This window comes from Pimephales promelas, chromosome 16 (genome assembly GCF_988280905.1).
Source record: "Pimephales promelas chromosome 16, fPimPro1.hap1.1, whole genome shotgun sequence".
Taxonomy (NCBI): domain Eukaryota; kingdom Metazoa; phylum Chordata; class Actinopteri; order Cypriniformes; family Leuciscidae; genus Pimephales; species Pimephales promelas.
This window is the reverse complement of record NC_142784.1, coordinates 26,772,850-27,286,912: the sequence shown is the minus strand read 5'-3', so window position 1 is coordinate 27,286,912 and position 514,063 is coordinate 26,772,850. Positions and strand designations below refer to the sequence as shown.

At 36.9% G+C, this 514,063-nt stretch overlaps 34 protein-coding genes, 1 long non-coding RNA gene and 2 other non-coding genes across 59 annotated transcripts; 24 read left to right on the top strand and 13 right to left on the bottom strand.

Moving 5' to 3' along the window:
• Window positions 1-8,356: 8,356 nt before the first annotated feature.
• On the bottom strand, window positions 8,357-53,995 carry dpf1 (double PHD fingers 1). Of its 2 annotated transcripts, none has more exons than XM_039670730.2 (12): window positions 53,868-53,995; window positions 40,811-40,840; window positions 34,818-34,978; window positions 34,616-34,723; window positions 33,635-33,762; window positions 31,385-31,474; window positions 28,689-28,767; window positions 27,722-27,853; window positions 11,284-11,403; window positions 11,087-11,199; window positions 10,871-10,952; window positions 8,357-9,734 (listed from the first exon to the last, which is right to left on the bottom strand). In XM_039670730.2, exons 1-12 carry the CDS (start codon window positions 53,975-53,977, stop codon window positions 9,664-9,666), a joined length of 1,224 nt encoding a protein of 407 aa, XP_039526664.1. In that variant the 5' UTR covers window positions 53,978-53,995; the 3' UTR covers window positions 8,357-9,663. The 2 variants fall into 2 exon arrangements, with proteins under 2 accessions (XP_039526664.1, XP_039526665.1); XM_039670731.2 differs by having other exon boundaries at window positions 10,871-10,946.
• Window positions 53,996-55,623: 1,628 nt separating this feature from the next.
• LOC120478698 (zinc finger FYVE domain-containing protein 1) lies at window positions 55,624-64,979 on the top strand. Its single transcript, XM_039670732.2, has 11 exons — window positions 55,624-55,837; window positions 57,427-57,931; window positions 59,671-59,888; window positions 60,956-61,062; window positions 61,791-61,899; window positions 62,205-62,302; window positions 62,388-62,505; window positions 62,595-62,765; window positions 63,059-63,248; window positions 64,210-64,308; window positions 64,404-64,979. Exons 1-11 carry the CDS (start codon window positions 55,715-55,717, stop codon window positions 64,634-64,636), a joined length of 1,971 nt encoding a protein of 656 aa, XP_039526666.2. The 5' UTR covers window positions 55,624-55,714; the 3' UTR covers window positions 64,637-64,979.
• A 5,609-nt stretch (window positions 64,980-70,588) lies between these two features.
• On the bottom strand, window positions 70,589-123,100 carry numbl (NUMB like endocytic adaptor protein). Of its 3 annotated transcripts, none has more exons than XM_039670899.2 (9): window positions 122,845-123,100; window positions 86,670-86,820; window positions 82,988-83,062; window positions 81,124-81,198; window positions 78,385-78,525; window positions 76,849-77,053; window positions 76,499-76,765; window positions 75,202-75,378; window positions 70,589-73,761 (listed from the first exon to the last, which is right to left on the bottom strand). In XM_039670899.2, the coding sequence occupies exons 2-9, from the start codon at window positions 86,793-86,795 to the stop codon at window positions 72,962-72,964; spliced, it is 1,866 nt and encodes a 621-aa protein (XP_039526833.2). In that variant the 5' UTR covers window positions 86,796-86,820; window positions 122,845-123,100; the 3' UTR covers window positions 70,589-72,961. The 3 variants fall into 3 exon arrangements, with proteins under 3 accessions (XP_039526833.2, XP_039526831.2, XP_039526832.2); XM_039670897.2 differs by lacking the exon at window positions 122,845-123,100 and adding an exon at window positions 100,995-101,331; XM_039670898.2 differs by lacking the exon at window positions 122,845-123,100 and adding an exon at window positions 88,433-88,517.
• Window positions 123,101-124,420: 1,320 nt separating this feature from the next.
• On the bottom strand, window positions 124,421-131,027 carry coq8b (coenzyme Q8B). Its single transcript, XM_039671197.2, has 15 exons — window positions 130,920-131,027; window positions 130,252-130,430; window positions 129,813-130,142; window positions 129,315-129,381; window positions 128,917-128,988; window positions 128,709-128,828; window positions 128,387-128,472; window positions 127,155-127,295; window positions 126,986-127,067; window positions 126,792-126,885; window positions 126,499-126,640; window positions 126,138-126,245; window positions 125,373-125,438; window positions 125,007-125,093; window positions 124,421-124,849 (listed from the first exon to the last, which is right to left on the bottom strand). Coding segments are annotated over exons 1-15 (1,872 nt in total). The 5' UTR covers window positions 130,921-131,027; the 3' UTR covers window positions 124,421-124,552.
• A 2,253-nt stretch (window positions 131,028-133,280) lies between these two features.
• On the top strand, window positions 133,281-140,138 carry fbxo46 (F-box protein 46). The gene is made up of 2 exons (XM_039670910.2): window positions 133,281-133,649; window positions 137,865-140,138. Exon 2 carries the CDS (start codon window positions 137,982-137,984, stop codon window positions 139,983-139,985), a length of 2,004 nt encoding a protein of 667 aa, XP_039526844.2. The 5' UTR covers window positions 133,281-133,649; window positions 137,865-137,981; the 3' UTR covers window positions 139,986-140,138.
• Window positions 140,139-141,919: 1,781 nt separating this feature from the next.
• slc5a2 (solute carrier family 5 member 2) lies at window positions 141,920-148,437 on the bottom strand. Its single transcript, XM_039670818.2, has 15 exons — window positions 148,290-148,437; window positions 148,129-148,200; window positions 147,824-147,928; window positions 147,670-147,729; window positions 147,467-147,571; window positions 147,251-147,356; window positions 146,936-147,016; window positions 145,655-145,884; window positions 145,435-145,570; window positions 145,244-145,351; window positions 144,986-145,136; window positions 143,721-143,889; window positions 143,406-143,621; window positions 143,104-143,239; window positions 141,920-142,457 (listed from the first exon to the last, which is right to left on the bottom strand). Exons 1-15 carry the CDS (start codon window positions 148,386-148,388, stop codon window positions 142,243-142,245), a joined length of 1,989 nt encoding a protein of 662 aa, XP_039526752.2. The 5' UTR covers window positions 148,389-148,437; the 3' UTR covers window positions 141,920-142,242.
• Window positions 148,438-151,053: 2,616 nt separating this feature from the next.
• LOC120478725 (kelch repeat and BTB domain-containing protein 8) lies at window positions 151,054-156,033 on the bottom strand. Its single transcript, XM_039670817.2, has 5 exons — window positions 155,575-156,033; window positions 154,910-155,075; window positions 153,526-153,604; window positions 152,999-153,226; window positions 151,054-152,911 (listed from the first exon to the last, which is right to left on the bottom strand). Exons 1-5 carry the CDS (start codon window positions 155,575-155,577, stop codon window positions 151,387-151,389), a joined length of 2,001 nt encoding a protein of 666 aa, XP_039526751.1. The 5' UTR covers window positions 155,578-156,033; the 3' UTR covers window positions 151,054-151,386.
• A 1,929-nt stretch (window positions 156,034-157,962) lies between these two features.
• Window positions 157,963-165,552, top strand: sars2 (seryl-tRNA synthetase 2, mitochondrial). Its single transcript, XM_039671003.2, has 16 exons — window positions 157,963-158,267; window positions 158,379-158,474; window positions 158,926-158,955; window positions 159,164-159,304; window positions 159,737-159,791; window positions 160,329-160,392; window positions 160,473-160,578; window positions 160,797-160,844; window positions 161,726-161,834; window positions 163,054-163,099; window positions 163,216-163,303; window positions 163,460-163,572; window positions 163,852-163,945; window positions 164,186-164,278; window positions 165,120-165,185; window positions 165,266-165,552. The coding sequence occupies exons 1-16, from the start codon at window positions 158,001-158,003 to the stop codon at window positions 165,389-165,391; spliced, it is 1,542 nt and encodes a 513-aa protein (XP_039526937.2). The 5' UTR covers window positions 157,963-158,000; the 3' UTR covers window positions 165,392-165,552.
• Window positions 165,553-166,857: 1,305 nt separating this feature from the next.
• On the top strand, window positions 166,858-195,911 carry or94a1 (odorant receptor, family 94, subfamily A, member 1). Of its 3 annotated transcripts, none has more exons than XM_089121380.1 (3): window positions 166,858-167,185; window positions 186,847-186,927; window positions 194,483-195,911. In XM_089121380.1, the coding sequence occupies exon 3, from the start codon at window positions 194,494-194,496 to the stop codon at window positions 195,442-195,444; it is 951 nt and encodes a 316-aa protein (XP_088977506.1). In that variant the 5' UTR covers window positions 166,858-167,185; window positions 186,847-186,927; window positions 194,483-194,493; the 3' UTR covers window positions 195,445-195,911. The 3 variants fall into 3 exon arrangements, with proteins under 3 accessions (XP_088977506.1, XP_039526943.2, XP_039526944.2); XM_039671009.2 differs by lacking the exon at window positions 166,858-167,185 and adding an exon at window positions 182,112-182,250; XM_039671010.2 differs by lacking the exon at window positions 166,858-167,185 and adding an exon at window positions 186,599-186,774.
• Window positions 169,855-183,271, bottom strand: p4ha3 (prolyl 4-hydroxylase, alpha polypeptide III). Of its 2 annotated transcripts, XM_039671004.2 has the most exons (13): window positions 182,975-183,271; window positions 182,432-182,586; window positions 182,066-182,289; window positions 181,336-181,479; window positions 180,551-180,602; window positions 180,233-180,396; window positions 178,674-178,850; window positions 177,801-177,865; window positions 176,338-176,497; window positions 176,039-176,101; window positions 174,414-174,482; window positions 171,889-171,985; window positions 169,855-170,523 (listed from the first exon to the last, which is right to left on the bottom strand). In XM_039671004.2, exons 1-13 carry the CDS (start codon window positions 183,145-183,147, stop codon window positions 170,453-170,455), a joined length of 1,614 nt encoding a protein of 537 aa, XP_039526938.2. In that variant the 5' UTR covers window positions 183,148-183,271; the 3' UTR covers window positions 169,855-170,452. The 2 variants fall into 2 exon arrangements, with proteins under 2 accessions (XP_039526938.2, XP_088977505.1); XM_089121379.1 differs by lacking the exon at window positions 178,674-178,850.
• or95a1 (odorant receptor, family 95, subfamily A, member 1) lies at window positions 186,718-189,411 on the bottom strand. 2 transcript variants are annotated; one of them, XM_039671005.2, is made up of 2 exons: window positions 189,249-189,411; window positions 186,718-189,103 (listed from the first exon to the last, which is right to left on the bottom strand). In XM_039671005.2, the coding sequence occupies exon 2, from the start codon at window positions 189,079-189,081 to the stop codon at window positions 188,131-188,133; it is 951 nt and encodes a 316-aa protein (XP_039526939.2). In that variant the 5' UTR covers window positions 189,082-189,103; window positions 189,249-189,411; the 3' UTR covers window positions 186,718-188,130. The 2 variants fall into 2 exon arrangements, with proteins under 2 accessions (XP_039526939.2, XP_039526942.2); XM_039671008.2 differs by lacking the exon at window positions 189,249-189,411 and having other exon boundaries at window positions 186,718-188,938; window positions 189,016-189,145.
• A 2,516-nt stretch (window positions 195,912-198,427) lies between the features above and the next one.
• LOC148973369 (odorant receptor 131-2-like) lies at window positions 198,428-201,953 on the top strand. The gene is made up of 2 exons (XM_089121377.1): window positions 198,428-198,731; window positions 199,036-201,953. The coding sequence occupies exons 1-2, from the start codon at window positions 198,428-198,430 to the stop codon at window positions 199,683-199,685; spliced, it is 954 nt and encodes a 317-aa protein (XP_088977503.1). The 3' UTR covers window positions 199,686-201,953.
• Window positions 201,954-202,051: 98 nt separating this feature from the next.
• diabloa (diablo, IAP-binding mitochondrial protein a) lies at window positions 202,052-204,703 on the top strand. 2 transcript variants are annotated; one of them, XM_039671119.2, is made up of 6 exons: window positions 202,052-202,280; window positions 202,393-202,522; window positions 203,277-203,399; window positions 203,503-203,613; window positions 203,815-203,911; window positions 204,012-204,703. In XM_039671119.2, the coding sequence occupies exons 1-6, from the start codon at window positions 202,153-202,155 to the stop codon at window positions 204,215-204,217; spliced, it is 795 nt and encodes a 264-aa protein (XP_039527053.2). In that variant the 5' UTR covers window positions 202,052-202,152; the 3' UTR covers window positions 204,218-204,703. The 2 variants fall into 2 exon arrangements, with proteins under 2 accessions (XP_039527053.2, XP_039527052.2); XM_039671118.2 differs by having other exon boundaries at window positions 203,274-203,399.
• A 1,492-nt stretch (window positions 204,704-206,195) lies between these two features.
• Window positions 206,196-237,431, top strand: nectin3a (nectin cell adhesion molecule 3a). Its single transcript, XM_039670404.2, has 6 exons — window positions 206,196-206,611; window positions 227,063-227,410; window positions 231,124-231,423; window positions 233,330-233,447; window positions 234,638-234,789; window positions 235,879-237,431. Exons 1-6 carry the CDS (start codon window positions 206,521-206,523, stop codon window positions 236,520-236,522), a joined length of 1,653 nt encoding a protein of 550 aa, XP_039526338.2. The 5' UTR covers window positions 206,196-206,520; the 3' UTR covers window positions 236,523-237,431.
• A 9,984-nt stretch (window positions 237,432-247,415) lies between these two features.
• Window positions 247,416-266,686, top strand: LOC120478743 (uncharacterized). 3 transcript variants are annotated; one of them, XM_039670848.2, is made up of 15 exons: window positions 247,416-247,438; window positions 248,822-248,877; window positions 257,723-258,046; window positions 258,541-258,849; window positions 259,964-260,251; window positions 260,344-260,485; window positions 260,646-260,815; window positions 260,905-261,192; window positions 261,959-262,270; window positions 263,329-263,616; window positions 263,726-263,882; window positions 264,826-264,986; window positions 265,082-265,157; window positions 265,744-265,774; window positions 265,869-266,686. In XM_039670848.2, exons 3-15 carry the CDS (start codon window positions 258,028-258,030, stop codon window positions 266,013-266,015), a joined length of 2,388 nt encoding a protein of 795 aa, XP_039526782.2. In that variant the 5' UTR covers window positions 247,416-247,438; window positions 248,822-248,877; window positions 257,723-258,027; the 3' UTR covers window positions 266,016-266,686. The 3 variants fall into 3 exon arrangements, with proteins under 3 accessions (XP_039526782.2, XP_039526781.2, XP_088977499.1); XM_039670847.2 differs by lacking the exons at window positions 247,416-247,438; window positions 248,822-248,877 and adding an exon at window positions 255,819-256,008; XM_089121373.1 differs by lacking the exons at window positions 247,416-247,438; window positions 248,822-248,877; window positions 265,744-265,774; window positions 265,869-266,686 and adding exons at window positions 255,819-256,008; window positions 265,231-265,713.
• On the bottom strand, window positions 266,054-271,559 carry rrp8 (ribosomal RNA processing 8). 4 transcript variants are annotated; one of them, XM_039670849.2, is made up of 8 exons: window positions 271,473-271,559; window positions 271,171-271,268; window positions 270,829-271,093; window positions 269,852-270,749; window positions 268,635-268,764; window positions 268,443-268,549; window positions 268,235-268,331; window positions 266,054-267,070 (listed from the first exon to the last, which is right to left on the bottom strand). In XM_039670849.2, the coding sequence occupies exons 2-8, from the start codon at window positions 271,252-271,254 to the stop codon at window positions 266,957-266,959; spliced, it is 1,695 nt and encodes a 564-aa protein (XP_039526783.2). In that variant the 5' UTR covers window positions 271,255-271,268; window positions 271,473-271,559; the 3' UTR covers window positions 266,054-266,956. The 4 variants fall into 4 exon arrangements, with proteins under 4 accessions (XP_039526783.2, XP_039526784.2, XP_088977500.1 ...); XM_039670850.2 differs by having other exon boundaries at window positions 271,171-271,265; window positions 271,473-271,494; XM_089121374.1 differs by lacking the exon at window positions 271,473-271,559 and having other exon boundaries at window positions 271,171-271,460.
• Window positions 271,509-273,765, top strand: med29 (mediator complex subunit 29). Its single transcript, XM_039670851.2, has 5 exons — window positions 271,509-271,608; window positions 271,696-272,569; window positions 272,660-272,730; window positions 273,206-273,290; window positions 273,389-273,765. Exons 2-5 carry the CDS (start codon window positions 272,411-272,413, stop codon window positions 273,611-273,613), a joined length of 540 nt encoding a protein of 179 aa, XP_039526785.1. The 5' UTR covers window positions 271,509-271,608; window positions 271,696-272,410; the 3' UTR covers window positions 273,614-273,765.
• An 811-nt stretch (window positions 273,766-274,576) lies between these two features.
• On the top strand, window positions 274,577-291,170 carry c2cd3 (C2 domain containing 3 centriole elongation regulator). 2 transcript variants are annotated; one of them, XM_039671068.2, is made up of 33 exons: window positions 274,577-274,740; window positions 275,045-275,311; window positions 275,838-275,995; window positions 276,143-276,333; window positions 276,893-277,020; window positions 277,482-277,605; window positions 277,713-277,850; window positions 277,995-278,142; window positions 278,689-278,774; window positions 278,924-279,115; window positions 279,217-279,326; window positions 279,921-280,039; window positions 280,135-280,266; window positions 280,360-280,809; window positions 280,950-281,101; window positions 281,753-281,996; window positions 282,080-282,257; window positions 282,341-282,524; window positions 283,101-283,273; window positions 283,384-283,519; window positions 283,905-284,173; window positions 284,621-284,701; window positions 285,029-285,649; window positions 285,780-286,094; window positions 286,192-286,330; window positions 286,463-286,527; window positions 286,645-286,850; window positions 287,559-287,692; window positions 287,775-287,918; window positions 288,734-288,924; window positions 289,003-289,807; window positions 290,091-290,199; window positions 290,862-291,170. In XM_039671068.2, exons 1-33 carry the CDS (start codon window positions 274,689-274,691, stop codon window positions 290,991-290,993), a joined length of 6,573 nt encoding a protein of 2,190 aa, XP_039527002.2. In that variant the 5' UTR covers window positions 274,577-274,688; the 3' UTR covers window positions 290,994-291,170. The 2 variants fall into 2 exon arrangements, with proteins under 2 accessions (XP_039527002.2, XP_039527001.2); XM_039671067.2 differs by having other exon boundaries at window positions 275,042-275,311.
• A 40-nt stretch (window positions 291,171-291,210) lies between these two features.
• On the bottom strand, window positions 291,211-293,270 carry LOC120478717 (uncharacterized). The gene is made up of 4 exons (XM_039670803.2): window positions 292,944-293,270; window positions 292,560-292,731; window positions 292,387-292,469; window positions 291,211-292,283 (listed from the first exon to the last, which is right to left on the bottom strand). The coding sequence occupies exons 1-4, from the start codon at window positions 293,268-293,270 to the stop codon at window positions 291,825-291,827; spliced, it is 1,041 nt and encodes a 346-aa protein (XP_039526737.2). The 3' UTR covers window positions 291,211-291,824.
• Window positions 293,271-294,515: 1,245 nt separating this feature from the next.
• On the top strand, window positions 294,516-303,687 carry camkk1b (calcium/calmodulin dependent protein kinase kinase 1b). 2 transcript variants are annotated; one of them, XM_039670801.2, is made up of 17 exons: window positions 294,516-294,624; window positions 296,444-296,788; window positions 297,319-297,366; window positions 297,467-297,520; window positions 297,674-297,725; window positions 297,812-297,945; window positions 298,038-298,074; window positions 298,421-298,442; window positions 298,541-298,629; window positions 298,725-298,924; window positions 299,017-299,070; window positions 299,164-299,237; window positions 300,741-300,828; window positions 300,900-301,028; window positions 302,655-302,752; window positions 302,849-302,875; window positions 302,987-303,687. In XM_039670801.2, the coding sequence occupies exons 2-17, from the start codon at window positions 296,543-296,545 to the stop codon at window positions 303,057-303,059; spliced, it is 1,425 nt and encodes a 474-aa protein (XP_039526735.2). In that variant the 5' UTR covers window positions 294,516-294,624; window positions 296,444-296,542; the 3' UTR covers window positions 303,060-303,687. The 2 variants fall into 2 exon arrangements, with proteins under 2 accessions (XP_039526735.2, XP_088977497.1); XM_089121371.1 differs by lacking the exon at window positions 294,516-294,624 and adding an exon at window positions 295,828-296,083.
• Window positions 303,688-304,402: 715 nt separating this feature from the next.
• On the top strand, window positions 304,403-321,770 carry LOC120478719 (RIMS-binding protein 2). 2 transcript variants are annotated; one of them, XM_039670808.2, is made up of 7 exons: window positions 304,403-304,783; window positions 306,318-306,535; window positions 311,591-311,684; window positions 318,951-319,113; window positions 319,224-319,327; window positions 320,209-320,280; window positions 320,373-321,770. In XM_039670808.2, exons 3-7 carry the CDS (start codon window positions 311,595-311,597, stop codon window positions 320,436-320,438), a joined length of 495 nt encoding a protein of 164 aa, XP_039526742.1. In that variant the 5' UTR covers window positions 304,403-304,783; window positions 306,318-306,535; window positions 311,591-311,594; the 3' UTR covers window positions 320,439-321,770. The 2 variants fall into 2 exon arrangements, with proteins under 2 accessions (XP_039526742.1, XP_039526741.1); XM_039670807.2 differs by lacking the exons at window positions 304,403-304,783; window positions 306,318-306,535; window positions 311,591-311,684 and adding an exon at window positions 317,846-318,804.
• On the bottom strand, window positions 307,583-313,860 carry ywhag2 (3-monooxygenase/tryptophan 5-monooxygenase activation protein, gamma polypeptide 2). The gene is made up of 2 exons (XM_039670805.2): window positions 313,620-313,860; window positions 307,583-309,190 (listed from the first exon to the last, which is right to left on the bottom strand). Exons 1-2 carry the CDS (start codon window positions 313,704-313,706, stop codon window positions 308,534-308,536), a joined length of 744 nt encoding a protein of 247 aa, XP_039526739.1. The 5' UTR covers window positions 313,707-313,860; the 3' UTR covers window positions 307,583-308,533.
• LOC120478720 (uncharacterized) lies at window positions 320,895-322,016 on the bottom strand. Its single transcript, XR_005622759.2, has 2 exons — window positions 321,767-322,016; window positions 320,895-321,265 (listed from the first exon to the last, which is right to left on the bottom strand). It is a non-coding gene; the product is annotated as an uncharacterized LOC120478720 (long non-coding RNA).
• A 3,310-nt stretch (window positions 322,017-325,326) lies between these two features.
• ca4b (carbonic anhydrase 4b) lies at window positions 325,327-329,916 on the top strand. The gene is made up of 8 exons (XM_039670455.2): window positions 325,327-325,498; window positions 326,126-326,170; window positions 326,291-326,455; window positions 327,567-327,712; window positions 327,800-327,892; window positions 328,282-328,348; window positions 328,812-328,975; window positions 329,277-329,916. The coding sequence occupies exons 1-8, from the start codon at window positions 325,441-325,443 to the stop codon at window positions 329,451-329,453; spliced, it is 915 nt and encodes a 304-aa protein (XP_039526389.2). The 5' UTR covers window positions 325,327-325,440; the 3' UTR covers window positions 329,454-329,916.
• A 367-nt stretch (window positions 329,917-330,283) lies between these two features.
• LOC120478530 (dehydrogenase/reductase SDR family member 11-like) lies at window positions 330,284-335,595 on the top strand. The gene is made up of 7 exons (XM_039670457.2): window positions 330,284-330,543; window positions 330,661-330,870; window positions 332,867-332,961; window positions 333,066-333,195; window positions 333,289-333,381; window positions 333,463-333,528; window positions 333,685-335,595. The coding sequence occupies exons 1-7, from the start codon at window positions 330,412-330,414 to the stop codon at window positions 333,724-333,726; spliced, it is 768 nt and encodes a 255-aa protein (XP_039526391.2). The 5' UTR covers window positions 330,284-330,411; the 3' UTR covers window positions 333,727-335,595.
• Window positions 335,596-337,866: 2,271 nt separating this feature from the next.
• LOC120478528 (dehydrogenase/reductase SDR family member 11) lies at window positions 337,867-341,104 on the top strand. Of its 2 annotated transcripts, none has more exons than XM_089121370.1 (7): window positions 337,867-337,888; window positions 339,756-339,965; window positions 340,066-340,160; window positions 340,260-340,389; window positions 340,473-340,565; window positions 340,642-340,707; window positions 340,800-341,104. In XM_089121370.1, exons 1-7 carry the CDS (start codon window positions 337,880-337,882, stop codon window positions 340,839-340,841), a joined length of 645 nt encoding a protein of 214 aa, XP_088977496.1. In that variant the 5' UTR covers window positions 337,867-337,879; the 3' UTR covers window positions 340,842-341,104. The 2 variants fall into 2 exon arrangements, with proteins under 2 accessions (XP_088977496.1, XP_039526390.2); XM_039670456.2 differs by lacking the exon at window positions 337,867-337,888 and adding an exon at window positions 339,211-339,392.
• proca1 (protein interacting with cyclin A1) lies at window positions 341,021-346,226 on the bottom strand. Its single transcript, XM_039670859.2, has 4 exons — window positions 345,484-346,226; window positions 345,255-345,387; window positions 344,580-344,714; window positions 341,021-344,481 (listed from the first exon to the last, which is right to left on the bottom strand). Exons 1-4 carry the CDS (start codon window positions 346,118-346,120, stop codon window positions 343,035-343,037), a joined length of 2,352 nt encoding a protein of 783 aa, XP_039526793.2. The 5' UTR covers window positions 346,121-346,226; the 3' UTR covers window positions 341,021-343,034.
• Window positions 346,227-346,842: 616 nt separating this feature from the next.
• Window positions 346,843-351,647, top strand: LOC148973368 (uncharacterized). The gene is given in 5 exon segments (XM_089120806.1): window positions 346,843-346,867; window positions 349,455-349,669; window positions 349,672-349,698; window positions 349,863-349,989; window positions 350,223-351,647. Coding segments are annotated over 5 exon segments (675 nt in total). The 3' UTR covers window positions 350,504-351,647.
• On the bottom strand, window positions 351,284-357,375 carry rab34a (RAB34, member RAS oncogene family a). Of its 4 annotated transcripts, none has more exons than XM_039671160.2 (11): window positions 357,129-357,375; window positions 356,466-356,529; window positions 356,258-356,349; window positions 356,116-356,184; window positions 355,670-355,771; window positions 355,520-355,584; window positions 354,806-354,857; window positions 354,338-354,419; window positions 354,087-354,180; window positions 352,202-352,309; window positions 351,284-351,939 (listed from the first exon to the last, which is right to left on the bottom strand). In XM_039671160.2, the coding sequence occupies exons 2-11, from the start codon at window positions 356,517-356,519 to the stop codon at window positions 351,872-351,874; spliced, it is 786 nt and encodes a 261-aa protein (XP_039527094.1). In that variant the 5' UTR covers window positions 356,520-356,529; window positions 357,129-357,375; the 3' UTR covers window positions 351,284-351,871. The 4 variants fall into 4 exon arrangements, with proteins under 4 accessions (XP_039527094.1, XP_039527095.1, XP_039527096.1 ...); XM_039671161.2 differs by having other exon boundaries at window positions 354,087-354,177; window positions 357,129-357,372; XM_039671162.2 differs by having other exon boundaries at window positions 356,116-356,181; window positions 357,129-357,372.
• A 2,116-nt stretch (window positions 357,376-359,491) lies between these two features.
• On the top strand, window positions 359,492-375,581 carry nek8 (NIMA-related kinase 8). 3 transcript variants are annotated; one of them, XM_089121368.1, is made up of 16 exons: window positions 359,492-361,022; window positions 361,125-361,307; window positions 366,051-366,256; window positions 366,548-366,780; window positions 366,874-367,005; window positions 367,094-367,302; window positions 367,399-367,478; window positions 367,648-367,835; window positions 367,920-368,067; window positions 368,638-368,714; window positions 369,792-369,909; window positions 370,081-370,231; window positions 373,015-373,178; window positions 373,273-373,425; window positions 374,745-374,903; window positions 375,081-375,581. In XM_089121368.1, exons 3-16 carry the CDS (start codon window positions 366,121-366,123, stop codon window positions 375,107-375,109), a joined length of 1,977 nt encoding a protein of 658 aa, XP_088977494.1. In that variant the 5' UTR covers window positions 359,492-361,022; window positions 361,125-361,307; window positions 366,051-366,120; the 3' UTR covers window positions 375,110-375,581. The 3 variants fall into 3 exon arrangements, with proteins under 3 accessions (XP_088977494.1, XP_039527204.2, XP_088977495.1); XM_039671270.2 differs by lacking the exons at window positions 359,492-361,022; window positions 361,125-361,307 and adding an exon at window positions 364,439-364,583; XM_089121369.1 differs by lacking the exons at window positions 359,492-361,022; window positions 361,125-361,307 and having other exon boundaries at window positions 366,119-366,256; window positions 366,628-366,780.
• trnat-agu (transfer RNA threonine (anticodon AGU)) lies at window positions 360,889-360,962 on the top strand. The gene has a single exon. It is a non-coding gene; the product is annotated as a tRNA-Thr (tRNA).
• On the top strand, window positions 361,260-361,346 carry trnar-ucu (transfer RNA arginine (anticodon UCU)). The gene is given in 2 exon segments: window positions 361,260-361,296; window positions 361,311-361,346. It is a non-coding gene; the product is annotated as a tRNA-Arg (tRNA).
• A 1,465-nt stretch (window positions 375,582-377,046) lies between the features above and the next one.
• traf4a (tnf receptor-associated factor 4a) lies at window positions 377,047-417,286 on the top strand. Its single transcript, XM_039670957.2, has 7 exons — window positions 377,047-377,504; window positions 406,014-406,065; window positions 410,070-410,174; window positions 410,419-410,580; window positions 413,248-413,409; window positions 415,130-415,285; window positions 416,504-417,286. Exons 1-7 carry the CDS (start codon window positions 377,362-377,364, stop codon window positions 417,134-417,136), a joined length of 1,413 nt encoding a protein of 470 aa, XP_039526891.1. The 5' UTR covers window positions 377,047-377,361; the 3' UTR covers window positions 417,137-417,286.
• A 49,844-nt stretch (window positions 417,287-467,130) lies between these two features.
• LOC148973367 (uncharacterized) lies at window positions 467,131-468,796 on the top strand. Its single transcript, XM_089120792.1, has 6 exons — window positions 467,131-467,256; window positions 467,679-467,708; window positions 467,788-467,900; window positions 468,029-468,057; window positions 468,396-468,506; window positions 468,633-468,796. Exons 1-6 carry the CDS (start codon window positions 467,215-467,217, stop codon window positions 468,776-468,778), a joined length of 471 nt encoding a protein of 156 aa, XP_088976918.1. The 5' UTR covers window positions 467,131-467,214; the 3' UTR covers window positions 468,779-468,796.
• A 3,176-nt stretch (window positions 468,797-471,972) lies between these two features.
• On the top strand, window positions 471,973-474,033 carry LOC148973366 (uncharacterized). The gene is made up of 4 exons (XM_089120791.1): window positions 471,973-472,325; window positions 473,052-473,173; window positions 473,611-473,657; window positions 473,799-474,033. Exons 1-4 carry the CDS (start codon window positions 472,128-472,130, stop codon window positions 473,894-473,896), a joined length of 465 nt encoding a protein of 154 aa, XP_088976917.1. The 5' UTR covers window positions 471,973-472,127; the 3' UTR covers window positions 473,897-474,033.
• Window positions 474,034-474,952: 919 nt separating this feature from the next.
• Window positions 474,953-488,389, top strand: tada2a (transcriptional adaptor 2A). The gene is made up of 15 exons (XM_089121367.1): window positions 474,953-475,196; window positions 475,630-475,736; window positions 475,844-475,903; window positions 476,155-476,246; window positions 477,346-477,509; window positions 478,225-478,313; window positions 478,413-478,485; window positions 478,864-478,927; window positions 480,448-480,491; window positions 483,986-484,096; window positions 484,403-484,474; window positions 484,640-484,772; window positions 486,510-486,553; window positions 487,692-487,765; window positions 487,870-488,389. The coding sequence occupies exons 1-15, from the start codon at window positions 475,172-475,174 to the stop codon at window positions 488,053-488,055; spliced, it is 1,338 nt and encodes a 445-aa protein (XP_088977493.1). The 5' UTR covers window positions 474,953-475,171; the 3' UTR covers window positions 488,056-488,389.
• A 9,120-nt stretch (window positions 488,390-497,509) lies between these two features.
• On the top strand, window positions 497,510-506,680 carry dusp14 (dual specificity phosphatase 14). Its single transcript, XM_039671013.2, has 2 exons — window positions 497,510-497,675; window positions 505,408-506,680. Exon 2 carries the CDS (start codon window positions 505,526-505,528, stop codon window positions 506,150-506,152), a length of 627 nt encoding a protein of 208 aa, XP_039526947.1. The 5' UTR covers window positions 497,510-497,675; window positions 505,408-505,525; the 3' UTR covers window positions 506,153-506,680.
• The last annotated feature ends 7,383 nt before the right edge of the window (window positions 506,681-514,063 follow it).

The window sequence follows — 514,063 nt, the reverse complement described above, 5'->3', positions numbered from 1 at the left end:
GAGGGGTTATCAAGAATGTAAGAGTTAAGAAATAAAGGTGGCAGATCATGTTAAACAGTATTATTTTAGTATAAAAGCATGGATTAATATTTTGAATTAACCTTTGTTTTATTTATTTATTTATTTTCATTTAACTTTTAGTTAAAGTTTTTGTAATTTAATGTGCTTTTGAGATTTATTTCTTTATTTATTTATTTTTTAGGTTTTTATTTACTTCATTTGGTAACACTTCATGCAGTGTCCTTGTTGTTACATGTACTTACCATGATATATAAACATGCAACTAACCCTCAACCAAATCCTAATCCTACCTAACCCTAAAGTAAGTATATGTCATTTCTTAATATTACTCTTAAATATATAATTACGCCAGTGTTGTAGTACTCGAGACTCGGACTCGTTTCGGACTCGGTCTCGAGACCATATTTTAATGGTCTTGGTCTTGTCATGGACTCGTGTGCATTTAAACTCGGAATTGACTCGTACTCGAACATTTTTTTTTAGGACTCTGACTTATTCCCGAGTCCACTCGAGTTCAATTCAAAATATTTTTCATTATTATTAATGTATGTTAATAAAATATTTCTTTAAATTGATTGACATGCCCAGTGATTGGTGATTTTCTAGTGCGCAACTGCGTATGACATTGTAATAAAATTACTTTTAACACCACCTACTATGTGGCCTTTTTACCCTAAACTGATCATATTTTTTAAACTCTAAGTAAATTCAGTAAAAAAAGGATTTCTCTAAAAGTAAATTAGGTAATCATCCCTCACTGGTCTCGGTCTCGACTCGGACTCGACCGTCTCTGGTCTCGGACTCGACTCGGACTCGACTCTCTATGGACTTGGTCTCGACTCGGACTCGACTCTCTATGGACTTGGTCTCGACTCGGACTCGACTCTCTATGGTCTCGGTCTCGACTCGGACTCGAGTGAGGTGGTCTCGACTACAACACTGAATTACGCTGTACCAATGACACCTTTAAAATAAATTGTAACCCTCTATTTTAAAGTATGTGTAGGCCTACAGTGTAGACTACTTACCTAAGAAAGTATTGGGTAAGATAAGGTAACTACAGGGGTTAGGGTTAGGTTTAGTGGTAGGATCAGGCTTAGTATCTATAGTTTTTGTAATTATAGTATGTGCATGCGGAACAGAACTGTAAAATTAAGTGCTACAGTTTTTTTTATTGCTATTTAGCTTTTAATTAAATGTATTTCCGTTTAATTTCAGTTAGTTGCAAAAGTAAGTTTAAGTTTTTCAATTACTTATTTTATTTTATTTGAGCTTTCATATATAATGTAAATGATTTTTGGTAGTTTTTGGATAACAATAACAACACTGTAGTTAAATCAAGGCCTTGATAAAAAAAAAAGACCATTATTCATTTCTGGTTAATGCTAGTTAGTGCTTGTCAGTAATGCTAGTCAGTGCTTGTCACAGTGGTATACATGTTGTACATGTTGTGACTAACACTAGATGGCAGACTAGTAACAGATTTCATGCATTAGAACGCAGCAGGACCCTGGGTCTCAGATTCCTTCAGAAAATATAAAAAGCTTGAAAAAAAAAAGAGTTATGTAGAGTTAAAATTAGGCTGTTTAAAGCCTGTATATATACATTAATATTTCAGCATTCAGTAAAGGCATGTAGAAATGTGCGAGTTACATATAAAGCATATTATTATTATTTAAATAGACTTTTTAAACCGTAAAATCTCAAATATTACTGTCTCAAAAGTTGGTTTAAGTTCAACATCCCAAACATCTTTATAAAGGAACTCGTTGAGACAATATACCTTCATAAAGCCACATATCTATGAATTTCAGACCCATGTTAAACAGGCCAAATTCAAACATCCTCCATCCACTCTCCTCCTCTGTGTCCTTTAAGTCTATGCATTTCAGATTTATTCATACATTTCCAATATATTTATGCATGAGTTCTCTCCACTCACCCCTCCCTTCCCGCACACCCCATCCCATTACTGTAATCCATCACCCCAGCATCATCCGCCATGCAAGCAGGCCCTGAGTTGCCATGGCAACCACCTCAGGCCCCAGCTCTTTGCAGCCGTACTCTTATTGGAAGGAAGGCTCAGGCAGTCTGAGGATGTCTGGTGGATGTGGTAATTGGCTTGGAGTCTCCGATCACCCCCACTCCCCCCCACAAACACACTCACACACAAACTCAAACCCATATGCACGAATAATGCAGTGGAACGCAGACATTTTTTTTTTATTTAGAACCGAATGTTATTGCCAGAATTCTGATCTTGGTGCAAACGGGTTTAAATTTTGTGGTTTGGACAGAGGTATTGGAATTCAGATTGGGTTAACCAAAGTAAAATGCTTTTTCTTTTCTTTTTTAAATGCGAGTGCTAAAGATACAGTGCTAAAATAAATCATTAAAATGGAATAAAAATAGTGTGTCGCAAATAGGCTGTTTACTGGTTAGTTAATTGTGTTTCTCCAAAACAGGCTGGCAGAAGGTGCAAATATCTGTTTTATAATTCATTCTTCCAATTAAAAGCACTGCCTTACAGTACAGCATGTACGCTAGTAGACTGCATGTCATTTATTAAGATGTAATGTTCTAGCTGTAGGAGAGGGGAAAAAAAGCCTTATTTTATCTCACAAACAGCTACAGACAGTCGGTTTCCTTGCACCAGGGCTGGAAGCATCTACAGAAAAATACGTTAATATTAAAAAAGTGTCATATACTTTTCCAGCCTGTCTTCTTTTAATTTTAGTCAAGGTATTTTGCACCAAGACATTCATAATGTAGTGAATGACCATTTTTTGAATGACCATTTTCACAGTTTCTATTAATTTAAAGTCACTATGAATTCAAAATGGACAATTTCAGTATTTACTCTATTATAAATGTGACTCTGGATCACAAAATCAGTCACACCATATTTGTGGCAATAGCCAACAATACATTGTATAGGTCAAAAATCCATTTTTCTTTTTTGCCAGAAATCATCAGGATATTAAGTAAAGACCATGAAGATATTTTGTATATTTGCTATCGTAAATATATATATATATATATATATATATATATATATATATATATATATATATATATATATATATATATATATAAATTGTGAGTGGATGCAGCTATATCGCGAACATAAATGGACAACGTTTAAGGCAATTTTCTCAATGTTTCTCAGCCAAATATTATCCGATCCTAACAACCATGCATCAATGGAAAGCTTATTCAGATTTCAGATGATGTATACATCTCAAATAAATAAAAAAAATGACTCGTGTAACGGTTTTGTGGTCCAGGGTCACAAGATTTTTCCACAAAAGATTCACAAAAGATCACAAAAGGGTCACAAAAGATTTTTCCACGTACATTATTTCTCTTCTCTTCTCTTCTCTTCTCTTCTCTTCTCTTCTCTTCTCTTCTCTTCTCTTCTCTTCTCTTCTCTTCTCTTCTCTTCTCTTCTGATGTGTGTACTGGCATGAGGGCGGGACAACCTGTCACTCACATGAGATCGACCAATAGTAAACCACAACCATTTCAAACCAAAATCAATTCCCACCCTACATTTGCTTTTCTTGTTCAAAAGCCATTTCACTCACATTTATATCACAATTGGGAAAAAAGACTATCATAACATCTGTTTCATTCCTACTTTAAAGGGATAGTTCACCCAAAAATTAAAATTTTCTCATAATTTACTCACCCTCAAGCCATCCTAGTGTAAATGATTTTCCGAACACAGTCTGAGTTATATTAAATAATATCCTGGCTCTTCCCAGCTTTGTAATGACATTGAATGGAGTCTGAATTTTTGAAGCTCCAAAAAGCACATCCATCCATCATAAAAGTAATCCATATGACTCAAGTGGGTTAATAAATGCCTTCTAAAGCACTTCTAAATGTATACGAAAAATATTCATATTTAACAACCGTATGTGCGTTCACAAGAGTTGAGTTCCAGCGTTTGACTTGACACACGGGCAAATCGTAAGCTTATGTGAAAATAGACGCCTCTCACGAAAACCATGTTACATTATAGTGTATAAAGTTTTAAATATGGATATTTTTCTTACAAAAACCCATCGCTTCGCTTCAGAAGGCATTTAGTAACCCACTGAGTCATATCGGTTACTTTTATGATGGATGGATTTTTGAAGCTTCAAAAATTTGGGAACTCAATGCCATTTTTTCAAAGCTGGGAAAAGCCAGGATATTATTTATTATATCTCTGATTGTGTTTGGTTGAAAGAAGAAAGTCAGATACACCTAAGACGGCTTGAAGGTGAGTAAATTATTGGGTGAATTATTCCTTTGAATTCTATATTTCAGCGCTGCTCCGCTGAAAACATCACAGAAGACAAAATCGGATAATGGTACAATTTTTTTTTTATTTCCTGCTTGTCAAAATGGACAGAAATAAAAGAAAGGACATTCTTTAAAGTTGATCACTGAGCAGCAGTCATCGGAGATGCTCAGTTCCATGAGGAGCACCCATTTCAAGTTCAATGAAAACAAATGTACAACTCAGTCCTGAGTCAGAACACGCTTCTTTTCTCCATACGGCTGTTTTATTTTTCTATGGACAGTTACAAGAAAGTAAAACACTCACGCATCCTCTCGCACAAGAGTATTTGTGTGTGGGTGTTTGTGGGGGGAATAAAAAAAAAACTGCAAGCGAAGATCACAGCACAACAATATACAGGTAGAGAAGACCCTGTGAAATCAGCGAGACAGATTAAAGACAAATAGAGCACAGATCTCAACCCAAGCAGGACAGAGGACACGGTGGTCCACGTTGAAATGTAGCTGCTTTCCATTTTAACAATCTGGTTAAGCCTTGTGTAGGCTACCCCTTAACCATCCTCCCACATAATGCCACTCATACTCTCACATTACTAAGAATACAATCACATCATTATGACTCCGCCCCTCGTCAATAAAGGCCCGTGAACTAACAAAATATCTTCATACAAACCAATCACGGCCCCTCTTTCAAACTTTGGGGGACATGAAAACAGCTTGACAATCGTTTGTAGTTCTAGAAAATACTACAGAAGGTTAGTTTCTAACCAAAAATCTCACCAAGGCAGACAAAATCAGAATATATTCCCCCCTCTCAATACTGTTAAAAGTGATTTGTGTCATTTCACTACTGAAAACATTATAAAAAGGTTTTCAAAACACTCCTACCAGCCCTTCCATCAGCTATTGGTCACACAGACAGATAACTCCACCTCCAAACGCTTGCTATTGGTTGAGCCAGTGTTGCTATGCCAGGCCGCTCAAACAAACAATGTTTTGAAAACACCACAAAGCCACAGTGTTTTGGCTTCAGGAACCGAGAGGGAAAGAATCAACACATTCCATGTGTAATTTTTGTCTGTTATCAATGTCAGAACATGCGTCTATAATTTTGTCTCTGGTGTAATTGCTTTAATTAAAACGCTCTAACAGTGCCCTCGTCCCAAAAAAATAAATAAATAAAAATCACACAGACTGCTCTGTAAAAATGAACATGCTTTATCTAATCAATAAAATTGTGGCAACAGATTACAAACAACACTCTTAGAAGAAAAGGTTCTATATAGAACCTTAAAAGGTTCTATCAGCGCTACGTATAGAACCATTTGTTTGGTAAAAGGTTCTATACACTCTTAAAAAAGGGTTCCTCTGGGTTCTATATAGAACCCTGGGCTTCCATACTTGGCCAATAGAACCATTTACCAAAAAAATGGTTCTATATAGAACCATTTTGGAGTTCCATATATGAAGTGGGGGATGGAACCATTTCTGGTTCTAAATAGAACCATTTCTTCTAAGAGTGAATATTATTAATTAAATTCAACAAATTAGAATTGAGTAATAATTAATCAAATTATACCTTAAAAGTTAACCATTTAAAATGAGAAAAGTTTACACCAAAAAATTTAACTAAAATATCTAAATAACAGACAGATCAAGTCAAAGATTAATTAAGAACTCTTAATTTTAAATTGCCAACATTGAAGACACCTGATGTTAACAAGCAGAATCACTGAAGGAGAAAACCCATCATTTTAAAACAAACCTAAAACAAACACCAATCACCATAATGGTGACTTAAATCTACTTAGTTTTTGGTACATTTTACTCATTTTAAATGGTTAACTTTTAAGGAATTCATTTGATTCATTATTACTCAATTCTATTGTTAAATTGAATTCATAATATCGCTAATCTGTTGCCACAATATTTTTGATTAGATAAAGCGCATTCATTTTTACAGTGTGTGCAAAATAGTCATAAAGTAAAAAAAAAAAGAACAACAAGGGGTTGGCTGAACAAAGAGGTCGATATATCAAAATGTGAAATCAAGACTATTTCTACTGAAGACTAAACATTTCTACAACTCTTTTAAAAAGAATTGAAAAGATTTACACATATGGAGTTAGAGTTACCAGTGGTGTAGTGCTCATTAAAACCATAAATTGGAAAATTATACAAAAATAGAAATAACCCAATAACATGGATTAATATTTCACTGACAGCGTAGAAAAGGCTGCTTTCACATTTCGATGAATTACAGCACATAAGACATTTTCACTTGAGTCTAGAACATGGACTGATTCTGGAAAGACAGAGCACTTATCTATTTACAGCAAACGTCTCGCAACTTAAAGCTCAAGGACTAGGTGCTGTGGAGAAGATGGCAGGCAGTCTTTTCAGTTAGGCCACGGATAAGAGGGGACTTTGGGTTTAAAACAGTCACCTCAGCACAATCGCACACACGCACACATGCTGCCGTCCCCATAACACTCCTCTGGATTTAGCTTGACATTTTTTCTTCTTTTAAGCAGGCTGCAGTAGCAAGTCTCAGAACACAAAGCAGACTTACAGATAGTAAAGAGCTCATTCTACAAAAGAGGCGCACAATGTTTTCTTGTCACAAAAAGGAAAAATGCCCCTCCAAAGAGACTGGGGGAGGGGGGATGGAAAGGAGTCTCCAAAGCTGGTCTTCAGTTTGTCCAGGAAATCAAAATGGAGAGTTTGCGGTGGCACCCGAACAACGTCAGAATTTCACAAGCCCCTCCCCCTTTTTAAATGTAGTCTCCGCCCATTTCCGCATTCTGACGTTTACGGTTTCGAAGTTCCACGAGAGTTTTAAAAGCGCACATACATACCGACGCAACTTCCCCAGAGTGGGTCACAAACACAAAAACATTATTGCAGAATAAGTGTGCTTTCTTCGATTTTTTGTCCTTAAATTATTTAAAAACGATACTATTACAACATGCAAGCAAGTCATCATAAAAAAGACAACAATCAACCGTTTAACGCCCTGTTTTTGAAACAAGGACAGACGTTCCTCGATAAATATACACTCTTATAAACGTACCCTGGCTGAGAGGGAGTTTTATGTTGGCTTGTTGAGAATAGGAAGAGGAGGTGGGGATCATGTTGGAAGTACGGAATTGATCAGCTGATTTTTGAAATCTACTTTTCTTTCTTTTCTTTTTTCACACAGAGCAAGTTTGGCTCTGGTTGAAAGACATGCACCTCGGACTTTCTTGATAAAGGGATCTTGGTTTCTATGCATGAAAACTGTTTGCAGCACTTCCCTTGGGCAAAAGACTTGATATTCCAGAATTTTACAGATTCAATACAAGTTCAGCAGCATTTGTGGTATAATGTTGATTGCCACAAAAAAGAAAGAAAAAAATCTACTTGAGGGTTAGTTCACGCAAAAATGAACACGCCACCATGCGTGACTCGTGAACGCAGAACCGGAAGAGAATACAATGTTTAATAAAGTCGTAGTTTTAGTTATTTTTGGACCAAAATGTATTTTCGATGCTTCAAAACATTCTAACTAACCCACTGGTGTCACATGGACTACTTTGATGATGTCTTTATATCTTTAAGGACAGTATACCATACACAAATTTTCAATGGAGGGACAGAAAGCTCTCGGACTAAATCGAAAATATCTTAAAATGTGTTCCGAAGATGAACGGAGGTCTTACGGGCTTGGAACGACATGAGGGCGAGTCATTAATGACATCATTTTCATTTTTGCGTGATTTAACACTTTAAAAAAAGAGAAAAAAAAATTGCGGTAACGGCGAAGCGCTTAAAATAGAAGTCAATGGGGCCTATTTTAGAGGATTTAAAAGAAGAAATGTGAAGTTTATCATTTTATAAAAGCACTCGCATTAACTTTCTGTAGAAACTTGTGTTGTTTACATATTTCTTATGGTTGTTTTATTGTTTGCTTAACATTGTCATGGCAACAAAGTTACTAAATTGGATAACTTTACACAGAAAGGGTCAGCAAGTGTCTTTTTTTCACACTAAAATCACGTTAACACACATTATTTTTGCATCTTGTGGTTATATATCTGAAATAATGAGTAATTTTAGTGTTTACGGGTTGGCCCCATTCATTTCCATTGTAAGTGTGAGGAATAGATTTTTCAATCGCGTTCCTCACACAGGCAACTTTCACGTTTTGTCCCGCACCGATCTTTGTTTTTAAAGATTTTGTTTTTAAAGCCTGCAGGATGAGGTCTAGACAGATTTGTCAGTCTCAGTCCAGTGTCATAGACATTTTTTTTTTCAATTCCCACCAATTCTCTGCTTCAGATCTCAGGTGCCAGACTCAAGTTGCATATTGGCATTTGTCGCAGCAGGCAAAAGGATTTTGCTCTACGGTGTTTCATTAGTTCATTGTCGCATACAATCGAAAAATAGATGAGAATATCAAACTCTGCATCTATAAATTGTTGATTTTTTTTGTGTGTGCAAAAGACAAATAAAACAAACAGTCTGTAAATTAAAAAAAAAAAAAATTGAGTAACTAATTATCCCTTTTAAGTCTCTTTGCGTTAGGTCCTGTGGATCCCGCAATTGACTACTTCACTGTAACCCTTAAAAAAATAAAAAAAAAAAAATAAGTGGTTATCAACTTTATTCTACAAGTGCGTGCATTGAACCTGCATTATTCCTTTTAACACAGACTATGTTCATGATATATCACCTTTTTTGTAATGTGTTGCAAGAACCAAAAGTTGTATCCTCAAGGGATATTAATTATTGAAGAATTCATTCATCTCTACAACAGAAGTCTAATTACAGCTAGAATAAGGCCAAATTTAATGACTAAACATGATCTCATTATGTGCTGGTGTCTGCTCCTGAAGAATATACAGCAAAAAATAAAATAAAATCAATGGCACGTTGATACCATCTCTCACCAAAAGCTGCGGTGAGATCAAGTGGCACTCGTCCCATCTGCAGTTGGTGCGTCATCTAATGATGTCACAGAAACTCCTCCCACTGACATGCCCTACCTCAGATTCGTGCAAAATGTCTCCTCAGCGACAAACCGTTTGGCACTACTTGTCTAGCCACCATAAGATGGAGTCAGACAAGAAGAAGACCTCTCTGATCATTGAAGGAAAGAACTCTTTGGAGGGACTGACGAGGAAAGGTCTGCTTGAGTCCCAATTGACGTACAAAATGTTAGTCGCACCCTATGTTTTCCTTGCTGTCACCACACAGGCAATGGGCAGATGAAAGTTGTTCTCTTCTGGTGGATGTTGGGGGAGTCTCTTTGGATCTGTGATGATGGGATAGAGTAGGATGAGACTGCTAGGGTGAAGTAGGGCACGGAGATTAGGTTAGTGTGATGTAGGCGGACGCTTTTTCCTTTAGCTGGCGCAGACACAGATGGCAACTCCAGCTCCCTGAAAAGGAAGAGACACAAATGTTGGTTTAAATTGCAGCGTGTAATATTTGGCCAAAGTTAGACATAGCACTTTTAAGTACTGGTTCTTGTACACTGCAAAAAATGATTGTTTATCAGTATTTATTCATGTTTTTTTGAGAGTAGATGAGATTTTTTCATAAATCATTACTATTGGTCACACTTTACGGATGTCTGTGGGTTTTGCAAATATTGGATCATTGAATCCTCAAACTGTTGATGAAGCCTCATAAGTACACACACATTGTGAATGAAGTGCCAATGAGAGTTTGGACTGTCTCTGCTTGTTTGCAATGCAGTGGAGAAGAGTGTCTTAGTCTAGCATTTGATCAATTCATAGCTAATACTGTCTTAAATAGCTTGTGCGACTGCGAAGTACTCATCAATGAGATTGATGAGTAAAACATGAGATTTTGGCCGAATGACAGAAGAAACTGAGCGCTCACACAGCAGTTAACTTTATAACTGGTAAATTGATGAAAATGTAATGTAATGCAGCACTTTGTCCACTAATGGTGGACAAAACACATACATGTCTAAAATTCTCAAAAAATTGCTGGTCAAAAACCTTGTAACTCCATTTGACCTTGATTTTGGTCAAATGTTAATAATATAATAACACAAGTGTCTTGACCATATATAAAGTCACAATATCAACTTTGGCAAAACAGTGTTTAATTATTTAGAAAGTAGTGTTTTTTTTGTTTTGTTTTTCATTTCCTGAAAAGTAGCTTTTGTGCAAAAAAAAGAGGTTTCCAGCCAACAAACTTGTGTAACAAAATATGCAAGAGTAAAGTGCTTAAAACTAGAAAAAACATCTGAACAAAAATATATACTAAATATTAATATTTGGAAAATGTTTGAAATAACACTTTTAAGTGGCAAGTTAAATTATTTATTATTAATAATTAAAATAAAAATATGTAGATTTTTATAATATTTGTGTATGCTTAATATATACTTATATATACTTATATTATAAATTATATATTCTTATATATTTATAAAATAAAATACAAAATATAATTTTTTAAAATTAAATTATTTTTATTTATTTATTTATTTATTTTTTGCAGTGCACTTAAAACACCTAAATGTAAAACACATAGCACATACCCTCCGGAGGCTCCGACATAGGGGGGCTTAGACAATACATATGATACCCTCTGTCACAATCATCACAGAATAAAAGCTGATCCTGTAAAAATAATGCAAGTTGATCCTTGTATGCACATGTCCCCAAACACTAGCGCCGGGGGCTTGGATAAAACAGTTCTCAAACACAACAAAGATTGCACTGGAAAAGAAAGTTGCTTCGTTCAGTTGACTTACATCGTTCTCTGATGTCCCACACAGGCTGCATGATTTGCACTCGATGCACTGCCAGCGGTAGGTCCTCACCGCCGCCGTCATGTTGACGGTGAACTGCAGACACGACGGATGACCTGCAACAACCCAAAAGAAGGTAATATGTAAAGAAATTAATAAGTCCCCATTTCCGAGTTGAGCTTACATGGGTTAGGTCGCACCTGACCGGCCGCAGTCCGCACAGGAAATTAGATCTTCAGGACAGCCTGTTTTCTTGGAGCCTCCTAGACAGAAGTCACAGTAGCCGTTTGGGATGACAGAACCATCAGCTGCTTTTTTGGCTGCAAAGAAAGACGAAAGAAATTAAGAAATACATTATTGTTAATTAATCCATTAGGTATTTTGGACTAACAATGAATTTTGTTAGGCATGGAAATGGATATGTTTGGTCTCAGAGGGATAGATCTGCTACGCTGCTGCTGCTGCAGAGCAACTACGAGACTTGTAACCACCAATATACACAATAGAAAACATGAATTACCCGTAGCAGATCTATACAGGTGGAGTTGGGGAAGGTGGAGGGTTTCTGAAAGCGTGCTGCAAACTGCTACGCAGACACTGACCAAGTATCTCAAAGTCGAGCAGCAAGCTCATTGGCTGCTGATACAGCAGGAACCAATCAGAAGTGCATTCTATAGAGAATGATGTGATTGCAAGCAGATTGAGTTAATGACCTATTAGTCTGTTGCGATATCTAGAGTTTCATGACAGAACTTTAACATCAACCTACACTACCATTCAAACATTTGGGATCGGTAAGATTTAAAAAAAAAAAATTATTTTATTCAGAAAACATTTGTTAAATTGATCAAGAGTGACTGTAAAAACAAAATTACAAAAAGACAAAAAAAATGCTGTTCGTTTTAACTTTGTATTATCAAAGATTTCTATGGTTCCACAAAATATTAGGCAGCACAAAGGTTTCTTGAGCAGCAAAAGGATCATGTGACACTGAAGACTGGAGTAATGATGTCATCACAGGAATAAATTAAATTTTAAAATATATTCAGATGGATTTTTTTTTTATTTGAGAATAATACTGTTTTACTGTATTTCAAACAAACAGCCTTAGATGAGCAGAAGAGACTTCCTTCAAAACCATAAAAAACATTTTTTTTTTACTTTACACAATTATTTAAAACTTTTGCTGTTAATAGGTTAATAAATACTGTAAAATATTGTTATTGTTATTGTTCAACACTGTAAAGTGTTACAAGAAAGAAAAAATGCTACATGATTAAATGTTTTTGAAGAAAAATCAAGTTGGATGTAGGATGTGGATGGTCGCTATGCAGTTCATTGTTACATGGTTGCTAGGGTGTTCTTTGTGGTTTCTAAAAAGCCTTTTTACAGTACACTCCTTGGCAGTGGGTGTGCAGAGATGTGTTTTTTGTGTAAGCGTGGACACAAAAATCGGGCAGCACGTGGGCGGTGTGCGTACATGTCCGCGGACCCTTCTGATGACGAAAATGACCTCACGCGGACAGTGCGTGGCTGTTGCCACCCCAAGTCACTAAGATATTCAGTTTCTGTCTCTAGTGTGTTTTCTGTCCATATGTTTCCTTTCACAGTGGTATACGGGCCTGCTGAAGCCTGCAGTCTGAGTGGAGGGAGGGGGACACGCTCTCCGCTGGGAGAACTGGAGGTCTGTTAAATATTGTCACAGGAAGAGTGGAAACTGCTGCGGAGAGAAACAAATACACAGCAGGAGACTGGTGTATATAATTAACAAGGAAGACAACGATGTCTCTGTGTAGATCAGTTTCAATTCATGGCTGAACAGGTCTGTCTTTCAGCGGGTTGAATTAAATGCAACACAGTGCGACTAGTGATGAGTTGAGCACATATACAGTGGAAATAAGCATATGTGCTACTGTAAATCACACACACACACACACACACACACACTCATGATAAGGGGTGTGTGCAGCTCTGTGGGGTGATTTGGAGAGATCTGGCCCTCTCCAGCGAGGTCATTAATCCACTCCATCCTCCAGAGATCCTATCAGTGGGGGAGGGAGCATGAGTGAGCAGGGGGAATATGTTCTGTGTTATTCCCTAATCTCCAGAGAGAAGAGAGAGAGAGAGAGAGAGAGAGAGAGTGGACCAGGATAAGATAAGAGACAGAGGACGTATTTAAAAAAAACATTGCAGATGAAAGAGTGGTCACAACAAACTCAAGAGAGCACACATTACACATGCAAAGTTGAGCGGGGAAGTAAAAACAAGCGGGCAGGAACTGCATTGAAGCGGTTTGTAAATGAAGATTTAGGCACACACTAGAGCATGTAGTCTGTGAGAGGCTGCATTGTGTTGTGTGCAGCTGCAGCAGTGGATACCAGCAGCATTAGAGGCAGGACTGAACTTTCACACAGTGTGCTCTGGAGCTGTCCGTGGTGCTTACAGGGAAACTCGGTTTAGTGCAGGTCGGTTCACGGCACAGTGAGGAAAAGAAATCTGGAGGTACTGAGACCATCCACAGGCCTCTATTTCACTATTACGAAGTTAAAATAGTATCAAAACATCTCACTAATGGACAGGGCAATGCACAGTTATACAAACAAATACATACAATAAAAATAAAAAAAAATCTGTATTTTCAAATTTTACAAATGTACTAACTATGTGAATGCAAATAATTTTTTTATAGACATCCAAGGCAAAATCTTGCTTCTAATGTACTTTTAAGCATTAGAATCTTGGAAGCATTCCACTTAAATAACAATAAAATTAATTTGTCCAAATAATAATAATAATTATTATTATTATTATAGTTATAAATATTATTTCTAAAATATATGGACAAGTGTTTTTTCAAATAGTTTCTTTATGACCAATATATTAATAATAATAATAGTAACAATCATATTGTTATATCTCAATGAACAAATTATTTAATAAAATATATCTTAAATTAATAATACATATCCCATTAAAAATACAAAATAAATCAATTATAATAATAATCCATCCATACATGTTTTCTATTTAAACTCCCAGTAATAATAATAATAATTATTTTTATTATTACAATGATTTCTATCACTAATGGACAGGGCAATGCACAGTTATACAAACAAATACATACAATAAAAATAAAAAAAATCTGTATTTTCAAATTTTACAAATGTACAAACTATGTGAATGCAAATAATTTTTTTAGAGACATCCAAGGCAAAATCTTGCTTCTAATGTACTTTTCAGAATTAGAATCTTGGAAGCATTACACTTAAATAACAATTAAATTAATTTGTCCAAATACTAATAATAATAATTATAGTTATAAATACTATTTCTAAAATATATGGACAAGTGTTTTTTCAAATAGTTTCTTTATGACCAATATAATAATAATAATAATAATAATAATAATAATAGTAACAATCATATTGTTATATCTCATTCTCAATGAACAAATTATTTAATAAAATATATCTTAAATTAATAATACATATCCCATTAAAAATACAAAATAAATCAATTATAATAATAATCCATCCATACATTTTTTTCTATTTAAACTCCCAGTAATAATAATAATTATTATTATTACAATGATTTCTAAAGCATATGGATACGTGATAATCTTTGTTTTAATTATTTATTTAAGACAAATATAATAATAAAACATATGGACAAATTGAGACATTGAGACAAATTCAACAATAATAATAACAAAATAATTACTATAATTATCATTATTATTCTTATTTCTAAAACATATGAACAGCTGGATCCTGTTTATTTATAATAATAATAATAATTTGTTATATCTCTATAAACTAATTGTTTCATTAAAATATATAATAAATTAATAATACACATTCAATTAAAAACATGTAACATTCCTTGTACTTTTTGGATCATTGGCTGTAAAAGCACCTGACTCATGAATGATATTATGCTGCTAATATACGTGTGTTCAGATTTTAATTCTAACACATATGACGCATGGACATACAGTATATTTTTCAACTACTGCTCCAATTCTGTGAACTGATCTGATATCTGTGTACCCTGACTCCCAGAAATTGAGTCTACACAGCCAATCAGAATGAAGCATTGTGTTTTTGTATTCGACCAGATGGTCAGTCAATGGTTCATTGGCCTGAAGCTGAGACTAGCATACAACAAGCAACCAGTTCACACTTGCATGCAACTCAGTTAAATAATCAGTGTGTAAAAATAGTAAAAGACAGTTAAATAGAGAACAAAAGGGTCGGAATGTACGTAAGTAATAAGGATAATTATACAGACAGCTGGACGGTTCACCGAAAATAAGTAGTGTACTCAAAGCTTCTCATTCACACTGCATAATTAGAGCATGTCAACTGGTGAAGGAGTGAACTGCACTCCAGAAAGCAGCTCTACAATCTGCCTTACACAAATATTGGCTGTAGGATATGACATGAGGGCGAATGAATGACTGCATTTTCATTTTTTGGGTTTGAGAAATGCAGAATGCACTCATTTTACAAAATGTAAAATTGATAAATAAGAAGGATGAACTTGACAGTACAGAATCAGAGACTATTTTATCAAAAGTTTCAATCAAAAGAAAACATTCAAGTATACAGACTGATACATTCCATTTTTCAGCAGTTCTTATATAGAAATAAAAATGAAAGGTTTTGAAGGAAATCAATTCTTTTGTCCGTCTGTCTTTTATGATTCTCTCATAGATGCTCCCTGTGGAGCACATGCATTTGTACGGGCAGAAGCACTAACATTCTCCATCCCAACACATTCTCCTGCGGTCTCACATCATGTACAAAACACACACATATTGCATATATGTAAAATAAAGGCTTAAATACAAGGTTTGAAATAGCATAGTGTGAATCAGCAGTTTCACAAGCAAAAGCCTATCAATGATTAAAAGCCTGCAGTCGCGTTTAAGGTGTAGTGTTCGGATGTCAGCCAGAGGCAATCAATCCTGCTTTCTCGTACCTGTGTCCGCACACACACATATTTACACACACACACACAAAAAAAAAAAGATGCGTGGAGAGAGAGATGCTCAATTCCAAAATCTAGTGAGCTGCCTCCATAGGCAGCATGTTAAGGCATCATAAGGCGCCCCCCACGCAAAGCCTGTTCCAAAAGGTACAAGGCAACTTAATTATGATGCCTTCTAAGATAGGCCAAACTCATTTCACATGTATGCATTGTGGAAAAGGAAATCCCAGAATGAGAGAAGGGGATATTATTTGTAGTTCACTTAACTAGACAAAATTCATTCATTTATAATGACAAACACAAAGAATACTTGAGTTATTTTAACAAAATATAATATAATATAATATAATATAATATAATATAATATAATATAATATAATATAATATAATATAATATAATATAATATATGAGTATACAGTGTATTTATATACAATTATAGAATATTACTATATAATTACAGAATTTAAATCAATGTAAAAATATTTAATAATTTAAGTGATAAAATTCGTTCCATATCAAATTTATATTTAATGTAGTACTGATGTAATACTATTGATATTAACAGTTCAGTTACAGTTTATTAGTTACAAGTTAGTTTACAGAGTTATGTTACAGTTCATTGAAAATTAATTTTACCCAACATGTTATTTTTTTGCTTATTCTATTTTCATTTATATAATATATATAAATATAATATAATATATAATAATATAATATATAATATTTATATAATATAATATTTATATAAATATAATATATATGTAAAAAATTATATAATATTTTTATATAAAATTTATATAATAATAAAATATAAAAATTTATAAATATAAAAATATACAATTTTTATACTGCATTTATGTATAGGTATTTATTGGGTTAGGTTATAAATGTAATTATATATGACACTAATAGTTAATTCATAGTTTAGCTTAGTATCATGCTAACACCAAAACTCTACAGAAGTTGAGTCAAGTATGAGAACGGCTATGAAGAGTTTTCCAAATCATTCTCTTCTGAGTCTCCACGACAGTAGGATGCTGCTAAGACATCTGTCTAAGGCAGCAGACAGCGAGGCAGCACACTAGGTATTGGAACAAAGCCCAATATTAACACAAAAAAAGGAAGATGGGAAGAACAGAGAGATGAGTCAAGCCAAAAGAAAAACATAGAGAGTTTCAGAGACAGACGCGGGAGTTTCTTTGCCATGCCTTCCTGCCTCCCTAAATCTTTCCCAATGCAGCATTTGGCCAATTACGAGGAGAATACAGGCAGAACAGCACACTTCACAGCTTTCAAGTGTGTCTGCCGCCCCATGGGAATCGAAAGAGAGAGATAGGAATAGGAATCCTCAAAAACCTCCCTCCCTTATCATTTCTCGCTCTCTCTCTCTCCACACCCCAATTCTTCTCCAAATGATCCTATAGTGACACGATTCTATTTTAGCAAGATCACACATCTCTAATTAGGACACAATTGGCTGGGAGAGAAAGCAGCTCAAGTAACAGGACACACAAGCACCTGTTGGCACAAACCTTTCTATGATCTCACATGCCAAACACTCCAAAAAACAAACAGGCTTCATGAGGCCATCAAACTAATCATGCAAAAGCATAATAGCAGCACCTCGCACATAAAGAAAATCCCACATTCCTGGTCTGACTTGTGTCTGTAAAATAAATAAAAAAAGCTCAAGAAAGATGGATGCAGTTATTAGGTCACCAATGGAGAGCTGCATTTCCTGCACCTTTTTTGACTTGCCCCTCAGTTTAAAAAAAATGCATATAGCCTACATATACAATTAAATGTTAATATTTTAAATATATAACATTTTAAATATTAAATAGATTATTTACACAGAATATACCTTGAATATGTGCCTTACACTACAGAAAACCACACATAATAGCGTCTCCTAAACCATAGCTTTAAAATAGAACATAAGAAGCACCTCATTAAGTTTTGCTGCAGTGTGGATGGATTTTGCACAAACAAATGACACATTCCACATGCAACCCCCTCCTGAGCTAGGCTTTATTACTGGTACATCTTTGCCTAATCTTTTTTTTAGGTTGCCCGCATATGCTGCACCCCACTTCCTGACCAAGACAAATGGGGTGGAATCCTGTTTTTAATAACCCCCTTCATCAAACCACAGACACACACACAAATGTCCATGTATGGTCACACATAATAAACAGACGCCATTTGTATTTTGGGGTTAGGAATAAAACCAGACAAGTACCAATGCTAGCTAGCTAGCTAGCTAGATAGCTAGCTAGCTAGATAGATAGATAGATAGATAGATAGATAGATAGATAGATAGATAGATAGATAGATAGATAGATAGATAGATAGATAGATAGATAGATAGATAGATAGATAGATAGATAGATAGATAGATAGATAGATAGACAGACAGGATGGTTGGAGATAGATAGATAGACAGACAGACGGACGGACGGACGGACAGATAGATAGATACATAGATAGATAGACAGACAGGATGGATGGATGGATGGATGGATGGATGGATGGATGGATGGATGGATGGATGGATGGATGGATGGATGGATGGATGGATGGATGGATGGATGGATGGATGGATAGATAGATAGATAGATAGATAGATAGATAGATAGATAGATAGATAGATAGATAGATAGATAGATAGATAGATAGATAGATAGATAGATAGATAGATAGATAGATAGATAGATAGATAGATAGATAGATAGATAGATAGATAGAGATAGATAGATAGGATGTAGATGGATGGATGGATGGATGGATGGATGGATGGATGGATGGATAGATAGATAGATAGATAGATAGATAGATAGATAGATAGATAGATAGATAGATAGATAGATAGATAGATAGATAGATAGGATGTAGATGGATGGATGGATAGATAGATAGATAGATAGATAGATAGATAGATAGATAGATAGATAGATAGATAGATAGATAGATAGATAGATAGATAGATAGATAGATAGATAGATAGATAGATAGATAGATAGATAGATAGGATGTAGATGGATGGATGGATAGATGAATAGATAGATAGATAGATAGATAGATAGATAGATAGATAGATAGATAGATAGATAGATAGATAGATAGATAGATAGATAGATAGATAGATAGATAGATAGATAGATAGATAGATAGATAGATAGATAGATAGATAGATAGATAGATAGATAGATAGATAGATAGATAGATAGATAGATGAAAGAAAAAGCATTGCCGTATCGCACAGGCCACAGTACTTCGACCAGACCAATGAGTTGCATAACAGACCTTAAACAGAACGACGCTGTGAAAGAGGAGGATCAGCTTTTGGTGCATAATAAAACCTGATCTATGGTTGCGGTACAGTCAGTCTGACATGCACACACCCTTGCACACAAACCAAGACTGAGAGATACATGGAGACATAGAGCTCTAGTGATGAAAGCAAACAGTGTGATGCAGCAGTTACACAAAGAGTATCCTGCATCCCAAAATTAATGCCATTATCAAAGCATTCGTTGAATGTTACAAAAGCAAATCCACCACAAAAGGAGTCAAATCAACACAAAACACACACAAGCACCAGCATGAAGATTCTTTACACAAGACAGTCACAGTGTGAAATGGAAATGGAAAGAAATGGAAACTGTAAACATTTGAAAATCAATAATTCTACAGCAGAACCCTGGGATTGTGAATCCAGAACTTCATGCAAAATATATGATACCTCTAACACAGAATGCTTGTGTCCTTATAAATACAATATATCTCCTTAGCTATGTGTATATTTGTAAAGAAAATAAATGATAGGTCAGGGGTGCAAGTAAGCTCTTTTCAGAGGGCATATGCATAATTTGTCTCTGGGCCTACCATCTGGTTGAATTGAGGACATTGCAATGCTCTAATAACAACTAATATGTATATGCACATAATTTGCAAGGTTAGGTCAGCTACAAGATGTAAAAGCATGCAAAAAAAAATCTGAATTTAACGTATTATATATAGTATATATATATATATATTTATATATATATATATATATATATATATATATATATATATATATATATGCCAGTATATATGCCAAAATCAAATGAAATGTCCTAAGAAACATGATGTGTTTTTTTTTTGAATGAGCAATCAGCTTGGTGAAATTAAAGGCACATCGTGTCTGTGACCAGTGTTTACCGAGCTTGATGACTGATGACAATAAGTTGACTGTTAGAAAGAAAGCTGAACATTAGTTCACAAATAAAATAAATTGTTTATATTTTACTACTGTTAGTTGTTATTTTGGAATAAACGTAAAAATGCTCAAAAACACTAAAATGATGAGATTTATATTTGGTTTTAATAAAAATAACATGAATTACATTGTATATGAATTTTGATGTAATGTTTATTTAACCAGGGAAATGTGGCAACATTAAGTGTAACTGGGACATGAATTTCTGATTTAAACTCAAAAGTAAATAAAAATTGAATGTACATTTTTTGTTTTTAAAAAAGGACTTTGCCTATATATATATATATTACCACACTTTTTTTTAATTGTTAAAACAAAATGTTAAAATAATATTTTAAATAGTTTTTGGTACATTTTTTATACAAGGACGTTTACATGTGCATGTCAGAAAGAAAGTGAAGAAAAGAAAAAGAAAAGAACATTTTTTTTTTTTTCATTTTCTCATGCATTTTCCTAAGGCCCCAGTCTAGCCAAACAGCCCTCGGCCCTCTTCTTAATACAGAATAGCAAATGAGGCAGAACGCAGTAAAATACAACACTGCTGTCTGGTCTAATATGCATGCCAAATCATAGAGAATTCAGCAAGTCTCTCTCTTTCTCTGATTTAATGAACCTCCCTACCCCTCCATCCTCAAACCTGAAACTCCAAACTCCACTGCCTCCCCTCCCCGCTCTAGATGTACATATAACAACCTATTCTTTATAGAGAGAGTCTGGCTGGCCAGTCTCCATGGCAACACCATCACTAGGCAACGGCCACTGCTCTTCCTGCTTTGTTTCGGAGCAGACAGGAGTGCAACTGTGGCAGGTAGCGACCGGGGCCTAGCGGAGCGCAGAGTGGAGACAGGTAAACTCATATGAAGTAGTATACTTGAGCTTTTTCCAAAATTGCCTGAGTCTAGCATAAAATTAGACTTTACTTGAGTCATTTTTATATAACGCATTTCCAAGGTAGCAAGGCAGTTATAATACGCAGAGAAATAGTTACCTGTTCATTTTTAAAGAGAATAGGGCATAGCAAAAACATTGTGTTTTTATTTTTAAGGACAAAATCAAATCAAATTTTGCTCTACTTTCTTAATGCATGTTCTTTGTTTTATTGTAAACATTTTTTTTTTTTATTATTATTGTGAAATATATTACCGGGAATGATTTGTTGACTTTATTCAAAATGTAGTAACATGTTCTACTGCTGATACCACTTAATCTGTGTGGATTATTTGATAGTGTTAACCAATAGCCAAATAAATGTACTAAATTCTAGAATTATAAGGAGGGTATTATACAAGAAAATATTTAGCAGATGTTTTATAATGCATTCAAAGCACCTTTATAATCCATTATTTATTATAGAGAGTTCAGGAGAAATGTTACCACTAAGACATTATCATCATCACAGTATATATATTTAAATATGAAACACAAATAATTATAAAATAACCATTATTTGTAAATAAAAATAATATATGTCAAAACTGCCTGCATGAGATTTATGTTACGCGATCTAGTATTGTTTAAAGTCTCTTTAAGACATTAGGTTATTCGCTGTTTCTTTATTTTAACCAAGATGATTTTTGGCATCAGTTTATTGCAATTGGTTGTTGTGCTGTTGTTGATGATAAGTTCAGCCTCCTCTCATTCCCAGGTGTGCTGATATGCCATTATTATTTGTGCCGTGATTCAGCCTCACAATCACGATTCCTCTCGTACAAACAGCATGAGGGAATTCATCTGAAGAAGGGAGTCATTCCGAGCTTTCAGAGCAGTTTGCTTACCAGCCATAATCACTGCAATTGTTCATAAAAAAAGAGTATGTGATTACTCAGGTGTGTGTGCATGTGGAGGAGAAAAATAAAAAGCAAGGAGAAGGGCGAGAGGGAAAAGAAATGCAGTTTAGGAATGAATGTAGAACGCAAACAAACAGACAGAAAGAAAGATCAAATCTGACCTTCAATGCAATGAAAAACAACCCCCACTACCATCTCTACAAATAAATAAATAAACTGCTACCCCTTCAACTGTCCTCCCGCTGACCGCTTGTCTTCATAAACCTCAGTCTGAATCTCAATGCACACTCTAACTAGTTTATTTGTCCACTAACAATGGCCAATGTCCAGGAGAATTGTCATTTTTTATATAAATTAGTTCTGAATATTTCTAGCACATCTCAAATGATGTATTGTGCAGCTGCCTAAAAACATTCAATGGTGGCAAGTTTATTTAAAGTTGGGAATAAAAAAGCGCACTTTTTTGTCTCACAAAAGTAAAGTAGCAAAAATATAAAAAGATATAAAGATGTAAAACAGATGTATTATGGTTAACTAAAACTAAAATGAAACATTTTGTTGCTGAAATACAATAAAAGAAGGCTACATGAATATATATATATATATATATATATATATATATACTGTATAAGTAATACAAATTACAAAAACAAACAAAAAATATATAGAAACAATACTAAAATAACACTGATACAAAATAAATGTTAAAAAACGAATGTTAAAAAACAGAAAAATGATTAAAGTTACACTATTGAACTTTTGGCCCTCTGTTGGTAAAAAACAAAATTGCTTGCATTTTGCAGAAGAACATTGTTTTGGTTGTGCTTCAGCTCTGCATGACAGTGCGGATGAATATAGTTATCCTAATAATGAAAACAAAAAAGTAATAAAAAACACGATCTCTGCGTCACCTTTACATTTCAATTCCCTTAGTTCTCGCCATCTCCGAAATGTCAAGCCAATGTTGATTCTGGTTTTATTACGAGCTCTGTCACGATCTCTTTTTTGTCAGGGTTTATTTAAAACGGGTGATTTGCCGGAGTCGAATTCGAGATTTAGCTGCTCCATGTCCACCCCTGACTTCTGTTGTGACAACTAACCTTTGACACACACACACACACACACACACAGCCAGAGCAACTAATCTCTGTTTACAGATATGACGAGACACAAGGGCGATTGACGTACATATTTTTTCATTAAGACCATCATTTATGGCCATAGTTAATAATGTGTACCATAGTGGTAGAAGAATTGATGTTGTATTGACTCATTATTTGAATTTTGTTACTTTTGAACAAAAAAAAGTTACATAGTATACCTGTACATATATGAAAATGACATGAAATCAAGAAAACAATTGAAATCAGCTAATTAAAAAAAAATATGCTCCTGGGACATACATGTGTCTATAAACATTTAAAGTGTTAATTTACAGTATAATCCTGGCTACTATTTGCTGTACTTTCATTTGTACTTGTATATATTAACAAATAAATGACAAATTGAACTCAGCTAATTAAAAAAAAAATATGCTCCTGGGACATTAATGTGTCTATAAACATTTAAAGTTTTAATTTACAGTATAATCCTGGCTACTATTTGCTGTACTTTCATTTGTACTTGTATATATTAACAAATAAATGACAAATTGAACTCAGCTAATTAAAAAAAAAATATGCTCCTGGGACATAAATGTGTCTATAAACATTTAAAGTGTTAATTTACAGTATAATCCTGGCTACTATTTGCTGTACTTTCATTTGTACTTGTATATATTAACAAATAAATGACAAATTGAAATCAGCTAATTAAAAAAAAATATGCTCCTGGGACATTAATGTGTCTATAAACATTTAAAGTGTTAATTTACAGTATAATCCTGGCTACTATTTGCTGTACTTTCATTTGTACTTGTATATATTAACAAATAAATGACAATGGTATACTGTGACATAACAGTGAAAAGTTTATATTAATATAGAAAACAGTTAAAATTGTAATATTTCACAATACTAAAATTATTTTTCTTATAATTGACTTAGTTGCAGCACCTGTTTTCCCCGGCTGTCTGAACGCTTTTAGTTTCTGGTTCTCCTGAAAGTCAGCTCTGATTTGTCAATGCGTTAAAAAAATACATGTAATTAAGACATGTTCTCTCACGAAACGGTTTAATGTAAAAAAATTCGCTACTCACACAAATCTATCTTGTTTTCTGGATGTTTCAATAAATGGAAAACGACAGATGGTGTAGTCTACACTGATTTCACTTTAAATTTCAGCAAAAGTATTTTATTGTATGAAATTAGGGTGAAATCTTCTAAAATGTAGGCTGTTTTTAACATCCAAACATTATGTGAGAGCAGAGTGCTTGTATATGTGTGTGCTTGTGGGGGTGGATTTTAACTAGAACTCTCAAATCACAAAATCCAATTTTCAGGTGCACATCTAGAGGGTCGACCTCAAATGCAAACAGCGAGTCCCCCCCACCCCCCACCTATCTACCCCTCTACCCTTTTCCCTACACATTGACACCAGACAGCACCCCTCCCCCATGCCCTGCTGGACAGCCCCCAAAACCCCCTCCGTCCGACCAGCAGCACCACAACACTATATGAAAAAGAATATGAGCAGGCATGAATTTTAATGCAGTCACTCATCTCAGCCAAGCAGCCTCACTTCTGCAGTGGAAATAAATAAAGAGGGGGGAAAATACAGAGAACTGATAGATGAATCTTAAATCAAAAGGAGACAGAGGAGAAGCACAGGCAGAAAGACAAAAAAAGGAGAGAAAGCGAGAAAGGGAAAGCAAAAACTAGAAAGGAGAGAGGTGAAATCTCATCTCTTGGCTGAATAATCTGTCATTCATCAAACTGATAGAACAGAGAGAGGTAGCACAGCCGTAAAACGAAATAACGGCAGAGGATGAGAATTTGGGATTTGGTCTGGCTCCAATTCACCACCTTGAGTTGGGTGGCCCTATAGTCATCGTGCCTACATCTACATCTTTCTCTTTTGGTCGAAATATTGCATGAATAATGCATGGATCTAGGTTTCATTAAAACCTCTCTTATTAATAATATCGCTCGTGGTGGAGTATTGGTGTGTGTGTGTGAAATGAGAAAACGTACCTTCCTGCAGCTGCTCACGTTTGTGCTCTGTCTGAAAAATCCTGCAAAATTGAACACGGCCCTAATTTTCTGCACTTTTCTTTATAACCAGCTTTCGAAACCAAAAAGCCAGTGGCGGTGAGGGGTAAACAGAGCGATGGGCAGGCCAATTCAGCCAAGCACTCAGCCAGATAACTCTGGGAGGCAAATGGGCATGATTTCACAAGGACGCTGCAATGAGGTCACTGTTACCTTGTCTTTGTCAGGTGAAAGGCTAGACTGAACACAACAAAGCCATAAACAAGTGGTGGAAGATCTCGATACTTATACTGTCACATGACTTTAGTGTTATACACTGTGAAACGCAAACCAAAGTATTTTCCAAATCTGTATTTTTGTCTCGTTTTCCAGTAAAAATCTCAAAACTAAAAACGTGATAAATTTTACATGTGTACACTGTAAAAAAATCTTTTTATGATTAGTAATCACATTTTTTCTTTTGTCAAATCAACTTAAATGATTTAATTAGTTCAGATAACATATAATTTTGAGTTTCTGATGATTAACTTAATTTTTTAAGTTAAACCAACATTTGTTTTTTTCTTACAGTGCAGTAAAACTGTGGAAGACTTATTTTTAACAAATATATATTGGCAAACTATTTTTTTTTTTGTTTGCTCTAATTGTTTATTTCTTTTTTGAAAGAAAGAATTTCAAACTTCTATTCAGCGAATAAAAGCATTAAAAAAAAAAATCAAATATCCTTTCTATTCATCAAAGAATCCTGAAAAAGTATCACATTTTTTTTTTACAAAAATATGAACTGCTTTCAGTGTTGATAATCAGAAATGTTTCTTGAGCAGCAAATCAGTATATTATTAGAATGATTTCTGAAGGATCATGTGACCCTGAAGACTGAGTAATGATGCTGAAAATTCAGCTTTGCATCACAGGAGTAAATTATATTGAAAAATATAGAAATGCAAGTAATTTGAGATATATTCTCTGATGACACATTTTGCTAAAAAAATAGCTTCTCATGTAAATGTATCTTGTTTCCAGTATGTTTAGAGATTTTTGCTGAAAAACGACCAAATACTGATCACGAAAACTGCTGTGTGACTCATTGTAATGCATGTGTGAGATGGTTAATACCCTTTTCCACCAAAATGGTGCTGGTGCTCAGGGACGTCAGATTTTACCACGTTTCACTGACTTTAGAGACGAATGATGAAGTGACTATGTTAATACATAATCTTTCCGAAGGCAAAAAATACTTTTTTCCCAGATTTGTTGCATATCAGAATCAAATCCATTTAGTTTGAACAGAAAAAAAAACACGTTAATCTTATTTTTACAAACTCAATCCAAATATATATTTTTTAAATGTCTCATTGGATTTCAAATCATTGTTCTCTTTTTGTCATTGGACATTGCAGGTTTTTGACACTGTAAATGCATGAATATGTAAAAAAATGCCTCGGGACATCCGCACCGTGGTGAGATGTAACAAAAAAACATGAGCAGATGCAAAATTTCCATCTTGTTTTTCCACATTGACAGTTACCATTTCTTGTTCTATGAGAAAGTATCTTGGCATTGCTCTGACTGATTATTTAATTAGGGGATGAAGTAGATCCGGATATTGACAACATCTCAACAAATGGATCAAATTTTATCATTCGCGAAATGACAAAGCGGACACTGAATCCAAATCGGATTTGTGTGCAGTGTGAATGAACACGAGCTTTGTTTAGAAGTCATTTGCTTTGTTCAAATGGTGTCGTAATTACCATAATTAAAAGATTTTAGTGTGTTACCGTCTTCAGAACCAGATATTTGTTTCTAAGGAAACCAATAGAAACCAAAAATTGGATCCAGGCTTTGATGTTGATGACAAAATACTTAATAACGATGTTAATTCACCACAATGCTTTAAAAACAAAGAAGGAAGAAAACGATTAATATTATTATAGTGTTCAATATATAATGAATAAAAAATCATAGCAATCAATTCACACATATTTGTAAATAAAATCTTTTTATTTCAGACAGATGGGGAAAATAAAGTGGCTGGAGTAGCTTTGCAGCACAACAAAAGTAGGAACAAAAAAGGACAAAACAGGATGCCAACTGCTGCATTGAGCACTTCCAGTTAGCCTTGTTGGTTATAATGAACGATCTAGTTCTGTCATGAGTTGTTGTTTTGGAAACTTTAAGTGGTATATCCCGCCCCTGGTCCCTGGCGATAAGGGTGCCTGGTTTAAGACCAGCAGAGTCAGAATTACGTCCGGGCCAGAACCACCTTTAATTCATTGGAAATGTGTGGAACAGGGCCAGATTGAACAGCGGCTCCAGCACCAGCACCGGGTCAGTGGAAAAGGGGTATGAGAGTGGGTTAACTGTGTTAGAATAGTTTTACTCTATGGGTTGTGGTATGAGTGTGTAATCCATGGCTGAGGCTGATGCTGGGCTCACGTTTGTGGTTGTTCTTGCGCTGGAAGGGCAGTGTGTGCCGCTCGGAGTCTTCCTCACCCTCCTCGTCTGCCAGGTGTGTGTGAGTGTAATGGTAACTCAAACCTGGGCGGTTCTTGTAGCGCTTCCCACAAACTAAACACAGAGGAACACACAAGGAAACAAAAAGACTATAAACATGTGTACAAGAGTTTGTTTAATCTTGTTATGAACAAAAAGTATAAATTATGAGTATCATTATATTTATATACAATTTATATTATCGTTGTTTTATGTTGTCATCATTATATCTGTCAATCATTTTAATTCATGTAGTATTATAATTTAGTAATAATTTTTTTAATTCAAACTATATTATAATAATAGCTTTTATATACATAATTATATTTTATTATCATCACTAATTTGTTGTATTGTTTGACTGTATAATTTTATTTTATTTAGAATAATTTCATTATAATTTATTATATATATATTTTTTTATTTTATTATAATCTTTCATTTGATTAAATACGTATTATTTTTGTACACTACAAGCTATTACATGAATATTTTATTATAATATTTATTAATTTATATTATCATTAATTTGTTATAATTTAATAATTACAATTAAATTAACTTCAACTTAAAAATTTATTAGATTTAGTTTATTGTAAATAGAATAATTTTTTTTATTAAATAAATATTTTATCCATTCTCAATCATGTATATAAATATTTCCGCCGTTATTGCCCATGAGAAAGGATACAGTTTAAGATAACAGTAGAGAATATTGTCACATCATGCAAGATAAGTCGCCACAATGAAACTTGACATTAAAATCCCGTTATCAGGGGAATTGCATTGTACACATGGCTATATGGTGCTATATTTGTAGTTCTACCACTCCTTCCCCAATGCTGGGTTTGGCAATGAATATACAGTAGAGTTATATTCTGTGTTTGGTTGTTTTGAGCATGATACTCACTGTCACACACATATGGCTTGTCTCTATCCTCTAGGGATGCTGGGTCCTGTCTCTTTCTCATCCCCCCAACACCACATGCCTGGACAAAAATTACATGTAAACACAGATTAGTTTACAGTTGGCGACCAGTCTATTTTACACAGGTGCAGCTAGAAAACCATCGTTAGAACCATCAGTGCGGCGCACCTCCCACTTCCTTCATCAAGCTTTAAGCAAATCCTCTTACACAGCATTAATTACACCTAGCACACAATTATCACAGCATCTCTTCTGCATACTGCCAGCTAACTATGTGGGGTGTGAGAGATCTTAGAGGAAGAAGTGTGTCCCAATTAACAGCGCAGAAGGTGAAAGAATCTAGGGAGTGAATCGGAGACAACCTCGTATGTATTTCTGCTAGACTACAATACTAAAAGTCGCATGTATTGCCAGGGTCGCACCATACATCGATATTTACATTTGCTGAATTTGAATTAACATAGCAAAACGAATTAACAATTGCCATTCAAACTTGAATTTAGAAGTAGAATTCAAATAGAATGAAATTCGTAACTGTAGTTTTAAGTAAAACATTAATTTTCTTTCAGTATGAATAAAAGTTTTCATACACATCTTATGCAGAAACATTACATGTTAATAATAATCAACCTCTAGAAATATGTATTTAATTTATTTATACATGCAATCGATTAATTTTCCTTTTCTTGACTAACGTGGAATACGTTCTCTGATGCATTCATTACTATATCACATTATGTAATATCAAATATTATGTATTAAATAGATTTACATTTTAATGTCAATATTTATTCTCCAAATTTATCTCAAAAAATAAAATGGTTACCATATTATATGGTGCCATGTGGCAATTGTTGTTTTGATGGCAGAGAAGTCAATTTAAAATTAAAAATATTAAAATAATAATAAATTTATTATTATTATTATTATTATTATTATAATTTGTCTAATTAGTTTGTCAAACACCAATTTCTGCATAAAAAAGTATACATTTTTCATGTAAGTTCATGCAAAATTCATCATATGCCATAATTAAAACCAAATACTCCGTTTTTTAAGTCTTATTTCGCTCAAGAACCTTGTTCCTCAACAAAAATAGCTATCTGTACAGTTTTCCTTCTGTAGGCTGTTGTTTCATGGTTTGGCTACTGCAGCTTGCATGCATTTCTGTTCAGAACCACTTACAATTCAAACCTTTCATGTATGTGGGGTTATAATTACAGATGAACTTAACCGTGTTTTCAGTGTGCTATCAGACATCAGGTGTTGTCTTTAAAGTCGTATAAAAAGGATGTTTTTTCATGGCTGTTGGGAAGGAGCTGCTTTGAATCAACGCAAACCCAGTGGAACGCAATGATGAAAGGTACTGAGGGATCAAACCTGGAGATGTACTAAACAGCCATAATGGATCAATGGCTGATGAGATACAATGGCCTGCTTTGTTCAGAACACAGCATTGACAGGAATCCCAGATTAAACAAAGACCCTGCAGGGCTCACTGCAAACCTACAGGTCTGCGATATATAAAAAACACTCAATTTGGGTTGTGGCTTGTGGGTTTAACTGCTACCTAGAGGACTGGTTCTCAACTGGTCAGTTGCAAGCCAACAGTTTAGCCTATAACAGTTCTGTTCTGACAGGATCACAAACAGAAGGAAACAAAACAATATTAAATGCAAGAATTATAATGTACATACAAATAAATGAATAATAATACATAGTTAGGATAGCAAAGTGGCTTATCAACTTCTAAAAGAGGGTAAAAATGCTTCCAGTATTTTTTATTGTTTACATCTGAGCCACTGAGGACACCGTGGTTGAATTTCATTTATGAAGGAAATGTGCCGAAGTGAGTTGTTAAAGTGTTATTTGCGCAAATCATTTTATGCCGGACTGCTCCACAAACAATTCAACGCTGGATTTGCACAAAAGTTATTAGATTAACATGATGGTGCATGCTGGTCGATACGTTGAATCAACTTAAATCCACAACAACTACTTAAATGTAACCACTACCCATTCAGAATTATCCAGTTGCATTATAAATGTTTTAACTTCTTTCTGAGTCTCTTAGTGTCCAACTTTGTTTCGAATATGTAAGGAAGGCTGTACTTCGCCTGACAATTTCTGACATTTTGGCTGCTTGGCTTGGCTGTTGCTGGAGTATCCGAAGCAAAAGCTGTAAAGGCTCCACCCGTTTCTGGAAAGGTGGCGGGGAGCAACAGCTCATTTACATTTACAGAGACACAAAAACAGCGTGTTTTTGCTCCCGGCCAAATAGGGGCAAATTTGACAAGCTAAAATAAATCTGTGGGGTATTTTGAGCTTGAACTTCACAGGCACATTCTGGGGACACCAGAGACTTACTGTATATTACATCTTGTGAAAAGGGGCATAATAGGTCCCCTTTAAGGCTGTATGCCTAATCAAACTATAGAAAATACATCTAATAGCATCTAAAGTACTAATATAAAAATACAACCCAGGACCATATACATTTGGCTTGGAATAAATGAGTTCTTATAATGAGTTCTGAAGCAAAAGCAGTTGAATCTTAGGGCATTGTGAGTAATCACCCAGCAAAACCTGATGATTCACTCTAGTATTAGTATGATTCATACTAATTAATTAGTCACAGCAGGTCCAAGCAGAACATGTCATAGATGCATGTGTTTTACCCGTCCTTTGGTGCGATTCTTGCGTTTGGGAACGTCCTCTTCCATCTCTTCCATGTCCAGCTCGTGAGGAAAATCTCCCACCAGCAGTTTCTGTGACCACAAGGAAAGACCAGCACATATGAGTCAGCTGTACTGTATGAAAAACAATCTGGTGCAGGAATGAACAAGAGACTAAAAGAAAAATATATATATCGAACATGTTTTATATTGGCTCACAATAAACATGAGTTTGTTATGGCATTAAGCAATGTGTCCAGGTCCCAGTGGACACAGGGTTAACTTACAATTGCTTGAATAAACACACAAAAAACTGAATTATCTAGTTGACAGTATTTTTAACATTTAGGTTAGCTTTGTTGTCTTTCTATGAAATCTCGCAAGCAAAAAAAAGCCATTGTCTGTTGACAATAGTGAAGTAACACCTCAAACAGAAGTCACTTTCAAACCAAGCAGCTTTGTGTTGTTGGTCGATTCGGCGAATGCATAACGCCTTTGAACTAGTTGAGAAATCTTTCAACCTCAAACCAAATTCCCTATCACTAACTGGATTTTACACAAGGAAATTTGGTGAACACCCTAAAAACACTAATTGTTAGATGTAATTTTTAACAAATCGTAAACTGAATATCCATATCCATTTTCACACAGTACATCATAATTGAAAATGACTGATTTTTGTTTTTTTATTTTTTTATTTATTTCGACTAAATATAGATTTAATGTCACATTTAAATGGGTGGGTGGAAATGTGATTATGGAACCAAATCCTGTTTTTCTTAGAGGCCAAGTACAGAAGTTGAAAAAAAGAGGAACTTTACAGTGCAAGGAAAAGACGTCTACTTAATTTTCTTCACCTGTCTGTCAGGTGGAATTTGTAGGTCTGATCATTTAAAAAGTAATAGCACACACCTCACACACCTCTGGAAATTTTGACAAAATGTTGCTAAAGTGGCGCACCTTAAAAGCTCTGATACACTCACAACCGCCCGAAATGCTAGAGCGGTGTTTAGATGAACATGGTGTACTTTTCGTTTTCCTCGCCGTTATGAAATAAACACAACAAAACAGTTAAGTTAAGAAAGCATCATAGCAAGATGGTTATCTGTGTACAAGCTCTGCAATTAGGCACATAAGTCAAGTCATGTCACATTTATTTTAAAAGCAGTTTATACACTAGCACTTTTACAGTATTAAACATGAAAAACAGCTCTCCAGTGCGTTCATGTTTTTACTCGCAACTGACCTCGATAGACTGAAGAGAATAAATGAACCAGAGAAGATTTCCACGTCGAAGAAGGCAGAGTCTCAGAGCCACATCCATTTACATAATTACCATGGACCATTTTGAAAACAGCCATTTTGAAATTCTTAAACAAACTCCAAACAAACTTTAATTTGGCCTGATTTAGTTTGAAATTATGTCACACCAGTTCAGTCTTCAGTTTCACTTGAAGTATATCAGAGCCTTAACTGTGTTGAATACCTTGAAAGTGCACAACTGTAAATGTACTCATCGTATGTGGCAGTGGGAAGTGAACAGAGGTAGCAGGGAGGCGCATAGCTTTTTAACTCCTGCAGGGACCTGAGGCGATACAAGCAGCAGGATCACAGGTCCGCTCCCAGGGGAAGGAGCGCTCTAAAGAGTGACTCTTAATTGAAGTGCTAATTGGTTAACTGTCCACCCCTGGGATAGATGTCATGTTATGTGCAAAACAGTGAGGGTGATGACACTAGTGAAAGCTTAATGAACTGGCAGACTGGTTCATTAGGATCTATAAGCATTCGCACGTCAACAAAAATAAGTACCAGTAAACTCGTTGAGACGTTGAAAAAGTGCATCCGCTCTCCACAAAATCAATACAATAACTTTGTCAAACTTACTCACATACACGGACACACACACAATAACAAAAATACACTCGCAAGTATACACACTTTGTAGTTACAGTAACAAAGATGTGGAGGTGTGTCAGCCCTGCAAGGATTTGTGTTACTGCCAAGACACACAAGTACTACAGAGAAATCCGAAGGGGAGAGAAAGAGTAAAAGAAAGGAAGTGTTATATGATTTCCCTCTGATTTTAGTGATAAGTTATGGGTTGGGTTAGGTTTAGGACTAAATTTTTTTGGTGAGGGACAGTGTCTTGGTGTGTACTTCAAGGCTATAGTGTGTAAAAGAACTCTTATCAAGTTGACTGTTGAGTGTCTGGTTTGGCTACAAAATCTTTTTAGGAGGAACAATTTTTCTTACCTGGCATTCACTCATGGGTTCCTCCTCCTTTGTTTCAATTTTCTTATCCAGCAGTTCCCCACTGAGGAGTGACTCCAGCACAGGCCCCTCAGGAACACCCCCTTCCTTCTTTAGTGCTGTTTCATAGTCTGAACACACACAATAAACAATTATTACGCCAAGGCATTTATACTCAGCTCATAAAACATAGAAACATATTAAGCAGCCAAGCTGTTTTGAAAATTGAAACAATAAGTGTTTCTTGAGCATCAAATCAGCATATTAGAATGATTTCTGAAGGATCATGTGACACTGAAGCCTGGAATAATTAAGCTGAAAGTTCAGCTTTGCATCACATTACTTTTAAAATACATAAATATAAAATATATAACTTGTAATAATAATAATTCACAATATTACTGCTTTTACTGTATTTTGATTAAATTAAAGCAGCCTTGGTGAGCATAAGAGACTCATTTAAATAAGAGAAATCTTTTGAATCCCAAACTTGTGAAGAATGGTCATTTCATTTGTGTGGTTTTTTGTTGTTGTTGTTGTCTCTTTTTTTCAGTAAAATCAGACTAAGTATTCCTGTGATGCAAAGTTCAGCTTTGCATCACAGGAATAAATTACTTTTAAAATACATAAATATAAAATATATAACTTGTAATAATAATTCACAATATTACTGCTTTTACGGTATTTTGATTAAATTAAAGCAGCCTTGGTGAGCATAAGAGACTCATTTAAATAAGAGAAATCTTTTGAATCCCAAACTTGTGAAGAATGGTCATTTTTATGTGTTTTTTTGTTGCTGTTGTCTTTTTTTTTCAGTAAAATCAGACTAAGTAGATACCTTAAGTTTCTGTTTTTCTTTCACTGACTGAAAAAAAAAAGTTTTAGGGTGTTGAATCAGAAAATACAATAGTACAACATACATAAATCCCCCTAAAAAATGTGATAAAAGATTTATGTGTCCTTCTTGTTAACACCAGCTCTCACCGATTTTAAACTCGATGGGTCCAAGACGTGGATCCTCTAAGATGTTTAACCGTCTCTTCTTTCTCCAGCAACGTGCTGGATAGGTATAGAGCTGTCCTGGAGCCACACCTGGGTCAAACAGAACCAGAGGCGGATGGTAACATGGTCTAAACATCCTAAAATCACCTATGTAGTGCGATATACTGTACACATAGACACACACCTGGCCCACGATGGGTCTTCTCCATCCATATGTAGCAGTTACTCTGTGCAACGCCTGTTTGGGAGTCGAGGAAGGGCAGGCGCATGGAGCGCTCGGCACAAAGTCGAGCATTATAACTGCGGCAGTGCTCTATGGCCTCGCGGTAAAACTCCTCACCAAGGCTGGAAACAATTAAAAAGTGGAAATTTGTTACACCAAACACATGAATCTAAGAATGATTGATTTCACTGCTCAAACAACTAATTAAAAACAATATTTATTATTTAAAGGCCCATGAAATCGAAATTTGAGCTTTGTGGATTTAATCTGTGTGTGTTAGTTTTGAAGCCATCTATGGAGAACACTTAAACATTAAGAAAATTCATATTTAAGCACATACACATTCAAAATTTACAGTCTCTGTAAAAAATATTGATGAGTCATGTTGCGCTAAACAGATTTTTGTCCAAGTCACTTCAAGTGGTCTTAAAATTTTCATCCTTCTATGCGGAGCACTCTTTATACTGACATGCAAGAGGTAAATACATTTCCAGCTCTGATAGCAACATATCATAGCAATGACATGTATTGCAGTATATACTGTACAGAATCTCACTCATGGATAAAAGGGTCAGGTAGGAACAGTTGTTTAAAAACACTGCAGCATGAGAACTGTGGTGAGCATTAATGGTTCATCTAGGGGGAGGAAAATCACGCAGTCAACAGTTCTGTCCTCAAGAGTATGTTTGCATGCTTGAAACTGGTCAGGACAAAAGTACCAGCAGGGATTTTATTGCTGAGGCTGCAGTGAGAAACCTGCTTAGCAAACTGCTGTATTTGTAAAACAATTTTAAGATCAGGGAAACACTTTATAATAACTCATGAATAAGTCAGTAGCAACAGTTGTATATTGCTTTACAGATAAGTAGTTAATTTACAGTACATTCAAATTTGAATATATGAAATCATATGACTCAAAGTTGAATGAGATTTCTTAAATTTTGCAGTGGGTGGATGGGAGGCTATATATATTGTTGTTTTATAAACTGCAATTGCTAATAATACAATATTAATAAAATAAAAGGCCACTCAAGTGTACTTAAAAGAGACTACACTTACATGTTTCTTAACACACTTAAAGCTACACTGTGTAACTCTTTTAGTCTAAAAACACTTAGTTCTTTTAAAAATATATGTGCTCATTAATGTATATTTACTTCATTCAAGTAATACAGTATTCTCTTGAGTGTATAATATGTAGAGCCAGACCGATATATCGGGAGGCCGATATTAGGCATTTTCTAAAATATCGGTATCGGCAGTTATAATGGTCGATAAATGAATATTTCAAAAATAAAATAAAAACGGAAGAAATACGCTTCAACCATGTCATGAGTGTTGTCAAAAAGTGCAGGTAAAGGGATAAGCAAGCTGACATTGTAATTATAAGGTAGCTTATATAACTATAAGGCAATGTAGGGCCTAATTATTATTTTATTTATCAGAACTTTAATATATTTTGATGTTCCTCTGTTCTGTTGAGACAATAGAAACAAGTTTCTTTTTAAACTGCATTATCATATTTTAGATAAAACTCATAAATAACTACAAATAACTAATGTTAGGGAAATCTGTTAATATTTTGTTGTGCATTTCTGAAATAAGAATAATAATAATATCGGCCGATATATCGGATTTTAAAACCAACAAATATTTGTATCGGTATCGGCCTTCAGAATCCTTTATCGGTCTGGCTCTAATAATATGCCATTGAAAATACATACGGGTAAGGGGTTCTAATGTCGGTCGCCATGTTGCCCCTCCATCTTGAAAGCACATTAGCCAAAGAGGGACATACCCGTTAATTCAAGCTTCGCCTTTCGCGTTTTCGTTTGAGTTAACACTCATGGACGAGGTTGAACTGGAAGCCATTTTAATCTGGGACTAGGAGTTAAAACGAAATCGGAATTGAGAGGAACAGAAACTAATATTCACTGGATGGTCATATACCTTTTCACTGCTAGATGGGGGTAAAAATCACACAGTGTAGCTTTAAGTACATTTAAAAAACGTGACATTGACATTGCAGTATATTTTGCCATAAATGCTTGTCAGTACATTCAGCGGAACGCTTTAACCATCATTCAAGGACAATTAGAAGTAATTATAAAAATAGCACAGAATGTCAAATGACCAATCAAAATCCGATATTTCAAAGTGAGACATGTAATAATGTTATAAATCAAAGTGTCATCGAATTTTGATTTTGCTAGTTTATTCAGCATTGAAGGTTATTCTCTAATGTTTTCTCTCTCATTGTTAATATAAGGAAAGCTCAAAAGTGCAGAAATAATTGGGGGTGCTTAAAAAGTCCTGACAATAGTCGCAGTTGCCTTTTCTTCTCTCTTTCTTTTTGCAATCCAGCTGAATAAAAGACGGTTAACTCTCTACTACGTCATTGTAAAAATTAACCCTATGGAAGTATTGGAGAGGACAGGAGTTTTGGGACACAGTCTGATCGGTTTCTTTCTGCTGACGTGTCCATCGTTTGTTTCATTGAAATCAAGAGCGCTGGTCTGCAAACAGGAGTGAGAAATGGAGGAAAATTGCATCATGCAACAATGACTGCATCCCTAAAACAAGCCAGATAACAAATTGACAGAGGCTTGAGGTGATTTTGATGCTGTAAGTGTAAATCCATTGTGATTGGTGAACTCATCCATTTCTCCTTGCGGGGGAATGATGAAGAGCCCTGTGGCACAAGACTAACAACTCAGTCAGACTGAAATAAATAACCATCATTTCTCCAAACAAAATGGCGGCCAGAGCACAACGCATTTTCTATCTAATTTAGACCATGTTTTATTTGGTGGCCACATCTTGGTCATTCAGTGTGGGCTGAAATCAGTCCTCAACATGTGGGTTGAAAAGTCACTAAGTGTGCAGGGGCAGTAAATTACAGTGCATCGAATGTCATGTACTCAGGTCCACCTGAGAGGAAATATTAAGTCCTGCGGCGAAGTGCTGAGGTTCTCCATTTAAACACCTCTACACACAGCAGATACTCATTCTGTGGTCAATCTCACACAATGGACCAGCAATATCTAAAGGTCAGAGAGCGAGTAAAAAACTAAGTTTGGAGCCTCTGTGATATGTGGCAAATTGTTTTTCAGGGTAAGATCTTTTTAAATGAGCATTTAATTTTGTTTTCGAACAATTTCTGAAAGGCTTTCTGATTGGAGTTTGAATATTTTAAACAGAATAGTCCATTATGGGCCTCTCCAAAAGTTGAAAGGAGCAAAACAGCAGTTCCCTCAAGAACTTCCTGAATCGTTGAGATAATGTGGCTTCTTTGTATGGCATAGCTTGTTTTCAAATCCCACAAGCACAATGAAAAAGCAATCAATTCTATCTGAAATATATGGAGCCCCGCACATGACATGCAGAAGAGAAGAAAAAAACAATTCTATTGTGGCCACAAATGTGTTTTTGCGTACAACTTATGAACATTGTACTAATTTGTTCCTTCATTTTGTCCCAAGAATTCCATCCCAAGATTTATTAGGCCTGTTTTGTTCCCTCATTTTAGATAAATAGTGGTCTTCTAATTTGTTTCATCATTTTAGTTAAATCACGGCCAACTAAGAGTGTCACGATTTCGATTTTAAATCGAAATAGACCGAAATTAAGTCACAATCTCGAACTTTGAATTAAAAAATGGAGTCGTCGATGCTGCCACGCCCCCATGTCACGTTCGATCGGCAAAGAAACGTGTGTGTTGCTGCGATAGTGCTACGTTAGTGCTGCGAGTCAACTAGGGTTGGGTATCGTTTGAATTTGAATGATTCTGATTCCGATTCCTTGTTTCGATTCCGGTTCCTAACGATTCTCAATTCCGATTCTTTTAAGAGGCAGGGTCAAAAAAGTTTAGCTAACCTTGCTAACCAACGGTCTTTCGGAAGGAAATAATCCTTTCTGAAGGAAATACTCCTTCTGTCACAAATACTCCTTTTGTCACAAATTTTGCATTTTGCCGAGATTTCGTTATTTTTAGAAAAGTGAAGCCACACTTTGGACCGCCGACGTAAGCTACTCATGTTCGACTCGCGCGGTTATGCAAACACTTCCGGTAGACACTTCTTCGTTGGTGTTGTTCAGCAGTTTCTTCTTCCGCTCGGCGGACTGTGAATATCGAAACTAGGAATCGAAATTTTAACTTTTGAACGATTCCAGGAAAAACGAAAAGTTAGTCCCGGTTCCAATCGATACTCGATTCTCGATACCCAACCCTAGAGTCAACCTCCTTTAACTTATGGCGCTTTTCCATTACCAGTACCAGCTCGACTTGACTCGCCTCGGCTCACCTCGACTCGGCTCGGTTCGCTTTTCGCTCCATTTTTAATTGCAGACAGTACCGCCACAAATAGTACCCGGTCATCATAGCAGCGCCTTTCGTTCCTCGTTGCTCTCGCTGGATCCTCTCTTTGGCAACCAAACAAAGGAAAGTCTGCACCTCCTCGTTTGACCACGGCGTATTCTTCCGAGTTGCCATAATAATAGTTTAGTAACTATCTCTGGCCAAACTACGGGGTTATTCTGGATACTCCATCTGGTGCGTGCAATGACGACGCAGAGAATAGTGACGATTCTCACATGTGACGACGTCACATTTTAGTATCGCCTCAGCTCGCTCAAAACCTTGCCAGAGGTGATACAAAAAAAGTACCTGAAGGCAGGTACAGGTACAACTTATACTGTGTAGTGGAAAAGCGTCTTTAGCTAAACCAACTAAAAGATAATGGATTAGCATAAAATGTATTCTTCTATAGTAATTTTCTCTTTCAGATAAACAGCTTTTGTGGAGCAACCGTTTGAAGAGGATCTTAGTCTTGTTGAGCAAGTAAGTCACAGTTACTTAAACTGTCAACGTGTTTATAGGTTCCTCAAATCAATCGACGCTGTCTCAATGAGCCCACTTCTGCTGGCGGTTTAAAGTGTGGCCACACTAGCGGAGTTTCTGCTAAATTTAATGGGGAAAAAAAAAAATGTCAATAGTGTAGCAATGTATGAAGCACAGCTCCCACTGAGGTCACTTTTAAACCAAACAGCTTTATGTTGGTCAATAAAGCAAATTCACCACCAACTTGAACCCAATGCGAAATCTTAGTGGGAACCTTTTCCGCCCTCAATTGAAATTCCAGAATCTGTGGATAGCTTGTTTTCATATGACATCACGTCACTGCGTTGCCATGGCGTGAAATGCTAATGGAGGCCAGGAAGTGATTTGCTGTATTTAAAAAGCACTATTACAAACTCAAAATACCTGTTTTGAATTGCTTTTATTACCAACCCTCTATACCTGGTTACTTAAATCGTTCAAACCACAAGGAGTTTTTATCATGTACCAAAAGTTGTTGTACATAAGGGGGGAAAATGCAAGAAATTGACCGAAAAACTCGGCTTGCAACAATAAACGGCTTGCAAACCTACGTCTGTGGTCGGGAGGAGCCGAATGGGAAAATGCCCATGTGTGCAGTGATCACTTTTTTAAAGGTGAGTTAGTACAACTGAAGCGGCTATGTTTGTGTAACGTGTAATGTTTCCGAACTTTGTAAAGTCAAAGTATGTCTGTAAAACGAGTTAGTTGCTGATATCTACCGCATTGATGGCAGGAAAATCGTTCAATTCAGTTGAAAAATCGCTCCTCTTCATAACGTAAGGATCACGTCCAACAAATGTTTGTTTATATCTTTCTCTTGTAAAAGCGTGTAAAGTAGTACAATATGGACTTTCCTCCATCTTGTCCATTGCGCTCTTCACTCCCTGCCCTCCATCTGAATTTCACGCGTCATCATAATCGTGTGACTGAAACCCAGCTATTTTATTATGCCAACAAAATTTCATCAAGGCGATAGTAAATGTGACTGCACTTTAACACTACGTGTTCTGCGTATGACTATGTACCAGTGAGGAGAAGGAAGATTAGATCAGTGTGTCAGATTTAACAAGCATACCTGTTTTTTATGACGGTTCCACTTGATTGCCTACGAAGAGGGAGAGAAAAAAAGACAGAAACAGACATGAGCAGATGCAGAAAATATCTCATTTTTATGCATTAAATAAGATGGAATTCCATTCAAACTATGTTAAACTAACAGAAAAAAATGACCAAGCATTAATTAACGAACTACAGACAAAGACTCTTAACCATGGTCACCCTACAGTATATAATTTTTTTCTAATTTCTAATTTCTAATTTTTTTCTAATTTTCTAATTTCTTTAAAGAACAGGATGACCTATATAACCAATATAATGATGTAATACAATTTAAAGGGATAGTTCACCCCCCAAAAAAGAGACTTTCGTTCAATGTCCTTTCTTCTGTGGAACTCAAAATTAGATATTCTGTTAGATAACTCAAACATTTACTTTCCATTTACTTTTCCTTTTACTACCCTGAATACCATTTACTTTCATTATATGGACAAAAAAAAACACTGATTTAGAAAGAAAGAAAGAAAGAAAGAAAGAAAGAAAGAAAGAAAGAAAGAAAGAAAGAAAGAAAGAAAGAAAGAAAGAAAGAAAGAAAGAAAGAAAGAAAGAAAGAAAGAAAGAAAGAAAAGGAAAGGAAAGGAAAGGAAAGGAAAGGAAAGGAAAGGAAAGGAAAGGAAAGGAAAGAAAAAGGAAAGGAAAGGAAGCCATACCAGCTGATTAACAGGCCTGGCATATATCCGACTCTGAAACTAGGATCGGATATCTTGACAGTGTTTTCTGATTTGCCACATGAGCAGCATGAGGCAGCGGCATGCAGTTTTTCAGCAGACAGGAATAGCAGCAAACAGAAAACATTTCTTATTGCCTTTTTAACAACATTACTGAGAGATGCGTTATTTGCAGTCATTGTATTCGTGCTGTATGGGAGCTCCAAAAACATTGGGTATCTTGGAGGAAAGCTGACAGAATGGAGAAATGGATGAGGTTAGCTAATATAAGAAAAATCAATAAGAGGAAGCAAAAGCCTGAAGCAAACCAACCAGAGTTTGGCTTGTGTGCGGGCAGAGCTGGCCAGGAATGGCATCCGGGGAAAAGTGTGTATGCCAGTGTGCCATGAGGAAGTGCTTTCACTTCTTTGTGAGTAAAACTATGCAGAGAGGGAGTGAAAGGTCAGTGTGTGTGTGTGTGTGTGAATTCGATTTTAGCCTTGAGATAGTTGATGCTGAGTGTTGTGATTTCACTTTGATCTAACTGACCAATGAGAAACCACAGCAGGAGGAAAAAACACATTAACTTTAGTTTGGTGACCATTTCTGATTCAAACAATATATTTTGTGCACAATATAATAAAAAAATAATATAATATAATAAAAAAATAATATATTAAATAATATACCATGACACCATGATTTTTGAATGCGTACTATGGAAGTACATGACATTTTTTTAATAACACTAGAGTTCAAAATGTGCATACTTTATTTATGCACAAAAAAGACACACTACTGGCATTTTTTCACTGAATTTTATCGTTTTTGTACTGATAATGAAGGATAATACTGATCTTTCACTTCATTAAAATAAACAACACAAAACAAAAAAATGCACGTGCCATATAAAAAAGCATTCATATATATATATTTTAAAGAAATTTAATTGGTTTATGTACAATCATGATGTACTAATGAATAAAATTGTAAATAAATCAAATTGATAAACGGACATATTTAAACAGTTTATTTAATTAATGTTTTAAAATATAGGAAATGTAGTAACAGTAATAAATACTACAATTTTTTAGGGTAAAATGTTAAATACTTTTTAAATGAAACACTGAATTAAATTGCATTTTTACAAAGCACTTATTGTTTTTCGTTTCTTTGCTAGTCACATTGTCATCGGACAGTTCACGCAGAGCAGCCAATGAGCTTTTGACATTGAAATAAACAGTTAAACATTTATTTATTTATCAATTTCAAAAGTGATTTAAAAATGTATTATTTTCTTAAATTAAATAGTTTTATTGACAAAATAAAAATTATAAATGTATTATTGAAATCTAAATATATAAACTAAATAATATAATATAACATAATATAATATAATATAATATAATATAATATAATATAATATAATATAATATAAACAATGAGTTCATATTGATAATTGTTTCCTTATATTTATTTTTAAATGGCAGTTCTTGTCCTACTTGGAGACCGTGTCCTACTTGTCTCAATTATGTTGGCAAGTCCTTCCTGACCCATGCAGATAGAATGCCTATTTTTTCTCAATAATTTAAAGTAAAAGTGAGTTACTGTGATGTAGACTTGGGCAGAGACCTGAAAGCCTTAGAAGGAAATGGGTAGTGCAAAAAGACACAAATGCAAAGCAACTCACCCCTGAGGTTCAAGCCAATGCTCCCTCCCCCCTCTGCCTCTTTCTAGTCTGAGCACAGAGCCGTCAAGCCCCCCTTCTCAATTCCATCACCTCACTCCTCCTGTGTGTGTGCTAGTGGAACAAGTCTGGCTTTCAGTAATAAGTTGACAGCTGTAGAAAATGGCCGCTCTCAGTTTGTTTGCTTTTTTACACAATCTCATTATATTATACTGTGGCAGTGGCCTTGAAAGCTGTGAAATGTGTCTTGCTGGAAGACGAACGAAAGCCTGCCATATGGAATACAGTCTGAAAGTAGGCCGAACTCTGTGAATTCCAATTTGCTCGATCAAAACTGTTCCCTGCATTTCTTTCTGTAGTTTAATCACAATTCTTCATATCATTGGTGACCAATATTCGACTGTGAATAAGCCCTATATAAATGTAATGAATTATTAATTATTATTATTATTATATGGATTTCATGAACTCTTTCCTTCCTTGCCATTGATGGAATTTTCTGGCAATCCACGTTTTCACTGATTAAAGATTCACTGATTTCACTGATTATATAAAGCATATAAATCAAAACTGCCTAATGTTACTGAATGAAATGTTGTCCCAGGGAGAGCTATAGGACTGTGAAGCTTTAGGGGTGTTCAATCTACTCTATTGGTGCTTTTCCACTGCATGGTACGATACGGCGCGGTTTTGTATGGCACGCTTTAGCGTTTTTTTCACAGCATGGTACGGTATGGCTCGGCACGGCTCACTTGTGGAGCTTTTCCACTGCATGGTACGGTACGGCTCAGCTCGGTACGGTTCACTTGTGGCGCTTTCACTGCATGGTACGGTATGGCTCGGCTCGGTACGGCTCACTTGTGGCGCTTTCACTGCATGGTACGGTACGGTTCAGCTCAGTACCAAGCGTACCGTACCGACACTAAAATGTGACGTGAACACACTGTGCAGATCACTGATTGGTCAGACAGAATCATCACTACCAGCGTCATTGTATTTGAAAAGCGCCATGTTTTGACCATCATTCAGAACCCAATCCGGACGTAGTCTTTGACAAAAATGGGATATATTCTGGGGGCCATGAAAGTTTTGTGAAAATGATCAAAAATCCTGGCGCAGTGGCGCTGGTTGGAAACTTAAGCACATACACAAAAAAAACTGGCGAGGAAAGAGTTAATAGAAGTGAGTGACTATGTTATTGTGAAAGAGAATATGGACAAAACCTTTCAGGCCGGACTTCAATTTGTCAGCATCAGTGACAAATGCACAGATCTAATCAGATACATCTGAGGCAATTACTCTTGAATTTTCATTACATTTGAGTTTGCTGCACAGTGTTGCTATATTGGAAGCATATATCAAAGCAAAGGCTAATGAAAGAAAGCCTCCAAATTATAATCTACTTTCTTAAAGCTATTTTTGGTAGCTGCTGCCCACTTTCTTTGCAGCTAAAGCCATTACAGGGAATTGTCAACATGTCAGATCCTGCAATAAAATGTGTTCAGCATTGATAACGCATGCTTGATACAATATGAATGCCTGCATGTAATAACCACTTACAATTTACACACAGAAAGCCAGGCTGACACACACACACTTGCTAAGAACCTCAAGAGCATGGTGCCTTTTCCCCAAACCAAAAGAGAAGGGGAAAAAAATAAATGATTGGAGAGGAGCGCTTCGAGCATCCACACTGTCACTCCTGTGCAAAGCTCAACTATGACCCTCAAAAATAGAACATCCTCCAAAATTAGCTCTTCTTCTGTAGCCTATTTAATTTAAACCAGCGAGGAGGCAGAGGGAGATGTTGTCCAAATTTGTCTTGAAACTTACTGGTGTATTCCTCATTATACTCACCACACAACCAGAAAACTCCCTACAGTGCCAATTAGTCTCAATTAACAGTTGTCCTTTTGAAAAGTAACAGAGAGCTCCCTCTAGAGGCTGCACTGAGTCAGTAAATATCAAACTCCTGTTGAACTACTGTACATAGACTCCCAAGTGATTGAACACAAACACACACATGCTTAGAAAAAAAGAGAAAACAAAAAACAACACAATATAGGCTACTAATTTTAATTTAGTAATTTAGTAACCAGTAACTATCAGTATAATAAAGATAGCATTTATGCAATATTCATATAGATTGAAAAATATTGGGTAATACTATTTTATATGCTCTAGGGTCACAAGGTTTTCATTACTAACAATATCTTAATATTATGTTTCTTAATATTTTGAAGAATGTAGCTGCACCCACATGAATTGGATGCATCATAGTGCCTTAAACTTCTAAACTAAAGCATTTATAAAGTATTTATTTTTTATTTATTTTTAACAATTACTCTGTGAAAGGAGTCGCTGGACCTAAACCTATTTATTGTGATATCTTTCTCACAATAAACATTCTACAATTTGTGTAAATGTAATAAGATTACTGTAGAAAGGGTCTACATTTTAGAGTGTAACATTTCTCATAACAAGAAAAATAATACATATATCAATTGAAAAATAACGTCACATTCAATTTTTATTGTCAGATTTAGTTACACTCTAAAAATGCTGGGTTGTTTTAACCTAACTTTGGGTCAAATATGGACAAACCCAAACGTTGGGTTAAAAATGTAATGAAAAAAATGTATCCCAGTGGCTGGGGTTGTCCATATTTGACCCAAAGTTGGGTTAAAACAACCCAGCATTTTTTAGAGTGTAAGATGATCAAGACAGTTGATGTAAAAAGAAAGAGAATCAAAAGAAGAGCACTTTGATATGATTGAAAGAAACTTTATTTCATGATATATATGTTAGATAATAATTTATATAAGATCTCTAATAGCTCTCAGCAAAAAGCAAAAAAAAAAAAAAGGGATTTGGGCTTTTAATGCTTTTTAAAATGTCATACAGCATGCCTTATTCATGAACTGTGCCAGATAATCTTTACATAAGCCTAAACTCTACTTGCCAAAAAGTACAGCGGCAGTACCACAACATCAGATGCCAGGTAATACCAGTCCAAGGTACTTCAAAGAATACTATATGGTACTTCATTGTAAGTGGATCTTAGCATCACATGTGGGTGTAAAGGACTGGATTTCTGTGGCTGGTGCCACTGATGGTGGAGGCTGACTAATATGTTGATGTGGCCCACTGTATTTCCATGAGCTTAGGACTGTTAAAAGAGGATATTGGCACGCCCATCCCCCATCAGCACTGTAGATTACACTTTGCAATAGCAACCTCCTCGAGCACCTCTCCCTTTTCGTCATCCGCCCCACTACCCCTCCCTCCTCTTTTTCACTACTCTACCCAGTCAAATGATTTATCTCATTTCTTTCTTCATCTGCCTCTCTCCCTCTATAGAAGTGCAGCAACATTTCCTCCAGCCTGCTGAAGACTAACGTATTGAGTACTGGAAGAACTGCAGCACATTAACAGATGCATAGTCAAAACTCAGCCCTGCATTAGAGGAGGCCAAATGTTACATAAACATTTATGAATCTTATCGACTTAAAATGCTTGTCGGACAGTGAACAGCCAGTATGCTAAAAAAAAATGAACATTGAAGTAAAGAACGGTATCGTAATGATACAAATGAGTAGTAATATCATTGTAAATTGAAGTTGGTGTGTCTGATTTGGTGAGATTTGGACCCTGTTCTGTCACCATCCATTTCCATCCGAGGATTGATTTTGCACAAAAAGGTTTAGTCACTATGCATCATAATGTTTAACAAGATATGCTAATTGGCAATAAAAATGAATTGTTTAACACTAGCTACTAGCGCATAATTATATATCAAAACACTTTTTTTGTTGAGAAAAGGGGCTGAATAACTGTGGTGTCACATCATGACATACATGCTTTCTGTATTTTGATCCCATTAAAGTTGACATAAAATGAAAATTTACCAAAAATTAATTTGCAAGATCTAATTTTGAACGATTCATGTATTCATTTAAAAAAATATATATATATTTTTTTTTTTACTTTGCAATTTTTTTGACTTGATTTTCTGGTAAAAATATAAAAATAAAAATAAATAAAAAAAAATTAACACAAAAATTCTGAAGACATATGTCAGACAATTTCCTCCTATACAATGATTTTGTCCACTTAATCCCCGCCACGCCACAATCACCCCTAAGCTGGCATTCATTTTTAGGTGCAATGCCCTCATCTCAAAATCCAATCAACAACCAAGTCTCCACATTTCTTTCTTTTTTTGTTATAAAAAAAAATCTGTTATACTCGGTACACGTTACAATACAAAAGAAAAAATCTGTCGCTGCTTCTGTTTCATCGTGACTTTAAGCGTCATTTCTCTCAAGTGTTCAAGGATGCGTTGAATCTTTTCTGACTTCATACACAGAGTAGGCAAAGATGATTCTTTAAATCAGAGCAAGTACATTATTTCTCTATGTGATGAAGAAATGATTAGGAGGAGAAAATCACATTTATTTCAAAACAGGTTGCATATGACATATAGCTTGCATGCAGAACAGAACAGTTGCTTGCTTCACATTAATGCAGCAAAATGTTAGTATTTTTAAGTTCATATGAATTTGTCAATGAAAAACGCGTTAAACAAAGTCAAAGAATTTACCCACAACCACTATCAGTAGAGAATTCATTATAGTTTACCAAGCACAAATCCAAGGATGCACAAAGCAGCATGAAATGACTTCCATATTCATCGGTATTACCTCGGAGAGGAGTTTCAGTTTTAAAAAGTGTCAAAACATCTCATTTGCATGCAGAACCAAATGAGCTATTTGAGACGTACTCGCCGAAAGGGTTAATCCTGAAGATGCTCATTGAATTTTCAGAGATTGTCTGCTAAAGACACCTGCGTTCAACTTCACAGTGGACCGTGATGCTATAGCGAACACCCGTTCTCAAACGGAACACCCAGGATCCTTCACTGCTGTAGACAAGAGAACCATATATCCTCACAGGCATTTGTCTACTATATTGAATTGCCCTGCTGGCACAGGCTGTGTGTTCACATAAATCGCTGCCTGTGGTGTAACATGGACCTGATGTCCTGCCACATGTTTCACTGCTTGAAAAGACTGCAGGATGGACAGGGATGCTTACAGGTGCACTTGTACTGCAGGGTAAATCCCATTGCTTATTATAAGACTATATCACATTTTCACTGCATAAAATACATATTTGGGGACCCATCAACTGATTTGTGAGCTCAGTCCGTACACTTAGAACATTTTCCTTCCAGTATCCACTTCTTGCATCACGCTCTTCGCAGATTGTATTTAAGCCTTTATGTTTCCCTATTGGACCATCCTTAAGACGAGTATTCATATAGATCTCCAGTGAAAATGGCTAGTGGGACAGTTTTTTTTCCGGTAGAGAGATGAATATTTCGACCCTCTGCACTTTAATAATATCTGAAATCTTGGGAGAGGATGTATCCACCTAATAAAGGCGAAAGAAGAACAGCTATAAATCTCCTCTGAAGGACCCACGTTTAGCAATGGACTACACTGCTATTCTGCTTCAAATGCATGTTCTGATACACACTGACACACACTAAGGCGCTCAACAGTACAAAGTACACACAGTCTCATGAGGCTGAAGATGCCCATGTAGAATATTCAAGTTCTATATTCAAAGTGTGTCCAAAAAAAGTCTATGTATTAATACCCTGATGGGTGCAGATGTCCACCTCCTAAAGAAGCTATATATTTGAGGGACTGAGGGACATTTTACGTTTACTATAATCCGCTAGAGGCTGTAGACACATTATTTGTTTAAAGCTTTGCCCTATAGGCAATCTCAGCTCAGGCCAGCCTCTGATTATGTTATGCAGTAAACCCTGCAGACCACCAGCTCAAAATATCAGTGAGATTCATCCCATCGAAAACAGCCAGAAGTTGAAGACATTCTCAATCAATGTAAGAAAAAGCTAGCTCAAACCATGTGGCTTGTTGAGGAGAGGTGTGATATTACTTTTCAAAGTCATAGGTCTTACAATTTTCGCCTGGGAGATGATAAAATGGGTGGAAAAAAATCCCATACACTTACACTGATGGAAGGACCCGAACCACATCTAATGTCCAGAACATTATAGAGACTCCAGGGTGTACATTTCTGACTTGAGCCTGTAAGCACCCAATACCAATAACCTAGCAAGCAACTAGGGTGGAAATCAGTGATATTATAGCCTATTGATATCTGGGTCTAGTCTGATGGCAAATGCAATGTACACTAACATACTTTAATGAAAATAAATGGTAAAATCATTTATTTTCATTAAAGCATATTTACCGACACGAGGAGAAAACTTAAGACCCCCTGAAATATATGTTAAAAATGTTAGCCTTAAGGTTATGAATAAGCTGGTGTGTTCCAAAACAATGACAAAATTTGCATTTAGGAGATACAAGCATTCAAAACTTACAGTCTCTCACTTTCGCTAAAATGGATCACAGATTTTTATGACTTCACCACTGACTTTATCTTCTCATCACATCTTCTGTTCTGTCCAATCAAATTCTCTCTCGACTTTAACGTATCATCAGCGCTCGGATTCGCTTCCATGGTGCTGGCAAGTTCTGGCAGTCTCTGAGGTAAATGAAACGCTATTGGGTATTTGAAAAGTGGGAGGAGCTATTAAATATGTCCCGACTTAGTTTCCTGTTTCAGTGGAAATTAAATCAAAGCTGCGCATTCCAATGCACTTCAGTGAGCCGTTAACTATTTTAGATGACGATATCGTATGAATTTGTATAATGCGATTGGTAAGGAAACATAATTTAAAAAAAAAAAATTAAAAAAGAATCCAAACCTAACCATAAGTGGGTTGTAAGCTAATCGTATGAAAACATATAAATGAGATCATATAAAATTAACATTAAAAACCAATTCACCAAAATGTAAACCAATGTTTTATCATACTGAAAAATACAAAAAAACTTCTACTATACTAATATCCATACATTTTTCCACAGCCAAAACTCCTATTCTCAAAACTATTGACTCAGACGTTCACACTAACATGACTGAATCATCAGCAAGCGACACCCTCCCTCTGTCCACATCTGATGAGCTTCCCACAAGGTGTTTCACCTCCCAAAAAAAAAGAGTGAGTGAGCACACCCGTGCCTCTCTAACCTTCTAAACAACTGCAACTCCACTAGTGCACTTATATAGACTATACATGCTAGCTGCACATTATAAGATCCCTGAGCAACAGTGTGATGACTGACAGTGAGTTAGGTAGCTTTGGAGAAATAGGTCATAGAGCTAAAAATACCTATCTGTGTCTCTCTCTCTCCTCTTGAAGACAAAGAGAGTCTCTCTGGAAAAAAAAAGTGAGTGAGTGAAATGAGGAACAGCCCACCAGTCTCAAAAGAAAAAAAAAAGAAGCCCTTATAGAATTGCGGCTGCTTATGCAAACAAACATTAAAAGGTTGCTTGGGTATAAGGATGGGGAGGAAGGATCTACAGCAGGGTGACAGTCTTCGGCTTAAGAGCGACAGTGTGAAGAATTATCTAGAATTCATTTTTCTCAGATCAGTGAGGCAAAGCGGAATAACTATCCAAGAAGTCCGCATTCCGCATCCCATGAAATGACTGGGAGAGACAGGGCACCATCACTTTAGGAGACAGAGAGAGATAGTGGAAGATAGAGGAGAAAATATAGACAGTAAGTGAACCTGAGTAATTACTAGAGAGATTTGAGGACCAGTAGAGGAAAAAAGCACAACGAGAACAGAGGGAAACTAATTCAATGATTCAAAGATTCCCAATAAAATGTCATCATTTTGGTGAAGGCATGCCAGTTAGCAGATAATCAGCAATCAAGGCAGGCATAATTTAATCACCATCTCTTAAAAAATAGTGATTTAGAAAAGCTAGTAATGCAAATTAGATTGGCTCCTCAACTCATATCTCCTCATGGCTCCAGAAGTACTGCACTTTAACTGGGTTCTTTGAAGAGGGATATTGAAGAGCGTAACATCACAGTAATTCAGAAGCTGATTGCTGCCCCTCTTTCTGTTCATTCATGTTTCTCATGCAAATTTTTCAAATACACCACCAAGATGCACACCTGACTTTTTACATGCTGAAAAACATTTGTCCACATTCAACAACAAAGTTCACCACACACTCAGAAGTTCGAACCAAAGAGAACCTATACTACAGGATTTGTCATGTATGAGTTACTTGGACAAGTCACTGGATCAAAACTACAGATTTACAGATATTTTATTCCTTTACAGAAAACTGAAGTTAATCTAGTACTGAATGATTACAATCTTACAACAAAGGTCCCATTTGTTACCTAAAATTGACTAACAATGAGCAATATTTACAGCATTTATTATTTTTTGTTAACCTTAGTTACAACTGTTAGGGTTAGGCTTAGTTCACGTTAGCTGGGGTCTATTAAATGTTAAAAGATATAACTTTTGATTTTAATAATGCATTGGTAAATCTTGAAATTAACATCAAGTAGCCTACCAGTAAATGCTTCAGAAGTAGGCCTGGGCTATGTTTCATTGTTAGGAATGATAGAACCTTATTGTAAAGTGTTAAAAAAAACATGGCCTAATTCAAAGAAAATGATGGATGATAATACATGTCCAAAAAATACTTGATTTGTTTTTAAGAGAGTAGCCTGCCTATTGCTACACTTCATAAGAACTATAAAGGTAAGTTATGGTGCAGGGTAAGTTACTCTAAAAAGGAAATTAATTAACCTACTGGATTAACTTACTAATTACATATTCCACAGTGCTATTACTGTAGCTACTAATAACTCCATCTAAAAAGTATTCGATTAACGTTACTCATCATTTTACAATAAGGTTCTACTAAAACAAGGCTACTCTAGGCCTAAAGTGTAACTTAATTACAGAAAAATTAAGAGTAGCCTAATCCCTTACTTTACTTTTTCAAGGGAAAAGTAATTAAATTACAGTAAATAGTAAATAGATTGCTTAGTAGGCTAATTAATTACACTCAACACTGGTTAATGTATAGTATGGACAAGAAATTAGCGTTTAATGCCTGGTTAGCATTTACGTGAATGGCATTCGTGTGCAATTAGAAAGGTAGGCCTATGTGAGGTGTAGGCCTATCTCTTCATATTTTTTAAAATAACTATATCATGTATATTTGCTACACTTCCGTCTCACTTAATTGGTATTTTTGAATAAGTATGTATATCTACAACATATTTGTCTAAATTCAAATTATGTCAAAACTGTTCGTGTTGTTAGGCTAAATGTGAATAACCGGCATTGTACCGCTATCTAACACCTGTTATTTCACTTATATTACACTCATTTGTTATTTTTGACACATTTTGAGTTATAATTTGTCTGAGCTATAGCCTAAAAGTGTCTTACCTCATAAACCTTGCTTCCTGTCTGACTCTGAATCCTGCGCGCGCCGCTCTAGGCAGTTAACGGTTTTTGCGCGAGTGGGAAACGTAGGCTGTCTCGTGCGATCATTCAAAGTTGAAATGATATCCACATAATAATATGAATATTTTACTTTAGTCAGATGTTTGGCAACTGTGCCCGTTGTGCCATTTTTTAAGTTACAAAAGTAGACATAATATTCCACAAGCTTTGTATTGTGGCCTGGTTGTGGTAGACTATTTTTTTCCAAACGTAGCCTAATACAAACATGTTACTAACGCGACGTTGCAAACTGCAACCAAAAAAACAACGTTATGAAGACGTTGTGTGCTTGCAATGGGTCAAGGTAGGCAATCGTGGTGCAACCTCCGGGGTTAAAACCCCGGCACAGGTGCAATTTCCCCTTTGTATGATATGAAAGCTACAGTCACATTTGCATGCCGAATTCAAACACGTCTCCCCATTCCGAAGGTCCCAGTCTCTAGCAGACGAATGTAAAGCAATTTTTGGCACTGAGCCCGTGTGGCGTCTGCGTGCCGCACGCCGAAAAAATGTGACAGTGTGCACAAAGGAATCTAATGGAAACTTCACAGAATGTGCATTGATGGATGCAACGGCGCATACGAGATACCAAATGTTCCACGCACACTAAAATATCATGCATTAACATGCATTCGACTTAAAAACAATAACACTAATAATTCATATTCAAGATGCATGTGATTTTGTAGCAATATACAGTCCAATGTGATCAGCGTGTGCAATATAACCACTGAAACATGGTTAGTGTGATAAATTGCAACATTTTCCAGTTCAGGCAGTTTGCACATAGACAGCGCTGTTATAGTCAACAGACAGCATACCAGTTCGTTTTGTTTGACATCGTTCTATACAAAAGGAAAGCAAAAATGTTCGAGTGGCATCGTTTATCTTGAGACTCGATGACCAGTGAACTCTCCGATCCCAATACCAACAACTGTAAGTTCCTAGCGATCAATAGGCTACTGACCAGGGACGCCGGGTCAACATTCTCAACATTCCTCCATATCACTGTGCATATGCAGAAATGTCACCCGAGACTATGCACTTTAGAACATGCCATATTTGCCCAGATGACAAAATGTCGTCGTATGCATTATGATTTATTGCATTACAGCATGCATTCGTAGTTTAAACCTCGCCGGCATTTTATACTTTTTAAAGATGTTTCCATATTTGTGAATTTGAACGAACGCTGTTTGTTGCATGACATGCATTCAAAAACATTAAAATAGAATTATTTTTACTTACGATTTCAGAGGATTTTGGACCACTGTGGCCATTTTGATATAGAATGATACAATGTAAGACTGCAGATCCCCGGTATTGTACATGTAATATAGCAGCAATTTCAATTTCATTCATTCTCTGGGGCTGCGGCTGGATCCGCTGGCCAATGGGAGCGCGACTGACTGATGGCCAGTGACGGGAAATGTAGTTTTAGTTCCGCGATGTCTTCAAGGTGGAAGCGGTGCGTGTACTACAAATAGCACAATGCACTACGGTTAACTGTATAATAGTCCCGCCTTGATTTTGCATGGGTAACCCAAAACATCTACTGTAAATTCAAGGTTGGATTGCTGAACTGTCTGTCAGTATTTTGCTCTCATGTTGGTAGCTTTTTTTGATTCGTAGAGAAATGGGAATATTTTTAGATAGCGATGGCAGAAAGAACAACATAAAGACAGCGTCCGTTCATCTTACTGCATAACGTTAGGCTACTAGAGATAATCACAGAAAATGTATGTAGGCACTGACCAATAACACATAGCTTTATTAAATAGCTTTAATTAATAAATAGGCTATAGGCTATATCCATCTCACTAATAAAGGCCACATAGTGTAGCCTATACTTGTACGTTACACATTTATTTTCCTATCACTCCATTGACTCTGTGTAGCTATACAGACCTAATAATACTTTCAAATTATCTAACCCTTTAAACTAATTTTTTTTTGCATTTTACATTTTCAAGAAGACATTCTTTTCTATTTTCTTATATAGCATTTTTGCATGCTGGTTGCATGACTGTTGCAAATACACATGTGTGTATATATGTTTATATATACAATGTGTGTGTGTGTGTGTGTGTGTGTGTGTGTGTGTGTGTGTGTGTGTGTGTGTGTGTGTGTGTGTTATTGGCTATATAACAGTCAAAAATGCAACAGTCATGCAACCAGCAGTGTGTGTATTATTGTCTATATACAAACATATATATATATATATATATATATATATATATATATATATGAAGAGTTCAGATGCAAAAGCCTCTAAATGCCATTTGAAATTTTCTTCTTTAATGATGATTTTTTTATCAAACTTGTATATATAAGTTCAGTAATTTCACTTAAATAACAATTAATAGGTAATTATCATTGCCATTTAAGTGAAATCAAACAATAACAAATTGATACAAATATTGTGACAAGAGGCCTGACTGACCTCTAAAGGAAATGGAAGTGACTTATAAAGAGCTCTTCAGTCCAGTTAACTGCATTGGCGCCACTTTGAAGGCATTCTGTGACATGTGATATTTATAGATCCCTGCTAACAAATATTTAATGAACCTTAGCAAGCTCTATGGAAAGACTGTCTGAACAAAAAAAATGTCCTGTTGAATCATCAGGGATTTCTGCAGAGCACACTTTTTTTGCATTTTTAAAGGGGATTTTAAAGTTGAGCTAATCTTCAATGCATTATATTGCGATGCAAGAAATCCTATAACTAAAATTAAATATTTTTGACTGATTATGTTATGTTTGCAGTTGCACCACAACACTTTTACCCAAAAATGAATTATCTAATTCTAGAATAATGAGCTAATTATAGAGCTTATATTATGGAGATTTGTTTGTATTGACCAGGTTTGTATCAGTATGAACTTTTGTTTTCTGCACACAAAGACCGCCACACGACAGTTCCTCATAATATCCACTAGAGGGTGTCAGAAAGGGCTCACTAATCCAGAATGAAGGCGCTCATTGAACAGCAACAGCGCCCTCTTGAGGTCAGCTAGATATCCAAGTAAATAGTCTTGGGACAGTTGTAGTCTAACTAGCTTTCCGGGATTTGGGATGGTTTTAAATATTTCACTATGTCTGAAATGCTACTGAAAGGTATGGATGAGATTAGTCTTGGGCCTGGGCCTGGTAAGATGGAAGAGGAGAAAGAAAATGGACGGAGTTTTCTCCTGGTTGACGAAAACGAAAGCTTGCAGGTTTGTTTTTGTTAGCTGCTGCGTTAGCCATCAAGCTATTAGGTAAAAAGCACATGCAAGAGTTAGTGTCTTTGTTGTTTTTATACACTTTGACAGGTGTCTGTCGATTCACGAGCAGGATAGTTATTAATTATCATACGTGTAATATAAATAACACACAGATAAACTAACCCTAAACTGTCAATGTTGCTGAATCACAAGGAAGAGGTGTCTTTTCTCAACATGTAAGGATCTCACTGACATGTAAAGGAAGATACCATGGTTTATAATGTTTTCGGACATGAATCATAATGACTAACCGTTATATTCTTGATGTACATTGTTAATACCATGGTGTAACAATATAGTAATCATTCACTGTTATCTGGTGGCTATCTCTTGAGAGGTGACAGTGCCATTTCAGATAGTTTACGGTCTTTCCAGGGACCAGCATGCATTGCTTTCACTGTGAGATTGTGACTGAATAGAGATTCCTAATGAAATGTCATTATGTTCTTATTCCTTTGTTGTTTCAAATCCATCTGACTTTCTTTCTTCAATGGAACACAAAAGGCAGGATGACTCATTCATCATTAATGATGACAATTGTAATTTTTGGGTGAACTGTCCCTTTAAGATAAATAGATAGATATATAGAAACAGAGACCGATAGATATATAGATTGGCCGATAAATAGACAGACACAATACACACTCACCGGCTTCTTTATTAGGAGTACCTTGCTAGGACCAGACTGGACCCCTTTTGCCCTCTAATTTTGAAAATGACCTTTGTGCTATAGATTCAACAAGGTGCTGGAAACATTCTTCAGAGATTTTGGTTCATATTGACATGATTGCATCACCCAGTGTCTGAAGATTTGTCAGCTGCAAATCCATGATGCATGCCTCCCATTCCACCAAAAGTGCTTTATTGGATTGAGATCTGGTGAATGTGGAGGCCATTTGAGTGTGCTAAGAAAATATCTCTCACGCCATTACACCACCACCACCAAACTAAACCTTTGCCAAAAGGCAGGATGGATCCATGCTTTCATGTTTTTTATGCCAAATTATTAGCCTACCATCTAAATGTCGTGACAGGAGTGGCACCCAGTGTGGTCTTCTGTTGCCATAGCCCATCTGCTTCAGGGTTCAACGTGTCCAGAGATGCTCTTTGGCAGAACTTGGTTGTAACGAGTAGTTATTTGAGTTACTGCATCCCAAACCAGTCTGGCCATTCTCCTTTGACCTCTAGCGTCAACACGGAACTGCCATTCACTGGATATTTGCTCTTTTTCGGACCATTCTCAGTAAACCGTAGATGGTTGTGGGTGAAAATCCCAGTAGATCAGCACTTTCAGAAATACTCTTACCAGCCCGTCTGGCACCAACCATGCCACGTTCAAAGTCACTTAAATCACCTTTCCTCCCAATTCTGATACTCAGTTTGAACTTCAGCATTCACCTAAATGCATTGAGTTGCTGCCATGTCATTGGCATATTAGATATTTGTGTTAACGAACAGTTGAAAAAGTATACCTAATAAAGTGGCTATAGATAGTTAGTTGCTCTGATCTTGATGTCTCTCATACTCTTTCTCTCTCTCAGGTGAAGAACGAAGGTGATTTTCTGCAGAAGTTGGGCTGCAGTGCTGCTCAAGGAGTTAAAGTGCTTTCCATCTTTGGCAACACGGGCGACGGCAAGTCCCACACTCTCAATCACGTGCTTTTCGATGGCGAGGAGGTATTTGCCACGTCTCCTTCTCCATCCTCATGCACGGTGGGCGTTTGGGCGGCTTACGATCCGCTTCGGAGCTTGATCGTGCTGGATACAGAGGGCCTGCTTGGTGCCGCCAGTCAGCTGAACCGGCGGATGCGTTTGCTGCTGAAGGTTCTGGCCGTATCAGACGTGGCTGTTTACCGCACACGGGCCGAGAGGCTGCACAACGACATGTTTCAGTTCCTCGGCAGTGCGTCGGCCGCTTACCTGAAGCACTTTACACCTGAGCTCCGCACTCTGTCTAACCGCTGCGGGCTGGACGTGCCTCTCTCCAGCCTGGGTCCTGCCGTTATAGTTTTCCAGGAGACTTCTCGCACTCAGCTGCTAGGCCAGGGTAAGTCAGAGCTAGCAGACTTTCACATTTACAAGACCTGTGTTTATTAGTATGAATACAACATTTTTCTGATACATGTTGTTCAAAGGCTGTTGTACGACTAGCCTGGGGCAAAGGGATTGGGTCTGCACACCCTCATGGGGCCTAAACAAAAAGTCTTTGAAAAAATCCTGAATTTTAGGCTGGTGGAGAGTCCCACTGGAAAAACACAAGTTGTCAGTCAAGCCGAATTGTTTCATCGCTCCAACTTTTATTTCTCTCTGCTTACTTAGTGATGAGAATTTCGATTTGTTTCATTGCCTCTGTTGTCAAATTATAAATCTAGTCTGTAATATGCTGGGCCAATAACAAAGTGCTATTTTAATCAAAAATTCAAAACAAAAAATGCAATCCATCCAAAATGATGAAATTTTTTTTAATTTATGAATTTGGCTTAATTTTATTTTTATGGTCCATTTAACACATTCTGTTAGTAGAATATTAGTATATGGAAGGCATTTTCTGCCAAAATTAAATAAATAAAACAAGTTTAAATAAAACAAGTTTAACCATTTCATTACAGAAAATTGAATGCAAAATATGTGACAAAATTGATTATGAAATTAAATGATTTTCATTCCCTGTGAAATGGTTAAACTTGTTTTATTTTTCATTTTTATCATTTAATTTATTTATTTAATTTTGGCAGAAAATGCCTTCCATAGTTCAGAAGGGACCATCAAAAACAGTGTTACCATTAATTAAAATTCATTTTTTGAGCTGTCCTGATATCATAATGAAACAAAGAATTAAATTATTTTATTATTATTTCTTAGAAAAAAATATTTCACTGCTTATTAATATTTGAAAAAAGTAAAAAGTTTGAATATAATGAAGTCATGTGGTGCATAAGGGAAAAATAACCTGCAGACTTTCATTGCTGTCAAGTTAAAAATAATAATAATAAAATAACAATAATTAATTACTTAAGTATATTTTAAAACTTGCAACAAATAACGTGTGCACATTTATTCAAAGTAAATACTTTTTTTTACTTTTTTACATATTGGTAGACAGACCATATGTAAAAAGGTCTGTCTTTACAGACCTTTTGCTTTTTTACATATTGTTAGACAGACCACATGAAATATTTTAATTTAGTCATTAAATCTTAACTTCTTGAATAATTGAATATGGTATAAATATTTTTAAAGTCATGAAATCAACACGAATACAAAAAGATAAAGATATTAACTAAAATATTATTCAGTATTGCATTTTAAAGTGTCTTATTGCTTCTATAAAAGATTACTGCATATTAGTGCATAATAAAAATATTTAATTAGGACGCATTTTCAAAGGAGACAGATGTTCATACAAATCCTTTTATTTTTTTGTCATTTGTCCAAAAGAAAAGAAAAACGTTGGGGCATTAGAATTGGGAAGGAAGGTGATTTGAATGTCTTAATGGTTAAGCTTCTAGTTATCTAACACACTGCAGGGAAATCCCAAGGCATGGTGACTCAGGTGTGGACTGTAACAAAGATCACAATACTGCTCAATTACAATTGTGCCCTTGGGTAAACCCCATGCTTTCAGCATGCTGTAAATCATGGTTCATGGGATTTATTGTATAAACCACTTTAAAAAAACACTGTAAATGCCTGGAAAAACATCTATTGAAACTATTGAATTAACTGTTTGTGTCATCCAATGAACTGTGTCAGGCTAAAGAAATATGGGTTTGTTTTCTTATCCAGATGTGTCTGTCCTGGGGCAAGCAGACACGCTGCTGCAAAAGCGCTTCCATGAGTTGAAGGAGAGCACAGACGCCTTCAGCTCCGTTCAGTACGTGGGCACCCAAACCATCACTCCCCCCACAGACTACTCACAGTTACTGCAGATAGTCAATCAGCAAGTGAAGAACACATCCCAGCGAGCCCCGCGCCAGCCTGCCATTGTGTTCAGTGCATTACAGGTATCTCCTCACGCATTTCTTTGTGTATGTGTGTGTAAAGTAGCTCCAAAAAAGAATTTATACGCTAAAAGGGATAATCCACCCAAAAAAAAAAAAAAAATTCAGTCATAATTTACTCACCCAACATTCTTCAAAATATCTTCTTTTGTGTTCAGCAGAAGAAGGAAATTCATACAGGTTTGGAACAATTTGAGGTTGAGTAAATAATGACAGAATTTTCTTCGTTGGGTCAGTATCCCTTTAAGCTTTGATATATTTTCTATATAATGCAAATAAATTCATGCATTTAAAGGAATAGTTCACCCAAAAATGAAAATGTCATCATTGTTTATTCACACTCTTGTGTTCCAAAAATGCACCATTAAAAAGATGTGTTTGACTCTGACGCTTTAAGTAAACATATACTCATGTTCAAAAGTTAGGGGTTATGAACATTGAACTCATGTTCAAAAGTTTGGAATTTTTTGAACGCAAAATGTGTAAAATTGATCAAAAGTGACAGTAAAGTCATTTAGAATGTTACAAATATATATATATATAAATAAATACTGTTCTTTTGAACTTTCCATTTATCAAGGAATCCTGAGAAGACATATAATAAGGTTTCGACCAAAATATTAAGCAGAACAATTGTTTTTTTTAGCATTGATTATCAGAATTTTTTCTTGAGCATCAAATCTGCAAATTAGAATGATTGTGGAGGATCATGTGACACTGAAGACTGGAGTAATGATGCTGAAATTTCAGCTTTGCGTCACAGGAATAAATTTTAATTTTAAAATGTATTAAAATGGAAAATAGTTGTTCTAAACTGTAATAATATTTTACAATATTACTGTATTTTTAATCAAATAAATGCAGCTTTGGGGAGAATAAGAGACTTCTTTCGAAAACATCTTGCTGACCCCATACTTTTGTACGGTAGTGTACTTCAGTAAGTGTGGTGTAAGTGTCCTAAAGCACTTTTTGGGTTCAGGGTACGCATGTACTTTATGTGTTCACCTTTGACCACTGAGCATATTTCTGAAACTGCTCTTCACTAACCTCACTTCTCTGCTCTCTCTTAGGCCTTGAGTGACAGGTTCTGTGGTGAGATCTCCGATGACAAAATCAGCATATACTCCTTCTTTCCTGATGAATATTTCACTTGCCCATCAGTGTGTCTCAGCTGCAAGTAAGACTACACAAATCCACACACTTTATGCTCCAAACGATAGATTGAATGTATGTTTTTTTATTTTTTATTTGGAGGTTGTGTTTAAAGAGATAGTTCACCCAAAAATCATTTTACTCACCCTCTAGTTGTTCCAAACCTGTGTGAATTTCTTTCTTCTGCTGAATACAAAAGAAGATATTTTGAAGAATATGGATAACCAAACAGTTGATGGGCACCATTGATTGGAAGAAAAAAAAATACTATGGAAATCAATGGGGCTCATCATCTGTTTGGTTACCCATATCCTTAAAAACTATGGGAGTAAATGATGAAAGAAGTTCCATTATAGGGTGAACTATCCCTTTAATGTGTGGCCCTTTGATGCATAGTAAATCAAGGAAATGTCTGCATTCTCACACAAAAGACTCTAATTTCATTGCATCAACACTGAGCCACTTTGTAATTTGATGATTCACAATTAGAAACAACTAGGATCTGTATTCAGCATGCAAAACTAATGCATAAAAATTGATTCACACTGAAAGAACAAAAAGTTGTCAATGCACTGTAATTAGAATGTAATTAGATCTTGCATCAATTGTTATTGTTTTAGTGTGTGTGTGTGTGTGTGTGTGTGTGTGTGTGTGTGTGTGTGTGTGTGTGTGTGTGTGTGTGTGTGTGTGTGTTCAAGAGCACTTAATAGCTAGCAAATCTTATCTAACCTTTCCAAAATCACACGGCTTTAGCGTTCGGTGTAAAAATGGCATGAACCACCAGAAAGACGCGGTCCCACACATGGCTGATGGATTATGTCAGTATGCCCACCAATACAACAATAAAGTTCTCATCTGCAAGGTAACGTCAAGGTCAAGATAACAGTTGTTGTTGTTTTTTCGTATTTTATTTGTTTTGTTACACGTTTGATTTAATTTAAATTCCTTTTTATTATTTTTTTATTTTATCATTTAATTAATTGTTTTGGTTGTTTTGCATTTTGTTGTACCATTGAAATTTTGTTTATTAAAATTACTTATTTTCTCTATTTGCACAAATTTATTTCTCATTGTATGACCCACACTGCTGTGCTGAAAACACTTTGGCAATGCAAAAGTGCAGGGGGATTTTCTCATGTAAATAAATCACACTAAACTGATTTACAGAGGTGCTATGAAAGCGGAAAGGAAGTGATTGTCATACCCAAAACAACTGCCTCTACAGATAACCAATGGCTTGGTCTGGCCAAGTATGCATGGTCAGGGTGAGTGAGATGTTTTTTTTTCTACTAAAACTAAACTCCACAGCTGCTCCTCATCCATGCTCTGAACCCTGGTCTTGTTCTACAGCTATGTTTTAGAGTGTGCCAGCTGTGGCATCATCTACCGTAGTCGGCAGTACTGGATGGGCAACCAGGATCCAGAGAGCGGTGTTGTGCGGCCAGAGGTCAAGCATGTCTGGCAGGGGGTGAGCCGATTCTCTGTGTTATCATCATCCATGTGCTGACTCCATTGATGCTCACAGTGGTTAATGTTTTTTTTTATATATGCTTGTAGACCGATGCCTTCCAGACAGACCATCAGAATGCAGCTCAGCGGGTTTTGGATGGAATGAATTACATAATCCAGTCAGTGTCAGAATATAGCTCAGGCCCAACCAAAGCTGTCACTGCCTGGCTCACAGACCAAGTGGCTCCGCCCTACTGGAAACCCAATGCTGAAATCAGTGTAAGTTGATACGCCAACCCCAACCCTGCTCCTGCCGATCGACTGTCCTGCACAGTTCATCTCCAACCCTAATCAAACACACCTGCCTTTAATGTTCAAGTGATCCTGAAGACCTTAATTGGTTGCTTCAGGTGTGTTTAATTAGGGTTTGAGATAAACTGTGCAGGACAGTATATCGGCAGGAGCAGGATTGGGAATATGTGAAAAAGAATTACAGCATGTGAAAGAAAATATCAAATGCATTAATTGCTTTTTCATGTGAATACAATTAAACATCATGTTGGTCTGTTCAGGAATGTCATGGTTGTAAGAGAGCGTTTGAGGAGGCGGAGAGGAAACACCACTGTCGGGCATGTGGGGAGGGTTTCTGTCAGGCCTGCTCTACTCACAGCATGCCTGTTCCTGAGAGAGGCTGGGGCGGCACCCCTGTACGAGTGTGTGACGCCTGTTACCGGCAAGGAGGACCGCAGAACACTGGACAGGGTGAGGGCATCGTTCTCTTTTAAAAGCACACTTCCTGTCCGCCCTCATTGCACCTCTGTAACAGAAATGGTTTATCGTGGTTATCCCATCATCTTTTTGTTTCAAATTGAAAAATCTAATCCAGTTTAGACAGTTTTTGCGAACAGATTAATCTGAAACCTCAATAAAATAAGTGGAGCATCTTGGCGACTAGTCTTAAAAGTACAGCATTTAATTCAAAATGAACAAAATACATCATTAATCTTTCTCACAAAACGTGTTTTTGTCTTACCTTGATTCTCTATGGAAACCCTATTATAATATATGTGTATTATATGTGCAGCAAGTATTTCTTTCACTTAGAAAGTTTACAATCAAATTTGGGGTCAGTAAAATTGTTTTTGAATTTTTATGAAACATAATTAGAAATGTACAACATTTTTTTCCATTTGTATCCATTTTAAAATGGTAATCTATTCCTGTGATGCAAAGCTGGATTTCCATTACTCCATTAGTGTTCATTTGTGTCACATGATCCTTCAGAAATTATTCTGGATATGCTGATTTGATGCACAAGAAACATTTATTAGATGTCTTAGATGTTCAAAAGAACAGCATTTATTCAAAACAGAAATCTTTTGTAACATTACAAATGTCACTATTGGTCAATTTAAAGTGTCCTTTCTGAATAAAGGTATTGATTGCTTACCCTAAATTAGTGTATTCATCCAAGTCTGGCATAAAATAGCTGTATTATTCTACACACAGAATAAACCATTTAAAATGATGCATGTTTGAGTTTGTATTTTCTCATCTCGACTGATCCTGTGCTTATTTGTCTAATGTCTGCAGAGAATATTTAGCCTTGTCACAAGAGTATTCTCCCAGGGTTATTGAGTTCAGTTGACTGAGTGTTGCATTTCCCAAAACAGTTTTTAATTGCTCAGTGTGGGATGTTGACGATACATTCTCTCCCTTCCAGTGGCCAGTACAGAACCCCGGATACTTGTTGCCCGCAGAGTGACAGAAGTAGCTCAGTCCACTCTCGACATGGTCTCCACCGCTGTGGACTACCCTCTCTGTGAGTGTTACCAGTACACATTCATTTGCTTATGCATTGTTGTGTGTTTGAGGTGACAAATGACATGTGTTTGCACATCTTGTCCTTTAATACAGGTTTTGTAAAGGGAGTTGCGAGACCAGACTATTGGATCCCGGATCATGAGATCACCCAGTGCCACTGCTGTGCTAAGCCCTTCATCCCCAGCATGTCCAAGCACCACTGCAGGGCATGCGGGCAGGGAGTGTGCGGGAACTGCTCCAGTAAGACCAGGCCAGTGCCCTCTCGTGGCTGGGACCACCCAGTGCGAGTGTGTGACGGCTGCGCTGACCGCAGGGATTCCCTGTGACCTTGCTGTGCCTCTGTAGTGCTACTCTAATACTCCCAGCATCTCTTGGTGCCCAGAAACCAGGTTGTAGGCAGTTTTTCAAGCCTTCATGGATGGGGGAAATAAGAAACTCACTGCAGTTCTTCATAGACAAACACTCAGGCTCTATAAAGCATTAGCTGCTGAAATAGAGAGTGATGAAGAGTTAACTAAGAAATTGCATAATGAAAATAATTTGTAGAAATATCAAGGTTCATTATAGGACAGTTAAGCATATTTTATCCACAAATGCTCATTACTGTAATACAGTTGTGAAAATCACACACACTCAAACACATATTATATAAAGAAATGCCTTTTATTATTTTGCCTAGGGTGAATAAGCATCTCAGAAATGTCTTAATTTTTTTTTTGTAAGATTTGCTGCAGAAATTAAAAAGATGAAAAATACATTTTAATGGATTTTGATAGATTCTATAGTGCTGGCACTGACAACAAATCGCCTTCTAAAAGTGCATTTCTATGTTTAACGTCTCATCATTTCTGTCCCAAAGATAAGACGGCGAGAGCAGTAAATATTAACATATATTATGTTTAGTAAATTATCGTTTGAGATACGTAGGAGGTGTTACACTAATACAGAAGCGTTTGAATATCATATAGCAGCCTTTTATTGGTAGAGTTTTATACTTTATTCCTGGAACAGAGCAAGAGTAGCCTAGAATTCACATTCCAGTCAAGACAATGCAATGAATCCTGTGAACTCATATCTCATTGAATTTTTTTTTATCAATATAGTTCTTTACTAATTTTTCTGAAATAACGACTGCACTTTATCTCATTTTTACTATCAAATTTCTTTAGTTGAGAGCCATATAATATAATACATAAGATACAAACTGTACATATATGATGAAAGTGGAATTATTCAGCAGCCAGTAGCATTTGCAGTGCCTAATGGATCTTGACAACTATACTTGCAATGCATATAAACAGTACTATAACAGGATGGTTGTGTATGACATTTAATGCAGGCTTACACTAAACTAAATGTTGAGTGGTTCCCTAACATGTACAGCTCATAAAATGGCTTATTTAAGGCACTTTTTGATTTGAGAGAATCCATGTGGAATTTTTTAACTATGTTTTTTTGTTTTACAATTCTGCTTCTACTCTGTATTTTTATCTGGAATAGAACATTGTAGTCTTCTATGAAGGGATTTAACCAAAGCAATGGTTTTAATTGCACATTAAAACTACCTGCATTTGACAATCCTGCAAACTATGTTTTGATTGGCCGATACTGTTTTTCAGGCTTCTACTCAGAACATTAAAGCTATTTGAAAGCAGCCTGCCTTCTTGATTAACAAGATAACAGACATCTATGGGAAATAATAGGCTGTGCACAAATGCGAGGTCATCTGGAGGTAGATGTCTAGATTTCCTGCTCTAGGCCCTTAAATAGATGAAACGGACTCAAAATCTGATTTAAATCATGGAGGTTGTACTCACATTTCCTCCATTTATAACATTACCGTCTGGCAAACAGCCTGCCTCATCACATCTACAGGAAACTGTCTTGATGGGTTTACTGATTATGTCAGCACTTGGGTGAGTATCATTATGAACATCACATACAGGCCTGGTTTCACAGACAGGGTTTATATTAAGCCAGGATTAGGCCTCGGTTCAATTAGGGCGTTTAAGTAGCTTTTATAAACTTGCCTTTTGAAGAAAAAAAAAAGATTGGTGTGGATATTGAGACAAAACAGTGCCACTGACGTTAAGATATGCAAGTTGCTTTTATATAAAACGGCTCTGATATGCATTTTAGTTCGGGACTAGCTTAAGCCTTGTCTGTAAATCCGAGAGAAAGCGTATCGTGAACAAGTGCTATTGTAGAGAGATATTAAATGTGTGAAAAGGTAACTATTGGGACCATGGTATTACCAAATAACTAGCCCAATTCTCTCTCATGTCATTCCTTTTAGCGATTACAATGGCTTTTCAATTGCTGGTACTGGTAGAGTGCAGGACTGATAATATGCCACAATATAGTGTATATTTTTTTTTTTCTTATACCGTTTTAATTTTAGGCTACTTACCCCAAACTTTTGCATTGTAGTGTATCAAAATATTTAGCAGCAAACTGTGTTCAACATATAAAAGAAAATGCACTGGCACTTATTTAAATGTATATCAAATCACTGCAATTAGCTTAAGATGTATATCACACATGTATGCACGCATTTATATACGTATAAAAACGTTTATGTGTGTGTGTGTGTGTGTGTGTGTGTGTGTGTGTGTGTGTGTGTATAGCTAATTCTTTATAAATGTACATATACATTTATTTATCTATATATTGCAAAGTATTTAAATTGTTCATAGAACGAGTGAGCGAAATAATAGAAATCATTTTCGGTAAACGAAATACAACAAAATTTCTAAACAAATTAAACTAAAAAGAAACTAAACTTATTTTACTTTGTTGCCAAGGTAACATTTCTAACATGTTTAACGTTTTAGTTTAATACACTGAAATAAAAATAAAGCTAAATATAAATATTCATAACATAATAATTAAAATTATAAAAGCACATAACACAATTACTAAAACGCAAATAAATGATTTTTTAAAATTATATTAATAATACTAAATGAACACCATGGTTTGATTTTTTTTTTCTTTTTTTTTTCTTTTTTTAAAGGGTTAGTTCACCCAAAAATGAAAATTAAGTCATTAATTACTCACCCCCATGCTGTTCCAACCCCGTAAGACCTTCGTACATCTTCGGAACACAAATAAAGATATTTTTGATTGAATCTGAGAGCTAGATCAGTCCTACATAGACTGCCTAAGGGACTGCCTCTTGACGGCCCATAAAGTCATTAAAGAAAAGGTTTAAATATTCCATGTGTTAAATATTCCACCGGCTGCTCACCGCTTAGGAGTTTTAGCGCCACCTACCGTATAAAATGATGATCCATATATAAGGCGCTCCGGATTATAAGGAACACTGTCGTTTTTTGAGAAGATTAAAGGCTTTTAAGTGCACCTTATAGTGCGGAAAATACGCAAATTGAAAAGCGTATGTACAGCGCGCATCTTCCTCTGCTTGTAAACAGAAAGTTTTGCGCTTCCAGCTATATCAGCACATCATCTTATACGGTAGGGGGCGGTAAAACTCCTAAGCGGTGAGCAGCCGGTAACAAGAAGTAGACGAATGAGAACGTCCTCGTCTCAGTTCTCGCGCATGCGCCCATAAGGAAGTAATGGAATAGTGGAATAAAGTCGTTATTTATGTTATTTTTCGCACAAAAAGTAGTCTCGTCGCTTGATAAACTTATAATTGAGCCGCTGTAGGCACATGGAATATTTAAACCTTTTCTTTAATGACTTTATGGGCCGTCAAGAGGCAGTCCCTTAGGCAGTCTATGTAGGACTGATCTAGCTCTCAGATTCAATCAAAAATATCTTTATTTGTGTTCCGAAGATGTACGAAGGTCTTACGGGGTTGGAACAGCATGGGGGTGAGTAATTAATGACTTAATTTTCATTTTTGGGTGAACTAACCCTTTAACTAAGTTGCGCAACCACACTGTAACCAGCAGAGGGAGGCAACACTACTCCCAACAAGAGACCCCGTTCAAGATTTTAGTATTTCACTCATTTTAGGGTCTTGTTGCATATTGTACTTATATTTATACTATTGTACTTGTATTTATTGTATTTGTAACGTAGTTCATATAGAAACAAACAAAATACAAAAATCAAAAGTCTGCTAAATAAAAAAAGAGACTGAACTTGACGACAGGCCTCACTCGCCAAAAAAAGAAGGGAAAAAAAAAACATTTCTAGCTCTGGTTCATTTTAGGACAAAAGGATCAAAAGAGCCCGGATACCTGACTCCACTGTTTAATCCATGGGTCTTTTATAATTTGTATTGTTCTTGTACAGGAAGATAAAGATTACGCACAAAGACAAAGATCTAACATAAATACTTCATCAAATTACTTTATGAAACTATTAAGTCTTGTTGCACAAGAAATGATGTAATGAACTGCTTATAACACATTTTACAACCCATATCTTCATCATGCCAGTTTATATATATATATATATATATATATATATATATATATATATATATAGTAAATTCCACCATTTAATATAGACTAATATCAACAAAACTGACACACATTTGTGTAATTGTAACTTTTAAATGACAGAGAAAAGTCCTGTCTATAGCTAAAGCCCCAGTCAATTCTGCAGGTCTACTATTTTTGCCTCTTTATGCTGTTTAATTCTATTGAGATCCACTGCTCTATGAGACTGAATCATTAGATATTTCACAATGAGCTTTATCAGTCTCTTAAAATGCATAACATCATTTGCATGGACAGCTTATAGTCCACTGCGGGACCCTGTCATGCACTTTGTGTTTATCTCGTCCTGCAGATGCACATGCTTGGACCATGAGCTCCAGCCAGTCAGAAAAAGTAGCAGCACATGCCAGTTCAGCAGAAAGAATTATTGTAATTCCTTAATCCCCATTTCACACATTACTATTTTAACTGGAACCGCCCTGATTTAGGCTGTTTTATTTATTTTTAGTTGAAACTTAATCCGGGACATTGTTTTATTGGAATTCACAAATAATAGCCAGCTTATATATTGAATTTGCAACACAAAAACTGCTGTAGATCCATCAGTGCAGAATATAGTATAGCCTACTCACCATACTGGAAGCCTTTGCCAGTGTAATTTATATCCGGGGGCCCAGTGTTTTCCTGCTTACTGGCTCTATTTGGATGATTATTAATGGCTGTTTTGCTTTCGTATCCATGGCAACTGATCCTGCACTGTCCCGTTTTCCCCCTCATCCATACAGTCACTCTGTGGGTGCAGGACAATAAGAGGAGAGTCGTCACCACGGAAAGCATTCTCTCATTTTCTCACGCTTCCCCGGGGAAGACATGGCGCCTTGCTCGGGTCCATTTAACAATTCGGATTCTCAGCTTTTCTACTGAGACACAAAGAAGGCACTAATAACCAGTTCTGCCAGTTTGTGTGGCTGATGGTCTGCGACTTTTTAATTTCAAAAAGTCCATTCATAAATCTTTTCAAGGGGCTCTATTAGATTGTTAGAACAAGAGGAACCATACAGTATAGAGAAACAATGGAGCAGCACATCAACAATATTCCATTTTGAATCATAGCCCCGGACCATAACGAAGACATTAATGCGGTGATGGGGATTAATTTGACATATTTCTATAGATTTTTTTTTTAAATGATATAAAATCGTATTTTTAAGTCATTATACTGAAAATAAAGTCATTAAAAATAGACCATAATGCAAATAAAAATTATACTGATAAATTATAAATTAAAAACATCATAAATGCAAGTAGCCTATTTATACATCATGGTATGCATAAATACTAAAATTAACATCAATGCATCATATATAAATACTTACATTTATGATGTTTTTAATTTATAATTTATCAGTATAATTTTAATCGCGATTAATCGCATCCAAAATAAAAGTTTGTGTTTACATAATATATGTGCGTGTAGTGTATAATTATTTTGTATATATATATATATATATATATATAAATACACACACATCCATGTATATATTTAAGAAATATTTGCGTGCATATACTGTATATTTAAACATAATTTATATTAAATATAAATAGTAATATTTTATATATTAATAACACATTTTTCTTAAATATATACATGCATGTGTGTGAATTTATATATACAAATATATACCAAATAATTATATACAGCACACACACACATATATTATAAACACAAACTTTTATTTTGGATGCAATTACTCACGATTAATCGTTGCCCATGCCCTAATATATATATATAAAGTACATACACAATTTATTCATAATTTTCATCTGATGTATGATGTACATGAATTAAGCCACCAACAAAAGAACCATTGTTTATATTATATTATTTATTTATCTTTTATACAATGTAATTACAATAGAAATATGTAGGTTTAAAAAACAAAATTCTGTAAATAAAGAATAAAAATAAACTCCACTGGTTTGTTATCACTACACTTAAGTTTACAATCAACTTTATGAGGTAATTTAGTTCCCCGGTTTTGAAAAACCTAGATTTTGTCAAGGGGGAGAGAGCGGACAAAAAGACCAGGGCATTTGAGTAGAATTAATTCATCCATTTAACGCCACACAACGCATCGCTTGGCCGAATTACAAATGCATTGTCTTTGGAAAAAGAACTATTTTTAGATTCATTGTGCCACACAATAGACCCGCTTGACCCTGTAATAAACAATTGATAAGAAAACCGGGATGTCAATTTAAAACACATTACGGTCAAAATGGCCTTTTCGAAACAGGAGTTAAAAACATTGTGCCTGCCTTGAACGTCCACTGCTATTACCCTCCACAGGAAGTGTGTGTGGAGTTCACCTCACCGAGCACAGTGTGCAGTCTGACTTTGATCATCTAGCTTTGAAAATTGCAGGCTCAACACACTCCAGAAAGATCATTCAACATCTTATTCGTACACTCTGATGAAAATAAATATACAAACATTGAGCATTTTTTCTAAAGAGGTCATATGATGCTTTTAAATGTCTTCCCTTTCCTTTAGTGTGTAACATGTATAAGATCTACAAAGTCTCCTATAAAGGGATTTATCGAATCGACGTCACGATGAGGCATATTGCCTGTCCAAAAAGGCTTCAGTAAATTCCAGTGCTGTTATGTCGTGGAGACGCTGTGTGTTCGGATGTGAAAACAAATTCCCTTTGTTTGGCCAGCAGAAAACAGATGAAATTAAGAATTAGTGGTTAAGATTTATTTATAACACTGTTCCTGCACAATAAAAGCCAAAAGTTAGCTTGTGTACAGCGCATTTTACGGATGACAGCTGGGATTTCAGACAGACTAGGAATAGTGGTACTGCAATAGTTTACAATATGTGAAAAATAATGTTTTTTGAACATTTCATTACAAAATAAACTTTTAAAATAGCATCATATGACCTCTTTAAATGATAAATGTGCCTAAATGCACAACGTTGGAGAAAATATGAACCTCATGAATGAGAAGGATTTGATTTTAGAATAATTGCATGAGATCCTATTGTGTAGAGTGCTTGACATTATTCACCTGCAATTAAAAGACAATTATTCCCTTTCTTAGACCAGCGAGAGTGAAACAGTGGTGATAAGAAACGAAAGCCAAGACTAATATGCATATTCAATGTTTTAACAGACTGTAATATGGGATATTTTAAACATGCATGACCGGTACCATTTGACTCTGTCCCTTTAAGAGTCTGTGTAGTCGTTCCATTGCTTGCATAAACGGACACTATAACCTTCCCTCTTCAACCCTTTTCTAATATTTTCTAATACAGTTGATCTGCACAAATACCCATTCTAACCCATTTTGTCATTTTAATGCCCTAGAATGGTCACAAAGTACATTCTTAATAACTGAGAAGCCCCATGAATCCTATTGAAGGTAATGTTATTGTCAACTTGAACATATAATAAAATATAAAACTATAATCCTCTGAAAAGTTGTTCCAGAAAAGGTTCCACGTCAATAAACAAAGGTCAAGGTTACTACACTGGCATTTTGGTCTAGTTTTTCATTGCATTATGGGTGTCAATAATATAGTCAGGGTTGGAATGTGCCTGTCGGTGAACTTGGTGATGCTTCGATGGTCATGACTGATTCACTTGAAATTAATGAAACTAAATGGCCACAGAAGGGGCAATAAATAAAAGTAAACTGAAAGCATGCTATTTACATCACAAAGTAAACTCAATCTTCAACAAGATACTGTAGCTCAAATTATTTTTAAATCTATCATTTGGTGACTCAGTTTTCAAGTAGCCAATTTATTCCACTTGTAATTTTTCACCCAGTTCAATAAAAATAAATACGAGGGGAAACCCAAGAATAATTAAAATCTGATTTAAAATAACCATTATAATCAAATAAAAACAATAAATAGCTTCTGACCATCCCCTAATTTCAGCATTTCCTTTACTGTAGGTAAAAAGGGTCATTACTGGTGAAAGTAATGTGCAGGTTTCTCTTTAAAAGCTGTCCCGTAAGTGCCAAACCATTGTGACTGTCTTTCCGTTCTCCAAATCTTGAGTCTGACTCTCAAAATGACACAAAATGCAACCGGATGATCTTTAACAACAACCAATACCCTCAAACAGACCAGGAGCGTAAGAAATCCCTTTCAAGACCAAAAAAAGGAAAGGGGAGTGGGTTATGAAACAGTTCCAAACTTTCAGAGTCTCCTTACAATTATAGTTCAATCTCAAAAGTCTTTTGTAAGTCATTCGAAAAAGGGTTTTGCGCCTTCGGTTGCGATTTGGACTCCAGAGCAGCCCACTTTGCCTCAAAATGCTCTGCTTCCTGGGAACTTCCTGTGGGATTCGGATTCTGATTCTCCATCGGCCAACTAGTACCGCTTTTTACGGTGCTACCGTTTTGAGTAACACTGGTGGTCGCGGCCGTTGATGGAAAGGAGTTGTGCGGGTGGCCGTTGATGGTTGGAGGAGAGGCGAATGTGGTGGTTGGGAAACCTCCGGGGAGGGTGGGGAAAGCCGAATGTTGGCCACCACCGAGCGTACCAGTCTTAGGCCCCATCCCGATTCCCAACGCTGCTCCGCCCCCTGTACTGGCTGCAGAGCAGAATACATTAGCTACCATTTGCGACGGTGTGATGCCCACCACGGGCACACTGGCATTGGGGTAGGTCATGCTGTTGGCCAGAGTGGGCATATATGGCTGCATAGGTACAAAAGCTGGTTGAAGAGGCTGTTGGGTGAACATGCCAACAGGTGCAGGAGTGACGTCAAAGGCCATTGGGAATGGCTGCATTGAGGTGGGCAGGGAACCAGGTGCGATGGGAATAGTGGGCATGGGTGGAGGTTGCTGAGTGGGTGGTGGCGGTAGAGTAGGTGGAGTCTGCTGGGCTTTAACCGCTTTAGCAACCTCTTCCAGCCAGCGCTCTGCTTCAGATGGGGTCCGTTTGTGGCCGCCCTGAGGCATGGGAGCGGGAGACTGGACAGCTGGCTCTGTTTGAACCCATGAGCTTGTAGCTGGGGAACAACAGGAGGGGTAAGAATGTGAAGTCATCTTTATTTATAGAGCATTTTGAACAATCCAGATTGTTTTAACCTGTTAACAGTAAGCCCCCTTTTTAACATAGACGTGAAAATGTACTATGCAAACTTAAGGACAATTCACACCGCACCGACAGACAGCAATAAACAATTCGTCGGGTTTTGTCGAATCGTGCGTTACCCCTTGCTTGATTGAACATGTTGGATTGCCATTAGAATGTCTGAGAAGTGACGTGCAGAAAACCGTTTACTGTAAAGCAGATGTACTGCACTTAAAGGGATACTCCACTTTTTTTTTTGGAAATAGGCTCATTTTACCACTCCCCCAGAGTTAAACAGTTGAGTTTTACCGTTTTTGAATCCATTCAGCCGATTTTCTGATATTTAGAAGAATATCAGCAACCAGACAGTTTCTGGTCTCATTGACTTCCATAGTAGGAAAAAAAAATACTATGGAAGTCAATAAGACCAGAAACTGTCTGGTTACTGATACTCTTCTAAATATCAAAAAATCGTTTGAATACATTTGAAAACGGTAAAACCCAACTGTTTAACTCTGGGGGAGTGGTAAAATGAGCCTATTTCCAAAAAAAGTGGAGTATCCCTTTAACATTTGATATTTTATACAAAATGGATATTTTACAGAATAACTTGGACTCTAAAACGGTTAGAAAATCAAAGCCGTATGTCTAACCAAGTTGTGTTCCAAATTTGAAGTTGATATCACAAAAATGTAGGTTTCTGTGAGTTTTTGTTTAGGTGCTATACCAAAAAGCAAATGGGTGAGACACACTCTCCATTGATTTTTTTAATGAATTCTCCAGTCACAAAACTGACAAAACTTCTATCGCAAGACAGTGGCCAAATATATAACATTGAGACCTTTTCAACGATATGTGATTTGTCAAGATTAGAAAAAGTTTTGATTGCAAAATAGTGGAGTAAATTTAGTAAAATTCGAAACATAAGACCACCCATTAGGGGGAGGAATCTAGTACCAAGAGCAAATTAGTGTCTGGTTTATGACCAACAGTCCCACTACCAGGACACTGACAGTTAAGCAGCTTCACAGTAATTAACAGGAAAATATGAGACAAACTCAGTGTTGATTCGGTTCAATAACAGTGTAAAGTTAATTCTAAAATTAGTTTAATTCAGCTAGAAGACAATAGAGTTGTTTCAGCTTAATTCAGTTCAGTGTTGATTCAATTTAGTGTCGATGTTGCAAAAATCATCAATTATGAAATCTATAAGGCTCTACAGAAGACAACAGTGTCGTCATCCAGCCCGAGTTTTGTTCTCATCCGATAGAGTCGGTGTAGTCAGATCTGTAATCTTACTGTATATCAAGTGTCTTTTAGACCCCTGTTCAGAATATATCTATATGTTTGTGTTGGGTTATGCAGTCCGTGTTACCTTGCAGTGGAGCAGGTGGAGGGGGAATAGCAGGTGGAGCGCTGCAAACTGGCAAGCAGTTGCTGTTAACTTTGGCACACAGGTCCTCAGATGGTTTGGTGAAAGAGTTGTTGATTTGGCTGCACAGAGCGTTTATGCTGTCTGCCTCTCCTGCCAAAGACAGATCCATCTCTGGAACTAACACAAACCAATAGGGAAGCTCAATCACACTTGTGTGGCTCATATTGGTGGGCCATGCATGCAGTTTATGGGATTTTGCTAGCTACAATAACCTGGGTCTATGATATAAGATTCAGATTTGAATTAAATTCATACTTTTACCCAGCAAGGGTGCATTATACTAATCAAAAGTGACAGTAAAGACATTTATGATGTTACAAATGATTTCTATTTCATATAAAGGCTTATATATTATATAAAATGATATAAACTATTTGTACTGTATTTTATTCAAATAAATAAAGCCTTGGTAAAACGTATTATTTCAAAATCATTTAAAAAAAACCTCACCAACTTTTATTTATACGTTTAGGTTCGTAATATCTGATATGATCAATTTTGAATTCTCAAATTCTAGAATAAATTAATTTGTGTCTTTTAAAACTATATTATACTTTAATACAATAATTGTCAGATTATTAGGATCACACAGAATTTTAAAATAGGATCTCTAATAAAAAAATAAAATACAATTTTTTATATATTATTTTTATATAATAAATAACTAAATAAATAAATAATGGTCTGCTTTGTCTTGTTTTCACAACTACAAAGCAACATTTTTATGAAGAAAAACAATTGTACTACATACAATACGATGTCCTCAAACTTCCTACATATTTATTATTTGTATATTTATTATTCATGGATAAACCCTGTCTTATATGGCATTGTTAAAAACATGACCCATAATTCCCCTTTTCGAATTTAGTCCGGGGATTAAGCCAGAGAACAGAATCAGCGGCATAATTCGGTGCAAAACATGTTATCTATAGAGCACTACATGAAAAGGGATCAATGGAAGGGACCCTCATATAGATAACAGATCTATGTAAATGCAGCAGTTTATGGTCTAGAGAATACACACTCAAATGTATGGGTACCATCAATGGAAATAGAGTTTCTGAGATGGTACTTTATGTATATTTGTATGCAGACTCAGCATTAGATACATTTCAAATGCCAAAGTCCACTAGTTGATGATACAGAGTGCACAAAGCTAAGGCGGTAAACATTACTGGGTCAACATTACGGTTCCATTACACTTACACAGTTTGAGTACACAAAAATAACTCACCTGGGTTCTTGGTCTGGAAGTCCGTCTTGCGCTGAAGGGTTGATGGGAGATCATTCAAGCGTAGAGAGAGCTGCCGTTTGAAGGGTGAGTTCTTCTGGCTAAGTTGAGGGAAGCCTCGGAAGGAGCCCTGCCGCACCAGCTGCTCGATAGGAGCGTGTCGGCGCGGGATGGCGTGAGGCCCGCCTGGCTCCGCCCTCTCCCCAGGTGAAGCCGCTCCCTCCGGAGGAGAAGCATTTCCAGGTGGAATTGCAGAGATATAACATGCGTCTGCAGAGAGGGAGATTCACTAATCAGCAGCAGCATCACAAAGAAAGCCTTTGGTGTTTGAGAGCAATGGAAACGAGACTGACCTTTCTTTTTGTCCTGCAGCTGTTTCATGATGTCCTCCCGGTCACTTTGCTGTCCAGCAGAGGAGATGCGGAAGGAGCCTTCCCTCACGAACGAGGTGCGGCTTGCATCGAAGGAAGCCGTGACCCCGCACTCCTTCTCTCTGCGTTGCTTCCGCTCAAGGCAAGCAGCAAACGCGCATCCAACTGCATGACTCAAACGTTCACCCTATAGTTGCATTAGCATTGTGGAAACACCCAAAAATATTTTGTTGTTCAAGAAAAAAACTTGAGATGCTAAGATAAATTTAAGGTAAAAACATAGTCTATAGACCATTTTGCAAGATGTAAACAACAGTGGTCCAGAAACACTTCCTGTTTCGGTTTGTAACTGTTTTCTTTATTTCATATGTAAAGAAAACATCTTAAAAATGTTTGTTTAACTTTTTGATTCAGTTTTATATTTCCTGTTGGTTGTATTTTATCCCAGCTTTTATGTAGTGCTTCTGGACCAGTGTTGTTTACATCTTGCAAAATGGTCTATATAATATTAAAAATAAAGTTTAATAAAACATAATACAACTACAAAATTTAAAGATATTTAAAACTTCTGAAAGTATATCTTAAATTAAGCAAGTTTTCACATAAATCTTAGAATAATAATGAAAATGCTGTGGATAATGCTACATCACGGGGTAACACTTTAGTTTAGGGTCCAATTCTCACTATTATCCAGTTGCTTATTAACATAGTAAAGCGAGCCGAGTTGAGTCATTCTACATCCCTTAATTCCACTTGATACCTAAAATTAACATCTACCTATAAATAAGCAGTAATAATTATAGTTAATAGTTGGTTAAGAATTGGACTCTAATTTAATGTGTGACCCATTATCACAACACTGTACACTTTAAAAAAAACACCTTCTTTTTTTTACAATTAAAATATTTTGAAAAGCTAAGACAAATTTAAGATAAAAATATATTTAAATATATATATATATTTATTATTAAAAAACAATACAATACATTTAAAGATATTTAATACTTCTGACAGTATATAAGATGTCTGACACTGTCTTAAATTAAGCTTATTGTTTCCAATATTTGTACATTTATGCTTAAAACAAGATGAAAAAAAAAACGTTAGTCAATGAGGTAAATAAACTTAATTCAAGAAATGAAGATATGTTTTCAGTATGTAACTACGTATCATGTTTATGTATCATGTTAACTTTGGAATGATTGGGAAAATTATACTTTATACAGAGTATCAAAACGAGGTTAGTCTGTGTTTACGTATCCAGTTCTGTTACTGTTTTTATGGGGTGTACAGAAACGTGATATGGTAACAAAAGTTGTTTTTGTCTAGAATAGTATTGGGATCCTAATCAAAGCTCCATTCCATTCTAGTCCTTAATGTGTTTTTCTCTGTGCCAAGTGCAGATAACAGCCTCTAAGCGGTTATGCCACTTGAGATAACACTGCAATAATCCCTATCTTAATCCCACTTTGCAGGGAACAGAGGCTGAAGAATTAATCTCCGCTGGGTTCTGCTCACCGAGTCCTTCAAGGCCATGAAGCAGTGGCACATCCAGCGGCGAGTCGTTCCATCACGGCAGATATAGGAGAACGCCTTATCGTAATTACGGTCAGGTGCGCAGAAAGACACTTTCTCAATGGTCTGGTCAACAATGAGGTCCTACAGAGAAAATAAGAAAGGGATAGATTGGTTGTTGTTTGTGGCATTTTTAAAAAAAAATCTAAACATTTTTAAAATATACAGATTAAGTAACCACATAGGTAATATTTAACTATTGAGGTTAAATGTGTTTGGCTTTCTGTCCGCAGAGGAAGGGCTCCAGCTCAACTCAAGCTCTGATAAAGCAGGTGCTTGGAAGATATTTTTGGAAGGGTGCTTGTTGTATTTTTCTGGTCACCGAAAAGATGGCATTTTTATTACTGAACAGGTGAGTACGGCATTTTATTGAACAGATATGCAGCTCTCTAACAGAGTTCATTGTAAAGCATTAACTACTGTGAAAGCTCATGTCTTAATGGGTTGAGCTGTGCTGAAATTTGTTTTCAAAGTACCATTTCAGAGCCAAAGCACAACCAAAACAATGTTCTTCCACAAAATGCATGCAGTTTTGTTTTTAAACTGCTAGATGTCCAAAAATTACATTTTAACTAAAAAATCTGAGGTTCACGGAGGGTTTGTAAATCCAGAGGAGAGTTTTCAGGAAGTCAATAATTTATTTTTATTTTTTTTGTGGGGCTGGGGCATAATGAAAAAGTGGTATAACTGTACTGAGATTGTGATTAAGTGATTTCAGTTTTAAAATATTATTTGAATTAATGTATCCAAAAGATTGCTCTTCCTTTATTCTTATTTGTCCATGACCCAACCACATTGTACCGTTTTTGTCCTTTTGATTGTTCTAGCATGACTAAAGCTTTTTGTGTAGCCTGGACCTCCCACTGTAACAGTGGCTAGTGTTTCCTTGTAAGGGGGCCACACTAAATTCATAATGCATGAGTTGAACAGTTTAGAAGTGGTAGGTGAGGGGTCAGTGAAGCAGAGGAGGACTGGGTTGAGGTGAGGGGCCTATTCATTGTTGGCCAATTACTGACTGAAGGGGCCCAGGTCAGAGCTCTAAAAGCTTCATCATGGATGAATGTGTCCTGGGGAGGATAACAGGGGTTTACAGTGGACAGGAACTTTATTGATTCATGAATGCTGACTCATCTCAGTTGTCAGGAATAAGACTGTCTGGTCTTTACTAACAAAAATAAGTCTGGTCTTGTAATCAATAACCCTTTAACTATGATGAAAATTGACAAGGCTGCTAGTCACACTTGATTTGGTCAATAGTTTTCACGGCTATTTAAATGATCAGGAGTGGGAGATATGTCCAAAATCTTATAGTGATTTAAGTATAGTTCTGGAAATAATACAAATTTTAGATACCGGATGTACTGTAAGTAAAAAAACTCCTCAAACATACACTGAAGACAAGTCAGAAATCCAATAAAAAAAAAAACTAATTACAAACAATATGACAAATACAATAAAAAATATGATTCTTAAAAATTCTTATTCAAGCTATAAAACAGTGGGTGACTTTCTTTTTACCTTTTGTAGTTATATATCTACGGCAGTATATAGATAACACTGCAATTAGGCTGCTGTCACTTTAAGACCTAACACATGGATCCAATATACTGACACACATCTGACCTTTTAGTAACACACCCGAAGTCCAAGGTAAACTTCGCTTGTTCGTGTTTCGCTCCGTCTCGAAGCGCACACACTGAAACTCACCTGGGGAAGAGTTTGAGTTTTCTTTCGCAGCTTAAGGCCTGTTCACACCAAGAACGACAACTATGAAGATAACCATATTCATAACTATATTAGCATCCACATCTATGCACGATAAAGTATTGTTCAAAATTGAAAGTGATTCCAACGATATCGTTCCTCTGTGCCGTTAACGTTATTGCTCTTGGTGTGAACGGGCCTTTAATATGCTCTTAATAACTCTATAATATCAAGCATGTCATGCAGTAGACTGCAGTTTACGGCAGACTGATTTGGACATTAAGTTTGGGCTTTTAAGGAGGGGCAAAAAGAGATGTAAAGGAATTGGTATCTCAATTATAATGTTTCAGTATTGTTGGAAGGCAAATTTGAAAGAAGAAATTCGATTAATCGCACAGCCCTAAAGTGAAGTTTAGCGCGATAAAGGAGAAGAGGGACAGGACAACACAGGTGGCGTGAGACAGCGGCAGGAAGGATTAGGTGGCAGCGCTGACTCATATGCATATGGGGGGATTACTAGAAGGGCATAATGAATGGACGTTTAAGTCTGGAGCCCTTACGGGAAACAAAAAAGAAAGCTTTGTGGCCTTCCGCCTTCTACTATGTGAGCTGAAACCTCATTATGTGAGGCCTTTGACCTTTTCTGGTTAACTTTCCGGGTTTTGTGTGAGGGAAGGATGTTACATTAATCCTGCAACTTTCAAAAGAACAACCCAACCGTGAGAGACACGGGAACCCTTGGCCTCAAAAGTCATCTCGTGTCTTTGAGACAGTCTAAGTGATGTCTCATGAAGCCGGATGGTCATGTGACGGGTCTTTTGGAGGTCTGCCAGCTTCCTGTTACTACATATTTTGTGTTTCCTACAGACCTACTCTCTCGCCGATTGACTCTGATGGCTTGGGAGCTTTTTCGGGGACCAAAAACCCTTGATTAATCGTTTTTAATGGATGCACAACAGAATGTCTATGCAAACATACCTTGGTTTTATCATCCACTACTCTCAGGCCATCGGCAGACACCCAAAGAACAGCCTTGACAGTTTTTTTCCCACTCTGAAAAGAAATATTGAAACAACATCAGCCTTTTGACACAACTGGACATTAGCACTACTGCAGAGGTTTTGATTTGCTGTGCATCGTGCATTCTAGCACAATTATATTTGACCATGATATATTTCCATGACACTTTTAGCTTTTGTCAGCTCAATATTTCCTACAGTGCATTAGAGAGTTACCTGACAACATGCTGACCTGCGATACATGTGAGTTCCAGGAACAAGCCCCATTAAGGCCAGATACAACTTGGCAAATAAGAACATTTATGTAAGGGCAATATTATTAAAAAACATAATTAAACAAAAAATAAAACTCTTTACTATTTCAAATAAATGCTCTCATTTTGAAAATATTAAGAAAAAACATTGAGCAGCTTTTTAACAGGATTGCATACTGTTTGTATACCTTTGTATATTCCTTTGTATGTTAGTTACTCGCAATGCGATCTTCCTATTTGAGGTCTTTGGCCCTGAGGTACAAAGGCCGAACTCATCACAAGTAGACTGAGAGTACACATCTAGTACTCAATGAGGACAGGTTAGACTGCAAGAGCATCTCTCTAGGTTTTGGAACAGGCTTTAAATCTTTCACTGAATCTGTTGTGAGCACATGTCTGTTTGAGAGAGTGAAGGATTGGACAAAGTGAAACGCATTTAATCTGGAAAAACTGTAGGAATAAGTAAAAGTGAAGAATGCAGCTAAATCAAGAAGAACTAAGGGAATCCAAATGTCGTTCCAAGCAGCTCAAAAGTTACTGTCCAGCAGAACACTGAGGAAATTACACTGGAGAGTGGAAAAATAAGGAACAAGCACAGGCACAGAGCAGAATGAGATAAAGGCTTTGGGGGTTTTGGAAAGAAGAGAAAATAAATGAAGTGACTGTGTAGACAGACACAGCGGGAACTATCAACATGGGGATGAAGGGGCAGAGCGTATATGAACAGATGGAGTGGCCCCAAAGACAAGGACCACACACAGTCTGTGTCATACAAACTGCACTTCTGGGTGAAAAGGTCTTTGCATAAAAATGAAACAGTTGTTTTACAAACAAACATACATTATAAATACATATACAGTATTGGAGCTCTGTTCTGACAATTCAGTAAAGAGCTGACAGGGCAGCAATACTAAAGATAATAGCCATTGACAGAGCATCTCCGATCTATAAAGATTGATTTTTAAAATAAATGAGACTCTGATACTGTGAGGACTGAGGATTTAATGCACTGGGAGTATATAAAAAGCCTTTTGAACACAATGTGGAAATTTCAATTACTTTTCTAAATGAATTCGCAACTGGCCTAGACATGATCTAGAAAAGACTGTCCCAAAAAGATGGGAATAATTATAAACAAATCTATTGTTACGCATTAATACATTTGGCCAACAGAAACACTGGCCACTTTATATCGAAATTGTACACTTTTCGATGAGTTAATTTTAGACTTCTTCATTGATTTGTATTAATAGATACATTCACAATAGAAATGTATATTATTCTACAAAATAAATATTACAGTTTCAATAAACTTAATAAATTAGTAATTTCCTGATATTTTCAACTTCCCTCAATAGCATTATAATAATATAATATAATATAATATAATATAATATAATATAATATAATATAATATAATATAATATAATATAATATATCACCTATCACATTATAAAATATCAAATTTTTCCTATTCTGGGTGACTGTACAAATGAGCTGCCAGTTTGCTTTTTATAGCAAGTGTATGTTGTTTTATTCAGTGAGAATGGAAAGCATTACTGTCCTCACCAGTTTCAGTTTTTTCACTGCATCTTCGCACACATGCATCCCTCTGGACTCCTCTACCTCCACCAGACCGAGGTACTGCGGAAACAGAGAAAATTAAAGCTGCAAGCAGCATTTATCGGTGTTCAGGTCTTTAAGGCATTTAAGCACAAAAGCATCAAAAGACATTAAGTTGTATGTAGCAGGCATGATTTATCATGATATACTACATTTCAGCTTGATTTTACATAATTAACCATGTTCCAATATGATTTATCATAATTTAACATGTTAAAATATGATTTACTACAGTTTAGTTCACACACTCATTTTCAACTGCAGGATAATAGTCATTTTTTACTATATGTGGTTGTAAATGTTAAAAGATTGAATTGATAAAGTTATACTATGAATTATAGTTGAGTATTGTGAAAAAAAAATTTTAAACAGCAGTGGGCAGTACAACACCACTCATTGGCCACCTATAATCCGATCCTCACGGAACTTTGCGGAGGAACTTTGGTTGCTGTAGCGCCACCTATCCACCTATGCACCTATGCACCTCGTACTCTGATAGCTTTGAGATATACAAATCCGAGATATACACTTTTTTGGGGGGATTTGGGGGCTTTTATATAGGCCTAGACCTAGACTGGTTTGGTCCCGATCGGGCAAAAAACCAGGGACTAGTTCGCAAAAGTGGGTTTTGGACAAAAACCAAAATAACAAATTTATTTTTGCTCCAAATGGAAATCCGAGATATACATCTTGTCCGTCTTGAGCCAGGGATTACAGTGGTGTAAAAACATTGAAGCTAAGTCAAACGGTCTAGGAGTTATGAGCAATTTAGTACTTTTGGTTGCTGTAGCGCCACCTACGGGCCAATCGGGGTCATACTCTGATAGCTTCTCCACAATTCGAGGCCCTACCATCTGACAAAGTTTCACAGCTCCAGCCCTTACGGTTTGGGCTGCACGATGGGTTTTAGGGGATTTTTTTTTTCTTTCTAGCAAATACAGTTTTCAGCACTTCGTGCCTGAACACCTAATAATGAGAGACCTTTTTGATGATTGTAGCGCCACCTATGATCCGATCCTCACGAAACTTTGCATGCTTCCTAACCATGTTAGGACACATATGCTCACCGATTTTTGTGAAGTTGTGCCTTTTTGGGGGGGATTTAGGGGCTTTTGACTGAATTTTGCCACAGACCACTATCTAAATGAGCCTGTTACAGCCAACCAAATGCAAAATTTCAACTTTTTTTCGATAATTATTGATCTAGAGAGTCCAGAGAATAGGCCTAGACTGGTTTGGTCCCGATCGGGCAAAAAACCAGGGACTAGTTCGCAAAAGTGGGTTTTGGACAAAAACCAAAATAACAAATTTATTTTTGCTCCAAATGGAAATCCGAGATATACATCTTGTCCGTCTTGAGTCAGGGATTACAGTGGTGTAAAAACATTGAAGCTAAGTCAAACGGTCTAGGAGTTATGAGCAATTTAGTACTTTTGGTTGCTGTAGCGCCACCTACGGGCCAATCGGGGTCATACTCTGATAGCTTCTCCACAATTCGAGGCCCTACCATCTGACAAAGTTTCACAGCTCCAGCCCTTACGGTTTGGGCTGCACGATGCGTTTTAGGGGATTTTTTTTTTCTTTCTAGCAAATACAATAGGTTTTCAGCACTTCGTGCCTGAACACCTAAATATAGAGAAAAGTCAGAGAGAGAGAGAGAGAGAGATGAAATTTTTCTTCCACAACCCCATTAATTCTCTAAATGAAACAGCATGCGTTGTGAAAATAAAACCACTGCTTTGTCATTTTTGGTGAGGTTATGCAAGAAAAACAGACAGGAACACAAATTTACTCAACCTCTTCAGGGAAAACTACTTCTGTCCAAACAGGGCTAGTGTAGATTTCAATGAGGAAACCGTTAAAAAACACAGCAGAGGATGTATTTGTAGAACTCTAAAGTGATACACTTTGTCCAGCCTAAACCAATCAAAATGTCCTCACACAGGCACAATTAATAGTCATCTAGCCAGGGTTATGTGATTACGGTGGCCATGAGGACAGAGGCCATTACAAGATTACATCTCAGTCTCACAGAGATTCCTGATGCCTCAGGATGGAGAGTAAAATTAGGCTGAATTTAATTATACAAGATCCACTGCAATATATTCTCCACTTTACTTAATGATACAGACCCTCTTTGGTCTTGAAAAAGCAACTTTGGATTTCAAAATAGGATTGTCAAATGACTTTAATCAAAATAATAACATAATATGCTGATTAATCAATTACATTAATCACATATATCAGTACTTAGTGAGAAAAGCCATATGAATTATAAAAAATGGATTTACTTTAATATAAATACTAGCCACATTCAGGAATTCTGTTACATCTCACAATAGATTTTCACACTGAAATAGGGTTGTGAATTATTATATTCACATAATTACACTTGTAATGGAATTTACATTAATGAATGGTAGTGTACTCTATTCCAGCCATGAGCTTGGTGTTTTTTGTGTGGGGGTTTGATTGGTCAAGTCTGTTTTTGTTCAAAGCTCTATAGCCTTTGGCCCTCAGCCAGACACTGTTAGGGTGTTGCTGACTTTCAAACATTTAAAATGTCAATCTATAACTGGACATTCCTATTATACCTGTTTTCGTTTCCCCTCTTGCCCTAGTATTGCTTTTGAATAACAGCGCCTTAGCGTGAGATTTATTCAATTTATAGTCTAAGCCATAATATGAGTGATAATGCTTAAATAAGCATGTCTGGAACATCATAAACAGATATGTGTTGGCAGAGCCTGGGTTAGTTTGAATTCAAATGAAACTGACACTATTTACTCTCTTTATAAACATTCCTAGTCTTTTTGTGCACTCTAAGAGCTCATTTGCATTTATAGGACCAGACACCAAACCGTGCATTTTTGCAAACCCTCAAAAAGTTACAACTTTAATATGCTATATAAAAGTATCTGTGGGGTATTTTGAACTAAAACTTCACCTACACACTCTGGGGACATCAGAGATTTATTTTACATCTTGTGAAAAGGGAATTATACCAACGCTTTAAAGGGGTGATGTACTGAGAAATCAAATCATAACGTCATTAGTTGACCTCAGACAACAATAAAAATAAACAGTTCATGACCCCTTTAATGTTTAAAGAACATTTAATGCCAAAATGTTGGTTTTTTTTTTAAAGGATAGAAGTGATTGCATAATATTTTCAGAGATAAAGTATGTTTAAGAGGTGCACACTTCATCAAATTTAATTAAAAAAAAAATAAAATAAAAACAAAATGAAATAATTAAACTAAATTCAAGAAATGATGGGAACCCCAATAAAATGTTTATGAAGTGCTTGACAGAACTAACAGTTAATGCATTAACTAACATGAACTTACCATGAGCAACATATTGTAACTGTATTTGTTAATCTTTGTTAAAGTTAGTTAATAAAAATACAGCTGTATATTGTTTGCTCATGTTACTTCATAGTGCATTAACTAATGTTAACGAATGCAATTTTTGATTTTAATAATGTATAAGTAAATGTTGAAATTAACATTAACAAAGATTAATAAATGCTGTAGGATTGCAGTTCATTATTGGCACATGTTAACTAGTTAACTAACAAATGAAACCTTATTGTAAATTAACAAAGACAAACCAGTTCACTTACCCGGACAGGAAAGTTGCATTTGCCCTTCCGTACAGCCTCTTCATCTGCTTGCCATTGGTGTGGCCGGCTGGCTTCCGGCACGTAGGTGGGCTTCTTCCTGCGCAGGCTCTGACGCAGCTTATTCATCTCCACGCTCTCAAACTCTCTGTTGCTGAGCACAAGAAAGAAGAGCACAAAATAGCCTTTACTTCACCTGAGCTTCCAAGTCCAACTGTTGAGTCAGAACACACACTAGCTGGGTGTCAACTGAATGTTGACATATCATAGAGATGCCAATGTTTCCAGTCATGCAGGATATTCAGGATGTAATCACTCTGATTTGGATCTCAAAAAAAAAAAATGCCACCAACATTATTTTCAGATTTCTTGATATTTTTCACTGAATTAAAATGGATTAAACGGAAATTGCAGAGAATGTTTTCACCTCGGACTTAAAAAACAATTACTTTGCCCTCAAGAGGGCTATTATTTATGTAACATAATTAGGTCATTCATTCTACCCTTATTTGCATTGGTAATTTCAAATTCTGATGCACAACACACAACAAAGCCAGGCCGCTCTGAAGAATGAATATATTTGAAGCTGTTTAGTCCAAGTTACGCATGTGCGTCAATACAAATTCCATTAAAGGGGTGATGAACTGAGAAATCAAATTTTCCTTGAGCTTTTGATATCTAAGAGGTTATCATATTATAAGAATATCCTGTAAGTTTCAGAACTGAAAACGCCCTTGTTAGTCCAATAAAATCTTTTATTTACACCAGCCTCTGAAAACGTCTCCTTTTGAAAAGTGGGAAACTATGACGTCGAAGGGGTTAAAACACCACCCCCGCAGAAGAAGATCAACGCCCACTTCAACACGGCCGGTTTAGCCCCGCCCACCGATTCGCGCATTACACGCATAGCTAAGTAGCCTAACATACATGCCTACCTCGTGATGACAAACCGGATCGATCTAACGAGCAATACAGAATATTGTGTGCAGTGCCTGGTTGTGGAAGTAGACAGTTGCTGCATAAGCTTTCTCTGGATTCCAGTAGGACTTCATGGATCAACTTTATTTTTAATGACGTTCCAGCTGATGAGGTAAAACATCGTCGTCTGTTCGCTTCATTTCACTGAGGATTGTTTTGTAAACAAGACTGTATTTGCAGACCGATTAAGAGTAAAGAACGTGCTGTGCCGTCTATATCGGATCTGACAGGAATTGTGCAACACACGGACTCTTGGTTGAACATGTATGGGCGAATCCGGTTGCCATTTGACAACATTGGACGTTTTCCCCCACATAGGAACGGGTGAGTGAAACTCATGATTATAATATGCAAAACTGTTATCCACTCACAGCATTGGGCGTTTATTTCCAAGTCTTCAGTGCGACACGCCCATAAAAACCGACCGTTTTTCAGGAAGGCTCACAACTTGGGTACAAAATAGCCTATTACTTATTCATTTTGACAGTTTTTGAATGCAAAAACCAAGCGAACGTCTTAAGTTGACCTCAGACAACAATATAATAACATTTTAAAAGCCAGTTCATGACCCCTTTAAGGAGAATTCACCTCAATTAATAAAATAGTTATCATTCTAATAGTTGAATACTGTAGGTATGCATTTTGCCAAATATCTTTTCCACAAAAGAAAATAAATCATGGTTTGTATTGACATTAGGCTGAATCAATGGGAAAAAATGTATTCTTTCAAATCCCTCTTACAATTCAACTTTACTAAAATCTCATACTATAAAATGAATTATTATTACCATCTTTTCACACGGTTCGGCATATCTTCTCCTTTAAAAGCTGTACACTTCCCACAGACTGTTGTACTGCGTTCTTCACACACGCCACACAACCACTTTTGCTTTTATAGCATCACGTCAGAGGCCAAAGGCTCACATTTCCCAAAGCCATGAAGTGTTACGGGTAACAGATGGCAGACATGGATTGGCGGAAGTACCACTATGTACGCCTGGCCCGAATCCTAAATGCCACGTAACACACCCACATATTCAAAGGAACACATGATTATATATGAGTGTGTTTTTTTTTAATAGCCCTGGCGTCTAAGTCTCCGGAGGCTTTACTCAGCTCTCGCTCTGGCACGCGCCTGTTGCTGAGCTTGACAGATCAGATCGGGGTCAGACACAGGATTCGCAGGACTGGCACCTGCCGTTCGTCCGGGTAGTGAGGCGGGAACGGGCAGCTGAATAAAGCGTATGGCATTTTTAATGAGGCAGCCGGACATTACAGTAACACCAGTACATTCCCAACAGGATGGTCTAGATGTTCTTGATCAAGATCAGTGAATGCTTTTGCAGGAGCTTCCGAGATTCTGCTATACTTTCGGGATTGATCTAATGGCTGAAAGGCAGCCAAAGCTGCAGAACAGCAGAGAGGGAGGAGAAGACATTCGCAGATAGAGAACAGGCCAAAAGCCAATGAGAGAAAGAGAAGAGACTTTATAAGGAGAAGAAAGAAGGAGCTTGAGATGTAGAAGGGGAGGGAGACAAGTGCTAAACACCCTCATTGAAACTTATTGAGGTCACAGTTTTAATGTGTGTCGCTCACACTGTGGAGCCAGTCATAAACGTCCTAACTGATGCAGGACCAGCGTCAAAACGAGACATTTTTTAAATCAGTTGCATGACATTGAGTTGTCTATTTGGTATTAGGCTGGTTTGAGGCTCACCTGACACCTGAGAGGTGCTTACAATAGATGTATTAATGTCCAAAAATAGCTGGATGGACTGTAACGGGGTCTCGAGACATGCATTTAAAAAAAGTTGGACCATTTTAAAACAGCATAAAATGTGATACAACAACCAAATATGTTTGTAGTAAGAAACAGGGAGACCCCGATATTAAAATTCTGGCAAATAGAGAATAATTTTTGTATTATGGCCAATAACCAGTCAGTGTAAGTTTATTATTATTTACAGTATAAATACTACTATTTACCATAATAGTAAATTATTATTATTTTGAATTAGCTTTTTTATATTTCTTTTTATTTAATAATTTTGTAATGTGCTTTTGCCATTTGTATAATTTTATCAAATGTTTATTTATAGCTTTGATTTGTTTTTATTTCAGTTTTTAGTCATTTTAGTACTTCAGCCTTAACTTATTTCAGTTAGTGGCCAACGTAGCATTTTTATTTTTTGTTCAGATGTCAAAGTTTTACTAATACTAATATCATTATTATTTCACTGTTTCAATTAGTTAACGATAACAACACGAAAATTCTTTACTCTTTTGTAAATACAAAAATCAAATCAATCCTTTGAAATAAGTGAATTTAGGTATCAGTCAGATTATAACATGTTACAATCTGTACATTATGTATGGTATAGAAATTCCCTCATGAAATGTAAAGATTTAACAGCATTTTTAAAGATTAACTTTAAGTGAGCATTTTGTTGATTACAAATTTGATCTAAATGTAATAATACAGAAAATGACAATGCACAAGTAAAAAGTTCAATATCGACCAATGCGGTACTAATCTTTAGTGTGTGTATGATTGACTGTTTACTTGAATAATAACTACTTAAAAAAACCTTGAGCAATGAATTTGTTTAAATGAAAATTCATTTCAATTTCTTAATGTTTAAACTTTATGTGAATATGTACATATCGGAAAATTACACCAGATTTGGTATATCGCCAACTTAATGGTGTCCTGACACTCATTAACACATACAGCAAAGAAAACAATTTGTTCTCGAGAGTTTCTTATGAGACCCGCCAGGGAAATTTCCAAAACATGCATGTGAAAGTCACACAACAGCCATAAGAGCAATCCAAGCCATTCCATGGAAATGATTTCATCACCAAATGAAAACCAGCTGGAGCAACATGGGTAGAGTGAACCAAGAAGACTAAACCAAACAACACTCAAGACTTACACAAAACATTTAGGAGAACACTTCTGTGTCTGTCTGATGGACCAATCATCTACCACATCAGATCCAAGGCTACATATAATAAAAATGATACATTTATATAACGGATAATCTTGGCTTCTCTGTAAAGCATATTAACTTATTTATTTAAAAAAAATCATAACATACTCATAGCAAAATCACACTGAAATACTTTTAAAGTAACAATAAGAACATTTTTAAAGATTATATTTCAGAAGACACTGCATGAGTTGAATCGACCACTTTAATGCTGTATTTTTTATGCTTTCGTGCCCTTTTTGGAACTTGAAGGAGAATGAAAATAGGCAAGTCAAGTCACATTTATTTATATAGCGCTTTTCACAATCCAGATTGTATCAAAGCAGCTTCACAGTGATAACATGAAAGTAGTACAACACAGATCAATAATATTGTTAAATATTAAATATTAAATATCCCCAACTAAGCAAGCCAAAAGCAAGGCAACAGTGGCAAGGAACCAAAACTCCATCAGATTGGATGGAGAAAAAAAACCTTGGGAGAACCCAGGCTCAGTCAGGGGCCAGTTCTCCTCTGGCTAACATTCAGAATAATGGATTCTCATATCACAATCATATGTGCCCAATCCTGCTCCTGCCGATCGACTGACCTGCACAGTTCATCTCAAACCCTAATCAAACACACCTGAAGCAACCAATTAAGGTCTTTAGGATCACATTCAGGTGTGTTTGATTAGGGTTGGAGATGAACTGTGCATGACAGTCAATGGACTATGTGCACGTTAGCATATGCTAGTTCCGGCTGCGAAACCGATATGGGGTGTCTAGTTTCCGGTATAGCCTGATGGACGACGTAGAGGATGTATGTTTCTCCAGATGTCTTGAACATTTGGCGAATATTACAGTCGATTATGTTCATCGACTGGCTAATGATTTTCCTCCAGCTCCCCAGAGCAAGAGTGAAGGGGTTTAAATATTACATTTCTCAGTATTTGCATCATTTTGAAGGGAACGTTAAGTCACAACAACATCCATGCTCAGACTGATCTCATGAAATTGCGTATGTATGACACGTATCACGTATTTTTGGCATGCTATCAACACGCATAATCTCTTTTCAGCGTGTTTATGAATACCGTTGACTTAACGTTATTATTGTATATATATATATATTAGGGGTGGCACGGTACATGAAAAAACACCCGAACCGTTCGGTTCGCTTGTCTCGGTTCGGAGCGCGTGTGCGTCTCACGGTTCGACGCATGCGCAATGTAACCTCGTGCACGTATGTGACGTGTGTTATCTTTTCGCGCGACATAAACTTGTTCGACTTGGACCGGCGCTCATCAATAACATCAATCTAGCGCGATTCGGCTCCGTATGCATTCATCACTTTCGCGGTATTTGATGTCATTACCGATCGCTCTGTGCAGCGCCGGTTCAAGTTAATAAACAAGCCAGTAAAGTGGAGTATGGAGCGCTGCAGGTCACGGCACGCGGAGAAATGGCAAGTGGGAGAGATGAGGGAGTTGGAGGATGCGCCAGCGTCGTATAAGTCTATGGTATAAGTCCGGTGTGTGGGAACATTTTGGATTTCATGTTATGATATTTTAATTTAACTACAGTGGCACTTTATGTATAGATAAGAGCTTCAGTCATACGTTTCCAAACCCTGCACTTTAATTTTAAGTGGAAAAAAGTACCCTCACATTTTGGGAATAGAAGCATTGTTGATACTGTTTTTGTGTTGAGGTTGAATTTCAATTTCACTTTATGTTTATGGCCTTTGCTATTGCTATAGCTTAATTATCTATAGGCAATGAGGTTTCATGTATATTGACATTTAAAAGACAGTGTTTTAAGAGTTCCTCTCTTTTTCTTTTAAAAGATAGAATTTTGGTAAGAGCTACAAAAGTTAGCAGTTGATACATGAAAGTTAATTTCTTTGTGTAAATAAGATTTATGTGATAAAAATGCACAAGTTCTTGTAGAGATAGTGATACACATTCTCCTTTTTTGCCAAATAAACAAAAAGCATGTCAATTTCTTCTCTCTCGCTGTATCTAAATCTGAGATGAAATCTAAAATTCAGTTTGTGCATGATTGCATGAATATAATATATATTTTTTAATACTGTATCCTAAAGTGTGGATAATTAAGCTATATATCACATGCTGAAGTACATTTCTGGAGTGTTAAAGATTAAAAGAAAAAATAACAAGAACCGTACAGAACCGAAAACCGTGACCCTAAAACCGTGATACAAACCGAACCGTGGGTTTTGTGAACCGTGCCACCCCTTATTATATATATATATATATATATATATATATATATATACACTGTGTGCAGAATTATTAGGCAAGTGAGTATTTTGACCATATCATCATGTTTATGCATTTTTTCCAACTCCAAGCTGTATAAACTTGAATGCTTATTGGATTTAAGCATTTCAGGTGATGTGTTTTTGTGTAATGAGGGAGGGTGTGGCCTAATGAGAAAAAACACCCTATATCAGGTGTGCATAATTATTAGGCAGCTTCTTTTCCTCAGGCAAAATGGGCCAAAAAGGGATTTAACTGACTTAGAAAAGTCAAAAATTGTAAAAAGTCTTTCAGAAGGATGCAGTACTCTAGAAATTGCTAAGATATTGGGGCGTGATCACAGAACCATCAAACGTTTTGTAGCAAAACCTCAACAGAGTCGCAAGAAACGTGTTGAGAAAAAAAAAACGCAAATTAACTTCCAAAGATTTGAGAAGAATCAAACGTGAAGTGACCAGGAACCCATTATCCTCCAGTGCGGTCATATTTCAGAACTGCAACCTACCTGGAGTGCCCAGAAGTACAAGGTGTTCAGTGCTCAGAGACATGGCCATGGTAAGGAAGGCTGAAATCCGACCTCCACTGAACAAGAAACATAAGTTGAAACATCAAGACTGGGCCAGGAAATATCTGAAGACAGATTTTTCAAAGGTTTTATGGACTGATGACTGATGAGATGAGAGTGACTCGAGACGGACCAGATGGATGGGCCCGTGGCTGGATCAGTAATGGGCACAGAGCTCCACTTCGACTCAGACGACAGCAAGGTGGAGGTGGGGTAATGGTATGGGCTGGTATTATTAAAGATGAGCTAGTTGGCCCTTTTCGGGTTGAAAATGGACTCAAAATAAACTCCCAAACCTACTGCCAGTTTTTAGAAGATACTTTCTTCAAGCCCATGATGAAGTCCATGATTTTTATGCAGGACAATGCTCCATCGCATGCATCAAAGTACTCCACTGCGTGGCTAGCCAGTAAAGGCCTTAAAGATGAAAGAATTATGACATGGCCCCCTTCGTCACCTGATTTAAACCCTATTGAGAACTTGTGGGCCCTTCTTAAACGGGAGATTTACCGTGAAGGAAAACAGTACACCTCTCTGAACAGTGTATGGGAGGCTGTGGTGGCTGCTGCACAAAAAGTTGATCATCAACAGATCAAGAAACTGGCAGACTCCATGAATGGAAGGCTTGTAACTGTTATTGAAAAGAAGGGTGGCTATATTGGTCACTGATCTTTTTTTAAATGTTAGAAATGTTTATTTGTAAACTGAGTTGTTTGTTTCTGTAATTCTCACTTTAACAGATTAAAATAAACTGTTGTTTATTAAAAAAAAAGTGAGAAGGGAACATTTTCATTTTGCTGCGTAATAATTCTGCACACTAAGAGTTGCCTAATAATTGTGCACACAGATATTCTCCTAAGAAAGCCAAAACCTCACTTTCGCTTTCTTAAATATTCAGGATTGAGGGTTTATTAATGTTTTGGATTGACTGAGAGCACATTATTTGTTCAATAATAAAATTAATCCTCAAAAATACAACTTGCCTAATAATTTTGCACACAGTGTATATATATATATATATATATATATATATATATAGTATATATATATACACAGTGTATATATAGCATATGACCTACCTCAACCCCAACCTACCCGTCACTCCTACCATCCTAGGAAAAAATAAATATCGCTCCCCAGATATAGATCTACATTTTGTTTTGTTTCGCTCGGACATTTGACGGCGTGTACATACGCGGTACACGTGGAATCACTCGGACATTAATGTTGCCATGCTACGTGCTCAAGCTATGCGATTTGGTAACTGTTATATCTCTATATACATTATAAAATGCGAAATCATGCGTTAGAAAGTGCATTTTCCAGAACAGTTTGTGTTGGCCATTGTTTTGTTTATGATGTTCAGAGGCTATGTTGTTGACAACCACTATCTATATAGAATGTCATATAGATCAGTGTTAACAACCACTATACATGTCATACAGGGAGTAAAGGTATCCGACGTTGGTTTGTTCGTTATCAAGTTAGGCTGTTTAACACATATTAGGCTGTTCACACATATTTCTAAACAGGTCTCCCTTGCAAAATAGGTTCTAAACCCAGGGGCATCTCCTGGTTAAAGGGTATAATATAATAAATAATTAGTAGCCTAAAAACTTCCTTCTAGTTGTCATGGATACGCAACGCTCCACTCTGTAAAGCGACTGCTTGGGTGCGGTGACAAAATGTGAAATATCGTTTACTTTTCACAATGCAGCAGCGCCTGGCTCCACCCAAATATGAGTGAAAACTGTGTTGGTTGACTTGACAATGAACAAACGAACATAGTTTTAGACAAATATATTTAGATAGCTAAGCTTTAGATAGCCGGTCCACTGATGTAGGATGTAAACAACAGCAACCGGAACCGAAGTACCCAACATCCGCCCTCAAGGCGGAAGTTAGCATTTTTCTCGTGCACAGTGTCAATCGCCAGGAGCAGGATTGGGCACCCCTGACAGAAGCAGTGAAGGGGCTAAAACCTCACTTATGCTTCAGTGAGCATCAGGTGCAACTAACAAATCAAAAGGGCTAGCAAGAGGCTCAGAATCTACAAAACACCATCCTAAACTCCCCTACGGCATCTCAGGACTGTAGAGATACCGAGGAGGCAAAGGCTGCAGTATGACTCTCACTACAGTATATGGAGGCGGCTTTTGTCTCATTACTGCTAAAATCAATGCTCTCAGCGCAACCGCAGCTGCCTGCACTCATTTTAGAGACACCGTGGGTGGACAGTGTAATGGAGGCTTTTTGGGTGCTTTTGAAAAAGCGAGTAATTGTAGCATGACACTCCAGTCTCTTACGGTAGGCTGCGCTCAGGCCTCTTAACTGGTAGGCTCTTAATTGAGAGGATCGGGTGGAAAATAGTCACACAATTTATTTGTAAATTTTGAAAGAAAAAAAAATTATTCTGTCCTCATTATTTACTTGGCCTTTTATTGTTTCAAACATCTATGGAATATAAAAATACATTTTGTAGAATGTTACTGCTGCTCAGTGAAAATGAATGGTGATCAGGGGCTGTCAAGCTCCATAAAGGTCATATTTATGATACTTTTTTTTTCTTTTTGCAGAAATGCTTATTAATTAAATATCTATTTTTGACCGATACAATAAAAAAAAACTCAAATATCGGCTGATAACCGATATGTTTCCGATATCATGCATCTCTAAATTCAATATACACTAGTGTTTGGGGTCTTTTTGATTTTATTTATTCAGCTAAAACAGATTTATTTGATTAAACGTGGCATTTATAATGTCCATTTTAAATTTTTATTCAAAAAAATGCTATTCTTTTGAACTTTCTGTTCAGTGTTCATCAAAGAATCCTACATTTTCAACATTGATAATAATAAGAAAAGTTTCTTGAGTATCAAATCAGCATTTTCAAATGATTACTGAAGGATCATGTGACACTGAAGACTGGAATAATGATGCTGAAAATTCAGCTTTGATCACACATTATAAAATATATCAACATTGAAAATATATTTGTAATATTTCACAATATACTGTATTTTTGGACAAGTAACTGCAGCCTTGAAAGTTATGTCATATTTCATCAAATTAGAGACCACAGTCAAATAAGAGTGGTACTCATATTTCTGGAGTACAGATCTGCACACAAGTGACCCAGTTTTAGACCTTATAAACCCTGTTTGCAAATATTATCTGACCCAGGGAGCAATGTCGACTTGTTTCTCTGGCCATCTGTCACAGCTAGTCTAAAGAAGCCACACCATATCACACCTGCTCAGATTGAGGTTGCACTCACACACTACACCCACCCACACACGTCAGATCCAGCAGACGCAAGTAATCGTGTTTGCAGATGACGGGGAAAAGGGGTTGTTTATCCCAAGAGGAACAGGCCTGTGCTAATATCATCAGTACTGAAAGACAGTGACACAGTGACCATTTCACACTCACAGCCAGTGTGAATATGTGGGTCATTCAGGTTTGCAGTACACACTGTCGATTCAATCACGTAGGAGTTTTCGATCAGAATTCACTGGCATAAGCTGATGAATGTTGGTAGCACACAACCTAAACCAATGTCCTAGTAAAACAATCCTCCTACAAAATGTATGTCAGTGTGCAAGTTGCTTTAAAGAGTTAGACAGACAGCCGTGGGCTGTAATGCAGTGAGACAGCTAATTCAGAGACTGCCTAACCAACAAGGGCTTCTGAGGCTTTTCCCAAACCAAATTTTCCCTCAATCCACCACAGGCCGAAATCAAGCTCAATTTAAGAGGCATAATTATTATTTGGCATATTTCCGTTACTGTGCTGTTTATTTTTTATGGATATGTATGTTCTATGTAGAACATATATATATGAAAAGACAATCAATAAAGCAATCTTACTTAGATTTGCAATGAAAAAGAAGTAGCGGCAGAGCATCGGTTGTTGATTAGATTTAGAGATGTGGGAATCGCAGTCAAAAATTGAGCAAGCTTGCAGGGGTGGGGTTTATGCGGAATAAAGTACAAAGTACTTATGCGTATGAGTCAAAAAATAAACTGAAGAGAGAACAACACTAAACTATTGGACAAAGATTAATCTTTCTAGTACGAATATGTTCATGCACGCTATCATATCACGCTAGGATATGTTTTCAGCTCTAAGCAAATGCCTGTGTTCACTTCCAACAGGAAATTGGACTTAAATGATTGGAGAAATGGAGTTATGCAACAACGACAAAATTACAAGGTCAAAATTCAATCAAATGTAACACATACTGAATTAAAACTTATTTAATAATTTTTTCATTGAACAAAGACATTCAAAATGTATAAGATATTATCACAAGGCCTCCTATTTCCTTTTGAAGTAGTAGGACACTTTCGGGTTCATCGTCATCCTTGGTCTTCCTCAACACATGGCCACCTGAGGTAAATATTTTCTGATTGGAAACATTTATCGCACTCCCTAGACTCTCCCCGGGCCTACTGACCTTGAGCACAGAAAGAGGCATTATTCACAAGTTTCTTCTCACAGCATTTGTAGACTAAACTTGAAACATGAGAGACAAAAAAAGAGATAAAAGAGGCAATATATCTCAGTTACTTACATCTCCATATTTAACCGTCAAAATCTAACCCTTACATGTATGTGACCTGCTTGAAACAGTTCATCCCTAATATTCTCTAGAAGTGATTGTTTTGTCTTCCTCCTCTAATCCCTCTGTCAAGAAAGTGTCTGTTTTCAATATAAAGTGGTGTCAACAATAATCAATTCTGCAATGCGGGAAATGCACGATTCAGCATCGATGCGGCAAAGTGCCATAGTCGATTATGTCACTGTTTATTTTCTGGCCTTGGACAATAAAGTTTTGAAGTTTCAATTACTTCCGGGAGCAAAACAACAAAAATAAAGATTTGAAAGACACATGGGAAATTAGATAAGACTTACGCGGTGTGTAAAACCTGCCACACTAAAATCAAACACGTTGGCAATACAACTAACGTCACGATTCACGAACCATGTTGATCGTTCGCATCCTGAGTTGGCTTCAACAACAACACAAGAAGTCGACACATCCCAGCTGATGAAAATTTGTCTTTGTGTGCAGTAGAATTTTGATGCATCGCAATGCATTGGAGAATCGAATTGAATCGAATCGTTACCTGGTGAATCGTAATCGAATCGAATTGTGAGGGCAGTGCCAATGCACACCCCTAGTTGTAACTCGTGTAAGTTTAAATAAATGAATTGACCCTTTGCTAAGCCCGAAAACCACAACTGGCCGATCGTGTCTTAGCAACCGTAACTAGGCGCGGGAGGTCTGGCAAGCTTTCGAGCGAGGGAAACGTGCTGAAGCATTGCGCGTATGGATTGTGCAAATCTAATACCTGGTCTCCTAAAAGTTTGGAAGGGGGAGTGGAATTGTTTTCCTTCCCGAAAATCTAAAAGCCGAGGGGAGAAATGATGGGCGTGATCAAGCAGTGTGGGAGACTTACAACTAAATTTCTACAGGATAACCAAAAACACCTATTGATTGGAAATATTGACGGTTCTTTGGTCATAATCCATATATTTTAACTTAAAATAAGAAGATTAAAGACAAGACGGAGGCTCACTGACATACTTTAAAATATATTTCAGTGTTTTGTAAATCGACGGCCAACTAGTACCCCTAAGTTCGATCGCGGCTCTCCCAGTGTTAGTGTTATTTCAAAGATTTATGGCTATTTAAAAAACTAAATAAATGAAACACACAAGCTTTTATTGAATGTGCAGACTGGACAGACTGCAAGGAAAGAATGGCTAAAGGTCTTCTTGAGTCTTCACTTGAATTATTGATTTCGTTTATTTTGGGTGAAGGGCAGGACATTGAAAATAGCTCTGAGGTTCCTTTTTCAACAAAATGGCAACCAAGTACACAGTCTCTCATAGATTATCCAACATACAGTGGGTAGATTGACATCCAGGAGGTTTCAAGAGCTGAAGCTTGACCTTGTCTAGACAAGCATGTGTGATGCTCTTGAAGAATAACTCAACCTTGAGATAAAATTGAATACCTCGGTTTTCCAAAGCATTGCTGACCATTTTGAATGTTCGTAAAATATATTTTTGTCAAACAAAGATCTGCATGTATTGTCAGTTATCAGCTCAATCTAGCTTTAGTCCGGCTGATCCATCGTCTAAATAACCTTGGACTAGGGATTAGTCACGATGGTTGACTTGTCAATTAATGAAATTCAGTGGGCAACTGGAATGTGTTCCTGGGTCAATATAGTTGTTTGTTTTGAAGCAACATTCCCATCAACCAATCAGATAGGGTAAGGCTTAGGGAAGGGTTTGGGACTTCCTTACAATTCATAAATCCATAGGGAAAAATAAATAAAGGAAAACTGTAATATAATAAGATTATTTTTCTTACTCCATTAGAAATATTCATAGAATTATCTTAAAAATTAATATTAAATTAAAAAACCCACACAAAATGTTCTCTGTAAACAAATCCTAATAATGTACGTAAACCATTTTGCTTCTGAGGTAAATATGTTTTGTTTTACTCATTTTTATATATTTTTACTTTTTTCTTTAAGTGTCGAATGTTGTTCCAGGACAAACAAAAGATCATATCAAAATTCAAAGAAAATCGCTAATGGGTATGAAAAATAGGTAACACTTTATTTTAGGGTCCAATTCTCATTATTAAGTTGCTTATGAGCATGCATATTACTATATTGGCAGTTTATTGGTATTTACAAAGCACATATTAGTGCCTTATTCTGCATGATATTCTACTTCCCTTAATCCTACCCAATACCTAAACTTAACAACTACATACTAACTATTAATAAGCAGTAATTGGGAGTTTATTGAGGGGGAAAGTCCTAGTTAATAGTTAGTTAATAATTGGACCCTAATCTAAAGTCTTCTAATTCTCTGAAAACAAGTCTTCGTAGTTTTGTTATATATGTTTTAACCCGTTTACTGGGCTAATTTTCTTAGTGAAAATCATGATTCCTCATTCACAAATGTAGTGACCTAATTTACCTTCTGCATTTCATGTATGTAACCGTGTCCCTTTAAGGCCACCAGTAAGAGAAACTGATAGGTAGAGACATGAGAATCCTCTCAGTCCACTGCGTTCTCTGTAATGATGCCCTTCCAGGAGAGGAACATCAGACATGATCAGTCGTTAGTTTGTTTTCTGATCAACCAGCCTACAATGCATTTGATAACGGCAGAGAGCCACAACAACAAAGAAATCGAATAATAACCAGACAGATAAGTATCAGCTGATCTATTCAGTTGGTATATCAATTTATCTATTAATCTGAGCCATATGGAGGCTCATGCAGTTACTTCCTGTATAAGAGTATTAGCCAAACACAAGCCTTCAGAATAAGCTTGGTTACTAATCTGTAAGATGCACTGCCTGGTACAAATTAAAAGGGCCTATGTGTTTAGATAAACACAAATTTCACGGCATAAAGCAAAACATCCATTACCCTATTCCCGTGAGGCTAATTCTTCATCTGTAAATAGAAAAAAAAAAAAAAACTCACCTCCCCTCTTCCGTCTCATCCATGTCACTGCTGAAACTCATTTTAGACAGATAGCAGAAGACCAAAGCCAGGTAAAGTATCGAAATCGAACCACCGATGGTTTCGCAGTCAAAACTGACGCTTGAGGCAAAAAGCTGTTGAATATTCAGTACTGGGCTCCAAGAAAAGGAGGAAACCACACCTCCCCTTCAGAGATTAACTTGGAGGAGGCGACAATAACACATGTGCTCAGTCTCATCACCATATGTGTCCTCGCCTACAGAAACACGCGCAGACGCAGGGAGACATGCGAATTTGCCTCTGCAGCCTCTGAGGAACAAATCAACTTTTTGTCTTTCCACAACATAGACTGCGAGGGGAGGATGGAGAGCGAAAGATAGAGAGACAGGGAGGGGAGGGGAGAGAGAAACAGAGGAGGAGCGCGGGCGGAGGTGATTAGACCGGAGATGGTGATGACACACTTTCAGTCACCCATCTGCAGTGCCAGTTGTCTGTGTCGTTGCGTTTGTACTCTTGCTGTGTTCCTAAGCTGTACTCAGCTCTTTCCTTGGCATCGTTTCTACTCATAGAATAGCTAATGAAAAAAAGACAGTTTTGTTATTCTGATAGACTATTGAGGACAGAGCACACAGTACGTGCACATAGCATGCTTCCTATAAGCCTATTAATGCTTTAGTTATGAAGAATGACCTCAGTGCACTGGATACTGCTCAAGTATACTTGCGTAACAAAATGCCTTTCAAAATTGAAAAAGACATACTGCCTTTTTAGTTGTATTATTTATATTGCTTTTTATTGTTTTGTTACATTTTTCTTAACATTTATAGTAAAATACTTTTCTTTTTTACTTTTTGTTATTTTTGAGGAACCACTTTGAACAAAAATATTTACTTGAAGATTTTGGGTTAATAATAATAATGATTTAAAAACACATTCATCTTTTGGCTAAAACAATATTTAACCCCTTTTTAGTAAGTTTTATTTTTTAAATAAATTTAATTTTTTGTAAAGCTTTTTAAACTCACAAACTCCCTGCAGTTCCCTCATAAACCCCCAATTTTTATACGGATAAATAGCCTATGTTCCATATTTATCTATTTATTATTTGCAAAGGCACCACAATATCGCAACTACTACTGGATTTTCTGTGCCTCCAGCGGAAGAATTGTGAAGTAAAATGTAGACCATGCTTAAAGGTGCAATACGTAATTTCTCCAATGTTATTGGTAAAAACCAAAATTATTTTCAAACAGGTTTTCCAAAAACTGACACATCGTTTGGGTTTATAGTTAGTCCAAAAAATGCAAGGTCTGCACTCAAAAAATCTTTTACTATAGACAGGAGATAAAGTTCACAAACGTTTCGGCTGTTCGACTTCGTTTATGCGACAGTTTCACTTATTCTTAATAAAGAAAGCACGCTGCAGGTCTTCAGGTGACCATGATCATGATTAAACAATCAAATAATTAGTCCTCCTCAGACTCCAGTTTGAAATAGTGGCATAATGATTAAAAACTATCTTGAAACTATAAAATAAGTCCCGCCTCAAACTCACACCATTGGTTGAGCCAATCTTGCCATGATGCTCAAGCAACATTTTAAAAGCACAATAGTGTTTACTTTCCAACCTTACTTATTATTGTCTCTGCTCATTAAACTGGGATAGGAGAAAGTATTTTGAATTTGTTTACCCTACATTTTGTTGTACATGTGATAATAATTATGAAATGGCTCAATATATCCAAAGTCACTTGAACGCACATAATTAGGACTTACAAATTCACAGGACTTGAAGGCAGCATAACTGTTCCTTCAACTTCAGCCGTCTTGTGATGACTGTATAAAATCATCACGTCGCTGCACCGGGAGTCTCTTCGCCGGTCCGACTGGTGGAGCTTCCCTCTAGTGCTGAATTGATCACGCTCTGTTGATTGAACTTGTCCTAAATTCTCATGACCCAAATGAGGCTCCACCAGCAGGACTGGATCAATGTATTCACATGGACATTTAACCAGACTAATCATGTCTAGCATTTTGTAGCTGTTTTACCCAGAGGCAATAAAAAGAGGGGTCTTGAGCTCGAAAGAAAAAATCACATACAAAGTCTTGGAAAAGTATTTTGGTTGCTTCTAAAACAATTCGTAATTAATTTAAAATTTCACAGCACTTCATTCTACAACCACTTTGGGTTAGGAAACTCTCCAATTTAGATGGACTGACGCATAAATACACATTCCTATGCTATTAGATGTCTGTTGAAATTATAATTATGCTATATAGGAGGACATCATATGAATATAAACAGGCCTCTCGGCAAACATGCTTTCCGTTGCCAGTCTGTTAAAAAAGAGTCAATCAATGTGTCCTCCTCTCTCTAGAGGGTCAGTGAAAGCAGGGTCAGATTTATGTAGTTTGACTGTATGAGCCGCATACTAGATAGTGACAGAGTCACAATGATTCAGTGGCACATTGCCCTCTGCCTGCACTGAACAGCAACATGACAAATGCCTGTGTATCTTTACTGAGCCGTCAGAGGAGGATACATGATGTAAACTAATCTGTACAGCTGCATATACCACGACACAAGAGATCCACATTAAACAATCGCTCAGTTAAGAGTAAATTAATTCATTGTAATTTGTAATTTTATTTGAGAATGTCGTCATCAATGAATTGCAATTTTATTTCTTACAATACTGCAATATTACAATCTATTTTTACAATCAAAACTGATCCTATTTAATTTAACACATTCCTGGTCATATATTGTACAGAAATTATCACCTCACACTATTCCAAAGAGGAAAAAAATCTGTATGTGTAAACTTTTTTCAAATGTAATACTTTGGATGAATAAAAAATACTATACACATTTCTAATAATAAAATGTGACAAACTATAAACTTAGCCAAGATTACATTGAACATTAAAGGGTTAGTTCACGCAATCATCTTCAAAATAAGATTTTTTAAGACTTCTTCTTCAGACTTCTGTCCCTCCACTGACCGTCTATTCACCCAAACATTTAATGCTTTAAAAAGATTTTTTTTTTTAATTCTTAAAGTAATCCACATGAATCGAGCAGTTTAAACCATATCTTCTGATGGCTTCTGGGCTTTATAGATTCTCTCATGTCAAGCAAATATGTTTGACCTTCCATTCGCATAATTACGTATATGTGCTGAACAACGTTTATATGTAAACACCCAACAACCTGCCATTTCTCCGTATATATCGATCCTGAAATATCTGAAATGTTTCCAATACTCAAGTCATTTTCCACAGAGTAGATGCACGATACCTGCTCCGCTTGCTCACTTTCTCATCTCACGGACAGCGAGTTGACACACAAACCCGCCTCCTCTCACTCACTCATTTAATTTACTCCAGATGAATATTGTTGGTGTTACAAGGCTTGAATTTTGCGCGTATTGCGCATAATTTTACTCATTCCCGCACATTTTGTGCTTACACCCAATGTACTAAATTGAGCTCTTTTTAGCTGCTTATTGCGTTTAAACAGTCAAATACAAACACAAAATAATGTCAAAATACCGGTCTTGGCAAGGAACATAAACACAGTAAGTTATGTTTAAGTAAACATAAACAGTTGAGACAGAAAATGCATGTGTAACAGTATAATGGATCCGTGCGTCAGGTCTTAAAGTGACAGAAGCATAATTTTCCTGTTGCCAAATAATGAGGTAATATAAAAAATATCTATATGGTATGTTTTCCCCTTGGTATCTATCGATGTCAAAATTGCGGCCAGTGAAAATGCTGAGTGGCCGGTAACTTTGGAAAACCGCTAGCCACAGAGGCTGGTAAGCAAAAAAAAAGTTAACATCAAGCCCTGTATTTGAATAAAAGCCTAAATTAAATTGGTTAACTGATCTTGTCTCTTTAGAAACATTGGATATAGAAAGAAAGAAGGGTAAGTAAATGATAGAATAAAAAATTTAAGTAAATTAGTGCATCTAAAAGAGCATTTTACTTCCAAAAGTCCCAACAGAGGGCGGGGCTATGACTTCCCTCAGCTGCCCTGCATTCAGTCCCATCACCATGGAGGGGAGCCCCAGGCTCATGTGAACACACAGGCCCAGTCTGCTTGTTCTCAAAGCCTCAAGGGATGAAAAAGCAACCCATCTGACGCAGAAGCACTGATATCAAGCAGACGAGAGCCTCCAGCGAGGCCCAAAGAGGCACAGAGACCAGTAGCGATGCCACTTCCTTGTTTGTTCTCTCTAACTCCACTGCATTCGATTATTAAATCTTAGTAACAACTCACTCCCCCTAATGTGCATGGTTTCTCCCTGCCCTCTCCTCTTTCTCTCTCTGCCTATTTAACTTCCTCGTTCTAATTTTCACTACAGGCATGATTGCGGCCGCTGTTTGATCTGACAAGAGACCCAGAGAGCAATCACACCCAGAGGTCCGTCACGCTAAGAATCCTCACTGTTCGTCATACCTCACTCCAATCTACATCAACACCCCCCAATCACCACCTCCTTCGACTGCATGGCAACCAGCTCCCATGGCAACCACTCCTACAAGGGTTGTATGGGGTGAGTACCAAAGCTTGATGGAAGGAAGAGGCTATGGGAGAAATGAAGCATGGAAATGATGTGCTACTGCAAACACATTTTGACTAATTGTTGTCTTGACACTACTTCCTGGCACATGGTGGGGAAAATTCACAGTTTAACTACGCATAAGTGTCAGGAGAAAGTTTAACATACCTAATGCTAATATTTATACAAAGAATCTCTTTGCCAAATGACTGGGAGTGTTTTTGAAAAATAGCATACACTGGTTTTCATTGGCTGATACAGCATAAAACCAATATGAATTTAATAGCAAATGAGACACCCCTCCCACAATTGTTGATTGACAGCAGCGTTTCAACACAGACCTGCACTGAGCGAGTCCGAAAAATTAGTGTTTCCTTACGAAACTAATGAGAATTTTTAATTAAAGTATATTGCAAACTTTTCATTTAGACCCTAAATAATCAAATTAACTTGTATGAAAATGGCATTATATGATAATTTCAAAATCAATATTAATTATAATTTTTTAACCCAATTTACTTACATAATGTGACATATTTCAAAGTGAAACAGGATATTTAACAAGAGAAAAAAAAAAAGTATGGCACAACTTCCATTGGTAATTGATTGGATCATAAAAAGTCGAAATTATAAAAAGAATGGAGCCAATGTAAATGCAAATTTACTAAAATAGTTATTTAATTTGTTAACATTATTCAATAGTCCATTGTGGCCAAAGTGATGTCAGTGAAACAGAAACTTAATTTCAGAGGAGTAGCGGATCATTACGTTTAATAAGTAATAGTTACACACCAGTTACACTTTAATTTACACTTTACACTTTAATTAACTACATGTACTTAGAGTTACGGTAAGGGCTTGTTACTGTAATTATGCATAATTTACTGTTATTACTACTAGTGAGTACTTGTAACACTACGTACCCTTAAAATGTAGTGTTACCAGATTTTCTTACTTTTTGTATTGGAGCAAAACAGCATAGAGAGCTAGCACTTTTGTTAAATATCCAAGCAGGCATGTTTAAATAAACCGACAATTTCAAAATGGCTAAATACCACACGATTAACCTGACTTATGTATAAATCTATCGATAGGTCAGAGTTAATGTCAACAGTGCTCACTGACATGCTAACTCAATTCTCCCCCACAAAGTCTACGTTTCCCTGAAAAACGTAATTAAATGCCACTGGGTGCACAGTTCACATTACACCCAAGACAGAAAATAAATAGACCACGGTGGGAAAGCACGAAAAAGGCCAGTGACTGACAATGACAAATGTCAACATGGCAGGACCTCCAACCACGTCCAAGTTCATATATTGGATAAACACAAAAACTGTTTTTAAATGTATTACCCACAATTATTAGACTGCAGCAGAATGGCGTGATGACTCAAGCATGTTTAATGGAGGTTTCCACCACACTGTTAAGAGTGAGTCAGGAAAAATAAGTGGAAAGGACTCGGAGAACAGGCCCACAGATGGCCCACAGCAGGGCTGGGACATGCCACATGGTTCCTTCTTGACACCTAGTGGCATCCAACACAGGGAGCAGAAGTGGACAACTTTGTTATGCTAATGGTGTGGGACAGCTGCTTGTGGTCATGGGGCGAACGTCACTGCATGAGTGGAACTAATAAAAAAATGCTAATGATGAACCTATCATCACAGATGACACTGGTCCCTATCCATGCCATTAAATGACAACAGTTGACATATAGAATTTTAGGGATGCATAATATATCGGAACCATAACAGTTATTAGCCAATATGTGAGTAAAAGTCTAAATTATATGTCAATAAAAACCTAAATTCAATCTGTTTATCATATAAAGCAATCATGCCTCTTCAGACAATTTTGGACTAAACCACTCAATTCATATGGATTTTACAATCTTTATGAAGCATCAAAGTGGTAGTTGCGTAGCTGTCAATGACGGGACAGAAAGCTCTCAGATTTCATCAAAAAGATCTTCATTTGTGTTCTGAAGATGAACAAAAGTCTTACGGGTTTGGAACAACGTGAGGCTACTGCCGTTCTATTTTAGAAATAAAAACACTTGTCTGACCCTGTTGTGTTACGCAACCAAGAGTTTTATTAAAGGAAGAGAAGTAGAAACCATTATGCTATAAGGCCATGCTACAAAACATTATCTCAAAATAATCCACTTTAAATTGAAAATATTCCCGAAATACCTGTTTGAAAACCTTCGATGTCCTTCAATACTCCAGAATTACAGACGGCTGTTATTTGTGGACTACATTGATTGTGCTTTAGTAGAGCCTTGGCTATAGTCTGGACACTTCACCCAGTGCATTGGATGACCTTCGCTAGGCAGATACAGTGTATTGATTCAAACTAAAAGGCAAGAAGCGCAAAGCAGACAGAATGAAGTTAGCACTCCATGCTAGAATGAAACGACTGTTATCTCCACCTCTAAACCAGTCAGTGAAAGTCATTTAAGCCACGGAAGCGCACCTTTCCATTAATGTTTTGTCTGGTTGTTAGGAAACAAAGCCTTGCGAAAGAAAGGGGGCCTCTGACTTAACAAAAACTCATTCAACCAAGGCTGAGATGCTTCCTGAAAACTTTCCCCACTTGATAACAATCATGAATATGGTCATGATTTATTTTAGAGCAGAGGAATATATATATATAGAATTGCATTTACATTTATTAATTTAGCTGACGCTTTTATCCAAAGCGTACAATTACTATGTCAGAGGTTGCACACCTCTGGAGCAACTAGGGGTTAAGTGTCTTGCTCAGGGACACATTGGTGTCTCACAGTGGATTCGAACCCAGGTCGCTCACACCAAAGGCATGTGTCTTATCCACTGCACCATCACATTATCTTTATTTTAACTATTACAATTTGATGAGAATTTAGTTATATAGTTACATATTAGCTACGTTTACATGCACCCAAATAATCCGTTGATGGCTCAATCAATCAATCCAAATGAAAAGCCTTTATGTAAACACCTCATTCGATCCGATATTCAAATCAAATAATCCAATCAATAGGAATAACTAAGCACGTAAACACTTGAATTGCACACGCTCATTTCCTCAATTTTACATTTAGATTACCTTAGATTTCCATAACCAAACACTCACTTTGGATGTGTTCACACTTAGTTCGGTTCGGTTGATTCGGACCAAAGAAAAGAAGAAGAAAAATGTAGTCCTGGTTTGCTTAGGATTCACATGGGCATTTTAACACCAAACATAAAGATACCGAACTTAAAAGCATTGGGATATGTTCACAAACTGATTGGTTGGAATTTATCACGTATATTTTGTGCCGAAACTTACCAAACATCCAAAACAATGCTGTGTGCTGGGATAAATGCGCTTGATGTATGTGCGTAGCCTACATATAATAGTATTTTGACCAGCTCAGAACTCATGAAGAGCTTATAAAATGTGTAGCATTTTGTTATTCTTAGGGTTGCATCTTGTGAGATCATATCCCGTTTATGGTTCTTTTACATGTCTTTGGTCTGTGTTGCGTTAATGTTTCATTCGAGTCTGTTTGGGAGCAGACCAAGACCCATCTTTTCAGCAATCTTGGTCCACTTGTTTGGTGCATACCAGTGTTTGGATGGCAGCATTCACACTTATTCAAATGAACCGCACGCCACTAACAGAGAAATCACACCAGGGTTCGTTTTAATCTAACCAAGTGTGAACACACCCTTAAAATTAATCTTCAAAAATCACTAATTACCAATTTAACAGCATAGCATGACATTATGAGATTATTGGCCAGGATTTCAATATCAGAAGTTCAATATTTCAAGAGGAGACAAATGTCATCTTCAAAATATCCAACAAATTCAGTCTGGATTCTTCTAGATCTAGGTTTTTGAAAATTTTACCTAAAAGACCAAAAAAAAAAAAAAAAAAAAAAAAACTGAAGAACACATAAAGGGTGAGGCTCAACAATGGCAAGGATTTGAAGAGGCCGGACGGGTGTGCATACAGAGCTTAAAAGCACGGATCACAGATGGTCACCGCGTCTCATCTTTCCGCGGGCCCCAGCAAATAATTAGCAGAGGTATGCTGTGCGGCCTTTGTCAGCACGTGCGTCTGTCAAACACTAGCGTGTGCCAGGAACAATGGCTGGACTACAAAGGGACACAGCCCGGCCTCCCCGGCACCAACACAATTGCTGTGAATTGCTAGGCACGCGCAACTTGGAACAAAAGGGAATGGGACGGGTACTGGGTGGCATCAAGCCGACACAAGGCCCACCCTCAAGGTACTTCTGGCCAAAAAGCTTCATCTTCAGCATTCGTTCTGTCAGCCTTAAAAAAGTGATTTTTTGAATCCTATATAAATATTGCATTAAACAGTGGCAGTAAAGACATTCAATATTTCTATTTCAGATAAATGCTGTTAATAAATTGTGCTGCTTGGTTCATATTGAGGAGCCCAACTGTTTTTAACACTGACAGTGATAAGAATTTTTTTCTTAAACAGCAAATCCATGTATTAGAACGATTGATGAAGCATGATGTGACACTGAAGACTGGAGTAACACTGCAGAAAATTCAGCTTTGTCATCACAGGGCATAAGTGACATTTTAAAGTATTCAAATCTTTTAAATTGTGAAAATATTTCACAATATTACAGTTTTTACCGTATTTTTGATCAAATCCAGCCTTGGTGAGAATAAGAGACTTCTTTCAAAAAAGGTTTCGGGTCAACATTCTGTCGAACCCTTAAAAGTTGTGCTCACAGTTTTGCAAAAGCGTGTATGCGTACGAGTAGTGAATGTATATGGAAGCGGGGTTAATTCAGTGTAAGGGAGGTCACACCAAAAGAAAGGAACATAAAAAGATCCTAACAGCTGGGACAGATCTACAGGGATACAATGGAGTCGGAGTGGGGGAGGGAGAGTGGCAGAAGAGAAATGGGACAGGGAAAAAAAAAGATGGGTAGACGGACCACCTTTCTAGAAGCCTGACAGGGGTCCTTTGTTACGGCAGCTGGTTGCAGGGAGGTCAGACCAGCTGTGCTTCCACTGACCCCCTCCCCCCGTCCCGCTCCGCTCCCTGACCAAACACAGCCAGCTGTATGAGGGAGGAGTTAGGGGGTTTCAGTGAGTTTGGGGGAGGGTGTCCACACAGTGTCCAAATCTTAGGACCCTTACGTCATGGCTCATTTCTAAGTGATCTGCTGATTCTCACTGCGGGATGATTAAGTGCTTCCAACATGGTTTACAAATGGATCCAGTGCTTTACATTAAATGGCTCTGGACCCCAAAGCATTCAGACTCTAAAGTAGAGGTAGATAGTGACAAATCAATAAATCATTTTGAGATTATCTGCATTTGCAACAGTGTCCAAATGCCTGAATAACAACCCAGATAGCAAACTGACATTGAATCAACGTGGAAATATGACATCGAAACAACGTTGATCTGACATTGTTTTGCTCATCGAATTAACGTTGAACCAACGTCAGACGCGTCATTCTTTCAAAACTAACGGAAAATCAACTTGAAATCAACGCGTTGTTTCAACGTTATGAAAGCAAACCAATTTTCGATTTCATTTAGCTTTGAAGAATGCCGCGTCTGACGTTGGTTCAACGTTAATTCGATGAGCAAATCAACGTTGTTTCAATGTCATGAGAGACGTCGTTTCCACGTCAGTTTGCTGTCTGGGAAGGGTGGTCAGTCTGGCTAGATTTTTTCAAAACAGCCTCGTCAAATGGACAGTACACTTTTTTGAGCATTATGTAAATGTACAGTTCTTTAAAGGATCATGTGACACTGGAGACTGGAGTAATGGCAGCTCAAAATTCAGCTTCATCATCACAGGAATAAATTACATTTCAAAATGTATTAAAAAATAATTGTAATTATACTTTGATATTACTGCTTTTACTATAGTTTTGATCAAAGTGATCAAATAAATGCAGCCTTGGTGCACAAAGAGACTTACATTACAAAAAAATACATTTAACACAAATTATTTTTAGTGTTTTTATAGATCATTTTTACATCAGTGTTAAATGACGGCAAACGTATGTTATCTAAACAAAACAATAGGTTAATGGACAATTAAATATCAGTCAATATGATTGGCATCAATAAACACAGATGAGCCAAAACATTTTGACCACCTGCCAAATATACTGTTATGCAGTGTCGACCCGCCGAGACATGGACTCTACAAGACCCACGAAAGTGTCCTGTGGTATCTGTATTTGGCACCAAGACATTAGCAGCATATGTAGGTTACGAGATGAAGCCGGAGTGGATTGAACTTGTTGGTCAAGCACATCCCACAGATTGGATTGAGATCTGGGGGATTTGGAGGCCAGAGCAACCCTTAAAGCAGGGGTTCTCAAACTTGGTCCTGGGGGGCCACTGTCCTGTAGAGTTTAGCTCCAACCCTGATCAAACACACCTGAGCAAGCTAATCAAGGTCTTCAGGATCACTAGAAACTCAAAGGTAGGTGTGTTTGATCAGGGTTGGAGCTAAACGAGTTTGAGAACCCCTGCCTTAAAGTCTTCTTCATGTTCCTCAAACCATTCCTGCACAACAGTGGTTCTCAACTCCAGTCTAAGGATATATCCTAACGAGCTGAGGATCTGAATCAGGTGTGTTAAATAAGGGAGACATACACAATATCCAGAGCAGTGGGTTGCAAGGACTGGAGTTGAAAACCACTGCTGTACAATGTGTGCACTGTGTTTTATCCTGCTGAAAGGTCCACTTCCACCAGGAAACACCATTGTCATGAAATTTGTCACGTAAATTTGACACATGCCACCCACATAAACATTGTTGCAGACCAGTCTGCAACAATGTTTATGTGGGTGGCATGTGTCAAAATTACGCCCACAAGATTGGCAGGACCCAGAGTTGCTGCTGAACATTGCCCAATGCATTACACTCCTTTCACAGGCTTGTCGTCGCCCTTCAGTGCATTCTGGTGCCATCACTTCCCCAGGTAAACGGCACACTTGTACATAGTCGTCCAAGTGATGTAAAAGAAAACGGGACTTATCGGACCAGACAACCTTCTTCCACTTCCAGTTCAGTACCAAAGCGCACATTCCCATTATTGGAGCTTTCGATGGTGGACTGGGATCGTCATGCACTCTGATTAGTCTGCAGCTATGTAGCCCCATACAAAGAGTGCAATACACTGTGTTGCGATACATTTCTCCCATAACCATCATTAAAATTTTGTGAGACTTGTACCACAGTAGATCTTCTTTTGGCTCGGATGAGTTGGGATAGCCTTCGTTCCCTTCGTGCATCGATGAGCCTTGAGCCATCCAACACCCTGTTGCCGGTTTGTGGTTTGTTTTCCCTGGGATCACTGTTGGTAGATTCTCACCACTACTGACCAGAAGCAACCCACAAGCCTCGCTGTTTCAGAGATACTCTGACCCAGTCGCCTTGCCATATCAATTTGGCCCTTGTCAAAGTCACTCAGATCTTTATTCTTGCCCATTTCTCTTGCATCCAACATGTTGATTACAAGAACTGATCTTTTCTTACCATCTTAACGACCCTAATCTTAATATGTGGCCTAGTTAGGTGATGATCAACAATATGAACTTAATCGCTTTGCCTGTGACTGGTCATAATGTTTTGGCTCATCATTGTTGGTGGTATACTATCTTCATTGGACATTGAGAAACCTCTGTTGGTTGACCACTAGTCAGACAGACTCTGACACAATCTGAATTCTAAAATAAAACAAAAAATTCACAAAACACTACCATGAGAGAGAACACATATGCTATGCATTGCCCCCCTTCTAAGACCATCTGCCTTAAATCCATAATGCATGTCACTGTATTACCTAAATGATTATTTTATTTTAGCATTAAAAGCTGTTAAAACATTTACAAAGAGAAACTATTGATCCCAGCATCTATCCAGCCTGCTCGTAAACCTCTATGTTAGGCCGTGTATTTTCAGGAAAGTCTTTGCTCTATTGATAAGACACGTCTCACTTAACCATGTAAAGTCCGCAGAGGTCCTCTTATGGTTTATAAGAATCCTATAATGGAAGCTAAAGTGGCAATACACAGAGCGGGAAGACGAAACGGCAGAGAACCATGGACATGAATATTCACTATATTTTTCAAAGAGTTCCAGTAGAGCTCTTATTACACTACATCATGTTTCCAGCTTTCTGCAATGACAGCCTGCAGGCACCGTTTCACAGTGGATATATTTGCAAGTGAAGTCTGACTTTGCACTGTGGATTGCTAATCAGGACTTGAGCTTGAGGTACACCAATGATATGAACAAACTGGAAAAAAAGACCCTATTAAGAATATTTATATTTTAGACTCTGAAGTTGAGGTCTGTCTGTTTTTCTTTGAGACTCTCAACTGAACGGTACTCAAGAACCTTCACTTGGTACTAAAAAAGAAGCTCAAAACGCACACAACGCAACAAGTAAAAATGTCTTGTATTCCATCAAAAAGAAAATTTGAATCATTGAAATATTCATATATGGTCCAATGGTTCATGCTTTTCTGCTGTTATCTCGGGACGCCTGTCCCGAGGTAAATAGTGTTCGTCAGCTCCAGTTTGTATCCAGCCTCTCACGGAGACTTAAAGGATTAGTTCACTTTTGAAAAAACTTTTGCTGATAATTTACTCACCCCCATGTCATCCAAGATGTCCATGTCTTTCTTTCCTCAGTCGAAAAGAAATTAAGGTTTTTGATGAAAACATTCCAGGATTTTTCTCCTTATAATGGACTTCCATGGGAACCAGGTCCAACCGAGGTCCAAACGACAGTTTATAACAGTTTCAGATGCAGCTTCAAATGTCTTTAAACGACACCAGATGATGAATAAGGGTCTTATCATGCGAAACGATCGGTTATTTCAAAGCTTATTCCAAAAATGTAACTTTTCTAAGGACAAATGCTAGCCTTTCTCCATTCTGTGAGGCGCGTTTGCAACGTCACGTAATACGTAATTACGTTCAAAAGGTCACGGGCGACGTAGCCAGAAGTACAGAGTCAGAGTGTTTACAAGTTGAACGCATAGGTTGAACGTGAAAACTAACTCAAACGCCGTTTACAAAAAAGGAATTAAAAGGTAAAACAACGATGTCGGACGATTTTGATTCTGTACTTCCGGCTACGTCGCCCGTGACCTTTTGAACGTAATTACGTATTACGTGACGTTGCAAACGCGCCTCACAATATATTACAAGGCTAGCATTTGTCCTTAGAAAAGTTACATTTTTGGAATAAGCATTGAAATAACCGATCGTTTCGCATGATAAGACCCTTATTCATCGTCTGGTGTCGTTTAAAGACATTTGAAGCTGCATCTGAAACTGTTATTAACTGTCGTTTGGACCTCGGTTGGACCTGGTTCCCATTGAAGTCCATTATAAGGAGAAAAATCCTGGAATGTTTTCATCAAAAACCTTAATTTCTTTTCGACTGAGGAAAGAAAGACATGGACATCTTGGATGACATGGGGGTGAGTAAATTATCAGCAAAAGTTTTTTCAAAAGTGAACTAATCCTTTAAGATGGCCCAACACCTGCGATGAGATGACTAAACGCCTGTGAAGAGACGACTCAACGCCGGCGATATGTTATGCCCTAAATTAATACATAAATAACTAACTGAAATACACTTTCTGTAAAGCTGAAAAGTCAGAAAGTTCAAGGTAGGTGTGAAACAAGGTAGGTGTGAAAGGGCCCTTAATTGTTTAGTTTGTCTCACGTCCCATTAAATTACATAGAGAGGGCGGGGTTTATTTTACTTTGACAAACCACCTGGGGGCAATCGAGACACTTTGGCTTCACTTTTCAGGACTTGTGTACCACGCTTGGCACAAACACACTAAAAAATAAAAAGTTAAGACTACATAATAATAAAATTGTTCATTTGCCCTCACCATGGCACCTACACAAAAAAAAGTAAACTGCTAGCATACAGGCTAACGAATGCTTAAAGAAATCCTATTCAGAGGCCATGTAAAGACTAATTATTTTTTCTAAACATATGAAAGATCTGGTAAAGGTCAACATCATCAACTCTTAGAGACATACAGACAAAGTTGTTCAACGTGCGACACATATACTTTCCAACTTAAATTATTCCCAGTCATCTTGGCTAGACTTGCCATTATCATCAGTGAAGAACTGGCTCAGTTTTCTGTCATCTGTCTTTTCCAATGCATGGGTGTGGTGTGTTTCGTTGTGCAGCATGCAAAGCAAATGAGTTTGTAAATTCTGAATACCCTGCTGAAAAGAAAACAGCTCAAACCAGTGTAAGCTAGAACACTTGACTTCATAATGCATATTGAAAAAGAGCTTGTGAAATGTGCTTCTTGCTTTTTTAGCCAGCAGGCTAACATTGGCTGTGGTTTATGGCCAGGTATGGCCTGGAAACAAAGAAAGCACAGGTTTCCTGGTTCATGTTATCAGATCTATTGTCAAACTCAAGATGGAGTGATGGATAATGGGGGTAAATGATTAAATTGTTATAAAACAGCAAAAGCTATTTTTCTTTGTGGAATTGAATACGTTTATTTTCTAGCCTCACTCAAACTGAAGAAAAACTGAAAGTGAGTGAAACCACTACACCATAGTGAGCAAATGCTGCAATAATAGATGTGATGGGCTCCGCAAAAGACATATTGATCGAGGGCAGGAGGGTAAACAGAAAACGGGATAGACAGATCCAACCTTCTCTGATTGTGCCATGTTTCAGTTGCATGTCAAATGGCATTTTTCTCTTTTTTAATTTTGTAATGTAGATGTTCTATAGAATTTTTGGACATTCTAGACTTCATACAGTTTACATTGTTCACATTGTTCTGTGTTTACATATAAAACTTTCCATAAACTCCTTCCTTCCACTTTAGGTCAACTGTTTGAGCATGGAAATGGTATAGGTGACACATGAAAGGATAATATTATCAGTCAAAAAGAAAAAAAAATGTGGTCAGACGACATCATGGCCACTTGAGTCAGATTTCATCAAAGGGAGGGTCTCTGATGCAATTCGTCAAGCCCAGCATTACTTTAAGCATCCCTGATCCATGAAGCACCATTCTCATCTTTATTTCCATATTTGGCCTATAATACACAGTCAAATTGAGACTGGGTATTTGTTTGTTTCCTCCGACTCTTCATCCTCCACCTAATTCCAGCGGGATCCTCGGTTACAGATGAGAGGATATGCAACATCTGTTCACCAGCTGAAGACTTCTGGCAGATGTTTGCAAAGGAGAGGATTGGAAACAGGGGAATGTCAGGATAGGGAAAGATGTAAAAGCTTCCACACCCTCCATCATTTCTCTGTTAGCATTAGGCATGAGTCACAGAGCAATTACACAGGGCTGGAGCGGCACAAACCCCGCCTACTTTACCCCAGTCACAGTCATGTGATGCTTTTAACCTTTCAGACGAGTATTTGTGGAAAGTCTAACTATCTTGGCAATCGAGCTGCATGATGTATTTTGCTGTGATCTTGTGTGTATTTTTTTTTTCGATACTAAAATACTATTCCAGCTCAATAAGCTTAGACATCTATGAGAATCTATTAATGACTATGGCATTCAAACAAAATATATTTATTTACTCACCAAAATTAGAGATTTAATTCAAATTAAACATTTAAGCAAGATAACTTATTTGTTTAGCAGTGCTAACTGGTTATCTAAGCGGTAAAAAAAAAAATACACATATTCTAGGGATGCGCGGTATACTATAAAAATACCGGTATATAATAAATTTCAAACGGTACAATATCATCATTTTGTTAAATTCGGTATTTGATGAGCTGCTGTTCCGAAGTTCTCCACTAGGCGGCAGTGCGCTACCGAAACTGACGCGAGTCACGCGAAACCGGCAAACGAAGGAACACGGTGGAAATGAAGCTCATTCGGATTTCTACACGCCCGAAATTAATAAATAGAGAGAGCAGTATGAGTGAAATAAGGCACTACTTTGCCTACTAAATTAATGAGAATAGTGTAGAACCAGACCTCAATGCACCGCTCTGCAAACTTTGCTTTCAATAATGTGTTGCCATGGAATGCAAGCGCTCGTCAGTTGCTCATCGTGACTTGTTCAAGAGATCAACTGGTGAGTTCATCATTCAACTGATTTAATTTAGACTTTTATTGAACACTGAACAGCGCACATACATAAGAGCTTATCAATTAAATATGATACGGTAAACACGAAAGCTCAAATCTTCTTGCATGACACGCTAGAACCAATTCAGTTAAGTTACCGTCTTATGATCTCATCATTTTTGCAGTTTCAAACAAATATATTCATTTAATTTGAATTAATAAAGCATAAAAGTGATAGTAAAATGAATGGCATTACTGTCGCTGTGGCGACCCATAGAGAGAGAGAGAGAGAGAGAGATGGTAGTAATATAAATATTAATAATATTAGCCCACAATTAATTTTGTCAACATTCACTAAGGAACCTGGGCTAACAATATAGCATTGATTAATCTAGATCAATCAGTAATAAAATGACCTAAAAATGTAATATCCTAATAAATGTTTAGCATCATAACATTACTTTTTGCAATGCATTATATGCATAATATGAACCCAAACACAAACAGTAACCAAACCAAGATGAATAAATGCAATAAATGTTGATAATTCTCTGTTGATGCGTGACAGCAAATGGTTTACGTCATTTCATTATTCTATTATGTTAATCTATTATTATAGATATTAACCTATTTTAATTGTATAATATCAGTGTTTTTTTTCCCCAAATCAAAATTTTACCTACACATAATTTGTTTATTTTTTTAAAATTTTGATATTTTTTATTATTTTTTTTGGATACTTTTCTTTGCACATATGGTAGTTGAGAGTTTCAAGCAGTGTTTAATAAAATTGTTTCAATTCACTTAAATTTAGACTTTTTTCCGACTGTGGTATCGATTTAGTATCGATACCGAGGTATTAGGTTCTGGTATCGTATCGAAGCCAAAATTGTGGTATCAAGCCATCCCTAACATAATCATAACAATAGATATAAACCATCCCTTGTTGTATAGCAAAGGCTATAAAATAGCCTACTATGAAGTGCTGCAGTGATGATGTAGGCCTAGAAAAGTTAGTATCACCTTGTTCCCTCTACAAAAGGCCAATGGATTTTAAGCTCTTTGACCAACAAATGTTTATGATTTTGATCAGCCATTACAAGCGTTACAAACACCTACAAATACTTTTTGGTGTTATTTTTGTTTGATTTTTTGCACAATACTTATACTTGAGCCACTGTTGTCACATGGAATATTTAAACATTTACTTCATTGACTTTCTAGGCCGTCAAGTTTCGATCCCAGCCTATGTAGCAGTGATCCACCTCTCAAATTTAATCAAAAATATCTTCATTTGTGTTCCGAAGAAGACGAACGAAGGTCTTACGGGGTTGGTACAGCATTGGGGTGAGTAATTAATGACTTAATTTTCATTTTTGGGTGAACTAACCCTTTAATCTAGTGCATTGTAATTTGTAATTTCTTATTTGTATTTTGTCATTATTTATGCTGCTTTGCAAAACAAAAACTCCAATGTTCAATCAAATCAATTTCCTCAGTCCCTCGTTCACATCTTAAAACTAAAGGTGACCGTGCGTTTTCTTTTGACACATTTCTAAAAAAAAAAAGTTGTATTGGATACTATGTCTCTGTTTTTTTTAAGTATGTTATGGAAACATTCTTTTTGTTCCATGTGGTGCCATAAATGGTGCAAAAAAAATATATATAACACACACTGCTGCTTTAATGGAATGAAATGACAACATTTAAATCCGTTTTCACAAATTTGATTGTCTAAGACTTATGACATAATGGAAAACACAGCACAGTTAACAGCATTAATCTGTCTGTAGGTGTGGGAATTTGCTTTGCTTTTATCTTCTAGGTGTTTTCAATAGAATTAAAAGCTAACAGCAATGCATCTGCAAAAAAAAATCAAGCAACTCCCTGCTGTTTCAGGCATTCAGAAAAAGAACAAAGGCATCAGACAGGAGATGCTACTTCATATTTGAAGAGTGCCTCATCACTGCAATCAGTGGGGAATTTCATTTCATTTTTTAAATGCGCTGGTCTCCCTGACTTTGAAGTTGTGCCACACAGGGGAGCTCTCTCAGTCACAAATAGAGAAACGCTACGTATATCCATTTCGTTTCTCTATCCCTGTTGCTCTCGCTCTCTCACTCACTTTCTCTTACATAAGCACACGGACTGCTGCGGATGCTTTACAAGAGTAAAAAGTCTATGAGAACACAGAGCATGAGCTCTTGTAAAGCATCCGCAGTGGTTCTGTTTATTATGGCTGAAACACACTGCTCTATTCTTACGGTTTTCAGTTTCATCTCCTTCCTTAACGCAAGTCCCTGAGATTCCCATTTACTCATCATTTAGGAAACAGTATAAACAAGAACAATAACTCAATTCTCTACAAATGAATAGTGAGGTGCCATGGTGGTTAAGGTCAACATGAAATCTGTCTGTAATGATGTTTTGTTCCTATAGTGTGTATTCCTATAGTGTATGGCAATACACACACTATAGGAACAAAACTGTTAAATCTGCATTTTTATCATCATGTTTGTGGTTTCTCACATTTTGAAAATCTGATAAGATTTCAAAAATCTTTTAGTGTGGGCCAGCCTTTAGTGAACTTAAGAACTGATCTAAATCAAACAGAGTTTGCGAGTCTAGATCTACAGTACATGTTACACTCTTTAAACCAAGCAAGCATCACTATATTACCCATTATGAGCACTCGGAAGGTAAAGAGCTGTATCACTGTCAGTTGAGATCTCACTGTAAAGTCCATTTAAGTGCGTTCATACATAATGTAAAGTCATGTACTAGTGGATGTGTTATGATATTCTTAATGCAGAACGTGTCCAACGTGCAGAATCCAACGTGTGCATGACGTGTAAAAGTCGACTTTAGAAATTGAGCTAAACGACTTTGATTTTCACAGCTGAATGCCATGCACACTTTGATGTGATTACTTTGAATGACTCCAGGACTTTCCACACAAATGCAGAGGCAACAGGGAGAGTCATTTTTTCCAAAAGTTGCCTGCTAAGTTTCCTGGCAAACGATTTCTACATTCATATAGCTACATAAGTCCTCTTGCAAATCAAATCCTAATAAATGAATGGTCTTTTGTATGTATGCAGTATAAAAATATACCAACTAAATATATTTCTAATAAAACACACACATATAGTAGCGGAGCCAGTACAAATACTGAACTAGAGATCTAAACTGGAGCAAAGCACAAGCTTGTTATGTACCATGTGGACCAGAAGATGATCTTTTCATTTGATACATTATGAAGGCCTGGTGGTGAGATAAGCCACAATCTTTTGTCAAATTATGAGACATGACAATAAATAAACCAAATCACAAAGACACAAATCCCTCGACACAATTCACCCATTGCAATTGAAGAATGGCTCAGCAAAAAAACGGAAATGGCTTTTTCAAGCAACTGCTCTGTGTATGGCGCAGAATTGTAGTCCATTGTTTAGAAGTCACACCCTTATTATTACAAAGGAAATGACATCCTTCTCAGTGCCACGGCTTAGATGGCAGCCGTCTGATTGCCCTTTGCCCTTATGCTATGTGGTTTCAGCTGCTGTGTCCTCTTGTTCATCCATCTGGATAACAATGGGGCGCAGACTTACACCACAGACACGCGGAACAGACGGTACCCACTCAGGACAATTAAAAAAAAAACATTCAGCTTTTATGGACATGCAGTCCAATAGTCAGTGTGACGAGTGATTAAATAGTGCAGCAAAGAAAAGTTGCTTACAGGGTACTTTTACAGTTTGTGTGAATTACTTTCACACCAGCCCAAGAAGACTGTACACTAGGGGAATGAATAGAAAATAGCCTACAATCATTCATATTCTTGAACAAGATTTCTTAAACTATCCCATATAGGCTTGCATTTTGGGTTTAGAAGTGCAAGTACAAGACTGAATTAGTATTTTAATTGAATAAATCAATTTATTAAGATATAAGTTGACTATTTAAGAATATATAAAGTATTTGTAATGTACAAAGCTTAATGTAATGTAAAAAATTAAATACTACCTTAATTTAAGTAAAATCAAACTGGGGTCAAAGTTACAACCAGCAGTACTGATGAAAAGAATCGAGCTGGACTTCTGAACACATGAGAAGAAATGCCAGAAATTACTGTAGCAAGTTAAATGGATGATAAAAATGATGTAAAAATTAACACTGACATCTTATGATATAATGTAATGTGGGAAAACCACACAAGACTTGAAAGGGATATTTCACCAAATTGAAAATTCAGTAATCATTTTATGTCATTCCTCTGTGTGTGTGAACATATTCTAAAATATGTTTGTTTGATATAAATATATTTTCTTTCTTTTTTTTTTTTTCCTTCACCCATTAAAGTCAGAAGACTCCAATGTGGTTTTGGACCTTATTGACTTAATGGCATCGCATAGGCATAAAGAGTTTTATATATATATATATATATATATATATATATATATATATATATATATATATTCTATTGTGTTCCACAGAAGAACTATTTTCAAATACTTCAGTATACAGCCTAATTTTTATTTGCCAGCAGACGCTTGCCAATGCATTCAAGTATGACAACATCAACTAAGAACATAAAGATAATTAATATACTTTTTTGTATTTTAATCATTCTGTGCTAATTATTATGTTGCTGATATTGATAGTATACATAAAGTATCTGTACACTGCAGTCCTGTACTCATATTTCATTGAGGGCTCTGACAAACTCCTCACAGTGTAAGGCCTAACCATTATTGATCAAAAACAGTCATCTAATTATTGATGAGGATGGCTATGCGTTTCTAATAAAGGCATACTATCACTCTCAGCAGAGACACTTCATAAGTGTTACATAATTTTACACTGGGTCATGCTATTATCATTTATCATATAGGTGGTGTTTTATGATGCTGTGTGTTCAAAAACATCTGCATTCTAACATTCTTGTGTCTCCAGAAAAGGAAGTCTTGATGTTATATTTTTTTTAACCCCATCACACCTTAAAACTCAAAGGCAATAACTCCATCATTTATATCTTCATGTTTTATCATAGATGGATCTGATGAAACAGATATGAGCAGACATGCAATCCCAAATCACTTCAGCTGTATTATATGATATCCTTAAACAATAAATAATGCATGTTAAATGAGAGCACAGATTGCCATTGGGACTTACCGAATAGAAGGATACTACAATGAGTGTCCGTGCCGCCTTTTGTGTAATCCAGAGGAAATATGGGGGAAAAAATATTTGAGATTATTCTACATCAGAATTCCTCGCGAAACCGAGGCTCTATTAGATGCACGTGGCCGGAGGTGCTTCAAATGGTCGTAAATTTTAAACACGGTCGTGAGAAATGGACGGATTTTTGATAATCTCTGCGTTTGTTATTCAGTGAGCAGCAGTCACTGGCGCATAGACTGCGCTCCTCCCGCGGCTCCACCCGCTAGCCCCGCCCATTTGACGAGCCCATTGGCGCACACGGACGTTTATGCAAATTTTCTCTTCCCGCTGATGTTCAAGAGTCTGAATGGGACCATACAAGTATCCAGACGGCAGGCATAAAATACCGTCATCTAGAGGCCAAACCACACTTTTCTGAACGTTTCTGTATTTCTAATAAATAAAAATATTTAAGCAATACGTACTATAATAATACTAATAATACTTACTACTTACTATATATATAATAAAAAGATCAAAATATAAAGCTCTGAGAAATTCAATAATAACTCATTTGCATATTAATGTACCATTGTATTTACATTTATTCCAAGGATTGTAAAGAATACTACTGGTACTACCATGGAACATGTGGAAAACATGGATCATTTTTAGTGAATTAATAAATAAATAATCAGAAAATATGCAGAATATATGGGTGTGACCTCCCCATACAAATAAATATGGGTGTGATTTATTTGAACAGGTCCTGTTACCATATCACCTTTGAAGTAGTAGATAATTATATTTATGTATCAAAGTATTTACTTCAGTTTTCACTATGTACTGCATGTTAGTGGTCTCTTAATTCAGTGGTCCAAAAACTATCAAAAAGACTGTGTAATATTTACACTTTAGATTAAACCTGTATTTAAGTCAAGTCAAGTCACCTTAATTTTTATAGCCCTTTTAACAATATAGATTGTTTCAAGGCAGCTTTACAGTGATAATAGGAAATGAAAGCACCAGAGATTGTTTTGGCTTTACAGCAGCTCTAGAATAAAATTATTGTCCAGTTAAAGTTAGTTTTAATTGATTCTCTTCTGTCACAACGATCATTAGTTATTAACTTAGGGGCCGCTAACACGACACCATTCTAACAGAAAATCCTTAATGCGATCCGGCCGCTCATTTACACAAATCAGTGCCTGGTGGCTCGAGAACGCAAACCTTGAAAAGGTTCAGAGGTACAAGCCTCGAAAAATGTATAATACAGAATTTTTTATCACTAATATTTACTGTCTGCTACACCAGTTGTTGTCACATACTTTTAATGATGAGAAGAGAAATACACACATTTCTTACTTGGTATAAACATGATGTTGCAAATCAAACTGTGCAGTCAAATTCAATTGTTAGATTTATATCATTCACAAGAATTCTGATTTGTAATTCACTCCACTGGAGTAAAACCGTTATATTCATTGCTTACAGTGGCATAACTTTAAACGCTTGGCAATGATCATAACAAGGGCCTTGTTAACTAATTCTAAGAAAATCTACCTTTGCATTCAGTTTTTTTTTTCAATCAAAGAAAATAAAAGGGAAAAACATACTGACACAATTGCACTTTTTATGTATACATATAAATAAACATCTGTGTGTCATGATGATTTTGAAGTTCTTGAGTGAGTAAATGGTCACATATAATCCTCAAAACCTAAACCTGCGTGCATTTTTCCTGTCGTTGACGTTTGTAGGCATTGTAAATATCAAGGAACATTTTTCGGCAGGAAATGCGGGCCTTTAGCTTAGAACAGATGAGGAATGAGCCAGCCATTTTGCGGTGCAGAGAGTAAGTCTCCTCTGGAGGAGGAGTGAGACGGTGTTGAAGCATGACAGGGATCAGGCTCTGGATACGCTGTGTGGTACTCTGAGTGCCAAAGTCAAACACTTCCGAAGAAGCAAATGCTTCACCGAGGATCATCACTGCCTCCACGTGTGCATCCTTGAATGCCTGAAGAGAATAAGATTTTGTTAAGGAGGACAGTCTAGAAACAATAGAGAAAGTAATGGCTTTAAATATAGAGAAGTAAAGGGAAAAGTGGATAGAAAATATGCGAGACAGTAAAACTATTGGGCATGAGGATTATAAACTATATAAAGCCACAAACCTTGGCTTCGAAACCGGTAAGGAACTTCAGGTCTTTAGATTTCTGCAGAACAGTTGCCCTGTCTCCGACTGACGCTGCATGAACCACCTTGAATATATACATTATATACACACTTTAAGAAAGATACTGTACATAAAAGGGAACAAAGGCAGTAATGATGTTCTTTTTAACATTTACCAATATCTTTTGCATCATCTTACATTGTAAGTTCTATTGTGATTTTTTTTTTATAATTCACATATTTATTATGTCACTGTATGTGTATATGATGACAAAAATAGAAATTCCTTTTAAAAACAAAAATCTCAACCTCACTTTTTATGCAAAACCCCTTAAGTTGTGTAAAAATATTCCCAAATTCTGTACCTCTATGTAATCATCTGTGAATGCCTCTGGGTAATCTCGGCAGGCTCCAAAGTCCAACAGAAATATCTGTTATGATGAAGAACAAATTATCAAAGTTATACATTCTGTTTTAATGGGGAGAAGTGGAAAGGTGTAATAGCACCCTGAACACAAACAGACATGCAATTAAGAAATTATAAAGTTCAAAATATACAATATTACAATATATACAATTTTATATAACCATTTTCTATAAATATAATTTTAATTTAATATTATTATAATGTAATAGAAGTATTTTAAAATGTAAATAATATTTCTGTGATGGCAAATCTGCATTTTCAGAAATCATTCTAATATGATGATTTGCTGTTAAAGAAACATTTATTATTATTCTCAATGTTGAAAACAGTCATGCTGAGCAAACCTTTTTTAGGATTCTTTCTATTCAAATAATCCTGAATTTTGGATGTGACTGTTTTCAAATTGTCTTTGTCACTTTTGATAAATTTAATGCAAACTTGAGCATAAAAGTACTCATTTCTTTAAAAAAAAAGGGGGTCTAAGATTAAATGTGACCTTGACGTGATTTCTAAAAAGTGATCAAGACCTTCAGAGCTGATTGAAACTGATTGGACTGAAGAACACATGCATACAAATTAAAAGTTTTGAGTAATACAGAATGTGTGTGAGATGATTAAATGTGTTAATGTGAAACTATAGATGAGCAAATACATCCGAATTTACAAACACACCTCAGTCAACAGTGTCTTAGTGGTTGCTCACCTTGTTCTGTTCACTATTGTAGAAGAAGTTGGACCAATTGGGGTCTGTCTGCATGAAGCGGAACTCAAACAGCTCTCTCAAACACAACTGCAGGATGTTAAAACTTATCTACCGAATAATGGTGAGAAAGAAAGTTCATTTTCAGAGTGAAATAAAATAGGATATCATTAGATATACAGTAACAATATTGCCAAATCAGTAGAAATACTATTGTAGGTTATTCACACAACTCTTAGGTAACAACGCATCAAACAGTATATCTTTGATTACAACACAAAAATGTACAAAAAAATGTAAGCAAATGTATCAATAAATCAAACAAAAGCTTATTGCAAATGACTGTTCTTGATTTAAAACTCACCTCATTTCTAGTCTCCTGACTCAAATCAACACAGCAGTCCAGTGGAACTCCATTAACCAGTTCCATGGTGATCACACGACGACTCGACAACTCATCAAAGACCTCAGGGACCATGAATACTGGATCTCCTTCAAGCAAATTTCTGTGAGAGCCAAGAAAAATAGACAATAATGTGTAAAGGACTGCTTTCAAAAACATTACCGACCCCAAACTTATGAATGGTAGTGTTATTATGCTTCATTCAAACGGTACACAATCCAGATATCTATTATAACTGAATATTTATGATATACCTGAATCGCTTTGCACACTCTGTCTCTCTCTTGTAGTCACACTCCCATGCCAGCTCCCTCTGAAGCACCTCGAGACTACTGTCAGCAAACAGACCTGTTCAAATAAATCAACAGCTACTGACATCCCACACAATGTGTATGACTCAAAGCTTTTTGAACTTAATGTAAAAATGAAAACAATTGCCAGTGCTCACCATCAGGCAGCACAACACTCATCTTCAGAACAGACATAAGATTGTTGATGTCACTATGAATGCTCTCAGCGACACCTGGGTACTATATCAAAAAAAAAAAAAACACATCAATATAAGTTGCAAAACCTTTGACTGCTGAAACCAGAACATGAAAAATTCAGTCTAATACCTGTATCTTCATAGCAATTTCCCTCCCATCAAGCAAAACTCCACGATGCACTTGACCAATGGAGGCAGCAGCAAAGGGTTTTTCCTCGAATAATGAGAGTTTCTCCTTCCATCCAGACCCTAAGTCTTCCTCAAGCACTTTCTACACATAGGGTTTCAACATAGTTGGAGAGATATCACAAAGTGAACATAACGATATCTGAAAAACATCAGTTAGAAGAAACTATTAAGGGTTAGAAGCAACACTAACAACTGCCATCAATGTCAAATAATGCATTTTTGTCCTCCTGGGAAGTTCGTATTTACAAAGTCAGGAGTGTACAAGTCACTTTTGTTAAAGAAAGATGGCGTTTCACCTTCTCTTAATTACCTACACAAAAATGCAGCAAGGCTCTACTTCTAGAAAATGAAGAACAAAAAATGTGCATCAGATGTGTTTTGCACATTTTTTGCAAATGGTTTTTATTTTTTTATTGGTTTTAATTTATGAAGCCACTGTATACTTTATCATTGCTATATTACAATGCTATCATATTTATCTATTTATTTTGTGTGCAGGGAATTAGCTTATTTTGTAGTATATAAAAAAGCCTGACAATATGACTGCTAAATACCTATTAATATTGTGGTGAACTACCACGTTTTTCACTGACAAGCCCCAAACTCGTACAGATCAAGGCTTAATAAAAATCCCGACCTTCGCACTCATATTTACCACAATGTGATGGCATTTATGTGCGTTCAACTCATAAATGTGATATTTTCAACATGACTTGAACACACTAATACCTACTCAGCATAGTCTATAGATAAAAGTAATAAAAGACTATTAGATGAGAAACTTTTACATAATTAGAAATTTTACATTGGCAACTGACTGAAACAAATAAGTTTAAATTGATGTACAGAAATTAAAAGTGAAATAAAAAATGAATTAAAGCTAAATATAAATATAAAATTAATTATTAAAAAATACAAAAGCAACATTGATAAAACAAACTAAAATTAAACTAAAGTAATAACACTGCTATGAAAATGTCTATCTTTATTTCAAGCTAGTGTCTTAACAGTATTTTTGATTAATATTAAAACAGCTTGGTAGTAAAAAGAGTGTTTCCAGCATTAACCCAATTATTTCAAGACATCAATGCATTTTAATGTTCTGTGGTTAATATTTTATAAGAGCTTCACAAATAATAACTGTATCAATGAAGTGTAACCACTGTAACTTACATGCATTTGCCAGGCTGGCATGAAGTCTGCACTTTGTCGAACCCTCTCAAATATTTTCTGCAGTTGCGGGTTAATGAAGCTATTATCTATTGAGGACATAAAAAATTAGAAACATCACAGATGAAAATTTCTTAACATCACAAAATAAAGTACCTAATTCTTTTTGTGCCTTTGGAATGCTTAAATAATATTTTGTGAAAAGCAACAAAGAACAGAAAACATCTGGAAGTTTCAAGCTCTAAAATGGGGCTCTTGAAACGGGAATATGAACAATTGAAGGCACTTGGTCCCAAAGTATTCAAAATAAAATAAAATGATATACCCTGAATGCTTAGCATCTGTCCAATCTTGAGGGCCGCTCCTCTAACCTTACACAGTGTGTTCACTATTCTCTCTGCATTGGCCTCTGACAGGAAAGGAGAGTCTAAAAGAGCCCCCATCTCTGAAAGTGAAAGAGACCAGAAGAAATTGGACTCTCATATACACCCAATGACAGTTTTAGAAACAAGGCAATGGGTACCACATACTACCTGAGCGTTTTCCTCCAAAAGACTGTTTTGCCACCTCAGCAATGGCTCCAATGCCTAGACCAACCACTAATCCTACAAAAGAAAGCAGCACAATTATTATGAATAGGACAATTAATGCATTATTAAGGTGCGACCATATTTATCAATAGTGTAGCGATGTAAGAGAAGCCAAGTAGCTTTCTTTTGGTCAACACGGCAAATCTACACAACCATTTTAACCTCGTTGCGAAATCCACTTGGGGAAACCTTTCGCTCTCACATAAATATAAATATATATATAAAATTACAACAATATTATAACAATGGCAATTAAAAGTAATACAGCAATATAGAGTTTTTTTGTGTGTGTGTATTACAAACTGTCTCCAATGCAAATATTAAAACTGAAAATCACTGACCCCCAAAATTGGCAAGGCGACTGATCCGCGTAGCAGGAACCTTCCGCTCTCTGGCTCGTTCGCTAAGCTGCAAAGCATCAACATCGTACTGCTCAATAAAGTCTACAAATGTATTTAGTCAAAAAAAGAAAAAAGATCATAAACGAGCAGCACATGCTGGAAAAGAAACTGTAAATAGACACTTTTCATTCTAAACAATATAATTAAATGAAAAATACATCCCAAAATGCCATCAGAGGAGCTTTAATTTTATTTTGTTATTTTTGTTATTTTTTTTATATTCCTATTTAAGTTTAATTATTTTTCATTTCATTTTTAATTTTTATTAATAAACATTCATTTATTTATTTTTTATTTAAGTGCTTCAACTTCGATGCAAATACATTTCTATTTCTAATTTTTCGAATAGTTTTAGTTTACATTTTCAACATTCATTAATTGTAAATCACAAGACAAGTTTTCAGAATTTATTTCCAATGTTAAGATTTAAAACCTCACCTTTTGCCGTACAGGCCTGGCAATATTCTCCTTTGCCTCCCGCGCCTTTTTAATGTCTTCAGGGCTTAACCTGGCCACCACAGAATCGTGGACAAACCTAGTATGGTGATGAGACATCGACACATGTAGAAATCGAGTGTTTTGACCAGGCCAACCAGTTCCTTTGACCGTGCCAGTAGGTGCAGCAAAAGGCGGCTCTGACGTTTCATCCCTTCCATCTTTGCTGGAAATATCTGGGGGCATTTCAGAGCCGACTGCCCACTTTGCTGCTTCATCCGGGTCCATCTCCTCCCACTTCTCAATGTCAGGAAACTCGTCAGTCTTGGGAGTCTGAAAATGTCCATTTAAAAATAACATATGTTTGCAATGTAATTTCTCTTATTATGTTCATTCATATCTATAAATAGGCAGAGAGATACATCTTTATGAATTCACTAACCACGCTTTCTCCCATTACAGTGCCCATCACACCCTCGACCGCCTCCGTTGCAGCTTTGACCCCTGCACCAAAGGTCGAGTTACAGGCCATCAGTCGGAGTTGTTCGCCCTGAATGTTGGCAAAGGCAGCACCCACCTTGCTGGCCCCCCTCATCACCTGCAGCACTTCCGCCAACATCACTGAAAATCACAGGTGAAGAGGAACCTTCAAACGTCATATCATTACTGAAAAGTACAGACCAGGCAGTTTTCCGTTTTAGATTTGATCTATTTCCAGTTAGTGATTTAGTGCTTCCACTTAGTCTTATTTCAGTTAGTTGCTTTGGCAACATTTCTCATTTCCATTTAATGTTTTTTAGGTAATACTAATAATAATAATTTGTAATATTATGTAATATTTTATTCTAATCATATAACATTGTTACATCATATAATGTCCCTTTGCTTGTCATTGTGAAACGCATGCATTTACAATTCAGCATTTGCAAATGTGCAATTAGGCTTGATGTAAAGTTAAGGCACATTACAGTGCATTTATCCCATGTCCAAATTTAATGACATGGGCATTAATAATACTATTGAATACTACTGTATTAAAAATATATCCGATCAAGTAGCATTTAATAAATAAGTACAGCGGTGTAGTTTTCTAACAACAATAATACTTACTAGTGTTGAGAGATCAGTATCCTTTTTAGCGTCTATGAGAAGTGTCCTTTCTATTACGCACACCTCTGTCTGTTTTGCAACCACTACCGGACACGGAAAGACTCTGGAGATTGACAACTGACATAGCCAACCAAATTTGCAGATGTCAAAAAGGGGTTGGTTTTGGTGCTGACAACCAATCACGAGTGGAAACCAAACACGTTTAACATGGTAACCATAGTATCAGTTTTGACATACACGTCTTGGGCCAATAGAATTTGGTACGGGGCGTATACAAATGGCTCAGTGACCAATGATCTGATCCTGTGGAGGATAACGCCTCATACTGGCCAGTGTGAGAAGTGCAGTTACTAACGACGGTGTAGCTGATTTTGATTGTGTGAAGCGCAACTAGCGGAGCTAAGTGACTTCCATTTGACTTTCAGGAGGAATTAATAGCATATTATTATAAAACTGCAAAGTATGTAGGTGATTCTCCAGTAGAATATTATTAAATAGCCCATTTAAAAAAAATAGCCACATCCACACTAAATAAATCAAAGATTATATTGTTAAAATGTTTTTAATTTTTTATTTTTTACGTTACATAAATGCACCGTTCATGTTAGCCTAGGGCCTAACTATTTTAATAAAATTATGGCATTATCGCTTTCCACCCCTGAAACCATGTGTCGTTTCACATTACGAAATAAATGTTTTTCTCCAAAACCTGTTGGCTATAATTATTGGCACCCTTTTTGCATACTATGGGTAACCAGAATCGGATGTGTGGCATATTTGGTCTCTATAACCTGGTACTTTGAAGATCGAAATGACTGTGTAGCCTACATGATATGTCGATATAACAACAACATGTAAAAGCATCTTTAAAAGTTTCTTCTTTGGCTACCATAATTTGTAGGTGATTCACCAATCATGCTTCATGATTAGTTATCAAAATTATATTCCTTGTCACTGAGCTAATTATAGGAATATCCCCAAGTTCCCTACAAGCGAGTTTGCTGCCAAAAAGCTTTTTTTTTTCTTTTTTTTTTTTTTATCTGATCACAGAACCCTGTGCCAATTAAAGTTTCAGTCGTGTCTGACAACTGAATTTGCTGGAGTTTGTTCTTGGATGAGCGAGGGGGAATTTTCTCGAAATCCTCCCAAACAACATGTGGTGATGTAGGGGTTGTTTGATTTTTTAATTTATTTTTTTATAGGCTTTCTGACCCCAAGAATCAACTAATCTCTGCAATTCTCCATCTGTGATCTTTAAAGTCTTTGACTCTTTGGCCTCCTGTGACTGTCCTCCTCCCTGTGCATTAAGGCAATAGACATCGTCCTCTTCCTGGCAGATTCATAACATCTTTAGTTGATTGGAACTTCTTAATTAGTGCCCTGATGGTCAAACTGGGGATTATCAATTCTTTAGCTATTTTCTTCATCCACTTTCTATTTTGTGAAGCTCAACAATATTTTGCTGCACGTCAGAACTATATTCTTTGGTTTTACTAATTGTGATAGATGAATGATGGAAGAGAATTTGGCCTTTGTGTTTCCTCATATTAAGTCATGGCTGGACAATTTCATGTTCCTAGTTTTCCTGGTGTGCTAAAAAATGTAAACATTATGGGAATATCCTTCAGAGATATTTTACTCATAAAAAAATCTATAGGGATACCATTTTGGCCAACGAGTTTAGTTTTTGTCAGCACCCTCAAGATCACCCCTCTCAAACTGTTCATAGCCTATCCAGTCATGCTTATTTTGACTGTGGTGACAGCATATTTATACAATTAGGAAACAACAAGGAAAAGTTTCTCATGGTCTACAACTGTGCCCCACTAAACATAAATGTAAACATAAAATACCTTTGCACTGTTCAGTATCCCCATATTCCTCATATTGTAATAAAGATATATTCTCATACACAGATAATTCACCCTACTGTACAATGAACAGTGTGCGTGGGGCCCATACTCCGATTGCTTCTTATCTTTCTCTCACTATCTGTGTTAATTTGATATTTTATTTACTGGTATTTAAATATTTGAGAATTGTTGTCTTATTTATGTCTGTCCAGTGACAATGGCTGCCAAAGACTAATTGTAAAAGTACAGTAACAGAACAAAAACAATCAGTTTCAGCAATTACAGAGTCAGCAATTACGGTATGTTTTTGCTCAGACTTGACTTTTATGTGAAATGTGGTGAAAGTGAAAGATGCTGATTGTTATGATGATTATGAAGAATTTTCCCTTTTTGTGAGTGTAGTGATAGAGGGGGAGTCTGAACATCCATATATGGGCATGCCATCAACTTTCTCTCCCCATTGGCTACAAGCGTTTTGCAGCTGCTTGTCAACAAAATGGCCTTCCTCAATTGCTTTTCGAGGACCTACTAACTATTTCTGTTTTGGTGAAATAGTATTGAAACTCTGGTTAAACAAAATAGACCATTTTTTTTAGACACAGTATTTACCAAAACATTACTGTGTTCAAAACTGACATATATAGGTGAACAAGCCAGATGAATATTGGGATTTTGGCTTCATTTTCGAGGTTAGCTTGCAAATGCTAACAGTCTGCTACCTGCAAACCCTCATCGACCTCAGCTTACATTTCTGTGTCTTTCTAAAAGCACAGAGAGAAATTTGAATGACTTGGTTTAAATCGACAATATAGCCATTTTTGGTTATAAAAGTAAAGCTGTCGGAGCGAAACCAGCGGAGATTTGGTCTCAGAAGAAGGTAAGCAGAGACATAATTCTAGCAGAGCTGCTACTGTTTTAGCTTGGCTTATTATTTATTGTTGATGGTGACATCAAGTGGAAATGTTTCAAAACGTTCAAGGCTGTCAAAAATGTTCTGAGTCGCTGAACTTCCACTACGTAATACTGAAATAAGCCAAGTTAGGAAAGTATAATAGAACAGTTAGCAGGCTGAGGGTTACACTTCAGCAAGACAGCTTAGCTAAACATATGCTAATTACACACTGGCGCAGATAAATAACATCGTCAGTAATATACATTCCCTTTAGTGGAGAATATAACGTTACTAGTGTTCGTTATACTGCTACCGATTATTTCGATTGACATATTGTTAAGTGAAACTAAATTGGAGAGGTTCGGTAATTTTCAGATGTTTTAAAGCTGGCTAATAGTTTGCAATTACCATTAGCCTCTAGTCAGTTTGATCAGCTTTAACTGCCTGAAGTCAAATGAACCCAAACGCGTCGTTGTCTTTATTTCGACTATTTACTGTTTTTAGTTCAGAGTGTTTATTGAAATTAAAGTAAAGCACTGAAGATGCCAAGCGATTATGTTCAGGCAACCAATGGATTAACTTGATGAGTAACGTTAGGCCTAGTGAACAGGAGGAGAGCTGGGAATGCAATACATGACAACATAATTCACAAATAATTTATGAGTGCCATAGGATTGAATATGAAATCACTTATATTATCTTCCTGTTTGGACTGAGATCTTTGCGAGGTTATTCATCAGCAATGTGAATATTTGCTGTCTTTTTGTTAATTGTTTTTGGTGAACGTTTTATATTGTTCAGTTAATTTTTAGTGGTTTAAATTAATCCGTTTTCTAAGATTTTACAAGAGTAGACCGAAAAATGTATATATCATATCACCATTAAACGGATAAAGAACGATTTCACTATAGGGTACAATTGGCATTTAGAAAATAAGATACAAATAGAATATACTATTGTTCACTCCTGAGTTAATCATCTTGTTGACTGACTTGTTTAACAAGTCTTTTAACATTTTGTTTGTCCTGATAACCTGGAAGCATACTGGAGTCATCAGATCTTTCTATCTCCCTTTTTTCTTTTATTTTTTTCCTTTCTTTTTTCCAACAATGAGATCCAGCATGGATTCTATAGGCTATTTACATCTGATAATTAACTAATTTAATTTTCACAAGTTTAGCTAAATTCCCACTTTCTTGATTTTATGTATTCAGGAAGGTTTTTTTAATATAGAGTTTGTCCGAGCAATGAAGATTAGATGAGACAGTGTATTGATCTGAAACATGGCTTTATTTATTTATTTAGTTGGCGCCATTTCCTCAGTCTGAAAAGACTAGCAACCAACAAGACTATTAGGTGGTACTAGTTAGATTTCAAAACAAGTTTGTATAAATATAATGACATTTTTATTATTATTGTCATGCCAGATATAAAGAAAAATAATGAACAGTACACATTAATATTTTCTGTATCATTCTTAAAAACTACACTGATCAATCTTTATCTTTGTTTAGCAAATCTATTTTCTCATATGGGTAAATGACATTATGTGCATGCATATTTTTTTGTGTCCAATTGCATTATTTCCTTTTAAAATAATTTAATAAATTAATGACACTTTATTCTATAAAACCTATTTAGTTTGGATTCATTATAAGGACATTCAAATAATAAATCTTAGTAGTTTTGGGATCTTAATCCCCCAAAAGATCAGATGCCGCTTCAACCATCAGCACAAATAAACAGACTAAGAAAACTGTAAACTGGTGTTTTAATTATAAGAAATTCAAAATAATGAATGTTAAAAGTTTTTTACACTTTAAATTATTTTCATGATCATTTTAGATGCCACTATAAAGAAAAATCGGTCATACATGTGCCGGTATAAGGTAATAAGAAATATACGATAATGAACATGCACAATATTGTTATCGTGGGGACTTCAAAATATCGTAAATAATTATTTATTACAAATTAAAATTTTTAGAATGCAATTTAAGAATACTTTTCCCGTCAATTGCTGTATCAAAGAGGATTGCGCGCAATCTGATGTAAACAAACCCAACATGCATGAGCAGTGCATTGCGGAACAAGTGAAGGAGATGCATTGAATGAAAATGCACATTCACTCTCTGACTGCAGATGGCGCTGATGGAACAGCAGACATGCAGTTGTTACCCTGGTAACACCGTAAACAAAGCAGCTGCTACTTTGTTTCTGAACAGTGAATTATGACGACACAAAAATCCTATTTTTTCCAGACAAGCGACTTGCTGATTTACTTGTAAGATATGACATCTATGTCACATTTTCAATCGCGATGGTATTCAGAAAAACTGCACTCCTGGTTTTGTGATGTTGCTTAAATGTATAATATAAAAACATTTTGAATTGAGTTTCTTTGTTTGTACTGCGCTCATTTGTTTCGATTTCTAGCCTCAACAGCACAAGCTTGCAGGGCTCTGACTGCGACCATTTGTTGACAATGTGCATTGTGCAAGTTAAAATTTGACATGGTTGCATTTGTGCGCTTGCATTGGGGACTGATCTAGTTTGTCACGTATTATCGACCACTGCAAATCGACTACTCTCCTGTAGTTTGTCCCATTGGAGCTTTTGCACTCACTTGAATTCGCACTGCCGCATGTGCATTCATAAGTTGAGCTTCTATAGGAATCAACTGAAAACGCCCACATTTATTTTGTTATTTAAATTTTAGTCTGGCTTCTTGTCCAGTCGGGCAAGTAAAATTCTCTTTCACTCGCCCCTTCAAAAAATCCTTCTCTCCCCAGCTCTTTGCATTTTATTTTAAAATTCTCAATTGACTTGATTATATTTGTATCAATATAAAAAATTACTTTGTTATTCAATCACAATTTATTACAGTGTATAACCTGATCTATTGCACAGTAGCCTGTTCCAGTTCCTACATTCTCAATGTGATGTCCTGATGTATTCTGTTTTTGATGAATTTACTACTTTTACTTCAATTGAGACTTTTGACTAAAACACTTTTATATGTACTTGAAATGAAAATAAATAAAAAAGTCCAATATTCAGCATTTTCCTGTCATTATTAATGTTGTCAGATCAGGTGGCACAACTGATATTCATTTGGTGGCACAACCATATAAATTCTTAAATTCTTGGTCCAACAAATAATTGGCCAAAATGAACAAATGGCTTCGAATCAAATACTTTTTGATTATTTTCTATCTTTTAAATCAGATGCTAAAGATACTAAATACCTGTCCACTATAATGCAACAGTTCTAAATTAATAATACGAATAAAATACACACAACCATAAAATGTGTTAGGCTCTGTCTGCAAACACCTAAGGGTTAGGCTACTTTTCTAAAATTTCACAACACAATTGGTTTTATGTACAGCTGCAGTACTTCCTGAACTTCAGCCAGCTCCTTTGTTTCCTGTCTGCCATTATTGGACAAACTGATTAATCCAGGCTCTTATTATTGATAAGTTCTTCTGCTAATTGATGGCCACAGAAGATAATGGGTTTTCTACAATCTACATAGCCACCCAAAATGAAAAGACTGACCTACACTGATTGTGTAATTGTGTACCGCATGTGTTGGAATACAATGGGATCGTAAAGTCTAAGAAACCAGTTTAAGAAAAGGTTTTAGCCTGTATTAAACAACCACAAACTCAATATTTTGCTTTCAAAATTTCAGGATTTACACTCTTTATTGATTGGAATTATAGCTTCCTTCTAGTAGAGATTACAGATACACCAACACCAGTCCTGTTCATGTAAGCTGGAATGATTAATCAATTTAGTTAACTAATAAAATCCACTGACATTTGTATCAGTGATTAAGTTAATAGAATTGATTGTAGTCTGTCAGCCCAGTCTTATTAACAGGCTGGTTATAAAAGCTGTGACACTGAAACTTTACATAATGTAAACCACACAAAAGACAACATGTACTTGTACAGGACAACGTGTACATGTACAGAATCCTCAATTCTCAACATACTATCTTAAATAAGATGTCTGATATCAGATTTAGCTCTTCAATACAATATTCATTGTATAATGTAGCCTTTTTTGGAGGCAAGTGGGTGTTCACATTCATTTCAGATGATTCACTACTCTTTTTTCACTTTATTGTTGTAATTCTGATTAAGACATTTTAACTAAACATTGAAACTAAGTCTTGCCTCTTTCTCTTAGTCCTCAGATGGAGTAATCTGTCCAGCTGGAACATGCAGACCTGAAAAGTGAAGATGAGTGGTGAAATGCAAAGTAGCTGCCCAGTATAGAGGCAGGTATGCTCCCCATGGGCTCATAATGAACCGTGACACCTTTTCCCACATCCGGCTGTGGTGCCCACGCCCCTTTGGCACCTACTCCCAGAATAAGCTGTACAGCAATGGTACAATTCGTAATGGAACAACCACCACCCACTGCAAGGCTGATGATTCGGGGCTTACAACATTAGAGACCCATGTAGTTGGTGAGGAGCAAGATGAGGATGTTGGCACTGAAAACACCCCACCAGCTGCTTCATCTACCCTTCTTGCTCCACCACTACCTGCACCACCCTCTCCAAATTCACAGATGGAGGATGGCAGGGTACTGCTTGATACCTGGTATGTCATCAAACCTGGCAACACCAAGGAGAAAATTGCCTTCTTTGTAGCTCACCAGTGTAATGGTGCTGGAATTCCTAGGCCTAGTGCCATGAAAGTCAAGGGAAACTGGGCTACCGATTGTACCAAGGCCAAGCGCCGTCGTCGCTGTTCCTCTTATGACCCTCCCACTAGAGCTCAAAATGTTGCCGTTGATGTACCCACAGAATCCAACTTGGTGGAGGATGGTGTTGGAGTTAGTGAGACAGATCTGCTCTCTGTGGCCGAAATGGTGGCCCTCGTAGAACAGCGTACAGCCTTGGCCCTTCAAGGTATGGTTGCGCAAGGACAAACTAGTCCTTATACAGTCCATCAGAAACCTGTTGTAATCCTCTCAGAACCCCCTTCATCTGCACCAACCACTCAAAGTGACTTTGATTTGCTGCAGCAACAGCAGGAATCCCGACGGGTTGCTCAGGCTGTTGCACAGTTTGAATCTCGGCAGCAGAATCTTGACAGTACAACTTTGCGGCCTGAACTGAATGGTTCAGGGATAGACGGCATTCACACTGGTGAGTCTGTGGGTGGTGCTCCAAGCCATGGACGAGGGGAAGTACGGATTGCTTTTCGAGTGTCAAGTCTGGACCCTCGTACCCAGTCTGAGCCTGTTGGCCGCCCTAAATGCATGTTTATGAGTTGTGGAGTCGGAGGGGGGCAAGCAGGAGCCAGAGGCAAAGAAAAGATCACTTGTGACCTCTACCAACTGGTTAGTCCCTCATCTCGAGATCCAGGTGCCCTCCTTTCTGGCTCACCAAAGGCCGATCCCCTTGGGGAAGGTATCAACGATAGGCCTCCCTCCACAACGTCAGATCCTAACCAAGACTCTGCCTCAGGAGAGAAGGCAGCTGTGGGTCGAGAGCGGATGACCGGCTTCCACGTTGAGGTTGTGGTCACGGGTGCAGTAGACCAATGTGTCTTCTATGGGAAGGACAGCACAGAGAATGTTCAAGAAGAGACTGTATGTTTTGCTTTGCCTAATGGGGCTAATTCAACTGATTCCTCAGAGGATCCACCTCCTGGCCAGCTGTTCTTTCTGCAATCACCATCTACTGAAGATGAAAGTTGCTCAACAGTAAACAGTGGGATGCTGTCTTTAGACTGTGCAAACAACAATGGGCAAGTGGGGCCTACTGTCGAGAGGCCAGACTCCCCACTGACAACTGTGGATGACTGTTCTGATCCTCCGTTGTGCCGCCTCTACCGACATGTCTCCCATGATTTCCTTGAGATTCGCTTTCAGATCCAACGGCTTCTGGAACCACGGCAATACATGCTTTTGCTTCCGGACCACATCATGGTCAATATCTTCAGCTACCTGCCCACCCATTCGCTTGCAGCACTCAAATGCACCTGCCATGATTTCAAGACCTTGATCGAGACCTACGGCGTGCGTGCTACAGACTCTCGCTGGAACCAGGACCCGTTGTACCGTGATGACCCTTGCAAGCAGTGCAAGCGGCAGTATGAGCGGGGAGATGTATCGCTCTGCCGCTGGCACCCTAAACCTTACCACCATGACTTGCCTTATGGACGTTCCTACTGGATGTGTTGTCGGCGCACAGATAAGGACACACCTGGTTGTCGAGTTGGGCTACATGATAACAATTGGGTACAGCCATGCGAGCTGGTTCAGGCCCGCACCAAAAGAGACGATGGGAGGTAAAGGACTGAGTCAGGATTGTCCTTTCTCACCCTGCTTTTGCTCTACTGAAACCTCATGCCACTGTACTATTTATGGTTGCGCTCGCCTCTTCTATCTTATCTTGTTAATCTTGCTATCATTGTCAGTATCAGTTCTTATCAGTGCACCATACGTTATTCTCGGTCCCTACATAACCAGATCAATGTTTTGAAATTTGAAAACCAATGCTGGTTAAATTAGTTAGTCTGCTGCATGGGACTAGTCTTCACATGTACTTTAATTGGTTAGAAATTCTTACGGCTTGGCAATCTTCCAAGATAAGCTCTGATTCTGACCCCAACCCCCCAAAAAAACTGCAGGCTAGACAAAGGACTGTGAGTTTAATGTCAGAGGTTGTGGTCAAGTTTAATTTGCTGTCCCTTTGGTCAAAACCGTGCAAAATTATGTCACTTTACAAATCCAAAATCCATGATGTCACTTAGTAATCTACAGTTTGACTGCTTGTTAGATTTTTCTGTTTTGTGTGAATGTGAGTGAAATAATTTTTTTGTTGTTGTTGTTGGACTTAATTTTTCCCCTCCTTCAAATTGATTTATGAAATCAGTCTTTATTTCTTGACCAAACCTCTCCTCTTACCTATCTCTTTGCCTGCCAGGCTGTCTGTGTGCTTGTTGGCAAAGGAAGCTTTTGCCAAAGCAGTAATTAGCTTCATGTGGCTGAAAGAACAACAAAGAACAGGACCACTCAAAACCTGATTCTAGCCTTAACCCTGTTCGTTCTGCTCATTCCATCAGTCTGTGAAATCTTGCAAACAGAAACATTGATGCTGATCCCACTGGTTTGGGAGACCGTTCTAGGTTTCACCGTCAATCTGCTATTGGGAATTTTTGCCTCTAAAATGAATAAAAGATATTTAAAACTGGTGTCTGTGATTTATCATATTTTCTTGGTATTTCAACAGTGAAATATTTTTGTTTGTAAATAATTCATAAATTGATTATCTTGTTACATTTTTGTTTTCTGCAATGTACATGGTTTTTATTTGTTTTGGATATGGTCTGAAAGGGATCACCCAAAAATGTCAATTCTGTCATTTACTCACCCTCAATGTGTTCCAAACCTGTATGAGTTTCTTTGTTGAACACAAAATATATTTTGAAGAATGGTGGTAACCATTGACTTCCATAATATTTTTTTTTTTCTATAGAAGGACCATATGGATTACCAACATTCTTGAGGGTGAGTAAATGATAACATTTTTGGTGTTCTATCCCTTTAATAAAAAGTGCACTTTGAAACTTTTGGTTCTCTGTTACCATTTGTGGTTAAAATGTAAAATTGCATGTTACTTGGGAAGGCGCTCAGTTGGTTGTGATTTGGTATTAATTGGTATTGTTACATATTTTATGTGTATATAGGAACTTTTATTCCTTTTTTTTTTTTTTTTTTTTTGGCTACTATAATGGTCCAGTGCAGAACTTTTGCCAAGCTTGTCAGAGGTTCTGGGTTCTAATCCGAAAGTATAGTTTTTTAAAACCGATTATGTTTATCAGTGGTTATATATCAAGCAGGGACATGTTTGTGTGCAGTTTGTATTTTGATTTCACCGAATAGAGAGTCTCTCCGCAACCGCAAAGGATTGAAGTGCGTGTCCGTGTGAAGACTGCGCTAGCCACAGGAGAACACTGTAGCCTATGTACCACTGATCGCAGCTGCTACAAGCACTTTAATCACTTGATTTAAAAAACTCATTTTAGCAATTGATCGCCTCTTAGTTAACAAACAAAGTAAATGAATGCTCTGCTAGAGTTAACTGGAGATTTTTTTTGTATTGATAAGTGGTGGGGACATGTCCCACCCGCAAATTACGCCTATGTGTCAATCAATCCGCAACATGAGGTATCTTGTCTGACAGTGTCAGCATCTCGAAAGTTAAATCCAACATACCAATCCAATTATCCTCTCTCTTTTTTAATTGAACGATGATTTTATTGCATTTTCAGTGATCCATTTAAAGTACTGTTTTCACACATTGTATCAGGTAGATGTTAGTCAATACCAGATTCTGTAGACTTGTGAAAATTCAAAGATTTAAATCAGTGTTTCCCAACCCTGGTCCTAGAGGACAGACTTTAGATGTTTTCCTTATCTGGCACTCATTTCAGCTATCTCTAGTAACAAACTGATGAGTTGAATCATTTGTTTTTGATTAGGGAGACTCTAAGAACCTGTAAGGTAGGAAAACACCAATTTATGCCTCATAGTCAGTATTTTCCTCTCATGCATAGTAACCCCAACAATAAACAGCCACAGTCATCATTATTAGCCCATTAGCATTGACTATGTTCTTCCAAAGTGGGTCTTCACTTATGTCAGGTAATTGTTTTGATGCTTCTGCCACTTCCTCCTCTGTAGGCTCTGGAGCCTGAGCATCACTTATGCCACAAATCCAGCCGATAATCTTCATCATTATGGATCGGTCACCATGTTCAACTATGGCAGAGAGTAAAGATTATACATACATATAATACACACAACACATAATCCATACCAGTGGTGTCCAATCCTGCTTTTGGCCAAAGTTTTGCGCCCCCCAATACATTCGACTGGAATGCATTGTCCAAATTCACATAGTTGATGCTTATATTGAATAAGTAATTACTTAATTACTTGCTTTAAAAAAGTATTTTTAATATAGTAAGAGTGTGTGTATGTAATTAGTTTTACTACATTTGCCATGCTGTCATTATCATGTGACCTACCAGTCAGTTGTGTCTCTTCAGTGCCATTCACAAATCGTCTTCAGTTGCCTCATGGGATAGTAAAGTGTTCCTTGAATGCGCACTTCAGAATCTCTCCGGAAATAGTAGGTTATATGAGTACTCTGAATTTGGACATACGTCTTTTGTCAGTCACATTCTGTTTTTTGCCTATACTATATAGTGGGGAAGTATGCGATTTCAAATGCGACCGAAGATCTTGTTTCAATTTTTCAGCTGTTTAATTAGGATTGAAGCTGAACTCTCTAATAACGGCCCTCCAGGAGCAGGATTGGACACCCCTGACCGCATTCAAAATATAAATTTTATCTACAAAATGTTAATTTCTCTCAAATAAATGATGCAACATGTCATCTTACTTTGATTCTCATCAGTTTCGACCTTTTCCTTTTCATCTGCCCCTCTTCGTGCTTTCCTTCCCCGTTCCTCCTCTTCCCAGTCCAGATCGACCCTTTCTTGTTTAGAATAGCGCATGGAAAAAACAAGGCGATGGAGCTTGACAAAGAGAGCAAGGTAAATGTTATTAATAAATAGAAGTCATTTCTATTTAAAAACAACTTAGGTTAGAATCTTTATTAATCGCCTTTAAGGATTAGTTCACTTCAAAGTGCATTACAGCACAATCAATCCATACAATAATTACACAGCTTCATTAACTTACATGTTTGTCCTCAATGGGTGGGGTGTTGTAGCTTACAAACAGGACTAGAATAGTGGTGCAGAAGAAGAGCAGCACTGCAAAGTAAAGGTAATGGACTCCACATATACTTTTTGGGCATTTGGATGGATAGATGCAGTTTCCAGAGCCATATGCAAACTCGGGTATCATGCGACACAGACCGATAACCAGTCCTCCCATCAGGCCCCAGAAAGCCCCCTTATTAACAAAAGGTGAGGATGCAAGCTTTTACTCAATTTGTGTTGCAGGCATTTGATAAGTTAAATGAAGACTAATATGTACAAAGGAGACACTTACTGACTCATTGACTCTCTTCACAAAAACAGCAAGGCAGAAGACCGCTGCAATTGGTGGAGCTAAGTAACTAGTCACAGATTGAATATAATCAAATAGCTGACCACTCTGGGCTGCCTGGACAACTGGGATCCAGCAAATGCTAATGGCGACAATGCAGAGTATCCACACCCTGTTACAGAATTTAAAACGTGTTCAGTTCATGAAAATCGTAGAAAAAAATGTTATATGTTATATGCTGGACATTAAGGTTAAACTTAAAGTACAATTAATATTTATAGTAATTAAGCCAAGGTAACACAATAAGGTTTCATTCATTAGTTCCGTGTAAATAACGCGTGACATAGACGCGCGAAAGATCACTTCCGGCGTGAAGTCTGGACTGGAGACGGTTCAGTTCGGTTCAGTTGGACATCTGATTCAGATCAGTTCGACGGCAAGAGGTAAAAACTATATATTAAATACTGTTCGTTTTCTCACACAAACCGCTTGTTTTGTGTCTTAGGCCATCAGTGTTACATTCACGAGTCATTAAATCATGTTTAATTTTGACTTCTCTGTGCATGCTCTTTGAGGTGGACCCCCTAAAACTGCTGACAGACAACACCGGTTTGACCGAAAATTGTCAAAATTGAAAATACTGTGCAAACAAAGACACGGATGCCCTTGAGGTAAGCTAATATATATCAACAATTTATTTCAAAGTGAACTATCCCTTTAATAAAATTGTCCTGTACTTCTTAGAAGTTCCCACATTTATTGAAATTTAGGAGTTGGTTTGGAAATGATCAAAAACTGATCTTATTTCAGTAGGCTCCATTTAAAAAGAAAAACGAGATAACGTTAGCTAACCCAATCTCACGAGAGAACGTGTATTTTTTATGCTTTGGCGAATTGGTGGAAAATTCTTTGGAAATTTTAGAGGAAAAAAAGCAAGCATAAAAGTCCACCCTTAAACGCCAACTGTCATTGAGGTCTAAGAAGAATTTGCCACAAATGAAACGAAACGAAAGTTATGAATTGCCATGAGAATGTTGATGAGATAACAGAGATAAAGCAAAGTTTCTCAAAATGACTATAATTGTATTGTTAAAGACAAAGAATTGGAACAAGTCCTGTTAAATTGAGGAACTATTGGTAAAGATGTAATGCGCTCTATAAGTATAGCCTCATTTTAAAACAGTATATTTTGACCATACACAGGCAAATCGTGACTGTGAATCAGTCATTAATTAGTGTGATTTAACATATATTGAATGGTTCCAAACCTTCCAACAACCATAAGCTCTTTATCTCTAGCTTGAGGCCGGATACGAGTCCAAATGTCCATGGTGAACAAGGTGCTGCTGCTGTTGAAGATAGATGCTAGTGAGCTCATGAGAGCTGCTAACATCACTGCCAGCATTAAACCTCGGAGACCTGTTTAGGGATCGATTACATAGAAAAAGGATTGAGAGCAAAAATTAAGTGTAACCCAAACAAATATTTTTTTTTTTGTAAAGGTATAAAGGATAATAATTAAAAACCTGTTGGCATTACAGAAACCACTAGTTTGGGGTAGGCAATGTTGGAGCAGCCAACTCCTGTGCCACACACTTCGTTACAGATGCTTGGCTCCACACAAGCTACTTCATCTGAAAATTTATTTTATTATTGATATTCTCTGACCAAAATTGTAATGTGGTATTAAATATGTTCATACTATTAAAATACATACTAGGGTAAAGCACTCTGCTGATCATGCCTGGAAACACCATGAGAAACATAGGGAGCAGTTTCAGATAACCACACAATATGCATCCTGCCTTCACATGTGTCAGACTGCGGGCAGCCAAACAGCGCTGGACAATTACCTGCATAATACAATATGTAATGTAAAGAAATTTAGCAAAGAAGGCAGAGTTATATATTTATAATTATTTAAACACTGTCCTCACCTGATCAGTACACCAGTACCAGCTACCAACAATTGCGATGCCAAATAACACACCCGGCCATGGCAGGTCCCCAGTAATGGGATCCCTAAGCAAGTGAAAGGCATCCTCTCGTGGAGTGTAACAATGTTCAGAAATATTATATTCCAGAGGGTGTAGGGAAATCCTCTGAGTTGGTAAAGATAAATTATACTTTTCCAGTAAAGCATTGTAACCTCCAACTTCATGGAAGGCTGTTGACAAGAAGGGGACAACACAAAGGCCAGTTTATAATATAGCTTGTTTAATGAGTAAAGTATTTTTTTTTTACTTTGTAATATTTTGTTAAGTCGACTTTTGCAAATGCTCGAGGGAGGACTATGATTTTGAAACAAGATCTGACCACATTTTCTTTTTAAACTGTAACACAATTGTGTTTAAGCATGAACTGAATATTTATAAAAACAACATATTTCACTTTTAAAAAGTTGTGCTACTACACTACAATTTCTTTTAACCCTAAAAGACAACTTGTGATTCAAAATATGGATAAAACACCTGTGAAAAATCAACACAGATAATTTCTTCATATTAACATTATACATTGGGCTGTGATTTTATGGACTTTTCTTGGATTGTTTTTACATTTAAGTTAACTAACCTTTATTAATATAGTGCTTTTTGCAATACAGATTATTTCAAAGCAGCTTTACAGTGAAAACAAGTAAATAACCCAATAAAGTTTGTTTCGGCTGTACAGAAAATATAGAAGAAAATAGTGTCCAGCTTCAGTAATGGTTCATTTTTGTTGTAAAAAAGTGATTAATTTAGTTCATTTATCTATACAGCCGCTCTGGAGAAACCAGTGAGGTCTTCAACCAGCTCAGTTCAGTTCTCATATAATGGTGGCAATGAAGGCAGATCTATATATATATATTATTATATTGTTGAATATTAAATGTCCCCAACTAAGCAAGCCAAAGGCGACATTTACATTTAATCATTTAGAAGATGTTTTTTATCCAAAGCAACTTACAATTATATGTAGCAAGGTTTAAAAAAAGGAAAAAAAACAATGTTAAGGGGGGGTTAAGTATTAGTATTAATGGGTCAAGTGTTCATGGTGGTTTTCAGTGGTTAGATGGCTAGTGCTTAAACTTAGTTGATGTTTAACTCAGAAAAAAACAACCATCAAGAAATGAATGTGCTGTCCTACAGGAATATGACATTGACTAGTATTGTATGTAAAGTGTCATCAAATTATAAGCATGAATGGATTTTGAACTCCAAAAAGTTGGTACTTACAGAATCCCATGAGGACAAAGGCTCCAGCAATGATAACAAAGGTCTGGACAGTATCTGTATACATCAGCGCAGCCAGTCCTCCTACAGAGACATTGCATGTCGTTTGCAAGACATTTTGTTGGCCTCAACAAATGAGATAATTTGTCCCTAAAACGCTATACAACAACATTAGTATAATGTCACTGTACCAATACCAAGCTCATGGGTTTGATTCCCAGGCAATGCATGAAATGATAAAATGTAGTCTTTGATTAATTGGATGTATACTGTCTGTTAAATGTAAATGAAATGAGATGGATCAGTAGCTGATTTTACCTGTGATAGTATAGAGTGCTGTTATGCAGAGCAGAGCAATCACTGCAACATAGATATTCCAGCCGAGAGCCTGCTGTATGAAAACCGCTCCTGAGAACATGTCAACCTATGTTCAGCGAGGAGGACAAATTAATGAGTTGGTGCGCTTTTGTGGAAAACATTTCATTTGATTCTATGTCGTTTTTTTCTATTGTCTGGATATGATTTTATACTTACAGAAATCTTTGTGAAGATGTAAAGGAAAAGTGAAATGACGGAGAGATACAAGCTAATTCTAGACCCTCCAAATCTTTTCTTGAGGTATTGTGGCATTGTAATCACCTTTAAAAAAAAGGAAAAAAAAGTATGTTAAGGCTCTTTCACTTAGATTATTCAAATAAACATTTGTCATCTAAAATATCCTTGTTAAACGAACATACCCCTGCGGTCAAATAAATAGGGACGAACACCCAGCCCAACAGCAAAACAATAAATAATGCCTGTGAAATAGGAGAATTTTTGATGGTATAAACAAATTATTGGAATCACAATCTAATCCAAATTACACCAATGATGTTAAAATGTCCAGCTTACGTTCCATTCAAAACCCCCAACAGCTATTCCACTTGCAGCCGCTGTTCCTGCAAGGCCAACAAAATGACCACTGCCAATGTTGCTCGCAAAAAGAGACGTTCCCACCTTTGTGTGTGATGTGAGGGGAAATAAATACATGGAAATGGTAAACAAGCTTTAAATAAAGCACTGAAACCTTTATATTATTTGGTCAACTATTTGAGGAAAGGGTCGATATTGCCACAAAACTGTGACACTTAACATCTAAACGACAAATTAAATTTTTTAATTAAACATTTAATTTGAATAATAAAGTTAGTACTCACAGGCCACCACACCATGGTCCGACCTGCAAGAAAGTAGCCGCCTACTGTGCCACGATTAGTCCTAAATGAAGACTATGATGAAAAAAAAAATTTTTTTTACATAAATTTAAAATGTAATTTAATGGTACTTTAAAACACCCCAAAACAAACCTTTCACCTACCCAAATTCCTACTGCAATAACCACCAAAAAGTAGCCAATGATCACGCTGATGTCACCTGCATTGTTGATGGCTGCATGTTTCGCTGTAGTGTTTTCCATTTTTGAAGGCAGACAGACACGATGCTAATTTCATTTGAGATGACAGGATATGAAACAAACACCACTGATGAAGCACTTGGAGAGAATTTTATTCTTATAGGATTTGAGGGTAAAATCCATGATCTTTGCCCACCTTTGCAAAAGGGCTGATGAAGGAATATTATTAACGACAATAATTAACTTATTACTAGCCACTCAGGAAGGACTTTAACAGTTTTAAGCATTAAATGTTGCTTAGCTCACTGTATGCTGTGGTACTTTCTCTTGAAAAACAAAACAAAACAATGTTCTTATATTATTCTTAAATTACATAATTTAAAAAGGCATATGAGAAAACATTTGAAGAGAACCAATTCCTTGTTAGTGTAAAACATTTAAGAGTGTATGTACATTAACTATAGGGTTTGGTTTAGTGTTAGTTACATGAAAGGATGTATATTTTACTGTTATTAGTATAGTAACTACATTCAACAAAGACAAAATAGTTACCATTTTTATTTTACATAAGTAAAAAAACATATTTCTTCCATTAATTTTCTTAATTTCTCTTAAATAGCTTGTTTGAACCATGTTTGTGTTTGACACCAATGTATAAAACCTACAGTAATGTTTAGTATTTATGGTTTTAAAAATACATCACTGATTAGAATAGTCACTGGTCTGTTAGTTCCCCAGCAATACAGTTCTCACCTTATTTGGAAATCACTAAAAAAGGGGGGGAAAACTATTTTATGGCGTGGTTAATAATCCTGCACTTTGGTGTGTGTGACAGTATCACTACTTTACTCATTTAAAATGCTACAACAATTCACCTATATTCAGAAGACAAGCCACAAAAAACAGATGTATGTTCAATTTATTTTAATGAAAACCAGAGCACAGACTTTCCATTCAAACAACGTTCAATATTTGACAATTCTAGGTCTTTAAAACAAACAGACCTGTTTGACATCAGATGTAAATACAGAGTCCTTTTTGTCTCTGAAAAAAAAAAATGTTACTGTAAGACAAAATTACAATAACTTAAAGATTAAAAGAACAATGAAATCATACAAAAAGCGTTCATTTGGTTTCTATTGCGATTCTATGTTAAAAACATTTCAGATGAGATGACCAGTTAAACCCAAAAAGATGCCATTAAAGCACTACTGACACGTTTACTGATCCACTTCATTGAGGGCAAGCTGAACAGTGCGTTACAACAACGTGCAGAAAATCATCAATCACTGTCATAATTAACTCAAACCTCCAGAGATGTTGTAGTGGACACTACAAAAATCACACATGATACTGAAGGACTGTAACATAGACTGTGTTAAATGTTAAGACTCATGTTGTGTTGCATTATTAGTCAATGTTAGTTCAGTCATATGAGATTTAAAAAGAGAAATTTCACTCCAAGAGCCAGTGCTGCATTTCTTGATTTCACTTATCTTAAAAAAAAAAAAAAATTCAGGCCTGGTATTGTAATGCATTTCCAAATATCATATTACCTAATTTTAACATCAGTAAAGATACAGTAGAATTTGCAACACAAAGTTACACAAAAAAAAAAAAAAGTTTTTAACAGCGATTATCATCTGGGTTCGGGGTTTCAATCTCAGTTATGTATGTATTGTATGTAAAATGAAAAAATGCAAAAACAACTTGCAAATAAAATGTCAAAAGAAAAAAAAGCTTTCATTGCTAACCCTGACTGGCCAAAAAACAAACAAAAAAAAAAACAAAAAACGGGGGAAGTCATTCCTTAATGAAATGTAATAAATTACTTTTGGTTTAGGATGCACAGATAAAATGCTCTTAAAAACATTGTATGCTAGCGATCATTTGCCAGGTAACATTTCAGACTAAGCAGAGCAACATGATTTACCTAAGAAATGTATCCAGTCACATGATTTTAACCCTTTCTCCGCCATTGACTGAATTTTCTGGCTTTCCGTGTTTTCACTGTCATATGGTAGGGGGAAGCTATTACACATCTTCTGAAAGAGTACACAATCTCTGGCTCAAAACACAGGCAAAGAAGCTGAAACAAGCCATAGCATATGTGAGCAGATGCATATGTAAAATAACGTGATCATCAAAATTAAACAAACCAAATATTTTGTTATAAAAAGCAGAGGGTCTGTTCGTTCATTTAATATATTGCATGTTTAAATATTCATACAACAAAATATTCTGGGGGCCAAGAAATTTTTCTAAAAATTACCAAAAAAAAAAAAAAAAAAGCTGGCGGGCAACTTTTTCAAAATACGATGGCGGGGAAAGAGTTAAGGGGAAAGCCGTGTCTTTCAAATACACAAACAATTTAATCTGTAAATGTTTTTCAATCATTGTTTATACGTACATTATGGATATTTTATTCGCATAGTGGTTTTTGCATCCAGTACTTTTAATGCAAATTGTGGGATACCACATTAACATGCTAGTTGATGGAAAAATCTCATGACGTTGCTTAATAACGGTTTAATATAAGTGTAATTTGTCACCATCGTCATTAAAAAGTAAATTAAAATGACAGATTTTAGAAGTTTCTTAGACTGTTTAAAAGAGACCTCTGACTTTACAGTAGTATCCACTGCTGTAAGGGTAGCAATATTGATGTTCTAATCCATGTAAAACTATACTCATCCTCACAAGAATGGCTTTAAGCAAAAAATTCAAATAAACTTCAATGACTTTTTATTCATTGAGTCAAGCATCTTTACAACCTGTTTTTTTTTTTGCTGCTATTCAAACATTTAATTATTCTCCAAGATTGCTGTTTCCAAGAAAAGACAAAAAAAAACGAATTTTATTGAGAGCAAAAAATCTGGAAATCATATCCAATTATGATGCATATTTTCTGTCAACAATTAGTAAATGAAAACTTGCGTTCAGCTTGCAAAAATGAAAAGAAAAAAAAATTAATTTCAAAACATCTAGACATCAACTAAGAGTAAAGATGTAAAAGTAGGTGCATAAACTTGTCCGAAATGCAGATTTGTCTCTTTGAAAATCACACTTCCTGATTCGCCCTGTTGATCCGCATGACTCTGCATGACCGGGTCGGCCGTTTCTCTTTCCCCCGTTTCTGTTGAGCAGTCCGAAGACGTGCTAAAATGTGTTTTTTGGGGAACTTTAGGGTAGTACACCCAAACTGGCTAACTCCTCCTGTATCCCCTGGCAATTTCTCCCGTCTTTGGACCCAGCTTCTCCAGCCAGGTTTCCAGCAGTAGACGCTATCATAAAATCTTGATCCGTTCTCACCACCCAAAACGTATATCCTGCGTTTCCATCTAGCCACACCACCGGCAGCAATGCGCCTCGGCAGACCCGGGAAAACCACCGGACTAGGGGCACGGTCGCTACCACCACCCCCTCGCTCTACTCCAACCGGGACCTCCCGCTCCACTGCAGATCCTCGTCCCTCTCGGAAGAACAACACGCGTCCTGTTGCATCAAGTGGTTCGGCCTGGGTATAGTTGCCATCGATGAACTTAGCGGCATCGCGCAAGTAACCGCCAACGGCACAAACACCGCCACGTACTGCTACTCCTCCAGCCAGGCAGGTGGCGCCAGAGTCTAGGGCGACGCGGCTCCAGGTCCTTGTAACTGTGTGGTAGATAAGCACGCCAGCATGCACCACAGCCCTGCTCTGCTCCAGTGTGGTACCACCAAGCAAGTAGAGCCGACAGCGAAGGGCGGCGCAAGCAAATGAACGTAACGGTAATGGCAAACGAGGTCCTGATGCCCAGGTCAGCGCATTAAGGTCAAATCTTTCACATGTATCTAGGAATGCGGTTCGATTACAGCCACCGAGAGCGTATAAGAAACCTCCACAGCCAAGAAGACCCAACATCGCACGTGGTTCAGCCATCAATGGCCGTGTAATCCAGCGGTTTACCACAACATCGTACTCATGCAGTGATGAGGAGACCTGGCCACTTCGCAGGATGCCGCCTGCCACAAACAGTCGACCTCCAACAGCGATGCAGCCCGGGCAAAGCAGCGAGCTCAAGGCTGCCAGCTTCTCCCACTTCCCCGTACGAGGGTCAAAGCAATCCACCGTGAAGTCCCTGTCCTGTAAAGAATCATCCTCCCTCGGTTTAAGATCTACACAGACTATTTTCTTCTCAAACATGCCTTCTCGAGGCCTCAGCGGTCCACCCATGCCCTCGGTAATGGCTCGAGGCCCAAGTTCTTTGTTCATTCGGAGGTTCTCTTCAGGGCCCAAAAGGCCAGGACGTAAATGCCGTAACAAACTGGGCATGTGACTGTAACGGTCAGCGGGCTGGTATTCTGCCCAGCGCCTTGCAGCATCGTAAACTTCGGTCTCAGTCTCCACACCCAATCGATCAGACTCCAGCAAGCTGCCAAGAGTTCCTGGGTCCAACAGGAGGAAATCTCGCTGCCGAGACACTCGAGGGAAATGCTGACCCACCAACCTCAAAGAAGCCCGAAGAAGCAGCTGGTCATGATGTGAGCGAGCCAGAGAGTACATGCCCAGGCAATTCTCCACAGACAGGTGTTCAAAAAGGAACCTTTCAAACGGGAAGATAGAAACGTGAGCGTCAGCAAGACAAGCTACAAGGTAGAACGATCACAAAAAGATGGCATGTAAATAATACCTTGAGCAAAGGTCTTGCAAGGGCATCACTTGAAGACGGTTGGCCGCTACAAACAAATCCTCTGCTGTGTCGAGACTAAGACCTGCTTCTCCTGTATAAACAAAGTGGATAACCGTCTCCATAACAAAGGGTGTCACCTCCTCCAGTCGGATCTCGGTAAGACGTGACTCCACGAGAGGACTGGTAAACATGGCACGGAAATACGGACTGACCGCTGCTAATAGAACTCTGGGGGAAGGAAAAGAAAGTGTTACATGTACACTAGCATTTTAAAGTTTGTGTTTTTTTAATGTTATACTCACCAAGAATGCTTTTATTTCATTAAAAATCCAGTATAATTTTTTTGAATACATTTAAAAATATTATTTATTCCTGTGATGTGCTAGTGTATAATTTCAGGATACAAAATGTGCCATACGATACAATAGAATGTATGCCTTTTTTAAATGATTCTTGTTATGAAAATAAAACCTTTTTTAACGCAACAAGATAAAATAACCTTTAAAGCCGAAAAACATAAAACCAACCTGTGACACATGAACTTTTTTCCTTCCACCAAAAGAGTGACATCACACAACTGCTGAGCATCAAGTAACTGCTTTAACCCTGAATGAGTTGACAGAGGGAAACAAGGCAGATAAAAAGGTGCTAAATTAATCAAATTCTTAATGTCCCCATAATGGTCTCACATTTGATGAATGTGGTACCATTTTAGCTTTGCTGTTTTTGAAGAATGGATGAGCTTACTCATGGCATAGCTGGATATTTAGGGTCCAAAGGTCTGTGACCACTAATCAAAATGCTTCTATTTTACATTATTTAATTTAATAATAATATCTGATTATCATTTACAATTGTCTTGCATTACAAATTTACATTACCAGTATTTGGATAGTGACCCAGAAGTAGTGCACACTCATAACTATTTCTTCATTATACATTATAGCTTTCCCTTGATGTACATTTTTCACAAGCCTTAAAACTTTTGGCCTGGTTTACACCTGGTATTAAGATGCGTTTTGGTCGTTCAGATCACAAGTAGAATAGGAAGACGTTCCTCTTTACACTGTGCTTTAATCAGTCTATTATGTCAACTTTCAACCACTTCTGTCTTAATTTCTTCGAGGGGAGGGTCTATACATGGGTAAATGTATGGACTTCTTCATATCTTTTGATCTAATGGATGAAATCAACTCACGCAATTTACATATGAACACGGCTGGAGAAAACCGAAAAACTTGTGGAGAGCATCAGCTTTAGTATCTGCTCTGACAGCCACAAGATGAGACCAAACGCAATGATTGCATGTTAGAAATCAGGAATGGTGAAAGAACATTGTGCTTGGTATTCTTTTAGTCTCCAAACCAAACTTGGGTCTCCAGCCGACAAAGTTTAAATCCCATCTGGCTACTGCTCTTCCCATAATGTTTACGCATTAGGCCAGTATGTGGAGAGTAGGTGGTCTTTTGTGGCTGTTCGAACACATTCGACTACATGACCGTTAACACAATGAAAGCAATTCGGTCTTTTACATTTTTGACTACCTCTGGAAGTGGTCGAAAGTGGACAACCTCAGAATGTTTTTAGACCCCGTTTACACCTGTTTTTAGCGTCGCCCACTTGTGATCAGAAGATCGACCAAAACACGTTAATACCAGGTGTAAACAGGTCTTTGTTCGGTTCAAATGAATCTTAGATCTTCTGGACCCCAATGCATACACAGTGGCTGTTGTGCTATAGGACATACATGCAAAGAGCAATAAAACAGAAGGAAGATAGATTGAAGCATGTGCTATGCAGACTCTTATGAGATATTTAAAATTAAGTCAGAAATTACACTATAGAATCCATAAATATATAATTATAGATTCCATAATCTAAATCCATGTTTAAAAACAACCAATATCTCACCCTGAGTTACATATTCCCCCAAAGGAGTCGAGTAGTCATCAGGAAAATCCTCTTCCTCCGAGTCACTATCTGAGAGAGGTTCTCCACCACCTCTATCTGCATCCTTCCAAGGCTGTGGTCGCCAGGTAATAGTACCACCTCTGAGTGTACTACCTCTGACACTCATCTGTGGCAGGGATTTAATGTAAAAAATACATTGTTTAGTCATTAGATGCTCTTTTTCTGACAATATAACATTTAATGCACATTGGTGACAGCATGCCAGTTTCTACGCCTGAACTGGGAAGATATTTACAGTGAGTGTTCCCTAATTTCTAGAATCGACAAAAAAATGATAAAGTGTAGCACAACTACCAGTATAAACACTTTTTTCTTAAAAGGTTAGAATAGAAACTTAAAAAATGTGTAATTTTGTTAATTTCCATGACTTTAATAATACAATTCTGCTATTTTCAGCATTTTCTTCGTCAAAACATTTCCCAAAACTATCTATAGATAATCTGTTTGGTGAATATTAGCAATGCGATTGACTGACCCGATTCTTAACGCACCAGAAGTGAATAAATCAGAATATTGCAATCCAAACTGACACGAACAAATACAACAGCAAGCATAAAACACTCGTCAATGAAAAACAAACAAACATGCATTTTCTCAAATATTACCATGAGAGGCGAAGGTTTCTATCAGAGAGCGAGATGACCTAGCAGTGTAGCTCTAGGTAACGGACAGTCTCTTAATTCTTGGTGCGTCTTGAGTTCGATTTTGTGTATCAAGGCTATCAGGGTGCCACAATGATACAGACGGCCTGACACCCTTCGGCCCGTTCACAACGCCTTGACCTTCCTGGGTAGTTTCAGCGCAAATTGTTCGGCTCATTACGGTGTGTTGCACATCCTTAGCATTTCAGCTCAGAAATATACACGCGCGCCTGATATATCCACCTTGACGACCGCGGCTCCATGTAGTAGATTATTAATAACTGTAATCCGGATTGGCCGTAGGCACCGTAGTCATAAGAAAATGGATGATTGTTTGACCAGTAACGTCTATTGCAACTATTTCTTACAGCTGCCAGCATTGCGCCATGATTGGAGGCGAAGCAAGCGGATTCTGTCACTTGCCGGAACAACATACTAAGCTTCCGTTTTAGAAATAAATGGGCCAATTTACCGGATGTGACGTATATTTATTTCCGTTTCAGTGCGAATCGAGTTTCTTCAAGGGAAAGAAAAAGGGGGGATAATCACATAAAGATCAGAATAAAGGTGCATAAAGATATCAAATAAATATTTTGTAAATTCAACATATTTTTAAAGTCTTGACAGTGTTCTTAGTCATAGAGTCTCTAATACTCTAATCCAGTCTTTATTCAGTCAACAAAATTGTAAAATGTGGGTTCTGATTAGTAAACCCGCATTTATGAAAATTTTGAAAAAATATCAATAAATTAATTAAATATATATTATGGATAATCAGTGAAACCAAAGAGTACATTTTGCTTTACTTGTTCCTTTTCGAGCCTTTTCTCACAAATACGTTGTTTATGGAGTTGTAAACCAACTATTATTTTCACACACTGCCCCAACAGACGAGTAGTATGAAGCTGCAGACTCGGAGACCTGCATCTACAGTCCCCCTGCACCCAGAGTCCCGCATTCTCAGACCCCTCGTTTTTCGAGACAGCGCCTCCTATCAAATTATATCGGATAAAAATGTGAAGAACATGTGAAGAACTTAAGCCAAAACGTGAGTAGGCTATCTTCAATTTTATTTAGCGAATCGTAGCCTACTCGTTTGATTTATTTTTTAATAAAACTAATTTAGCTCATCGATACAACATAGCCTATGAATAGTCCATTGAATATTTGTAAAGTTAATTTTTAACAAGATTTGAGCCGTTAATTGATGTTTTTTCGCCCTCTTCCCCCAAAAAATATTTAGATAGCTTACGTTTATTATTTAGCAACATAAACATAAGCATCATAAGACATTTGCTATCGGTCCTATGTTGTAGGCTATTCCAGGGTACACCATACATCGATGGAGTTGCCCCTGCCGAACCCAGCAACGTCATTTTATGATTATGCAAAGTGACTTATAAGTTATTTTTTTTAATGCAATTGAAGACGAAAAGTAAAGTCACGAACACAGTTTTTTCTTCTTCTTTTTTCTTTACAGCAAGATGATGTTTAGGTGATCATTAAATAAAGTAGGAATTGTTTATTATTGGTGTTTTGTCTATTCTGATTTGTTTTGCTTCGCATTCAAAATATTAAAAAACAGATTTTGTAATGTTAGCATGGTAATGTTAATTAGACCATTATAGGTTGAACTGAAAGAAAATTTGGAATTTGAATAAAAAAAAATATAAAAAAACATTGTAGCAATATAATATCACATACTTTCTAAAGATTCTTAGAAAAGTTTAGATTTTCTAAAGTTCAATCTGTAATTGTATCCCTTCCATCAGTAACAATTAGTTTTTTTGCACATGCATTAAGCAGGGAACGCAAATATTTATTGGATAATTTATTTGGAGACCGTAATATTGCATCCTATTGTTTTTAATTGCATTTGTATATTGTGCTCTGTACTGTGTGTGCGGGTGTTATTCGATCTTTTGAACAGCAGGAGGCGCTGTGTTCGAAAAACGAGGGGTCTGAGAATGCGGGACCCTCGGTGGGGGACTGTAGATGCAGGCTCCGAGTCTGCAGCTTAATAATATTGCAACAGACACCGACAAACGTTGATTGAACATGTCCATGTTTGTCCGGTGAAAACAAACCCCGACCAACTCTAACTGACACAGTAAAAGCTTGCAAGAATATTTACTGTGGTTTTCATAGTAAAAGTCCCTGCAAAGAACTATAATTTTCACTAAAATTATATAAGCACTTTTACGGTAAATATAAAAAACTACAGCAAAAGTTTCAAAGTGTAATAAGCTTTCCTATTTATTTAATTATAACAATAGACTAAAATAATAATAATTAATTGTAAAAGTATCATTGTCATCGCATTTCCAATTGAGTTTAGACGAAATGACTCCTCTCGGCTTCCGTACAGTTAAACTGTCAACCTGTAAACCATGGCGTCCTCTGTAAGGGCAGCTACACGGTGTTGCTCTTTTTATCTGCTTACGTCTTCGAGACTAAATGTCAGCAGTGGATTTAGATGGTCCTACCGACCTTGCTCATCTCGACCGGTCAGGAGCAGCCTCTATGAGCATGTACGGGAAGGGTACAGTCACAAACCCGAGCTGGACATGCAGCGTGTGTGCGAAGAGACAGATGCGGTGACAGCGGAGGTGGAAAATCGGAAAGGAGATCTGCAGGCAGCTGATGTCAAAGTTATAGTAAGACACATCATGCATTAAAATACTGCTGCACTGACATTTGTTAAAGATTTTCAGATAATGCACGTGAAAACGTTAATGAAACACTTGTGTGGTACAATGTATGTCTAGGTCTCAGTCTGGAAGAAACTACAGAAGGTGCAAAAAGAAATATCAGATTTGGAAAAGAGAAAGCTTGTGATCAGTGGCAAAGTCCGCGCTCTTGTAGTAAGTGTTCATATACATTTACATAATTAGGTTCAATATGAAGTGGGTAGTACTTCACATTGGACAGTGATTGACGTTTCCTGCTGTGTGCTATGTTATTCATCTAAAATTGCATAACAATTTTGGGGGGAAATAACAACAAATATGTATTATTCACAGTGCTTAAAATATGCACACTGCTTTATACTAAGAATTGCTTTATACTTATTTTAAATGATCAGTTTACCCAAAAATGGTTGGTGAAGGTAAATTTGAAAGAAGAATAATTATGGCTATTTTCTCTTTGAACAGTCAATAGAATTGTTAATAGTCAGCAGAAATTCACGGTATTTCTTAACATAATGACATAACATCCCTTTTGATGTTAAAAAAGTTAATAATAATATCATTTGTGATTTATTTCTGGATGAAAGTTTGATTCAGTCCATTTTCCCACCCTTTTCTCTTCCAGGATGAACATGACAAATCCACTTTGTCTAGTGTAAGTTCCAGCTTTTTTTTTTATTTGCGTAGCGCTCTAAACTTTAGTTTGAATAATTAAATATGGGCTTTTTAATTAATAAAAGCATGAAAGCTTTTTAAAATTGAAAGCTGCTTTAGTGATTTTTTTTTCCGGTTTGCTTTGCAAAATGCATTATGCATTGTAATATTTGTATGATATTCTTTCCCTTTTTCTTTGTACTTGACAGCTTGAGGAGTACAACAGTGCGAGAGAAGAAGGCAGAGCACTCAGGGAGAAACTTAGTCAGTTGTATCTGCAAGAGAGTGAGCTGGAGAAAGAACATTACTGCCGTGCTCTACGACTGCCCAACAGAACACATCCAAGTGTGGTAAGGGACCACTCAACTTTCATAATAATAATTATTTAAAAAAAGTTAAATGTAAAAGGAAATATTGTGTATTATTTAAAGGGACTCTGTGTAAGATTTACTCCCATCTAGCAGTGAAATTTTATTTTGCATTCAAACAAATGGTGCTCTCCAGCGCCTCGCTTTTTCAAATGCGTGTTGCATCTATTCTACGGTAGCCGTTATGTACCAAAAAATGCAATAATTGGACAATCATTTTTTGGGTCCTGAGACTTCCACAGAAGATATACATTTATAAAATATTTTAATATTTAGATGACTTCTGTTATTGATTGCTATCAGGATGTGAAGAGAGTTTCACCCAGTATGACAAGAAGTGTTTATGAATAACATTTCCTACCCTAGCTTTGACAGGAATGTATTTAATTTAATTTTTTTTGTCTTTTCTCCTAGCCCATCGGAGATGAGAGCCAGGCAAGAGTGGTTGAATTGGTTGGTCAGAGACGAGGTAAATTTATTTGAATAAGGCCATAAACCATAATATCCATTTCTTGAAATCTGTTTAGTCAAAAATACAATTTGGAGTATGATTTGAAGCAACAGCTATGGGTTTCCCTGACCTTGAGGTTTGACTTTGTGTTACATTTCTTGCAGCAATTTCTAGCAATTAGATCAGTTTTTGAAATGTGTATTTATTTTATGCATATACAGTACTTGCTAAGTCAACTAGCTTTATCAGGGGGGCAGTACTAAATATTAACAACATGCATTTTTATTATCTTTAAAAAGAAATCTCAACATCTTGCATATTCTGCCAGGGATAATATGAGGAGATTTTTATTGTATTATGTTGCTGATATTTTTAAATAACTGTTTGCTCCTTGGATTTTTTGCTTTACCAATGCTTGCCGGTTTGATCAGTACATGGTGTGAGTCGTGTGACTGACTTGAAATATTTCCTAACCTGGTCAAATGTTTTGTAAATGCTAGGAAATGTTGCCTAAAAAATCTGGAATTTTACTGTTGTGTCATGTGTCCAACATAGAATTTGATTTCAAACCAAAAGGCCACCTGGAAATTGGAGAGGGTCTTGACATCATAAGACAGAGGTTAGATGTTTTCTCTGTCATGTTTCAATTTTAGTCAATTATTTATTTTTAGTTGTTTTCAACTAACTCTTTCCTCTTAGACGTCTTGCCCATGTGTCAGGGCACAGATCATACTACTTGAGAGGGGCAGGGGCCAGACTTCAGTTTGCCTTGCAAAATTTTACTATGGATCTTCTTCAGAAATTGGTTAGTATGTTTTTATCTATTTCTGTTATTTGGAATAATGTCTCCACCCATGAATGGTACATTATAAAACCAGTAACCTATTATTTAAAAAAGAAAAAGAAAAAAGTAAACCAAATCAATTTTGATTTCATATAGACTGATCCATGTCAACATTAATGTTTCGGTTTCTCTTTTGGAGGTTAAGTACACTTAAAAACTGAATTTTTAACATTTTACAGGGCTTTATTCCCATGGTTGTTCCTGACATGTTGAAATCAGTGGTTTTTGTGAGTATCGCTTTGTTCTAATCTTACGGTATAATGATGTTTATGTAACAACATTTTTATTACACTGTGTCATCCAAAATTCTGCATTCCTTTACTGAGATATCTCTGATTGTTTTTATTTTGTTCCTGAATTTTAAAGAGCTTTCACGACTATAAATGTATGAACATAGGCGTTTTAAAATGAAAACAATATTTGTCCATTCTGGCATTTCCACTGCAATTCAGAAAAGATCTCCGTCCACACTATACAACTGAAAACGTAACATCAGCCCTTATCCAATTGTTGCCGATTGCTCTAATAATAGCTTGCCTCTTGCGCATGTAGGCATCTGCAGTACAAAATGCTGAGTTTAACTACACAATGGCTGCTAAAAAGGACAACCAAAGTAAGCAAAACTTGCTGTTCCGTCTCTTTGTTTTTGTTCACACGGTCTTCAAGGCTGAGCTCATACAGGGCCATTCAGAGACAATTGAATGTGGGCAACCGTGGGAAGCTTCGTTTTCAGAAAGTCTCCATTTTGGTCCGTCTATACTGACACGCAACCCAGAGTTTTCAAACTAAAACGGGGGCTGCTGTGTTTCCAAAAGTCTGTTTTCTAGGGTTGAAAACTCCGGAGGAGTGGATGCCAGGTGTAACCATAACAAAAGTTTTGCATTTTAAATTGAAAACACTAGTGTAAACAGGGCCTTAATTAAATATTCATAATCATATACTACTATGACTAATAGCTTTAGCAATATAATATAAAATCATTTACACTGAATACTTTATTATTCTTAATGGATTCTTAATGGAAATATAATGTAGTGACTCTAGTACTCTATAAAGAATCCCCATGAATCTCCATGATATTTGTGCTGTTTTTGCATTTGTTGTTCAGGAAGGTTGTGGGATGCAGCCTCATGCTCATAAATCACAGGTGTACTCTCTGGACCCATCACGCTTTTCTGACCTTAATCTTGCTGGAACAGGGGAAGTAGGAGTGGCAGGTGATGAAAGCATGAACTTCTATGATATGATGATTAATCTTATGATATACTCTGAACAATAATTATAAACACAACACTTTTTTTGCCCCCATTTTTCATGAGCTGAACTCAAAGATCTAAGGCTTTTTCTATGTACACAAAAGGCCTATTTCTCTCAAATATTGTTCACAAATCTGTCTAAATCTGTGTTAGTGAGCACTTATCCTTTGCTGAGATTATCCATCCACCTCACAGGTGTGGCATATCAAGATGCTAATTAGACAGCATGATTATCACATCAAAATATTTTACAATCCTACTAACCCTTTATTTAGATTAAAAATCATTTTTATTAATTTGGTGAGGAACATAGCTTTTTGAGCAGCATTTGCAGACCCTGTAATGCTGTTTGTCATTAATGCTAACGATTGTTAATTTAAACGACAATCGATCATGGTTATTTGTGAAAATTGATATCCCTAGTTCAGCTCATGAAAAAGGGGGGCAAAAGCAAAAAGTGTTGCATTTATAATTTTGTTCAGTGTATGGTAATTCAAAGATAAGATTCAAAGATTAAAAATATGAATTATAAGTTTTATTATAAATTAAAACAAAAGTACATTTTTGTGTCATTCATACACTTCTATTCAACATTTCAGAATATTTACGATTTTTTAAAATATTTTTGAATGGTCATCTAGACTGAATTTATTTGAACAAAAATACAGTAAAATAATGTTAGTAATTATAATAGTAAATAATGTTATGTAAAATAATAGTAATGTTATGAAATATTATTACAAAATAAAAAACTGTTTTCTATTAGAATATATTTTTAAAAGGTTTTTTTTGTGTGATGACAGCTGAATATTCAGAAAACCTTACTGCAGTCTTCGGTGTGTCATGATGCTTCATAAATCATTCTGTGCTGTTGATTGAACTTTCTGTTCATCAAGGAATTATGAAAACATGCATAATCTTTCCACAAAAATATTCACAAAAAAATTGTATTAAATGCTGATAATAAGAAGCATTATTAATAATTGAGCAACAATTAAAAACTCTTTTAATTATTCCTAACTTTTGACCGGTATTTCATTTTAAGTTATTACTCTTAATAAAATTATACTTTAATATAGGCCAGTAGTCAGAAAATGTTAGGTTAGCAAAAAATAAAATAAAAATTATAAATATTCTTGAATACTTCACAATGAATTGATGATGACCTATATTTTACTAGGATATTTCATGGATCATGCTGTAAATTTGAAGGATTTACCTGTCAGGTATAAAAAGTCCCTGATTTACTTATTGATTGTTTATCTGAATGCTACATTAAGTTATTCTTTGATTGATGCAAGCATAAAGATAAAGTGTCATTTGTATTGCTTTTATGGTGTAGGACCGTCTGTAGTAGCACATGTTATCGAGCAGAAACGGATACTGGAAGAGAGACCTGGGGGCTCTACAGAGTTCACCATTTTAACAAGGTAATCAGAAAACAAGTGGTAGTAGCATGGAAATGAAAGAAACTCGGAAAAGCAGAAAAGTTAAGATCAGTGATGTCAAGATTAATGTAATTGTAGTGCTATGAACATTTATCTGTTGTTACGTTTAGGGTGTTTACTTTATTTATTTTTATGCAGATTGAAATGTTCGGTGTGACTTCGAATGAGACAGGAGAGGAGAGTTCCCAATTGCTGGATGAATTTGTCATGTTACAGAAGGAGATTTTCTCTTCCCTAAAGCTTCATTACAGGTTTTGTCTAAAATCTAACCAATGTTTACACACAATAGGTTTAACCATGGTTAGTTCATTCATGTTTTGATTTAGAAAATGTTCATATTATTTTGAAAATGGTTTGGCAATAAAACCTTAAAAGCGAAGTAAAAAGAAGTAAAGTAATATATGTTGTATATGTATATTATATGTTCAGTTTTCACTTGCTGTCAGTGAATTCTATGAAGATATGTAGATATGAAACCAGTAGATGGAAAATTGCTAATAAAATAGTAATAGCAATTCTTTCCCTCACAGAGTCTTGGATATGCCCACTCAAGAATTGGGGCCTCCTGCCTTCCGAAAGTATGATATTGAGGCATGGATGCCAGGACGTGGCAGCTTTGGAGAGGTTGGCTGTATTTTAAAATAAAAGTTCAGAGTCAGTGTAATTAATCGTTAGATTAATGCATTAAAAAAAAGAGAACCATCAACAAGAATAATAAAACGGAATCTTTTGAATTTTTTGTACTTGTACATGTTTAAGAATTTGCTATTTGAATTTGTTTCTGCTTTTGCTAGTCAAAACGAGGAATACATTACTACTTTTGCATCCTTTTGTTGAATATCAACTAACTTAGTCCTTTATCAGATCTCCAGTGCCTCAAACTGCACAGACTACCAGAGCCGACGTCTTAACATTCTCTATGAGGGAAATGATGGAAACCCTAAGTATGCGCACACAGTAAGAGGCTATTTATAATACCATCTTAATAACAGTATGTTGAGCCATGGCTGCAATATGTCCATTCTATTTGTTGTGCTGAAAAAAAATATAATAAAAAAAATAAATAAATAAAAATAGGAGATAAGATAACTAAGAGACCTGAACCATTCCTTTAGGACAAAAATTACGGAAGCCCTGAACCGCAACGTAAAATGGCATTACCATTTGTCTTACGATGCCTATATAGATGAGCATGAAGACGACTCCTCCGGAGGTAAAGGCACCACAATCTAACTTGTCCAAAATTTATGTGGCATGTTGACTCGAAGCCTACGTGTCTTTGTGCTCGTCTGTAGGCAACGCCATCTGGCCGAGAACAATCAACAGTAACTGTATTGTCTCCCTCTTCACCGTAAATCCTTTCTGGATACATTTTAAGTGCTCAATTCTGTATCCAATCATTTGGCTGGATCCCATGTTTTCCTCAGATATAAAGCTGGATAGTTCCATGTAGTCCGAAAAGTGTTTTCGCCTGTAAAGTATTCCACCGCAGTATGTATTTTGTAACGTCCTATGGTTTATACAAATGGTAATGCCATGTTGGTAGATTAGCAAGGCAATTCCACTTCACAAGCACATTTCTTCACACACACACACTCACACACACAAGTACACACAAAAAAACTTCTACGGATGACTTATTGTAATTTTGACTTTATTCTCAAAATATTACGACTTTATTCTCAAAATGTTTCGACTTTAATCTCGTAACGATTTTTTTTTTTTTTTTAATTTTACACTGTGGTTTGGAGCAAAAATAGCTGCAGCAGTCAATAACACTTTATTTTTCATATTTTAGGTAAATGCTACAGCTTGTGCTATTCCACGTACCATCATTGCCATTTTGGAGACACACCAAACCAAGGTATGAACTAAATTAACGATAATTTTTCAACAGATATTCATTGTATTATTAATTTTGTCTCTCTGTTTGTCTTCTGTTAGGAAGGGACGGTTCAGATTCCTGAAGTCTTGCAGCATTATCTTGGCTTGGATGTGATAGAAAAACCTAAATACACTCCTATTAAATATATGGGACCAAACCAACCCAAGCGACATACCTCAAAATAACTTCTTAATAATATATCATACTTCAGTGAAGTACTATTTTTACTGTATTCTCCACAGTGAAGGCAATGTATATAGGTGTTTGTCTTATTGTCTCAAACCTCTTCTTTCCATTTATGTGGCCTATCCAAATTTCAATAAAATGCCATCATCGACATCTCAAATTTTGCTATGGCTTTGTTCTCTAGTTGTACACTCTGGGATGTGCAATTTTTTTCCACAAGATAAAGTTTGCAGATAATGGTTTTCTTGGTGATTTTAACATAATGAAAATTGGGATTGGCATTTGTATACATTTTTTACTCTATTCAAGTTTTAAAGATAGATAACATGTGTCAGGACCCTCTCACAGTTGTAATCATTCTTCAGATTTAATGTTGTCATATGGAATTGCGGTTTATGACATTGAAGGAGCGTTTGCAGCAGAGTGATGACATCTCCAATTATTATCTAGTCTCTTCCATTTAGCCAAGGCTGCAAAATCAAAACAACTTGTTACAAATAATAATTGCCCTCAATTCCTCAGCATACCAGATATCTTAGACCTCGATGTTGCAACAGAAACTTCAATTAAAAAAACTTAAAATGAGATAAAGCAACACAAGACCTATACATTTTGTCCGAACTTAAATTCATTTTGTTTCGGTTTCCTTTAAAGGAACCACATGTAAGAAATGTATTTCAATTAGGGCTGTGCAAAGATTAATTGCGATTAATCGCATCCAAAATAAAAGTTTGTGTTTACATAGTGTGTGTGTGTGTGTGCTGTGTATAACTATTTTGTATATATAAATATACACACATGCATGTATATGCACTGTGACTCACCTAAAGGATTATTAGGAACACCATACTAATACTGTATTTGACCCCCTTTCACCTTCAGAACTGCAACAAGGCTTCAACAAGGTGCTGAAAGCATTCTTTAGAAATGTTGGCCCATATTGATAGGATAGGATTTTGCAGTTGATGGATATTTGTGGGATGCACATCCAGGGCATGAAGCTCCCGTTCCACCACATCCCAAAGATGCTCTATTGGGTTGAGAGATCTGGTGACTGTGGGGACCATTTTAGTACAGTGAACTCATTGTCATGTTCAAGAAACCAATTTGAAATGATTTGAGATTTGTGACATGGTGCATACATTATAGTTCAATGGGAGTCGGTGTGTTATGATGAATCTCTGTTACTCTTAAAAGTGAGTTAAAAAAAGTAACGATTATTTACTTTGCAATTAATAATGGGACATCTGATTTCTAAATAAGTATATATCAGTTCATTTTACGTAATTAAAAGGAGATCGATATTTGGTCATTTTTATTTCAGGACGGTAAAACTAAAGTTTATATTATTTAGTTAAATAATATTGGCAGATGTTTTAGGCAGTTTAACTTTTTATTACTCTATTTTTACTGTTTTTATGTTACTAATTTTAGTCATTTGTGTTCGGCTGAAGAGGTACACGTGACCTGGTGTGCGAAAGTGCTGGAAGTTTACTTTTTTTTTTCCCGCGCTTCCAGCTTCCAGACGCAGGCACGGGAGAAGAAAAAATAAGACGCTAAAAAGTGCTGGTAACTCGTGAATCGGTTGCGAGAGGATCGGTTCAAAGAAGTGGACCGCGGACTCGAGATGTCACCGTGGTGTTTTGCTGGGCGGAACTGACGGTTAATCGCACATGATCAGCTGGAAGTTTTCGACGCTCTCAATGTTTTTCAAGTGTTTGTTCACCGCACTCAATGTTTTGCAAGACCAAAACAGGCCTGCAACATGTTTTTCTTTTTCGTAAAATGTGACCGTGAGTAAACTGAAACGTGTGTGAATGTGTGTGTGAGTGGACCCACCACTAACGTTACATTTGCTAATGGGTCAAAGACGTGACGCTTGCTTTTTCTGTCCGACAGAACTTTTTACCAATTGATAAACATTAAAATGAATAAAATTATAACATGTATATCTACCACCTCCCTTATGTATATGCCCACTCTTATTTCTTTAAAAATAATTGGTTTATTGGCATTTTCTGCCACCTGAAGTATGAAAACATGTGTGGGGCGACCCTCCGGCCTTGACTTCTGTTTGGAAAACTGGTTTTAATCAAACTGAAATAATTTAAATATTATCCTTACCCTATTTGGCATCATTTTAAACTTGTTTTCCATTGATTGACCAAGTTATGAAACATTTTGTACACACAAGGGACAATTTTGATCATCTCAAAGAGGATGTTGCATGAGCCAGCCTCATGGTGAGGGTCCTACAGAGACAACTAGCAGGTGAGTAGTCACTCTCATTTTTACAAACAAATCCTATTTAAAAGCAGTGTATACGTCACATTTTGATATCATGTGGGGCGACCAACCTAAAACTGTAAATCATTTTATATGCAAATCTTTATTTTTGATGTAAATTTGTCAGTGATATGTGGTGAGAATAAGCTAGCTTGGGTTCTATGGCTAAGCATTAGCCTGTTATACTTGATCAAACTTGAAAACATCATCTGGGGTGACCGCCACTGACTCAGCTTACTTCTTTTTGATTATTATGTTTTTATCAGAGAAATGTGTGAATAGTAAGCATTCATTCTACTTTTTCCAATTCCTTTTCTAACTCTGTATGTTTAAATATATATTTTTTTCTAGATGGCCCCACTAACAAGCAAAGAAAACAAAGACTGCTCGCTACAGGCATCGGAAAATGCTGTTCAATGTGTCTGCAGAATGGTAGAGCCCGACCGATAAAGGATTTTGAAGGCCAATACTGATACAAATATTTGTTGGTTTTAAAATCCGATATTCCGATATATCGGCCGATATTATTTATTTATTTTTTTTTATTTTTTTTCAGGAACATGCAACAAAACATTAACAGATTTCCCTAACATTAGTTATTTGTAGTTATTTATGAGTTTTAACTCAAATAATATAATAATGCATTTTAAAAAGAAACTTGTTTCTTTTATTGTCACAACAGAACAGACTGATGATAGTGGCATTAGCTAGCTTTGTGGTTGGCAAGCTAGTCTATGATGAGACATAATTTAGCAATGGATTACATCATTCTGCAAATTGTAAAACATACATTTTCAATATAACAGGCCGAGGAGAGATGATGCGTATCATTGCTATAACTGTCACGTGCTTTTAAAGAAATACTTCAGTCACATTGTCAAAAGTTAAAAGGACAGTCAGTCAACTACACTGTAACAACGTAACGTAACTATAGACCATTTCTCAAGATGTAAACAACACTGGTCCAGAAACACTTCCTGTTTCAGTTTGTAACTGTTTTCTTTATTTCACATGTAAAGAAAACATCTTAAAGATGTTTGTTTAATTTTTTGATTCAGTTTTAAATGTTCTGTTGGTTGTATTTTATCCCAGCTTTTATGTAGTGTTAAAAAACTGAAACAGGAAGTGCTTCTGGACCAGTGTTGTTTACATCTTGTGAAATGGTCTATTACTAGCTGATTCCGCTTCACTCTCGGCTTATTTAACAGCAGCAAAACTGGACATGATAGTCACAAATTTTGTCATGCTTATTTGAGTTAGGAGAACTGATGGAGATGTTCTTTTAATTGTTATTCTGGCAATGTATGTCTCGTGACCAACTCAACGAGTGTTGCTAACAGGAACGGTGTAGAGTGCCCTCTGGTGGACAAACTATACAACTCCAACACTCATGATATGGTTCAAGCGTGTTTTGTCCATTTTTATTTTATTTTTGAAATATTCATTTATCAGCAATTATAACTGGCGATACCGATAGTTTGGAAAATGCCTAATATCGGCCGATAATATCGGTCTGGCTCTACTGCTATGTTCAACTGTTAAATGAAAATAGTAATGAAAAGGCAAACATTGTATGTTTAAGTGATTAATGAAATGAAAATGAAAAAAGAAAATGCTGTTCAATGTTATGTCCAAGCGTTTAATGCATTAGTATTGAAAATATTAATATGATGATATGTGTCAAATGAAATAGTGAGGAAACTGTTAATGTTATGATATGTGTCAAATGAAATGGATTTGCTGATTCTTCATGAAATTTCATTAAATGTGTTTTAACTGTCAAAATCATTGAATAGTCTTAATTGCCTGCTGTTTTTCATCATGTGGTGCGACCACTTGTCATGTGGGGTAACCAGCCGTATTCAATTCTGCAGTAAATTTTAAATCAGTTTTATGGATTATATGAGTAAAAAAAATAAAGTTTGGTCATACAGGTCTGTATGACCTGTTACTGTCATCTTGTCTCTCAATAAAATAGTTTACTTGCTTTTGCATCCAGCGTCTTCACGGTCACACCACTATTATTACATTTCAAGCAGTGTACTATTACTATCTTTATATTCTATATCATGGCAATGTAATATATTTAACAATACATTTATTTTGATGAAAATTCAATCCAAAAAGGCTAATTAATTAAATACTTAAAAAAAAGTTCACAAAGAAAAGGTTCATCTCATTTCGTAATTTATTTATGTTTACAACATTTATGGAACTTTTACGGAAGTTGCTTTGCAACCATAAACAACATACAGTTGCACCAGATTTACACAGGTCTTTCATCAACATCCAATCAGGTAAATTATTATACTTTTTCGAAGTATATTGTAATTTATTAAAATTATATATTTTATATATTGTTTGCTGTTGGAACAAAATAGGTGTTACCACAAACTACTCATCAAAACAAACTATCATCAGGTACCCATGTAAACATCTGTACTTTCCATTTTCAGTAAACATTCTGGTGTTCATCTTGGGATTCAGGAACAGGAGGTCAGCTTGCCCTTTGGGCTGCATGCCAAACCATTCCCTAACCTACAAACAAGCATTCACAAACTGTTGAAATCTCTCTATGTGCTGTGCACTTCAGACATCCATGAAAATTATCCATGTGCCTCTCTTCCCAAAGCTCAAATCAGCTATAAAGGCAGGTGGTGGTTTTAGCTCTTAAATGCTTTACCTCTTTATTCTCAGCCTTTCACTTCCTCACTTGCTATTGTTGCTCCTTTAAGGGGGTTGACTCTTGTATTTTAAATGGTCTCATGCTTCCTTCACTCCTCAGGATTAAGGCTACAACGACGTCGGAACTCTTGGCCATACTCATGAACCCACTTATTGGCAACTGGAAAAGAAAAGACAGTGAATGCCTTTATATTGGTGGGTTCCTCACAGAAAGCTTATGGCTTTAAAGGGGTCATGAACTGGATTATTTTATTTTTTCATAATGTTTCATGAGGTGCCCTTGTAATGTTAGTATGATGTTTACATTAAAATTGTATTATTATTGTATTGTACTATTACAGATATCGAGATTAATGAATCTTGAAAAGTTTTTAAAGTATTTCCATCACATGAAAGGCTTCAGTGATGAGCATTGAGCAGATGACAGACAGTTGTTGATCGCGTGAATGAAAATATCTTATCATTGCAACACAATTTCTGCACTCTCACGAACGCTTTCACAAAATAACAATGCAAGCATGATGTAAATACAGTAAGAGCTTTGTTGTGCAGTGTAACACAGCGTCAGTGATTTCATAACGAGTTTTGGCAAGTGTCCAGATAAACTTGCATTGTGTGATTGACAGCTTGAACGATTGGAAAGGGATCGTTCTTTGATCACTTTCTGTATAATCACAGTTTGAGTAAGATTATTTTCATCCTACTAACATAAACGATGTGAAGTTGATCTTTTAGTCACTGGCTTGATTTACTGATGCATAAACAGTTTTTTGGGAGAAAGATTATCTGTCTGAACTTGATTAGCCTACACGTCAGTAATCACAGATCCGGCATTGGAATAAACATGTTATGGTGCATTGAAGTCATCGCATAAAGATTGTATTATGAGTTGAAAAATGTAAAAGAATGTAAATCGCCATCTTACTCTGATAAAAGTGACTTGAACGTGCCTGGCGTCGTAAACAACTTCCCTATGGCTACGACATCACAAGTCGCCACTTTTGAGATCCTGTTGTTTTCTGTCCATGGCTTCAATAAATGCCGTTTTAGGAATAAAAAGGAGGTTTGAAACTTACTGGGTATTTTTATAGTATAACAAACTCTTAACTGTCAAAAGATCAAGGAAAATTTCATTCTCACTTCATGACCCTTTTTAAAAGCCTTGAAATATATCACACGTAAGGACATCTTTGATATTTTTTTTTAAGCTTAACAGGTGAGTTAATAAGTAAATTACCCTAATATGCTCAATGAACCATTCCCAATTCATTGAAGGTTCACATTTTTCCTTTTACTTTTTTAAATATTATTTTACACAGTTATTATCTACTGTTGCATTCCTGAGCATTCCTATAGTTCAAACAGTAGTGTGTGGTACAGCAAGTCATTGGTTCAATTACCAGGGAATGAATTAATCAAATGTACCTTAAATGTAATCTAAATTGCTTTAGTTATGATTGTCTGTTAAATGAATGTCCTTTCATTTTGTTGGTAAACAAGACACCATGTGATACAACAATCATACCCCATTTATCACCAACAATGACAGGGCAGCCAGCATGAAGAGTGTCACCATTTCCTTGACCATTTCTATGAAGATTCCACCAGAAGAGAGCCCCATTCTAGAAACCATAAAAAAGTGAAAATGTTTTGAAAAATCGTACTCGGTTACTAACGTTACCTTCGGTTACTAACGGTTCCCTGCAGACTGATCTCATGAAGTAGCGTGTGTATGACACGCCAATTCGTATTTCCATTTTTGGCGTGCTATCAAGACGCATAATCGCCTTTCAGAGTGTTTATGAACGCCGTTGACTTAACGTTATCAAAATATATGACTTACCTCAACCCCGTCCCTAAACCTAACCATCACAGGGGTTAATGGCATTTATGACTGTTCCCTTACCATCCTAGGAAAGAAAAAGATATGACTTACCTCAACCCCATCCCTAAACTTAACCGTCACTGGGGTTAATGGCATTTATGACTGGGGATTTGACTGCGTGTTCGGACACGCGGAATGACGCGGACGTTAATGGCGTAGACATATACGCATACACGCGGATACACGCGGATAGCTCAAAATGCGTAGAGATAACACGACACCTGGCGCGAAAGTGGCGTATATGTTTACGCAAAAGTCATGATGTCATGTTGTTCCCTGAAAGATATGGGAACAAGTATTGCATAGTTAAACACTATGGGAAAACTCTTTTTCTTGAGAATATTGAAGCCTTTATTTTTCGATAACCTCGAAGCAGGGAGGACGCGCGAACCTATCAGGGCGCTTCCCGCCAAAGCGTGCCAGAATAGGCGTGGCTGCGGACTATATAAGTAAAATATCTCGCCATAGGAATCAGGTTAAATCGACTGAAGCACGCTTTGACTAATCGACTAATAGCACGGCCAGCTTCGCAATACTCGTTCCCAATTCTCGTTCGCAATACTCGTTCCCTTATCTCTTAGGGAACCGAGGTTACGTTAGTAACCGAGTACATTCCTTTTCGAGAACGGTTCACTCATTGCGTAGCTATGCACTATGGGAACCGATTTTAAAACGCTGTGCTATTAGCTGATGACTTCTCTCTGACTACTGCCTGGAGTTGAGAAGCTCAACACTTATACTAGAACTAAAGCCAGAATCCAACGGGGTCCGGATGAATAAGGGCCCTCGAAGGAATAAAATCCAATGGCGCTTTTCCACTGCATGGTACGGTACGGTTCGGTACGGCACGCTTTAGCGCTTTTCCACTGTATGGTACGGTACGGCTCGTCTCAGTACGGCTCACTTGTGGTGCTTTTCCACTGCATGGTACGGTACGGTATGGTACGGCTCGCTTCGGCTCGCTTTAAATGGTACCTGGTCTGATGAGGTTCCAAGCGTACCATGCCGGTACTAAAATGTGACGTGAAACACTGCAGATCACTGATTGGTCATACAGAATCGTCACTACTAGCGTCATTGTATTTGCGACCAATAGACATCGACAAGAGAAACCAAACCCGCTAGATTTAAATAGCCAGTAACAGCCACCGCTGTTATCGAACTGTCTATAATCCCACCCACTTTAAAGCGGTACTAACTGCAGTGGAAAAGCAACCGAACTAAAGCGAACCGAGCTGTGCCGTGTCGAGCCGAGCCGAGTCGTACCATGCAGTGGAAAAGCGAAGCGAGCCGAACCGTACTGAGCCGTACCAGCAGTGGAAAAGCGCCACAAGTTGTAAAATCTTACAAATGTGCATGGCGAAGACCAGCCGGCCGCCACACAAATGTCCTCAATTGATACCCCACCGGACCATGCCCATGAAGAAGCCATGCCCCTAGTGAAATGAGCTCTGACCATTGGGCATTGAAAGCCCATGTTCAGGAAACGCTGAGCAGAAGGCCTCAGGTCGCTGAGCTGCTATAGCAGATCACTGCATTCCTCTGCTCGTCCTTGCTGCTTCGCCGCAGCCCAGTCAATCAGTGCTCTTAGACAGCCTGCACTGTGCTCGCTGTGCAGATGCACTGTTTTTTTAAAATAAAGTCTACAATATTCTAGAGAAAAGGAGTTTTCCCATAGCGTATAGCTACGCAATAAGACTGAACCTTTCTCAAAAGGGAAACACTTCTTACAGAGAATAAAGAAAACTATTAATAGAGTTATATTATGTTTTAGTCTAAAACCTTCTTTGATTGTGTACACAACAGCCAAAATCCTGGATTATTAACCTCAATGTATATTCCTTTTTTTTTCTTTTGCAAGAGGTTGTGCAGAGATGACATCCCTTTAATGGGTGGTGAAAACCTGAGTGCCTTGAGGTGAAAGTGCAAATGTCTAGATACCTATCTCTCAGGTTTCACCAACAGTTCATTTATTGAAACAACACTGACTCCCAAACCCAAAGTTTTTGTTGTAACAGGATATCCAACAAACTGTCTGAGCTCAATAGAAAACAATCTATTATTACAGAATTGTAGGACATATCATTCTGAAAGCTGTGCAGAGTGAAGTCTGGTTATCTTCTGTCTTTAGTGAATCTGTGAGAATGATATATTTAATTTTGTACCTCCACTACTGGAACACTGAAGTTAGCGTAAATGAAGGCTGTGAATCCTCCTGCTTCCACAGAGCTCAACTAAAAAAGAAAACATTATGTTGTAAAGTGGTTTACTCAAATCGTATTACAGTTTTTCTCAATTGCTTTGGCACATTTTTCGAAACAGTCTTAACATTCTCTAAACTGTGAGTGCAAATGTCACAACTGTTTGCAGGAACTTCAAAACTTTATAGCATGTCTGCAAAATGTAGTTACTCACCCAAAACATTTAATTCATGCTTCAAAACCTAGTTATTTTGTCAATAATTTGGCCAAGGCCACCAAAATCTAAAGTATTTTTGTCATTGTGTGAGCCACACTGGTCAAAATGTTTAGTTGTTTTTTCACCACAACAGTCAACCATGAAAATTAAGGGTTTCTTGTAAACAAATCTCATATTTGTTGAGAAAAGTCAATAGTATGTAGAAAGAAAAAAAATCTATGAACATTTGTATTTTTACAGTGTTTATTTTTGTACTTCATGTGTATATACACAATACAAGTGTATTTACTGTACATGTAAAGTAACTGACAAGAGTAACAAGATTTCACTTTACATTTCATATTTGTGTATTACCACAAATACACAAACAACAAATAACATTCATGAAGAAAAAAAAAAGAAACAAATTATTCTTGGTGGACATCTTGTCGCTCACGTTGGTCAGGCCAAATATTTTCATCAACATCACATCTGATGTTACCATTGCCACAGACCGTGGAAAAAATCTCCTTGAATGCCGCACCCATCCCCTGCAATGGTCAGATTTATGACATGATCCACAAGTGTGGCTCTGATTTCATCAGAGACTCTGACTCTTCTATTTCCACCTCTTCCTCGATTATTTCTTCCTCTACCACCACCACCACGTATTTTTACACGCCTTCCAATTGCTCTTCCATGAGCTTGTTGCTGCAGTTCAGGGTTGTGAATGTCCTCCATTCTATATATATATATATATATATATATATATATATATACTCCCAAAGTTGATTGGTTAAATGGTTAAATGGTTGATTCATATTAGAGGTAATTTGCAATTAGATTGCGAATGCAATTAGAAGTCATGTGCCAATTTAGCAAACATTACAAACAATGTCAATGTCTGATATATTTTAGAATATACATGCATGTATACTAATTATGATAATTGAATAGATCGTTTTGAATGTGATGGCTTACACAATAAAAAATGTCTGAGAAGTTCTGAAGTGTTTGACAGTGTAAGTGAGAATCGAGTCATCAGTTTTGATCAACAAGCCATATGCAATTCTTTGTTGTCCAAATTGCAGACAGTTGTATGTACTCTTTGCACACATGTGCCAAAGCATTTGCAATTTGCTCAAATCAATAAGAAATTCCAATCTGATGTGAAAAAGAAGCGAATTGTTCAGAGATCTGAACTTAATGTTTTGGGAAATAAAAAAAACATTTGAGAACTGAGCCAAAGCAATTGAGAAAAACTGTAAATTAACTTTGGTTAAATGCTTACAAAACACATTTATTTACTTCCTCACTCAAAACTACATTGGGTAGATATTGTCTTTTAATTAAGAAAGAAAGCAACCAAGACCTGTACTATTTATTGACTTACATATATCATGAATGTAGCCACTCGATTTCCAGTTTTCAGCCTGTACAATGGACTCGAGTCAGACTGCCAATAAAAATAAAAATAAAAAGATTTTAAACATTCTTCTGCTGTAAAAAGTCACAGTATACACAATGGATATGCGTCAAGGCTGATAATGTATATACAAGATACATTATAAGTAGGAAACCTCTCTATTGGAAAGTATATATATATTTTATATCTGAATTATTGTAAATGTGTTTCCTTAAATGTGTGTGAATGTTTGGGACATTTCTGAATAAAAGAAAATTGTTACTCACTGTGGCATGGTCAAAATGAGGTTCATAGTGTCCTCCAATGCCATAATTTACCACTTGGAGATATTCAGCATAAGGAGGATGCACATTCAACCCAGTGACCATAGTTATGCGTCGATCCACCTTTCCCACAATCTCATGGACTGACTCTTTAAGCCATGCACTGAAAGATCATTGACAAAAATTTGAATGTGAGAGCCACTTCACAGAAAAATAAAAAAGGGGGATATTACAGTTTTTTTACAATTACTTTGTTACTATTTTCAGAACCGTGATGTCATTTTTCACAACTCTAGACACAAAACTCACAACCAATGATAAAAATGCACATTTTTCAAAACTTTAAAAAATTTCTCAATTGCTTGGATACAATACACATACAACTTAGATCATTTGTTCATTCAACAAAAATCACCTGTTCAATATGACACAACTTAACATCAAAGTACTACTATTTTAAAAGGCAATTCACACATTACATTTCAAATGAGTGTATATTCATTTCCTTACAATGATCTAACTATCAATTTATACAAGTGTTTAAAATGATAAGTAACTGTTGCAGTACTCTTAATGCATAGTTGAATGGAAACAGACCCACAACACTGTAAAAAATGTTTTCAAGATTTGTTATCACAACATATTTTCTTTTGTCAAATCAACTTTATAATAATTTATTTAGTTGAGATAACTTATTATTTTGAGTTACTGATGGTTAAATTAATCTCCTTCATTGTATTAACTCACTTTTTCCAGTTCAATCAACTTAAAATTTTAAGGCAACCAAGTTACTTACTTTTTTAAGTTAAACCAACAATATTTTTTTACAGTGTATTAATCACAACACTTTTTCCTTTGTCAAATCAACTTAAATAATTTATTTAGTTCAGGTAACATATCATTTTGAGCTTCTGATGATTAAATTAATCTCCTTCATTGTATTAACTCACTTTTTCCAGTTCAATCAACTTAAAATTTTAAGGCAACCAAGTTACTTACTTTTTTAAGTTAAACCATCAATATTTTTTACAGTGAATCTTCCATGTTTACAGTAAATCATGAAAGTTTCAAGTCAAGATAAGAGATTCATTGTCACCAATTACCGTGGAGCATGAACCAATTCGACAACAATATCCATGGATGTAGCATTATATTATATATTTTTGCTTCGATTCCAATAAACCTCTGTTGTGATTGTACTGTAGTGTTTTGCATCAATATATCACACACTTTGTCATTAGACAGCCAGTGTTACAAGTGGTAACCATTTTGAGTTTTGTGTTTAGAGTTTTGAAAAATGACATCAAGGTTTTGTAAATAGTAGCAAAGTGATTGTAAAAAACTGTATTGGAAATTGGACTAATTATTACCATTGAGAAATGTTGGTTTTGAATGTAGGAGTACACTAGTATAAAGATGATATAACTTGGATTTCATTTGGCCTATAAACAAAAAATGACTTGTACCTCTTGCTGATCCGATATTCCGCAGTGGCCTGATTTAATCCTGATGCCACCACTGATCTTCTAAGCTGGAGGAAAACATGAACATTCACATTTAAATATTTTTTATACATTTTTTCACTGTGAAGAAAAAAGTACACATTTGAAAGGAGAAACAGTAAGAGAACTAGAAAAAGTTAAAATATATAAGATACATTTTTTTTTTAAGTTTCTTTTATGTGGGAATTCCAGGAAGGAACAAAATTACTTAACTACTGGCAGGGACAAAGAAAGAAAGAAAGGAAAAAAGCAATGACGGAAACGTGATTTAATGCTCAGTCTGCCCCTGCAAAAACACTCTGGGTGGAATAACTGACGAGCTGTGAGCACAGTTGATTCCGACCACATGACTTATTCACGTAATGTGCTATTCATCTTCTTTCCAGCTCAGTTCGAAGCTGGCTTAAGTTGTATGGTTAAATATGTCTGGAAAAGGAGGGAATACTAGCACACAAAATGTTGTCTCTCTGTAGAAAATGGCTTTATACAGACTCTTTTGTCTCTTCGTGTTGAGCCAGTCAGTAACTGGCATGCCGTAAGATGAAAAGTGACTGATTTTACTGGTGACTGAGACAAATTATTTAAAAAAAAAATGAAAGCAGAACAACCTCAGCTGAGAACTGGCAACAAATGAGAGCTGAAGTCTCTGCCAATATTTTCCCCTCAATCCAAAAATTGTCAATTAAAAAGGAAAAACATTCTCAAAAAAAACCTTTCTTAGTTATTTGGAGAGTTCTGATCCAAATTCACTCACTCTTGCATGTGCATTAAATCAAAGGCTTATTACTTATTGCATACACAATTCTGTATGTTTCCACATGCAAACAGTGCACTCACCCCTGGCATTGCATATTCTCTGATGCTTTTAGCTTCAGGTCGAGTGACAAAATCATGGAAGAGCACAACATAAGGGTGCAGGCTGATTAGCTCTCTTTTAATTGGTTGCAGAAGTAAACCAGGGTTGCCATTGTCGAAATAGTCACAGAACAACCTGGGGTTCTCAAAATGTTTTGGCTGTAAAAAGAAAGTGTGTTATTATTTCTAAGACTCTGAAACATAAATATTCCTAACAGGCTTCAAATCATTTAAGTTATGACTAGCAACAAGACTGTGTTTACCTGATAAACATAAACACAGGTATTTCAATTAAGATAACATAACTAATTAACTCTAATTGGAATGTATGTGTTTATCAATAATTTTTTCTTTAATACAGACATGTGTTTTTTATATATTGTTTTAACAAAAATGACATCACATAATAACCCATATCGCACTGTAAGAGAGTTTATTCACCCATAACATACGTATACACATAAAACATGATATTAGAGCTTTAAAATCAAACATTTTAAAAGAGAACAATACATCACGGTTGTTTAAACCAATGAGCATTAAGCTGTGTCGTAAGCAAGTCGTTTCCCATCCCAACTTCCCATGTTCATGTGTAATGTTCTCATTGGTTCATTGCTTTCAGGTGTGTCTTGTTAAATCATTAATAAATACCCCTCATTTTTCCATTGTCTCTTGTTGAGCATTGCAAGTATGACTGCTGTTGTTGAGTTGTGTTTATGTTTAAGAAGTCAAGTCTTTGTTTAGTTGGTATTTTTTTCATGTTTGGATTTAAATCAAACGGCACTTGGGTTCGTCTACACTCGCCTCCAGTGGATCTGTTACATGATGGGATAAGGGAATCGCCTGATAAACCAGAAAACCATGACTATGAGAATTACAAAATAAAAGACAAGGAAACAAGAACATGAACAAAACCAAAAGTGACAACACTATGACATATTTTACAAAATTCAGAGACTGCCCTGCCTTCCATATGACAGACAAGTACCAAACTGACACCATTGGTTGAGTCAATGTGTTACTGTCCAGCTGAGTTACAGCCAAAACAAACATATTGAAGCTTCGTTTGGTGTCTCTATTTGCGCAGAAAAAGCAGGTCATTGTTTCACATGGATTCCTCCAGGCTCCCAAATTGAAATAATTAATTTAGTTACATTGCTGTGTAACTTTCTACAGGTAGCTCCATGAGAATCCAAGGTCCACACAAGATTTGCCAAATCTCTTTTTGACTTTGGCTGCTTTTTGTATTTTTTTTTTTATTTTTTTTTATGATAGGAAGAATTAAATAGTCGTATGGATGCCATATTATAATAGCCTAATGGAAGTTTACTCCATTTAGAAACTGTAATCATCAATTGAAATTAATTATGAGTTGCAATGTGTGAATACTTTCCCTTTTCTAACTTTTGTGCTAACATTTTATTTTTGAGTTGCTTATAATATTTTCCAACAATAGATTGGAATAAAAAGATAAAGCCTCTGATGAACACTACAGTACACTGTCTAGATCACAATTTGTGTAGCATAGTGAGGAATGATACCTGAGATCCTTTTGTTTGGCAGAGCTTCTCATAGACATTCCTGGTTCTCAGATAAGTGGTGTCAGCCCTTTTCAAAGCCAAGCGTTGGTTAGTAACAGGCGGACTTTCATCAAGGAGCTTCTCATACTTCTCCACATTGAGACAGACCCTTCTGTTCATAGGGTCTTGAAGAAAAGATTGAAATTTCTTTGTGATGAAAAATGATAGTTGTTCAATATAGACTAAATTTAAAGTAATTCTTATTTATGAATTAAAAAGTTCATAAGTTTTTCTTTCACTGTCTCACTTATTGGCAGGTAGTAGACTGCAGAGGTTTACCATGAAGCAGTAGTTCCCGAGAGAGACTGAGGGCGTAGGATATGTTTCCAGTCTAAAAAAAAAAGGTATTTCGTATAGTTTAGTATCTATATTTTTCATATATAGATAGTATACTTTTATCATTTTTTATAAGGATTGAAGTATACTGACACACAAACACACACGCAGCTTATGTTCTATTCAGTTTCCCCAAATCAATTAAAACTAATTTGTAGATTTGTGAAAAAACACATTTCAAAACTACTGTTCACATGAAGCGAAACACCAAAGATGATACAAAGAGAGGCAAACTAAACAAAATAGATTTAAAACTAAGAAAACACCATTGTGATTAGAAGGGAGTTTAAATGAATATTTTGAAACGGTTTTTCTTTTTTATTTACCATTTTAATTTCAGTTAAAGTTTTAGTAATTTTGTAGTGCGCTTTTGTCATTTTTAGTAGTTAAAATTTGTAGTTTTTATTATCATTTTTATGTCAATTTGAGTTATTTTAGTACATCACATTAAATGTTCAAGTAACAAAAATGTTTTTTGTAAAAAAAATGTGATTTTAGTGTTTAACCCTGTCGCTATGTCAACATGTTTTTTGTGCCTGAATAGGTGTTTTTTCACTGTTATCTTTGGTATGATACACTATGAAATGTTGGAATACCTCCAAATGTGATCTGAAAAAATGTGTTGGATCCCGTATCGGATTAGATCTGATCACACAAGATGGATCTTAATACCAGGTGTAAACAGGGTCTTACTTAAATTCATATTTATTTTGTAAGAGGTACCCTACCTTGAAATGAGAGAAAGCTAAATGGTCAAGGGCATCTTCAAGTGTGCCTTCATTTTCTGGACTCCATTCTGTTCCTCGAAAGAGACGAACTGCCTCCTCAAACCACTGCACGGAATGGTAGAAATCTTCCAAATCATAGGCCACCTACGAACATAAAGCTCTCACAGATGTAACATAACACAAATACGACATGTGGGGGGAAAAAAGCAAAAAAAGATGATGACATCCCACGTGTCTGACACTTGGGCTCAGAACACTTCTTACACAGTTAAAAAGGGATTTCAGTCAAAAACTTTTTAGTCACTAGTTATTTAATGTATTCCTTTGGAAATGTTAAAAGAAGTTGGCAATCTTTGGCAACATAGCACGATGTTATAAAGAGAACAGATGGCGCTCATTACAAGACAAAACAAAACAGACTTTTTCTTTACGCACAAAGAAAGAAGAGTAACCATTTGGTAGTTGTTATTCACCACAAAAGAGGCACCAGTTCCTAAACAAATTGAGAAATATGCAAGCTCCATCAGGAAGAGTGCTCAAGCGAGAACACATTTTTTCCAGAGGCTTTCCCAGAGGTTCACAATACATTCCAAACATTGACAGCGTGGGCAGTCGACTCCTCTAAGAGTTAAGCTTGTGACATATAAGAAATGATTAGCTTTAAAGCCGCTCTGTTTTGCAGTCATATTTTAAAGCAGACTGAAAATAATAGATTTTAGCATTTTTTTACCTTTCCAATAAGGAAACAATCATCCGCAGAGAGTGTATCAGACACAGGGGGGGTGTAAATGTCAACAGCATTTCCATTTGTGATTTGCTGGAAGTGACCTTGCACAAGTCCCTCCACACGTAGATCATACACATCCTGAAGTCTCATCAGCCCCTGCGCTGCCCCCTGAAGGTCCTCCAGATTGGGTAAGCTGACTTCCATCTTCCTGTAACCCTCCCTAAGAGCTTAAGGAAAGTGAATTGGAGTTGTGAAGGGTTATAGTTAAGTGGGACAAGCAAGCCAAAAGTAAAAATAAATAAATAAATAAATAAGCTTTAGATCGAGGCTTTCCTTAAATGTGTCTGTGTGTGAAGGTCAGTATATTACCTTTGATATTCTCTTCGGGTTCATTTGTATAGGCAGCATTCAACCATTCAGACTTTAGTCTTTTGATCAGTTTGAATGCAACAATTGGATTAGCTATGGTAGCTGATGACTCATTGTACACGTCACTGTGTAATGATGTGACTCTTGAAAAGAACCTAAAAGAATGGTTAATATTTCATTCAAAGGTTATACGTTAACATATCATATTTTGTTAAAAGAAATACAGTTGAAACAATTGAATAAAAAACTATACATTTTTCATTTTTAGTGTTGGTGTGGTTGCCATGTTTAAAAAAAAAGATAGCCTACAGAAATGCTTATACATCTTTGGTCGTTTTAATTTTGAAACAAAATAAATGCCAATTTCCATCTGAAAGAATAGGCTACCACACAAAATGTCATATATAAAATGTGCCACAGTGACCACAGTTTCAGACAAAAGTAGGCTACGTAAGTTATGACCATTGTTTTGGCTGTAGAGCGCTTAAATAAACGACTTATTTTAATACATTCATAAATGATCATAGGCTTGTTTACTCTTACCTTTTAATATCATCAAGTCTTTGTATTTCCAGTTCTATATATATTCTTAAATGATCGATTAGTTGTTTTTCTGCGAAAACAGCTTGATTCACGCTCATCATCGAAGTAAACATTTCACAGAATGATATATCAAGCACGTATAAAAATATAAAGAGGCTAAAGTATGAATACATCTTATAAGAGATTCGGTTTAAGTGGTCTTATAGTAACGCGTTGACTTTGTTATTCCACAGCTTTTAATTCCTCTTCATAGCTCACCATGTTCTCACGCAGGAGATGAAAAAATCGCACACTCGCACACAGCTAGCCCAAGATGAGCCGAGCCATCATCATCGTGTGTGTGTGTGTGTGTGTGTGTGAGAGAGAGAGAGAGGGGGGGGGGTATCATCTCCATAAATAGGCTATATTAGAGATATAGGGTAGATATTTTTTGTTGACCAGATGCAGAAGTATTCACGGTGAAGCGTACACTGGCGAGTGGCGACGTACGTTACCTGAGAGAAAACTGATTTAACGTAGTGATCGCATCAGTGAGAAATTTCGTCAGTAAGAAAAAAAGGTGTTTTAAAACTTGTTTTGCAGAACGCCACAACCACCCGACACACGACCTTTAATTTGAATGGTTGAAATAATCAGAACTTCTGTGTTTTAACAATGATGACTAATAACGTTATTATAAATACGTATGTCCTATCAATCAATCTCTGGATAGAAGAGTTTTGATATGTTAATATATCGTTATTAATTTGAATTCAGTGTTAACTTTTCTGATTACACTAGTTAACTAAACTATTTGATAACAATATCACATGTCTATCCCATAGTTAGACTGTAAAAAGGTCTATCCCTTTTCAGCCACAAGATGGTGCCATTGGCTGTGCCATCAGTTAGTAATAAAAGAGAGAGAGTGTCCAGTGATTTAAATACCCGTTTAACATGGAAAATAAATGTACATTGACTGTGGTACCTTTGCAATAAAGGTTTTATATATATATATATATATGTGTGTGTGTGTGTGTGTGTGTGTGTGTGTGTGTGTGTGTGTGTGTAAGTCTGGATTTATTTGTACAGAATTTTATCAGCACAGTTCATAGTCTTCTTAACAGAAGTCTGCATCAGCAAAGCTAAATCTGTAGGTGAAATCTTATTATTGTCTGCACTGCACAGAATGCATAGATAGATAGATAGATAGATAGAAACGTGATAGAGATACGTGAAACTTTTTACACGTTTGCGTTAACACGTTCCAGTGGAGAGATACCCGGATGTTGGCCTATTCTACACGCAATCGCCTCTGCCATAACGACCTATTGGTTTTCATTAAACCGAGAAAAATAGAATTTTGTTTTATTGACGATCACTGAGAAGTGTTCTATTGTTTAAAATGCAAAAAACATGTATTATTTTCAAGGTGAAAAGGATTCATTTGCCTTGATCCACGCCGAAAAAAAACGTCTAAATGTCACGTTTTAATGAATAAGCCTAATGAGTAAAACGTATATTTATCCGGCGTCCCCCAGCTCCTCGTTTAACCAAAAGGTACGCTTTGGCATTGTGCCTTTTCATATAGATGTTGTGGGATTACAAACTTAAGAATCTGCTTAAAATCTCCATGTCCTGGCACAACATCATATGAAAACTAAGGTAAACTACATTATATTGGGCATTCAATGTGAACATGATGACATTCAATACAGTTTCCGTTGAGGGGGTTTTGTCAGGTGTTTGCCTACTGAGAGTCAAACTGTGTGTGAATGTTTACATTTCAAGTGCTAGTGACCAGGTGGTGCTCAAAACATTTGTTGATGTTATCTATAGTTTGTTCTCACAGTTGGGTGGCCAATTTTCTCACCTCTATTTCCCTCTGATAAAAAAAGTGAAGTGATCAGAATGATGATCAGAATGCTGTGGATTATTTTGGGCATAGTTAGTACAGATCTGAGAGTGTCGCAGGGCCATAAAGATGGCTACATATAGCGCTTTAGATTCATAGCCGTGAGAGAGAGTGCTGTAACAAAGCTCAGCTTCCAATGTGACAAATGACAAGACATATTCCTATAGGCATTGTTGCATTGAGAAAGATTAGAATCAAGCAAATATTGGTTATAACCAGAAACAGCCAATATATAAATATAAAATATGTACTGTATATAATACAATACAATATATGTTGGTATAATAAAAATAAAAGTCGTATCTGTTAAGATTATTTAAAGGACCAGAGCTGAGATTAACAGTTCGATTTTTAGAACTACAAGGATTACACACAAACTTTATTACAGGCTCCAGGCCCAACAACAGTACATACACCACACAAAAAACAAGAAAAAAAAATACATAAACATATACAATACACCATGTAGGGCCCATACCTCAAGCCCCAGCATGAAATGTTGACTGGGACACGGCCATATACTGTAGCAAGTTTAGAAAATGGATGAGCAAGTGAAATGCTTATTTTTGTTATCATGAAGAACTGGATGCAAATCTGATTAGACAGTAGCGATATTATTCTGTATTAGCAGGGCATTATATCTAATAAAGTTAATAAGCAAAGTTAATGAAGTCTTCATAGAGTGGCCTGACATGTTATGTAGTTAATTATGCTTAGCATTGGCAATTTTGTTGTTTGGAAGAGCATCTGGTACATAAATTGCCACTAAGGACTGATGTAACATGAGACTACTCAGTTATCTTTGTTAATTAACCCAAAGCAGGAGGAAAACACATGTTTATTTCATGACTATGTGCTCTAATTAGACCCAAGGGAGATAATCTAACTGTCACAACAGTTCTAATAAGCACAAACTATTTTGCTTTGTGTGTGGTCAATAAACATTTACTCTCTGCATTGCACCATCATATCATCATTTTTTTTAAATAAATAAATTACTACTTCATTATTATTTCCTTATTTATGTATATTTTGTGTATGTCTGATTTACTTGTGTACTACTTTTCCCTAAGAAAGTCCTGCTGGCTATTACAATATTTCCCAAAGTTGGCATAAATGCTCCCCGGCTTTTTGAATGTTGTTTTATTTGTTTATTTTTTTCCCCAACAGATAATTTGAAGCTTTGTGCTTTTTAAAAGCTTATGTTTAATTTAGCATACGCAAGTATTTAAATTATAATATGACACTAAAATACAGAAAACATATATGAAATACAGCATACTAGAATTACTAATAAAATTAATTTAGTAGTTTGTACACTAATATATTTACACTACACACTAAAATATTTTCATGGTGATTGCACATACATTTCAGAATGTACACTCTAAAAATGCTGGGTTATTTCAACACAAATTTGGGTCAAGTGGACAAACACAAATGTTGGGTTAAAAATGTATTTAAAAAAAATACAGTTGAAAGTGAAAGTTGAAGTTGGGTTAAAATGTTGGATTACATTTTTAACCCAATATTTGGGTTTGTCCATATTTGACCCAAATTTGGGTTGAAACAACCCAGCAATTTTTTAGAGTGTAGCAATGGCTTCTTAATACCATACACACGCATATTTGCATGCAAGCATGAGATTCTAGCTTAATTTCTTTTCATAAAACCATTATCATTTAACTTTTACTTAAAAATGCTATGGCAGGTTTATCCTCCTTAAGATACCCATCACAAACAAGGTGTTATAAGCAATATTTGGGCTGAAAAGCATGCATGCTATAAACTGCAGGAATGTTTTGCATATGGTCACTGTAAGGCACAGACACAATGACGATGACAGATGTAAAATCAACAACTGGTAAATTTATTGTGAGAATGGCAGAAACTGGCACAATAGCAGGTGACTATAGAGACTTTGGCTGATAATATCAGAGTAATGCGATGGATAGTGATGCAGTCTTATCTTTTTCAGGTCGGACAAAGACGATCGTCAGGGCGATGACTTGGAAAACTTCAACTGACCAGATAACGAATGGAATCCTTGGATAATTAAGTGAGTCCGTATTCTCTGACATGGCCAAACACCAACTGATGCTAAGTGTTGGCATGCTTTATAGTGCTGCTGAAAAGCTGTGATGTGTGGTGTGTGTGATAGGAAATCTGGGCACTGTAATTCTGTAGAATGAGGAAGAGCCTGGTATAAACTTGACTATTTGCTATGCACTATGGGACATGCTAATTCTAATCTTCCATATAAGATGTTGTATGTATTGGATATGTTTTTACAGCATGTAGAAATTATTCCCCCAAATGGCAGTCGGCTATCCATTTCAAATTTCTTTTAAAAAAAGTCATGCAACAACAATTTAGTATGACAATTTAATTGTTTTTGTGTTGTGTAATATATTTTATACTTCTTTAAAATTAGCATGCGCACACATAGTACATTAGCAGTGCAGACAACATTTAGCATCATAAATGGTCATAATTATTTTAGTAAAACAGCCACCATATCTTCATGGAAAATAAGATCTAAAATATTGCCCAAACATAATAAGGGTACATACACATACACTAGATTATGAACACATTTTCCACATTTATGTAGAGATCATATACACTAGCGTTCAAAAGTTTGGGGTCAGTGTGATTTAAAAAAAATAAATAATGAATTACTGTAAACAGGAAAGACATTTTTATAATGCTACAAATTATACAATTTATATTACAAATAAATGCTGTTCTTTTAAATTTTATATTCATCAAAGAGTCCTGAAAAACAATATCACTGTTTCCATACATGCAGCAAAACTGCAATGTTTCGAAATTTAAAAAACATTTAAAAAACTTTAAAAACCCAAAACTTAAATGTAATTACAACATCAGTGTAATCGTGAGCCCACACTTTTTGTTCCATTGTTATTATTATTAATGTAATTTTCATTCAAATATTATCAGCCTGCATTTATAGAAAATAATGTACACAAGTTAAACGGGAGAAATCTTAAATATTACCTCCTATTATAATTATAGGTTCTCTATGGAGAAAAAAATACATAAAGAATTATCTGTTAGTGAACACAATTATCAAATATTGGTTTGACAGTTTATGTTTTTAGAAAATATGTTTATCCATCAAATAATATAAATATGAAACTTTAGTTTTTGATGGTGCGTGTGTCAAATATACAACAGAATGTACATTGATTTTAAATGTCACTAAAAGCAATAACCAACAACAACGTCGTTCTTGCTCTCATTTAGCCATTTTAACTTCTTTATTTGGGTCAATACGTGCACCATAACCAGGCATGGCTTTCTTCATATAGCTTCTGAGGCTCTCATCTCTAAGGCCGTAAATGAGCGGGCTCAGGAAGCGAGGAAGCAGGATGAAGCAGAAATAGTAGATAAAAGACATATCTGCCTGAGGCAAGTTTACATGCTGGACAAGTAAGAGTTCTGCGACGGGTTGTGAGAAAGCCATTATGCAGAGGAGAAGCTGGAACCCATGAAGCAGCACTGTGTGCAGAGCCTTCCTCACTGACACTCGGTCCTGCCGCATCTGACGGGTCTCCAGCAGGATCCGAATGTACGTGAAGAGGATGACCACGGCGACCACTGCAAAGAAGATCCCATTGAGGCTCACTTTGAACAGAGCTTGAATAGGAGAAGCATTGAGCACGGTGCTCTTGCAGAGCACCGGGGTCGAATGGACATCTACACCCGGCTTGAGCCGCATCAAGACAAAGTCGACAGTGGGCAGAATGCAGCTGATGAGCCACAGACTTAAAATGATGACCCAAATCCATTCCGGTCTCCAGATGGCAGGGCGGTGAAGTGGGTAGAAAATGGCCACGTAGCGCTCCAGTGACATGGTGGAAAGGATGAGTGGGGTGTTTAGGAAGGTAGCAGTAGACACAAACAGCAGTGGTGCGCAGTAGACGACCGCAAACTGCACAGCGCCCATCACTAACAAGAAGAGGGATACAGAGGAGAGCAGCTGCAGGGTGTCGTTCATCAGCATGTAGGTGAAGAGGATATAACGGGAGCTGTCAAAGAACTGCCTGTGAGATGCAAAGGTGTACAACGTCAGGAGGATGAAGAACAGGAAGGCAATGAAGAATGGGATCACCACACACACCTTTACAATGACAGAAAGGTTGTTGCTGGATGTTGTGTTTCCTGGGAGCTCTGTCAGATTCTGCATGCTTTCCAGGGTTTTACAAAGGCTGAAAGGAATTTAGCAAAAAGACATTTGTTTAGTTTAGAATGTGGAAAATGATGCAATTTGATCTAATCGAATGTGATGTTCACTGGAAAATCTGCATCTGATCTTCTGTTCACAAAATAAACTTCACACGCTTGTTGACTCACCTGTTGGAAGATAAATTAAAAGATGATCAGAGATGCCAGATGGGTAGCCCGCTTTTATATTGCTGAAGATTTGCTTCATGACAAATGAATGGGATTTGTTTCCCCATAGGACGACTCAAATTCACGCTAGATGAACACAAAGCATAATTATAGCAATTAACAACCAAACAATCTAACCATAAATAAAATCAAGTTATCTAGTGTGTGTAATTTTTTTAAAATGTTGTATCCAAGGTTTTTAATTTCAAATTAATTTAAAAAAATTTTTAATTTAATTTCTTCATAACAAGACCCAATAGCAAAACTTATAATCTAAAAAGGAAATATTTAATTACTTGGAAACTTTTATACTTTTATTTACTCTATAACCTATCAATAAATTACCTTCAATTTAGTAAAGTTATTTTGTGGTTATTAGGTATTTTTCTTTCTATCTTTTTATAAAATGATGTAAGTTGTCGAATGTTTGGATGTTTCATATGGCTGGTCATTAACAGAGATATCAGTTATTGACTATGAACTCATGTGCTCTGCCTAGTTTTACCGTATTGTTTGTTCTGCTGTGCAGCAAAGTACTCAGGGACGAAAGTACATTGACAGCTTGTCTGCATATTCATATGCGTCACTCATTAGACTAGCAAGACACGTATCTCACTGTCTGTTTTGTGAAGTGCACTGACCTAAAACGAGGAGGGAAGAGGGAATCATCGAACAACTAAAAGCAAACAGCAAGCTTTATCATAAAGAAGATCTGGTGCAGTTATAGGGGCTTTGAAAAACAAGTCTGCATGTTTTTGGTCAACATCTAGAAGTGCTGCTACTCGCTATGTGATGAAAATGTTAAACTGATCAAACTAAAAGTATTACAATTATATTAGCTAAAAATATTAAGCCTTTGTTCCTTTTAGTTTTAACATATTTACATTTAAATCAACCATTTCCAGACAACTTCACTGAAAATTAAGCCTTTACACATAAATATAGAGCTATCTATATATATATATATATATATATATATATATATATATATACAGTGTTGGGAGTAACGCATTACAAAAGTAATACATTACAGTAACATATTACTTTTTGCTGTAACGCAGTAGTGTAAGGCATTACTAATCAATTTTCAGTAATATTTTACTCGTTACATGTTCAGTGAGGCTTGTATTACAGTTGTATTACAGTGTATTGTCTGCTTTTACTTCTTAAAGGCAACAGACTATGTGAAAGTTTTAAAGCAGTCTTTTAGTGCCAGTTCAGAGCGGTCGCGTCTGTAACATTGTTTTTTCCTCATAAATGCGAACACGAAAACTAAAATAAAATGAATATTTTAAGTTCTATGGAGACTGGAGAGCCAACCCTTCCTCATCCGATTTGCGCAGTGTAATTAACAGAATTACAAAAAATATATTTTACCTCCTATTTTTTTGTCACGCATGAATGTGTGTCTTTTCCCTAATATTAAAAAAAAACATAGACTGATATTTGTCTAATGTCTGGAGTCCTTTAAGGAAGTAGCCTATATACGTTTCAATACAAGTATTTTCTGAGAATTTTTATTTCAAGTTTTGAATGCAAATGTCATGTCCATAATGCTGGACTTCCCCAATTTTAAATAATTTATCCTCAACTAGTTTTGTGGTGTAGGTCTACGTATTTTATAATGTTAACTTTAAATAATACTAATAGCCTAATTTAAAGATAAGGCAGCATTGGATCTGGACGGTAAGGAGAATAACGCTGGAGTTGGAAGAGGTGTGTCGCGATTCTGTAGGTTCGTGGATCTGAGTCGTGTGGCGAATCGCGATTTCGGTTTCATATTGCATATCGTTACAGCCCAAAAGTTAAGTTCTACTTAGTTATTTTGGTGAAAGTAACTCAAAAGTAATACATGAGTAATGTAACGCATTACAATTCTGGGACAGTAATATTGTAAGGTAATGAATTACTTTTAAATAACAGTAACAAGTAATACCTAATGTATTACAGTTTGGAAGTAACTTGCACAACACTGTATATATATATATTTGACTGTATAAAAAGCATTCGTAATTGAATTTCTAAATCACCTGTACAGATTCTAAGATTTTGCTTTGTTTTGCATGCTTTAACCATTCTTTGTAGATCCCATGCACTCTTAGAAAAAAGGGTTCTATATATGTAGCATAGGGTTCTTTACTCAACTCCAAAGGACATTTTATGCTAAAAAAGGTTAAATAATGACAAGAAAGAACACTTTTTGGCTCAAAGGTTCTTTAAAGGCTATTATTCATTCATATATTACATTATTCTGCAACATTTTATAGTTGTTATTAAATTATTGTTTATTAAACTGTTGTAGTAACTTAATATCACATTTTAATCATGCAGATTTTTGGAGGATAAAAACTGAAATGGCACTCTTCGTGTGATATTGATTAATTATTTTTTAACCACCATATCTTGAATTTTGTGATCATTCACATGCATTGCATTTTAGGGGTTCCAAATATGTAGCGCTTTAGAACCTTTTCTTCTAAGAGTGACATTGTCGCATCCCACAATTGGTCGAAAATGTAAAGGGTCTTCGTTCCTGGAGGGCCACTGGCCTGTAGAGATTAGCTCTAACTAATCAAACGCACCTGAACAATGTCTTCAGAATTACTTAAAAGGTACAGGCAGGAGAGTTTTTATCAGGGTTGGAGCTGAATTTTGCGGTATGTGGCCCTATATGACCAAAGTTGGCCATCCCTGGTCTATCTAGGCCTATTTGATGCAAAATAATAAACACATTTGTAGTGTTGTATCAGCTAAATATCCAGATTTTTATGTTACACTAAAACAGTCTTCAAATATTAATTTTATTTATGAGTTAATGTTTCTGAAAGCCTACCATTCTTAACACTAGAAAGAACCCTAAGGATCAGATGTGCATCACAGAAAACAGTTGACCAAATCTTCACAGAGTCAAATCCTGTGAGACTAATTATGTGCTTTATTAGTGCATAGTTATTGCATATCAGTGTAATTTGTGCTTCCTAATTGTTTGGCAATATTGCATCCCACCTGGCAACATGAGGCCAAGTTGCTTGATCCCTTTGCGAGTTGCATTGAGCCAAGCTGCAAAGCAAATATTTATTTAATGACTTGTCACTGTGATTAGTCTCCTGAGCGATACCTCCACCACCAAGAACCAGTCTGTTATAATGATGTAAATATGTTTAACAAACATTGGCCTACAGAGAGTACAGCACCCAAAACACTTCCATAGTTGTCTGAAACTTTCTTTACTGTAAAGAAAGAAAAGTTATGTGGTTATAGTTTATGGACTTTGTGATACTCATTTATCTCAGACAAATACACGAGTAGTAGTTATGCAACGATAGCATATTGCTTCATATTGTGACACAACACAGAGGGTGCACAATTTCTTTTAGTCAGCATGTATGGGATATAGACGGATGGACAGACAGACAGACAGACGATAGATGGATGGATGGATGGATGGATGGATGGATGGATGGATGGATGGATGGATGGATGGATGGATAGATAGATAGATAGATAGATAGATAGATAGATAGATAGATAGATAGATAGATAGATAGATAGATCAACAAAACCAAAATAATATACAAATAATAAAAAAAAATAAAAAACAGAACTGATACCACTGAACATGGGTAACAATCATTGCAAGGGAGAATTATGAAACCTTAAATATATGTGTGTGTGTGTATCATTCATTTAAACTTTTATTAAAAATTATTGCATACACTTAAAATTTATAAAATTTAATTTTTGTAAAAAATGTATGTTAAAAGTCCCCGTGAAATCAAAATTGAACCTATTTACTTTGTTAGCGCATATTACTAGTCTTGTGGTGAACAATTAATTCGTGCAAGTGAATATATATTAAAAAAATGTTTTACCTTAGTAATCTTTAATCAAAATCTGAAAAGTTACTTCCGGTCTGGAACGGTTTCTTTTTTTGATGACGTAGGTTTCACAGTTTGGGTGGGGAAACGCTTAACCACTCCCCTCAAACCGTTAGTTTGCTATGAGCGAGAGATGGAGAGGAGGAGCGCTAGAGTAAAACCCTGCCCTCTGTTCAATATTCCGTTTCACTTGGAAATACGTCACAGCACTGGAGAAAAATCGTTTGCAACTTCCGGTTCACGGGGACTTTAAGCATGACTGTCTCAGTTGTACTCGGTTCTCTGTCCCCTAAACAAAATCAAATCTAAATGTAGCTGTTTTTAACATCCACTTGAATTTTACTTATATAAATGTTATATTATACTTATATAAATCTAATCTGTCAGTACTAACATCCTAACTTTCACAACCTCAAGATATGGAGAACATTGGAGAACCATAGGGCCTTTGTTTGGTCTCATAAATGCACCCATCATATTTGCATTTGTTTCGACTGGATTGTGAATTTCATATTAATGTTCAAATATGAAAGAAAACAAAAAACATTAATAAAACATGAAATAAATAACACAACAATTACAGAGAACACATTTAAGGGTGTACCGTATTATAGATCTCAGTATGCTAATAAATCAACAATAAGGAAGGAAGGAAGGAAGGAAGGAAGGAAGGAAGGAAGGAAGGAAGGAAGGAAGGAAGGAAGGAAGGAAGGAAGGAAGGAAGGAAGGAAGGAAGGAAGGAAGGAAGGAAGGAAGGAAGGAAGGAAGGAAGGAAGGAAGGAAGGAACAGACATGCAGCTGCAGAAAATTCGTAAACTTCAAATACTTTGGCTATTTGTATTTTGTTACAGGCAGCGCACTCTAACTCAATGTAAAACTGTTGTGTTGCATATATTACTTGTTAATGTCATGATTGTGTCTCAGGGCTCCATGTCTATCCTCAACACACAAACAAATCTAAATTTAGATCTAGATGTCATCAATTAAGTAGGTGTCATCTTTTAGAGTTTTACTCTATCAAACCCTATATAAATGTCTGTTCACAGCAAACTTCATCATTTGGCTCATGCAGGTAAAGTTTCCTCTGATATGACCAGGACTCAAGGACAGAGTCAAGAATACTCTCAAGTAAATAGTATAGCAAGGTTATGTAACATTGATGCAACATTGTTGTAAACTGAACACTTGTTCAGTCTTTGTTTTTCATGTCAACACGGAGCTTATTTGGACTGTTCTAAAGCATTGATTATTTATTTCTTACATATTTAATGTATTATAGTAAATGTGCTTTTGTTTTATGTCTAATTTTCTCCCTAGATGTGCACACAATGGCCAGTCAGAATGCCAGTGGCGATGAGCAGATACTACTTATCCAAGTTGACCCCGTCCGGAGAAAAGTTTCACTGGCGCTGACCCAGATCTTTGTGTTGCCCTTCATCTACCTCATCTTCCTCATGCTCATAATATTCTCCAAGAAAGAGACTTTCAGAACAGAGACACGCTATATATTGTTTGGTCACTCTCTCCTGGTGGACCTAATATTTCTTTGTCTGACAGATTTGGTTGTGCTCTTATCGTACAACTTAGTTTTAATACCGCTGCATTTCTGTATCCCCATCTGCATTTTAACGGAAGCAATTGCAGTAAGTGCACCATTAACCATCGGTGCCATGTGCGTGGAGCGCTATGTGGCCATTTGCATGCCACTCCGACATCATGCGATCTCCACCTCTGGAAGAGCCATCATGGTGATTTTAATGATTTGGATCCTGAGCTCCATAACCCCCTTTGTTGATATGTTCATTCTTGTCAGCACGGCCTCTCGTGAATACTTGTCTCAACTCACACACTGTCACTATGAGATTATGATTCCGGAAAAGATCCATCACTTTGCTAGGGGTTTGTTGTACATTGCGGGGCTTGTGGTTATTTTAATCATTGAAGTCTTTTGTTATATAATGATATACCTTGCTGCACGTGCAGCATCTGGTGACAAATCAGCATCAAAAGGGCAGCGCACCATTTCCCTGCACATATTGCAGCTGTTTTTATGTACTGCTGAGGTGATGTGCCCTTACATTGAGAGTGTAGTTATGCAGTATGATATTCAAACATATCTGACTGTCCGATTAATAAATTTCCTAGCATTTAGTGTCACTTCTAGAGCTGTAAGTCCTCTCGTCTATGGGTTTAGAGATGAGAAATTCTATGCAGCAATGGCTTATTATGTCAGATACAAAAACAATGTTATCTCATCTGACAATGATAAACAAACATAATTATCTATTTTAAGTGTTTCTGGGATTTTTTTTTAATCTTGTCTAAATTCCTTTTCTGTATCAAAACTCCAGTTTTGGTTGACCAACTGCCTAGTTGATATATTCTAATAATGAAGCTTGAGAGTTTTAAATTGTCTGGCCAGCTGCAAGATTTATCTTGGGAAGAGACCTCTCACAACATGACTGCTTGTAGATACAAATTTGCAAAAAGATCCACTTTTGTAATGAACAATTTATATGCAATTGCAGACTATTTGAGATCAGTATACACGTTTAATGAGATTGTTCATAAATTATTGTTCATTCTGGCATCTAATAAATATTTCTGTTTCTAATATTTCCATGTTGGAAAAGTTCATTAATCTATCATTTGCATTTGATGTATAATTCTTTTTTCTCTTTCTGAAGACTCCTAATGTCTTTCATCTGTAATACATCTGTGATAATAACATTTACTAAACAAACATGCAAAGGCCATTAGTGTGATACTCAATACACTTTCACATTTTTTGTCATAATCTGTATTTTTTTTTTTTTTTGAAAAATAAATTGGATCAAATTCCATTATTTAAATACATATGGAGCATTATGGTTCTCTAACATTTAATGAAATACAGTCTATGACATATGTATGAACCATGGTTGAGAACCACTGGCCTTTTCAAAGGATCATATTTGTGATTTATGTCCCTCAAGCTCTAAACCCTTTGGTTTATATCTTTTTTTCCCCCTCTGTAACACTGTTTGTTGTTGTGGGAAGAAGGAGGGGGAAACCGGCGAACATTCAAAGACTTTAATAATAAAATTTATCAGCAACAAAATGAAAGTGTAAGCCAGCAGCTTCTCACGGATGACTGCTGGCCTCACAAAACAGAAACACATAAAATCAGGCCTGTTCCTCTCTCAATTTCCACTGTAGCCGCTAGGTCGAAGGTGGGGATCAACAGTGGACCTGAAAACAATGATCTCTGTTTTGTTTTCATTTAAAAATAAAAAGAAATTGCTCCAGCCAAAATTTTACTTCATCAACAACCTAAAAATGATGAAAGGGCAGAGGGATCATTTCTCTTGATTGGAACGTACATTTGAATGGCGTCTGCATAACAGTGAAAAGATACCCCATGTATTCACAGAATGGTGCCCAGCGGTAACATGTCGAGGGAAAAGATAAAAGGCGCTAAGATAGATCCTTGAGAAAGGCCGCAGGTTAGATGCGCAACAGAAGAGGAGCAATTTCCTAACTTTACTCTGAAAGTACGACCCGAGAGATAAGACTGGAACCACGGGAGGACGATACCTTTTAGCCCCACATCATACTCTAGTCTGGATATCAGGATATATAGAGTGGTCGATCGTATCAAAAGCTGCTGACAGATCCAGAAGAACAAGAGCCACAGAGTCACCAGTGCACTACTTGTTGAGAAAGATAGGGGTGAAGGGTCTTTATGTCTTTATGATAGGGGCTTTATGGCCTGTTGTCTCCAACAGGCCATAAAGTCCATGTCAAGTGCTGCCGAGAAAACTGGCTCTGGATCAAGCGTAAGGACTCCAAATAGGCAGCAAGGTAGAGACAGATGGTATGCAGGCTCTGGGAGAAGGACGCCCCTGCCATGCAGAACCCATTCGGGATATGGAGGGTATGGCATGGAGGGGGGTGGGACGCTGGGTACACTGTCGAGCCTTATGGAGACGTTGTGGCTTCAATCAACAAAACGTTGATGAAGCAGGATGACCGGATGACTCCAATCACATACCCTTTCCTCCTTTTCACCACTCCACACCGACTGCTACTGTCAAGAGTTTTCTACTCTATACAGTGTCAATGTGCAATAGGCATGGCTCCACTTAGAACAAGATCAGAGCAAGAGCATGAGTGAAGTACAGCCTTATACTGATTTGGTAAACCGCACTGTGTTTTATACACGTATTAAATAGATATAGTCTCAGAAAAAAAGGTACAAAAGCTGTCACTGGGGCGGTTCAAAAGGTACACTTTTGTACCTAAAGGGTGCATATTGGTACCTTAATGGTACATATTAGCACCTAAAATGAGCATTAAGGTACCAATATGCACCCTTTAGGTACAAAAGTGTACCTTTTGAAAAGGTACCGCCCCAATGACAGCTTTTGTACCTTTTTTTTCTGAGAGTGTATGGTGGACATGTTACATTGGCATTGTTTTCCTATGTTTTTACATCATGAAAATCTTATGGCATAAATGATTAAAAATACATTAATATTATGCAATTTATATAGGCCTATGTGGCTTTTGTAGCATATATATCCCTTACAATATTATGTTTGTTATGTTAGGTGTTTTTAGCAAACCTTTTCCACATGGGTATGGACAAGCAAATCTAAATTTAGCTCTAGATGTCAACAAGTAAGTAGATCCACAGGAGTTTTACTCTGTCAAACTCTATATAAATGTTTGTTCACAGCACATTTATTACACTTAATGACCAGGGCTCAAGAATAGAGTCTTACTGTCAGTAAGTAATAAAGCAAGGTGATATTTGTAACTGATTTCATGACCTTCATTTATTGTATGCAAACTGAAATGTAGGCTACTTTTCATGTCTACATAAATATTTGAAACTTATTAATGATGCATATTATAAATATTGAGAATATATGTCTTGTGTATTGTTATGTATTGTATATTAAACGTGATTATTCACAATGAAATCTATATAACTGGGACAGTTAAAATTATTATGGTTAAACATAACTTAACATAAATGTCAATCTTTCACACTTTTTTCCACTATTGTATCTGCATAAATAGCTACAAGAATGAAATTGTTAACTGAAATCATAAGGGTTTTTTTTTATTGCTACATAAATATTTGAAGCTTATTGATAATGTATTTTATCAAAGTTGATTATTTATTTCTCAAGGATGAGTGATGGTTTGTCTCAAATAGGCTGTGCGTTTTTGTTTGTCTAACTTCTGTTTTATGTTCTCGCAGATGTGCACACAATGGCCAGTCAGAATGCCAGTGGCAATGGACAGATACAATTGCTCCTAGCTGACTCCGTCTGGAGAAAAGTTTCACTGGCGCTGGTCCAGATATTCGTGTGGCCCTTCATCTACCTCATCTTCCTCATGCTCTTAATATTCTCCAAGAAAGAGACTTTCAGAACAGAGGCACGCTATATATTGTTTGGTCACTCTCTCTTGGTTAATCTACTATATCTTTGTCTGACAGATTTTGTTGTGCTCTTATCGTACAACTTAGTTTTAATACCGCTGTATTTCTGTATCCCCATCTGCATGTTGATGGTTGTGCTCACAGCCAACGCATTCTCACCCCAAGGCGTCACCTTTGACCATGCTTCAATATTTGACGTTTTAGGCGCCCTTTAGCGTCACTTACATGACGCGATCCTACGGCGTCATCTAACTGACGCTAAAGGAAAGCGTCTGTTAGAGGACGCGGTTAGGTTTAGGTGTGGGGTGGGGGTAGGGTACACGCGATCCTAGGGCGTCATCTTACTGACGCTAAAGGGCGCCTAAAGCGTCAGATATTGAAGCATGTCCAAATGCTTCCCAAGGCGTCAGTTAAGTGACGCCTTGGGTGTGAGAATGGGCTGTCACAGCATGTGCACCACTGACTATTACAGCCATGTGCGTGGAGCGCTATGTGGCCATTTGCATGCCTCTCCGACATCATGCGATCTCCACCTCTGGAAGAGCCATCATGGTGATTTTAATGATTTGGATCCTGGGCTCCATAACCCCCTTTGTTGATTTGTTCATTCTTGTCAGCACGGCCTCTCGTGAATACTTGTCTCAACTCACAATCTGTCACAATGAGATGATGATTCCGGAAAAGTTTCATCAATTTGCTAGGGGTTTGTTTTTCATTGCGGGGCTTGTAGTTATTTTAATCATTGAAGTCTTTTGTTATATAATGATATACCTTGCTGCACGTGCAGCATCTGGTGACAATAAGAAGTCAGCATCAAAAGGGCAGCGCACCATTTCCCTGCACATATTGCAGCTGTTTTTATGTACTGCTGAGGTGATGTGTCCTTACATTGAGAGTTTAGTTATGCGGTATGATAGTCAATCATATCTGACTGTCCGATTTATACATTTCCTAGCACTTCGTGTCACTTCTAGAGCTGTAAGTCCTCTCGTCTATGGGTTTAGAGATGAGAAATTCTATACAGCTCTAACTTACTATTTCAGATGCAAAAACAACACCATCTCTTCTGACACAATTAAACAATAATTTTAATAAAGTCTTATTAATAATTCAGTCAAACTGCATGGTTTGTAAATGTTTTAAAAGTGTGATTTTACATGCCTAAATGCGTTATTTGTATCATATCACATTTCCAGAATATTATTTTCTAAGGGTAAGTAAATGATGAAAATTTGTTTCATTTTTGTGAAGGCTATCCCGTTAAGAGCGACATCTAGGTAGGCCTATTTGTCTGCTATGTCTTTGGACGGTGCCTCTCAGAAGCAGTGTATTGCTTAATAGTGACCTCTATTGGCTCGATAGAGCATTTATTTCTTTGCATTACATACATGTCAAAGTAAAAAAAAAAAAAAAACCTCACACACACACACATATACACCACCGGTCAAAAATTTTCAAAGATCAGTAAGATTTTTTATGTTTTTAAATGAAGTCTCTTCTGCTCACCAAGGCTGCTTTATTTGATGAAAAAAAATGACAAACAGTAATATTGTGAAATATTATGACAATTTAAAATGACTGTTTCTATTTTAATATTTTAAAATGTAATTTGAAAGCTGAATTTTCAACATTATTACTGTTGCTGATTACACATCAGTTTTCAGTGTCACATGATCCTTTATTAGAAAAATCATTCTAATATGCTGATTTTACGTTCAAAAAAACATAAATTATTATTTTCAATGTTGAAAACAGTCGTCTACCATTTTCCCCCCAAAATTCTATGATGAATAGGAAGTTAAAAAGAACAGCATTTATTTAAAATATAATCTTTTCTAACATTATAAATGTCTTTACTGTAACTTTTGATCAACTTTCCCCCAAAAATAAAAACTAAATTCTAACTGACCCCAAACTTTTGAATGGTAGTGATTAATGTTACAAAAGCTTTCCATTTCAGATCAGTTCTGTTCTTTTGAACTTTCTATTCATCAAAGAATCCTGAAATAAAAATGTAAAAAACTGTTTTCAACATGGATAATAATCATAAATGTTTCTTGAGCATCATATTATAATAATTTCTGTAGGATCATGTGGCATTCAGCTTTGATCACAGGAATAAATTACACTTCACTATATATTCACATAGAAAACCACTGTTTTAAATTGTAATAATATGTAATAATATGTTATAATATGTAATATATATATATATATATATATATATAAACAAAAACACAAAGCATATTTGAGACATTCCATGACTCATCCTTGAGAAATAAAAAATCAACATTGATCAAATACATTATCAATAAGCTTCAAAAATGTATGTAGCAATAACATAACATAATTTCATTCTTGTATTTTTGCAGACACCATTAAAGTGTATATATATGACAATAAGGACATTAGCCTACAAATCCTCCTGATTAATTGTCTCACAGCTTGCTAGATGAGCATGATGGGGAGGAGCTGAGAAAATGACCAATTCACTCATACTGTTCAAAGCTGGAAGATAAGTTGTTGTTTGAGGTCGTTTGAACTTATCAAGAGCTTTCTTCAGTTATCTAACTCAAAGTAAACACACAGTAACTATGGCTCCTCATATTGCATAGCTATATTTTTGCCCACTAAGTATTTTTTTCTTATCATGACTTACTTGTTTTTCTGCCACACCCCTTTGAAACGTGTAGGTAGGGTTGCCAATTGTACCGTATTAGCCGGAACGTCCTGTCCCGTTAATTTAACCAATAACCACTGATGGCCGTTGTTATTTTAATGACGAGCGACAAGTGTGCTCAAATTGAAAGTTCAAAAGAACAGCATTAATCTGAAAGAGAAAGCTTTTCTAATATTAAAATGTCTGTACTGTCACTTTGACTAATTTAATGCATTCATTTCTTTTCTTTTTTTAATTCTTCCTGACACCAAACCTTTGAACGGTAGTGTATAGGCCTAATGCTACAAAAACTTTCAGTTCATTTTTAGACATTTGTTTCTCTGATGTTAAAATTCTTTTTAGGATTGAGTTGTCTTTAAATAATTTACGCAAAACAAATGTGTAGCCTGTCTGAGAACCAATAGACATAGGCTACAAATGTTTTGACTATCACTTACTTTCAAATAACCATTGTCTCTTATATTCCTTTTCTGGCTACCCTTCTGTAGCCTACGTGCAGGCCATGCTCACCAATGGCCTCTGTTCTCAATACACAAGTACGATAGCTATAGCTGCATCACCATAATGAAAAACAACCACAAACAAACTCACTGTTTACCACAGCCTGTTATCCAACATTTGTGCTGACGCAGTGTGTAAATGTGCGTCAACCCCTATCTTTCCTTGAACTTAAACCGCTAAAATCAAGATTAAAGGTCCAAATAAACGGATCAATGCATGCAGGGCAGAGTCCTTTAGCAGTATATAAATGCTGGTGGGCAGTGCTGTCAACTTTAAAAACTGCAAGAGCTTTACTTTAAGAAAAATACAGGCTTAAGGGATACATCTACGAATATTATTTTATTTTCTATTAGTAAAAGACTGTGAGGCAATATGCAGGCTTTTAGAAACTGTGGTTTGTGTGCAAGTGGGAATCTTTTGAAAGGTCGGACCGACTTCCTGGTTGCCCGGAGAAACATGTCTGTGCTACGACTCAGCGCTACGTGCGTTCAACTTCTCAAGTAAGAATGCGTGCATTTTTTTTTAAGTTTTAATGTTGTGGTGGATATGCGTGTTAGGGTGTTATTTTAATTTAAGTCATATTCTCAGTCTAATTTATTTTGTTATATCAAGGGACAAGACCAAGATCAATGTGGTCTGCAGCAGCCCCGCTCATCATCAGCGTCTTCTGCGCCTGGTTGCCCGATCCAAAGCAGTTGCGTTCAGTGTCAGCAGCGGCCTCTGTGCTGTTCCTTTCACACAGGTAACTAATGTAAACATGTTTAAATTTAGCATTTACGCTATAGACACTGAGCAATTGACAAACTTGTAAAACGCACAAATGGAGAGCCGATCTTTGACAGCATGGGATTGGTGAATTCTGATTTAGATGTCCAATCACCCTGAATTTATCACTGCCTAAACATTTAAATTTTGACATTTAATCACCCTCAAGTTGTTCCAAACCTGTATTAGTTTCTTTTTTCTGTTGAACAGTCGTTATTCTTTTTAGAATGTTGGTAATCAAACAGTTAGTGGGCCCCATTGACTTACATGTCGATTTTTCTCTGGAAGTCAATGGCTAGAGTCAACTTTTTCTAGCATTCTTTAAAATATCTCCTTTTGTGTTCAATAGAAGAAAGAAACTCATACAGGGTTGGAACCACATGACTCAAGGGTGTGTAAATAATGACAATTCAAATTTTTGGGTGAACTATCCCTTTAATGATTCACTACTTTTTAATAATTGTTGCCAAATCAAATGGTTTTCTTATTGAAATTTTTGTGGTTAATCTGGTTATGCGAGTCATGTTAATTAATTTTAAGCTCTGACTCAGTTTTACGTGTTGTTGATTCACTAAAAAGAATCGTCTCAAAAGAGTAAATTGTCTCGGAGCTTGTCACACTGTACATTTCTGATTCATTGAAAAGAACCAACTCAAGAGTCATTAACAAAAATCGAAAAAAGTGCCATAATGGCAAGTGTAATGAAACTCATCCCTTTTTTTCTCCAGCAGGTTGAAAACCTCTCGCATGAATCCCTGATTTGTCGGGCCTCTTGTCTGGTCACTGACAGTGCCAACACTTACCTCTCTCAGACAACGCTGGCCCTTGTGGATGCCCACACACAATATGCAAAGGTAATATTTTTAACACTCCATTTTAAAACTATAGTCCACTCAGTAAAACTTCACAATGTGGAGACTTGATTGATTTCTAAAATATTGTTTCAACTTTTCTCAGGCACTACATACACTCATTGCCCTTCAGAAGCGATACATTACCTCAATAGGAAAACTGACCCCTGCTGAAGAGGGCAGCATTTGGCAGGTGATCATTGGCCAGCGAGTAGAGGTACTGTAAATACTGTTTGTTTACATTTTGTAGAACAAGGTCTGCTTTCGTTTATCTAATAAGTGTTGTTTTACCTTTTGCAACAAGATGAATAATGATTTGTAAGACTGATTAGCAGACCTTGTTGATATCTGAAGTAGTTCTTTCTAATTGAAGAGGACTCCATTTCAGAGCTTTCACAATGTTTCTCTCTTTTGTCAGGTTAGTGATCGATTGGAAGCATGTAAACGCTTTGAGTCAAACTGGATGAATGCCATCCACATCTGTGAGTTGTCAGCAGAGGCAGCATACAATTCAGGTATGTTTATCAATTGGCCTTTATTACAATCCATTAAAAAACACTTCTTGTATGAGATTTATCCAGGCTGTAAATTGATTCAATCCTGATATTTTTACAGGGGCCGAGCATGCATGCACAGCAACAAAGACTAACCTGCAGGTGGCACAGTCCAAAGTGGAGGAGATTAGAAAGATCTCAAGAGAAGCAAAGAAAAAACTGGCTGAGACTAAAGCAGAAGAAATCCAGAGAATGGCTGAATATGTGTCCAGCATTGACATTAATGACCTGGAAGATATACCAGAGGCCTACCTTCGTGAGGACTAGAAAAAAAAAATTGCAATTCTGTAGCAAACAGTGAATCACTCAATGAGTATGACTGAATCCAGAATGCACCTTGAAATGAATTTGCATTTTGCAGTGAGTATTGGTTATGGATTTTGGTCCTGGTTTTAAAGGCCTAATTTAATCCACATAATGTGTGTATATAACAATAGAACAGGTTAAAGTCTAACAAATGTAATATATTTAAAATAACTCGTATTACCTGTTAAAGTTGTTAACACAGCTTGTAAGATCCATAGATTTCTTTAGAAATAACTTTTGTTTTGGTATTTGTATATTATGTATATATTTTCATATTGTTTATTTTTTGATGCAATTACATGATATGAGGTAATGCAACATTGTAATATCACATCATCCTGTGATATAATTTCAGTGTATTTCTGCAAAGTTGCAATCAATCTGTTTTATATTTTTAAGAGATCACCTGCTATTTATTATCTCAATAAATGGAAAATTTCTTCAGAACTGTTTTTGCAAAATGTTTGAATTCCATTCAATAGAAGTGAATTATGGTGCCTTGCTGCTTGAATATTTTGTGTCATTCAAATATGAACTTATTTAATGACATTATCATTTATTGTAATTATGTGTTTTATCATTAAAGTACAGTTATTGATGCTTTAATTTAGTGAGTTTCATGTTGAAGTTCAAAGTTTTAACCAACAGAGGGCGATGGCATGCTTTATTATGGAAAAGAACGTTTGGGAATTTATATTTTAGTCTAATTACAATACAGAAATCTGTTCCTTCAGTTATTGACTTTAATAAAGATGTTGTAGGGATAGTACACTAATAATGGATTACATTTCTAAAATCATTTACCATGAGTTTCTTTCTTTCTTTCTTGTTTTGGACTCAAAAATAGAAGTTATGCAGAATGGAAACCTGTTATTCACTTTCATGGCCATATAATAAAAATCACTGGTAACTGAGACTGTCTTTCAGCCTAAAAAGTGTATCTTTTTATTTGAAACTGATACAAAATGTGGGCTATTTAATACAGGTTCTTCAAACAGAAGTTTCATTCAGTATCAGCGTATATAACAGCACAATGATGTGTTTCTGTCCTACAGACATATTCGTTGATTCCAGTCATTCAAGGGATAATTCAACCAACAATGAAAACTTTGGCAGTACTTATACTCACCCTCAAATTGTTCCAAACTTGTATGAGTTTTTTTCTTCTGTTGTATACAAAAGAAGATATTTTAAAGAATGTTGGAAACCAGACTGCCGACACCCTGATCTTTCATTGTAGGAAAAAATGACTATAGAAGGCATGGGTGCTGTAATATTTTGATAACCAATATTCTTTCAAATATCTTCCTTTATGTTCAATAGAAGAAAGAAACTCATATAGGTTTGGAACAACTTGAGGGTAAGTAATGACAACATTTTAATTTCTTTGTGAACTATCCCTTTAAAAGGCTTAATGACCTGTAGTGATTACTGAGAATCCAAACGGTTTTCGACCGTTACGAACTTCCCTCTAACAATTTATAACCACCTTTAAAAACAAACTAGCAATGTTCAATGTTTTTAATGTTCTGCGATCGTTAGAAATGATTTAAAAATTGCTTAAAAGGTAATCAATTCGATATGTTCTCTCTTTCCACGATTCACGAACTCCACGAAAATATTTGTCTGTATGTGTATCAAGTTCCAGAAGTTGCATTATTGAGTAACATTCAGAAAACCGAGGACCAATAAAAAATGATTGATTGGTGTAAATGGCACCACTCAGCTGGGGATTTATCACTTTTGAAAGACATAAATAAAACACAAGGATCATGGAAAGCGTGCCCAGCATGGCTCACTCTTTAATCTGAGTGAACTGGGCGACATCTCCCAGCACCCCATTGAGCCAAGCCATTCCAATGTCCAGTTGTGTAATGTTACAAGGAACATTTGAGCAAATTCATTCCAGCACGGCTAAATGAAGTTGAAGAAGACTACATTAATGACACTATTGATATCAATTAAGGAGCTTTAAATACCCGGCCTACAGATATCCCGGGACACTTTTGCTTTTTAACTTTGCGCAACCATTAATTCGAAGCTGTTGCTATTATAATGCCATCAATCTGTCTCTGAACGAGTGTAAACGCTAACTGGATCGCAAGCAATCCCCTGCGTCTTTGACGAGTTTATTTTTAGTCGGAAACAAACCACTGCTGGACAAGGTTCCGCCCACGCGCGGTTCGGCTGCTGTGAGTGTGTTTGTGTGTGTGTGGATCAGACACCGAGGAGGAACTCACTACTACTGCAGTCAGTCAGAAACCATGGCAGAGGAAGTAAGACACATCTTTGGGAATAGCACGTTTTTCAATGGGCTTCTACCCCTCCTCGGACTTCTATTGAGCGTATGCACCGGTGGGTACTTTATCCTTTCCAGGATGATAACAAGTCATGTTGAATTGGACTTACCTTAAAGTTTAACATGCAAGTTTTGCGGTAAAGTTTACCCTAGCGAGCTTGGATCGGATGTCTGGGATGGTATGCCCATGTGTAAAAGTGCTCCGTTAGCAGTTAAAGTCAATATAAATGTTATTAAACTAACAATAATATGCTGTTGTTTTTATTTTCAGACAGTTTTTTTTTTCCAAAGATGCTTGGGTTTATGAAACTGTGATTTATTAGCATACAAGCAAAGCGTAGAATGATATATTTTTTAAACTCTTTCATTTGCACGATTTAGTTTCTGATATTTTATTATTTTCATGATAGTCCTTTTATATAGGACTTATTATATAATTTTTTTGTGAATTTTAATGCATGATGTAAAATAGTTTTTCTATATTCATATTGCAAATATTTAAAAACTTCTTCACATTATTAGACTTTTAAATTACTTTAAATATACATTCAATAATAAATTAATAGCATTTTTATTTGTCCATCTCTATCTCTCTCTCTCTCTCTCTCTCTCTCTCTCTCTCTCTCTCTCTCTCTCTCTCTCTCCTTTGAAAGAAATATCAATATCATATTAGTATTCAAAATAAAATGTACAATCACAATAAACAGTGTTGTGATGTGGAAACAGTTAGTAAATAAACTTAATGCATCCAGGCTGGTAGGTGTCAGTATGAAGTTCAAAACGACTGGTAGCATATTATGGAGAACTAAACATAAACAAAAATGGTTACACTTTATTTTAAGGTGTCTTTGTTACAGTGTCATTATAGATTTAAGTACTGAGTAATATTAATTAACAACATGTACTCACTATAGGGTTTAGGATTTGGTTGGGGGTTAGTTGCATGTAATTTTCTGTCATTATTACTATGGTAAGTAAATGTAACGTGTAATAAGGACACTGTAAAATAAAGTGTTATCACAAAAACTTACTAGGTAAGTCCCAGTTCGCTTGCGTATGCACTTTTCTTTGTTACTTTGTAATATAAATAGTGTGAGTAGTTTGTTGTTCACACTGAAAATTCCCAAAAAAGAAAGCACACTTAAAAGTACCCGCATTATGCATGTAATTAACAGAAACTGTTGCAGCTTTCCTTAACATAGCAGGGCTCCTGGATGACAAAATAACCTTCTCAAATTTCATTTGGGACACAACTACTATGTTCAGAGAAGTTTCAGATTTGGCTGCTTCAAGTAAGTTTTTCTGAAACACCCAGAATGATGAACCAGAATGGAATGGTTGTAAAGTGTTTGAGTAAATGGTGAAGAACAAGTGAAAGGTGGGGTGTGTTTAGGCAAGGGGGTGGAGGGCATACTTTAGCGCCTGAAAGGAAAAGGACGGAAGCCACAGAGTCTGGACTTATTGACCTGTTATTTGGCACTCTGCCAGTGGGACCTTCCACTATTTTTGGTAATATTAAGTTAAAATAGGAGAAACTGTCAGCCTACCCCTTAGTAAAACACTGCAAGAGGAAGTGGTATGTCACACAGAATGACTATAATCATGTCGTTTGTAGCCCAATGGGAAGGGTGGAAAAATGGATGCAGCAAGCAACTTTAAGCATAAATAAAGCATTTGCTAAATGGTAGGTTTAGGTCATGGGTCTTGGTAGTTCACTTTGACAGATGTTAATGTTGAATCTCCATCTAGTGCATCTTATCGCATCTTTAAGTCAGAATTTAAAGATGCAGTAAGATGTACTATATGCCTATCTGTCAAAACAAACTACCATTACCATTTAGTAAATGCTTTATTTGTGCTTGCGCCATCCATTTTTCCACCCTGCCTTTAAGCGATTTCTAAGAAACGCTGTTGAAAGTGGATCGGACCGAGCACAACACACTTGTTGCCAATCAGCAGTAAGGGGCGTGTCCACTCATGATGGGGGAGGGGAGAGAGTGAGCAAGAGGGAGATTTGAAGAAAGACTGTAGAAAGAGTGACGGCTGAGAGACATTACTAAAGACAAACGGACAGAGAAATATCACTGGAAAAAGGGGTTTTAAACAGGAAAGAACTTTGGGACCCTCCTTACTATTAGAAAAGCTTTCCAGCGCTAGAGAGACTGAAGCAGGAAGGCCTGAAAACGGATGGCAAGGTTGCGATGTTTCATGCTCCATATGTGAGAAACATTGGTTTTACTGTGTTTTACTGAAGATATGCTGTTGTTGTAATATAAGCTATAGTAGCTGGACAGTTTTGAGTCATTGTTTGTCTGGAGCTGGTGTGATGCTGGCAACTAATAACTAACTCTTGTGTATATACCCTGTATTTTTTTTTCTCCTTTTTCGTTTATCATCTTTGCTTTATTTTTCACAAAGCAGTAAATTTGCGTTTAGTTTACGTTCATTTTCACGTTTCATTCTGAAACTTTTTTTCTGTGATTTTTTTAATATATCAGCCTGGTCAATTAATGGTATATATGGGTATATATTTAGTAAATTGATAAAAAAATACAAGTAAATTGATTAGAGTAGTAGAATAAATAACAAATAAGTGCACTATTTGTTCTTTTAATTTCAACAATTTTGCCCGGGTATATGAATCCCTTTACCCGATGAATGTCATTTCATGCATGAATCATAAATCCAACGAGTATGTAATTTGAAGAGAGAATGAGACTTGAGGCTTTGTCAAATCAGCAGTTTACCTCACGTGTTTTTCTGAATTGTGCAAAGTGATTTCATATAGGGTCATTTCAAGTATACATTTAGTAGACAGGCCATTCACTGCAGTCACTGTCAGCAAATGACATGCATGTTAATCCAGGGTCACGTAAGGACAGAACATGCGCACACACACACACTCTCACAGTCACACACACATAGGGTGTCTGTGATAGCCTTTCTACTGTAGATTGAGAGAGATCTATGTTTTAGAAATGCAGTCAGCAAGAGTCACCCTGACCGGGCAAATTAGACCAAGGTGAAAGCAATGCAAGCTCAGCTCCTTCATCATGCAGGTGATGCATCACAAAAAAATATTGGTTAGCCTATGTCATTTCATTGCTGCATGCTAAATGGATACGCCAGAGTGTGATTTAGGCTAATTGTTTTTTTTTTTGACCCTCTCGAAAAGATAGGCACCTTAAGTTTGTATAGCGCATGGAAATAACCAATGCATGTCAATAGTGATCCAGAATGCATGCATAGTTTCATGGGCCAATTTAGACGGGCTGACTCTTTGTTATGTGCTTCGCATCATCCAGCCCAGTTTTGTACTTCAATTTAATCTCACTTAGCCTACATAACAGGCTGAAATCTGACAATCACATTAAAAGATTCTTTTGAAGGAGGTCCATCAGGAAATGACTGTTAGAGTTTATTGTAAGCTGAGGCAGCACGGAGGGGCGCGAGCCATGACCGCAAAGAAGCATTTTGATGTGAACGTCTTCCATCATGGAAAAATGTGATAATCAGAGTCTCTGTAACTATAGGCTGCTCTCCATTAAACAATGTAATGCCGTAAGCTTCAGTCCTGGGGAAGTGATGTTCCCTGTTATGTGCATACTTTGTTGAAAAGAGCAGAATGGCTGATTACCAGCATATGTTGTGTGTGTTTTGGATGCTGGTCTCTCAATCAGGCTTCTTAGCTCGCAACTAGCTGGTCAACCACTGTTAACATTTGTTGCTGTTGAATATGACAATGTAGCAGGTGTTATGTATTACTTTTGTAGTTTTCTGTCCAGCAAGAATTAACTATAGTTAATTCATGTATATATTTAAATATTTAAAAAATGTGGCATGTGTTTTTATACATTATTTTAAAAAAGATATTAAAATGCAATTTATAGATATAGTGACAAATCTTCTTTTTTTAAAGTAAAAGAAATGTCAGGGTGATACAGGGTGAAAAAAAGCTTGAATAAAAATGTAACATTTGCCATAATCTTTCCTTTTAATTTCTTAGAGAAAAATATCATTCAATTATTGTTAAAAATTAATATTAAATAAAACAATTGTCGGCAAAGTCATGCAGGAAAAAATTATATCATATAGAGGACCCCTGCAGATTTGGGTTTATCAAATCATCATTTACCCAGTTGTTTTGTATAAATCCATAGCATAATTGTAATTATTTGATGTTAATTTTCTATTGTTCCTATACACTTACCTAAAGGATTATTGGGAACACCATATGTTTGACCCTTTCGCAACGGCCTTAATTCTATGTGGCATTGATTCAACGAGGTACTGAAAGCATTCTTTAGAAATGTTGGCCCATATTGATAGGATAGCATCTTGCAGTTGATGGAGATTTGTGGGATGCACATCCAGGGCACGAAGCTCCCATTCCACCTCATCCCAAAGATGCTCTATTGGGTTGAAATCTGGTGACTGTGGGGGCCATTTTAGTACAATGAACTCATTGTCATGTTCAAGAAACCAATTTGAAATGATACAAGCTTTGAGACATGGTGCATTATCCTGTTGGAAGTAGCCATCAGAGGATGGGTACATGGTGGCCATAAAGGGAAGGACATAGTCAGAAGAAACAATGCTCAGGTAGGCTGTGGCATTTAAACAATGCCCAATTGGCACTAAGGGGCCTAAAGTGTGCCAAGAAAACATCCCCCACACCATTACACCACCACCACCAGCCTGCACAGTGGTAACAAGGCATGATGGATCCATGTTCTCATTCTGTTTACGCCAAATTGCTTAAATCACCTTTCTTTCCCATTCTGACATTCAGTTTGGAGTTCAGGAGATTGTCTTGGCCAGGACCACACCCCTAAATGCATTGAAGCAACTGCCATGTGATTGGTTGATTAGATAATTGCATTAATGAGAAATTGAACAGGTGTTCCTAATAATCCTTTAGGTGAGTGTACACGATGCTTGCACAATATATATTGCTTACACAACGATATCAGATCAGTGTGGTTTCCATTTTCAATTATTAGATTGGTGCTGAAGAACGTCCCAGTTTCCTTGCCGAACCAAATCCATCTGTTCTCTCAGCACTGAGAGCGCTTGTCTGGGCATTGGAACAAAGAGAGCATTTTATGTGCAGTGATCTTCCATGCTGTCTTTGTAATTGTTAGTCGCTGTGGAAGTTTTTAACAAGGGCTACCGGGCAGGAACACAGTTCATGTGCTGTGATGTTGATGAGGCCTCAGCCTCTTTCTCTTTAGCTATTGATGTATGAGGTAATCGCATGGTCCTTATAGTCCTGCAGATTTATGAAGGTGGTTCTGCTACATTATATTTCTATCATAAATATGACCGCATGCTGCCATGAGAGCACTAGTCCATGGTTTTCTTTTGTATGACAGGGCAGTTATATTGGAGAACTTGCAATGATTATTCAGCAGCCTTATAAGGATTTCCTGTTGAACTTCTGACAGGAACAAGCTTTGGTTCATGAGTGAACCTTCAGAGATGTGTCCTGTAATACCACCATTTGAGATAATGTGATATGGGTCAATGACATGAGAGTGTCAACAATAAAGAATCTTTTAAAAAATGGCATTTTTTAAATATACAATTTTTAATATTTGTAATAAAGATAAAATATATAATAAGATATAAAATATTTATATATATTTTTAGAAGATTAAACGTATTTTTCAAACATCAAGTCGCACTCCAATCGTATGACATTTTACAGCCTGAATTACCGTTCTTACCTTATAAGAACATTTTTAATTTGATTTTTTTAAAATACCTATTGACCTTGACATACATGGGGTCTCTGATATCAGTGTTGTAGTACTCGAGACTGGGACTCGTCTCGGACTCGGTCTCAAGACCATATTTTAATGGTCTTGGTCTTGTCATGGACTCGTGTATTTGGACTCGGAATTGACTCGTACTCAAACATTTTTTTTTAGGATTCCCGAGTCCACTCAAGTTCAATTCAAAATATTTTTCATGATTATTAATGTGTGTTAATAAAATATTTCTTTAAATCGATTGATACGCCCAGTGATTGGTGATTTTCTAGTGCGCACTTAAAATGACTTTTAACACCTCCTACTAGTGGCCTTTTTACCCTAAACTGATCATATTTTTTAAACTCTAAGTAAATTCAGTAAAAAAAAAAGGATTTCTCTAAGTAAATAAAAGTAAATTAGGTAATCAACCCTCACTGGTCTCGGTCTCGACTCGGACTCGACTCTTTAAGGGCTCGGTCTTGACTCGGACTCGACTCTCTCTGGTCTCGGTCTCGACTCGGACTCGATTGAGGTGGTCTCGACTACAACACTGTCTGATATCATTAACTGGTTTATGATACATTCATTACTTTTATTTGATATATTTCTTTATGTACCTGTTGGTTGGACTACATGATTGTTTCTCTTTATCACTCACATTTTTATCTTTATGCTCAAAAAAAGTATCCAAATGAATTTTAATTAGAAAAAAAAGAAAAGTTTGGAGAACGTTGGCCTTGTTCTTGCTACATTAGCATTTTCATCTGCACAAAATGTTGGCCTTGTCATCTACTGTATGTCAAATGTGTACCACGTGCTTGATTACTGACTCTCTAATGCAGAAGAATCTTTCTCACCTGTGCTAATATTGCTTGTTGACTTTATAGCCAATGGTCACACAGGTGGGGAAGGTATTAAATTGATGGAATTTGACATGCAAACAAACTTAAGGACAAAGCCCTGAAGGTGGGTGGTATCGGTTATCAATACAGATTAGTGTTCTAGTCTGCCATTTTGTGGACAGGGTGAAGAAGAAAAGGGGAGTGTGCAGAGAAAGTAAACTAGGCCTATTGTGTTTCATGTTGACCAAACTGCTGCATTACTTTCCTCTTTAATTCAGTCTTGTTTGTGTGTCCTTTCCTTTGTGACATCTTGAGTGTTCTGTGTCTTTGTTGGCAACATTTCAACCCCCTGAAAGCCTTGAGGAACAACATCTCATGCTTTGATTTTTGGCACCTCCTAGCAGACTTGTTTCAGTCCATTTTTGGAGGACATAAAGAGCGTTTTGACATTTCACTGAATCATTGTGCGTGCGGGTCCATATAATGAACAGATTTTAACACATATTTAGTTGGAATAGCCCTGTCAATTGAGATCTGCTTCCTGTTAGTGTATGCATGAACACTGAGACTCAGAAGGGAAGGAAAACAATTCTCAGGGAGTTTGGGAAGCAAGTCAAAAACCCAGCCCTTGTATGTTCGGATAGCGTGCTGTTCTGTGAAGCCTCATTAACAGCTCACATTCCATACCATAGTCACCTCATTTTGAAACTCTCATTTTAATTCTAGAGGAACTGCCTGATGCTTAATGTAGTGCTTTTTCAATGATTTTCCATCTTAGATTTCAAATTGGGATCTTTTTTCAGAACAAAGTGGTATTCTGAGAAAAGTTGTTGACTCAAGCAAGAGAGTACGTCTTTAGAAACGGGCCTTATGGGTCAGGAAGGTGCTAAATTAGGTCCACCCTTATTGAGAAATTGAGAATGAGAGCGACTACTTAAGCTCAACTATGGTTGCTGTCAATATTTTATTCAATTCACAGTCACCAAAAACATACATAAGTTAAAGGAAAAGTTTCTGCATTTAAAAGTAACTGCATTTAACATTTAGCTGTAATATATATATATATATATATATATATATATCTTTTTTAAGAAGAAATAAATACTAAATCTTCTATTCATCAAACAATCCTGAAAAAACAATACATCACAGTTCAAAAATATAAGCATCAGATCTGTTTTCATCATTAATATTACTGACCGAAGACTGCTGGAAATTCAGCTTTGTCAAAAACAGACTCTTAAATTAAAATGGGCTGATTAGCTCAGTCTGATACATTGAGATTTAAAGATCTGCCTTGAAATTTAGAAATGCAACCGAGATTATGAATATTTAATTTTATTCTACTCAAATAATCCAAATATTCTATTGCTTTTACATCCTTAGTATTCATTTATATTTTTTCTTGATTCTGATTGGTTGATAAATGTTACAGCTATGAAGTAGTTCCAGTTTTGTTGAATGCACTGTGCTCCAATATCATTTTGCCATGCAAGCAAATAAGACATGACAAACATTTTTATTTCAATGGTTTCTTTTTAACTATGACGCTTTTAAAACCTTTTTCTTTTAACTAGGAACTATGACAGTCTCAGCTGCCAGGTAAAAGCTGAATGGAACGACTGTCTGACTCTGCACACAGACAGATACACAGAACCTTGTTACTCCATATGCAAGAATTGAAAGTCAATTTCAAACTAAAATGCATGCAGTCACTCACCACCACACAAGCACTCTTTTAGTATTTTGAAGCAAAGCAGTGGCCCCTTTTCTAACCTCTGTTACCCAGCTCCTATGTATGAATGACACAAGTATGAAAGAGTTTCCTGCCACTAATAAGTATGTGGCACCTGTAAGGGTTCGCACAGCGATGTGTAAGCAGATGCAATCACGATCATCAACATTACGTAAACAGAATTTCTGTCAGGACCACTATCATCAAATACAATTGACAAGTAGCATACAGTTTGGATTGGCGGTATGGTTCTGTTCTGGGTGAGAACTCCCTGCGCAATTTAAAAGATAAATAGTTTATTAAAAATATATATATGGAGAGGATTCCCAGATGCTACAATTAGTGGACCTGCTCTATTTTATTATCCACGAGCTACCCTGCCACTGGTCATAAAGTGGTGCAGGCATTAGCCTGGTTCATTCAAGATTTTCCAATGGGGTTTTTATAATAGAGTTTTTCAATTTATGAGTAAAATAGAGCCTGTGGTAAACATAACTTGATGATACTTTGATGTTTTGCCTTACAACGTAAATTACACTCCCATACTGAAATGTGAATTTTGAAGCTGTTGAAGCAAGCTGACAAGTCACAAGTGTAAAACAAATAAAGAGATAAAGTGCAAAAGATGCATAAAATGCGTGTTGCTATGGCAGAGTTACACTATCTTATGGAAAGATAAACTGTTGTTAACCATCGAGAAGTCCCGTCCTTTTCCGAGCTTGGTACTAGGGGATTCCTTGCCCTCTCAAGAGGTGTCTGGCAGTTGTCATAGCATCCTTATCTGATGGTTTTGGACATTTGTTTGTGTTGGTCCACAATGGTCCAATCAAAACGTTTCTCCGTTGGTGCCGTCAGAGAGTTACCCTCAGAAAACTGGGCCCTGGAATACCTTAGAATGCTGTTCACTACACACCTTTAACTCAAACATTTCTGATTATTGTTTTCCTTTACATACTGGTCTGAAAGGAAAAAAGACTTGCAATAGAGAGTGAGAGGAAGCATTCCTCAGGAAGATGGAAATGTTCAGGGAGTCCGACTGAGGAAGGAGGCCTGACAGAATGTTTGTGTTTTATTTGAATTAAGGTGGAGGCTTTCTTGGCACTCTGAGAATTGTTGCATTGTTTCCAAGGAAGTAAAAATATCTGCTTTCAGATGGGTTATGACTAATAAGAATATCTTTAACATTTGTTACCAAATATCACTAAGCACAAGTCAAGTGGCCTCTAAGCATTTATTTGTTCTGTTAAAAGTGTAGGTTTGTCTATTAAACAAGAAGGTGTACAAAAATAAGATTTTTTTTCATGTTCAAAATAATAATTGTGATATTTTTTTGGATTTTAGGTAACACTTTATTTTACTAATGTCCAATTGTCCGTTTTAAATTCTACATGTACTTACTATAGTAATAACAGTAATTATGCATAATTAAATGCAACTAACCCTCAACCAATTCCTAATCCTACTCTAACCCTATGGTAAACGTGTTAATTTATATTACTCGGTTCTTAAATATGCAATTACACGGTAACAATGACACCATAAAATAAAGTGTAACCCAACTGTATTTATTGTTTAACTTTACGACAAAAAATACGAAGCGTATTAACAATAATGCAACAAAATGTGTCCAAAGGATGTGAATTAAGGTCTAACCTTTTTGCTTTATCTTGCCATTTTATTGCAGGCATATAGTATTTTGCTTTATATAGGTTTCTGGGTAATGATGTCATAAACCGTCTAAATGAGATACTTTTTAGTAAGCTATTCTTCATTAGAGGTACTAAAAAATGCATGTAAACATATTATGATCAATACTCGTTAGCTTTGCACCATCATTTAAGTAGCAAATCCCAATTTGTATGTTCACCACCATTGTGGATACGTGTTTCATAAATATTTTAAGACTTAGTGCACTGCAGGTTCAGTAGACTAAAGTTATTCTTATTTAACGGGCGTGTCAATATTTTGTTTTTGAGCAAAACCACTTTTTTTTCTTTTTTCTTCTTTTTTTTTGACAGTCAGTAGTTTTACTCCCCCCGTATTGATTCTTGGGACAGGTTTCTTTGGGGCATCCAACCACAAACGTATTTAAATATTTATGATTTCCTTTTGGAACCCATTATAATCAGTTAATGCATTCAACATTTGTACAACCCTTGAGTGTACTGTCTCTAATCTGTGCAGTCTATAGGTCCAGCAATCAGGTCCTATTAGGTCCCTCATGATGAACCATGAAAACTTTCTTCACTTTCTTTTTTGCCAGTATATGAGTACTGTGGTTGGGCTTGTAAGACCCTTTCAGAATGGTTGCTCTCACTAAACTCAATGACCATAGCACATGGCCACAAAACAGCACAACTAATTACCATTGGTATGTCAAGTACAGCTGTTGCATGTCACGTCTCTTTAGTCTCTGACATTATTACACTATTGGCAATGTGACCAAAGGTGAGGCAATTCCATTGAAGCAATCTGTCCTCTCACTCAAGCTCCAATCTAATGAAGACTGATGGCAATCTCTTATTCAATCTGTATACAGCAGCTTTAGCGACAGTCACGGAATCAGAGTCGGTTAACCACCACTATTTCTTTGTTTTGTTTTTTTTTGTTTGTTTTTTTGTGGTCAATTTATATTTTTGTTAGTTTTTCTCGTGTCACCCTGGAAATGAGTTACATCTGCCACATTTTGTTTACCTTCATATTGTTCCAAATATGTATTATTTAAACAGTGTTATTTTAGTGTTTATATTACAATATTATATATTAACTTAGAATTAGCATTTATATTTTCATTGTAATTTTTACGTTTTAGTCATTTTGTAATGTGCTTTTGTAATTTGTATTACTTTCTTATAATAACTTATTTTATCAAGTCAGTTGCCAATGCAACCATTCTAATTAGTTTTTCATCTAATATGTATAACTTTATTTCAATTAACTTTTTTTAATATAGTTTTAGTTAACAATAACAATATTGTACTGATTTTTTTTTCTTTTTTAATGTGAAAAGTAACTGTGTTGCAGTCCATGCAACATGTATTTTAATGCAATACTATTTGAAGTTATTTTCAAGTCATTTGATAGCTTTGTATAAGGAACAGTCTGAATTTTAAGCCGTTATTCACTAAATTCTTGCTTTTTCTTGGTCCCTTTCAGTTTATTTCTATGGAAAAGATCATTTTGAACACATTGTTCTTTTGTGTTCCACAGAAAGAAAGTTATACATTTATTGAACAAAAATATAAGTAAATCCATTTTTTTATTCAGGTGACTCAAGATTTGTTGTCAAATCTCAGCCTTCACCTCACTTTGATTTCTCATAAGGTTTCTTATATCTTTTATAGTGCACTTCTGTTGACGTTCATCACCTCTCCTCTGCTATTATGACGTTAACAAAGCCTTCATTTAAAATCCTCTCATTGGTCACGTCCTGCCACATCACCGTGGTCCTTAAAAACAACTCTAATCTGAGTGCGCTGTTGCGTGCGAGTTTGGCCTCATGTGTTTTTTGAGAATCTGAAAATAGGGGATGCATCAGCCCGTTCTTTCCTCCCAGTGACCTGACAGAAAGACCAGGGGCTCTGGGACAAGTCTCCCCACACCAAAATCAAGTTAAGATGTTTCACAAGAGGGTGAGGTCAGGTTCACATCTCGGGTTCACGCTGGGGCATTTGGCGCGTGAGACGAGAAGTGGAATGCATAGTGGAGGGCTCGAATATACAGTTGGACCCCGTGAACAGCTTGTAGCAGTTAGTGATGTCAGGAGAGAGAAAAACAAACACAGGGAAAGCTTCAAAGAACAAGCATATCTCTTTCATTAATTCATTTCTGATTTGTTTCCCCTCATTTCCTTCTTGTTCTCACTCATCTTCGCCGTTCCGTGTGTAGCGACCTTTCAATTTGTTTCTCGTTACCTTTGCCAATTTTTTTTTTATTCAACGCAGTCATACTATACTTCGAATTTCCTATTGAGTTTCTAAAATCTGATTGGCTGGCCCTCAGATGACTTTCGCCAGGCCTAGATGCTTTTTGAAGTTTTTTTTTATTTTTTATGTATTGTTAAGCCAGGCCTGTGTTGAGGTAATGATACAATCCTCCACATTATGGTGTCCTCAAGCTAACTTTGCATGCTTGCAGGGAACAATGGTAATTGTATCCATTAAACTGTTACATTGCCTTTCAATAACTTGAATGACAGATCAAAGACTTTGTTAGTCTTTGTTTCATTATTTTTGGCATTTTACAGGTTTACAACAAATGCAATGAACACAAACTTGCCTCGCTGGCCTTGATTCAGGTATCTGAGGCTGAGGCCATCTGTTCATCTATAAAGCACGACATCTATAGTTGTACTGTTTCTGATCATAAGATTGCATTTAAATAGCTTTTTACCGGCACACATTAAAATTAATTTTCAGCGTTAAATGCAACTTAGGTGTTATTACCGTTATCGTTACATATCGTGATTCGTGACATTATCGTTAATGTCGATAGAGCCTAACCTGCAATATATTCCTTTAATTCTGGTTTGGTTTTGGGGCAGAATTCAAATCTTTAGACATACATGTGCCATTTGTAGATGTCCAAGCCGTGTAGCATGCCACACATTTTATCACGGTGGTGATGGGAGGTTTTTGGAGTTGTTTTCGCAGCCGACTGCGGGCCGATATTTTTGTCAGTGTGTGTTCGCTGTCCTCCCTGATGAGCACCATTGGATGTTGTTTGTAGAATGTATGTGTGTACGTGACAGGGCAGGGTTGCGAGGTCAGTGGTGGGTTGGCTGGTAGACAGGTGACAGCTGCTCCCACAGCTCAGACTGCAGTGAAGTGGAGACAGTACAGACTGTGTGTTGTTCTGCCCTAAACACAACAAACATGCACAGGGCGACCTTACACAGAAATAGCAGGCCCAAACTTTGCACATGAAATACCATTTGACTCTGATTTTCCAGTGATAAAGCAATATAATTGTATTCAGTTAGAAGTATGATCATCAAGTTTTACACATTCATGCAGCTCGAGTGCCGTTGTCATTGAAGCAAAAAGGGGACCGAGAGTAAGAATTATGTTGCCATGGATCCTAAGAACTTTAAATCCCCTTGCTCTTACCTCCGTTTTGATGTGGTAGCCTGACATCAAAAGTCAGACCACATCTGAAGTTTGCCTGATCTAAAGTTTTGTTGATAGTTGAGCACAATTTTAAGCTCCATTTATTATAACTGCTCATTATAACTCTTGGTGTTCTTTACTGAACAGCCTCGGTTTTGTTTGAATCCCACTTCACATAAATTTTGTTCATTTTGTTGAAAGGGATTGACACTTAAATAGCTGGAAACCTTGTAGCCTGGAAGAGGACAATGATTTTTACCCAATATTTCCTCTTCATTACTATTTGCCGCTGGGTGTCTTTGTTCGAAGGTTCCTCGTTGTCCAACATAGTATTCAGGAACCCCTATATGGGTAAAGATTGGGATATTTCTCTTGTACAGTATGTCTGCTTAATTATGATAAATCTGAAACTGGCAGTATTCATATATTCAAATAATTAATTTTGTGACTCAAGGCAAGCACTTCAGTAATAGTAGTAGGCTAGTAGCAGTGTGATAGTCAATTTTAAGAAAATGACTAACTATTGTTTTGGTGTAATGAAAGGTTATAGTCTATTTATTCATTGAATACCTGTCAGTGGGCTGTGTGTGCATTCAGTCTATTCTGTTTTTTAAATGTTGTTCTTTATAGACATATAAACATTTGTGACAGTTTCGTCTCGCCCTGTTTTTGTTTTTTTCAGCATCTTGCACCATTAGCATTACATTGAGACTGTCCCATTATATTATATTCCTCTCCATTCTGTTGTGTTCAGGAGTTTTTGAACAAAATACTTGTCATATGTGAAATTTCCTGACCCTATTTATAAATGGCTTCCTGAAGTTCTGAACTCTGAAAGCTACACTATGTAATGTTTGTACAGAAGAACATTGTAGCTGGAGCTACTTCTCTATGTTTATGCATATGATTAGTCTACAAGTAAAGATACAAGTAGTGTACCTTTAAAGGGATACATTTGTTACAAAGTAATACATAAATAAAATAGGCCTAGTTATTGTCTTCTTTGTTTTTGAGCCATAACTTTAATAAATAAGGTGACACCAAAAACTACTAGCTTAACTTATATACATTTCAAGTATTGTTAAAGACAAGTAAACCGTCAGTAATACAATAACAAATATTCAAATTATGAACAATAGCACAAATACAATAGAACAAACATACAAATAAAATAAACACTGCTTTTCATGTTAGTAACAATAATTTTCTGGTAGACAGCATGAATAATTAAAAAGTAAAATAGCACTGCTTAGTCTTCAAAGTGTAAATTAAATAAAGTTACAAAACATATTCAGTCACGAGCAGTGATTTTTCTTTCTTTGTTCTTTGTTTGATTAACATTAACGTTCACTTTAAGGGCTGCATGGTCCAATATACTGTTACACATACTGTATGTTTTGTGCACTTAAGATATAACAGATTATGGCGTATTATTACAGATATGGATGTGTGCACACAAAACTTAGCATAAAAACACCTGCAAATGATAAACTTTCGTGATGCAGCACTCGTGATGCGGGCAAGTGACATTTGCTTCAACTGTCTCAAGCGACGTTTTGCTGGCCCTGGGCCATTGTGCAGTCTTTATTGTCCAGCCCTGCATTTACTCCCCCTTTTGTCATTCCAAACCTGTATAATTTTCTTTCCTCTGCGGAACACAAAATGATGATGTTTTACAGAATATGTTGTTGTTCAAAATTGTTTTGAACCATTTGAAAGTCATGTACAATGAAAGTCAACATTGGACCTCACTGGCATTCATTGTATGGACAAATATTCCACAGAAGAAAGTCAAACAGGTCATTATTGCAATGAGGATGAGTAAATTAAGAAAAATATTTCATTTTTGGTAAACAATCCATTTAACAGAAGAGTCATCCCTTGAGACTTACAGGTAAACGGGTGCAGCACCCTGCTCTCTGTTTTCTGATTGACGTAAATGACTCTTAAACGATCTCAGTTTGAATTGAAATGGGTGATCCTCTGCTCTCAGCAAATTTGATATTCAAGCAGTCAGCCAGATTGCAGTGTACTCTCTCTCTCTCTCTCTCTCTCTCTCTCTCTCTCTCTCTCTCTTCTGTGTGTGTGTGGTGGTATTCTTGCAATTACAGGGAGGGTAGGGGAACAGGCAGAGGGAGAGCCTGCACCCATACAGGCAAGATATAATAGCAGAGGTTTACCACTAGTATGCAGCTGCCAAGGTTTCAAAATATCAGCCACTATTTAGTGCCTCCATAGACCCACGTTTTTATGATTTGGTCTCGTATACCCATTCTATGTATTTTAAATATCATAGGTTTTACCTTGTGTTTTGACGGTATGAATAGTTATTAGAGCAGTCATTTGTACAAGCAGAGGAAAGAGGAAAGCTCAGTGTCTCGATTAACAATTTTTCCATCTGAACTGCAGCAATTTGTGGGCTTTAATGACTGAGGAAATTTTTATTTTCACTGCTCTGTGTTTCTCTCAGAATATGTTTTGCACAGCTCTCATTCTGTAACCTATAATTTTTCTGTGTTTTCCAGTGATCTTTATGGAAACGTGTTCATTTATTTTGTTTTCAGAACACCATGCTTTCTTGAATGAGGCGAAGCTACTGTTGTTTTCTCTCCAGAATTGACCGTTAAAGGGATAGTTCGCCCAAAATATAAACTTCTGTCATCATTCAACTTATCCTTATATTGTTCCAAAGCTGCATGACTTTACTTGATTGGCCCCATCATTCTTAAAATTATCAAATTGTGTGATATTTTTCATCTTTCAACAAGCCTGGTAACTTTTTCTTAATATCCATGCAAGGATACCAGGGAAGCACATGAAATGAAAGTGTCACTATATGTAAAGCACTGTTTACATGCAGCAAACAAGAATTACATCAGAAATGCAGAACCATAAGTTTTTGGGTCCGTCCACGTCCATACCTTTCTTTACTGATGTGCATGGTGAGATCTCAAAGTCCTGGAAGACCCCCATGTCTTCCCGTGACCGCTCGCTGATTTCATCCACCTTTCCTCGCCTGAATGGGGCAGCTGTCTGTGGGTACACTGGGATCCCCCCGGTTGAGCGATGCAACTATGTCCTCAGAGTGCTTCTTCTGGCGGCGAGCCTAAGCACCCATCCAAAGGTTTTCGTCTATGTTAGTGGCGAAGTCCTGCAGAGTGGCGGGACAGGCATCTACTTCTCTGCATGCTATGGCCACTCTGCAGGTCTACCCAGATGCTCAGAGACATGCTCGAGGGTAGGACAGGCCGGCCTTTTCGGCGGTGCAGTCGAGGACTTTGCCCAAAAGTTCTTGACTGCTCAGAAGCAGACTGAGGCCATAAGCACATCCTGCCCCGTCGGCCAGCTCCTGCCTCCACCCAGATGGCCGGGCAGGTGCCACCTGGGCTCGGTCGTGGAGAAAACCGCAAGAAGGCTCCCCAGCCCTCTCCACCCCCGCCCCCCGCTAAACGCCGGGCCAAGCGGCATTCCTGAGACGGGCTGCTCAGGGATGTTGGTCACTTCGCTGGAGATGGTAGCTTGACAACTCCATCCCCTGGTGGAGGGCCGGGGGAGAATCTTTTGTTCTCCACTCCCCGCTACTCACCCTCGGGTGGGCAACACCCTAGTCTCGCGTAGCCAGACCTTCAGAATGACGGCTGAAGGTCTGGAATTCATAGCAGCTTTCTTTGGCCAAGGCCCGCCCATAAGGCCGTTTGACCGACATGTCATACAACAAATTACAGTTCGTTTCGTTCAGCGTCACATTTCAGGGCGTGGAAATGTCCCCACAACAACAGACCGGCGTGCAACAAGTCAGTCAGCAGCAGTCACCGAATGCGCTCCGCCTCATATATGGATCAATTGGTTAACAACGCTCCGCGTTATTAAATTCACCCACGAACTCGCGCTCATGTCCATCTAATGCCGCTTTGTCACACGGCCAGTTCAACCTCGTATAAATCAAGTTATGTGTGTAAATCACGTGCCCACTCACGAGTGCTCACTCTTAACAGACACACTGTCCCCGGCGCTGCTCGTGCGTCACAGTATGTTCATAAAGCGCTCCCCATTCATGGTAACCGGGTCGTCTCCAGCTGTAGCTGTCAGCGAGCCGCCGCACATTGAATACTCACATGAGTCAGGCTGCGAATGTAAGTTACGTCCCCGCCCCAGCGCGCTCACGCCTACTAAATAAACGCCTCACCTCCGGCGCCGCGTACTCGCTACATTCCCTTTAGGCTTTAGTACATCTAGTGGATGCATAACGCAAACCCAGTCAAACGTTTGACTCTGCAGTATCGTATGCGCCTTATAATCCAGTGCGCCCTATATATGAATACTGAATCGGCCTGCTGCGATGTCAGCGTCTGTTGTTTCATGTTTGCCCACAAACGCGGCTGATATCCCCTTCGCGGTTGGGTCCTTCACTTGATCTTCCATAATAGATAGAAGGGGACATACAACTACGTTTAGCTGATCTTGATAAATGCTCTTTGTCACTCATATAAACACAACAGTTTTTCTCCGCAATCACACATTTGCGCTTTGTTTCCCGGCGGATCGAAAATAAACGCGACACTGACGCCCCCCGGAAATCCGATAAAATTCAACCAATCAGACGACGGCTTCGACATTCCTGAAGTGTTTCCAGTTAAGTATACCATATGCATCAGACATTTAGCCAACGTTCCGTGGGCGTGACGTCTGAGGCTGAGATTACCAACACCCTAATGTGGTTAAAGAAAGAAGTGACACCCTCATCCCTGAGCACACTAGTTCTCGGACGAGACAGTGCGCCGCCCCCAGGCCATGCACCCCTCGTCCTCCTCTGACTCCTCTGAGTCGGATGACAGTGTGTGCCGTCTCCGGACCGTACCGCTCTCATCCCCCTCTGTCGCCAGGCTCCTGGCAGAGCAGGCCCCAGGGAAACGCTGGTCCTTCCATGTCCTCCTCTGTCAGGGCGCGGATGATGACCGTGCTCTCACACCGGGCCGCCATGACGTCCACGTCCGGGCCGGGCACTCCCCACCGTAAATACTTCTGAATGATAGTGGTAGGCTATACATATAATTAAGGTATTTTTGTAGAGAACACAAAAACTGTCCTGCAGTATGAGTCATCAATATTTTTGCAATGTTTACTGAGAAGAAAAAAAGAATGTGAATTTTGCCAATATTTAAGGGTTTAACACTTGGTTCGATTGCCTGGCCTGGACCCGAGTTTGATTGCCCCTCTCCCTCCCCCAGCTAGATTGTGTTCACATTGTATTATTTGGGTACAAAAGGCGTTGCTCATATCACTGTTATATTTTGGTTTTTGAACTTTTGGTTTTGTTTTCAAAGCGTCAGCACACAACAGCACTTCCGCCTATCTGCTGTGAATGTTCTGCAAAAGCTGAAACAAGATATAGCCTATTGTCTCTGCTTGCAGTGCATCAGTCATGCATGTCAGGAGAGGGAGTGAGAACACTCAGATTTATCGAATAATACATCATCAATAGTAGTTCACTTCCACGAATTAGGATGATTGCGCTCATTCCCGATGTTCTCTTCCCAAAACATCTTTTTTTAATCAATCTCAGCCATTGTAACGTTAACTGCCAGCTCACCAGAATATCATGTTTACATGTATCAGCAAATAACTCCGGTGTGTTCAAGTAAACATGCAAAGGACACAGACGCAGATTAAAGAGACCCATTAAACAGTAAAAGAACTCCCAAATTGGCTGTTGGTGTTTTTCATCTTGTTCCAGTGGCTTTTATTTGGCAAGGTGCTCAGACTGTTAACTGAGAGGACAGTCGGAGCGTCCCGCAGCGTGACGCGGGGGTCTGTATGGTGCTCATTATGAATGTGAAGCACGGGCTGTGTGGCACAGCACTCTCAGTCTGCTGCAGTTGAGAAGGAAGGACTCCCGCACGGGGCGTAATTAAGGCTGGGGAAAACACGAGCCCTCATTATCTGCCTTACTGGATCTCCCACTACTGTACTTCAGTTATGACCTTTCAAAGGTTCTTCTGATGTAAGTGATGTCAGCAGGATTAGACAGATGGAACTGTTTAAGTGCATTTAACATTTTAAACTGATTCACGGTATAATATAAAAAGGTTTCTGTGAGATCCTTCTAAACTGCTTTACATTACGTATAACACTGTTAGTAGTTTCGGTTCTCGAATCAAGAGTGTCAATACAAGACTGGAACTTTTTACTGTTTGTCACTGCACTCCATTAAGGGGTTGGAGCGACAATGGAAGCCATCAAAAGATGACAGTGTGGTCACTAAGAAGCCGGGAGTTCCTACTAGTGTGTCCCGCGAACCTAGCTCTCTGACTCTTTCTTATACATGATATTTTTACTTCTTATGCATCAGTTGTGATTATTTTATGTCTATTCTAATTCCTTTTCTATGTAAAGCATTTTGAATTACCATTGTGTATGAAATGTGCTTTATATATACAGTAATCTCGCCTTGCCTTGCCTCCTCTAGTCTGTGTTTGTCCCAAACAGACTGTCAGTCTGTGCATTAGTGATGAAGATTTTTTTGCTGTGTATAATTATTTTGTATATATAAATACACACACATGCATGTATATATTTAAGAAAATGTGTTATTCATATATAAAATATTTATATTTATATAATATAGATTATGTATTTATATATATATATATATATATATATATACACAGAATTTAAGCGCAAATAATTCTTAAATATATACATGCATGCATAGGTATTTATATATACAAAATAATTATACACAGCACACACAAATATATTATGTAAACACAGACTTTTATTTTGGATGCGATTAATCGCAATTAATTTTTGCACAGCCCTACAAAAAAACGACAAATTATCTAGAAATATTGTGTTTAAAATGTAAGTTATTCAATATTGATTTGCTTATTAAACTGTTGAACTGCACCATGCTACCTCCTTGTTAGCTTTCCAGAAATGGCCCAAGCTATTTCTAGTTCTAACATGACGTTTTTTAATTCGTAATGGAGGCTTGTACATAATCTTTTGTATAACCAGGAGGGTAAGGGTCCTTTATCATTAATCCTGATGATCTGTATCTCACCAGGTGTGTGGGCCAACAAGGTGGTGGTTCCTGAGCAGGTGACGGCAGTGCTGGGGAAAAACGTTACTTTGACCTGTAGGGTGGAGGTCAGCACAGACCTCAGCCTGACCCAGAGTTCCTGGGAACGCCGGCTGCCCTCCGGCACCGTCACTTTGGCTGTCTTCAACCCCCAGTATGGGACTTCCATAGCTGAGGAGTACAGGAGACGGGTGCACTTCATCAAGCCTTCAATGCATGATGTGTCCATTGTCCTGGAAGGCATGAGTTTTGCCGACATTGGGACCTACACTTGTAAAGTGGTCACCTTCCAACTTGGAAACATGCAGGCATCTACAACTGTGGACATTATGGGTAAGCACATCTTTGTGATGTAGTTGTGAATTCTTTCAGATTTGGTAACACATTAGAAATCCTCCTAAACCCTATAGCTTGTTATAGGGTTTATGGGTGTCATAAATCCATCCATCCTTATTTTATTTTTCCAAAGTTTGAGCACAAAAAAGCATAAGCAATATCAAAACATAGATAAACACATTTATTTATGCATTTATGTATCCAAGGCACTTAAAAGTAATTAACTACCATTCCAAAAATTCTCTATTGAAAACAAGACCGGAATTATAGGGAAGTTATGATTTAGAAACTTGTGTTGAAATGGCTTATTTTTGTGTTTTGTAATTATAGAAAGGGGTGGAAACACCCTTCAAACTGCCCCTTTTCTGTTTCAGTGAAATGAAGTGTTGTCAAACACCACAGAGATGACAAAAATATCTGTCACACACTGGCATGATAGTACATTCCTTGTTCTATTTTTGTATTGTGGGGCGGCATTTTTTTCTCCTTGTTTATTTCCTTCGTTCCTGCAAAACATAAAAAAACCCAAAGCTAATCTTTTCCTTATTGTAAGTGGGAACCGAAAGTTTGAATTTTATCAATCCAGTCTGTAATGGCATTGCAGATTCAGACGTTATAGCAACGCCTTATTTTTCCGTGGCATTTTCAAAGAAAAATGAGAAATTTACTCAAAACCCTAAAACTATAAAAGTCAGTGGACACAGGCTTAAAGCCGCCATTCCTATTCCTGTAAATTTAACAGTGATGAGTCATCGCTGGAATTCTCAGTGACCGTGTGAATTTTTACAATAAAACACATCAGATGTTGCACGCAAGCTAAGCGCTGTAATTTGTACCCACAATTCATTCTCTTCCTCTTTTTAAACACAATTATTCTGCTTTCACTTGCAGTCCATTATAATGACAGAAATTGTTTGAGGAACAGCGGTTTTGGTGACAGCCGTGGTCTGAACAGGAATGTTTTGGGTCTGGATTTATGTAGGCGACAGTGACCCAGCCCTGAATCCTGCCCCGTTTGATGATAAATCAATACCCTGGCCCTCTCCCACAACCACAACCTGCGCCATGAGATCAGCTGGCTCTTTATTTCTTTTATCAGGAGGGTTGGGTGTGAATGAGTTGCCAAGATGCCCCTGCAAGCTCTGAGTCAGCAGAGCTCCAGTGTGATGCAGATGGCATAGGGTTCAGGTTGGATGAATGCAGGGTGGGTCTGATCTTGGCACTCAGATGTCAGTGATGCACTGTGGTCCCCCCCCCCCCCCTCCCGTTCAGGTGCCGCAGGGCTATATTTAGCATTGGGGTCCCTTGTACACAGGAGCGGCCTGTAAACAGAGTAGGACAGGTGTGGAACAGACGGCCTTGCGTGTAGGATTAAGTTGACGTTCCTGGCCCACATGGTAAAACTGTTTCTTAAGAGCACAGCTGTTGCAATTCTCTAGAGAGAGTATGGAGAAAAGAATGAGGGAAAAGGACAAATGAAAATTGGATTTATACGTTTTTATTAATGAAGGATATTATGGCTGAGTTCACAACACTGTGGGTCAAATCTCAAACTGCTAAAAACACATTGTATCTGAACAATTTTGTGCCGATTTTCATTTAGTACTCTAATATATTTTTACACTTTAAAACTTTTACTCACCAGGGATGCATTAAATTATAAAAAAGTTATTTATAATGTTACAAAAGGTTTTTACTTCAATTAAATGCTGTTCATTTGAACTTTCTATTCATCAAAGAATCCTGAGAAATTATGTATTATGGTTTCTACAAAAATATATTAAGCAGCACTGTTTTCAACATTGAAAATAATAATAAATGTTTCTTGAGCATCAAATCAGCATATTAGACTGATTTCTGAAGGATCATGTGACACTTAAGACTGGAGTAATGATGCTTTGCATCACAGGAATAAATTACATTTTAGAAAAATATTACATTAAAATTAAATTACTTAAAATTTGTATAATTTTTCACAATATTACTGATATTTCTGTATTTTTATACAAAACATTAAAAAAAACTTACAGACCCCAAACTTTTGAACGGTATGTGGAAATACCGTTAATCAAATATGTGTCAGATGATTTGAATGCCGTGTGATTTCTGCATCCATTAATGGTGAGACACACTCAAAGACCTATAAATGCATTATAATGTCAATATTGCATCGTGATTCAATATAATATTGTGGTTTATATGTTTATTAATAAATAGTTATTCAAATCTGTTGTGATTATTATCACTTGTATTTGAAAAATATATATATTTTTAATTACTAATATAAAACAGAAATGTATTCATGTATCTGTTTTAAAACATCACAAATTTGCAGTATTATTATGATTATTTTAAAGTGCATGTCACAGTTGGTAATGTTAATCCTGATGCATTTAAGTAAGACTATAAGATCTTCTAATTTCATGTAATAATGAAATATGATATCACATTGAGTACCTTATACATACCAGAGTAAGGTGTTATTTGCGTGTGTATTGCTAGACCAGTTATAGGGCACATTTATAAGATCCTGTAAACATCCTAAATTTTAAAAAATAAATAAAATTGGAGAACAAAATCGAAATTGGTCACTGTCTTGTAGTGTGAATGCAACCTTTGAGGTGAGTGGTGGTCTAATGTGTTTGTTGTTGTTGTTGTTTTTTCAGAAATAAAAATAGTTGAAATTAAGTCAGTTGTTTTAATTCAACAAATGTGGGGTTTTATTGCACAGGGCAGCTGAACAAATCATGGCAGCAAAACATTTCACAATGATTGATTCAGCTGTAATACATGATGTGTATTTCCTTTTGTTCTCTGTAAATCCATGTAGACTCTCTTAGTAATAAGATACTAATATGCCACGCTTATTGGTAGAGGCAGAAGCCACTCAGATGCACTTAGTGATGTTGTGTTACTTCTCAGTAATTTTAGATCATCTATTTTTAATGTGAATTTGTGGAGTTGGGTTAATCAATCAATGCTGAGTGTACAAAGGCCTATCTCCTCCCTTTACATGACTTTTCCCCCTTCCTTATTCATTCATCTTGTTGTATTTCAAACTTTAGGTTCAATATCAATAACATATTTTGAACAGTTCTTCCTTACCATTTCATATTTTTATTATGTATTTCTTGTTTTCTTGAGGAATGTGCATTTAGAGTTCTTATAGTCAAGGTCTGTATTAAATAATACAAAAATGTATTCATTTCATTTTATTTTATTTCAAATGTATTTTCTATACAGTACCATTCAAAAGTTTAGAGTGTGTTTTATGTATTATAATGTTCACCAAGGCTGCATTTTTTTTTTTTATCAAAAGTGCAGTAAAACTGTAATATATTTAAATATTATTTTAATTTAAAATAATGGTTTTCTATTCTAACATATCTTTAAATATAATTTATTCCTGTGATTCGAAGTGGAATTTTCAGCATTACTCCAGTCTTGAGTGTCACATTATTTTTCAAAAATCATTCTAAAATGTTGATTTGCTGCTCAATAAACATTTCTTATTAATGTTGAAGCCCATTGTGATTTTTTTTTTTTTAATCTTACTGACCTAAAAAGTAGAACTTACAAAATGTAAAAGATTTTTTATAACAAATAATCTGCATTATATTATATATTAAAATATGTAAAAAAAAATAAATAAATAAAATAAAAAAAACTTTTCAGTTTTGTTTAATCTCTTTCTCTTTTTTCCCCTTTAGTGGAGCCAAAGGTCTATGTATCTCCTGGCTCCTTGTCTCTGACGGCTGGAGATGGTGAAACACTGGTGGCGACATGTACAGCTGAAAGGGGTCGCCCGGCGGCAGAGGTGTTCTGGGAATCAGACCTACCGGGTCAGACATCAGTCGTCTCGCAGAAGGAGCCTGAAGGCACTACCACCACTTTAGTACACTACATCTTGGCCCCCACCCAGGATGCATTTGGCCGTTCTCTCAGCTGCGTTGTTCGTCACCCAGCCCTATCCAAAGATTTCCGCATTCCCTACAAGATCAATGTGTTTTGTGAGTGTGAATAGCTTTTATTTACGTTCTCACTTTACTCCTGTTTTGTATTTCAAGAGTTCAATAGGTTTTCTGTATGTTGAAATGAGCACTGATAGCTCTCTTATAGGAGTTATTTTAATGGCCAAAAGTTATGATACCCAAGACAACTTTTCAGGCAATGTTGCCATCAACGGGCAACCAGATGAGACAAAGGGCCCACGACTGATCTAAATGATCCAGATAGAAATGTATTGCCCATTTTCAATGGGAATGTGCCCAAGCAACAATCGCTCAGATTGCCCAGCAACATTGCTCAGAAAGTTGCCCTGTGTATCATCACATTTATTAATTCTCAATGCGCTTTCCTTTGGCATCTTGAGCTGTTGACTGCTGTCTGTTCGAACAGTGTGCAGCTTAATGGAGGTGCTTTATGAAATATTGATCTGAGCACAGCAAGGGCAGCAACAGGAACGGAAATACAAGAGGGAGAGTTCATACTGACAGAGAGAGGCTTTAGTACTTATTAAATCACAAATTGCCTTCCAAAGTGTTTAAAAGTCCAAAAACAACTATTGAGCTTTACAAGCTCATACATGTATTAATACTAATGGTTTAATCATAGACAGAGCTGACAATGCAAAATTTAGATATCCATTAACAATATCTAATATATCATTAAAACAATATATTTACTTGAAGCAACATTTTAAGATTGTAAGTCTTGTTTAAAACTTACATACAAATATATAAATATATAAATAAATCTTACCTATAAATGGTGATATCCGTGCTTAAAATAAGAGCAAAACAATTTGATATTTTGGCAAGAAATCTAAATGTAATGTAGCTAAGATATATTTTCTTAATGTAAGTCTAAATATCTTACGCAATTATTCTTTTAAAAATGTTTATATACAGTATTTTACTGAAAAATACCAAAAAAAAATCTTACTTAGATAATTGATTTATTTGCAATGTGTTTAAATGTGCAACTGTGGTTTACATTGTTCAATAAGAAAGAAAGTATAACACTGCCTATGTTGATATGAATTTGATCATGTTGGTGTTGTATAGACTGCTGGGGTGAATCTCTGACTGTTTCACTCCTGAATCTTCTCTCAATATTACATGTCAGTTTATTTTCTTTGCCACAGCTAAGCCTCGGGATCCTGAGGTTTTGTGTAATTGAGTTAGCCTATGTCTCCCCTTGCTGTTTCTGGGACTCAACTCCAAAGCGTGAGAATGGTGTCAGGCTTAATTTTAACGTCTCATTCATATAATTTATATTTTTATTGCTTGGAAATAAAAAAAAAATGCTACAGAAAACAAAGTTTATTGTTCATTTTGACCTTTAATATTGAAGTAATGGACTCACTTCGGGGTTCCTTTATAGTTTACAGCATTATATTTTTCCTCCAAGGGTTAGTTCACCCAAAAGTGAACGTTCAAAATACAAATGAAGATATTTAAAGTGACACAATTGACACTTTTCATAGATATTTTTAGTGTAAACATAATTTTTAACATAAATTTAAAACATAGACATAAAAATAACATAATAACATAACATAAAAAACATAGATTTAGTTTAAATTTTCTGAAAATACACGATCGCTTTATATGACGCTTTTTATTTAATTTAAGCTTTTATTCTCATATAAACATTCATCAAGGCACCCATAAGATATGGTAAATGGAAGCTTTTTAACTAACCCTTTAAAAAAAATGACAAGCAGAAATCGAATCAAGAAGAAATATGTGGCAATACCCAGCCTTAAAAATGTTCAATTTTTGTGTAGAGAAAAGGATTACAATTTTGCTACGCACTATATATTTTTATAGCAAGGTGATATTCATGTTCTGCCTTTTAATTTTATGCAACACTGAATTTTTAATAAACAACATATTTTAAATTATGTTACAGTTGCTCCAGATATTACCGTGATGGGCCAGGAGGATGTATGGTACGTGGGACAAAAAAATGTACAGCTGGATTGTAGAGCCAGTGCCAACCCACCTGCTCTGTTGTACCTCTGGACCAGGTCTGTGCTCTCATCTACACTACATCATAATCTTATCAGACCTTTCAATTCAATGGTAAAATCTAGAGATGGTTGTAGATGAGAATAAAGGCCCTGATAAACACACACAAAAAAGTTATTTTGTTGCATTTTTCTGAGGGGGAAAGAGAAGTTCGAAATACTGTTAATACTGTTAGTGAACAGCCCACACTGCATGAGAATGACATTTCGATAAATATGTCAAATATGTGCTTTCCTCTAAATATCAAAATGATCACACAACAAAAAATGGCAGTGGTGTCGTGTTACATTTATTTAAATAGCACTTTATACAATTGATTACTTTAAAGCTACATTGTGTGATTTTTACCCCCATCTAGTGGTGAAAAGGTATATGACCATCCAGTGAATATTAGTTTCAGTTCCTCTCAATTCCGATTTCGTTTAAACTCCGACGGTGGCCAATGTAGTCCAAGATTAACATGGCTTCCAGTTCGACCTCGTCCATGAGTGTTAACTCAAACGTAAACGCGAAAGGCGAAGCTTGAATTAACGGGTATTTCCCTCTTTGGCTAATGTACTTTCAAGATGGAGGGGCAACATGGCGACCGACATTAGAACCCCTTACCCGTATGTATTTTCAATGGCATATTATACACTCACGAGAATACTTTATTACTTGAACAAAGTAAATATACATTAATGAGCACATATATTTTTGAAAGAACTAAGTGTTTTAGCTAAGAATAAACTAAAAGAGTTACACCGTGTAGATTTAAAGAAAGCAGCTTTAAATAAATGTATCAGTGTCTCTTTCAATTAGAATTACAACTCTAATTTCCATTATAAAGCAGCTCTCCAGTTTGTTCATGTTTTTACTCGTGTCTGACCTCGGCAGACTGAACAGAAGAAAAGAAGATTTCCATGTTAAAGAAGGTAGAGCCACAGAGCCACACCTGCCTATTACTAAATCACCACAGATCAATAGTAGTTCGAAGGTATTTTCAAATCAGAGCGAACTTTTCAGAAACTGTTGGCAAACTTTGTTTTGGCCTGATTTTGTTCGAAATAATGTCACACAATTTCTTTCTTCGATTTAGCTCGAAGTATATCAGGGCCTTCAAAGGTTGTCAGGGTGAATTCCTTCTGCAAAACTTGTTGTCAACAAGCTCTAAACTGATAATCTGTCTAAATCTTTTGTCACTCCCCAGGCTGGACGCACCAATGCCTGCAGGTGTGGACACATCTAATGGCAGCCTACTGTTTACTCGTCCTTTAAAGTCGAGCGACTCTGGACAATACAGGTGTGAAGTTCAGAATGATGTTGGGCAGAGCTTTCAGGATGTACGCTTCTTGGTACTAGGTGAGAAGTTTCTTGTAACCTTTCAACTCCACACATACAAGTGATGATGTTTAGTCCATAAGGGGCTGAAGTTTGAGGAAGGATCACTGGGTGATAAATTATATCCTGACATTTACTCTTCCCTCTTGAAATACACACCATTCACTTAACCACACAGTTATTTACTCAAGTGAGGCATAAACAATTTACCAAGTTGCTGACTCGGTGAAGCTGGATAAAAATGACAAGGTTGATAGACACTGTTTTTTTTTAGCACCAGCACCACACACATAGTTCTCCATACTGGATAGAGAGAATTGATTCAATTGATATTTTCAATTGATAGCTTGCTGTTAAAATGTTAAGTTGGCACACAAATAAAATGGGTAAAATAAATGTATTATTTCATTAATAATAGAGTGAATTTTTATACATCCAGTTCCATCGTTGAAAAGTCAATGTTTTTTGTTTGTTTGTTTTAATTGGGTATAAATGCCTGACATAAGGTTTGTGGCGAACAAAAGCTCAATATATTTTCATGTTTTATTCTTACATTCTGCAATTATTCAAAAGCCAATGGAAAAATCCAATTGGGTTTTTGTAAGGGAACAAAACAACTTCTAGGTTGACTTATATATTTATGTCATCCCTGCTGCACATAGTTAGGACCCAAACCTTGACTTGAAAAGGCAAAGGCCCTATTGTTTTCCTTAGGATTATTATTATTATTACTATTATTATTATACTACCTTTTTTGAACTTACGGGGCCCTTAACATGCTCGAATGATATGAAACTCAGTACGCTTATAGATCTCATCAGGTTGAACAACTTTCGTTCTCTAAGTTTTACGCAGCCCAACAGGAAATCGTTTACTAAGGGTTGTTTGGAAAATGCATGCAATGGAATTTAAAGTACTCCTCCTAGAGAATTCATCCAAATGCCATGAAACTCATCAGCGTGAAGTCAAGTCATTGAGGATGAAAAATTGCCAGGGGATTTTTGATATATCAAACGGTTTGGCCGTGGCAAGGAAATGAAATTACGGCGAAAGAAAGAAAATGATTTCTTTGTCTGTATTTTAACGTCCGTCCATATTTCGCCCTCTCAGAGCCGCCCCCGACCACTGCAGCCCCCACCACCACCACCACCACCACCAAGTCCATCCTGCCTGGCACCGGCTTAACCATCACAGCTTCTATCAATCGGCGTGCCCACTTCACCTCCCCGACTCAGGCCTCTCCGCCGGACAGCAGCCTGGGCACTATTGTGGGCGGTGCTGTCGGTGGCATCCTGATCCTGGTGTTGCTGATGGCACTGGCGGGAGCTTTCTACATGCGTCAACGCCGAACATTCAGAGGAGACTACTACACCAAGCAGTACATCGGCCCATCAGACATGCAAAAAGAGTCTCAACTGGATGTACTTCAACCCCATGAGCTTCACGACGTGTACGGAGACGACTCGGGCAATGGCAGCCAGGACTTGAAGCCCAAACCAGAAGGAGACATTATCTACCCCGATTATTCCAATGATCACAAAGACATGGAGGCCTGGAGTGACAATCTCAGCCTTAAGAGAGAGGACACGTATTACTCCGACCACCACAACCATCATAACGTGAACCCCAGCGGGCCGCCTCTACACAACGGCTCCCCTTACCTGCAGGACGAGTGCTACGACAATGGCACAGACAGCGACTACGTGTCTCACGTGGATGGATCTGTGATTTCACGCAGGGAATGGTATGTTTGAAAAGGCAGGGGAACTTTTACTGGACAACAATAATTTAAAAGTCGGCGGAGGAAGTGTTATATAACTCAGCAGAGTGAGATAAAGTGTACATTTAAAATGTCTTCTCCAAACTCGGTTTACGATTTCACCCTTACGCGTAGCAAACGGCTGATTTACTGCAGATATGTTCTGAATGTGTTTCGTTCGGTGGACTGCTGTGACTTCAGGATGTAAAGGGAGAGGTTTACATGGTTTATGATCATAGGGTGGATTTACACAAAGAAAACAAGTCTGCTAAAATTAAGCTACACTGTGTGCGTAACCATTCCCGTTACCACATTGCACATAACTGTTAGCTTTAAAACCAGGTGCAGCGTATTCTTAGTTCTTTCCTTTCTTTTTTATTATTGAATACAAATGACTTCTCCAATGTAGGAGCAAAACATCACTTTAGTTTCACATGAAGAGTCACAGAAACTGACCTTGAACGTCTTGAGTTTTATGTTTTTTTGAATGCAGGGAATTTGATTTCATTTTTTCAGTATCAGTATTTTGGTCTATTTTTTTTTTAGGAAAAATGTCATCAAAATAAGATTTTTTTTGAGAAGCAAAAATATCTCATAAAGAATATTTAAATATTACATTTGGTGTTCCGTAGAAGAAGATTTGTATAGTTTTTTGTCGGTGTTATTAATATTGATTTTAGCATGAATCAAATTTACAAAAGAATTAACATCATTCAAGATGTATTGTGTAAATTTTACTTCTCAGCTAAATATTCATATAATTAATATATTAATATTGTAATAAATACAAATATCTTTATTCTGTTTATGATATTTTTTGCTTTTCAAGAAAATGCATATTATTGTAAAGAATATTCCAAAATGTACTTTTGGTGTTTCATGAAAGAAAGTTAAAACAAGAAAAAAGAAAAAGAAAAATGCCAATAAATAAATTCAATACCTATCATTCTAATTTTGCTTCTCAGCTAAATGTATTAAATATATTCATGTTATATTATAATAATTTATATAATTAGAACCCTTAAAACATTACTTTTGATGTTACATAGAAGAAAGTTTTGATTGTTTTCCTGTTTTAATCATTAACAATTTTTTAGCTAAATTTAATCTATTAAGATCTGTAAATATTTTTACTGAAAAAATGACAAAAATACTGATTAGCAAACTTTTTTTGCTGTATATGCATAAAAATACAGCATGTTTCTCTCAACTCAACACATGCAGTTTGATTTTAGCCCAGCTTGTCTATATTTGGACATATTTCATCACACACCCCTCTTACGGCAGTGTCTTTTTCATTAATGGATATGTTAGAGAGCAAAGGAAGAGTCTGCTTCATGTGGTTGTGCTGAGGACCTGTCACAGGCTGATGGGGGGTTGACGTTCGCCATGACAGATCAAAAGGACCACGGTCGGCCCCTGAGGTTTTTACCGAAGCCTTGTGGCCTTTGCCAATTTAGTTCACTCCTTTTAATTTTATGCTGATTTCTTTTTTTTCTCTCCATCTCTCCACCCTTGATACTCATACACTCCCATTTCGGTGTCGGGAGCTTCTGATTTCCCAGAATAACCCGTCTGGCGCACAGCAGACGTGCCGTATGGGCTTCCTCTAGCCTGCTTTACCTCAAAGATCGAACTTTGTAATTAATATTTTCTGCTCTCTTGCAAACAGACCTTGTTTCATTCCATCTAAGAGTTGTGCTGAGCATCTGTTCGCAAGCACGCAAGGTTGTTTTTCTCCTTAAGTCTCAATGGTCACACGTTGCATGCCTTTTGAAAAAGATATGACAGTTCCTAACGCCTGAGTTCATTGTTCATAAATCAGCTGCAGTGTTGCTACAGCTGTGGTGTAGCCTGTTTCGAGTTTAGGACAACAAATTGGGCTGCTTTTCATCTGGGGCCGTAATCTGTATCATTAATTATAAAAAATATAGTATTGACACTTCTTAAAAAGAATCTCGAGTCTAGTATTTTCATTATTTTAATTGGCTTTTTTCTCATTTCATTCAGAAATTATTTTTAAACTCTAAAAATTCTTGACTCTTGCATGCGTGTTTAATGCAACACAATTTTATGAAGTTATAAAAATGGCTGGCAGTTGGCGGTTTGGTTATAAGGTTAAATTTCTAGCTTTCTCCTTATATATTTACAAGCATAGTGCCTTTGGACGCATCAGATAAAAGCATCGGATATTTATTTTTTCACCATTCAATGACAGGGTTTTGTCTTCTGTAATCCCGAATTGTTATTTGTGTTTCCCACAATTACTGTATTTTCTGATTTTTTTGCCTTTCTTTAACAAGATGACTCTTGGTGCAAACTCACTGGAAATTTACAACAGTAGCACTTGCAAGTGTTACAGAGGCCAGTCGTGGTATATAATATTTTTTTTTTGTACATATTCTGGCAGGAAATATTTGTCTATGGAATAAACATATTTTTATATGAGGCCAGAACATTAAGCAGAGGATGTTCATGCTTAGTTAACGTGCTTTTTATCTTCTCATGTTAATTTTTTTTATATATATATTTAGTTCTCAGGAGTTTGAAAAATTATTTTGTACATATTAGAGTTATACAAATGATTGAGGACTTGTTAATCATTTTGGAAATGAGGGACAGACATTGCTTTGTTTTTGATGCCTTCTGTTTATAATAAAAAAAGTTCTCTTGAACATGTCAAAGCGTTTGTGTGGCGTGTAACACTAATACTGTGAAAGAAATGTTATACAATGTGTTTATACTTTGATCCATCTTGGCCACTGTCCTTATTTACATACTTTCATACAATTCCTATTCATTTACTTTTTCTATGCAACACAAAAGGAGATTTTGTGTGCAAGCTGCTCTTTTCTATATAATAACAGGAAATCGGGATGTTAAAAATGCACATTATAGTAGTCCATGCTAACTATATTCCAAGCGCTCTGAACTTTATGTGAGGAATACCTCAAAATTGTTTTTATTTGCTACATATCTTGAGGTGTCAAGTGTGAATGAGATTGAAAGCTACAATACTGCAAAAAAAAGATATTTTATTGAAATCTGAGCTTTCTGTCCCTCCATTGCCAGTCCACGCAACTACCACTTTGACGCTTCAAAATGTTCATACACTCTTAGAAGAAATGGTTCTATTTAGAACCAGAAATGGTTCCATCCCCCGCTTCATACTTGGAACTCCAAAATGGTTCTATATAGAACCAATTTTTTTTTGGTAAAAGGTTCTATTGGCCAAGTACGGAACCCCAGGGTTCTATATAGAACCCAGAGGAACCCTTTTTTAAGAGAGTATAGAACCTTTTAGGGGTTCCAAATACGTAGCGCTGATAGAACCTTTTAAGGTTCTATATAGAACCTTTCTTCTAAAAGTGTATGTTACACAAGACGTTTGAGCTTCTGCAAAAACCAATGAGGTTCATTCTCGTGTTACGCAGCACGTTTGAGCTTCAGCAAGAACCAATGAGGTTAATTCTCGTGTTACACAGCATGTTTGAGCAATGGGCTTTGTTCTCACGGATCAAGCAAGAACACTTGAGCTTCTGTTTGTGAGCTTCTGTTTTGCTGATCAATGTTTATGTGAATAAAAGCCTAAATTCAATCAGTTCCTCATATAAAGCAATCAAGTCTCTTGGACTAAACCACTCGATTCATATGGATTTGTTTTTATGATCTTTATGAACTTTTTGAAACATCAAACATCGTAGTTTCATAGCTGTCAATGGAGGGACAGATTTCATTTAAAACATCTTCTTTTGTGTTTCAAAATGAATGGAAGTCTTACCGGATTTGACGGCATGAGGGTGAGTAAATTATATTTTTAAAAACTAACCCTTTAAAACTAAGTTAAAAACAAGAGAAAAAACTGCCAGTGCAGTAAAACAAATTACTTAAATTCAAGATAGAATCTATGCCAATAACATTTTTTGCAGTGTTGCAGAGTAAGCTGATCTAGTTTTAAAGACTACTGTATTATTTTAAGAAATTTAACAATGAAGAAAGATATTCAGTAAATAACTTCTTGATTGCTCGTCACTTTTTCAAAATGGAAAACAGCGGTTTGGACTTTTTCGTGTTCAGTGGAAGAATTCAAATTATGCAGGTTGGAAATGATATGAGAATGTTGGCAGAATATTCATATTGGATGAATCTTCAAATGTTGTCAATATACCAGACAAAGCTGTTGCAAACAGTGAGCTCCAATCAGTCACGGACACCAACTATGCGCTTTTTTGTCATCGATTTGTACCATTTGTGTCAGCAGAATGTTATGTACCTTTGAAAGGATTAAGGACATTTATATTTTGGAAAACCAACGAAAGTTTTTTTTTCTTCACTGCAAAGATGGACCTGATTAGATTTAAAAAACTGAACTGACCCAAAAGCCACATCCCCAAAGCCCCATGTAAAAGAACGCTTCACACCTGTGATTATTGGCTACTGACCCGACAAATCACCCTCCATTAGGTCCAACTCAGCACCCTCTCCATCACTGGGGAGGGAAATAGATTTTTGGCAATGAGAGGTAATCGATCACATCAGCACAGCCCTGATACATCATGCTGTCTATTCTTCTCTGTATTGACCAACCACACAAAAACACAGACACAACCCACACACAATGTCAGCCCTGGATCTGCCCCACTGCTACAGTCTTGAGTATTTCTCCCTGCTGTTGATTGATCCTGTAATGTGATCCTGGTAAAATGAGACCCCCAGAAGCCTTGGCCTTATTCCAGTTGCCTTTGCCAACATCTTTTGTAGTAATTTACATTAGGTGAGACTTTAATCCAAAGTGACCTATTTCAAAAGAAAGTCATTTAAAGCTGACATCCAATTCATCCTTGAGGTTAATCAGTAGCTTCAAAGTTTTTCCAGGGAAAGTTACAGGAGGTAAGCAGACCCTCAGTCACCCTCATGTCCTACCCGCTGTCTTTCTTTCAACACTCAAGTGGCTTTAGTGTCTTCTCTTCAGCGGGACAGCTTTTGTGCCGTCGTGTTGTTTCACCGCAGTGGCCCCAATCTCATCCATCACTGCTTTCAGCAGCACGTTTGCCCAGTTTGAGTATAAATATCTCTCTGCTGGTGGCCTCAAGTTACCTTCTCGCTACTTCTCTAATTTCAGCTATATTTCATTAGCATCACCTCCTCTGTTTTACATTTAACACAAGAAAAGTGAAAGTGACTAAATCTGTGTCCTATCTAAAATTAGACTAAATCTCTAAACTAATCTCAAGGTTCAAAGTCAGATTCTGAATCCCAGATTTTCAGTGTGGTCTTTTGGGCCCCTCTGTATCTCCATTTAAAGGGATACTCCACTTTTTTTGGAAATGCGCTCATTATTTACAACTCGCCCAGAGTCAAACTGTTGAGTTTTACCTTTTGTGAATCAATTCAGCCGATCTCAGTTTCTGGCAGTACCGCTTTTAGCATAGCTTAGCATACATTATTAAAGTGCACACGACCATTAGCATTTCTCCCAAAAAATTACCAAAGTGTTTCGATGTTTTTCCTATTTAAAACTTGACTCTTGTATAGTTACATCGTGCACTAAGACAGACGGAAAATGTAAAGTTGCGATTTTCTAGGCTGATATGCAGGAAACTATACTCTCATTCCTGTGTAATAATCAAGAAACTTTACTGCCGTACCATGAGTGCAGCAGGCGCGATGACTACACAAACTTAGTCCCGGTCACGTTGGAAGCTGGGCACTATTTTCAGGCGCTGCGTCATGATAACATTACGCCTGCTGTACTCATGATACGACAGTGAAGTTTCCTGATTATTACGCAGGAATGAGAGTATAGTTCCTAGTCATATCAGCCTAGAAAATCACAACTTTACATTTTCCGTCTGTCTTAGTGCACGATGTAACTATAGAAGAGTCAAGTTTTAAATAGGAAAAATATCAATACACTTTGGTAATTTTTTTGGGAGAAATGCTAATGGTCTTGTGCACTTCAATGATGTATGCTAAGCTATGCTAAAAGCGGTACCGCCAGAACCGGGGATCGGATAAATGAATACAAAAAAGGTAAAACTCAACAGTTTAACTCAGGGGAGTTGTAAACTGAGCGTATTTCCAAAAAAGTGGAGTATCCCTTTAAAGGATCAGTGTATCTGTCTTTTTCACCATTCGCTCCTGTAAGTACTTAAGTGTTGTTCAAATTTTCTCAGGTCAGAATTTGGGACTCCCACAGGGTTCCAGTAGCTTGGATTTAAAGGTTATAGAGTAGACTACTCTCATTCTTGTTATTCTTAGAAAAAATGAGCACAAGATCACACCATTGTTGGCTAATGAACACAACCCAAGCATTGGGGAGTTCACATCAAAGGCCACATCTGACACAGCAGAACACACAAATTGTCTGAGCTCATGGATTTGGAAATAATGAAATGCTTCAGAGGGTGAGAGAGTGGGTGATAGTTAAAACACAAAGTGGGGTCCCGTGGAAAGAATGCCTTATGTGATTTTGGTTGGAAAATTCATCCAGCAAACTAAATAGAGTTACACTCTACCTCTGTCTTGAAAAAGTGTTCCCCATAGGTCAATGCTTTGCGTCTGAATATGTGAGTGAGTAAATGTGGAGGTAAATGCGGGAATGTGGGGGGTTTGAAGAGGTTGTTCTTGCATCAGCAGAAAAATGCTGTCTCCATAGAAACTTGGCTTGTTGCACTCTGTGAATGAGGACAAGTCATTGAGCAAGGAAGGACTCTCCAATATTTACCAAATGACTCCCACGACTGTTTGTTGTTTAGAGTTTCTTCAATGAGAGAGAAAAAGCAGCCAGTTGCATGCTCATGAACTGTAAAAAATAAAAATGAATAAAAAATGTATCTAAATACAGTGAAGAATTAGCAGTCGTTTACCGTAACCTTTGTATTAAATATATATCTCTGGGTGTGTGTATAAATATAGTAATTACAATTAGGCTAACTAAACTAATAACTTTTTTTATGTAGTCATAATTTGTTTTATAGCACATTTATAGAGTACTATGTGTAACGTTGACCATCCAGATTTATCCTAAACATTTGAACGGACAATCAAATGAGACTTGGCAGGTTTGAATTACTTGAAATTGCTTCCTAAATGAGCCGTTTAATAGACCGAAACTTAATGAATACAAGGATACAAAAGCCTTTAACCCCAGTGAAATTGAAAACAAAGACGATGAACGGGTTACGTTTCATCATTGGATTGCTTTCTGGAGGTTTTTCAGGTTTTTCAGGGTGAAGACAAAATGTGAGAAGTAAGTTTTAGTTTCTGTAGTATCCATGTGAAACCTCAGATGTCTTGCACATAGTGGCTCCAACCATTTGACTAGTCTTGGGATCGGTTGAGAACCAACACCTAAAAATACAGTTCAGTAGTTTGTGGTTGTGCTAATGAGAACATGTGTGATTTAAAGCTTCTCTCGTGACCTGGGCTCTAATTGGGATCATGGCATGTAAGCCCTGTGAACAATTTGGGTGGGCAACAATTTCACTGAAAACTGACAGTGAATCTACCTCACAGTTTTTCCAGTGCAGATATAATCCTACATTAAAATACCACCCAATTCCTGAAGTTCATGACTTTTCAAGCCAAAGTTTTTTGATTGTAATACCATGTACAGCCATCTGTCCATCTTGTAATGTTTCTTTTGCCAGTGAGGCACTTTCTGGAACAGTTTCCTTGTGTCTCTGAGGGATTTTAAAGCGTTTGTCCCACCTGCTGGCTGCTAACAGGTGGACAGAAGCCTAACCGGTCGAGAAACACAAGAAAAGACAGAGGCCGCAGCACCAATAAGCATTATGTGGGTTCAAGGACGGTATAAATGTGAGTATATTAATAGTGTGTGTGTGTGTGTGTCTGTGTGCGCACATGGCCACTCATCAGCGCTGTTGCTATTATTAAAACACCTACTGTATCAACATCTGCATCTACTGATTTTTAATGTTTTGAAGCTTCTTTTGCCATTCACTTGTTGTAAGATTTTACATTTTCTTGCATATGTATATATATATATATATATATATATTATAATACTTGTGATGTCCCTTTTTGTTTTATTATTAATTGTTTTTAATTTTAGAACCCTGTACAGCACATTGATTAACTGGTTGTTTGTAAATGTGCTTTATACATTGAGATTGAGATTTTGAAATTTTAGAGGGCAATTAATATTTTTTCTCAAGGATGCATTGATCAAAAGTTGCAATAAAGACATGTATGCTATGTTTTAATATATATATATATATATATATATATATATATATATATATATATATTTCAAATTAATACTGCTTTGAACTTTCTATACATAAAAAATCCTGTAATATTAAGCAGTACAACTGTTGTCAACATAAGACATGTTTCTTGAGCACCAAATTAGCATATTATAAGGATTTCTGAAGGATAATGTGACACTGAAGACTCGAGTAGTAATGATGAAAATTCAACTTTGACATCACAAAAATATAAATTTTGATATTATCACACTTTTGCTCTTTTTACTGTTTTTTAAATAAAAAAACAGTAAAAGCATTGTTGAGCATGAGACTTCTTATTAAAAACAAATGTAAAAAACAATGTCCCAACAGTAAAATCACCACTAAAATATTTACTTAAAGAAGGATTTAAAATATAATAAAATATAATATAATAATTATTGTTATACTTTAAAAAAAAATTATAAATGTTTTCATTTAAAAGCATTTGACAGACTAAGAAAAAAACGGACATCCAAAAGCTTTGCCTCAAATAAATAAATAAATAAATAAAGTAAAAAATTTCCACAAAGATGTACAATTACATTACAGTGCAAATACATTTGCCCACTCCCCATGTCCCCAAGAAACAAAGCAGCTGTTTAGTAAAAAATGTTCTTTCTTAGTAAAAATGTAGTCATTTGCTTTGATTAATTGGTGTTCCTTTTTGATTCTTTTAATGAAAGCTTAAGACACCAGTGATTAAGGAAGCCCTCGTTTTAAAACGGTTTTGCTATATTTTAAAAGTGGCTCACCACAAAATACATTTCTACAACGGCAGGGAGGAGAATGAGGTTAAGGAGTCTAATAAATTGCTTATGATAGAATGTGAGGGGAACAGCCAGCCTTTAAAAGCCATTAAAGGCAAGCAGCTTGAAGCCCTAATTACAGGGACTTAATGTTGGGTTGTGCTGCATTCATGCTGTGACGGTCAGAAGTTAGCCTATGTTTTGGCCTGCTGTGCTAGAGGAAGCAAAATAGACTCTCCCTGTCAGAGCAATGAAGAGTTGCGCAGTGCATTGCTAAGATTTTCAATCGCATTGCCAAGAAACCTAATGAGGACAAAAATGGTAAGAATGCAAATTCAGACTTCAGCGTTTAATAGCACTTGACTTTATCCATGGTTACACCCCCAAAAGCCATTAAAACATATAATAAATAAGTCTAAATTGCCCCTGAATGCTCTATTATGTGCCTGTGCCAACTAAAATTCCACTGGAAGAAAGATGAACTGTGCAGGAGACGGAGAAGAAAAGAGTTGAGCATTACTCTACGAGTCGAAAAAGCAACTAAGGAAGCATTCATGTGACACCTCTTAACCTTGGCCTACTCTGTTTTCTTCAATGTAATTTCTCCTCTGGGTCCCAGTTACAAATTCCAAATCAATACCACATTGAAGGGAGACGAACGTCATGCTCTCTATTTAATGTTATCAGTTGCCAATATGTTTTAGATGGTGCATTAACTAAAAAATCTATATACAACATACCCCAAAAAATCCCTCAATGACAACATATAAAAACATTTGATTCAGTCTAGCATTGTTTGATCGAGAAGAATACAGGGCTAACAAGCAAAATGCAGACAGTAGTTTAATTTGCCTGTCAAAGTAGTCAGTGTGGCTCAGGTTTTAATTTGACAAAAGGCCAATGAGGACAGATTCATTCAATTTTTCTCTTCGTTTGTAGAATTATCACGTAAATGAGAAAAAAAGAAAGAAAAAACCCATGTAAAACAGGCTGGATCCGAAATCACTTCCCTGGCAGTGAAACCACCTAACTGATGCCAGTAGGTCACGTGATGACAACATAGCCAAAGTAGGCTACGTCCACATTAAAGTTCTAACCTACACATTCATATAGGCTAGGCTACTATTTAAGGCCTGTTCACACCGGGACGAACACATATTCGCCGACATTTAACGCTTTGTGACTAAACAAAGGGCACCAATGTGAGTGTGACAAAAGCCGTAAAAGCGTAATTTTTGTAAAAAAAAACATCACAGGTTCGTTTTTTTGGTGGACGCGCCGCGTCAAAAACTATCCGACCAATAAGATTGGCGTTTTTGCTCAGGTGTCTTCTGAAGTTACAGTAAAACACAACTTGAACTTGGGGACGCTCAAACACAAAATGGTCTAGCTGACCACACATACGTAACGGCGAAGAAAATATATTCCAAGTAGCGTCTACACTGCCGGGAAAAAATAAGACGAGGAAGATGCAAGGCATAGGACTGTTTCTGTTTTACATTAAGTGCCATCTAATGTCAGGGAATGAATTTGCATGTTCACTCGGCTCATCGTCAGCGAAAATCGCTTGGGTGTGTGAACACAAAAAACGCTGGCGAAAAACTGGCGATATTCACCCCGGTGTGTACACCCCTTTAGGTATGCCTATTTTTTAGCGGCCATGAAGTAATCTACTTATTCAAAACTTATGAAATATGATTTTGGACACAGTCAGTAACTTCTTATGCTGAATAGATATCCTACCGTTTCACCTGTTTTTCAGAAATCTACATAATTGTGTGACTGCCTACACGTTGCATTCTCAGCGCTGCCGCAAGGGGCGCTTTAACGTAAATTTGCGTACGTTTTTTCTTCTTCCCTCAACTACTGTCATGGCGGAGCGACAGTTTGAAGAGAATCTTCTAAACAAGGTAGTGTCAAAAGTTATGTATATACTTACTTAAACGATATAACATCCAGTTATATGCATACATATGCAGACAGACATATGCATAGAACTGTATCGCCCCATTGCTCACTGAGGTTTGTCTTATAGCTCACGTAGCCTACTTGTAGCCTAAGTATGTTTCTGCCCTCAAACAACCAAGTAATTAAATAACCTATGAGACGGCAAAACCTTAAAGCTATATTTGTAACCCCACTGACTGTAAATCACAGTAATATAGTGATTTCAATTAGTTCCGTCTCGCTAGTGGCACCTCTGGTGTCTGAGTAACAAAAGGCCTTCTGACAGCTCTGTGTGTCCCCTCAGTTCCAGTGTTGCCGGGGCGCCCAGTCATGTTATTAAATTCACCACTGGCAGTAAATTCAATTATATCCAAATATATGGATGTTGATAGCTCCTGTTCTTTTTGTGGATGTGCTGATGAAACTTTTACTCATCTTTTCTTTCATTGTGATTCTACAAAGAAGTTTTGGTCTGACTTAAATTATTTCATATTCCATCCTCCCATGATGATTTATAACTTTTCTCTCAAGGATGTAATATGTTATTATGATAATAGTAAGGATCAATCTCTAATTCATGTGGTGAACTTTCTAATTTTATTGGGGAAATTTTTCATTCATAAGCAGAAATTCTTAGGCTCTCAACCCTCATTCCCTTTATTTTTAGTAGAACTTAAATTACTTTTCAATTCCCTTACCCTGATAGATAATAAGAAGTGTAATAGACTTATAGAGTGCTATGAAAATATATTTGGTAAGCTTCCCTGATATTATAGTGATTAATTTACCCAATGTTTATTGGCTGTGTAAGAGGAATTTACTATTTATGTATTCTGTGGCTAGCTATTTTTATTGTATTTTTATTTATTTATTTATTCATCTATTTTATTTAAATGAAATACTTGTAATGCGTATGTATGGATATGTTTGTGTGTGTGTATCCATATTTGTTTTTGTTTTTTTATGTTTATATTTTATGATAGGAGAAATTTGTTAACCTTTCTATTTCTGTTTGGTGTTTGAATGTATCTGACTAATTTTTGTAATTTACAATAAAAAAAAAAAAAAAAAAAAAAAAAAAAAAAACGAAAAAACGAAAGACGAAAAAAAAAAAAAAAAAGATACCTAGAGGGCTCGTGCGTTTGTCACTCCGTCATTGGGGATAAGGGCCCTGGGAGCTGTGACAATGCAATTTCATTTCTCCCTGCTTTTGTAATGCCAGAATGCAATAAAACTGTCTGGCTCCAGACAGACCGTTTTACTGACCTAAAATTCTAGTCCTGAAAACTATTAGTAGCAAAATGTCAGACTCTAAAATGTAGAATAATGGCGCCTTGTTCCTTTAGGTTTAGCTGTTGGACGCAGCAGCTGCTGGACAAGTGAGTCACTAACTACCTAAGAGGTAAAGCTCACATGTTTTAATGACTTAACCTATGCTGTTGGTTGGGCTACAGGTCAAATTAAAGATCGGTTTAATTTATTTGGCAATCATAATGTATGTGCTTGAGGTCTGTGTGTGAGTATTAAAGAGTCTATTATCTGTTAAAAGTTTATTGAGTCATTTTGGTTTCTTGCATTTGGTACAAGAATATTGAAGTGAATAGAGGTGGCAAAATTTTCCACTGTGGCCGGTTTTCAGTTTTGGTGGTTTTGCATGATTTGTTGGAAGCAATATCTGTATTCAAGGATTTTCCATCGCTATAGAAGTATCAAAAAAGTCTCAAAATCTTCAGTACTTTTAGCCCTTCTTTTCTTGTAGATAAGAACCACATGGATCTTATCATTTGTGTCTTTATTCAGGAATGATTAAGCAAACACTAACCAATTTGGTTTTGTTTAACCAGAATGCCCTTGTGGAGAGAAATGTATTCACTGGGCATATCAGCCCCACTGATGCATGGCATTTGCTTTAAATAATTAAATTTCTGGAAGTGTTCTGTATAGAGGTGTTTTGACTGAATTATGGCTGGCTTTTGCCTGAATTGAAAATCAGGAAGGTCATTCAGAAGGCCTGTAGTACAAAACTAAATGAATATAAATTATGTGATTTACTGCCCATTGATCAGAACTTCAGCTACTGATACAGACAAAAAAGCTGCAATATTTAGTATTTTTAACCTTCCAAGATGCTGTATCAGAACATTAAACAACTCCATCTTTTTCTTTCTTTCTTTCTTTCTTTCTTTCTTTCTTTCTTTCTTTCTTTCTTTCTTTCTTTCTTTCTTTCTTTCTTTCTTTCTTTCTTTCTTTCTTTCTTTCTTTCTTTCTTTCTTTCTTTCTTCTGAACCTTAAATGTATTTAAATAATGTAGAAAATTGTTTAAAATGCTATTTTATTACATGATGCAATACACGTGTGTGTGCAAATATTGACACATTTTATTTATTATTTTATTATAAATATTTGTAACTTTTACATTTATTTAAATTAAAATAGATAGATAGATAGATATTTAGGCTAATATTTGATATGCAATTAGGCTAATATTATATATATATGCATTTAGGCTAATATTTTTTATATATATATATATATATATATATATATATACACACACACACACATTTTATTTATTTATTTGCTTGTTTGTTTATTATAAATATTTGTTACTAAGTGTATTTCAATTGTTTTATCACTATTCTGTTCAAAGCACTATGATATGGACTATTATTTATTTATTTATTTTATTTTTTTTTTATTATTTTTTTTTTCTCTGAACCATACTTTTCTTGTTTCAGGTTCATTTTCTGAAAAAAGGTTGCATGGTTGTTTACGTCTTGAGCTGAACCTACTTCACATTGAGCATTAATAGGACAACTAATTACTTCCAATTAACATCGGCCTATTAGGGAAATCGATCTTGCCATCGGCAACGATTTACTACAGCTGTGGTTTATAAACATCAACGGCAAGGTGCGTCTGACCGATCCTCCTGGCCACATGTATTTCTACAGTCAGCACAAGCAAACAGAGAGTAAATAGAATCTTTTGTCTCTGTTGTATCACATTAAAGGTTGAGTAGGGAGTATGTGGGCTGGAAGCTACAGAAGCAGACAACACTTCTACCTTGCGTCCACTCTTTCTAAACATTTGATTTGTGATAACATCAGTGCAAGGTCATCGTTTAGCTGTTTGACACTATCAGAAGGCTGATGGTGGAACTAGCCTGGTTGTGGAACCAATATAAATGCATTTAAAACATTACAGCATACACAAAGACGCTGACAGTAAAGGCTGACTGTAAGGTCATTAGAGCCGGATCGATAATGTTAATGAACAGACAGTTGCAACAGCAAGTGTGACAGACCATTTAGATGAGCACCACTTTAAAACTATTAGATCAGCACAGAGACGCACGCACCCATGGGAAGAACTGTTTTAGGGAGATTTTTTGTTGGTTTATTCATGCATTTATTTAATTTTATAATATGGAGGTATGAGATAGAAAGCATTAATGTGCTTTTTTATTCAAGCCACACTGCTGATTACACCTAATGTATGCGGTTAATACGGTTACAACTGCTAAATTAATAAATGTATTTGTACCTTCCTCTGAAAGTAAATATAATGCTGTTTTTGAAGTGGCCTTAATGGACATCTGTGTCAGTTTGAGTTTTTACCCTTAGATGGCAGTCAAACGTTGTGCTTGGCACTCTGCATGACTGATGAATTGTAGTATATGACTTCAAATTTCCTTCTTAAAGTAACTCTAGTTTGATGGGCCTATCATAAAAGACACATTTTAGAAATGATCAGATCTGTTGCTGAAAACAATATATTTATATATCTTTTTAAGGGCCTCATACAAATACATGATATCTGGTTGGGCGGTCAGGTGGCGTGCTGACTATGTTTAAAGTACATTCCCCAGGGGACAAAATATAGCACACTTAAGTGAGCATTTATGTATGATTCAACTTTAAAGAAATGTATTGATTATTCTCTCCAATGCCCTGCCTCCACACGCAGGACTTTATGGTCTCATTCACAGGTTGCGTGTGGATTTTCTGTTGTGTCAGCTTGAAGAAATAATAAGGAATGCTTGCATGAAAGGAGATGTAATTATAATTACTTGCCACTTAATTAATAGCATTCTGTTCTCCATCTAGTCATGCAAGACTGGACTTTCATCAAAAAAATCTATGATGTAGTGTAAAGCAAATTTGTCCGTGGTCGCTGTATAGATGGTGATATATACATTTTTGACTGAAACTTTGACTTTGATTTTATCCATCGGGCTTCGAGAGGACACAGAAAAGTGCAGGGCTTAGTAAAATGTCCCTTGAGCATGCATAACTATGCTCCCTTGGCTAGAGAAAATGTGGACTCCCCAATGTTGGGACATCAGAGCATGTTGGCATGAAAAAAGCTTCCTAGTTTGCTAGTTTTACATAGGAGTGGACCGCTTGCCAGGCATGGTGGGCGAAAGTTTGGCGTCCTCTCAGAAGTGTGGACACCAAATCTTCTGCCATCTGTTACCGCTGTCACCAGTACTTTCTATGTAAACATGATTCTTCCTTTAAAATTATATGTTTAATGTTCCCTTTTGAGACTAATAGCCAAAAATAAAAATTGAGCTGGTAAACTTGAAGCCCACATTGTGGATTAAAGTTCTTGGCCTTTTCATTAGCAATGGCTAATAAACATGTACATTCAGAGCATGGTTTACCTGACTAAACAATATTTCCATCCAAATGTGTCACGTTTGTTCTTGTTTCATCTTTCTAGTTCAAGTGTTCTTGACTTTTATTTAGAAATTTGTATGATGATGCATCGGGCCCTGTTTACACGAGAACGCTCGTGGGTGAAAACGTAAAAATATTTTATCGGATGTTCCTTTCGTTTACATGGCGACGGCGTTTTTGAGGCTTAAAAACGCAAAAAAGTGAAACCACCCTCCAGAGTGGAAATCTTAAAAACGGTCCACCGCCGCGTTCCCGTGTAAACGGTAAAAACGCAAAAGTTTGCTTGACAGTGAAGGTTGCATGCAGGCACGTGGACTTGGTGTTGTTGTAGTATGCACTCCTAGCCGCCTGAAGTGTATTACTGTAAATTTTAAGTTAAGTCTGTAAAACCATTAACGTCCCTACCGTATTTTTAACGGTAAAGTTCTGGCAGCCACAGCTGCCGTTTTTTTTTACCGTAAAATTTATGGTTTATTTTTTATGAAGAAAAACTGCATACTTTTGAGTGTGAAGCAGAAGAGTAGACAGGCTTTGGGACATTATCACGTCTTTTACGGTAGCTCTCTGTCGTGTCCTGTCACAGTAAACTGGCCGGGCAATCATCTTTTCGACGATAAAATCCTCCACATTTCATTTAATTTCATTTCCTACCGTATCAGAGAGAAATGCAGTTGCACTCTGATCTGCAGTCGCGGCATAATGTTCCTGCATAATGGTGCATTTAACATTTAATGGCCGAACGGATCTTTGTGAAGGTCCACATTGTTATTGCAGATAAACTTTGATTAGTCACTCAAACCTTTATCTAAACCTCTCACCGTCGGGTGGACAATGTTTTGTAGTTTTTTAACACTTTCTACTTGTGTTTGTAGTCCCCCCCCCCCCCCCCCCAAAGCGCAATGGGTTGTGCATAATATTAGCCTTTAGAGTGAGCACGGATCCACACTTCTAAAATAGTAGACAATCCGGGGACTTCTGGCATACGCTTTTCAACATACCATGCTTTGGGACACACTTATTTCAATCTCGCATACTGTTTAGGATGGATAGTGTGGACATTAAGATGTGTTTTAGTCGTGTTTTCTGTTTTTGTCATGTGATTCCCCTTTTCCCCTCATGTCATCTTGCCACATGGCTTCTTCTTCTCCTCCTCCTCCTCCTCATACTTCCCTACTATGTAGTAGCCGGAAAACAGTATGTGACAAAATAAGTATTTCCGAATTTACAGTACTCATAAAAGAGTTGTCTGAAGTGTGCAAATAATGGACACTTTCCCACAAGGCCACGGCAGAGGATTTGTGAATTGCGATGAAGCGACCCAACCAAAGCAGGTAGACCACATTATAATGACAACATGGTCATTTGGATTACTTTCGTACTACACACAATCTTGATGCATACTATGCAGACAGCAAACTGACATTGAATCAACGTGGAAACGACGTCTCTCATGACATCGAAACAACGTTGATCTGGCATTGTTTTGCTCATCGAATTAACGTTGAACCAACATCAGACGCGGCGTTCTTCAAAGCTAAATGAAAATCGAAAATTGGTTTGCTTTCATAACGTTGAAACAACGTTGATTTCAAGTTGATTTTCCGTTAGTTTCGAAAGAATTTCAATCTGACGTTGGTTCAACGTTAATTCGATGAGCAAAACAATGTCAGATCAACGTTGTTTCGATGTCATGTTTCCACGTTGATTCAATGTCAGTTTGCTATCTGGGATAGAACTTACTTTTTTAGCACTCACAAAGTACTTATTCAAAATAAGTACCTACTCAAGTGAGTATGCGGTTTTGGGTGCAGCCTTCTTCCTCATTGGTTAATTATCTTGTTACATTGAGATTAGTTCTGTCTTTTCATTGGTTCTTGTTTGATAAGTTGTACTTTGTCATTGGTTTTTGTCGTTGTCAAGTGTTTCCCCATGTATTTAAGCCCTCATTGAGTATGCCTTTGTTGTGTATTGGTAACTTGTGTCAACCTGGTGCTATAGTCTCATGTTTCTCAAGTTATAGTCTGTTTATAGTCACTGTAACATTTTAGAGCTTTTCATTTGTATTTTGTAAAAGAGCATCACAACATTAGCAGTAGGCTACTAGCAAACACCTTATCAAAGTTTATCCCCAAAAGCCACATAGCTATTGCAATTCTTACAGTCCGTCCAAACTGATGTGACAGTGGTACAGTCTCATTACCAATCTAAGTACATTTTAAACTTAAATTAAGTTATCACTAACTGAAAAGAAAAAAAAAAACATAAATTGTATACATGGACAAAAAAGTGAGCCTATATTGCACAAGCTCCACTGACTGCCTTTAAAGGAGATTTTAACAGTGACTGACAGGAACACTTTGCTGAGGTTGAGCTTTGGCTCATAGTCTTCCTGTTTACCTTGATAACCGTCATTCTGTGGTGTAAACGTGTGTGAAAATATGTCTATGAGTGAATGTGTAAATCTTTATGAGCCCATCTGAGATGGTTTTTGTGCACAGTAATCCGCAGAAAGTAACAGTACATCTCAACGAAACAGACGGCAAACGCTCCAGACACCCACTATTTGAAGTAGGAAACTGAGAAACCTCAAGCGGCGTCTGCCGTGGACTGAAACTTCTTTCTCATTGTTCGGTGAATGAGTAAAAAATGTCGTTGAAACCTCAGTATGATGAGTCAACAGATTTGGTGTTGTTTCCTAAACGGTGACCTCTATTTTCTACAACTCACTTTTCAAATGGGACTTACTGAAAGGGGATGTATGACTAAGAATGATAACTGACAGATTGACAGTTACTTTAAGTGACGGGGTAGGAAAGCTTGACTTGTCTTGACTGCTTCTCCACTATGAGAACTACTACTATAACTGTAAAGAAAAAAAAAGTCAAATAATTTAATTTTATTCTTATTGTTTTGGTAACACTTTATTTTAATTGTCCCTTTTGACCATTCTGTTGACTATAAGTAACTTTGCGAATACATGTCAAGTTACTTATTCTTTCCCTAGCCCAGTCGTCTAATACTCATTCAAATGAGAGTTAGTAGACCTGTACAACATGTCAACTAACTCTCAATAGAGTATAGACTGTCTACTTACTATCTGACAACTCTTTATAGTGATGCTCCTCCAACAGACACTCTAACTATGCTACTAACATTGCAAATACATGTCAACTTATTCTTTCCCTAGCCCTACCAGTCTACTAATATACTCTACTAACACTCTAATGAGAGTTAGTAGACTTGTACAACAGTCAACTGAATGTGTTAAAGGGACCATCCAAATAAAGTGAAACCTATTTTTTTTTTTTCACATAAAATAATTTTAATGGGACCAATCCAGTGTCTCTAAATATTACTTTGGTCTGAATGGTTGGCAGTAAAGTGTAAAAGGAAACTTTTGTGGTATATCTTTTTAAATGTGTGGTTTTATCTTTTTAAACATTTTTAAACACCTAAGTCATTAACGTTATTATAATTATAATTTAATATTGTAATTAGAATTGCATTACTGTAGGATCATGACCTGTTGTCACACCTGAACATACAGGAAAAAATACAGAATAAATGGTAATGATTTAAAAGTATAGTGGAGACAAGAAGTTTGTGGGTTATTCAAAGCGCGAGTATTTTGGGGTTTGAGGAACACACACACACACACACACCATTGGCAGCTGACTATGACCTCTTCTGCCCCACAGCCTAACAGATTCAACCACACACACACCCTGGCACATACATTCAAGTGTTTTTTGCTCCAGTTGCCCTCTTTAATGACTTCAACATGGGCCTGCCAATATTTTTTATTTTAGGAATGGTTCTGAATCTTGCTCACAGCATGGATTTGCAAGGTAGGTTCATATCCTCTCAGGTTTAATCATTTTTGGCTTAATTTGAGCAGCTTGTATCAGGGGATGCTGTTGTATTTTCTGGCCCTTTTGAATAGCTTGCATATTAAATGGTAGGCTGTGAGAACAGATTGATTTGATAATTTGATTGATTCGACAGATTGATAATTTGAATATGTGTCCGTTTGTTCACACTGAAAAGACATTTCCAGAGAAAAATGGAGGGAATTACAATTTTCTGCAATTGTGCACCAAAAAATATCATTATTTCTTTAAATGTACATGCTATTTGATTAGAGACTATATTGTGTTATTGTAGCAGAATTTTAAGGAAGTGATGCTTATCTAATTGAGAAGAGCTGCATGCAATGAATGAAGATTCTTTCATAAATTCTGCTTTAGGCATTTCCCTTTCATTCTGAAACCAATGGGGCATGGAAACAATAAATTCTGTCTTGTATTTATTTAGAAAGTACTGGTGAAATTAGATCCCCAGAATTAAAAAAAAAAGTCAAACGTGGTTTAAATTGTTCAGTGTGTACAGTAGCAGAAAATAAAGTGAAATTTGTGTTTTTGTCTATTTCAATTGTGTTTTTTTTTTCTTTGTCTATATTTATAACTAAATCAGTGTAGTGATGACGCACTCAGCAGCTGTGATTTTGAAAACAGAATTGTGTTTGCATGTAATCAGTTAAATGACGATGAATCAGGTACAGTGGTATGTGTGTGGTTTACAGCAGCACGCAACATGTGTGTGAAAGACCTGTGTTGGAAAATCGTGTCACATGATTGAAAAACCAAAAACATCTGCTTCCTCTCGTGCAAAGCGACTCAATTTCCATCCCAGACTCAATGCATGCTGCAGCTGATGTAATTTTTTTTTAATCAGGGCCTTATGCATATCCTTTTAAACATTGTAAGTAATGTTGCAGATACATTGCATTTTTAAGATAATTTTAGCTTTTCTGAACAGTGTGAAATTGTGAATGGTTTTGAAAAAAAATTGTGAATTTCTGTATGGCTTTCTTTCTTCATTGGCACACAAAATTAGACATTTGAATAATGTGCTGCCTGCTCTTTTCCATCACAATGAAGGGAGACTGGATGCAAAAGCACCACAAAAAGTAGTTGACCTGACCTTAAGTTCAGTAGCCTATAACTTAAGACTTGCTGTGTATCACATAAAACTACTTTCTATTCTTTTGATGGTGCTTTTTGTTATTTTGGAGCTTGACAAGCCAAATCCCCATTAAATTTCAATATATGGAAAAGTGCAGCTACGACATTCTTCAAAATGTCTTCTTTTGCTTTCTACAATTAATGGTCATTCAGGTTTGAAACCACATGAGGGTGAATAAATAATGATAGAACTTCCTTCTTTTTTGTCTGGGTGAATTATCCTTTTACAAATGTTGTTTCTTAATCTACTCTGGGTTACATAACATGTCCTTCAGGATTCATTTCACAAAATGTTTGGGAGTGTTAAATGGACATGTCAAGAAATCTTTTTGTTGGCTGCCCTATCATGAATGAAGAAATCTGTCAAAGTTTATTAAGAGTGCCAAGTGCTGACAGTGCTTTATATATGTGAGGTTAGCAGGGGACACATTGAACGTAAATAACAAATAAAATTAGTTGTTACCATAATGATTACTGTAATGGACTCTGCCATGAAAACTTCGAGTAATATTGTTCCCCCTCCTTTTTATATACATAGATTCAGAGGCCAGAGACTTGGTTCTCAACCCAACTGTGACGGGGATTTTGGGAGAGGACGTCTACCTGCATTGTCTGTACACTGGACAAAGTAAAATCGCTTACTCCTCCTGGAACCGGCTGGATTCTTCAAAGAGGTCAAGGAAATTGGCAGGCTACAGTCAGAATAAGTCTTTCAACAGAGAACCCTTCGGTATCCCGGCATTTCCTACAAACCTTACCGTAAAGATAAACGTGACAAGTCTCGACCAAGAGGGAGAATATGCATGCGTCTTTAACTCTGATGAAGATGAAATAAAGGACACAATGTTTTTCAGAGTTATTGGTGAGTATGAATAAAGATTGAAGTGTGAAGACTGAATAAGCCACGGATTTCTGAATAGTTTAATAAAAATGAAATTCAAATTTAGTCATTCTCAAGTTGTACTGAACCTACTTTTCTTCCTCTATGGAACACGCACACAAATGTATTTTGCAAAATTACGTAAAATTACTTTTCCAAACAATGAAAGCAATAACAGTGAGCTGTTAATATGTCACTTTTTAAGACACGTCACGTCAGCCGTGACATAAAACATTGGAACAATTGAAATTGAAACCAAAGTCAAATAGTTTACATGTATGTTGTTTTATGTCAGTTTTGGAGCTTAAATGGCCAAGTCCCCTTAATTTTCATTGTAATTTGAAATTGTAAAAAAAATATGTATGACATGAAGGGTGAGTAAATTAAGACATTTTACATTTTTTGGGTGATCTATTCATTTAATTTTGAGATTACATGCATGCAAAACTCATCAGTATCTCTGTTTCGTCTCTAAGCTCGGCCTGATATTGACGTAACTGTGGAGAAGGAAGTTGTGAACAGGACCCTCTACCATGCTGTCACTTGCTCTGCCTCCAGTGCCAAGCCTAAAGCTGTGATTAGATGGGAGATCTCTGGTGCCCTTCCAAGAGATGACATATTCTCTGTGAACATGACTAATACAGTTCATCCCAATGGCACAACCAGTTCAATCAGTGTACTGCGCTTCCCCTTAATTATGAATAATGAGAGCACTGTTACCTGTGTGGTCAATCATTCAGCTTTTACTGAACCTGAAAGAGTCGACATTGAGGTGGACACATTTGGTAAGTTTGATGCAGGTAATCAAAAGAGATATCGTTATTTGGAGTGTCAGACAACATAAATTACTTTTCTGTTCTTGTGCATTGGAGTTTTTTTTATGAAACCTGAAAGGTAGAACTGAGAAATCAAGTTGGTATACTATCTGCACTTTGCGCCAGTGTTGCAAGTGTTTCCTGCGGTATTTGCAGCAGCTGTCTGACCACAAAAGTCACATAGCCTACTCTGAAGCTTTTCTTTTAGAAAACAAGAACTTAGGAAAACTGTGAAGAAAAAATGTCAGCACTTCTGTTTCTTACAGTTTATTACAGAACACAGGATATATTTTTTTTAAAAATGGCTGCTACCAAACTTTAGAATAGTGGTGGACTCAGCAAGAACTGTTCTCAGAGTTAGCATTTTTTGCGTGTTAGCAAGCAATTCCCTGGGATCAAGGCACATGAAACTGCTTTTTAAATGCAGAAAGTGTCATGCATCTTGATATATGCCCAGTTATAATGCTGTTCTCCATCATTTGTTCAGTTACTGCAGCTCTTGTTGATAGAAAATATACAACGAATATTCTGTTTACCTCCTGCCTTATGTTAGCGATAATAGCACAATTAATTGCAGTAGATTTTTTCACATGTAACAAATTTACTTATAAACATGCATACTTATTTATATATAAGACGCCATCTACAAAGGCAAATTTTACTTACAAAGTGGCATTTACGTAAACCGTAGGGTTTGGCCTGAAAAGAACAGCTTAATTTGAATACTCATGCGCTATTTCAGTGCATTTAGTGCCTAGCAAAACTAGATTGCATGAGTTTAGTGAATAGGGTTTTGAAATACTGCACGCAATAGTACCACTACTTTTTAGTGAATTTACACTTTGTTATTTCTTGAAACATGACATCTAAACCAATTGTCCTTGTTGGGGCTATAGTTAGCATCTCCAACAGCTTGGTAAACAGAAGGAACAGCTGATAAAACTCAGTTAAACTCAAATGTCAGCTTGTTTAACCTAAAGATCATGCTAACAGATACACGTCTCAGTTTTCTAAATAGAAAGGATTTGGAGGATTTTTCATGAACCTCCACTGTTCATATTGGCACTTTTCTTCTTTTTATCAGTTTCTCCTATTATGAGCATGGAGACCGTTCTGGTCCAAGAAGGAGGAGAAGACTTTCAAGAGGTCACCTGCATGGCAACAGGGGGGAGGCCAAATCCAAAGATCACATGGAGACTTCCTGAATTCAAAAACACACCATCTTTACTGAAAAATGAATCCAAATCAGATTCTGTTATAAGTTCTTACCGGTTCCCATCAGATCTGTATGAAGGGGAAAATATCTCTTGTGTTTTTGGCTACTTGTTTCTCCCTTTCATAAACACAAGGACAATCACTTTGCCAGTTTACTGTGAGTATACCAGCACAATTTAAACTGAATAGATACACATATGTACTGTCAACACAAGCGGTCTCTCACTTGTAAAACTTGGTTCCCTCTAGATCTTTCCTCACTTCTGCTGAAGGACGTTGTTGATAACAGTGAGAATCAGACTTCACTGGCGTTTGTGGTGGGGGATGCGAGCATTACAATCAGGATGGATGTTTTGGGCAATGTACCAAGTTATAAAATGAACTGTTCCAGGTAAGATTTATTAATAATATACTGATCCAACACAATGATAGTTATAGACAATTTCCTCCACATTATAAACATATTGGATTCTAGTTTATTTGCTACAGCATAAAGACACTGAGGCACGTTGTGAAATGCTTGCTCTGCGCTTTTGTTTCATTTAATCAAGGGAAGGCCTACCACTGCCTGAGGATGTGGATGTGGTTGGCAGTGATATCTTTATCAGAGGTCCTGTAGAGCTTCACCTTGCTGGACAGTATCTCTGTCAGGCCTCTTACCGTAGACATCAAGCATCCCTGCAATTCACAATTAAAGTGAATCCAAAAGTTATATTGCCAGGTATTGTATTTGCTGTAATAATATTTTATCATAAAACTGTATTCATATTTTACACTCTATTTACATTTTAAATATGTTTTTGTTTTTAGTGACATTTCCCCCAAACATCAGTTTGAATTTAGAGGAGAATTCAGGGTACATTCACATTGAGTGTTTGGCCTTCAATGCTGTTCCCGCTGCAAACGTGTCCTGGATCATTTCACCAGAGATGAATAGTACAATTCAGTCTAATGTCACATCCTATAATGGATCTTATTCAGTCAAAAGTGTCTTGACTGTGCCCAGCTGCATGGCACGCGAATATGTAGCTGAGTGTGTAGTCGACCATCCTGCTTTAATGGAAAAAGAGAGGCGGCAGATTGCTCTTCCTAAATGTGGTAAGTGTGCCACTGATAGCTGTAGTCATCATGAACAAAGCCTCTTTATTCTCTAAATTAGTTCTAGACGTTTAAACTACATGTAGTAAAGTTTATTTCTGAAGCGCTTTTCACAGTTAAAATCACAAAGTGCTGTATATGAGAAAGGTAAAAACAAGCTTATATAAACAATATAAAAAAAATTATGTACAGTACATATGTAAAATTAAAGTGACACTAGTTAAAACCCATCAACCAAAAGCTTTCTTAAATAAACAAGTCTTCAGATCTTTTTTAAAAGAGTCAACAGAGTCAGCCAGACACAGAGATGGGCAAGGCTGTACTTGTGAAATGGGATCCCCTATCATTTGTTGTATGAAATGTTTTCTATGTATGGCCACACATCTGCTGTCGTTTTTTGGTTTGTTTTTTCTCTTTTTTCTTTGATTGTTATGGCCCCCCGAGTATAAGCTTTAGAGCTTCTTTGGGGACCAGTTCACATACTTGATCATCTTTTTTTTTCTTGGCCTTAGTATATGTGAATAAAAATACTGAACCTGAAAAAAAAAAGGCCTTCCACAGTCTGGGGGCAACAGTAGGGCAGGGCTGTGCACCATTCTGAACCTAAATGGAAATGCCTTTTAAATTCGATTCCTGAATTTGAATTTCAAATTTGAATTTAATTCAAATTTAATTGTAATTGACATTCAAATACTCAACAAATGATCTAATGTTTTTTTATTGATGGATGGGCTGATGGATGGATTGATTTTGGTCTTTTTTGCAGCACCACCAAATATAACCTTGCAGTCTAGTATTAAATGGGACAGTGGCGTTGCATATGCATGGCTGGTGTGTTCAGTGCAGAGCCAGCCTCCAGGAGCAGCCATCAGCTGGGCCGTAGACTGCCATGGCACTGACAGTGGCTCTAGTGAGTTCGTAATGAGTCAGCCTGACTTTCAGCGGAGTCATTTGATTGCCGTCCAGCATGTGGCACCTATTCCTATTTACTCGCATGCCGGATGCAGTGTAACCTGTGTGGTTGATCTTCAAGGGTTAGAGAAACCAGAGAACAAGACTATTGACCTCCCACGCTTAGGTAGGTTTTTATTATTACATTAACCCTAAAAACCCTCTTGAGCTGAAATGTATTAATTTTATTACATTAGGAAATTAAATGTCAAACCATTAACTGACCTAATTGTCACTGTATATCACTGTAAAAGTTAAGCTTAATCAACAGCAGTTGGCATAATAATAATAATAAATTTCAATTTCGTGCTGAATAAAGTACAATTCATATTGCACTGAAAGACGCCAAATGATCAGATTACAGTACGTCTCAGACATCCCACTACTGACAAATGCCAATTAAACATGTTCAATTAGTGAAAACAACCACTGATCTACACCAACAGACAGCGAAAGCCTGGCGTACGTGTCTGTTGATGTTGGTCGGTGTCGGACGGTGTGATGAGAATTGCCCTAAAAGGAGTAGTCACTTTTAAAAAACTTTCGCTGATAATTTACTCACCCCCATGTCATCCAAGATGTCCACGTCTTTCTTTCTTCAGTCGAAAATAAATGGTTTTTGATGAAAACATTCCAGGATTTTTCTCCATATAATGGACTTCAATGGGAACCAAATGGACGAATCTTTTCCAGAGTCAACTCGTTCATATCGTTTGTTGAAAAAACCGAAAAAATTGTTCATTTTGATAAACGAGTTCGAACAGGAGGGTCACGAACGCGCATCACAACAGAGCAAGGCGACCATTTGAGCTTATAAAACCTAAACTTTGTTTTTTCTTAATTAAATGAGCGATCGTTTCGCTTGATAAGACCCTTATTCATCTTCTGGAATCGTTTAAAGCCCTTTGAACAGTTTGCAGTTTGCACTGAAAGTGTCTTTTGGACCTTGAACAGTTTGGTTCCCATTGAAGTCCATTATATGGAGAAAAATCCTGGAATGTTTTCATCAAAAATCTTAATTTCTTTTCGACTGAAGAAAGGATGACATGATATCTTGGATGACATGGGGGTGAGTAAATTATCAGGAAAAGTTTTTTTTAAAAGTGAACTACTCCTTTAAGATTATATGGCTAATAAAAAAACACTGGTCGATACATCAAGTAATGAAAACATTTTTGCTATTAGGTCCGTCTTCAAGCCGTGTGTTTTTGGGCGAAGAGAGATACACACATATTTGGCATGCTGTGTGCCAGTATAGCGGCGAAGGAGTGAAACCCATCATATCCTGGGTCCTTCCTGGTGAAGACACCGCAATTCCAGCAACCACTGAGTTCAAGTATGACGGAATTAAAGTAGAAGTCAATTCAACTTATAAATTTGAACTCAGTCAGTATGAGGGAAAGAATTTGATATGTCTGATCCAGAACAAGCTCGGCAGGGATGAGAGACTGGCGATTCGTGTTCCAAAATACTGTAAGTGTTTCGCAACTTATAAAATGGTGATTGGCATGAATTCTGGCTCTTCATTTCTGGTTAAATGTATTTTATTTGCTAAATGTAATCTGTTGTTTCTTCCACTCAGCTATCTCATCTATTGAGGTTGTAAACAAAACCACATTTGGTCGTAGAAGTCATGATCAGCATGTGCATCGAATAACATTGCAAGAAAACCTCCCTAATCAGAAGATACTTCTCAGAGCCCACGGCAATGCATCATCATACAGGACGACGTGTTACAGGTATGTTGAGTCATGCATGTTTAAATAAGGCACAACATACTTAAGAATTCATATAGTGCCCATCAAAAAACTGAAAAAAAGGTGCAGTACCACAGCACTCTCTCTTTCTTAAAGGTTAAATGGCACATTGATTTTTCTTTTATGTCAGACACCCAGAGGGATAAATTGAGAAGAAAAGGGCTAGTTAAGGTTTTCACAATAATGTTTCACTGCGTCAGACTGTGAAATTCTAGAGTATTCGTTTTGCTTGAACCATCACATGCTTTTACTATTATCACAGGGCAATGTTCCCTTAAGTTTGTCATTTTTAATGAACACTACCACATTATCTTACTCACACTCATTTCATCCCAAACTTGAATGATTTTCTATGAAGCACAAAAGAAGATATTCAGCAGAATGTTCATGCTGCTCTTTTCCATACAATGAAAGTGAATGGAGACAGATGGCGTCAAGCTACTGTCAATTAAAACCAAAACTACATGTATTACAAATTGTTTTTGCTAATTAATATAACGCTTAAATATTAGCTAATAAAAAAGTACATTAGAAATGTTCCCTTAACAACTAACTGAAATCAGGGAAGTAGTAAGTAAAATTACTAAAACTGAAATGAAAATAAAGCTAAATAGAAATATTTATTAGAATAATAATTAATAATAATAACAAAAATGATGTTGTGATGATGTTCCATGAGCGAAAGAAAGTCAAAGAGGTTTAAAATGACATGAGGGTGAGTAAATGATTGCAGAATTTGCAGAACTTTTTCAATGCCCATTGTAATTTGTTTTATACGTGCTGATGACAAATGAACCAACATTTTTCTCTATGTTTAATCTATTAGTTTAAACAGAGTTTAAACAATGGTGTGTGTGTGTTTTTTACACGCACACCATTGATTTTTTTTTCTCTGAGCCATGCCTCTGAATTGTTCTTATCCCAGGGAGGATGGGTCAGCAGCACACACTGTTGCCATGGCATTAGTTTTTACAGAACCAGTATCTGAACTGGATGCAGGACTGTACATATGCCATGTCTCGTACCATCACCACATGGCTAAAGTTTTCATTCGTGTGGATGTAACCAGTGAAGAGACCAAACACTGTGAGTTTTGCACATATCAGCCCTAGTCTAGATGATCAATATCGGTATATAGATGTGCTGTGAATTAGCTCAGAATTCTATGTCTGATTTTCCAGTTATATTCATCACCATCTGCTTCACGTCAGCCGCTGCAATCGCCCTCATCTTGATCATCGTTTTGTTTGTCCTCTGGTGAGTAAAGTTGCTTTCTAACAACCTTTGGGGGCGGCAGTGGCTCATGTACTGTAGGTTGTCTACAACCCAGAAGGTTGGAGGTTCAATGCCCGATTCCACCTGACCAAGTGTCGAGGTGTCCATGAGCAAGACACCTAACCCCAGCTGCTCCCGATGAGCTGATTGGTGCCTTGCATGGCTGACAACGCCGTCGGTGTATGAATGGGTGAATCTGAGGCAGTATGTAAAGCACTTTGGTGGCCATTGGATCTGTGAAAGGGTCATTCACCATTTAGGTACAATTTAGTTTTATATTCCCATACAGGTGAGATTAGTGGAGGCAAACAGGAAGCAAGGTATCTTACCTAGACCAATAACATGCATAGTGTTCATAAACAGGATACATGGTGGGTTGTGCAAGCTGGCAGACGAAAAACCACATCAACCACTACTCTCCTATTCACAAGACATAAACAGATTGTTCATGCCTCAGTGGTAAAGACTGATGATGTCAATTAAATTTGCAAACGTGATGCCTTTTTTGTTGTATAAAGAAACAGACCTATATAAATTAACATCTTATCCAATTGTTATTTCTTTCTAGTAAAAGTGGGAAAAGTCACTCATCACAAAAGGTACTCAAAAGTGTTTTATAATTCATTTGTCCAATTAGATATCATTGGCTCATTTAAATCAAGTATTACATTTTTATTTGTTTATTTAAAACAGAAGAACAGGATCGAGCGCGAGTCCCTTTCAGCTCTAATGCAGGACCCTCGTTGTCCAGAGAGGACGGGGCTTCCAGGCGAGGCTGGGCCGCACTATGCTGAGCTTGTGCACTATTCGATTGTTTTAGATGTTAAAAGCACTGTGTGAATCGCCAGTTGGGTTTATATATCAGTTTTTGCACATAATTTTAGAGTTCAGGCCAGCTTGGGTGCATGCTTTCACAAAGGGGAACATACCTAGACAATCATTCATTTTCATATAAAATAATATAACTGGTAATGAAAGAGAAATTTTTGATACGGAAATTTCACTTGGGGTCTCAGGCTTTTGGACACCACTGTATATTTACATTGGAATTGACTTCCTCAATTACCAATACCGATTGTAGGGCAAAGTCCCAGATTTAAGTAGCTTGGTATTACTTTCAGCATTATAATTAAGTAGCATTGTGAGCACGTTTGTAATAAATGTTTTCCGATCTTTTTAGATTGTTATTTTGATCTGATTTGCACAGACATATACTTTACACGTCTGGTTGATGTCTTCTATCTTGTTGTAATTTCAACTGGACTTGTAGTGCACAAACTGACTGAATCTGTAACGCTGTAGCACCCTCTGGTGACCGTGCAGTATATGGTGAGTGAATCTATACATCTGTGAAGTACTGCAACTGTCCAGTCTGATTTTTTTTACTACTTATATAATACTTGTATATTTAGTCTTTGTCTGAATAATGATCGGACTTATGTGTTGCTGATGTTCTGTTGTAAGATGATTAGGTGAAATAATGTCACTGTCACTGTGATAAAATACTTGACCAATTAAAATACGTATCGAGTCAGTTTGTTTTGCAGGTAAGTGCTTATTCCAATTATAAGCAAATATATAACAATTCCACACAGCCTTTCACAAATCACATTAAAGTTTTTTTATACAATGGATGTTCCTGTTACATTGATTTACAAAAGTTACAAATACAATGTCAAGAGGATATTTGCCCCTTGTTTTAAACTGAATTATTGCTGATAAAACTTTTCATACACACTACACAGTCCAACCATAAAGCAAACTATTTACTTTATGCCTATTTATCGTTTCTTGTACAGGCAAGGTTTCAGCTGAAGTCCAGCTATCTTCGCATCCTCTGTTGCTGCATCTGTCTTTGTGAATTCAAAAGAGTAGAAGTGGCTGTTTTCGGTATCCTAAAGAAAAATGAGTGGAAATAAATAGCTTGCATTCATTAGATAGTAAATTGAAGCTACATTTCGATGTACACATCTCCATTATTTTACTGAAAAGCTGAGGAACATTTTATGTTAGAGTGATTGATAATATATTCCATTATTGATTTGCATACTTGCAGAACAGCACAATCCTAGTCTGCAACACTGCAAAGTTGGCCTGACTTTCCATCCCTAATTCAGCATTAGACCTGCAACTAACAATCATTTATGAAAATTAAGAAGAAGATTATTCTAATGATTGGATAGATTTTGTTTGACAGCTGTCCTATTAATTTTACACGAGACGACAATGTTGTTAAAATGATGGCTGTTCACTCGCTGATTAAAACGCTGTATTATGCATGCAAGGCCAGTAGTTGGAGATGTCACTTTTTAAAGAAACAATACACGCATCATACTTGTATGAAACACACATGGTATGTTATACAAGTTTGTATGAACAATTTCCTCTGCGTCTGAAATGTCATTGCGATACATTGTTTTCCTGTAGTTTGAATCGACCGCTCTTCCGCCCGTTACGTCACGCCCATTTTCAGATGCGAAAGTACATTTTTCTCACAAAAAACAACTCGGGAGCCTCTGTAGCGTATTTATATGTATATTTTAAAGAAAATCTAGTTCCTACATTATTATTCTATACATTGACTCGTTGGGTCCTCTAACCTGGAATATACTCTTTAAATGCCATTTAAAACAGTATTGCAGCAAACAATCCTTTATCAGGGTGTGGGAAAATTAACACGCTGAGACACTCTAGTATGCAATTCTTTCATACACGGTCACCTGACCATTAGGTCTTAGGATTCGGTTTTTCATTGCGCACGACACTAATATCCATGGGAAGTTGACTCAGGCTTCCCCTCGCTACAACCAGGCTGTACAAATCTAAGTGTTAATACATGGTAATGACTTTATCAGTTTATTAGTTAAACTTGATGCAATCAGCCTCCGAATTCGTTCTCCGATGAATAGAAATTTCAAAAGAACAGCGTTTATTTGAAATAGAAATCTGTCACTTTTAATCGATTTAATGCATCCTTAATGAATAGATTGTTAAAAAATCTTTCTAGCCCTAAACTTTGAACAGTACTGTACATACACTGGAAATAAACAGAACATTACCTTATTGACTATCTTGAAGCCCAGCCTTGACAGTGCACCAATGAACGAACGTATGTTTTCAAATCTGCTAGCCACTTCAGCAATTTTAAGAACACCCCTGTTTTGGAAAAGAGCATATATAAAGGCTGATGTTAGACACACAACGGGTTTGGGTTTTTAAATAAACTTTTTAAAGGAATAGTTAATATCAATAATATAAGGCAATTACCCCATCACCAGGACTCTGTTTGCTTCTGCTAAAAACTCTCCCAGATTTGTCCCCATCAGAGAAAGACAGAAAACAACGATATCTACTGTAGAATCACGGAGCGGGACCTGTGAAAAGTAATAAACAGTGCTGCCTTTAGTATTTTGACTGCATTACAAAATCAAAAGCTTTATTACTATAATAACAACTTACGTTTGCCATGTCACATGCAGTGGCAAGATCACAAACCGGCGCCAAATCAAAAGAGTGTACTTTATTCTTTACACTCCGTGCAATTTTACAGTCACCACAACCGAAGTCTGCGACAACTAAAGAAGGTGGCCTGAAAAAAAGAAAAGGAAATTTAGCAACATCCAAAAGGAAAAAAACCTTCAAATGTTGTATTATTGTAATCATGGAAGATCATTCCACGTATAACCACTGTGGCTGAAACCATAGTGGACGTTACTGAGTGCACTCATTCTATCCCACATTGCACTGCAATAACGAATGTACAACCGATGTACGTTCAACGGCTGTCCGAAATCGCTCACTTGTTTTCATTCACTCCTTCAAGTGAACAGGATTTGATTCACTTCAAGTTATTTCGGATTCAACCTGTGATTTAATTTAGACAATTCTGGCCAGATCTTTTAAAACGAACAATTAACTGTAGAAAAAAAAAAACTATAGAAGCTATGACAAAAGGATATTATAAAGCAAAGTGTGATGTGAAAGTATATTATTTTCTATTCTTGCTATTTTTTTTAAAACATTGTATAAATAATAATAATAATAATAATAATATATATATATGCACACTTATATTCACATATCATACCAAAATATACTACATGATTATTAAAAATTTTATTGTTATTACTAAAAACAACTGTATAAATAAATAAATGTATATATTTAGATGCTTAGAAGTCTATGATTGGATCATTATTGAAATGAGTTTTATGTTTCTAGCATTTTAAATGTTTGGCAACCAACTCTAATTGAGGGAGTGTGTAACTTTTCATTTCTTAAACAACCATGTAGAAGACATATCATGGCCATATTCCAGGATGACAATGTCAAGATTCATTAGGCCTAAAATGTGAACGCATGTTTGGGAGGGAGCATGAAGTCAAATTGATGCGTCTCTTGATGGAAATAACATCACAAGAGGTGCATCAATTTTTGGGGTCAAGATCTTGTATTGACAATGCAAGAGTCGAAGACTCTCTGACGTCTACTCTAGTACATCTCAAGACTTTCAAAGATTGCCAATCCATGTGTGAAAGTGATTCTTCAATCTTCATGCTCCCTCCCAAACATTCTTTCACAATTTGAGCCTGATGAATCTTGACACTGTCATCCTGGAATATGGCCATGATGTATAATCCTACATATAGAAATCAACAAAAAGCATGTTCTCTCACTTTTGACAAATATAGGAAATGATCGAATCCACAGGGTTTGTGGGCCAGTGGGCAACTTGTCTTGTGTAGCCCTTGTGGTAAACCGCGATGGCCTCTGGGTCCTGCTGAAACATGCGGTTGGCCTCACGACTGGTCGACGTGTAAAGCAGCTCATTGATGTAGCGAAATCGACCGGCTTCTAACTGCCTCAACATCTTTGTCCTTAAAGCAGATGAAGGGTCAGTTGCCATCTGCTCCTCATCACTCTTCAAATTCACTTTTGTGCATTTTGGTTCTTCTGGTTTCTCTGGTTCTTCTGTGGCTTTATTACTATCATCAGTATGACTCAACTTTAAAATACGAGCCAATTTCTTTGCCTGTAATTGTGATTTTTTCATTATTTTAGAAGGTTTCTCTTTTCCGGCCTCTTCATGTGAGATGTTACCGTTGCTAAGAGAGTGATCTGCTATTCTGGAAGTTTTATCTGTTTTAAAGTCTTTGCAATTTTGAACATCATCTGTTGCGGAGGAAGTACCATTCTTTCCACAAGACTTTTTCGTTTTTTTGGAATTTTGTTTCTGCACTTTCTTGGATTTGCTGATGTCGTGTGTTTGTACTAAGGGTTCTTTCTTTTCATTGGCTTCTTCGACACCTGTCAGTTTTTTGGACTTTTGTTTCTGCACTTTCTTGGATTTGCTGATGTCCTGTGTTTGTACTAAGGGTTCCTTCTTTACATTGGCATCATCGACACCTTTCGTTTTCGTAAGATACTTGTTCTTACAATGTCTTTTGTTCTTCATCTTGTTCCTCCACTGCTTTCTGCTTAGCTTTGTCTCTGCTTGACTTTTATTTTCCTCCAACAGAGGGCTGACTCCTATATCATTCTTATCTTTTCTGGACTCTTGTGACCCCTTAGAACCTGCAAACACAAATTGATGTGAAAAAGTCAGTCATGTTCAAGATGGTTGACCAATTAAATTAGTAGCACATGCGCTTACTTATTCCTTTCACGACCTTCTTCATTAGCTTCTGCTTCTTCGTAGGCGTTTCAGGTGAATCTACTTTATCTTGCTGCTTCCCTTCATTATTAGCATTAGACCTTCTTTTACGCTTTTTGCACCTTTTCTTTTTCGTTGTCTGGACTTCAGGAGAGGCGTCTTTCTCCTCGTCACTATCCTCAAAAACTTTCTCAATTTCCCAGTTAGGAACTGACCCCAACGTTTGCAAGGTTCTCAAAAGACTTTTTTTAGCCACAGACTTATCCTGTTGGGATAGAAGTGCCAGGTGAAAAAAGAAATTCAAGTACAAACCTCTTAAATAAGGGACAAAAATAATAATACCTTGCAGGGTGCAGGAGACACTTTAACAGTGTGAGATGCTCCATCTGCTGATGGAGAATCAGTCCATTCCTCTTCAGCAAACATGATTGCAAACGCTGCTAATATTGGATAAACACAGTAAACCGTAATAAGTTTATAGAGTCGGTAATCTAACAGTGAACACTTTTGTGACTGCTTATCTGGTCAGATGGTAAAACTGAACGTGCTGATGAGAGAAATTAATGTTCGCACATCCCCCAAAACATACGACAGTAGTATTCTACAACTAATTTCAGATTAATTTACGTTTACACCGTACTTACGTCTCACTCACTCTCTCACACGCGCAAAGCACTGACACGTGTTTTTGTGTACATCCGGGTTACAGTGACGACTTCCTTTCTACAGGGATGCTGCTGTTTAAATGCGCTCAATCATGGTCCATTATATTGTCAGAAAGTGAGCAAATTTGGAAGTTGGTTAAGTTTAACTAATGAATTGAAACCAATGTAATTACCATTCTAACCTTTTTTTTTTTTTTCACAGTCTATGGTTTTAATTCTTACAGTTTGTGGTTGAAGCAATTGGGAGTCGGACTCGTGTCCGCGTGTCGGTTCTTTCGAACGGTTCGTTTCAATGAACCAGGATTTCATGACACACGGTAACGTTAGAAAGAAAGAGAACGAATTCGGACGCTGATTGCATAAAGTTTAACTAATGAACGGATAAATTCATTACCGTGTTAACCACGTTTTAACACTTTGATTCGTAACGTTACAGTCTTTGGTTGTAGCGAGGGGGAGCCCGAGTCATTTTCGCGAGTCGGTTCCTTTTGAACAGCTCGTTATAATAATTATAAATAATATCAGTGAAACTCGACCATTCTGTTCAAACTTCTCACTGCTTTTAGTGTCGTGTGTCCCCATCACATTTTAAGCAGATTTTGTCTAGGCTTGAATCACCGATTTCAGCGCGTAATCACAGATTTTCCTCTAGATGGCGCCATTTGTTTTCGTTTCACCCACCGTGGTTTATGAAACAATTGTATTAAAAATCTGGCCCTTTATCAGATTGTGACTACATTCGTTGCAATATTTATTGTGAGAAAACTAAATCTGACAACTTAATATAGGTAGACCAGTGTCCCCAACCCAAACGACATAAAATGAGCCAGTTCAGTTCAGCAACGTTTGTCGCTTGATTTGTTCACATCCGTTACTGTAGCTTCAAGCGGCGGAAGTGGTCGAGTTTATTATCAACAATGGCGTCGCAGCAGATGAACACCAATAATGCTCAGATGGGCGTTCAACAACCGGCTGTTTTACAGCAAACGCAAGCTCAACAGCTCAGTCAACAACAAGATTTTGACCCCGTTCACAGATTCAAAATGCTGATTCCATTGCTCAAAGATAGTTTACAGGTTTGTTCGGTGTATTCCTTTAAGCATACGAGCTAACAGTACTTGTTTGAGATAGAAACTACCTTTCATTTACAATTTTTTTGTTTTCAGAATGTCATGACCATTGCTTCATTAAATTTTGGGCATAATACTGCTATTGACAACGGCTTAAGAACAACAGAGTAAGATCCCATTTTAATTCTTTCTGTAGCCTATTGTAATTGTCAATTTATAGAAAGTTCTCGTGTGTGTGTGTATATATATATATATACACACACACACAAACACACATGTATATATATATATATATATATATGTGTGTGTGTGTGTGTGTGTGTGTGTGTGAAGGACTTCAGATGCAAAAACCTCATAAAAATTGCATTTTTATTTTTTAAATCTGCTCTTATCAGTGACATTTCTGAAAATAAGGCATTTCAATAATTGATTAATACAATTTTCAATGGCATTTGAGTGCAATTACTGAATCTAAACATAGCCTAAAAAAAATATTCATAAAAAAAACGCCAGACTTCGAGGTGTTTGCATCTGAAGTCTTCACATATACATTATGGAAAATGTTATGGTTGCATAACACACGTTTTATAATATATTATAAAAAATATATATATAATATATATTTCACCTCTCTTAATGTAGGAAAGGTAATGATGCAGCAATTCAGCGGTTTGACAAAAGTTTAGAAGAGTTTTATGCTCTCTGTGATCAACTGGAACTCTGTTTGGTAAGGAATTGTTGTGTTTCTGTTGAATATGTAATTCAATTACATTTTATTAAACTGATGATTTCGATTTAAATCATGGCTCAACTTCTTTTCTGCAGCGGCTGGCCCACGAGTGCCTCTCACAGAGCATCGACAGCACAAAGCATTCTCCAAATCTCGTACCTACAGCCACCAAGCCAGACACGGTGCAAACCGAGTCTCTATCTTACTCTCAGTATCTCAGTATGATAAAATCACAGATTTCATGTGCTAAAGACATTCATAATGCTCTTTTAGAGTGTTCAAAAAAGATTGCTGGGAAAGGTCAGGGGGCTTGTAATTAGTAGCTGTCAATTCTGTTTAGCCTCCTTTTTTTGTTTGTTTCGCATAACTTTGATGCTGATTGAAGAATATATTTTTTGGTACTTTCAATTCTGTTTGTCTATTTACTACTGTGATAAATGTACTTCTACAATTAAACTGAGTATTTTTGAAAGGCTGTGTGTTTCTTTGTGTCTTATAATCTACTATTTTGCTCTAACAAGTGACAGTACCTATGGGTCCTATCTCTTTAGTTTCAAAACCTTCAAAACCATTTTTCAAAATTAGTTGTATTAGTTTTTCAAAATTTTGTAATTTAATTGTTTTTTAAATGTTTCTATTTAGCTTTAACTTTTTATTTCTATTTTTAGTTATGTGATTTTAGTATGAATTGTTTTAATTTCTGTAAGTTGACAAGGCAAAATTGAGTTCTCCTGTAACACCTATGGGTTAGTATTTTTTTTTACTGTACTCCAGTGATTAAAAAAAAGAAGAAAATAAAGATAATTTGCCTTATGAACTTTCAATAATATTATAAACAACAATACCTTAAATGCTGTGATGAATGAAAGATTGCTATTATTGTTTTTGTAGTGTCAGTTAATTGCCTGTTTAAATACTATTAACAAAATATTATTTAATGTTCCCTTTGTTACATAAAATTATGTTATTATTTATTATTTACAGTTTAAGTGTCAGTTAATGCCTTGTTAACTTTGCATAATATAAACAAAAAATGTCATGTCGTGTATTATTTATTATAGGCTACTTGTTAATATAAGTGTACATATAAGTATGAGCACAATAAGTAATGTTGGGATCACATTTTAAGATTTTGGTTTGACAATTTGGTAAAACGTCCGCGGTATCACTTTTCTCCTTTTTGTTCCCTTGTAATTTAACGTAATTCCATTTAATTCCTTTGGCGGCGCTAGAACATCCTCTGACTAATTCGCAAAGCAAAGAGAAGAAGTTGTTCTGCCCTCTGATTGGTTTTGCTGTTGCTCAGCGGTATTATGTTTGTTAATGCAACTGTCAACAAAGTATGACAGTTTTGATTCATTGATAATGTTATTTAGTACACTCTCGATGTGAGGAATGAAGAACAAAAAGGTGAAACCCTCAAAGGGTGTAAGCAACAGAAAAAGAGGTAAGTTACATCAGTGTGGAGGTGGTTATTTGTCGCTAATCCAACAGTCTATTAAAGAGATTTCAAATCCCGTAACATTAGTGAGGACAAAAGCTGTGTCTCAACACTTAGTGAGCTGCCTAACGTTACTTAGACAGCATTTGACTGCAACACCATTGGCGGGACAGTCCGTTTTGAGACAGACTGATGCTTATTTGTTGTTTGTTGCGTCGAGGAATGTTTATTGTAAAAACTAGTTGTAGGTTTGAAATGGCTTTTCTTCTTGTATGACCTCCATGTCTGTCTTATTCTCCACACTCAGCAGTGCTCAGTGATGTGTCTCCATCCACCAGTATTCCTCCTCTGGTAGAAGGCCAGCTGAGATGTTTTCTGAGAGTGACAGTGAGTAAAGTTCTGTGGACCATCATCAGAGCTCCTCCTGTGACTCTGATCCGGCTCAGATGGTGGGGAGAGTCTTCCAATGGCACCTTCTTCAGGCCTAGAGATGGACACGTTGAACAGAAAGGGGTTAAATCGACAGCCCGATTTCCAGTACGATGTGGACCAAAACAGCTGACGTCTTATTTGACAGGTTAGACTTGGTTGCTTGCTGTTACAGGTCTATATAGTGTATTTCTATTTTAATGGTTGATTGTTGGTGGATAGTTGGTTCACCCCAAAATTTAGATTCTCTCATCAATTACCCACCCTCATGCCATCCCAGACATATCACTTTCTTTCTTCAGATAATCAAATAGAAGAGTTGTCCTTAATGCAATATAATGGGTCCATATAATGCAAGTCAAGTTTGATGTTTGAAAAACACAGCGATTATGACAGTAATCCATACGACCCCAGTGGATAAATCATCGTCTTCTGAAGCATAACCCATTCAGTTGCATTATATGAACTCATAGATATGGATTATTCTTCTTCTTAAGTTCAGTAGTGGTTAAAAAAAAGGATTTTTAAGTAAACTTAAGTTGTGTTTATTTGAAGAAAGTCATAAACTTCGGGGATGGCATAAGGGTGAGTAAATGATGAGAGAATTTTCATTTTTTGGGTGAACGAACCTAACTTATGATGCATAACTTAATATAATATTTGTTTCTTCACAGATATGGGCTCATTGGTGCTGGATGTGCTTACAAAGGTTGATCATTTGCCTATTGCTCGAGCTCAAATCCCTGGCATTGCCCGGCTCTCTTTGTCTCACTCCATAAATGGATATTTCACACTTGTATCTCCGACTTCAGAAAAACTTGGCGAGCTTCAGGTTGGTGAGATGCTCAGCTGTAGGATTGTGCTCAGCTGAGTTTGCATTTTTTTCAACTGATCAAATTCACTGTTCTTTGCAGATTTTTTTTTCTCACTCTTTAGGTTCTCAGTTTAATCATGTGTTATTGTTTCACGTGTACTATAGGTTATGCTTGCCCTGGAACCGTTAACAGAAGGATATGACAGCAGTAGTTCAGTACCCACGACTGATATGAGCCTCGACGCACAGGCTCCTGGAGTAAAAAGTGACCAAAACATTTCTGTTTTGCCATCTCTGGATCAGGCTCTCCCGAGGGTGAAGGAGACAGCTGGCAGCAGCTCCGGTCACATGCCCAGGTTTATTTTTATGTTTTGGATGATTTGATTGTTGAATGAACAGTGTGGGATAAACTAGATCACTCAGTTGACATGCTGTTCCACTGCAACAACATTCATCCTTATGAATGATCTTGTAATCAGTTTCAGACTTGACTGTGGTTTATGAACAGACAAGTTCAATGAAAATACAAAACATATGGATGAAATATTTAAATGATCTTATTTCAAAAAATGTATGAAATGGGTTATCCCCCAGAATTATTTTAGAAATATTTATATTATTATAATACTATAGAATAAAAAGGTGAATTCATATTTTAATTTTTGTATATTTTCAGATTTATTTTTCAGCTTTGTTTCTTTAGTTTTTTAATAAATTATATATATATATATATATATATATATAGCTTTAATTTTTTATTTAGTAAAACTTAAACTTATTTTATTTCAGTTAGTGGCCAAGAAACTTAAGTTTACTTAATTTTTTTCATCCAATAATTTATTTTATTTGTTTTGTTTCAATTAATGATTTCTTTTGACAGATTTTGTTTTAATTAACAATAATTTTTTGTTTTAGAGGGAAGGATTACTTGTATTTTCAAGAAAGTGGTAATATCTTGCCAGCGTCTTCCACTGGAAAACCTAAACCTGCTTCCTCTCAAAATCTCCTGGCTAATAGCCATACACCTGTCGACCTTTTGTCAGGTAAAACACATTGACTTGATTCACTGAATTTAAAACATCATATTGACATTATTGTTGAAGACAGCAAAAGTTTTTATGAAATACTTTGTTTTAGTATAAAATTTAGAATAAGTAATTTTAACATTGGTCAAATTAAAAGATCATCTGCCAATCACTAAATCAATATTGCCAAATTCTGCTGACTGAGCCTGAGTTTTTCTTTTAAATTTATTCAAAATATGTTAACCTACTTTTTTAATAGTGCTCAGATACAGTTACCAATTCTTTTTTTTTTCGTGCAGCCATTGTGGCAGTTCTGTTTTGAAATCTGTTGACAAAATGACCAGGCAGCTCTTCATATTCACGTGACACTAATTGGTTAATTACCTGATGCATATGCATAGTATTTATTATATATTTATTTTTCTTTAAGTAGTTTACCTATTTGTGATATTCTGTATTTATTTTGTTGTATTTTCCAGTTCTTCTGGAGCGAGGTAGCAAACTCAGAAATGCCATGGTGGTTTCAGCCTTAAAGTCTGATGTGGAGTCAGATGTTCCTATGAAGGACGTTCCCTCAGCCCTCTTTAAAGACAGTGGCGTTTTGTATGATCACTTTTATTTAATCTACATACCAATCAGGGGTCATAATAGACAGCGAAGTAGCAGAATGTAAATGATAAATAGTGTTAAACATCATCTTCCTCCAAAAGGCCAGATAGACCCTCATCAGGACAGTTTCTGGAGAACATCCTTCAATCAGAATTCCACCATCCTGCTCAGGACCTCGAAGAACCAAGTCAGAATAGAGTCAACACAGAGGACATGGCAGTGGACTTGCTACTGGGAAGGTAATCAACGCTACTCTTACCTTTAGATTAAGTGAAGATAATGTAACTTTGCTCACAAATACTTGAAGGAAATGTGGAAATCTTTTAGAGTGAGTTTGTTTGGAAAATATACGTTTCAGTATTTGTAATGGCTCTGTTCCTCAGTGTTAATGGATCTGTGATGCAGTTCTGGAACGGCGAGGGTTCTCTCCCAGATTCTCTTTCTGATCACAGCAGCGTGCTCATGGACAGTGAACTCAACGACCCTCAATATGATCAGAGTCTTCTGGAAAACCTCTTCTACAAAGCTCCTGTAAGTCATGCCGGCAAACACCGTAGATTTGATCTGAGACCTGGAAGAGTTTGGTTTATGTTGTCAACATGTCAGACTTCATACTTCCATTCTCCATTCTATCCTCCTTTTTTGTGCTGTGAAAGCAAATCCTCTTTGCAAGCACTTCTAAAGGATAAGGACTCGAGGTAAAACCTCGAGGATTGATACGGTAAAACCGACTCCATCTTTACGGTTCATATCACTGTGTGTACAAGTGCGTAGGAAGAGCTGAAATCCAGATATGGTAGCAATAGACCAATCACATCAAACTGGGCCATCCGACCAATCAGAGAAGTGTAGGCACTCTGAGGAAGGGTTCAGAGAGACTGAATTCTTTATCAATCTGTTTCTGACACTGAGAAAAGAGGTGATGCTGTAATTTATACAATGAGAAAATTATGGTGTTTGGATGCATGTAAATCTTTTGTAAGAGACCACCAAAACAAAATTAGGAGCCTTTAAAATAGCATGATAGGGGCACTTTAAACATAAAACTTCATAATTCTATATTTTTTCTTATTTCAGATGTCAAATGAATGTTTGGAAGAGGAACATCCGCAGAAGGGCCCAGCAGGGAAGCCTGAACACAAAGGCTCAGCTAAAAATACCCGGTCAGTTGCACTTGCTCAAAACAATATCGTGAAGATAAAAGAAAAGCATGATAATAAGCACATATGTAAATGTTTTGGGACATAATAAAATACAATACATTTTAAAATAATTTGTTCATATCTGCATATATGTTCCTATGTTTTTGAAGGGTTGATTGTGATGTGCAGCATTCAAAAGCAGAAGATGATCTCTCTGGACTTAGCATTGATAAAATATCTTTGCTTGGAGATATTCATTTCGCCAGGCTTACTATCTGTGATTTAAAAGTTCCCACTGACAGTACTTCAAGAAGTCTTTCTAGAAAAGGAAGACCACCTCGTCCCCTCACCACAAAGAAATGGTACGTCATTTAGAATATTTCATATCAGATAACATAGATGGCAGTGGCTAGAAATTAGTTTTTTAAAACTAACCTGACTTGTAATTGTCCTGTCCATCTAGCTTTTATATTGTAGAATACCTCTTTCCGTTGGTCTCTGCTGGATATGAGGATGTTCAACAAGTACCTTCAGAGATTACAAAAGCTGTCTCTAGTAAAGTAATCGATGGCGGTGAGTACGTTTGTTTTAAGCCGGGTGCACACTGTGCGATTTTGGCAGTCTGAGACTAATTTTGCAAATCCTAAAAGAATCCTCCGATCCTAGGCTAAAATCTGAAGTCTTTGATTGTTAGTTTGATATGTTCACCGACAGCGGATTAATGGCGGTTGCGATCAAATTTGACCTCAAATTAAATTCTGGCAGTGTCCGATTTGACTCACAGTCCTGCAGTGTGACTTCACCTACGATGACGTCAAATTGAAATTGTCTCATTTCTCTTTTTTTTTTTTTTTTTGAGATTTCTTTGTAGCCACCATTTCAATCCTGCGTGTAATGCAGCCCACTGTCACCGAACGTGTCATTGATTAATGATATAATACTCTGCACAAGTTTTTTTGAGTGCGTCTGTTTTTAACGTGTCTGACATTAATGATAACTGAGATCTTACAGTATGACATGGATTACAGCGATGATCATGTTCATACAGTCTGACAAGGACTATTATAAATCGCACAGTGTACACCCGGCTTTAGGTAACTTTAACAAAAGAGAGTTTAACCAAGAAGTAGTGTAACGATCTGGTGATTCTTCTTTTTTTTTTTTTAGTGGTGACGTTTCAGCACCAAAGTTTGTTTCCTGTGAGGTTCAGTAGGTCGTCTATTAAACAGTGGTGGGAGATGAAAGTCACATTCAAGATCTACTCCAGAAATAGCCTTCAAAAGACAGTAAGTGCAGTGTGTGACAACCACTAAATATACTACACACCTTAAACAAACCTTAAAAAAAGCAACTGCTCTTATTTGTCCTGTTTGTTGTTTAGCCCATTCTCATTGGGTCAGCAATGTTTCCTCTGAGATCCATGATGCAGAGTGAATCGCTGAGCATTTCTGCTGCCCTGCCTGTTCAGAGGCCAGAAGGAAACTCGGATAAACAGGAAATTGGTCCTCTGAAGGTAATGCATCACTCATAACAACTAAATCTAGGAGATTTTATTAAACCCAGCAATTCGTTCCCCACATATTCATTCTGTTCTTTGTTCGTAAAGGTTTCGTTTGAATTAGCGGCAGACAAGAATGATTTCTCCGCTAAAAAAAGACCTGCAAAGCACTTGCTGAGTCCACAAAGACCTCTCTCCTCTCGTCTGACTGAAGAGCATGGTGGGGAGAAGGGTTTATGTGTGAGCGACCACAGGAGTGACCCGTCTCCTCGTGCAGGTGTTCATCAAGTCCAGAGTATTCTGATACCTCCAACCAGATCTCGCTCCACATCACCACACGTCAGATACCAGAGCTCTCTTCATGAGCCTCCGCGTCAGGAAGTGAAAGACACTGAGATTTTGCTTCATATGTTACTCATGGTGCCTGATGGGAAAGATTTTAACTGTGCACCCATGCAGGCCAATATCTACTTGAACTGTAAGCTCCTCGAATCCGATGAAACCGCTCGATCGTCTGTGAGCTGGGGTCATAAGCATCCAATGTTCAGCTTTATTCAGGTTCGTGCACAATGGAGAATTGAGTAAAGTTTTAGCCATATTAGTTAGTGGTGGAAATCATCAGGAATCCCATAATTATTTTGAAAATGTGAAAATCTGGTGTATGTTTGGTTTTTAACTTAACTTTTTACATCATATAGGTGACTCCAGTAGCACTGACCAGCAGACTGTTGGAGAGATTGAAGAACAACATGATGGTCATTGAAGTTTGGTTGAGGGCCAGCAGCTCAGATCATGATAAACTCCTTGGCTTAGTAAAACTACCTCTCCACCAGTTCTACATGTCCTTCAGGTATTATATATATAAAATACTGTGTGTGTGTGTGTGTGTATTATTTATATATATATATATTAGGGCTGTGCAAAAGTTAATTGCGATTAATCGCATCCAAAATAAAAGTCTGTGTTTACATAATATATTTGTGTGTGCTGTATATAATTATTTTGTATATATAAATACACACACATGCATGTATACATTTAGGAAAATATGTTATTAATATATAAAATATTTATATTTATATAATATAGATTATGTATTTATAAATATATACAGAATTTAAGCGCAAATAATTCATAAATATATACATGCATGCATAGGTATTTATATATACAAAATAATTATATACAGCACACACAAATATATTATGTAAATACAGACTTTTATTTTGGATGCGATTCATCGCAATTAACTTTTGCACAGCCCTAATATATATGTACATTATCTATGACATGTGTTACTATATTTATGTGCAGTATATTAATTCTAATATTGTTTTAATTATTGTTGTATATTCTTAACATTTTCGTATTGCAATAAATGTTAAATAAATGTATAATTAGAATTAAAATGAAAATATAAAAAATAAAATCTAATTAAAGATTTGATTAATAATATTACAATTACACTGGAACATACTTTGTCTTTTTACTTTGTCTTCAGAGACCCTAAGATCTCCGAGTTGCTCTTGCAGTCTCAGTATCCAGTGGTTGGAGTGGACAGTTATATGCCCGTGGTTGACGTATTCACCGGCAACACTCGTGGAAACCTAAGGGTGTGTCTAGCAATGGGTCTAGCACAGCAGATCACAGCACTCCAGCGTATGAGGGATGACGAGCCGGCCCACGTGTCACCACTGCCTCGACCTGCACACATGTTAGACCACCGGCCACATGTAGAAAACAAGGCTAGTTCACTTTAAAACTCCTGAAAGCACATCTGATGCTTAAAAATAAAGCCTAAATTGTTTCTAAACCAATGTTCTTGTAGGTCAGCACCACTGCAGATGTTCTGCGTGAGCATGTCTTCATGATCCGAGTAGAGAGAGTGAAGGGTCTGACGCCTCTGCAGTCCACAGTGTGGGGAGAGGCTGACTGTTACATCCAGTACTCCTTCCCTGCGCAAAATGAGTCGAGAGAGGACATGGACCCGCATGTTGTTGAGAGCAGTAAGCCGTTTTCTTGCTGACTGTTATCAAAGAGCTTTAAATCATGTCCTTCTGTTGAGCTCAACCAACTTACTTTTCCACAGATGTGGACATCAAGGCATATCGCACTGAGACCACTCTCTGTGTACCTGACCCTGTGTTTGGACATAATGAGACTCATGTCCTACTGACTCCTCCTGACTTCCCAGTGCAAAGAATACTGCTAAGCTCACTGGCCAATCAGGGACTGAGGAATGGAGGAGGAGTGCAGTTTGAAGTTTGGTGCAGGTACAGTAAATGTAGAAATTATATTTCACTTTTAATTTATTTATTCTTGGACACTTTTATTTACATTTTGGCATTTAAAAACACCAAAATGTAAAAAAAAAATAAATAAAAAAAAACACTTTTGTTTATGGAAATATTTGTATTAAATTTTATTCATTTATGTTTGCCATTTAACATTATTTAAATGTATTCATTTATTTATTTGCTTTTACATTTTATCATTTAATATCTAATAACTAATATAATTTTTGTAGTATTTTATTGATGTTTTTTTTCTTTTTCTTTATTTACATAATTAAATATGTCCCTTATTTGAAAATATGTTTATTATTTAATTGTATTTATTTATTGACTTTTTTTTTTTTACATTTTAGCATTTAAAAACATGGTGCTTTTATTTGAAAATATTTTTATTTCATTTAATTGATTCGTTGTTGTTGTCATTTACATTTGTAGCCTTTAAAAGCATTTCTCCTTTATTTTGCAATTATGTGGTTGGTTGATTGTTTGTTTGAAAAATATGGCTTATTTACTGGGCTATTCGTTGTTGTTTTTTTGTTGTTGTTTTTTTTTCAGGTATTATTATCCAAATGTTAGAGATCAGCTAGTAGCCAGAGGACTGCTTCCCATGTCCAAACTGTGTGCTATGGTAACCATGCAGAAACAGGGTCAAACCGATGCACAACTTTTCTCCCTCCCTCTGGTCCCAAGAACTGACCGACCTGTTGACACGCAGCCTCAGTCCCCTGGTAGTTGTGTGTCTAATTCATTTAAATCCGCATTAAGATAGCTTATAGAGTGCAATATGAATTTGAAGCCAATGTAAAAAATTAAAAAATCTATTTTTACTTGCCAATAGGGCTGCTTGAAGTGAGCCTTGAGTACAAGTCTCGACCAATGAGGAGTGTCGGAGTGAAAAGTGGGGTTGTGCCGTCCCGCAGAGTGGTCCTGGTTGTGCAAGTGCACAGAGCAGCTGGGCTGCAAGCTGCAGCCAAGTGAGTCAATCTACCACAAATCTGACCCTTAAGGTTTTTTAACAATTACCCCTAATGCTTTCCACACATCAAACTAGCTTGATTAAATGGGTGATGACATGAGAACTCAAATTTGCCTTGATCTTTTGACATATAATGGACTTTGTACCATTAAAACATCCTGCAAGTTGTATTGTTTAAAATGTTCTCCTCATTTTAAACAAAGCATTTATTTAATCAAGCTCCAAAAATGGCTTGTTTGGATATTGTGGAATTTAAATGCATTTGCATATGACTGTCTCCAGTGCAAACATCAACAAATAGTCATCATCATCTTTAACATTACATGAAGTACAGTTATGTGTTTTTGTTGTTTTTTATATAGCATTTTTCTATTGTTTCTCAGAGTTCTTACAAATACAGACAGATCGCTGCAGTATTACTCTGAAGTGGGGCTCAACTCCTTCATCACCATACAGTTGTCCTTCCTGCCAGACAGCGAGGTTCGAAGCACACGTGTGGCGGCCAGAAGTTTCTGCCCAGAGTTTGAACATCACGCAGAGTTCTGCTGTAACCTGCTGGTGCAGAGAGACAGAGGGGAGACTGTCAGTCTCGCTGAACTCCTGCAGGAGGCAGTGGCCGTCTTCACCATTTACAACAGAGACACGCGCAAAAGTGAGTTAGCCTACTTGGAAAGGTATACAGATATGTGGAGATGTCATTTTGTCAAGGATGTTTTGATACCTTTAGGTTACAAATCACTCCACAAAAACATGACAAGCAGCCATTCATTATATTCATTAATTCCATCTTGCAAACTGTGTGGGTGTAGTTCTGTGTTGTAAGTATATTAAAAAATGTTTTAACTAGCAGGCATGTTTTGTATGCCAGTTCAACATATCACTGTAAAAATTATTATTTTTTTTTTGCAAATGATTTTTTTTTTTTACTATTCATATTTGTACAAACACATTTTTTATGTAAATCAAAGTTGTTTTTTCAACTTTTTTTTGTCTTACCGTTTAGTATCATTTTAATGTTTACTTTTTGATTACTAGTGTGATCACTCCATTTCAGTGCTATAAATACTGTGTACTGTAAGTTTCTTTTATCTCATTGTAGTGGTCGACACAACAAGATTGAAGGATGCTGTTTTGGGCACTGTGAAAATTAAGCTTGCAGATCTGATTCAGAAAAGAAGTGGTATGATTATTGTATAATGAAAATATTTATATATATAATATTATTCATTTATTTATGTGCATTGTAGCATTTAGAAATGTCACTTTTATTTGCCTTTTTATTTTAGTTAATAATTATGTATTTATGGTATTAAAGCATTTAATATAGTATTTCAATATTTGGTTGATTTTTACATTGTATTGTTAATTTATATACATTTTATTTACTTTTTACATTTTAGCATATAAACATCTTTTCATTTTATTTGGCCATATTTTTGTTATTTAAGTTTATTTTTCTGATATGAAGGTATTGAATATTAATAGGATATAAATATATTTTTTACAGGTATATCTGGCTGGTACAGTCTCTCTCTGCCTCAGACCACAGCGTCACCTCACAGTCTGACTTCAGCAGGAGGGCTTGAAATCTCCATCAGTTTTTCCCATCATGCAGATAGAGAGCGAGTCATCAGTTCGGGCCGTGGACTCGGATGGGACGTGGGGCAAGACAGTGAAGATGAGGCCGATATAGAGGACGAAGATACTTTAGAAGAAAGTACAAAGTCTCTGGCATTATCACTTTCCATGCCTAGAGTGTGGCTGCCCATCCACTGCCTGCTGCTGCCAGGACATGAAGACTTACAGCGTTCCACCTACTGCTACTACAGATACAAACTGTACGACCAGCAGACCTTCTGCTCAGAACTTAGACATCCTGTTCCAGAAGAGAGTGACAGAGAAGAGGGTTTAGCCACGGTGGCATTTCAGGGCAGCAGAAGTGTGGTGTTGAGAAGGACTCAACCCCTGCGCTGGTACCTGAGAGAGGAGAGGCTGGAGGTGCAGTTATGGGTGGCCTTTGGGAAAGAGAAGAGAGTCCGGCCTCATAATGCTGACCGTCTGGTGGGCTCTGCCTTTGTGGATCTTTCTGCTCTTGCTTGGACCTTGAAGCACCATCAAACAATCAGCGGTAGAGTTATTTCATCTTTTGGTTGTTTACATATTAGTCAAAAACTGTTGTGATTTATTTTTACATGACCATCTATATTTTGTTTATTTTTTCTATATTTCGGCTAATGGCTGTTTCTCTGATATGGTAGGTGTGTATCCTCTGTTCAAGCGCTCTGCTGTAAACCTGAGTGGTGCTGCTGTTAGAGTCCATATCACTGTGACGAGAGACTCTGTACCACATGAGCATCAAGACATTGAGGAGCTCAACAGTTCAGGAGATGATGAGGAGGAGGAGGAAGACGGCCTCCCCGCGACAGTGCCGTCTAGACCATCTCAGTCCATCAGCAAACAGCTCATCAAATCAGCCGTGAGCTCTGATTCTCCACCATCCACAGAACTCATCAATGAGGACACATTCATGGCCAACATTACTGTGGACAGAGCCATGCATCTGAGTCTGAAGGGTAGAATAACCACAGTGATGTTTGATTTTCTTTTTTATTCATTCTCATTTGTAAGTACCTTGACTTTATGACATTTAAATGCGGTTGCCCTCCTCAGGTTGTCCTCTTGCTGAGCGGGGTGGAGGGTTGCCTAGTTGCTGTGTTTCCTACGCCACCACCAATGCCCCTGGCACAGTGACCACAGAACTGATCAAAGACAGTGACTGCCCTGTGTGGGACCATCAGCAAGAATGCCGGTAAACCCATTTAAACCCATGCAATTCTCATGGACATTTTTCACAAAATGTGAAACATCGTAAATCTAAAAATTATACATACTGTATATGTAAAGGTTCCATGGTAAACGCATGGCTGTTTCTTGTTTTCAGACTGTCGAAGGAGCTACTTTTGGATCCCCAGCAGTCCTTGGTTTTTAAAGTTTGGCATAAAGGAGGTAATGACACACAGGAATCATCCACAGCACCCTTGCATTGTGGCGGCAACTTTTACACAGGCAGGCACCTCTCATATTTTCTTCAGAAAATGTTTTACTATGTATTTTCCTTTGCAGAGGTCGAGCGGGTGATTGGATTCGTGTCTGTGGACCTGTCACCACTTCTGTCAGGATTTCAGTCCGTTTGTGGATGGTATAACATCACTGATTTCACCGGGCAGTGTCAGGGACAGCTAAAGGTGTCTGTGTCTCCTCTGAGGGCAGTACATGACCTCCGGGCACAGAGACAGACGGCCCACGAGACTGTTGCTCCAGACTCGAGTGTAAGCCATTAATGGATTTTGTTTTCTCTTTCTGATTTGGTGCTCAGGAACCAGTTGTTGTTATCAATGTTAAACAGTTTTGTGCTAATTAATAGCTTTTTGGAAACTGTGAAACTCTACCATTCAAAAGTTTGGGTAAAGAAATTAATACTTTTAGTCAGCAAGGATGCATTAAATTGATTCAAATGACAGTAAGACATTTACAATGTTATAAAAGATTTCCATTTCAAATAAATGCTGTTCTTTTGAATGTTCTATTTATCAGAGAATCCTGAAAAATGTATCACAGTGTCCACAAATATATTAAGCAGGCCAAACTTTTTTCAACATTTATAAAAATGAGAACGTTTATTAATTAATGGACATCAAAAAATAATTTATCATAACAGAGCAGCAAATCAGCATATTAGAATGATTTCTGAAGGATCATGTGACACTGAAGACTGCAGTAATGATGCTAAAAATTCAACTTTTTATTTCCTTCACAGGAATCTATTATATATTAAAATATATTAAGAAATAGAAATTGAAAAAAATAGTTCAATGTTTTTACTGTATCAAATAAATTCAGCCTTGGTGAGCATAAAATACTTCTTTCAAGAACATAAATGCTTTATTATTACAGACTTTTAAAAATAAATAACATGTTTTTCCAGCTGAAAATGTTAATACGGCTGTCACACATGATGATGATTATGTCTTTTGCAGGCCCTCTTTAGTGCACTTCCATTCTGCTATCAAACAACAGCTACGTACCACAGCTTCCCCAGCCACATTAGTCGATTCTCTGAACAGAGGATCAACACACCTCCTGATCAGTTTGAAAGACTGCTTTCTGACAGGTATTTCTTTTGGGAAAATGGTATAGAATCTGCCTTATCAGATTTACTTTCTGAAATAATACCTATGGGCATGTTTTGTAAGATCCAGTGTGACAGATCGCCACGAGGAGCACATGGACAACGTAAGAATGTTCCATCAGACTTTGCATGAGGGTGAGAAAGCATCTGGCTCCTTCTTGGCAGGAGATCCCCACCCATCTAGTTCAACACTCTTCTCTGCCCTCAGGTAGCCCTCACACTGTCCTCCGCTTCCTAGCTGAAAGGTCAAGATGTCACATCAAACAATTAGAGTCCAAATGAAGTACAAATATCAGTTTACATGCTCATCACATGTATTCCAAATAACATTCAAAGACTGGCATTTAATGTCAGTGAAACCATGTCATGAGTAATAGTAAAGACATTGTTACAAATGATTTCTATTTTAAAACATTGTTCTCATCAAATAATCCTGAAAACAGTTACTACATAATAGTAAGAATAAGAAATGTTTCTAAATCGGCATGTTAGAAAGATTTCTGAAGGCTCATGTGACACTGAAGACTGGAGTAATGATGCTAAAAAAATTAGCTTTGCATCAGGAATAAATTCCACTTTAAAATATATTAACAGAAAACAGTACTTTTAAATTGTAATAATATTTCACAATAACAGTTTCCTTTATCAAATTAATGCAGCATTGTTGAGTCTGAAATGAGACATTTAAAAATCTTCTGGACCCAAACCTTTTGGACGGTAGTGTATTTTACAGTCCAGCTGTCAGATTCTTGAAAGATGTAAACAAAACTGGTCCAGAAGCACTTCCTGTTTCAGTTTTTTAACACTACTTAAAAGCTGGGATAAAATACAACCAACAGAACATATAAAACTGAATCAAAAAGTTAAACAAACATCTTTAAGATTTTTTCTTTACATGTGAAATAAAGAAAACAGTTACAAACTGAAACAGGAAGTGTTTCTGGACCAGTGTTGTTTACATCTTACTTCATTCCAATTCGTCTGTCATTTTGATGACTAATGAAACGTGTGTTGCGCTTTAAGGAAAAACCTCAGCGAGTTAGATGATATTCAGAGATATTTCAGCCGGAAGTTGTCCACTCCAACATTCCCAAAGCTGAGTGAGCTGAGAGGAACCTCCAGGCAGGAAGAGCACAGAGACTCAGAGACTGACACCACACAACTCCTACTGAAGTCCAGTCAGCTGGTGGGAGAGGTCAATGACATCATTAAAGGTGAGTTGTTCTCTGTTTGTGTGATTCATGTTTATTTAGGGGCATTTTTTAATTCAGTATTTATTTATTTTAAATCAGGCTTAAGTGAACACCAGACGGAAGAAGCACCAGCTACCCATGAAAGATCCACCACTCCTGATGCGGTTGATGAGCATGTAACCTATGGGGTTGATCAGGTGATATTATCAGAGTCTGACAGTTGTGAGACAGAGCCCCGCTTTCATAAAGACTCAGACATGATGTTGGAGGATCAAGATGAAGTCTCGCCCATTAGCTTTCCTGCTCATGCAGAGATCAGACAGTCACCAGCTGCTCCTGAAGATCAAAAGCTCCATCACAGCTCCAGCAATCTCTCATCTGATGAAGAAGAGGATAAAGACGAGGATGAGCATGAAGAATTTGAGGAGACTTTAATACAGCCCAGAACACTCAATGAGGTCACTTCAGTCACAGACAAAACCAGTCCCTGGACCAGCCTGCTGTCTGACCCAGATATGGGATCTCTGGAGAGTCTGGAGTTACTGCAGCATCACGTTCATGACGACACCGTCCACTCTCGAGGAGAGGAAAGAGACAGCAGAGAACTTGTTCCAGACGTTAACCCGCAGTCACTGATTGCAGAATCTCAAGGTATTGTTTCTGACTCCAATATCTGTGAAACTGATCTGGATACATTTAGGAGTGAAAGCGCGATTGCCACCGATCACTGGGAACAGCAGCCTTCTCCAAATGGAGACGGTGCTCTTTGTAGCATTAGTGAGGTTGAAGATTATGACCTAAGTAACAGTGGGCCTGAAGAAAGGGATGAGAAACAGAACTCGCCTCCCTCTACAGAGTCTGGTTCAGAAACGGATGATAAAAGTGTTGAGAGGAGAACAAAACCGTATCCTTCCAAGCTTTATATGACTCAAAACAGCATTTTAAAGATATATATTTGACATGCTGTTGACTACTTCAGAAAAATGTAATCATATGCCTCCGTTTGTAAAAAAAAAAAAAAACAGTTGCTTTGACACTTGCCCCATTGACTTCTATTGCAAGTGAATTTACAATTGAAGTCTATGGGGAGGGTTCAAAAAAAGCTGACATAGACGGGGAATATCCTTCAAACTTCTGTTTTTATTATACGATATCTTGGTTATTTTGGGCTAAACCCCTCATTGCAGTTCTGAATCTGTTGAGATTCCAAATTTCTTCCTGTCTACGCACCATCTGGAGGCGTCCATGAGGGCTTTGAGGATGGCACCTGTCTTTCCATCAGCAACAACTGAATCTGTGAGTACAATAAAGCTTCAAAACAAGTTGCAATAAAGCTACCGTTTGGTAAAAGACTATATATTATAGATAAAACAACACTTTTTCAGATTTAATGAATGCACTTAAGATACTCCATGCATTTGGTTGTCTTTGTTGTGATTTTTATTTTATTTTATTTTTTCTTTATCTGTTATGAATCTGACAGAGAATATAAGTGTGAAGATTAGCCCCAGGACAATGTTATTTTAGCTTTTTATAAGTTAGAGCTTCAACTTAAACATTTCTAGGTGCATTTATTTGAAGTTTTTTTTTAACTATTTATTTTATTTTAGCTTTATTTCAATTAACAGAAATTTGTTTAATAGTTTTAGGTTTAGTTAATGATATTAATCTGGTGACCCGGGATGTTTTTTTTTTTTTTTTTTTTTTTGGTCTGTCCATTCACCCATCCATCTGATCTCTTGTTCATATACAGTACATTCCATCTGTGCCTTTACAAAAACTTTTTGGGGTCATCCTAGCCATCAGTCGGTAGATACAGTATGAGTGAATACATTTTCAAATGTGGTCCAAAATCTCTAACTTTTATATGTGAATACAATCTCCAAAAATAGTTGTTGTTTTTTTTTGTTTTTTTTTAAAGCTGTCGTGATTTGGTTATTCAAAATTGTTTCTTTTAGGAGACTTTAAATCCTGTAAATCTATATCGAAGAATGCCTCGATCAAGACCCAGCGTCCCTCCATCACAGAGGAGTGAAGAGACCAAAAGAATTGCAAAAATATTTGCTTCAAATTTTACAGAAGGAAGTTAGTACATTCTTCTGAATTATGTGCGCTTGTTTTTAATTTGTAAATTTTTGATGCTTATTTATTTCGTACGTAATGCAATGTGGCTTTCTAACAGGGATTTTGGATAATGTAAGCATTAAAAAAATGGTTTATTTACAGTAATATACTATTTTTGTAATAAATAATTTTGTATTTCCATACACGGGTGATTGTTTTTAAAGGTCCCGTTCTCGCTGTTTAGTTTTACGTTGTCAGTTGTCCGTGGCAGGTAAAGGCTGTCAGACGGAGCTGCTCAAAGGCTTGAAGCATTTAGCTGACAGATGAGAAAATTGCCCAATTTGAGCTGCGGCAGACAATAGCACATACTGACAGTGATGTAACCAAAGTATTATCCAGAGACAAAAGAAGCCAACGGTCAGACAAAAGCCTCTCTTTAACCTCTCAGCCTGTTTAATGAGCTCTAATTAGAGAGATGAGTCTGATCAAGGAACTGGATCTCATGCTGACCTTCTTTTAAACCAGATGAATCAATTGACAGACTCGAAGCCATAGAGAATGGCAGACTGGCTAAAAATAATAGTTGAGAACTATTAACCATACCAGTTATTAACAATTTTACTACCTACCTAGTGTGAATCCTAAATACTTATTTATTTAAACTGTTAATTTACTTATGTTTTGTTTTTTTACTAATATGTAAAAATGTATATTTACAGACCAGGCCAGTCATTGACTGATTTACATTAAATGATGACCAATGAGACGCATTTATGAAATGAAACGGACATTAATTTTACTCCAAATTCACAAAACTGTATTGTTTTTTATAGAGTTCCCAGATCACTACAGCTTTACTAGGGCTTCTGGTGAATGTTAGGTTGAATCTTGTCAAGTGGCTGTAAAGCAGCATGTCTTTGTGGCCATCGGTGAGTCTCGGGGCACTTACAAAAACCTTGTTTATGGCTCGGTTCATTTTTGGATATGAAAGTCGAGCATATATCGATACAGCCATGATGCTTTAAAGGAGGAAGATATGATGTCGGAGATAAATGCGGATACTGGAAACCAGGCAGTAAGAGAACCGGATAGATGCCACTGAAAACATTGATCATGGTCGGTGAGTCCTTGGAGTCTGGATGATACCCAAGACGGGAAAAATCAACATCTTGATTGTACATTTGTCCCTGTAGGATGAGGTTCTGGATCTTCTCGGCTTGAATGAAATGTCGATGGCATAACGTCTGAGAGTTTTGAAGTGTCTCCACAAAATCTGTCAGCAGAAGTTTTCCTTCTGTGAATTTTAGCCAGAGATTCTGAAGAGTGGAGGACAGAAATCTCAATCAAGCTTTGAAATGATAGATGAATGATAAAGTCTTTTAAATCTGAATGATTTCATGAATCATATCTCAGATGTACCTCAGATCGACTCAAGGAATGATCGGTCTTCTCCTTAAGGAGCTTATGAATCGCTCTAAGGCTGAGTTTCTGTCGTAAAGTTTCTGCATGTGGCACAAGAAGCATCACATCAGTTATACAGTTGGATAAAACTGTCATATTACAAGCATAACCTCATCACACAGAAAACTTACCCAGCTTTGTCTGTTTGCGTCGCATTGAAGACACCATTTGACCAAGAATCTGGTACTTTTCAGCTAAGAGAATTTTAGATTTGTTCAGATGCGGCTGGTGCGCTAAATTCTGCTCTGCGAGCCAACAGTTGGATGCCATCAAGATCACTTTACACCTCTGAAGATGCTGTAACTGCAGGCAAGTCCTTCAGATCAACCAAGTCATGTACAATGTACAATTTTTTTTTTTTTTTGGGGGGGGGGGGGGGGGTGGATTATTTCATTAATGTCATATAAATAAATTACTATATAATGTTATTATTAGTTTATAAAATCACCCCCCCCCCCCCCCCCAAAAAAAAACAAAACAGATTCTGCATTCTTGACTGAGTAATTGTTTGGTACCTTTGAATTGATCCTGACAGTTTCTCGCATTCTTTCCTCATCTTCCAGGAGCTCCAGAAGCTGAGCAGTGTTCAAACACTTGAGATAGTCCAAATTTAACATTAGATTCCCTTCATGAGGCATTGCAGCCCATATATAAAGATACTGCCTCACACCCAGGACTTGAGCTACTGATGCTCTGAGGTCATGGTGCGGTTGTACATCTTGTAACATGATCACAAGCTCCGGAGGGATTTCTGAGCTTTCACTGGAGCCAACATTTACCAGCACAGAACTACACATTCTTACACACTTTAGAAATGTAGGTGAGGCCATGCACAAAAACATAAATCAAGACTTCTGTGGGCATTCAGCACCTTGGACAGCTCTAGACTATTTAAAAAAAAAAAACCTTGGAAAAAGTTTTAAAAATATTACTTGTATTATTTGTCTTTGACTTTTTAGATATGAGTTATTCTGTGAAATGTGTAATCACCCACATCCACATTTACTTTCTGTTATGTTTGATAGATTTTTTTATCGTCATTTATTCGAAACCAAGATAACTCGTATCTAAACAGTAGAATATTTATGTATGTATTTAAGCGTTTCCAAATTCCCTTTGCTATGTTAGCAAATGTGCACATTTTATTGGAAAAAATATAAAATATAACCATTTCTAACCCTACATTGAAATGGATTATGGTAAAGCCTGTTTCCATTTATTTTCCTCTAATTTAGATATAAACAAAACTCATAATGACATCATCCTTTCAAGAAGTAAACACTGCGTGTTTCCTCTTTGTGGCATTTTTTATTTAATTTTTTGCTATTTATTCCAAAAAAGTATGACAATAAATTGTCGCCCTGTTACGGTGATTTTCTCTATAAACAATCTAAATAGTTATTTTAAAGCCCAATTCCTAATAAGACCACAATGTAATAATGGCCAAATGAATTCTAAAACTGGTTATCGTCAACCCTGTTACTTTGCATTTAGTGATATTCAAACATATTACTTTTCATTAATTTAACTTAAAATTTAAATATACCTTTTTGAAATGGAAAAGGCACCCAATTGATAAAATGACACTTCTGATATTATTTTCCAAACAAGGGGGGAAGTATTAAGGATACGACAAATACCCTCTAAAACTCGCAGAACAGACAAAGCTCTGATTATGAAGAGCTTGAAATGCTGTGTAAAAGTGTCTTTGTTTTGGGTTAAATACAAACTTGCTGTCCAGTATCACTTCTTTTATGAGGTTACGCAACACTTGAGCTTCTTTCCCACCCGATAAACTGTCTCAAGTTTATATCACTTTAATCCTAAATCCTGTTATACTTTGACTTCAAGAGATCCCAGCACTTAGCCATGCAACAGGAATAACTTGTTGTAGATACTTGTTGTGTTCACACCATAGGTTCTTAACCAGGCATTACCACATGCCCCCCATGACGTAGCTCAGCTCATTGATTACTGTTGTTCATGTCCTTTTACTGACTGTAGCCAGTTCTCGCAAACAGTCTTTTGGAACAGATATAGCCACTGTAGACTAAATGTGTCCATGCTAGCTAATCCTCTTTGCTTCTGTGATCCCAAAGAGTCCTCCGGACTTCAGAGACTCAAAGGTGTTTTCTGCCTGATGAGTGGAAGAGCATGCAACACTATGGCTGGCGATACACATTATTGTTGCTCTATGTAAGTAATTACAACCCCTATGCATACATGCCAAATGCTTTGTAGTTGCATAAATGTGTGTTGTATACAAAATAATATAATTGTTTAATTTGTTGATTATACCAATACGATGTATGAGGTTAGACCGGAATGTTTTATGTAATGTTTTTAGGATTTTATTAAGGTGAAAATCAGTGTTTTTTAGTATAATTGAGATCCTATTAGAGTTAATAATTAGATTTTTGTGTTTTTATTTTAGTTTTAGTGATTTTTGTGTTTTATGTTGTTTTTGTCTAGTTTAGTCTTCATTATGCTAATAGGCTACTTGAATGAAAATAAATGCTGCTTGGGCTGAAATAAAATAAGTTAAAACAAATTATTTCAAGTAATACATTTTATGGTTTTAGTTTTAGTTGTCCATGAATCAGAGGTCCACACATTTGATTATGGTTTTGGACCATTTTAGCTTAAATTGTTGTGCCTCCCCATTAATGAAGCCATTATTCACACTATTTTACACTATTTCTCTGTTTTTTGGAAGAAAAACAGAGAGTTATTCTTTTTAGAGGTGTTCATGTAGCAATCGCTTTTTTTTGCCAATGTGTGACGTTGCGAGCTTATAAGGAAACTGAAAAAAACGAAACCTTCTTCCCAGGTTGTCAATGAAAGCATGTAGATAGATTTTTATGGGAAGGACTCCACATGTTTTTGCCGGAAAAATGAAAGGATGAAAAATATACGCGTTACCGAGAGCATTACTTCCGCTCAATATCACAAGTGAATGTTTACAATGTCCAGGAAAATGCCGATAGAGCTATTCTGTTGGCTACTGTAATATCAATGTGTCATGCAAAGAAAATTGGGTAACGCTTTACAATAATAGTACATGAATAATCATGTAGCCTACTAATACCTGAATTAATAATTAAGTTACTATGAACTAATGATGAGTTAAGACCATTTTTTACAGTCTATGGTTAAGACATAGCCTACTAATGTGGAACTAACCTTAACTGCGACATGAGTCATATGCCTAGTTATTCCTGCATGAATATACCATCCTAACTATGTTAGTAGCCTACATGCTTGTACTACATTTCGGGGTAAACTAAATCAAACTTGCTCTAGAAAATTGACACATTTTGTGGCCCAAAAGAAGAGCAAGAACGATACCTGATTACCATCCAACTATGATGAAGACAGTAAAATTTAAAGTGGTACCGAAAATTGAATAATTCAAACTACAGTCTAGTCTCAAATATACTTTATAATCAAACTATCATAACAGCGTAGGCTAATTTTAATCTCCTCGTCTGTCGACATGATGTCTGAATTGCAGAGCAGGCAAACTTAACTGCTGTGTGCTCTTACCGTTTTTTATTGTGTTTATTTTGTTTTTGAGAGGAAGCAGATATTTACATATCCATATCGTCCTTCTCAGCAGCGTCTAGATGTTCGTTAACAGTATGTCGCTGCAAAGGTATTTCCAACTTCTTTCTACTACAAAGCAAAGAACAAAAATTAACTTGTCCGTGAGTAGCCTACATCGGGGCTTAGAGCTATATCAAGCCTTCGTTATGTGTGCTCCAGTGCCAACACGAGCAGTAAGTTGCCTGCAGTTCACTTAACAGCCACCGGGATTGCTAATAACAAGAGTTTCTGAATTCTACACACAGTATTAGTCCCTTTAACCCTGAGATGTGGCTCAACATGTTTAACAACACAAGCTCTGTTGTCTACAGAGAACACATCACTTAAATGTGTTTAGGCTTGTGAAATGGCAGTGAGTGTGCTTGTTATTGCTGTCAAACTCAACTCTCATCTCTTTCTGCTGTGACAGTGTGATGTTGTCGTGGATTTTCTGAAGAACGCTGGACTCTCTGATGTCCACTGAGATGTGTCCTTTGTTATAAGCAGCTGAGACTGAGACAGGACAGTCATGAGTGCTGACACAGCTAACAGGGTGGATCCGGACCCTGATTATCATGCTGAACTGTCCGACATGGTAGCAGCCATGAACAGAATGACCCCTCCAAATGGATTCAGGACCACCCCACATCGCCTCAATCTCTCGGATCGCAAGATGTCTCTGCAGGAGCGGTCGAGTTCTCAGAATGGCTTCACCCCACGAATAGCCAGAAGGCCCACTATTGAATCGAAGCGGGTGTCTATCTCTGATGGTGATGTGAGTTAGGCATGAGATTTTAGACTTTCGCAGCATATTTTACCTCAGACCATCAATGAGGATGTTCAGCAAAATATGGCATTGGTACTGAAACTCATTATGCAATATCAGATTTTCACTACATGATTATTGTGGACAAAATAATTCAGGATATTATCACAATTTCCACACTGAAAAAAAAAACTGGTTTATTTTACTTTGAAACAAAGTTTACTATGAAGTTACAAGTAAATTTCATATACAAATAAATGGTTTTACATTGAATTATCCATGAAGTTTTGTAGTAGAAATACTGAAATTGGCTTTTATCAAAACAGATCATTGGAGTACGTTTATAACTTATTTTGATGACAGCCTATTTCAGTATAAATAAACAAACAATGCTTTAACTTTTCATTAATCTTTAACTTAATTTTTTAAGTTTATTTTGTGTCTTTTCCTATTTGACCAATAACACAAAATTTGAGTGAAATTATATTTTTTTTTTAATATGAATGACACCCCTAACAAACATACTATTCTACCTACAGGACTGTGTCCAGCTAAACCAGTACAAGTTAAAGAGTGAGATAGGAAAGGTTGGTTATTCTACTTGCATAATTATTGCAGTTATTCTGCAAGCATAAAAGCATAAATATAAACTTAATGTTATCTTTTTAACCTTCCTTTTTTACCCAGGGTTCATATGGGGTGGTCAAGTTAGCATATAATGAAGATGATGACCAGTATTATGTAAGCAAATATATGTTGTAAAGATGTGTTCTTTATTGTCAGCCTTTAATCATAACATGTATATATTAAAATGTTATTTAGAATGACTAAATGGTTACAAATTACACTAAAATGACATCATTTATGATAATATAATATAATCATTTATTGCAGGCTATGAAGCTGGTATCCAAAAAGAGGTTAATAAAGCAGTTTGGATTTCCACGTAAGCAAAACACATTTACATTTGAAACTTTTTTCTTCGTCTCATGTCTGTAAGAATATTAATAGTAACTTGTGATGGTTGTGTAGGGCGACGTCCTTCCAGAGACTCCACTGGCTCACAAGAGAATCTTTTAAAGCATTCTGGCCTGTTGGACCAAGTATATAAAGAAGTCGCTATTTTGAAGAAACTTGACCATCTTAATGTTGTTAAATTAGTTGAGGTGAGTTAGATCTGTATTGTTTCTGACAAAGTCAAATAGTAGTTATTTGCTATAAAGTATAACTGTATCTGTCCTGTGCTATTTAACTGAAGGTTCTCGATGACCCGGCTGAGGATAACTTGCACATGGGTGAGTAATTCTGTCTGTTAGCTCAGTAATCTGCGATATAGAAGACTTTGCTTTTAAAGGCCATTACACACCGAGTCCGAAATTTGCATCCAAAATTTTCGCACGTTAAAAAATAAATACGACCTCACGTTATGTCAATCATGCTAACACACTGCCTCCGAAACTTTCGGCTTTGATTTTCTGCGTTCTTCGCATCCGTAGCAAGCAGTTTGAATGGTGTTTTGATTCCATTAATTCATAGCCACTGAATACGAAAAAAAACACATACAGTACAAAAATTTTGGACTCAGTGTGCAATGGCCTCTTTGATCTGTTTTTCTAATTGTTCTTTGTGTCCTTTTCTCAGTCTTTGAGTTGGTACCTAAAGGGTGAGTATTTTGACCTACAGTTCACAGCCACACTGTATGCTAATTACATTTTTCCTAAGTTTGATTTTTCTCTCATGATTTGTTTCACCTGACCCTAGTCCAGTGATGGAGGTCCCTACAGACAGTCCGCTAACAGAAGAAATGGCCCATTTCTACTTTAGGGATGTCATCCTAGGCATTGAATACTGTAAGTTTCCCTAGTAGGGCATTTTAAAAAGTCTTGTATTTGTTAAATGGCATCTATAAACTGAGGTTTGGTGCTATTTTTGTTTTATTTTTTAGTGCACTATCAGAAAATCGTACATAGAGACATCAAACCCTCAAATCTGTTGCTGGGGGAGGATGGGCACATCAAGATAGCAGATTTTGGTGTCAGTAATGAGTTTGAGGGGAGTGATGCTCTCCTGTCCAACAGTGCAGGAACACCAGCTTTCATGGCACCCGAAACTCTGACTGATCGGGACCTGAGATTCAGTGGAAAGGTTAGAAGACTTCTAGAATATTCTTGCTTGCATACAGTGAAGACATTGATTGATGACATTGATCATTTACGATCGTCTCTTGTTGGATTCAGGCTCTAGACATATGGGCAATGGGAGTGACGCTGTTTTGTTTCGTCTTTGGAAAGGTAAGACATTTACCTTTGTATTTACACTACAATATTATTTTTCAAACATAGGCTAATTATTCAAATACAATATGTTAATATTTTGTTGTGCAGTGTCCTTTTCAGGATGAATACATCTTAGGCCTGCATGGAAAGATCAAGACTATGGCAGTGGAGTTTCCAGACAAGTAAGTTGCAAATATTGATAATAAACCATTTTACATACATGTACATATTTGGTAGACGCTTTTATCCCAAAGCGACTTGCGTTGCATTCAAGCTATCTTCTTGGGAATCAAACCCAGTTTGGTGTTATTCGCACCATGCTCTACTGTTTGAGCAACAGGATGGCTTTTCTAAACCATGATGAGAAAACATGCAGTCAGACAAAACGCATTGTCACAAATTTATAGAAGCTTGTTTTCACCGCAGAGTAAAAAAAAGGTAATTGTGACTTTGTTTATCTCACAATTCTGACTCTCTTATTTCCATGTTTAAATATAAACTTAGTATTGCAAGATTAATTTTTAATCAGAATCAAGTCGCAATTACCTCAAACACCGTCTTTGTATTAACTACAGTCAGAATAATTGAACTAAAATTGTGTCATTTTCTTTTTAAATAAAATGGATATTTTTGGTGCTGGATGCTTATTAGTCAATATATACAGTGTTTCAAGTTTACACGTGTCTTCTTGTGGAAGAGTGGCACTTAATGAAAATGCTTAAAAAATGTTTTAATGTTTATATATAATGTTTTTATTATATTTATATATAGCCAAGCCATATAATATAGCACAGCCTGTTATTGCTTAGTAGTATAAATATGACCCAGGACCACAAAAAAAAACAGTCACATGGGTAAATTTTTGTATACATCAATAATTTATGGAGAAAAAATATAAGTTACCTTTCCATTGGTGTATAGTTTGTTAGGATAGGTCAATATACAACAATTTGAAAGTCTGAATTCTGAGGCTGCAACAAAAATTTAAATATTGAGAAAATGTCTTTAAAGTTGTCCATTTATGTTCGCAATTTTGCTGCATTAACTCACAAAAATAATTTTATATATATTTACGGTAGGAAATTTACAAAATATCTTCACGGAACATGATTTTTACTTACCGGTAATATAATATACTAATGGTTTTTGCCATAAACGCAAAATCGATAATTTTGACCCGTACAGTGTATTATTGGCTATTGCCACAAATTTACCTGTGCAACTTGTGACTGGTTTTGTGATCCAGGGTCATATATCTTTCCAATACAATGTACTCATATTATGTACTCAAAAGTTGTTAAAAAAGGTTGCATTTATTTAATCAAAAATATAGTAAAATCAGTAATAATGTGAAATGTTATTACAATTCAAAATAACACTTTTCTATTTAAATATATATTTTTAAATGTGATTTATTCCTGTGATGCAAAGCTGAATTTTCTCCTGTGTTCACGGTCACATGATCCTTCAGAAATCATTCTAATATGCTGATTTGATGCTCAAGAAACATTTCTTATTAGTTTTGTGAAAAACGTGACAGTTTTTTTTTTCATGATTCTTTGATGAACCAACAATGTAAAAAGTAAACCTTTCGTCTTTTTTTTTTTTCATTTTCATGGATAAAAGTGTAAGGTTAAGTCCCCCTTATTTACTTCAAACACCCTCGTTTTGTATTATTTGCACAGGCCTGTTATCAGTGACGGGTTGAAGAATCTCATTACCAGAATGCTGGACAAATCCCCAGAAACTAGAATCACATTACCAGAAATAAAGGTAAAATCATAATTAAAGACTTTTAAAATTTACTTCAGTATTACTCTGTGTAATCTGGTCTCTGTGGGCAGCTGCACCCATGGGTGACGCTGGATGGCACGGATCTCCTGCCCCTGGAGGAGGAGCACTGCACGGTGGTGGAGGTCACTGACGAGGAGGTGCAGAACTCGGTCAAACTAGTCCCCCGCCTGTCTGCTGTGGTGAGTACATCTGTGGAAAAAACAAGGAAAAGGTTATTTTAAAGATTTAGTTCATACACACAAATGTTTTCAAAATTATTTTTTACAAAATTTCGAATTTAGCCATCTATCAAGTCGGCAAACCAATAATAATTTAAAGTTTTATTCATGCTGTATGCTTTTGAAAGAAGACTCTTATGCCCAAAAAGGCTGCATTTATTTTGATGCAAAAATACAGTAAAAACGGAAGAAGAAAAAAAGTGTCAGGTTTGGTGTTGAGGGAGGAGGGGAGAACTGATGGGCTTTTATTCAGAGTAAAACAAAACAAAAAAAACAGTAGGGGGAAACCATCTGGTGGTGAAGCGAGGCACATCAGATGACGTACTGGCACAAAGACAGAGAATAAATAGGGAAGCAAATGATGAGGATAACGAGGCAGGACATGTGGGGTAATTGAACTGATAATCAGGTAATGAGGAGGCCAGAGTCAAGACACTAGACAGGGGAGCACATTGCACACAGAAGCAAACATGACAGAAGCCATTTGGCCTGTTGGATGAAACTACCTGAACAATCTCTGAACAAGGCCCTGTTTACACCTGGTTTTAAGATCGGATCATAAGTGGATGATGCTAAGTACAGGTGTAAACTTGGTTTTAAAGTTTTTAGCTTGCCACTTCCAGAGATAGTCGAAAACAGCCACTAAAGACCGCCTACTACTCTCCACATACTCACCAGCCCATTCTCATCCCAAGGCGTCATATACTGATGATTTTGACATTTCGTCTGCATCCAACGCACATGGCACCCTTTAGCGTTAATATTAGACAAAATGGGCCAGAAGGCGCCTCCTAGTGGTCTAACCCTAACCTTACCCTAGAACTAAACCTACCCATAACCAAACAAAGCTCTGTGCATGTTATATTTACGCTAAAGGGTGCCATGTGCGTTGGATTTAGACGAAATTTCAAAAGCGTCACTATATGACGCCCTAGGATGACTGACCTAATGCATAAACGCTATGGGAAGCACACAAGCCAGACGGGATTTAAACTATGTTGGCTAGAGACCCAAGTTTAGTTTCAAAACAAAAAACGTACCATGCACAATGTTGTCTCAATACTCCTGATTTCGCGCTCATAGACTCTTCCCTCGAAGAAATCCGGACAAAAGAGACGGATTAAAATACCAGGTGTGATTGGGAATGTGTCTTCCTCATCTACATGTGATCTGATTGACAAAAGCGCTGATTTTGAGTTTCAGGGTAGGTTTAGAGTTGACAAAACCTTACAAATCCGACCATAAAGGCGGTTTAGGTGGCTAGTCAGGTAAGGTTTCAGTTTAGCTTACGCCTGGTTTTAGGCAATATGAAAGCAGCTCGGCTTTTAGCTGTGGGGCAGGCTATGTTCTGGGTAAGAGATCATACATACATACAGACAACAAAGTATATTTTTTTACAGACCTGACCCCAAACTTTTGAAACCCCAAAATTCAGATTCAAAGCATTCATTTGCATTCTGTAAAATCTGCAGCGCCAAAGTTGCATCAAAAGATCCCACTTGTAGGTTCTGTAATGTAAACATGTGTAGTTTTTAATAACATGTTTTAATGTGCATATCTAACATTAGTTTTACACTGTATTTTAAGATCCTGGTGAAATCCATGCTGCGGAAGCGCTCCTTCAGTAACCCCTTCGAGGGCCGCAGGCAGGGCAGGTCCATGTCTGCCCCTGGAGGTCTGCTCGTGTAAGTCCACCATCACTTCCTACTGCATGCTGGTACTCAGTAAGAATACCTGTGACACTGATATGATGCTCTTCTTTCTCTCCATAAATTCTGCAGGGATATGTCTCTGTTTCGCCCTTTAAGGTATTACACAATAGACCTCACTGCTAATTTTAGTATTTCAAACTTAATACTCATGTTTGAGTGTGTGTTTGTACTACATATTCATTTTTTGATGGTGTGTGTCTTCAACAGCAGAGGGAGTAACAATAACGGGAGCAAAGAGGGGGAGCTGGAAAACCTCATTGAGGATGAAGCTTTTTCCTGAATTTGCTCAAATCATTTGTGAGATTGGTCCAGTTGTGTGATTAGACTATTTTGTTCCAATCTGCATTGGAATTTATTTATTTTTTTTAACAAAATGCTATATACTGGACAGCATGATGGAAGGGTTTTAAGGTACCTTTAAAATAAATATAATGCTGAATCTGGTAATAAGTACTTTTTAGTAGAGCAATATTTGTGTTTCTTTGCATTTAAGTGCCAAATTTAAAGAAAAAAAAATATTTTGATTTAAATGCATATTTAAAAAGATAGCCGTGCATTTGACATTAGCATATAATATGGCAGCAGCAGTGATGACTTTGCTGTGCAGTGGAAATCAGCAAAACTTTGCACGAGATGTATAGTGTAAGTCTATGTGTTATATAAAAGGTCTTTATGTTGTCTTATTGTCATTTTGAGCTCTTGCAGTTATACTGTGTCTGTGGTGTCACAGAATGGACTGTAGTTTGTGTAGCTGGAACGTTACAAATGTTTATTTTGCACCAATTGTGAGTTTGTTTTTCTTTCCTTGACAAAAGTACTTTACTACTATATTCACAATGTGTGGAATTTACAATGTGGCTTTTTGTATCAGAGCTTCAGTCTCGTGAGTAATACAGGATGCAGGCATATTCATTTGATTCGTATTTATCATTATATATATGCATATATTCATATATATAAGCAGAGATCATAATAATAGCAGAAAAGTGCAGCACAATGGTTTTCTGCTTGGCACCTAAATCTTTTAAAAGCACTTTACATTATGAAACCTTCAGCCTTCAAATTCAAACACAGTTTTCAGTTTTTAATGGCCATTTTATCTGTTGTCATTTGAGCTATTCAGAACATTACTCACATTCTCAGTTGATAGTGATCTGACTGCATTTTAAATTGATTTCCATTTCTTCCTGAGTGATGCTTTACAGCAGTCCATTGACTTCACTTTGTCAATATTCAGATTACAAGTTGACTCACCTAACATATGGTAAGCATCCATGTAACAACCTGTCGTCGTATTTTCCTGGATGTGCATGTATTTTCAAATTGCAAACAATTTAGTGTACACTAACCTAAGGTTACTTTTGTTGACTTTGCAAGCCAAATATTTCTAACTTGACTTACTTGCAGGGGTATCATTATCTTGCAATGGTTGATTATAGGTTTTTGATTAATTCCAAAAGCATTTTTTCCAAATTAAGAATGATTCACATGAAATTGTATTTGATTCGAATAAAATTAATTTAAATGTTTTTTTTTAAATCACTTTCTCTTATGCATCTAGTGCAAAATTTTTTTTTACTTTATTGCAACAAATGTAATTTGAAAAAGCATTATACATACATTATATATAGTTGAGGTAATAAGATACCCTTGCAAAATCTGCAAAATGATAAAGATAGTTTAGTTTTTATTTAGTATTTTAATTTAAGCATGCTCTGTTCTTTCTTTTGCATGAAAATTGCATGTTGAGATATTCAAACATCAATGTTTTGAGAAATGTATCAAAAATCCTGGTGGTGGCTGGCTATGTTTTTTTTTCTTAATCACTGAGAAAGAGTTCCTCATTCAAAAAACATGTTCAAATGCAATGTCATAAGGATGTTCAGCATTAATCACAGGTTATTGTAGTATTTTTATTAGCAACCCGATACTTTATAACATAGTCAATAACCTTTCCAGGCAGACGGTTGGTAAAAACTGTGGATGGAGAGGTCAAAACCATTGGTAAGTGCTCTTTATAGTCTTTTTACATAATGATTGACTAGTGGAAGGGTTGCAGACTCTTTTCCCTTTGGACTATTCAGAGACACTTCTGTTAATATTACCATTGCACTTCAATGCTTTTATATTAGTTCAAAACCTCAAATGTAGACTATATATATATATATATATATATATATATATATATATTATTAGACTTGCTCAGCAATATGCCCTTTTTCTGTGAATTCAAAACATGCTGAAAAACTGTAATCTCATATCTAATCATATTTGCTGCTTTAGTAAAAATTAAGATCATTATCTCATCTGAAGTGTGAAATATTCAAGCACTAATTGTGGCCTACAGTGAAATTGATGTGTGTACGTGCGCAGTTACACAGAACACAGCCAGTATCAAGACAGCGTATTTAATGTATAATCAGATTTTGAGAAACAAAATGGCGATCATTTGGGCAAACACAAAAATGTCATTTGAATCAAACAAGAGTGACAGAAATAGTGAAAAGTCCCAGTGCTGTTCAACTAGCTAGAATGCCATTTGGGCAATCAAATTCGAGGACTAGAACTACTCGAGGACTGTTACATAATGCTACTGAGACAAATAGACATTGGCTTTAATATATTTATTAAATTTTCTTTCAGCTTTTAGATGCCACAGACCAATATGATCAAGTATATAGTTCTAAAATGTAGAAGGCAGCTATATATTTTCATAAATTTATACCCAGAACTAACTTATAATGTGAATAATTCTTATAATTATGTATAAAATATTTTCCAAAAAATATTAACTTTTTTATTATTAAAACTATTAACTTTATAGTACTGTAGTGTTAGATTATTTATTTAAATCAAATGTTTATTTTAGTTGAATTATTTGGTTAGTTTAATATTTTCATTTGACTTTTTTATGAAGATATTTTAAGAAATGTTACAGTTTGTTTTTGTTCAGTAAAGGATGACAAAATTATCATTTTGGGTGGAACTATCCCTTTAAATGTGCATCTTTTAAGTTGTTCACCTGAGTTTCATCTGTAACCATGAAGGGCCACAGTTATATGGTTTTATCCAAATATATATCTCAGCATTTTCTGTTATTGATTTGGAACTCATTTCTCCAATAGACAGATGGGATCTTAGGCTGAGGCACATCACAAATCTTTGCCATTCGGCTATATGCAGATGGTAGTGTGTTAATAAATATTCTTCTCTTTTCTTTCTCCATATTAAACTTTATATGTGAACGCCCTTGAGGGATGTCTCATCAGATGATGAAATCAATTAAGCATTGATAAATAAATCAAAAATAATGCTTCAAGTATACATTTTGAGGTGACCAATCTTCAGATGGGAATAGCCTTATCTGAACAATTTAACCAGGGCAGACATGTTCTATCTTGCATCCGATCTTAATGCAGCAGAAATGACTTGGCCCTTTAGTACAATGCATGACAGAGTCCCGACGTGAACAAGGGGAGACAGGTTCCCCTTGAATTTTAATGGTGTCTCTGATGTTCTGATGTTTATCTCTTTGCAGGTTGTTCTAGATGTCTGAACAGTGCCAATGGGAGAGGGGATGTTTTGTCTCCAGCCCTAGCAACAAGCACCGGATTGGTGGATATGACGGCACACGCTGCCTGTGATTGGCCGTTATCGTGGAGCATTTTGAGCAGAGAAATTCATCTCTTGCTCTACTGGGTGTGGGTTGCTGTAGGAGGCTGCAGCAGAATGCTGAAAGAGACAGAAAATCAGACTGTAAGTTTGTTTTACCTCCGCAATATGAAAAAGAAATAGAATGAATACTATGAAAGTGTGAAATTTCAGCTGGTACTTGTGCAGTTTATGTGGCAGCCACACATCAGACGAGATCATTTTTCTAATAATTAGTCACGCTGATAATGAATTCAAATGGAAATGACTAAAGGCATGCAGGTTTGTCATGTGACCTTCAAAGGAAGAAAGTCAGCCCTATATTTGCTTAATGCTATATTTTTTAATGCATGCATACTCAAAAGCCAATCATATGGTACTTATAAAGTTACATTCATACTGTATGTCAAGCACATTCTTATAGTTTTGAGAGGTGAGCTCTGCAATGCAGTGCTGAACACTAATCATGGATAGAAGGTGCAATGCAGCGGAAAACCATTTGGTCTTCTTAAACTCAGTTGAGGATTCACCACGGTGTTTGAACCTGTTAAACCATTTACAATGCCGCTAAACTTCAGATTACAGTGTATAAAACGACAGGACTTGGAATTGAGCACACATTGCAAATATTAACTTGACTTTGGTGCAATTGTTTAGATGAGTAAATAATAGAGGGACAATACACACAACCAGCACTGACATGATGCATCTATGACTACTTGAGTTTGTTTTTTCTGTCTTTTTATTGTTATAATTATTTTGGCTCTTGTGCAACTGCTACATAGTTATTCACATTCAGATATTGTCACTCAGGATACAGCTAAAAGAAGAAAAAAAAAAGAAATTGAAAGGAAAAAAAAAGGCAAATAAATGATTTTAAAAATACTGCCAAAGACAATGTATGGTCCATATTCTGAATCGGTCACGGAAACACTGATTCGGTAACTTCACTTGTTTAAACCACACGTTCAATGTGCATAATATGACAAGAAGAGCACTCGTATATTGTTCAGAGAGCAAAACATTGCTTAACAATGTCATGGTTACAATTTACCAAGAAAAACGCCGGTACATTTAAGTGATCAGTAGTGTTTTTCATTTTCAAAAGTCAGCCTAGCTAAAGAAAAAAACATTCCATGTCACAACGGCAACGCCCATAACAGATCGATTTATTGTTAACAACCACAACTTTGGAATAGCAAATCAAAACGAAAACTGATCAATTATAAATAAACAATAAAAAGCCAGTTTACTCTTCAATTATAGGAATACATAACATCCAAGATATAAGTTAATAAAGTCAAGCTATTGTATAAATACATCACCAGCATGCACAATATTGAATCATTGATAGTATCGTTGTAATTATCTGACACTGACGAAACAGTATACTTGGCAAGTGCAAAAATAAATTAAACACAGAAGTAAACCACAAACTTTTAAGCTGCAATATTTTTCCTATTTTTTTTTTTAATCCAGTCTCTGCCTTTTCCCCAAACTGTCCTTCAAAAAGGTCAATGGTTCCAGTAGTATCAGACTGATTATGATGATTGTATATCTCTCTTGGCGCATTCAAAGAACACAATTTGATTCGCCGCGCTTCCGTCTAATAGCTAATTGAATTTCCAGTTCAATCAATTGAGTGCAAACCAAGATGATTCGAACAGGTCAACTTGTGACTAATACTGGAACCATTTAATACCATCGTTAGCCTTCGTTCGAACACCACCTAACCCTCTTTTGAAATGCATTTCTACGACCCAAAACATAAATAAGCAGCATCCCTTTGAAATACATCAGTCCATGTGCCAGTGTGAGGCTGCCACTCCCAACCAACAACGACCGCTTCCGGCTGATTGACTGACATTTCAGTGGTTTTGGCAAATGTCAAAGAGAACCAAGAAGAGGGAGGCCCATTCAACTCTATATATTTCTGTATATATTCAAACTAGGACTTCAGCCCCCCCTTTACCACCCTTGATATTTTTTTCTTTTAACTCGTGGAAAAATAAAGAACTGCTGCTGCAGAGGAAACCATGGCAAAAGCTGCTGCCAAAGTCCACCAGCCGTTTTTATGTATCTAGATAGAGAGGCCGCCCACTTTTAATTGTTGCCCTCCCCAGCCTCATCGTCTTGCTGGTCACTCGTCCACAGTGTCAAGTTGTCTCGGAGGAGCTGCATGATGAGGGTTGAGTCTTTGTAGGAGTCCTCATTGAGGGTGTCGAGCTCGGCGATGGCGTCGTCGAAGGCCGTCTTGGCCAGGTGGCAGGCCTGCTCCGGGGCGTTCTGGATCTCGTAGTAGAAGACGGAGTAGTTGAGGGCCAATCCCAGCCGGATGGGGTGAGTGGGCTGCATGTGCTCTTTGCTGATCTCGTGAGCCTCGTTGTAGGCCTTCTCGGAGGACTCCACCACGGTGGAGCGCTTCTCGCCTGTGGCCACCTCGGCCAAGTAACGGTAATAGTCTCCCTTCATCTTCAGGTAGAAGACCTTGCTCTCGTGCTGGGTTTCGTTGCAGTTCTTGATCAGGAAGTTATCCAATAGGTTGAGCACGTCCTGGCACACGGCCTCCAGTTCCTTCTCAATCTTCTCGCGGTAGGCCCTCACCATCTCGATCTTCTTCTCGTTGCCATCCGCCGAGGTCTTCTGCTCGATGCTGGAGATGACCCTCCAGGACGAGCGACGAGCGCCTACCACGTTCTTGTAGGCGACCGACAACAGGTTCCTCTCTTCGTTGGACAAGGCCTCGTTCAGCTCGGTTACCTGCGAAGGAGGCAAATAGATCGGCGTTTGAGAAAAGAGATAAAAACATCCAACAATGTGATTACAAATATGCTTGCTTCATAAGTTGAGCAAATTTACATTAAAGTCGGCATTTCAATCAAAATGGACAATTCTTGGGTTTTTTTTTTTGTGGAATATTGCAGTGTTCGTTATAAATGATATACTAGGACTGTACGATTAATGAAATCGCAAAGGCTGCGATTATTATTTATGCGCAGCTTGTCAGTGACGTACAGATCTGTGATCAGTAGTGAACGCTGCTCCATCTGAAAGCACTGCGAGTTTGAGGCAACGTCCACACTTCTGCGTTTTCGTTTAAAAACGGAGACCTTTTGCTAGGTTTGCAGAAAAAAAACGAAGACCAAAAACGGAGAAGTTTAGAAACGCTGCAGCTCCGTTTTGCGTTTTGAATCTCCGGAGGGCGTTTTAGTGTAGACGGGACAAAACGGAGGACTTTAGAAACGATGACGCAGAGGCTCACGCTTGGCTCTATGATTGGGTGTCATCAGAACATGATGTGTCCTTCCCTGATTCGTCAGCCACTGTTTACACCGGCACGCGCATGCCCAGTGTTGGCGAATGATCACGTGATCCGCGTTTTCAGTCGTTTTAATGTGGATGGAGATCAATTCTAATAAGCAGATAAAACGCTGGTGTGGACGGAGATCGTATTCGTTAATTCTCCGTTTTTAAACGAAAACGCAGTAGTGTGGACGGGGCCTGATGTTTTTTTATTTGAAAAAGCAACAAGCGTCAAGCATCTTTCAAAACAGGAGAAGCATTTATGAACCACCTGTCCAACAAACGACATTTAATAAATCAAAGCATTTCAATCTTCTGTTTATTCACCTACAGCAATAGTACGATGCCCATAGGGGTTTCCCAGAATGCTGCATGAGAGCGCCCTCTAGCTTTCAGATGGAGCAGCATTTACTACCAATCGGCCCTGTTGGACTGACAAACTGTGCATAAAATAATCGCAGCCTTTGCCAAATATTATGCCCAAGTGCATACCGTTATTTTCTTTTTGTCATGTGTTCTAATCTTTAATCAAAATAACTTCCTCTCCCTTACAGCGACATCTCTTCTCTTCTCTGATGACGTGTGTTATGGCAAAAGGGCGATAAGGGGAAACCTGTCACTCACATGAGATCGACCAATAGCAAACCACAACCATCCAATAATCCAATCAATTCTCCTTTGACAAAACCAAGTCCTGCCCCACACCTTTTCTCACTCGGATATACATCACAATAGGGAACAAAAGACTATCGCAACTTCTTTAACATTAAAATGAATGAAAATCAACTTAATTTTTCAGTTGCATAATGATAATATCCACACAGAGCTTCATCAGCTGCCTGAATGCATTGTGCAGCCATGAGCTCAAGTTATATGCCAAGTGCAGTTTCCATGGCAATAGTCTCATTTTTGTACAGTAGTCCAACTCTATCTGGCGAGATGACGGAGCACTAGCGCTACACAATGCACTAGAGGTGAAGTCACTTCAGCTGAGAGTGGGGGCAGGGTGAGGATAGGGGGCAGGGGCGGGAGGCGAAATGTTCCCACATACCCCTCAGGGCAGCTGCAGTGTAAGTTAACACGATCTCTGTGTGGCAGTTCATGTGTTATGGTGGCCTTCTCTCTGACCTTTCTCTTAACAAACTGGGACTAACCTACTACGCATGTAAAACTACATATTTTAACAAAAATCACTCATTTCAAGGATAGATCTCCTAGTCACCAGGTCTTTGCGGTGCACTAACATAATATCACATGTGTTTTCTCTAATGATAAAGGAACTGTATGTGCAATTAAACACTTTTCAAAGGCCATGTGCCTCAGATCAAGGTTTCTGATTTTAGATTTCAGCTAAAATTATTCCCTCGGAGTACAAAGAGCATTGAATTCAAAGAAAAAGATCAGAGCAGAAAACAGGAACAGTGGACAGGAAGATGAGGCTCGTAACGAAACACAGGCAGGAGGATATGAAAGAGTTTTATTTAAAAAGGAAACAACAAACTTAAAGCTATTTATGTCTGGGTACACACAGATTTGGCATTCCTCTCAAAGACAGATAGTAACGGGTAGTTGTGGTGTGTGACGGAGTAACCTTGTTACCTTGGTAGCCGTGTTGAAATCAGATGCAAATATTTACACAGAAGGAAGCCGTTCACCAATTTTAAGTAATAAGCTGGATGATCTTACTCAAATGTGAAGTTTTAAGCTTGGCCTAGTGCTGCTCATCTCTTTGCCTGAATGCATCAAGATAATTGAGGCCTGTGGGCACTTTCCCATCAGGTCTGTGCTGGCTAAATGGGCTTTTATCCATGGGACCAAAGTAACTAGAGTCAAACTGCTTTTATATCTCCCCCACAGATCCATGAAGCTACAATTTCCTGTCCGGTGTACAGAACAATCTCAACCTTCCCTTTTAACAGTCATTTGGGATTTCAATCAAGGTAATATTGAGGTAAGAAAATATATCCATTTTAGCTAAATTGATCTGGCAGATATTTGCAATCAATACACTTATTGTACATTTTGGTATTCAATTAACACTTTAATTTCAGTTGTTTTATGACTGTTTCAATATGCAAATCTTTCTTTTGAAGTCGTGGAGTAAAAAGCGTTGAAGTGACACATTTGTAATTAAAGGGGTGATGAGCTGAGAAATCTAATTTTTATTGAGCTTTTGACATCTAAGAGGTCATCAGAGATTAATATTATAAGAATATCCTGTAAGTTTCAGAACTGAAAACGTCCTTGTTAGTCCAATAAAAGCTTTTATTGACACCAGGCTCAGCAAACGTTTTTCAAAGTGGGAAACTATGACGTCAAAGAGCATAAAACACCACCCCCGCAGAAGAAGATCAATGCCCACTTCAACACGGCCGGTTTAGCCCAGCCCACCGATTCGCGCATTACACGCATAGCTAAATAACATAGGCCTGCCGAGTGAAACTCATTATAATATGCAAAACTGTTATCCACTCACAGTGGTTGTTGACTTCCGAGTTTTCAATGCGAGACGCTCATAAAAACCGAGCGTTTTTGAGCTGGGCTCAAAACTAGGGTCGAAAATAGCCTATTACTTATTAATTTTGATGTTTTTTAATGTACAAACCAAACGAACGTCATAAGCTGACCACAGACAACAATATAAAAAAAATTAAAAAGTCAGTTCATGACCCCTTTAAGTCAAAAACGTGTTGCCATGGGCAAGAAACATTCAATCACTCAAGAAATAAGAGAAGAGAAGCTAGATGACACCCCTCCAGAAAAAAAAGCATGATGTCAACACGCGACAAAGCAGAAATGGAGAGGTCTTCCTGAATCTCCATAAACCTATGTAAGAGACTAGAGTCTCCTGAATGCCCTCAGTCTGATGGGAATATAGTCAGGATGCTGACGTGAAGAAGTGTTAGAGCTTAAGATGCAGATGTTTGCTCCCCCCTCGAGAAGCCCTAAGGCCTTGAATGATTTCATTATAGTGCTCACCTCTCAAACACTGTTAAAAAATTGTACAGAAATTATATTCATTAGAAATAAACACTATCGAAGAGATAGGCTACATTTGCTTTAATAGGCTTATATAAAAATCTGTGGGTTTAGAACAAGAAGGAATCATGGACCTTACTGAATCATGGACCTTACTGCAATATGACAAGGATGGAAGATTCTGGAAGGAATGCTGCTGCCTCTAACGTTGGTTTAGAGGAAATATCTTAACAACTCCTATATGTAGAAAATGAATATGGGAAGACATAAGTCAATTATGAGAATGTGTGAGGGAAAAAAACAAAGGCATTTTGAATTTATATATGCTGATGATGGAAAATTAAAATCTTATGTATTTATGACAATACACTATGCTTGAGTAATGAACAGCAATGACAAAATGCCTATTTCTAGTGTAAATCTAAATACTAGGCTATCCAACACCACGTTTATGACCATAAATATGCAGTATGTTGCGGAGAGCAACGATTTAAAAAACAATAAAGTGCAAAATATGGCTTTTTTTTCCATTAACTCTGAAAGCTGTGTTGAAACAGATCTTTATACATTTGTCAAGTGTCGTCTCATTCATTTGAGTGTGGGTTCGGGTAAGACAGAAGGCACCGCCCAAGACCCAGACAGTCTACACCCGATCCACTGCACTCTCAATAATACAGCTCTGATTTATCATAGATCAACACCCCCAAAAATTGTATACGACAACATATTAATGCATTTCGTAACATGCAAAATTTTACAGTCACTTCACCCATGTGAACATATTAGCCTACCCCTTTTCCTCCAAATGCATCGAGCTTATAGTAGGCTATGCATAATACGACAATTATATCACCATTTTATATTATGTTATATTATAGAACTAAATTTAGCCTAAAGAATGACTTACCGATTTCATGGCTGCTGCCATATCATCATATCTCTCTGCCTGTTCAGCCAGCCTGGCTTTTTGAACCAGCTGCTCGCGGTCAACCATGTTGGATGGTTATGGTTTGGACGATATAATTTGGTTTTGGGGAGGAATTGGTAATATTGTATGAGCTATGCGGTGTAATTGACTGAACGAGAGCTTCTCTGCAGCTGTTCCTCGCTATCTATGCTCGTGCCGACGACGGGCCACTCTCGCCCCTCCTCAGGCGCTACGTCAGGGTTCTATAAACGTGGGTGCTATGGCAAGCTGGAACAACATTTCTAACAGTTGCTAAAACTAACAACTATTGATATTTCTTTTTTTTAAACTAGCAACTATTGTTATGTTAGCTACTAGCACATTTGTAATTATTAGTAAGCAAACAAACTGTGACTAGTAGGCTATATTTATATAACAGTAGGCTATAATCAGTGTTGGGAGTAACGCATTACAAAAGTAATACATTACAGTAACATATTACTTTTTGCTGTAACGCAGTAGTGTAAGGCATTACTAATCAATTTTCAGTAATATTTTACTCGTTACATGTTCAGTGAGGCTTGTATTACAGTTGTATGACAGTGTATTGTCTGCTTTTAAAGGCAACAGATGTGAAAGTTTTAAAGCAGTCTTTTAGTGCCAGTTCAGTGTGGTCACGTCTGTAACATTGTTTTTTTCCTCATAAATGCGAACACGAAAACTAAAATAAAATGAATATTTTAAGTTCTATGGAGACTGGAGAGCCAACCCTTCCTCATCCGATTTGCGCAGTGTAATTAACAGAATTACAAAAAATATATTTTGCCTCCTATTTTTTTGTCACGCATGAATGTGTGTCTCTTCCCTATTATTAAAAATAAAACATAGACTGATATTTGTCTAATGTCTGGAGTCCTTTAAGGAAGTAGCTTATATACGTTTCAATATCTGTATTTTCTGAGAATTTTTATTTCAAGTTTTGACTGCAAATGTCATGTCCATAATGCTGGACTTCCCCAATTTTAAATAATTTATCCTCAACTAGTTTTGTGGTGTAGGTCTACGTATTTTATAATGTTAACTTCAAATAATACTAATAGCCTAATTTAAAGATAAGGCAGCATTGGATCTGGACGGTAAGGAGAATAACGCTGGAGTTGGAAGAGGTGTGTCAATTCTGTAAGTCGTGTGGCGAATCGCGATTTCGGTTTCATATTGCATATCGTTACAGCCCCAAAGTTAAGTTCTACTTATCTATTTTGGTGAAAGTAACTCAAAAGTAATACATGAGTAATGTAACGCATTACAATTCTGGGACAGTAATATTGTAAGGTAATGAATTACTTTTAAATATAACAAGTAATACCTAATGTATTACAGTTTGGAAGTAACTTGCACAACACTGGCTATAATATATTGGCTTCACACACAGCTGTTCAAATGCTTGGGATCCGTAAGATTTTTAATGTTTTTAAAAGTAGTCTCTTATGGTCACCAAGGCTGCATTTTAAAAATAAATAAGTAAAAAAAAACTGTAATATTGTGAAATATTACTATTTAAAATAACTGTTTTCTATTTAACATATTTTAAAATGTAATTTATTCCTGTAATGCATTTCTGAATTTTCAGCATCATTACTCTAGTCTTCATTCAGTGTCACTTGATCCTTCTGAAATTCAAATTGATTTGCTGCTCAAGAAACGTTTGTTATTATTATTATCAATGTTGAAAATGGTTATGTAAAAAAAAGAAATACTTTGATCAATAGAAAGTTCAAAAGAACAAAACAACAGCATTTATCTGAATGAATAACATTAGCTTTGAATAACTTGTATAACAAGTTAGTATGCTTGTATAACATTAGTATGCTTTGAACAACAAAGAATTGAGACACCACAAGAAGCTAATTGGAAGCAGCGTTTATTAATTAGAGCACAAGAAATAAAAGACATTGTCTGCATATTTCAAATAAATGGAGTAAAACTTTATAGTCACCAAAGATGTGTAAAATATTTTTCACAACTTTTTTCAACATTGATAATAACAATGAATGTTTTTGAGCATCAAATCAGCATATTAGAATGAATTCTGAAGGATCATGTTGTGTCACTGAAGACTGGAGTTATGAAGCTGAAAATTCAGCTTTGCTTCACGGAATTATATACTTTTTTTTAAAATAAATAAAAAACAGTTCTTTTATATTGTAATCATGTTTAACAATATTACTTTTTTTAATCAAATAAATCCAGCTTTGGTGAACATAAGATACTTATTTTAAAAACATTAAATATCTTACAGACAGACAGACAGATATATAGATAGATCTTAAATATGTTTGGTTGTTTTTTTTTTTAAAAATGTTAAATTGGCTTGCCATATGGGTGCCTCACTCATGATGTAATAGTCCTTATATGGGAGTCAGAGGCCACATATCAGCAGTGATGATGATGGCACATTAGAGGTCTTCTAAGAACAAATGCAATATGGGAGAATGAGTCACCCACTATTACCAATTCTAGCACCCCTCCTGTTTGGAGGGAGGATTTTGGGGATGACATAATTATGGTTACATTTAGGATAGTGTGTCTCATGTTGTGTCCATGCTATGAAAGGTTATAGGTTATTGGACAGATGGAACAGACAAACAACTTGGTCTTTCATATGGGTCATTTTACAAGAATGGTGCAGTGTGTATCCCTTAAAGGGATACTCCACCCAAAAATGAAAAGTCTGTCATCATTTACTCACCCTCAAGTTGTTGCAAAGCTGTATGAGTTTCTTTCTTCTGCTATACACAACGGAAGATATTTTGAAGAACGATTGTTTGGCACCATTGACTTTCATAGTCAAAAAAATAAATAAATACTATGGAGGTTAATGATGCCAAAGTTCCAATCGGTCTTCAAAACATCTTCCTTTGTGTTCAGCAGAAGAAAGAAACTCATACAGGTCGGCAACAACTTGAGAGTGAGTAAATAATGACTGAATTTTGGGGGGAGTATCATTTTAAATAAGGGAGACTGGGGCTAGTTGTCATATGGGGAACATATCTTTTATATTCTCTCTATGAATTCATTTCTTTTACATTAAGAAGTAGGTAATTTGAATTTCACATGAAATTCCAGAATAGAATAGAATAGAATAGAATATGAAAGTGTCAGTGAAATGGTAATTACAATGAGTAAATTCCAGAATAAAATAGAATAGAATATGAAAGTGTGGTGGAATGGTAATTACAATTAGTTAATTATAGAATAGAATAAAATAGAATAGAATAGAATAGAATAGACTATGTGTGAGGATCATGGTAATTACACACAGAATAGAATAGAATAGAATAGAATAGAATAGAATAGAATAGTAAATTCCAGAGTCGAGTCGAGTATGGAAGTGTGAGGATTGTGGTAATTATTGGAAAGAATAGAATAGAATAGAATAGAATAGAATAGTGGGGTCAGTGAAATATTTACAAACAGGAAATTCTAGAATAGAATAGAATAGAATAGAATAGAATAGAATATGGAAGTTTCTGGAATATGGTCACTGCAAACAGGAAATTCCAGAATAGAATCTAATAGAATATGGAAGGGTCAAGAATATGGTCATTGCAAACAGGAAATTCCAGAATAGAATCTAATAGAATATGGAAGGGTCAAGAATATGGTCATTGCAAACAGGAAATTCCAGAATAGAATCTAATAGAATATGGAAGGGTCAAGAATATGGTCATTGCAAACAGGAAATTCCAGAATAGAATCTAATAGAATATGGAAGGGTCAAGAATATGGTCATTGCAAACAGGAAATTCCAGAATAGAATCAAATGGAATATTGAAATGGGAATTACAGGAATATGACAATTACATATATGACATTCCAGAATAAAATAGAATAGAATAGATTAGAATAGAATAGAATAGAATAGAATAGAATAGAATAGAATAGACATGATTCTGCCCTTGTGTCCTTGATTTTCTCTAGTCTTGAGAGGTAGGATCATGACAGACCCATATTTTGTGTGCAAGCACATGGCCTTTTATTTGGGCCATGTGCTTGTGTTGTCTCGTTACTTAACCCCGTTCCCTTGTTCTCCATTATTGTTTCATCTGTGTCACCTGCTGTCATCATCAGTTTCTCCACATGAATCCCCTTGTGTTCGCTGTCCTGTGCCGGTTCATTATCTTACCTTTATCATTCCTTGTGAGTATCCTGTCAAGTGTATTGTCTAGAGAAAGTTCTGATTCAGTATTTGCTGTTTGTTTATTGTCTAGTTATCTGTCAAGTCTTAGTCTATTTAGTCACTCCTTGTCCTGTCCATGTTTTGCCCCCTCGTGGGTTTTGTTTTTGCATCCTGTCTGCGCTTGGGTTCATCTCTGTAATTTATAACAAGAATAGAACAGAATAGAATAGAATAGAATAGATGGAAGTCAAGTTTTTCCCCATGACCACAGCACCATGGTTTATACAATATCTCCACAATATTTTTTGGTTCTCCATAGGTAGGTTACCCATGCAAACCTTTTTTGTTTACAAAGGATTGTCCTGAAAGGTGAAAAGGACACGCTGGGTTGCTTCCTTTGCGATAATGCGGTTAACAGCTAGCTCTACTTGGCACAGTTCAGAACGGATGGCTCAGCTAATCGGCAGGGCTGTGCACAGCAGGACTGGGCCAAATCCACTGGCAGAGTGTTATTCCTTTTCCTTTTCCTTTCTCACCATGATGTGAAATTTGTTCATTCACTAAATAATTCTGTATAAGACTATCTTTAAAAAAAACGGTCATGTCAAATTTGCATTTGGAGACTTTTCGGGTTAAACTGATCCATTTCCTCCAAGAGGATTAGTCTCAGGCAGATTATCTTGACTCCCTCTCTTAATGCTAAAGCTAGGGAGCATATGGGGTTTGGCTAACCACCTGTCTACCTACTGAGGGGACATCAGACGGACATTCACAGCCCAGGGATAGAGGAAGAAGACTGCAATGATTGGGCTGGGTGTCTATCTTCCAGATGGTTTTAGGGTTGCTTCACTAGAAGATATAGAGAATTGGGAATCAGAGAGGGAAATGTATGAGCCGGATGTGCGACTCTTTGTGGCTCTGTTCTCATACAACCCTGCGGTGATGTCACCAAACCCTGAAACAATGGAGGAGGAACTGCCTTTTCAACAAGGACAGATCATTAAAGTAAAGATGATGTTTTCTTCTTATCAGTTGTTCTGTTATCTTAATTCACAATCAGCCGCAATGCATCATGTTCAGATCATTTCTGTTGTGCTTCGCCCATGCTGTGTTTGGGAGCCTCAGAGTCAGTGGGATATGTTCTCTTGTAGGTACATGGAGATAAAGACGCTGATGGCTTCTATAGCGGGGAGACTGGCGGTCGCTTTGGTTTTGTGCCGAGCAACATGGTATCTGAGATTCCTGTGGAAGACGGAGAGCTTAAATGTCACCTGCTCCAGCAGGGGTTTTTACCTGAGGAGACGCCTTCTATAGGCAAGTATTTTTTGATGAAAACTATCCACGTTATTAATACATTTTTAAAAGTATTAAACTGTTATGGACTTATTGATTGATTCACGGCTTCTTTGTAATATTTATATTAGCACCCAGTGATACTTCTAGTGTGGCAGATGGTGGGAAGGTCCACAGGATGGTGGCCATTTTTGATTATGACCCATGGGAAAGTTCTCCAAACTTGGACATTGAGGTGATTAATAAATATTATAAAAACTATAATTTTTTTACCCATCTCCAAATATTTTTTTTCAGCTATTTGTGTGTGTGTTTCCGGTAAACCCAACATTATTGGGGCAAAATGTCCCCACAAAGATGGCAATATCCAAAATCCATGTCCTTGTGGAGCCATTTTTTGGTCCCACAGCTTATAAATATGAAATTTAAATTAAAAAAAGTAAAAATGCAGAAACATTTCTGTGATGGGTAGGTTTAAGGGATAGATTATACAGTTTGTACAGAATGAAAATTATTATGTCTATATGGAAAGTCCCCATAAAACAAAAAATAAATTAATGTTGAATAATAAATAATAAAATAAATAGTTCATAGTTTTGAATGATTATTAAACTAATAAGCCTTTATGTTAAAATATTTGAAATATTATAAAATAATTATTATATATTATTGCGATTTATTTATTTTTAAATAATTATTTGATTATATTTTTTACATATTATTATATACATTTTATTTATTTATTTGTATGCAAATATTATATCAATACAACAAGTCTGGAATATTATTTATGGTAAAACTTTAGTTTAGGGTCCAGTTCTCTTGCTTATTAGTATGCTTATTATAGGATATTGTTTGTTTACTTATAAAGCACATATTAATCATAATCTACAAAAAGCAGTAATTAAGTTTATTGATGCAAGAGTCATAGAATTGGACTATAATCTAATTCTAAAGTGTGACCTTATTTGTTCATCAAATGATAATCAAGACATAAATTAAACATCGTAGCAACATCCTATTTATTAATAACTTATTTAATGGGATAGCAATTAAATGAATCTTAAAATATCAAATATAGTTTTAAATCTGTGTTTTGGTTCTTTTCTTCTTTAGGATGAGCTTCCCTTTCGTGCTGGAGACATTATATATGTTTTTGGGGAAATGGACAGTGATGGATTTTATTATGTAAGTATTACAACTCTGTCTATACCATGCATGTATTTTTTTTTTTTTTTGTAAAGATTGTGAGTTAAAGAATGAATGTTTTATTGATCCAGGGGGATCTACATGGTTATCGAGGTCTTGTGCCATCAAACTTCTTGCAACCACTGCCTTGGGATTAAAAAAAATGAGCAATCATAAATCAAGAACAGAGGAGTGACCTCAGATTGTGACTATAACCCACTTCACTGAATTCAGTTCCAACACCATTCTTGCTTTTTGCTTTTCTGGTCATTTTTTTTTTATATAAAGTGTCTTTTTTCCTGTAATGTACTGTACATGACACTATGCTTATTGCTTATTGCCCTTTTACCCTTATTGCACACGACCTTCTCTCTACATGTTTATAACTTTAGCTCAAGTACGTACATTAAAGGGAATTCATTTCAGTATAACACAAGGGCTTTGGGAAGCAGCTAGTGTATTATAGCCTTAAATAACTGATAATGGCAGTTTAATAAGTATGTTTTTTTTTTACTTTATAAGTAAGTGCGTCTTCTTTATATGATTTAAACTATTTTTGTAACGTCATTCTTCTGTGTTATTTTAACAACTCCGCACTCTGTTTTTCACACATATTTGCAGTCATTTAAATTCCACATTTCATAATTTCTTCAATATACAAATTTAATGGGCATACATACAGATGAACACTTAAAAAAACTAAAACAGTCGCATTACAATCAGCCATGAAACACATAAATATTTCATAGATGGGACATTCATATTCAGCATCTTTGGTGGTCCATCGCAGCCAACAGTACACTCATCCATAAAGTAGGAAACACTACAGCGTGTAAAGACCTTTAGTAGTGCTGTCTACTTTATGAGTGACTGCACTGTACCTCTGAAGTTCCCGCCTCGTCTCTTTGTGGTCCAATCGTCACATTGCATGCTTCCTCTTATCTCCATGTGCTCCAAATGTTCATTTTACAGATATTTGTTAAACCTGTAAGAAATGAAATCAAAATAATGTATTTAAATAAGTCAAATCATGTTAAAACATGGTTGGATGTTCAGCTGCATCAACTTTATAGTTCATAGTGAGTCATTGTAAACCGTTTAAAAAGATTTTAATTGCCTATATAGTGCTAAAGCAGGTAAAAATGCAATATTACATGTGAAATGATTCAGTATCATCATGTATAATACATCCAGTTTTACAGCATATTAAGAATTTAATGTGATGTCGAAACCTTTGAAATGGACTATATTACATTTTGGTATTGCTTTTTTAAATCTACTTGTAAAAATAAATGTGTACAAAGATTAAAAAAAATGGGTGTGTAGGCTATTTAAAATTTTTTTAAGTTGTAACAAATTCACTTAACTCTATTCAAAATCACGTCGAGCAGTTTACCATCTTATATAATTTGACCCAAGTTTATAAAAACAAATAAACTGTATATTTATCCAATATTTTCGAATAAACCGAAGAGCAGTGACTTACCAGTTCTCTGCCGACTTGATCCCGGAAACAACAGAGAAAAGAGAAAGAAGTTGTCGCCTTTTAACACTTTTTAGGCCACATGGTGCAAACCACAGGAAGAGGCCCTGCAGTCACTGTCTTAAAGAAGCACAAATTCGCACGCCTATTGGACTACAGCGAGTTTCGTTTGAAGACAGACTCAAACTAATTCCTTTTAAGGGCATTTTAACCGATAAAAGTCAGATCAGAAATGACAGAATAAACCCTGTGGTCTTTAGCATATATCAAAATCACACAAAGAAATAAAGAGGAAGTCTAGTAAACATGTGATCAGATTGCACTAGGCTTCCACATTCTCTGACTTTGCATCTTTAAAGCTACATTATTCCATTTTCAGCTTAAATTGGTGTGTGTTGGTTTACGAGAAAGTATCGTCAATGGAAGATGTACACATGTTTTGTTTTAATTATAACCAATAGCTTCACAATGGCTTAAATATATGAAGAATGATCTTGCGTGTAGCTCTTCCTGAGGGGGAGGGGTGCTTGTTGTGCAAAACCACAGTTTCATCAGCATATTGCACATTGCTACTTTGAGAATATGAGGGTGCGTCATATGAATGTCATATGAGAGTTGTTTAAAATGATGGCTTGCTAATTTTACATTGCTTTATGGTCAGATGCTGATAAAAGTGAAACAGTTATAACCTGTTGAAATATTGTGCGCACAGTTAATCAAGCAGATATGAGTCATATGTACATCAAAATGTAATAGGAGTCACTCTTTCTTCGGTGTCACTTTTCCTCAGATGCTCGAATTGAAAGACTCTTTGTCCCAGATCCCCTGAGTATGTACTTTTTGATAAACAGGAGGCCGTTCTCCCATTTCCCTGAACATGATGTACACGAGATGGACTTGGTTGTCTAGACAACCCCAACCTCAAACTCTCGTTTGACACGCACAGAAGGAAGTGGGGGATGTGCAGACACTTCTCTATGATGTACAATGATAATGTACCTATAGTGTTGTAAAAAAAACAGACATCCCTTCTTCAAATATGGGCAGTTTGGGCTATGTGGGCTTTCAGAAAGTAAACGCTACTTTTCACATTTGTACAAGTTTATTCACCCAAAAATGAAAATTCTGTCAGTAGGCTAATTACTCAACCTCTTGTCGTTCCACACCAGTGAACTTTGTTCACTGAAAGATTTCTATCCCTCCATTGACAGCTAGGCTACACAACGACTACTTTGATGCTTCACAAAGTTAATAAAGTTCATAAAGGTTTAGTACAAATTTTCTGTGAAGAACAGATTGAATTTAGGCTTTTATACACACATAAACATCCATCAAGGCACGCATAAGATAGGGTAGACAGAGGCTCAAGCATGCTAAAAGAAAATTTTTTAAAATGACCCCTGAAATGATGACTTCTGGTGAATATTGTATGCTATCATATCAGAATTAGACTTCTGGAATGTTCTTTCCAGTGCAAAAAAAATAATAATTTTATTTTAGTAATTATTCTTATCATAGCCTACAAATGTCTTCGGAAACTCCTTTTCCTGGATTTACTGAAGCCTTGTAAAACGCATTTGCAGCATAGACAATTTGCTGCTGCACAGCTAGCACGTTGAGCGTCTGGCTCGCGCGCAGGCGCCTCTCATGTTCGAGTGCGACCACCAAACATTTTTAACAGCCTTTTAATGACATCTTTTATTCTCTTTTAAAGACTAAAGCTGGAAATCATCCAGCTGACAGGTTTAGTGTTCTAATAAATAATTAAATTAAATATAAGTAAAAATACTTAATAGTCACGTGACGTACAACTCTACGTTATTACACGTCAGACCCCGCCAAGTGGGCGTGACCTCACAGTAGAACAGATCTTCGTTCATTCATAGTCTGTCTGACATATTAGAAGCTATGTTTGTCTGTCATGGTTTTGTACTGAATTGATTCTCAAAAATACGGAACAAAGTGCGTTCCGTATCAGTTTATTATGGAACAAGACTTAGGCTAGGCCTATATGTCAATTACGGGACGATTCTGTTTACGAAACAGTTAGCAACCCTTGGTCAACAAACTGCTATATACTTTAGTCACGATCTAAAGTAGGCTATACTATAGTAGTAGGCTATATAAATAAAATATATACAAATTAATTCTAAATATAAAATAGAACATTTATAAATATATTTTTATCATTATTTTACATATTGTGTTTTGTTAAAATAATAATTGACCTTTTTACAATGAAATTTTATTATATTTTATGATTTTACATCTGTGTCTGGGACAAGTTTGCATATGCCAACGTGTGCGCGCTGTGTGTGTGTGTGTGTGTGTGTGTGTGTGTGTGTGTGTGTGTGTGTGTGTGTGTGTGTGTGTGTGTGTGTGTGTGTGTGTGTGTGTGTGATACACTAGCATCACAGTTTATGAAACCTGAAGATTGAATCTAAAGGTCAAACCTAGAGGATGTTGTTTGCCTCTCTTTTATCAGACACACAAATCACGAATGGATCCATTATCAACTCCGCCATGAACTTTATAGTGTTTTAGTGTTTTACAGCTGTTTCTATGCTTGTCCTGTAAAATGTATTCTCACAGTTTAAACAGGAGGCATTGAACTTGAGCTTATCTACATCTATTTCTGTACAATACTGGATTAACTCCTGAAATAAACTCCGGTGTAGATAACCTTTTTAAAATAACTGCGTGAAAAGATGGGTATTATCCAGACAAATTTAGATTAGGGTTAATTCAATTATCTTATTTCCCTTATGTAAGACAAGCTTAATGCCTTTATTGTGACTTCGCATTTTAGAGACATAAATATTAAAAGATTTCCCCCTTTTTTAATGCATAAATATCAACCAATGACTTCAGACATTTCAAATACAATCAAGAAATTGTCATTAAGGTTCATTAAACATTTTAACAGAAAACTTATTTTGAAGAGTACTTATGCATTTAAGTACTGCATGGTTAGAGTTGGGAATAGGTTTAGTTGCCTCGTCTGTAATTATGCCTAATTAGTACTGTAAGGCGGCCTAACGTACACGTAACAAGAACGCTGTAAAATAAAGTGTTACCAACTTTTACATCACTGTTAATTTCGTGTATTTTTTTTATTTAGAGTTAAAAAAAGGAAAAAATTTGAATGACAGCAGAATGTATATTTTATAATCACCACTAGATGGCATGACAATGTAAATATCAGAGACTGTAACTGCCAGCTTTTGTACCTTTTTTTTCTGAGAGTGTACTTACAACAGTTAATAAATGTAACATTCTTCTTACGTTTTCATTAATTTTATTTCACTGTTGTCATGTTTAGCTACTACTGCTCCAAGAGAGTGCAACAACATTATCCAATCTTAATGGATAATAACTGATAATATCTGACACATTTTATGTTGTAGGCCTAGTTGTAAACGAGTGAAAGTTTGTTATGGGTGGAGAACATCTTTATCAGATAATAGCTACAATGAATTACTCTTTACTAAGAGGAAACGTTATGATACATTTTAATACAAATGAGTTTTATGGTCTCCAGGTTTACGTAAAAGGAGGGCACACTGAGATAGCGCAGTTATAAAATCTTCCACTGATGAATCCCATCATAAAATACATTCTCTCCCTTTAGCAGGATTGATCTTTCAGGGGGATTTTTTTCAATTCAAATACTAAGGATGAATGTGCTCTATCTTTCCATTCTTACTATTTTATGCAGGTTTGCTTCAAGTGCAGGTAGGTTAAAATATGTTTGTATATCGTATCATTTATACAAACAGATTTAGCAACTGCTGAATTTAGGGAGCTTTGAGTTCATCAATCCATCATTTTGGATTTAGTTTTATTGGCTTTTAGTAAACATCTGCACTGTGGGTGTTGGAAGGCCTATACAGCACAGTCCAAATGAAGAGTTCAGATGCAAAAGCCTCTAAGTGCCATTTGAAATTTTCTTCTAAAATGATGATTTTTATCAAGCTTATATATTTAAGTTTAGTAATTTCACTTAAATGACAATGAAGATTGAATTGTCATTTAAGTGAAATCACTGAACTTAAATATAGAAGCTTGATAAAAATGATCATTCTAGAAGAAAATTTCAAATGGCGCTTAGAGGCTTTTGCATCTGAACTCTTCAAATGAACTTTGTCTGCAAGAATATTATTTATAATGGAATTATAGTGTATTAAGATTTCTGGCAACAAGAATTGTTGCTGTGCATTAGAATACAAATGTATTAACTGAATAAGTAAATATAGACTTTGGTCTGCATTCGTGCATAATCTATTACATGTGATTGTATTATTATTAATGCATTACAATATATACATTCGTTTAGAATGACTGAACTTTATTTTCTTCCAGACTGGTGTTATCAGTCCCAAGTAACGTGCAACAACACGTGTGTAGGTGAGAACTGACCCTAGTTCAGTGTATTACACCAGAATCAGAATCTGTGTTTTGTTTTTACTGTATCTTTGGTCAAATAAGACGCAGCAGCTGGTTTTTTTTTACATTTTTTTTTTTTAGGACCAGATAAATGGGCAACCGTTGCCCAAAATTGTGGAAATAGAAAACAGTCACCCATTAACATTGTAACAAAGAACACTTCTGCCGACAGTCATCTGACCCCAGTGCAGTTTACAGGCTATCAAGAGATTATCAGTGGTGTCCTTATAAACAATGGACACACAGGTAAGTGTAACTTAAAGGGATACTCCACCTGAAAATGATAATTCTGTCATCATTTACTCTCCCTTGTTGCCGACCTCTATGAGTTTCTTTGTTCTGTTGAACACAGAAGAAGATATTTTGAAGACTGTCTGTAACCAAACAGTTGATGAGCCCCATTTACTTCGATAGTAGGCCTATTTTTTTTTTTTTTAGGCAGTCAATGGCTATACGTCAACTGTTCGGTTACAGACTGAACATATCATTTGAGTTCAACAGAAAAAAGTATCTCATACAGGTTTGGAAAAACATGAGGGTGAGTGAATTATGACAGAATTTTTTTGTTTTTGGGTGAACTTATTCTTTTTATATAGCCTTAAATTTACAAATGGGGTGCCTCAAAGCGGCTCATGCTGAAAATAACAGCAACATTTTGTCACATTTAGCTTCAAACTATGTTTAAAAAACTGGTATGAATTTTTGACGGTCACTTTTTAGCACATTTACATCTATATTTGTCAACTTACTAAATATTAAATGTTACACCTATCTAATTCTAAATGTTAAACCTAAATCTAAATGTTAAATCTAAATGTTGAATGTAAATCTAAATCTAAATGTTTCAGGTGAAACTAAATATTTAGCTAATATGCATATTGAAAATGCTGGTAACCAGAAGTTCCAAAATACTGTAAAAGCTTGAGGATGACGTCAGTGTTTAGTTATTAGCGCGATAATCCATGCAAGAGTCCATTTCCCCGGATGAGATGGTTTTTATTCGTTATTTGACACTATAAACACTACTGACCTCCTTGAGCTTTTATTTTGGCACTTCAGATTACCAGCATTTTTAATTTGCATATTAGCTAAATATTTAGTTTCAACCGAAACATTTAGATTTAGATTTAATATTTAGATTTATGTGTAACATTTTAAAATTTAGATTTAACTATTTAAAATATCTCTAAGTTGACATAGATTTAAATGTGCTAATAAGTGACCGTCAAAAAACATAGTTTGAAGCTAAATGTGACAAAATGTTGCTGTTATTTTCAGCGTGAGCCGCTTTACAAACGGCGCCCCATATTTATTTCACTTTATAAACACTTTTTGTCATATATTTTTCCATCTTTAGTGCAATTGAATCTTCCAAATGGAGCAAAAATTAACGGGGCCAATTTAGGATCCACGTACAAAGCTCAGCAGCTTCACCTGCACTGGGGCAAGAACGGTGGACCTGGATCAGAACATACAATAGATGGAGAGAAATACCCTATGGAGGTATTATGCTTTTGAGACAAGTTTTATTCTTACACCTATTTGTAAATCGACAAGGAACTGTAATCATGTATTATGTATTTTTAACAGCTGCACATTGTACACATAAGAGATAATTACACCTCTGTGGAACAAGCCATTGGCGACCCTTCTGGGGTGGCTGTTCTTGGATTTTTTTATGAGGTAAAACCACAGATGCATTGGTCCCACTTTAAATTAAGTGTTTACTGACATTTAAATCAAGGATTGATACAATGCGCTTATTACATGTTTTTACATTGGACTTGTTTTTTAAAATATACCTGCATTTAAGCTGTAAATAACTTCTCAAATACATCTAAAATTACACTGTCGACCCTTCCCTGACCCCTAACTCACCCTTAAACCATATCTTAATAGCAACAAAAGTATTGTGCAATAGAACATAAACAGAATAAGTGCATTGTACCTATTTTTTTATTTTTTTATTTACTGTATGTAGCTAAAGATACCTAATATAAAGTGAGACTGATGTGGTCATAAATGTTTGTTAATTACAGCTAATAAAATATTTTATTGTGTCTTATCTTCAGGAATCAGACAATGCCAATAACAAATATGAAGCCATCATAAATTCTCTGAAAAATATTACACACCCTGGTAAGGTTTTTTTTTTTTTTTATCTACTTTGAAGTTTAATATATATGTTGGTTATATCTTGGTTATGTCACTCAAGGACACAGGCTATCTCTAATATGACCTGTATAATGTATTATTGTTCAGCAGCCCGCTATATTTAGAGAGAAGAAGAGGAACTTCATGACAGTTTATAAATATATATATCTTTGGTAACACTTTAGATTAGGGTCCAATTCTCACCATTAAGTAGTTGCATGTATTATTAAGTAGGCCTAGTATTGCATAGCATGCATATGAAGATATTGGTTTAATTATAAAGCACATACGGTAATGCCTTATTCTGCATGACCATATTTTACCTCTCTTAATCCTAAACCTTACTAACTTTTATAAGCAAAAATTAGGAGTTTATTGAGGCAAAAGTATAGTTATAGTGAATAGTGAGAATTGGACCCTATCTAAAGAGTGAGCACATCTTTTTTAGGCACCAATGTGACACTTGGATATGTATCATTGGACATGCTTATCCTCCCCCATGATGAATTGGAAAAGTACTATCGCTACGAGGGGTCTCTCACCACACCAGGCTGCTCTGAAGCTGTGGTCTGGACAATATTTGAGAAAACAATACCACTCAGTAAAGAACAGGTAGTTTATTATATGTACAGTATCCACCTTATTATATGACTTCCAATTCATTCGCCTGCATCACGATAAAAGTTATCTTCTTATAACTAGAAGAATATCACAGTGCCATAAACAGTCAGTTGGCAATATCAAGCAGCATACCGAGCTGTTTTGTACAGATAGAAATAACAATAAGCGGATGACACTGGACGCCAGACACATTCAGTTTGCAAATGTAAAAATTAGGTGGATAAACAAGTGAAATTTTAACAGAGAATGAGGATATACTAGTCATATCATAACCCTTATCCTTGTCTTGCAGCTTTCTGTATTTTCAAACTTGATGTTTTCTGATGGGACTGCCATGGTAAACACGTACCGGCCCGTTCAGCTGCGGTATGGACGTAAGGTGTATTATTCTAGGAGTTTTGTTTTTTGTGTTAGCACTGCCTTATTGATCAGCTCTGTTTTCACATCACTCTATGTTCTCACAGTCTGAGGCTGTGCTTTTGGGGTACTGCTCGAAACAAGTTTTTTTTTTTTTTTAAATAATAACTTATGAATTCAAGACAAATCAAACTTTATTGATGTTCAGCTATACTATTTTCTAACATAAAATGAACCTAAAGCACACCCCACATCAGAGGCCTTCTCGAATGATTTATACAAAAGTCATAATTGAACTGATATTGTTGAAAAAACTGTTGTATGAAACATTATTTAACTGTGTCTGTTATAAGAATGTAAAATATATATTGTGCTGTTTTGACATATTTGTGGAAACGATGTGAAAAAGGACATGGTTTGACACTGCAAATATATAGAGGACAGAAATACAGTTCACATGAGACAATACTTAAGAAGCCTTTTGGGGGATTTATTGTAAATACTAATTTTTTTTGTCTGTATTGTTCTAATTGTAAAACAAAAAACTAAATAAAATAAATAAATGGTCTAACACATTGATAGTCGTTGATTTCAATGTATGAACTAACCCTGTGAATATTTTACAGCCTGAACCCTGGCCACCTAGATTTTATTGCACCTGTTAAGTTGTATGGGATATAAGGGAAGTTAGTTTTCATTGGCCAGATTCTTTGGAGACATTATTCATTGACACGAAAAATTGGGTGATTTTATATTGAAATTAGGCCTATCTGGCAACCGATAAAAGAGACAAGAGGGAGAGAATGAAGTGGGAACCTTTGGGATTTTTACAGTTACAAATATCAAAAAGATTAAAGAAAAGATAAGAAGATAAAAACTTTGCTAAATGTGTATTGTGAGGTCCTGGGTGGAAATCCAGCAGTTCTGTCTAAAGGTTTTAAAAACAAACTTGGGATGGAAAGTTTTGCTGGACCTGGCAACCCCCTGATGATCAGTGCAAACTCACATTTGAAGAAGTGTGACCGCAGTCAGCTGCCCAGCACTTGATATTCCTAAGAGTAACTTGCAACATGGATCGCTGGAAAGGCAGGGTTGCTCTTGTCACTGGGGCTTCAGTGGGAATCGGAGCTGCAATCGCAAAGTCTCTTGTGCAGCAGGGCATGAAGGTGGTCGGATGTGCCAGAAATCTAGAGCAAATACAGGTAATCTAGTGCTAACGAGCAAACAGCATGTCACTGCATGCACTTGCGAGAAGTAGCCCAAATGTTGCGTAGGACTAATACGAACTGAAGAATCGCGTGTTCTTTTATTTCTTGCAGAATTTGGCAGCGGAGTGTGTCAGTAGTGGATTCAGCGACACTCTGTTCCCGTATAAATGTGATCTGTCTGTAGAGGAAGAAGTGTTATCCATGTTCTCCTGGATCAAAGTTCAACATCAGGGCATTGACGTGTGCATTAATAATGCTGGTTTGGCTCTCCCAGAGCCTCTATTGAGTGGCAAAACCAGTGGCTGGAGGACTATGATGGATGTAAGTAGTCTAACTGAATACTGTAGAGTAGCGTTTAGACTAGACACGACAAAGCGAGTCAGTGATTCAATTTAGTTCTTTCAGTGAGCCGAGTCAAAGAGTATAGATAGAAGAACAAGAGGCGAAACTCTGATGCTTTTTTGGTAACAGCCACTAGATGGCGCTTCGGGAGCGCGGCCGCCAAATCGGGGTGAAAGTTCCAACTACAGGAGGGTCGCGGCCCACAAGGGGGCCTCAGCGAGCTCTGTGGGGGGTCGCGGCATATTTTGAAGGTTTGAGCAATGAGCAAAAGTCCTTAACTTTTTTCTGTTCAAAATTTACTAAATGTATATAATGAGTGAGTTCATCATGAATCCATTTTCCAATCTGTGTTTTTGTCTTATCCTGAACAACTATGGTACACCTATAATAAGTGTTTACATTGGGACTATTTTACACTGGTTCGGATCGCTGCCGCTGCGGAGTACTACAGTACCTGCGTGACTCGTCATAGACGTACACAGATAGAAGTAGTTCCGGCTACACTGTTCTTTCCGAAAGACGCATTATTCTGTTAATAAATGCAAGTTTATTATCACTCGCTATTGCGCCAAAAGCGTAAAAATAAAGCCTCACATTGATAAAGCCTCATAGATAACATGCAGATCAGTCATTTAATAGCAGATCTATTCTTTTTTTTAACCTAAACACCAGTGTGAATATTTTTATTTTTGCATTTCAAATAGGGCCAATTAATAGGCTTCTCCTTGGCTTCTCCTAGGCTTACGTTGTTAAATTACAAAGGGCCTACTGATGTTTTAGTCATTGTATTTTCAATATTATAGGCTATTATTTGTGCATAAATATACAGTTTGTTTGAAAAAAAAAAACATATTTTGTTATCCTTGCTGCAAGGTTACAATAGTGATAATATCATTAAATGTGAAAGGGGACCCTAAAATATTTTCTTGGGAAAAAGGGGGTCACAGACAAAAAAAGGTTGGGAACCACTGAGTTACTGGACAACATTGATGCGCTGTGTCCGTTATCCTATAACTAACTGTCACTTTGGACATTGGCTATGTTTTTTTGTTTGTTTACATGGTCTTGCTTTAACGTCATTAATATAAGATAGGCTAGTACTGCAAAAAAAAAAAAAAAAAAAAAAAACTGTTTACTGTAAAGCTATTTGCGGTTATATATTTATTTTCAAACATTTATATTTTAGTACAACATTTATTTGCTGAATTAATTTATTTCATTGATAACTTATTTTTGTAAGTAACGTTATGTGTACCTCCCGGGAAACGGTCTAATGTTATTTTAACTTTATGAACTGATATCACTTTATTCTTACCTATCACACTTAATGTGGAGACTGGAGAGTGGAGAGTATAATGAATTAAATCCTTGAACTTCCCTGTCTCAAGTTATGTGGGGGTAAAAGCCCGGTTAAGTAGCAACCTCTTTTTAACTGCTATAAAGTTAACTGTTGTGAGTTAAATAATCACCTAGCCTAATTATTTCAACCTAAAAATGAAGGCTGCTGCTGGGCGCTGGTCTTGCAATGTAACGCTCTATTGGCTTTCACTTCTTGTCAATATAGCCTACGTTCTCGTTTCTCAATATGCGTACTTGTCTGTACTTGTGTTCTTGTGGACTTGTGAAACGTCATCAGTCGCTGCCCAAGTACTGTCTGTTCCAATTCAAAGTTCACATCTAACCAAGTCCACTTCAAATCCCCGGATGTGTTCTTGATCCGCCACGTTTACCGAGGATGCATCGAGAGGTGACTTGTGTGGACTTGAGATAACCCAGAATGCACCTCGCACCAACCAGCAAGCGCCAAGGAGAGGAGAAAATCCGCGAAATATCAAAATACTACTGTTATTGAGTCTGTTTAAAGTAACTTTTTGCTTTATCAATAAATGGCTTTTACTCCTAAATGTTTTACTGATTTAAAAATAACTCCTCAGACTGAACTCATGAAATAAAGAATTTAACTTTTTTCTTTCAGGTGAATGTCATTGGCCTGTCAGTGTGCACCCGTGAAGCTTACCAGTCCATGAAAGAAAGAAATATTGATGATGGCCACATCATTAATATTAACAGGTACAAGAATGTTTTATTATATATTTTTTTTGCCTGTCTTCAAATTCCTGCCTGTGCCGAGGCAAAAACCATTCAATGTCCTTAAATCTCTTGTTGTGTTTTAGCATGAGTGGACATCGGGTTGTTAACAACGCTGATTCACACTTCTACTCTGCCAGCAAATATGCTGTGACTGCTCTCACTGAAGGTCTCCGGCAAGAGTTACGCGAGGCTAAAACACACATACGTGCCACGGTAAGAACAAGATGAACACTTTATTTAGGTATGATTATTACATGTCTAAATTTCTAAGACTTGTTAGCACTAAGATCTCTCTTTCTTTAACAGTGTATATCTCCTGGTTTAGTGGAGACAGAATTTGCTTACCGGTTCCTTAGTCAAAACCCAGAAAAGGCTGCTGCTACATATAAAAGTATAACGGTAGACAAATCCTGATTCTTGTTTATACAATATGTTGTAGATTATTTTTTACACTTTTAAATATGTAAATGTTATTTACAGTGCCTGCAAGCAGATGACATAGCAAACGCAGTGGTGTATGTCCTAAGTGCTCCTCCTCATGTTCAAGTAAGTGTCATCCATCACTGGAGAAAACTATTGTGCTATAAATGATTGCTTAGATTGTTCGTATACATATAATGAGCTTGACTCCTGTGGTCATTTTCAACAGTGTATTTTGTAGGAAGATTTCATGTAGTTGTTTTTTTCCTTCCCCATCTCTAGATCGGTGACATTCAGATGAGGCCTGTGGAACAGTTGATTTAACTTGAAGAGATAAACAGGAACAGGCATCACTGACATCTCAATCATCTTAAAAGCTCAATATAGTTTTAAATTTTAAATGTTGGGAAAACTACAAGAATGTCCCTATAAACTGTTTCTGCACTCCAGATATTTTGAAATGCAAATTACAAGAACACAGAGCACTGATCTGTCAAATCACGAAGTTTACATTTTATAATTACTTATAAAATCTATATGTTATATGAAAATCACTATAATTAGTATTGGAGAATGTATGCAAAGTGCGTTGGGTGGTTTTGGGATCAAATGCTTTACATTATACTGATGAACATACAGTTGTGATCAGACTTATTGGCACCCCTGGTAAAAATGATCAAAAATATCTATAAAAATAAATCTGCATAGATTATCCTTCTGATATTTCAATTAAAAAAATAGCAAAAACTGTAACCTTGCCTTTCAATAAAATAAGTGGGGGGAAAATTACATTATGAAATAAATGTTTTTCTCCACAACATACTGGCCATAATTATTGACACCCTCTTATTAAATTCCCTTTTCCAAGATAACAGATCTGAGTTTTCTCCTATAATGCCTGATGAGTTTGGAGAACAACTGACAAGAGATCAGTGACCATTCCTCCATACAGACTCTTCAGATTCCCAGATCCATGTTGGTGCTTCTCTTTAGTTCAGGTCAGGGAACTGGGACGGTCATGGGAGAAGCTACAATTTGTGCTCAGTGTCTCTTTTGTGTTGATTTTGATGTTTGTTTTGGATCACTGTCCTGATGGAAGATCCAACCCTAGCCCATTATAAGATTTCTAGCAGAGGCCATCAGGTTTTGATTTTTTTATCTGTTGATATTTGTATCTATGATATGTATCTGAACAGAAGTCCAGGACCTCCAGCAGAAAAATAAGCCCACAACATTAAAGATCCAACGGTTTATTACATTTTAAACATGGGGTACTTTTTATCCTTGTGTGCACCAAACACATCTAGTGTGTTTGCTGCCAAAAAACTCTTTTTTTAGTTTCATCTGACCACAGAACCCTGTGCCGTTTTAAGTTCCAGTCATGTCTGACAACTGAATTTGCTGGAGTTTGTTCTTGGATGAGCCAGGAGGATTTTTCTTGAAACCCTCCCAAACAACATGTGGGGATGTAGGGATTGTTTGATTTTTTGTTTTATATATAGGCTTTCTGACACCAAGAATCAACTAATCTCTGCATTCTCCATCTGTGATCCTTGATGAGTCTTTGACTCTTTTTCCACTCAAACTTTCCTCCTCCCTGTGCATTAAGGCAATATAAATACCCGTCTTCTTCCTGGCAGATTCGCAACATCTTTAGTTGATTGGAACTTCTTAATTATTGCCCTGATGGTCAAAATGGGGATTTTCAACTCTTTAGCTATTTTCTTACATCCACTTCCTATTTTGTGAAGCTCAATAATCTTTTGCTGGACATCAGAACTATAATTTTTGGTTTTACTCATTGTAGTGGATGAGAAATAAGAGAATTTGGCCTTTGTGTTTCCTCATATTTAAACTCCATGTGAAACAAGAAGTCCTAGCTAGACAATTACATGTTTTTCACCCTGGTGTGTTAATCGTTTATCGTGGCCAATGTGTTTTGGAGAAAACTAGCCACAGCCATCTTTGATCATATTTACCAGGGGTGCCAGTAATTATGACCACAACTGTATGTTTTGTAGATTGTTCCGGAATTTTTTTTTTTTTTTAAATACATTTCTGTTTAGTTCTGTCTGCAGTTCTGAGCTGCTATTTTTAATTGATGCACTTATAAAAAGGAGGGATTTATATAATGATTTTTTTCTAAATGAAACTAAATTGCTATTAAATAAAATTGCTTTGAAAAGAAAAGTGCCAACTGCTGAACAGAGAACATTTATAAAGTCAAGGAGAAATAAATTTATACATTTTATTACAAACATGGAGTGAGCACAGGCTCAAAATAGCTAAATTTGTAGCAGCAAAATAGGCCTAATGAAAGATTATGTGTATTGTTTTTCAGTGAAAGCCACCAATAACCATTCTGTCAGTGGCGTTAAGACTGAATATGCAGTCAGCTATATTATATTAAGACAAATTGATGCAATATACTGCATTGAGGGCGAATATGTCTAGCACTCCCGGAACGTGATGCTTCCAAACTAAAGAACATGGGCACAAAATGGGACGCAGAATTTGCAGAAACAATCCTAACGGTTACACGTCGTTTACTGAACTGAATTTAACATGCAACACTGGAAAATGCGGAAGACGCAATTAGTGAGCTCTTGCACACACAACAAAGCGAGCCCATATTGTTTGAATTCACAATTATTTGCGACCGCAAAAAATCTCGGAGGAACTGAGTGATCAGGTGTGGCATAGATCGTGCATTGCTAGGTATTGGTTAGATTCTTAGACTGTGTGCACATTCATCAACAACAGGGAATGCATATGAAGTAAAGATCACAGCAAACTGGCAGCTACTCTTCTGTTCGAGTTTAGTGAACTTGTAACGCGGATCGCTGGAAAGGCAGGGTTGCTCTTGTCACTGGGGCTTCAGTGGGAATCGGAGCTGCAGTCGCAAAGTCTCTTGTGCAGCAGGGCATGAATGTGGTCGGATGTGCAGTGCCAGAAATCTAGAGCAAATACAGGTAATGCATTAGCTTACTCATTTGTAGCAGGGGATTAAAGGTTTGCGTATGATGAACAAAATGTCTGTTGATTCATTACTGATTGATTATCTTTCTGTTTGGGCTACTTTTTTAAAGTTTCACAGCACCCTGGTCAGTTAATGGAGAAAAAAAGAGCAGCATGAACATTATTCTAAATTTCTCACTTAATGTTTTCCACAATAAAAAGTCATACAGGTGTAGAACAACACGAGTATGAGAAAATTAAGCCAACAATTACAGGGGTTGGACAATATAACTAAAACACCTGGTTTTACAACACAATAATTTGTTAGAATGGCGAGGGCCTCATTTTGCATCCAAATACAGCACCAATTGACAGATAGAAGTCCTTTACAGTGACCAGAGGGATTATGAGCCGTTCCTCTTCCAGAACAGTGTCCAGGTCACTATATGATGCTGGTGGACTCGCTCCTCCAAAACACCTCAATAATATTCAGATCTGGTGACTGTCAGACAATGGGAGATGTTCAACGCCACTTTCATCTTCATCAAACCCTTCTGTCACAAGTCTTGCTGTGTGTGTTGGTGCATGATCATGCTGATACACGGTTTGAGCATCAGGATTGTCATGATATTGGAGCTCAAACCATCACTGATCCACCCTTGCTTCACTCGGAAGATTGGCCGCCAGGCATATAGATGTGAAACCTCCAACATTGGCCAGTTTTTCAGTTTCATTGTCCAACCCCTGTACATTTCTGTCATCAAATTCCTTTGTCTTTTGTTGGCCACATCACATTTTGATAATATAGGCTAATCATAATGTTTGAAACGCTTTACATGACAACATTTCTTGTAAGACATGCTACAGGGAACAATGTGTTCATGATAGAGTTCTAAAAATTGGTAGGTATATAATTAATTAACTCATGCACTCATGCACAATAACAATTTGTTTGATTGCTCTGCTATTGCTTGCTGTTTCTCTGCCAATGGTTTTGAGCTTTGACCCTTCATGAAATGTAAATCTTGAAGTGTTTTTCCATTTATAGAATTTGGCAGCGGGGTGTGTCAGTAGTGGATTCAGCGGCACTCTGTTCCTGTATAAATGTGATCTGTCTGTCGAAGGATGAAGATAAAAAAACATATAATGTGTTTAAAAAGTGCCTAATCTTAGCAAAAATGTCCAAGATTATTCAAGAAGAACAATGCAGTGTAGCCTACAGTATATTGATCCTGGAAAATGTATAATGCTACAGCAGTAATGAATGTTCTGAGTTTTAAAGCCTTCATGAAATATCAATCTCTAACTTTTTCTTTTGCAGAATTTGGCAGCACAGTGTGCAGTAGTGGATTCAGCGACACTCTGTCCCCGTAGAAATGTTATCTGTCTGTAGAGGACGAAGTGTTATTCATGTTCTCCTTGATCAAAGTTCAACATCAGGGCATTGACGTGTGCATTAATAATGCTGGTTTGGCTCTCCCAGAGCCTCTTGAGTGGCAAAACCAGTGGCTGGAGGACTATGATGGATGTAAGTCACAGAATAAATATGTATTTCCATTCTGACAGTATGCAGCTAAACACTGATTTTAGTCAATTATTTCAAACATTTCAGTTGAATGTCATTGCCCTGTCAGTGTGCTCATTATCGTCATTTATTCTAAATCTAAAGAGTTTTTAAAGGGACAGTTCAACCAAAAATGAAAATTCTGTCATTACTCACCCTTATCGTTCCAAACCTGTGCAACTTCCATTCATCTTTGGAACACAAATGAAGATATTATTGATGAAATCTGAGAGATTTCTGTTCCTCCATTATGATTTACAGCTAACTGACACTCAGCGCTTAAAAAAAGTTCATAAAAAGATCTTAAAACGAATCCATATTGTGTGTTATTTGCAAATAACTGTCAACAGGGGACAGAAAACTCTCAGATTTCATCAAAAAGATCTCTGTGTTGTGTTCCGAAGATGAACGAAAGTCTTACGAGTCACTCGAGGGAGCGTATAATTTTTATTTTTGAGTGAACTATCCCTTTAAGTGTTGCCCAGAATCGGGGCAAAGGTAAAACAGCCTACTGGATGGGTCGGGACGCTTCATGTTCATTTCTAACACTTAAGTGGGTTTGTTTTGGAGGCAGAGGTGTTGTTTATGCCGCAAAATGAATTTTACTGTCATGAAAGCAACAGCAATGGGTCTGATTTGCTAGTTCGAAAAAGAAGTATATTTCAAGTTCATTTTATGTAGTATACTTAAGCAATGTTCAAGTATATTTTTAAGTATGCATTATGTAGTAATTATACTAATGTCACTATGTACTGGTAGTAAACTTGTAAGTGTACTATTTTAATACCGCTTGGGACTAAATTGGCCCACTTTTAGTACATAAAAGTATATGTTTAAGTGTACTATAAGTGTAACAGTAAGTGCACAACTAGTTCATAATTAAGTATCTCATGTGTACTGCAAGTGAATTTATGGGTATACTAGTAGTTTACTTTTTTTACTGTAATACTTATACTTTGAATACTTAATTATACTTTTAAGTATTTCTGGATCAAAAGATTGAGTACAAGAACAGGACAAATATACTTGCTTTTCTCTCAGTATAAGTCAAGTACACTTAAGTGTAATTTGAAGTATATTTCTGAGAAGTACATATAGTATACTTCTGAGAAGTACAGGAAAAATAAACTGAAAGTATACTTTCTTATTTTTAGTTTAAAAGAAGTATACTAATGGCACACTTGAATAAACTTCTTTTTCGTAAGGGTATACTAGAATCGGAAGTGTGTTGCTATTGGCTAGATTCTCAGGGAGTGTTCGTTTACATAAGGGGTTGCGGTGAAGATTTGTCTGCAAACTCAGCTACTCTTCAGTTAGAGTTTAGTGAATTTGTAACATGGATCGCTGGAAAGGCAGGGTTGCTCTTGTCACTGGGGCTTCAGTGGGAATCGGAGCTGCAGTCGCGAAGTCTCTTGTACAGCAGGGCATGAAGGTGGTCGGATGTGCCAGAAATGTGAAGCAAATTGAGGTAATTATACAGCTATCTGCAGAATAAAAGTTTGCCTTTAATACTGATTGATGACGAAAAACGGCATCGTGTGGAAATTGAATGTAGTGAAGATGAAGTTAAAGAAGTTAAAGACGCCTCGCACGAAATGAGCAGCAAAGAAAGTGTTACCGAATGTAGTGTTGTTCACTATTTATTAAATACCTGAATTTAATTTATGTAATTTAAAATATGTTAAAATGGTGTCTATTCTTAGCAAAAATGTCCAAGATTATTCGATAAAAACAATGCTGTGTAGCCTACAGTATATTGATCCTGCAACAGCAGTAATGATGGTTCTTAAAGCCTTCATGAAATATCAATCTCTAACTTTTTCTTTTGCAGAATTTGGCAGCAGAGTGTGTCAGTAGTGGATTCAGCGGGACTCTTTTCCCGTATAAATGTGATCTGTCTGTAGAGGAGGAAGTGTTATCCATGTTCTCCTGGATCAAAGTTCAACATCAGGGCATTGACGTGTGCATTAATAATGCTGGTTTGGCTCTCCCAGAGTCTCTATTGAGTGGCAAAACCAGTGGCTGGAGGTCTATAATGGATGTAAGTAACTCGGCAGGAACACAAGCAGGTATTCCTTATCTGCCAATATAAAGAAAGGGTGATGTTAGTCATCTCATCTCAAAATGTTAAAATCTTTCAGGTGAATGTCATCGCCCTGTCAGTGTGCACCCGCGAGGCTTACCAGTCTATGAAAGAAAGAAAAGTTGATGATGGCCATATCATCAATATTAACAGGTACATTAGCACCTTCATTGCACATTTCACTGCACCTTTTATGCATACTCATGTTTATGTACCGGTACCAAGCATTCAGTACCTTAAAATGTGTTTTAGTATTTGTGGACACCGGGTTATCAACCATGCTGAAGCACACTTCTACACTGCCAGCAAATATGCTGTGACTGCTCTCACTGAAGGTCTCCGGCAAGAATTACGCGAGGCTAAAACACACATACGTGCCACAGTAAGAACAGGATAAACACTTTTCTAACTTTAAAACGGAAATTCTCAGACTTGTTGGCACTAAGATTGCTCTTTCTTTAACAGTGTATATCTCCTGCTTTAGTGGAGACAGAATTTGCCTACCGGCTCTTTAGTGAAACCCCAGAAAAAGCTGTTGCTATGTACACAAATATAAAGGTATAGACAAATTCTCCTTCCTTTCTACACGTTTTAGGTCATCATTTATTTAAATATTTAAATAACATATTCACAGTGCCTGGAAGCAGCTGACATAACCAATGCAGTTTTGTATGTCCTAAGTGCTCCTCCTCATGTTCAAGTAAGAATCTTTTATCACTATTTTGCTATTAATGTTTGCAGTCACAATTTTCTGATTATGAGATATTTTTTTTTCTTTCTCTTTTTGTGTAGATTGGTGACATTGATATAAGGCCCGTTGAGCAGACAATGTAACATGAACAGATTAACTTGATCAAGAATTTCTGACACCTTGTGGAAATTATCAAGTAGTTTTGATCATGCTTCTTCACTAACTTTACTTTAGCTGAGCATTGCAGGGTCACATTGCATTATTGGCTTGAAACCCAATGCTTTACCTAACTCAACATCTTAATGCACTTTTGAATCAGTAAGATTGGTTTCATTTTACATCGTAAGAAACACAACTGAACAAATTATGCAAGAATTAATGATGATTAAAAACAAAGACATTTGCATTCGCTTGTGAAGATTTGTGCAGTCTTTTATTATACATTATATTCACTTTCATTATGGAAACAGCAAAGCTTTTTCAAACATTTACCTCTTTTTTTATGGGTAAAGAAAATCATATGAGTTGGACCAACTCGTAAATGACAGATCAGCATTTTTGAATTGACAGCACTATTATATCCGTGACTAGACCTTATTTTCACTTTAAAATGAATTGTGAAAAAATGAAAATAAAACGAAAGTGTGTGTGAAGAAACTTCCAAATAGCTCTTTCTTGGTTTTTTTTTCTGCTTTTCTCTGAAATCAAGCGTGACAGCTGTTGTATATTAAAAAGTACTGGAAGTACTGCCAACATTTATTGCACCAAGAGCTGAAAACAACACTTTAATAAATTATTAAACTTGTCGAATAAGGCTGAGGTTAGTGTAACAGTCTGACACCTTGCTTCCTCCACTAACAGTAGTGTGGTATAATATAGTAGCCTAATGAAAGGTATTAAAAAGTAAATGTTGCTTTCCAATGCCTTTCTAATGATTTATGTTGCTCTTGCATCAGTTTTAAGACTCTTTTGCAGCTCTTGGTCTAATGTTTCCTCATGCATGATTGGCATCTCATTAGGGAATTACCTAGCAACCAGAAATGTTAAGTCCAAAGTAAATAAGGGAAGCATGAAGTGCTCATTGTTTTTCCATTAACATAAGTTGTACAGCAGATTACAATGCTTTTATTTAGTCACTTTTCATACTTTATATACCCCGTCACATTCATTCTAGTTCCTCTGCTGCCTTTCGATGACTCGCCTCAGCATGTGGACATAACATGCAGTTACTCAGCAAAAGCCTCGTGTTCTCATGGGAACACGTTCCCGCCCTCTTAACCCCATTTCTATGACCAAAACAGCAGGAAACGCTGTGGAATCAGTCATGAATTGTCTTTTATGCTTTGTAAGTGATACTATTGTAATGTATTTGGAATGTATATTATTTCATAATGCCTACACCCTCGCATAATGCTGGATTATTTTTCCATGTCTGGGAATCAGGGAGCTGGTATGAGACTCCACATTGTTTTCATGTGCTCGTTCTGAAACTGCTGAGTACAGCAGGGTCACGGAGGAGGAATTTGGTGTGATGCAAAATGGTGTGATGTTCGGCTCAGGCCATAATATGAATAAATTTGGGTGGTCCCTCATTTGAATAATGGAAATCCCACATTTGGATCTCTTTAACCGTGCAACCGACACACACACACATATGTGTATATATATGCCTATATGTATATTTGCACCTTGACCAATTTTTGTGGTCACTTAAACATTAAAAACCAACCTTTCAAAAGCCCCAACCTTAGTTCAAGTCTTAATGAGGAGGTCAGGTCCCCCAAACCCCACATTTCGCACCATGAGATGGCATATTTCAGACAGCGATTCTGCAAAGGCCACGCTTTTTAACAAGAGCATGTGAGGGTCAGCTGATGGGAGATTTGAGTCCAGTGTTACAATACTCATTTCAAGTCGGAGGGTGGGTGAGGCGCCTAAACCAGATTATCCTTTGAGAAGAATGTGACCCTTTTTGCTTAAATCCACTGGCAAAGGCCTAGGAAGGCCAAAGTATGTGCTAGAATAAAAAAACTATTGTTTTTGGCACTGTAAATAATTAGGTTATACCTGGAAGTACACTAAACACTTATTGAAAACAAAAGCCATATGTTTTCTTAAACAACGATATATGAGAACCACCAGTGCTCTTATTTACTTTATTCAGAAATCATGTCGAGAAACACATGCTTTATAAAACTGATCCGATCTGTCAGACTACCATCAATGGAGCTATAAAAACAGAGTAGGTAAAAACATGCTGCTTATTAAAACAAAATTGCTGCATATCATAAGGCAGCCTAGAAGATAAGGTCACACCATGTGGAGCTTATTGAATTTCACTCTCGCTTCAATTTTCCACGCTTTTCTCGGTTTCCTCGCTCTCTGATTCTCTTCACTTTCGTGTTCTTAGGTCTGCGGGTAGCCATGGGCGGAGTGTTAGTCTGTAAAAGGGGATTCATTGATGCCGTATTTATCTCAGGATCCTTCAACTGAAACGCAGTGTCCTTTTCCATCAGATTGGGGAGGGGTGTTGTGTCTTCAACGTCAGGCAAAACCGCTTCATAGCAGATTCTGATCACACGCCTTCCACTTCTTCCCTTGGTGTCCTTCAAACTTTGTTGTCTGTTTTTTGTTGAGGATGATGTGAAGCTTTCCATTGTGTTTTCAAGCCGGTCTAGCCCCAGTCTCTCTGGCATGTCAGTTGGCCCGAGAGTCGCAGAACTTGTGAACAATAGAAGATCCTGAGAGCTAATAACACGAGGGGGCTCTTCTGTAGAGGAAGCAATGACTTTCCTCATTCTTTTTCTTCCCTCTCTCTGCCTTGAACTTGGCCTTCTGGGTCTGACAATGGGTGTATTTTGTGTAGCGACTACTTGTCCCTTTTCTTCTGTGTACTGTGTACTTTGCATCACCGTATCACCGGGCGTTGCGAGGGGTGAGGGACTTGTTGAGAGCGTTTCTTTCTCGAAAGGTCGGGTGACTTCTGTGGACGGACCGTTTTTTCTTTGCTTTTTCTTCCCGCCTCTTTGTCTGAGCTTAGCTCTGATCTTATCGCGGACAGCTAAGTCTGCTGAAGGAGAGGATGAGGCTAACTCTGTGTCATTTACTTGTCTGTACTCTAGAATCTCTGGTTCTTTATCTGGCTTTATTGAAACATCCTGATTATCGTTCATTGTCCTCTGAGGATCATCTCTCATCATCTTATTAGAAAGCGGCCCGTTTGAGTCTAGCTCAGTGTTCATGAAATTGTTTTCTTTAATGCTAAACCGATTCATTTTCGCTGATTCATCCATGAAGTTGTTCTTACCCATGACCTCTTCTGTTTGACCGGTCGGCGGCGGCGCTCCGGCCGTTCCTTCATCGACCTTTAACACGCCGTCAAGTTTTGTATTCTTCTTCCTGCCTTTACCCTTCCCTCTTTTCTTCTTGTTCTCTTTTTTCTTTTTCCCGGAATTTTTCTTCCTCTTCTTCTCTGACGCCTGAGTTTCTCCTTTAGCTGCGTCCGTGGACGAGCTGTGCGAGGTGGAGACTGTCGCGAGGACTTTAATGAAATCCTCTGCAGCTGTCACCACATTTGTAAGCGAGGGCTCCTCAGGGGCGGCGGTCTTTGATTCAGAGAACGTCGACCGTGTTGTACTTTCAGTCTTGTTCTGCTTTTCTTCGTCTGACTGTTTCTCCTTAGGAGGAGCGATAGACAATACATCAATGACATCAATCCCCCCGAAATCGTACGGGATCGATTCTTTAATCACTGCAATGGGAACTCTGTCATACTTTTTACACCTTTATGATGGAGAAAAGAGTAAAAATTGCATTAATTTGGCTGCTGGAGAGTATACCGGAGCATAAAGAATTTATAATTCCTGGAACTTGATACTTACACCCCATACCAATGACGCTCAACACACTGCTCTTCAAATGAGAATTCAAAGCAAGGTGCTTCGATCACATTAAAGAAGGCCTGTCCGACCACTCGGGATGAAGTGTCATTTACAAGTCTTAGGCATTCCTTTAAGCTGTAAGAAGCACATGGAGATGATTTCAAAATGTTTCACATTAAGATAATGCAAATCTCACGTTTAAACAAAGGTTTCATTTGAAAACATACAAAGAAAGTGGTAATCTGCTGCAATCATTCATTTGATTTTATCTCTAAATTTAGTTTTGCTGGTGTAACCAGCAAGTCATTTAATTAACCCTTGATTGTAATATATAAATTGGCGTTGAATAACATTGAGTTAATTTAAGTTATCTGGACATTTTAGGACATTTATTTCACTGTAGGTAATAACATCATCACGATTTTAGGTTACAATGTATAATTTTGTGTCATTTTTTTTTTATCATATTAACCACCTTTTAGCCTTACCATTAAATAGACTAAAAAGTCACTAATATTTCCATGTGTCTCAGTTAAAATGACGTCATAAAAACGACAAGTAAGCAATAGTAAGATTTAAAAAAATTTTTTAAAGTAATTTAAAAGAAGTAGGCCAAGCATGCATGCTGCAGGACAGTGCTGTCAGCTATCAAACTTGCATATCTGGACCACTTACGCATTGTCGCAGTCGCAGTGGCTTAGGGAATGCCATTTAAAGTTGGTGTATCCATAGTTGGAGGAGAATGCATGGATGATGTATGGGCAGTGATCATGGACGCGGCAACATTTGTCGGTCTCTTCGAATTCGCCTGGAGGTAAAAAAAAATCACTTGCAATATTACAAAAATTGCTAAAAATTAAAATCTCTACGCATTACACAAGTAAGTGAATTAAAATCAACTCACCTAACTGTTCATAATGATCCGCGATGTTTCCTGCACCACACCAAAGTGTCCCGGGATAAGTGAAGCCTCGCTTGGTTCTCGTCTTTTTATTGTTCGCTCCATCAGAGTTCGGCTCTTTTGCATGTTTTGTTTTCGCGATCACGTTTCTGTCGCCTTTTGATTTCAACTTGTTACAGTTCGCCTTCGCTTCGGACACCCCAGTTAAACTCATCTTTAAATCGGAGCTCATTTGGTTTCGTAGACCAAGTCTGCAAACATGCATGAAGGATTTAACTTGCATTTCGTTTTGGATCACTGAGCAGTCGACCAGGCTGCCCTCGGAGTCATGCACAGAGCGAACCTCTTCAGCTCCATCCGTGACCTGGTGAAGGTGATACTCTCCGACAACTGAACTTTTGGCGCAAAGAGTGTTGTTGAGCATGTAAAAGAGCTCTTTGCTCTCTTTTTCGGAATCTAAAGATTGGCTTAAGAATTCCCCTTTCACAAAGTTCCTGTCTAGATAAGACAGGAACACGAAAAACACGGACCACATCGCGGCGGGCGGCACTTCAGCACCACGGAGAGTCAGACAGCACCTTGTCCTCTTCTGTTCGTCGAGGACCGGCTTCTTATCTGCCGCCCGCGGCCGGGGATTCATATATTACCGGTCAATAATGGGAGGGGTCTGACATTTGATTAACCCTTTCGTCCTCCAATGAACTTGAAAAGCCTACCACATGTGCGTCTGTTTCCTCCTCCTTTCGTCTCGTGAACAATGATTGCCCATTTTTTCATGCAAAAACCTTGTATATTTGCAAAAGGCAAATTAGTTTTTTTATCGTATTTGCGAGAGCAGGCAAAAAATGAACAAACAAAGGGGTGTTTGTTTTGTTTATTTTTTTAAAGTAAATCGATGCTTTGTTGAAACCACATTTTGTGTTATAGGCTATTTTCTTTTTATTCATTCAAATAAAGGACAATAGAAAGCTAACATATCAATTGGAAGCATAAAACAATGCACAAGGGATGAGAATTACAATAGCCATATGCACTCATTTGTTGCGTTTCATTAACCACAAAAGTTAGATTACAACATCGCATTTGTCTAGACTGATCAGTAGTCATTATTTATCACGTTTAAAACGTTTTTAACACTGTGCTTTGGAAAAAATAAATTGGAACCTATTGATAGAATGATTGATTTTTGACCTCCTGAAAATCATTACGTGCACAGAGGTACAAAAAATCAAATCACATCATAGTCCTATAGCATATTTTCAAATGAAATGCAAAATTACTTTGCATGCAATGTTCTTTTTTCATTAACCTGTTTGTTGTGTGCACTATCATCATGTAATCCTATAATGAATGAAGGGTGTAATGGATATCTGTGTTTTGACCGCAAGTAACCCCATCGCTCCCCACACCTCGAGATTTACTTTGGTGACGCAGCGAGGAGGAGGTTCCTTTTGGCGCTCTCCATAGTAACAAGAGATGGGGTGATTCTTCCGACCCAACGAGATTGGGCATTCTAGTTTCACAAAAGGAATGGGTAGTGACCTAATTTGGAACAGTAGGCTTTTTCAATGCAGACCAATGAAGATCTCCACGTAGTTATTGAACATCATTCAGTCAGTCTTTTCTTATGGTTACATGGATCTTAACTTTGGGACTTTAATGGTCGCAGGCGCCAGCAAAATGGGGGGAAATAGTCTATAGAGGAGAATGCACGTTTAAGCAGACTCAATAGATTTGCAATTACATGTCTGCTGCGATCAAGTAATTAAATATTTAGTTTTCCAGTTCTGTTTTTATTGTTTAGCCTATTAAAGAAAAGAACAAATAAGAAGATATGATCAAATTCTCTTTTGCAGAATTTATATTAGTTAGTCTATACTTGGTGTAACATTGTTGAAAGAGGTTCAAACAACGAACCAAGAAAATAATAATAATAATAAAATAAGGAATTTGGTGCAAGCCCAATATGTTTGCAATATGTGTAAGTCTTTCAAATAGCTCCCATGATTCTGTGGGCTTTGCAAGGAAATCGGATTGGTGGGGGTGGAAACAAATGATGTAAAATCAGCAGAGGCAACATGCGACATTGTTGGAAAAACCGCACGATATTCATTTAATTCTCATTAAAGACCTTTGCCAGGATTTTAATCACTGGGTCTTTCACACAGCCTACCTGACGAATTGCTATTTCATCAAAACTCACTTGTGCAATTTAGTAACACCACACATTTTCTTTCATGTTTATGATAGCACATTTCTCTTGCAGCATAAATCTAAAAAAGTTGCAAGTTAAAGTGAAAATACCATACGAGACCAATTCGAATATATGAGGGCACTAAAATAAATATCTGCAGAATATATTAAGGACCGTAGCCTAATTGAATACAATTGTCCGAATAGCATCATCATTTTGTGGATTGTGTGGATATTGTAAGGTATATCTGCTAAATGCAACGCAATGAGTCCAATTCATTGGAATAAGGCGCCTCCTGGCACTTTCACAATAAAGATGCTTAGCCGTCATATTATAGGATATTATGGATTTCACGGTTTTTTAACAACCCACCAAAACCGTTAAATCTTGTAGCCTAATAAGTTCAATGCACTTTTTGAATTTACAACATAGCGTAGACAAGCTACATTCTTACTAGAAATCTCGTATGTTGGAAATTATATAATATAAAAATAGTAGGCTATTGATTGAAATTAATCTGGAAAAGAAATATCATGATGTTTTAGCTTTCCTATAACCCCGTACAAAAATGTGCATGGCTACTACTATTTCTCCATAGCTCTCTATGCTTCCTCTGTACGGTCAGACATCATTAGGAGTCGTCAATAAAATAAGGGAAAAACAGATAGGAAAAAAATAAAAATAATAGGGAAACCTCCATCAAATTTCACTGCTGAAAAACCAGCCTACTGTCTTTTTTTTCTGCAACAAGAACTATTGTTTGAAGTGTCTTAATTTGTTAAGAGGGTATTGTGGGCGACCCTTAGCCTACTCTTTCTGAAACTGTATAGCAGCCTATATGCTTGACTGACTCATGTGCTTGATCACCACAGTGACAGGTGTCGGCGTCATAGTACCTCGGCTGAAATCGCGGAGGGATATAATTTCTTCTTCATGTAGCACTCCGGTGCAGGGCTCGCAACACAAGTGAGAATGCGGATTGATATTTTGATGATACGAAAGGGAGCGTTCAGTCCGATTGGTCATTGCCAGTAGCGCAACTATTGGGCATTTCCTATTAACGACCAATTCGTACGAATTCGACGCATGATTAAAAAGTGGCTAATTCGTACGACCTCACTCGTACTAATTTGTACGATTTGTCTAAACCCACGTGATGGTTAGGTTTAGGGGCGGGGTAAGGGGTAGGTCATTCGTACGAATTCATACGAATTGGCCAATTCGTAAAATATGTACGATTTAGCAAAATCGTATTAATTCGTACGAGTGAGGTCGTATGAATTGTTACGAATTAGCCACTTTTTAATCATTCGTCGAATTCGTACGACTTGGTCGTGAGATAGTGTTGTCAGACCCTGCGGTGACATCATGGTTTTTGGTTTAAGCCAATAAAATGTTATGTTTTTATTATATGAGTAATGCCTGGTCACTGAATGGTCTCTGAGTCTTTATTTATATTTCTATAGAAAAAATATTAACAAATTCCAAAACTTTGAGCCGAAATATGGTTAATTTGACATTTTGACCTGTTGTATGCCTAAGTTATAAACCATTTACAGTTTGGCTAAAGTTTGCTATCATTAGAGTTTTCATTGGATAATTTAAGGATATCCCATTAGAAAGAAGACAATACAATAAAAAAATGCTGTGTTATAAAAACAGCAACATTGTTTAAACAGTAATCGTCATTGGGGGAAAAACAGACATTGAAGATTTCTCATTCTCATTACCTTATTATTTACTAAAATGGTAAACTTCTTAAGTAATCTTTTACACTGAGTAAATACAAACACTGCCAAGTGCCTAGTCTGGTTTGGAGCTAATGGGAAGAAACATACAAACGCCCCCTTTAGAGTAGTTCAACTTGACACCAAATTTGCTAAATGCCGTTGCCAGGGTAAGTCTAGTGGTCTTTCCAGAATGGATGATTTAGCAAGTGCCCAAAAAAGAGAATATCTCTGGCACTTGTCTCTTTAAGGCACCAAACACAAAGGGAGGGACCAAAGTTTGCATGGCTTGATCCGATTGACAGGTAAACAATCATTCCTGTTGCAAGCAAAAGTTATAGTGTAGACTTGTACTTTATTGAATAACCCAGCTTTGAAAATTTGTATCTTGAAGTTTGGAAGGTAAAGTACTCATTGCTAGAATGTGATTGACAACCATGGGCTTTATTGTTTTCTGTTACTCCTGGCTGATCCAGGCACTGTAAGATTGTGCAAAAGATCTAAAGCCATTCAAGAATGAGACCATTGACCTGGTGTCTGGAATAGATGCCATGGGCTTCATCCTCGGTATAAAATGTTCTCTTTTGTAGAGGGTGTGGGGTAAGACAGTCTGAACTCGAGAGATGATATCTTTAGCTCAGTTCACATGTTGCAGGAAAAGTAAATATAACTCCTGGGCAAATATAGAGTGGGATACACTCCACGGCTTGACTTAATGAAATGTATATTAGCCTATCTAATCACTAGTTCGAGATGAATGAATAACTGAAACAAGACGGTGTACTTTTATTTTTTACTTTCTCCTCCAATTTCAGAGTAAGCTGTGGCCTTGACTTTAGGAAAATGATTTTTGGCCATTTGAAAAACAGGACACTTGTGTGTTGAAATGTGCTCTCAGGACTACAGCGACGAGAGAAACGCATGGAAGTGTGTGTTAAAGCCAGATACTAATGTACGTGTATGTCGCTATAATTCCACTCTTAAAAATAATGATTCCAAAAGAGGGTTTTCGCAGCAATGCCAAGGAAGAAGCATCTTTAGTTCCTCAAAGAACCTATCGGTGAACATTTTTCTTAGTTTGAAGAACATTTTAATAATCTAAATAACCTTTTTCCACGATAAAGGTTATTCATGGAACTATCAATGCCAGTAAATAACTTTACTTTTAAAGATGGATGATAATGGAAACAGAAAAATCTAATTAGATATATTTTTAATGTTTGCAGTGTTTTTATAAATGACCGATTAGCTCTGCTGTTCTATTTTACTATATAATCCCATTGTATAATGACTACAGAACTGTGTATTCAACCATTTCTGTATTTTTTCCAGTAAAATGGGAAATTTTGAGATGTTTAAAGATTTAAAGAACTTTTAATTTGTAAATGAAACACTAATTAAGCAGAATACAGGGTTTTTGCAGGTTTTATGAAGATGAATTCAAGAATAAAAATGTAAAGAATAAATTGAAGGGGAAACAATACGTCAATATGCTCCCTAAATGTAAATGTCAAAGGAGAAACACAAAGAGTAAAAAGCATAAACTTTTTTTAAAAAAAACTGTTGTTCAATTTTTCCAGATTTAATTTTGCATTTGTATCTAAAGTAAATGAATCTTGATTTATAGATGTTTAGATATTTGTATTGAAAACAGGGCAGAAATACTGAGGAAGATATTCATTTTTTCCATGCTTGCAACATTTAATTGCATGGCATTATAAACTCTTTTAAATGGTTTCATTTTTGTAAGGGTGAATTAAGACCTTTTAAGACCCACATAAACCCTGTAACATGACAATACAGTTAATATTAGGACTTTCGCAAAAAAACAACCTCTTTAATTTATTGTGAGAGCTAGGTTTTTAAATAAAGAAACGGCTCATTTAAGAAAAAGCAAAAGCATTTTATTTAGAATAAAAATGTCAATCAAAGAAAGCTATGTATACATGTCCTAATACTTATAAAGTCTTTATACAGCAAAATTCATTTTGAAGCTATATGAATGAATTCCTATATAACTTCAAGATAAATGACCCTTTAAATAAACAGGATTCTTTATATAGAAAAATACATTTATCACTGTTTATTGCTTTTTGTGCAACTCATGCATTATCCTCTTGTGTACCTTTTAAAATCACTGCTGACAGTAAACTAAGCAAAAATGTAATTAACAGAATATAATAATTAATCACTGATAACTATTATGCATAAATTGTGCATAGAAGTCTTGGGAAAACAGAATACCGCCTTTGCCACAAAAAATGCAAACCTCAGGTTGTCCAACAAAGGAATGTTTTCTTTTATCCAGCAGATATTCAGTTACACCCTATGAATAATAAACCACACTGTTGTGATTGTCCATCCCACTTCTTATATTCTCCCTTTGTACGTACATGTAAGTTTGCGTGCATGTTTTGCGTTGGTACCCTATTTTTTGGTGCAAATGTTTGCATTTTCACAATGCCAGTCTTTACTGACAACAGTTAGGCTGTTTCTTCTTGGAAGTTGCATACAGGTTATTTGAGTTGCTGTTGATTTCTGTGTGGATAAAAAAAAGAGTTTACATGTTTTATTTAAATGCAAATGCAATATTGATTATATGCACACTATCCATCAGTCCACGTTGTTCTACAGAAAACCATTGTTTCATAACCTTTTACAAAAATGTAATAACTTTTTTCATCCTTTGAAATGACTTTCTTTAATGAATTCAGGCAACCCAGGAACCAATAATGTCACTGCCAACTTTTCATGATGCAATCCAATCCCATGGAAATAATAATGTCCTTATTGTACTTACGAACAACTTCCCCAATCCGTCTGGATCCACTTTTCTCCAGTTCTGCCAGTACATTGGCCTCAAATGTTAAAGATGCCACTCTGAAGAAAAACTCTCTCACATTTTCCCCTACAGTCACAAAAACAAAGGGCATTCTGAAACGCTTAAGGCCCTTTCACACTGAACGCGATTTTGACGCGCGAATAATTCGCGCGATGGTTTTATTTTTTGATCAGCTGTTTGTGTAATGAGTGCTTCCACACCGAACGCGAATCTGCTGCAGCGAAAAAACGACTTTTATTTTTTTCGCTTCGATGTCGATTTTTGAGGCGAAAGAAAAGGCTTCAGCCAATCATATACAGGGAAACAAAGGTGACGTGACCGCAGCAATGACGGACGGACTTTCTGATTGCTGTGTGTCGAGTCTGTGAATGAATATCTGAAACAAGGACTGGTGGGACGTTGTGCTCGTTCGTTCGTATCGAGCCCAACCGGGTGTTTACAAGGCTTTTCAGTCCATTTGAGCCTTCAATCCGTTTACTAAAAGTGTTTATTTGATTGCATGTAAACGTAGCCCCTGATGAATGGGACAGCTCACCTTCTGCCATATGTTTCTAGCTCCGGTAGTGGGTGCCCCAAACCTTCTTTTCTGCTTTTAAATAAAATAAAAAGCTTGTCTTCACTGGATGATAATGATGGTGATGAAGAAGCTATGTTCCACGTCCCGCAAGTCATAGCCCTGTACCGCATTTTTTTGTCTGCATCCTTTTATTTAATCGTCCTTTAAATAACAATTCTACAATTTTAAAAAATGTAATAAGAAAACATAGAAAATGCACAGCACAGACGTTAATGGAGCCATCACAAACAAACAAACTCTTCGTGGTGAGAGTGTTTGCTCTGATGAATGCTGCGTGGACAAGGAACCAGGCAACTGTGGACCTAAAGTGAACTGGTGAAAGTGAGCTCCACCTGCCAGTAGTTACTGCGAGTTACTGACATGCACATAATTAAAAAGAAGGTCCAATCGAAGCTGCCAGATCATCAGACAAACAATATAAATTCAAAATGCACTGATCGAATCCGGTAAGAACGCATTCATCTTTATCTTTCCTAATGGACTATGTGCTTATTTGAAAATGTGCTATTTAGAGATTGGGATTATTATTTTTTTTTTTTATAAAGCCTATTAAAGCATCATGTTAACATCACTGCAAAAAGACATCTAATATAAAATCTATATTTATTCACCTAGTAGGCTATAATAATAATAGAGTAGCCTACGTTTTCTGATGAAAATCAGGTCTGCTTTCATCGGCGCGAATGTTTTGGAATGTTGAAGTTCTGAACGTCGCAAATTCGCGTCGCGGCTGATGTGAATGGTTTTGACGCGAAATATTCTCACGCGAACTATTCGCTTTTTCGTTTCGCTTTTCCGTTACGCATCCGGTGTGAAAGGGCCTTTAACGTGGCTTAATCAGATGGCGATATTAAAAGACCAAACTCAGTACACGTCATATTAATAAACCATAATATGTATACATTTTTTGTAATTTTAAACATGTTTAATTACACATTAAGCATATGTTATGAGAAAACGCTTAATCACTGTCTTAGTGCAGTAAGCCACGTTAAGCGTTTTCTTATAATGGTTTTCTATGGGAAGAAAACGCTTAATGAGTAATTAAACGCATTGCATTAATATTCTGGGCTCATCTGATTTTTTTCATACACAGTATGGTTTATTAATATGATATGTACTGAGTTTGGTCTTTTAATATCACTGTCTTAGTGCAGTAAGCCACGTTCTAAGGTTTCCCAAATACGTAATATGACTGCAAAATTGAAACTGCAAATCCCATTAAAATATATTACTCTATAGTATCGTCTCTAGTTAAGAACTTACCAGACAAAGCGGACACAGCCCAGTACTCTGCTTTCATCTGATCTGCAAGTTTAATGGCATCTTGCTCAATTAGTGTATACTGTGCAGGAGACTGCTGGAAATAAATAAATATACACATATATTGAATAGTGCATGGCCTTGAACTTTTAATATAAAACATAATTACAGAGTCATACATGTAACTTATTTACAACTAAGAATTATAAAATAATATAGAGTAATGTTGATATAAAATAAAAATGGTCACTCACACTCAGATCTTTCTTTGTGCCAACCAAGAAAAGCAAAACACTTGTAGGATCATTCTCTTTCATTGCATCCTCTAGCCATTGCCTTTAGAAGAGGATTATATATTTCAATATGTGAAGCAAAAATGAAAAAAAAAAAACGTATTTTCTTCTCTATTCTGATGTATATCCAAGTGATACAGCATCTTAAACTAGACAACATGAAGGGCGGGACTTGATTTTGTCCTTTGGGCATTGCATTGATTGGTGGTCGTTTTCTAATTGCTGTGATGTCATGTGAGTGACAGATTGCTGGAGGTGAGCGATTATTGCTCAACCCTCACACTGGTGCAAACATCATCAGAAAAGACATATTGTTGCAAGGGGGAGGAGACATTAATGAAGGCATATAAATACAAAAAAAACAAAAACCTGATGCACGTGGATCAATAATTTGTAATAAAAACTGCAATATTTTGGGGGGAAAATTACCTTGTATGTTCCAGTGAAGCTACATCCGTCAAATCAAACACAATGATTACAGCTGGAAACAGGAAATTAAAAAGAATATTAATTGTTGTATCTCAAAATTTAGGGCACAAAAATTTCAATGGGAAAAAAAACCTAATCATTATTATGACTAACCAGAGACATCACTAGGCCCATTTTAGGAGGGTTTTAGCCCTCCTAAATTTCCACCCAGCCCCCATACAAATTTGCAGTTAAGTCCGTAATAATATGTTCACTAATTTGTGATTGGAAAAAAAAAAAAAAACTCATGTGAAACCAGCGGCAGGCTTTGGCTCAGTCTGTTTATTAATTTAGTCTGTTATTAAGCGTGTAAGAGTCAGAGGACAATGTGTGTGCAATTATTGATAGATTGTTATAATATCTGCATCTGTGTGGTTCTTTGTCATAAATGCAGTTTACTTACATAATATGATGCGGGAGCAAGATGGTTTCTCATCCACTGTAAAATCTAGGCTTATTTATTTATGGGCATAAGACTTTATGACTTTTCCTATTGTTGCTGAGTTCATACTTCAGGGCAATAAAATTGCTAACATTTTTTATTGTGCCCCCCTAATATTGAAATCCTAAAATTGCCTGTAATTAACATTTATATTATGTTACATTAAATAATGGAATAAAAATATTAGTTAAAAATGATATTGTTTGATATATTATTGGTGAACCATTCCTTACCCTGAGCTCCTCTGTAGTATGTAGAGGCAATGCATTTAAATCTCTCCTGTCCGGCAGTGTCCCACCTCAAAAATGGAAACAAAAAATATAGCTGTATAAATAACTTGTTTATAATTAATTAGGCTGTGATACAATTTGGGTCAAACTTACAGTTGTAGACTGAAGGGGACTCCAAGAACTTCAAACCTCTCCATCTCAAAGTCCACACCAATGGTGGCCTTGTAATTCTTGTCAAAGACATTTTTGCAAAATCTAAAGAAAAAAAGTTTTAAAAAGATTAAATTACTAGGAAACACTTTACAATTAGGTTTCATTAGTCATCAACTTTAGTTAAGAAACTAAGAATGAACAGCATTTATTAATACATTATTATAATACATTTTTATTTGTTCACATGAACAAACGATGAACGACTGCTTTTTTAATTCATTTAACATGGACAAACTTTAATAAATACTGTAATAAATGTATTACTCATTTTTAGTTCACGTGAGACCTCATTGTAAAGTGTTACCAATTACTATATTCAGCCCAACACTAACTAAAAGCAAGCTGACTGCATTGGCGTAATCAGTTAATTCTGCAACTTTGCTCACCTATTAATCAAACAGGTTTTCCCCACGGCCAGATCACCCACTACAATGACCTTGGAGATTTTAAACCTACTGGACAAAAAGCACAGGATAAAACAATGCTGCATAAACCACTTATTCAGCAAAACGAAAGATGACTTCTCACCCCACAGTTCCTGTCCTCTGCTGCTGACAGGCCGTCTTCACCTTGCTGTGAAATTCATTCTCAGTGTTCAAAGCAGCGCCTTTGTTGAAGCACTGCAACAGGAGTGAATATTAACACTCATTACTTCAGGAAGCACTTGAGAAAATGGGCCACTGGGGGAATTTCAGAACAAGCACTACCATCAGTGCATTGTGTGTCAAACATGTACCTTAGGAAACTGGTCGACTATGCGGTCTTTTCGTACAGGGGGCAGTACACTCATGTTGATGTTCCTGCAGGAGAACCACAAAGTTATGAATCACAGCTTGGCGTTTTATAACATGGCACACACACCATTCAAGAAGGAATGAGTAATGGCTGCTCGGAATGAGGCTCTAGAGAGGGAGACTTGCATGAATAAAATAAAGATATTTGTTTAGTTTACCTTATAAATTTGACAAAGAATGAAGGAACTAGTTCGTTTTAACTAAGTTGCCTAATTGGTATTTAAATAGCGGCATGGGTGATGATGACTCACTAATCTGTATTTCGTTAATCCCAAAGTCAATCTGAGAACAAAGAAAACACATCATTTGTGACAAAACGTGTTTGGCCTTGTTTGTGGTGCGTCTTTTTTTTGTTTACTAGTGTAATATGTGGAGTTTATACACTAGGCTACATAGTCACATAAATAACATATTTATTAAAAATACTGTAGCTACTTAATGAGTTTTATGACTGTTGTAGGCTACATAAACATTCCAAACGTCACATAATAAGAACAAACGATAGGCCTACATTCTTTTATCCACCTTCATCTTCATTCCATCCTTTCCAAAATCATACCCGTGCTCCGTAACACTGTTGCTACAAACAAACGTGTGCTTCTTACCTCAGGACGTTACTGAGAATGTAAAGCGCTCTCTTCCTGAGAGAAAGAAGTTTGATATGCTTTTATAAGTTAAATGCCAGAAAAAGATGAACGAAAAGAAACTGGAGGCAGAGAAACGTTCATCTATCGCGTACAGTTTCCAACTTTCTTGAAAGAAACGGAAGGATATTCCGTCTGCGACCGACGGAAGCGCTGGGAACTGCATACAGATGAACCGTCTTCTCCAATCTCTCCTCTCCTAAACCAGGAAAGAGGGATAGCAAACGCCCCCTACATACGGCACTATACAACGGTTGTTACCGTGCATCTCCTTTAATAATGTGGTTAACATGTTATTATACAGGTTATGACATGTTCGATCATCTGTTTTTAAAGGTAGGCCTACACGTAAACGTTGCAAAAAATGCCATATAGATTTTTATTCTTTTAAAAAAAATGTGTTTAGAAACGTTTTGGACTCAATTAACATGTCTGTTTTCATTATTTTTTGTCAACCCTTGCAAAAAGTTCTGGGTTGTACCAATGGTTTTAGGGATGTCCCGATCCGATCCACGGCATCGGTATCGCGCCGATACCGGCCCAGAACGCTAGATCGGAGATCGGAGGGGAGAAAAAAATATGAGCGATATCCAGTTTAGCGGCGCAGCCTGTCACGTGATGATTGTTGTGTTTACGCACACGCGCGCAGAGAATCACTCTCGCTTTGCGTGTCAAGAGCGAAAGTTTGAAGCGAAATTTACGCGCGTGACGCGCGTCAGAATCAAAATCCGTTGGCGGTCATTGTTTTTATGTCGACCGAGCATTCATCAAGAGAGTTACCGCTCTGTATTTACTCTGGAGAGCAGAACAGCGGCGTGGGGATCATCGTCGCCGTATATTTGTGTCCACCGGACCCTTCGGAGCCGAACCGTTTGGCGAGTTTCACCATTTGCTCGCTCCAGGAGCTGCGCTGGATGACGGCCGCTGTCAGCGGTACTTCCGCCTGTCACGCGCCCAGTTTGATGACCTGTTGTCCCGCATCTGAGCGAGGATCACCCTCGCCCGGCCCCTCATCCATCTAATCTAGCTGTCATTTATTTTTGTTTTGATAATAAATAGAGCCAGCCTTCAAAAGTTATTAACCTGTCCTGTGATTTTTTTCTCTCTCTCACGTCCAGACACGAATTTATGCACATATGTTGATTGTCTTTACAACATAATACTATTTCTAGATATGGAATGAATAACATTCAATACAAAATGAACATGTCTCCATATAGAAATAATGTTTTAAGTGATGAAACATTTGCTTTGTTGTGCATAATCCCACCATGCATTTAGTCATATTAACAAAATAATTTATTGAAGCATCCAGACACTTCACCACGTGAGCAAGCAGCTAGGCTCCTGATTGGTTAACGCGGCGCGAATTCACGCCAAAGTTCAGCCAACTTGACGCGCGGATGAGGCGTATTCGCGTCTTCCGCGCCGCGCTCCACGCCTCATTCGCGCCGCAGGAATTTTTCTTGCGGCGTCACCTTTGACCATGCTTCAATATTTGACGTTTTAGGCGCCCTTTAGCGTCACTTACATGACGCGATCCTACGGCGTCATCTAACTGACGCTAAAGGAAAGCGTCAGTTAGAGGACGCGGTTAGGTTTAGGTGTGGGGTGGGGGTAGGGTACACGCGATCCTAGGGCGTCATCTAACGGACGCTAAAGGGCGCCTAAAGCGTCAGATATTGAAGCATGGTCAAATGCTTCCCAAGGCGTCAGTTAGGTGACGCTTTGGGAGTGAGAATGGGCTGTATCATTCGCGCCTGACGCCCTATTCGCGTCTGGTGTGAACGTAGCATTAGTGCGTCGAAGTTGTGATAGCGCTGTCGGCTAACGCGAAATGCTACTATTTACATTCCATGGATGTTTATTCATATATACAATTGTTTTGGACTAAAAACTTCTTCAAATTGGATTGTATGGACGCTTTACAGTGAAACCAAACCATTTTTGTTGGAATGTGGACTAACAGATGGCTAATTGGTGAGTTTCTTCCAGTTTGTGTTGGTTTGTTTTGGCTGTTGGTGGTCTGACAAAGAGACAGATTGTGCCCGCTGTGTTGATTGTATCTTAAAATGGTTTACGTCGTTCGAATCACGAGTTTCTCAGCTTTCCAAAGATATGTATTATGTTTACTTTTGTGTTTGTTTTGTTTTGTCTTTCACAAAGTTAAACCTATAAACCACCCTGTGGGCCGTATACGGCACGTCGGACCACGAAAAAAAAATATCGGACTAATATCGGTATCGGCAAAAGCCAAAGGTGCGGCATCGGTATCGGTATCGGAAGTGAAAAAGTGGTATCGGGACATCCCTAGTTTTAGGCCTACAGCTTATGCAGCATTCAAAAGTTCGGGGTCACTAAGATATCTTAATTAAATTTGATTTAGCATGGATGCATTTGATTATTCAAACGTGACAGTAAATACATTTATGTTACAAAAGTATATCAATTGACATTAATATATGATATTATAATGAGCCTATAGCCTATGTCGCAGTTCAGCTTTGCAAAGAAATTTTTTGTCCATGTGTGAATTTATTAAATTAATTTATAGAATAGAATTAGCATGTAGCCTAGCTAGCCTATGTGGTGCTTATGTTGTTTTTGTTAAGAGAAATGTAACGTTATTTGTTTGCGAAATGGAGTAGTAGGCCTCGAGCGGCACCATAGGCTAATTTTTTTGTAGATTAGCCTACTTTCATCTCCTTAAAACTTTGTATTAAAAATAATTTTGCTTATAAATGTTTGTCTGTCCAAAGGTGCATTCCATTCGACTGTAAGTGGACTGCGAAGTGGACTTCACAGGGTATTTCGCCATCTTAAGTTAGATTCCAATTCGAAGGGAACGAACATGTTCAGTTCGAAGGGCACTGCAAACAGCATAGGGAATAAGGGAACATCGATACATCACTCCACAGGAAGTCAGTGAAGTCCACTTCAACTGATATACCGTGTTCAGGGAGTAGGGAGCAGTGAACACTGCGTAGGGACTCTGTCGAATGGAACGCACCTCAAGATATGGTCCAGCTAATGTGCACGTGTAGAGTAAACAAACAGTTGATGCAGCAATGACAAATGCAATTGGATCTTTTAATTTCCATATTGATGGTTGCGATTGGACCGTCATTCTCTTCTGTAATGTAGGCTACGTGTTCAAGTTATGGGCTGGTAGGCCTGCCTATTTTCAGTTCTCAAACACTTTCAAGCGCTCTAGTATGGCAAGCCGTTTTAGCTTTTATTCATCTCTAGGATATGAATTCTTGATATCAACAATTACATTCTTGATATCAACAATACGCCTTATTCACGGCAGCGCCATCTTTGATTTTTAATGAGAATGAAAGCGAGGCTGTGAGGGATAGACTTGCATCTCTTCAATGGGCTGTATTGTTATTTAATGTGTTTTCGGATTGTTCAGCTCATGAAACACTGGAAAAATATCTTTCCAAGAAATGTCAGTTGACAAAAATCTCCCGACAATGTAAGCTGTGGAAAATTGTAAGTAATCCAGCCGCTTTATTCAGCTTTTTACAGCGGATGCCATTGGGAACACGGTGAGTCTATCCCTCACAGCCTCACTTTCATACCTGTCATGGCGGTGCTCTGAATAAGGTCTATTACAAACGGCTTGCCATACTCTAGTGCCTTTTCCACAAGTCACCTCTATCGTCAGGTTTAATTTTGAGGTGCCCCCCCTCCCCTTCTTTGACACCTACGGTTCGGCGCCGTGGCTTAGTTGGTTAAAGTGCCTGTCTAGTAAACAGGAGATCCTGGGTTCGAATCCCAGCGGTGCCTTTTGAAACATGGGCAATGAACAGCAATCGCGAAACGGCGTCCCTGTCCTGCAATCCAATGGTAAGTCGGTGGACTCAGTGAAATCTGTGGATTCCCCGCTTTTTTTATATTTTCTTTGGCCTGGTTTTTGGAGACTGATAGTGTGTCTGCATTTTGAACCAGGCTTCATTGTGCAGAGACCCGATCCCGACCTTCCGTTCTTGCTCACAGACTCGAGCATACAAACTCAGTGCCGGACAGGCAAAAGCCCGGACTCCCCGGAGGAGAAGACTCACGTGGCCCATCTGTGCGGCGGCCGGCTCTGTGGCGCAATGGATAGCGCATTGGACTTCTAGGTTGGTTGAGGTAATTCAAAGGTTGTGGGTTCGAGTCCCACCAGAGTCGCAGCTTTTGTTTTTAGTGTTGCCCTCAGTTAACAGAAACTTTATCTCCGTTGTGTTCTCAACATATTAATTTAAATAATTTCAAAATGCAATTGTCCGATAACGGTCCAATGAGTTGTAGGTTTAAGTGAAATGGAAAAATCAACACATTTTTTTTCAAGCATTATAAAAGTTTAGCTAAATGTAGACTACCAATCGATAGCCTATAATCATGTAATCTTGTGTAGAGTTAATGCGCTTTAAGATCTTTTTTTTTGCCATCAGCCACAAGAGGGCAGCAGACAGCAACAAATGTCATGGTTGGTTCTTCGTTATCTAAAGTTAAACCGACTAAGTCGGTTACAATGTGGTGAAACATTACATTTTCTTTGTTGTACCGAGGTCTGAACAATGAAATTAACAGATTGGGAAGATTAGATCCTTTGTCGATGTCTGTATTTCTTTGTGCAGTCTGTATGCGTGGGTGTTCCAAACCCTATTTGTTAACTAAGTTTTGCTGAATAAATGCTACTGTTTTGTAATCATACTTCAGAACTTACAATAGGCTGTTAATCATGACTCAGCAATAAATAGGACAATTCTGGATCTGGAAGAATTTCCTCTTTTTCATCTAATCATGGACTATTATTATGTCTTCAAAACATGTACTGTACATAACCGTTTCATTATTCATTCACATTTGTAGCCTAGTTTCGAATAGCCTATTGTTCAGTTTCTAATGTCGTTATTCTGACTGTGGAGGACTGAAGCAGAGATTTTTAAATAGTAATTGAATATTTAAATGTCAAGACATACAGCATATAAAAATACATTTCCAAGAGTAAGGCTTCAGCACATTTGAAAAGGTCATTTTGTGAACTTTTCACCTTTCAAACCACTTCTATTTCTGTTAAACCACAGTCTCTTTGCTCTGTTTAGTTATTATTGCTATGTTTATGAATAAGTATGTTAGGTCCTTCAGGTCAGATTATTTATATATTTTTAGGAGATTTGAGTCATAAAATACAGCAAAATTATGAACTTTTTTTAAACAAAAGAACCTTTGGCTGAAACATATTTTATTGCTGCCCTCACTGTTTTGAAACTATGCTTTTACTTTTCCAGAACCAGCTTGGTTACATGTTTGGTTCATCCCATAAAGCACACTGTAATTCAAGTTTGAAATGTTTCATGCCTCAGAATGTGACAGTCAGTGATCAGGAATGTTCAGTGTTTATATACTCACCGGAACTGCTTTGTAATTTAGGAGAACAATATGAGGCCAAAGGACACTGCCGAAACTCATTCTCACAGGCGTTACTCTTGAATAATTTAAAAATAGCCATTGAAATGAATGAAAGAGTTTCATCTTGGGTTAATGTGTTTTTTATATTAGAACTTTGTCAGCATGAACAGATGATGAAGATCATTTATCCTGTTTTGAAACTTGTGAAATGAATCAAACATAATTATTTTATTTATAGGAACTTAAAATGTTGCATGTGCTCCTGAGATTTAAACGCATCTGACTGAAGTCTAAATCACTTCATATGGCCAAAAAGATGGTTCAGAAGGTTACCGTACAGATAAGCCAAGAAAATATTTTGTGGACACTATCTCACCTGTAGGCCTTAAATCATCAGTGAACAATCTTATTGAGAATCAAGTGACACTATAATATTGTGTAAAGGCAGTCCACTGGTAATTTTGTGTTTTGTGGTGTTGAGAAGAATGTGTGACTCAACCCCCTTTAAAGGTCTTGATAGGCCAAAAACATGAAGCCAGTTAGATGTTGAGGGAAGAAGTTACAGAGAATTACAAATTCCCGATAGTAAACTGATGCTTCGTCCAATTTTGATGACTCCAAGTGCTTGTGCTACTTCAGGTACGAAGAACAAATGAATTTGCAACGGTCGCTTTGTCTTCTAACTGTTGTGGTGCGATGCAACAATGGTGGCATCTGATGTAGAAATGGTGTTAGCTTTTATGGACAGACATCAGTGTTTATCCAGCATCAAAGCCTGATTGCTACCCAACAGGGAACGTATACTCAGAACTTCCCGAACGTTCTGGCAAGGTTCTTAAACACTTGAACAACCGTTCTTCCTGTACTGCAAACATAACCCCAGCAAACACGGAACGTTTCCCTAATGTTCCCGAATGGTGCCATGAGGTTTTTTTTTTTTTTGGGGGGGGAACCAAACAAGAATGTTATATGAACGTTCCATGTAGGTTATTTTTAGGTTACATTTTTATATCGTAAGGAGAATGTTCCAGGAACATTCCCTTAACCTTAATTGGCTTGCTGGGATAGAACCTAAATTGGCTTGCTGGGACCTTTGTTAAATGTTATCTCTTTAATAGACCGGCGGCACCTCATGGAGAGGCACAAACGTTTTAGTTCAGTGTACTTTGCTGGTGGAATGATCTTCCCAAGGCTCCAAAAACTGATCTGGACGATGACATCACTTTTTTTCTCCATAGAGGCTTTGTAAATTAAGTTAATAACTTTTTTTTACAACAAAAATGAACCATCACAGAACTTACTATGGTGCTGGACTATGATGCTGTTTTCTTCTTTCTTCGTTATTCATTTATTATTTTCCTGTTATCACTATGTGAAGCGAACAATCTGTAGGCTATTGTAAAGACCCCATACAAATAAAGGTGACCATTGTCACCAATGATGTTCTCCACGATCAACTTATTTCACAATGCTTTTAAGAAACACAGCCCTGAGCGAGGACTGAAACTACAAGCAATTCTTTTTTTTGCCTCTTTAAGATGAATCGTTTGTTTCCTCTATCGTTAGCCGCTTTGGTCAAAAGCGTCTACTAAATGAATACATGCAATACTCAAAACATTAGTAGCCTAGGCTACAACAAAAATGTTATTTATATTTTTGAACGTTTTTCTGAAACATTTAAACTGGATGTTATATTTAAACGTACAACTATTATTTTTTTCAGATGGTTCTGAACTTCTGAGAACATTAAAAAGTAATGTTCCCACAATAATAGCTAGCAAATAGCTATTTTTTAAGCTGGGTAATAAATGAACACAAACTTCACAAATAAGACATTTGAAGTAACATAGCTGGTGTCAGAGTCAGTTCCCCCTGCTCATGTGCTGTAGTTTGTCCCCTCTAAATCTCTGTAGGGGTACAGGAAGTGTTGCCTATAGTGACGGGGCGCGTTTAGAATCCCGAAAACATGGAGAAGTACGAGAAGATTAAAGTGGTCGGCAGAGGAGCATTCGGGTAAATAACACAACGAACGCGTTATTGGTTCGCGAAATGGTTTTAGTGACGTGCACTTGTCTGCTTGAACTAGTTGGTTTACAAAAATATTATTGTACGCTCTAAACTCGGTAGAAGTTTTACTTGAGAAACTCAGTTGAAGAGCTTTAAATCTGCAGCTCTCCTCTCAGTATCAGCGCGAGCTGTAGCGGAAGATACAGCGCATCACTGTCTCGCGTTTCCGCATTCCATCAGTACAGTTAGAGCCATTATCACCCTATTCAACGAGTTACAGTGGCATTAAGAGTTTGAATAAGATTTCGACACTCTTGCTTTCAAATGAAAAAGAAAAAAAGAACTGTTAGGCAATGAGTAGTTTGCCCTACTACTCGTTTTAAATTTCCCTGGAATGTTTACAGCTTTCCTAATGGAAATTGCTTTCGTAATTTAGGAATCTTAACGGTCCAGTTCCAAACATGATGTAAACAATTACACTTAGAATTGACACTTTCTCACCTTTTAGCCTAAGTTCAAATGTGGGTAGCCTATTGTTTGTGTGAAAATTGTTGTCTACTCAAAATTCAAAGTTTATGGCATAAAATAAACGTATTGGAGAAGTAGCCTAAACATGTTTTAACATTTATTATTTAATTAAAGTAGTCAAAGTAAATTAAAAAGTTAAGGGTTTATTAGCTTTTGAAACCTTGTGGTAAAAGAAGTGCTTTGAATTGGATTGACTGGATACTTCAAATCTTAAAAGTAATGCATTTTTTTTAAACTGTACTTGCAGGTAATAGGCCTATAATATAGAATGAAATAAAGGCATCTTAAGTGTACTAATAGAGCACTTTCATGAGAGTTTCTTAACACACTTCAATACACTTTAAAAAAGTGCACTTTGTAATAAAGTCATATTAAAAGTTTTACTATAAAGTAGGCCTACATTTAAAATTAGGATTCAGTTCTTTGTCTTGTCTTATTAATGTTAGTGGTTTGTTTCTCCAATGATTCCCTGAGTTTTTCTGCCTTTACTGTTGAGTTTTTGTATTTTTCCAAAAACACGTATACTTGATAGCCATTTGAACTAGTGTGTTAGAATTCGCAATTAATAGATAGTACTAATCTTAAGTTAACTAAATTCGGTTACAATTAATTTGGCTTAATTACTGAAGTTTGATGTACTTACTATAGTAATTATAACAAAGCATTTGATATCACTTTAAAATAAAGTGTTACCTACGTTCTAAATAGAGAATTACAAAAGTATAATTACAAATATATTTAAATACACAAAATACAAGTTTCAATTGAAATGACATTAAAGTATGATGTGGTTTACCATAAATGCTTGTCAGTACATTCGTCAGTACACTTTAACCTGTTATTTCAACCTCTATCCTGAAAGCTAAAATTGTATCCTGAAAGCTAAAATTCTGTGAATGTAACATCCACACATTGACCTGCATCCTGACTTTTTATCTGATACAGGATAGTGCACCTTTGTCGCAGACGCACCGATGGCGCGCTGGTGATCTTGAAGGAAATCCCAGTTGAGCAGATGTCCCGAGATGAACGTCTCGCGGCCCAGAATGAATGCCAAGTCCTCAAGTTACTCAGTCACCCCAACATAATTGAGTATTATGAGAACTTCCTGGAGGACAAGGCGCTAATGATCGCTATGGAATATGCTCCAGGTATACACTTTTTGATGGTCACTTAACGTGTTCCTACAGTTCCTACAGTCCCACATAATATTTATTACTGTGATGCAAAAAAAAAATGTAAAGTGTATGGTAGGAGTTATTTTAAAGCCTTTAATCTGGATTCCTTTTAATACAAAAAAAGTGTCATCACAGTAATGTCACGTTTTTAAAAAAAAATATGATGGACAATCATTTTCTTTATGCATAATATAATAAAATAGGTAATATAATAAGCATTTTGAATTATGGTTCAATAACCTTTTCTCTTTATGATTATCCTAGGTGGAACCCTGGCTGATTACATACAGAAACGCTGCAACTCCTTGTTAGATGAGGATATAATATTACATTTCTTTGTTCAGATCTTACTGGCCCTTTATCATGTGCACAATAAACTCATCCTACACCGGGACCTCAAAACCCAGAACATACTCCTAGACAAGCACCAGATGATAGTCAAAATAGGAGACTTTGGAATCTCAAAAATTCTTGTTAGCAAGAGCAAAGCTTATACTGTAAGTAAGAAAATTGTCTGTAGTACTTCTGCAGTGATTTGAGTCTGACAGCATGCGATTTAATTACAGTCCAGATTCTCCCTCTCATGACAGGTTGTGGGGACACCGTGTTATATCTCTCCAGAACTTTGTGAAGGAAAGCCATACAACCAGAAGAGTGACATTTGGGCCCTAGGTTGTGTGCTTTATGAGCTCGCTAGTCTCAAGAGAGCTTTTGAGGCAGCAGTAAGACACATTTTCTTATTTTCTGCCTGTCTTGATTTTTAAGAATACCAACACGTTAAATGACAAGCTAAGCAACTTCTGTTTCCAGAACCTGCCAGCCTTGGTGCTGAAGATCATGAGTGGCACATTTGCCCCCATTTCGGATCGTTACAGCCCAGAGTTGAGACAACTCATTCTCAACATGCTGAATCTGGACCCATCCAAAAGACCCCAGCTCAATGAGATAATGGCTCATCCCATCTGCATTAGGCCATTGCTCAATCTTTACACTGACATAGGCAACGTCAAAATGCGCAGGTAGATTTATTTTATTTCATTTATCGCGTTTAATTGTACACGTTAAGTATTGTAAATGCACTTATGCACATTGTTTTGGCTATTCTCTCTTTTTAGAATAGAAAAACCACTTTCTGCTGCACAGACAGGCCATCATGGAAGACCTGGTGGACGCGTGACCAGTACCAGAACCAGAGGTGGGGTGTTATTTCCCTAAAGATTGTCTTATTTACTAATGTTATGTTTTAAAGCGTCATCGAATATTTTATTAACCAAACCTGGGCCTTGTTGATAAAACATCAGGTTTGGAGTTCATAGTAAGCTCTGCTGGTTTGACTGTGCCATTTGTTCCATTTCATCTACTAGGAGGACTGTCCTGTCTAACTTCAACAAAGATGATGCACCCATTGCCTTTATCTTCAGTGTACACCTGGGGCAGCGGCATTTCCGTTCCTCTGCGTCTGCCCATGTTAAACACAGAGGTTATACAAGTGTCCCTGGGCCGCACGCAGAAGATGGGCATCACCAAATCTGGGAGGCTCATCACATGGGAGGTGAGATGAAAATGATTTTTATTGAGGATCAATCATATTTTTATTTACGTTTTCAATTTTTATTTCGGCTTGACTCTATGCCAGGCCCCCTCGGTTGGATCCACTGAGCCCACTCTGCCCGGTGCTGTTGAGCAGATGCAGCCCCAGTTTATCTCTCGCTTCCTGGAGGGACAGTCTGGTGTCACGATCAAATCCGTCTCATGTGGTGATCTCTTCACCACCTGCCTAACAGGTATGCTTCTTACAATCCAGAATTTTCCGAGCAGGTTGTGGCATCATCGATTTCAGAATCAACCGGCCCTAATGACGCACTCTGTACAATCAAAACAAACAAGGTTTAGTCACTTTACATGTCCGAAGTGGGAAGTTCTTAGACTTAAGCTGCAAAGTGGACATGACTTTAAGTCTGTGTCTGCAAAATTAAGCACAAAGTGATTTTAAAGTTTACGATAAAATGAAAAAAGGATGAAAGGAGGATGTAATCGCCCCTTTTGACTGTCCGTCCTACAGAGCTCATTAAGTAGCATTTGTTCACACTGCAAAAGCTAATCTCTTGTCCTCTGGCATTGTAGCACAGCGGTGTACATTTGTCTGCTCTAGAGTAAAGGATATGCTATAACTATTCGTCTCTGCAGGGGAATCATTAGTCCCCAGCTGATGTAGAGGATTAAAGGGCTTGACTTCCAGCTCAGTTGCTCTTCTTGTGCAGTGGTTTGCACTGACGGAGAAACAATTGTTGTTTAATTCTTTGTTTATATGCAAGAGCAACCACAATCTGCCTAATTTGCTTTCGGTTCTGCAGACAGAGGTATAATCATGACGTTTGGAAGTGGAAGCAATGGTTGTCTTGGACATGGGAACTCCAACGATGTGACACAGGTAGATTTAGATGATCTGTATTTTTTTTTTTTTTTTTTTTGCGATGGTATATTAGAGATTCTTGCTCAGGGAAGATAAGGATTTAAATAAAATGACCCTATATTAACCTCAGGACTCAAAAATAAAGATGATTTGCTGGCCTGGGATCAGTGGATTTACTGAAACTAAAAAAAATGTTGATTGAAAATTAAATATGAATATTAGATGAAAAACTTAATAAGTTAAAATGCTTAATAAGTTAAAATACTTAATACTTACTTAACTTAAAATAAGTTCAAGTACTAAAATTAAGCTAATAGAAATATATAAAAACAACTAAAAGCACGTAACCAAATTAAATTAACCTATAATTAAAATGAAAACTGAAAAAAATAAAATATTAATAAATACTATAATAGCATAATACTTAAAAAACGAATAGATTCCTGTACAGTTATAATAACTGTATAGATTATTGCAAATTAGATTTTTTCTAACGAAAGCTTGTCTTTATAGGTGTAAAAAATAAAAATAAACAAATGACATTTGTAGTATTAAATAGTATTAAATCAAAAATAAATATAATGAATGTTAAATCCTGCCTCGGCTTGTGATAGAGACTTGGGCCAGTAAGCAACAACCTAGCAAAACCCTAGCAACCAACCAGAAAACCCTAGCAACTGCATAGCAATGTGCTAAAAAAATCTTAGCGACCGCATAGCAACACATTGGAAACCACCCACAATTCTCCTATAGTAACATGATGGCGTCCTGTCCGCAGATCCTGATTTCAACAAGTGCAACATGTTCCTGGATCAACAAATAACGTTCCAATCAACCAATCAGATGTCAAGTTTAGGTTTACCCACCATCTCCTTCTGATTTTAGGGATAATTTGTGGGTAGGGTTCGGCTTAAGGATAGGGATATGGTTAGGATTACATTTTCGGACAGGAATGTTGACCCAGGATCGACAAATTATGTTGACCCAGGAACGGAGCTCGACAAATCAGGACACCTCAAGTGTTTTCTTTCCAAAATGTCAAAATCTAGTGTTAATTATACTCATAGTTCTCCATGTTCCTGTCTTTGTATTCAGCCCAAGATAGTAGAGGCTCTTCTGGGTTATGAGTTGGTCCAAGTGTCCTGTGGAGCATCCCACGTTCTGGCAGTTACCAATGAGCGAGAGGTTTTCTCCTGGGGGCGAGGAGACAACGGTAAATGAGCAACATCACTTGTCACTTGAATACTGTGTTTCTTTGTGTTTCTCTTTGTACTCTTGCAGACAGCAGCAGCAGTGCCTCCAGGCAGACCTGGCATTTTGTGCCCCATCGTTCTCGTTCTCTCTCTCCGCCACACTCACTCTGTATGATGTCTCTGTTTGACAGGCCGGCTCGGTTTGGCCACTCTAGACTGCCACAACTCTCCGCAACAGGTGAGTTTGCCAGCTGATTTTGAAGCCCAGCGTGTGCTGTGTGGTGTGGACTGCTCCATGATCATGAGCACACAGCACCAGATCCTGGCCTCTGGGAACAACAGGTACTCCATATGTACAAAAACAGTATGAAAATATCATATTACTTTAATAAAACATTATATTACATTGGGAAAACTGGAGTAATCTGTCTGTTCAAATGATTTTGGCTGGATGCTTATATTTTATTTATATTTATATTTATGTAAAAAAAAAATGTTTTTGCAAGAAGCTCTTATTTTCACCAAAGCTGGATTTATTTATTCATAAATAGTGTAAAACTTGAATATGAAAAAACGCATTAAATAAAATAATATTATTACAATGAGAAATAAATGTTTCCAATTTGAATATATTTTAAAATATACATTTATGAATTTTCAGCATCATTACGCCAGTCTTCGGTGTCACATGATCCTTCAGAAATCATTCTAATATGCCGATTTGCTGCTCAAGAAACATTTCTTATTATAATCAATGTTGAAAACAGTTGTGCTGCTAAATGTTTTTTTGTGGAAACTGTGAAACATTTTTTTATCATTATTCTTCAAATGAACAGTGATTATTTGAAATAGAAATCTTTAAATCTTTTGTAGCATTATGTATGCCTTGCTGTCACTTTTGATCAATTCATGATCGATTCTTATTGCAACAAAATGCACTGTAAATCATTATTTATTTATTATTTACTTCCACATTGAATGATGGGTAATGTCGGTATTTAGCTCAAAGCATGTTCGTTAAATTATATAATCAGGAAAAAAATATATATTTTCCAGTTCAAATTTCACAGAAAACCCAGATTTCCCATTAGTAATGATGACATCATGTGCTCATGACTTTAAGGCTGCATAACTTCAGATGGTATGCGGTTGGTTGAGGTGTTGACTGTCACAGATACCCAGATGTGTCTATATTTTGACATGTTAATGGTAATGAGCCTCAATGTGGATTTTGCAAAAGCCTGGTATGAGTCTAATTGCAATTATAAATAATAATGCATCTCAAAATGTAAAAAAAAAATCTCACCATGAATGAAGTCTTGCTTACGTTAGGCAGTTTTTCACAGATTGCCAAACCAGTTTAGGGACTTAACACTCCTCATTCCTCTTTCAGCATTTAAAAAGACTGAATTATGAAGACATTTCATCACAGGAAATGACCAACACAATGACCATATTTTAAATAACAGTCACACCCTGTCAGCCGCACCATCTGACCCTAACCTAACCCAGATTTTCAGAATAAACCAGTTGCCCTTTTTGAAAAAGAAGTACACAGTAGCATACTTTAAAAAAGAACACTGATTGACACTTAATTGAATGTAGTTTAAATTTCGTATTGAATGCAATTAGCTGAACTTTAGAGTGCTTTTTTGACCCACTTTAGACTTAAGTACATCTTTATATGTCATTTCACAATTACTTCTATTGTCTTTAAAATAGAGTGCACTGCCAAATGTACTGACAATGGAAAACTAAAATATACTTTAATGTCATTTCTTTTGAAACTTGTACTGTAAGTAATTTATTTAAATATATTTGTATATTATACAAATATTTATAGTATAGTTGCCATTTACATTTGTAATGATGAAGTTGTAGTTTATTACGTAACATACATTAACTTTAAATATAATATCAAATAACAATCTGCATTAAAATGATAATCAAGTGCTTAGTATGTTAGTTTGTACATCATAATTAAGTGTACTTCTTTGTAAGCATGACAAACGATTATTCAAAATTAAAATCCACTCAACAGTAAAACTTTTAATTTGACATGATTACAAAGTGCACTTTTGAAAAGTGTTCTTCAGTCTGTTAGGAAACATTGACATTGAATGCCCGGTTTTAAAGGCTTTAAAGGAGTAGTTCACTTTTGAAAAAACTTTTGCTGATAATTTACTCATCCAAGATGTCCATATCATTCTTTCTTCAGTCGAAAAGAAGTTAAGATTTTTGACGAAAACAGCATTTTTCTCCATATACTGTAATGCACTTCACTGGGAACCAAACGGTTCAAGGTCCAAAAGACACTTTCAGTACAAACTGCAAACTGTTCAAAGGGCTTTAAACGATTCCAGACAATGAATAAGGGTCTTATCAAGCGAAACGATCGCTCATTTAAATAAAAAATAACAAAGTTTAAGTTTTATAAGCTCAAATGCTGCCTTGCTCTGTTCTGTGACGCACGTTTGTGACTCTCCTGTTCGAACTCGTTCATCAAAATGAACGAATCTTTTTCCGAGTCATTTGGTTCATTCAACAAACGAAACGGACAAATTGACTTGGAAAAAAGATTTGTTCATTTTGATGAACGAGTTCGAACAGGAGACTCACGAACGTGCATCACAACAGAGCAAGGCGACCATTTGAGCTTATAAAACTTAAACTTTCTTGTTATTGTTTAAAAATGAGCGATCGTTTCGCTTGATAAGAACCTTATGCATCGTCTGGAATGGTTTAAAGCCCTTTGAACAGTTTGCAGTTTGCACTGAAACTGTCTTTTGGACCTTGAACCGTTTGGTTCCCACTGAAGTGCATTATATGGAGAAAAATCCTGGAAGGTTTTCATAAAAAACCTTAATTTCTTTTCGACTGAAGAAAGAAAGACATGGACATCTTGGATGACATGGGGGTGAGTAAATTATCAGCAAAGGTTTTTTGAAAAGTGAACTACTCCTTGTCTGTGAAACCAGGCCTTTAAATGGCTTTTTTGTTTGATAAATATTATAGTATCTGCAAGTAGATTTTTTTGATATACTGAAGTACACTACAAGTGCACGTTCAATGCTTTTCACAGCTAAAGTGATATTTGAATGAATAAATAACCATCTTCAATGCAGATTTAACAAGCTGGGTTTGGATAAGGTCTCAGGCACAGAGGAGCCCCCATCTCACTGTCAGGTGGAGGAGGTCCACACGTTCCAGCCGGTCCAGTCTGCTCCTCTAAATATTGAGAAGATTGTTTACGTAGACATCGGCACAGCACACTCTGTTGCAGTCACAGGTCAGAGCACTTCATTCACATTACAACTCAATGTGCTGTTTTGACTTAGACTGAGGACCGACTCACAGCCTATGAGTGTGTGTCCTAAATTCAGAGAAAGGTCAGTGTTTCACCTTCGGCAGTAACCAGCATGGACAGCTTGGCTGCAGTTCCCGCAGAACCAGTCGAGTGCCCTATCAAGTTTCAGGACTGCAGGGAATCACCATGGCCGCGTGTGGCGATGCTTTCACTCTGGCTATTGGAGCAGGTAAACAAGACATTTACTACTGAATCTCACAAAACAGGTCACATTGAAGTCTGATGAAGCTGATTTCTATGAGAATTAAGATTTTTTAAATTGTATTGTCATGAATCATGACAACAAAGTATACTCCTGCCCCAATTTTCATTACAATGCATTCAGACTTGATGATCCTGATTTTTGCACCCATGATTAATAAGTGTGCATGGTAATTATTGTAAAACAGTAATTTTTATAGTATTATAGTGTGAAAAAGTTCTGTAATACAATGTATTTTAACCATCTGATTTTTAAAAGCTATCTTAAACCATTCAGGTTTAATGTTTATTGGTAAATTGTTACATCCAATCCAGCATGGGTAAAAAAAACCTCTTGAAGTATTAATTCAACAAAAGCCTAAAAATTGCTAATGCTAATAATTTATTCCGATGGTCCATTTTAGACATTCTACTAACTCTAAGTAACTTTGCATCTACATGTCAACTAACTCTCATCATTAGAGTATTAGTAGACTGTTAGGTTAGGGTTATAGGTGTTAGGGTTCGTATAAGTTGACACGTATAAGTCGAAAACTTACTTATAGTTAGAATGTCTAAAGTGGGTCATCAAAATAACGTGTTACCCGTTTAGTTTTGCATTGTTCATGACAATTGGAGGGAATTTTTTTGTCGCAATACAAAGGAATGTAATGGTCCTATTACAGAGGAAAAAGCTATATATATATATATATATGAAGAGTTCAGATGCAAAAGCCTCTAAGTGCCATTTGAAAATTTCTTCTAGAATGATCATTTTTATCAAGCTTGTATATTTAAGTTTAGTGATTTCACTTAAATGGCAATGATAATTACCTATTAATTGTTATTTAAGTGAAATTACTGAACTTAAATGTACAAGTTTGATAAAAATCATCATTAAAGATGAAAATTTCAAATGGCATTTAGAAGCTTTTGCATCTGAACTCTTCATATATATATATCCCATTGATAGTGGGATAAACATTGAACTGGACAACCAAACTACATGAACTACTCAAAATAAATGCAATGCATCCCAGACAAGGCTGCTATCAAACCATCATTTTCTTCCGTCCCAGAATGTGCTCTGGTGGGGGCAGGTAGGTTAATTAATGTGACATGTGGATAAAGGTCAGCATGTAACCCCGACTGTGTCCCAGAGGCTTAGAAGACTCTGAAGACCTTTATTGTTTTATGTTGTCTTTGTTCATTCATGATTCTCAGAGGATCTGACATGCAAAGAAATAGACTGACAAAGATGTTATTCAGCCAAATTGTGAGTAAATGTTCTGCTCCTTCATTCGGCAGAGGGGGATGTGTACACCTGGGGTAAAGGGGCACGTGGTCGACTTGGAAGGAAAGAAGAGGATTCTGGGATACCAAAGACAGTGCAGCTCGATGAGAGCCACCCTTTCACTGTCACGTCAGTGGCTTGTTGCCATGGAAACACACTGTTGGCTGTGAAACGTAATGTGCAGCTATAATTACTTACACTAATGTTTACAGAATCTAGGCATTTGTTGTAATGTATTTGTTGCAATTATCTATTGTTGATTTGGCATTACAAATGTTGTCATTGTTCTCTCATCAGTCCTTACAACACGGTGACTATATTCTTACTCATCATTTCTCTCCTTTCCTCAGCATTTTTTGAAGAGCCTGTTTCAAAGTGACAGTGCTGCCTCTGCCGAATTCCTCCACACACTCCGCAGAAGAGGCATAAGGATTGGACGCGATACTGTCGCCTCATTGAGAATTATAAGCCATGCGTTTACAATGTAACGTGATTTCCAGCTATGTAAAGCTTTTTTTGAACACTTGTAAATAACTGTTTACTTATAAGAGCAGAATTGCACTAATTCCCTATTTGCAGTATTACTTATTTTTGAATTAGGTTAAAATTAATCCTAAATATGTAGTATGTTAATATAATGCCTGATTCCTCACTGAGGCCGGTCTGAATGGAAGAAAAAAATGCTAAATGATTTTTGTCAAGATAATAAAGTGCTGCTTATGTTTCCACCTAATTGGAAGTTAAAGCACAATTTCTAAAGTAAATGTATGCCTGCTGGACATTATGACAGTTCTACTGTGGGAGTTTCTATTTGTGGCTAATATATATATATATATATATATATATATATATATATATATATATATATATATATAAGCTTTAATAATAAAAATACATTTATAATTTAGAATAAAATATTCTTTATATTCTTTCTTATATTCTTTATATTTTTATTGTAATTCTAATCATTGACTATTTTTAGCTAGAACAATTCTAATATGAATGCATATGAATTTATATTGCCTATTAAAAAGCACAATCTTGTTTTATTTTAGGTTGAACCCCATCGAGAGCTCATGCGTCCATCATGCTATGATGTAATTGTTGTGCAATACGTGATGCTCGAGCGTGTCATTAATGTAGCGCGCGCCTTTCCATGCAAAACATATTTACCGTTGACGAGAGTTTAATATGTTAAAATGAAGCCGATGTATTAAATAGTCTTACTCTAATAAACTGTCTTACATTATTTCCATGATTTCTGTTGCTGTTGTTGTTCTGTTGACGTAATGTCTGCTCTTGGACGAATGTCGTGCGTTTTTCACCGATAGAGGGAGTCGTTTGCCTTACAAATAACTTTCTACAACATGTGATTGACTTTGTATGCACACTTTTGGAGTGCTATTTAATAAATAAAAATTCGTTTTCTTCTTTATTCGCTTTTTATATCGTTATTGATAGTCTAATACTGCGTGTATATGGATGTAGCCTACAATTTTTGTTTTAAAAATATATTCATATGTTACAATGAAATGGGCAGGAGTACAACTACTGTATTTTTATAGGCTATTCAAGATGTGAATAATGGAAATTTTTTTTTGCATAATAAGCACACACATTTTAAACAAAAATGTTTATACCCTTAAAAAAGTAAAGGTTCTTTATTGACATCATGGGTCCATGAAGCACCATTAACATCCATGGAACCTTTCCATTCTTTATTGACATAGTGGTTCCAAGTAGAACATTTAACATCCATAGAAGCTTTCCATTCTTTATTGACATAGTGGTTCCAAGTAGAACATTTAACATCCATAGAAGCTTTCCATTCTTTATTGACATAGTGGTTCCAAGAAGAATCTTTAACATCCATGGAACCTTTCCATTCCAAAAAAGTTTGTTTTTTAAAGTGGAAAGGGTTCTTCAATCTGATCTTCACACAATTTAAAGAACTGTTCATTGAAAGGTTTTTTAAGGAACCAAAAACTGTTCTTCTGTGGCATTAGCCTACTGCAAATGTAACCACAGAAGTTATCACCCTATTTTGACTTTATAAAATAGTTTTGTTTAAAAACCATTCGGTTGCGAGAGAAATCCCGGCCATTAATGGCATACATTCTATTAAAATAATCCCTTACTTGGCTACATTATAACGCTCACAGAGAGTATTACTGTAAATAACAGTGAATAAGCCTGCCCTTCTGATTTGTTGCGGGGCTGAGAGGGATTTAAACGTGGCTCCTCCCTCATGAATAGTGGGTGGGGCCTGATATACCTAAACAGATGGGATCCGAGCTTTGTCTCCAGGCTGTCAGTGTTATACTCGACAGGCGCTGTGAGTGTTTCTCATCGCGTGCATCATCTCGGTTCATCAAAGAGCTCGAGCGCTGCATTGACAGCCTCGTCATACAGACAGATCGTCGGGTTTAAGCTGTCATCCTGATGGTGGATCGAGCCGCCGTGTTGTTGCTCGAAAGAGGAAGCTGAGAAGGAACAATACCGACGGTTTGGGAGCGCAAGCCTGTGTGTCGTTGGCAAGTGAATATCAGTTTTCATACGCGCTCTGTCAGCGCCTTGTTGCAGAGGACAACAAACGACAGTCTCTATAGACGCTCAGTGTAAAAACCAGCAATGCCGGGGTTCGACTACAAGTTCCTGGAGAAGCCCAAGAGACGCTTTCAGTGTCCTCTGTGTAGCAAAGCAATGAGGGAACCCGTCCAAGTTTCCACATGTGGACACAGATTCTGCGATACCTGTCTGCAGGAATTTCTCAGGTAAGGAAACGTATTTGAGAAACGTATATTTGCGTCAGTAATGACAAACTACGCACAACCAACCTTGTAAGTTAAGCAGTGGAGTGTATTCGAGTTTCGTCATTCATCGTTTCAACACAGGGCAGTCAGTCATATTTGTGCTACAGTTAACATTTTTATTTCTGCCCGAAGGCCTTGAGGTGATTTGGCGGCCAATAGGATACGGATACTAGTAACTAGGGGGTGTTCTGAATGCAAAATGTATTGCAAATTTAGTTAGTTGCTGTTTAGTGTCACGAGACATAAACTGACAGATGGGTGTGTATGGGAGGGAAATTTAAAATTAACCATTTATTTAGAAACAGAGAAGACAGGTGTATTTACTGTTTAATGAAATACTCCTATCAAAATCTGCACTGCAACATAAGCAAAATAAGAGCAGGGCCATCACTAGTCACATTCAGAAAATTCAGAAAACAAGTACGCCTATAGCCTAAGTGTGGAGACAATATTTTGAATATTTTTCCTTGAGCCTGTCCATTTGTGGTCTACCTTTATAAACTTGGGAGAAAAATATTTTCAGACGTGTGTGTGTGTGTGTATTCAGGCATTAGAGACCCTCAGGTCTGGCCCTGTCTGTCATTTTGACCTGAGGCACTAAGACTCTTTGAGGGGGGGCAGCCAGTCTCAAATATGGGATTGGGAAGGAAAACCTTTATTGGAATCAGTGTGCTGTTCACGCAGCACTAATTTGTGTTAAATGTGATTTGTTTGCTAGGTCATGTAGAAATGACTTGATGCATTAAACAGACATGCTCAAATTTAATAAAAAGTAATGGAAAAATAGCATTACAAATAAAATAAAAATAACTCTGCTGCAGTTTTAGTATTTGTCGACATGTATATTAAACATTGGTTTTATAGCTTTAAGTTTCAACTACCAGGAAATTAAAAACAGTTAACAGTTATAAAGCAGGAGTGCCCTTTAAATGACTCTTCACTACCAATTGTGTAATGTTGTGCAATATCATGGCTACTTATTTGCTTGGGGAATACCATGATGACACTGTAGACATGACATACTAAATGTTTGACAGCTGAGATACTCATTTTCACCTGTGGCATTGACAGCATTAATCATTCATAAAAATAAATAAGAGAAAATATGAGAAAATAAGCTGGAGTGTTGGTACTGACTGGACTATTTATGGACCTTTATGGTTGTTATGCTCTTTTGCTCAGCAGGCTGTAAAAACAGTAATATTATGAAATATCATTGCAATTTAAAATATAATTTATTCCTGTAATGCAAATCTGAATTTTCAGCATCATCACTCCAGTCTTCAGTGTCACATGACCCTTTGGAATTAATTCTAATTTGCTGATTTGCTGCTCAAGAAACATTTCTTCTTATCGATATTGAAAACATTTTGAGTAAACCATGGCAGATTTATCTATTATTTCATACCAAAATCTTTTTAAAAAATATTCATCAATTTAATGTGTCTGAATAAAATCTGAATAAAATTATTAATTTCTTTAGAAAATTCTAATGTAAACACAAACCTTTGAACAAGGTGAGTTATCAGCTTACGTGGGCCTGATTTGGCCTGTGGGAAGCCAGTTGAATAGGATGTCAGTGCAAATGCCTTCATAAATGTTGCACACTAACAGAATATCTTTGTATTTATATTTAGAAAGTTGACAGATCATTGTCTCATGCCAACACTAATATCTGGACACAGCAGAGAAACTTGAGTGCGTGAATTGATTTTTTTGATATACACGATCAATTCAACACTGAACAATAGCAACAAAGGCACAATACGAGTGACAAAGATCTTATCTATTTTTTTCACATGTCCAAACAGGTTTTGGTTCTTTCCTGTCTGCTTGTTCTGGAGTATAATCAGAACTTGTGCTGATGCTGCAGTGAAAGATAAGAGGTTTCGGGTTTGCATCTCGTTCAGATTACAGTGAATGCAATGTCCACTATAGATAGACACTCATAGAAACTGAATTATCATGTACGTTTTGGGATATTGGGAGGAAGAAGGAAGCATTTTGCCTAAGGCTCTGTGTGTTTGTGTTTGCTCTATTCTCAGTAAACCTCTTTCCTCTCACGCCTACTTAGGAGAAAGATCCTTTTAGAATACTATGAAGCTTTGCTCAGTTTTATTTTCTCAGGATTGCTTGAGATAATACAAATAAAAGACGTCTCATGTAAGACTAAATGAAAGCAGACAACACTTATGAGTCATTAGTGTGTCACCGTAAAGAAATCTGATCTACTAAGTAACCTTTTTTCTTTACCAACGTATGTCACCAGATAATGAGTGACTTTTTAACACTAGTTAAAGCTACGATTAAAGCTACTTGATTAAGCATTTTTAAAGGGACTAGAAGCACAAAATGCAGTTTCTTTTTTATAAAGGTCTTTTGAGAATTTGAGAAGTGATTTGCAATTAAAACTACAATAATTTGAACCCCCACAACGCAAATAATTGATCTAAATCAGTGGTTCACAACCAGAGGGCTGGGTCCAGAGAGCCTCAACAATATGCAAGGAGACCTCAAGATTACCCGCCCATTCTCATCCCTCATATATGGCCCATATATACGCATATACAGTATATATGGGCCAGAAGGCACCTCCTAGTGGTGTAACCCTAACCCTACCCCAGAACTAAACCTACCCATAACCGAAGAAAGCTCTGTGCATGTTATATTGACGCTGAAGGGTGCCATGTGCTTTGGATTTACGAAAATTTCAAAAGTGTCACTATATGACGCCCTAGGATGAGAATGCGTTGAGATTACTTGAAATAAAGCCTGTGCCCACTGTATGATATATGATAGACTGTATGAACATGATCCCCACTGTAGCCACTGTAGGATCTCAGTTGTCAGTATTAATGTCAGACTGTACGACTGTCAAGACGCGTTAAATACGCGTGTACACGCGTACGAAAACTCATATGGAGTTTACATCATCAATCCATGACATGATCGGTGACTGAGTGGCATTACATGCGCAATTTAGGGTGTGTTCACACTAGTTCAGTTCGCTTTAGTTTGGTCTGGACCAAAAAAAAAGTAGGCCTTCTCATTGTTTGCTTAGCGTTCATTTTAGCATTTTAACACAGAACCTAAAGGCATAGGGAAGGGACTCGTGAAGAGCTTCTAAAATGTGTAAAGGAGTCAAAACAGCAGCAGGAATCTCTCTGTCATGCACAAACAAAGATCTCCTTCGACGAGTCGCGGTTCTGTTGGCTGTACCGAACTGTGATGTTCAACATCGCGTCTATGATGAGGACCAACAAGTCCCACTTTATACGAGTATGGTTGAACATTTTGTCCATTTTAGGGTCGCATCTTGTGACATCATGTCCCGTTTTTGGTTTGTTTACATGTCTTTGGTCTGTGTTGTGTTCGTGTTTCATTTAAATTGCGCCAGAGTTTGTTTGGAAGCAACTTTTTAGCGGTCTCGGTCCACTTGTTTGGTGTGCACCAGGGTTCGGATGGCAGCGTTCACACTTATTTAAATGAACCGCACTAAAAAGCAAGAGCAAGCAGATTTGGTTTTAATCGAACCAAACTTGTTAAGTGTGAACACACCCTTAAATGGTGCACAATGATTTGAAAACAAAAACTAATTCTAGCGTTAATTTTAATCCTGGCTCTTGTCTTGAAAAGAAAAATGTAAAAAAGCAAAGGCAATATGTGTGGAGCAAGTGGTGGTTTGTGGATGTCTCACTAACTGCATCATCAGGTTCTGCACTCCTATTGGTTTTTGATTTGACGGTTGTCGTAGGTGAAGCCACACGGCAGGACTGTGCGTCGAATCTTCTGATACTGCCAGAATCTGCTGTCGGTGAACATGTCGAACTAGCGATCAAAGACTTCAGGTTTTGGCCTAGGATTAGAGGAATATTTTAGGATTCTTAACATTTGTCTCAGACGGCCAAATCGTACAGTGTGCACCCAGCTTAAGACAAAACAAGACCAGTGTTGGATATCTGGAGGAGGTAGATTAAAAGTGTGATTTATAGACCTGGAAATGTCTTGTAAATTATTAAAATGTTATAAGATATTATTATTATTATTTTTTCCAAGCTTATCACTGGTGGGCCTTGGAGTCAAAAAGGTTAAGAACCCCTGATCTAAACATTAAATGCAGACTGATCTCATGAAGTAGCGCGTGTATGACACGCCAATTCGTAATTCCATTTTTGGCGTGCTATCAAGACGCATAATCGCTTTTCAGCATGTTTATGAACGCCGTTGACTTAACGTTATTACTGTATATATAAATATATGACTTACCTCAACCCCGTCCCTAAACCTAACCGTCACTGAGGTTAATGGCACTTATGACTGTTCCCTTACCATCCTAGGAAAAAAAAAAGATCGCTCCCCAGATGTAGATCTACATTTTGCTTCGTTTTGCTCGGACATTTGACAGCGTGTACAGACACGCGGAATCACTCGGACGTTAATGCCGTAGACATACACGCATACACGCGGATAGCTCAAAATGCCTAGAGACTTGAAAGTGGCGTGTATGTTTACGCAAAAGTGATGATGTCATGTTGCGTTGAATTATTTTGAAGTAGATGGTCTATGAGTAATTGTGATGATCAGAATCACAAACTCAAAAGGCAGATCGTCAGGATAAGTCTGTGCTTTGTTGACATTGCGTGATAACAGTGTGTTTACTTCTTCCTTCTTGTGTACAGTACACATTCAAAGTTATTCCATCCGTTATTTCAGTCAGCCTCTGATCAGTTCAGACCTGTCGTCACTTTAGGAAATGTTGCTATATGTGCAAAGATTTTCATGGGTTATGCTCTTGCACAATAAAACCCAACTATGAATCATCATCTGCTGCATTCTAACCATTATTGGAAAAGGGCCTCCAGCTATTTCAGGTTGAGTCTCACGCGACGTGTACACCTATAGACTTGCCCCTTAAATCTCGATTCAGGTCTGAATCTGAAAGCATCGGATCTGTCCCATTCATGGCAACACTCTTTGACTGTTGGCTATTTACGTTGTAAATGGAGCGTGTTTCCGCTGAAGAAGGAATGTGTGAGGAAGGCGGTTGTCTCAGAAGACCTAATCAGCGCCGGGAGGGTCAGGAGGGGCAGAGCCACAGGGTTTATCTCTCCGCAATCAGCTCAAGTCACATGACGTGACGCTAATGCAGAGTAGATGAACCTTGAACTGAGGGCATTTGGTTCACCGGCATAACACAAAAGAAGTTCTCATAATATGGGCTAACATCTCTGAATGCACACAAGGGCACCCTTAATGTCATAAATCAATGGATTAGACTAGGAGAGTCAAATAAACTCCAGAATGTTATCATTTGGTGCTTTGTAAGATAACTTTTTTTGGTTTGTAGTCTTTTATTCAAGCTTCAGCTTTGTTTGTTTTGGGTCTGATCTTTGTGTGGACACATTCTGCTCACAATACACATTAGGTGTGTCCCAATTCGCACACTATTCTACTGGAAGCTGTGTTTTTAAACTGAAAATACCAACAATTAAAATCGCACTTCAAAAACCCAGAAGGCTCCTACTTAATCGAAAAAACAAAGTGTTTGGAATGTTAGACACAAGTACACTCAACATTGCAATATTATACACCAGTCTAGACAGTTGAGTACTAGTACAAATGCCATTTGGGACAAGACTATCAATTCCTGCTGCATTTGATGCGACAGGAATTGATAATAATGTGCAACAATGTTTATAGTACACACAAATAGATTAGGCAGTTTAAATTAGTCTGTTTTTAATTCAATTGGCCTATTTTTGTTACTTTTTGATCATAAAAAAAACTTATTTCTAGTAGGCAGCATTTCTCTCTGCTCAATCCATCTTGGATGGATTATTTTTCTGACCATTTTTCTCAGTATTGCCTTCTCAGCAATGGATAAACATGATGGATATTTTGAATTTGTCAGAAACAATGCCTTTTTGAGCAGTCTGTGAAGTTATTTTGACTAGGTAGGCAGCTCACTAGGTTTTAGAAGAAGTTTTCCATCTACCATTTGCTTCTCTTGCTGCTTTGCACAGCTTCGGGTGATGCATTAAGGTAGTCTAAAATCCATATTAAAGTGTTAATTTTATTTAAATTATATATATATATATATATATATATATATATATATATATATATATATATATATACACACAATTTTTTTTCAGCTGATTTATACAACATTTTATTCCTAACCAATTATTCTTCTGGCTGTTATCAGTATTTATTTATTTTTTTTATATAGTGACATCATCTGACACCTATATATATATATATATATATATAAAGAAAGTTATCCCAAATCCCCTCTGTAAAACTTTATTATAATATCGCAACAAAATTAAGAATATTGAATCTGGCTTTAACCAATGGTTAAATTTCGGTTCTGGAAATGCATGCATTTTCAATTAGAATTGAATTACCATTATTTGTATATTTAAACAACATTTCAGAACAACTTGAAATACAAAAACAATTGTCTTAATGTACTGTATTGTGATTAATCAACTGCGGAAGTATGATGATAGCTAATACAGTATTAGTTTAAATTTTACCATATTTCCCTGTGGTATATTGCCTTATTAAAAGGCATGCGTGACAATGCTGCCATTCAGAAGCTACCTGTAACCAAAAGGTGAATATCCTGGTTTAAGGAGCACCAAACCTTAGCTTCAGTTTTCACAGCCTAATGTCTTTTTTCATAGAGAGTCTGAACAGAGTTCTCTGTGTCTTCTATTGAACTCAAGCCCTCCTGCGTTCTCTTGAGAGCTGATGGTCTGCAACATGTGCACACTAAAGCCTTGCAACGGAAGGATGGGTTTAATCAGGGTAGAACGGGGTAACTGGTGACGGGCAAAGTGGGAAAAGAAAGATTGACTTCTTTCCAGCCAGGGCCATCTGTGTGAACAACATCTTTTTTACATTAAAGCTCAAATGAATTGCCCTCTGTCTATTGAGATACAGAAAGGAGCCTCTTTGGCCTGTCCCAGATAGTGAGAGGTTCTTTGAGGAATGGGAGATTTAGAGGAAGCATTGGTGCCCAGCGCTGAGAGGAAGCCAGACTGGGTATGACAGCTGGGAGTCTGTATCCCCCCCCTCAGGATTCATGCCATTGAGTCAGATGAATAGTGACTGGGCATCCTCTCTCACTTCCTGCGCAGCCTCATCAAAGACCCTCACATCCTCTCACAGGTGCCACTGGTCATGTCAGTCATCTGTTAGATGGGTGCGTGACAGATAAGATAAGGTTCAAGGAGAAAAGTTTACATTTAATAATAAGTCTAAAAATGTCATGTAGTGTAACCATCAAGTATAAAGTAATTCATATATTTTATTTTATTCATATATTTTATATTTTAAAAAAATCATTCTGTTGTTGTTGTTGTTTATTTCTGCATGCTGATTATATTTTTTTGGGAGTCATGCCACATGACATTATATAGCCAGAACTTAACATGTCTTTTCATAAAAAGGTCCAATGATATGATATGCAAGGGTGTATTCAAGTCATTGTGTTAGTGAATAATTGTATTATCTTATATATATAATGCAGAGAAAACATATATATATATATATATATATATATATATATATATACAGTGCCCTCCACAATTATTGGCACCCCTGTTTAAGATGTGGTCGAGGACTTTTAAAAATTCTCCCTTTTTTTTAAACAACATAGAATCCAAATGCAAAAAAAGAGAAAAATCCAACCTTTTATTTAAGTACATTACTTTGGTGGTAAAAAAAAAATTAAAAATTTAAAAAAATAAAAACTTCAAATCATGTGTCCCACAATTATTGGCACCCCTGATGTTAATACTTTGTACAACCCCCTTTTGCCAACAAGACAGCACTTAATCTCCTCCTATAACATTTCACAAGATTGAAGAACACAGAGAGAGGGATCTTTGACCATTCTTCTTTGCAAAATCTTTCTAGATCATCCAGTATCCTGGGCCCTCTCTTGTGCACTCTCCTCTTTAGCTCACCCCACAGGTTTTCGATTGGATTGAGGTCTGGGGACTGAGATGGCCATGGGAGGACCTTGAGTTTGTGACTGAACCATTTTTGTGTAGATTTTGCCACACGTTTTGGATCATTATCCTGCTGAAAGACCCAATGACGACCCATCTTCAGCTTTCTGGCAGAGGCCATCAGGTTTTTATTTAAAATGTCCTGGTAGTTCAAAGCGTTCATAATGCCATGCACCCTAACAAGGTTCCCAGGGCCTTTGTAAGAGAAACAGGCCCACAGCATCACAGATCCTCCACCATACTTCACGGTGGGCATGAGGTACTTTTCGGCATACACATCTTTTGTTTTACACCAGATCCACTTAGAGTGTTTGTTGCCAAAAAGCTCAATCTTAGTCTCATCCGACCAAAGCACACGATCCCAGATGAAGTCCCAGTGCCGCTTGGCAAACTCCAGACGTTTACGTTTATCAGTGTTAGTGAGAAAAGGCTTTTTCCTAGCATGCCACCCAAACATCTTGTTGGCATGTAGAGAGTGTCTGATGGTTGTTTTGGAGATTTTGTGACCCCAAGATGCCACTATTTGATGCAATTCTGTGACAGTGAGCTTAGGACTTTTTTTTTACTTTTCTTAGCATCCTCCTCACAGTGCGTTGTGGCAAGATAAACTTGGGACCTCTTTCAGCCTTGTTTGTCACTGTTCCTGTTGTTTTAAACTTCTTAATGATTCCTCTAACTTTAGATATGGGCAATATAAGGTGAGTGGCTATTTTCTTGTAGCCATTGCCTGACTTATAAAGGTCATCACACATCTGCCTTACTTGAATGGTGTGTTCTCTTGTCTTTGCCATGTTGACAAATGGGTAAGAGAATTAGGCCTCTGTGTCATGTCATATTTATACCCCAGGGAAATAGGAAGTCATAAATTACTAATTAAAAGTTCCTAGATATCCTGACCAACATTAGCAACTACAGAAAATATATTTAAAAAAAAAAACAATTACATTTTTCAGCGGAATTGTTAGGGGTGCCAATAATTGTGGGACACAGGATTTGAAGTTTTTATTTTTCTAAATTTTTACATTTTTTTTTACCACCAAAGTAATGTACTTAAATAAAAGGTTGGATTTTTCTCTTTTTTTGCATTTGGGTTCTATGTTGTTTAAAAAAAAAGGGAGAATTTTTAAAAGTCCTTAACCACATCTTAAACAGGGGTGCCAATAATTGTGGAGGGCACTGTATATATATATATATATATATATATATATATATATATATATGTTTTCTCTGCATATTTCTGTATGTTAGTTTTTAGACTTTGATTTGGTGGAAAAAAGTTTATCAAATATTAATAGGCAATTTTGTTTTTTGTATATTTTGTATATTTTTTAAAATATTGTATAGTTTTTACTTAGAAATAATAAGGTTATGACAATAAGGTTTTCTTATCAATAATTGTATTCTTTTAATAAAGCTTTTTTTCTTCATTCCAATATCAGGAGAGTTGTGCCACCTTGATAATTTGACTTTATCAAAATTAATTTTAATTCATAAATTAAAAACATTTTCATCATATGAATTTCACATGATTTTCAAACATGTACAAAATGTACACTCTTAAAAATAAAGCTTCTAAAAAGTTGTAACTGTGTGTGTGTGTGTGTGTTTTCTTAGCTGTAATGGTTCTTCCATGGAATTACATGGAATTACAAAGAAACTTTTAGTGAACCATTATTTTAAAGTGAAGAAAATTATTATTATTTATTTTTGAAATTGAAATTTTCCATGGATGTTAAATGTTCTTCATGGAACCAATAAAGCACCTTTAATTTTTTAAGAGTGTAGTTTAGTGTGAATGAACTGAGATCAGGTCTTGGCTGAGTGATGTCATAGATGAGTCTTCAGGGATGTTGTTATGAGTGCAGTGGACCTCGACTTTAGCTGTAAACGGGACATTCTGGAGTTAAAGTTCTCCATCCCTTCCACACGTAGGGTGAGGCTGTTATCGATGCGTTTCATTTAAATGTTTTGCATCAGCGCTTCTTTGGTTGAAAGTCCCATAAGGGTTCTGCGTTAATTATCATTGTAGAGGGTGTTATTAGGAGCTAAAGGAGGTTCAATGAGGGCGACACAAAAAGTGGGCGAGCTCTTAACATTCCTGACTGGATTTTCTGCCCCTTTCAGTCCATCGTCTGCAAGCGCATAGACAACATTCCTTTGTGAAAAACCGTGGTGCTTGACGACCTGGGACGCTCAGTGATATTAGTGAGGGGTTCATAAACGAAATCGATAGAAGTGTTCGTGGGGATCCAGGACTTGCCCGGGCATGCTTTTATTTGAAGAGAAATCAAATAATCATACCTTTACTCCCCTTGGGAGCAGATACGCAGGGAACTATTTCAGTTATGCAGTACAGCAGTTTGTCACTCACGCTATTCATGCTGAGGCCAGGTTGCTTTAACCTAGACCTGCCAGAAGCTGGCATGCTACAAACAATAGCTAATTTGTGATAAGACAAAGATTGATATTAGTATTGCTTATACTTGACACTAGGTATTTATATTCCACCCCACTCTATGTGCAATGGATGTGATTTGATGCCTTAAATTGTGTGCTGTTATGTTTTTTGTTCTGTCAAGGTAGACTTATGATTTTTTTTTTTCCTGGTGGATGATTAAATTCATTGAAGGAGGGGTCTGAGATATTGTAGAAGTAATGTAGAAGTCTAAGTATTGTAGAAACTTGACAGTGTTAGTTTGACTAGCAACTACTATAAATCACATAGAAACATTCAAAGGCCCTGTTTACACCTGGTATCAAAGGGATACTCCACTTTTTTTGGAAATACGCTCATTTTACAACTCCCCCAGAGTTAAATTGTTGAGTTTTACCTTTTTTGAATCCATTCAGCCGATCTCCGGTTCTGGCGGTACCGCTTTTAGCATAGCTTAGCATACATCATTGAAGTGCACAAGAACATTAGCATTTCTCCCAAAAAATTACCAAGGTGTTTCGACATTTTTCCTATTTAAAACTTGACTCTTCTATAGTTACATCGGGCACTAAGACAGATGAAAAATGTAAAGTTGCGATTTTCTAGGCTGATATAGTTTCTGCTCAGACAGCCACCAGACCATGCCGAACGCTGTGAGTAGGGATGGGCAACGATTAATCGCATCCAAAATAAAAGTTTGTGTTTTACATGTATATGTGTGTGTAGTGTGTATAATTAATTTGTGTATATAAATACCCATACATGTATATTTAAGAAAAATGTGTTATTAATATATCAAATATTAATATTTTTTTATAATATTAATTATGTATAAATATATATAAAGTATATACATGCAAATATTCCTTAAATATATACATGCATGTATGTGTATTTATATATACAAATTAATAATACACACTACACACACATATATTATGTAAACATAAACTTTTATTTTGGATGCGATTAATCGCAATTAATCGTTGCCCATCCCTAGCTGTGAGTGCTTGTTAGAAATCAGGAATGGTGAGAGAACATTGTGTTTGGTACGTGTTTCGTCTTCAAACCAAACTTGGGTCTCCAGCCGACAAGGTTTAAATCCCGTCCGGCTTGCTCTTCCCATTATGTGGCTGTTCCAACACATGAGCGTCTACATTACGAAAGCAATGCTTTTTCGACTACCTCTGAAAGTGGTCAAACGTGGACAAGCTCAAAACATTTTAGACCCAGTTTATCTAGATGCAATAGTTTCCTTCGGCTGCATTATTCTGAGCTAATGCAAACCTCTAAATCCCAGTCTCATCCGGTTCCGCACACGCGGCTTGTGTTTTTCGTTTTGCCGTAACTCCATCATGCCTTATCCAATGAGTAACATGGTTTAATCAAAACTGATTGCATTTGCCTGGGCTCTGAAGGGGGCTCAGACAGCTGAGAGACCACTGGTGTGAGAATGCTATCTGTTGTGTAGTTGACAGGCAGGCATGTGAAGAATCTGCTGGTGAGGGAGCAGCTGGGGTGGCCAGATCTTGAGGAAGGAGGTGTCTCTCGCTCCGAGGGCACCTGTCTCCGTGAAAGGCTCTCTTGTAGAGCGCAACAGGTGTTGGCAGAGCGGTTAAGCTCTTCGGTTAAAGCGTACACTCACTCGCTGTTATTGACTGTCAATTCCGGAGGCCGGCCGGATTGAAGGTCACAGCCATTGGTTCCCCTTGCTGAAAGAGGCACTGTGATCGCTTCCTTCCTACCCTACCCTACGCAGATCCGCTCTATATAACAGCTCAAAGACGCCCTTTCAGTTCCAGCATGGCACGTTACCCTCATCTCGCTCCCCTGGCTTACTCTCAAATGTGTCAGCACAACACAAACGCACTCCCACGTCCTAACCCGGCTCTAAACTAGTGACACTGATCCTATAAAAGAGGACTGAGAAAGCCACTTCCTCATTTTCAAGGCCAGGGGGTCGTTTTTTCCGCTGGATGTTAAAGAGATTCCTGTTTGAACTCATTTTTGGAGAATTTAATGTCCAAAGGACAGACAATGGTCAATCACATCATTCTGTGGTAAAATATTGTTGCATAATGACCACTGTATAACCGTATATAATTGACCGCTTTCCCACACAACCGATTTTCTACATAGTTGTGCTAGTATCATATCGTGCATATCACTTTCTTGCATAATATAATTTAATATAATAATATTAAATTAATATATTTAATATAATAATATATAATTTATATTTTATAATGTATTAATATAATATAATAAGTCAAATCAATAGTTATTTGTTTTATTTCGCTAGTCAGTTAATTCATTATATATATATATATATATATAAATGTATTTATTTTTACCTATTTTTATATTTGTAAAGATGTATTGAAATTATACCATGTGACATTCTGAAATGACCTTGTCATGTCTTTTTTGTGATATTTTCTTTTCACATGTTATTAATAATATTGTTATTAAAATAATAACAATAATATTTTATATTATTAAAATTATAATAATATTAAAAATAATAATAATAGTTTATTAATATACATTTTCATATTTTATTTTAATATTCTAATATATACATTTTTAATGCCTTGATTGTTTTTATTTTATAGTCCTTGACTATTTTTAAATATTTATTAATAAAAAGATTATTTAAAGATTAAAAATAAAATTTACTTTTTAATTTTGAACTCTGTTTAAAACGCTTTTACTACCTTGACGCTTTTAATGCCCAACGAAAATCATTGGTTGTATATTGTATGTAAATGCATTTTTATTTATATGTGTTTATATGAATGGATTGTAAATATATTGGTCCAAAAAAAAAAGTGAGGGTCGTGTCATACATCTTAAAATATGCCAAAAGAACACCCCATAATTCAAAGGGAATGTCAAGGCAGAGCCTATGTGGGAGAGAAAACGAGAGCACTGTGTTTCCGCTCCATGTGAGGGTACACTCACTGCCTGCGCTGTGGGATGATGGCGAGCACAGGAGTTCTAGCATGTTCTTATCAGCTACATGAGTGCACATCTACAGACTCGCCGCTCCCTTACACACACACACACCTCTCTCTCCGGCATTAAGAGCCTCACCTTCACCCCGTTACCATGGCCACTGAAGTTCCGGGCCTAGCCAATCGGTGGCACCGCTGACAAGTGAGGCACACACGCACACACACAGCATCCCTGATGAGGTACTGACGAGCCGCCCTCTCGGCTTTCTCTCACTGTCTCCTTCTAATCAATGAACTCAAATTATAATTACATAATCCTCCTACATAGGGAGTCACTGAGTTTAGCGCTGGTTTTCAAACTTTTTGAAGTCAGGAACTCTGAGACAGGCAGAGAACGCTCGGGAGGTGTTGTCTCGGGACGCTGGAGGTGACTCATCCCGTATTAGGTGCGTAGTTTGTCTCCACCAGCACACGGTGACTCAGACAGCTGATAACGAGGGTAAATTATTTTGCTTTCACAAAGCATTTCACCCACTTTCCAGTAACTTTTACGACTGCATCATAAACGCCGCTGTCCGTATTTGCAGCCGCAAGTGGATATTTTCACCCACTCTTTCAGAACGGTTCTTGGTCACATGAGGAAATGCATGGTATAATTAGACGGTGTAACTGTGCTATTGGGGTGTGGTTGAGTTTTTCCCTGGAGAGTCTATGGAGTTGAGCTAAATCAAGCCTCCCACACAACACATATATTCATTTATTCTTTCAGCACCTGGTACTGTACACCGTCTCGCGCATAGACGCACAATAAAGAGCTCCGTCAGTCAATGGCGTGTCACGCTCAAGTCTTGCCTAATAGATAATAGTTCATTTACAGTTTATTCAAGCCATCTTTTGTGAGGCTCAATACAACTCGACTCACTGAGAAGAAGCTTTGTGTTGATGCTTAATACATTCACTCACTGGATGACAAGGCCGCTATTTGTTTTTATTCACTCTCTAAACGAGGGAAAATGCTGCATTATGAAGAGCTGATGATAAGTGGAATATGTATGGTGGAAATGGATATCAAATAAATAGATCTAGCTCATAGACATAACTTCTTTTTTAGTTTACTCATTAAGAAAATATTTCACATTTAGGTTTTTTAAGCCGTTACCACTTCAAATAAGCAGAGTTACAGGAGAGGAAAGAAATATTGAGAATGATAAATGAATATAGTTGTGGTCAGAATTATTGGCACCCTGGTAAATATGATCAAAAATGCCTGTAAAATTAAATCTGCATTGTTTATAATTATCCTTTTAATTTTATTTAAAAAATGCGCAATAATCTAACTTTTCATTGAAGATAAGTGAAAGTTGGGGGGTAAATCACATCATGACATAAATGTGTTTCTCCAGAACATGTTGGCCATAATTATTAGCGCCTTTTTATTAAATACTTTGTCTTTGTTCACTTGACTTATTTTCTATTGGGTTCAGGTCAGGGAACTGGGATAGATTAGATCGTTTTCCTGATGGGAGATCCAACCACGGCCCATTATAAGATTTCTCGCAGAAGGCGTCAGGTTTTGATTTTTTTATCTGTTGATATTTGCTATAGCCCCTTTCACACAGCGCGTTGATCCTGGGAAATTGCCAGAACGCCTTCTGTGTGAACGCAAACACGACCCGGGATTGATACCGACATCGATGCCGGGTTGGGGATCTAGTAACATTGCCATTGCCGGAATCAGTCCCGGAACGCTCACTATGTGAACAAAATCCAGGACCAATGCCGTAGGGGTGTGTCATAATGATGACACTCGTGGCATCACGTGACTCTGTTGCTCTTAGAAGAAAGTTTGTGTTCATCATCAACAATGAAATGACGAACAAATGTCTGCAAACTGGGATGAAGCAGAGACCAGGAGCTCCTCACTATCCGTACTGAAGCTGAGATCGTTAGCCAGCTTTGTGGAATGGTACGCGTGTTTACATGTTTTCGACGCGTTCGTTACACGTCTCATCCTAACGTTGTGTGTCTTTCCGGGATCTTTCCGGGTTGTGTGTGAACGCACTCACAGATCCCGGCAAATCACTGGCAGTGTGAATGAACCGAAATCAAACAATCCCGGGACAAATGCCGGGTCACATTATCCGTGTATTTTCCGGAATCTCTGTGTGAAAGGAGCTAATGATACCATGTACTGTATCTGAACAAGAAGTCCAGGACCTCCAGCAGAAAAATAATCCACAACAATAAAGATTTAGCAGCATATTTAACCGTGGGTATGGGGTAGTTGTATCCCTGTTTGCACCAAACAAAATAAACGAATAAATAGATACAGTTTATCTAATTTTTAAGTTTTTAAAAGATTTATAATCTTTATGTAGATTCATAAATAAATTGATATTCTTTTAAAAAGGAAACTGTGGAGTGATTCGGAAGACATGAAACTAGTGCAGCTATAGAAAATTAATTGTTTGGTACAGTGGCCAGTTATATAGATTAATGGTCATTTTGCAACAATAATTTACCAGTCAGAATCAAGTTTTTTTTAGAGTCATGAGTCAATGTTGTGCTCCGAGGAGAGAAAAGTACGTCCTTTGCAGGCTACTGACCAATATGTCTGCCTGATAAGTATTCATTGGCCGGGATTATCTGTCCCGTTCCACCTGCTGTCATGGTAGGACAGCGCATGACATTCAGGAAGGTAATCCACCCATCCTCAGTCTCCAGCTCTTAGGATTATCACGTTGCTAATTTGCCTCTAGCGAAGCCCGAGGTTGTGGAGTCTGTTTTGTGTCCCCAAGTCTTGATAGTTTTTCAGTACAGAAGCCAGCCTGGAGTGTGTGGTGATGATAAGATAACGTAAACCGTGTAAAATTGCATTACTTCTATTTTATGCTACACAGTATTTTAAACTGAATTGATCAGAAACAAACATGCAGATCATTTAATATGCACCCTCATATTTGCTGGTGTCTCTTTACATGATCATAATCTCAAATTGCATTAGCTGCTTTATCTTTTGGACCCAACAACAAAGTCGAGAACATTTAGAGCCGACCATAAGCTTCATATCTTACAGCCAGAGCTCTAAACTTGCTCAAAGGCTCTCAAACTTACTTTTCTTCCAAAATAAACCCTTTTAATTTATCAAGCTGTTGCGAGATTATCCAACAGACATTATCAGCTTGTTCTTAGAGCTTCTCATTTTAATGAATTATGTATTCATCCCAGAATGAGCTGCAGGAGCTTACTCTTTTGCATCCAGCCCCATATAGCCATCTGAAAGCCCGGACCTTTTTCAGCATCGAATCAGCGTCTATCGAATGAGAAGGGCGAGATGGGCTCGCAGCTGGAAGATAAGCTAAGAAACAGCTAATCCTGCAGTCCTTTATGCTTATACTTTCCCTACTAATTTCCACATCATTGAATTCACAATCCTTTCGGAGCTTTTTTATTCAGACTGGATTTGTCTTTGTCATGTGCTTTATGTCAGTGTTAAACTTTAATCAACTCCTCAAAAGTGACAGATGTGATGTGCAAATTTGCCCTAAATGTCATTTTCATGAATTAAATGCTTTGTAATTAAGCATTTATCACATTCAGGGCTTCATAACACTGTGCTTGACAGCTTTCAAACATGTGTCCATCCACTTTATCTCAATCCTATAGAGACCCGAGTCAGAATGGACTCCATTTCTAATTCAAAATCAAGACATGCAGGAGATAAAAGCAAAAGACATAAAAATGCCACATTTGTGTATGCCACAGTCACACAGTTTCATTGTTTACATGTAAAGCCAGAAAACACCAAATGGAAATAAATGATTCAGACTGACTCATTTGAATCATTAAAAAGATCCAACTCAAGAGAATGATTCTTTCACAAATAGGAAATCACTATTTATTAGCGCAGATCAGGGTTATTATTGTTAACTAAACTAAAACTAACTGAAATAAGTTTGAATTGAAGGACTAAATTTACTAATTGGAAATAAAAATAAAATAAAACTGACTTCTATGGAACATAAAAGGACATATTTGATAATGTCTGTTTTTTCTTTCATACAATAAATGTCAGTGTTGTTTTGGATCACACACATCTTCCTTTGTGTTCTACAGAAGAATAGAAGTCATACAGGTTTGACGTCATTTCTGAGTGAACTATTCGTTTTAATATTGTGCATGAGTCATAAAGAACTACTTTTTTTTTTTTTAAGCCTCGGCCCTCATTTACATTCATTATTTTGACCAGATCATTGTTCAGAAATCACCATATGTGTTCCACATAATAAAGAAAGTCAAACGTGTTCGTTATGACATGAGTTCTCATTTGTGGGTGAACTATTCCTTTAAGGCTCCATCATTTATCCTCAGGAGAACTGCTGTTTTCTACTGTCTTAAATCTTAGGATTAACATAAAACGGAGTCATCCATCAGATGTGCTGGTTATCCGTCCTCTCAGTATCTGGGATTAGTGTGACACTTCTTTAATATCTTCTGTTATTTTTAGAGCCGGATTCCTCTGACCCCATCAAAGCCATCCTTGCTCCCCGTCTTACCCGATCGTGATAGTTAGCGTCACGATGACCTTTGACGGGGTTAAAAAGGGGGATCGCCGAGGCACATCAAAGCGCTTTGGTGCGTATGGACAGTGTCTCTTTTAATAAAGCTGTCAGCACAGAAGTCATGCGCTTGCGTTCTTCAGGAATCTATAGCATCGCTGCTCGCTGCCTCCCCTCAAAGCTTTTGCCTTCTCGTGGATGAACGTTCAGCAAACATCTGCCCTTTACCGAGGAAGCTAAAATTAGACTTGCCGTCTGTAATTAAACGGCAAAAGCAGCCTGTCGGAGGAACTCTGTTTGCCATTCATGCCATTTTTCATGATTGTGCGCCAGCATGTACATATGCATGCATGGTTATGTAGGAGGGAGAAAGAGAGATGCAAACAAAGAAAGTGACAGTAAAACGGGTGGGAGAAAGCTGTAGAAAAGGAGATGACATTTCGAGTGAACATCAAAAGCAGAGGCTGTGGCTGTTTCACATCTGCACTTGACTGCAGCTTTTAGCACCTCTACACGAGCCAGTGTCTCCTTCTCACATGTGTGCAAAGTCTAATGGAGAAACGCTCCTTAACCACTTTGAACATTCACATATGAGATCAGACTCTCGCTACTGCTCTTTCAAGCTCACCAGGAACCATTAAATGCGATTGACACCTTTCATAGTCTCACCACTTCCAGGTCTAATGCCAGGCCTCATTTTACACCTGATTTTAGCATCTGTCGGCCTCTCTCTGGGATCTGATCAGGTGGACAGAAGGTCGGATGCGTCTTGTGAGACACTTTAGGAGATCACAGCATTTTAACTAAAAACTAGTCACAGCTAAATACGAAAATAACTTTCTAAGTTTAATACACTGTAAAAATATATTTTCATGATTTGTAATCACAACATTTTTTCTTTTGTCAAATCCACAAATAATTTATGTAGTTCAGATAACATAATATTTTGAGTTTCTGATGATTAAATCAATCTTTTTCATTGTATTAACTCAGTTTTTCCATTTCAATGAACTTAGAATTTTAAGGCAACCTTTAAGTTAAACCAACAATATTTTTTTACAGTTATTAATATTTTTTTGTTATGTTTTTTATTAAAATTGTTAAATTAATATATTGTAATATGAAAATAGCTAATATAGATTAGGTTAAAAAATATATATTTTTTTAATATTTAGAATTACAATTTGAGTGAAAATTTTGGAAAATTATATTATTAAAATATTATATCAAAATATTATATTATATGTTTTTCATTACAACTTCTATTTTAAATTTTCAGCATTACAGCTGTGAGTGAACTTTCAGGAGTCTTATATCACATTGTATTATATTGTTAAAATATTAGATTTGATTTGATTTTTATTACAAATCATATTTAAAATTGTCAGAATTACAATTTGAGTGAATCTAAGACAATTTTAGACATTTAGACATCTAAGACATTTTCAAAATTAGAATTTGAGTGAATATTTAATATTATTTTCATAATTTTTTAGTCTTTTGAGGATGTCCTTTTACTTTAACTGCAGGAGCACCACACACGTGACATGATGATGAATGCTACACATTTGCGTATTTTAATCTACAAACCTACAAATATTGCAGAATCTTGCAGAACTGGACATGCTGGACTGAGTTGATGAGCTCCATCAGGACTAATAGCAGCCGCTCGGCCTGGTGCAGATCATTTAATGAGATGGAATTGATTTTCCTTTGCCTCTCTCATGTGTCTGTACTCTAACCAATTACATAAAGAGACTCCCTGAGTGAGCTTTTGCTCTTGAAACCTCTTACAGCAACGTTCAGATGTTGAATTCAAGGTTAGGATGCCCCTTGAGTGGCCTTGATATATTTTGCTTCACTCTGGTGCTCCCTAAAAGAAATTCATGCATTCAAAATTCATTTTAATCATCCATATTCAAATTTACCTGAGCTCCTGCTACCTGGACGCTGTTGTTGTCATTCCAGTAATTGCGGGTATAGATTTAAGTGTGGTTTACATTACAGTCAGCAAGTTTAAAATCTCTCGTTTGTTATTACAGTGTATGAAGATTTGAGGCCCTTCAAATGTTCAGTCACTCTCATCTAGTTGCACAGACATGCTAAAAGCATGCTAATGAACTTATTGATAGATGCACAAAGGTTGAGTGTAGAAAAAAATCAGTTGGTAGCCTACTTTAGCAGAATATGGAGGTTTAGAGTACTTTTATTTTCACTGCGGCTCTCCTACCTTTACTGTTTAATGATGTCTGTCTCCTCCAGGCATCCTCATCATTGCTGATGGATGAAGTATATTAAGCCCTAAACTTTAAAAAAAAACCTTCCCATCAAAGATTCTGTCTTCCGCTATCCTCATTCTGTCACATATTTTTCCTAAAGTACACTTCAAGCCATCCGTTTTGAATAAGAATAGTTAGCACATTTCTTGTTCTAGATCATCTTTGTATACACAGTATATTCAGAAATTGTCTGCATTAATATTATTATTATTGCAGAAAAATATCAGTAACACGTGAAAGAAAGCAGTGCAATAATTCCTTTAGTGTCTTTATAACAAATAAATATAATAATTACTATTATTATTGTTGCAGAAATATATCAGGAACTCAGGAAATAAAACAATGAAACAATTCCATAGCGTCTGAATAATAATAATCATATACTTAATGTCAAATCGTTAGGCCTCAAAACTACCAAACATGTACTAAGTGTATTTTTGGTAACACTTTACTTGAAGGGGTGTGCATAAGACTAACATGACACCTTCATTATGATGACATTTATGAATATGAAGGAAGTTTTTTGCATGTTTGTGACAACAGTCATTGAGTCTCATTCACTCAGTAATGACATTTTTAATGCAAATATGACATTGTTTGAGATGTCTTTGTTATGACATCTTGACATAAACCAATACATCTTAACCTTTCAGTGTCTTTGTCATGACGACTTGACATTACTAAGACAACACAACCTGTCATAAACATGACACAGCAGATTGATTATCAAAATTAAGAAACCACCTAGCTTTATTGGTTAAGATTACATTAAACTGTCAGGTGGTTGGTTTTGACATTGGCTGTCATGAAGCCATTATAACTTTTAATGACAAATTCAATTAGTATCACTGTAGTTGAGATCACGAAAAATATCCATGACACAGTTATAATGGCCTCATGACTGCCAATGTCAAAGCCAACCACATGACAGTTTAAAGTTGTCATGACAAAGACACTGGCAGGTTATGATGTTATGGTTTATGTCAAGATGTCATAACAAAGACATCTTAAACAATGTCATATTTGCATTCAAAATGTCATTATTGAGTGAAAGATACTTAATGACAATTTTCATAAACATGCATAAACCCTACTTCGTATTCAGGACATACGTCATACTTCTTATGCACACCCCTTCAAGTAAAGTGTTACCAGTTTTTCCTTTCCGTTTTTTGTGAATGTTGTCAAAACTATCCCGTTACCACAGATCCGCAAAAATGACTAAAAACGCTGTATTATTCATGCCAGGTCAGTAGTTGATGATGTCACTTTGTAAAGAAACACTACGAGCTTATAGGCTGAACAAGTAATACACTCTCAGAAAAAAAAAGGTACAAAAGCTGTCACTGGGGCTGTACCCTTTCAAAAGATACACTTTTGTACCTAAAGGCTGCATATTGGTACCTTAATGGTACATATTAGCACCTAAAAATGTACATATTAGCACCTAAAATGTACATATTAGTCCTTAAAATGTACATATTAGCACCTGAAATGCACATTTTAGCACCTAAAATGTACATATTAGCACCTGAAATGTACATATTAACACCTGAAATGTACATATTAGTACCTAAAATGTACATATTTGTACATATTAGTACCTAAATGTACATATTAGCACCTAAAAATGTACATATTAGCACCTAAAATGGACAAAAGTTTACCTTTTGAAAAGGTACAGCCACAGTGACAGCTTTTGTACCTTTTTTCTGAGAGTGTATGCATGCATATGAAGTCACCGGTTTCACAAATTTGCGTTTTTGCCATTTACAAGTTTGCATTTTAAGACCCCGAAAACGCTGTTTTTGAGTGAATAGTTTTCCGTATTTAACTTTTTTTTTAAATTGGTGTCGTGTAAAAAGCCACTCAAAGCCACTAAATACTCTTGTTTTGATTTTTAGGAGTGTATATATATCTGTTTAAAATAACTGATTTTTTTTATCAACTTTATAATAATGTAGATTATGTTAGTAATTTGACCTTCCTATAAAGACTGATGTTTGGCTAACCTTTGAATACGGAGGGACTGTGTGAATCACAGATGGCTTGTCTCAACGATGTCAGAGGAGAGAGTGATGAGAGAAGTGTGGAGAAAAACTGAAGCGTGAACCCTTGTGACCCATGATGCTACTTGTCACAGAATTTTGACAGGTTGTTGCCCACCATTGCGATTTCGGAGTTGTGCCAAGACACCACACACTTCCTCTGAGTGCGTCATCATAAATGTACAGTTGATTCAGCTTCTCCACGCACAGGATTTGCATTATGAGTGCATATCAAAGCATATCTGCAATGTTTTTGTATCAAGGTCAAGATTATTTGACTGGGCTATTGTAAATTACATAAATAATGCCTAGAACGTTCAATGAAAAGGGTAAGCAGCACTGAGTGAGTATCAGTTAAGTACTGGTGTTAAGTGCTCAACTCCTGCTGTGTTGTAAACCAACAGACATGGTAGATTTATGATGGTCAAGCCCTCACCATCTAAAAGCAGTCACGGTGTTGTGCTGACCTGAGCCCGCCTGCGGGGGTTTGTGATCTTCATAGTCAGGTGGGTGGAGGGATCTGATACACCATTGTCCATCCTAAATGTCAAGTCGGAAAACTTACAGCCTTTTCTGTGCTTTTTCACTTTGTTGATAGAGAAAGTAAAGAGTAAACGGGAGATAATTGGGAAGAGAGAGCAGGAATGAGATCACAGGGTGGAACTTAATCTGCATATCTGGTCAAATCTGGTAAATAAAGTCACATTTGACGTATAAAGCCACAATTACAAGAAACAAAGTCACAGTTACAAGAAAAAAAATACAGTTGGAAGATCTGAAGTGACCAATAAAATGATAATAAAGTTGTAATTATGAGAAGTTGTTGCAAAAGTGAGAAATTGTGTGAAAAAGATGAGAAATAAATTTGCAGTTACAAAGATGTTATACATTTGTAGTCTCAATTATGAGATATAGTCACATTGTGAGATATAAAGTTGCAATTGAAAGAAATAAAGTGATAGTTACAAGAAAGTCAAGAAAGTCAAAAGCAAATGTGAGAAATAAAGTTGAAATGATGAGAAATAGTCATAAATTTGAGAATGTTGCATCTGTGAGATGGTCACATTGTGAGATAGTCATCATAATTATGAAAAATTGTATATTTACAATATATATGCAGTTGTGCGATCTAAATTGACAATCAAGTAATTAAGTGAGAAGTATGAGAAATTAAGTTGCAAAAATGTGAAAATCAGAAATATATTCGCAATTACGAGAAATAGTCGCAAATCTAAAAAAGTTGTAGTTGTGCGATTATAAGCCACATTGTAAGATATACAGCTGCAATTACAAGAAAGAAAGTCCCAGTTGTGATGTATAAAGTGAGAATTACGAGAATGATTATGAGAACGTGAAAATAAAATTTGCAATTACCAAAGTCACAAATGTCAGAAATAAAGAAAACTATAAGTAATAAATATAAAAGAGACAAACAGTGTTAAGAGAAAAAGTGTGAGATATAAAGTTTGACATTGTAAGATATAAGAATAAAGATTGTACGATATATTGATGAAACTATAAGAAATAAAGTCAATCATTTTTTATTTTTATTTTATTTTAAATGGAAATGGAATTCATAGGAAAGTTAGAAGTGAACAACACAAAGATCTTTTGTAAGATTTGAAATATATCACAATTCTGGTTTCCTTTATCCAAATGAACATAACGTGCACATTTCAAGGGCAGAGATTCATTTAGCTGTCTTCAACCGTATTCAAGTGCACTTACTATTCATGTCTGTTGAATCGATGACTGTAGACCTCCATACAATTCTGTGACAGAAAGAAGAGAGATGTTTCATCATAAAGAAGGCAATCAGATTCGCTCTTAGCCTTTCTAAGGTTCCCTTTGTTGAGCTTTCTCTACAGCGATTGGCCACTTCCCGGTGGTCTGCCTGTCAAAGGCTGTGCAGAAGGTGTGAGTGCAGTGTTGTGACGCCTGTCCTCATCAATATCACTTTGCTAACGGACGGCTTACTAATCTGACCTGTGGGTCACGGCAGATATTTTAAGGATCTTGGGAGGCAATCAAGAATCATTGATGAGAAGTGAACAGCTCTGACCCTAATGTGCCGATGGGATGTAGAAGATGACGTTCGAGGAGAGATCAGAGTGCGGTAGCTTTGTGTTTAGTGAAGGGGGTCAGACATGAATATATATTAGCCTGCAGGCACTCTCGTCTGCCCTGCTGTTACAGCACATGGGCCTTCGTCTCGATTGGTCGTCTTTCTAGCAGAACATCTGTCAGGCCGGCCTGCGTGCTGGAGGAAACTGAGCTTTTACTTATTTGGCCCATTGCTCATGTGCGATTGGTGCAGTCAAGTAACTTAAAAGCATATTGTGTCTGCCATATTACATTAACATTACATTATATTACATTAACGTTCAAAAGTTTGTAAGTGTTTTTGAAAGAGGTCTCTTCTACTCACTAAGGCTGCAAAAATACAGTAAAATCAGTAATATTGTGAAATAGTATTGCAATTCAAAATAACTGCTTTCTATTTGACATTGTCACATGATCCTTCAGAAATTATTAAAATAGGCTGATTTGGGGCACAAAAAACATTTCTTATTATTATCAATGTTGAAAACGGATGTGCTGCTTAAAATATTAATGAATCCTTGCTGAATAAAAATATTAGTTTCTAGGGCTGTATTTAGAAAGCAATTTGATAAATATGTTACAATATTTTGTTTAACATAACATATTTAGTTGTTCAAGTAAACATAAACTTTGACAGTCCTAAATGTACAGTTTTAACTGACTTTTTTTTTTTGTATGTGGAACATTGAACACTGATCCTTTGTATCTTGATGTGGCAAGTTTGTATTATGCGCAAGCGTGAATACAATTTTTTTGTTTGGTCTGGCGCAAAACTAAGTGGGTGACTAAGTGATGGCATTCCCATGTTAAAGGAGTAGTTCACTTTAAAAAAAAAAAAAAACTGCTGATAATTTACTCACCCCCATGTCATCCAAGATGTCCACGTCTTTCTTTCCTCAGTCGAAAAGAAATTAAGGTTTTTGGTGAAAGCATTCCAGGATTTTCTCCATATAATGGACTTCATTGGGGACCAAACGGTTCAAGGTCCAAATGAGAGTTTCAGTGCAGCTTCAAAGGGCTTTAAACGACACCAGACGATGAATAAGGATCTTATCTAGGACCCTTCGAGTCATGAACGAGTTTGAACAAGAGAGTCACGAACGCTCATCACAGGCGAGCATTTGTGCTTATAAAACTTAAACTTTTTTATTTATTTATTAAATGACTGATCGTTTCGCTAGATAAGACCCTTATTCATCCTCTGGTGTTGTTTAAAGCCCTTTGAAGCTGCAACGAAACTCTCATTTGAACCTTGAACCGCTTGGTTCCCATTGAAGTCCATTATATGGAGAAAATCCTGGAATCCTTAATTTATTTTCAACTGAAGAAAGAAAGAAGTGGACATCTTGGATGACATGGGGGCGAGTAAATTATCAGCAAAAGTTTTTTTTAAAGTGAACTATCCCTTTAAGTCAAATCTGTCAAATCAGCACTCTTTGTAAAGTTCAGAGAATCCATGTGAGAGGACTTTCAAAGCGAGAAGGGGCCAAGCATCAAAGATTGTGAAGTGTTTCTTTCATTCTTGCTTTAGCATTGAAGATGAAACACATTTGCTGATGTTGTCCTCCTTACGCTAACACTAATAAAGCACTGAAGCAGAATGACGAGCCTTAACAAATGAGTCAGTACCTCACAGTCAAACCGAATTAGACGTGTTCAGCAGATGTAGCTGCTGGGATCCTCTTCCTCTCTGGAAACAATCGGTCTGACAAGTCATTTATTCACATGCTAAAAAATAAGAGCATCCAGTTTACCTTCCCCACCTCTCTCTCTGCCTCAATTTTGTTTATCAGTCAAGGGGCAGTACTCGGCTGTATATCTGAAAAGCATAACAGTCCCATTGGAGCCGCATTGATGGCCTAGTAATATAGTCCAACATGCATTTGCATTAGTAGGTCTGCCTCTGGTGGGTAATTGATTGACTTTGTTTTGTTAAAGCCTGTTGTATTAATTGCTGCCCTACTGACACACTGACCTTAATGGATGTTTCTGTCGTCACCTGAGGCTTTAAATGCTTTCCATCTGTCCCCAATCAGCCCGGGACAGTCCACGTCATGTGACGAATCATCAACCATGTTGTTGCTTTTGTAGCTGTCTCACTTGCTATTGCTAGCCTCTGCGAAATTACTCACCCTACCTTTTAAACTAAAATTAAAATGACTGAAAATATTTTAATAAAAGCTAAAATTCAAAATATTATTAAAAACTGTAATGGTAGTGTATAAATAATAGCCTACTAAAATAAAGCATGTTTGTGGCACAGTTTAATGGCCCCTATATACTGTCTGTTGACTGTAACTGGCAGTTGAGGGGCCGTATTAACACATCTCTCGGGACCGCTTCCACAGATGGTCCTTTTGGATTCTTTCTATGTAAATAGCAGTGCTGTACAGTAGGACACAATGACACACACACCTCCCCCTGTGCCGTCACTGCTATCTGCAGTCACTTCCATTATTTACCATGTGAATATTTCATGGTGACATCAGTGTTCTGGACGTCCAATGCTGCCAGAGGGGCCCCGCTAATGAGGCACGACGCCCCTCTCAGCTGGTCGCCTCACAGCCGGGCTAAATCTCATGTCTTCCCTTTTTCTTCTTTATGTCCCACCACAGCGTCTTTCTCTCTGGCTCCTTTTGGCGTTGTTGTAAGCGGTTCACAACTTGGGTACATAATTAACCTTCATCCGAGTAAAAAGGATGGGGGGTGGCAAAGAGCCCAGATTAGGGCACTCCTCCAGTCAGACAGAAAGGCAATGTTTAGTGGTGCTTGCCAAGGCATGACTCACTATTACTGGTGCGCATACTTAAAGTAAGGGATTTGAACAAACCCCTAATCCTAAGTATTAGACTTCAGTGTAAAAATCTTTAATAAATGATTTTCTTGCACCGTTTGTACTACAGACATGAATACCGGTCTTTTTTTTGTTCCATCTATTAATTTATTTAAATATACTTTAAAACCCAATGCATGCTTACAATATCTTAAAGTCGCACTGAAGTGCCTTGAAACGCAGTGTTATTCAATGTGTTGATGTAATTTCCACTGTAACAGGAAGACATTGCAGGACATATCGAGCAGCCCCTCCCCCCTTTTTTAAAATAGCCAATAGCTTTTTTGTTAACGTCACAGCTTGGTCGACTGATGATCTTTACAATTTACAATGGTAAAGCTGAACAATAGCTGAAATACATCGTTTTCCTGTTATCATTGTAAAGCTGCTGAAACAATCTGTATTGTGTAAACCGTTATATAAATAAAGGTGACTTGACATGTGCCATTCACCATAGGAATTAGTAATTGTGTGAAAAATCGACAGATTTCAGCCGCAGCTTCAGCATCTATTTATAGTGAAGGGGCGGAACGGAGGAGAGCATTTGATTGGACAGAAAATCTGAAATGTATAATGATGTCATCAAAATCATTGTTCCATATTGGCAGACGTAAGAGTTTTGAATGGTCATATCTTCTAAATGTGAATTTTGTCATAGTTTTGGAGCACTCTAGTTTATAGATGACCTTAAGGCTAACATATATTCATACTAAGAGCCAAAAAAAACTTCCATTTTGATTTCAAATGAACTTTAAATGTACATTTTCTGTGATGAGCATGTTTTTTTTGCTCATAATTTTTTTTTAAATGACATTTGACCATCTTTTATTATTATGTCTCACAGAGACAAAAATGACATCACAGATGGACCCGTGCAGACAGTCCTGACTGTGTCAAGGTCAATAACTCTCTAAAAATATCAGAATATCAGATAATTTGACATTTTTTTTATGACCAGACAAGGTGAATTAAACTTGAATTAATGAATCATGACATTTGTTTTTAAAAAAAGAAGAAAAAAACATTTATTTTAAACTTTGTGGTGAAAAAAATTATGTCAAAGATGCGTACACATATGTATTCAAGGAAAATATGTCAAATCTAGTTTCCCCTCACAATTCACATGATCTTTTCACACTGAATCTACTGTTTATAACAACCACAGAATCAATTATTTGTATCTGATTTGTTCAGTGAAGTTGAAAATAAATCCTTCTTTTCTTGTGTTTGCAGTGAGGGGGTCTTCAAGTGCCCGGAGGACCAGCTCCCACTGGATTACGCCAAGGTAGTAATGCACTCAGCTCTAATCTCTCATGCATTCTGCTGCAGAACAGATTACAGTTCAATCTCCCACAGTCATTTACGTCTCTGCACTATTACAGTGGGCCTCTTTCTGGACAACTTTCCGTGAGTGGCTCTGCAAGAGTGTACGAAATGCTAATGTGTCAACAATAGCAGGCTATGTTTTTGAGTCAGTGACTGCCCCAGGCGCTAACCCTTCGTCCACGCTTCTCAAACCACCCGAGTAATCACACTAATGAACTACCACGGGCCACTCGCTCCCCTAGGAATGTGGAAAGGAAGGAATGAAGAAAGAAATGGAGATGACGCATACTGTAGATTTGCTTGGAATAAAACAGAATATATTTTATGCTGCTTTAATGCGGCAGCGTGTTTTTTCTGCATGGAATTGCAATATATATATATTTCTAAATAATAAAAATATGCAAATAAGAAGTCTCAACTCACACCGTTGTTTTCACACATGATTTAGAATCATTTAGCATGTTTAATTGGACATAAAATGTGCATAAATTCAAAAAGAAACAAAAAAATATATAAAGTCCATAAAATGTTTTCTCTCAAGCACTTGAATGGAAAAAAGTAAAGATTTAAAAATAAAAAAGATAGCATGATCATAAACTGTAACACTATAACACATGTTAGGATGTTATGTTTAACCCATAAATCATTTTTAAATGTATCTCTTCAAGAAGGCTTTATTTATACAGTAGCCTCCGCTGTAAGCATCTCGCAAAATATTTCAGTTAGGCAATTTTCTTCTGTGGTTTAGCTAATTTACACCATGCCACATTATAGAAGGAACTTACCCAAATCTTTAATCAAAGTTTTGGCTAATTTTTCATTTTACCCTTTAGTTAATTTATCCCGTTGAGCTGAGTCTTTTTACTCATGTGGTGCCCCAGAAAGTGAGATTACGAAACCTCCGAGTTCTCTGCAGATGATCAACATACTGTAGCTTGAATTTAACAACAGCGATTTTAAAGCTATTGATAAAATACACAATGGCACATACAATCGTTTCACAAATATATTGTTGCTGATGTCAAAAACTGCGTTAAATCAGTCTCTGTGGGTTTTTTTTTTTTTGTGGCATAACTTCATCTCCAACCTTCAGCCCTATTACTCTTCTAACGTCTGAGTCATCTTCTCATACAGTGCGTTTGACACGCTTCTGGAAGGGCACATGCACGAAGTTAAACCTGTTCTGTGTTGGAAAGAGCTTTAGCGCACTAATCAGTTGAAACTGTGATTTGCATGAAGTCAGGGGGATAACTCTACTCATCCTGGAAAGCCTGGAGTGTTGCAGGAGGGGTGTCTGATGCTCATGAGGCCTAAACACACACAAGTATAGCACAAGCAGTAATTTCTAAAGACCCGACAGCCGTCCAGTCGCCCATAGATTACCCATCCACCTCTGCAGGGCTGTTGTTCAGTGCCTGTCTTTGCCTGTTTGAGGTTGGGTTCACCACAAGTATCATGTCTCGTTTAAGTACTACCGTTGAAAAGTTTGGGGTCAGTGCTGCGATGTAATTTTGAAAGAATTTAATACTTTTATTCAGCAAAGATGCGTTAAATTTGGAACCCCATTATTGATAATGGTTTACAGAGACAAAGTGCGCTGAAGTTATCCAATTTATGCAAATTAGTGGCAGCGCAATTACGCATTTTTTATACTGAAGATTTGCCTTCTTATATGTATTTATTTATTGTTTATCTACAAATCTTCCAACAATTATCAGTTGTTGTGTGTATGACAGCATGGCACAGTTGTTTATCTTAGTATGCCAGAAAATATGTCAATGAAAATTAATGTGTGTGTGTGGTTGGGGGGTGGTGGCTCAGTATGGGATGACATGGGTGGCGAACAGCCACGTCTTCAGTGCTGTCTTTACACAGCAGATCTGTGTGTGTGTGTGTGTGTGTGTCTGTATGTAAATCCTGCCTGCAGCGGATTTGGGATGATTGGATGGAGTACCGTCTCATCCTTCATCGACTTTATGGCTGAAGGGAAGATGCAATAGGCACTGATTTTGACGTACACACAGAGACGCACGTGTACACACTCGTTTCACAGGGCTCTAGCTGAGGCCATCCGTCTCCGTGAAATTGAATTTGATCGTGCAGCAGTGCATTTGTGTTTTTGACAAAACATTATTCTTTTCCCTGTCTATCAAAATCCATTTTACGCTTTGCTATTTTTTTTCATGGTGCGTCATTGTTGTTTATGTAAAATAACAATATAAAAGCATCAATGTCCAACTGACTATGAATGACTGCAAAAGTGCAATTTAAGCATGCAGTATATTAAGGCAGTATATATTATGGCAGCAGTAATTCATCAAATTATAATATACTTATGGAAAGAGCTTTACAACTAGACGTATATCTTCAATTTAGACGTTGTTGAGCCAATTCAGGTATGTGGTTTGCAATCTTGCTTTTCATTCATCACAGATTTTGTGAGTAAATTTTGTTACCTAGTTTGAATAATTTACTAAATAAAGTGCTAAAACAACAGGAACAATTCATTATTAGTGAATTTCCTCCACAGTGTCAGTATGGATTCAACTTCACAAAATTACAAAAACTGGCTGTGAATTGAATTTATCTAGTTAAATTGATCAGTTTTCATCCCAAGTAACAATATTGTGACTTACAGGAGAAGGTTACACTTTATTTTAAGGTGACGTAGTAACACATTATTACATGTATTTACTAAAATATGCATAATTACAAGTAATTAACCCTAAACCAAAGACTAACCAAAACTCTATAGTAGGTATATGTAGTTAATATTATTAATTCAAATAAGTTATGTAACTATGTCACCTTAAAATAAAGTGTTAACCCAGGAAAATTGGCAAAAAAATAGAAATGAAAATCTAAGTCAAAATCACAGATCGTGTGTACCTCAATCAAATCAAAACGTATGTACCTCAATCAAATTTTGCATCTGATATCCCAAAATCTACATATCTCTTTCTACAGTCTTTCATCAAATCTCCCTCTTGGTCATTCTCTCTTGTCCACCGTCATACGCCCCCTAATACTGATTGGCTGCACGTTTGTTGTTGTGTTTGGTTGTGTCTATCCGACCAACTTTCAAACAGTATTTTTCAAATATTGCTTACCCCACCTTTAACTAGACCCCACCTTTATGCGTCTTTCCACACATTAACAAAGAAAAAACTGTACAATGGACTGAAAGAACAGAGGGTTTGAAAACACACAGGGATAATGGAACAAGAAACGTGTAACTCAATCAGAAACTACTCTTAGAAGAAAAGGTTCTATATAGAACCTTAAAAGGTTCTATCGGCGCTACGTATTTGGAACCCCTAAAAGGTTCTAAACACTCTTAAAAAAAGGGTTCCTCTGGGTTCTATATAGAACCCTGGGGTGTCATACTTGGCCAATAGAACCTTTTACCAAAAAAAAATGGTTCTATATAGAACCATTTTGGAGTTCCATATATGAAGCGGGGGATGGAACCATTTCTGGTTCTAAATAGAACCATTTCTTCTAAGAGTGTATGGAAATATACCAGTAACAAGAACTCAGGCAAACAGTGACAGGGAACAATCAAACCAAAAACTAAACACAACACAACCCTGACACTCAAAATATCTGTCAGAATCGCTAGATACCACTGAAAATAATGTGATTAACAAGATGTGTGAAATGGAAATTTTATGAAATATTCAGTCAAGTTACACATTTATTGTGTTTTATGGTCAATCGTGTCTGTCATTTCCGTGTACTCACACCTATCCTAATGAATGACGTGACTATAACTCAAATTATATCAACAGACAATCCCTTTTAGCATGGGAGACGCCACAGGCATATACTGTGTCATATAGTTAATAAGTGAACGTTTAAATCCAGACCTCTGTCCTGTCCTTGAGTGGTTAATATATGAGTGTGTTCTAAGAGAGGAAACCACGTTGATTAATGTGCCCTTGGTGTAATGGTGTTTTATAGATCTATCCTGACCCTGAGCTGGAGCAGCAGATACTGGCACTGGCCATCCGCTGCATTCACAGTGAAGAGGGCTGCCGTTGGACCGGTCAGATGAAACAGCTACAGGTATTGATGCTTTTCTCTTTTTATGATGCATTCTCTTTGTTCAGTCTTTTTTTTTGTCTGATGCTTTGTGAAAATACTAGTCTCCTAACATACCATCTGCTTGTATTGTGTCCATTAGTATCTGCTAGTATTGTCTGTTTACTAGCACTGATTTGTTTGAAATGTGTAAAAGTGATATTTCACCCTAAATTAAAAATGATGTCATCATTGATGTACATCACAAAGCATACTTTTTTTTCCCCAGAGCCACTTCTCGACCTGCGCCTTCAACGTGATCCCCTGCCCCAACCGCTGCTCCGTCAAGCTGACGCGCAGAGACCTGCCCGAACACCTGCAGCACGACTGCCCCAAACGCAAGGTCAAGTGCGAGTTCTGCGGGAGCGAGTTCACAGGAGAGGCCTATGAGGTACCGAGGACCAACCACATCCGAGACACATTGTTATAGAGTCCTAAAACCTGGAAACAAGCATTTTAGCACTTCCGGGTCCATCGTTCTGAAAATGTGCTTTGGGTTAAATGCCTGAAATAAGATCTGTGGTTGACACAAGCTCGAGATATTTTCACATTTTATACCCTGACAAAATACATTAGTAATAGCTCACACTGGATTTAAAGGAGTTTCACTGAATTTCACTTTTATAAAAAACTTTAGCTGATAATTTACTCACCCCCATGTCGTCCAACATGTCCACGTCTTTCTTTCTTCAGTTGAAAAGAAATTAAGGTTTTTGATGGAAACATTCCAGGATTTTCTCCATATAATGGACTTTATTGGGAACCAAACGGTTCAAGGTCCAAATGAGAGTTTCAGTGCAGCTTCAAAGTGCTTTAAACGACACCAGACGATGAATAAGACTCTAGGACCCTTCGAGTCATAACTTAAAACATTTTTTTCATTTTGATGAACGAGTTTGAACAGGAGAGTCACGAACGCTCATCACAGAACAGAGCAAGGCGAGCATTTGTGCTTATAAAGCTTAAGTTTAAATTTTATTTTTTAATGACCGATCGTTTCGCCAGATAAGACCCTTATTCATCGTCTGGATTCGTTTAAAGCCCTTTGAAGCTGCACTGAAACTCTCATTTGAACCTTGAACCATTTGGTTCCCAATGAAGTCCATTATATGGAGAAAATCAAAAACCTTAATTTCTTTTCAACTGAAGAAAGAAAGACATGGATATCTTGCATGAGATGGGGGTGAGTAAATTATCAGCAAAAGTTTTTTTTTAAAGTGAACTAATCCTTTAAGCTTTTACTTGTCTTGAAAAAGACGCATGCTAGCAAACGGATGAATGGCACTACAGAGGTTGTCACAACTAACCATGCTGTTTTTATACTTCCGCTCTATTCTTACTCAAACTTTTCAACTTGTAGATTTTCAGTTTAGATTGAAAGAGTTATTTACTTCTGCCAGTTGGATTTACAGTAAATTTTATTTGCGAAGATTATCTTGATGAACAAAATGTGTAAAAATCATAAAGTTTTGTTTCACAGAGCTTGTTTTCTTCAACAATCCAAATGTCAATGGAAATAAAACTTATTGAGAGAACCAGGGCGATGCTAACTTCATCCCTGCAGCATGAATATTGTTTGGAATATTAGCCTTTTGGATGCATTAGGGTATTAGCTTCCTTATTTGAATGCTGTGAGTGTGTGCTCTATAATATGGATTGCTACATGAAGAAAGAGGCCTGTGTGCTTCTCACCATGGTGTAATTCTGCAATGTGTGAATTCTAAGAATTCATAATTAGCAAATTGGCAGCTTGCTATCATAGTAGCACAAGGACCGGGGTTGTTCACTAATATAGTGCCACTCCTATTTTTATACATGTAATAAAAACCTCACAATGTATAAAAGCGTCATTTAAGCATTTTTAATTGGATTTTATGTTAATCTTTCTTTTGTGTGCTGTGGGTAGGCTGCTAAATTGCACTAAATTGTTACTGTTTATGATTAAATAACTATTTTATATGGAATTTGCCACTTTTATAGCCAGTGACGAAATTTGTCTGTCTCTTTCCGCTATGAAATTGCTTGCAAGGCAGATATGATATTAAACAAACATTCTAGTTAGGGCTAGAATACACCACATGACTATTGCCCCGATTTGAAGTTTGAGAGAGTCGATACTGGTTGCCTAAAGAGTAAATTCAAAGCCGTTCTGCAGATTTTGTGCAGTCATAGTTGACCAATTTCACAGAGAATCGCATAATGTTTGACAGACACAGACTCTGATGTTTTTTGCTTCAGACTATGAATACATCTTTTCAAAGGATTTACAAAAAATGTAATTTCAACCATCTGCCATTTCATTCCTAGTAAGTTGTTGCTTGTTTCTGCATGAGTTTGTGTTTGAAATGACTTGAGGGTTTGTTAGTGAGGCGTTTGATGTATAATGCTCAGTTTTTCTCTGTAACCATTTAGAAAAGTCAATAAGTGTATAATTCCCAGAGTTCTTTGCCTACTTTTTGACATGAATTATATACTCTTAACAGATTGCCATTAAAGAACAAATTGGGTTCCACAAAGAACCTTTCATGGAACAGTTCTAAGAACCATTTTTTTTCTCATCACTCTTAAAAAAAATAAAGGTTATTTTTATTGACATATATTGTTCCATGAAGAACCTTTAACATCCATAGAACATTTCCATTGCACAAAAGGTTCTTTATATGGGAAAAGGGTTCTTCAGATTATTCAAAAATTCCCATAAAGTTTTTTGAGGAAACCAAACCATTGGCTCTTCAATGGCATCAAAGTTAAAAATTTTAAGAATTCCACTATAAACAACCTTTTGTGCAATTGAAATATTCAACGGATGGGGTCCTTCATGGAATCATTGATATACCATCTATATGCCCCTTCTACACTGTGAAGACTGTGTCAGGATGTGTCAGGATGGGAGTTTATGTTTGAGCCGACAAAAAAGAGTCAGCAGATCATTTCATTTATGCAAAACCTAAACTAACCTAAATCTTCAGCAGTGGTTTTCTCTGCAAGCTCTGGCAATATCTTCAGAAAATGCAAATCTAGTTTCTTTTCTTCCTCTCACATCTCCATCTCTTTTCAGAACCACCAGGGCATCTGTCCACAGGAGAGCGTGTACTGCGAGAACAAGTGTGGCGCAAGAATGATGAGGAGACTATTATCCCAGCACACCATGACAGAATGCCCCAAACGCACACAGCCCTGCAAGTACTGTGGAAAAGAGTTTGTCTACGACACCATCCAGGTGAGTGACCCAAATCATTCAGTGCTTTGACTTAGACTGTGACGGCCTTCAGCTGTGGTCTTACATCTGCTATACGGCGGAAAAATGGATACAAATAGTGTTTGCTTATTGACTTTTCTGTGCGCACATCCAACGCCTGGTGTTAAGGGAACAGTAGCCGCTCAGTGGTGAATTAAAAGGGTTTTGAGGCTCCACAGGGTGGGATGGCAGTGGGCCTGTGACTACATAAATGCTGGCTTTCATTCTTGATTCTAGGTTTGGTGCCAACCACAGCTTGGACTGGCCTTGCTTCTTTTCATAACACCTGCGTTCACACACATACAGATATACATTCTGAAAACACATTGAGATTCAGCAGCCCTAACACACACATTAGCTCCGTTCCAAAACCTAGTGCGCCGCCTCGCTACCTCTGTCATGGTAGTGACCAAAATGGGAGTGCTCCACATAGGACTTCGCAGGAAAGACTTTTTTCAGGCGATTTAAATTAATTTTTATGTTAGCATGTTGCTAAGCTAACATAACGATAGCCTATATAGGGTTAGTTCACCCAAAAATGAAATTAATTCTCACCCTCATGTCTTTCCAAACCCCTAACTCTTTTGTTCATCTTTGTATTTGATATCTGAGAGCTGTTTCCTCATTCAAAGAGATAGAGATAGAGATGCCAAAGTCCTTTTAGGCAAGTCATGCCACTCGGCCGCCATCTTGGCAACGCCTCCGGACAGCTATTTTTGGACTAACAAGACCAGGCTCCTATCTAAATGAATGGGTAGAGAGTCAGAACTGCACTTTCACTGGTCACCGAGACTTAAAGACTGCTTGCATATAAACAGCAGTAAAATATGATGAAGTTTGATTGCCCTAAAATAAGGTTTAAAACGCCCTTTCCCCCACAGGTTATACGTTTACCACGCATGCATGCGCAAGGGTCTCGGTCTCGTCTCTGCTATCGCAAACCTCAACGGTGCGCATGCGTTATTGGAACCAGACGATCGGCTTACATGTTTCCCTACTTGACTGTTAAAAGCAGACGATTGGTTTTCCAGCAGGAGGGGCGGGGCATGTGCATACAATAGGCTTCTTCGGCGTTATGGGTTTTCCCTGTATAGTTGTATTTTGGTCTCTATATAAATCGTCTCTGCCTGTACCCGAGAGGCGTTTCAAAGATGGCTGCCAAGTGAAATGTCTTAAAAAGAGTTTGCCACAGTGCATTTAAATGGTTACATTTATACATGCTGCCTTAGAATTAGTCTAAGCGAGGGATAATAGTGGGCGGCGTAATTAAGTCGCCTACCTTTTTGCACTGCACTTCGTATTGTGAACGCCTATGATGCCTTAAAATACTGTCTCTGTAGGCACCCGTAGGCTTTGGAAGCGAAAAACTGGTCTTTTAATTTCCTTATACAGAGGAGGATTCACATTTCGTTTTTCTTTTGTTGCATCAGTTCTTGCATTATGACTAACACATTTGGGCTACACTTCAATCCAAAGCCTGAACATTTATCAGTATGTGAACTGAACCCATGACTTTGGCGTTTCTAGTGTCACGCTACAAGAGCACGAGCGCAACGACTTTTTTAGATGATCTCATGATGATTTCATGAATCCATGCATATTTTAGTTCTCGCATCTCAGAGCTCAAGCTGTTATTGCTCAAGATATCACAGCACAACCTACTGATTCACGTCAATGCTGACTGTTGCCTTTCATCCCCCAGAACCACCAGTACCACTGCCCTCGCTTTCCTGTGCAGTGTCCCAATCAATGCGGCACCCCGAACATTGCACGCGAGGATCTGGCGAATCACGTGAAGGAGAGCTGTGGCAGCGCGCTGATCCTTTGCCCCTTCAAGGAGGCCGGCTGCAAACATAGAGTGAGTCCTCCGCTGTAACTTCATATGCAGTTTCCTTCCTCCACACCTGTAAAACTTTGTGTCTGAGTCAGTAAAACATTTCTTTGAAGCTTATCGTAGAAGACTGCTTTTAAGGATGGGCTGTCTGCTGTGAGATATCATATTTGCTAGTTTTTGAGATCAAGGGAGTTCGGGGAAATAAGTTTTTAATGCGCTTTGCAGGCATCACTGTCAACAACTTTACTGCAACATGTTTCGGGTCTCCTGTTTTTACTTCCAGTACATAGACCCGAGAGTATGGAGGACTAGCAGTGCTAGTTAAAAAACTACAAAAAACGAATTGAAAAAAATTAATGAATATTAATAAAGCACTTTTCAAATGAAAAAATAAATGTAAAACTTATTTAAAAGCATTAAACTTAACAGTAAAATAATAATTTATTTACAAGTTTATTTTTTATTGATACATTGAAAAATATAAGCAAATGTAACAGTAAAATAATGAAATAATCACGTTTCAAATTGACAAATATATAGTCGTTTTGCAATTCGTTTATGTAGTTTAAGTACTTGAATTAGTTTAAAAGTAACCGTACACTAATTTATTAATAAATCCCTTTTCAAATTGACCAATAATCAAAAAAAGTAATTTGTAAATACTTTATATTCTTAAATGTTGCATTTAAAATTCGTAATTAATGTTTTATTGAGAAATTAACAGTAATGAAATAAATCATTTTTAATAGTCTGTTCTTGAAAAGTGATTTGTTAATTTTTATTCATTAATAGCTTGAAAGTTGTAGGTAAATGTAGCAGTAAAATAATTACTTTTTGAAATGGACAAATAAATATAGATATATTGTAACTGTTTATATAGTTAATGTTTCAGTAACGGTAAACATTAAAATAATTAATCACATTTCAAATTGACAAATAAGTAGATATTTTAAACTGTTTATTTAAAATATTTACCTATCGTTTTTTTTAAACGTTAATTATATAAATACTGTATGTCCGTTTATTTGTCAGTTTGAAAACAGTATTTACATTTATATTTTTGAATTAATAGACTGATGCATTGATTCATTGATGCATTGATTTGTGTCAAATTAAATAAGATGACTGTCTACAATGATAATCAAGGTCTATAGTTATGTTAATAGCATTGTGTAGATGAGCACATTTTAGTGAGCACTTCAAATTCATATTATACTTATGCAAATATGCTCTGGTTCATAGTGCCCAAAGATGGCAATCGGACGACACCTGGAGGAGAGCACGAAATCCCACCTCACCATGATGTGTAATCTGGTGGGGCGGCAGCGGCAGGAAATCATGGAGCTGAGACGTGAGATGGAGGAGCTGTCGGTGAGTCACGATGGCGTCCTCATCTGGAAACTGACCGACTACTCGCGCAAGCTGCAGGAGGCCAAACTCCGCAACAACCACGAGTTCTTCAGTCCGCCCTTCTACACGCACCGCTACGGCTACAAGCTGCAGGTGTCCGCGTTCCTCAACGGCAACGGCAGCGGAGAGGGCTCGCATCTGTCCATCTACATCCGCGTGCTTCCCGGCGAGTACGACAACCTGCTGGAATGGCCCTTCTCCTACAAGGTGACCTTCTCCATTTTGGACCAGAGCGACCCGTCGCTGTCCAAACCTCAGCATATCACGGAGACCTTCAACCCTGATCCCAACTGGAAGAACTTCCAGAAGCCGTGCAGCAGCCGGAACTCGCTGGACGAGAGCACGCTGGGTTTCGGCTACCCCAAGTTCATCTCGCACGAGGAGATCAAGAAGAGGAACTACATCCGTGACAACTCCATCTTCCTCAAAGCTTCCATAGAGATCCCACAAAAAATCATGGCCTGAGGACGTTTTGTCTTGACGTACATCTTTATGGACCCTTCTTCCTCGCAGAAACTCTACCGAAAGACTCGGAGCTCGTCTATCTGGTTATTTGGGCTGGTTATGAGGTATCTACGTGTGGAAGTGTTTCGCAAAATCATCACTTTAAAACGTTTTGGATTTGCTTTCTAACACTCTCTTCCTCAATTTACAGCAACGCCTTTGGACATTCAGTAGTGCCTAGAACATTTATTTTAATTTAAATGTTATTGTTATGTCATTTCTCTCGCAAATGTCAAGTGAACGATTGAAGCGGACTGTGAAAGGCTATTCGTAACCTTTGCACTTTGAGAATGTTCTTCGGAGGAGGCAAGGCGACCGAGCTCTGCGACAAGGTGGCAGGCATTCGGCGTACACACACACACACACTAACCCTCGTTTTACCCTTTTGTGTACACACTTTTGCCCAGCACCGGTCCTCGACGAGAAACTCAAAAAAAGCGTTGATTTCCTATTTAACTCGTTTTAAGTAAACTAACAACAGCTGTGAACTAAATGTAGCTTAACTCGCTCTAGCGGTTCGAGACTTCTTCGACACAACGGTGCATAGTAGTATTTGATGATACGTTATGTTTTTTCAATGCTATATAACATTTGGGACAAATACAGAGGTGCTAAAGCATGGTGGCAAGCTTTTTCGTTATTGTACAGTGGAAAAACGACACATTTTTTCAAGCTCGTGCACTCCGGTTCGGATCGAAAGCCATGCGAGGGATTGTTTACATTCAGTTTGTGAGGGTTGCATTCACAGGTCACATGATCTATGACGTGGACCAGTTTTTTGTACTGTATACCTGTATTCTTAATCAGCGTGTGATGAGGGCTTGACAGATGAGCAAAAGGAACCAAATTTTTTTTAATATGTGAAAAAAATAAATGTGAGCAACCTGTTGCGTTTGTGTCATAAACAAAGGGGGATTTCGAATGTGAACTCTGGACTCACATACTCGGTTGACCCGTCTTACTCTGTCGGACGCTGGCAGATGATGAATAGAAAGGTCCGGGCACTCGCAACGGCCGCCCAAAAGCGCGTCGAGTGCGAGGGCGTCATATTCGAGTGGCGCTGGTAGCCATGGTTACCCGTGCCTGTTAAAGCAGCATGTGAACGAGAGGAGAGTTCTTCCATGTGCCTGAGGAAGATGAGCCTTGTGCAATATGGCTGCCATTGCTCCATACAGACCAGTGGAGGACTTTGTCGATACTTATTATATATTATATGTGAATACTAATTAAAAAAAGCACATTCTTCTTCACATTTAATCTCGCTACGATACCAGCTAATATTTTGCAACGATTTTGAGAAAACCTGGGAGAAAAAAAAAAAAAACGAAAATGAAAGACATTTTTGCTAAGATTCCGTATTTTACAAAGTACTTCAGATGTTTTCTACAACTCTTTTTGACGATGAGTTTCGGGGGCTGTACGTTGACGTTTTATGGACCCTTTTTATGTTTCACCTTTGTGGCATTTTTCTCAGTCATTTTGTTTTGTCTGGTTTGGATTTTGCATACTATGTCTGTATTATTTCCTCTTGAAGAAGTATTTATTTTAAAGCGCCATGACATAAGCTTGACAAGAAATGGTGCAGATGTTTTTATATGTTGATTTGATGATTGCTTGTCAAATATCACTTGAAATAAAACAATGTCTACAAGGTCTGCTCTGATCAGGTTTTGTCTCTTAAATATAGCTGGAAAACCCCTCTGAGCTCTCGGTTTGTCTCACGTGACAGTCGGCATCTCAAAGTTTACATGGCCCGCAGTGGCAAATGTTTATCAATCCCTCAGGAGCCGTACACAAGACCAGCAACACAAAGTTGACCAAAAAAGAACAGCATGTTCTTCAATTTAGTAGCTAACTAACCAACTAACTTCGATAAGCCTTGTTCAGACTGTCAGTCCAAATCCAATTTTTGTGTGAACGGCAAATAATACGTTTACAAATCCATTTTGAGCTACATTCAGATTTCTGGAATTCTCTTTTAGTCTGACCACTCTAACTAGATGTGAGCCAGATCTGGGCCGACACTGTTTCTGTCTGGGTTTGTTTCTTTAGCGACTTTTAGCATGTTTCCAGCTTGAGAAAGTCACATGAACCACGTGAAGTCCGATTTCAAATATGAATGTAGCTCGAAACGAATTTGTAAAAATCGCATTTCATGTGATTTATTTATTTTTTGCTTGCTAAATCTGATCGGATTTCAGTCGGATGTGCACAAAAATCGTATTTGGACTGACAGTCTGAACTAGGCTAAATAACTTTAGAAACTTTCCATTAGCCTTGTTCAGACTGTCAGTCCGAATCCAATTTAGCCTATGTGCATATCTGATTGAAATACGATCAGATTTAGAAAGTGTGAACGGCAAAAAAGCACATGAAATTGCGATTTATAAAAAATATATATTATTAATTTTGTTTAATTTACGAATCCATTTTGAGCTACATTCTTGTGTGGTTTTAAATCCTATTCAAATCGCATTTCTGGAAATACTTTTCAGTCCGACTGATCGGATTGAATTTCGCGTGGTTTATGTGACTTTCTCGCGCCAAGTAAAACGTAAACATGTCAAACGTTGTTATAGAAAACATGCTAAGAGTCGCCATAGAAACAAGGTTGTGTTGTTTCAAAATGGTTGTTCAAAAAAATTACAATGTAATGGAGACATGTTGAATTTTGAGACCAGCGGAGACAACAGCATGGAATAAAGTCACGCACACCAGCTGCTGTCTCGAAGACATTGTAGTCCATCAGGCTGTCTACATTGTCAATAACCCCTCCATGTTGCTGTTGTTGTTTTGGACATATACCTACCAACTATAATACTTATATGTCTTTGACAGAAACCAATGCAGATATACCAATGCAGAAACAAAAGAGCGCCATTTGAGCAGGTTCGATACACAGTGTTGTCCAAACAATAATTGAGATCAGATTCCAATTGGATCCACAAATAATCTGATTTTGACTGACAGTGTGAACATACACAGTAAGATCCAATGAAATGATGCACAGCCAAAGTTCCCACATTTGGGATTGGGAATAACAGAAAGTTGGGTCTGGAAAAGTTGTAAAGTGGAACTTCTATTGTGAATATACGTTGTATTGTTGCACTTAGCACTGAAATATTGCATCAGCTGCTTCTTTGGAGTGCAATCTCTATGAAATGATTCAGAAAAAAATAAATTCAGCCATCACAAACCGCTGGAAATGCATTGGTGAAAAGGTGTGGAAACCCTTAAAGGTCTTTACAAATACAGTTTGGCTGAAATGGCTCACAATGTCACAGCTTTTGTTTCATTCACTCCATTTGAAAGCAGTCATGACGAGTGCCAAGTCTGCACAGTTTCTTTTTTTTATTGCTTTGTTTTAACATTAAGTGAAAGGGGGCTGTATCTCATTACTACCCTCACATGTGCTGATCTCCCCCAGAGATGAAGGGGAGGAAGTGAAGCAGACACGTGCTCAACTTTGATGTTGTGCCAGAGGTTTTCTCTGGACTCTGTACGGGTGTATGGGAGTTTTTGGAGAAAAGAAGGCATATAAAGGCTTCTCACAAGTCCCCCAGAGAATCCCTGAAACAGGCTTTACAAACTTTGTGTTGCGACCTAAAAGATGAAATTTGTGGAAGGGTTATGTATACACTACCATTCAAAAGTTTGGGGTCTGTAATTTTTTTTTATTTTTTTTAAAGAAATTAATACTTTTAGTCAGCAAGTAAATAGATCAAACGTGACAGTAAAGACATTCATAATGTTTCTCCAGCCGTATCGTTTTCCACAGCAATGCTGAACACAGAGTTATTTAAAGTTAACTGCAATAACCCAAAGCTGTACTGATGGCCGCTAAGTTTCCTGGCACAGGGAGTTCAAACAGCAGCCCTGCGCTGATCTAGGGCAGAGTTCAGTGAAAATAGTAACATCTAATTACACATTAGCTCATACATGTTCCCCATTCGGAGTGGAACAGTCACGTGTGGCACAGAGCCCAGCTATAGACTGTTCAGCGCTCTTTCTGTGTGTCACTGATGCAATAACTCAACAATAAAGCCTCTCTCAAATTCAAGGACTGAACTCTGTTTACATTGTCCTACCATAGGTGAGGCTCTCGACAAGCAACGCATCAGAAAATGTCAATGAGTGATGTGTGCTAGCTTGAATGAGTCCCTGTGTGGAGAGGGATGGGATGTCTGCTTTCTGACTCACTGTCAAAGGGTATTTATAATGACAAATATTCGAAAGAATATTGAAAATATTAGCTTAGCATATAAGCTAACAGCGTAGTGTTCTGAGAATCCTATACAAATAGTGTTTAATGTCAGATCAAAGAACTAAATTAAATGTTGATTTGAGTAATTATTTTCGTATGCTTATTTGGAGAGACACCAAATACCAAAAGCCTAACAAAAATATACTGTTGTATTTTCTGCACATTGTTTGTTGAAGCCATTTTTTTTTCTCATGGTAAAAATAAAACAATTAAGTTGTAAGATAAAGTTTAAAGGGAGAAATAAAGTCACATTGTAAAATATTTATAAATGTTGTTATTGTTAACTATTTTGATTTTGTAAACTAAAACTGTGATTTGCTTTTATCAATTGAAATAATTCTGAAATAAAATAAAATTTTAATATTCGATGAAAAAAAATTCAAATGTTGTCATAGCAACTAACTAAAATAAAAGTCAGGTACACAGCTTCACATTGTGTAGGGCTACTGTTATGTAACTTATTTAAGTAAGAAATCAATACATCATCCATCATTCTTCCATGTTTATTTTATTTATTTGTTTATTTTGACCCTGATTAACTATAAGCCTGTTATAAGTAGGCATTTTTTTACGTTAGACCTGACAGGATGTTTTTTTTTTTCCTGACGGTTTTCGTGTGACACATGCGTCATTACGTCATTCGCTCATGCATGTCTCATCATGTAGGAAAGTTGCGCAAATCTCGAACCTCCGGGCATCTGTTTTAAAAAACGAAAACGAAAGAAAAAAGAAGAAAAATGCAACTAAACAGAGCTCATAGTAAAACAAGAATCAACATTGGCTTGGCTTTTCGGAGATGTCATGCGGTCTCAGAGATGGTGAGAAGTGACGCAGAGATGTCCGGTGTTTTTATCATCACTCAAGCAACAGGTGAGTAAGGTATTTTATTGAACAGATAAATTGCCATTAGTTGCTCTTTAACACAGTACAGTCAGTGTAAAGCATTAGCCTATCTATTCTGAAGGCTGTTGTTGTAAGTATTATCATATAAATAATTATCAAGTAGGCTAACACTGCATAGCCTATAAGTCACTTAAAAAAAACGTTGAGAGAGAAACAGACTTCCTAACATTATCACTTTCTTTCTGTTAATGTTGTCTTCCTGGGCATATGTGGTTGTGGATTATTTTGGTAGGCTATATTTAGGAAGCGGTTATGTTGATATTTTGTTCTCCTTTTTACAGAGCCAAAATAGGCTCTTTCACCTTCCCTACAATCACTGCAAAAGCAAAAGATGCATTACATATTTTGAGAAAAGAAAAATATGTTGCTTGTCTGTGGAAGTTAAGCACTCAACGTCAAAATGCATTTTCAGCAATCTGCATTTGCTAAGGTATTGTTGTGTGTGTGTTTATGCCCATTTTGCAAGATGTAAACAACACTGGTCCAGAAACACTTCCTGTTTCAGTTTGTAACTGATTTCTTTATTTCACATGTAAAGAAAACATCTTAAAGATGTTTGTTTAACTTTTTGATTCAGTTTTATATTTTCTGTTGGTTGTATTTTATCCCAGCTTTTATGTAGTGTTAAAAAACTGAAACAGGAAGTGCTTCTGGACCAGTGTTGTTTACATCTTGTGAAATGGTAGTTGCTAGGGGGTTACTAAGTGGTTCCAATGGTGTTCTATATGGTTGATGGGAGATTGACCTGACGGCGCTCCATTCATCTCGGTAACAGAAATGTTTTCATTGGGCCGACTGTGTAATATGTAAATTAAGCATTTAATTGGTGTTTCATCTGCTTCCAAAAATGGATGCTTTCAGAAGGGTCATGGTTTGCTGCTGTCCTTGGATGCTAAAACGCTTTGAAATAGAAGTTCAAAGGATGTTCAAATCAAAGTTGATGTCCTGTAGTTTGACAGTAACAGGGGGTCAAGATCTCTTTCAATTTCAGCTTCCCTTTCTCCATCTCTTTCTCTCTCCCTCGCTCAATTTATCCTTTTTCTCTTTCACCAAAGGTGCCAGTATTTAACATGTGAGAGTTTAGACTAGCTCACAGATAAACACGGTCTGAAGGAGCTGTGTTTCTAGACAGAACAATTCCACTCTCATCTCAACTGGCACATTTCATTCAGCATAAACTTGAAATAGGCCTATTTTCAAAATATACAGACTATCCGATTTCTAAAAGAGTTCTCTAAACAAGCGATATCATATTATAGAATGTTGCTGATTTGCTATGGGTTTGTGAGCCCCAAACATGCATTGCAGCATGAATAAATGATGCTGTTACTATAATAGGATTGTTGTTTTGCTTTATTTATGCCGTTGTTGTTTTGTTGTCACTGTTCATTTGTTGTCAGTTACTTGATATTTTACAGTTGTCACTAGGGATGCACCGATATGCCAATATTGGCCGATACGATAACCGATAATTCTTTATATTTGAAAGCCGATAACCGATATATTGGCAGATAAATCTAAATCCACATTTTTAGACAATTTTTGAGAGCCTGATTATAAAAAAAAGTCTTCTCATTAAAAGCCAAGATACAAACACAATTATGATGTTCTTATTTTAATGTTGTGTAGCCGATATGACAGACTTTTGCACTTTAACTGGATTTTAAAGGTGGCATATGTAATAATTGAGGTAACAATATACGAAAAATGAGCTACACGCATCAAAAGAATGAGAAGAAATAAGTGCAAAGATGTCATTAAAAAACTGACAAGTTATAGTGCTGCTGAGATATTAACCTAAATTAGCATGCTAAATTACTAGCCCCGGCCCGGCAGGTATCGTAATACCAGTTCCGGCCATGGGAGGCGGTATGCGGACGGGCAACGTTAGCACCAGCCAAACTGCAATAGACGAGTGAGTTGCGCTCGCGCCGGCTTGTGTGTACTTGAACCTGATGTCAGTCGTGTGGAAATACAGCCAATTACTACATTTCAGTTCAGGGAAGAGTTCAAAAAATGATTGGTCGACATTATGCATGAGGAATACATTTTGGTAAGTTGTAGCATACTGTAGTATCTTTCACCAGTGTTCGTGTTCTTTTTCAAGCTAGTAGAGACGATCGGTTCACGTGCGCTAGGGATCTGTAGTGTAACATGTACAAGCGCCAAAACGGTATTTATTCTTTGAATTGCGTAATATAATTGACAGAATCTGAGAGCTTAACTAACCTGCTTGCTAAGTGTCAATTGCGTGTGTCTCACGGTGAATTCACGGCGCTAGCTTGATCAACATCAGCGAATGCTGTCTGTCAAATTAATTCACTAACAATAAAAGTGTAATATGAACAAAACGAATACCATAAACTTCAAATAATTGCCCAAGCTTTTATTTTCCCATACCGTCGAAATGCACCAGCTTGTTTTTGAGATCTATGAGGCGGTCTTCATCATTTAGTGTTGAGATTCATAGTGTTTAGTTTAGTTCACTCTAGTGTTTAGTTCATTGAGTCTCTGATCTCTAAAAATCTCCAAATGTTCCACGTGAAACTGCGGTCTTCCAACCTTTTACTATCATGTCAAATGATTTGAATAACATGCGCGATGGTAGGAGCACAAGTCATTTTTTGGAGGTATACTGCCCCCATCTGTTATGGAATATGGAGTAGGATTTGATTTATGATGTTATATGGCACCTTTAAGTGATTTCAATCGTATTTCAAGCAATTTAAAAGCATCATGTTGAACAGTGCGCAACTAAAATGCCTCAGTTGAAGGAAATAATACGTTATACATTTATCATTTTTTATATATCGTCTAAATGTTTTTGTTGGGCCGATAACGATAACATTAAAAATGATCATATATCGGCCGATACCGATAATGTGGCCGATATATCGTGCATCCCTAGTTTTCACCGTTGTTGACGTCCATGTGCATCTTATTTAAAATTATGGCACTTAATGGGCCCTATTTTAATGATCTGTCTAAGCGCATAGTCTAAAGTGCAGGGCGCAAGTACACTTAGGGCGTGTCCGAGTGAACTAGCACTTGCGTTACGCTGTATTGCGCTGAATGTTTGAATGGGCCCTAGAGGCCATTGCACACTGAGTCTGAAATTCGCATCCGAAATTTTTCGCACGTTAAAAAAAACTGACGGTTTCTGTTCAGAATCGATTGGTTAATGGAAATTGGTGGTTTTGTTTTTAAAATGTGGCTCCAGAATCGCAAGCAAAGCATCAAACTGTTCCACTGACATTCTGAGGTAAATTTTGAATCGCTCGGGATAAATTCGCAACTCCTTGATAAGGAGGTGCTTCCTCTTGGCGCAATTTCAGGATTGGATGGACGTAATATTTTCTCTTTCTTCTCTTTTCAATAAGAGAGAGGACAACAAAATCATCTTCACTGCTTGACGAATCTATTTTGTATTTTTGTGTTTTTTCCCGCAAAGGTTTAATAAATACGCATCGGACTTCGTGTGCAAGGTTTCTGTGCGTGACGAATTTTTAGGCTGACGAACACGAAAAAACGCATACGAAAATTTCGTACTCAGTGTGCAATGGCCTTAAGTCTTTGCTGTGCCAGTTGTTCCTGAACTACAGTATATCATTATATACTATATAATAATTACATTTTGTTGGGTTTTACCAAACATTGCTGAGAGTCAACACAGTTCACCATGTAAGCGAAGGCAGCATGCATAAATTTACAATTGTTATGCACAACATGTTTGACGTAAAAGTCCCTTCAAAGCGATTAAAACTACAATATGTACTTAGTCCCATGAGCATGACTCACTTTCTCTGTCTCTTCCCCTCTCTCAGATAAGAATAGACATTGACTTGATGTTTTATCCACAAACAACAGAACGATTACGCACCAGTGTACAACAACGACGCAGCCTTTGTGAAGCTGAATTCGTGCACAGGCTTTCTGAGAGCATGCATGATGTCTTTTTCTGTAAGTCTGCGTCAGTCATGTTCTGTGCTCTTAATAGGGCACTTTATTTGGGTATGAGAGAGAGGATGGCATTATCACAGCCTGTGGGCATGAGTTTCATCCTCACAAAAGCTGAATGCAGGAGATGCATCATTGAGCTCTCATTTTAGATTATAGAATACACTGAATTGCAGTACTTCAACTCATAATTTCTGAACTCCTCTCAGCTGAAGTGTGTATCCCCGCTACCTTTTCTGAAAATGAACTCTAACTCATGGAAAATGTGCCTTACTGACGCATCGATGAATGTGTCTTTTCATGCTAAACGATGAGCTGTTTCTCCTGAGCCAGGAAACTGTTGGTCAGAAGTCGTGTAAGGTTTGTTTGTGTTGCTCTTAGAGTTGTGAGGAGATGGAAAGAGTTATGATGTGGAGGTAAGAGATGAAAGACAGGTTGTTCAAAGTGTTTGGGACTCACAACAGTATTCTAAAAAACAGGTGTAACTCTCAAACTGTCCCGTTCACCCAAAATTGTGGGTAAATTTGTGTATATAGTCCCTTTCACACATGAAACCCAGTAAATTACCGTCGATTATTATTTAATTATTTATTTGACCAGATTTCTGGTTGTACAAAAGTGGGCTGTGTACTATTTTCAAGATTTGTTATCACATCACAACATATTTTCTTTTGTCAAATCAACTTAAATAATTTAATTTAAGTTCAATCAACTTAAAATTTTAAGGCAACCCGGTTACTTACATTTTTATTATTGTTTACAGTGTACTACCCATATTCATACTCATGTTCAAAAAATTTGAATGTTAACTCGTTCCTCGAAGTCGTCGTTCATTATTGCTACATCACGTTGAAGTCAGAATCAACATGGTAACAAGTAGTCTAAACAAAACAAATTAATTATATTGTGAACAATAACACCAAATAACTACATCTGAATGTAAATATTATGTGAAATTGTAATTTATTTCACTTATTTATTTATAGGCCTACATGATATCACAACTAAATGTGGAGCAAACCATGAAATTTGAGTGATTATTTTAGATTTTTAGATCTCTCGTATGTAGATTATAGATATTATATTTCAATATTTAGACCAGCGTGTCCACCAAGCAGACTGGTAAAACCCCTGACTCTTGGAAGTTACATAAAGCCAACCAATCAGAATCTTTCCATTCACATAATTTTATCAGACATTCAGTTTAAGAGCTTTCGGTCAGTGCTTTCTGTATATAGAGCTTTGGCTGCAACTCGGATGACTTAGGAGTTAAGAGAATGTCACTTAAGTCATTCTTAAAAAAGGAGGAAGTGTTCAGAGTTTTGACGACCGAATACGGCAAAAGTTTAATATATCAACTTGCTCCGCTGGAGGGAAAACCTTGGGGAAAACGCATAAGACTCACTCAGCACAGCCATTCATTGCTCTGGTTGGTTAGCGCTATCCTATCGCGTGCAGAGGGATATTGAAAGACAACCTTTTATCCCGCCCCCCACATTGAGGTATGCCAATTGTGAGTTCCCAGACCTAACATCTTGATAGGTCTGGCTTGCCAGGCTACACATTTGTAACCCTAAACCTAAATACAGAGATTAGTTCAAGTCAAGAATACTTTTTTAAGACCCCTGAATGCCTAACATAGAGATCCAATTAAAAATGAACCTGACAAAACTATTTTTTGTTGTAGTGGTTCTGATTTCTGTATTAAGCAGTTTCCAGGCCATAACCCTCATACTACAGTATTTCATTTGACCCTAAATCCCTTGAACAGGAATGTCCTGGAAGTTAGTTAATAGTGGGAATTCTAGTGTTTAGGCTTTAGATTTCGAGTGTACTGTTGATGTGAATGAGAGGCCTTTAATCTGGCCTGACAGTCAGGAAGGGACATGCATACTGTATCCAGGCTGAGCGGAGACTCAGAAAACTGATTAAAAAGACTACTGACATAAAGCCCACACATTGGCTCTGGAGCGATAGAAAGCTGTATCTGTAGCTGCCTGCCATGTGTGACATTCATGTAAATATTTTTTCACAATGTGTTACTTCGATAATGAGACATATTTCAGAAAACTGTTGGAGTAGGAGTTTATGTATTTTCAGTCTCAGAAGAGCCATACAGTTTTTGACTAAATTAGATCAAGTATTACTGAAACAGTTTTGCTTGTCATCTGTCTGTCTAAATTACAGAATGGATTTCATAAAAGCTGCGGTCAAGATTCTGAAGTCAGGTCAGGTGCAGCTGATCATTATTGTTTTAAAGTGTTCCCTGTTTCATTTAGCGCAGTCAGATTCGACCATCATAATTTGTCAAGGTCAAAGGTCAAGCTCTGAAGCACTCACCCCAGGACTGCGATACGCTGTTGTAACCACATCATGGCTTCAACTGCTAAGCTGTGCTAATCCTATTACACACACTTTCATCATAACCATAACATCTCTGTTAGATCTCTCTTTTATAGCACCTTTCCTCACTGCCAACAAAAGAGATTTGCCCTCTCATGCCGTAAGATGAGGGATATATCAGTTAAACGCTGCGATTCAGTTAAACTGTTTTTCTTTAAAGAGGTTGGGAACATTTCCAGGTATTTCTTTAGACACTTTAAAACTCTTAACTTATTGTTAGAAATATCTATTTAAAGGTGAAGTGTGAAATTTCTGTGGCACTAACGTCACCACTCATACATCATGTTTATTTGCCTAAATATATTTGAAACATAAAGTAAATATGTCCTGTAATTGTTAACAACGAAATATTTTTTCCAAAAAGTATATTTTTGTTTAAATTTTCAGATAAAAAAAAAATTAAATTAACCCTTATGCTGCATTAGGGACATTTTTGGTCTTTTGCAGTTTAATTTCTTTGACCATTTTGGCTGTTTTAATGCAAATTGTATGAAATTTGGCAAAATTGTGACTTTTTGGATACATGTAAAAAATGTGATACCATTTTGCAAAATATGTATAACACACAATGTGTAGATCAAATAGTAACACTCAGCACCATAAAGACCAAAAATGGCCCATTGAAACCCATTAAAACGTTGTTTTAATCTGAGGCTGTCAGTAATATATGAAACATGATTTTTGCACAAACATCCTTTCATTTTGAAGCAAAAGCATTATATTTGCATTATATAGTGTATTCCACCAGATGACGTCACTACATATTTATTCCCTATGGGTGGAAATGCACCTTATTTTAGGCAATAGGCAATGTTTAATAGGTGGCCATTTTTGGTCTCTTATCTTAACTAAGTGGGATTTTTTGCAAAGTGGGACTGTAATAATCCAAATCTAAAGTTTTCTCTTTGCATTTAGTTTATTGAAAATAATTGAATTTTTGTGTTTTTTCCTCTTATACAAATCGATGGTTTCGCAAACAAAACTGGTAATTAAAGGGTTAAAATCCTGAAATTGAATACATTTTTGGTAGTTATGATGAGGACTGATGCTGGTTAAAAGATTTAACTTGGTAAAAGTGGAAAATAATAATAATATATAATATTTTAGGCAATGTTTAACATGTGGCCATTTTTGGTCCTTAATGCACTCAACGGTGTTAAAAATCTAATGCAGCACAAGGGTTAACTACATGGCAATATTTGTTATTTTTCTAATATATATATATATATATATATATATATATAAATGTTTTAGACAATATTTAGATTTTAAATTTATACAAACATTTTCAATTTATCTGGTAAAATAAATAAATAAATAAAATGTGTTTATAAATATTTTGCATTAAATATTAGCAATATATTTTCCCTTTTCTTTTTTTTTTTTTGTATGTTCAACTGAACATAAACTGTTTTAATCTGGTTTCCCCAAAATCATGCCATCGGTTGAGCCAAAGTTGCTTGGGATATTCAAACCACACAGCTTTGAACTGTCTTGAACATGAAAGAAGCTTGTTTTAATTTGTCTCTACATACATGTTAAGCTGAAAGTATTTTAACATCCACAAAAAACGCTATAAATATATTTAATCTATATATTTGTACATGTTTTATATATGGCTAGTAGTTTGGCTTGTAAGCCAGATTTTGTATATATATTTGGGTTGGGGTGGCACCTGGGGTTTGTATGAATGCCATTTGTATGTTCTCTCATAAAAGCTCACAGATTTAGTTATTAAAAAGAGGCCAAACAAACAGTGAGAGTGGAAAATCTGCAGCAGATGGTCAGTGGAAGATTATGCATGAACACTTCACAGCTGACCCCTCCACACCGCTCACACAGCTTATCGGAGAGGAGTTTTAACATGACAGTCAACACATTGAAACTGCTGAGCTTGCGCTGTAATTTATGTATTTTTTGTTACGGCACTGACGGTTTTCCACTAGATGCGTCTGTGTGAGGATGTTGTGTGCTAACCTTCATTTGTTTTAGAAGAACAATGGAGGGAATCCATGGAAAAAAATAAGGTCAATAAAAATTATTTTTTAATAACAGAATAATAAAAAGCATTTAAAAGGTTATAAAGTTAGCGAATGTTTCTATTTAAAAGACCATAAGATCCAAATGACTAAATGTATAAAATAAAGGTAAAGGAGCAATGCAGATAAAACAGAGGAAAACTAAACCTGTTACTATTTGCATACATTATGAATTGAATCAGTGTGGAGATTGTGCTCATAAAGTTTGATAACATCCCACTCAACAAATTATCAGGATTTTATATTGCTTGAAAAATCCATGGAAAATCTTTTCTTTCAGACAGGCAGAGAAACCAGTCACCGCCTCATGTTAAAGAAATGACGAGTCACAGTTGAGAGCACGTGCTGTTATGACTGTCTGCCTGTGAGAAAACCTGCCAACAGAGAAAGGTAGAGAGAAGCGGTTGCCAGGGTGAGGAGACTCTTTTCCATTAAGCTTGCTTCTGATTGGCCGGGTCCTTGTCTGAGGGAAAGGAATCCTGCCAATTGGAAACAATCAATGTTTTGTTGCTGGGTCTAAGCCATTCCACAAAGCTGACATTTATTGGCAAAGGGTTTGCCCCATAGGTTTAAAACGAATACACTCAGACTCTTCAGCTTATTAGCTGAATTACTTTTCCAGTAGGAAACCTGCAAGAGTCTCAGAGGCTTTGTGAGGACAGCGGCTCTTTTACCTCAGAAAGTCTGTGTGTTTTGTTTTTTTGCTGAGTTTGGCCCTTTCTGATCTAAGGTCTAACTTTGAATTCAGTTATAGAGAGCTTACAACTCTGGATATTTTCTTGGATATACAGTAAAACTGTCTTGAAACATTTATTCGGACATTCAGCGTCTTTATCAAATCTAAATTTAGTTATTGCTTGTTAAAAGATGTGCTTTAAACTTAAGTAAAGGGGTAAGTAAACCGCGTTGCACTTTAGTTACAAGCGAAGGATATTGGCTCTGTTTACATATTTTATTGAACTGGAGCCACATGACAGACAAACCCTCCCTCATTTAAAAAACCGAGCATGAATAATAGTCTCCTTTGGGTTCGTGTTTGATGTCACATGACTCTTTCTTTCACTGCTATGTATTGCTTGTTGACAGACTCTTGTTCTGTCGTCTGAGCTGCTGTGGTTAGACAGCCATGCTGATGAAGAACAATGCGTTTTACAAGGCCTTTTGTTGGCTGACCCCCCAACATCCCGCTTTCCATTTTTCTTAATCTTAGCACGACTTTTACTGAATTTCTTGAGGGAGACCACCAGACACTTTCAGACATGACTAAATTTACTGGCAAATCTGACAAGGGCTGTCAATATGTCTAAGGTCATATTTATTTCCTAATAAGAAAATTGTAAAAACTATGACAATAATGCCATTTTCATTGGCATCTTCTTCATGTGAATTTCATCTCATTTTCACATTTCCCCTTCCCTGAAATGTAAACTAAACAAAACAAAGATATTTTATTGAAGTTTTTGTATTTTATTTAAATTAGGACTGTCAAACGATTAATCGTGATTAAAGTTTGTGTTTACATAATATAAATGGGTGCACTGTGTATACTTATTTTATATAAATTATATATATATATATATATATATATAAAAACACACACACATGCTTGTATATATTTAAGAAATATTTTTATGTATATACTGTAAATAGATTTATATATAATGAATATTATATATAAATATAAATATTTTAATATATAAATATATATTTTTAATATATATATATATATATATATATAATTTTTTTTCTTAAATATGCATGCATGTGTGTGTATTTTTATATATATATATATATATATATATATATATATATATATAAATTATACACAGTGCAACCACATATATTATGTAGACACAAACTTATTTTGGATGTGATTAATCGTAATTAATCGTTTGACAGCCCTAATTTAAATATAAAGAATATAACCTTTGTACTTGTAGTATTTGTTGCACATTTTTATTTATGTTTTATACAATGTTGTTAATAATGTCATACAGAATCGAATGAGAACACTCCTTACCTCGGCCCTCCCCTGTTTCGGTGCCATATGTTGCCAATCCACATGGATGTTGAAGTGTACAGCTATTTCACTGTGTCACAGTGCAGACGGATGATAACAGACAGCGTTTTTGCGTCAAAATAAACCAACGTTGACTGCATTTGTCTGGCTGTCATTTTAGCCCCCTGGCTGCTCTCTCGCTCAGAGACAACGACAACTAAAATTACGCGATCTTGAGATAGAGCACTCACAGTTATGCAGCACATCTCCAATCAAATGTGCTCTTATGTGGATTACTCAATGCAAAAGAAACCTTCCAAGAACCAAATTTGACAATAAGTAAGCAAGCTTTCATATTGTAATGAATTAATAAACAGTAATCTTGGTCTAATGTGAGATGGCAGTGTATCTAAATGTCACCCACACTCATGCCCAGGGCTACCAGACAGAAACTGCCAGTTGGGCATGAGTAATTGAATGGGGGAGGGGGGGGACTTGAAACAATACATTTTAATTGCATTAATCCGCTGCCTGTGACAACAATGAATGGGGGGCCGGGAGATGGAAATGGGTTTCCCTACATTTATAATTGCACTTAAATCAGAAACGTTGGCCTATAATTAGGCAGCAGAATTAAGGTTATAAAGGCAGACCTCCAATTAATCCAATCCGCAGGCAGCGTGTCATATTCACTTAATAGGGAAGTTCTTATCATGGCAGGTCATCAGCGTTTGAACTAATATGATGCCATATATCAGTTCATTCTTGGAGGTTCTGATGTTTTTACGAGACTCTGCTGTTGTAATTCAGTCATCTGAATGAGCTGCACATGTGCACAAGTCACGTGGAGGGTGGGTGCGTTTGTGGATTGAGTGAGCAGGCCGGCCTCTGTTTTTGGGACCATTGTCTGTGTGTGTGTGTTTGTGTGGGTGGGATCTGTAGATCCAAAGACGGAGTACATCTGGAGTTGTGGCCACATAGCGGAGCCAGGCGCCAGAGCTTCTATCCATCTGCCCTTCCCTCTGTCTGTTTTCTTGCCTGACATATGCTTGCACATGCAGGACTGCCTGCAACACGCGTGCTGTTTCCATGCAATAAACCAAGTCCCTCATGAGGCTTGCAATGAGTGTGTGAAACAGATTTCAGGTGATGCCGCTTGGAAAGGTAATGTCACTTTTGAAAGGGCTAGGAATGTGCACAGAGAACTATAATCTTAGTCAGTTCATACATACAACGGTGTAAATATACCTCTTAATATGATGAGTATGTTTTTAATTTCCCTCTTAATTAGTTTTCAGGCATGAAATCAAAATAAACAGGTATACAACTGTATGAAAACCTGTTTCTAAAAAAAATCTGGCTTTGGTAAATCATATTTATGACATAAGAGGCCAAAATTATGACATGAATTATGACATTACATTTCTTTTAATTTTTTTTAATAATAGTTTAATATTATTATTTTGCCTTTTAGTCAATTTAAACTGTTATAATTATGATTTAGTATGTCAGGCTAATTTATTTAGTATGTAAGACAAAGTTTTCCAAAAACGGATATTTGAGCGAAAAAAAAGTGTGGTGCGTCTATCCGTTTATGCGTCTATCTGTTTATCCGTTGGTCATGTGGTGCGACCAACTTTTTACCCTTAAAAATCTATTATAATGTTTTGAAATAATAAATAAGATGTGCACACTTATTATTCAAGGTGCAAGGCAAATATGTTATTACTGTTATTAAAATTGTTATTACATTTCATGGGTTCACCACATGACATTGTTAGTCATTAAATGTAATGTATCTTAAAAATATATGTTTTTTTAAGCAACATGAAACCAATATAAATGCAAAGAGCTTTCATATCACACATGGAAAGAAAGTAAAACATTTCTCTAAATATTTGACAAAGTTTACTTTCAGGCAGGCGCATATGCCTGCTAATTGTTCACAACTTTGTAAATCAATTCTGACTGAGTTTTTGGGAACACATCCAGTCCGTCTGTTTCTAATTAAAACCCGTCCACGTGTTTCTGGTGAATTAGTTGGATCTGCAAGAAATCCGTAGACGGCCAAGCCCAAACTATTGTCCTGAGTGACAGGCTAAAACCTCCATCTTTTACTTCGGGAGCTTTGATTACAGTTCCTTTGCCATTGCTGCACAGACATAATGTGATTATGAGAGGGACTGTAATCATTGTCATGGAAAACTTGGCCAAGATTTCCATGTAGAGAAGAAATTATGAAAAGTTACAAAGTAGTTCTGCTTTGGTGTGACGCACATTATTCTTTTAACTCACTTATGCAGTATTCTTAGTGCCAGCATTAACTAGGCTCATATTTGTCACTTCTTTGAGTCAGCAAAACCAAAACAGAGGAAGTTACTGAATGCTCAGTGGGGCAAAGAGGAAATGTGAAGAGTAAATTACATTGAGGATCCCATCTCTCAGGATGAGCAGATTTAAGAGGCAACTGGGAATGTCATGATGAAGAGGAAAACTATCATGCTATCCTAAGCTGCTCTGTGGTTCAACTCTAAATCACTGGCGTTTAGTGCTTCTCAGGTCCAGTTAAAGGACTTTAGGAGGGGGTGAGCGAGGCGTGTTGCAGTTTAGAAAGCTAGGGTGGAGGAGAGGGGTGACTCCACGTTTTGGCCCCATGTCTATGGCTCAGGAGGAAGCCTTCCATCACCAGTGTGCCTCTCCGTACTGCTGTGCCTCAACGCACAGTGTCAGATTTCAACACATGGAGCACATTATCCCCTGCGCTGACACAAACTTCCATGCCCAGTTATGCCCCACCAACCCTTTTTGTGTCGTTTGGGGCTTTTCATTGTTTTCTGTGCAAACAAAGAGTAAATTGAATGTTTTGAGTGGCAGGAAAGGGCAAAGGTTTACTGGTGACAGACAGTAGTTGCAGACAGTGAAGTTGGTCAACAGACTGGCTGAGACAATAATTCGCAATAATGGGAATTCCAACTGCTAAAAGGGAGTATCTTGTTTCAAGTGTCACAGCAGTGGGACGCTTTCAGACCGTGCATCAGCAAAAACAACATCTTAAAGCAGTGATTCTCCTTTTTAAGGTCTAGACTCACCCATTATTCAATACAATATTGGATAAACAGCTATTTATTGTGATACTTCTGCTGTAATCATGACAAAACAGCTTATTTTTGATTTTATAGTTAAACGTGATTACTTTCATGATTCAAAACATTTCAACAATTGCATGTGTAAAAGACATTTTATTTTATAATATATTAGTCTACATGCTGTACATCTTTATTTTATATTGTTTTATGTTATTTAATTAAAAATAATTTTAATCATCTTGCAGCCCTCTTGGAAGTCTTCCGATAACCCCCTAAGCATCAGACCCCTGTTGAGAACCACTGTCTTAAAGAATGAAAAGCTGAGTAATATTAATGTAACAACAAAGCTGAAAATTAGTTCTACAGTTCTAAAAACATTATCAGGACACTTGTCCATAGCAGATTATGCACTATTATTACAGTAATAGGTTAACAGTAATAGGAACCTATGGGTTAACCCCTTACTCAAAACTCAACAAAAGAGGTTTGTGATCTCACTAACTCTACACCTTTGTTTCTCCCACTTGAGATTAACATGTAAAAGTTTGTACAACCCAGATTCTGCAAAGGTGATAACTCAGGTGTGTAATTCATGTGCCCCTAGTGTCAGCAAACAGAATTACAAAAATAATGTTTTCAAACAAGTTTTTTTCTGAACAAACCTTACCTACTATTGCTATTGTTGGATAGTCCCATTCCAAACTGAGAAGTGTTGCTGTGTCCGTTTTTGCTCAAACAAACAGATCCCTGTTTAAATGGATAGACAGACAGATAGACTGACTGACAGAAACAATGGATTTACAGACAGACAGAAAAACAGATATATAGGAAAACAGATAAACATATATATATATATATATATATATAGAGAGAGAGAGAGAGAGAGAGAGAGAGAAATAGATATAGATATATCAGACAGACAGAAAAAAAGATATATTGAAAAATGGATAGACAGTCAAGCAGACAGATAGACAGAATATGAGGTAGGCAGCCAGGCAGACAGACAGAAAATTAGATAGATAGATAGATAGATAGATAGATAGATAGATAGATAGATAGATAGATAGATAGATAGATAGATAGATAGATAGATAGATAGATAGATAGATAGACAAATTGACAATAGATAGATGGATAGACAGACAAAAAACAGAACAGTTAGTTAGACAGACAGAAACAATGGATTTACAGACAGACAGATATATAGAAAACACACACACACACACACACACACATATATATATATATATATATATATACACACATAAATATAGGGAGTCAGACAGACAGAAAAAGATATATAGAAAAACGGATAGACAGTCAAGCAGACAGATAGGTAGACAGAATATGAGATAGGCAGGCAGGCAGGCAGGCAGGCAGGCAGGCAGGCAGACATAGATAGATAGATAGATAGATAGATAGATAGATAGATAGATAGATAGATAGATAGATAGATAGATAGATAGATAGATAGATAGATAGAATGTGACAAGATTTCTCATGGAGTGAATCTGGTGATATCGCCGTGACGGAGCGTGAGGGTGAAATTTGCATAGAATATGCCATCGCAACATTCACATTACATTGCCTCCACTGTCGTTTTGCAGTTTTTATACAAATAAAAACATTGTAAACTATTGTAAATGTCTGCTCTGCTCATCCAGCACGAGTTGCAGTCTCACAGTGCAGCAGGAACCACAGTTCACTGATCGCATGACGATGGCAGAGGATTTATTGCGCAACAGAGCCTAGTCTGACAAATGTCTTGTCTTGTAGAATGTGCGCTCAGCACCGCCGCTCCCTGTGCACAGAGTACCGGTATGTGCGTGCGATCACCAATCCAAAAGCCAAAGTAAAACGCGAGCTCCCTGATGCAGTCAAATCTCTCTCCCAATATCAATCCTATCTCTGGACTGTTGTGACATGGGTAGATGGGTAGGTTTAAGTATACGTAATTTCGTGTTCTGCATTGAGGACCATCTCCAAAATCTCGTCTCGTCTCGTGAGATAAGTGTCTCATCACACACCTAATATAGAGATAGATAGATAGACAGACAGAAAGACATATAGAAAATGAGATTGATAGATAAACCGACATAAAATGAGATCACAACACCTGTCTGTAGGCTGGGGGTCATCATGAAAGCCCTGTGGGGACATGGTTCTCTTTCCTGTCTCTGTATGTAATAAGAGGTGTAAGTGTTTGATGTAATCAGTGCAGCACAGAATGCAGTCTACTGTATGTGACACAGTGGGAGAGAACAGGGGAATGTTGCCACTGCCAGGACTCTCACTCAGAGTGAAGTGCGAAACAATCCGGGTGCCATCTTTAATGAAGGCAAGGGGGCGGCCGGAACGGCGGGATAAAATTATGAGAATACAAAAGTGATGGACGTCATCTGCTCATGAAGCGTGTAATTATACCAGCAGTCTGCTAATGCCAAACTCCTGCAATTACTGCCATTGACAAAAACAATCATTTAGAGAAAAAGCGGAAAGACACTCACCTGTGAGTGAAGGATTTTTTTCTCAACCTGTTTCCTGCTGTTATACATCTAAGTCCTGTATCCTGTTTCCCTGTGTGTTCCCAACTCTGAAAGACTTAGAGAGAAAACGCTTTGATCATATAGAATGGGCTGCCACATTAGAAGAAAAGGTTCTATATAGAACCTTAAAAGGTTCTAAAGCGCTACGTATTTGGAACCCCTGCAATGCATGTGAATGATCACAAAATTTAAGATATGGGGGTTAAAAAATTTAATTAATCAATATCACACGAAGAGTGCCATTTCAGTTTTTATCCTCCAAAAATCAAATGTGATATTAAGTTACTACAACAGTTTAATAAACAATCATTTAATCACAACTGCAAAATGTTGCAGAATTATGTAATATATGAATGAATAATAGCCTATAAAGAACCTTTGTGCCAAAAGGGTTCTTTCTGGCCATTATCATCATTTTTTTTTTGCATAAAAGGTCCTTTGCAGTTGAGTAAAGAACCCTATGCTAGTACATATGAAGAGTTCAGATGCAAAAGCCTCTAAATGCCATTTGAAATTTTCTTCTTTAATGATGATTTTTATCAAACTTGTATATTTAAGTTCAGTAATTTCACTTAAATAACAATTAATAGGTAATTATCATTGCCATTTAAGTGAAATTACTGAACTTAAATATACAAGTTTGGTAAAAATCATCATTAAAGAGGAAAATTTCAAATGGCATTTAGAGGCTTTTGCATCTGAACTCTTCATATATAGAACCCTTTTTTTTCTAAGAGTGGGAGCAGACATATATGTTAACATTAAATCCAGTAAGTAACATGTGAAAAGGCTAATCACTATCCCAGAAAACAAATTTAGGTTCTGGGAACGTGGGCTCCCAGAACGTTCCTATTAGGTTAAGGTAACGTTCCCGGAACATTCTAATTACGTTATAATAATGGAACCTAAAAATAACCTACATGGAACGTTCCTATAACGTTCTTGTTTGGTTTCCAAAAAAATAACCTCATGGGACCATTTGGGAACGTTATAGGGAACGTTCTGTGTTTCACTCTTAACATCTTTGGCTAGGTTAACAATTAAATCTATATATAAAATGCATTTGAAAAGTATAGCAAATCATATAGATATGATAGAAATCTGTGCTAATATGGCCTTTTCACTATAGAGTTTAAATGCATGGGCGTCAGTGTGTTTAGACTGGCTGTATTGACAATGGAGCTTACTGAAAAATAAGCTAGCATGACCAATTTCACTGAGTTGTTTTACTGCCGCTATGTGTTGTTTGGAGCGAAATCCACTGTAAATGATATGATGGGGTGCAGTAATAGGGATCACCTTACCATGTGTATGGCCTTGCAGATTTTACGATCTCCTATTTGATATTTAATGACCACCCCCTCATAGCAGTATACTGGGATCAGAAGGGTCACTGCGTTTGCAGAACAACATATCAAACAAACTGCTGACAATAAGCTGCCTTTTTTACTCTACTTTTGCAATGGAAATGAAAATGATTCAATATTATAATGTTAATGCAGAAAACTGCTTTTGCAACTGGAGAATAAATTCCTTTATTTTATAAATAAATAAACAAAAGCTTTTGATTGTGATAATCACTTTCTACAGGGTAATTGAGAAGATCCAATAAACGGATGAATTCTAAAATGTTTAAACCCATTTACTGTACATTAAGCAACAACAAAAGCAATGCCCATAAAAAAGCTGTAATGAGTTTGAGTGTAATGAGTGTTTTGCCTAATATTATGTGACAACCGATATAACCTAAATATAAAAAAGGAAATGCTGATAGTTTTTCCACTGAACCAGCATGAAAACTTTGTGCAGCTTTACGAAAAGTGAAAAGAACAGCACTTACTCAAAAGAGAAATCTAATGTCTTTACTGTCACTTTTGATCAATTTGAATGTTATTGCAATGCACGCTGAATACAAGTATTAATTTCTTTAAAAAAAAAACTTATAGTGTACTTGTTTGAGAATTCTTCCATTATAGCATGACAGAGTAACACAAATGATGCAGAACACTTCTCAAAGCCAGAAAAGAGTGAAACAAAAGAAATGTGCCCGATAGATGTCCAGTGCGCTCGGCATCTCTGCTTACATGACCTGTGTCAGCTGATCTTATCTGTGAGATACTTGATGCACTCAATAAGTGATATGTCAAGGACCAGTGAGAAATCGCACCATAAGGCTCTAATGGCCCTGAGGGGTTGTAAATTTCAGCTTGATGGAAAGGGGCTTATTGTGAGCTGCTGAGGTTGTAGTTAGGAGCTCTGTGTAGAAATTGAATGATTTGAGAAGAGCAGTAGTGGTGACAAAACCCTCCCTTTACCTATATTCCTCCTGGAGGGGTCGAAGGTGACGTGTTCACATGGCCCTAGAGACAAATAGGCCCATCCAAAGGTAGACCTTGGGCACACAAGCTCTACAATACCGTCCTATTCTCCCGGTCCAATAAAGTTTGTCTGCTCAAACAGAAGTGTTTGCAGATTTGAGCCAGTTCCAGTAGTTCTCGCCACCCACTGAGCCCTCACAATAAGCAGAAGGTGTTGGGAGCCACAGGGCAGGGAAGAGTGACGTAACCTGATCTGCTGTTCGCCAGCATGCAGGCAGATTGATTTCAGCGTGCAGATGGACAAAGTGCTCCATCAAACAAAGGCCTTCCATCCAGCTGGCCGCCGCTGACCCTTCGCCCCCAGCAAGGACACTCTTCCTCTGGGTGCACATGGACCCTGTCTTTGTCTTAACGCTTCTTAGAGAAGTGGCACACCTTCATACAAACTTATTAGCATTGCCATAGGCTATCCCTTTTGCAACAATTAAAGCCTTATTTTTTGGTTTAGGAAAAGTTCTGCTTATCTTGTTTCAGGTCTGCTATGAACTTCTTAACCGAGCTAGAATGGATGTGGGGGTGTATTTCTGGAGAATAGTACCCTATTGCAGTAGTTTTCGAACTTTGCCAAGGATCTAAATATGATGATCAAGGGAACCTCTTTTTAAAATATACTGTATAGGCAGCAATAGATTTTTTGACTCATTTTTTGTGAAGACAATATCTGGTGTTTACATTATCGTTGTATAAAAGGCAAGAAATGATTAAGATATTATTTGGAAAATCATTATTAACTCTATCAATATTTTATTATTAATAACAAATATTATTAATAAATGCTCCGGCGGACATGTATGGTAATTAATCAAAGTGAATGGAATCATGGCAATGTGAATTTAGACCAAACCATGTCCAACCTGAGGCGGACAGACTTGACTTACACAGCTTTATTACTTGAGTAAAAGTACAGATTCCCCCCTGCTAAATTTTACTCAAGTACAAGTAAAAGTACAACAGTCAGATGTCTACTTGAGTAAAATTACTGAAGTACTTGTTATTAAAAATACTTGTGTATCAAGAGTACAAGAGTACATTTTCTAAATATTGCGTTACCTCTGCCACAGTGCTTATGGACAGAAACGTCATACTGTACATGAAGTTATGAAAAACGTTAATGTTAATACCTTGGAGAAGGAAATCAAAGTAATTTTCATCTTTTTACCATGTTGCTTTAAGCAACATTTAAGAAAATTTCATAAAATTCATAAAATAGTCTGGCGAGGTGGGGCCACGGATTGGCACATTCCCGGGATGGACTTGCTTTCTTCATCCATTGTTTCGTCCATGGTTCATTCGTCCATTCGTTCTTATCTAAATCTGACCATGGAGTTGACTTTGCTTGAAAGCTGAAGGTGATTGCTGATAGGCAATCACAATCCAATCACATTTGAGAGGGAAACAAATTTGAGGGTTTCCGAGATGTTGATTCAGAGGATTTCCATTTTTTAAATTTTTTTATTTATTTAGAAGTAGTAGTAACGGGTACTCACGGTTATGGATAGAAATGTAGTGGAGTAAAGAGTACAATATTTCCCTCTCAAATGTACTTGAGTAAAGTCATGAGTACTCCCCAAAAATGATACTCGGGTAAAGTACAGATCCCTCAAAATTGTACTTAAGTACTGTACTCAAGTAAATGTACTCCATTACTGTCCGGCTCTGGGTCCAACATCGTGTGTGTGTGTGTGTGTGTAGAAAAGAGAACTCGGCAGAACTTAATAATAAATCAAGAATCAACTTGGCTTGGCATTTCAAAGATGGCGAGAATTGAGGGATTTGAAATGTTGTAAAAGTGACGCAGAGCTGACATTTTTATTATTTAGGTGAGATAAATTGTTTGTAGCTCTCTAACGGAGTTGATTGTAAAGCATCATCTATTATCAAGGGTCTTTTCATTATGGTTGTGCTGGAATTTATTTTCAAGGAAGTACAGTGTCTATTAAAGGCTGCATTTACACTGTAGGTCTTGATGCCCAAATCCGATTTTCTAACTATATCTGATTTTTTTTGACGACCCGCTTACATCATTTTTTAAAAGTGACGCGTATCCGATTTTTGCATTTACACTAATATACACTTATGAGACTACCAAATGTAGACTTTCTGACCCGGAAAAGGGTGTAAAACAGCACGAAAATGCAATGGATGCAGATGTGAATAAAATTACCCAGTGTTTTTCTTTCCACAAAACTTTGAAAAGTCATCAAAACATTGGTCTCGTACGGCGGAGAAAAAAAAGAGGAGAGCCCTTGAGCCCCGTGCCTCCCCATATCTCCTGAAATGTCTTCAAATTCATCCCTGAATTTTTACCTCTTCGCCCCAAACACTCAAAAGACATGAAACCTCTGCATTGCTCCAGTATATGTATCCTTTGTCTTCCATCGCGCCTATAATCGCACACGACATACGACTCCCATTTACTGGGGAACATCCGATTTGTCTGCTTACATGGCACAAGCAAATGCACGTATCCGATTTATTTGGGAAAATCGGAATCCATGCGTTTTTATTCCTGCTTACACGTTCACCGGTCATATCCGATATGTGCCTCATGAGAGGAAAAATCGGATTTGGGTCCCTTGAACCATGCAGTGTAAATGGGGCCTAAGTGACAGTTGCAGATTTACCTGTCTCTCTCTAGTCGGCTGTAACTAATGAGAGAATCTAATCAGTGAAAGTGAAATGGGCCACTGTGCTGAACGGATTCACGCTGAAGAGAGGACGGATATTTACTGGCGTATTTAGATGCACCTTTAGTCTATGACTCATAGCTTTTGAATGCTTTGAGATTCATCCTGTACTCAGAATAAATCAAAGTAAAAGATTAATTGATGATAGTGAATCTCTCCATTACTTCAAGCCAGCCACACTGTAGTATAAATGATATTCACCATACAGTGTTGTTTTCTACCTCATATTCTGACATCTACTGTATTTAGTCAAGCATTCATCAATCAGTTATGGACTGTAGCACACTGGATAAGTTCTGGGGGTGTGATGAAGATTTGCTTTTGAACTGCTTCATGAATAAAATACAGAAACATTAAAGTCCCAAAAGGCATTAACTTCATTATGCCAAACACACATTTTGTTGGCAGTTCTGCTTTTTAAGCTTCAGGCCAATTTCTCTGAAATAAAGCTGCAATCCACCAAAAACTACATCATTTATTACCCTTAATAATGGCCATACATCCCAGAGCCTCTTGGAAACATTCACGTCAACTGCAATCTCAGCACTACACCCCCTCCCTCCCCCACGTATAGCAATTTTCCACACATTATTTTTCTTTCTTTCCCCGTGCTTCTCCTGAAAAACAAAAATACTGATAAAAAATGATGTGTAGTGAAGCTTGCAACAGCATTACCCGAAGGACTTGGCTCTGCTCCAGAGACAATTCTGATGAATTAGAGTGCAGTGAGAGAAACTGCATGGAGGAAGAGGATTGCATTTAGAGATGGAACTACAGATATTACTCTTCAGTGGTGTATTTTCTTATGTTAGAGGAACATCTAAGTAAAATAAAAATGGTTGCTTGCATTTTAATCCGTATAGGTTGTGATCTACGTTTTGATGATGTGATGAGACTGGGCTTTCCGCCTCAGGAGCATTTGGAGGAGCTTTAGGAATGTGCTCGAGTATGCCAGTCGGGCCAGTGCATTCAGTCAGATCCTTCAGGTCTGCGCCAGCAGCACTTGGCAAAAAGTCCAAACTGAACCCTTCTTTCAGCTTTAGATAACTGATTAAGGCTTATATTTTAAAGGAGTAGTTCACTTTAAAAAAAAAAAAACTTTTGCTGATAATTTACTCACCCCCATGTCATCCAAGATGTCCATGTCATTCTTTCTTCAGTCGAAAATGGGAACCAAACGGTTCAAGGTCCAAAAGACAGTTTCAGTGCAAACTGTTCAAAGGAACGATTCCAGACGACGAATAAGGGTCTTATCAAGCGAAACGATGGCTCATTTAAAAAAACAAAAACAAAGGTTAAGTTTTATAAGCTCAAATGGTCGCCTTGCTTTGTTCTGTGATGCACGTTCGTGACTCTCCTGTTCGAACTCGTTTATCAAAATGAACAAATCTTTTTTTCGTGTCATTTGGTTCATTCAACGAATGAAATGAGTTGACTCAGGAAAAGATTTGTTCATTTTGATGAACGAGTTCGAACAGGAGAGTCACAAACGCGCATCACAGAACAGAGCAAGGGGAGCATTTGCACAAATTCTGCACAGATATATTCATTCATTCATTCATTCATACACACATACATGCATACACACACACCAGTGATGCGCGGGTCAATGTATAAACAACCCGCAACCGACCGACGTTTTCAGCTACCCGCCCGCAACTCGGACCGCAAAAAAAAGTATAAAAAAACATTGTACCCGACCCGCTTCCTGACCGCATTATTTAAACGTAAATGCTCATGCCTCCATCTCTCTGCAGACTGTAGTGATCATCGCAGATATGGCCGGTTCGTGAACGAATCGTTCTTTTGAACCGGTTCTTTTTAGTGAACCGGTCGAATCAGTACACTCAAACTGAATCGTTCGAAACAGTTCGCGTCTTGCGTCAGTGCTGATCATAGAGGTGCTGATCCACAAGTTACTAAAGTTACTCACTTTCAGACATGCCTGAGTCGCCTCCGAATCGAAATAAATCAATATCCTGAATTATATTTTACTCCAGTAACTCCAACAGTTCACTGAACCGAGACATGTTGGTGCCACTGTTGAGAGAAGTGATGAGCACGAGCAGCTGATACTGCGTATACCGAACGCACAGGGACAGCGGTTCTCCAATCACTAGTAAAGAACCGAGAACTGTTTAGACTGAGCTTGTGTGTTATCTTCGTGCCAGTTATTCAGCCAATAATGTGTAGGGCTGTATATTTCATCAAAAATTTTGTCCAGTACTATATACAAATGTTTAATTGGCATCTTTTTTCAAACGACCCGACCGACCGCGACCCGAATATCATTAAAAACATTTTTGGATGACCCGTAACTGCGGGTAACCGCGGGTGACCGCAGGCACCCGCTCATTTCGGATCAACCCGCGCATCACTGACACACACACAAACCCTGTGCAAAAAATGCAGACCTCATAAAAATAAATGTAAAATAAAACTGACGGTCAACACATTTTCTGAAGGTTAAGAACCTATCTTGTGGAAAAAGAAAAACTCCTTTCTGAGCCAGAAATACAGCGAGAGATGGGTTTGCGTGCTTGAAACTGATTTGAGTTTAAGCATTGTGATCTCAACTGTACAGACGCCCCTCGGGGTCAGTGAGGGTGTAGTGTGAATGTTGCATGTTACTCACTCATTACAAGGCAGAAAATCTGTGCGCCTTATTATGAGCTGACAAGTGAGTCAGTGTGTGTGAGTGTGTATATTGTGTGTGTGTGTGTTCGCTATAGTCTTTGTCCACTCAGAGAGAATGTGAACTTGATTTACCTTTTAATCCTATAAGCATTATAATGGCCCATCAGAGGTGGACACATGATTGGTATTGTCATTTGAGACCAAGGAAGTCCACAATACCTGTCCGTTGGCATTTTTAATGCTCTGTAAACCCGAAAAATTTTAAAATTTTGCTTTTGCACTACACAAACATGCTAATTGCAGTTTATTTTCAATATTAAGACTTAATAATATGCATGTTTTATTAATTCGTTCCCTCGTTTTAAGTGAATAGTGCACACAATATATTAATTTGTTCCCTCGATTTACCGATTTATTGCTGCCATATTGTAATAATTTGTTGCCTTGTTTTAGTTGAATCAAAACAAGTTTACTAAACAAGAGAAGAGATTAGTAAATTGTGGGAAGAAATTTGTGGCCACGATTTAACTTAAATGAGCAAATGAATTCGTAAATCACAAACATTGTTTACAAAAATTGTATATATATATATATATACTGTATATACAGTGTATATATATAATTTTCGCATGTCATGTGCGCGGATCCATATCCTACTAAACATTAAATTCACGCAAAGCATGCTGTCTGACGCAAAGCATGCTGGGAACTAGAGATCTGCTGCAACGCAGCTTAATATTACATTAGATTAGATAACTTTATTAATCCCTGTAAGGGGAAAATCATTTTCCACCATTGAACATTAAAAACAACAACAATACAAAAACAATAAACAACTTCATTAAAAAACCTTATTGCTGTAGAATAAAAGACCTTACATTTCTAATCTTCCACTAAACGAGCTTTATACTCCACTAAAGATACAGTGCAGTGGATAAACTTTGTAAAAGAGAATCGTTTTTAATTTTGCCCTTGTTCTCTTTTCCACAATGACCTCAGGTGAATCGGGATTAAGGTCGGGATTAACTTCCTCAAAATATATTCAGTTATGTAGTTCACATAACTTTTTCTATCAAATACAATGAACTTTTAATAATATTTGAGTGAAATGAACTCATTTCATTTAGTTATTTGCGCTGTTCGGTTTTACCGTCTGGCCAACAGTGGAGAAAGACGCCTTGTGTCCCCATAACAGTGTTTCTACCAGCAGGGGCGAACTTGTTTGAGACAATATGAAGTATTGTTTTGTATTCCAATATGAGGTATCATCAGATACACATCTCACATTACATCTGTGTTGCTGCTGAGTGAAGTTAATGCGCCTTCCTGCAATCAGGACCATTCAGGAAGTCTCGAGAGGTCCGGCAGGGCTGCAGAAACGGAGCGCAGGAAGCGAGTGATTGATGAAGTGTGCTTTAACGTGGAGAGAATCTAATAAACACTCATTCACCGCGGCACACATCCTGCACTTCACACAACTGTGGGGGCCGCTGCGAATAGACAGGAAAAAGCTGGACAACTTTTTTTTTGTCCTGGACAACAAGAGTGGACAACTTTTGAAGCTTTATCACCCATGTCAGTAAGAAGTGCCTAAGTAAGACGAAGCTAAAGCAATCATTCTCTTCTCTGAAGATCAGATTGGATGGACTGGCTTTGGTGTAATGGAATGACACTGAGTCAGTGAAATCTCGGAGAGATCAGTGCGCTTTCCCAGCTCGTGGTGGTCTGTAGATCACAGGCACTTGTGTAGCTCAGCAAAGACAGGTGCTGTTAGCGATAGCTCAGGACGCTGCATCTGCTGCTGACAGGGAAACCGTCCCGCTCGGCTGTAAACCTGCAGCAGGTTTGGAGGCCGGTGGCCTCATTCCGCTCCACTAGCAGGATATGAATAGGGCAGGAAGTTGTAATCCTAGATTACAACATTGCCGGAGTAGAATCTGAACTGCGAACTCAACAGTTCTGACAGACGGAGGGTTAAATGACCAATGGGGGGTAGCTGAGTCATAGTGAGTGACACAAATGGAATGGTTAAGGTAGTGGTGTGTTTAACTATTTGCCAACTAAACCTTCATAATAGTTCATTTACACTGGCTGTCTACCGTTAGCATCCAGCACAAGTCAATTATGGACAGCTGTGTGTACAGTAATTGGTTGGATGTAAACTGATAAATACAAACAATGAGGGATTTTTATGCTAAAATGCTTATGTTTTTAATCAGTAGCTTTTAAGCTTCATCACATTACACATTATTACTCCAGTCTTCAGTGTCACATGACCCTTCAGAAATTATTATATGCTGATTTTCTGCTCAAGAAACATTTCTTATTATTATCATCAATGTTGAAAACTGTTTAATATTTTTGTGGAAGTCATGATAAATTTTTTTCAGGATTATTTAAAGAAAAGAAAGTTCAAAAGAACGGCATATATTTAAAATAGTAGTCTTATGTAACATCATAAATGCCTTTACTGTCATTTTTGATCAATTCTGAATAGACATATTCATTTCCTTCTACCCTGTTACCTCTTAATCATTGTTTAATTTTGATGTTTTTGTAATATTTATTGTTAGAATTTAACATTTTCTAATACATTTTAACAAGTTGGCAAAACATGCAGACCTTAGAAACTATTTTTTTTTTGTAAAACAAAAATATAAATATATTTTTAATAATATTTTCACGCCACTTTTGATCAATTGAATGCATCCTTAAATAAAAGTAATGTCTTTCAACAAAAAAAATAACTGACCTCAAACATTTTTGTTCAAGTTCTGTATTTTAAAACTCGTTTTACCCATTAATAAAGTTTTATGAAAAGTATATTTGGTTACCAAGGAGACCGCATTCTCAGTGAAGAGCTTAAGATGAAATATGAGATTATATATTAATATATTTTATTAATTTCATTTGCTTCATCAAGCTGTAATTTGTCAACTTATGCAAAAAGTGTGAAAAATCTATGTATTTAGGATACATTAAAATCTTACTATGAAAAAAGTCTTTGCAAAACAAAGTCAGTCATTTTACTCCAAAGGTGTTAAAAATGTCATTTCCGTCACTATCATTTCCACCTTTTGATTCATGTGTCTTCACTTTTAGATTAGATAAGCATATAAAAGTGTTTAGTGTGGATTTTAAGGGAATTTTATTCTATAGCGCCAATATTAAACTTTTTTTTTTTAAGGAAAGATATTTCTGGGTCATAAATGTCTTACAAAATCATGTAAAGACTTAAGTAATGCAAGGCTTGGCACCTTCAGGACAAGATGCCAACTCTTTAACAAGCTCATTACAGCCAGTGATCTGACTGACGACCAAATGCGAAGCTCATTTAACCAGTGACTTCATCTACTGTAGCTTTATCCTTCGTGTCAGCCAGAACACTCGCACAGCCAATCCACTGCTGCTGATGTGTTGCTTCGTGGCGAAGTGTGCAGAAGCATTCATAATTACTTCAGGAGTTAATTAATTAGCATAAGGGCCAGTCTAGTGGGCGGAGGTGGCACTCTGCCTGTCACGGCACTGAGGCGAATGCTAGCGACTGCAGCATGCTGGTAATGAGCTCTGCTACGGAGAGATAAGCCGGTTACAATTCACCCAATTACACACTGGAAGAGCATGCGGAGGGTCTGGGCTGTTGCTCTAACACCTCGTGTGTGTGATCTCGCAGGCTAACTGGTGTCCTCTGCACCCTTCTTTGGGACATACAGAGGGAGCACATGGGCCATGCTGCTACCGTCTGTGATCCCGTCATTAAACACGTTAGCATTCACCTTAGCCGCAGGTTGGGGTTGGGGTTGTGGCGCAGGCGGTGGATGTATTTATAGACTTGGAGAAACCAGAACATAGAAAAATACAGATAGTTAATCAAGTAGTAATAAAGTAGGGCATAAAATATTGCCGGTGTTGAGTCGTCTCTTCACAGGCGTTTAGTCATCTCATCGCAGGTGTTGGGGCATCTGAAGTCTCCGTGAGAGGCTGGATACAAACTGGAGATAACAGCAGAAAAGCAGATGGGAAATAATTAGCATAGCTGCTTTGGGCAGCCTTGGTGAGCAGACTTCTTTCAAAAGCATTCAAAAATCTTACAGACCCCAAACTTTTGAATTGCAGTGTATGTGTCATGCTGCTAACAAGACGGATAACAACAGAGCACACAAAGATAAAGATAATCCAGAAGACAAAGAGTATTCACAGACGTACAATCACCGACAGTGGACTGAACAGAACAGGAAGACTTTATAAGAGAACTAATGAAGGAGAATAGTTATCAGGGAGAACAGAAACAGGTGTGAATGGTTAATCAGGATACACAATGAGGGCAAATGAACTGAACAAGACAAACTAAATGAAGATATAACTGTTACAGTATGTAGCCTATATCATTTTGTTTAAAATTCTGTCAGCATGTCCATGTTTGAATGTTTTAGACATTGAAACTTAGACATTGAAATATTAAATCAATCGTGACTCTATAGAGTATGCTTAAATGTGAGATTACTAGGGCTGAGAAGAGGGAAACTCAAGCAGTTTTCTCATTTGGGATTTTTCTCTCGCATGAGCAAGACAGCACAGTTTGAGACATTAGTTCACCCAAAAATGAAAATTCTGTCAGTAATTACTCACCCTTATGTTGTTCCAGCCCTGTAAGACTTTCGTTCATCTTCAGAACACAAATTAATATATTTTTGATTAAATCTGAGAGCTGTCTCACTCATTGAATCTTGACAGCCCAGAAAGTTAGTAAAGACATCGTTAAAATAATCCAAGGAACTACAGTGGCTCAACCTCAAGTTAATCAAGCATCGAGAATACTTTTTGTGCGTGCAAAGTGAACTCACTCAGAAAGAAGAAAATTAATAGTTTAATAAAGTCGTTCATTTTGTTTTGTTTTTGTAAAAAAAAAGTATTCTCGTCGTTTGATAAACTTAAAGCTACACTGTGTGATTTTTACCCCCATCTAGCGGTGAAAAAGGTATATGACCATCCAGTGAATATTAGTTTCTTTTCCTCTCAATTCCGATTTCGTTTTAACTCCTATGGTGGCCAATGTAGTCCAAGATTAACATGGCTTCCAGTTCGACCTGGTCCATGAGTGTTAACTCAAATTTAAACGCGAAAGGCGAAGAATTAACGGGTATGTCCCTCTTTGGCTAATGTACTTTCAAGATGGAGGGGCAACCGGGCAGCCGACATTAGAACCCCTCACCCGTATGTATTTTCAATGGCATATTATACACTCACGACAAAATTTGATTACTTGAACAGAGTAAATATACATTAATGAGCACATATTTTTGGAAGAACTAAGTGTTTTTAGCAAAGAATAAACTAAAAGAGTTATACAGTGTAGCTTTAAGGTTGAGTCACTGTAGTCACTTGGACTATTTTGAACATTGTCTTCACTAACTTTCTGGGTCGGCAAGATTCAATTGGAGGAGGCTAAGATGAACGATAGTCTTACGGGGTTGGAACAACATGAGGGTGAGGAATTACTGACAGAATGTTCATTTTTGGGTGAACTAACCCTTTATTAAGACCTCTTCTGAAACTCTGGAGGAGGCTCATTTGAGATTATTTACTAGGACCTTCTTTTTCTCAGGAGACACATCTAAGCGCAGAAGAGTTTTCTCTCCATTTAATCTAATTTCTGACTAGGAGAAACAACAAGATATTGAGAGATCTAATTTGAGTTTTTTCCTCCTACTTCAAGTAGGACTTTTATTAAACTTTTATGTCTATTATATCATGTTTCCACTTGTAGCATAGGATTAAAGAGTACTTATAGCCCAGACAAGTGCGGGATTTGCTGTCTAGCCACTCAGTGGGACACACACACATATGTGGACACACAGCTGCAGCAGTGCTGATATAGCTGGCCTCTTCTCTGCATGTGATTCAGTGTTTCAGGCTGATTAAACCGCCTAGCTTATGTTTCATTGTCACAATGCGTGAAACACAACCCTTTAACCACACACAACTTATGTTTTCATTACTGTATTGCAGACACAGTTTAATCCCAATAGGGACTTGGCTGATATGAATCATTTACTTGAACTTCAACTGGTTACATGGTTAGCCCTTTCAGGCGACAGATTTTAATTTAGAGGAAACTGCAATGGGAGGGTCATGGACATGCACAATGATGTTTAAGGATGGTCATTTGTTCATTTGGCATCAAACGGTTCGCATTTCAGGGACTACGTGAAGCCTGCAAATTAACGTTAAAACCACTGCAATATATTATTCCTGAATAGATTCAACATGTGTGTGTAGGAGGGACCTTCAGTCAACATCAGTCTAGGCCCCTTAACTTCAACGCTTGGTTGTAAAATATAGGCAGAGAGACTCATAAATGGAACATTGCTGGCAGCATGTTACACAGCACACCTGCTGCCTGTTGGACCTTGTCACCATTGCCATAAATTAACTATTGTGTTTTCCGTTTCGCTGATTGCATGCATGACGTGTCCTATAGTTTCAGTAGCCTTTAAGGTAACACAGCTACTTTTATATAATAGTTCAATGGTTCAATAGACAAGAAATTAATTATTGAAATATGTGTGCAACAAAATCACAACGATATTGCCAGTTACTTTGTTTATTTTTGCTCCACAAACCAAAATAGTTCCTAAAAAAGCCAACAAAGAAACACCCGCTGTGTGTTTTGTTAATGAATGAATCAGTGTTTTTGAATAAATTGGCTGAGTAAATGATTCAATAACTCACTCTTTTTTTCGTTTCTAAATTGGTATATCAGAAGATCCATGAATCAGTGTTTATGAATGAATCGGTTGAATTGAACGATTCAAAGACAGTAATTTGTCATCAAGAAAAGTTGCCACCTACAGGAATATGGAAGCCAATTTGCACCATGTAAGAAAAAAAATGCTTTGGTAAATCATTACTATGACATAAAAGACATAAATATGACATACAAAATTGAAATTGAGATACAAAGCCATGAAATTGTCATAATTATAAGAACAAATTACAACAAAAGTTGAAATTATGAGAAAACGTCATGACAAATAGTTGAAATTATGTAATTCAAAATTCGCAAATTTAGTGACAGACTAAATCATAGATATGAGAAATTGACATTGTTTGTCATTATTATTAAATCTCATAATTATAACAATGTTATGTGGCAAAAATTGTCAAAATTGAAACAGTTCTTCATGTGTTCTTACATTTCTGTTCTCCTGCGTTTGAGTGGAAATGAATGAAGCACGAGGCTAGACCATACCCAATTCACTGTTACTCAACAACCGTGACCCATTTTGTTGCACTGTCACTTCACATCCCATTTCCTGGATTCTTTTATCCCATTCAACACCTTTATTTGCAGTTATTTTGACGTATAAAAGCTTGAGGCACATAATGTGTCCTTACTGTGTTATGACATAAAAATCAATTTCCAATCTATAGCTTCCTAATCAAACACGCTCCCTTTTATATTCCAATCAAAAAAACTTTTAGGTTGTTATTATGGCAGTGTTTTATATTTGAGGAATGCTTGAGTTGAGTTTATATTGAGAAGCTGGTATTTAATTGCAGAATTTAGTATTTGAGCACAGTTCACAGTTGAAAAATTGACATTTAATTCACACTTAAAGGGTTTGTTCACCCAAAAATGCCCGAATCCAAGCCCGTAAGACCGCCATTCATCTTCGGAATACAGTTTAAGATATTTTAGATTTAGTCCGAGAGCTTTCTGTCCCTCCATTAAAAAAGAAAGGAAATAAAGACATCATCAAAGTAGTCCATGTGACATCAGTGGGTTATTTAGAATGTTTTAAAGCATCAGAAATACATTTTGGTCCAAAATTAACAAAAACTACGACTTTATTCAGCATTGAATTCTCTTCCGGTTCTGTTGTCAAGCTGCATTCACGAGTCCGCCGTGCTGACTAAGGGTGTCACGATTTCGATTTTAAATCGTAATCAATGAAATTAATTCAAAATTGTTGATGTGTAGAAGAACATCAGTAACCAGACAGTTTCTGGTCTCATTGACTTCCATAGTATATTTTTTTCCTACTATGGAAGTCAATGAGACCAGAAACTGTCTGGTTACTGAAATTCAACTAAATATCAGAAAATCGGCTGAATGGATTTGAAAACGGTAAAACTCAACAGTTTAACTCTGGGGGAGTTGTAAAATGAGCCTATTTCCAAAAAAAGTGGAGTATCCCTTTAAGATAAATTAGCAAAACTCATTACTCTCAATGTAATCTCATTGCTGTACTGTACAGGATGATCTTTTTTCATACTGTAAATTAAATGTTGCTGTTGTCATTATGCTCTGCACGCTTTCTTTTGGCTGTCCTTGAGAATCAACAAATATGTATAAAAAATAATAAGCATCCTTTGCAGTGTAAAGATAGCACACCTGAGGCTAAAATTATCTACAGGTTTGAAATGATTTTAAAAAATAGCTTAAAATTGCACAGCACTCGGTACTACACAAACCTCAATACTTAACCGAACATCTCCGAGCTCCTCCATCAACATTACACACACCCACAGGAGTGATCTAATTCTGTTGTGTCTGCAGTTTGGTCCTGCTGCAAATCAAATCTGAATGCTTGGAGGCATTATCTAAAGTACTTTTCAATAACAATGGGCGTCAATCATTTCTCATCATAGATGTTGTCGTGGGTTGTTGGAGGTATTAAACCAGCATGAGAGAAGTAATTTCAGTGATTGTACTGGATGCTAAGCTTCTTTCCTACTATATGAGGAAATAATATTTATTTTTTTATCTGTATGGAGCCATGGTGTGCTCACATTTGGCCTTTATTCGGATCTGTCTAGTTTCCCTCTTGGCAAAGTGAAAAGGATAAATCTGTCAAAAATGGTATTGTGTTTTTCACCATTTAGGCCAAAGGCTGTATATTACAAAAGCTTGGCTGTGGCTTAAAGAGCGTGGGCCATGTGTTCACTGTGTTGCATCAGCCATATAATGCGCAGCAGCAGTTTACGTAAAACAAACTATAAAATGTCTGTTTAGGGTGTCTGTAATGTTCTCAGCCCTCTTACAGTACATGCAAACACATACAGAACACAAACACAGAGTCAAATCTGCAACATGTGGTTCTGATCAGCCTATGGTTATAGCCATTAAAGGGATAGTTCACTCAAAAATAAAAATTAGCCCATGATTTACTCGCCCTGAAGCCATCCTAAGTGAATATGAAATTCTTCTTTCAAATGAATGCAATAGGACTTGAATGTCTCCTCCAAGCTTTGTAATGAGAGCGAATGGTTGGAGAATATTTGAAGCCCAAAAAAGTGTATCCATCCATTATAAAAGTAATCCACATGGCTCCAGGGGGTCAATAAAGGCCTTCTGAAGTGAAGCGATGCGTTTGTGTAAAGGAAAATACCCATATTTAAAACTTTAGAAACTATAATCACTATATATATATATATATATATATATATATATATATACATCTGTATATACATCTGTATATAAAATATATAGATAAAGAGTCAATTACACATTTTGATATACTAAAAATAAATCTTTAAGGAAATTAAAAATTACTATTATTACTATTATAATTCAAAATTTACAAACAAACTTCTTAGGACTATTTGAAGGCAGAATCATTACAGTAAAATAGTATTTGCAATTATACTTACAATTCTGGCAGATTGCTGACAACAGCAAAATGAATTCTTTTTACAGAAAAAATCTTGAGATGGTTTTATCTGTGTTTGTGGCATCCTGACAATTTGAGTCCAAAATGAGAAGGTATAAGAAGAAAATATATGAGTTGGAACTGATGCATTCTGGGACATGTCATCCACAAGTTCCCTGTTACTGTCAGAGAAGATGTCATCTTAGGTATCTCTCCCGAATTTACCTCTCATCTGACTCCACAGTCTACAGCGTAATGACAGAGCCTGTGAATCCATTAGAGCTGCCGATAGACAAATGAGCATTTATCTTTGATATGAGCGTTTGGATGCCAGAATCTGTTGAAGTGAAACACTACAGCTCATCTGTTACATTTGCATCCAGCATCATTAACTGTGGAAGTTTAATTCTTCATTCAACTTTCTTTTAAAAGAATGTTCTAGGTTCAATGCAAGTTAATCTCTGTAGATGATGTCGATAGAAGCAGGAAACCACTGAAAACTGAAAACCCATTTTTGTAAAGTTTATGACATCATTCTTCAATAAACACTTTTAAAAACAGTTTTGGAAGAATCACAAATGAGCAGACTTGTCTCTTAAAGTTGGCAGATGCATGAAGCATGAATCAGGGATAACAGGGTTTCTGAGCAAACTCGCTCCTTTTCACATGCGCTTGTTCATCTTAATAAATTAGCCCAAGTCCAAGCTACAGTATATTAAACGATTGTTTAGTAAAATTAGTTAACATTCTTAGGAAATTAAACAATGAAAACCAAAATAGTCATATAGCTAAGTTTTTTGTCTCTAAAGCTGACCAACATTGCAAAAGTACATTAAAATAGTAATATTGTGAAATATTATAATTAAAAATAACTGTTTTCTATTTTAACCATGGAATGATTTTTTTTTTCCATGCTGATTTGCTGCTCTGGAAACATTTCTTATTATTGTCAATGTTGAAAAGGAGTTTTGCACCTCTTATTTAAAGCATCTTTGCTGAATAAAACTATTAATTTCATTAAAAAATTCTTACTGACCTAAAACTTTTGAAAAGTAATGTAAATAATATTCTAAAATTAATGAAGAGCAATAAATATTTATACAAAAGACTGTAAAAAAGGGAAATTATATAATATTTTATGGCACATGGTGAAGTGTGCTGTATAGATGCAGTTCTTGATAAAGAATCGCTAACAACTCGGTTATTTACATCATATTCTCTAGCTTATTGTGTACTGTAAATGGGTTTGAATGTCAACACAGAGGTCAAAAATAATACACTGGCTCCTGGCTTGAAGATTTTAAGATTTTTCATTATTTGCTATACTTATGTATGTTCCATGTTTTCCAGCATTTATTCTTCAAAATTGATGCTGTTTACATTCATCTTAAAGGGTTAGTTCACCCAAAAATGAAAAATGTGTCAGTATTTACTCACCCTTATGTTGTTCCAAACCTCTATGTGTTTATTTGTTCTGCTGAACACAAAGGAAGATATTTGGAAGAATGTTTTAATCAAACACATCTCATTCCCCATGGTAGTCAATGGGGATTGAGATCTGTTTGATTAAAACATTCTTCCAAATATGGTTTGGAACAACATGAGGGTGAGTAAATACTGACACAATTTTCATTTTTGGGTGAACTAACCCTTTAATGTATAATGTTTCCACTTGAGTCTCCATTAGCTGCTCTGCTCATTTTAGAAGTTGGGAAATCATCATTGCGAAGAGACGTTTGAAGTGATGGCGACACCCAGTCAGATCTTCTGGGTGTTTGTGTACGCTTGGACCATTGACTGCCAGCAGTTTGTTAACAGACATATCACACAGTCAGGGACAGGCGGCCCCAGACAGCTGTCTCATCCGTCTTCAACACTGTTCCCAGTACACATCTCCCTTTTCCCAGGACGCATGCCTACAACTGAGGGAACTGCTTGTTAGACCGGTGTGTGAGACAATCTGCTGTGTGGTAGAAAGTGAGCAGGTCAAAGGGTCAAGACCTTGTGGATGACCAGCAAGTGAAGTATGAGTTTCACTCGGCACAGTTGGACTCACAGCAAGTTTCATCTCTTATCTTTTGCACTTTCTCTGACACACTCATTTTTAGGGACCAGGTGGCAGCCAGAAATATTGTCTTTACTGAGTCCAACTGTGCCATTTACATTTGTCATCGAGCACAAGGGTTCGGTTTTCAAGCACATTGCTGTCTTTAAAGCTACAGTATTAGGGGATTATTAGAAATAAACTACAAATGAAGGATGCAAATCCGAGCAATCTCACGTTTACATTTTAGCCATTTTGAGGCAAATTTGTATGAATTCATACAAAAAAAAAATGTTTTTTTTTATCTATGCATGAAGTTTAAATTCATAATGAGATCGGACAAATTCATACAAGTTAGAGAAAGTTGCGCGAGTGTTGAAAAGAGAGTGGCTGCATCCGGAAACCCATACCCACTTATTTTGAATAAGCAATTACTTTGCCACAGGTAAAAAAGTATGTTCTATATAGTATGAATATGTTTAGTATGAATGTAATCTGGACGTACCACATTCAGCCTTTCATTTTCCTTTCCTTCCATATAGTAATGTAGGTCTTTAGTTTCTGTGTGTGCATTTGTTATATGTATATTGTGTATTAACGCAGCCTCATAATACATGTGGTGTATTATGTAGCTTTGAGCCCAAGACAAATTTCCTGAAAAAGGACAATAAAGTTTACAAACAAACAAACCTTTAATCTTAGTATTTCAGATGTTTAACTAAAATACTAACATTAGGGTTTTATTTGAGATTGTACATTGTGTACATTTGCATAGTAGAGTTAATGGGAACATATTGTACATTGTGTACAGTGCATAGTAGAGTTAATTGGATCATATCGTCTTTTGAAGACAACACAGATGTTCCCCTGATGAGGGTATGGATGGTATCTAAACAGTGTACCCTGTTTTGAGAAATGAGACAGTGATGTCTGGGCAAATACAACAACTCAGTCTGTCTATCGCAGTTTTCCAGAGTGTGTGTGGGAATGCGGGTATGTGCGAACGATCACAGACGTGGTCGCTGATATGCCTTGACAGTGTTTTGGCAGAACAGTTCTGCCATGAGCAAACACACTGAGCTCCAAATGCGGGGTCTTTGTGCTCTCTGCAGGGCCGCTCCTCGCTTTTTTTGTGTTAGCTAGCGCTACAGGCTGTTCAGGCCTGTCTAGATGTGCTCTCATCAGCAGATCAGGCTAATGCTATCAGTCCAGCTCCTTTCAATTCTGTCTCTGTTTTTCTCATCCGTCTTAGGCCTCCAGCTGATTCACAAAACTCCCGCCCACGGGTCCCAGCTTCGCCAGCACGAGCGGCCCAATAGCCAGAGGCCCAGCGGCCCTGTGGTATTTCCGCCCTCTTTAGTGAGGTATGACACATGTTTTTACATACTGCATGAGAAAGTGCTCGGCTCAGTGTGGGAAACACACATTCCACACCCTGTTGTTGACCTGCATGAACTCACACACGTACACATGTCTCAGCGTTGACTTCAGCCAAAGGAAGAGGAAGTCTGACCTGCTCAGCTGACAAGGTCAAACACACACACAGATATAGACACACACATTTATGTGCTGGGAACACAGATGCAAAAGCCCCTGGACACATGTGAGACCGGCCATGTGTTCAGTGTGGAACATGATTGAGACCAATCTAGACATCACAGAGCCTTAAGAGACAACAGATTTCTGAAATTGGTCTTGTTTTTTTCCAGAAAATTGTCCATTTGAATATTGTTCTCTGACTGAAAAAAATATCGATTTTTATTTTATTTTGTAATAAATCTTTTTTGGATTAAAAATACCACCTGCCCTCTAGACCCCATCCCCTCACACGTTCTACAAGCAATCTCTCCTACACTTCACACACATCATCAACTCATCCCTCCACACTGGCATTTTCCCTACAGCATTTAAGCAGGCTCGGATAACTCCACTGCTTAAAAAAACAACGTTAAACACATCACTTTTAGTGAATTACAGACCTGTCCCTCTCCTACCAGTGATGCGCGGGTCAATGTATAAACAACCCGCAACCGACCGACGTTTTCAACTACCCGCCCGCAACTCGGACCGCAAAAAAAGGAAAAAAAATATTGTACCCGACCCGCTTCCTGACCGCATTTTTTTAAATGCTCATCGTAGCGTCATTGGGCCATAGACGTGTAACAACACAGCATCGCAAGAAGATGTAGGCCTACACATAACAAAGCCAGCACTTTGGTCATCATCTTTCATTATTTCAGCAAATGTCTCCCACACTTTTACTCTTTCTATTTGTGTATTTGCGGAGCTTCCACTCCCCAGTCTTCACCTTTTCTCTTGCCGCCTCCATCTCTCTGCAGACTGTAGTGATCATAGACATGGCCGGTTCGTGAACGAATCGTTCTTTTGAACCGGTTCTTTTTAGTGAACCGGTGTTCTGTCGATTTTTGCTGCCTTGTCGAAAAATGCTACCGTAGCGCGAATTGATCACAGAATGCCGATTAAAGTCGTATGAAATACAATTATAATACAATTCTAAGTTATGAGTAGCTACTGTATACTGTAGACGACTATTTTTACTTTTAAAACGGTGTGAAAAGTAAAAATTATCATAAAATATTCATCTTTGACTTGTCAAAGTACACCTTTCCTCATAGTAACTGAAAATTTCGTACAAATATTCATATGGTAGTAAGCATTTTTAAAGGGAAATTATATATTATAACAGGAAAATGTACCTTTTTGTAAAAAATAAAAAAAATAAAATCTGTGAGTCTGCACATGCGCATAACCGGTAAGTAGCAAATCTCGATGGGTAGCATGAATTGTCAGAACACCGGTCGAACCAGTACACTAAATAGAACTGAATCGTTCGAAACAGTTTGCGTCTTGCGTCAATGCTTATGATCCACAAGTTACTAAAGTTACTCACTTTCAGACATGCCTGACAGTCCCTCCGAATCGAAATAAATCAATATCCTGAATTATATTTTACTCCAGTAACTCCAACAGTTCACTGAACCGAGACATGTTGGTGCCACTGTTGAGAGAAGTGATGAGCATGAGCAGCTGATACTGCGCATATACTGCGTACTACCGAACGCACAGGGACAGCAGTTCTCGAATCACCAGTATAGAACCGAGAACTGTTTTAGACTGAGCTTGTGTGTTATCTTCGTGCCAGTTATTCAGCCAATAATGTGTAGGCCTGTATATTTAATCGAAAATGGTGTCTACAAAGACACAATTTAAATACAAAGGTTTAATTGGCATCTTTTTTCAAACGACCCGACCGACCGCGACCCGAATATCATTAAAAACATTTTTGGATGACCCGCAACTGCGGGTAACCGCGGGTGACCGCAGGCATTTCGGATCAACCCGCGCATCACTGTCTCCTACCATTCATTGCGAAAACACTTGAACGAGTTGCTTTCAACCAACTATCATCTTTCCTGTCTGTGAACAACCAGCTGGATGTCAACCAATCTTGCTTCAAGAAAGGGCATTCAACCGAGACTGCATTGCTGTCAGTCACCGAAGCCCTGCACTCTTAGAAGAAATGGTTCTATTTAGAATCAGAAATGATTCGATATATAGAACCATTTTTTTTGGTAAAAGGTTCTATTGGCCAAGTATGGAACCCCAGGGTTCTATATAGAACCCAGAGGAACCCTTTTATAAGAGTGTATAGAACCTTTTAGAGGTTCCAAATACGTATCGCTGATAGAACCTTTTAAGGTTCTATATAGAACCTTTTCTAAGAGTGTGCGGATCACAAATGCTGCTTCCAAATCATCCGTTCTTATTCTCCTGGACCTGTCTGCCGCCTTCGACATCATCAGATCCTTCTGTCCAACCTCTCATCACTGGGCATCACAGGTACTCCTCTCCACTGGTTTGAGTCCTATTTCACAGATAGGTCCTTCAGGGTTGCATGGAGAGGTATCCAAAGCACATCAACTGACCACAGGGGTTCCCCAGGGTTTAGTTCTTGGACCGCTCCTCTTCTGCATTTACACCACATCACTGAAACCCAGCATACAGGCACATGGTTTCTCTTCCCATTGCTATGCTGATGACACCCAGCTCTACCTCTTATTTCAACCAGATGATCCCACAGTAGCTGCACGGATCTCAAGCTGTCTGGCTGACATCTCGGCATGGATGAAAGAACATCACCTGGAGCTCAACCTGGCTAAGACTGAGCTTCTCGTCCTCCCTGCCAATCTGTCTCTACAGCATGACTTCACTATCCAGCTAGATCCTTCCTCAATCACCCCATCAAGGTCGGTCAGAAATCTTGGAGTAATCTTTGATGATCGGCTTCCTGGTAAATGCGCCGTTATAATAGAATTGCGCCATGGAACAAGCGCACCTCATTCATCATGCTCTTAAAGGGAATGTGATCAAATGCTCTTATTGGTTTGTTTTCCGTTACGCCCAAACCACACCTATGAATAATGAAGCTACTTCAGACCAACCCCTTTTAAACTTGTGTCGGGTCCAAAAGTCATTTATCCCGCCGGTAAAATAGCAACAGCGCCCAAGACTCGCCCACAAAGTTACATGCGCTTAGCGCTTGACACTTGCGTTTCAGATCGTTAAAATAGGGCCCGTAGTGTTATTTTACATTTAGGTCTAATTACAGTACATGTCTGTACCTGAATTCTGCAGTTAGACCTAACTTTATTTGTAACTTTGTTATATTGTATTGATCTTTATTTTATTTTTTTAATTGCTGATCTGAAAAATAAACCAACCCGTGACTCAAAGACCATCATTTCACCCAAACCATGAGTTTTGTGATCAATTGAACCACTACCACCAGGCGAAACTCTTGATCGAATCACCAAGCACACTCTACATGATTTTAGGTATCATTCATATTTGTATCACAAACAATGTGGAATTATTTAAATGCAAAAGTCAAACAACAGCAGGCAAATTGTGCATGCTAACAAGCAAAACAAACAGTTTTAACTGACTAGGAAATTCATGAAAGTTGAATTTCTTATGAAAACAAATCTTCATGAGTTATTGCAGAATGTGTGCTGTTAATGCAGCCATTAATAGCAGTGCATTAAAGCGTTCGGTCTCGTCATCATTTTGGCTTGTGAAGGCAGGCAGATGGACTCTGAATGACTGTAGGTGATGATGCACTGAAATGAATCTCACCCTCAGCAATACTGGAAATGAACAATTGGCCAAGACGCTCTCATATTTTCCCTTCTGTGACAGTATATCAGTACGCCACTTATAATCTGCAGCGAAAGGTGTCTACAGATCATTTCAGAAGTGTTTTTATTGTGCCTTTCAAAAGCTCCAGTAAGAACAAAAGCTCTGTGGCACAGAGGCGTGTTGTGTAACGAACAGTGATGAATTAAACATTGAATCAAATGAATCAAAAGTGAATGAAATCCTGACAGCCTCAGATAGAGCTGTGTGTATTAGAATGAGGTCATTTCTGGCAGAGGCACTAATTCAGATATGTTCAGTTGTGTGATGGGTGGAGAGAAATGCACGAACAGAACTTCACACATAAAGAAACACTCTCTCTGTTCCTCCTCAACTCATGCTGTGCATTAACAAGCATCTGGCCTTTAATTAGACCAATCGGCCAGATGGATCCAGGTAGATTCATTAATAGAGGGTGAAACCTGTCTTTACTGTGATCTTAATGCAATTATAACTGACAGCAGCACTTTATTTCAAATGTAAGAATGACAGAGACTGATGCAATAACTGTAAACATTTAAAGGAACAGTACACTCTTTGGCCGGCCCTGGAAACTACTTAATTTCATTATATAGAAAAGTGCAGTTCAACACTTCAGCATAAAAATAGTTATTACAGAAATAATATACTTTAAAAGAATATACTTTAGTGCAAACTGAATGTAATGTTTTTTTAAAGGCATGTTATCTGTAATTAAATACATTTGTTGTAGTTTAAATTTATATTTAAATATGGCTTTACACATTTGTAATGAAGTTGTGATGGATGATTAAGGTAAACATCAATGTTAACGTTAATTAATGTGCACGACTGTACACAAGTGAATAGAAATCAAATGTAAATTAGTCAGATTCAATGATCTCACTTTAAATAAGTTATCCGCATTGTCATTACATCAGCACTTTTTGAGTGACAGGCTCTTCTCGTTTCATTATTTTGCACGTAAATAGGAAAAGCTTTCATATTAATTTGCCAAAAAAGATAAACCTTTACATAAATACATCTGGATGGCCTCGGGGCAGAACGGGTGCATATGCGAGTATGAGGAGGAGAGTTTGGCAGCAGGCCCTGATGCCTCCAACTGACCTCATTCATCAGCGCAGACAGGCAACCGAATGCATTAGTGATGTCATAGTGGTCTTACGCATCACTGCTGCAGGGAACCAATGAGGCACAGAAGTAAGAGGAATGAGATCATAATCATGGATAATATATGATCAGGCCTCTTTCTTTATTCCATACTGTGCGCTTTGACATTGAATGTGGCGCATGATGCATCTTAACCAGCTGTGGAATCATTCTTTGACGCATGGCTCCACCTTATGTGCCTAATGATGCAGGACTCCTAAATTAGTCCTAATGCAAAAAAATAGGTATTATTATTTTTCATGGGGTCTTTAGGCTGTGTGGGAAGAAAAATTGTGATTTGAATTGCTCGGAATTAGTTTTCTTTAATATTTGAAGAGATTATGCATACATTGTATGCATTTGTTTTAAACATGAAATTCCCTATTGGCAATTGCCAAACTGTGCAATATACAACAGAGAAAGTGCAATAAAAAGGCAATACCAAAAACACCAAGATTTTTTAATTTTCTCTCCATCGGGGAATCCTGAAAAATTTACTTTTTCATGACAAAATTAAGCAGCACAACTGTTTTCAACATTCATAATAATAATAATAAATGCTTCTTGAGCCCAAATCATAATGGAGTGCCCTCGAGTTTGTCATTACCTTGTTTAGCTCACCCCTTATAAGCCCGTTTTTCACATTCAATCACGGTATAGTTTTGTACAGTATGTGTTGCACTGCATCTCTGAGCATTTCTTTGGTCCCCTGTATTTCGGTTTCTCTGTCTGCTTCTGGATTACCCCTTTGCCTTGTCCCCAGCCTTGTTTGTTTGTTTGTTTGGACTGCCTACCTGGACTGGAACTGTTGCTTGTTCATTTGTGTACGTGTCTGGATTGTCACCTTCTGATTAAAGCTGCATTTGGATCTAAACTTTCTGGTCTTCAAGCAGTTTGTGACAAAATCAGCATATTATTATGATTTCTGTTGGATCATGTGACACTGAAGACTGGAGTAATGATGCTGAAAATTTAGCTTTGCATCACAGGAACAAATGACATTTTTAAATATATTAAATTAAACATTAAAAGTAAATATTACGTTTAATTATTATAACTGTTTTATATATATATATATATATATATATATATATATATATAATTCATGCATTGTTTTCCTATATTTTTCATCAAATAAATCTAGCCTTTGTGAGCATAAATATGAAAAAATATCTAACTGACCCCCAAATTATAATTTAATTCTAAATAAATAAAAATATTATTTATAATAATAAAGAGTAAACTTGCTGAAATAAATTTGAAGTTGCATGATCTATTATCCATTTCTAACTCCGCCCATGTTTTTAAAAGAGCACCCACAGAGACGTATAGCAGATGCTCTCTTTTCATCTTTGGGGCCCCATTGGGGGTGTCAGGATGGAAGGGGAGAGTGAGAAACAAAGCCAGAGGAGGGGGGATGTATGTATTGTGTCATTGGGGTGATGGTTGTGGGGGTAGAATATATTTTGATGATAATGTGGCACACTTCTTTTAATATGGAGCGACCCCAGTCTTAGATCAGTACAAAAGGGGCCCGAACCCCACCGGCTTGTGTCTCTAAGACCCTTTACAGGCAGAGGGCGGGTCACAAGCCAGCCGGTAGACCCGGAGTCCCACCGCTCTGCCTTCTGGGCCTCCACGTGTCTCTCTGTATGTGATTTGCATCATAGCATTTATTTGTTGCTCCCCCGTGTATAATTTATGCTGCCATTATTCAACGTCTAGATTTTGGTAACTCTAGAACACAAGATTGTTAGTGTAACAGACAATCGGCTGACACATGCACAGGTTTCACTAAAGCAAACTTATAACACATCTGAGTGCCGTGTGGTATGTAGACCTAGACTCTTAAAAATAAAACTACCAAATGATCATTTTCATATGATGCTAACTTTTTGGGTTCCTTTCCGTGACAGTTCCTAATATAACCATTTTTGTTTCTTTGTATGACCTATGAACGTTTTATTGAGCTAAAGAAGCTTTTCCCAATAAGGTTCCATGGATGTTAAGTTCTTCATGGAACCACAGATGCAAATAAAGAAGCTTCATATTTAAAAGTATATAGTGAACGCATATGCATCTGACTACGTTTAAAACCGACGCTGAATATACTTTAAGCAGTGATGTCATTAGTGGTTATCACTAGGACTGAAACTTAAACTGCACATAGTGCAAACAGCAATTTGCATTAAAGTTATTAAGCGTCATATATTAGGAACCTTTCTTTGTTTGGAAATCAATAGTGTGGCTCTAAGTGCACGCTTGGTAGCAGCTGGTAAAAGTGTGAAACCTCTCCCTGAGGATCTTCCAGCATCCCACTGGGAATGTCCAGTGCCAACCGCCCTCTCTATCGCCCTCTTGAGGCGGGAGAAGATAGAGGAGTCCATTCTTTGTGTGCCTTTATTATTATTTTTTTATCATAATGGGATTGTGTCGTTTCAATATGCTTGATTGATTGTCTTTTCCATATGCGGTGGAAATAAAGCTACATATTTTTTGTGTACCTACTTTATCACAATGAGTGGTGCAAGATCATCACCTAGTGGAAAGTTTTAGAAATGTTAAAGGAATATTTCACTTAAAAAATTAAATTCTGTCATAAGTTGTTAAATCTCACCGTCAAGTTGCTTTAAACCTGTATTAATTTCTTTCTTCTGCTGAACCCAAAAGAAGTTATTTTGAAAAATGCCGGCAATCAAACTTCCATAGTAGGGAAAAAAATACTGTGGAAATCAATGAAGATGGTATAATATTATTGAAATAAAAGGCCATTCAAGTGTACTTAAAGAGAGTACACCTCATGACTGTTTCTTAACACAGTACATATCTGTATATAAGTTATATATAGTCTTTAGTTATATATATAGACCCTCTGTATAATACTTATTAACTGTTGCTTTTCATTTTTCTTAGGTTTGGACGTTATTTCGGCTTAAGGAAATGTTGAGTCTCACACAGATATTGTCTGTTTGTACAGACAGTAAATAAGAAACTACCCTCTTCAAAAAATGAGGAAAAATATTACATGACTCATCGTGAGTGCAAGCAGTTTTCTCTGCGACAGTAACCCGGATGCCTCGAGAATTTAAGCGTTCATGGGAGAAAACGGTTCAGCCATGACTCGTGGAAAACAAAGGGTATACTTAATATGCAAAAATTGCAGAATAAGAACTATATTTTCTATGCAAAGTAAAGATAAATCCGAATCGATATTGTGCAGATGAACTTCCTTTATATAGTGGAAGGGTGTGTTGGTGGTTTTTGGTTGGGTGTGAAAGCGGGTTAGCATTAGCCTACTAACCTAGATTTTTGGGCAGGCCATTCTGTTTGTTTTGCAAAACATGACGGTTTCCATCACCAAGATTTAGACTGGTGAAAAAAGGAACAATGTTTGACCACAATCTAGTTAGATTGAAAGTAGTTGACTATATTTAGCAAGACAAATGTTTACGGAGGAGGAGGACCGCTGACAGAGCGAAAGAGATTCTGCTTTTTGAAAATGTTGCTCATCAGTTCTCCACAGAATTTTACTAATTTACCTATATTTCTTTCTTTTCAGGTACCAGTTCAATGTGAAGACACTGATAAAGTGTGTATGATTTATGCAAATAGAGAACTATTCAATATTTTCTTGAACTCTATATAGACCATGTGTTATTACTCTGCAGATTTCAATCCAGTGTCAGGATGACAAATTCGGGTTGAGTGCTGAAGTGGTTTATGAAAATGAATCCTTTCCCTTAAGGAGGTGTACTCCATTTTTGACTGGCTCATATCATAGGTAAACCTTTGCCATTTACCTTACACATACACATATTGTAGTAGACAGTCAGTTTTAAGCCTATTGATTTTGTATGGTATACTTTATTTAAGTTTAATTCATTATTTTCCTCCCACAATCATTTGTAGGATAAGAGTTACTGGGCAGAATCATACTGGTAAGTAAATTCAATATTAGTAGTAATAGTCTCTCTCTCGCTCTCTCTCTCTCTCTCTCTCTCTCTCTCTCTCTCTCTCTCTCTCTTATATATATATATATATATATATCTTATATAATTCATGTTAATTTATACAACTTGGAATATTAAAACACATTAGTAATGAAATATGATCTGAAATACTATACAACTACTTTTATAACTAATGTTAACAAATTAAACCTATTTTAAACGTCTTTGTGTCCTAAAGAACATCTTTAATTATATGCCTATATTTTGTGTGTACTTTAAGTATTCTTGTGGTATGTATTGTTTCCATATGTTTCGTGTTTTCTCAGCTGCTGGTCAAGTGCAGGATTCATTTGCTGTGAATGGACAAATCAGTGCAGCTGCAGGCTTCTCCACAAACACAGATGATATGGGTGTCTACAGCCTAACCTTCACAGATGGTGAGAAATGTCTCAAAAAGTCCAAACTATCATAATGCAACATAAAACACTTTATTTAGACACGATTTGTATCAAAGACTCGGTAACAAAAAGGCTTTGTGTACCTTGATGTGGGTATTTCTCCAGGATTCTTGGCATCGAGTGGCATTGGAGACAACAGCCATGAGCTGATGAATGGAGATGAACGCTATGAAAAAGAGAAGCGTGTGTATCCAAAGGGAAAGAAGAAAAAGCCAAAGAGAGGGGGCAGAATGTATCCAATTCAAAATTAGAGTAAAAAAAAAAAATAACCTTGATGTAGTATACACAGTACTATATAGGAATACTCTTTCTATAAGCTTAAGTAGTTTTTTTTTTTTTTTTTTTTTTACAAATTATGATTTCATAATTCTAACTGTCTATGCTGTCAGCATAAAATGTATGTAAAATCCTTAAACGTATAAATAAATAGTGAAAGTGAAAATGCATGTCGTCATTGAAAAAGAATGAACTGATACATACAGTATACCGACATATAAAAAGACGATGCACCCCAATTACTTATGAAAAATGGCTTAATTACGACACGACACTTCTAAATAAAAGAGCCAATCACCATTACATTGGCCGGTCTAGCCTATAAAATAAGCTTTTTAACACTATTTGAGCATAAGAAACAACATTTATGGGACATTTCATGTCAGATTGTGTTGCTGGTTTGAAATATGTTATTTATAAGTGCGTTTGGCAAGCAGATTTTGAGATATCAGGATTCCCCCATTAAAAACTGGTCCTGGATGCCCTAATTAGCTGCCCAGAGGTATTGCAAAAATGGCCACTGAGTGAACAGACTTTACTTGAAAGGGACTTTGATACAGTTAAGAGTGACAGCAAAATAAACTGTCTCCAATGCAGAAAATCTTGAGTGAATCAAATGCAGGAAATTGGGTAAATTATGAGTGAACATAGTCAGAATTCATGGATAGTGATGATTGAATTACAGGCTTTGATGTGGAAAACAGTGAATGTGCTACATGGATCAAGCATTAAAGGTTTTTGCAAATGTATTTGCAGTCCTACAATATAATTTATTTGCTCAAGATTGCTAGCATTTTCTTCTAAATATTTTTTCAAACATCAAAAGTTATGCTATTTTTGGTGATTGGTGGATTTGAGAAGCTCCGTTGCATAGATATATACTGTAAGCATAGAGGCCTCTTGTCCGTGAACTCTGGAGAGCAAGTTGACTGTGCATCTACAACTGTAGTTAGAGGCATGAATGAATATCTATGCAATGGGCTGTATCTCAGTAATCTGCAAAACTAGTAGAATACACCTGGGGTGCACCATAAAAATGTATCATAATTTATAAGTAAAACGCATTTTTTCACCCCTGATTTTAGCATGATTTTAGAGGCGTGTCTGCTGTGATTGGCTAACAACTTTGCATATGAAATAAGTATTACATGTTGAACTCCTGCGAAAAACTCTTAGCACATTTTTACAATTACACCTCTCAAGATTAACAAATTATGAAAAATGTTTATTACAGAATCATAAATCTATAGCATGTCTGTTGAGCGCATAAATCCAGTAACCTCGTCATTGCAACTCGATTCCGGCATGTCAGCGGCACTCTTATGAATGCTTTCATCAACAGTGGAATGTGCAACACGTGGTGCAAACATGATGTAAATAACAGATTAGTTGACTGTAACAGGAGTTTTGGCGAGAGTCCAGAACAGCTCCAGCTATTGTAAAGGGAGCATTCTTTGTTCCCTTTCTATATACAGTATAATTTAATCACAGTTTAAATAACAGACTATTTTTATGTTAAGAGAAAAAATGTGAAGTTGACCGTTTAGTTTACTGACACATAGACAAAGAACATCTGGCTGTAGGCTACATGATTCATGACATATCAGAAATCACTGGTCACAGATCAGGCTTTAGAATTAACATGGTTACTTACATATTATGGCAATACTGTTGAGTCTATATCGTAAAAGTCTGTTTGCAAAGCCTGCACTTGAAATTGCAACTGATTTACCAAACAATTCACAGTGAAATGTACTAAATACAAATAAATAATGCTCAATTGAGACATAATGGCAATAGTTTATAATAAATAACCACATTCTTAGCATTAGGACCTATCGCTCTTCTCCTCTCTTCATCTCATTACTAACACTTCAGTGGGTAGTGCAATGATGAAGTAGGAGTATCCACAAGTTTCCGAGGGGCGCTCCTGTAAAAAAATAAAGTGGGTGAAACTTCCGGTGAGGCGGCGGAAGTAGCATTCCAATGGTATTTTGTGTGTTAGTTAGCGAAGAGGCTAGCTATTTTTCGGAGAATTATTTTACTATTTAAAGACGCAAATCTTTATGAGAGATGTCGTTACGGAGCTCAGGGACAACATGTGCTGTTCGCAGTTATATGTATAACCGGACTAAACTAATTCAGTGGCTTAAACGTGATTGTTTTGAACATAAGCTGAAAACGAAATCAGAGTGATCCTGCCAGAGCCCGTCTCTGATCCTGCCAACGACTGTAGTTTCCATCACCTCCCAAAAGACGACGAATCTTCCTGTGTACATTTGTTTAAATTCTTAATGTTCTATAAACTCTATCAGCATGTGATTGGCTGTTCGCTACTGATGTTACACCTAAACTCAGGATCAAAGCCTGTGTTGACAGAATACCAAATGTGCCAGTTAATGTATTCAAGTAGCACATTCATTTATAATTTTGAATAAACTCCAAAGCACAATGACTAAGTGTGTATTTTTTATTTTAATTGTTTGTCAGCTCGCACAACTGTCTGTCACCATGCCTTGATGAGTAATGATTATTAATAATGTTATTATAATACTCCCAATCAACTACTGCGGAGGGTAAAGGTACTGTTATTTCACCCTTTTGAATTTCGTTGAGGTTGTGTTCCCACATCGTTAGCTAGTTTGAATCGCTATAACTTGAATGACTGTCAACTGTTGAATGAACGAGTGTCAAGCATGTCAAATCGCGCTTTGTTTACTTCCAACCGGAAGTCGCGCCCACTTTTGACGCAAGGCCTCATGGGGCGTAGGAAACTTGTGGATAGTAGATTTTCTTTACAGATTTGATCTTTCACTCATATATTAGGCAAATTCCACAATGAGTCATTCGCTGGGCTTGGTTACTATAAAAGCTCTGATTTTGGACAAACAAGGAAGTTTTCAGTTCTGAAACAGGATATTATTAAAGTATGATGACCTCTTATATGTCAAAAGCTTTATTAACGACCCCTTTCAGAAATAACTCAGCATGCAACATGGGTCTACTTTCAATTTAATTGAACCCTTACCTGAATAGACTGGCACACTGCACAGTTTGTTTACTTAAGAAAACTGATCCATCCTATCTAGTCAGAATGCAAATAAGCAACAAACTGGTTTTTGACTGAGGAACAGAAATCGAAAAAGTAAGTGATGCAGCCTAACATTCTCAGATGAAACCATCTGCTGTTCACTTGAATATTGCATTATTGATTGTAAGGGTACAAGGCATATTTCTAAATTCTTTATTCTGTTTATTTCACATGGTTTAATTATAGAGGAAGAATGGGTGGTACAGGAAAGTTTTCTTTTCCTGTTGGAAGGAATGCTTTCTATTCCACAGCATGAGAAGCAAAGGAATAGACCAAATACAGCGAATATCAGTCCTGAATGGACGTTCATTAAGTGTACTTTTCAGAAATGTTACAAGATAAAACAAATTTCATTGTGTATTCGTTTCGGAAATGGAAAGCTATCCAGAACCAGCTATGGGAACTTCCAGTTATTCCACTTGTCGCAGAAGGTAGGAGAAAACACGACAAATACTTCTTATTCATTTAGTATCATTAAAATATGAGAATATAACACTGATTTCCTTTGTATTGTAAAACAATGTATATAATATAATATGTTGATGAGGAAGTCACACATGAAAGTTACATTCGTAGAACTTGACAGTGTAATGACGTACAACGTAACCTCACGCAACGTAATGTCATGTATCTCGGAAATACTTCTGGGATACTACAGAGAAGAATGTCCTTTGCACATAACGGCAATGAAAAGGTAAAATTTGAATACAACCATGTAAGCTTACAAATTTATTTGTTTGTTTGTTTGTTTGTTTTTTCAAAATTGGAGGAGGAAGGCCTATTGCAAATCTGTTTTATATTACCGGTAGATGTTTAATTGAGACAAATGCATGACCTTGATGGCCAATATGTCCCCATGCTGCTGAGTTAAGTGCATTGTTTTAAGTTACTGGGTAATGATTAAAGTGATGATAACTATCGTTATGAAGGCATTTTGTTTGTTATAGTCAAGATCACATAGCGGTTCATTTGTGCTTTACAAAACCAGTTATAACATCCACTGTACTAACCACCTGTAAGCAATAGAAAAATTCTTGTCAAAACTAATCATACAACTTTGAAAACCACTCCATTTGGTTAATATCATACTGAAAACAAACCTAATTCCATAGGCTGCTGTAAATTGAAGGGCTTTGTATGTTTGTGTTTCATTTAAGGTTTCTGTTCAGTGTGAGGAAAATCCATATGGATATGGTGGGGTGATTGTAATTGGAGATGAAACATTTCTATCAAGCTGTATCGCAGATATGACTGGGTATAATCAATACATAGCCATCAGGTAAGCCTTTCAAACTTCATTGTATGAGATGCCTGTTCACTCCAATAGCAATACCTATAAAGATAACTATATTAGCATCCACACCAATGGATAATAACATTCTGTTTATTGGTTATTACTGTCAATGTAATTAATCTGATGCAGACAAAATCATCATCTATTACAAACAGTGCTCAAGTGTTTAGAGGCTTAGGGTGAGATATGGAAAAAGGCTAAAAAGCAGATGTTAGTAGGTGCGTTCCATTCGACAGGGTCCCGGTATATCAGTTGAAGTGGACTTCACTGACTTCCTGTGAAGTCCACTTCGCGGTCCACTTACGGTCGAATGGAACACACCTAGTGTGCAATCTGTGCTAATTGCAAAACATTTGCTTTCTGATTCTTTGTTTTCCATTGAATGGACTTTGAATGAACTTAATTTTTTGTGTTTGCAACAGGTGTGGAAACCAGGCTGGAGTCATTAATGCAGAGAACTTGAATGATGGTAAGATTCTCATTTATTTAGCGGTTTGTTTTCTATAATAACTTTAGCTTTTAGAAATTTGCTAGTCATTTCAAGTGCATGTCTGTTCACTATTTATTTTTAAACACTTATAATGAAAGCACCTGATTTGTTCCATTTCAGCTCGAGCCTCTTGCAATGACTCACATCCAACTAGGTGTTCACAGGGTCCCTCCTTCAGGGTAAAGAAGAACTTACGACTGAAGAGAAATAAAAAATAATTTCAATAGGAATGCACACGAAAGATTCCCTGTGCCAATTTTAAAGTACATGGCAACGTGCGAGAAATTATGGTACACAAGAAAATCGGTACTACATAAAATAGCAAATAGCCTGTGCTGTGTTTGAACACCAATAAAACCAGAAAAAAATACTTTGTGACCTGTTTTTCTATTAATGCAATGCAGTGAATGACAACCATCTGCGGTGTCCCAGTGGCTTACATTATTAGCAGTTTAGTGTTAAAGAGATTTTTCACCCAGAAAAAAATTCTGTCTACATTTACTCACCGTCAAGTTGTTCCAAACAAAATGAGACTGAATAAATATTCCATCAGTCTTTTAAATTATTTGATTTTAGACATGTAAAGAGTCTTTACATGTCTGAAATAAAATAATTTAAGAAGTTAAAGTTTGAAAGCATTAAAAGTGTAAGCCTACTGTATAAATAACAGACTGATACAGCTGGGATGATAACATATATTGTCATCAGCAAGATCAAAACGAGTTAGGCCTACTTACAACAATCTTCTGATGGAATGGTGATGGAGATGAAAGATCTGGGATGGTAGTAGCTACTAGCTAGCTACTAATGGGAAATATGTGTACACCCTGGAATTTCAAAGTATAAGTTTGATTAGTACACACTTGTTGGGGAAATAGGCTACAGTATGTTTTTTTTAAGTATCAGTTGCATGAAAAAAATACACTGACAGATGACTAAGGCGCGCAGTGACTGTCCAGGTAACGTATCACGCAGGTGCCACTGGGGGCGCTGTTCATTTCCCAGTCATTTCCCCTCCTCATTAGGATAAATAGGGATACACAAAAGTGTGTAGGGAAATTAATGAATGTGAGTGTGTATTATAAAATTATTATTATTATTATTAGTAGTAGTAGTAGTAATATTTATTTCATTATAATATATATATAATAACATAATATATATTTTTTATGTGGAAACTTGTATGTATGTAAGCCTAATGTCTGATTCACACTCCGGAGCAGAAGGTGGCGGTAATGCACCAAAAGCTGGTTGCCAATCGCAACCAAAAGAAGAAGACAGAGAGGTGTGTTTACATTCTCAGTAATGCAAAATACAACATAACCTACATTTAATTCTCATTCATTACTTTAAAAAAAATTAGGCTTAATCCCTGTAACCGTTGAGTAAGTTATTCATCAACAGGAAAAAATCTAAACATCTCAACTGCGCTAAAAACGACATCAAAGAAGAGGAAGGTTGTACATTTTTCCTGATCAAACATCATCTTCAGCATGGATCGTCTGACGTCTTTTGGAAGTACGTATCTTGTTTTGCAAATCTTCTTATCGAGGGCATGAAATTACATACGTTATTAATACGAAAAGGAATCTGTTCGTTCGTTTTCAAAATGACTGGTACTACCATCTGACAATAACGTGTTTTTGTACCATGATGTTGTTTGAAAGTGGAGGACTGTGTAAAATACCATGCTTGAATTTAGTAATCATCCACCAAGGTATATATTGTATGTGGTATTTGACATCATCACTGTACCATGGTGACACCCTAGTTGCAAGAGAAGTTGTGAAATAAAAAATGTAGTGCATTAAAATGAAAATTATATTTGAAAATAAAATTAAAAGTAAATTTAAAATTAAACTTTATATATATATTTACATATTTTTACTGCTATAGGTACAGTTAGTTATAGGATAGGTCTGTTGATAACTTCGTCCTGTGAATCATACAGATGATCCTTTCGATAAGCCTCCCTGTCGTGGATGTTCATCATATCTAGTGGAGCCGTACATTAAGTGTGCTGAATGTGGACCGTCACCTTTCCTCCTGTGTCTGCAGGTGGGTCACTGGATCGAGAGTCCCACTGCTGTCTGTCTGACTGCATGCATCGCATACTCTCACTGTTCATGTATTATGTACTATATGATTTGATCTTTCTGTTGCAGTGCTTTACAAGAGGATATGAGTACAAAAAGCACCAGAGTGACCACAAGTATGAAATCATGGTAAAGAGAGCAATTTGGATTTAAACTTATTACACTGAATAAAAAAGTTTCATATGTAAATAAACATTTAGATTTAAGATAGAAATTATAATTTGTTTTTTTAAATGTTGGTTAAACTATAAATATGTTACAATCTTTTTTTTTTTAGATAAAATTGTTTAAGTTTTAACTGTTACATTCCCGCCTCCATAACTTCCTGTAGACTCTTGTGTCCATAAATGACATCTTTTTTGTGATCTGCTTTCTTCTAGACCTCAGATTTTCCTGTTTTAGAGCCTGGCTGGACCGCACAGGAGGAGATGGCTCTTTTAGAGGCCGTCATGGACTGTGGTTTTGGCAACTGGTCAGTTTAGTCCTTTTTTGATATCTCCAACTCCACTAGGGCTCATTTAGCTTTTTTAGATAGAATTGTGTGATCAGTGTTGTTATTGTAAACTAACACTATGAAGTACTACTACTACTACTACTACTACTACTACTACTACTAGAAACTGTTAAAATGGTTACCTTGGCAAATATTTAAAATAAAAAAAAAATTGAAGTTTTTACTAAAATGACTGAAACTGAAATTAAAATAAATATAAAATTAAAAATTTTATGATTTTAATCAATTCTGATTTTGCTAAACTGATATATTATTAATTTTTTTTTAGTCCATGCTGTTTTTAGTTGATGCATGAACAAAACGTCACTAAACATTGTTTGTAAGGCATCTTCCATCCTTAAATTGCAATATTGTTATGAAGCGAAGTCTCCGTTTTCACATTTTAACAGTTTTATCACCAAATTCAAACAATAAATACAGTTTCCTTTCCACACTCTTTATTGTGGCGTGACAGATTGCTGTAGCCACCTTAGTTTTAGCACACGTGAATCTCTTCCTCTTTAAAGGTCTTGTATGTAACTGTTTACTTCTACTAAAGCATAAAAATACCATAATATGTTTGCAGATATTAAGTTCACACACTCGTTTCTCTGAAAAACACTTCTACAGACAGATATTTTACTTATTATTTTACATGTTCCATATTGTCTGTCGGGTTTTGTTTTGGTCTGTGGGATCTTGCCCACTGCCAGTTAACCCAATAGTATTTCGACAACCCGGGATGCCAGTTGGCAGGAAACACAGCCTATTGCAGCCTTGGTTTTTGTCAGACATTGCAGATTCCACACAACCTGAAAAGCTTTGGTATCCATCTAAAAATCTATATGATCGAGAGCATAATAAAATGCAGATAAATCAACTCATTAACTCAGACTTTACAGTGTGTAAGTCTCCTCGGCCTCCGTTGTCAGTTGCTGTTGTGTGATGTAAAAATGATGTACTGAATTTGATATTTTCAGATGAATCGCCATTGAACTAAATTGAATTGCAAGCTTTTGAATCAAAATCGAATTTGTGTCAATGCCCATGCCTACTTATGACCTCTCTGTTTCTTCAGGCAGGATGTGGCTTACCAGATGCGCACCAAGACCAAAGAGGAGTGTGAAGGCCACTACATGAAGAACTTCATCAACAATCCGCTGTTCGCCTCCACTCTGCTCAATCTCAGACAGATGGAAGATCATCTGTCCCGGTCAGCAGACACTGCCATTCCTTTTAAGCGTAAGTGAGCACTCAGAAACAATTTACTGTTGTGTTGACTGTGAACTAAAAATATGCACACACACAAGGAATAAACAAACTAAAAGTCTTATCAGTCCAGTAAAATTTCATTAAAGGTACACTATGTACAATTATCAATAGTGTCCTTATTCCAAAACGTGGTTTTGTTTTTGCCCTGATTCACTATGGTAAGCCTATTATAAGTGTTTCAATTTGATGATGGTTTTTATGGGAAATTGTGTACAAATGTCACTCGCCCATGTGTCTCTCGTCTAGGGTTGGGTACAGAAACCCGGTACCGATATGGAAACGGTACTTAAGCAACCAGTTTGTGACCGGACCGAATCAAAACGCACATTTCGGTGCCACTTAAATGCCTTAGCTGTTGGTTGAAATATTTGCACTCTGGATTTTGAATTTAATATTTTCTCTTTAATGTCATCCTGATCCTCTTTTAATACATTTAATAAAACACTGTGCAGGTGAAAACTCACAGAGCTCAACAGCCCATGCAGGCATTGATTTATCAGACTTCAGCCTGGCACATGAACAGCATGAATACTAGATGTGCTTTTCTGTTTCATTTGGTTAATAAGATGGCAAACAAACACCTGAGACCATTCTGCAATGTTCAAACTGTGGCGATGAATGATGATTGTTTATTTATAATATATAAATATATTTTTAGGTAAGTGTTTTGTCTTGTCTCTTTCAGCCACTGATGATCCTCCAAGGCCTTCATTCGACTCTCAGCTGTCTAGGGATATGGCTGGATACATGCCGGCTCGAGCAGACTTAATGGAGGTGAGTGATCTACAGTTAATGTGCTGTCTGTTTGAGAACAAATTCATTCATGCATTATTCAAAGCAACCTCCCTCTTTTCTCTTTGTCTCTAAAATTAGGAGTTTGATAATTATGCTGAATGGGATTTGAAAGATATTGATTTTGTTGATGATGACTCTGATATTCTTCATTGTAAGTACAACAATACAAAAATATGAATCATTTCTCTCATTTTACTGAAACGAAATGTGGTTCTCACAGTAATGTGCTGATACTTTGTGTACATAGAAAAAGTCTTGGATCTTTGAGTTCAGCTCATGACAAAAGTGTTGCATTTATAATTTTGTTCAGTGTATCTATTTATCATCTATACACACACATACACATACTTGTATTCAAAAGTTTGGGGTCAAGATTGCGCAAAAATGCTATAGTAATATATATTTCAGTAAAATGACAGAATTTGCATGGATTCATTAATTTATCTTTTTGCAATGTTATTGAAATCACAGTGTAGTTAAACCTGAGTTCTTGTTAATTTATTTTTACCATGTTTGTGGTATGTCAAAGCACTCAAGGTTGCTGTAGTGGATATCTATCACTCCAGACTGAAAGAGAGACAGAGGAGAAAAAAGTAAGTAGGAAAAACACAAGTTGTACTGCCGTAGAACAACCACTAGAGGGCCACATTAGACTATTAAATTACATTGTAAAAAAAAGCATGCATTATTTATATTTCCATTTAAACTTATTTTTCTCAATAAACAGAATATTTTTAAACAAAAAGATATGCTATACTATTACAAAATGAAGAATTGAATCAAATGATCATTGTAATGCATTTCTGGAATTTATCTGGTGTGTTATTATGTAGCCTAATCCATAGCAACTGATCAGCTAGCCTGATTCCTAGCACAAACAGTTCTAGTGGTAACAGTAACAGTGTGTAAATCAACATTAATGAGCCCTGGCTTGTGGTATGTGTGCGACTGCGAGGCGAGCTTGACCTCAGTTGTGTACTGAACTGGAGCCCCAGCTGTCGTCTGAGATCTCCCGCAGAGCTGCAAACAAACCAGTGACCCGCCGCTTCCACACAACATCTGAGACCACCACACCAGACACACACCATGAATGAGATGCTTTTAATAAAACATAGCCCTCAGCTGATAATGCCAAGCATTTAATAAATCAGCAAATTTGATTGCCTTCCCAATGCAATTAGTTATTTGTGTCTGTAAATGCTGTAAACAATATACTGTACATGACACTTTAATTACTAACATAGAATGTAATTATAAGTGTTTTAGGCAATTATTAATTATTGCTATTATTATTATTTAATTACAGCATTAAATATTTTTCATACATCTTTTAAAAGTAGGAATACGTCAAATAAAATATTTTGTTTATTATAATGTTAACATCTACGATTAATTATATGAAAAATATGATTAATTACTGAAAGGAATCACCAAAGCTGCATTTATTTGATCAAAACTATAGTAATATTGTGAAATTGTTAAAATTTAAAATGACTCTTTTGTATTTTACTACATTATTTTTACGATGTAATTTATTCGTGTGATGGCAAAGCAGAATTTCATCATCATATGCAGTTGATGATGAAATTATAATCGAAATTATTCAACCCCCATTGCAAATCAGGTTTGCATACTTCCAGCTGTTTGCAATGAACAAATCAGTTGAATTTGGGGGAATTACTTGAAAAATTTGTTGTGTTGACCTATTTCAATTACTTTTGTTTGATTTGTACATGTGTGTGTGTATATATATATATATATATACATGAAGAGTTCAGATGCAAAAGCCTCTAAGTGCTATTTGAAATTTTCTTCTAGAATGATCATTTTTATCAAGCTTGTATATTTAAGTTCAGTAATTTCACTTAAATGTCAATTCATAGGTAATCATTGTCATTTAAGTGAAATTACTGAACTTAAATATATAAACTTGATAAAAATGATCATTTTAGAAGAAAATTTCAAATGTCACTTAGAGGCTTTTGCATCTGAACTCTTCATATATATATATATATATATATATATACATACATATACATACATATACTTAGAGTTAGTACTGTGTAATGTTTATTGTTTAATGTTTATTGTAATGCAAATTGTTGTCTTTTAGGATCATTCGAGACCATGGCCTAATCAACCTACGCAAGTTTCAGAGTAAGACTTCTTATTTTAAATTCATGCTGTTGTGCATCATATTAACTAAACGCTCTTGCCATCTCTTATGCTCCATTTATATGATCAGTATGTGAGGCAATGTTCAGAACTATCTGCCACAAGATAACTCTTCCTGACCCCCAATAAAATGAGTCATCTGTGTGTGCATCAAATGTTTACAATGAATGCCCAAAATACTCCAATCCTAGATCAACACTGATCCCAGAGCTGTTTTTGCTAGCTGAGATTGCTCCCCTATGAAGAGTTTGGCATGAAATGAACATTTCGAATGTAATGACAAAGGAGATTGTGTCTTTCGAGTCTTTATCGATCCGGCCCTCTGGGCACTGTGTCGCTTCTCTCAGTAAATAGAAGCCCATCCCTGACTATTTCCCACTGGACATTATGGTTGGCCAGCCGGTTTCGATAGGAATACTCTTGTCCAATTATTTCCTCTTCATGCAGCGAAACAAACTGGGAAATCCAGTCGGGTTTGCGTGTTTTCCTGAGACGTACTAAGTGTTGTGATGCAAGGAGAGCTTTAAGTCGTTTTTATTTATCTATTGGCTCCCAGACACCCTCATCTCCCTGCACTCTCAAGACAAAAGCGAGGCGATAGCTACCATGGAACTGCAGCCTTGTTGTCATGGAGACTGCAAGAAAGTGTGTGTGTTACGAGTGATAATGGAAGCAGTGGCCAAGACCTGATGGCTCGCAGCAGTGTTGGTTTATCCCCAATTCAAGAGAGCAAGACAGCTTGACCTGGCTGTGCGTGCACACACCAGCCAGTCTCGTATCCCATCAGCCACTGCCAGTGTTGTGCAAGTTACTTCCAAACTGTAATACATTAGGTATTACTTGTTACTGTTATTTAAAAGTAATTCATTACCTTACAATATTACTGTCTCAGAATTGTAATGCGTTACATTACTCATGTATTACTTTTGAGTTACTTTCACCAAAAGAACTAAGTAGAACTTAACTTTGGGGCTGCAACGATATGCAATATGAAACCGAAATCGCAATTCGCCACACGACTCAGATCCACGAACCTACAGAATCGCGACAAACCTCTTCCAACTCCCAGCGTTATTCTCCTTACCGTCCAGATCCACTGCTGCCTTATCTTTAAATTAGGCTATTAGTATCATTTTAAGTTAACATTATAAAATACGTAGACCTACACCACAAAACTAGTTGAGGATAAATTATTTAAAATTGGGTCCAGCATTATGGACATGACATTTGCAGTCAAAACTTGAAATAAAAATTCTCAGAAAATACATGTATTGAAACGTATATAGGCTACTTCCTTAAAGGACTCCAGACATTAGACAAATATCAGTCTGTTTTATTTTTAATATTAGGGAAAAGACACACATTCATGCGTGACAAAAAAATAGGAGGCAAAATATATTTTTTGTAATTCTGTTAATTATACTGCGCAAATCGGATGAGGAAGGGTTGGCTCTCCAGTCTCCATAGAACTTAAAATATTCATTTTATTTTAGTTTTCGTGTTCGCATTTATGAGGAAAAAACAATGTTACAGACGCGACCGCTCTGAACTGGCACTAAAAGACTGCTTTAAAACTTTCACATGTCTGTTGCCTTTAAGAAGTAAAAGCAGACAATACACTGTAATACAACTGTAATACAAGCCTCACTGAACATGTAACGAGTAAAATATTACTGAAAATTGATTAGTAATGCCTTACACTACTGCGTTACAGCAAAAAGTAATATGTTACTGTAATGTATTACTTTTGTAATGCGTTACTCCCAACACTGGCCACTGCTGCTTGGAGGGCACTGATGTTGTAGATTGATACATCTTTAGTGATGTATACATGTGTGTATGTATATATATATATATATACAATATATAAGTGACAGGCAGAGGTGTGTGTATGCGCTTGTGTTTCTCGGTAACATCACAGCATAGTGGAGGCAGAATATCACACCTCACGCTCACCCACATAGCAGCTTTCTGTTTCTCTCGCTCTCGCTCAGTAGCAGCAGGGTTGATCGCTGATAGTGCTGCTTACTCAACCTCTTCCAAGAGAGCTGAGCCTCAGTGGTGGGTGAAGAACCATCAGGGAGACTTTCACAGGGCTGTTTGGCACAGCTGGACTCTTGATGCATTGCTGTTGGCATTTGCTTCTCGAAGAAAGCCAATCAAACCTTGGTTTTCCGATGTAGCAGATTTGCTCTGTTCCAAAAGCAAAGTCCTAATAAAAGGAGGGGGTGAGGACCTGGATTTTCTTTAAACCTTGAGTTTCCGAGTTAGTGGCATGTCAGTGAGGAAGCATATTGGACGCAATGGATGCAGTGTTTGTGTTGACGGTAAATTTGTTAAAATTAGTTTTCATCCGTGCTGTGCTGTGTCAAGGGTGTCGAAGTACAACTCACGTAAAGTTGATAATTCCGCGAATGCCTGCAATTGCAGATTTCGAACAGAGATGGCGACAAAGAGGAAAAACTGCGGACTGCAGCTTTAAGCAAAAACACACCTGACCCAATTCGCATTCTTCATACATCATTTTAGAGATGTAGAATAAAAAATCTTGTTGAATTTTATCCAGAAAAGGTACATCGCCTTCTTGCTACAGACTTTCTAATTAAAGGAGTAGTTGATTTAAAAAAAAAAAAACTTTTGCTGATAATTTACTCACCCCCATGTCATCCAAGATGTCCATGTCTTTCTTTCTTCAGTCGAAAAGAAATTAAGTTTTTTGATGAAAACATTCAAGGATTTTTCTCCATATAATCAAAATGAACTAATCTTTTTCCAAGTCAATTCGTTAGTTTAGTTTGTTGAGTGAACCAAATGACTCGAAAAAAGATTCGTTTATTTTGATGAACAGGAGAGTCACGAACGCGCATCACAGTACAGAGCAAGGCATGAATTTGAGCTTATAAAACTTAAACTTTGTTATTTATTTTTTTAAATGTGCGATCGTTTCGCTTGATGGGACTCTTATTCATCGTCTGGAATGGTTTAAAGCCCTTTGAACAGTTTGCACTGAAACTGTCTTTTGGACCTTGAACCGTTTGGTTCACAGTAAAGTGCTTTATATGGAGAAAAATCCTGGAATGTTTTCATGAAAAACTATTAATTTCTTTTCGACTAAAGAAAGAAAGACATGGATATCTTGGATGACGTGGGGGTGAGTAAATTATCAGCAAAAGTTTTTTTAAAAGTGAACTACTCCTTTAAGACTTGCTAACTCATAAATACAAACTTCCCAGCAGGACTTGAATGCACTGAAGTACACAAACTAGTCAAACTACATTGAAAAACGTGTGATTTGCATCTCCTCTGCTCTTCATGTAAGGGTGCTGATTTCCAAATCAATCACTTAAGGTTCCATTCCATTTAAAATTCTGACTTACAACGTAGCTGCCTATGTAGACAGCAAGGTAGCTAATAAGGTTTTAGAACAAAGCCATTGTGTTTTCTCTACTTCATTTGTGCATCTTTTGCCTTGTCAGTTCTGGAGAGGCGCTATCCCAAGGAAGTGCAGGACCTTTATGATGTCATGAGGCGCTTTGCACGTGTGGTGGGACCCATAGAGCATGACAAGTTCATAGAGAGTCAAGCCTGTGAGTATTTAATCCTCTTTTTGCACACTTGATGTATAGGATGTCATTAGTTTGGTCTATACTTACTAGACTTCTCAGCTGACCTAGGATCAGCCTAGCCCTGTGTTTTGTGGTTTTAATGAGCATGTGCAGGACAGTTGGGGTTAGATGAGCAAACCTCCATGTCATTCATGAGTTTAGTCTGTCCGCCCCAGTATCTGAATCAGCCTGGGTGAAAAGTTCACAGATCCATCTGCGCTCTCTCTCTCTCTCTCTCTCTCTCTCTCTCTCTCTCTCTCTCTCTCTCTCTCACGCACTCATTGACAGTGGAGTTTGAGCTGAGGAGGGAGATCCACAGACTGCAGGAGTACAGGAGAGAGGGAATTCAGTCCTTCTGTGGTAAGATGGGCGGTAGCCTAAATCTAAAGGAAGTACATTCAAAAACAACGCAGCAATGATTTAGCAGAGTATTTCATCATAAAAAATGACAGATCCATCCAAATATGATCCATATTAGCTAGTCAGATTTACAATCTGATCTGACCCGTGTCTTCTGGACTGCAGGTGCTAAGGTGTATGAGAGAGTGAAGCGCACTCGAGAGGACGAGCGCAGGAAGAGGAACATGCTGTGTGACGTCCTGCAGTACATTCACGATACCCGTGCTTGCCAACAGTGGCTGCACAAACAGGCTGCCATGTAAGATCACTTCCTTACTGCCATCTTACTAACTCTCTATACTTCTCTTATTGCAATACTTTATTACAATGTAGTATTGTAATTATTTCACAGTTAATTGAGCTCCAAATTAACTTAATGCTGAGCGACTTATTATAACAGTATTCTTTAAGAAATAATCAATTAATAGTAAGTAAATAAATTGATCCAAAATTAATTTATACCAGATTTATGTCCTTGCTGTTTATATTTTGTTTTAATTTTGTTGTTTTTTCTGTTATTATAATGCTGGTTGGTAAGATTTTTAATTGTTTTTGAAAGAAGTCTCTTATTCTGACCACAGCAACATTTATATATTTTATTGTATTCCATTTTTATATGCATTTGGGGATGTCTATTTTTATATGCATTTGGGAATTTTGCAATAAAAAACGCTGGATGGAAATGCCATGATGCGCATAAATAAATAAAAAATGTCCTTAAAAAACGTACGCACTAAATTGAGTTGGATACATTTTCATCCGATAAGAAGATATACAGAGAACTATAACGGAGACACACACTTACCAAATTAAATTTTCCCAATGTTCAACAAAAAACTCATTGTGACTTTGCATCAACTGTGGATTTGATTGGATAATTGGGCTAACCAGCTGACCAATTTCTTGTACATCATCTCAAATGATCATTCTGAAATGCCTGAACCAAAGTCTGTCATCAGAATGATTTGGTTTAGTTCCTTCTAGAAGCGTTTTACCAGTTGAGTTCACAAACTCCATCTTCCGAATTCTGAACGCAAGATAACATTTCGTCTACGCGCTTTAGGACAAAAGTCTTTTATGATGGATGGGGAAGAAGGCCACAGTGACTTTCTCGATTCCAGACGATTTTGGTCACTTGGTCACACACAAGATTGAAACTCCTTTATTCACAAATATTTTATGCAGTATTTTGCACACTAGTTCAATTCGCAACTTTGAATGAATACATAGTTTGTGATGCAAAGCTGAATTTTCAGCATCATTACTCCAGTCTTCAGTGTCACATGATCCTTTAGAAATCATTCTAATATGCTGATTTGCTGCTCAAGACAAATTTCTTATTATAATCAATGTTAAAAATAGTTGCGCTGCTTAATATTGTTGATACAAAAAGTTCAAAACAACAGTATTTAATTAAAAAAGACATTTTTTTTTTGTTTTAGTGTCACTTATGATCAGTTTAATTAATCATTTCTGAATAAAAGTATACATTTCATTCAAACAAACAAAAAACCCTTACTGACCCCAAACTTCTCAACAATATTGTATGAAACAAATAAAACAAAATATATAAAAACACAGTTTTTGTTATTTTTAAATGTATAAAAACTGTCATTCCAGCATGACACAATCACTCATACTCAGTTGTACTATTTTATTGCTGCCACGAGGGCACTGCTGTTTATTTCTAGTGTTCTTTCTTCTGCTGTTTTATTGGTATCACAAATGTGAATCATGTCTCTACCTGCCTACTAGTCCACCGTGTATTCTCATTCAAACAACTTTGGCTGTCAGTTTGTTTGTGTTTTTGTAGCTCCAGCGGTAGCTTCGCAAAATTTGATGTAGACATTCAGCAAAAGTATACAAAGTAGAAGTGAGCGATGAATCAGACTCTCTATTTATATTTTATTTAGCTGAGAACCCCAAGAGCCCCAGCCTGTCTTCCAGAGAAGCATTTGTGTGAGAATGTTTTGCTTTGACTGTTTCTCTCTTACAGTGACGCTGGAATCACTCCTGTGGTCACCACTATCACTACCTCAGGTACAGTCCTGCTTATTTCCTCCATTTTTCACTCCGTCTCCTCTCTTCCACTCAGGTCTCTTGTTGCAATCTTTGTGATGTCTCCTTCAGCCGTGAAGCCGCAGGCTCAAACGCATTAGTCTTTTCTCTGAGATGCACTGCTGTAAATGCGCTCAACAAAAAAGGAAGCCACTCACATCTCTTTGTATTTCTCTCTCTCTCTCATGCTTTCATATTTTGTCTCCTTTTGTCACTTGACTGCACAACTAGGACATATTTAAATGCTTTTGAATCTGATCACACTCTGACTGCATATGACGTTGGCTGATACTGATAAATAAGTTGGGAAATCAAAGCATATTTCTGATTAAGCAGACATTTTAAACCAATTTACTGAATGATATATGTAATGTATTGAATATTGCTATACACCACCAATCAAAAGTTAAAGGATGTTTAATGTTGTTGGACTGGAACAAGTCTCTTCTGCTCACTAAGGCATTTATTTGATTTAAAAATACAGTAAAAACAGTAATATTGTGAAATTATTAGTAGTTTTTTCTATGATAATATACTTTAATACGTAACTTATTTTTGTGAATTTTCAGCATCATTACTCCAGTCTTCAGTGTCACATGATCCTTCAGAAATCATTCCAATATGCTGATTTTTTTGCTCAAGAAACATTTATTATTATTTTTAATGTTGAAAACCGTTGTGCTGCTCAATATTTTTGTAGAAACTGCGATACGCTACAATTTTGACACAAAGTTTGGGGTAAGATTTAAAAATAAAAATTGATATTTAAACATTATTAAAATTACAATGCTGTTCTTTTTAAACTTCTTGTTCATTCAAGAATCCTGAAAAAAATGTATCATGGTTTCAACAAGGTTATTAAGCAGCAAAAACTATATTCAACATTGATAATAATAAGAACCATTTTTAATACCAATAATAGAGTTGAGATTGATTGATTGTTATTATTACTATTTTTAAAGCCAGCACAACTTTTAATTAATCTGTGGTATAATTCTTGTAATGCACAGCCCATTGTGCCTTATTGCTTTTCTTGATTATTTCTTATTAGATGATTGCAACGCATATGTTAGTACACAACAGTGTTAGCTCTGAATAGTCTCGCTCCTCTGATCCACAGGCAGAAGAAGCGCTCCTCCTCTCAACCTAACAGGGCTGCCTGGCACTGAGAAACTCAACGAGAGAGAAAAAGAGGTTTGCAACTCCTGATTTTGCTTCTGGCACAAGCTCATTTTGAAGACATCTGCCTAATTGATGGGATATAATGGATCCTAAATGATTCTGTCATCATCTCCCAGTTATGTCAGGTGGTTCGCCTGGTGCCTGGAGCGTATCTGGAGTACAAACAGGCCCTGCTGAACGAGTGCCGGCGGCAGGGGGGTCTACGGCTGGCGCAGGCCCGATCGCTCATCAAGATAGATGTCAACAAGACGCGCAAAATCTACGATTTCCTTATCAAAGAGGGCTACATCAATAAGGCTTAGTGATGATTGAACTGCTGCAAGGACATCTGATAAATGAAGAATCATGCTCATTGTACTGTAGATCATTCATGTTGAGAATGAGCAATGAGAGATGATAGATTTTAAGAGTATTGGTTGTATGTAGTTCGTTCAAAGTCACACATGTGCACCTGTTTGATATTGTAAAGACTGACTGGGTGCTGATTTGTTGTGTTTTCTGGACTATATAAGTTGATGGTTGTGCACAGAGACTGCTGCTGTTTGTGCCAAGGAGAATCTGATAACACGACGCTGTAACATTAACACCTTTTATTTAGTATTTAATCTATATGCCTTTAAAATTGTTGAATAATTATTTGAAGTCTGACTTTTTTGTGATGAACATCTCAAAGTCTTAAAAGAACATGTTTGGATCACATTTCACTCCGAATTTAACAAAGAAATAAGATATTATATTTTTCTTAAAGAAAATGTATCTGATTTTTAGACAATTTATGACAATTCAATACCCGGCACTATACATTTATATATGTTATTTTGTGAAATTTAATAGTATAATATATTATAATTATATTGTAAAATATACAGACAATATTTATTGTACTGCCTTGTTTTTACTGTAATAATTATTATTACAAAAAAAAAGTAAAATGACACTAAACATTACATCAATAGGGAGAAATTGTCTTATAATAAATAATTAAATGATAAAAAATAAAATACAATACAATGCTTAAATAATTTTACAATGCAAAAATGTCTTTATCCAAATCTCTTCAGTTTCTTAATGCAAAGTGAAATATCTTATTTTGTTCTTGTTATTATTGAAGTAAGTATGATCCAGGCAGGTTTTGTGAGACTCACTCTTTTGAGTATTGCAGAGTATGTTGTAATATTACAACTTACTTAATTACACTTCAGTTATTATTTATTCATAATTCATAAAAAATGTTGTGCAACAGTTGTGTTAGAATTAGCCTACTATAATATTTCAACATAAATATGTTCTTTAAAACTTGTGGCTGGTTTTAATGTGAAGGCTGAGGAATAAGTGCTCTGAAATCTCGAGTGGCAAAATTTCCGCCATTTGAGTGTGAAATCTATTACTGTCGCCTCTCGCTCTAGTGAAACGGCATGACCTGCGAGAACCGTGACTAACGCTAGCAGCATTAGCACACGGATGACAGAAGCCACAGCAACCACCAGCCTTTAGTAAGCTTATCACAAAAGAGTAGAGTGTAGATCTACTCAAAAGAGTAGATCTGGGGGACCTGTTGACTGCTCCAGATCCCACCTTTGATGATAAGCTCCTGCCCAAATGAGAATACGCCCCATGGCTGAAAGGTGTGAGGTTTGGGATTGATATTTTTATTTGCGTACTCATTCCTCTTGGTGACATTTCCTAAAGCACGGAGGTCTCACATTAAATAGTTTCTAAATCTGAACTTCTTTCCGCAGAGCTCAGAGTGTTTGTCAAAGTCTAAATTTCGTTTGACTTCCATCTCGTTTGGCATTCTGGGCAGAAACGGTCCTCGCACAAGAGCGTAGCATCAGGCTGGGGATGCATGCTATAATGTCCCCGATCCCTAAAGTGTTTGGTTGTGTGAGAGAACGGCCGCTGACTGGCAGCAGAGCAGAAAGACAGCAGATTCTGGTGTCGGCTCACTGTGTAGGAGGTAGATCTGCTGTTTTGCATACTCATTCCTTCTTCAAACCACACTGGCCTGTCTTTCAATGAGATCTCCTTATGCACTCAATTTTCACACACAGTTCAGTCATCTGCATTTTAGTTCATTTTTAAAGAATAATTCACCTATTGAATGGGGACTGAAACTTTCAAACTTAAAAAAACCCATAAAAGTATCATAAAATTAGTCCATATGATTACTTTTAAAGAGTTTGTTCACCCAATGAAAAATCTATCATAATTTAGTCACCCTCATGTGGTTGCAAACACTTTCATTCATCTTCAAAACACACATGAAAATATTTACAATGAAAACCGAGCAATTTCTGTCTCTTCATTGAAAGTCTATTCACCCAGAACTCTTGGCGGTTCAAAAAATTCATAAAGATTGTGTATCCAGGTCTTATGAAAAGACACGATGGCTTTATATGATGAATGGTGCAATTTAGGCTTTTATTCACATGTAAATTTTGATCAGCAAACATATCTAGTGCTTAAACATGGTAAATGGAAGTGATGTGTGAGAACAAACGTAAGATTTCATTAAAAATATCTTCATTTGAGTTTGGAAGAGGGTTTGGAACGACATGAGGGTGAGACCGTGAGTAATTGATGACAGAATTAAAATCTTTGGGTGAACTAATCTTTTAAGTTCTAAATTCTGAAGGCTTGCGATAGCTTTGTGTGACGAATGATTGAGTCAGTGAGCAAATCGTTTATTAATCTGGACTCAGAAGAAGAGTTTATTCACAAACTGGACATAGACGCTTCATGAATGCTTTACAGTATAAAGCATTCATGAAGCGTTACATGATGGTGATATGGTGTATTTACTAAGGTTTGTGGTGATCCATGTTTTTGTCTTTTCCACGGCCCTCAGTCCTAGTTTTATAATAATCACCACTTCCGTGTCTCATTTTTATGGAAATTACATCAGCTGTCTGAGGGAAATGCTCTTAGTGCTGTTTACCTCTCTTTTTCTCTCTATTGATTTAAGGCTGTAAGTAAAGCACTGTGTTTCTGCTAAGAGCTGAACCTCAGTGAATGAGCGACGACTGGTGACTTCGTCAAAAAAAAGGTACAAAATCACTTTCCAGACCTTGGATTTAGAATGAGCTTCCAACCTCCAGTGTCATTAAGAATTCAACCTGTTCATCCAATCAAGTCTGCACAGGCACCCTAAAGAGTTTCAGTTGACTGAAAGAGTGAGGGTACTCATTCAGTGCCTGATTAGAAATCACTAAAGCGCTTTGTCTGTCACCCGAACTGTAATGAACATACTGTAAATGTTTTTAAATTGTTACATGCCAAAAAAAGTTGTGAATCACACAAATCATGTTTTACAGTAAATTGTGAAATGACACATTTTTCATTCTTTCAGTTTTTTTTTAACTTGTGTTACAGTTTGAAAGCATATTAGCTAAGCATACCGCTAGCATTACACACAATCTCAGCACTACTTATCGCTGTTGATCAGAAAATATAAATTGTCAGATCAAAACCCAAATCTGTAAATGACTAAGTGCCATAAAAAAGTAGATCAGATTAAGTCTTGTCTTTGGAATAACATGTAAAGCAAATACTGTAGATTCGGATAAAAACGGGTGCCAAGTAGAATGTCATATTGAAATTGTTAAGATTTTTGAAAATTGCAAGCCTATTTTGCTGAGCTTTTGAAGGAAATGTCATTTAAAAGGTGAAACTAATTACATTTTGACTTTGTATTATTGGAAGTAACATGCACTGATGAAACATTCACAATATAACCAAGTACGTGGTTAAGAAAGTAAAGGAAGTGTCAAGCGTTGGCAAATGCTTCGCCTCAATTGCTAGGCAGTGATTAACATGGATATAACATGTCTTCTATTGTCAACACTCACGGTTTCCTTGGAAACCAGGTCTGTGGCATTCTAGAGCTGTAGTCTGAGAAAGGATCGGCTCAAGGGAGGAGAGACGGCGGGAGAGCGGACACACACACACTCCTCTGTTACACATGCTCATCGCTCAGCTGAGGAATCATGACTGGGCTTAGCATTGAAGCTCTGCATCTCTCCTCAACGTCTTTTCACCCACCAAATCCTTCTCTAACTTGAGAATAAGCACCTTAATCCACATTCAGTTTGTTCAATGTGTACTTGCTAAAACGACACAACAATGATGTTGTAAGTGAGCTCTTAACAGCCCACTTTAGTCTGTACACAGCCAGCGTTTTTTGAACTGGTGTGTGCTAATCGGCTAGTCCTGTATAAATCCGCTTGCTAATTCGTTCCTTGGAGGCGGAGATGTCTGACATGCAGGGACAGCTAGAGCTGAGGACTGTTGTAATGTCATGGAGTCTGTTCACCACTGCTATCACAGCTGGAGAGACACAGGTGCCTTTGGGATCAGACAACGGACTGCATTAGCAGCTCTCTGTGAGGGAAGAATTGCGTCAGTAGCCAAAAATAGGCTTCATGTCTATTCATTGTTAATCCATTTCTGCTAGTATGAATATTTGTTCCACCAGCAGGAACGCTGCATTAATTGGATTGCAAATTAGGCTCCTTCTACAGACATCGAACACTGTAGTTTGTTGGTCATGGCCTACATTTGAATTTGCAGTTGAAATTATATTCTCAACCAATTTAACTTCTGTAATGTGACATCAAATGGGATGCTCACAAGAAAAACATGCAGATCGGGACTTCATTTTGATCATTATGGCATTGATTGGATTGTGAAAAGTGTCCATTACTTAACGAAGCACCCATTATTTGAAACTTAAAAGATATCCTCGCAATGTCAATGGAAAAGTCATTTCAGAGGCATTTTGATGAGTGATTATGCGGATTATATTTACTGAATTACATGTACTAATGAATCTTTGACAATAAGAATATAAATGTGTTTTAGAGAGAAGATTGAGTCATTTGGGGTTTTATGTTGACTTAAAGCTGTAGTGGAGCGGCTAAGTGCTTATGTTTGGCAGAATCTTTCAGTTTATGATACAAGCGAGAAAATTGGCATGAGCAGTCTCCATTGGTCACTTGACAAGAAAATTGTCCGAGCCACTTGAAATTTCAAGATGGCGGCCATTTTTCAAGATGGCTGACACCTTAGTGGAGCATTTAAGTGATATAGTGGTTTTTTTGGTGATACAAGCATGACAATTGGCATGAGCAGTCTCTGATGGTCACTAGACAATAAGCCACCCACAGCTACTTGAAATTTTAAGATGGCGGACATTTTTCAAGATGGCCACCACCTTAGTGGAGCAATTAGGCTTAAGAACTCATTTTAGTTGGTGATACAAGTATGAAAATTGCCATGATTGCCAAAGGGTCATTTGACAAGAAACATGCTCTTAGCGCTGTTTACCTCCCTTTTCTCTCTCTATTGATTTAAGGCTGTAAGTAAAGCACTGTGTTTCTGCTAAGAGCTGAACCTTAGTGAATGAGCGGCGACTGGTGACTTCGTCACTACAAGGTACAAAATCACTTTCCAGATTCACACCCCTCAACGTGATCACTTCTCTCTCTCTCTGTTCCGTTCTTGTGGAATAAGCTTTCAATGACGCCGCCTTTTGCCAATGCTTTGGGTGGGAATTATTAAAACGAGGAATATTGTGATTTGTACGTTCCCAGAACAAAACTCGAGAGTACAATCAAGGCCAGTTAGTAAGAGCTGTGCGAGTAAACTGTTTTTGTTTCTAAATCAAGCAAAAATCACAGTATTGCACTTAAATGGAAGTATGTGGGGCAAAGCATTGCACTGGAATACACATCAAAATAACCAAAGTTTCAAAAGTAGCACAGCAAGACTTAAGGCTATTGCACACTGAGTCTGAAATTTCCGTTTTTTTCCGGATCCGTGATTCATTGGCTCTGGATTGTCAAAACACCATTCAAACTGCTTCCGGATGCGAAAAATGCAGAAAATCGAACCCGATTCTTGACGTACGAAAGTTTCGGAGGCAGTGTGCAAGCGTTTATTTTTTAACGTGCGAAAATTTCGGACGCGAATTTCGGACTCGGTGTGCAAGGGCCTTTAAACATTATAACGTTAATAAAGCTTCAATAACACTACAAATTGCACATTGCATTGAAACCCTCCAAAACGATTTTCATTGTGCGTTCATAACTGTAACTGCACTTTTTTTTTGCTTAAAAATTGAGGGGCAATTGGAAATGAAATGTGGCTTTGATCACGCCGCTGATGCTGTTGCTAGAGCTTAACTTGTTCTGAACCCGGTACATTCAATTAATCCAGAGATCGTGTTACCGCTGTAGGCACTGGATCTGTGTGCTCGTGGGCAAGATGTCCGGATGTATTAACAGATGCCTGAGGCAAGGCCAAACCACCCAACTTCAGCCTGTACATCTGAAGGGAGATTTTGGGAGATGGGAGAGTGTCTGTCTCTGGAGAGCCTGGATACTCTGGAGCTCTTCCAGCATGCCTGGCACACCACATCTATTTCTGGTCCAGCTCTCACATAAGGGCAGTGGAATGGGTTTGCTGCCAGGTTCGAAATTCTTTTTCAGTGATTTAATTAAATATTGGCTACATACAAAGAGATGAGTTAGCGTTGGTGACAGGATGGCATCTGAAGTCTAAGAATGTGTCATTTGCTTTTGTTTTCAGTAGGTCAGATCTATATTTTTATTCTCCTCGTCGAGTATGGTGTTGAGAGGCTCCATTTAGATCAGATTATGGCTTGTTTCCCCACAGCATCACAGTACATTTTCTGCCTCCATTTAAGCCAGTAGAAACATATTAAAGCTCATTCTCAATGGAACGACTGTGACTCATCTGACATTTTAGTCTCATTTTAGTCTTGTCTCTGTTGCTCAGCCCTCTCTCTCGCACTCTCTCTCTGTCATTTTCTCCATCTATCGCTGTTCCTTTTTTAAACATTGATCATCCTAATGCCAGCAAGTATCACATTCCTCTCCAGCAGTCATGTTTCCTCTAAACTTATTAATGTAAATGAAATAATGAAATAAAAATGGACAGAATTTGAAAGCTGAGACTTTTTGAAATAACCTGCTTTGTCAGTGTCCTCTTTGCTGTGCAATGTTTTTTCAGTGCACAAGAAAATGGATGTGTGACATGAGAACAGTGCCTATTGCTGAATGGTTGAGCATTGGCAGCAAAGCCACAAAACTTTGATTTTACTTTCTTGCACTCTCCAAAAAAAGGTACAAAAGCTATAACTCAGGATGATCCCTTTCTAAAGGTACCTAAAGAGTGCATATTAGTACCTAAAAGGTTCATATTGGTACCAAAAGTGTACATATTAGTACCTAAATTGTACATTTTAGAACCTTTTGAAGGGTACTGTCCCAGTGTTTTTGTATCATTTTATGTGTGGTTTTTAAAAGAGATCAGGATAAAGTACATTATTCTGCATCCTCCGTTACACAAGCAGTTTGTTTCTATAGATATATGCACCATTAGTCGCAATGCCTGTATTGTTCAGAGCAACAGGAAGGCAGTGACCCTCCCTTGGCCTTGAGCTCTCTCCCCAGCAGAGAGTATCAGGTGTGTCAATGACTCTTTCAGTCTTTGTCCTTTCTCTTTTCAAAATGTTCCTGCCTTTGACGCCACTACAGTTATCCTGGAAATCCAAACAGTACAGCTCTGTGTTTGCCTCCGAGGTGAGGTATCTCAAATAAGGAGTTTGAGTTATGTGCCTCAAATTCTTGAAGCACTGTATTAGCAAATCTCAGACTGAAGCTTAGCATTCTTGACCTCGATAAGCATGACGTTTGCGTTTGATATGTGCCATTCCAGAAACTGCTCATGCCATATGTTCGTAAAGTCAGACTCCCAGACATAAATCAACAGATGAAAATTAATTAAATGAAATTCAGGTTGAAATGATCTTCATGCAAGCCCTCGTGATTCAATGTACAATTATTTGTGTGTGAGTCAAGATTTATCCATTCATCAGATGGGTGGGCAGGAAATAGAAATAACTGAAAATTATGTCATCATTTACACACCCTCATGTTTTTCCAAACCTGTAGGACTTCATTTTTTTTTTCATGGAACACGTATAGAGAGGCCGCACTTTGCATATACAGTTTTATTATACACAAACGCGTTTCGGCGCGTGCCTTCTTCAGTGTGCCTTCTTCGGCACGTGCCGAAACGCGTTTGTGTATAATAAAACTGTATATGCAAAGTGCGGCCTCTCTCTTCTATACATGCATTATCATTATTAGGCCAGCACTCTTAAAACAAATTGTATAAACTTTGTATAAACTTTGAGTGAAGCCTGCTCCAACCTCCATTTTTTCATGGAACACAAAATGAGATTAGACTAAAATTAGGCTGAATGTTCAGGCTGCTTTGTTCCATATGTAGGGGGTGTACTGTAGGCCAGTAAGATCTGTGCATGTAAACCTCACTCCTCTAATCTCAAGAGGTGATGCTAGATGCTAGAGTCTGTAGTCTTTAGCATTCTTGTTAGCACGTTCGCCTCCCTTGCCAGAGACCCCGGTTCAAATCACTTAGGTCAAGTAGGACCAGTTACATTTCGTGACCCAGATGGAAGTGAGGTGTAGGATGGTTGTAGAGTGTAAAGGATGTAGACCAGTAAGATCTGTGTGTGTAAACCTCACTCCCCTGGCCTCAAGAGGTGCGCTTGAGGTTGCAGTCTTTGGTGTTCTTGTTAGAGCACCTGTCATCCAGAGATCCCGGTTCCAATCCCGCTCAGAGCGGGTCGAGTAGGACCGGTTACACATAGACAATAAAAATGTTCTCAGTAATACGTTATAATAAATTTCATTAAAGTTAGCATGAAATGGACGATGCTATAGTTTTTTATTCTCTATTGTGACATCTTTGAACAAGAAAAATGTTGGCTGGGACTTGATTTTGTCGGTGGGGAATTGATTGAATGGTTGTGACTTGTGGTTTACTAGTGGTCGATCTCATAGGACTGACAGGTTGTCCCTCCCTCGTGCCAGTAAACGCGTCATCAGAGAAGAGATGTTAATTTGATTGTAGATGAGGGCACATGAAATTTAATGATGTGCACAGATAAAGCATTTTATAATAAATACTGCAATATTCTGTATAAAATTATAATTGTCCATTTTGATTTCATGGTGACTTAAAAGAAAAACAACATTGCTACGCATAAAACGCCTAAAAGATCAATGCTCAGAAAGTCATGACAATTCAAGACAATTTCATGTTTTATCGGCTTTATTTTTTACGCAAAATACTCAAAATTTTATGTTCCAAAGAAGAAAATCATTAGCAACACGTAAATTCTAAATCATGAGTTAACTCCTTAAACTTATAATTAAACTCATGATAAATTTATAATTTGACAATATGAGATTGTGTTTTTTTTGAGAAATGTACAATCCACCAACTCTGAAAAGTATGATTTGTTGCTTGCTTTTTATCCTTTTAGTGGTTCCTTTTAGTCCTATATTGACAAACAGCTTCTAAACTGGCAACTGGTCTAAAAATACAGTTAATCCAACAGTAATAATGGGTTTAATATTGATATTATATTCTGAATTCCAGTAAAATGACCTGTATATTTGCACCACCCTCATAAATATGACGTGCCTGAGGCTCTTTACATTTATTATAGTGCCGTAATTATCATGTCCATGATGTTTGTTGCTAAGAATGTCTTGTCATATTTGTAGCTGAGTGTGGATCGTGATGTGACAGTATGAGGACTGACTGGCTGTAGTGTTGGACGGGGGAGGCGCTTCTGTGCTCTTTAAGCTTATGTTTTCCCAATAGAAAATTTCCTGTTGTCACACGCACCATAGATAGATACGCGCGCGCGCTCATCTCCATCACGGGGAAGTGCGTGGAGTTGTCAAATTTTACGGAATATTTCCGAAATATCTGATTGTTTACGTGGTAGAGACAGCCTACATTCTGCCATCAAGTGAATGTGTAACCAGTGTATAATTTCAGAGGACAATGTTTTGTGTGTGAGGTAAGTTGAGTCTGTTCTTTGGTTCAGAGGAACACGAGTAATCTTGTTAAACAGAGTCACGCTGATGTTGACACAACAGTATGTCGCTTTTGTAATGTTTATGTCTTTGAACGTCCGAATGTAACGTATTTACAAGTGTGTTTGTCCGACTCAAATGTTACGCGTTTTTGCTTCTAATGAAAGAAAAAGAAAATGCGCAAAGTGAAGATAAACAGTTCGCGTGCGTGGAGCTATAGTTGTAATTTTGCACGATGTTTTTGCCATGTTCTCAACGATGCTTCAATAATTTTCCGTTACTAGAGTTTGAACTACACTTAGTTTCTTTCAAATTGAGCAGCCAACAGGGTAGCCGTCGTATCAGCTGTAGATATTTAGGAATATTTCTCATTCAAATGCTTTTTTTTTTTTTTTTTTTTTTGAAAACGTGTCATGGATGCCATTGATGGAACAGGTTGTTGTGCGTGACTGAGTCAGACACGTAGCGCTCAATGCAACAAAATACGACCTACACTCATTCACTGGCATTGAACTCTTCTTTTTATCTCAGCGTTGACTTACATAGGCCTATTATAATATTATTATCGCTAAGGTTTTTCCAGCTTTCTTTAATGATTTATTTTTAACAATCATGTTGTTCACTCTTAACAAATAGCCTAACTGCTCTCCAGAAACTCGCAATTTTTTACACCTGGATAAAATCGATAAAATTATATACCAAAAATTTATTTTACTTGTCCAAATAAATATGTTACAACTAAAAATTCTTGTAGGCTCTAAAAGCTATATCTTGTCCAAATACTTTAATACAAACTATATTGTGTAATTTTGGGATTCAGTATATTATGTATCAATCACCCTGCTGTATAAATATCGGCATGGGTATCGGCCATTGAAAAACCTATATTTGTCGACCACTTAAATAATAATTGGTCCACCATAATAATTAGAAATACACAGAAATGTAAATATGAACACTGTGCAATATTGTATTAATTTTCTAAGAAACCCCATTATTTAAGGAGAAACCTGACTGATGGACCTATTAGGCCTATTAGTCAATTTTATCTGCAGCATATTCAAATCTAAATCTTTAAAATATTTGCATCTTAAGTGTCTCTAAATCTTTATGTTGGAACCACTTGTTGAATGAGCATGGATCGTTTCATTTGGCCATTGACAAGATTAAGCTGGTAGAGTAAACATGGCTCAGGTTTAGTTTCCTGTTTTCCACATTTGGTGTGGAAGAAGGGCTGCCATTTTGGGGCTTGAGTTTCTCAGCAGGTGTCTCTCATTCCCATTAATGCTTGCGGAGGTGGAATCAGACTCTGGGAGTATTTCCACACTCACACACGGCACTGAATCTGTGATGTGCACTGGTGTTGGCAGATCGAGAGTCACACACTGAGTGATGAGGGCCTGAATGTGTGCGTATGAGGTTGACATAGCAGCCCATTACTGTAATGCCATGAATATCTGTTCATGCCACTCCACAGGTGGGGAAAATGATTTACTGCATTTGTAGCAAAATAGCTGGAAAATACCTTAATTTAAGATTGAGTGGTTGCTTCTAATACTTGTAATGTACAGGGGGATGGATTTTTAGTGCCTTTTATTTTCATTGGCATTGTGTTTTGATCAAAAAAAATACAAAAAGCACACATTTATCTTTGAAGAAATAGTTGCAATTAATTTGCTAGTGTTGCTCTTATGTCATTCCAAACCTGTATGACTTTCTTTCAACCATGGAAAACAAAAGAAGATATCTTGTAACATTTCCCCCCATACATTTTTGTCTCATACCCGAACCACTGCAGAGTGACTTTCATATTGAGTCATATGAATATCTTTTATTTAGATCATTTGTTCTTTTTTTGAAGCTTGACATCCATTGCCTGGTCATTTTCTGTTTTTTATTGTATTGTTTTTCAAAGTCTTTTCAATGGTGTTATAAAGAAGACTTGGAATGACATTTTCATATTCCTACAACTATATGCTTTTTGTTTAGAAGCAATGCATTCAGCAAAAAGTAATGCAAATACTGCAAAAAAAGCAGGCCTATGTTCCTTCATTTCCTCTCTTCTCTTCCCACTTCTCCTCACTTGTATAAATAGCTGTTATAGTCAGCAGTGAGGCCTTTGAATCTATCAGCACTTTGGGTTGCTCAGGTTCATCTTTGTTCTTATATCAAGTCTTCATTCCTCAACACCTACAGTAGTCATGGGTCACGGCACCAGAAATCAATCTTTTAAAAAACCTTCCGCTTCCCCTTCACAATAGTTCTTAAAGGCGTCCTATTAGGCCGTGTGTCCACCAAAGCGTTTTTAGCCCGCTGAAAACGCTTTGGGCGCTTGAGAGCGGTTTGGCAGACGTTTGAGACGTTTCGTTGCTATGATACAGAATATCCGCAGCACAGTTTACTTGTAACTGATTTCGCAGATAATTTGTTTCATACTAAAAATGTATTTTTCATCCATTTTGTTCGGTTAGCTCTGTTGGTTGATGTCGTTGTACAGAAATAATGTTGTGACAGTTTGTCAGTGTTAGTCCCGCCCCTCCTCCACTGTGGACGGGTGGGTAAAAAGTGACAGTGATGAGTGCTGCCAAAGTTTAACTTTTTTCAATTCTCAGCGACCAGTAAAAAAAATGCTGGGCGCCCGGCGCTTCAGTGTGAAAAAAACACTCAGCACCTCGTTATGCTCATGTCGTTTAAAAAACGCTTCGCTCCCATTGAAAACAATTGAAAACGTACACCAGGCGCGTGGAAAAACGCTTTGGTGGACACACGGCCTTATGCTAATTTACAAGTTCATAATTTTGTTCATGGGGTAATATGTTATTACCCCATGAACAAAATTTAAGTTAAATTATGTAAATATTATAAAAAAATATATATTTTTCTTACTTTTTACAATTTTTCTGCTGCTTTGCTTTAGTTTTGGTTTCTTTGTGATTGGTCTAGTGCTTAGATCGTGTGTTGGAAATGTAACGCCCCTTACCATAACCAGCGAGTATCTGAAGGCTTCCTGAGGTTGCTGTAAACACTACTGTAATGGTGTCAGTTCGGCGATATCAGATTGAGTCTGTGTTCAATAATGAAAGTCAAGAAGAACTAGATGAACCCAAACCACCTTCTCATCCGCTACTTGTGCAGGACGTTTCACAGTGGTAATTCTTTATTTTATACATCTCTTACATTTTAGATAATGGTTTATTATCATTTAGATAATGGTTTATTATCATTTAAACATCTGACCTGCATCAAACTGCATGGTACAGAAAGCAGAAAAAATGTTGAGAACAACAATTTGTTGCAGTTGAATACTGCTGAGGAATAGTGTTAAAAATACATTTTAACTTGTTTCCTCAGTTCGTCCGCCTTAGGCGGGCCAAAAATAGGGGGTTTAGATTCGGGGTGGAAAAATAGGGTCTCTTAGACATTGTGACAACTCGCTACCAATGCAACTCAACCAGGAATTATTTAAATGAGAAATATTGCGATGTGTACATTCCTGGAAGAAAACTCAAGGCTACAATCGAGGCATTTCGGGGAGTTCAGAAACAGTGAATCCCTTTGGAGTGGCTTTGTGCTTTGTTATAGTGCAGACCTTTTTCATGCTCAAACATTTCACACTAAAGAGTTGAAAGTAAGTTAAAAGCACAATAGTCAAATATGCACCAATGACATTCGTTCACAAAATAAGCAAGAACTGACGTGATTACATCTGAACTGACATTCCAGACAGCAACATAGTGTCGGCCCAGATCCGGGTCACATCATGTGAGCCGGATCTGGGCCGACACTATGTAGCTGTCTGGCATGTCTGGGATGACTATGATACCATATTTGATTCGAAAGGTACAATTTAGACAAGAACACATAGGCCCCGTTCACACTGCAGACAAAAGTAGCTTGAATCTGATTTTTTTGGGGTCAAGTGAGTGACCAGGTCAGACTTCTTCAGAGATAGTGTGGACACTCAAATCTGGCCCAGATCTGATCTTTTTAAATCAGATTAAGACCACATTCATATGTAGTCCTAAATCAGACACAGATCTGATTTTTTTCAATGTGTCCGCAGTGTGAACAACAAAGGCGGATTTAATGCGACTCTGACGTCAATCTACATCTGACATTTGAAACAATTATGCACCGCCGAGTAAGCACTAGACACAACAGACACAGACAGTAACATTAAAAACTTGAATACATATAGATAACAATGATGGAGCGAGTCAATTGAGGGATAGTGAGGTGTTAGACCTAATTAATATATAGGCCAATTAATAAATAGCCAATTTTGCTTTCTTTCTCTTCATTCTTCTCCTCATCATCACCTGCTCATTAATTTTACGGCTTCCATTACACAGACATTTAGAAATAAAAGCGTAAATGCTTACTTCCTCCATAACCACACGAACATTAGTGCAACAGTGTGCTGCGTATGATGTCATTGTTGTTCTTTTGCGCATGCGGGTTAGTTTGAAACATGCAAACAGTTCACATTAGAATCAGATATAGGTCACATTTTAAAAGGTAATGTGAACAGCCAAACCAAAAATCTGATCTGAGCATTAAGACTTGCAGTGTGAACGGGGCCTTAGTCACAATGACACTGCCTGGCCTTTTGTGTTAACAAGCCCATAAGCTGTGAAGAAGAGTTTGTGCGGAACCACACGTGGCATCCGAACTCCGTGATTTCAGTGCGAGAATTGAGTGACAGCTAGAGAGAGATTGTGTGCCCTGTTTGAAAGGATGGTAGAGACTGTAGATGTTATTGCTATCAGAGTCCCTTGAGAATGGCAGGCGGACTGTTTTTCATTGATGTAGAAGAAGGCCCAGGGAGATAGCCAGCAGCACAAACTGGGGCAGATGGGTTTTATCAATGCAAACACTGTATAGCAGACTACTGGGCACAAGGGCACTGCCATAAATTGCTCCTTTCGCCACTGTGCATTTCAGGAGTACTGTCAATTTAATGCAATTAATTAATTAAATATTTATTTATTACAATTATTAGATCATAATCATAATTTAAATAAAAACAAACAATTAAAATAACACATATTCAAATATATCATATAAAAATAAGGCATTAATAATATCTATATATTATTAATATAACATTGTCAATTCGATTATACTGAAATAAATTAAAGTAAATAAAATAAAATATATGGTGAAACGCATATAATTGTGGCCATATGATGCTATAAAGCATCAAGCCATCTGTGGCTCTGAAAAACAGTGGGGAACCGTTTTGCACAGACATCAGATATACATGTAATTCTAGTTTAACATGATTGGTTTGATATTTGTGGCATGCTATTTAAGGGCCAGTCCACTGCAAATAATATGAATGTTATAGAGCCCTCAGGCATGATCCAGCACACAAGACATAAGTAGACCGTCTGCCCTTCAATAAAACATGATGATGTCTGAAAGCTAGGCTGTAAAAACAGATGCTCTACACTACACTTTTCATGCCTGCCAGCAACTTGAGCACAAGAAATTGCATGGAGGATGCAGATTAAGCACACCTGGAATCCACAGGGGCTTCTGATGGAAAAGATGGAAAACTGAAGACTGAATGATTGTGTTCCCTGAGAACATGATTGTTGGGTCCTTCAGATGTGTGCTTCAGTCACATTTTCAGAAGACAAAGAGTTTTTTTTAGCTATGCCTCTGATCACAATGAAATGTTTGTTGGTTAAACCCCCTAGGCATGCTAGAAATGTACTAGTTCTAGTGCATTTTGAAGTATATCATCTGACAAAGACAATTCAGTGCATCAATTATAATGATAATTCGTTAAAATTATCAAATTAGAGTAATACTCTTTGCGTTCATTAATGGACGATTCTTCAATTAGGAGCACAAAGCACGTTTGACAAGAAATCTCGAAAAACGTAACTTTTTCATGTTAAATGTTAAAACATTGATTGCATATCCCTGAATAAAGAACTGATCATGGCCTTAGAGATGATTTTGGTATAATGTATTGGGAATAAAAACAAATTCTCTTAGGCAAAAAAGTAAGTTGGCTAACCTTGGACTTGCTATCACAACACGGGTTTAGCTAGCATTTAATTAACTTTGGCTTAAAAAAAGAAGAAAACAAGAGAGTCTTATTTAGTTCGATTGAGAGTCATGTCGATGCATGCTTTCCATTGCATGTGTGATTCTTGGCAACCTTTCTGCTATTTGTTATCAATAATGTATTAAATTTTTGTTGCTGTGTGTTTATTTTATGAGATCTTGCCTGGCACAGTGTCCGCAACATGTGGTAACCTTTGTATAAAGGTAGTAAGTCCACAAAGCTGTGGATTACAGTGATTCTCCGCTTCATGTCTAACAATGCCCTTCAGCTTTTATAAAATCACTGTAAACCACAACTTCTTGGGGCTTATTGATTCATTAGATGTCTGCTAAGCAAATCATTTATTCAGATTGAACCAAACCATGACCAAATTTAAAGTTTCATAATGTATGGATTTTTTAAAATAAAATAAAAAATGTTATTCAGTCGAATCATTGTCAGTTTTACAACTCCAAACTCCAAAAGGTGTTTTTCCTCTAGAATACTGAGTCATATGGCTGCCCTCTTGTTCTGTGCGATACATCAAGCGTACTGTCAGACAGTGTATTCGCGTATAACAGGTTTCGAGCCTTGTTCTTGGTTTGATTAATAAGGGTCCTCCAGGCTCCAGTAAACACTTGCTCCGTCTGGCCCCCACACTCTCAAGCACAGCTCAAGGGACGCGAGTCTGACAGAAGGGCACATCTGCTGGGTACACACAGCAATTACGTCCATTAAACCAGCATTCAGCCATGCTAATGTTGTTTTACCATCGTCAAAGTAGCTTCAGTCATCGACACTTGTAAAAACACCTCTCTGGAATCTTAAAATGTCTTCAAATTAAAATGGACATATGATGCTTTGACACTATTTTAGTATCACCTCAAAAGCGAGCCGTAACGATACTAAAATGTGACGTGTGAACACTGCAGATCACTGATTGGTCAGAGAGAATCGTCACTACCAGCATCATTGGATTTGCAACACAAGACACCAATCCCACTATATATAAATAGTCAGCAACAGCCACCGCCAGTATCATTTGTTCACACAAAAACTTGCTTTAACCGACTGTTTGTTTGCGTTTGTATCGTGTTTACGATGATATGTCACGGCAGTATAGGCGGGGCAACTATAACAATCAGTCTGTAATCCCATCCACTTTAAAGCAGTAATAAACTGCACTGGAAAAGCAAACCGCGTCGTACCACGCTGTAGAAAAGCGCCTAAACAGAAATTGTTTCCATGGGACAGTGTTCTATGGCCTCATTTTTAAAGACGTGCATACAGTGATCCTGAATGTGAATGTATGTCAATTTCTGAAATGTTCCTGAAAACAAACCATAAAATGTCCAAATGCAAAAAAAAAAAGTTCTTGAATCTTAAATTAAAAAAAAAAATGTGAACAAGCGCCTCAATTTCACAGTTGGCGTACGCATAAAAACATTTTCATATAATAATTTTTGCCTTTAAACATCTAGATGTTCCTTATGATGTAATCTGATCGTATTTATTAACGACTAACCAGAATGTTTGAAGGTTCATAACCCACAATGGACATACGATTTTTTGCCGTGTGCAAGGCACTTGTTCCAGAGGTTGCACTACTTGTTATTTCAAACCAACTGACTTGTGTTACTCTCGGTTTGATTTAGGTGCACCCAACGGTCTGTATGATCTCATCATTCACTTTGAGATGACCACGGGGAACTGAAAGACATCCTGGCGCCCCCTCAAGGTTTCTATTTCTCTGTCTCCTTTCTCCGCTCCTCTATGGGTTCCCGAAGTCAGGGGTTCTTCCACCACCACCATCACCGCAGTTCAGTGATGCCCACTTCTGTCCCCCGACTGGTGCCCGAGACCAGCAGCCTGTTGGGGGGCATCGCCCAGATCACTCCTTCCCTGTTCCTTGCTCGGGGGAATGTAGCATCCAACCGCAGCCTCCTCCTGTCCAAAGGGATTACATGTGTGGTGAACGCCACCATCGAGCTACCCAACTTCAACTGGCCGCACATGGAGTATGTGAAAGTGCCACTGGCCGACATGCCGCATTCGCCGATCTCGCTTTATTTTGACAGTGTGGCTGATAAGATCCACAGCGTGGGCCGCAAACGGGGAGCCGTCCTGGTGCACTGCGCGGCTGGGGTGAGCCGCTCCGCCTCCCTCTGTTTGGCGTACCTCATGAAGTACCACAGAGTTTCCCTGGCCGAAGCTCACGCCTGGGTCAAGGCCCGCCGACCCGTCATTCGTCCTAATGGAGGGTTCTGGCGACAACTCATTGAGTACGAGAGGAAACTGTTTGGAAGGAACTCTGTGAAAATGATCCAGACACCATACGGTGTCATTCCTGACGTGTATGAGAGGGACCGCAGGAACTTGGTACCTTTCTGGGGCTTGTGAAGAGGGGTTTGGACTTTGGTTCAAGCGTAGAGGACAGGTCCGATAACCCATCTTTGACTCCATTGTCTTCCGGGCTCTTTCCGTACGTCCCATGTCCCTTCTGTCTGAGTATAAAGCGAGACGGTAGTGCTTATGTCCATTTTCAAGAGGAAGAAGTCACTTTGACTCCATATTTTATGAGGACAGGAATGATAAATCATGCTTGAATGCTGAAATGAATCTTGGCGATGATAATGGTTTTTGGAGCACTTTGGGAACCAAGTGTAGTGCTAAGAATCAGAAATTCAAGACTTACAAAACTTAATGTTCTGACGTTGTTTCACTTTTGGCTGTTGTCTTTGTTGAGGCAGCAGTCTGATCTTGATAACTGGTAGCATTTGCAAATAATATATATATATATATATATATATATAAATATATTATATCCCAAGGTGTATTTAAACGTGTGCAGGGAAAAAAGTAAACAAAAAAAAAATAAAGTTTAAAAGTTAAAAAGTTAAAGATAATTTTTGAAAGGTTTTGTGAAAAGTTAGAAAGAACACCTTTGTAAACTATTTGTGTATATTAAAGGAAAATTTAATGAACATACCATAAACCAGTTGTTGGGATTTGTAACATCATTTGCAAAAGTTGCATTTTGAAAGTAATATTTTCAATGAATTATATTTGGTCTTTTTGCAATTCTACTCAGTTTTTAATTTTTAACTCAAGATGTTTCTTTCAAATGTTTTCTGAGGACATCAGTCACAGAACTCCTAGCAAAGATTTTACTAATTCATGTAAAAAAAAACAGAATTCATGTAAAAGAGTTCAGATTTAATTAGTGTGATAAAAATAAATAAAGGGTGTAACATTTGAATGCATTCCTTGTGCTTTTTTCAGGGTTCGTTTACTGTTTTTTTTTACTTGTTCTTTTGAACACTTTTTAATATTTACATCTTTAAAGTGTACAAATTACAGCAATGCTACAAAATGTGTGTAGCAGGGAATAACCCGAATTAAACTCAACTTCGGGTTCCCGAAGTAGTGTATATATAGTAGTGGTAGATATTTATAATGGCATAAATGCTACGTGCACATCAATATCTCAGAGCTGAGATATTGACATAAATTGACGTGCACATAGCTTTTATGCCATTATAAATATCTCAATATCTTAGCTCTGGAAGGGTCTAGAGCCTCCATTTTTGCACTCAGGTCTAAGTCCCTTGGCCCTCTATCAGAATCCAGAGTTTCAAGAAGATTGGAGAAACTTGTTTTTCGCACCAAACCCCCCCCCCCCCCCCCAAAGTGGTACGTACCCCTTTCGTTTTTTTTTCATTTTTGGGCGAAAAATTAAGTTTCTCCAATCTTCTCAAAACACTGGATTATGATAGAGGGTCACGAGACTTTCACCTGAGTGCAAAATGGAGGCTCTAGACCCTTCCAGAGCTGAGATATCAAAATTCAAAATTTCGACCCGAAAAAACAACAACAGTGTTACCCCTTTCGTTTTTTTTTCATTTTTGGGCAAAAAATTAAGTTTCTCCAATCTTCTCAAAACTCTGGATTATGATAGAGGGCCACGAGACTTTCACCTGAGTGCAAAAATGGAGGCTCTAGACCCTTCCAGAGCTGAGATATCAAAATTCAAAATTTCGACCCGAAAAAAAAACGACAGTGTTACCCCTTTCGTTTTTTTTTCATTTTTGGGCAAAAAATTAAGTTTCTCCAATCTTCTCAAAACTCTGGATTATGATAGAGGGCCACGAGACTTTCACCTGAGTGCAAAAATGGAGGCTCTAGACCCTTCCAGAGCTGAGATATCAAAATTCAAAGTTTCGACCCGAAAAAAAAACGACAGTGTTACCCCTTTCGTTTTTTTTCATTTTTGGGCGAAAAATTAAGTTTCTCCAATCTTCTCAAAACTCTGGATTATGATAGAGGGCCACGAGACTTTGATCTGAGTGCAAAAATGGAGGCTCTAAACCCTTCCAGAGCTGAGATATCAAAATTAAAAATTTCGACCCGAAAAAAAAAACGACAGTGTTACCCCTTTCGTTTTTTTTCATTTTTGGGCGAAAAATTAAGTTTCTCCAATCTTCTCAAAACTCTGGATTATGATAGAGGGTCACGAGACTTTCACCTGAGTGCAAAAATGGAGGCTCTAGACCCTTCCAGAACTGAGATATCAAAATTCAAAATTTCGACCCGAAAAAAAAAAACGACAGTGTTACCCCTTTCGTTTTTTTTTTCATTTTTGGGCGAAAAATTAAGTTTCTCCAATCTTCTCAAAACACTGGATTATGATAGAGGGTCACGAGACTTTCACCTGAGTGCAAAAATGGAGGCTCTAGACCCTTCCAGAGCTGAAATATCAAAATTCAAAATTTCGACCCAAAAAAAAAACGACAGTGTTACCCCTTTCGTTTTTTTTCATTTTTGGGCGAAAAATTAAGTTTCTCCAATCTTCTCAAAACTCTGGATTATGATAGAGGGCCACGAGACTTTCACCTGAGTGTAAAAATGGAGGCTCTAGACCCTTCCAGAGCTGAGATATTAAAATTCAAAATTTCGACCCGAAAAAAAAAATGACAGTGTTACCCCTTTCGTTTTTTTTTCATTTTTGGGCGAAAAATTAAGTTTCTCCAATCTTCTCAAAACTCTGGATTATGATAGAGGGCCACGAGACTTTCACCTGAGTGCAAAAATGGAGGCTCTAGACCCTTCCAGAGCTGATATATCAAAATTCAAAATTTCGACCCGAAAAAAAAACGACAGTGTTACTACCTCTTTCGTTTTTTTTCATTTTTGGGCGAAAAATTAAGTTTCTCCAATCTTCTCAAAACTCTGGATTATGATAGAGGGCCACGAGACTTTGATCTGAGTGCAAAAATGGAGGCTCTAGACCCTTCCAGAGCTGAGATATCAAAATTCAAAATTTCGACCCGAAAAAAAAAACGACAGTGTTACCCCTTTCGTTTTTTTTCATTTTTGGGCGAAAAATTAAGTTTCTCCAATCTTCTCAAAACTCTGGATTATGATAGAGGGTCACGAGACTTTCACCTGAGTGCAAAAATGGAGGCTCTAGACCCTTCCAGAGCTGAGATATCAAAATTCAAAATTTCGACCCGAAAAAAAAAACGACAGTGTTACCCCTTTCGTTTTTTTTTCATTTTTGGGCGAAAAATTAAGTTTCTCCAATCTTCTCAAAACTCTGGATTATGATAGAGGGCCACGAGACTTTCACCTGAGTGCAAAAATGGAGGCTCTAGACCCTTCCAGAGCTGAGATATCAAAATTCAAAATTTCGACTCGAAAAAAAAACGACAGTGTTACCCCTTTCGTTTTTTTTTTCATTTTTGGGCGAAAAATTAAGTTTCTCCAATCTTCTCAAAACTCTGGATTATGATAGAGGGCCACGAGACTTTCACCTGAGTGCAAAAATGGAGGCTCTAGACCCTTCCAGAGCTGAGATATCAAAATTCAAAATTTCGACCCGAAAAAAAAACGACAGTGTTACCCCTTTCGTTTTTTTTCATTTTTGGGCGAAAAATTAAGTTTCTCCAATCTTCTCAAAACTCTGGATTATGATAGAGGGCCACGAGACTTTCACCTGAGTGCAAAAATGGAGGCTCTAGACCCTTCCAGAGCTGAGATATCAAATTTCAAAATTTCGACCCGAAAAAAAAACGACAGTGTTACCCCTTTCGTTTTTTTTCATTTTTGGGCGAAAAATTAAGTTTCTCCAATCTTCTCAAAACTCTGGATTATGATAGAGGGCCACGAGACTTTGATCTGAGTGCAAAAATGGAGGCTCTAGACCCTTCCAGAGCTGAGATATCAAAATTCAAAATTTCGACCCGAAAAAAAAAACGACAGTGTTACCCCTTTCGTTTTTTTTCATTTTTGGGCGAAAAATTAAGTTTCTCCAATCTTCTCAAAACTCTGGATTATGATAGAGGGTCACGAGACTTTCACCTGAGTGCAAAAATGGAGGCTCTAGACCCTTCCAGAGCTGAGATATCAAAATTCAAAATTTCGACCCGAAAAAAAAACGACAGTGTTACCCCTTTCGTTTTTTTTCATTTTTGGGCGAAAAATTAAGTTTCTCCAATCTTCTCAAAACTCCGGATTATGACAGAGGGCCACGAGACTTTCACCTGAGTGCAAAAATGGAGGCTCTAGACCCTTCCAGAGCTGAGATATCAAAATTCAAAATTTCGACCCGAAAAAAAAAACGACAGTGTTACCCCTTTCGTTTTTTTTCATTTTTGGGCGAAAAATTACGTTTCTCCAATCTTCTCAAAACTCTGGATTATGATAGAGGGCCACGAGACTTTCACCTGAGTGTAAAAATGGAGGCTCTAGACCCTTCCAGAGCTGAGATATCAAAATTCAAAATTTCGACCCGAAAAAAAAAACGACAGTGTTACCCCTTTCGTTTTTTTTCATTTTTGGGCGAAAAATTAAGTTTCTCCAATCTTCTCAAAACTCTGGATTATGATAGAGGGCCACGAGACTTTCACTTGAGTGTAAAAATGGAGGCTCTAGACCCTTCCAGAGCTGAGATATCAAAATTCAAAATTTCGACCCGAAAAAAAAACGACAGTGTTACCCCTTTCGTTTTTTTTCATTTTTGGGCGAAAAATTAAGTTTCTCCAATCTTCTCAAAACTCTGGATTATGATAGAGGGCCACGAGACTTTCACCTGAGTGCAAAAATGGAGGCTCTAGACCCTTCCAGAGCTGAGATATCAAAATTCAAAATTTCGACCCGAAAAAAAAACGACAGTGTTACCCCTTTCGTTTTTTTTCATTTTTGGGCGAAAAATTAAGTTTCTCCAATCTTCTCAAAACTCTGGATTATGATAGAGGGCCACGAGACTTTGATCTGAGTGCAAAAATGGAGGCTCTAGACCCTTCCAGAGCTGAGATATCAAAATTCAAAATTTCGACCCGAAAAAAAAAACGACAGTGTTACCCCTTTCGTTTTTTTTCATTTTTGGGCGAAAAATTAAGTTTCTCCAATCTTCTCAAAACTCTGGATTATGATAGAGGGTCACGAGACTTTCACCTGAGTGCAAAAATGGAGGCTGTAGACCCTTCCAGAGCTGAGATATCAAAATTCAAAATTTCGACCCGAAAAAAAAAACGACAGTGTTACCCCTTTCGTTTTTTTTTCATTTTTGGGCGAAAAATTAAGTTTCTCCAATCTTCTCAAAACTCTGGATTATGATAGAGGGCCACGAGACTTTCACCTGAGTGCAAAAATGGAGGCTCTAGACCCTTCCAGAGCTGAGATATCAAAATTCAAAATTTCGACCCGAAAAAAAAACGACAGTGTTACCCCTTTCGTTTTTTTTTCATTTTTGGGCGAAAAATTAAGTTTCTCCAATCTTCTCAAAACTCTGGATTATGATAGAGGGCCACGAGACTTTCACCTGAGTGCAAAAATGGAGGCTCTAGACCCTTCCAGAGCTGAGATATCAAATTTCAAAATTTCGACCCGAAAAAAAAACGACAGTGTTACCCCTTTCGTTTTTTTTCATTTTTGGGCAAAAAATTAAGTTTCTCCAATCTTCTCAAAACTCTGGATTATGATAGAGGGCCACGAGACTTTGATCTGAGTGCAAAAATGGAGGCTCTAGACCCTTCCAGAGCTGAGATATCAAAATTCAAAATTTCGACCCGAAAAAAAAAACGACAGTGTTACCCCTTTCGTTTTTTTTCATTTTTGGGCGAAAAATTAAGTTTCTCCAATCTTCTCAAAACTCTGGATTATGATAGAGGGTCACGAGACTTTCACCTGAGTGCAAAAATGGAGGCTCTAGACCCTTCCAGAGCTGAGATATCAAAATTCAAAATTTCGACCCGAAAAAAAAACGACAGTGTTACCCCTTTCGTTTTTTTTCATTTTTGGGCGAAAAATTAAGTTTCTCCAATCTTCTCAAAACTCCGGATTATGACAGAGGGCCACGAGACTTTCACCTGAGTGCAAAAATGGAGGCTCTAGACCCTTCCAGAGCTGAGATATCAAAATTCAAAATTTCGACCCGAAAAAAAAAACGACAGTGTTACCCCTTTCTTTTTTTTTCATTTTTGGGCGAAAAATTAAGTTTCTCCAATCTTCTCAAAACTCTGGATTATGATAGAGGGCCACGAGACTTTCACCTGAGTGTAAAAATGGAGGCTCTAGACCCTTCCAGAGCTGAGATATCAAAATTCAAAATTTCGACCCGAAAAAAAAAACGACAGTGTTACCCCTTTCGTTTTTTTTCATTTTTGGGCGAAAAATTAAGTTTCTCCAATCTTCTCAAAACTCTGGATTATGATAGAGGGCCACGAGACTTTCACTTGAGTGTAAAAATGGAGGCTCTAGACCCTTCCAGAGCTGAGATATCAAAATTCAAAATTTCGACCCGAAAAAAAAACGACAGTGTTACCCCTTTCGTTTTTTTTCATTTTTGGGCGAAAAATTAAGTTTCTCCAATCTTCTCAAAACTCTGGATTATGATAGAGGGCCACGAGACTTTCACCTGAGTGCAAAAATGGAGGCTCTAGACCCTTCCAGAGCTGAGATATCAAAATTCAAAATTTCGACCCGAAAAAAAAACGACAGTGTTACCCCTTTCGTTTTTTTTCATTTTTGGGCGAAAAATTAAGTTTCTCCAATCTTCTCAAAACTCTGGATTATGATAGAGGGCCACGAGACTTTGATCTGAGTGCAAAAATGGAGGCTCTAGACCCTTCCAGAGCTGAGATATCAAAATTCAAAATTTCGACCCGAAAAAAAAACGACAGTGTTACCCCTTTCGTTTTTTTTCATTTTTGGGCGAAAAATTAAGTTTCTCCAATCTTCTCAAAACTCTGGATTATGATAGAGGGCCACGAGACTTTCACCTGAGTGTAAAAATGGAGGCTCTAGACCCTTCCAGAGCTGAGATATTAAAATTCAAAATTTCGACCCGAAAAAAAAAACGACAGTGTTACCCCTTTCGTTTTTTTTTCATTTTTGGGCGAAAAATTAAGTTTCTCCAATCTTCTCAAAACTCTGGATTATGATAGAGGGTCACGAGACTTTCACCTGAGTGCAAAAATGGAGGCTCTAGACCCTTCCAGAGCTGAGATATCAAAATTCAAAATTTCGACCCGAAAAAAAAAAACGACAGTGTTACCCCTTTCGTTTTTTTTTTCATTTTTGGGCGAAAAATTAAGTTTCTCCAATCTTCTCAAAACACTGGATTATGATAGAGGGTCACGAGACTTTCACCTGAGTGCAAAAATGGAGGCTCTAGACCCTTCCAGAGCTGAAATATCAAAATTCAAAATTTCGACCCGAAAAAAAAACGACAGTGTTACCCCTTTCGTTTTTTTTCATTTTTGGGCGAAAAATTAAGTTTCTCCAATCTTCTCAAAACTCTGGATTATGATAGAGGGTCACGAGACTTTCACCTGAGTGCAAAAATGGAGGCTCTAGACCCTTCCAGAGCTGAGATATCAAAATTCAAAATTTCGACCCGAAAAAAAAACGACAGTGTTACCCCTTTCGTTTTTTTTCATTTTTGGGCGAAAAATTAAGTTTCTCCAATCTTCTCAAAACTCCGGATTATGACAGAGGGCCACGAGACTTTCACCTGAGTGCAAAAATGGAGGCTCTAGACCCTTCCAGAGCTGAGATATCAAAATTCAAAATTTCGACCCGAAAAAAAAAACGACAGTGTTACCCCTTTCTTTTTTTTTCATTTTTGGGCGAAAAATTAAGTTTCTCCAATCTTCTCAAAACTCTGGATTATGATAGAGGGCCACGAGACTTTCACCTGAGTGTAAAAATGGAGGCTCTAGACCCTTCCAGAGCTGAGATATCAAAATTCAAAATTTCGACCCGAAAAAAAAAACGACAGTGTTACCCCTTTCGTTTTTTTTCATTTTT

Excerpts from the sequence above, each read along its gene's own strand:
- dpf1 (XM_039670730.2), bottom strand. The coding sequence starts at position 53,977 with ATGAAATTGAAATTGCTGCTATATTACATGTACAATACCGGGGATCTG. Across the intron at positions 40,841-53,867 it reads GTCCAAAATCCTCTGAAATC|GCAATCAAGTGGAACCGTCA; the intron begins GTAAGTAAAAAT and ends CCCTCTTCGTAG. Across the intron at positions 27,854-28,688 it reads CAAGCCATATGTGTGTGACA|TTTGTGGGAAGCGCTACAAG; the intron begins GTGAGTATCATG and ends CTCTGTGTTTAG.
- LOC120478698 (XM_039670732.2), top strand. The coding sequence starts at position 55,715 with ATGTCTGAAATGCTACTGAAAGGTATGGATGAGATTAGTCTTGGGCCT. Across the intron at positions 61,063-61,790 it reads TCAGTGTGTCTCAGCTGCAA|CGTTCGGTGTAAAAATGGCA; the intron begins GTAAGACTACAC and ends ACACGGCTTTAG. Across the intron at positions 62,303-62,387 it reads GCCAAGTATGCATGGTCAGG|CTATGTTTTAGAGTGTGCCA; the intron begins GTGAGTGAGATG and ends CTTGTTCTACAG.
- numbl (XM_039670897.2), bottom strand. The coding sequence starts at position 101,035 with ATGAGTTTCAGCAGTGACATGGATGAGACGGAAGAGGGGAG. Across the intron at positions 83,063-86,669 it reads AATGCAACTTTCCTGTCCGG|TACCTCGGTCTGGTGGAGGT; the intron begins GTAAGTGAACTG and ends CTGTTTCCGCAG. Across the intron at positions 81,199-82,987 it reads CAGTGAAAAAACTGAAACTG|AGTGGGAAAAAAACTGTCAA; the intron begins GTGAGGACAGTA and ends ATTTCTTTTCAG.
- coq8b (XM_039671197.2), bottom strand. Across the intron at positions 126,246-126,498 it reads GTCAGGAGACTAGAAATGAG|ATAAGTTTTAACATCCTGCA; the intron begins GTGAGTTTTAAA and ends ATTATTCGGTAG. Across the intron at positions 124,850-125,006 it reads TTACCGGTTTCGAAGCCAAG|GCATTCAAGGATGCACACGT; the intron begins GTTTGTGGCTTT and ends TATTCTCTTCAG.
- fbxo46 (XM_039670910.2), top strand. The coding sequence starts at position 137,982 with ATGAACCGTGACACCTTTTCCCACATCCGGCTGTGGTGCCCACGCCCC.
- slc5a2 (XM_039670818.2), bottom strand. The coding sequence starts at position 148,388 with ATGGAAAACACTACAGCGAAACATGCAGCCATCAACAATGCAGGTGAC. Across the intron at positions 145,885-146,935 it reads CTTTGTCCTCATGGGATTCT|CCTTCCATGAAGTTGGAGGT; the intron begins GTAAGTACCAAC and ends TCTTGTCAACAG. Across the intron at positions 142,458-143,103 it reads CGAAACTGATGAGAATCAAA|TTGAACATGGTGACCGATCC; the intron begins GTAAGATGACAT and ends TCTCTGCCATAG.
- LOC120478725 (XM_039670817.2), bottom strand. Across the intron at positions 153,605-154,909 it reads GGGGGAATATGTAACTCAGG|GGTTAAAGCAGTTACTTGAT; the intron begins GTGAGATATTGG and ends CAACTCATTCAG. Across the intron at positions 152,912-152,998 it reads TTGCAAGACCTTTGCTCAAG|GTTCCTTTTTGAACACCTGT; the intron begins GTATTATTTACA and ends CCCGTTTGAAAG.
- sars2 (XM_039671003.2), top strand. The coding sequence starts at position 158,001 with ATGGCGTCCTCTGTAAGGGCAGCTACACGGTGTTGCTCTTTTTATCTG. Across the intron at positions 160,393-160,472 it reads CTTGACATCATAAGACAGAG|ACGTCTTGCCCATGTGTCAG; the intron begins GTTAGATGTTTT and ends CTTTCCTCTTAG. Across the intron at positions 161,835-163,053 it reads AGGGGAAGTAGGAGTGGCAG|GATATTTCATGGATCATGCT; the intron begins GTGATGAAAGCA and ends ATATTTTACTAG.
- p4ha3 (XM_039671004.2), bottom strand. The coding sequence starts at position 183,147 with ATGTATTCATACTTTAGCCTCTTTATATTTTTATACGTGCTTGATATA. Across the intron at positions 182,587-182,974 it reads AGACTTGATGATATTAAAAG|GTTCTTTTCAAGAGTCACAT; the intron begins GTAAGAGTAAAC and ends CCATTCTTTTAG. Across the intron at positions 182,290-182,431 it reads ACCCGAAGAGAATATCAAAG|CTCTTAGGGAGGGTTACAGG; the intron begins GTAATATACTGA and ends ACTTTCCTTAAG.
- or95a1 (XM_039671005.2), bottom strand. The coding sequence starts at position 189,081 with ATGCAGAATCTGACAGAGCTCCCAGGAAACACAACATCCAGCAACAAC.
- or94a1 (XM_089121380.1), top strand. The coding sequence starts at position 194,494 with ATGGCCAGTCAGAATGCCAGTGGCGATGAGCAGATACTACTTATCCAA.
- LOC148973369 (XM_089121377.1), top strand. The coding sequence starts at position 198,428 with ATGGCCAGTCAGAATGCCAGTGGCAATGGACAGATACAATTGCTCCTA. Across the intron at positions 198,732-199,035 it reads CCCCATCTGCATGTTGATGG|GGGCTGTCACAGCATGTGCA; the intron begins TTGTGCTCACAG and ends GGGTGTGAGAAT.
- diabloa (XM_039671118.2), top strand. The coding sequence starts at position 202,153 with ATGCAGGCTTTTAGAAACTGTGGTTTGTGTGCAAGTGGGAATCTTTTG. Across the intron at positions 202,523-203,273 it reads GTGCTGTTCCTTTCACACAG|CAGGTTGAAAACCTCTCGCA; the intron begins GTAACTAATGTA and ends TTTTTTCTCCAG. Across the intron at positions 203,614-203,814 it reads TCATTGGCCAGCGAGTAGAG|GTTAGTGATCGATTGGAAGC; the intron begins GTACTGTAAATA and ends CTCTTTTGTCAG.
- nectin3a (XM_039670404.2), top strand. The coding sequence starts at position 206,521 with ATGGCAGAGGAAGTAAGACACATCTTTGGGAATAGCACGTTTTTCAAT. Across the intron at positions 227,411-231,123 it reads TACAACTGTGGACATTATGG|TGGAGCCAAAGGTCTATGTA; the intron begins GTAAGCACATCT and ends TTTCCCCTTTAG. Across the intron at positions 233,448-234,637 it reads CTGTTGTACCTCTGGACCAG|GCTGGACGCACCAATGCCTG; the intron begins GTCTGTGCTCTC and ends GTCACTCCCCAG.
- LOC120478743 (XM_039670847.2), top strand. The coding sequence starts at position 255,942 with ATGGGCCTGCCAATATTTTTTATTTTAGGAATGGTTCTGAATCTTGCT. Across the intron at positions 258,850-259,963 it reads CATTGAGGTGGACACATTTG|TTTCTCCTATTATGAGCATG; the intron begins GTAAGTTTGATG and ends TCTTTTTATCAG. Across the intron at positions 265,775-265,868 it reads AAAGTCACTCATCACAAAAG|AAGAACAGGATCGAGCGCGA; the intron begins GTACTCAAAAGT and ends TATTTAAAACAG.
- rrp8 (XM_039670849.2), bottom strand. The coding sequence starts at position 271,254 with ATGTTTGCTGAAGAGGAATGGACTGATTCTCCATCAGCAGATGGAGCA. Across the intron at positions 268,765-269,851 it reads ATTTCCTATATTTGTCAAAA|GCCACCTTCTTTAGTTGTCG; the intron begins GTGAGAGAACAT and ends TCTTTTTTTCAG. Across the intron at positions 267,071-268,234 it reads GCTTCAAGATAGTCAATAAG|GATACCGAAAACAGCCACTT; the intron begins GTAATGTTCTGT and ends ATTTTTCTTTAG.
- med29 (XM_039670851.2), top strand. The coding sequence starts at position 272,411 with ATGGCGTCGCAGCAGATGAACACCAATAATGCTCAGATGGGCGTTCAA. Across the intron at positions 272,731-273,205 it reads AACGGCTTAAGAACAACAGA|GAAAGGTAATGATGCAGCAA; the intron begins GTAAGATCCCAT and ends CTCTTAATGTAG. Across the intron at positions 273,291-273,388 it reads ATCAACTGGAACTCTGTTTG|CGGCTGGCCCACGAGTGCCT; the intron begins GTAAGGAATTGT and ends TCTTTTCTGCAG.
- c2cd3 (XM_039671067.2), top strand. The coding sequence starts at position 274,689 with ATGAAGAACAAAAAGGTGAAACCCTCAAAGGGTGTAAGCAACAGAAAA. Across the intron at positions 277,021-277,481 it reads ACCTGTCGACCTTTTGTCAG|TTCTTCTGGAGCGAGGTAGC; the intron begins GTAAAACACATT and ends TGTATTTTCCAG. Across the intron at positions 289,808-290,090 it reads GTTGAGAGGAGAACAAAACC|TTCTGAATCTGTTGAGATTC; the intron begins GTATCCTTCCAA and ends CCCTCATTGCAG.
- LOC120478717 (XM_039670803.2), bottom strand. The coding sequence starts at position 293,270 with ATGTTTTTGTGCATGGCCTCACCTACATTTCTAAAGTGTGTAAGAATG. Across the intron at positions 292,732-292,943 it reads CTGTCAGGATCAATTCAAAG|TTACAGCATCTTCAGAGGTG; the intron begins GTACCAAACAAT and ends ACTTGCCTGCAG. Across the intron at positions 292,470-292,559 it reads ACGCAAACAGACAAAGCTGG|AAACTTTACGACAGAAACTC; the intron begins GTAAGTTTTCTG and ends TGCCACATGCAG.
- camkk1b (XM_039670801.2), top strand. The coding sequence starts at position 296,543 with ATGAGTGCTGACACAGCTAACAGGGTGGATCCGGACCCTGATTATCAT. Across the intron at positions 297,726-297,811 it reads AAAGCAGTTTGGATTTCCAC|GGCGACGTCCTTCCAGAGAC; the intron begins GTAAGCAAAACA and ends ATGGTTGTGTAG. Across the intron at positions 299,238-300,740 it reads GCAGTGGAGTTTCCAGACAA|GCCTGTTATCAGTGACGGGT; the intron begins GTAAGTTGCAAA and ends TTATTTGCACAG.
- ywhag2 (XM_039670805.2), bottom strand. The coding sequence starts at position 313,706 with ATGGTTGACCGCGAGCAGCTGGTTCAAAAAGCCAGGCTGGCTGAACAG. Across the intron at positions 309,191-313,619 it reads TGGCAGCAGCCATGAAATCG|GTAACCGAGCTGAACGAGGC; the intron begins GTAAGTCATTCT and ends CCTCCTTCGCAG.
- LOC120478719 (XM_039670807.2), top strand. The coding sequence starts at position 318,601 with ATGATTGGGCTGGGTGTCTATCTTCCAGATGGTTTTAGGGTTGCTTCA. Across the intron at positions 318,805-318,950 it reads AACAAGGACAGATCATTAAA|GTACATGGAGATAAAGACGC; the intron begins GTAAAGATGATG and ends GTTCTCTTGTAG. Across the intron at positions 319,328-320,208 it reads CTCCAAACTTGGACATTGAG|GATGAGCTTCCCTTTCGTGC; the intron begins GTGATTAATAAA and ends TTTCTTCTTTAG.
- ca4b (XM_039670455.2), top strand. The coding sequence starts at position 325,441 with ATGAATGTGCTCTATCTTTCCATTCTTACTATTTTATGCAGGTTTGCT. Across the intron at positions 326,171-326,290 it reads GTGCAACAACACGTGTGTAG|GACCAGATAAATGGGCAACC; the intron begins GTGAGAACTGAC and ends TTTTTTTTTTAG. Across the intron at positions 328,976-329,276 it reads TACCACTCAGTAAAGAACAG|CTTTCTGTATTTTCAAACTT; the intron begins GTAGTTTATTAT and ends CTTGTCTTGCAG.
- LOC120478530 (XM_039670457.2), top strand. The coding sequence starts at position 330,412 with ATGGATCGCTGGAAAGGCAGGGTTGCTCTTGTCACTGGGGCTTCAGTG. Across the intron at positions 330,544-330,660 it reads GAAATCTAGAGCAAATACAG|AATTTGGCAGCGGAGTGTGT; the intron begins GTAATCTAGTGC and ends TATTTCTTGCAG. Across the intron at positions 333,196-333,288 it reads AAACACACATACGTGCCACG|TGTATATCTCCTGGTTTAGT; the intron begins GTAAGAACAAGA and ends TTTCTTTAACAG.
- LOC120478528 (XM_039670456.2), top strand. The coding sequence starts at position 339,261 with ATGGATCGCTGGAAAGGCAGGGTTGCTCTTGTCACTGGGGCTTCAGTG. Across the intron at positions 339,966-340,065 it reads GCTGGAGGTCTATAATGGAT|GTGAATGTCATCGCCCTGTC; the intron begins GTAAGTAACTCG and ends AAAATCTTTCAG. Across the intron at positions 340,161-340,259 it reads CATATCATCAATATTAACAG|TATTTGTGGACACCGGGTTA; the intron begins GTACATTAGCAC and ends AATGTGTTTTAG.
- proca1 (XM_039670859.2), bottom strand. The coding sequence starts at position 346,120 with ATGAATCCCCGGCCGCGGGCGGCAGATAAGAAGCCGGTCCTCGACGAA. Across the intron at positions 345,388-345,483 it reads GGATCATTATGAACAGTTAG|GCGAATTCGAAGAGACCGAC; the intron begins GTGAGTTGATTT and ends TTTTACCTCCAG. Across the intron at positions 344,715-345,254 it reads CACTGCGACTGCGACAATGC|CTTAAAGGAATGCCTAAGAC; the intron begins GTAAGTGGTCCA and ends TGCTTCTTACAG.
- rab34a (XM_039671160.2), bottom strand. The coding sequence starts at position 356,519 with ATGAGTGTACTGCCCCCTGTACGAAAAGACCGCATAGTCGACCAGTTT. Across the intron at positions 356,350-356,465 it reads TAGTCGACCAGTTTCCTAAG|TGCTTCAACAAAGGCGCTGC; the intron begins GTACATGTTTGA and ends CTCCTGTTGCAG. Across the intron at positions 354,420-354,805 it reads GCTTCACTGGAACATACAAG|GCAATGGCTAGAGGATGCAA; the intron begins GTAATTTTCCCC and ends CCTCTTCTAAAG.
- nek8 (XM_039671270.2), top strand. The coding sequence starts at position 364,537 with ATGGAGAAGTACGAGAAGATTAAAGTGGTCGGCAGAGGAGCATTCGG. Across the intron at positions 364,584-366,050 it reads GTCGGCAGAGGAGCATTCGG|GATAGTGCACCTTTGTCGCA; the intron begins GTAAATAACACA and ends TATCTGATACAG. Across the intron at positions 366,781-366,873 it reads GCAAGAGCAAAGCTTATACT|GTTGTGGGGACACCGTGTTA; the intron begins GTAAGTAAGAAA and ends CTCTCATGACAG.
- traf4a (XM_039670957.2), top strand. The coding sequence starts at position 377,362 with ATGCCGGGGTTCGACTACAAGTTCCTGGAGAAGCCCAAGAGACGCTTT. Across the intron at positions 406,066-410,069 it reads TCCCACTGGATTACGCCAAG|ATCTATCCTGACCCTGAGCT; the intron begins GTAGTAATGCAC and ends GGTGTTTTATAG. Across the intron at positions 415,286-416,503 it reads AGGCCGGCTGCAAACATAGA|TGCCCAAAGATGGCAATCGG; the intron begins GTGAGTCCTCCG and ends TCTGGTTCATAG.
- LOC148973367 (XM_089120792.1), top strand. The coding sequence starts at position 467,215 with ATGGGAGAAAACGGTTCAGCCATGACTCGTGGAAAACAAAGG. Across the intron at positions 467,257-467,678 it reads TGACTCGTGGAAAACAAAGG|GTACCAGTTCAATGTGAAGA; the intron begins GTATACTTAATA and ends CTTTCTTTTCAG. Across the intron at positions 467,709-467,787 it reads AATGTGAAGACACTGATAAA|ATTTCAATCCAGTGTCAGGA; the intron begins GTGTGTATGATT and ends ATTACTCTGCAG.
- LOC148973366 (XM_089120791.1), top strand. The coding sequence starts at position 472,128 with ATGCTTTCTATTCCACAGCATGAGAAGCAAAGGAATAGACCAAATACA. Across the intron at positions 473,174-473,610 it reads AATCAATACATAGCCATCAG|GTGTGGAAACCAGGCTGGAG; the intron begins GTAAGCCTTTCA and ends TGTTTGCAACAG. Across the intron at positions 473,658-473,798 it reads TGCAGAGAACTTGAATGATG|CTCGAGCCTCTTGCAATGAC; the intron begins GTAAGATTCTCA and ends GTTCCATTTCAG.
- tada2a (XM_089121367.1), top strand. The coding sequence starts at position 475,172 with ATGGATCGTCTGACGTCTTTTGGAA. Across the intron at positions 475,737-475,843 it reads CTTTCCTCCTGTGTCTGCAG|TGCTTTACAAGAGGATATGA; the intron begins GTGGGTCACTGG and ends TTTCTGTTGCAG. Across the intron at positions 484,097-484,402 it reads GTTCATAGAGAGTCAAGCCT|TGGAGTTTGAGCTGAGGAGG; the intron begins GTGAGTATTTAA and ends ACTCATTGACAG.
- dusp14 (XM_039671013.2), top strand. The coding sequence starts at position 505,526 with ATGGGTTCCCGAAGTCAGGGGTTCTTCCACCACCACCATCACCGCAGT.